This window comes from Symphalangus syndactylus, chromosome 15, assembly GCF_028878055.3.
Source record: "Symphalangus syndactylus isolate Jambi chromosome 15, NHGRI_mSymSyn1-v2.1_pri, whole genome shotgun sequence".
NCBI classification, from domain to species: Eukaryota; Metazoa; Chordata; class Mammalia; order Primates; family Hylobatidae; genus Symphalangus; species Symphalangus syndactylus.
In genome coordinates, this window is record NC_072437.2 from 78,870,233 (window position 1) to 79,419,164 (window position 548,932).

Consider the following 548,932-nt stretch of genomic DNA (forward strand, 5'->3'; position numbering starts at 1 on the left):
TAGATTATCAAGGGGAAGGGCTGACATGGTTTTAAGGGGGAAATTGTGTCATGAATCTTTTTTTTATAAGCACTTTGTGGGTGGGAGTAATGAAGTGGGGAGGGAGGCAATTTGTCAAGCAAGGATCAGAAAACACAAAACTGGTTCTCCTTGGAAGAGGAAAAAAGAGAAACTTTTTTTTTGAGACTGGGTCTCATTCTGTCACCCAGGCTGGAGTGCAGTGGTGTAATCATGGCTTACTGCAGCCTCGACCTCCCAGGCTCAAGTGATCCCCCCTCAGCCTCCCAAGAAGCTAGGACCACAGGCATGTGCCAGCATGCCCAGCTAATTTTTAAAAATTTTTTGTTGAGATGGGATCTCCCAGTGTTGCTCAGGCTGGCCTTGAACTCCCGGGCTCAAGTGTTCCTCACGCCTCGGCCTCCCAAATTGTTGGGATTACAGGCATGAGCCACTGTACCCGAAGAGAACCATCTTAAAGAGAAAAAGGAGCTGTTTTTATTTTTTGTTTTTAGAAGGCCACGTTCATTTTTTCAGAGGCACTTGGTCTTTTTAGTGCTAAGGAAATACTCAAGGATTTTTAAAAACTGTTACACAACAGCTTCTTCTTAAAGGCTGAATCACAGGCACTTCAGAAAACTTCTTAGTAGGGGAGGCTCCAGTGATATGTACTCAATACTTACACTCAACAGGAGGGATATATTTCAATTTTGAGTTTGACAGGCACACACTGATCTCATTTAAGTCCTTACCCGGCTGGAGCTCAGGAATTCCAATGCGCTTTCCACAAGAACTTCCTCATGTCTTGTCGTGCCGAACAGTGGGGCATGACCCAGGCCCTGTTTCTGCAAGGAAAGAGAAGTGGCTCCCAAGAAGTGTAGTGGACTCTTGGTGGTATAAATTGTTTTCCTAAAGGCCCACAGTACAGGGCAAGAGTTCTCTTGGCAAACTGAATTAGAAATTCAAAAAAACAAAAAAATCTGATTTGTTCACATCATCAAATAATGGCCCAGAGGCTGTGGAGTAGATGTCCAATTCCAAAGGCCTTGTCCTTCCTCTGGGCCAGAGGCCTTTCATCACAGCTAGGAAATTACCTCCCTAACATACATGCTGTGCCTGCCTCCATAACCCAGAGGTCAGAAAGGCAGAGCACTTCTATAAGATGGAGGCAAAAATACAAATGGAAAACTGAGTGTCTCTGCAAAAACAAAACTAAGGAGAACCAAGGCACTGCCATCCAAACCCAACACAGCCTTTAGTGAGTGCTCTCAGAAGGCCTGACAGCAGAATATATGCCCAAGGCAAGCATGTCACCCAAGGTGCCCATGTCTCCTGCCCTCTCATTTTGTCCCAGGTCTGGGTCCTCTGCTTGAGTAATGCTCCAAGCTGCAAATGCCCCCAGCCAATTCTACCTCCTTAACCCATCGCAGGCCCTCTGTTTAAGGACCTTCCTACCAGTGGGGGTTAAGAGGACAGCATGGGAATGAAAGAATTCGGACCAAGGGGTGCATGATGGTAGCCTGTCAGGGCTACTTGTAGTTGAAAAGAGAAGCCCCTTTTGCAGGGAAACACCACTGTACAGATAGACTTCAGATGCTGCGGGGCACGGCGCCAGGCCAGCTGTGTGGAGCTGCATTCCAGCCAAGTGACTGAATATCTGCTTTCATGCGGTTTTGTGGAGCTGCTACAATCTTCCACCTCTGCAGAGTATACCCGTTTCTTCCAGTCACCACGAAAGGTCATGCAAAAAGAGATTCTTCAGTTCTGGCACTACATATTTAATGTCAAATCTTTGTACTTGAGCCTGCAGTGTATGGACATGCATATTCTATCAGCCTTGAAAATAGCTGCTCCAACACTGGAGCCCTGAAGGAAACTTTTTAGTTAAATATTCTCTGTCTGCCAACTGCCAAATAGACAATTTTATTATTCAACCCATGGATCCATTAACTAAACCCTGGCCTTCCCCAGTAGCCCCGGTCATCTGCTCTTTTTTTTGTGTGTGACACCCTGGATCTGAGCATCTGCTTGTTGCAGAGGCCTTTGGATTCCCCAACAGCCTCAGGCTCTGTAGGAGCCACCCCCAGGAGGCAAGTCAATCAGGCTGCTTCCCCAGCTTTGCTATTGGATTTCTGTTGGGGCTGCAAGTGTTCCTTTCTAGGCCATTTTTAGGGCTGAATTTCATATGGGCCATAAAATCTTTTGTAAAAGGAAATGGATCAACTAGCTTTGTCGAGACTCGCTCTGTTTCTGGAGTCCTGATGATGAACGACTTAATTAGCGCTGGAATAAAGAAACGGTCAGTCTCATTAAATTAGCAGCAGTATTAATATAAACACATTGCACTTGAAAAATCCAACTTTAATGTCCCCTCCGAGTAAATAGACTTATTTTTCTTCAAGTTTCAATCAGTAAGACTTCATGTACAGCCATGATGTCATGAGACCAATTACACAGCGTACTCTTGACAGGCTCATTATTTTCTTGCCGTATTCTGGCCTGCATAAGGAGCAAACTTGCTTTAGGATGTTCAGAGAGACATTGTTCTCTTCCATTTCCAGGTCAAACTCCAGCTACCATGACTTAATGCTTCAGAGCTGCATTTCATATTAATACATTCTTATATTCTGAAACTCCTCTGTGGTCACACTCACCATCTTTGGAGTCTGAATTTATTCACACACTCTGGTTGTTCCTTCAGGGAAGGAACTAGCAGCCCCAAAGTACTTCCACTGAAGCCTTTGAAAAAGAGAGAAGTCTCCAAGTCTCTGGCACCTGCAGAAGAGGGGAATCTTGAGAAGTAGCTGACGTTCCTTCAAGTTTACATGTCCCCTTGGTGAGATTTCTTACAGCAGAACATGACGTTCTTCCCACCCCCGGGATCCAAACCACTTTAAAAGAGTGTTATACTTTGCTCTGAGTGGCCAAATACCACAAGCACCACTTGATTTTAAAATTATGTAGGCTTGGTGTTCCAAAGCCAACGTGCACCACCATGCAAGAACAGATGTGGTCTCTGAAGGCAAAAGCCCCAGGCAGTGCTTAGGTCTCAAAAAAGAGTTGTCATGTCATCCTCAACTTGAGATGTTTGCTTGGCAAGCATTTTTTACCCTCTGGAGGAAATTTTGTTTACAGGATTTAACAGTTACACGCGCGCACACACACACACACACGCACACACACACAATTACTCATTGTTCAGCTGCAGAACAAAGGTCAGCTCTTGGCACACAGTAGTTTTCCAATTCCTGATCCTTTTTGATTTTCAATGTGCCCATCAGCAGACATGTAATTTTATCTTAAGGCAGCCAAGTGCAAAGCATGAGACAATAGGCAGAAATCTTGTAAATAACTATCAAACAGAAATAATCCTTTCAGCTGACGAGGGAAAGCCTCCTTTGTTCAATTTTAATGATGTTTATATAACTTTTAGTATGCATATTCAGTCAGTAACATTATTTTAAGGCAGTTGATATAGGTGCCCAAATCCTCTGTATACTGGGAGATAGGTTGTCTTTTGCATGTGTGGGGTTTTGGAGACAAAAGTTGCACTGAAGTGTGTGGCTCTTGTAAATTATATGAGGGACCAAGTCAATTTCCTGTTTGAGATAATGGAGCAGTGGATTTTCACATCCAACCCCTTTAAATTGTAGCTTTAATTCAACTGAGACCCAGAAGTGATTAGCCCAAGTTTACACAGGTACTTAATAGCTGAGCAGGGTCTAGAACTTCCTTTCCACAGACAAATTCTACCTAGAGTTTGCAATTACTCCCCATGATAAGCTGGAGAATTGGAATTCCTTTCCATCACCTGTAGTACTTTTCCCATAGCAAGTCTTAGAACAAGAGTAAAGAAAAGGCAATAGGTTTTCATGGCTGGGTGCAGGGGCTCATAATTGTAATCCCAGCACTTTGGGAGGCTAAGGTAGGAGGACTGCTTGAGGCTAGGAGTTTGCGACCAGCCTCGGCAACATGGTGAAACCCCGTCCCTACCAAAAAAAAAAAAAAAAAAAAAGCTGGGCATGGTGGCATGAACCAGTAGTTCCACCTACTCAGGAGGTTAAGGCAGGAAGATCTCTTGACCCCACGAGGTTGAGGCTTCAGTGAGCTATGATTGTGCCACTGCATTCCAGCCTGAGTGACAGAGCAAGGCCCTATCTCCAAAAAAAAAGAAAAAGGAAAAAGAACCTTATGATATAATCCTGAGCAGAAATTAGACTTAAGTATTTTTAAAAGCCATTTTTGTTACTGGTTGGAAAAAAATGATAAAAGTGGACATTTTGTTTCTTAATAAGATTAAAAAGCTATGTACAATGTATTAAATATAAGTCGACATTTGATTATTCCTAAGATGCAATTCCAGAAAAAAGTTGTCCAGGCAGGAGAGGCTGGCTTAGAATTTGTGGAATATCTTATAATTGTGGTCATTGGAAACAAATCGAAATGCAACAAATAAGCCACTATTCCTGTTGTTCCCCTTGTCTGTTTCTCCCAGCTTTATTCACTTAGAAATTGAATTTTGCCTGATCTGACAGGCACAGGAAGGAGCCAGGTGGAGGGAGGGTGGAAGCCTCCAGGGTTGGTCTTTCAGGAACAATGGCAATGCTGTCTACTGAAAACCACTTCCAAACGGCTTTCAAAGCCCAAGAGTTTGTTTAGAGAAAACCTTGCTGGCATTGATGGATTTCTCCTCCTCTGACAGTTCACAGGAAAGAGTGTAGTATAAAGAATTAAGTGATTCATTCCAAACGTCTGATGGGTTCCCTTCAAGTACTCCCCCTCTGATCCACTTCTTATGGCTGTGCTGAGCCTCCCCATCTGTGATGAGGTCATTTTGTCGGGCACACAAAGGATTCTAGGGGGAATATGCATCATATACTACAGCTATTCACAGCATTCATTCCTCCTGGCTGCTCACGGGTAACAATGAACCTTCTCAGCATTACATGTGCTTACTAAAGAGACAGGGGTTAGATGCCTTTCAATGGAACCCCCGAGGCATACAATGCATTTATTATAATGTCTTGGCCCTAAGAAGGGCCTGGGAACAGCTTGGAGTGGTCTATAGTTAAGTACATTTAATAATAAATGCACACACTTCTTAGGTATTGCAAGAAGTGAAAATAAGCTCTTCATCTTCTCAGTCTCAATTCCCTTTCCCCATCATCCTTCCCCTTCACAAATCAGAAAAGCCAGGAGTTCTGTGCTTTTTTAAAAATAACAATTGCAGAGGATGTCTGGCTGGTAGAGAAAGGTAAATTAAATTACTTGAGAACATTCTTTCCGTGTCAAAAAAATGGCTTCTCTCTCCTCAGGTAGTTACGCATGGGGAGGATTTGTTAAAGGTTGGCTGTTCCTTTAATCTCCCTTGGATTCCACTTCCAAAGGCTTTCAGGGGCAGTGACCCGCTAGCTAAGGGGAAACGCTTGGGGTTAAGCTGCCACTTGGAAGGGCACTTCCTCAGATCGCTGCTGTGCCTAGCAAGGAAGGAGCAGTTAGAAGTGTTCCCGACAGTGTCCCATGTCCTCGGTTCCCATACCTCTGAGTGCTCGAATATGGGCAGATAGACTTTCTGAGGAAAGGGAGAGGAAGAGAGCCCTGTGAATGTGGACAGGGTACAAGAAGAGAAGCCACACTGGAAGGAAGAGAAAAAGGCAGCAGGAGTGTGACACGTACATTTGTGAGATGCAGCAAGAGGCGTGGGACTGCGAGGGACACACAGGCATCGAGGGGCCTGGAGGCTGGAAGCCCAGCTTTGCCCCTGCCTGGCTGTGAGTGTGGCCTATTTTCTTGAACTTCTCTAAGCCTCAGTTTCTTTACTTGTAAAATGAGGATGTTAATTGAAAGGGGCTGGGCGGAGACCAAACTACACCGGTGGTGGTCAAGAGATCTTTATTGGAGGTATAGAGCTGCACCACGCAAGGAGAAGGAAAAGAAGAGAGAGAGGGCTGCTGGTGTGCTGGGTTTTATATCCCTTGGGCCTAAGTGGACTGGGCTAGGGGCGGGCCCAAGGGAAGGCGGGAGATGCTTCTTTCTGATTGGCCCTCCTTTGGCGGTTCAGACAGTGCCCGGTCAAGGAGGGGAGAAGAACCCGGAACCAGCCCCATCTTAAGGTATGGTGCCATTTTAAGGTACCCCATGTTACCTAACATTCCTCCCTTTTTGTTTTCTTAAATGGGGGAAAATGGGCGTCGTGGTTCATCTGGCTGCTTCCTGCTGAGTGGGGGCGCTGTGGGGAGGGGGCACAGGGAGAACTGTCAGGGTTCTGCGTGGGGTAATGTTCCTTGTAGATATAGATCCTCCAGTGCCATGAGCCAGTTGAGGGGCAGGGATGGGTTGGTGATGAGCCAGCTGTCGGCATGGAGATCGTTGAGAAATTTGTGGAATCGGTTGGTGGTTGTCATGACTGGCCTGGGTTAGCAGGTTGTGAGCCCGTCTGTGGAATCTGTCCCGTCCTCGCTGGTGGCTAAAAGTTGGCAGTTTCTGAGGAGAAGCTGGTTAAATGTTTGGTTAGATATGGAAGAGAAACTTAATGAGGCAGGGGAGTAGTGCGCAGAAAGCGAGGATACCCATTAGGGGGCCTAAAAAGGGAAGGAGCCAAGCTAAGAGGGGGGTTTTGAGGGTTTCCCAAAGGGAGGGAGTAGTGCTAGCATTCATTAGTTTACGTTTTGTCTGATGTAGGTTTTAATGCTAGTTTCGATTACTTGGGACTCATTAATGTAATAACAACAGTTCTATGCAAGTACCACCTTTTTTGGCTGTGAGTAGGTCGATGGCACAGCGGTTTTGAAGGGTGACACCAGCTAGAGATGTGACTTGTCATTGGAGGGTGGCTAGAGACTGAGCTGTTTCCTCAATGGCCGTCTGAAAATTGGGATACGCTGTATACCTATGAGAGAGGTTGTTAGAGAGATTCCAAGCACGATAGATAGGAAGATTGCTTTTTTTTCCGACGGTCCTCAGGAGAGTTGGGTTTAAGGTGATTAAACTGATAGGCTTGAAGGCCTTCAGAGAAGGAGAGAAATGTGAGTTGAGGGAAAATTGGGGGGGGTGACAGTTTGTTTGCATGTTACATTGGGGGGCGATGGGGGGTGGTAGCTTGTGTTGTAACAGGTAGGAATAAGGATGCTGAGGTTGGCAAGGAGGGGGACATGGGAGATTACAAAGCCGGTGGTCAGTGGGGGGAGGAGTTGCTTGTGTTTATGGAGAACCGCAGCAAGAGGGGGTTTGTTGATGTTTGCGCATAAGAAACAATCGGAAGTAGGGACCTGAGAGGTGTTGTGTTAATTTCGTCTAGAACCTGTTGGGAGTCAGTTTTTAGGGTACGGGTGATGGTTATAGTTTGTGCTGGATAAGACCAGGCATTGCTTGGGTATATTCCCCCTGTGGCTGCCTGGCCCCAGATTGCGTTGGCTGGGTCGGTGATGTGAATTGCTCGAGATGAGGCATTGTTTTGGTGACATAATATATGAATGGGGTCTGTCTGTTTTTTTTTTGGTGATTTAATTCATAACATAGCTGGTCCAGGGACACCCATAGTTTTGGGGCCATTCAGTTTTACAGGCGCTATGGGATTGTTGGTGTGGAAAGCAACTGGCAAAGTGGAACATGTGGAAATAAAGGTCCTAACCACTATTTATTATGGTGAGTTTAGGGAGGGGAAGGTTTACTGAGGATGCGTCGATGGAGCATCGGGTGTAACTGATGACATTGGTTTGTGACCTCCGGTTAGCGTTGTAGGTTTCTTTGAACAGGTAGTAGGGTTGTGAAGGGGGCCTGTTTGCGGAGGAGGGTCCGTAGAAGAAGATGTAAGAGGCGGAGAGCCAAAAGAGTGGGCTCGGAGCAGGCATGAGGGTGGCAGCGTATGCCTTACGAATAGAAGGAAGGGAGGGGGTTTTAGAAATGTGAACTTTGAGCGGGTTGTGGGGTACGGGCGTGCCTGGCTTTAGAGGGGTTTGTGGGTTTGTGTTTAAGGAGAGACAGGCAGGAGGGTGGCGGGATTGAGGGGTGCACATGTTTGGAAAATTACAGCAGAATCGTGCAGGAAGGAAACTAGGAGAGACAGTACGTGGCAAGGGGGAAGGGTTTGTAGACTTTTGTAGGTCAGGAGTTCCTTGAGTTGATGGGGGGAGGTAATGACAACAGCTGCCCTAAACGTTAATTTCTTTGACTCTTGAAGTAGTAGGTAGGCTGCAGCCAGGGGGCCCACCCTCACATGGTGGGGTCTAGTCAGCCGGCAGGGATGCAGAGCCTCCCATGGTGAGAGAGGAAGGGGTATATGTATATGGCGGCTGGCTGAACAGGGCGCCCCCTATTAGCCAATGGCCGTGTTGCGAGTCAGAACCTTCAAGCCGGTCATCACCGGAACGAAAGAACTGATGGGCCTCTGTAAGGCTGAGGGCCGTGGGTTACCTGGTACCAGGATTTTTTGAGCGAGAGAAGGGAGGAAACCCAGGCTGGACGAGTGAGGAGGGAAAGGAGAAAACTCAGTTCCCTGTGGGCCGAGTTCGCTCTCAGAATTGTTTGGATAGGTATGCAACTGCCGCAAAGGTGGGTCCATGCATCTGACCTAGGACTCCAAGAGCCAAGCCATTGTGCTCATGTAGTGACAGGAAGGGCTGCTTGACTGTGGCCTCTACAGGCTCAGATGAGGTACCTCTGGAGATATCATATAGGGGCTTTGCTAATAAAGAGTAGTTGGGGATCCAAGTTCTAAAGTAGCCTGCTAGTCCTAAGAAGGAGAGTATCTCGTTTGGTTTTTGGGATGGGAAGACTTCTAATGAAGCACTTTTGGTCTAGGGTGATGGCCTTTGAGTCATGGGCAAGGAGGACTCCTAGGTAGGTGACTTGAATGAGGGAGAGCTGGACCTTTTGGGGGGATATTCGGTAGCCTCGGTCAGCAAGGAAGTTGAGAAGAGAGATGGTGTTAGTTTGTGAGACAGTTAGAGAGGGACTGCATAGGAAGAGGTCATTAACGTATTGTAGGAGGGTGGACTGGGGAAAGTGTAATTTTTGTAGGTCTGAGGCAAGAGTTTGACCAAAGATATGGGGGCTATCTCTGAACCCTTGGGGAAGCACTGTCCATGTGAGCTGTTGTGACTGTTTAGTGTCTGGGTCAGTCCAAGTGAAGGCGAACACGTCTTGTGACTGAGGAGAGAGGGGAATGGTGAAAAAGGCATCTTTAAGATCTATGACTGAGAAATGTGTGGCACTAGAAGGAATAGAGGATAAGAGCTGAGGTCTTGGATGAGGTGGAACGTACCATTGGGTTTTTTTAGGGGTGTTAAATGGAGAATGGGTTGGCCTGAGGAACCCTTTTCTTAAGAGGTCTAAAATAATTGGTTGTAATCCTTTCAGGCTGGAGATGGGGAGAGGATATTGGGGTTGGCTGGGGAAGTGGTGTGGGTTTTTAAGGAATATTTGTACGGGAGGACAGTGCTAATGAGGGGGTGGTGGTGTCCCACACTATGGGGTTGACGGTGGCTGGGAACGAAGGTAGAGTAGGAGCAGGAGTTTGATCTATGGAACTCACCACCAAGGCAATGAGTGAGGTGGATTGCGGGAGGGTGATTGGGTTGAAGGTGATGGAGGTTTTAAATTTAGAGAGAATGTCTCTTCTTAACAAAGGGAGTGGGCATTGTGGCATACTAGGAATCAATGGGAAAAGATGTGGCCGGAGAAAGTGCAGGAGAGGGGAGGAGTGGCTCTTGGACGTATGGTTTGGCCTCTGACCCCAACTACGGGAGATCCAAAGAGGGAAGTGGCGCTCCAAAATTCCCCTAAAACCGAGAAAGTAGCTCCGGTGTCTAGGAGAAAGGTGATGGGACGTCCATCCACTGTTAAAGAGAGCCTGGGCTCCTGTGTGGTGATGATTTGTGTCAGGAAGTCCCAAGTCCCCGTCAGTCTTGAATGGCCAATCCTAGAAGATCGGGAGTTGGGATGGTGGCTGGCCCGGCCCCCCTTTGGGAGCCGGGGCAGTCTATGCCCCAGTGGCCAGATTGGTGGCATTTAGGACATGGTCGGTGGGATTTGGGCACTCTCGGACCCAGTGCCTTGCCTTTCTGCATTCGAAACAGGGCCCTGGGGGCTGACGTTGGGATGGATGGGCAGACGACAACTTATGGCTGTGTGATCGAGGGGAGGCTTGAAGGGCTTGTGCCAGTAACTGGTACTTTTGCCTCTTTACCTTCTCATCTCGATTGTGATACACCTTAAATGCCATCGCTAAGATCTCAGTTTGAGGGGTGAGGGGGCCTTTGTCCAGTTTTTTTAGTTTACCTTTGATATCAGGAAAACTCTGAGCAAAAAAATGGGACATGAGGAGTTGCCTACTGTCTGGGGTTTTGGGATCTATGTTGGTGTATTGTTGGAGTGCCTGTGTAAGGCGGTATAGAAAAGCAGGCAGGTTTTCATTTTTATCCTGTATGACTTCATGAAGTTTTTCAAAGTTAACTGCCTTTTGAGCTGCCCTCCGTGGACTGGCTATGATGCAGGTAGCGAAATCGTCTTGGGCTGATACTCCATTTTGGGTGTTATAATCCCAATTGGGCTCATGCTCAGGTACTGCCTGTGCTCCTAGCAGTAGGGCTGGGGTTGTTTGATGAACCTCATCTGCATAAGTTCGAGCTTGTTCCTAGACTCGCCTACACTCCTCAGGGAGGAGAGTGTTAGAGATAATCATATAGATGTAAGGCTATAAGCTTGGATGAGGTATTGGAAAGCAGAATTGGAAGTGTAGGCAGCCACAGAAAAGGGGACATGGACTCGGACAATACCTTCAGCTCCTGCCACCTCTCTAAGGGGGGCAAGCGGGGGGTGCGACTTTGAGCGAGTGGTGGGGAGGACTGAAGGCCGGGGCTGATGGGATAGGTGGTTAAGGGCGTGGGGGGGGGGGGAGCGGGAGGCTGGGCGACTTCCGGTTGGGTGGCGGCCGGAGGTTGCGGCGGAGGGTGGTGGTATGGGGGGGTTCGTCAGCTGGGTCAAAGTCAGGGGCAGAGGGAGAGGTTGGCAGTTTAAGAGCGGCAAGGAGCTGCTGCGGTTTGCAAGGGAGACAAAGGTTCGGTCTATCCTGTAGGAGAAAGAAGCCGTGGATATATGGGATCTCTACCCATTTTGCCCGCAATAATTGTAGAGATCCTGGAGAATGTTAGGATTGAGAGACCCATAAGTGGGCCATTTGCTTTGGTTGTCTAGGGGATATGTTGGCCAGTTTTGCTATTTGGGGTCTACCGTGGCCTTGGGGGCTTGAGGCGAGGTGCTTCATGGGGTCTCTTGCCTGCCTAGAGAGGTAGACCCCGGAGGGGAAGACTTACCGAGACGAGGCCGATGTTGGGCGAACAGCTTGGCGAACAGGAGAATGAGCGAAGACCGGCCGGGGTCTGGACTGAGCCCGAAAGGGATCGGGGTTCCACTGAGGGGGGTGGGGAGTCCTGATCTGAGTCACGGCACCAGTGAAAGGGGCCGGGTGGAGACCAAACTACACTGGTCGCGGTCAAGAGATCTTTATTGGAGATATTGAGCAGCACCACACAAGGAGAAGGAAGAGAAGAGAGAGAGGGCTGCTGGTGTGCTGGGTTTTATATCCCTTGGGCCTACGTGGATTGGGCTAGGGGCGGGCCCAAGGGAAGGTGGGAGATGCTTCTTTCTGATTGGCCCTCCTTTGGTGGGTTCAGACAGTGCCTGGTCAAGGAGAGGAGAAGAACCCGGAACTGGCCCCATCTTAAGGTACGGCACCATTTTAAGGTACCCCATGTTACCTAACATTAATGGTACCATGAATAGTTAGTGAAAGATCTAGTAACAGGAATCTTGGGACAGTGACTTAAGTTCTCTGAGCCTCACTTTCTTTATCTGCAAAATAGGGTCAAAAATACCCCCGTTACATGCATTGTTGTGAGGATGAATGAAATAATGTATGCAATCACTTAGCATATACCTGGTTCACAGTAAATAATCAGTAAATGCTAGCTGCTGTTGTGGCGACTGTTGGAATGCAATTACATTTTTAAAGATACATATTGGATTGAAATTGTTTGCATCATTGAATGGTTCAATACATGGAGCAGGTGTCTCACTAGAGGAAGAAGAAAGCCATGCAAACTCGCCGGGTAGTACCGTGCTGGAAATCAGATTGCTTTTATTTGATAATCAATGATAGGGAGAGGGGGTGATAGAACAAATGGGTATTATCTTCTCTTCTTTCCTATAATTAATTAAAATGAAATTCTGGACCTGTACAATTTCAATATATATGGATGGATAGGATAATATTATTAATAATAGTTTTTCCAACTTAAGACCAGTGTTTTCAACTCACTGGTGCCCTAACGTTTCTGATTTTGCTGTCAATAGTGAAGAGGAGTTTTTAAATTGTATGGTTAAAGAGAGAATGACTTTTGCTGAAGCATCTGATTTTAAACAAAGTGATATTGAGCCTATTGATAAAATAAAGGTCAGCCCAAGAGTGTGTGGGAATAAGGTACATTTTGAAAGAAAAAAGAATGAGGCTTTAAAAAAAGTTGTTTTTTGTTACAGCTAAAGAAATCTCCAATCACCATTCACTTCAAATATACCACCTTGATTTTACTTTTTTTTACTTTGCTTTAGGTAATTTTTATATGAATATTCTCAATAAATAATTTTCTTGTAAGCATTTATTATTTTGAGCATTACAGTTTGGACCCCAAAATGGAGTACTGTGAATTTTTTGAGAGATGCTAGAAGAACAGAAGAAACAGTAAACTTTTAAGGCAAGATATCTTTCTCCTCCCACTCTAGCAGCAAGAAGAGGACATTTGCTCTTTAAGAGCCTTTTAAAAGTCACGTGGAAAGGCAAGCACTCCAAGGATTTTTTTATTCCTTTTGGCTTTGGCCAAGAAAATGAAATTATTGAGAACAGCCAGCCTTTCATAAAATATTGCTGTTGGAGGGACTTTTTGGTGGGTTAAATATTATAAAATCATTGTTTTCTGGTCAATACAGAGCAGGGAGAAAATAAAAATAATTATTGGATAGGAGCATTTTGATGAGTTTTGCACAGACTTGCATTTTGTGTCAGAATGTGACATCAAAGGCTCAGTTTGATGGGGTCTCTTTTCTAAGGTGACCAGATGATGTGTTAAGGCAAAAGCAAAGTATTTTCTCCCCCTCAGGTTTTTGGAAATAGACCAAACACATAGTTCTCAAAACCACCTTCCTTTAACCCCAACCTTTGATAAAGTGCAGGTCAATTAGCTTGCCCTAATGACTTCTAAACTTTCCATGTTCAAGTCTCCTTCTGGCTGCTTTTCTGAATTCTCATTACTGAGCAAGTGTAGGAAGACCCAGGAATGCCGGAATCATCCAGTCACTGCATGGGTTCACTTCATCCGAATCTTCTTTTTTTCAGAATACTCTTTATTCCTGTCTTATTTCAAATCCCGGTGTCATCAGGGTGATGAAGGGCACCACTTAGACACTCGACAACATGGTGGAGGTGAAGATCTGTTGTAAAATCTGAGGGATATCCTTGGTATCCATGGCAACGAAAGACCGACCAGCTGGTAAAGTTCTCTGAAGCCTGCCAGGATGGAAAGGGAAAGGAAGTTACCACTGTAAATGGGGCTCCCTTCCACCTCCTGCCCTGGCAAACCACAGTCTCCTAATGGTTTCTTAGGAAAGGAAGTTTTTACTTTCTAATACCTTGCTCTCTGCCTACCATTGAATTAGTTGTCATTAAACAATGAAAGGCTTGGAAGAGCAACAAGGAAAGACACAGCAAAAGCAGGGAACTGAAAGAAAGGTCTTTTCAGTGAGAAAGTCAGCGAATTCGAAAAGAAAAAGTTTTCTTCCTTTCTTTACTGCCATTTCTTGGTATTTCATATTCTTTTGGTATAGCAGAGCCATAGGGATTCATATGGAATCAGCTCACCTCCTGGGTCTAGCAAATATGTTGACCTCACACTGTATTTCTAAGTGCTTTTCCTTCCTTAGAAAACAGGCCTCTAAAAACGCTGCCCAGCCAAACCCTGAGTGGTTCTTTCTCTCTCTCTTTGCCTCTCTTTTTTTTGGTCCACATCACACAATGTGAAATGCGATCTGGATTGTCCAATTACTGCTTCAATGACACTGAGGTTATACAGGCTTACGAAATTTTTTCCAACTCATTTTTAAGTAAATTTTTAAAAACTTATAATGGGTTTTGATTTGAATTATCCTCAAAAATAGCATGTCATTGAAGTTACGATAATTTTTTAAATACTAATTTATCATTTGGAACAAAAGGCCATTTTGAAGGCAACAAAACTGTAAGACACAGTTCTCTTCAAAAGAACGCCTTCTTTCACTGTGCCAGTGAAGTCTGGCTTTGGGATGACATTTAATAAAATTCAACCGTCCTGTGTAGTATCGTATATTTGGCATGCCTGGTAAGCCAGCTAATTCTGCAACGTATCTTTTGCCAGTGGATGTTGGACCATTTCCCTAGGAAACCACAAGGGTATTATTGTGCTTTCTTAAGTATTCAAGCAGGATCTGTTCACTAGAAAGACAAAATAGCCATTTCATCTCAACTAGTATTTGTTGAGCTTGTTGTCTGCCTAATACTGGGCTGATGCTGAGGAAAACCTGGGTGGAAAAGGCATAGTTTGTGTTTGAGGATGTGGAGGTTCTAAAAGATGCAAAGCGCTAACTTGTAAAAACTAAGAAGAATGCAAAGTCATGTCATAAAATGACTGTAACTACATGATATTAAGTCTGTTCTCAACCACACTCTGCAACCTTGCAGCAGGGCAAAGGGAATAGAAAGAGAAAAAGCTGCTAGCATTTTGGATATTAAAACATTTCCAGTCACAGAATATGACAAGTAAAAGGGGTGGAATAACAAAAAGGTAGGCCCTTCGTGCTATAGGCAGGGATTTTTTTTTTTTTTTTTAAGATTACTTTCACTGGTGTTTTGTGTTTCTTGCAGGTATTTTAAACACAGAAAAACCATGAGCTCTTTCTGTTTGTAATTCAAAAAGATAAAAGTGTGTTCAAGTTATGAAACTGTTTCCAGATCTCTTTCAGATCATACCCACTGGTATTTATTGTCTGATCATAAGATTCTCTATTGAATATTTAGTATATTCAGTGTAGTATCTAACTATAGGTATATTATCTTATGTTGTCGCCAGGTGTTTCACCTGCCTTGTCTCTCCAGCAGTAAGAAGGGATACATGTGAGTGTGTCTATATATATACAGGCATGCATATATGTAGGTGATGTCTCTATGGGGATGTAATACATATATGTGTATATATATGTCTACATATGTATAGACATTCATACACACACACACACACACACACACACACACTATCTCCTATGCTAGGAAAATAGTAGATGTTCATGATTTTTAATATGATTTGAACACAAAATGATTAGCCTGAGCTTAGGAGCTTGATATAAAGTGCCATATGTATAAAATACTATCCAATTTATTAGTGACAAATCAATTTGGTAATGATTTATTAGTGGCTTAAATATAAACTAAAAAATAATTAATTTAAAATTATTATTGTTCATCTAAACAAAAGCTAGAATTTATCCCCTCAACTAGATTATAAACCCCTTGAGGCTAGCAACTCTAGTTTCTGTTTTTCCTCCATCTGCCTCACTGTCCCTCATGGTGCTAAGCCTATAAAACAGCATGTGTTAGCTACTTAGTATCTCTGTATCTGCCCTTTTCTGTATGCTCAGATGACACTTACCTGGGTGCTTGATCACCTAAAGAGCCAATAAAAATGGCAAAAGCATTTACTTGAGGGTCTCTTGTGAGGATCTGAGCAAACTTAGCAGGATGTATTCCATATCGTGACAGATTTGCATCACTCAAGACGACGACAAAGTACTCATCAGCTTCTTCTTTGACAATTTCCTTGATGGCATGTTCTGTCCCTTCTAACGTGTGGTCCCCACTCATGCAGAACTGAGAGTGGGCATGCATTGTCTGGAGGTAAGAGAAGTTGCACAAAAGCCATGGGTGAGAAACTTTTTTTTTTAACAAATATGATTATTTTTCTTTTTTTTTATTATTATACTTTAGGTTTTAGGGTACATGTGCACAATGTGCAGGTTCGTTACATATGTATCCATGTGCCATGTTGACTTCCTGCACCCATTAACTCGTCATTTAGCATTAGGTATATCTCCTAATGCTGTCCCTCCCCCCTCCCCCAACCCCACAACAGTCCCTGGAGTGTGATGTTCCCCTTCCTGTGTCCATGAGTTCTCACTGTTCAATTCCCACCTATAAGTGAGAACATGCGGTGTTTGGTTTTTTGTCCTTGCGATAGTTTACTGAGAATGATGTTTTCCAGTTTCATCCATGTCCCTACAAAGGACATGAACTCATCATTTTTTATGGCTGCATAGTATTCCATGGTGTATATGTGCCACATTTTCTTAATCCAGTCTATCATTGTTGGACATTTGGGTTGGTTCCAAGTCTTTGCTATTGTGAATAGTGCCACAATAAACATAAGTGTGCATGTGTCTTTATAGCAGCATGATTTATAGTCCTTTGGGTATATACCCAGTAATGGGATGGCTGGGTCAAATGGGATTTCTAGTTCTAGATCCCTGAGGAATCGCCACACTGACTTCCACAATGGTTGAACTAGTTTACAGTCCCACCAACAGTGTAAAAGTGTTCCTATTTCTCCACCTCCTCTCCAGCACCTGTTGTTTCCTGATTTTTTAATGATGGCCATTCTAACTGGTGTGAGATGGTATCTCACTGTGGTTTTGATTTGCATTTCTCTGATGGCCAGTGATGATGAGCATTTCTTCATGTGTTTTTTGGCTGCATAAATGTCTTCTTTTGAGAAGTGTCTGTTCATGTCCTTCGCCCACTTCTTGATGGGGTTGTTTGTTTTTTTCTTGTAAATTTGTTTCAGTTCATTGTAGATTCTGGATATTAGCCCTTTGTCAGTTGAGTAGGTTGCAAAAATTTTCTCCCATGCTGTAGGTTGCCTGTTCACTCTGATGGTAGTTTCTTTTGCTGTGCAGAAGCTCTTTAGTTTAATTAGATCCCATTTGTCAATTTTGGCTTTTGTTGCCATTGCTTTTGGTGTTTTAGACAGGAAGTCCTTGCCCACGCCTATGTCCTGAATGGTATTGCCTAGGTTTTCTTGTAGGATTTTAATGGTTTTAGGTCTAACATTTAAGTCTTTAATCCATCTTGAATTAATTTTTGTATAAGGTGTAAGGAAGGGATCCAGTTGCAGCTTTCTACATATGGCTAGCCAGTTTTCCCAGCACCATTTATTAAATAGGGAATCCTTTCCCCATTTCTTGTTTTTGTCAGGTTTGTCAAAGATCAGATAGTTGTAGATATGCGGCATCATTTCTGAGGGCTCTGTTCTGCTCCATTGATCTATGTCTCTGTTGTGGTACCAGTACCATGCTGTTTTGGTTACTGTAGACTTGTAGTATAGTTTGAAGTTAGGTAGTGTGATGCCTCCAGCTTTGTTCTTTTGGCTTAGGATTGACTTGGCGATGCGGGCTCTTTTTTGGTTCCATATGAACTTTAAAGTAGTTTTTTCCAATTCTGTGAATAAAGTCATTGGTAGCTTGATGGGGATGGCATTGAATCTATAAATTACCTTGGGCAGTATGGCCATTTTCACGATATTGATTCTTCCAACCCATGAGCATGGAATGTTCTTCCATTTGTTTGTATCCTCTTTTATTTCATTGAGCAGTGGTTTGTAGTTCTCCTTGAAGAGGTCCTTCACATCCCTTGTAAGTTGGATTCCTAGGTATTTTATTCTCTTTGAAGCAATTGCGAATGGGAGTTCACTCATGATTTGGCTCTCTGTTTGTCTGTGAGTGGTGTACAAGAATGCTTGTGATTTTTGTACATTGATTTTTATCTTGAGACTTTGCTGAAGTTGCTAATCAGCTTAAGGAGATTTTGGACTGAGACAATGGAGTTTTCTAGATATACAATCATGTCATCTGCAAACAGGGACAATTTGACTTCCTCTTTTCCTAATTGAATACCCTTTATTTCCTTCTCCTGCCTGATTGCCCTGGCCAGAACTTCCAGGACTATGTTGAATAGGAGTGATGAGAGAGGGCATCCCTGTCTTGTGCCAGTTTTCAGAGGAAATGCTTCCAGTTTTTGCCCATTCAGTATGATATTGGCTGTGGGTTTGTCATAGATAGCTCTTATTATTTTGAGATACGTCCCATCAATACCTAATTTATTGAGAGTTTTTAGCAGGAAGGGTTGTTGAATTTTGTCAAAGGCCTTTTCTGCATCTATTGAGATAATCATGTGGTTTTTGTCTTTGGTTCTGTTTATATGCTGGATTACATTTATTGATTTGCATATGTTGAACCAGCCTTGCATCCCAGGGATGAAGCCCACTTGATTATGGTGTATAAGCTTTTTGATGTGCTGCTGGATTCGGTTTGCCAGTATTTTATTGAGGATTTTTGCATCAATGTTCATCAAGGATATTGGTCTGAAATTCTCTTTTTTTGTTGTGTCTCTGCCAGGCTTTGGTATCAGGATGATGCTGGCCTCATAAAATGTGTTAGGGAGGATTCCCTGTTTTTCTATCGATTGGAATAGTTTCAGAAGGAATGGTACCAGTTCCTCCTTGTACCTCTGGTAGAATTCGGCTGTGAATCCATCAGGTCCTGGACTCTTTTTGGTTGGTAAGCTATTGATTATTGCCACAACTTCAGAGCCTGTTATTGGTCTATTCAGAGATTCAACTTCTTCCTGGTTTAGTCTTGGGAGGGTGTATTTGTCGAGGAATTTATCCATTTCTTCTAGATTTTCTAGTTTATTTGCATAGAGGTGTTTGTAGTATTCTCTGATGGTAGATTGTATTTCTGTGGGATCGGTGGTGATATCCCCTTTTTCATTTTTTATTGCATCTGTTTGATTCTTCTCTCTTGCTAGCGGTCTATCAGTTTTGTTGAACTTTTCAAAAAACGAGCTCCTGGATTCATTAATTTTTTGAAGGGTTTTTTGTGTCTCTATTTCCTTCAGTTCTGCTCTGATTTTAGTTATTTCTAGCCTTCTGCTAGCTTTTGAATGTGTTTGCTCTTGCTTTTCTAGTTCTTTTAATTGTGATGTTAGGGTGTCAATTTTGGATCTTTCCTGCTTTCTCTTGTGGGCATTTAGTGCTGTAAATTTCCCTCTACACACTGCTTCGAATGTGTCCCAGAGATTCTGGTATGTTGTGTCTTTGTTCTCGTTGGTTTCAAAGAACATCTTTATTTCTACCTTCATTTCATTATGTACCCAGTAGTCATTCAGGAGCAGGTTGTTCAGTTTCCATGTAGTTGAGTGGTTTTGAGTGAGTTTCTTAATCCTGAGTTCTAGTTTGATTGCACTGTGGTCTGAGAGACAGTTTGTTATAATTTCTGTTCTTTTACATTTGCTGAGGAGAGCTTTACTTCCAACTATGTGGTGAATTTTGGAATAGGTGTGGTGTGGTGCTGAAAAAAAATGTATATTCTGTTGATTTGGGGTGGAGAGTTCTGTAGATGTCTATTAGGTCCACTTTGTGCAGAGCTGAGTTCAATTCCTGGATATCCTTGTTAACTTTCTGTCTCATTGATCTGTCTAATGTTGACAGTTGGGTGTTAAAATCTCCCATTATTATTGTGTGGGAGTTTAAGTCCCTTTGTAGGTCACTCAGGACTTGCTTTATGAATCTGGGTGCTCCTGTGTTAGGTGCATATATATTTAGGATAGTTAGCTCTTCTTGTTGAATTGATCCCTTTACCATTATGTAATGGCCTTCTTTGTCTCTTTTGATCTTTGTTGGTTTAATGTCTATTTTATCAGAGACTAGGATTGCAACCCCTGCCTTTTTTTGTTTTCCATTTGCTTGATAGATCTTCCTCCATCCCTTTATTTGGAGTCTATGTGTGTCTCTGCACGTGAGATGGTTTTCCTGAATACAGCACACTGATGGGTCCTGACTCCTTATCCAGTTTGCCAGTCTGTGTCTTTTAATTGGAGCATTTAGCCCATTTACATTTAAGGTTAATATTGTTATGTGTGAATCTGATCCTGTCATTATGATGTTAGTTGGTTATTTTGCTCGTTAGTTGATGCAGTTTCTTCCTAGCCTCAATGGTCTTTACAATTTGGCATGTTTTTGCAGGGGCTGGTACCTGTTGTTCCTTTCCATGTTTAGTGCTTCCTTCAGGAGCTCTTTTAGGGCAGGCCTGGTGGTGACAAAATCACTCAGCATTTGCTTGTCTGTAAAGTATTGTATTTCTCCTTCACTTATGAAGCTTAGTTTGGCTGGATATGAAATTCTGGGTTGAAAATTCTTTTCTTTAAGAATGTTGAATATCGGCCCCCACTCTCTTCTGGCTTGTAGAGTTTCTGCTGAGAGATCAGCTGTTAGTCTGATGGGCTTCCCTTTGTGGGTAACCTGACCTTTCTCTCTGGCTGCCCTTAACATTTTTTCCTTCATTTCAACTTTGGTGAATCTGACAATTATGTGTCTTGGAGTTGCTCTTCTCAAGGAGTATCTTTGTGGCATTCCCTGTATTTCCTGAATCTGATGTTGCCCTGCCTTGCTAGATTGGGGAAGTTCTCCTGGATAATATCTTGCAGAGTGTTTTCCAACTTGGTTCCATTCTCCCTGTCACTTTCAGGTACACCAATCAGACGTAGGTTTGGTCTTTTCACATAGTCCCAAATTTCTTGGAGGCTTTGTTCATTTCTTTTTATTCTTTTTTCTCTAAACTTCCCTTCTCACTTCATTTCATTCATTTCATCTTCCATCAGCGATACCCTTTCTTCCAGTTGATCGCATCTGCTACTGAGGCTTCTGCAATCTTCACGTAGTTCTTGAAACTTGGCTTTCAGCTCCATCAGCTCCTTTAAGCCCTTCTCTCCATTGGTTATTCTAGTTATCCATTCTTCTAATTTTTTTTCAAAGTTTTTAACTTCTTTGCCATTGTTTTGAATTTCCTCCCATAGCTCAGAGTAGTTTGATTGTCTGAAGCCTTCTTCTCTCAACTCGTCAAAGTCATCCTCCATCCAGCTTTGTTCCGGTGCTGGTGAGGGACTGTGTTCCTTTGGAAGAGGAGAGGTGCTCTGCTTTTTAGAGTTTCCAGTTTTTCTGCTCTGTTTTTTCCCCGTCTTTGTGGTTTTATCTACTTTTGGTCTTTGATGATGGTGATGTACAAATGGGTTTTTGGTGTGGATGTCCTTTCTATTTGTTAGTTTTCCTTCTACCAGACAGGACCCTCAGCTGCAGGTCTGTTGGAGTTTACTAGAGGTCCACTCCAGATCCTGTTTGGCTGGGTGTCAGCAGCGGTGGCTGCAGAACAGCGGATTTTCGTGAGACCACAAATTCAGCTGTCTGATAGTTCCTCTGGAAGTTTTGTCTCAGAGGAGTACCTGGCCGAGTGAGGTGTCAGTCTGTCCATACTGGGGGGGTGCCTCCGAATTAGGCTGCTCAGGGGTGAGGGACCCACTTTAGGAGGCAGTCTGTGCGTTCTCAGATCTCCAGCTGCATGCTGGGATAACCACTACTCTCTTCAAAGCTGTCAGTCAGACAGGGACATTTAAGTCTGTGGAGGTTCCTGCTGACTTTTTGTTTGTCTGTGCCCTGCCCACAGAGGTGGAGCCTACAGAGGCAGGCAGGCCTCCTTGAGCTGTGGTGGGCTCCACCCAGTTGGAGCTTCCTGGCTGCTTTGTTTACCTAAGCAAGCCTGGGCAATGGCGGGCGCCCCTCCCCCAGCCTCGCTGCCGCCTTGCAGCTTGATCTCAGACTGCTGTGCTAGCAATCAGCGAGACTCCATGGGCATAGGACCCTCCGAGCCAGGTGTGGGTCACAATCTCCTAGTGTGCTGTTTTCCAGGCCCGTTGGAAAAGCGCAGTATTAGGGTGGGACTGACCCCATATTCCAGGTGCTGTCTGTTACCCCTTTCTTTGACTAGGAAAGGGAACTCCCTGACCCCTTGCACTTCCCGAGTGAGGCAATGCCTTGCCCTGCTTCGGCTCGTGCACAGTGCACTTCACCGACTGTCCTGCACCCACTGTTTGGCGCTCCCTAGTGAGATGAAACCGGCACCTCAAACAGAAATGCAGAAATCACCCGTCTTCTGTGTCGCTTAGGCTGGGAGCTGTAGACCAGAGCTGTTCCTATTCGGCCCATATGATTATTTTTCTATTGACCATGAGCATGCATACATACCAATTATTACCCATGAGTAGTACGTTCTAAGTTAGTTCTATTTAATTTGCATATTTGAGTGACAACAGTATACAGTGATATTTGTATCTGGCATAGAATTTCATTAGATATAGGAATCATTCCAAAACTATCACAGTGGGCACTTAGTTTTAAGTGGAAGTGCAAGCTTCCACTTAAAGTGAGAAAATATAAGAAAATATAAAACTTGGTATCACATTGGAGGATGCAGATGACACAGGAGGAAAATAAGGAATAAGTTGAGTTTCCAATAAAGAAAGTTATAATACTAAAAACATTGTACTCACATCAATAACGATGGAGGAAATTGACTTAAAATTGTGATGTGCATTTTTCTGTTGCAGGCTTAAGTGTGTGAAATCAATTATACATAAAATTGGGGACACAGAGCACTCTAAAAGCGGTCATTCTGCTCACCAACGATATGATTGTATATCCAGAAAACCCTAAAATCTGATAAATGAATTCAGTAAAGTCTCAGGTTACAAAATCAATATACACAAACCAGTAACACTGCTATATGCCAACAATGACCAAGCTGAGAATCAAATCAAGAACTCAATCTCTTTTACAATAGCTGCACACACACAAAACCCTAGGAATATACTTAACCAATGAGGTAAAAGAGCTCTACAAGGAATACTACAAAACACTGATGAAAGAAATCACAGATGACACAAACAAATGGCAACACATCCAATGCTCATAGATGAGGAGAATCAATATTGTGAAAATGACCATACTGCTCAAAGCAATCAACAGGTTCAATGTAATTCCCAACAAAATATCATCATTATTTTTCAAAGAACTAGAAAAAACAATCCTAAAATTCACATGGAACCAAAAAAGAGCCCAGATAGCTAAAGCAATACTAAGCAAAAGCAACAAATCTGAAGGCATCACATTACAAGTCTTTAAATTATACTAACGCTATAGTTACCAAAACAGCACGGTACTGGTATAAAAACAGGCACGTAGACCAATGAGACAGAATAGAGAACCCAGAAATAAAGGCAAATATGTGGATGTGGTGAAAAGGGAACATTTATACTGCTGGTGGGAATGTAAATTAGTACAACCGCTATGGAAAACAGTATGGAAGGTCCTTAAAGAACTAAAGTAGGTCTACCATTCAATCCAGTAATCCCATTAACAGGTATCTACCCAAAGGAAAAGAAGTCATTATATCAATATAAAAAAGACACATGTACACATGTTTATAGAAGCACAATTTGCAATTGCAATGATATGGGACCAACCTAAGTGTCCGTCAACCAATGAGTGATAAAGAAAATGTGGTATATATACACCATGGAATATTACTCAGCCATAAAACTGAATAAAATAATGGCATTTGCAGCAACTTGGATGGAGCTGGAGGCCATTACTCTAAGAGAAGTAACTCAGGAATGGAAAACCAAATACTGTATGTTCTCACTTACAGGTGGGAGCTAAGCTATGAGGACACAAAGACATAAGAGTGATATAATGGACTTTGGGGACTAAGGTGGGGGAGGTTCTCAGGGGAGTGAGGGATAAAAGACTACATATTGGGTACAGTGTACACTGCTCGGGTGATGGGTACACTATCTCAAAATTCACCACTAAAGAACTCATCCATATAACTAAAAACCACCCGTACCCCAAAAACTATTGGAATAAAATTTTAAAAGGGGTCATTCTTTTCCTTCTACTGCACATGTAGGGGCTGAGAAGAGCCATATAGGACATACAAGGGGGCCCAGGTTGTAGAATCCCAATCTAAATCCAAGTGTCCTAAAAATATGTAGGGGACAAATTTTAAATTTTACATGGTGGAGAAAAGGATTTTAGGCATGATGGGTGTTTTCTCAGTTCAATACTTGAATGTCTGTGATACAGTTTTTTTCTTTCCTGTGTATCTGCTGCTTCTTCAATGAATCTTTTTAGTCTTTACCTAATCTGATAGAAGCTTTCATAATACAGAGGTAACAAAATATATTTACCTTCAGAATTTCTAGTCTTTGCTTATTGTCCTTGGGGATTTTGTTAATTGGAACCAGGCCAATGTTGTAGCCATCTCCAGAGTGTCCAACGATGTCATACTACATGCAAGAGAACCAGAAAGTTATAAACTTTTCTCCACAAAAGAACAGTCATTAGCTCTTTAATGTTCAACTCTTTGGACCATTATTGTCCAAAGTTGCTCAACATATGGCCATAAAGAAATGCAGTGAGACAGATGTGTGTTTAATTCTCTAATCTCACTATGTACATGAGAAACTCCTGTCTACTGAGAAAGGCTAGAGCTGGTAGTCAAGTGCAACCCTTTCACAGAGTCTGGAAAAAAAAGTTTGGGGTCTGAGGTAAACTATAATTGGGGTGAGGTAGTTCCCTCCAATTTTGAGTTGCACATACTCTAGGTGTTGTAGAGCCATTGCTCTACAAATAACATTGCAGTTATTTCTTTTCATGTATGTTCCTTTTAAAATGGTGAGTTATTTGAAGGTTAGGCCACAGCTTATTTCTCTTTGAATTTCTAGAATCTAAGAGAGTGCCTAGCATGTTTATTGCACAAATACTGTAAGACAGTTTGCAATCAAGTTGGGGCAATAAGAAGCTTTCCCCTTGCATGTGGGCTACATTCTTCTACAAATAAGCTGTTTGAAGCTGGAATGCATTTTTCCCCCTCAGCAATCATGGGATAAATGGTGGTTAGCCCATGCTAGCTGACAAACAACAATCCATAACATAACTGAAACCGCTGTGTTCTAAATGGAAAGAAACAGAAAAAATTTGGTTGAAATTGTTATTATGCAAAAATAGGAAGTGAGAAGAAGGGTTTCCTGGGGAAGATGAGTCCCATTATAGATATGCTGAACTTGTGTCCTGGGGGAGAGATGTGGCTAGGGGTGAAGACCCAACAGTTATCCCCAGGAGGGAATAAGTGGAGGCCTATATATGATGTCTAAATATGTAAAAGCTATACATCAGGCTACCAACTGTTACATAAAACATGTTCTGTCCTCCCACTTTGATAAAATATACGTTATAATAACCTGGAAAGCCAGGGCCAAATTTCAAATACTTGGGTTCCTGGAAGTTCTGTGCTAGAACATGGTCACATGGGCAGTAATGGCCCCTGGCCCACATAGCCCATGCCCTTCTCTTTTCATAGCTGACTCTGTCCCACCCCATGAGGTACCTCAAATGCATGTGTGTGGACACCCAGTGCTGACATCCATACTCCATCACTCCATCATAAACAACAGTTACCCCCTGCCCACCTCTCAGACCTTGGAGTGCTCACACAATTGGCCAGTCTGTCCTAGGAAGATGGACTTAGGAAAGAGGCCCACGCAGGACTTGGAAGCAGGCTTGGGGTCATTTGATGAGGATAGTTGGGGATCCCAGGTACCAGGAGCATGATCTAGAAACAGGCTTTAAAGGCCCTTTGGCCCCATAGACACCTCACCTCATGGGAAGGTCATGCTCAGAAGAGGGCCAGAGTGGAGCCATGGGTGGGGGTGAGATGGTGGGAGATTATTCTCTGCCTGGTTTAAATATAAAAGAATAGTGAAGGAAATTTATCAATGCATTAAAAAGGTAAATGATTTCTAATGATGTAACACATTCCATATAAGAAAAAAAAATATTCTTAGTATAGTTTGCTATCAATAGAGTGAAAAGGTACCAAATAAAAACTGAAACTAAAAGCAGCTCAGCTCAGCTGTTAGAAATTGCTCAGGATAGGAAATGTCTGGCTTCAGCATAGGCTTGACTAAGGTCATCCATGGGTTCAGTGGTAGGATTGGCACAGATGTGGAGAGAGCTTGCATAATCCTTCCATGGAAGCACACTCCAGGGAGGCCCCGACTGATTTGACAATGGTCATGGCAGGAACTGTTTGTAGTCAAGAGTGGAAAGTTCTCCTGAGAAGGTGCCAGGCAGGTTGCTTTCATTATGGGCTGGTGAAGTAATCTGTTAAACAGGATCTTACACATGAGGGAATAAGATCAGTTCCCTGACATGGAACTAGGTTTCTTATATTGGGCTGAGGTAAGACGGCTATGAATGTGTTTGACTTTATCCTCTCTTTTAACTGATGGCTAGAGTTCTTTCTAATTAGATGACAGTGAATGAGACTATAGAAATCTTTGATCATATGGTCTGTCACAGGGTCAATGTAACTGGTCAAAGGGCAGTCAACAAATACAGTTTTTAGCTGGTCTTTTATTAAAACAAGATACTGGCTGATTAAAACCTTCAGAAATATTTTAGCAACTATCCATCTGTCATTTGATTGTGTGACTGATATATCTATCTATCATTTAAATATATGCCCAGGAGAAAAAAAATATACTATACTTTTCTAGGCAAAGGAGACAAAGAAAGGTGGGTTGTATACTTCTGTTTCTTCCTTCTTCCCTCTTCCCTTTCTTTCTTCTTTTTTTCCCTTCCTTTTTCTTTCTCATCTCTTCTTTATTTGTGGTAAGGAAAGTGCTACTTGCAGAAAGACCAGCCTTTGTCTGTGCCTGGTGAGTACTGCAAAGGCTTGAGAAGACACCTAAGCGACAGGATGGAGCTTATAAAATAGTTTGCAGGCCCTGGTTTCTCATCTTCCAAATGGGTTTGAGGATTATTCTGTGGCCCAAAAGTCAATAAAATGCTTGGGAGGAATCTAAAGTACATCCAAATGTGGACCATTCCCTGGCATTACTGCAGATTATATTAAGCTTCCATTACCAGCAATACTCCTCCATCAAAATTATCTAGTATCTGCTATCCAAGGATTCCAACATAGTTTACAAATGGTGATTTGCTAATCCTGGAAATTGTGTGGGCTAATGGAAAAGATGCATACTCTCATTCATTTCCATTTTCTAACTCCTAAATCTGCCATTCACCTGATCTTGCTTCTGCGATGATCATGAAATCCAACTTGATAGGGCCTTGAGCATGCTTCCATGTAGGAGCCACAGGAGTCAATAAACAAACAAGATCCTCACTGTCATTATCAAACCGCCTAACATTTAGATCAGAATTTTTTGTGAGCTCAAAATTTTTATGATCATGATTTCTGCACTTTTCAGAGCATTCCTGAAAACTCTGTGCAGTCTCACGTTTAGCATTTAACATAAATATTAAGCCACAGTAGTAAAGAAAAGCCTGAACTGCAGAGGACCAATTTAAATACTTTTTTGCTTTAGAAATCTGTTTAAATGTCCCTTTGCTATATTTTCTTTTGGAAGTGTTGTTCATTTAGAGAAAAGTATAACAAACAAAAACAAATGCTGAAATTTTGGTCAAAGATGTGGTTTATCATCAAATAAGAATGATGATTTACAATGTTTAGAATGTATAGGACAAAGTGCTATTAGCAATTTGATGAATAAGATTTATGTGTAAATTTCTATTAGGATGGACAACCATTTGCTGGCTTTAGGAGATGCTATGCTTTATTATGCAGCCACATTGTAAGTAGGTATAAGACAATCATCTAAGGCTATTTATTAAAACTACTAGATGTAAAATTCTCATGTCCTTCTAGAAATATAAATACACCATTCTCAGATTGTGCCACTAACTATGGGCTACACAGGATCACAAGATAAATATGTGATTTAAAAAGTCAAGAGAAATGCCAGTGGAACCCTAGTGTTAGTTATGTAATAACCTATAGCATTAGCTGGCTAACCTTTCTTCGTATCATGTAAGTCAACGTGAAAAGAATAATGTACTGAAAGGTCAAGGATTCTAGACTTGGCTCTGACGTTAACAAGCTTTTTGACTTGACTTAGAGAAAAATCACTTAACCTCTCTAAACCTTGTTTCTACCTTGTAAACAATGATGGCTTAGAAAGTCTCTAACTCTGTATGCTTGTAAATCACTTAACCGCTCTGAAAACACGGGGTAGTATCTGTTTTACCACCTCCCAGGATCATTGAAAGAATAGGACAATACACTTATTGACATTACAGTTTGTTACAGTTTACAAAGGGCTTCCATGTATCTCATCTCATTTTGATTTTCTCTACAAGCTTTGGGGTAAGTGTTATCCTTATGTCACAAATGCAGAAATTGATTCTTAGAGAGACTAACAGACTTTCGTAAGCGTGTTGGTTAAATCCCAGGTTTTCTGACACTAAATCCATTTTGGTTGTTTTTATTTTTTGGTTTTCTTTTGAGACAGGGTCTTGCTCACTGGCCAGACTGGAATGCACTGGTACGATCACAGCTCACTGCAGCCTCAACCTCCTGGGCTCAAGTAATCCTCTCATTTCAGCCTCCTGAGTAGCTGGGACCACAGGCATACGCTGCCACAGCTGGCTAATTTTTGTATTTTTTTGTAGAGACAGGGCCTTGCTACATTGCACATGTGGTTTTGAACTCCTGGGCTCAAGCAATAAACCCGCCTTGGCCTCCCAAAGTGGAATTATAGGCATGAACCACTGTACCCGGCCCAGTGTTTTTACTACAGAGAAATAACTACTTCCCCAGCTACGCTCCCCTCCCATCTCTACTTAAGTTTTTGAATGGTTGGGTTGGCCAATATTTCTACATCCACAATTGAATCAATTCTGAATTCTTGTTTGAATGGACTCAGAAAAGTATGTACGACCTCCTTTGGTCCAATCTCCATGTAGCGATAAGAATTTATTCACAGCCTAAACTGATAGGATGACTGGTCTCCATTTCTAAACCTGTGAAACATTCCTGAGCTACTGGAAAGAGGTTAATTACAGATACTGAATTAAGTTCTTGATAGAAGAAATTTCCCTGGCAGGTGCTGATTTGTGAGTCATATGTTTCCACTTCCTCCTGGGAGTTAACTCAGCCTTTCTGATCAAGGTATCTTTGAGAAAAGTTTGTCTATTATACTTCCCTTGGATGGTGAGGTGCCAAGGGTAGAAGACAGAGTACCTTACATAAATGACACACTTGCTCCTGAATTACGGTTTAAAAAAACCAACTTGAACAGAGATAAAATGGCTATAAGAAACAGGGATGAAACATCAGCTAAGAGCCCTGAAGTGGAAGTCAGAAGTGCTGGCTTTGCACTGTAACGGTGTGACCTTGGGAAAAGCATTGAACCTCTTTGAATCTCCATTTTCTCTTCTGTAAAACAAAAAGGTTGGTGAAAATAATTTCCAAGGCCATTCCTACCCCCCCCCCCACCAAATTCTATATAAACTTAATGGTATGTTTAAGAATTGTAATGAAAAAGCCTGTTTCTCTTAGTTTTAGGTAACACCTAATGCCTTGTTTTCTTCTGTCAAGGGAGGAGTGAGTCATCTAAATCTGAGGGTCAACGGCACCTTTTCCAGAAAGAAAGCTCTCAGAGCCTGTGAGAAATAATAATCCAGTACATAATCCCTAACACAATGGCTTTCTAATTCTTCCTTTCCTTTAAAAATTTGTTAGCAGTGGAACACTTCCTTCAAATGAAATACTGCACAAAAGCCCAGCTTATGAAACATCATGCATTATCTATACATGTGAAATTGTTGTAGTTGAATTGGGGATGGAGGGGGATGGGGCAAAAAGTGCTGCCTACTCACTGCCCCCCTCCACCTCCAAACATCCTTCAAAGGTTCTTGTTACACTGTTAGAAAACCACTGCCCTAGAATATGGTTTATATGCCTTCACAGAAACAATAAGTTTGAGTTTCTTTTTTTTCCAAGTGCAACTTCTGAATAATGAAATAAATCTCTTTTCTGGTTCCACTATTTGAGTGCTTAGTGGAGAAATAGTTACCTAACTTTGGTATTATTGAGTACTTTGAAAAAAAAATTAAGCCATTAAGAGCCTTTGAAAAGGAGGTCTATTTCAAGATTACAGTGAAAACATTCCCAGGGGCTTGGAGAAAGCATAAGGAACAAATTGGAATGAAGATTAAGGAAAAAAAATGCTTCTTGATGAAAAGACAACGGTTCACACAAACAGTACTATTCTACTTTTCACTTTAATTTGAAGCACTACACGAACACTAAGAATGGCGCTGACTACAAGAGTAGAGGAGCTTATGCTGATTGTAAGCAAATGATGTTGCGCTAGTCTTCAGTGACCTATTGTGAATGCTATTCCCGGGAATAGCTGAATTCAGTTGGTGGAGCAATTATGAGAAACTTTAAACACTCCAAATGGCTTAGAGATGTGTCTTGCCACTGAATTACCTTTCCTTCTTAGTAATTCTTGCTCTAGGGTCCCTGTGGTTTAGCACAGGTCATGATAATGTGGAATAAAAAATAGAGGCTGACTCCAAATGAGCCTCCGGGACCTAGACTGTAATGACCCACGGCTCAAGAGCTGCGCTCAAGCCAAGCAAAACACAAAGCAGACGCCAAGAGAGACAGGGAGAGTCCAGCTCACAGAACAGGCCAGCGGCTTCTGAAGGTTTCAAAGCAAATACAGACTAGACACCTTTACAATGAGGGATAACTGCAGGAAGACAACATTAAGAACTGTCTGAAACTGGGGCTGGGGAATCTCAGATCACACTGCTGAATTCCTAATGACCCCATGTGTGATGCCATTCTGGGCTATGGAATATACATTTTTCTCTAGGAGCTCCTCAAACTGTCTTCTGTTCATGCATAATTTTCTATTTTCTGAGTAAATTAAATCCTTTTGTTGGTTATTCCTATTCCCTTTATGCCTTTCACAAATGAGAAAATGAAAGTATTCAGTTGAATATGATCACATAACATAACGATACAGAAGATGGCTGAATAGGAACAGCTCCGGTCTACAGCTCCCAGCGTGAGTGACACAGAAGACCGGTGATTTCTGCATTTCCATTTGAGGTACTGGGTTCATCTCACTAGGGAGTGCCAAACAGTGGGTGCAGGACAGTCGGTGAAGCGCACTGTGTGTGAGCTGAAGCAGGGTGAGGCATTGCCTCACTCGGGAAGTGCAAGGGGTCAGGGAGTTCCCCTTCCTAGTCAAAGAAAGGGGTAACAGATGGCACTTGGAAAATTGGATCACTCCCACCCTAAATACTGCGCTTTTCCAATGGGCTTCCAAAACAGCACACCAGGAGATTGTGTCCCGCACCTGGCTCGGAGGGTCCTATGCCCACAGAGTCTCGCTGATGCTAGCACAGCAGTCTGAGATCAAACTGCAAGGCGGCAGAGAGGCTGGGGGAGGGGCGCCCGCCATTGCCCAGGCTTGCTTAGGTAAACAAAGCAGCCAGGAAGCTCGAACTGGGTGGAGCCCACCACAGCTCAAGGAGACCTGCCTGCCTCTGTAGGCTCCACCTCTGGGGGCAGGGCACAGACAAACAAAAAGTCAGCAGGAACCTCTGCAGACTTAAATGTCCCTGTCTGATAGCTTTGAAGAGAGTAGTGGTTCTTCCAGCACGCAGCTGGAGATCTGAGAACAGGCAGACTGCCTCCTCAAGTGGGTCCCTGATCCCTGAGCAGCCTAACTGGGAGGCACCCCCCAGTATGGACAGACTGACACCTCACTCGGCCAGGTACTCCTCTGAGACAAAAATTCCAGAGGAACTATCAGACAGCTGAATTTGTGGTCTCATGAAAATCCGCTGTTCTGCAGCCACCGGTGCTGACACCCAGCCAAACAGGATCTGGAGTGGACCTCTAGTAAACTCCAACAGACCTGCAGCTGAGGGTCCTGTCTGGTAGAAGGAAAACTAACAAATAGAAAGGACATCCACACCAAAAACCCATCTGTACATCACCATCATCAAAGACCAAAAGTAGATAAAACCACAAAGAAAGATGGAGAAAAAACAGAGGAAAAAACTGGAAACTCTAAAAAACAGAGCACCTCTCCTCCTCCAAAGGAACGCAGTTCCTCACCAGCAACGGAACAAAGCTGGATGGAGGATGACTTTGACGAGTTGAGAGAAGAAGGCTTCAGACAATCAAACTACTCTGAGCTATGGGAGGAAATTCAAAACAATGGCAAAGAAGTTAAAAACTTTGAAAAAAAATTAGAAGAATGGATAACTAGAATAACCAATGGAGAGAAGGGCTTAAAGGAGCTGATGGAGCTGAAAGCCAAGTTTCGAGAACTACGTGAAGATTGCAGAAGCCTCAGTAGCAGATGCGATCAACTGGAAGAAAGGGTATCGCTGATGGAAGATGAAATGAATGAAATGAAGTGAGAAGGGAAGTTTAGAGAAAAAAGAATAAAAAGAAAGAAACAAAGCCTCCAAGAAATATGGGACTATGTGAAAAGATCAAACCTACGTCTGATTGGTGTACCTGAAAGTGACAGGGAGAATGGAACCCAGTTGGAAAACGCTCTGCAAGATATTATCCAGGAGAACTTCCCCAATCTAGCAAGGCAGGCCAACATTCAGATTCAGGAAATACAGAGAACGCCACAAAGATACTCCTCGAGAAGAGCAACTCCAAGACACATAATTGTCAGATTCACCAAAGTTGAAATGAAGGAAAAAATGTTAAGGGCAGCCAGAGAGAAAGGTCGGGTTACCCACAAAGGGAAGCCCATCAGACTAACAGCTGATCGCTTGGCAGAAACTCTACAAGCCAGAAGAGAGTGGGGGCCGATATTCAACATTCTTAAAGAAAAGAATTTTCAACCCAGAATTTCATATCCAGCCAAACTAAGCTTCATAAGTGAAGGAGAAATAAAATACTTTAGAGTGATTTTGTCACCACCAGGCCTGCCCTAAAAGAGCTCCTGAAGGAAGCACTAAACATGGAAAGGAACAACAGGTACCAGCCCCTGCAAAAACATGCCAAATTGTAAAGACCATTGAGGCTAGGAAGAAACTGCATCAACTAACGAGCAAAATAACCAACTAACATCATAATGACAGGATCAGATTCACACATATCAATATTAACTTTAAATGTAAATGGGCTAAATGCTCCAATTAAAAGACACAGACTGGCAAACTGGATAAGGAGTCAGGACCCATCAGTGTGCTGTATTCAGGAAACCCATCTCACGTGCAGAGACACACATAGACTCCAAATAAAGGGATGGAGGAAGATCTATCAAGCAAATGGAAAACAAAAAAAGGCAGGGGTTGCAATCCTAGTCTCTGATAAAATAGACATTAAACCAACAAAGATCAAAAGAGACAAAGAAGGCCATTACATAATGGTAAAGGGATCAATTCAACAAGAAGAGCTAACTATCCTAAATATATATGCACCTAACACAGGAGCACCCAGATTCATAAAGCAAGTCCTGAGTGACCTACAAAGGGACTTAAACTCCCACACAATAATAATGGGAGATTTTAACACCCCACTGTCAACATTAGACAGATCAATGAGACAGAAAGTTAACAAGGATATCCAGGAATTGAACTCAGCTCTGCACAAAGTGGACCTAATAGACATCTACAGAACTCTCCACCCCAAATCAACAGAATATACACTTTTTTTCAGCACCACACCACACCTATTCCAAAATTCACCACATAGTTGGAAGTAAAGCTCTCCTCAGCAAATGTAAAAGAACAGAAATTATAACAAACTGTCTCTCAGACCACAGTGCAATCAAACTAGAACTCAGGATTAAGAAACTCACTCAAAACCACTCAACTACATGGAAACTGAACAACCTGCTCCTGAATGACTACTGGGTACATAATGAAATGAAGGTAGAAATAAAGATGATGTTCTTTGAAACCAACGAGAACAAAGACACAACATACCAGAATCTCTGGGACACATTCGAAGCAGTGTGTAGAGGGAAATTTACAGCACTAAATGCCCACAAGAGAAAGCAGGAAAGATCCAAAATTGACACCCTAACATCACAATTAAAAGAACTAGAAAAGCAAGAGCAAACACATTCAAAAGCTAGCAGAAGGCTAGAAATAACTAAAATCAGAGCAGAACTGAAGGAAATAGAGACACAAAAAACCCTTCAAAAAATTAATGAATCCAGGAGCTCGTTTTTTGAAAAGATCAACAAAACTGATTGATAGACCGCTAGCAAGACTAATAAAGAAGAAAAGAGAGAAGAATCAAACAGATGCAATAAAAAATGAAAAAGGGGATATCACCACCGATCCCACAGAAATACAATCTACCATCAGAGAATACTACAAACACCTCTATGCAAATAAACTAGAAAATCTAGAAGAAATGGATAAATTACTCGACAAATACACCCTCCCAAGACTAAACCAGGAAGAAGTTGAATCTCTGAATAGACCAATAACAGGCTCTGAAGTTGTGGCAATAATCAATAGCTTACCAACCAAAAAGAGTCCAGGACCTGATGGATTCACAGCCGAATTCTACCAGAGGTACAAGGAGGAACTGGTACCATTCCTTCTGAAACTATTCCAATCAATAGAAAAACAGGGAATCCTCCCTAACACATTTTATGAGGCCAGCATCATTCTGATACCAAAGCCTGGCAGAGACACAACAAAAAAAAGAGAATTTCAGACCAATATCCTTGATGAACATTGATGCAAAAATCCTCAATAAAATACTGGCAAACTGAATCCAGCAGCACATCAAAAAGCTTATACACCATAATCAAGTGGGCTTCATCCCTGGGATGCAAGGCTGGTTTAACATATGCAAATCAATAAATGTAATCCAGCATATAAACAGAACCAAAGACAAAAACCACATGATTATCTCAGTAGATGCAGAAAAGGCCTTTGACAAAATTCAACAACCCTTCCTGCTAAAAACTCTCAATAAATTAGGTATTGATGGGACGTATCTCAAAATAATAAGAGCTATCTATGACAAACCCACAGCCAATATCATACTGAATGGGCAAAAACTGGAAGCATTCCATTGGAAAACTGGCACAAGACAGGGATGCCCTCTCTCATCACTCCTATTCAACATAGTGCTGGAAGTTCTGGCCAGGGCAATCAGGCAGGAGAAGGAAATAAAGGGTATTCAATTAGGAAAAGAGGAAGTCAAATTGTCCCTTTTTGCAGATGACATGATTGTATATCTAGAAAACCCCATTGTCTCAGCCCAAAATCTCCTTAAGCTGATTAGCAACTTCAGCAAAGTCTCAGGATAAAAATCAATGTACAAAAATCACAAGCATTCTTGTACACCAATCACAGAAAAACAGAGCCAAATCATGAGTGAACTCCCATTCACAATTGCTTCAAAGAGAATAAAATACCTAGCAATCCAACTTACAAGAGACATGAAGGACCTCTTCAAGGAGAACTACAAACCACTGCTCAATGAAATAAAAGAGGATACAAACAAATGGAAGAACATTCCATGCTCATGGGTTGGAAGAATCAATATCGTGAAAATGGCCATACTGCCCAAGGTAATTTATAGATTCAATGCCATCCCCATCAAGCTACCAATGACTTTCTTCACAGAATTGGAAAAAACTACTTTAAAGTTCATATGGAACCAAAAAAGAGCCCGCATCGCCAAGTCAATCCTAAGCCAAAAGAACAAAGCTGGAGGCATCACGCTACCTAACTTCAAACTATACTACAAGGCTACAGTAACCAAAACAGCATGGTTACTGGTACCACAACAGAGACATAGATCAATGGAACAGAACAGAGCCCTCAGAAATGATGCCGCATATCTACAACTATCTGATCTTTGACAAACCTGACAAAAACAAGCAATGGGGAAAGGATTCCCTATTTAATAAATGGTGCTGGGAAAACTGGCTAGCCATATGTAGAAAGCTGAAGTTGGATCCCTTCCTTACACCTTATACAAATATTAATTCAAGATGGATTAAAGACTTACATGTTAGACCTAAAACCATAAAAACCCTAGAAGAAAACCTAGGCAATACCATTCAGGACATAGGCATGGGCATGGACTTCATGTCTGAAACACCAAAAGCAATGGCAACAAAAGCCAAAATTGACAAATGGGATCTAATTAAACTAAAGAGCTTCTGCACAGCAAAAGAAACTACCATCAGAGTGAACAGGCAACCTACAGCATGGGAGAAAATTTTTGCAACCTACTCATCTGACAAAGGGCTAATATCCAGAATCTACAATGAACTGAAACAAATTTACAAGAAAAAAACAACCCCATCAAAAAGTGGGCAAAGGACATGAACAGACACTTCTCAAAAGAAGACATTTATGCAGCCAAAAAACACATGAAAAAATGCTCATCACAGGCCATCAGAGAAATGCAAATCAAAACCACAATGATATACCATCTCACACCAGTTAGAATGACCATCATTAAAAATTCAGGAAAAAACAGGTGCTGGAGAGGAGGTGGAGAAATAGGAATACTTTTACACTGTTGGTGGGACTGTAAACTAGTTCAACCATTGTGGAAGTCAGTGTGGCGATTCCTCAGGGATCTAGAACTAGAAATCCCATTTGACCCAGCCATCCCATTACTGGGTATATACCCAAAGGACTATAAATCATGCTGCTATAAAGACACATGCACACGTATGTTTATTGCAGCACTATTCACAATAGCAAAGACTTGGAACCAACCCAAATGTCCAACAATGATAGACTGGATTAAGAAAATGTGGCACATATACACCATGGAATACTATGCACTCATAAAAAATGATGAGTTCATGTCCTTTGTAGGGACATGGATGAAACTGGAAATCATCATTCTCAGTAAACTATCGCAAGGACGAAAAACCAAACACTGCATGTTCTCACTCATAGGTGGGAATTGAACAATGAGAACTCATGGACACAGGAAGGGGAACATCACACTCCGGGGACTGTTGTGGGGTGGGGGGAGGGGGGAGGGACAGCATTAGGAGATATACCTAATGCTAAATGACGAGTTAATGGGTGCAGCACACCAACATGGCACATGGATACATATGTAACAAACCTGCACATTGTGCACATGTACCCTAAAACCTAAAGTATAATAACATAACGATACAGAACAGAATGCATGGTACACAGCCACTGAATGTATGTGCATCAAATATCTCTGAGAAGAGACTGATAATTCCACTAATAGTGGTTGTACTGGAGAGAGGAGCTGGGAGCTGAGAGGGGGCAGGCAGTGGCTTACTCTTCACTCTTCCTCCTTTTATAGCTCTTAAACTTTGTGCTGTGTGCACCAATCACCTATATACCCCCAAACATCTATAGTCAGCCCTTTGCATATGCAGATGTGGAACCCATGGAGAGGAAGGCCAACTGGAAGATTTCAGCATCCACAGGTTGTAGTATCTGAGAGGGATCCTGGATCCAATCCCTCACAGATACCAAGGGGCAACTGTAATTATAAATAGAAATAACTCTTAAAGAATTTAGGAGCTCCATCTTACCTCCTTCCTGCCCTGCACATTGGCCTGGGGAGCCCCAGTAGAGATTGGCTTGTGGGTACTTAAATCTCAGACACATTGGCAGGGGTGGTAGGAAGATGATAAAGTCCCATAGGGAGAGAAGGCCTGTTAGGAGTTTTGGAAATACTGGGGATATTGAGACAAGTTAAATGGCACCATGGAAAGCAACCAGAAAATCTAGTATAAGAAACAGTCTAGGGCCAGGTGTGGTGGCTCACGCCTGGAATCCCAGCACTTTGGGAGGCCAAGGCAGGTGCAACACGAGGTCAGGAGTTTGAGACCAGCCTGGCCAATATAGTGGAACCACTGTCTCTACTATAAATACAAAAATTAGCTAGGCATGGTGGCACACGCCTGTAGTCCTAGCTACTCAGGAGGCTGAGGCAGAAGAATCGCTTGAACCTGGGAGGTGGAGGCTGCAGTGAGTCGAGATCACGCCACTGCACTCCAGCCTGGGTGACACAGCAAGCCTCTGTCTCAAAAAACAAAAAACAACAACAACAACAACAAAAAGAATCTATAAGACAACTGGCCTGGACCCTCATGAGAGTGGCCGTCATGAAAAGCAAAAAAATGCAGTGGTAGGGGAAGTGGCTGTTCCACACTAAAAGAAGCAAAGTAAGGGGTGAACTTTGGATCCTAGGTGGACAGCAGGGAGAGGGGACAATTATAAAAGATACTTTTGGGACAACTGATAAAACTGAATTTGAGTTGGATATAAGACAGTATGGGATTACTGATAATTTTCTTAGGTGTGATAATGGTATTGAAGTTGTATTGAGAATGTCCTTACTCTTAGGAGACACATAATGAAGTATTTAGAGGTAAAGCATTATGCTGCTTATAATTTACTTTCAAATGATTTGGGGGTGGGGGTAGAGAGAGTACTGTAAATATTTGGAGAGAAACAAAGCAAGTGAGGCAAAAACGGTAACAATTAGTGAACCTAAGTGAGGGCACATGGGTTTTACTTTTCTTTTAACTTTTTTGTAGGCGTAAAATTTATCAAATTAAAAAGTTGGGAAATAAAGGAGAAAGTTTAAAAATGAAACCAAACAAAAAAAAGGAAAACAAACAAGAGTCCTGGGCTCTATGCTACTGTCTCCTGCTAGTCTTCCGACTTTGGGGAAAATCCACCTGTGTCTGGACCTGGGCTTTCTGTCTGTGGAATGAGGATGGTGGAGTAAATGGACTCCGAGGTGACCCCAGTTCTAAAGTCTGTGGACACGATGAGGAGTTTGCAGGAACAGGACTCATATGGCTTGCTGGGTCCACCTTGTCCCTCCAGACACTCGCCCAGGTACCAATTTTTCTGAAAGAGGCTCAAAGAGCTTGTTTTGTGATGTTTTAAGGTCTCTTCCTTTGGTTGGAAAGATTTTAATACACTGGTTTCTTAAGACTTTCTATGGTCTTAAATAAAGCCCTAATATAATTGTAGTGAATGTGATGGGACTAAAACCATTAACGTGCTTCTTGTTAAGAATTTAATGGCATAAAAAATGTCTTCAAGGCCTGAAAAATTTATTCTATCTTGGTGTCTTGCTACAATTTCACTTGGATTTTTCAGTCAGATGTTACTATAGTCTTCTCAATGTATCTGTGGTTGTGCTGACAAAGACTGAGGAAATTCTTTACACTACTGTGGCAACTGAAGAGAGTATTAGCAAAACACTGTTTTAGGGATGATACCCACAGAGGCATGTGTGAAGAAGCATGCTCTGCTCACAAGTTGCTCACTGAACCTTCTATCAGAATGAGCAGTTTTCATTATCTCCCTCACTGGGCTACGCAGCAGAGTGCTCTACTCTTAGGAAGTGCTCAGGTAATGGTTGTAATTTCGCGGAATTTAACTGACATCCAGCAAGTCATATGGCAACAGTTTGGTTTGTAACTAACTGTCAATAAAAAAAAAATGAAACAACATCTTGTGAAATGCTCATTTCCTTGATATTGTTCCTTTTTGGTGTGAGACAAGTCTAGTTTCATTAATAGTTCTTCCATATTATAGACTTTTATAACTGAGAACTGAATAAATGGAGTTCTTTCTATACACTCGGCCGCGTGAGATGCAATGAAATACTCAGCCTGCTGTGCGACAATCATACACCTCCCTGGAGGCATCGGAATGGCACCCTGAACACTAGTAGCTTTGCCACCTTCTTCCCTGTCGTCTCATCCTTTACCCAGTCCTGGGGAGGGAGCTGTGTCAACCAATTTGTTGGTTAATTCCTAATGAATTTTCTTTCTAAAAACTTGGGAGAAGTAGTTTCACACGTCAGAGCAGTTCTGCCCTCAAAAACGTAGAAATCCTATTTCCAACAGGAGATCTTATTCAAGCTAACTATGAATCTGCCAATTTTAATGGTAGTATATTTGCTATGGTCTACATTGGGTTAAAATCTCCCTATAGGGCCAGGTGCAGTGGCTCGCGCCTGTAATCCCAGCACTTTGGGAGGCTGAGATGGGCAGATCACGAGGTCAGGAGTTCGAGACTAGCCTGACCAACATGGTGAAACCCCGTTTCTACTAAAAATACAAAAATTAGCCAGGCGTGGTGGCGGGCACCTGTAATCCCAGCTACTCAGGAGGCTGAAGCAGGAGAATCGCTTGAACCCAGGAGGCAGAGGTTGCAGTGAGCCGAGATCGCGCCATTGCACTCCAGCCTGGGCGACAGAGCGAGACACCGTCTTAAAAAAAAAAAAAAAAGAGAAAAAGAAAAAAAAAACACCTCCATATAGCTCAAAGACAGCCAAGGAACACTGAAATTCAAGATCCATAAAACAGGAGAAGGGACTGATCCAAATATTGGCAACACTCAAAGGTTTTAAAACATTAGATAGGATATGGGTATTTGTGCTGATACAATAGATGTCTAAAATTCTTTAGTCACCAATGGTCCAAGTGATTTAAGAACTATAATCTATCTCATACTAGAAAGGACCTAAAATATTTTAAAATAAACATTTTCTATAAACCCATAAAGCATAAAAAAAATAAAAATCAAGGAAAACTTATACCTGAAGGGAGCAAGGATGAAGAAAAGGAAAAAGCTGAACACCGGTCTGCAAGCCATGAGACATAACAAAGTTGTCATAGCTGGTCTTTGATTTTGGCTCTGAGCTTCCTGGCAACTAAAACCAAGAGGGAATCTTAAGCAGCTCCATGGCTTTCACTAATCACAAGGGGAAACACAGTTCAGTTCTTCAAGGGAAACAAAGCTACTCCCCACGGTGAAAGTCCATGTCTTATTTGTATTCGTATCCTGTACTTGGACAGAGCCCGGCAACCCACAGCATTCATTAGCTGAAGCTGCCCTTCTTCTTCCACTTAATTCTAAAAGGAATTCCTCATGTAGAGCTTCACACAAGGGGCTCTGGGAAATTCAGGGGGGTGGTATCCTTAATAATAGGCCTAAAGTACATGAAGTGATGGGTTTCATCAATCTGTTTCTTGTTGTGTACCTCATAACACAGAGACACAACTCAGGGAAGCAATCCTGGGGTGCATGTGGGATGTCAAGCCTAATAGCAAGCTAAGATCACCGATTTCTGTAGGACATGTTTGATCTGTAATAAAATCTAGTCTGTCTATGGACTGTGTGTCCTTCATGCATGTCTGCACGTGCATACAGCATTTCTCATGATAGAACTTTTGATAATAATTACATGGCATGTGACTGAATTCAAGGTTGTTCGCTCTGGTAAGGGCCAGAAGTGCAGGTGCTCTCTGTGGCTGATTAAGAGAGGATTAATAGGCTCATATCAAGCAGTAACACAGCAGCACTGGGGGTCCCTTCTCCACGCTCAGACTTCTGAAATGGAGGGTGTGCAGCAAACTAAGAATACCAAAATGGAAACAGTTGAAATGGAAAGCTGCTTTTCTCCTGGGATAATCGTCGTCATTGTTAGCTGGGGAGACACCAATGACTGTATAACCCTTGCCCATGTGGAAATGGAATGTGATACTGAAGCTTTCAGGGTGGACTCAAACTTTGGAAGGCTGCTTGGCTAGCAATGGGGCAAGAGCGGGTGTGTATGGGGAACTGGGATAAGGACGGGAGGCTCTGAGGAGTCTGGGAACAGACTTTCGCTTCTAAGCAGCTCATTTTTTTCTAACATCATGGCTGCAGCATTTCTTCTGTAGTAATCAGACTTTTAAATTATGGTGTTATTTTACAATTACTACTTCAAATAAAACAAAAGCTTCACTTTCTCTGCACTGATGAATGAACCAGTGAGAGGATGAAGATTTTCATTCACTCCGGATGGAGTTTGAATCCACCTATCCATCATCGTGGTCAATGATGCCTCTCATTATCCTTAGTTCATGTCATTACCTTGAACTTCTCCTCATAGTTCTCGAAGGCTTCCATGACCATACACACAGCCTCCATTGTGCGCTCGAGCCGGCCATCCATACTGTTGAAACGGTACATGCTACCAGACACATCCACCACCAGGCGCAGACGCTTGGGTTTCTGTTGTGGGCTGCCAAGCTGAGGGAAGGAATAACAGAAAAGCCGTTTGTGAACTGGCAAACTTCCCCTGGTGGCTGTCTTGGGGATCTCCTAGAAGCCCCAGCGTGCCAGCCCCAAGATGGGCAGACCAGCCATAGGCTCAGCCCTGCACAAGGCTGTCCTAGCAGGTAGCAAGGCATCTATGGATTGTATTGCAGTAAACAGAATTTCAGACTTGTGCTAATGGTTGGGGCCACATGGAAAATATTTTCCTTTGGAATATAGTCCTTTCAAAGCTCACTCTAGTAAAGTTGACTTACCGAAGCTGATGCCTTAAAAATAATATGATGACTTAAAAATAATAATCTGGAATGACATGTCATTTTCACTTCATGCCTCAGAGTCAGTAACTCTAGCAAGAGTTTGTGTTATTTTGGAGGGAAGCCCATATCAATTTTACTTGTACATGTCAGGTAGTGACCTGAAAATTATTCTCCACATAGGCCACAAGTAACATCAGATTCCTAAAACGAAGTTATGTGATGGGGGTCTGGCAAATAAGGATTTTAAAAACGACTTTTGTGTTTGCTAAGCTGCACATCTTTTCTTCCTTCCACATTATTGAATTAGTGCTTTTCTTGGCAGTTTGAAAGCACAAAAGTGGTATCAGATTGCTATCTAGAAACAACTGTCAGTTAAGATTACAAGATTAAGTTTGATTTTAGACCCATGACTGCCAATTTGCAGATTAAAAAAAAAAGTTTGTTAGTTTTGCTGACAAGAAAAAAGAAGAAGGCTGAGTGCAGGGGCTCATGCCTGTAATCCCCGTGCTTTGGGAGGCCAAGGTGGGAGAATTGCTTGAGGCCAGGGGTTCAATACCAGCCTGGGCAACACAGCAAGAACTCATCTCTACAAAAAAATACACAAATCAGCTAGGGGGGGTGCTATGTGCCTATATTCCCAGCTACTCAGCTGGGTAAGCTGAGAGGGCCACTTGAGCCCACTAGTTTGAGGCTGTAGTGAGCTATGATTGTGCCACTGCACTAAAGCCTGGGCAACAGAGCAAGTCCCTGTCTCTAGAAAAAAAAAAAAAAATTCCAGATTATTCTGTTACTAAATATTTGCTGTTATTACATATAAAAAATAATGAGCAGAGTTAGTAATTTCAAGTAAACACGGGGGGTATTGAGAGTGTAATGGTTTGAGGCAAATTCAACATATTTCTTAAAAACTTGTTGAGTCTGCCCAAATTAAGAACACTTACACACATGCTTCCATGACTACTCACAATTTCAGATGTATCCAAACACATTTGTTGACCACAATGATTCAGTAAAGAATATAGTTGTTGACTCATACCAATGACACAGAAATAAGAACTCCCGAAATCACCACCAGATCCTCTCTAAATAAATATTTAAAAGGAGTGACTCTCCCTTCTCCCTACGAGTCACTGCACCCCCAGCTCTCAGTGGCGACTCAGCAATTCTGGTTACTCAGGAATACAGATCACAGAGCTCACCAAGAGACTCAATATTTCATCCTGTCACCATTTTGTTTTGCTATTACGTTGCAAATATTTTAAATTTATGGCTGTCTAAAACTTTACATACTACAATTATAGTTACTTAAGGGAGACATTCTTATTTTCTATATATTTTTTTCAGTTATATGATGGACACTGATCTTTGAAGTAAGAGAACAGTAGAAAATCACCAAGGTTGTTTTATTGTTTTCACTTGAAGGTTTCTCTAGGCTTAACAGAAACACCAGGTGTCAGTTTCCCCTCCAGGGCACCTGCTCTGCGTCCTGGGAGTTGATCTGTATGGACAATCCGTGTTGGGGCTCAGAAATCGATACCCTCTAAATATGGTGCTTGGACATGCTGAACTGAAGAAGCAGCATCAAGGTCTCACTGACCTTCCTCCCTCTCCCCACAAAGCACCAGATAATTTGTTCTCTGAAGTTTCTTCAACGTCTAAAATTCAGAGCTTCAAAGAAGAAAACCATTACTCTGGGCCCTTCCCTGAGTTTTCATCAACTGAACTCATATCACAGGAAGAAAGGCTGAAGTCTGTCAACACACCTGGACAGACTTTGGTCACAAACCATTGCTCTGTGGGCCCAACAGACTCTGTCCCAGGCCACTGTGTGTTCTTCAAGCCCACTGAATTGCCCTAAAACCATTTACTACCCCCGTAAAATCATCTACACTTCTCCATCTCCTTTTCCCTTAAGAAAAGGGAACATAAGCATCTGTACCTCACTGTATGGAGGGGGACTCACCCTTGGTTTCACCCCGGTGCACATTAATACATTTGTATGCCTCTTCTTCTATTAATGTGACTTTTGTGAGGTGATTTTCGAGAACCTTCAGAGGGCGAAGGGGAAGTTTTCCCTTGGCCCCTACAACCACATCAGCTGGCCTCTTGGCTGCTGGCTTCCAGTGGGTTCTGCTCATGGGAGGCACTGGTGGAAGTCAGGGGGTGAGGGTGGAGTATTTGTTCTCTTGGCCCCCTCTCTGCTGTTGCCCATGCATTGGGTCCCCTTCTGCTGAAGGCCACCACTCCATCAACCGCCTTCTCCAGGTTCCAGGAACTGCTCTCTCATTCTGCCCTTTTAGGCCTCAGGGTGAGTTAGATGCCTGCTGTTACTATCCCTGGGTTACTGCACTGTTTATTTTTTATTTTCCTAAACTCCACCTTTATTTTTGTAAATAGTCTTTGTACTGACTGTTTCTTAAATTACCTAATTTGAGCATGCCTTATGTTTCTTGCTGGGACCTTGAGTTGAATAATAAATAGTATAATATTTACGGAGTTTTTCTTCTTCTTCTTCTTTTTTTTTTTTTTTTAACATAATGCTTTCCTTAGTTGCCATATTCAGGATTTGTGATATTTTGACACAACTCAAGAAAGCAAGTTTCCGTAAAGAGGGCTAGACTATGCAGAGCTGAGGCTAGCAGTTCACCATGACTTACTTGCGGCTCCAGCTCACCCCGACGTTTGTAGACGGCTTTTTCTCCAGTCAGCCCATCGATGATCTTGGCATCATCTAGTTCCCCAGTAGCTTGATGTCTTAGCCATTGTCTTTCTTTACCTTTAGCCTACAAAAGACACACATACACACACAAAGCCTTAATTAGTTCTGCAGGGTCTCTGACATACTTCTTTGTGCATGAATAACAGCAAACACACCTGGGATCTTTTCAGTAAGTGATGGTTCTGCATGAACACAGTCATATAAATGAAGTGGTTTCTGCTCTGCTGACAAATAAATGCCCTTTGTCTGTTTTAATTCTTTCAACATATGGAACAATAAAATGAATGAAAGATGGTATGCAAATGAGTCCCTGGAGAGATGTCCAATATCTGGAAGTATAATAATGGGAGTGCATTTCTTACAGATTTTCTGTCACAGTGCTTCTCAAAAGTTTATTAGTTAAAATAATCAGCTTGAATTTGTTAACATTGTCTGTAAGCCCAGAGAAAATGTGACCTTTAGAATTCTACCTTTTGGAAAAGAGTTTGTTACTCAAGTTCTCTGGGACTTAGAGTGCAAATGGAAATAGCTGAAAACAATAGTATGTGAACATTTTGTACCCCACAAGTCTTTCTGGTTATCTATTTTCAGAAATCTTCTGGATTACTTTTCTAAAAGTTTTTTCACATAATACTTTGCTACAATAACTTACAATTATGCCAGATAGACTAATTTTATGGCAGTAAAACGATAAAGAATTATAGTATCCCAATCAAGGCATATGCTTATTACAGCCAACTACTATATTTACATTAATGAGTGGGAAGAATAGCTAAGATGTTTTTATGCATGCAAACTAAAGTAGTAGTTAAGATTATGTGTTCCAGCATCAGCCTGGTTCTAACTGTTCTTTCACCACTGTTCAATATCTGATCTGAGGCAAATTACTTAATCTGTCTGCATCTCTGTTTCTTCATCATTAAAATGAAGATAACACTAGTCTCTACTTTAGTAAGCTCTTGTAAAATTAATAAAATCTTACGTGGAATCAGCTAAGAAAGAGCCTGGTGAGCCATGTTAGCTGGTACTATTATTTACTGCAGGGGATGAAACACATATGGACAACTTAGTCCACTTTAAGTTAAGCATGCTTCCATCAGTGTTTCATGGGAGGTGGCTGTGTGATAGCACTGTCATTGGAAATACAAAGCCACTAAGCCTCAGGCAGCTGGTGTCTGTTTTAGGGCCAGGTCAACCATTACACAAAGAAGCACCACACAATATAACTCTGGGTATTATAGTATGTATTGTTTTCTTGTTCCTGATACCCTTGCTGGAAACGGGCAAAATTACCATTTTGGAATACCAATATATTAATGCAAACGTCACCAGCATATAGATTATTAATTTTGGTGGGCAGTTAATTCTAAGAACTACCATGTATGTGACCCTTGGGAGAATGTTCTTTCCAGATTATGTTCTTGGCAAGAATCCCATGATCTCTCAGGAAAATGGGTCACTCTGGAGCATAGCTATCATGTAAAACTTCATCAGATACCCAGCTACGGGTGGCAAGAGGAAGGAATGTGCACAGTCTTCTAGAATCTCTTCCTACTGGTCTATCTATGAATCAGACAGACAACCTTGACCACACAGCACAGTCCTTTTCGGGCCCCCTCCCTGCACCAGTGATTGGGACTTAGCTCTTATCTCTTCTTTCCTAACATTTCTGTTCTCCAGTGTGGACAATCCTCAGGCTTCCTGGATAATTTATCCTGGGAAATGCTATTGTGGATGACCATCTATGTACCTTCAGTCTTCATATCCTACAACTCTTGGAGGTACCAAGCTGCAGAGCACTGGATTCTAATGGCTTTCATAGATGAGGACAGACTCTCACAGACTAGTCTAGACTGGGAAAACCAGCACTGAAGAAAGTAAAAGAGAACATGGTGGCAGTGGTTAGCAGCCATTAAAGTGACATGGAACTTGGATTCTTGAGCTGGGTTTAAGAGAAATGTGGGATTAGAACTGGAATGAAATTGTATAACATGTTACTTATCGGCCATGCCACTGTCATCATGAAGCATTGATTTTCCAAGTTTTCATAAATACATTGACAAGGCAATGACCTCAAGGACTCCCTACCCAATCCCATTAGCTGCTACATGGTTTTATTAACCAGTGATGCTTTTGCCATGTAAACAGCCACTGCAGTGGCTACAGATTGTCATTTTTGTAATTTTTGTTTTTTTTTTGAGACAAGGTCTCTGACACCCAGGCTGGAGTGCAGTGGTATGATCATAGCTCACTGAACCCTTGAACTCCTGGGCTCTAGTGATCTTACCACCTCAGCCTCCTAAGTAGCTGAGACTACAGGCATGTACCACTACACCTGGTTAATTTTTTATTTTTAAATTTTTGTGGAGTTGGGGATCTTGCTATATTGCCCAGGTTGGTCTCAAACTCCTGGCCTCAGGTGATCCTCCCACCTCAGCCTCCCAAAGTGCTGGGACTACGGGTGTGAGCTAATTTTTGTGATTTCTAATGCAGGTCACAACTGTAGTAAAAATAAATTTAAACCCCACCATCTTACCATAGAGAAAATAAAAAATGCTAAAATTCTAACTAATAATTCCACTGTCCTCTTTATTTTGGTGTTTCTAAAACCAGAATATATCTTATAGTTGATGGCAAAAAAAAGTTGTCCAGATGACGGGTAGAGGGACTAATTGTGACCTGGTTGCTGTAGCTGGAGGACACACAGCTGATATTGGCGGAGCATAGCAGGCATCAGCTCACGGAATTATTTCCATTGATAGCTCAGGTTTGTTTTTAACTTCAGTTAAAATTCCTAACTATTATCTTAAACAATTCAAAAACATTACACTATATAGAAAATTAGAATAATGAGCAAAGAAATGGAGCATTAGGATGCAAATACACTATAAGTGAAGCAAGATTCTTTGCTGCAGAAATGACTACACTTCCAATAAGATTTACAAAGGCAAGATTCCCCCAAGGGGAAGAATTTGGGTGTAAATTTGTTGGGAAGACAAATTCCTAGAGGACTGCATGTCCCAGGCCACGCAATTAAAGAGGGAGAAACCGCTACATTTCATGAAATAGATCACAGAATGCTTAAAACTAGAAGAAGTTGAGAAGACTGATTCAAGTACCTTGAAGGACTATTAGGCCCTGTCAAAAAATTCAAGGAAAGCTGTTGAATTTTCTGATACATAATGCAATTAAGCAAAACATGTAACTCTCAGTTTTGTTCATCATCATGCAAGAATCCAGGGATTTTAGGTCTTAATTTTCTTGTGCTGATATTGCTTCTTTTCCCATAATGATTATCTGCCCTTAAGGTACTCTCTAGCTTGAAGACTGTTTCCATTACTTATGCCAATAAAAGAAAAGGACTTGGTAAAATTTGCAGTGAGAGTAAGGGAGAGGGATACACCTTTTCCAATAAATCTGCTACCTTTTTCTTCTTTTTGGGGGGTTAACTTTTCAAGTTTAAGTACTTGTAATAAAGTATACAAATCTTAAGAATGTACTTTTACAAAGTAAACACACAATCTTAATCATCCACACCGCCTAAGCCTCCCAGTGCCCTGTTCTGGACGTTACCTTCTCCCTGCCAAAGGTAACCAACCCCTATACTGACCTCTGTTACTATAAATTAAGTTTGCCTGTTTCTGAACTTTATAAATATGAAATCATACAATATATACTCTTTCGTTTCTGGCTTGTGTGGTTCAACATTATCTCTGTGAGTTACCCATGTTGTGTGTAGCAGGACTTTATTCTCTTTTGTGCCGCAATGGTATTCCATTGTATGACTTTGTCACAATTTACTCATTCTACAGTTCTGTTGATTTCAGTTTGGGGCTATTAAGAATAATGCCACCATAACTGAACATGTCTTTTGGAGCAGGTATGTGCATATTTCATTGTATGGAAAGGCTGGGTCACAGAGTATGGATATGTTCAGCTTTAGTGTATACTGATGAATGGTTCTCCAAAGTGGTTTTCCCAATTTACGTTCCTGTGAGCAGAGTATAAGGGTTTCATTTGCTTCTGTCCTCACCAACACTTGATACTGACAGCTTAAAAAATTTTTTTTAGCCATTCTTTTGGTGTATAGTATACTCCTTCATTTTTATTTTTATCTGCAGATAAATGAATTACTTTTGGTACTGCTTGTCATCGATATTTTTAGGAATATGAACCAGTAGTTTTTGTTCTTGAGAGGTAAACATGTATCAGCCTTTTGAGTCAAAACTATTAGGCACAAAGACATTTTTATAATAGTAGCACTGTTCATTAGTTTTCAAGTATGTAACTTGCAGATAAATATGGGTAGAAATTTGATTTTCTATCCTCTAGCCAGCCCACAAATACTTGGAAACTTAAAACAGGAAGAGGCCTGTCAGAATGAATGCTCTTGGGGGCAATGAGCTGGAGGGGGAGCTCTTTAGAAAGTTACTGAAGGCTGAATAAAAATATTTACTGTTTTGGACTGTGTATATAAAGGCTTCTGTATTTTATGATACTTAGTGAAATACTTCTTGAAATAGTGAGTTCCTACTGCATTTAAATATATGCTTTTTTTTAATAATAAAAGGCCAAACATGTTCTTTGTTATATATTCCTATTGCATGAAGTAAAGTATCCCTGTAAATATGTCCATCTGTTTTGTATTATACATAAATTTACACTAATGAGAGTTCATTATATATAAAGTGAGGTTGCATTAGTAAAAAGTCTATGTTACAGACTTTCTGAAAAAGAAACATAATTTTATTACTTTCACACAAAGAATACTTAGACTCACTGAAATACTCAGAGAATGATGTATTCTGGTTAATTCATTTTCCAGGAAATACTTGCTTAACCAGAAAGTACACACACACACACACACACGCACACACACCTGTAGCACTAAAGACACAATAAACAAACTTGACAAAAACCAATCATCTTGTGGTTTGTGACACTTTGTCTTATGATTTCAGCACTGAAATCATTCTGATTAATCTTATGTCTTTACTTATTTGGGTTATGATTAATCAAGACTTTTTTTTACCTACAAACTCTACAATCAAGCCAATTTTATATTAGTCCTTCAGAATTTGTTTAATGAAGAGAATAAAAAGACTTAAGTAGTAATTTTTATAGAGAGAGAGTGTATACATTCTACAGAATAAAGCCTACAAGATCATCAAGAAATATTTGTTGGGTGAATGAATAACTGTAAATGATGTTAGAGGGTACCTGTGAACAGTGATTCTCTTATTAAACATTAGCTCCCATTATTTTAACATCTCTTCATGCTCAACCAACATATATTTTTATGCTACAAATGTGTATGACTCAAACAAATAATTATTGGATTAAGGAAAACTTTCATATTGAATTTATAAGATACATTATTAATCAGTGGAAACACAAAATTTTATTTTGTGGTTCTCAACATATTGGTATAGCCATTAAAAATATTTTACTAAATATCTGTGTAGGTTCCTAGGTGCTCTAAATAGTGAAAGAGAAGAGGAGATATATACCTTATTCCAAGGGATTCATGTTTCTTGAAGTAATATCTCATTGCAAAGGAAAATGGTGAATCATCTATGGTGATTCTCATTAGAAGAGTTTATATTCTTGGATGCTGATGTGGAACTAAATCATTATGTTGAGTAACACTATACTATCTATAGTCACTTTTTATGAACTATTTCAGGTCTTTCCTTCAAGAATTAAATATTTTGTAATTAAAAGGAGCTGGGAACATCTCGGTGTGCAAACATAACAGGCATCTTATACTTCATAAGTTTAAAACTCAACCCTGGATTCCACCCCAGAAAACCTGTTCTCTCTAAGTCCTCCCCGATTTCAGTGAAAGGCAAGAGGCAACCCCACTCTTCCAGTTGTTCAGGCCCCACACTGAGGAGTCATCTTTGACTCCCTTACATCCACACCCAATCCATGGGCAAATCCTCTCAACTCCTGGCAGTATCTGACTGTCTCTCACCATCTCCATGCCTAGCCTTAGTCCTGTCCTCATTTTCTCTCCCCTAGAGCACCGCAGCAGCCTCCTAAACGGTCTCCTTCCTTCAGTTTTAAACAGTTTTCCACAGTGGTTTTTCCTGTACAGTTCCCTCTTCACATAGCAATCAGAGGAATACTTATAAAATATGTTGTCATTTGTAAGAACTATATTAGAAAGAACCAGCATGGTTAACTTTAAGTCTTTAAAAAGCATGATTGAACTTATATTTCTCATGATTTTCAGGAATGAGTGTATTTGCCTCTCCCATCTGTAACATAAATTGTTACACTTTTACTTTCTTCTATTCCTTCTCTATACCAATTTAACTAACCAAAAACCAACAGAATCAAAAATCTTCTTGATTTTTGTTTAATTTTAAAATAATATGAGAATTTAGGCCCTGTTTATTATTAAATTCATAATTTTTAATATTGTATACCTTTAAAAAGAATGATTCTTGATATTTGAGTTTTTAAAAAATATATTTGCCACAATTATTTAGACCTGATTTTGTGTTGAACTGCTTCTAATGCTCATTGCTGGTCCTTTTATATCACAAAGTCCCCATTCTTAAGGAATTTTGATTCCTCTTTTAATTGACTAGAGTATTTATACAAATACACATATTTATTTCAAAGTTATCTTTTAAAAGGGTGCCTAAGAGACATTTTAAGCCTCTGAATATCTGCAAATATCTGTCACTTTTGTACTTTGGCTGTGCACAGAATTCTTGGGTCACAAGAATTGTCCCTTCAAAATCCTGCAGACCTTGTTCCACTATCCTGTGGCATTCAAGGTTTTAGGGGACAACTAATGTAAAATTAATTTTTCTTTCTCTGACAATAGCTTGTTTTTCATCTGCTTCTCTGCTTTTAGGATTTTTTTTTTTTAATTTTTGAAATGTTAAAATTCCATGAAGCTGTGTTGAGTGCTTCTCTCTTTGTTAATTTTGCATGGTACTTAGTAAAGTCCTTTTGATCCATAGACTTAGGCCTTTCTTCAGCTGGGTACGGTTTTATTACTACTTTGGTTACTGTTTATGAATATTTTTCAGTGGCCTCCTCTATGGGGATATGATTTGTTCATTCAGCATATGTTTACTAAGCACTTACCATGTTTCATGTACTGTTCTATTTGTTGGGACGACTCAGGGCTCTGTACGTCAGCTCTCTACTTTGTTTTTACTAATTAGCTTTCTTATGGTTTTTACCCCTTTATTTCCTCTGGAATAACTTTTCAAGTTTTTTGTTCACATTACTACTTAGACTTAAGACTGGATGGAGTCTGTTCTTTCTACTTTTCATGTAGATTTGAGCTTTGGCAGTGCACTTTTAGTTTTCTCATCTTTCCTTATTGCATTCAATTCCCTTATTATTTCTGCTTGCTTCTTAGCCAGATACTTTTCAATTTATGTCTTATTTCACGTACTTCAAATTTCTTTGAATTGTGAGAACACAAAGCAGATGTTTTCTAAAAATTTTATGTTTTCTGAAGAATATTCTATCCCAGCAGCATCTTCTATATCTTAAATGCTTGTTATTCCACCTCAGTACACAACCTTTTCATACATCCCATGTTATTTTATGTTTTCTTTGTCCTTATTCTCGAATGATGAGATACAAAACTGTTCAGGAACAGATTGGACAGATGCTCCCTGGTTGCATTCACTTTCCACTTAGTTTCTACTAGAATTCTCCTTGAGAGATTTTAAACTGGTTGAACTAAATCTACAATGCCAGCTCAAGAATTCAGCAGGGAAGGTATTGAAACTGCGGACAGTCCCAGCATGAGAACTTCATCACCACATCATTTCTTATTTTGTTTGGAAAAGGCACTGCAATGGGGCCAACTTTGGGCACTTGGCTCCTTTGTGATTTAGTCTTCAAGCCAAGTGTAAGTTGGGGCTGGTCTGGCCTTCTTCCCAGGGCTATTCCCCTTTCAGCTTCCTGCTTGTAGCCGCTGCGTGAAACCTGGATCTCCCCCACAACCATGCCTCCATAGCGCTGCTGCTTTCAAACGCTTTTGCATGGCAGTAACAAAATGGATGTCAAGTGATCTGCTTCTCACCAGCTCTAGGGCTCTTTCTTCTTTTCTCTGCCTTTCTAATCAAGGGATTTAGTGACATTCTGTTAGCTCTCATGCAGTTACTCATGAATAATGCTATTTCTCAGGAAGGTTTTCAAGTTGTCTTTGAGAGGGGTCCCATCAAAGTATATTTAGCAAAAATTCTTCAAAGCTGTTTGCATGTCACTAGCGCTCTTCATTAATTTCTCCTGACACGTGGGGTTTTCAATGTGTAAAGCTTTTGACTACTTAAATAATTTTAATGGTCACCTGGCAAAGACTGAGTTAGAGATGCCCATAGGCATGCAGCCCAGAAGTCAGGACTATATTTCTAGGCTGCACCTGGATGAAGTTGTCCTCTCATGGCCACTGACACCATGTCTTGAGTGACGAGCCATTCATGATGTGCTAAGAAAGAGTAACTGGCACTTTGCTGCTCTCCTGTGACATGTAGACGTTCCTTGACACGGCTGTTCTCACCCTTCCCCTCTCTTTACTCTACACTCTTGCCTTAGTTGACACATCTTCCGTTGGCTTGGGCTGTCCCTCTATTCAGATGACCACAAAAATACATATATAGATAGCCATATACACATGAATCCCTATCTAGTCCTCATCTTGCTCCTGAACTCCAAATTCAGGTTTTGAAAACTTTAAACATCATGCTTGATATTTTTACATAGGTGTCCCAATAGTGAGAAAATATATTATAACATCCAAAGCAAACATCTGCTTTCCTCACAAGTCTGTCCTCTTCCTGTGTCCCCTATTTCTGTCCTCCAGGGCTTGAAAACCTCTCATTTCCCTTCCCTCACATTCAGTGTCACTTGTCTTTTTGCCCTACCACCAAACTGCTTCTTGAATTTGTCTCATTCTTTCCATTTTCATTTCAATTATGCTGGTTCAGGTGCCTATCACTTCTCACCTGAATAACTGATACTGTTTTATGATTTAATCTCCTGGCTTCCACCTCTCTTGTCTCTGAAACTTTCTCCTCCATGGCTACAAAACTTCCTAAAGAAGATAGAACCAGCTCTCAGCTCATGCCTGAGACCACACAGTGTCATGCATCTGTCTGTGCTGTGACCTCTTCTGGGGCGTCGTTTCCACCCTTCTCTGTCTGGTTAATACTTGTGTGTCTCTCAAGACTCAGCTCATGTACCCTTACCTTCAAAATCTATCCTTGAATCCTTTTCTTCTGAGCTCCCTCTACCTAGGTACTTACCATATTAAATGGAATAAGCTCTTTAGGTGTCTGCCTTCTCTGCCCCTCAAGCCCAGAATTTTCTTAGTACAGGGACACTATCTTATCAATCTCTGTGCCCTCAGTGCCAAGCACAGTGCGTGCTACACAATCAGTGTTCAAAGCACTATTTATCTGAACAAAAGCTTATTTTGAAACACCACAGGGGAAAAAAGGAACATAATTGTTTGTTCATGGAGATATCATGCTAGCCAAAGCAATCAGAGAAAGGTTAATTTAGTTTAGCCTGAGAATGAAATTATGATTATAGATCAGAAAAACATTGGAGAGAAGATATGATTAAAATCAAGTGGTTTTTTGTATGAATGGATGTTTTCTTTTGTTAGAGCATGCATGCTGCAATAAGAGATTGAGATTCTGAACCAAGTATAATTGAAGTATTTATGGACTGATGAGAAGATTCATGCAATCAATTCACAAAAGGGAAAAGGTTCAATAACTCAAAGAAGCCAAGGAAAGTCACTGGTGATAGCTATCTTAATTGAAGGAAAGACATATACTGCAACATAGGCACATGTTAAAGCAGACATTAACATGGGTGGCAACAGCATTTCCTGCTCCTCAAATCCCACCTGGAATCAATGAGTGGGCCTGAGGCTGTGCTTTGGAAAGTAATCTCAAGTGATGATTTGCTAGTTCCTGGCCAAACTTTGTGCCGTTCACCAAGGAAACACCCATGGTTACTTGGATTACATAGCAACCTCAAAACAGCTGGAAGATATTAGTCAATCGGAGCCACACAGGACTGGCAGAAGATGGCAAAATGGGACCAAATCAAAGGTTCCTTGCTTTGTTTTCAATCTAAAGTTCCATATTCTACACAAGGCCATGTCCATGCTTGATCAGTAGCTATGTTTTAAACTAGCCCTATCTTCCTAAATGGAGGACTAGAAGGCCCACCTGAGAATAACTCCCCTATGGATTAAAAATAGATTCAATAAGGAAAACACTTGAAAAATGCTGTGTTAGCATTTGGATAATGATGCAAAATGTTTTATGAGTATATGTAAGAATATACTTTTTATGGAATTGTTGAGTTGGAAGAAGAGAACAGAGACCCTAACAAACAATAATGAACTGAGCTTTGGGCTGCACCTGCCTCGCTAGCCATACAGCCCAGGACAGGTTACACCATCTTTCTAATCTTCCGGTCTCTCATTTATAAAGTGGGGGCAAAAGATGGCAGAAATGGAACCAGTATTTCACAGGATTATGAGAATTGACACAATGTATGTTTCCTCATCTATCAAATGTAGAAAATTATACATACTGGTTTCTGTAGAGGTTAAATCGCACAATGAATGTAAAGTACCTGACTGGGTACCTGGCCTGTAATCCAGGCTGATAAATCTTAGCAAGTACAATGAAGGTAATGATGAAATGAATCCTTCTGTAGAGAATGCTGCATGCTAGGCATTGTTTACGCATATCATCTGAGTTCTTCACTAACACACTAGTATCTGTCATTCCCATTTTACAGAACCCAGGCTGTCTGGCTGCAGAGAATGACAATAATGATGGAGGTGATCTTGGTGACGATGACGATGTGAAGCACCTAGTAGAATGCCTGGTGCATGGTAAATTCTCAGTAAATGCTTGCTATTATTATAATGCTGGTATTGTTTGTAAAGATTTCTGAAGATGGAAGTTCTACATCTATTTTAGCTACTTATTCAAGGATTAAATTGCTTTTATCTTCTTTCCTATATCTTAAAACTCTTTCTTGGTATTAGTTAAGCCTATTTTCTCTTTTTAGATCTCCAGAGAGGAAGAGAATAAAAACTCCCCTGAAATAATTACTCTCGTTGAGGATATTTAGTAAGTTATTGACTCCAACCCCCTTAAGGATTTTTTAAAAATGGGTGCTACTTTGTTTTCCATGCATTTAATCTTACTTGTTGCTTTTACGTGAGACCTTCAGAGTTTTCTTTCATTCCTCTTTGAAAGCTGAAAGCAAAACTGGACACTGTTTTCTGATACTGGTCTCACTGTTGTGGCGATTAGTGGAAGAGCCATTCCTTGATGCTAACTCTAATTCTAACCCAGGCTTCATTTGTGTGTGATTGTGAGAAGTCAGAGCAGTGGACCTGACTTTTCATCTTTTGGCTGATTGTGTCAACATGATACCATTTATCTAAAGCACTGATCTGAGGATTAAATGTGATAGTGCTTGTAAAAGCAACTATAGCATAGTCCCCAACAAATACCAACTAAGACATCAACTAATACCAGAGGAGGAATCTGATACCTTCAATTAAAAATGTATTCTTATATCCCTTTGTAGCACTGCGAATCCTCTTTCTGCCCACAGGGTAGGACTCGATGTTGTCTGCATGTTCTTGTGGCATCCAGGGCTATTCAGGATCTGGTGCCTACGACTCTGGCAGCCTCTTGCCACTGTCTCCCACCAGGGTGTGCTTTTCTCAGCCATAACAAATACTCTGTCCTTCTCTGAACTCACTGCACTCTCCTATACCTCTGTGCGCTTGTGCATACTGCTTCCTCTGTTGGACATGCCCTGACTCCTTAAGCACATGGGAAATTCCTTAGCATCTTTCAAGAGTAAATTCAAACATTACATTCTCCATGAAGCCTTTCCTCATTTCGTCTCATAGCATTGTGTGCAAAATTCTCTACAGAACTTAGGAAATTTAGTTGACTGTGAGTCCCTTCTTTGAAGGCAGAAGATGTATCTTAGTTTTCTCTCTCTAATGGTGTGCATCGAGAACTTAAGAAGTGAGTGAATCACTGAACCATACTCATTCTCAAGTCTTAGGATAGGCACCATCTCCCATTACTCTCACCTCTGAATCATCCATTTTGGCCCTTAGCCAACTATTGCCTTACCCTGAAGCTCAGAGCCAACCTGGCAGTGTCCTGGTGCTCTCAATGTCCAGGGCAATGAACACTTGTCAAATGAGTGACTATGTAAGAAGATCCAATCATTCAACATCATATTGTTCACATAGTTTATATAAAATCTTATGCTGTTTTATCCTAAATAACTGCATATAGATTTTTTTTAAAGCACATGGTTTAATTTTTTACATTTCTTCGATTTTGAAATTAGACATCTGGTTAATTATTATAAAGATCTTTCCTCCTGGAAATGACAGAACTTTTATTAATCTCTGGATACGGTTTAGATCTTTTTAAAAAATAAGGCTTTTCCAGAGTTTTAGGTTAAAATGGTAGATTAAAAACTGCATCACAGAAGTTCTAATCCCCAATACTTAGCAAAAATAATAAAACTTCCCCCAAAAGAACAATTACAAATAATAACCAAAAAGGGAAAGGCAATCAGCTTGAAATACTTCATGGAAAAGAAACACAAGATTCCAGAGTAGAATGGAGAAGCAGGGCACAGCTTGGCTCCCAACCTTCTTCCTTCGTCCTGAAATGGGGCTTTGCTTTCTCTTTAGACAAAATAATCTGATTTTGTTTGTGATTTTAAGGAACACTCAGCCCCTCCTAAATTATTTGTGCAAACTGACCAGAGCACAATTTCTCATTTGAAATCTCCAAACAATAGTCATGCTTAGGAAATACTGAAGTGTCTTAATATTTTCAGGAGCAGTAGCAGTACCAACTGGTTCCTCAGCATTGAGAGCTTTGTGAAACTGCAAAAGGGCAGGCAATGTGAGAGCAAGAGGAGGGCAGAAAGAGGAGGAGCCAGGGGATATACAGAATACATACCCTGGATGATCAAAAAGAAAGCCATGGGACATTTTCACACTGATACATATTTTCACACTGATACATTTTTTTCGGACTGGCTAATTAGGGTTCGGATAATTTTCTCCAAGACTTTAGGAATGTGTCCAGGTTTGGGCCCAGGTTATTTTCTTGGTCCATAAGTAGATTACCTGTAAATTATCCAGGATGATTCGGAGGGAGTGCACCTGTCGCCGAACAGCACCTGAAAACCTTTCATAGGTTGCAGCATCGTATTCACTCATTTGGATCTCCTTTAACCTGAAACCAGAAGAGTATAAAAAGTTAACAGCTTAAATCACGTATATGTAGGTTTTTACTTCCATTCGCCTCCTGCTAGAAATTTAGCAAACTCCTTGGAAACTCAGATTCATGTTAAAGAGAAAAGGCAAGAAGTGATGTCTCCAGCTATGCTTCCAGATTCAAAGGAGGTAACATCCAGTAGTGTGCTAATAAATGGTTAACAAACTAGGACAAGAAAAAAGTCCTAGATTTGTAGTGTTTGCTGATTTCCATGATGTAAATATTGCCACCATGATCAGTTACAAGCTATGAACAGTGAGTTAGGAAAAAATGTGCACAATTGGCTCTCATGAGCCAGTATGAATTGGCTTTGTGGTACACCATTGCTATATCCCAAAGCCATATTGTGATGTTTGCAGCCGATCAGTTCATGTGGCAGATTCCTAAGAGGGTTCCCATGGGTTGCTTTTTAAGACAAGATCATGTATTTGATTGACCAAGATAACAGTTCAAGCCTAAAGAATGTAAGTTAATGTGCTGCTATGTATCCCTATGTGAGAGTTTTCTAAAATTGCTGACAGTGTAATTTAGACAGGACAATTGTATTTTAATATTATTGTGGCTTTGAAATTCTATCTTCCCAGTATGCTGCTCCTTTTTATCAGTTTTTATCATTTGCTTCAATGAAGCCCCACCAGCACACTGGAAGCTCCCCGTACACATCACATGCCCTGCAAGTGCTTCTCTCCTACTTGCAGTGTCCCTCCCCTGACTTTGCCTACTAACTCCCACTTCAAGACTCAAGTCAATGATTGCCTCCTCCAAGAAGTCTGCTCTGATCCCTGGGTCTTTCTTCTGTGCTCTTATCTCACTTCATTCCTCCATCAGAGAATTTGCTTTCCATGCTGTAACTATCTGCCTCCTGTCTCCCCAACTAGGCTCTATACTCCTTTAGGTAAGGGCTGAGTCTTTCTCATCTTTATCTTTACAGTGCCTAGCATGAAACCTAACATATAATGGGTGCTCAAAATAAATAGAAATGAATGACTGAAATAAAAATACAACTCAGCATTACTTAAAATGCAGCATCTTAAACCGTCAGTAGAAAGTTCATTCAGAGTGAACTCTCTTGGGTTTTACAGTGTTGTATCCATAATACATTAACTTAATCACACATTTCTATAAATTTCTATAAATGTAAAAGGTGCTGATATTAGGACAAGGAATAATAAGTGCATATCTCGAAAGCCCAAGCATAACATAATCTTCTAAACTAGTGTGTGTGTATATGCATGCAATGTTGGAGATATGAATCCTAGGTGTATTGCTGAAACTCTTATCTAATGTGTATTTTTTATCACCTTGAGCTAAAACAGAAACCTCAAATACTGAATGAGAATAAATGTTCTCTATTCCTCCCTGTCAGGTTGAGCATTGGGAAAAATCCATTCACCATGAGGGAGAGTGCTAGAAGCTTATTATAATTACATAATGCTAGGCCTAGACTACCATGGGGCAGACTGGCATTCCTGCCCTGTCACCCCACTGGATAATACCCACTTAGGTTTCAAGATCTAGCTCAAAGGCCACATCCTTTGAAGTCTTGCTTGAGCAATTGCATAAAGCTGGCCATTCCCTTTTCATGCGCCCTATACAGACATCTACCATGAAACTAGCATACTTTATTGCTTTAATAGATAGGCCTGTTGCCCTCTATTATGGTGTTTTCAAATTTTTCTTTCCATAGTAGGAAATGTTTTACATTGAGATCTTATATACACAAATGCATGTATGTATATAGGATAACTGAACCAAAAATTTAATGAAAAATACTTTTATTACATGGGATGTACTCTGATGTTTTCTATTCTGTTCCTCAGGGAGAAGGACGATGTTTTATTTTTTCATTGAACTTCCAGTACCTACCACAATACCTGCCTGGCACACAGTGGCACTCAATAAGTGCTGCTGGATGGCACTTTGAAAACACTGACTATTAAAAGGTAAATACAGAAAAGGCCACTATAATATCTGAATGGTTGTATCTTGAGGTGACATGCCAAGGTGCCTTTCTAAATCTAATTAACTTTCAGTCCTGAAGAATAAAAAGAAATATGTGTATAGGACTTGACCTCCTGACAATACCTCTTGTATTTAGTTTCTGGCAGTCTCTGAAATCTCTCTATCACTTTTTATTAGATTAAGTTATGTCTCAAGTATCAAGGCTGACAGAAGCTGGCCACAATGAACAATGCAGGACATGCCACCTACCCCTTCATACCTAAACTGGTGTGTGTTTGTATGTCATGCTTCTTCTCAAAGAAGGGAGATTAGCATGGATTAGAAACAAATGTAGACACAGCTGTCCATGGGGTGGGGAGGGGATGGAGGAGAGAATATATAGAAATATGTGATTAAATTAGCGCATTACGGATACGACACTGTAAAACCTAATAGAGGTCACCCAGCAAATGAACTTTCTACTTACAGTTAAAGATGCTGCATTTTAAATAATCCTGAGTTGTATTTTTATTTCAGCCATTCAATTCATTTTCAGCATCCATTATACGTTAGGTACTATGCCATATATTTCTATAAATATAAAAGGTACTGATATTAGGACAGGAAATAATGAACATATATCTCAAAAGCCTAACCACAACACAATCTTCTAAACTACTGTGTGTGTGTGTGTGTGTGTGTGTGTGCATGCACGCACATGGAATGTTGGAGGTATGGGTTGTAGATGTATACATAAATACAAACATATATACACACATAAAAACACATATGTACATACATACACACATACATATCAAGGAAGGAGCCAGCCATTTGGTAAGCCACCTTGAGCAGACTGATCTTTGCAGAGTGATCAGAATTAGCTCCAGTTATAGGGCTACAACTGGTACGATCATGTTGCACCCAAAACACACCACATGCTGTTTTAATTATGAAGAAATCTGGAAACCATATTCCAGATTGTGTCGGTTTTCAGAAAGATCATCTACAAGGCAATCAAAGCTGATAAATTTTGAAAGATGATGACTGAAGCAAGGGATGTAGAAAGAAAAGAGAAATTTTAGCCTCTGGATCAAATGAGGTACCCATTGCTAATACTCTCAAGCCCACAAAACTAGCTGGAAACATATCTTTCTGCTTCTTTAACCCTGATCAAAACTGCAGGGCACAGCTGCTTCACATCCTAGTAATCTTTGTGGACTAACTGCGTTTTGTTGGCACAGTATATTTTTAAAGGGTATATTTATTGTTACGTAAGAGTCTGGGAATTTTAGTTCTCATTTTACTTTTTCTTACAGGTCAGACTTAAGTACTATAATTTTGAATCAATTATAAGGAAAACAAACTTAAGCTTAGGTCCACTGTGTGAGGCTGATTAGTTTTGCAAATGGTAGTGGATGCAATCTCCACAGCTGGTGCCTACCCTAGACGCTTTTCTAAGTGTGTACATGTACCTCATTGTCTATTCCATTTGCTTTTCACTGGTATAATGTTTCTGTTCTATTTTATTCATGTTTTATGCTTGTCTCTCTCTGTTAGTCTGCCTGAGTTAATATATTCTTGATATGCAAGGGCTGGTATCTAGCTTAAAACCAGATACAAATAGATGCTATCAAAATGCTGTGTTGATGATGTCAGGAACCCACTTAGCAGCATTAGGCTCTCCAAGGCACTAGCACAAACTTTCTGGCTCACAGCTAGGACTGCCTAGTTTCAGCCAGTCTCCGAATTAAGTACTAAAGGATGATTCCATTACTTGTATACATGTGTGTATCATTCATTCCACAAATACATATGAAGGTTTGCTACATACCAGGTTCTTGGTGTAGGTCCTGGGTTTATACTAGAGCACAAAACAGATGGATGTTTGCCCCCCAGGAACTTACATCGGAGGAGAGACAATCAACTATTCATTCACACAAATCACATAATGGGAAAGAGTGATAAGAGTTACGGAGAAAAGGTACAGGATGCCATAAAAGCATCAATGGTGGGAACTGACCTCATTCTGCATATGCCTAAGTGGCAAAACCGTTTTCAAACTTATTATTTGATGATAGTGAAGAATTATTACTTTTTAAAGACTTAATAATAGTATTGTGAGTTTGTATTTTTTGTTTTTATATTATGCAGATACACTTGGAAATATTTACAATGAAATGATAGAAGTCTTGGATTAGCTTCAAAACAAGCCAGCAGAGAAGACTAGGAGTGGAGCCAGATTTTTCTTCTTGAAGTTGGGGGGTCGGGTCCATCGCATTCATCATTATATGTTCTTCTCAACTTTTATGTTTGAAAAGTTCCTAATAAAAAGTTGAAAAACTTTCAGCAGCATTAAATGAAATATTCACCAAATGGGATGAAAGTCCCATTTCTACATGAAAGTAGAAAGCAACATCTTCCTCTTGGTGTTTTGCTGTGCCCCATCTTTCTCAGGATCTCCATGTGTTTCTATTTCTTTCTCTCCTTTCTCACACCCTTGGCAAACTCCTCTGTCTTTCAACTACCTTATGGTATTCTCTTTTCCTTCAACTGAGACTTTTCTCTGCAGCATTTACTAGAGGTGTATATTTTCCTCATCCCTTCCCCATGTCGTCTCTTTCCTCTCTTACATCTGCTAAATTCATTTGCATTATGGGCACAGATGCCATGCCCCTTGACTTCTTCCCCTGTAGGGCAATTGTCCTTAAGAGAACCACACTCCTTATTCCTATTATGGCAACAGGAGAAGGGGGTACATACTTGTGGCCAGGCACTGTTACCTTTCTGTCTCCCTGTGAACTATGTGTGTGCCAGAACACTCTATCTATCTACCTGTCCACTTGGGCAAAAATTTAGACTGAACAATTACTTGGCAGGTTTTAAAGGTGGCAACAATAGAACTCATTAATTGCGGAGGGAAGAATGACACATGTCCAATTGTTTAGTTCTTTTTCTAAATGGGTACTTAATAATTCATAAGAAATGTAGAAGCCGGGCGCGGCAGCTCACGCTTGTAATCCCAGCACTTTGGGAGGCCGAGGCGGGCGGATCACAAGGTCAGGAGATTGAGACCACGGTGAAACCCCATCTCTACTAAAAATACAAAAAAATTAGCCGGGCGTGGTGGTGGGTGCCTGTAGTCCCAGCTACTCGGAGAGGCTGAGGCAGGAGAATGGCGTGAACCCGGGAGGTGGAGTTTGCAGTGAGCCGAGATTGCGCCACTGCACTCCAGCCTGGGCGACAGAGCGAGACTCCGTCAAAAAAAAAAAAAAAAAAAAAAAAAAAAAAAGTAGAGAACTTTCATTCTAACAAGACTGTTCACTACACTATTCTCTACCCTTTTTTGAGAGGTTTAAACACTTTCATTCCTAACATAGTTACCTGTTCTCATAACCTCCCTGGGAGAAAGGGAGAGTGAATTTTATTCCAGAAGAGCAAATTCAGGCACAAAGAGGACAGATAAACTGTCAACAGTCACCAGGGAAGCCAGCAGAAGGGCTGAGAGCAACACTCTTGCCTCTAGCATCAAGCGTGTTATTTACCTGCTGAACCCTCGAGGGTCTGAGCTGGCAGGCTTTCCTGAGGGTGTGGCGGCAGGGCCTGCATTCTTGTCTCTATTGTCCTGTACTGTTTACTTGCAGGATGTGGAAGCACAGCATGTAATGTAATACCAGATGTTCTATGTGGGAGGAATTTCATAACTCATACACTTTAGCATGCTTTTTTCTAACTGCGCCCAGCTCCTTTCATGCAGCACAAAAATGTAAATCTGCTTCCCAAACTACTACCAGGTCCTGGAATCTAAAAGGAAATACTGGTGGTTCTTTGGTATTGTTCACTTTTAGCTGAAGCGCACATGTGGATGTCTAGGGTAACATCGTGTGGATTCTTCTTATTTTTTAAATGGCTCCTATTGTAGTGGCCCAGAACAGCTGGGGAATGTCCGAAGGCCACAGGCTCACTGGCCTAGATTAAGGCCTCTACTCACTGATGAGGCCTCCCCATCCAAACTCACTGTCCCTCCTCCCGAGCTGGTGCCCATTATCCTGAGTGGGCTAGCTGCCTCTCTCTTCCGTAGACACTATGCCCAGCCTGCCCTGGTGCCTCTGCTCATTTAGTTTTCCCTTTCTGAAATATTCTAGCTCTTCTCTTCCCATCTCTAAATCCTAGCTGAGCTTTGGCCCCACCTCACATCAGCCCACTAAACTTGCCTTTCTCTGCACTGCTGAAGGGGACAGCCTCCGCACCCTATGACTTTAGCACTTAACTCTGTGTGTGTATGTATGTGTGTTCCCTTGTCCTGCCTCCACACTAATCTGCAAGATTTCTGAGGGCAGGAAGGGACCATCGTGTAGAGTTACCTGAATTCCCTATGTTGCCTAGGAACAGATAGACATGGATGGGGTGATTTGAGCTTTAGATTTTAAGGAGCCTAAGCAGAAAGAACAGGGGATTTTGTTTATTTGGCTGTTTCAGTTAGGGACGGGGATGGCTGTGGATTTTAGTTTCAGGTCTGAGTTGCTGCATGAGGTGGAAACACACACAAATCTAGGTTTCCCCACAGTCCATCATGACATTTCACCATAGCAGTAGTGCTGCTCTAAATGCGATGGGAACACTGACCTCTGCTGGAACGCTCTCTGGCCCATCTCTCTAGCAGCTCTCTTGACCTCTTCGGGAACTGCATCTTTCTCAGCCTGAGAGACCTGGTACACCGTATGGCCTGCATCCAGCCGGTAAGGGCCTCCTTTGCCACCCAGGCCTGCCGTGTCTCTTCCCCCTGGAAGGAAAATGTGGATATTCAGATGATAAATCTGAACTTGACCACAGAGCAAAAGCTGGGTCATGGTTTTAGGACAGCCTTGTGGAGGATATTAATTGTACTTAACTAGGAATTAAACAGTCAAATTACCTTCTTCTGGAAAAAGATGTATTCTCTTGTTTAGGATGCTTTTCCTTTTTCCCATGCATTCAAATACTACCTATATATCAAGGCTTACTCCAACTTCTATGACACCTTAGCTAATGCTGCTACCTCATAAGGATCCATACTCTCGTGTACTATTTGTTATCCTTTCATATTTATTTTTCTAACCAACTATATGATGGATGAGATATTTTATTTACTTTTGTACTACTGCACCTATAAGAGTGGTTTGAATATCATAGATACTTAGTATATATTTGCTAACTAAATGAACAACTGTTTCCCTCCCTCACATATTACCTTAGTTTTCCTTAAAAAAACCTAGACAGTTAAGCTATAAATACTGTTTTTTTCTGTTTTGCAAATTACAAAAATAATGCACAGAGGCTAAATGACATATTCAGGACCTCATATCACTGGCTTAGCCAAGATTAGAAGCCAATTATTACACCAACTTTAACTTTTGGTTTGAATAGTATATAACATAAACACCACCAGCTTTAGAACAGTCTTTCAACAGAAACTCAAGTTTACATAATACATATTACATATACATATTATGTTTTATAACATAACATTGTATGAACTGTTCATATTGTAAATGCCTGTAAGGCCAGGTAGGTCATATGATAAAAAGTGGGACATTGGCTAACTTAGAGAGGATTTACCTTGTCTAAATACACAAAAATTGAAATTATTTTAAAACACTACATGGACCAGAGAAAAAAACACATCTGTTGGCTAGATTTGGCCTTTGGGCTATAAGATCGTTACCCCTATTTAGGGGTAGATTAGAATACTAGTAACCCATTTCTTTTGTTCTTTCACATATAACTTGAGAACTTAGAAGAGAATCCAGTATTGGAGGGGCAGTATAGTACAGTATAGTATATTATAATACACTGCTATTGTAGAGTATATTATGATATAGTTAAGCCAGACTGCCTGGGTTTGAATCCTGGCTCCAACCCACCAGCCATTTATCTTTGGGGAATTACTTAACTTCTCTGTGTCTCAGGCTCCTCTCTATAAAGTGGGGATACTAATATTACTCACTTCATGGGATTGTCATGAAGCTAAAATGCTTAGAGCAGTATCTGGCACATAATAAAAGCCATATAATGGACTGCTTTTACTATTATTATTAAACAAAGCCTAGTTACACAGAATTAGGCAATTTCTAGTTTCATAAAGTGGAATATTTGAAGGCTTTTAGACTTTGGGTAAATTATGTTACCTTTTTCTTTCACCATCACCACCCCCACCCCCACCTTACCACTGAGCTTTAACTGGTCTAACAGAACTAAAACCAAGAACTCAATACGAACTGCTTTCCTTATGAAAGCCCAGGTAGGTCATTTCCTTTTGGGAAATACCATGAGAACTGCCTGTTAATTACACTACTTTAATCTTTTGATTGGAACATATTTCACTTTTATTTAGAAATGGGTGGTGGAAAATTCCTTCTGGGATGTGTGTGACTCCCATTTCTTACTCATGGCCAGCCAACAGGCAGAGGAGTGCAATAATTGGACAGTGACAATGAGCTATAGGAGGAAAAGGTATTTCTGGGATCTAACTCCTTTCCTACAGGAGGGTATCCTGAGTATGGGTGGATCATGAATTTGAGCTGAAAGCTTCCTAGGTGCTGAGATGTTATCATTCTGGTGAAAGGGAGAAAGTGGTGGAACCATCAGAAGCTGGTGTGAGTGACTGGCCACCTGAGTCACAGGGCCCCGGGGAAAGTCGCACTAGGGTGGAGCAGGAGGTGCTCTTCATGATCTCCACTTCCCAGAGCCTTTAACTTGTACTATTTAAATGAAAATGCTTACCAGAGGTTCTAAGACTACAGGGCATAAGCCTGGACATTCCAAACCAGTTCAGAAGATAATGGGGAGGGTGGGCAAGGGAGGAGCATTGATGAAGAAAGGGGAATCAAATGACTTGTTGGGCCAGAGCTCAGTTCAAAGTAAAGAATTCTGAGGGAAAAGAATGGCAGAGAGAAAAAGAGAAATTGAAGCCAAGGAGCCTTGATCAATTGAAAACTAAAAGCCAGGTGAAACAAAGGTAGCCTCAATCTGGAGAGATATGTGAGCTAGTAAATTCAAGTTTGGTAACAAATAGGAATTTTTCCCCCAGAGTAGTCCACTGCTGGGAAACCACATCTGGCCAGCTCGTTCCACAGTGCATTCCATATGGATTAAATCTTGTTGGCTTGACACTAACTTCCAGATCAAAGGACATTTCTAAAAATAGCCTTACTTTAAAGCTGATGCTTGATGAATAAACAGAGTAGGCAAGAAGTCCACAGGCCTATTTGATAGCACATTGTCTCAGCAGAGAAACCCATTTCCTCCCAAGGCTGTCAAGGCCAAGAGACACAGACCATCCTAAGGAAGGTGAAGTACAGAGCTGCCAGCACTCCTCACGGTGAGATAAGCTCAGACAGTGCGCACACAGTCTGGCCCTATTCCTGTGGACTCGCAGATGTGTCTGCTCCAGCTGCTGCAGAGGAAAAAGGAAGACGGCAGTCCTGGGAACAATGCCCTAGTTGGGCAGCCAAGAGGAAGGAGTCAGCCATCGGTTTAGACTGCAACCAGCCTTATCTCGAAATCTTGCATCCTCAACATACTTCGAAGATGTGGAAGACAAGGACCATTTCTTTTCAAAGTCAGTTGCTCAAGAAAGAATTTACCGTGGATTTCTGGCATGATCCCAAGGTCATGGAATTTAAAAGAAGGGATTAACACTTTAGTGAAAATATTCTTCATGCCAGGCACTGTGCTCAGTGCTTAACAATCGTAATCTCATTTAATCCTCACCACAACTTAAGGTAGTTTACACTATCCCCCTTTGACTGATGAAGCAACTCCAGGAGGGCCAGCATGTTCTTAGGTCACAGGGTGGCAGAGCCTGTGGGACTCCAAATGCCAGGCTCTTCACATGCCTTGATGTCATGCTGGGGCAGAGGGCAAGACAACAATCCAACTGAGTAATGAGGGAGGCTGAGAAGGAAAGCCGGTCTCAGTCTTCTCAGGGGCGATGTGCTGGCCTAATGGGCTTGGGAAACCTCAGGAAGGCTGACTCAGGAGAATGCCTGTGCTACCAACCTGTTCCGCCAGCCCAAGTGTTGCCGCCCACGTGAGGCATGTTGTCTGGGTCCTCCTTCCCGTGTTTGGGGGAGCTTACATCTTCACCACTGTCTCTGTTGATTGTTATCTAAAAATGAAGAATTGAGACATTTTTACTATCCTGTGACAAACACCAGGAACTGCATGACAGAAAAAAAATTATTTTCTCCTAAGTCCTTAAGGTATCACATAACCTCAGGCCACTGGACTTGATAAATGCTGTGAGTATTTGGCAAAAATTCCATCAGATGGATTCCAACATCCATCTAGTTGGGAAGAAGAACTAATTTTTTAAAAAACTCTTAAAGAAAAGTAAAGGAGCTGGACTGCATTATAGCTACAGAATTTTTCTGGTGCAAACCAAGCTGTGAGCATTTCCACAGGGCATGAGACCTACCAGATGCAGGGAAAATGGATCTCACTGGAGAGGGATATTTTGCCAGTGGTTTAAAAGGATCCCCACCTAGCTGATCCAGCTGAGTCATTATATACACATTTACCCATTCTGTTTTCAAAGAAATCCCGTTACTCTGAGAGATGCCATTTTACATACAATATATGGAAAAGAAAAACAGTTATGTATGTATGCCTTCGTGACAGATTTATGTTATATACTAAAAACTGCTTATTTATTTTTTCTGACCCACTTCAATCTTTATTATGGTATTTTGTAGCTTTCCTACTTCATCTTTATCATAAAACTAGATTTATGATTCCTGCAATTCAAACAGAGTAAGAAGTACTTTAGCCTTCCTCTGTGAGAGCCTGAAGTTCATTGCTTCCTATTTCATTCAGTACAGTGTCACCAAAGGAGTGATAACCACACAGAAATTTCAATCCTAGTAGTCAGTTCAGTAGATACTACTCCACAATAAAAAGAAATCAAAGCATTCACATTTTATGCACACCACGAGCCTGCTCTCAGATAGGATTTCCCAGAAGACAAAATCAAATTCTCATTTATTTGTTCAAATAAGACTTACAGAAAATGTACTGATGGAACATTCTGTGAGGTACCATGGGGCCTACAAAGCCATGGGCGATTGGTTCCTGCCCTCAAACTGCTTACAGCGGAACAAGACAGCTTACAAATAAATGGGCCTGAAGTCAGTCTTTAGAGTTAACCATTCCATGTTGGTACATGGGATTTTCATTCTTGATATTGGGATTAATGCAGTTAGGTAGATAATTTGAGGTTTTTGCAAATAAAATGGCCATTCAGAATAAAATAAAGATAACTTCTATTGTCTTATGTCCAAGTTGGTTCATTTCAAGTGTTATGACATCGTAGGGATTTTAATTAGCTGGACTTTTCTGCAAATAGCTTTGGCAGGATCAACAAAGTTTTTGCCAAAACTTCAGCATACTCCAAGAAAATTTAGAAGCCAGACATGACGATTGATATAAATTCCACACACATAATCATGCTCTAAAAATGGGTGAAAATAATTTTTCCTCCTGTTTTCTTAAACAAGCAAGATAGCTAGGAACATTTAGAGAAAAAAATAAACATTTAAAATACTTTCCCCAAAACTTGCCACCATTTTTCATCTCATTTATAAATAATGTAAGAGATAAGTTGTAAAATTAAAATACATATACTGGCTACAGGAATTCCAGAAGAGCACTAATCAATAAAATTTTCTGTGTTGATGAAAATGTTTATATTTGAGGTGACCAATACGGTAGTCACTAGCCACAAGCTCAATATGGCTGTGAGCATGTGGCTTGTGTGACTGAGGACCTGAATTTTAAATTTTATTTAGCTAACTAAAATTTAAATTTAAATAGCCATGTGTGCCAGTGGCCATCTTATTAGACAGCACACCTCAGGGACAAGCTTGCCTCAGACCTGGAGATCCTGTTTAGAGATCTTTGCAGCACCCTCAGATGTACTCCATGAGAAATGAGAAGGACAAAGAACATTTCAAAACTAGTACAGAGTTTTATTCTGTTGCTAGTAAATCTATATGAGGCTGGGCGCAGTGGCTCACACCTGTAATCCCAGCACTTTGCGAAAAACAAAACAAAACAAAAAAACTATATGAAAGGTATGATTACAGTCTAATTTTTTTTTTTTTAAACAAAGAGAATGGAACTTACATATGGAGATACTTTTTTTTTTTTCTTTTTTTTTTTGAGACGGAGTCTTGCTCTGTCACACAGGCTGGAGTGCAGTGTGCAATCTTGGCTCACTGCAACCTCCACCTCCCAGGTTCAAAGAATTCTCCGGCCTCAGCCTCCCAAGTAGCTGGGATTACAGGCAGCTGCCACCACGCCCAGCTAATTTTTTTATTTTTAGTAGAAACGGGGTTTCACCATGTTGGCCAGGCTGGTCTTGAACTCCTGACCTCAAGTGATCCACCCGCCTCGGCCTCCCAAAGTGCTGGGATTACAGGCATGAGCCACTGTGCCAAGATACATTTTTATTTTTAAATAATAAGAAGATACTTTATTTTTTGATCATAAAGACACAATTTATTTTTATTTTTTATTTTTATTTTTTATTATACTTTAAGTTTTAGGGTACATGTGCACAACGTGCAGGTTTGTTACATATAGTATACACTTGCCATGTTGGTTTGCTGCACCCATTAATTCGTCATTTACATTAGGTATTTCTCCTAATGCTATCCCTCCCCCATCCCCCCGCCCCATGACAGGCCCTGGTGTGTGATGTTCCCCACCCTGTGTCCAAGTGTTCTCATTGTTCAATTCCCACCTATGAGTGAGAACATGCAGTGTTTGGTTTTCTGTCCTTGCAATACTTTGCTCAGAATGATGGTTTCCAGCTTCATCCATGTCCCTGCAAAGGACATGAACTCATCCTTTTTGATGGCTGCATAGTATTCCCTGGTGTATATGTGCCACATTTTCTTTATCCAGTCTATTATTGATGGACATTTGGGTTGGTTCCAAGTCTTTGCTATTGTGAATAGTGCCGCAATAAACATACGTGTGCATGTGTCTTTATAGTAGCATGATTTATAATCCTTTGGGTATATGCCCAGTAATGGGATCGCTGGGTCAAATGACATTTCTAGTTCTAGATCCTTGAGGAATTGCCACACTGTCTTCCACAATGGTTGAACTAGTTTACAGTCCCATCAACAGTGTAAAAGTGATCCTATTTCTCCACATCCTTTCCAGCACCTGTTGTTTCCTGACTTTCTAGTGATCGCCATTCTAACTAGTGTGAGACGGTATATCATTGTGGTTTTGATTTGCATTTCTCTGATGACCAGTGATGATGAGCATTTTTTCATGTGTCTTTTGGCTGCATAAATGTCTTCTCTTGAAAAGTGTCTGTTCATATCCTTTGCCCACTTTTTGATGGGGTTGATTTTTTCTTGTAAATTTAAGTTCTTTGTAGATTCTGGATATTAGCCCTTTGTCAGATGGGTAGATTGCAAAAATTTTCTCCCATTCTGTAGGTTGCCTGTTCACTCTGATGGTAGTTTCTTTTGCTGTGCAGAAGCTCTTTAGTTTATTTAGATCCCATTTGTCTATTTTGGCTTTTGTTGCCATTGCTTTTGGTGTTTTCATCATGGAGTCCTTGCTCATGCCTATGTCCTGAATGGTATTGCCTAGGTTTTCTTCTAGGGTTTTTATGGTTTTAGGTCTAACATGTAAGTCTTTAAACCATCTTGAGTTAATTTTTGTATAAGGTGTAAGGAAGGGATCCAGTTTCAGCTTTCTACATATGGCTAGCCAGTTTTCCCAGCACCATTTATTAAATAGGGAATCCTTTCCCCATTTCTTGTTTTTGTCAGGTTTGTCAAAGATCAGATGGTTGTAGATGTGTGGTGTTATTTCTGAGGCCTCTGTTCTGTTCCATTGGTCTATATCTCTGTTATGGTACCAGTACCATGCTGTTTTGATTACTGTAGCCTTATAGTATAGTTTGAAGTCAGGTAGCATGATGCCTCCAGCTTTGTTCTTTTTGCTTAGCATTGTCTTGGCAATGCAGGCTCTTTTTTGGTTCCATATGAACTTTAAAGTAGTTTGTTTCAATTCTGTGAAGAAAGTCTTTGGTAGCTTGATGGGGATGGCATTGAATCTATAAATTACCTTGGGCAGTATGGCCATTTTCATGATATTAATTCTTCCTGTCCATGAGCATGGAATGTTCTTCCATTTGTTTGTGTCCTCTCTTATTTCCTTGAGCAGTGGTTTGTAGTTCTCCTTGAAGAGGTCCTTCACATCCCTTGTAAGCTGGATTCCTAGGTATTTTATTCTCTTTGTAGTAATTGTGAATGGGAGTTCACTCATGATTTGGCTCTGTGTTTGTCTGTTATTGGTGTATAGGAATGCTTGTGATTTTTGCACATTGATTTTGTATCCTGAGACTTTGCTGAAGTTGTTTATCAGCTTAAGGAGATTTTGGGCTGAGATGATGGGGTTTTCTAAATGTACAATCATGTCATCTGCAAACAGGGACATTGACGTCCTCTTTTCCTAATTGAATACCCTTTATTTCCTTCTCTTGTCTGACTGCACTGGCCAGAACTTCCAACACTATGTTGAATAGGAGTGGTGAGAGAGGGCATCCCTATCTTTTTTTTTTTTTTTTTGAGACAGAGTCTTGCTCTGTTGCCCAGGCTGGAGTGCAGTGGCGCAGTCTTGGCTCACTGCAAGCTCCGCCTCCCGGGTTCACGCCATTCTCCTGCCTCAGCCTCTCCGAGTAGCTGGGACTACAGGCGCCCACCACCACGTCCGGCTAATTTTTTGTATTTTTAGTAGAGACGGGGTTTCACCGAGGTCTCAATCTCCTGACCTCGTGATCCGCCCGCCTCGGCCTCCCAAAGTGCTGGGATTACAAGCGTGAGCCACCGCGCCTGGCCTGGCATCCTCATCTTGTGCCAGTTTTCAAAGGGAATGCTTCCAGTTTTTGCCCATTCAGTATAATATTGACTGTGGATTTGTCATAAACGGCTCTTATTGTTTTGAGATACGTTCCATCAATACCTAGTTTATTGAGAGTTTTTAGCATGAAGGAGTGTTGAATTTTGTCGAAAGCCTTTTCTTCATTGAGATAACCATGTGATTTTTGTCTTTGGTTCTGTTTATGTGATGGATTATGTTTATTGATTTGCATATGTTGGACCAGCCTTGCATCCCAGGGATGAAGCCAACTTGATCTTGGTGGATAAGCTTTTTGATGTGCTGCTGGATTTGGCTTGCCAGTATTTTATTGAGGATTTTCGCATTGATGTTCATCAGGGATATTGGTCTAAAATTCTTTTTGTTGTGTCTCTGCCAGGCTTTGGTATCAGGATGATGCTGGCCTCATAAAATGATTTAGGGAGGATTCCTTCTTTTTCTATTGGTTGGAATAGTTTCAGAAGGAATGGTACCAGGTCCTCTTTCTACCTCTGGTAGAATTTGCTGTGAATCCGTCTGGTCCTGGACTTTTTTTGGTTGGTAAGCTATTAATTATTGCCTCAATTTCAGAGCCTGTTATTGGTCTATTCAGGGATTCAACGTCTTGGGAGGGTGTATATATCTAGGAATTTATCCATTTCTTCTAGATTTTCTAGTTTATTTGCATAGAGGTGTTTACAGTATGCTCTGATGGTAGTTTGTATTTCTGTGGGATCGGTGGGGATATCCCCTTTATCATTTTTTATTGCATTTATTTGATTCATCTCTCTTTTCTTCTTTATTAGTCTTGCTAGTGGTCTATCTATTCTGTTGATCTTTTCAAAAAACCAGCTCCTGGATTCATTGATTTTTTGAAGGATTTTTTTGTGTCTCTATCTCCTTCAGTTCTGCTCTAATCTTAGTTATTTGTTGCCTTCTGCTAGCTTTTGAATTTGTTTGTTCTTGCTTCTCTAGTTATTTTAATTGTGTTGTTAGGGTGTTGATTTTAGATCTTTCCTGCTTTCTCTTGTGGGCATTTAGTGCTGTAAATTTCCCTCTACGCACTGCTTTAAATGAAAGACACAATTTTTACAATAGTCCTGCCACAGCCCCAAGGACTTCTGGGCTGCTTTCAGAAGGATCTTCAGAATCTATGGCTGGTTTTTAATATCTTTCACAGTGACATTTATGTATTCTTTAAAAACAGATTTGACTTTTAATAAATAGTCAAATGATACTTAGAGTTGAATTCTGGTGGAAGCTATTTGCTAACTTGCTGGTAAACTTTGGCAATTCAAGTAAGTTCTCCAGACCTTCATTTTCGCATCAGAAACTAAGGAGGTTAAACTAAATTATTTCTACCATTACACCCAGCTTTGATGTGCTGTGACTGATTCAATGATTCCAAATCTGGTAAATAAGGTGATCAAAGTAGGGCTTTCATCAAAACCAGGTACAATTATACAATAATGAGACAACTGACAGCTTCTCATTTACAATGGTTTGACATAACTTTTCAACTTTACAATGGGATGAAAGCAATACATTCAATAGAAATCATACTTCAATTACCCATACAACCATTTTGCTTTTCACTTTTAGTATAATATTTAATAAGTTATATGAGATATTCAACACTTTATTATAAAATAGGCTTCATGTTAGATGATTTTGTTCAACTGTAGGCTAATGTAAGTGCTCTGAGCATGTTTAAGATAGTCTAGGCTAAGCAATGAAGTTTGGTAGATTTGGTGTATTAAACACATTTTCAGCTTACCATATTTCTAACTTATGATGGGTTTATTGGGATGTAAGCCTATTGTAAGTCAAGGAGCACTTGTAGTTTGCTTATATGCGTTAAGACTCTTCTATAGGCCAATTGTAAAAGAGAAGTTCCGAAAATAGTCTAAACAATTGGAAGAACCATTCTGAACACCATTCCTCACTTTGTGGGACACGTGTGTGTATTCTGGTACACTATTTAAAAATAAATTTTAAAAAACCAGAAGAGGTATGAAAGGCAAATTCCTATGTGTCTACTAACTTTACTTTCATCAAATACTATCTCCCTAAGACATTTCACACAATCCAGTTATTCTGCTGTAAGAGAATAGTCTTTTAAGAATAAGTACTACAAATGAAGGCACAAGGTAAAAGAAAAGGCCCCTCAGATAGCCTCCCTCAGTTACCTTCAAAATTACGCTGTTGAAGTTGCAAAGAAACCTATAATGGCCATCAGGGAGGAAGAAGACAGGTGATAAAAATTCTGGGCAGAAAGGAACTGGCATGTTCTTTGCCACCTGTGTGTCTTGCCAGGCCATCTGCTGGGAAATCGGGCTGTTCACATTGCCAACACAAGGCAGTTCCACACCAACCCCAAATAGGAGCCCAGAGACGTTTCAAAATCGACAAATTCTTGACAAAAACAAACATCAGCCAAAACCTGATATGTTCCAGGGACAATTCCAGGGATGTTTAATTAGAAGGAAGGCATTTAGAGAGCTTATCTAATTTTGTGTCATTTTATGAATGCCACTCACTCACAGGAATATATTTCTTTAGGTGGAAGGGAGGAGTACATATGTCAAGAAGTTTTCAAAGCCATTTTAGGACATCTCTTACATCAATTGACAACGATTCATAAAAGATGCAAGTCAGGAATTCTAGGACAGTCCAACCCAGGACAGAAAGAAACTGGAACATACTAGGGGAGGCTTATCATTTGAGGAATTTTGTTTCCTGGGGACAGCCATGTGGTAGACAGCCACTAGCCATTCAGAAAGCTGATAAGCTGCTGTTTGCTTTCATGTACGTGTTGAAAAGCATTTGGAATGTACTTCCTTTGAGAGCTGGTTTCATCTAGAAAAAGCTCAAGTAAGTAATTCCAATTACTGAAATAAACACTACTGAATTCACTTAAAGGGATCAAAAATTTCCCCAAAAAAGAAAATATTATGGCCCCTTATAACTTTTGATGCAACCCGATGCTGAGCCCCTTAATGTGTTTCTCACAGCTGACACAATCTGCTTTCTTTTAGGTAAGTGTGCTATAATCGTAAGAATCATTATCCTCTTACATGTGAATTAAAATGGAAAAAACATGGATCTTGTAAATTACAACTCATAAAAATGTTCCAGAGTAAAGCCAGTACAGGGAAGGGACATGACTCACTGAAGCCCTGTAATTCTGGGCAAGGCCCATATATTTTAGGCTCCTCCTTGAGTTCATGACTTTTAAAAACCACCCATAAAATGATATAAATAGCCAGAATATAATCCTGGAAGAAAAGTGAGCTTTTGGAGGTAGACTGGACAACACAGCTGGAGACTAGGTGTGGCAAAGCAGACATTTCTAGTTGCCTACCTCACTTTCATTTCCTCTTTTTTCCTTTTAAACAGAAGTCGGATATATCATGCTTGGCTGGAATTAAGCACAATAATCCCATTCTCCTTTGTCAGTGACTGGTCTAGGGGAAGCCACGTGGTCTGAGACGTGAGAGAAAGTCTGCCAGGATGCTTCTAGGAAGCCTTCCCAGGTAAAAGAAGAGATGGTTGTGAGAAGAGCTTCTCACTGTCCTGGATGCACTGCTCTCTCATCCCCTCCAACACACACACATACACATACACCTACTTCCTGCCTTGGACACAGTTGAGTGAGAATATGATGCATAGAGCTGTAGCATCCACATGGTGACCATGTGTTAACAAGAGGATGGCAGATTGGAAGGCTGGAAGAGTCTATGCCCCAATGACATTGTTGAGCTGCTGAACCAGCCCTGAAGTCACTTGCCTCTAATCTCCTACATAAATAAATAATACATGTCCTTATAGTTAAGCCATTGTTATTTGGGTTTTCTGCTACTTGGAGTCAACTGCATGCAAACTAACTGATTCACATATTAAGGGATGAATGAGAGGCAGCAGGGCAGAAGCTACTGTTTTGATCTTCCTGAGGATGTCCTACCTCTAATGAGACATGCTTTGAATTTTCTGACATTAAAAATTACCATAACGGCCAGGCGCGGTGGCTCACGCTTGTAATCCCAGCACTTTGGGAGGCTGAGGCGGGCAGATCACGAGGTCAGGAGATCGAGACCACGGTGAAACCCCGTCTCTACTAAAAATACAAAAAAATTAGCCGGGCTTGGTGGCGGGCGCTTGTAGTCCCAGCTACTCGGGAGGCTGAGGCAGGAGAATGGCGTGAACCCGGGAGGCGGAGCTTGCAGTGAGCCGAGATCGCGCCACTGCACTCCAGCCTGGGTGACAGAGCGAGACTCCGTCTCAAAAAAAAAAAAAAAAAAAAAAAATTACCATAACAACATCAGCACAGAAATCCTAATTATTATAGTTGCTCACTATCTTCTTGATTGATTAGCAGGCAACTGAATGTATTCATTCACTCATACTCTTGTGCAAACATTCCTATGTATGTGTGTGGTGCATCTAGTACTCAGGTGGGATACAGAGATTTCTCAAACAGGATCTTTGCTTCTAGGAGGATATTGTGTAAAGGGGAATAAAGTCACAGCACAAGATGATACAGGCTATGATAAGGTTCTGAATATACCTGCCTAAAACAAAATATTGTCTGAGGTTATTGTACCCACAGGTTAGAAATTTCTTTCATAGGAATAAAATAAGATTGATAGATGGCTAGCTAGATTAATAAAGAAATAAGAGAGAAGATCCAAATAAACACAATCAGAAATGACAAAGGCGACATTACCACCAACCCCAGAGAAATACAAAAAACCCCTTACAGACTATTATGAATACCTCTCTGCACACAAACTAGAAAACCTAGAAGAAATGGATAAATTCTTAGAAACATACAACCTCACAAGATTGAACCAGGAAGAAATTGAATACCTGAACAGACCAATAACATGTTCAGAAATTGAATCAGTAATAAAAAAACCTACCAACCAGAAAAAGCCCTGGACCAGAAGGATTCACAGCTGAATTCTGCCAAATGTGTAAAGAAGAGCTGGAACCAATCCTACTGAAATGATTCTCAAAAAATCTAGGAGGAGGAACTTCTCCCTAACTCAATCTATGCAGCTAGCATCATTCTGATATCAAAACCTGGTAGAGACACAATGAAAAAAGAAAACTTCAGGCCAATATCCCTGATGAACATAGCTGCAAAAATCCTCAACAAAATACTAGCAAATCAAATCAAGCAGCACATCAAAAAGCAAATCTGTCATAATCGAGTAGGCTTTAATCTTGGGATGCAAGGCTGGTTCAACATATACAAATCAATAAATATGATTAATCACATAAACAGAACTAAAAATGAAAACCACATGATCATCTCAATAGATGCAGGAAACGCTTTCAATAAAATTCAATATCCCTTCATGTTAAAACCCTCAACAAACTAGGCATTAAAGAAACACACCTCAAAATAATAAGAGCCATCTATGACAAATCCACAGCCAACATCATACTGAATGGGCAAAGGCTGAAAGCATCCTCTTTGAGAATCGAAACAAGACAAGGATGCCCTCTCATTACTCCCATTCCACACAGCACTGGAAGTCCTAGCCAGAGCAATCAGACAAGATGAAGAAGTAAAAGGCATCCAAATAGGAAGACAGAAAGCAAACATCTATCTTCTCCAATGATATGATTCTATACCTATAAAACCCTGTCGTCTCTGCCCAAAGGCTCCTAGAACGGATAAACAACTTCAGTAAAGTTTCAGGATACAAAATCAATGTACGAACATCAGTAACATTTCTATACATCAATAATATCCAAGCTGATGGCCAAATCAAGAATGCAATCCCATTGACAATAGCCACAAAAAGAGTAAAATACTAGGAATATCATTAACCAGGGAGGTGAAAGATCTTTACAATGAGAATTACAAACACTGCTGAAAGATGTCACAAACACACACAAATCAAACACTCATAAATCAGAGATGACACAAACAAATGGAAAAACATTCCATGCTAACAGATAGGAAGACTCAACATTGTTAAAATGGCTATGCTGCCCAAAGTAATTTACAGATTCAATGCTATTCCTATCAAACTACCAATGTCATTTTTTCACAGAATTAGAAAAGGCTCTTTTAAAATTTATAAGGAAACAAAAAAGAGCCAAATAGCCAAAACAATCCTAAGCAAAAAGAACAAATCCATAGGGATCACACTAGCTGACTCCAAACTATAGTACAAGGCTACAGTAACCAAAACAGCATGGTATTGGTATAAAAACAGACACATACATTAATGGAGCAGGTTAAAGAACCCCAGAGTGAAGCTGCACACCTACAACCATCTGATATTCAACAAAACCAACCATAACAAGAAATGGGGAAAGGATTCCCTATTCAATAAATGGTGCTGGAATAACTGGCTAGCCATATGCAGAAGATAGAAACTGGATCCCTACCTTTCACCACATACAAAAATCAATTCAAGATAGATTAAAGACTTAAACATAAAACCTAAAACTATAAAAACCCCAGACAACAACCTAGGAAATACCATTCTGGACATAGGCCTTGGCAAAGACTGCACGACAAGGACTCCAAAAGCAATTGGAGCAAAAACAAAAATTGATAAGTGGAACCTACTTAAACCAAAGAGTTTCTGCACAGCAAAAGAAACTATCAACAGGGTAAAGAGACAACCTATGGAGTGGGAGAAAATATTTGCAAACTATGCATTCAACAAAGATCTAATATCCAGAATCTATAAGGAACTTAAATGAATCAACAAGCAAAAAAACAAACAACCCATTAAAAAATGGGCAAAGAGACACTTCTCAAAAGAAGACATACACGTGGCCAAAAAGCATATGAAAAAATATTCTATGTCACTAATTATTAGAGAAATGCAAATCAAAACCACAATAACATCTCACACCAGTCAGAACGGCCATTATTAAAAAGTTAAAAAGTGGCCTTTGAGACCATATGCTCAGGCCCACTCCCAGACTGTAATGTGTACTTTCATTTTCAATAAAACCCCAATTCCTTCCTTGCTTTGTGTGCTTTGTCCAATTCTTTGTTCAGGACGCCAATAACTTGGACACCCTCCATCGTTAACATATTTTGGTGAACCAGCCAGGAGGAAGAGTTAAGCAGGTTTGCTAGGGCCGCTCAGGGAGAGAGAACCTAGAAGGCTGGCATGCTGGCAAAAGGGTAAAAAAAGCTTTTTATGGTTTGAATCTTCTAGAAACATCAGAGAAAGACTGTCCTTGCCATCCACACTACAACAAAACTTCGGGACCTTGAACTTTGGGTTCATGGTGTCGCAACTGAGAAGGGCCCCTCCACACTGGAACAGTGCACCCACTGGAACCATGAGAGACCATCAAGCTTCAGATGATCATGCAACAAAGGCTCCAGCCAGTTTCAGGTGAAGACACCACCGCTGGCCATCAAGAAACTACCCTGCCTCCACTAGATGGAGCAGAGCGAGAGTTCCATGATCCCCAATAGGTAAAGACTATGCCCAAATCAGCATGAAGCAGTCACAGAAAAAAAGACCATTGGTCCCTCTCCTTCCCATAAAGATTTATGAGGATCACGTCTTTAAGTGGGGAGATGACACAAGAAAATAGAGTCTGGAAGCAGGGAACATAGGCCGATTCAGCTATAACAGGAAATATCCTCTCCATAGGGCACACACCGAGTAAATGACTTTGTAACTTTACTTCATCCGCTTGATTTCCATAGGGTGTACCCTAAGTAGAGGGTATTTAAACTCACAAAATCTCTGTAACAGGGCCTTTGAGCTCCTATGCTCAGGCCCATGCTGTGGAGTGTCCTTTCATTTTCAATAAAACCCTTCATTCCTTCCAAAAAACAAAACGAAAAAAATAACACATGCCAGAGAGGTAGCAGAGAAAAGGGAACACTAATACACTGCTGGTGGGAATGTAAATTAGTTCAGCCACCATGGAAAGCAGTTTGGAGATTTCTCAAAGATCTTAAGACAGAACTACCTACCATTCAATCCAGCAATCCCATTATTGGGTTTATACCCAAAAGAATATAAATTGTTCATTTATGTCAACAACGTATATATATTTACATTTATAAAGTGCATATAAATTATGCATATAAATTTATACACATTTAAAATGTGCATGTATGTTCATTGTAGCACTTCCCACAATAGCAAAGACATTAAATTAACCTAGGCTCCCATCAAGAGTGGACTGGATAAAGAAAATGTGGTACATGTACACCCTGGAATACTAGGCAGCCATAAACAAGAATAAAATCATGTTTTTTGCAGCAACATGAATGCAGCTAGAGGCCATTATCCTAAGCAAATTAATGCAGGAACAGAAAGTCAAATAGCGTATGTTCTCACTTATAAGTGGGATCTAAACACTGAGTACACATGGACACAAAAAAGGGGACAACAGGCCAGGCACTGTGGCTCACACCTTTAATCCCAGCACTTTGGGAGGCCAAGGTGGGCAGATCATGAGGTCAAGAGACCAAGACTATCCTCGCCAACATGATGAAACGCCATTTCTACTAAAAATACAAAACTTAGCTGGGTGTGGTGGCACGCGCCTATAGTCCCAGCTACTCAAGGGGCTGAGGGAGGAGAATCACTTGAACCCGGGAGGTGGAGGTTGCAGTGAGCCATGATCGTGCCACTGCACTCCAGTCTGGTGACAGAGCGAGACTCCATCTCAAAACAAACAAACAAAAAACAAACAAAAAAACAGGGGGACAATAAACACCAGGGCCTACCTGAGGGTGGAGGTTAGGAGATGGAGACTGAAAAACTACCTACTATGCTCAGTACCTTGGTGACAAAATCATTTGTACACCAAATCCCAGTGACATACAACTTACCCATGTAACAAACCTGCACATATACCCTCTGAACCTAAAATAAAATATGGAAGGAAAAAAAAGTAAAGAGCTATAACACTGTATTGTGCTCTAAAAATTAGAGGGAACAGAGCAGCTTAATTACAAGTGGCCAGTTTTTCAGCTCTATATTCTTATGCTTGTTATGAGATCAATAAAAATTATTTCCTGATTTTCTAGTTCTAAACATGCCAAGAAAACAACTGCCCTAACCTGGTATGCTAACATTAATAAATCATAATTATGTTCTCAATACTGTAATAAAAGTATACAGTAGCCTGAAAAAAGAAATTTCTTTCACAGATATATACAATGAAAATCACATAATATTTCCCTAGGAATGATGTTTTTTCACATGAAGTCAGCTGGCTAAATAACAACAACAAAAAAGGCTGACCACCACCCGGTTTTCATTAATAACCAATATGTTCTACAATGATAACACATAACAAAAATACCTATGTTGCACAGATAGCTTCTATGTGTTTCAACTTCAACCTCTGGCAAAGCCATCAAGTATGCAATTTATCTTCAGTTCTTCCCTGGCTTGGTGGTAATATTTGCCTTCAAATACTCAATGACCCTCTGCCCTCTTTAATCCCTCAACACCCTTAAAAAGCAGAAAAGCATCTGACTTTTGGTCACTCATAGCTACAAATTATACTGTAGCTGATATTCATTCATACTAAATAATTAACCTTAGTGGGCATTTCTATTTTAAGTGCCTTTATAAGTAACTGAAAAATAAAGCCTTGTTTTCTTTGTTAGAAAGTTTGAGAATCAGTCAGGAGGCAGAGGTAGTGGGATGGGGTGGGGGCATATTAAGCCTATTCCCTGGTCCTAAAGACAAATGCCTATTAGGGCAACTTGTGATAATACAGGTGAGAAGGAGAATGAATGGTCCATGGTTTGTCCTGCAGAAGTCCTGTCTTCTGGCATAGAAAGGGTTTCTTTCCTTTCTCATGGGCTTCTTCAAATCAACCATCAGCCCCTCCTTGTTGATGTGAGCTGGACCCTTTTGCCAACCTCTCTATACCAATCCAACTCAGTCTCACCCTCCTCCTCTCCACAGCAACCCAACTCACCCTTACCCTCCACCTCTCCACAGCAACCCAACTCACCCTTACCCTCCACCTCTCCACAGCAACCCAACTCACCCTTACCCTCCACCTCTCCACAGCAACCCAACTCAGTCTCACCCTCCACCTCTCCACACCAACCCAACTCACCCTTACCCTCCACCTCTCCACAGCAACCCAACTCACCCTTACCCTCCACCTCTCCACAGCAACCCAACTCAGTCTCACCCTCCTCCTCTCCACAGCAACCCAACTCACCCTTACCCTCCACCTCTCCACAGCAACCCAACTCACCCTTACCCTCCACCTCTCCACAGCAACCCAACTCAGTCTCACCCTCCACCTCTCCACACCAACCCAACTCACCCTTACCCTCCACCTCTCCACACCAACCCAACTCAGTCTCACCCTCCTCCTCTCCACAGCAACCCAACCCAGTCTCACCCTCCACCTCTCCACACCAACCCAACTCACCCTTACCCTCCACCTCTCCACACCAACCCAACCCAGTCTCACCCTCCTCCTCTCCACAGCAACCCAACTCACCCTTACCCTCCTCCTCTCCACACCAACCCAACCCAGTCTCACCCTCCTCCTCTCCACAGCAACCCAACTCACCCTTACCCTCCACCTCTCCACACCAACCCAACTCAGTCTCACCCTCCTCCTCTCCACACCAACCCAACCCAGTCTCACCCTCCTCCTCTCCACACCAACCCAACTCACCCTTACCCTCCACCTCTCCACAGCAACCCAACTCAGTCTCACCCTCCTCCTCTCCACACCAACCCAACTCAGTCTCACCCTCCTCCTCTCCACACCAACCCAACCCAGTCTCACCCTCCTCCTCTCCACACCAACCCAACCCAGTCTCACCCTCCTCCTCTCCACACCAACCCAACTCACCCTTACCCTCCACCTCTCCACAGCAACCCAACTCAGTCTCACCCTCCTCCTCTCCACACCAACCCAACTCAGTCTCACCCTCCTCCTCTCCACACCAACCCAACCCAGTCTCACCCTCCACCTCTCCACACCAACCCAACTCACCCTTACCCTCCACCTCTCCACAGCAACCCAACTCAGTCTCACCCTCCATCTCTCTATACCAATCCAAATCAGTCTCACCCTCCATCTCTCTATACCAATCCAAATCAGTCTCACCCTCCTTCTTCTTTCTGCTTGAACACTCATAGAGGCTTAAGAATATTTTGATTTCTAGCACACGTGATATGCTTGATAAACATTTAAAAACATTTGAAACTATAACCAAAGCCACTCCCCCTCCCCTTTTATCTAGATGTTCTGAAACACATCTCTATAGGCATCTTTATTATTTTTCTGAGTTTACAAAATCTCTGACAAAGAACTTTCTCACTGGAATGACCTTCTTCAGTAAGTGCTATTACGATGCAACAAAAACACCCAGTCTAGTGAACATGAGCAAAACTTTATATATTTTACAGACTTGGGATAAAAGGAGAAAAAAAGTTTATTAATATTTTACTTTACCTTTTATTATCTGATGTAGTAGTTGTCAACACTGGTATATACATATAGCCTTGCACATAAGAGGTGCTAAATAAATATGTATTGAATGCAAGCATGGGAGTCTGCTCAGTAACAGGAAACTAAGAATTTAATCTGCATACAATCTTTTCCACAGTAAAGTGTCATCTGAGTGCCTGATGGGACTCTTTCCAGCTCTGCCTGCCAGCCCATAATTGGCACACAGTGGGGCCACTGATCGGCAGAGAGCCATCTTCTTTATTTTTTGAGACAGAATCTCACTCTGTCACCCAGGCTGGAGTGCAGTGGTGTGATCATGGTGCCCTGCAGCGTCAACTTCCCAGGCTCAGGTGATCCTCCCACCTTAGTCTCCCAAGTAGCTGGGATTACAGGCACACGCTACCACACCAAGCTAATTTTTGTATTTTTTGTAGCGCTGGGGTTTCGCCATGTTGGCCAGGCTGGTCTTGAATCTTTGGGCTCAAGCGATCCTCCCACCTGAGCCTCCCAAAGTGCTGAGCTTACAGGCATGAGCCACTGTGCCCGGCCTAGAGAGCCATCTTCTAACGGGCAGGAAACCCTGTTGGCTCTGGGTTGTTCTTAAATCCTGATCCTGCTTCACCCTCAGCTTGACTTTGACCCCTACCAAGGTCTCAGCTCAGTTAGTTTCAGGCCGAGCTCCTTGCTGGGCCCTACATGGACTCCCTGTCATAGCCTCTGAGTCTATAGGTGATGACCTCTCTTCTTACTTCCTGGTCCAGGTAGAGCTGTTTGAATGGCTGTCCAAAATAAAATTACAGGCTTGTAGAACTCATCCAAAGCAACTGCTCATTTTACTTAGAGTACCTTATTTATTCATTCTCTTCTATTTAAATTCAAGTAGGAATGAAAGATGAAGAAGATTTTTGGAAAATCTGGGAATATGGAATGCAGAATGATGAAGTCAAGAGGATGATTCACGGATTAAGATGCTATAATTATAAACAAACCTTTAAGGGAAAACAAATGTTATCATTGTGTGTAGGTGAGTGTCAAAAACAAATGTTGAAAAATTGCAAACAATTGGCACAGCACTGGTTTACTGCATGGAAATGCACCCTTCCTGCTGCCTCCTCACAGACTCACACTCAGTATTAACACTCACACAAGAACAACTGCTAATTAGATTGAGAGACAGCATGGGTGGGGCAAGCTGTCAGGTCTTCACATAGTCTACCCTTTCTATTTTTGCCTCTTTTAAGAGCCTTCAAAAGGTTAACATTCAACACTATGGTAAATTAAAGCCCAGCCATCAGACCTCCATAGCCAAGGAAGAAGTTAGCAAAACATAACAACCTTGACTACAGCAAATAGTATGCAAATGCTTTGGTTTTGGTATATACAGGGTGGTCCTGGCAAAAGACATTTAATACCATGTACTACATTATTAAAGCTCAATGATCTCTCATGGCATTTCTTGGCCTGGTGACTTCAATCTCATACTGAAGCATTGTGCTTTTCTCAAAATATAAAACCTGCTTGGCATTTTTAAAAGCTATTCTGTTTTCCATCCCAACAGAATTCTCTGAGGTGTTAAGGGTACCAGGAAAAGGGCGGGCAGGTAGAAAAGCCATTATTACCGTGACTGCAGGTAGAAGCAAAAGGGGGATTTAATATGACCCAGATCCTAAAGATTCTTGGAAGCATCTACATGCAAAAGAATTTAGCATGAGGAATTCTTTTCTGAAGACAGGGATGCTAGCTGAATTAGTGATGGACAGGTTATGATGGTATAGTCCCTCTGGAGAGGTATTTCCCGCATCAAATCTTGGCTGCTGCTTTTTCCATTTTCTTTGTTACTACAAGTCACATTATACTGTTACCCATCATTTCTTCCAGGATGCTTCCTACAACTGTTGGTTTACCATCTTAGGCTACAATAATGCTTATGAATCCATTGCCTACTGATGTTTACCCTGAGTTTTTCCAATCATTTCCTCAAGGCACCTGGAGTTCCTCTGAAACATATGTTGGAACACCCAATAATAACAATCTTCCTTTGCTTCCAGCAGGCCAGGCACTGTCACTTACATACTTTTTGACAGTCACTATGGTTCAAAACTATTTGTAAAAATACAAAATAATAACATAAGGAAAGGCCACAGAGAAATAAGCAATCTGCACTGCACACTCACAACTCAGGATCAGGTAACATCACTCAGTAGCTAAAGGCATTTGTGGTTTTGGGCTTTGAGGCTTACTGTGTGAGGGAACCTTCCAGGTTGCTGGGCTGGCTCCAATAAGCTCAGAGTATGAAACAGCACTTGGAGCATGGGAAAACTTGACACATGAAGTAACCGTAATGTACTCTTTTATGATAGTACATTTATGTATGTGCATATGTAGATATACATCCACACATATACATTTTTTGAAGAAATATTTCAGTGACAAATAGCATTGCAATGAATCAGTGGTATGGGTTATGTAGGAAGATATGGCTAGATACATAAGCTGGTATGGATTCTAGGTGTAAACATCTGGAGGGAAGGGACTGCATCTTATTCTTCCTAACATCTTCAGCACCAGGCACAGTCTTGGTACATTACAGAAGCTCAGGAAATGTCTAGTGACTAAATGAATGACTGCACGGCCATTGCCACTCCGGCTGTGTCAAAGCCACAGAATGACCGCAGTGGCATATAAGCCACCAATAATATATGGAAGCCTGATAACTGCTCTCCTGGAACTTATGGGGGCAAGTTAGAAAGAAAGCAGGAACTTTGGGATAGGAGAAAAGAATACCATTGGAATTCACTTTTTGAAACATCCTTTTAATTTTAGGTTGTGAAGGCTCTTACGATGTGAGCAACAAATTAAGAATACTAAATATCAGTGGGTAAAGCTTTCTAATTAAATTTAGGACACAGCTGATCTGATATATATTTGCATTATATATCACTGATATTGAGCTGCATGGTAATCAGAAACACACAAACAATTCACATAATGACTGTAATTAATCAGGGGTTTCTACAATCGAACATAGGCGGGTTGGTCATTTCCTCCTTTGTATTAGTTCTCCATTTTCTTTAACCGTGTAAATCTGTTTGTTTCCCACTTATACCCTGAAATTCTTACTCCTAAAAAGACTAGAGTCCTGGATGCCATTCCAACTAGTTCCCCTGCCTCTGCTTCCTGTGGCTCCCTCTTTCTCCCTATACCTCTCCCACTTATCTCCCTCTGTGCCCCATCTGAGAATTCCCTTAGCAGTGCCTGTCTTGGGAGGTTGAGGGCTTTAGGTGGCACAAACTTTGAGACATGAAGTTGTATACATTTGGCCATGGGTGCCGTGGCTTGGTCAGCAGGCAATACTGAGAATCATACAGTGGGGAGAGGAGAGAACACCATGTGAAGAGACTCTAGATTAACCCAGGGTCTTGGGCTGAGCTAGGGTGAGTAGGGTGGCACCACACTTTCCTTGGTGTCCTCTAGAGCCTGTACTATCCTCTATTGCATTATTATAATTCTTTATGACACTTAGGAATTTTTTCATGTCTGTCGCCCTCTACTATATGATTGCACCCCAAGACCTAACACAGTGCAATATTCTAGTTGTGTAGTCATGTGAGGTAGCTTAACAGAACCCTGGCTTTCAGAAACACACTTTATACCCAATTTTTGACTTATTCTGACAAGTCTTAGCATTATTTTTTGGGATGAAGAAGTTTAATATAGATAGAGTTTGAGGTTAGGAATCTGTAAGAGAAACGTTTTAAATGAAGGAAAGAGCCTGAGAGGAATCAGCAGTGTTTGAGGGTGTGGGAGTTTACAGCAGAGACAGCACTGGGAGGAAAGTTGAAGCCTGCTTTTCAGCCCAGCATGGCCCATAACTCTCTGTGTGATGCCAGACAAGTCATTTCATCTTTCTGCACATTAGTTTCTTCATCTTCAAAATGAAAAAACACACTAAATTATTTCTAGCTCTAATTTTTTTCCTTTGGCTCTTATACAATTTACTTCAGTTTTAGTTTACAAGCTGCCAGGGATCAATTTGAATGGAAAGTTAGGTTTAAATAATATTTTTATATGATTTTATTAAAGTTTAGCTTTTCTTCAAATGGGTTCATTAAGATTTTAAAGTCAAGAAAATTTTTTTGGAAGGCAGCTTGATGTCACGGAAGAAACATTTTATCAGGAATTAGAAGACTGACTTTTGATCCTTGTTCTGGCACTAACTAGTGAAGTGGTTTTGGCCAAAATGACTTACCTACTCTTAGTTTTCTTCACCTAAAAAAATGAGGGGGACAGTTGGCAGAAATGCAATTCAGGAACACTGTGTGGTTCTGCTGATTGATAATATTTTATTTAGTTATTATAATGTGAAATCTGAACACTATTCTAACCAAAATTCTACTATGAATTTACTGGGATAAGTGCATATCTGACATTGGGATAGGGAATAGGAATAGGGAGATATTAAGTGTGTATCACATGTAGGGATGGGAAGGTGAAAGAGTGCTCAATCCCGAATGTCTATGGTTGAAGTAAAAAGATAATGCCTAAAATGGATAGAAGAAACAGAAGTATGCTATTTAGAGATACGGGGGCAAAAATAAATCAGCAAAAAGAGTTGAAAGTGTTTGCATCTGAGCTATTTTTCATAACAAGTCTTATACATTTAATTTCAAAAACTATGTCCATATGTAATTAAGATAAAGCTTTAAGTGACTCCCTTTCTTCCTTACCAGTTAGTCTGCACACCTGCCTGTAGTTTATTTAACAACCCTGGCTATGAATCAGGCACTCTGCTAGATGGTGAGGATACAAAGCCCAATGAGACCTGGTTCTGCACTTCATGGAGTTTTCAGCCAGAACTGGGAGGGGATCTGTACTCAATATAATTAGTGCAGAGAGCAGGTGGGATCCTCAGCCAGGGGTCAGCACAATATGGTAGTGGAGCAAACCAGAAAAGCTCCTACCCCAGAGGCTAGGGGTCAGGAGAAGAGTCAGAGAAATTTTCCTGGAAGAAGTAATGTTCAAGAGGAATCTTGAAGAACGAGTAAGAATTAGACAGTGCAGGAGGCTGGAGATTTCAGGCAGAAGGAATAGAGGGGGGTGCCGAGTTAGAAGTGATTAAGTGATAGCTTATTAATCCACAAAGAGCCCCTTGTCTGTGATCTTACAGCTCTTGTTACAGCACCCAGAATAACCTTCGTGCCTCATACATATTCATTGAGGTTTATGATCATAAAATACCTCATCTTAAAACCCACCCATTGCCAAATCAAAGCAGAATAAACAAATCAGAGCACACAAAGATTTATGTGAAAAATCCCAATAACCAGAGAAGTTAGAACTTATCACTGCTAAATGTATTCTTCCTTATTAAGAACATCAGGGAGAACAAAGCTGGAGGCATCACGCTACCTGACTTCAAACTATACTACAAGGCTACAGTAACCAAAAGAGCATAGTACTGGTACCAAAACAGAGATATAGACCAATGGAACAGAACAGAGCCCTCAGAAATAATGCCACATATCTACAACTATCTGATCTTTGACAAACCTGACAAAAACAAGAAATGGGGAAAGGATTCCCTATTTAATAAATGGTACTGGGAAAACTGGCTAGCCATACGTAGAAAGCTGAAATTGGATCCCTTCCTTAAACCTTATACAAAAATTAATTCAAGATGGATTAAAGACTTAAATGTTAGACCTAAAACCATAAAAACCCTAGAAGAAAACCTAGGCAATACCATTCAGGACATAGGCATGGGCAATGACTTCAGTCTAAAACATGAAAAGCAATGGCAACAAAAGCCAAAATTGACAAATGGGATCTAATTAAACTAAAGAGCTTCTGTATAGCAAAAGAAACTACCATTAGAGTGAACAGGCAACCTACAGAATGGGAGAAAACTTTTGCAATCTACTCATCTGACAAAAGGCTAATATCCAGAATCTACAATGAACTCAAACAAATTTACAAGAAACAACCCCATCAAAAAGTGGGCAAAGAATATGAACAGACACTTCTCAAAAGAAGACATTTATGCAGCCAAAAAACACATGAAAAAATGCTCATCATTGCTGGCCATCAGAGAAATGCAAATCAAAACCACAGTGAGATACCATCTCACACCAGTTAGAATGGCGGTCATTAAAAAGTCAGGAAACAACAGGTGCTGGAGAGGATGTGGAGAAATAGGAACACTTTTACACTGTTGGTGGCACTGTAAACTAGTTCAACCACTGTGGAAGTCAGTGTGGCGATTCCTCAGGGATCTAGAACTAGAAATACCATTTGACCCAGCCATCCCATTACTGGGTATATACCCAAAGGATTATAAAACATTCTGCTATAAAGACACATGCACACTTATGTTTATTGCGGCACTATTCACAATAGCAAAGACTTGGAACCAACCCAAATGTCCAACAACGATAGACTGGATTAAGAAAATGTGGCACATATACACCATGGAATACTATGTAGCCATAAAAAATGATGAGTTCATGTCCTTTGCAGGGACATGGATGAAGCTGGAAACCATCATTCTGAGCAAACTATCACAAGGACAGAAAACCAAACACCGCATGTTCTCACTCATAGGTGGGAATTGAACAATGAGAACACGTGGACACAGGAAGGGGAACATCACACACTGGGGCCTGTTGTGGGGTGGTGGGGGGGCGGAGGGATAGCATTAGGAGATATACCTAATGCTAAATGACGAGTTCATAGGTGCAGCACACCAACACGGCACATGTATACATATGTAACAAATCTGCACGTTGTGCACATGTACCCTAAAACTTAAAGTATGATAAAAAAAAAGAAATTAAAGAAATTTAAAAAAATAAAAAAAGAACATCAGGGAGAAATGTGTTTAGCATTGTGCTATTGATTCACCAGTAATTGGTATGTACATTTATAAAAAACAAACAAATTAACAATCCAACTCAATCTTTAAGTATGACTACATACTTAGAATTTTCATTATGTAAAACTCTTCCTCCCTGTCTTCCTCCCGCACAATCATGCCATGTTGTAATAGTATATGATGCAGCTGTTGTTATTGTTGTGTTTGTCTCTCTCTTTTTAAAGACAATCTCAGTTTTAAAAATAATTTAATTGCAACAATCCTAAAATTGCAAAGAAGCAGTATCATGCATGGCAGCAGGCTGGAAACCAGGTGACTTGAGTTTTAGTTCTAGTTCTACCACTTATGAGCTACGAAACCTCATACAAGATTCAAACACTCAAAATCTTGGTGTTCTATTCTCTTAAATGGTAATAAGTACATTCACCCCCATGGAGTGGTGAGGTTCAAACAAGAAACAAACCAGTGTGTGACTCTAAAAAAATCCTTAATCTCTTTGGATTTCAGTCTCTGCATCTACAGAATGAAGGGAGTTGCATGCAGACATAACCCCTTATGACATTTCCAGCTTGAAACCTGTTTATATCTATGTAAAGACGGTTTGAAAAAATGTAAACTACCATTCAAATATATGATACATTAAAGAATTATTTTAAATAAAACAGAAGAAAGGGAGAACTCATTCTATTTTTCTACTATACATTTTTGTAAACTCCTACCATATCTATGACTATTTTATTTGTTAATGTACAACTACCAACCACTTGAAACCATGGAAGTGAATGAAGTTGCCTGAAATGAGAATTTAGAGTGAAAAGGGCTCAGAGGAGAAATTAATCAGTGAAGGAGACTGAGAAGAAGCAAACAAGAGGGAAGCTTGGCGGAGATCGGGATTATCATGGAAGCCATGAGAAGACTGGGTTTCAATGAAGAGGGAGCGTGCTCAGTTAATGCAGCTCAGGGCTACATAAGATGATGAGTGAAAGGGCCCTCTGAATTTAAAACATGGAAGTACTTGTGACTTTAGCAGGAGCAATTTTGCAGATGGAGGAGGCAGGGCCCTGTTGGAATGAGAGGTGAGTGAATGGAGGTCCGAAAGTAGTCAGTGCATGTAAATAATCCCTTTATGAGGCTTCATTATAAAAGAGATTAGAATTACATGAATCAGAGTGATAGGAGGTGAGATCTGTGGGGTTCAGAAAAATATTAGAGCATGTTTAAATGCTGATGGGAGGAATCCATAAGTGAGAGAGAGAGAATGTGATCCCAGAGAAAAAGGTGTCAAAGGACGGAGCCAATGCCTGAGGAGGAGGGAGGAAAGACAGGCCTTTGACAAGAGACAGGAGAGGCTGGTACAGCTGCAGATGGGCTTGCAGAACTGAGCTTGGGAAGTCAAAGGAGCTCCCTTCTGGTATCTCCTATTTTCTTTGAGAAGCACAAGACTGGAATATTGTCTGAGAATGTAGGTGACAGTAGTTTGAGGTTTGAAGAAAATGAAGACTGCACAAAAAAAGTCATTGTGGAGATTGGGCTTAAAAGACTTTTTTCTTTTTTTAGCTCAGAAGAATTTTTAAATTTCTAAACACATTCCTTTAAATGAAAGTTTTGAGGAGCATAACCATCTATTTGGAAATTATTAAGTGCTAGATAGATGTGAAAAAAAAGTAAGGAGGCTAAATCAGTGAAACCTAAAGTCACATTTTGGACAAACTGCCAAGTATTTGAACACAAGGAAAGCCATCCTGCACATGATACCTCCCAGAAGTTGTTTCTGAATTTCCCAAACAAAAGATGCGTTCATTTGTCTGGGTGCTCAGAGCTCTCTGTCCTTTCCATATTGTCCTTTGTGCTACATCAGTCCTAACAATCCACATATGCTTTCTCCACCTGCCAACCTGTAGGCACCTTAAAGGCCAAAGGCCATAGTCCATAGCTGAATTACACAGTGTGTCTTTCAAGAAATGCTACCTTTGAAATGGTTACATAAATCTTATGTCAAAGAAGAAATGTTATCTGATTTATACAAATTGGCTTTATACACACCGAGGAGGACTCTCACGGCATAAAGTGAGGCATCTTTGTAAGAACAAAGGGTTTCATTGAGTACCCACGGACACAAAGAAGGGAATGATAGATGATGGAGCCTACTTGAGAGTGGGGGGTGGGAGGAGGGTGAGGATCAAAAAACTACCTATTGGGTACTATGCTCACTACCCGGGTGAGAAAACAATACGTACACCAAACCCCAGTGACATGCAATTTACTCATGTAACTCACCTGCACATGTACTCCTGGAACCTAAAATAAAAGTTGGAGGGGGAAAAAAAAGAACAAAGTGTTTCCGGAAATATCAGCATAACAAATGGGTGGGCCACACTTGGAAGCAACGTGCTCTTTATGTGGGTCACATCACTACTCTATTTTACAATTTCAAGAGAGCCCTATGTAGCCAAGTATATTCAAGGAAATGAAACAACTCCCTCCCCCGCTCCTATTCTTCTTAGATACAAAAGACAGATAATTATCTAGAGTATTTCTCAATATGAACAAAATGGAAAAGTGACCTTTGAGTCTGTGACAGTCTATTCACGTCAGTGTTTTTAGCAGGAGCAAAGCAATGTCCAGGCTTAGGGAATGCCCACAGGAGCCAGCTTCTGCTCTCCCTCACATTACATCGACCATAAATAAAAAGAAATAGTTTAACAGGCAGCCAGACCCAAATAGTTCATAGGTACCTCCTGGGAGTGATAAAATTCTCCCGCTGGTAGACTTACATAAACCAAGATGCAATGAAATTTTTAAGGATATTCTCCTTGCTTAATAAACCTGAATGTTTTAAGCCTGAAAGATGGCTAGACTAAGAGGGGAAATAAATCAATCTAGCAAGAAAAAGGCATCATTCAGAGTGTTGGTAGATTAGCTGAAACATACAGGAGATCAAATTCAGTGATTTAAAAATCATGTACTTCCTAGTTAAAATGCCCATTTCTAGCTTTTTACCCATTTTAAAACACACTAAAAAGTTTCACCTAGTGATTTAGTTGCTTAATGCTAAAACTGGGGCTTCTATCCAATCTCTGACTTGTTTATGTTCAAAATAGAACATACAATACATTTCGAAGTCTGAAATTTTTTACAGATTCATCTGTTGTCTGATGGCAATTAACAACAAAAAAGGCACTTTATCAGATAATAAGTCAATCCAGTTGTTCATCCTGATCGTAATAAAATCTTAGAGGCTTTTTTGGAAAGTGATATTTCCAATTTATTAAAGCAAAGTACCCAGACCATTGTTTTGTTTGATTTTAAAAGAATTACACAAAAACGAAGAGGACGAGATAAAAAAAAAAACTGGTAGAAGATTGTGGAATCAGTCTGAGAAGTCCTCCTATCCTGTCCTGATTTCCCATAACCACTGGGCTTATGAGAACTTGCTAAGACTGTGAAGCACACATTCTATTCTAAATTACCCTTGTTTTGCTCCTCCTTTTAAAATCTTCAAGCACGCACCCTGAATGAAGACAAAGAATGAGGAGGACTGGCAGGAGAGTTATGTTGTCTGTGGGCAAGATATGGCTAGCAGGGCTAGAGTGTTAGATATGGATAGCACGGCTGGGAGTGTTTTCTGGGAGAAAGGATGTCCTGGGGTAAACAACTAGAGCGAGAATTGCAGTGCTTAGAGCAAAAAGGAAATCTTAAAAATAAAACAAAACCAATTAAAACTAAAATATTAATTTTATGACAACTAATTAGTTTCCAAAGTATTTAGAGAGCTGATGGTTTTTCAGAAAATTACAATGCTAGTCCCAGTCGGGTAGATTATTTGACTTTGAAATCTCTTCAGAAATTTAATGCGTGGGTAACTTGCCTAGGGTCATACATAGTATGTCTGGAGTTCTTTGGAATTCTGACTCTCCATATGTGTACTGGCTCAGCTTTCTGGCAAACAGTTATTATAATGTCTACTACTGGTGAGGGGCCAGTACTGCTGAGGTGCTCATTATTAGTTTTAAGACGGCTGCTCTGCTCTTATCTATTAAGAGACACCGTGGGAATGACGTCTCCCCTGACAACCAGAGGATCTTAGGTAGGGAGGCAGCTGTGCTCATTTGTATTCATACTGCATGGTGTTCTTGAACGCTTTATAAGTTTATAATGCAAAGAAGATTTTTATGAAAAACAAAAACAAAAACAAAAAAAAACAGTATGTGGGAGAAGTGGAAAACCTTTCCTTGGTATGCACATGTTTTATATGACGAAATATTCTGCATTGATATTTCTAAAACACCAGAGAGATTCTACAAATCTATCTTCTAAATAAAATAAGACAAATGGCAATCAAATGAATAACCAGTTGGTCATATGTCTTGCTGTGCCTACAATAGTTCTGGTTAATGCCTGTTGTCTCAGCATAATTATTAAAATGACTCCTTTCAGTCTCATCAGCAGAATTATATGATCACCCTATAATAACTGGACATGTAGACATAACCCAGCCTCTTGGAGGAGTTAATTATTCCATTTAGGTATTAAATTAAACTCTGTTTCTTGGCAGCAATCACCAAGGGCAACAGTGGGTTACACACATCTCACCATTTGATAGAAAGAGGCATACATGCTTGCCTATAAAATGTTTAAGACCATGGTAACAGCACTTTTGAAAATGCAGGCCGGGTGCGGTGGATCATGCCTGTAGTCCCAGCACTTTGGAATGCTGAGGCAGGCAGATCACGAGGTCAAGAGTTCAAGACCAGCCTGGCCAACATAGTGAAACCCTGTCTCTACTAAAAATACAAAAAATTAGCCAGGCATGGTGGCAGGCCCCTATAATCCCAGCTACTTGGGAGGCTGAGGCAGGAGAATCGCTTGAACCTGGGAGGCAGAGATTAGTGAGCTGAGATTGCGCCACTGCACTCCACCCTGGGTGACAGTGCGGGATTCCGTCTCAAAAAAAAAAAAGAAAAATTAAAAAGAAAATGCAGAATCTTTTGAATTTTGAAACAAAAAGTCCAAACTTTTGACCAGGTGTGGTGGCTCACACCTGTAATCCCAGCACTTTGGGAGGCTAAGGTGGGTGGATCACCTGAGGTCAAGAGTTTGAGACCAGCCTGACCAACAAGGTGAAACCCCATCTCTACTAAAAATACAAAGATTAGCCAGGCGTGGTGACAGGCACCTGTGGTCCCAGCTACTCGGGAGGCTGAGACAGAATTGCTTGAACCCGGGAGGCGGAGGTTGCAGTGAGCTGAGATCACGCCACTGCACTCCAGCCTGGGCAACGGAGCAACACTCCGTCTCAAAAAAAAAAAAAGTCTAAACTTTTGAATTTTGTCTTGAAAAGTAACAGATAAATTTTCTGGGATCTGCTTTCACAGTGATTCTTTATTAAAAGTTAGAGCATGATACATGATTTTCAGCTTTTTAAGGTCCTTCTATAGACTCTAGGCAAAGGTGATCCTGACAGCTAGGACCACTTAGCCCCAAATGCTGCTCAGCCTCAAGTTAATTCTGCTGTTGGTCCACTCTCTTCTCATACACTTATTGTCTAAACTGCCTTTTTTCTTGGGAATAAGCCCTCCACCTTGCATTTACCTTCTAGCAACTGGGTCCCAATTTGGTTCCCTACTGCATGAACCTATATTTTGGTTCCTTGCCTTTTCCTTTCTCTATTTAGGGGCCTGTTTGTGTGATCCTGAACTTTTTTGATCTGGACTCCCAGCCATTGCCAGTCATCACACTCCTCACTCTGCATTTTGCTGTCAAGGACAGCTATTCATCTCTGAATAGCTGTCACTTAGTACAATGCCTGGTGCATAGTAGATCCTCAATAAATAGTTGTCAAAGTAATCAATAATGAACGAGGACTGAAGCTTCCTTCTCATTGACTGGAGCTGGGTTTGCTTCCAAGTGCTACTTCCACCCTGGCTCTTTCCACTATTAACAGGGCTTAGGGAGCTAACGTTGTTTGCATATGTTAGTCTTGGATGAGTTAATACAGCCACAGAGCTTAATGAACGCCAGTGTAGTTGCTTGGTATGTCCCTAATGGGGCAGCTGCCTAGGGCTGTGCAGGGTAGGTCTCAGCTGAGGCAGTGTGAGTGAGGCTGAAAGTCACACAATGCTCACATCGCCAACACCAGGCTCTAAAGAGGGTAGCCAAAAGAAAGCAGCTCTTTCTATTTTCTAACCAGTTTGCCCAGAGAGGTCCCTCTCTGCAATCCATCCTCTCGGTGGGAGAGCCTTTTTCTAATTTCATACAGTAGCTCATTTGTGTTGGAAGAGGCCCTAGTAGGGCTAACATTCCCACAGGGAAATATGGTAAGTGAGTTTTTGGCAAGTGCATTTCTTAAGGAGCAAGCATCTGTGAAGGAGTGAATCTCTTATCTGCTTTCTTCTTATTATAAGTAAAACCCAATATCTTTCTCCTGTTAAGTTCATACAGACAGACTTCATCGAAATTTAAGGGCAACAATTTTAGCATGGTAGCTGACTACCCAGATTTTTTTTTAATTGTGCCATTATATTAAAGCAATTTTTCCCAGGGAAGCGAGGTGAACCCTCTTAGCTTGGAAGAACCCTTGGCTCTTTCAGAGGCTTTCCTCATACGAGCCTCTAATCTACCTGTGAGACCTAGGCATCTTGTACCCAAAAAAAAAAAAAAAAAAAAAAACCCAGAGTGTAGAGAGGTAGTTTGCCTTGAGCATATGCACTTCTCTAGGATAATTAAATATATATTTTGTCTAGTCTTAGCAGATACATGTACAGCAGGTCCTTGACTAACATTTTGTTCAAGGACATTTCATTATACAGTCAATGAGAAAAAACATAGACTCTCGGCCAGGGCCACTGTCTGTGTGGGGTCTGCATGTTCTCCCCACGCCTGTGTGTGTTTTCTCTAGCTACTCTGGTTTCTGCCCACATCCCAAAGCTGTGCACTTTAGGTTAACTGGTGTGTCTACATGGTCCCAGTGTGAGTGAGTGTGGGTGTGTGAGTGCGCCCCGCGAGGCGGGGGATGGCCTCCTGTGCAAGGTGGGTTCCCCTGAGCCACCAGGATAGGCTCTGGCTAACTGCAGCCCTGAACTGGAGTAATTGGGTAAATAGTTATCTTACTTGTTTTCATTAATCTTTCTTAAATGTATGTATAGCTTACATTGATTTCAGTGTTTACTATAAGGAGTGTTTTGGGTCTCTATTTAGAAGTTAGGTGATGTTTTTGTGACCAGAAATATGCTGTAGGAACTTAACTCTTGTTTATCCCAATTAGCCTATGGTAAAACTGGTTTCATTATTTATTGTTTCATTTAAAGTTTCCAAGAATAGTATAATCTCCAAGAACCTGTTGACTATGTTAAGTGAGGACTCACTGTATTACTGCTACTCAAAAATTTTCTCTAACATGGTTAAAAGCACAGACATTGGAACCAGTTTCCTTGAATTCAAACCCCGTCTTTAACACTTATTAACTGTGTAAGGCACTTCATCTGTAAAACAAGGATAGTAATGGCACCTACCTCATAGGGTCATTGTGGGGGTTAAAAAGGTTAAATTCACATTATTACTTAAGATAGTGCCTGGCCATACTAAATGCAATATGCATTATCTATTATTACTATTATTTTAGGAGATTGAAAAAGGTACTGCTTAGTACAAAACATTCATTTTTTCAGTGGAGATATGCCAGGTATGTATCATGTTAATATTAGCATTGGGAAAAAATAACTCCGGATTTTCATCAAGGATATTTTCTGAAGTTTGGGTTGTATGAGAATTCTACACTCTGTCCAATTCTTATAATAACACTCATGATCTGCTGTTCATTCATGACCTCACTCAGGAAGTTCAGTTTTGCTACAAATATTACAAATACCAAACTGATGTTTCCTAACTCACTCAGTGTTCTGCCCAGATTGTGGCAGGCCCCTTTTTATGGCTCTGGCAGCTGAAATTAGGACTTGATTACTTCTGAACTCCTGAAAACATGTTTGCTCTCAGTTGCAAAAGAGGTGGCATGAGAGCGACTCAAAACATTTCCAGTATCATGACTGTTCCAGGAAAGACTTGAGAGAAATGGATACCTCAAAAAAATGAGAATAAATGTGCTGAAGTGCCAAGGAAAAGGCAGTTCTCTCTCTACTAGCTCCAATTTAGGATTTGCACTTCAATCTATTATACTTACTCACTTGTGGAATTAAAAATCTTTTTTTTAAAAAAATCACATAATATCAGATGTGACTTTTCCACTTACTTTTATTTTTCTAAGTGCATCTGAAAGAAGAAAGGTATTTCCAGGAGGGCAAAGAAGAGAATGTATATGATTTTTCTTCTCACTTAAGATTCTTATCAAATTTTCCTGATTTTTTTTTTTTTTTTGAGATGGAGTTTCGCTCTTGTTGCCCAGGCTGGAGTGCAATGGCGCAATCTAGGCTTACTACAACCTCCACCTCCTGGGTTCAAGCGATTCTCCTGCCTCGGCCTCCCGAGTAGCTGGGATTGCAGGCATGTGCCACTATGCCCAGCTAATTTTGTATTGTTAGTAGAGACAGGGTTTCCCCATGTTGGTCAGGCTGGTCTAGAACTCCTGACCTCAGGTGAACTGCCCGCTTCTGCCAACCAAAGTGCTGGGATTACAGGCATGAACCACCACGCCCGGCCAAATTTTCCTGATTTTTATGTGTAGCGTTGAACAATGGAACCTAATCTGAATCATTCATTCATTCATGGATTCATTCAGTGAGTAATGATGATGAGTGACTACCACGTGCCTGTGCCCTGATGTTTACAGTCTAGGCATTTTACATATACTACTTCTGATATTCATAATTCTTCATATTAGGTATTATTTCTACTTTGCAGGACAGGAAACTAAGGCTTAGAGATGTATAGCAACATACTCATTATCACATAGTTACTAATTGGAGGAGCCAGGATTGAAATCTCAGTCCATCTCCTTCTAAAACCCAGGTTTATTAGATTTTTTTTTTACTACATTACACTGGCTATAAACAATGAACGTATTCTTGATAGTACAGAATTCAATGTTTTATAAAGCATATCATGGTTTAGGAAAGCAAGAAATATGCCTGAAAGGCAAGCATTTTTCCTTTTTAATATGTATCAGATTTATAGAAAGCACTGTATACATCAATAAATAAGACATTAGATTAAAGGGCTAGCATATCTTTCAGAAGGTTAGTAAAATACTGTATTTATGTATGGTCTGAACTGCATCATACCAGACAATCCTGAACATGATCTGCAGACTCAGTGCTTGCCCTGGTGGCTCATGTCTGAAAATGCCACTTACTGGCCACAGGACATTGGATGTACTATGTAATCTGTTTGAAATTCTGTTTCTTCATCTATAAAATGGGACTATCATCATTCTATCACATGGGAAGCTACAAAGAGAAAATGGAGAGATACATGTAGAATACTTAACAGTGATGGACAGGCTTCAGTACCTTACCTTTTCTTCACATATTACACACACAGCTTTCCTAACAATGGCAGTAAAGCACATCTCTGTTTATCATTTACACAGAAAAAAAGAGCTCCAATGGAAATGCCCCAGAACATGAAGATCACTGACTTTGATGGCCTGCCTGTGGTAAAACTTAGGATATAAATGAGGATTAGAAGTTTGGGAGACATTTTCTGGATGTGTCAGGTTTAGGGTGACTGAAGAAGGGTTTGAATAGATAATCCCTAAACTACAAGTAATCTTCCACTTATGCATATTAGGTAAGGATAAATGAACGTTCACATTAACACACAGAGCATATCTACAAACAAATAAGATTTTCTTAAATACATTAGAACGTGTTCATTTAAAAGACTTATTTGAAAAAAATAAAAAGAATTTTAAAAGGTTGTTATTTGACATTGTCACTCTGAATGCATATATATTTATTTCATTCATTTGACAAATGCTTACTGAGTGTCCAGTAAGTTCAGGGCACTGTGCTAGCATTGGGCATATGCTGATACACAAAACAGCAATGGTTTTTTCCCTTCAAAATCAGTTTTGAAGCCATGAGTAGAATCAGTCACATTATTTACTGATAAATATACATCGCTAAAAGAATTCAAGTCTGGGCCAGGCACAGTGGCTCATGCCTGTAATCCTAGCACTTTGGGAGGCCGAGGTGGGTGGATCACTTGAGGCCAGGAGTTTGAGACCAGATTGGCCAATATGGTGAAACCCTATCTCCACTAAAAATACAAAAATCAGCTGGGTGTCAGTGACGCATGCCTGTAATCCCAGCTACCCAGGAGGCCGAGGCAGGAGAATCGCCTAAACCCAGGAGGCAGAAGTTGCAGTGAGCCAAGATCCGCACCACTGCACTCTAGCCTGGGCGACAGAGCGAGACTTTGTCTCAGGAAAAAAAAAAAGAATTCAAGTCTGACTGACTACAGCCTAAGCTCATCATAAAACCCAGATCCCACCAACTAGGAGAAAATATTAAACTATGCATGTCTTGGAGAATCTACATAGTTAGCAGAGGAGAGCTTTCCTAACACAACAGAAAAATGCCTTTGGACTGTATCTGTAGTCCCCTCAGTAAAGTGTCTCACATTTCCTGAGTCTGATCACTGTTAATAATGATGATAAAAAAAGATTTCCTTTTTTCAGCATTGGAAAAAATCCTACCCAAATAATTTTTGGAAGCTTGAGATTACATTATTTATCTGGTTCGTTTTAAAAATATTTCTGGTTTTTTTCTGCCAAAATCCAAGCCCTCTTTCCTCATACAGAACAACCTAGATTTCTGAAATAGTTCTTCCCTTGACATTACTTGGGAGGTGGGCATTATTTCCCCAGAAAAGTAAACAAGGGAATAAAAACAAGGTGACTCAAAGGATGAGGAAGTATGTTTTTGTAGAGAACAAAAGATCCTTTCACAGTATGTCAAAGACTTAACTGTGAACTTTCCCGAATGTAAACACTGTTCAAATGGCAAAAGGAATTTCATCTATGTCTATAAAAGGTCCTGCACAATAGCTCTTGCTTGAAGCTACTTTTGACAGGCAGTAAAATAATCTTTTCTTCAAATACTTTACATACAGACCTACAAAAACTTTTTCATTTTCTCAGGAGATATACAATTATAATTACCTTCATAATAGCAACAATAACACATAGAGCACGGTACTGCTAAAGGCAATTAATGTCATAAATTATAAGCAGCATCATTTATGCTTAGAGTCTTCAGGAATAAAGAAATGCTTTAAGAGATAGTTTAAAATATTAGGCTAAGGGTTTCCATTTAGCCTAAAAATTTAAAACCTATAGGGGCTGAGCACGGTGGCTCATGCCTGTAATCCCAGCATTTTGGGAGGCCAAGGCGGGTGGATCACATGAGGCCAGGAGTTCGATACCAGCTTGGCCAACATGGTGAAACCTCGTCTCTACTAAAAATCCAAAAATTAGCTGGGCGTGGTGTGGGGGCGGGGGTGCCTGTAATCCCAGCTACTTGGGAGGCTGAGGCACGAGAATCACTTGAACCCGGGAGGCGGAGTTGCAGTGAGCGCCATTGCCCTCCAGCCTGGGTGACAGAGGGAGACTCTGTCTCAACAACAATAACAACAAAAACATAGGGCAGTAGATTTCTTTAAACAGATTTCGTTATGATTACAAAAAAGGAATATTAATATTTTAAACCAAAAGGAATTATGAGATGTCAGTTAGCTAAAATAAATATTTAACTTTTCCTACTTTAAAGTTTTACTCTTTACAAACCTCCTAGTTTTAATAATTGTAAAATGAACACTAGTAATTATTTAATGACAAGAATATGTCCTATAGTGAAATGCAAAGGAATAAATAGGTTTATTTGCTGTATTAGATGAATAATATATGAATTATAGTCAGGCAGATAATATTATCTGTATTTCTGGTGAGGTAGTTTTACTTTGTGTTTCTTTGTGAATCATTTTGATTAGAGTAGATTTTTTCCATTAGTATTTTGAGTATTGCTCATTTTTGTTTAGTACTGTTACTATTCATCACAAGTTGATTGTTTTTTCATTTCCAAAGGTTTGTTGTTGGGGGGGTGAGGGGAGAATGTTATTTTTTTCTACTGAAATGCATCTCTAACTTCATAATATCTGGTAATGGTAAAACAGAATTCACTTCTAGTAACAAGACCTAAGCCACAGAATTTCAGAGTTGGAAGAAAATATGCTGGATACTTTAGGCCCACATTCAGTCTCACTCTGAGAAGGGCAGCATTCCACCACCAGGGGTATCTTGCACAAGTTAGGTACAAATTTAAGTGATCACTGCAACACGTGTTGTGCCTTTACAAAGCTGGCTGGGACAGGAAATAATCTAATTCCTTGGACTGTTTGTTCTCATTTATGTAAGTTATGAACCTAGTATTAGACCCTCCCCTTAAAAGAAGGGTCATTATACATACTCAAAGTTTTCTAAAATTTTAAAGTTAATTCGGTAGCTCTTTAAAAATTTTAAAATTAGTTCACCATATAATCTTTAATCTATAATAGATAATAGGAGAAATCTATAATCCTTCTCTTATTATTGTACATATTTATTATCATAAATAATAATATCGTATACTTATATACTACTTTACAGTTTACAAAGTGCTTGAACATGTTATCTCATTTGGGTTTTACAACAATCCTGTGAGGTAGCTGCTATAGTCAGCTCTGTTTTACAGACGGGGAAATGGAGCTTCAAAGAGGTTAAATGATAGCCTAAGATCACTGGATAGAACTTGGAATCAAACTTGGTTTTGGCTACCTGGCTCAGAGGTGTTTATTCCATAGCCACAAACTAACAAGCGTAGAAACATGAACCAGGGTGGGATTGATCCCTATTTGATTCTTTGCCAACCTAGGCAATAGTCACTAGTGAACAGTGAGCTCATTTACAGACACAAAAGACTCAGCCTGGAAAACACCAAAGGATTCTCCAGTTTTATCATCCCTCTGAGGGACCTCGTAAAAGCTTTAAATAGCCAAATTAACATACATCCATTTACTGATTTACTGATTCATCAAGAATTTATTGGACTCTGACCAGGTGTCAGGCTCCTAGGTGGGTAGTGGGGGTGCCAGCCTAAGTGGGACATACACTCTGCTCTGGGGGAACTTGCCCTTCTGACACATGTCAAAGTCAGAGATCACAGCATGATCAAGGCATAGGGATGCCGAGGAGGCAGGGATGTGTTTTGCTGAGGGTAGACAGGCTGCAGCCAAGGAGGGCTTAGGGAGACATTGGCACACAGCCTTAAACTAAGAGACACAGAAGTGGGTATGGGCATTCCAGGCAGGGGCCAACGTGAGTGAAGGCGTGGGGTCTGATAATGCATATTCAAGGGGTGTGTGGACACTGCTTTAGCTTCATTCTTCTCATTCTTACAACCAGAGGATTTTGCTTTGTCACTCATAAAATGCGTAATAAATATAAACAGAAACCAAAACAACATGGTACTGGTACAAAAACAGATACATTGACCAATGGAACACGTGAGAGAAGCCAGAAACAAAGCCACACACCTACAGCCATCTGATCTTTGACAAAGCCAACAAAAAAAAAAAGCAATGGGGAAAGGATTGAGGATTGCTTTGACTATTCAGGCTCTCTTTTGGTTCCATACAAATTGTAAAATAGCTTTTCCTAATTCTGTGAAAAATGACATTGGTAGTTTGATAGGAATAGCATTGTATCTATTAGTTGCTTTGGACAGTATCTCCTTTATTTTCCCCCTTTCCTTCCCTCTGATTTCAGGAGACTCCATTTAAAAAAATTATCTTAGAGTGAGAATATAATAGTGTAGAAAGCAGAGGTAGACTGCCCATCTTTTTGGCTTTTGTATTCCAAACCAGGAGTTGGCAAACTTTTTGTATAAAAAGCCACGTAGTAAATATTTTAGGCTTTACAGGCCATATGGTCTTTGTTGCAGCTACTCAACTGTGCCCTTGTAGTGCAAAAGCAGATACAGACAATACATAAATGAATGAGTGTAGCTGTGTTTCAATAAAACTTTATGGACACCAAAATTTGAATTTCATAAAATTTTCATATGCCATGAAATATAATTCTTTTTATCAACTGATTTTTTCCAATTGTTAAAGTTTTTTTCCAAAAAAATCTTAGTTTGTGGGCCTTACAAAAAAAGGTGGTGCAATTTGCCAGTCCCTGTTTTAATTGCTTAGGGAACCTAAGGGACTCTTCTAAAGCATGTAAGCAAATTTAGCAACACAGGAAAGCCTGGAAGAGAATGGGGCTTCATTTCTCAACCCTGCTCCCACCCTGGTGAGAGGAAAGAGATATCAGCGGGTCCTGCCATCCCACAAATGTGTGTACTGTCATTACTCCCAGTGTGAAACATTTTAAATTTGCTGCTAAAATTTCAAATTAATGAGATTTCACTTAAAAATCTAGATGTTGGTCTTCTCTTGAAAATGGGAGGATAAGGCCATATTGGGGCCAGATTCTCACATGGCAACAGCTAGGTAGTGACTGCCTTCCTATATGGGGCACAACTTCCTGTTCACCTGAGACCCTCCTGGCCTGTGTCCCCATCCACATTGCCTATCTGGCACCTATAAGCATTTAGTCTAAATTCTACTAAGCAGAGACATCTGTTTTCTTCTCTAAGGGTACAACTTCCATTAAAACTAATCTTTTGGTCTTAGGGAAGCCACATGGGGAAGAGGCATACAAACGTGGGCTTCTGAGTTAGATAAACCTAGGCTGAAATCTCGGCTTTGTTCTTTGTTAGCAGAGTGAGCCTGGGCAAATTACTTACTCCCAACCTCAGAATGGGAGCAATAATATATACACCTGAAATGGTGGTTGTAATGATCACGTGAGAGAATGTATCAGAAGCAGCTAGCACATACTCCGCAGTTAATTAAAAGAGGAATCACTAGGATGGAGAAATTCTTTGATGTGTATCTTTTACTTTTAGACCCTGTATTCATTGTTGCCTTTTGTGGAAGGACCTGAAGGATGAGCTTACAATCTACTTTATTTTATAAAAAAAGAAATTAAGGCCCAGAGAGGTGAAATGACTACTTAAAACCAACTAGTGATGGAACCAGAAAGAGGATTTGGATTTCTTAATTTTTAGTCAGAGGAAATTTCTCTGTGCTACAATACCTCACTAAAATTTCTGAATTCTTTCCTAAAAGCCTTTCATTTGATAGCCAAAAGATCTTCTAATAGAAACGACATTGACTCAAGATTTCTGGCTAGCCTAGTGACGATGCTTTTATATTACAACTTCCAAATACAGTGAAATGACAAGAATTTGTCATTAGTTGTTGAAGTTCCAGTATTTATTTGAAATACTCCTGTTCTAAGCTCACCGACACCCTCCTGTGGTCAGTGGGAATAATAATTCCAGTCAAACAAACAAGAAAAATCTGGAGCTATTTAAAGTTAATGGTTAAATATAACAAGATAGGGGTGGAGCCAAGATGGCCGAATAGGAACAGCTCAGGTCTCCAGCTCCCAGCCCCAGCGACACAGAAGACGGGTGATTTCTGCATTTCTGCTTGAGGTACCAGTTTCATCTCACTAGGGAGTGCCTAACAGTGGGTGCAGGACAGTCGGTGAAGCGCACTGTGCGCGAGCCGAAGCAGGGCGAGGCATTGCCTCACTCGGGAAGCGCAAGGGGTCAGGGAGTTCCCTTTCCTAGTCAAAGAAAGGGGAAACAGACGGCACCTGGAATATCGGGTCAGTCCCATCCTAATACTGCGCTTTTCCAACGGGCCTGGAAAACGGCACACTGGGAGATTGTGTCCCGCACCTGGCTCGGAGGGTCCTAAGCCCACGGAGTCTCGCTGATTGCTAGCACAGCAGTCTGAGATCAAGCTGCAAGGCGGCAGCGAGGCTGGGGGAGGGGCGCCTGCCATTGCCCAGGCTTGCTTAGGTAAACAAAGCAGCCAGGAAGCTCCCACTGGGTGGAGCCCACCACAGCTCAAGGAGGCCTGTCTGCCTCTGTAGGCTCCACCTCTGAGGGCAGGACACAGACAAACAAAAACCCAGCAAGAACCTCCACAGACTTAAATGTCCCTGTCTGACTGACAGCTTTGAAGAGAGTAGTGGTTCTCCCAGCACGCAGCTGGAGATCTGAGAACGGACAGACTGCCTCCTAAAGTGGGTCCCTCACCCCTGAGCAGCCTAACTGGGAGGCACCCCCCCAGTAGGGACAGACTGACACCTCACTCAACCGGGTACTCCTCTGAGACAAAACTTTCAGAGGAACTATCAGACAGCTGAATTTGTGGTCTCACGAAAATCCGCTGTTCTGCAGCCACCGGTGCTGACACCCAGCCAAACAGGGTCTGGAGTGGACCTCTAGTAAACTCCAACAGACCTGCAGCTGAGGGTCCTATCTGGTAGAAGGAAAACTAACAAACAGAAAGGACATCCACACCAAAAATCCATCTGTACATCACCATCATCAAAGACAAAAAGTAGATAAAACCACAAAGATGGGGAAAAAACAGACCAAAAAAACTGGAAACTCTAAAAAACAGAGCACCTCTCCTCCTCCAAAGGAACGCAGTTCCTCACCAGCAACGGAACAAAGCTGGATGGAGGATGACTTTGATGAGTTGAGAGAAGAAGGCTTCAGACGATCAAACTACTCTGAGCTACGAGAGGAAATTCAAAACAATAGCAAAAAAGTTAAAAACTTTGAAAAAAACTTAGAAGACTGGATAACTAGAATAACCAATGGAGAGAAGGGCTTAAAGGAGATGATGGAGCTGAAAGCCAAGTTTCGAGAACTACGCGAAGATTGCAGAAGCCTCAGTAGCAGATGCGATCAACTGGAAGAAAGGGTATCGCTGATAGAAGATGAAATGAATGAAATGAAGAGAGAAGGAAAGTTTAGAGAAAAAAGAATAAAAAGAAATGAACAAAGCCTCCAAGAAATTTGGGACTATGTGAAAAGAGCAAACCTACGTCTGATTGGTGTACCTGAAAATGATGGGGAGAATGGAACCAAGTTGGAAAACACTCTGCAAGATATTATCCAGGAGAACTTCCCCAATCTAGCAAGGCAGGCCAGCATTCAGATTCAGGAAATACAGAGAACGCCACAAAGATACTCCTTGAGAAGGGCAACTCCAAGACACATAATTGTCAGATTCACCAAAGTTGAAATGAAGGAAAAAATATTAAGGGCAGCCAGAGAGAAAGGTCGGGTTACCCACAAAGGGAAGCCCATCAGACTAACAGCTGATCTCTCAGCAGAAACTCTACAAGCCAGAAGAGAGTGGGGGCCGATATTCAACATTCTTAAAGAAAAGAATTTTCAACCCAGAATTTCCTATCCCGCCAAACTAAGCTTCATAACTGAAGGAGAAATAAAATACTTTACAGACAAGCAAACGCTGAGTGATTTTGTCACCACCAGGCCTGCCCTAAAAGAGCTCCTGAAGGAAGCACTAAACATGGAAAGGAACAACCGGTACCAGCCACTGCAAAAACATGCCAAACTGTAAAGACCATCGAGGCTAGGAAGAAACTATAGCATCTAATGAGCAAAATAACCAACTAACATCATAATGACAGGATCAGATTCACACATAACAATATTAACGTTAAATGTAAATGGGCTAAATGCTCCAATCAAAAGACACAGACTGGCAAACTGGATAAGGAGTCAGGACCCATCAGTGTGCTGTATTCAGGAAACCCATCTCACGTGCAGAGACACACATAGACTCAAAATAAAGGGATGCAGGAAGATCAAGCAACTGGAAAAGAAAAAAAGGCAGGGGTTGCAATCCTAGTCTCTGATAAAATAGACTTTAAACCAACAAAGATCAAAAGAGACAAAGAAGGCCATTACATAATGGTAAAGGGATCAATTCAACAAGAAGAGCTAACTATCCTAAATATATATGCACCCAACACAGGAGCACCCAGATTCATAAAGCAAGTCCTCAGTGACCTAAAAAGGGACTTAAACTCCCATACAATAATAATGGGAGATTTTAACACCCCACTGTCAGCATTAGACAGATCAACGAGACAGAAAGTTAACAAGGATATCCAGGAATTGAACTCAGCTCTACATAAAGTGGACCTAATAGACATCTACAGAACTCTCCACCCCAAGTCAACAGAATATACATTTTTTTCAGCACCACACCACACCTATTCCAAAATTGACCACATAGTTGGAAGTAAAGCTCTCCTCAGCAAATGTAAAAGAAGAGAAATTATAACAAACTGTCTCTCAGATCACAGTGCAATCAAACTAGAACTAAGGATTAAGAAACTCACTCAAAACCGCTCAACTACATGGAAACTGAACAACCTGCTCCTGAATGACTATTGGGTACATAATGAAATGAAGGCAGAAATAAAGATGTTCTTTGAAACCAATGAGAACAAAGACACAACATACCAGAATCTCTGGGACACGTTCAAAGCAGTGTGTAGAGGGAAATTTATAGCACTAAATGCCCACAAGAGAAAGCAGGAAAGATCCAAAATTGACACACTAACATCACAATTAAAAGAACTAGAAAAGCAAGAGCAAACACATTCAAAAGCTAGCAGAAGGCTAGAAATAACTAAAATCAGAGCAGAACTGAAGGAAATAGAGACACAAAAAACCCTTCAAAAAATTAATGAATCCAGGAGCTGGTTTTTTGAAAAGATCAACAAAATTGATGGACCGCTAGCAAGACTAATAAAGAAGAAAAGAGAGAAGAAACAAATAGATGCAATAAAAAATGAAAAAGGGGATATCACCACCGATCCCACAGAAATACAATCTACCATCAGAGAATACTACAAACACCTCTATGCAAATAAACTAGAAAATCTAGAAGAAATGGATAAATTCCTCGACAAATACACCCTCCCAAGACTAAACCAGGAAGAAGTTGAATCTCTGAATAGACCAATAACAGGTTCTGAAATTGTGGCAATAATCAATAGCTTACCAACCAAAAAGAGTTCAGGACCTGATGGATTCACAACTGAATTCTACCAGAGGTACAAGGAGGAACTGGTACCATTCCTTCTGAAACTATTCCAATCGACAGAAAAAGAGGGAATCCTCCCTAACACATTTTACGAAGCCAGCATCGTCCTGATACCAAAACCTGGCAGAGACATAACCAAAAAAGAGAATTTCAGACCAATATCCTTGATGAACATTGATGCAAAAATCCTCAATAAAATACTGGCAAACCGAATCCAGCAGCACATCAAAAAGCTTATCCACCATGATCAAGTGGGCTTCATCCCTGGGATGCAAGGCTGGTTCAACATACGCAAATCAATAAATGTAATCCAGCATATAAACAGAACCAAAGATAAAAACCACATGATTATCTCAATAGATGCAGAAAAGGCCTTTGACAAAATTCAACAACCCTTCATGCTAAAAACTCTCAATAAATTAGGTATTGATGGGACGTATCTCAAAATAATAAGAGCTATCTACCACAAACCCACAGCCAATATGATACTGAATGGGCAAAAACTGGAAGCATTCCCTCTGAAAACTGGCACAAGGCAGGGATGCCCTCTCTCACCGCTCCTATTCAACATAGTGCTGGAAGTTCTGGCCAGAGCAATCAGGCAGGAGAAGGAAATAAAGGGTATTCAATTAGGAAAAGAGGAAGTCAAATTGTCCCTGTTTGCAGATGATATGATTGTATATCTAGAAAATCCCATCGTCTCAGCCCAAAATCTCCTTAAGCTGATTAGCAACTTCAACAAAGTCTCAGGATACAAAATTAATGTACAAAAATCACAAGCATTCTTGTACACCAATAACAGACAAACAGAGAGCCAAATCATGAGTGAACTCCCATTCACAATTGCTTCAAAGGGAATAAAATACCTAGGAATCCAACTTACAAGGGATGTGAAGGACATCTTCAAGGAGAACTACAAACCACTGCTCAATGAAATAAAAGAGGATACAAACAAATGGAAGAACATTCCATGCTCATGGGTTGGAAGAATCAATATCGTGAAAATGGCCATACTGCCCAAGGTAATTTATAGATTCAATGCCATCCCCATCAAGCTACCAGTGACTTTCTTCACAGAATTGGAAAAAACTACTTTAAAGTTCATATGGAACCAAAAAAGAGCCCGCATCGCCAAGTCAATCCTAAGCCAAAAGAACAAAGCTGGAGGCATCACGCTACCTGACTTTAAACTATACTACAAGGCTACAGTAGCCAAAACAGCATGGTACTGGTACCACAACAGAGACATAGATCAATGGAACAGAACAGAGCCCTCAGAAATGATGCCGCATAGCTACAACTATCTGATCTTTGACAAACCTGACAAAAACAAGAAATGGGGAAAGGATTCCCTATTTAATAAATGGTGCTGGGAAAACTGGCTAGCCATATGTAGAAAGCTGCAACTGGATCCCTTCCTTACACCTTATACAAAAATTAATTCAAGATGGATTAAAGACTTATACGTTAGACCTAAAACCATTAAAATCCTACAAGAAAACCTAGGCAATACCATTCAGGACATAGGCGTGGGCAAGGACTTCATGTCTAAAACACCAAAAGCAATGGCAACAAAAGCCAAAATCGACAAATGGGATCTTATTAAACTAAAGAGCTTCTGCACAGCAAAAGAAACTATCATCAGAGTGAACAGACAACCTACAGAATGGGAGAAAATTTTTGCAACCTACTCATCTGACAAAGGGCTAATATCCAGAATCTACAATGAACTCAAACAAGTTTACAAGAAAAAAACAAACAACCCCATCAAAAAGTGGGCAGAGGACATGAACAGACACTTCTCAAAAGAAGACATTTATGCAGCCAAAAAACACATGAAGAAATGCTCATCATCACTGGCCATCAGAGAAATGCAAATCAAAACCACAGTGAGATACCATCTCACACCAGTTAGAATGGCCATCATTAAAAAATCAGGAAACAACAGGTGCTGGAGAGGATGTGGAGAAATAGGAACACTTTTACACTGTTGGTGGGACTGTAAACTAGTTCAACCATTGTGGAAGTCAGTGTGGCGATTCCTCAGGGATCTCGAACTAGAAATACCATTTGACCCAGCCATCCCATTACTGGGTATATACCCAAAGGACTATAAATCATGCTGCTATAAAGACACATGCACACGTATGTTTACTGCGGCACTATTCACAATAGCAAAGACTTGGAACCAACCCAAATGTCCAACAACGATAGACTGGATTAAGAAAATGTGGCACATATACACCATGGAATACTATGCAGCCATAAAAAATGATGAGTTCGTGTCCTTTGTAGGGACATGGATGAAACTGGAAAACATCATTCTCAGTAAACTATCGCAAGGACAAAAAACCAAACACCGCATGTTCTCACTCATAGGTGGGAATTGAACAATGAGAACTCATGGACACAGAAAGGGGAACATCACACTCCGGGGACTGTTGTGGGGTGGGGGTAGGGGGGAGGGACAGCATTAGGAGATACACCTAATGCTAAATGACGAGTTAATGGGTGCAGGAAATCAACATGGCACATGGATACATATGTAACAAACCTGCACATTGTGCACATGTACCCTAAAACCCTAAAGTATAATTAAAAGAAAAAATAAATAAAACTGTTAAGCATGAGGAAAAAAAAAAAAAAAAAAAAAAAAAAAAAAAAAAAACAAGATAGATAGATATCAAATAACATAATACAAATTCACTATAATTACATTATTTTAGGTCCTGGCCATTGCACAGAGCAAAGATTACTTGTATATCTCTGACCAAATCTTTAATGAGATTGATAGATTATAATGGATGCTTTCCTTAGGGCTTATTCACAATAAAACCGCCTGTTATAAATTACTGTAAAAAAATCAGTAACATTTCTATATACCAATAACATCCAAGCTGAAGGCCAAATCAAGAACACAATCCCATTCACAATAGCCACAAACAGAATAAAATACCTAAGAATACAGCTAACCAGAGAGGTAAAAAATTTCTACAAATTACAGAATTACAAAATACTTCTGAAAGAAATCAGAGATAACACAGACAAACAGAAAAACATTCTGTGCTCATGGATAGAAAGAATCAGTGTTGTTAAAATGGCCACACTGCCCAAGGTAATTTATAGATTCAATGTCATCCCCATCAAGCTACCAATGACTTTCTTCACAGAACTGGAAAAAACGACTTTAAAGTTCATATGGAACCAAAAAAGAGCCCGTATTGCCAAGTCAATCCTAAGCCAAAAGAACAAAGCTGGAGGCATCAAATTATCCAACTTCAAACTATACTACAAGGCTACAGTAACCAAAACAGCACCATACTGGTACAAAAACAGACACATAGACCAATGGAACAGAATAGAGAACCCAGAAACAAATTTGCCCACCTACAGCCATATGATTCTTGACAAAGTCAACAAAAACAAGCAATGGGGAAAGAACTCTATTCAATAAGTGGTGCCGGGATAAGTAGCTGGCCATATGCAGAAGAAGATTGAAACTGGACCTCTTCCTTTCACTAGATACAGAAATAAACTCAAAATGGATTAAAGACTTAAATCTAAGACCTAAAACTGTAACAACCTAGAAGAAAACTAGGAAATACCATTCTGGACATCAGCCTTGGCAAAGATTTTATGACTAGGTCCCCAAAAGCAACTGCAACAAAAACAAAAATTGACTCATAAAAACAAACACACACACAAAGGGAGAAGAGAACACACTCTGTTACCTTAGAATGTCAACTAATAAATGTAGAAGGAATACTGGAATCAGAAAAATCACCACTTTGCAACTATAGTGATAATAACTGATTCAAGCAAGAATCATGAACAGATGATAAAATTAATGGATGAAAGTTTGATGAAACAAGATTCACATCATCTTCAAATATATGCCCGCAAAACACATTATGAAGGAAAAAATAGTAATGTCACAGTGGAGACATCACCCTAACCAAATGTTCAAAGTTAACATCACCAGCAATGGGACAAACTGACATCATGTGTCACCTAGTAGAGCAGTCCCCAACCTTTTTGGCACCAGGACCTGGTTTCGTGGAACAATTTTTCCAGGGACAGGGTAGAGGGAATGGTTTCAGGATAAAACTGTTCCACATCAGATCATCAGGCATTAGATTCTCATAAGGAGGGCACAATTTACATTCCTCGCATGTGCAGTTCACACAAGAGGGTTTGTGCTCTGTGAGAATCTAATGCTGCTGGTGAGCTGCTGGTCTGACAGGAGACAGCGCTCAGGTGATAATGATCACCTGCCAGCTCCTCACTTCTTGCTGTGTGGCCCCAGGCCCACGGCCAGGGGCACTGGGGACTCCTGATCTAACAGGACACATTGAGAACACAGCATTATTGTGATGTTCCTGCCAATGATGCGTAAGCTGGATCTAAAAATAGAAAACATCAGATGAACCCAGACTGAGGGATGTTCTACAGAATCAATGGCCTATAGTCTTCAAAAATGTCAAGGTCATGAAAGTCAAGGAAAGATGAGGAACTGTTCAGATTGAAAGACACCAAAGAGACATGTAAAGTAAATGTAATACATGATCTGCAATTGCTTCCTTTTTCTATAAAGGATGTTATTGAGACATCTGAAATTTGAATATGGTCTGTGGATTACACATTAATGCTATATCAATGTTAACTTCCTGATTTTGAGGTCTGCATTGTGGTTACGTTAGGAGAATGCTCTTGTGAGGAAAAACTGAAATTTTTTTTTTTTTTTTTTTTGAGACAGAGTCTCGCTCGTGGCCCAAGCTGGAGTGCAGCGGCATGCTCTTGGCTCACTGCAACCTCCGCCCCCTGGGTTCAAGCAATTCTCCTGCCTCAGCCTCTCTAGTAGCTGGGATTACAGGCGTGTGCTACCATGCTTGGCTAATTTTTGTATTTTAAGAGAGACAGGGTTTCGCCATGTTGGCCAGGCTGGTCTCAAACTCCTGACGTCAGTTGATCCGCCTGCCTCAGCCTCCCAAAGTGCTGGAATTACAGGCGTGAGCCACCATGCCCAGCCAGTATTTAGAGGTAATGGGGCATCATGTCTACAACTCACAGTTAAGTGGTTCATGAAAAATAATGCAGATACATAATATATATCCACACATACAGAGAGACAGAGAGAGAGAGAGAGAAAGTAAAAGGTTTTAAAAATGTAATTATATTTTATGAAAAAATGGTTACATTATATCTGGGGACAGAAATTATAGAGTTTGGATTTAAGACTCTGGTGATGGAATGAGTTTTTTTTCGTATGATTTTTATCAGCAAGTGCCCTTGGTGAACATATGCTCCTTTTAAACTCACCAAAGATTAGAAGATATTAGTGATATCTTCTTCAGAGGTTGAAGAATCAAGACCTATCCTGTAAAGGAAATGCTATTGCAATTTTAGAGAAGCCATATTATATAAATAAGTATTGAAAATACATTTGTATAGTCTATCTATCTATCTAAATATTTTGTGAGCTGGGCTTGGGTGAGAAGGAGCTATATTCGGAATCTTAAAGTATGTTCCTGTTTTATCTTGAAAGCAGAGGCCTTCCCTACCATCAAACCAGAGGCACAAAAGAGATGTACATCTGATTTTTAAACTTTGAAATAATTATGGGCTACAAAAGAAGAAATATTGTTATTTTAAGACTAAGGGAGTCATAATTACAATAATGGCGACTATTTACTGCCGTGACATAGTCCTTACAGATTGTTGAGGGTAACCCGAAGCAGACTGGAACACATGAACTTGTTTCTGATATTGTGTCAGATTTTTCTCTTTCTGAGTAATGACTTATATGTAAATATGAAGGCAGAGCGGTTGAGGGAATGATGACTCACAATCAAATGCAGCACTTTCCTCTTTGGCTTGTGCAAAACCTATTTAAGTTTCAGATTTTCCTACGAGGGCTCTACAGATGTTCTTTATGGAAAGGATTATTCAGCCCTCACCAGCAACATGAAATGTAGGCCCTTCAACAGCTTTGTATTCCCCTCTTAAACATCCAAAAGAAAAAAAATAATAAAAATTATCCAATATGAGTGAGCTCTTTTTCTTGGGGGGCAAGGGGATTCCCACTGTTATGCTACCAGAACACTGTCAAGGAAGACTTGACGAATTTCATTCAGAACCCCAGCAACTGGAAAGTCTCATATGAATTAGACTGGACTAGAGTATTTATTTCTGCTCTCTGTATAATTAGAAAACCAAGTATATATTTCTGAGCTATTCATCCAAGGAATTAAACGGAAGGTAAAATTAATGGATACTATATCACCATTGGCCTAATTACCATATATTAGGTGAGGATCATGCTTCATGATTGCTGTGTTGAGTGCAAAACAATAAATCTGACAATTCAAGTAAATCTGAAGTCCCAGACTCCAACAAGCCCTAAGTTAGAGGAAAGATCATTAGCTATCACTTGGAAGGAGCTGGCTTTTGCTGTCAAAACCACTAAAAAATAAAAATAAAAAAAAAAATCACATGGTCATGTGTGTTGTTCATCCAGCATTTCTTCTGGGGTGCTCCCCTCCCATCCTTATTTCCTAACTTCATGTTTCAGGTGTGACTGATTCAGTCCCTTCTCATTCCAAACTCTAGGGGTGGAGACATGGCCCAGGTCTGACCAATCAAAGTATCCCATCCCTTTGGCCACAGTGATGGGTTCAGGGCATGTGACCTCACCAGCCTATTTAAGCACTTATGAGGACTTCTGCTGAAATTACACGGAGAGACATGCCCCTTTGGCTGAGATTGCCAGCTGGGAGAACCATATGTATTACCCAGTACTACCAGGACCATCTTTGCCACCTGATGGAGAATGACTGTGTGAGAATGAAGCCACCCCTGAGAAAAGCAGAGCCAAGAGGAGAGAGGCTGGGTCCTGTGACATGTGTTGAGTGTCAGGCCCTGAGACTTCTAGGTTTTGTGAGCCAATAAATTTCCTTTTGTAGTTTAAGTTAGTGTGAGCTGAATTTTTGTCATATTCTATGTTCCTAGTAAACATCATTTTACATACTTTTTGATTCCATAATAAATCTGGAATCACATAAATAATAAGTCCTCTCTTTAAAGGTACAGAGAAAAGTTATTCTTTTAAGCGGCAGCTTAACCCTAGCACACCAGATTTATTTTCTGAGGTCATAAATGACATGCAACCTGGCAATGTCATGAGTCAGGATTAGAATGAGCATAAAGGTCTTGTCCTAAGAGGTCTACTGGAGTAAAGAAAACCAGGAACACAGACACTGGCAACTTGCTAATGTATCTTTTAAAGGTCAAAATAGATTTGGGGTCTATTGGGTTAAACAAAGTTAAAGAGGTTTCTTTACAGAGAGACTTCTCAAAGCCAGATATTTACCAATTGTAATTTCATCTCTAAGAGGCTACTAAGCTATACAGTGTTTCCTAACAGCTAGAACATGGAATTTTCATGGAAAAAGGGTTCAGAGGACAAACTTTCAGAAACATTTAGCTGGGCACAGTCACTTGCACCTGTAGTTCCATCTACTTGGAAGGCTGAGGTGAGAGGATTGCTTGAGCTCAGGAGTTTGAGGCCAGCCTAGGCAAAATGGTGAGGTTCCAGTCTGAAAAAAAGGAAACATTCGACTATGCATGTTTCTAAAAACATGCATAGTTTATTTGTCCTGAGCATTTTCCTTGATTGCTCCATTTTCCTTGGCATCTTGCCATTTTTATGGTTTCACCTAAAACCTTCATGCTCAGGATCATTATATAAATATCTCTCTCACTAGCTTGAAGCTCTAGTCCCTTGTTTCAATTTCTGACTGAACACAGTCACGATTACCTCAAACAGCATATTCACAATGCCTGAACCCTATCTTCTCTCCAACTTCCCTGGTTCCTTCAGTGATCTGCCTTTTTGCCAGACATCCAAACTAGAAACATCCGTAATGTCTGCTTCCATGTCCCATAGTCAGCCAGTCTCCATCAACTCACACCTGGTCATTATCTTAGCCTCACAGTTGCCCAGCTTCACTCGGGCTTCCTTCCCAGACCACATCACTCCCATGTCCACCCTTCTAAACACAGCTTTCAGTATTATATTTTTCCTATTCAATGAGCATCAGCAGCTCCCAGTCATAGGGAATCTAAAAACCTCCCTGGGCCTCCACACAGTCTAGTCTCTCCTATTCATGTGACTCCTTATTGTACTACTGCTCAAAAGACTGTTTGCTTTAGTCAGGCTTGTCCTATGATGTACTAAAGGATGGGTATGCTTAAGACAGACAAAGGATTGCCTGGAAGGTGAGCTTCCTTTCAACTGCTTTGAAAAACATCCAGTGTCATCAAGATATTAGTGTGCGGAAACTAAACCACACTTCTCAAATCTGCTAGGCTGTTTGTTTCCTGTGGCTCCAGACTCAGCTTTTACTCACACCTCTGCCCTGGTGTCCACTCCACTAGCTCCTTGGGATAGTTGGTGTTGAACCTGGATTTACCCTGCGGGCTTTGTGCTTGCATTAAATTGGCAGTGATATTTGTTCACTGCTTCTCTGGGGTCTGTAACCAGGTCATCCTTGAATTTGTGGTGGGCTAAGTCTATGGTATAACTCTTCCTCTTACGAAGGAAACACAGCACACTCATTCTTACATTTATGCCTGCAGCCATGATTTCTAAAACGCCTGGAATGCCCTTCCCTCTCCTTTTGAACTATTAAGAAAATCTATTTAAAAAGCCCAGACCAAGCTCCACCTCCTTTCCTTATGAATTTTATCTGCATAGACACCTCTCCTTTGAACTACTACAGCACAGGGCCCAAGTCTCCCAATTTAACACTGGGCTATATACTGTTTTGTACCCCTTGCTATTGTTTCATGACTATCAGTCTCATCTCCCAGTTATATAGTATAAGCTCCCTGAGGGTAACAACCATGTTTCATCTTTCAGTATCCCCTTCATCGGGCCTACATTGGTGGGTATAGAGTAAGTGCTCCACTAGAATTGGCTGGCTAAATGATTCTCAAGGGACTCAATTATCTATTGTTTGTCCATAACTTCTGTAATTTAATAGATGACAATCTGCCCATGCCACAAAGAAATTCTATAGCTTGGATCACCACCATCTCCCTAGGAAATTATGGTTCATTGACCTTCCTGTAACCAGGCCTAGAATAAACACGGATGTTGGCCAGGGGTGGTGGCTCACACCTGTAATCCCAGAGCTTTTGGAGGCCAAGGCAGGAAGATCACTTGGGGCCAGGAGTTCTGAGACCAGCCTGGACAACATAGTGAGATCTCATCGCTATCAAAGAAAAAAAATTTGCTGGGTGTGGTGGTGTGCCCACGTAGTCCCAGCTACTCAGAAGGCTGAGGGGAGAGGATCACTTGAGCCCAGGAGAGTTATAGGCTTTAGTGAGCTATGATCATGCCACTGAACTCCAGCCTGAGTGGCAGAGTGAGATCCTGTCTCTAAAAATGAATAAATAATTAAAAATGAATACTGTTATTATACGAAAACAAACTAGAATATTGGAGGAGAGGACCAAAAGAATTTTTAAGAAATTGGAATTCCAATGATATAGCCATTAAATTGTGATATGACATCACAGGAAAACTTATGCACCAAAAAAAGTATTTATGATGGCAAATGTATAATTATGTTTGGACCAATAAATGTTGATTGTTGCTTGGGGCTGCTAGAAGGCTATTCATTAGGGCCGGCTTCTCACTGAGATTGTGCTTAAAAGTTTTCACTTTATTCATATGCAGATAATTACTGAGAAGTCAATTTTTAAAAAATGTCACAGATAAAAGTCACAGTTATTTCAAGGGAACACAAACATGGCTGAAATAAGACTGATACTTGACTAGTGAAAGTGAAATCATGAAAGAGCAGTTTGGAAAAGAAAAAAGAGCCCGCATCACCAAGTCAATCCTAAGCCAAAAGAACAAAGCCGGAGGCATCATGCTACCTGACTTCAAACTATACTACAAGGCTACAGTAACCAAAAGAGCATGGTACTGGTACCAAAACAGAGATATAGATCAATGGAACAGAATAGAGCCCTCAGAAATAATGCCGCATATCTACAACCATCTGATCTTTGACAAACCTGAAAAAAACAAGCAATGGGGAAAGGATTCCCTATTTAATAAATGGTGCTGGGAAAACTGGCTAGCCATATGTAGAAAGCTGAAACTAGATCCCTTCCTTACACCTTATACAAAAATTAATTCAAGATGGATTAAAGAAAAGCAACTTCTAAGTGAATGAGATGCTAGCTTCCTCTGGGACAGACCAGCCAGTCTAATTCGCTGCTTTTATGTCCCGGCCAGGCTTCTGCTCTGCCCTAAGGCTTGAGGGTTTCACACATCCACTCTAGAAATGGTGCACTTTTCTCTGGAGAGCCAATGCTTTTAGCAGTTTTTGAATGGAAGCAGACAGCATTGGTGGTTCAGTTCTTGGGCTATAGATTGTGGAGGAAATACATGGGCTATGCTCTGCCTAGAAAGTGAGCAGTAATATTACATGGGAGAAGGCCTATTCTTATACCTGTATCTTCCCACCAGCAAATCCTGCAGAACTTTAAATGAAACTCATTCCAGAAAATCATTCTAACCCTTGTTAGGCCTGTGTCTCCTTAAGTATTTGTATGAAAGGTCAATTAAAATTTAATTATGTCAATGGATGAACAAGAGGGAAAACTTTTATATTATTTTTAAAATCCATATTCCTTAAACTGAGGGTAGAGATCACTGGACAGGAGCAAGATTTGAAACAATTTCTGAGAAAGCTAATCAGTAACAACATCACCCATCATGACCTTGTATCAATGGGGCTCAGAAATGCAGTTCTTTTCCTACCTTTCCAATCAGAAGTATGTAAGAACATGGCTATGGGTAAGTTATGATACATTTAAAAGCAGATTGCTTCAGTACAAAGAAAGTTATTTAACCTCCATGTGCATTGGTGTGTTAACAGCTCTGTGCTTCGGTTTCCTCATCTGTAAATTGCAGTAATAACAGTACCTATCATATAATGTTTTATAATAATTAAATGAATTAAAAGCCTGCCATTTGTCTCTGTATGCTGAGAACAGCATTGGTATATGATCAGCACATGTAAGTATTGGCTATTATTATTATTACTATTACTACCATTTTAGGGATTATTCTTCCTTGTTTTAAAACTGCTATTAGAATAGTATTAGTGAAAACAGTGTTCACAACTGGAGTTACTCCCAGGGTGTTAGTCTTTCTTGTTTATCTACTCCCAGGACCTGTGCTCCTAGGTCTATTCAAATAGAGTATCTTACTGATGTCTCTATCCAGCTGTTACATAATTCTGATCTCAACATAAATATAGAAATACTTAAGTAGACAACAACAACAACAAAGTTTTTTATTAGAATTCAAAAATATGTTCAAATTGGTGACTTCTGGAAACACTTTCATAAGAGAATACATCAGAAACTGTTACGTGTCCTATAGAGATAAGGGACAACCTACTGAACCAAGGCAGTTCAGAAAACTGATGACTAGTTTTGGTTAAGCAAGCATATGAAATTTAAAACATGATATTGATATAGAAAAAAGTTTGGGCTCTAGCCTTCCCATAATCACACTGCTACATTTCCACTGGTGAATGGAACTGAGGATCACTCTTTTTTTTTTCTTTTTTTTTTTTCTGAGACAGAGTCTCACTCTATCACCCAGGCTGGAGTACAGTGGCATGATCTCGGTTCACTGCAATCTCTGCCTCCCAGGTTCAAGTGGGAGCAGTGCCTTGTGGCTGAACCTTGTGCCTCAGCCTCCTGAGTAGCTGGAATTACAGGTGCACGCCACCATGACAGGCTAGTTTTTGTATTTTTAGTAGAGACGGGGTTTCTCCATGTTGCCCAGGATGGTCTTGAACTGTTGACCTCAAGTGATCCACCTGCCTCATCCTCCCAAAGTGTTGGGATTACAGGCATGAGCCACTGTGCCTGGCCAGATGATCACCCTTCTTAAATCCCAGAGGCACTGGCTTTCCTCTAAACACTCCACAGTGGTTTCACTACATTCTTGAGGAGAAGCAGTATCCCTGTGTGGGTCCTGTCTTTCAATGCCTCATTTCTTAAAGAGAGATTGAGGACTCCCAAGAGTCTCATTCATCCTGGGGAAGGAAAGACTGATGAGCTCATTACTACACAGCCTTAACGTTGTTTAGGGGTGGTGATGGGATACCTAATCAACTCACTTCTGCGCACTGAATCATGCTGCTGCAACTGTGCTTGTTTTTACCCTTTTCCTGACAGGAGGCTCACTCTTCTGGAAACCAACTTCAGATCCTGCTGCCTTGCTCACTTGAACAACATAGAAATTTTGCAACACTTTAACTTATTTTATCTATTCATCAAAGGAAAGAGTATCAGGGATTAAAGAAATGGCATGAGAATCTCTGAGAATTCGGTTTCTTTTTTTTTTTTTTTTTTTTTTTGAGACGGAGTCTCGCTCTATTGCCAGGTTGGAGTGTAGTGGCGCGATTTTGGCTCACTGCAACCTCTGCCTCCCGGGTTCAAGCGATTCTCCTGCCTCAGCCTCCCAAGTAGCTGGGACTACAGGCGCATGCCACCACACTCAGCTAATTTTTGAATTTTTAGTAGAGATGGGGTTTCACCATGTTGGCCAGGATGGTCTTGATCTCTTGACCTTGTGATCTGCCCACCTCGGCTTCCCAAAGTGCTGGGATTACAGGCGTGAGCCACTGCGCCTGACCAAGAATTCGGTTTTCTGTTATCAATTAAAGAGCATCTAAAAGGATCTTTCTTACTGCTTGCCACGGAGCCGAAAATTATTTGGCTGCTCAGAAACACTGACTTCTATGGGAACCAAGATAATTTGATGGAGTTATACAGAGACAAATGGCAAGCTTTTAACTCCACTGGCATTTTCAGATTTTGGCAGGGGGAGGTATTCTGGAAACTCTGGATATCTGACTAGGTAGTGAAAGTTGGTAATGCTGCCTGGGCTGTAGGGCATGGTGGATAAAGAGCACAAATTGTAGAACTACTAACTCTGCCGCTTACCAACTGTGTGATCTTGGGCAAGTTATGTAACCTCTCTGGGCCTTAGTTTCCCCATCTGCAAATAACATACCTGGAACATTTTCTTACTCCAAAAATGATACCATAGATTGAGACTTTTTTTTTTTAACACTGACCAAATTAGCTTTCTTGACCTTAGAAGTTTTAAAGTATTCATTTAAAATTATTTTTAAGAATTAGCTTCACAGTCTCTATGTAATTACAACAATGAATGATGACATGGGATTGGATACTATTATTATTGTATACATGGCATTGTATACTATTATTACTATTGTATACTATTATTATTCCTGGGCTTGTAACTATTGTGTGATTTTATTTGCATATTGAAAAATCAACAAGGTTTTAAACATGTGCTTCTTTTGCATATGGATGTCCAATTGTCAAAGCACCATTTGTTGACTATCCTTTCTCCATTAAACTGTTTTGGCATCTTTGTTGAAAACTACTGGCAATATGTCTGTAGGTCTAATTTTGGATAGTCTATTGTGTTTCATTGATTTAATTTTTTTGCAAACATTGCACTGTCTTGACTATTGTAGTTTTATAGTAAATCTTAAAATTAGGTAGCATGATTTCTCCAACGTTATTCTTCTTTTAAAAATTATTTTGGTTCATTTAGTTCATTTATCTTCCCATATAAATTTTAGAGTTGGTTTATAGCTATAAACAAAATCCTGCAGAGATTGGATTGGAATTGTGTTAAATCTGTAGGCCAATTTGGAGAGAACTGACATCATTATTAGGTAGAGTTTTCTAATCCATGAACTCAGTATATCTCTCCATTTATTTAGGTCTTTGATTTCTTTCATTAATGTTTCAGCATACATAACCTGCACAAGTCTTATTGATTTATACCTAAATATTTCATTTTTAGAGAAAGCTGTTTGCAAATGGTACATGTATTTTTAAATTTTAATTGTTAGTTATCAATTGTTAGTATATAGAAATATGATTGATTTTTGGCTTTGATAAACTCATTTATTAGTTCTAAGAGTAGTTTCTTTTGCTTGTTTGGTTTGTCTTTTTTTAATAGATTCTGTGGGATTTTCTAGGTAGGCAATTATGTTGTTTGCAAATAGGGACAGTTTTATTTCTTCCTTCCCAATCTGGATGTCTTTTATTTATTTTTCTTTTCTTATTGCTCCTTTTTTTTATTTTTTTATTTTATTATTATTATTATTATACTTCAAGTTTTAGGGTACATGTGCACAACATGCAGGTTTGTTACATATGTATACATGTGATGTTGAATAGGAATGGTGAGCATGGTCATTGCCTTATTCCCAACGTTACAGGGAAAGCGTTCAGTCTCTTATCATTAAAATATGGTGCCAGCTGTGGGGATTTTACAGATGCCCTTTATTGGGTTGAGAAAATTTCCTTCTATTCCTAGTTTTCTGAGAGTACCACTTCAATTTCCAAGCTGCCTTGAATCAAAACCAGAAGACTCTGGAGGAAAAATGAGAAACTCATAGCTGATTACCATTTAGGTAGTTCAAATTCTGGTCTTCTTCCTCAATCCATATGCTATCATTTATTTTTCAGGGACTTTGAATAGTTGCTCATGCATTCTGTCCAGGTTTTATAGCTGCATTCAGTGGGAGAGACAAGGTGAGTGTTTGTTCCACTGTATTCAGAACTGGAATCCTTGAGTCATTTTAAAGTCAAAGAAAGAAAATTAACCAGCTTATTCAGTTCCATTAAAAAAAAAAAAAGTACCGTTTTAAGTTTCAAGGATCCAAAGATGAGTTAAATTTAATCACTACTTCTGAAGAATTGTTTCATGCCCACTCTCATTCCTCTTTTCCACCTGGTAAATTCCTACTTGTTATTATTTTGACTTGTTATTATTTTGAAGTAATTTTTAATTCTTATCAAAGTAATAAGCATACATGGTTTAATAAGTCAGATAGTACTACAAGATGTATAACAAAAAATAGCACCCTTGTGACACAGTCTCCCCCTCAAGCAATTAAGAGGTTAAAGGTAACTACTTCAACTCTGCTTACTACATCTTTTACTATTTACTTCCATATTTCTAAGTAATATTCTTATGTCTCTCTATTCTTCAATTTCAGACGTTGTCTATTGACTTCCTATTATGAAAGGTAAGGATTATTTTACCTCTCCCACCTCAAACACACATCACTCACTTTTTTTCTCCCCTCATTCCCCCTAATAAAGTGCTATCATAAACAAATCAATATTGTTTACCTTATCATTACTATACTGTCCCCGACTTACGATGATTCAATTTAACAATTTTTCTATATCGTGGTTCAATTTAACAATTCTCCTACTTTACGATGTAGAAAAATTGTTAAATTGAACCATCGTTAAGTCAGGGACTGTCTGTATAGTAATGATAATAAAGTGCTGAATAGCCCCTGTAACTTACTGAATATATTATGTCACAATCTAGACATAATGTATTCAGTAAGTTACACGAGCTATTCAGCACTTTATTATCAAACAGCCTTTTATGTTAGATAATTTTGCCCAACTGGGAATTACCTTTGCCACTCTTTCCACCTATGTCTTCCTCTCTCTTGGTTTACTCCCTTTTTTTTAGTGACAGCACATCATGAAGTAACTTCTTGAGAACGAATGTAATGTTTTTGAGATTTGCACATTTTTTTTTTTTTTTTTTTTGGTAGGCATATTTTATTAAAGGCCTAGTACATCTTGGGCACTCTAATTTCTTTCTTTTTTTTTTTTATTATTATACTTTAGGGTTTTAGGGTACATGTGCACAATGTGCAGGTTTGTTACATATGTATCCATGTGCCATGTTGATTTCCTGCACCCATTAACTCGTCATTTAGCATTAGGTGTATCTCCTAATGCTGTCCCTCCCCCCCCGCCCACCCCACAACAGTCCCCGGAGCGTGATGTTCCCCTTCCTGTGTCCATGAGTTCTCATTGTTCAATTCCCACCTATGAGTGAGAACATGCAGTGTTTGGTTTTTTGTCCTTGTGATAGTTTACTGAGAATGATGTTTTCCAGTTTCATCCATGTCCCTACAAAGGACACGAACTCATCATTTTTTATGGCTGCATAGTATTCCATGGTGTATATGTGCCACATTTTCTTAATCCAGTCTATCATTGTTGGACATTTGGGTTGGTTCCAACTCTTTGCTATTGTGAATAGTGCCGCAATAAACATACGTGTGCATGTGTCTTTATAGTAGCATGATTTATAGTCCTTTGGGTATATACCCAGTAATGGGATGGCTGGGTCAAATGGTATTTCTAGTTCTAGATCCCTGAGGAATCGCCACACTGACTTCCACAATGGTTGAACTAGTTTACAGTCCCACCAACAGTGTAAAAGTGTTCCTATTTCTCCACATCCTCTCCAGCACCTGTTGTTTCCTGATTTTTTAATGATGGCCATTCTAACTGGTGTGAGATGGTATCTCACTGTGGTTTTGATTTGCATTTCTCTGATGGCCAGTGATGATGAGCATTTCTTCATGTGTTTTTTGGCTGCATAAATGTCTTCTTTTGAGAAGTGTCTGTTCATGTCCTCTGCCCACTTTTTGATGGGGTTGTTTTTTTCTTGTAAATTTGTTTGAGTTCATTGTAGATTCTGGATATTAGCCCTTTGTCAGATGAGTAGGTTGCAAAAATTTTCTCCCATTGTGTAGGTTGCCTGTTCACTCTGATGATAGTTTCTTTTGCTGTGCAGAAGCTCTTTAGTTTAATGAGATCCCATTTGTCGATTTTGGCTTTTGTTGCCATTGCTTTTGGTGTTTTAGACATGAAGTCCTTGCCCACGCCTATGTCCTGAATGGTATTGCCTAGGTTTTCTTGTAGGATTTTAATGGTTTTAGGTCTAACATATAAGTCTTTAATCCATCTTGAATTAATTTTTGTATAAGGTGTAAGGAAGGGATCCAGTTGCAGCTTTCTACATATGGCTAGCCAGTTTTCCCAGCACCATTTATTAAATAGGGAATCCTTTCCCCATTTCTTGTTTTTGTCAGGTTTGTCAAAGATCAGATAGTTGTAGCTATGCGGCATCATTTCTGAGGGCTCTGTTCTGTTCCATTGATCTATGTCTCTGTTGTGGTACCAGTACCATGCTGTTTTGGTTACTGTAGCCTTGTAGTATAGTTTAAAGTCAGGTAGCGTGATGCCTCCAGCTTTGTTCTTTTGGCTTAGGATTGACTTGGCGATGCGGGCTCTTTTTTGGTTCCATATGAACTTTAAAGTAGTTTTTTCCAATTCTGTGAAGAAAGTCATTGGTAGCTTGATGGGGATGGCATTGAATCTATAAATTACCTTGGGCAGTATGGCCATTTTCACGATATTGATTCTTCCAACCCATGAGCATGGAATGTTCTTCCATTTGTTTGTATCCTCTTTTATTTCATTGAGCAGTGGTTTGTAGTTCTCCTTGAAGAGGTCCTTCACATCCCTTGTAAGTTGGATTCCTAGGTATTTTATTCCCTTTGAAGCAATTGTGAATGGGAGTTCACTCATGATTTGGCTCTCTGTTTGTCTGTTATTGGTGTACAAGAATGCTTGTGATTTTTGTACATTAATTTTGTATCCTGAGACTTTGCTGAAGTTGCTAATCAGCTTAAGGAGATTTTGGGCTGAGACAATGGGGTTTTCTAGATATACAATCATGTCATCTGCAAACAGGGACAATTTGACTTCCTCTTTTCCTAATTGAATACCCTTTATTTCCTTCTCCTGCCTGATTGCTCTGGCCAGAACTTCCAGCACTATGTTGAATAGGAGCGGTGAGAGAGGGCATCCCTGTCTTGTGCCAGTTTTCAGAGGGAATGCTTCCAGTTTTTGCCCATTCAGTATCATATTGGCTGTGGGTTTGTGGTAGATAGCTCTTATTATTTTGAGATACGTCCCATCAATACCTAATTTATTGAGAGTTTTTAGCATGAAGGGTTGTTGAATTTTGTCAAAGGCCTTTTCTGCATCTATTGAGATAATCATGTGGTTTTTGTCTTTGGTTCTGTTTATATGCTGGATTACATTTATTGATTTGCGTATGTTGAACCAGCCTTGCATCCCAGGGATGAAGCCCACTTGATCATGATGGATAAGCTTTTTGATGTGCTGCTGGATTCGGTTTGCCAGTATTTTATTGAGGATTTTTGCATCAATGTTCATCAAGGATATTGGTCTGAAATTCTCTTTTTTGGTTATGTCTCTGCCAGGTTTTGGTATCAGGACGATGCTGGCTTCGTAAAATGTGTTAGGGAGGATTCCCTCTTTTTCTATCGATTGGAATAGTTTCAGAAGGAATGGTACCAGTTCCTCCTTGTACCTCTGGTAGAATTCAGCTGTGAATCCATCAGGTCCTGGACTCTTTTTGGTTGGTAAGCTATTGATTATTGCCACAATTTCAGAACCTGTTATTGGTCTATTCAGAGATTCAACTTCTTCCTGGTTTAGTCTTGGGAGGGTGTATTTGTCGAGGAATTTATCCATTTCTTCTAGATTTTCTAGTTTATTTGCATAGAGGTGTTTGTAGTGTTCTCTGATGGTAGATTGTATTTCTGTGGGATTGGTGGTGATATCCCCTTTTTCGTTTTTTATTGCATCTATTTGATTCTTCTCTCTTTTCTTCTTTATTAGTCTTGCTAGCGGTCCATCAATTTTGTTGATCTTTTCAAAAAACCAGCTCCTGGATTCATTAATTTTTTGAAGGGTTTTTTGTGTCTCTATTTCCTTCAGTTCTGCTCTGATTTTAGTTATTTCTAGCCTTCTGCTAGCTTTTGAATGTGTTTGCTCTTGCTTTTCTAGTTCTTTTAATTGTGATGTTAGGGTGTCAATTTTGGATCTTTCCTGCTTTCTCTTGTGGGCATTTAGTGCTATAAATTTCCCTCTACACACTGCTTTGAACGTGTCCCAGAGATTCTGGTATGTTGTGTCTTTGTTCTCATTGGTTTCAAAGAACATCTTTATTTCTGCCTTCATTTCATTATGTACCCAATAGTCATTCAGGAGCAGGTTGTTCAGTTTCCATGTAGTTGAGCGGCTTTGACTGAGTTTCTTAATCCTGAGTTCTAGTTTGATTGCACTGTGGTCTGAGAGACAGTTTGTTATAATCTCTGTTCTTTTACATTTGCTGAGAAGAGCTTTACTTCCAACTATGTGGTCAATTTTGGAATAGGTGTGGTGTGGTGCTGAAAAAAATGTATATTCTGTTGATTTGGGGTGGAGAGTTCTGTAGATGTCTATTAGGTCCACTTTATGTAGAGCTGAGTTCAATTCCTGGATATCCTTGTTAACTTTCTGTCTCGTTGATCTGTCTAATGCTGACAGTGGGGTGTTAAAATCTCCCATTATTATTGTGTGGGAGTTTAAGTCCCTTTGTAGGTCACTGAGGACTTGCTTTATGAATCTGAGTGCTCCTGTGTTGGGTGCATATATATTTAGGATAGTTAGCTCTTCTTGTTGAATTGATCCCTTTACCATTATGTAATGGCCTTCTTTGTCTCTTTTGATCTTTGTTGGTTTAAAGTCTATTTTATCAGAGACTAGGATTGCAACCCCTGCCTTTTTTTGTTTTCCAGTTGCTTGATAGATCTTCCTCCATCCCTTTATTTTGAGTCTATGTGTGTCTCTGCACATGAGATGGGTTTCCTGAATACAGTACACTGATGGGTCCTGACTCCTTATCCAGTTTGCCAGTCTGTGTCTTTTGATTGGAGCATTTAGCCCATTTACATTTAACGTTAATATTGTTATGTGTGAATCTGATCCTGTCATTATGATGTTAATTGGTTATTTTGCTCGTTAGTTGCTATAGTTTCTTCCTAGCCTTGATGGTCTTTACAATTTGGCATGTTTTTGCAGGGGCTGGTACCGGTTGTTCCTTTCCATGTTTAGTGCTTCCTTCAGGAGCTCTTTTAGGGCAGGCCTGGTGGTGACAAAATCACTCAGCATTTGCTTGTCTGTAAAGTATTTTATTTCTCCTTCACTTATGAAGCTTAGTTTGGCGGGATAGGAAATTCTGGGTTGAAAATTCTTTTCTTTAAGAATGTTGAATATCGGCCCCCACTCTCTTCTGGCTTGTAAAGTTTCTGCTGAGAGATCAGCTGTTAGTCTGATGGGCTTCCCTTTGTCGGTAACCCGACCTTTCTCTCTGGCTGCCCTTAACATTTTTTCCTTCATTTCAACTTTGGTGAATCTGACAATTATGTGTCTTGGAGTTGCCCTTCTCGAGGAGTATCTTTGTGGCGTTCTCTGTATTTCCTGAATCTGAATGCTGGCCTGCCTTGCTAGATTGGGGAAGTTCTCCTGGATAATATCTTGCAGAGTGTTTTCCAACTTGGTTCCATTCTCCCCATCATTTTCAGGTACACCAATCAGACGTAGGTTTGCTCTTTTCACATAGTCCCAAATTTCTTGGAGGCTTTGTTCATTACTTTTTATTCTTTTTTCTCTAAACTTCCCTTCTCTCTTCATTTCATTCATTTCATCTTCCATCAGCGATACCCTTTCTTCCAGTTGATCGCATCTGCTACTGAGGCTTCTGCATTCTTCACGTAGTTCTCGAAACTTGGCTTTCAGCTTCATCATCTCCTTTAAGCCCTTCTCTCCATTGGTTATTCTAGTTATCCATTCTTCCAATTTTTTTTCAAAGTTTTTAACTTCTTTGCTATTATTTTGAATTTCCTCTCGTAGCTCAGAGTAGTTTGATTGTCTGGAGCCTTCTTCTCTCAACTCATCAAAGTCATCCTCCATCCAGCTTTGTTCCGTTGCTGGTGAGGAACTGCGTTCCTTTGGAGGAGGAGAGGTGCTCTGTTTTTTAGAGTTTCCAGTTTTTTTGGTCTGTTTTTTCCCCATCTTTGTGGTTTTGTCTACTTTTTGTCTTCGATGATGGTGGTGTACAGATGGGTTTTTGGTGTGGATGTCCTTTCTGTTTGTTAATTTTCCTTCTACCAGACAAGACCCTCAGCTGCAGGTCTGTTGGAGTTTACTAGAGGTCCACTCCAGACCCTGTTTGGCTGGGTGTCAGCACCGGTGGCTGCAGAACAGCAGATTTTCGTGAGACCACAAATTCAGCTGTCTGATAGTTCCTCTGGAAGTTTTGTCTCAGAGGAGTACCCGGTGGAATGAGGTGTCAGTCTGTCCCTACTGGGGGGGTGCCTCCCAGTTAGGCTGCTCAGGGGTGAGGGACCCACTTTAGGAGGCAGTCTGTCCGTTCTCAGATCTCCAGCTGCGTGCTGGGAGAACCACTACTCTCTTCAAAGCTGTCAGTCAGACAGGGACATTTAAGGCTGTGGAGGTTCTCGCTGAGTTTTTGGTTGTCTGTGCCCTGCCCCCAGAGGTGGAGCCTACAGAGGCAGGCAGGCCTCCTTGAGCTGTGGTGGGCTCCACCCAGTTCGAGCTTCCTGGCTGCTTTGTTTACCTAAGCAAGCCTGGGCAATGGCGGGCGCCCCTCCCCCAGCCTCGTTGCCACCTTGCAGCGTGATCTCAGACTGCTGTGCTAGCAATCAGCAAGACTCTGTGGGCATAGGACCCTCCAAGCCAGGTGCGGGACACAATCTCCTAGTGTGCCGTTTTCCAGGCCCGTTGGAAAAGCGCAGTATTAGGACGGGACTGACCCGATATTCCAGGTGCCGTCTGTTTCCCCTTTCTTTGACTAGGAAAGGGAACTCCCTGACCCCTTGCGCTTCCCGAGTGAGGCAATGCCTCGCCCTGCTTCGGCTCGTGCACTGTGCGCTTCGCCGACTGTCCTGAACCCACTGTTAGGCACTCCCTAGTGAGATGAAACTGGTACCTCAAGCAGAAATGCAGAAATCACCTGTCTTCTGTGTCGCTGGGGCTGGGAGCTGGAGACCGGAGCTGTTCCTATTCGGCCATCTTGGCTCCATCCCCCGGGCACTCTCGAGATTTGCACATTTAATAATGGTTTTAGTCTACCTGATTAATAGCTTGGCTGGATATAAATTCTAGCTGGAAATCATTTTCCCTCTTTGATTTTCTCTTTAGTTTCCAATGCTGCTTTGGAGAAACCCAGTGCCATTAGGATTTCGACCACTTTTATATGATCTGTTCCCTACTTCTCTCAAAATTAGAAGTTATCGGCCTTATTTCTTTATCCATGGGGTTCTAAAATTTCAGGTGGACATGCTTTGATGTGCGTGTGTGTGTGTGTGTGTGTGTGTGTGTGTGTGTGTTCCATTTGTTATACTGTATATCTGGTTCTTTAGTTCAGTGAAATTCTTAAATATAGATGCTACTACCTTCCTTGAGTCTAAGTAAAAAAAAAGCAGACTTTCACTTTATCTTCTTGTTAGTTGTATGGTTTCCCTCCTGTCCTAATTGGTGCCTTTTGTAAGGGCAGAGGAGAGCCAGCTGCCTAGAAGCATAGGATAGAGGAGAAAATCTGGATGTCTCAATGGCCTGGACAGACTTTCAACTAATCTTCCAAATTTCAGTGCCACCCCACATTACAACCTTCAGAACTACACAGTATCTTCAAGTCCTGTTGCTAATAAAAGCTTAAAATAGGAGGAGGAAAAAGCTATGAAAAGCTTAGAAAGACAGGATTCCAATTTGCCCTGTGTTTTTGTTGTTGTTGTTGTTGTTTTCCTGTTTTCTACTGTTCTCAGGACTCAGAGTAAATGATGTATACTTTGCTGCATGTTTTTTGGTCTTGTTCTAATTTGTCTTTTAAATAAGGCTAAACACTATAATTCTCTGCTGACAATTGTCCTATCATTGATTTCCTGCTTTTCTTCAAGCTGACAGGTTTAGGCAAAGACCATTTTTACAATTCCTTTTTTGGATCTGACAAAATTTTTTCCAAACAGGATTATAAACAAAGCTTACATTTTAACACTAGTATAGATGATGAATTATATAACTCACTGGATCATAAGTTAATATTAGGTATTTGAGTAATAGTATTTCATTTAAATTTGGCTTTGTCTCCATAAAGCATTGAAGAATTCTGTAGCCCAATATTAACTTAAATTCTAAGTTTCTATTTTTTATTGTTTACTGAGTACTTACTCCGTACCAGGCATTACTGTATTTCATTCTTACAACAACTTTGTTAAGGTTCAATTATTTTTATATTATGATTAGAAAGTGAGGCTTTGAAAGAATAAGTAATTTGCCAGAGATCACCTACAAAGTTGAACCAGGATTTTAATCTAGGTTTGAACACTATAAATTTCATGCTCTTAAACAATAAGTTGTACTGCTTATGAATAAAATCATAAATATAATAGCAAGAAGCTTTTATTTCTGTAGCCATTGTGATTGTAAGGTATACACTTACATTTAAGTGTATACACTTACTTAAATGTAAGTGTATACCTAATGAGCTCAGAACCGTAACAGTTCTAGAGTCATTGACTGTCAACCTATTAATTGCATTTCTCATTCAAGTTTATAGCCAGTATACTGCAGAATTAATTTGTTTTCTTTATACTTTAAATAAATATTGTTAAAATTACCTCTTTACTTGCTGATCATATTGTTGAACAATATGCACTAGTGATATGGTAACACAATTATCCTATGGCCTGTCTTGAGAGAAGGAGGTTGAAATAGTCCTGCTGATGATTTGAAAAGGAATTTTTTAAGGTTAGACCTTTTCTAAAGAGTGAAAGTAAGATAATATTTCTATTTTAAATACTAGTTTAACATTCTATAATTTTCATAATTTATAGGGGTATCATTCTTATTGGATATGCATAAAAAGTTAATGAAACCTCACAGCCTCCCTAAAATCATAAACTTGTTTATTTGCTTGCCTTAGGGAGGTGACTGTTGATTTAATTTTAATTGTATTTAGCAATTACTGATAATGTTGTGATCCAATGGAACTTTTCTTTTAGAGGAATGTAAAAATCAACTTGCAATTTCTCTCTAAAACACAATCTATATAAGAAAGGAGGCCCATATGCATGAACCCAGGAGTGCTATCTTACTTCAGGGCAGATTTTTCTTCAATTCTTTACTCAAACCAAATTTCTGGTTCAAGAAGAGTATGGCCAATTTGTGACTGGGATAACTGCAGGCTTCCACATTCCCTGAGCTAACATGATACTATCTTATCTGTGTTCTCTGTACCTTTCTCCCTTTTCTCTCATTGCTTCTGTCCCTATCACTATCTTATTGCCTCATTTCTGAAAGCCTTGCTATTAGGTAACTGCCATAATTCTCCTTGGGGAGTTAGATGATAAAGCCCTAAATAAGCAAGTGGCATGATAGAGCTAAACTGTACCAGCCTATGAGAGATAACTGCTAAATATTTAGGAATTTTTCAAGCTGATTGTTAACCTTTGGCAGCTTGAAATCATGGTGGGGGTGTTTGCACCATGGAAATTGGCAAACTTAACAACCCCCCAGTCTCCATGAGAACTGGTTTACTAGCACGCCACCAGGTATTACACTTCTCAGGGGGATCTTGCATTTTCACTCAGTACTCCTGAAAATCTTAAAGATTCAAAATGAATTTCCATGGCTGGGGCTTCTCTAATAGGAATAAACAATAAAAAAAAAATTACAGGCAATGCCCAAGTGTTACCATATAGGGAAACAGCTGGATCATCTTGCTGAAAGCCAGCTCTACTGACACATGGCGAGGAGACATGGATGGTGGGAAATTATAAAAGTTCAGAAAAGCATTGCCTTTCTGGGCCAAGAAAGATTCCCAAAGACATATGTACATATAACAATCCTACAAAATATGGATTGTTCTGTAACAATGATCCACTGAATCAGACTATTTTTTCAGAGTTATTGATCAAAGAATGATGTATAAGAGTAAACTACGCTCCTTAAAAAGAACAAAGGATTTCATAATCCCATAGAGGATCTGAAGATAACCTAGCCTGTAAACTAACTGACTAATAGTCAGCCAGTTAAATAACCCAGTGGTTTCTAAAACTGAAAATGGAACTTAATATCCTACTGAGATCTTCAAAAATCAAAACTGCTGGACTAGAGATTACAGAAAAGGTCAAGCTTAGTTACCTAAGTACATCAAACTGCACTTATTCATAGTCCTAGAAAATTCTCTTTAAAAGGGGGAATAGACTAATGGTGCTTAACATAAATTAGTTATCTTTTCCATATATTTCTTTCTATGCCTCACTCCTTTTTATTTTCAAATGCTGGTTGTGTGCTTACTGTGTACCAGGCACTGTCTTCACTATAATGATGAAAAAGTTCCAGTCTCACACTGTATTTCAGAAGATTGTATCCATTGTTAAACAACATACTACTTCCTTAAGTACTATTCCAAGGCTGCAGAGAGATCCTACCAGCAATATACAGAAGATTTACTTTGTGATTTCTTTTAATTAGAAAATAACATTTGAAAGCTATAACCTTTTAAGCCTTTTTGCTCCCGCAAAAATAATCACCAAGAGAAGATGATTTGATTTCTGAGGAAATCTGTGGTATAGCTTTAACAGCTTTCTTGGAAGGAAGACAAATGTAACTAAGTATGAATAATATACTTTAAATATAGCCAGAAGAATTTTGACTTATAATTAACCCATGTTTCTGAAAATTTGAAATCTAAAAGTAATAAGTATGCATTCTTAATAATGGGCTCTTAAAACTACATTTATAATAATCCTTTCAGTTTGTTGTTATGGTTATTATAGGAAAAACACATGTTCCTATCAAAGCATGTAAAATTAATGAACACATTTTATATGTAGAGCTCAAAAAATACTCTCTTGTAAGCTGTACTCATTAAATAAAAATACCAACGAATTCATTAAACAAAAACAAAAACTCAAATCAACAATGGCAAAGCTAATAACTCCAGAAGGCTGAAATGTAGCAAAGATAAAGACAGTAGTGATAAAACATTTAACTATTAATATACTCTTTATCTCAATATGGACAGTTCCTTTGCTACGATGCAGAGGAATCAGGAGGCATGGGGATCTTATGTGGTGGATGGCATGGCAGGTTATTTGCCCAGCCCTCACTGCTGACCTAAAGGCGCCTATATTGCTCAACAGGAACCATACAAGACAAGAGTGTATAAGCCTTTCATTGCCAGCAGGCCTGTTAATTTCCATGATGTAAAAAGTAAGTCCATCTGGCCACTAGATGGAGATCAGGTTACTCTGTCAGTGATGGGGAAGCTGCTTGCAGCCAGCAAGTGTTAAGTAAGCAGGGTATGGAGAACCTATTCTCTTTTTTCAATACTTCTATGAAAGGCATTTTCCAAGCTCTGAAGTTAGGAGCAGATCTGTGCTGAATAAAGAGTATATAAATGAAGCATAGCTTGAAAGATCAAACAGAAAGGGAACTGTAAAAGACAAACATTTGCTTGTTATTACTGTTGCCCCTGGAATGACTTCTATTTAGGTTTGGTTGTATAAACTACTTGTAATTAATAAGATGAGCTGGTCTAAATAAGAACAATTAAATAAACTATCTCATTATTTACCAAGCAGGGAAGAAGAGAGATATGACAAAAAATTAAAACAATGATAGATTATTAAGACAATTAGTCTTGTCTGTTTGAACATAAGAATACAGACTCATGTTTGAGTATGTATATAAGTATGCATTTTTAATATCAACCAAAATGGATCAAGGGAACTTAGGGATCAAAGGAGAATGTCAGATAACATCTATTCTAATTTTCCAAATGAAACTATCATTCAATTCTGAATTATATAACTTTATTACTAAACATGTCTTGTTTCTGTAATAGCTGAGCTTTATTTTATTTTTTTTTAGAGACAGGGTCTTGTTTTGTTGCCCAGGCTGGGGAGCAGTGGCTCGATCTCAGCTCCTGCAACCTCCACCTCCCGGGTTCAAGCAATTCTTGTGCCTCAGCCTCCCAAGTAGCTGGGATTACAGGCATGCGCCACCATGCCCGGCTTATAGCTGAACTTTAAACTGGAGACATAAAGTTACACATGTCCTGGAAAATGTTTGGTTTAGGGAAAGTTCAGATATTGCACTGTGTAATGTAGCTGAATGTTTTTATTATTCTTGAGATGTTAGATACCATAATTCTGTTCATTTCTAACTTAATAACTATATATCCTCATTCAATAAATATTTATTCAGTTACATCAAAACAAGTAATTTGTGAAAAGAAAAATTCCATTCGTTATCAAATAGTTTCAATTACCAGTACATTTTAGTATATAGGAGTGTGAGCATAAACAAACATATTAATTGCTTATTGCACCAATCATTGTGCTACAAGCTAGGAGTACAAAGATGTATATATATAGCCAGAGAAGTAACTGGAAGAGAAGGCCTACATGATTAAAAAACAAATACAAATTCATTTTTGTAGCAGTCAAGAACAATTATTAAATGATCAGTAAAAGTCCTTTGTAAAGTTCTATTGTGAAAAATAAACTTAATCTTGACCAGATGGAAAACATGACCTTTGATCTCTACCACATAGAAAATATAGAAATTCAAACACAATAGTATTTACTATTAGGCACCAATGACTGTAATGAGAACAAGAGCTTAATTCAAAAAGAGAAGAAACTAATGTTTAGAATAATAAATGAAACAGGCCATAATTAATTGGTTTTCTAAATATTGTTATGAGTAGTAACCAACATTCAGTCTGTTGCTGTAATCAGTCCATGGCACTTACTTAAACACATGTTTATTTTAGAGTCACACATTTGTTTTAGCTTAATTAAATTAATATATTTATACCTCTTCAAAAAGATTTGAGTTCTACTTTGGTTCGAGGTTTTCAAAATGTGCCTACAAGCTTTTAAGGATCTAAGAGAATTATTATTCATTCATGAATATATTATTTCTATTTAAAGAAAATCACAAAAAGAATCACATAAAATAGGAATTATTAATCAGGTATTGATGAAATAGTTTGTAGAAATTTCTTATTTTGCTAATAGGCTCTTTGCAGGACAACCTGGCTGGGAGGGACCTACTTTTCTTTTTGTTGGATAAGAAAGTAATGTAAACAGGAGAAGTTTTGTTCCAAAGATTAAAATAAATGAATAGCAAATAAATCCTTTTATTATATGCTTTAGTATATATGGGTATATAGCCTTCCTCATTCTTCGAATTAGTTCCAGACAGCAACTAGATTGATTAGATTATGACTGAGTCATTTCTGGAGTTACCAGATTCTTTTCACTTTGGTGGCCTGTTCCCATATTTTTCTCCAGTGCAGGGTTGGGTCTACTTATTGTTGACTACTAAATTTGCATTACTTGGAAATAAGGAAGTTGGTAAAAAACGTTCTATTGGATGCATATTTTTGCTCACCTTCTTTAGTTTAGAGGTTCTGGCCTTGTAATAATCTGCTGTATTCTAGTTCCTAAATGTTTCTGTTTCCTAGGTAGCATGTAGAGATGCTGACACTGAAGATGGTAAAAGTGAGAACAGATGCAAAGGTGCTGCTGGAAACTGGTTAGTGCTTAAGGTTAAAAAAATAAAAGCTGCTGATTGTATTCATATGTTGTGATGTCAGTAACCTGCACATTTAAGCACTGACAGAAAAAAAGGCACGTTTTTACTTTTTCATCATTTAGATGGAGAATTTGTTTTTGTCTTTTTATTTTGAATCTAAAAATTCTTTTAGTTCTTTAAGCAACTATTTTTGAGTCACTGGCCCAGAAATTTTCATGACTGTGGCATCTGGAACTAAATTTATACTTGAATGTGCACCTCTAAGAGATAAGGTGAATTCAAATGGTACCTGCATATTTCTGTCATCTTGTCCAATCATGTTTCTCCATTCCATGAGTGATCGCTGCAGACGTTCAAGTCCAGTTTCCCAAAGCCTGATGTGACCTCCCATATCAACAGTAACAACACCGCTTTTGTCCCACTCAGCTAGCAGTGCATCTGTATCTGAAATGGTCGACAGCCATGTGGTATACGGCGAGAGAGATTCTGATCTGGAAAAAGGAATCCAAGTGACGCTAAGAGACCACAAAAATAAAGCAGGAGGGATGACACTGCACATTGTAATGTTCTTTACTGTTGAAAAACTATGCTCACACTACTCATTATTTTATACCTGCTCTTACCTATGTCACCACATAGGCAGTTATGAGGATATGCTATGAGCAAAAGTTCTTAAACAAACATGCCCAGGGTTCATAAGCAAACATGAGGCAAGACAATCATGAATATAAAAAAACAGAAAGACTATTTTAAGAAAGATGTTTTTATAAGTGATCACAGTATATAACTAATTGGTAGGCCAGGAAACAAAGCTGGTTTAAACTGATTAGTTTCCCTAAACTTGCTATAAAGAATTTGCTATGGACTAAATGCTTGTATCCCCCCCAAATTCATATGTTGAAGCCCTAACCCCCAATATGATAGTATTAGGAGGTAGGTACTTTGGGAGGTAATTAGGCTTAGATGAAGTTGTGAGGGTAGGTCCCCTGTTATAGAACGGGATTAGGGCCCTTATGAGAAGAGACCAGAAAGCTTGCACTTGCATGTGGTCTCTCCCTGTTTCCTTCACCCCCATTCATGTTAGGATACAGCAAGAAGTTAACCCTCTGTAAGACAGCCTTCACTAGGAACTGAATTGGCTGGCCCCTTTATTTTGGCTTTCCGAGCCTCCAGACTGAAAACAAATATTTGTCACTTAAGCTACCCACTCTATAGTATTCTGCTGTAACAGCCTGATCTAAGACAGAACTCTAATAATGAGCATATTAAAAGACAAGATATCAACAGAACCATCTGTAAGGAGCAAAAATACACAGGAATTTACTGGTTCTCTGCATTTTCCTGTATTTGTAGACGACACTAGCTTCCACTGTCAGGAAGAAAGGAACTCTATATCAGTTCATACCTCACACGCCTGCAGTACTGGACTCACTCCTTAGAGGCCTAATGTCAGTGCTGAACCGATTTCTTGTTTATGCATTTCGACTGCATTTGTATGTGATATTTTGCCTTTTCTGACTTAGAAAGTTACGTGAATCTATAACAAGGAATGTATAGATTTCTTATATATTTCACACCTATTTCCTTTGTTATGTATTTCTGACATCTGTATGAGTGTGTGTATATATATATATATATGTGTATAGTAATTTCTAGGAAAGCAAATTTGTCTGTAAGAGTCAACTGCATATCTCCTTTATCTGAGTATAGCTCTTATTATACAAAAGTGATATAGATTATAAATTCCAACTATTAGTGTTGGCTCACAAAATGCATCTGATATTTTCTATATGAAATAAATAGTCTAAAGAGATGGTCTGATAAGAAAAACATAACAAGCTATCATTGTAGATTTTGGAAAAACACAAAACCATTATATATTAGGTAAATTCTTATAATATTCTAAAAGATAAATCAAGACTAATTTGACCTTTTTTCAGTCTGCCTTAGTTGATACTAAACACAGAGTGACAAGGGCGGCCACTCTTGGACACAGAAGACTTAGAAAATGTTCATATGAGGAGAACAACAGTGGGATGGGACCATATGTTTCCAAGCTACTTTACAGGACTCCCAGAAGGGCTCAAAGAAGGTAACATTTGATACAATACATGGTACTCTATCAATAAATATTTGCTGCAGGAAAAAACTTAGTAGTTACAGATGATGGAGTCAGGGGCTATTCAAGAATAATGAAATTTATCCATTTGTAACTATGATGTTTGAAATTCTGCCAAGAACACCCAAGCTGTATGATTCTATTGAGCACTGTACCTACTAGTTGTCACTACTTAACTCTTCACAAGAAAACTTTACATTTACAGGCAATTTCTTTAATTTATTAAAAAAAGAATGACTGAAGAAATTACATATTTTCTACAATTTGCACACTAGGTCTAAAATCTTTTCTTCACTTAAAGAATGTTTTCCTTATAAATAATAACAAAGTTTTAAAAGGACACATAGAATTATAATAGAGTGAAGCCTAAATTTATACACAGCCACATATGAAAGCTTGGCAGTACTATTTTACAAATGCAGATAATATAAAACTTTGAAGAAAATTATGTGAGAGCAAAAGTGATGTATTCATTTTGGCCCTGAAGTTACATACAGTTTTATTGTATTTTCTATTATTTGAAATTAGCTATCAAATGGAAAATTCCTGATATCTAGCAGAATGCTAAATCTAAGCTACTAGCAAAAAAACTGAAGTCCAGATGGGTTGTTCCCTTGGATTTTATACATATGTCAAAAAAAGCAGTAGTTAAGAGAAACTCAGGACATACTGACAATGAAACAGACTCTAAATTCATACTGACAATGAAACAAACTCTTGACACTTGAAATGTGGCAAGTCCAAATGGAGATGTGCTTTAAGTGTAAAATACATACTGAATTTCAGAGACTTAGGAAAAAAAAAGGAATGTAAAATATTTCATTAAAAATTTTATATTGACTACATGTCAAAATAATAATATTTTGGATACATTGGGTTAAATAAAAGATATTAAAATTAATTTCACCTTAAAACAATAATGTGTCTACCAAGAAATATATAATTACATATATGGCTTTCATTATATTTCTGTTGGGCAGTGCAGCTCTAACTGAATGCATTATGGTGGCCAGCTGGCTCTGGGCTGTGCACACAGCTGCTCTTCCAGATGTTCTTTCCATGGCGGGTATAACATGTGATTCATACAGAAAGTCAAAAGAGAAAAACACTGAAATAAAAAACTAGTGAGAGAAATGACTATAAATACTGGAAAAAAATTATCAATGTTTTAGATATGTTAAAAAAGATGTTATTTGCTTTTGTTACTTGAATTAGTATATTTTAATGAGCATATAATTAAGATGGAATATGCAATTTCCTCAAATGATTAAAAGCCATTTTCCATTAAACCAACACATTAGGATGTTCCAAGAAGTCATATATGTTGGAAGAAGTAAATCTATTTCTTTGAATAATGATTTTGTTTTCATATTTTTTGAATCTGATTAAAGGGTCCTAAGAAATGAAGCTGTGTTTCTGAGTTATTTGTGCTATCATGCCGAGCTATTTTCTTCTAGGGGTTGGAGAAGGGGGAAGAAAGGAAGCCTGGTGACATTTTGGGTGACTGACAGATTCTGGTATCCCTGGTCTTCCTCTGCAGGCCCTCCAGGCTACTCTGCTAGAGCTTCTAGCCAAGACTTCAACCACTGTGTTGTGAGGGCTCAATGGCAATGTGAGGGAGTACATGAGAGGAGCAGATGTGATTGTAATCTAGCTCAAAATAGAATAGAAAGATTAGAGGAAGAAGGCTTTGGCATGGAGGGCAAAGAAAGGGAAAAAGAGGAACCTACGATAAGTAGGCCAAAGCAGGTGCAAGCTTAGGCTGGAAGAGGGAAATAAGGCATGGATGCACCCAGAAAGGGATGGGCTCCAGGTGACGATGCCTGTGTTCTTCAAGGGAGAGATCAAGCTTTATTGTTTCTGTTTTTAAATCTTCAGTTTACCTAGTTTAAATGCTTTGCTTCCATAGTGGGACAATAATGAAGGAGGCGAACAGTAATGAGTCCTGTTCTAAAGCTTTGGGATCCTTTGGCTATTGTACAACCTTCCTGACTGCAGATACATAATAACATATATCAAAACAATATTAAACAAATCTATTTAAATTCTTTTGATATTTTGAACAACTTACTTCAGAAAATAAATATATAAAGTTAATAAGTATTATAATTTTTGTAATACTAAAAATGCTATTTCAGATACAGAAAAACTTATTAGAACAGATCAAACAAAAGAGAACAAAGACTTGCAGGCTGTTTGACTTATACCTATGTAACAGTGGAATATTTTTACAAAATGAAAATAAAAATGCCAGGAAAACATTCAGAAGAACAGCAAGATAGAAACCAACTGTAACTGGAAAAAAAAGAGCTTGCTATTTAAAGAAGCAAAAAAGTACTCATTTGTTCAGAGTACTTAGCAAGAATTTACTCATTTTTTATGACATACTAAGCTAAGAACAAAGGTGAAATGGATTACCTGGGAATAGGGATATATCGGAGTTTCTTTGATTGAAGATCAGTGACTTCTATATAACCAGATGTTTGTGGAGGAGTAACATCTACAAACAAGTCATGACATGAGCCAAGTATTAAATTACTGCAAGATACCAAAATGGTGCTAAAAGTGGAATCAAATTATCTGTAGCCTAGGGTAGAACGCTGGGATCTACTTGACAAGGTACTGGGTCAACCCTCATGGCTAGACTCTGAGAAACATGCTTCCCTCAGGGAAGCATATTGGGCTGTGATTCTTTACTGTCAGAAAATAACCTAAGTTATTTTCATTTGATAGCTTCCCAAGATGAGTCAATGTTTTTGCACTTATAGTTTTTTTTAAAAATATTTCATCATCTGAACTGTTTTTCCTTCTTAGGAAGCAACAACAATGCAGTAAAATGTGGTAGAATCGGCACACTCTCTAATTAGACTGACCTGGTAGGAAGTCCTGCTCCTGTCTGAGCTGTGTTATGTTGGTCAAGTTATTGACCTCTCTGAGGCCTGTTTTCTTCATTTGTAAAATGGGGATAACAACCCCACTGTGAAATGGGGATAACAACCTCAGATGACCACAGCATCTGAGCATCATAAGCATTATCTTGAGGATTAGATGAAATTAGTAAATGCAAAGCACCGACAGGGGTTGCTCATCACACAGTATCTGTCATTATTAGGGCCCTGCAAGACAGGGGAAGGTGAGGTGAGGATGGGGCAGTGGGGTGAGGACTCTGGAGTTTGGATCATGATCCCAAAAGACACAATCCTGAATGCCATTATTCTGATTGTTGAAATCCCAAAAGATAGATAAAAGTCCCTAAAGTTTAAAATTCTGAAAATCACAATCACAGTATAACTGCATCATGTTATACGGAGCTATTACTTTGTTACTGTCTTTGTTTGGAAATTAAGTATGGTTTAAGGAGATGCATATAGGTGCCAAGTTGACAAAGGGTGTATTTGTGGACTTAATTTTAGGTGTCAGTTGGACTGATTATAGAATACCTAGAAACCTGGTAAAGCATTATTTTGGTTGTATCTGTAATCTGGAAAAGAGATTAGTATGTGCGTCTGAGGGAACCAGGTGGTGAAGACCTGCCCTCAATATTGGTGGACATCATCCTGTAAGCCAAGAGCCTAGAGGGGACAAATACAGAAGGTGAATTGGTCTCTGAGAGCTGGGACAGTCTTTTCTTTAACTGCCAAACATACTGATATGCATGTATGACATTTCCCTTTTGACCAACTGCTTTATGAATATGGCTCATGTGTTCATAACTGTTATACTCATGTGATGTCATTAGTATACCTGAGTGTTTATGCTTGCAAAAAGTGTATGTTATTATTGCCTATTTTATTGTGCAAGGTGGTTTGTGAAGTGATATGCTGTTTCTGTTTGTTTGTTTTTTGGAGACAGAGTCTCACTCTTGTTGCCCAGGCTGGAGTGCAGTGGTGCGATCTTGGATCACTGCAACCTCTGCCTCCTCTGTTCAAGTGATTCTCATGCCTCAGCCTCCCGAGTAGCTGGGATTTTAGGCACCTGCCACCAAGCCCAGCTAATTTTTGTATTTTTAGTAGAGACGGGGTTTCACCATGTTGGCCAGGCTGGCCTCGAGCTCCTGACCCCAAGTGATCTGCCTGCCTTGGCCTCCCAAAGTGCAGGGATTACAGGTGTGAGCCACCAACCCCGGCCTGTTCTGCTGTTTTTATGTTTCCCAAATAAATCTTCTTTTAAAAATATACATAAATATCTTTTAAATAATTTTAAAATTATTTTTTCCAGAATTATATTTTTGAGATTTTCATCTTTTGGGATTGTGCCAGAATTTTAGACTTTAGGAATATTTATCTTTCTTTTGGGATTTCAACATTTGGGGTTATGGCATGGGGATTGTGTTTTTTGGGATTATGATCAGCTCTCAGGATTCTGGATAGTAAAGAATATGAAAAGTTGGTGGAAGATAAAGAGATAAGGGGTCCAGAGCCCTCAACTAATTCTATAATTGTTATACTCTTGTGGTGTCATTAGTATACCTTAGTGTTGGTTTTCCAGCAAATTCCTGTGCTTCACTGATTTCTATTCCACAGCCCTGAGTAACTATCATCCTCAAAATCATTAGCTGCCACCACGGTGTGTCAGAAACATTGCTTAGTCTTCACAGAGAGTGCTTCTGATACTAACAACAAGACTAATAATTCCTGTCTGAGAGATGAGGAAACTGAGGCTTATAGAGGTAATGTAACGATATGACTTATTTGGGGTGATACAGCTGGAGAGTGATGGAGATGGCTTCAAACCTAGGCCTTTTTAGCACTAAAATCTATGCTCTGGCCACCACTCCACACAACTTCTATGTGAGTTGGCCCTAGTGAAATAGCTATTTGTAAAATATCCCATTTTATAAAATCTTGGCCACCAAGTTCTCTTAAAAAAAACTCCCCTACACAAAACCCATGCTTTTTAAGATTTTTGTCTATCTGTTTTTCTATCTAATCTTTGATGACAATTTCTGATTAGAATGATATATTTATCTATTCATCCATCCATCCATCCATCCATCCATCCATCCATCCATCCATCCATCTTTTATTACAATTTCTGGTTGGAATGAAGTATCCAGGATGTCCTGGATAAATTCAAATTTGAATTTATCAAATGTAGTTTACAAAAAACAAGAAACTTGACATTTTTATTTCGTGCATGTAGTTGAAGGTTTTTAAATAGGCCAGCTGAAAAACTCAACATATCTCTTATTTATTTAACAAATGTGTTTGAGCATATTTTGCGCCAGACATCATATGAAGCATGAGGATATAGAAAAGATATGTGGTCTCTGACTTTGAGGCGTTCACAGTAAAATGGGGAAAGTTCCTTTCTATTAAACCATTGTGGGCCTCTGGGGACTTGGAAAGGATTCTAGAGTGGGAAACACAGTCCTGAGGCCAGGTATGAGCTGTAGAGCTAGGCAATGGGTTGTCCCAAGAGACAAACAGCTCAGCAGGAAGAAAAGGTAATGTCCAAGGAGAGGAATGGGTAAGAAAATAGAGTTACTATAGTAATTTGACCACCCAGCTGGATTAGCTGTCTTCAAGTGGCCATTTGCACAAAGTGAATATGCTTATCGTAAGCCACACACAGTCTGCACTGGAAATTCTGCCTGTGATATAAAGTCAATCTTGGATAAAGTTTTGTATCATATATCATTTTTAACAATTCCTGCTGCTTGAACCTAGCTGAAGTAGGTTGAATTATTTATAGCTCAGGGTTCTTTGCCAAGAGTGACCAGTTACTGAAGCTATAGAGATGAGTGGAGCTGCCTCACTAACTTACTCATATTTTGGCTTGCCACTTAGAGGCGCTTTTACAAATAAGGAATAGTATTAAGTTGAGCTACTGCCATCAGCACTTTTAGATTGCCCGTGAAAGCAAAGTAAGCCAACTTATTTTAAAATATCTTTTTTTCCCATATCTTTCTTTTCTTTTACTTTGCTAATTAATTCCATGGTGAGAAAATGCAATAATGACTGTGTCTACTATTTCAAGAAGTAGAATTTTACTCCTGGTATTAAAAACTATTTTCATGTATCAGAGAAGGGTAATGGCTACAAATCACTTTAGGGAAATAGTAAAGGTGGTGGTAGTGGTGGTAGTAGCAGTAAGCACTTTAAAAATAATAAAAATTGATGTTTACTGATTTGAAAATAAGTCAGCTCAGAAGAAAAGCATATTTACAAAAAGATTCTTGAACAGAATACTTGACTGAATTGAGGAAGTGAAAACTGTGGCCAGGTTTCCCTCCAAACTTAGCCAAGGCCTCATCCATCCATTTTAAACGTTTTAACACTGGAGTGAGGATGGAGGCTCAGTAAATTTCCATTACATTTATAATCCAAGTGGATTTCAAAGATAGGCATAAATTGTATTTAGGGATTAGTTCACTAACCATTAAAGGGAAGTCATTGCAGCAGTGTTTATCACATAGCTCCCATGATCAGTGGGGACAGTTTACAAGCACAGTGCCAAGGTTAGAAGGAGGTATTAAAAACTGTCAGGCAAAACAACCAAGACAATTTTCAGAGGGAAGGTGAAATGCTATTTAAAAACTCACTCCTTCTAGAAATGTAATTTGATGTACACCTATTAATCACTGGGTTTAATACATTTCTGTGTTCACAGATAAAAAGAGTGATGTGTGCCCCCAAACTGTGCTGATACCAAATTTTTGATTTTACCCAAAGTTCAAAAAAACATTGTACTGCTTCCAATCAAGAATCATTATTTTGTGTTTAAAGAGCTCAGAGCTGTGGTTTAAAAAAAGCTAACATTTAGCTAGAAGAAAAACAGTTGGAAGAAAGCAATAAATTTCTCCCCATCTGCATTAAATAAAAGCTACCTCATTATTGTGAAAGCCACCAGGAGAGTAGTCTTTACAGTTGATTTCTTTATAAAAGGCTGATGTACATTAGTTCCAGACTAATTAGATGGTTGGATTTGATTTACTTTACAAAATTATTCTAGCTTGAATTTTCATCAGAGATCTACATGCACATAGAATTAAGTATCAAAAAGGCTTAAAGAACAAACAGCCCCTGCTTTACCCCCTACCCGCCCCCGCCGCCCCGCCATTTCCTGCCCCCTAGAGACATTTTCAACTTTTTAAGCTATTTCTGTGGTATTCACCTTCATCATTATGGTGCCCTCTTGAGGTTTCAGCTTCAGGCATTATCTCTTGCCTTCCTCCCAAGCAAGAAGAGAGTTTAACTCTTTTTCATTCCCCAATCCCCCACTCCCGATTTTCCCATTCCCCCAAACATTCATATAATTTTGCTTGGATTAACATCCAGTGCTTATATTATTACAATTATCTAAATGCTAATCACAGCTTTGCTATGTCTTATATTATCATTACTTTTTCCTGTATAACTTTTTGCTTTTATTGGAGCTAATAAGCATCATGTTTTGTTTAGTTTTATTTAGTACAAATTTATTCCCAAGGTTCCCTAATTGTTAAAATCTCTAAATATGTTCATATATATTGGGTTTATCAATTTCAATTTCTAAGAGACATCTCTCCTGAAATGTCATCTGTTTTAACCTTAGGCCTGTGCATGGCTGTCACCCTGGGATCTTCCTTCACCATGCTCCTAGGGATTTTCATTCTTTCTCTCTTTTTTACAGCCCACATTTATAAAATTCTTCCCCCATGCCAGACATTGTCCTAAGCAATTTATATATGTTTGGAATATTTTAGTAACACTACTTAAACAAAAGAAGGGAAATAAAACTCCTAGCAACTAAGAGAAAAATGGCTAAATAGGCAGTTCTTGGAAGAGTAAATGGCAACATATGAAAGGATGCTCAAATGTACTAGAAGTCAGAAAAAGGTAATGCGAAACCACAATAAAAGGTTTGACCCTTACAAGAGTAGATTAGGACGGGATGCACCAGGACCCCCTTTATGCTACTGGAACACCTTTGGTAATTCTGCTCCTAAATACGCTCCCTACAGACTCAACATATACACAAGCAGACAGGTGCAAGGCTATTCATAGCACCATTATTTGTAATAGCAAAAACCTGGAAAGAACCTAAATTTGCACTGACAAATAACAGAAGAATAAATTGTTGTATGTGAAGCAGTGAAAATAAAAGTAGAACTATCAGTATGGATGATGACAAAGGTCTCTCTTTGACTGAACTGTAGTCAGGCTCTTCTGAATCCTCTTCCCAACTAGTTCCCAACTCTGGGGCCTCTGTGTTCATCTCTGCATTGTTCAATGCTAACAAGAATCCTGCTAAGTCAGTTTAACCAGAATCCCTAACCCTTGATATCTGATTGGGTTCCCCATTCTCCACCATCCCCTAGGTGATGTCAGATCACTCTGAGCTGCTCTCAGCAAGGATCCTGTTAGGTTTGTTCAGCCAGAATTCCCCCTTACCCCAGATGTTTTCTCTCAGTAATTTTCCATCCACTGACCCCCACCCTACTGCTTCACTTATTTCCACTTTTCCTTGTTATATTCAGAGTTGAGCCCCATCTCTCTCCCTTACTACAAAACTTCTTTGCAGTCATCCCCATACCTATCAAGATGGCCCTGCATAAAGCCTACCTTACCATTTTGTAACAAATGTCATGAATGATTTTTTTCTTTAGTAACAAATCTCACAAACATGATGGTGAAAAAAACAGACCAAGTTACAGAAGAATAAATACAATATGATACTATTTATACAAAGTTTAAAAACATAAAAAAAGCTATATATTATTTTGTGAATGATAAGTACTGAACTCACATTCAGAACAGAGATTACCTCTGGTTTGTCAAAAGGGAAGGCGATGAAAACACAGGAGTCTCTGACCATACTGGTAATGACTTACCAATATGGGTGGTGGGTGCAAAGATGTTCATTGTATTTTTCTTTAAACTTTTGTAGGCCTGAGATACTTTGTGAAAAATTAAAATATGCATGGAAACATGAACACACTCTTCCTGTTCCTAAATAGGAAGTGTTATGAGATAGTATGACAAGGGCACCTGATTTAGATTTGAACAAGACCTTCTGAGGAAGTGACATTTAAACTGAGACCTGACAGATGAGAATGAGTTTGGGGGTTGGGGGGAAGGGGTGCAGCAGAAAGTTGGGAAGAATTTTGTAAATTCAAATTAACTGAAAGAAGTTAGAGAGTTATGTAATGCACAAATCACGCTGGATCTTTTAAGCCAAGTTAAAATTTCTAAACTTTATCCTAAGGACAATGTGACCTGAGTTGTGTTTAAAAATATTACTTTCTGACTAAAACAATTTTGAAAATGAAGAACAAAGTGGAAGAATCTATACTACCTAAGTCAACCAAGACTCACTATAAACTATAAAGCTATAAAGCAATCAAGAGAGTACGGTATTAGTAAAGGGATAGACACATAGACCAATGGAACACAATAGAGAATCCAGAAATAGACCCACTCATGTGGGCAGCTGATTTTCAGCAGAGGTCTAAAGGCAGTGCAAAACAGAAAGGAAAGGACAGTCTTTTCAGCAAATGGTGCTGGTGCTGGAACAATTGAATATCCCCATGTAATTAAAATAAAGAGCCTCAGTCCATACCTTATATCATGTAAAAAATTAACTCAAAATGGATCATAAATCTAAATGTAAAATACAGAACTATAAAACTTCTGGAAGAAAACATAGATGATTTGCCCTTCATCAAAATAAGAGAAAATGTTTGGAAAGTATATCTTTGACACTGAACTTGTATCTACACTAAAGAACACTCAGAGTTCAGGAGTCTGAGACCAGCCTGGGCAACATGGCAAAACCCTGTCTCTACAAAAAAATACAAAAATTAGCCAGATGTGGTGGCATGTGCCTGTAGTCTCAGCTACTCAGTAGCTGAGTTGGGTGCTGCTTGAGCCTGGGAGGCAGAGGCTATAGTGAGCTGAAATCGTGTCACCACACTCCAGCTTGGGCAACAGAGCAAGACCTTGTCTCAAAACAAATAAACAAAAGGAATGCTCGAAACTCATTAATAAGAAAATAAATAACCCGATTTAAAAATGGGCAAAAGATCTGAAAGATATTTTATTAAAGAAAATACACATAAAACAAAATGCTCAACATCATTAGGTGCTAGGGAAAACACAAATTAAAATCATAATGAGAAATCACTACACTCACTAGAATGGTGAGAAACTGACAATACCAAGTGCTGACAGGGATGCAGTGCAACTGAAATGCTGATAGAATTTCATTTCAAATATTCATTGCTGATAGAAATGCAAAATGGTATTTCCACTTTGGGAAATAGTTTGGCAGTTTCATCATATGATGCAAAAATGCCATTCCTAGGCATTTACTCAAAAGAAGCAAAACTTTATGTTCACTTAAAAACCTGCCCACAAATATTCATAGTAGCCTTACTCTTTATTGCCCAAAACTGGAAACAATCAATAAATATGTCACCTTGTGAATGGATAAACAAACTGTGGTACATCTATGTAATAGGCAACCACTGGCAATTAAAAAAAAAAAACGAATGATACACACATAACATAAAAAATAAATAAATAAATGATTCTCAAATGCACTGTATTAATTGAAAGATGCCAGACTCAAAAGACCACGTACTATATGACTCCATTTATATAATATTCTGGTAAAGGCAAATATATAAGAAAAGAAATCAGGTCAGTGATAAGTTGTAGGTAAGTGGAGGCATTGACCACAAAACGGAATGGGGGAAGTTTTTGGGGTGATGATACTCTTCTATATCAAGTGTGGTAGTGGTTATCCAACTATTTGTGTCTGCCAAACTCACAGAACTATACACTAGAAATGGTGAATTTTACTGTATATAAACTGAGCTTAAGAACCAACGTACACTGTACTTTAAAAACATCACCCTGTCTGATGTGTGGAAAAGGGTAGGAGGGGAAAAGAGTGGAAGAGGTAACAATATCATAAGGCTATGGCAACATTTCAGTGTATGATGGTGGTGCTTTGGATGGGATATTGGTAACAGAATTGGAGACAAGTGGGTGGATACAAGATATATTTGCAAGGCTGTATATCAGGACATGGTGACTGCTGATGGATGAGATGTGGAGGATGAGGGAGAAGAGGTATCAAGGTGAGTCCCAGATTTCTGGGTGAATGAAGGTGCACTAAACTCTGGTACATAACTTCTTCTAATTCCTGGAATGCTCTGCCAAGTCCTTGCATCTTTCACATGGAGTATCCCTTTCCTGGACCAAATCCTTCAACTGATTAACTCTCATCTTTCAAGAGTCAACTCACAGTCTCCAGAATGGATTGTAAACTTCTCCTTTGTGTTTATATATCACCTTGTGAATATTCCTATCTTATTACACTGTACAGAACTGTCAGTTTATTCATCTGTCTCTTCTACCACAAAAAAAATTTTAAGGAAATGGTGATTTATTTTCCATGAGTTTCAGTTGGGAAGAAACTAATTCCAAATGTTATCTTATAATCAGAACTTTTCAAACCCTGTTACAGATTATTATAATACATTTAGCATTATATTTGTGAAGTCCACACTAATACAATGCATATAGACACAAGATAATGTATCACTACCACTGTGATGTAAAAAAAAAAAAAGTCAATGAATCAATGATCAAACTTTTTCATAGTTATCTGTTATGATGAATGCCAGTGTGGTTCAATAAGAATAGCTCTAAACTTGGGATTAGAAGATTGTGGGGCAAATCTGGGCACTGTTGTCCACTGGTGGGGTGACCCTGGGCCAGTTATTTTAGTTCTGTGTCAGAATATTTTCATTTACAAATTAGAGAGCATGCTAACAATAGGATGGGGTTTTAAGGAGTAAGTGAATTTATACAAGGAGAGGAGATCATCCCAGGAATTGGATATTTTATGCAGTAATAAATATAAATTGACTTTCAGAGTGCTGTTAAGTGAATCAGTCTGCATGATAAGCCCCTGACTTTCAGTCTTAGGAGTTTAAGACAAAAGGCAGGCCTCAGTTTCTATGCCTAATACACTAAGACTTTTTAAAAGGCTCTGTGAAAACATCTTTTAGGTAAAGTTACTGCATATATTATAATATAAATGAAGATGAGTTCTAACAGCAGTGGCCACAGTTGCACACTGTGAAAATGAGTAAGAACTTTCTGAATACAGAGAGGTCTTTTTAGTTACTTCTAAACTTGTCAGAATGATCAATTTTTATAAGTATGAAATGATAAAGATAAATTAAATATCCTCTACCAAAAGGAAGCTACTTTAAACCACCTTTGTAAATTAGGAATTGGTGAGTTCCTTCTTACCTTTTGGGTAGATATCTTTTAGAGGGACTTCTCCTGGAGGTAAAATCCTCACTACCTGATTCGTATCTAAAAGAGTCACACAATTGCTTTGTTTTGGAGTCCCACTTTTCGTCTTTCCTCTATAGAATGATGTATCAGTGCCACTTCGTTTATGCAAAGATGATGATCTCTTCCAAGAATAAACTTCACTGGGTGACTGAAAAAAAGAAAGAGATTAAAGTACTGAAGTACCATATACTACATTCACCACAACCTTAACAACACAGCCCTTTAAGCAGATACTAGTGGGAAACTAATGTTTCACAGGTATAAGAAAATCAAATTATTGGCTGGGTACAGTGGCTCATGCCTGTAATTCCAGTACTTTGGGAGGCCAAGGTTGGTGGATCACTTGAGTTCAGGAGTTTGAGACTGGCCTGGGTAACATGGTGAAACCCTGTCCCTACAAAAAATACAAAAATCAGCCAGACATCGTGGCACACGCCTGTATTCCCAGCTACTGAGGAGATCTTGTCTTAAACAAACAAAAAATAAATAAAGTCATTTGGATGTGGTACAGGAGGTAGCTGCTTTGTCAATAATCATAACTTTCAGACAAGTGTAAAATATACAAGTTAAATTTTTTATCTTGAAATCAATTACAACTAAACAGAAGAAATACAGGAATTAGTTAAAAAGTAAGTAAACATCTATACATAATAGAACATAACTAGCATTTTTAAAGCCCTGGGAGGGCTTCAAAAGTGATTGGGCCCCTTCCCAGTCATTCTTTCTCTCCCCTAGATTTTACTCTTCTGGAATTTTGTGTTATTTTTTCCTTGCTTTACTTTAAATTTTTACCACATATGTATTTATCCTTCCTAAGATCATAAAGATAATTTCTTACGCTTTTTCCAAAAGTTTTAAGGCTTTATTTTTCACAGTTAAGTCCTTAGCCTATCAGGAATTAATTTTTGTGAATGGTATGAAGTGGGTATCTGCATTCATCCTTTTCTCACATGTATAGCTTATTGTCCAAATACCACTAACTTTTGCCCGTAGCAACAGTATCATAAAACACAGTTTATATGCAGATATCTGTTTCTGGGCACTGCATTTTGTTCTACTGTGTATTTTTCTATTCCCAGGCCAATACGTGGTCTTAGTTACTGAAGTTTTATAATTATCCTTGAAATTTAATAGGAAGAGTACTTCTGTCTGGTCCTTCTTCAGAGATGTTCTGGTTATTGTTTGCCCTTGCAATAATGAGTTGCATTAGCTCTCTGCGTCCTTGTCAGTACTTGGTATTGTCAGTGTTTTTTTTATTTTAGCCATTCTAATGGGTAGGTACTAGTATCTCATCATGGTTTTAATTTGCATTTCTCTAATGACTAATGACGTCCAATAACTTTTCATGTACTTATTTGTCATCCCTCTATCCTCTTTGGTTAAGTGTTTGTTCAAGACTTTTGCTCATTTTTTTTTCACATTTACCTTTACTTTTGCTTCTATATTTACCTAAATACATTGAAATCTATGAATTCACAAAAATATATCCAATTCTACTCTAATAACTACATGGTTCATTCTAGTTTTCTTCCTTTTAGTATCTATAATTCCCCTCGCCAACAGTTAAAAATTTGTTTTCATTATCCTTAATGTCTTTTGTTACCCTTCACATATTTACTTTCTTGCTCAAGTCCACTGTATGTGACCCATCTCCCATCTTCACCACTAACCTTACTCCCTGGGCAGATGCTCTACTCTCCCTGCTTGGGTCCTGACAGCCCATATGGGGCCTCACTCACACAGGGACACATACTTCACCTTACTTGGGCTCCTACAACCCACTCCAGGCTGCCCCTTCACAGGAATGCCATCTTCATCCTGCTTGGGCTTAATATCCATCACTAGTGGTTACCTCTCTCCACCATAGATGTCCTTACCTTGCTTGGGCTCTGATCTCTGATAACTCACACTGGCCTACTATTTGCTCATTTGTAAAATTAGGCTATTTGCCTTCTGACTGTTAAGTTTTAAGAATTTTTATAGACTCTAGATACCAGTTTTTGTTGGAAATGTGGTTTGCAAATATTTTCTCCCAGCCTGTAGATTGTCTTTTAATTCTCTTAACAGTGTCTTTTAACAGAACTCAAATTTTAAATTTTGATGCAGCATAATTTATCAATTTTCTCTTTATATATCATGTCTAAGACACTATTACCATGTTTAATAGAAGTGGTAACAGTGGGCATCCTTGTTTTATTCCTAATAAGAAAAGAAAAGAAATACTTTTGATGTTTCACCATTGAGGATGATATTTGCTACAGATTCTTATAGCTATTTGGTATTAGATTTTAAAAGTTATATAAGTAATAATTAAGATGCCACTGATAACTCTATGAAAAAGTTAATAAGAGGTAGCATACTCATTTGTCAATAGTTTTATAGAGAATCCAAGGAAGTTCACATAAAGCAAGAAGGCAGTGTGGTGTGGTAAAAGGATGTGTGTTAAAGGGCTGGCTAGTCACACTTGAGCTCAAATCCCATTGCTTATAATCTTTGTGGCCTAGGGGATATAAGCTCTGTCTGTTTCTGTTTTTTCATTTCTAAAACCTGGTAGAATTGTTGTAAAAATTAACTATCATGTATGAAAGGGCTTAGAGTAGCACACTGCCTATTCTGTTGTGGCCTAAAAATATTACTGTCATCTTAAAGGCTGCCTAGCTGACTCTAATCTTCTATTTAGCAAATATTCATTAAATATCTCCTATGTGGTAGGTACCACACTAAGTAGCAGGGATATAGCTTTTAATTTAACAAGGCCACTAGTCTTACAGGCTATAAGAATTTCTATAAGGTTAACACAAACAGTGCCTTAACTTAGCTTTTATTTTCTAACTTTTTATAATAACATTATATTTCTATACTGATTTCTTCAATCAGAAGAAGGTAATTAGAAGATCAATTTTTAAAATAGTTTTACCTCCAGAAAAACTCCCAATGTTTTTTTTACAGCAGCAAACATTGTAGAAAGCATATAAAACACATCTCTTTCATATCAAGGCTGCTGTAAACACTGTAGTTCAATAACATTTCATTTCAAATTATATGATAGCAGATGCTTTTAACTTGATAATTAGGAAAACATACGTCAGAGTTCTAAGCCACATATTATCCATTGAGTTTTAGATTTCAAATCTTATATCCTGAAGTACCCAGCATTCATTAACTATATTAAAATTTTGCGGCATACAAAATTGGAGTACTGTCAAGCAGAGCCCATATTTTTATCTTTAAATAATTCTATCATCCCATCTAAAAGCTACAAAGGAAATTATAAAAATTAAATGTTTAGTCAGAACACATGGAGCTACATCTAAGGTTATTAGATGGCAACTTGGACTGAAATAACTTTTATAATTAATTTCCCCACATTTCCATCAGAGAAAGATTTGCCCAGTTTCACCTACAGTCAATTCAAATAGCTTCTCCTTTATAGGTAACAGTAGATAACAGAAGGGCCCATCTAAGAGAAAAATCAATTGAGACAATTAGCCATTATACTATAACCTAGATGCTGCAAAGATATGATAAATCAGAGCAAAACTCAATGGAAAATAAATCTATCTTCATGACTGTTGAAAATTTTAATCTGCAATAATGACAACCCAACAAATTTAACTGTACACAGGAACAAAAAACCAAATATCGCATGTTCTCACAAGTGGGAGTGAAACATCGAGGACATATAGACACAAAGAAGGGAACAACACACACTGACACCTACTTGAGGGTGGGGAGTGAGAAGAGGGTGAGGATCAAAAAACTACCTATGCTTATTACCTGGATGACCAAACCATCTGTACAACAAACCCCTGTGACATGCAATTTACCTATATAACAAACCTGCACATGTACACTTGAACCTAAAATAAAAGTTAATAAATAAATATATAGAATGTGTAGATGGAAAAATAATTAACTTTAAAAAATTCTAGAAGACATGATAGAAAATTACCATCAGAAGGTTAAGCATTTAAACTGTATTACATGAACTCCCACATATGGAGAATACTCATTTCCCCCTACTAGATTCTATCATTGCATTACACTTTCAGTGTTAATTTTTAAAGTGTAATGAAACTATTTAGCTATAACATATTTTCTACTGACTGATTTGGAAGGCAGACTTGATCCAACATGTTTACCAGGAAATTATATTTTTAATAACCCCTCAAACAGGCTTACAGATTATAGGTCAAACTAAGGGAAAGAAATATTTATCCAATAATTTAATAGGTGCTTACCATGAGATCTGGAAACCCAACTACTATTGTAGCATAATTGTTCTCATCTGAGAGAATTCTGTTGGGAGAGGCAATCTTTTGTTCCACAGCTGAACTTAGATGTTCAGATGATAGTTGATCACTGGAAATTTTATGAGGTATGCTGAACTCTGTTTCTGAAAAGTATCAGAGAAACATTAGACACCATATGCTCCTGAAATGCTCCAGGAATTAATTTTTTGCAAGATTTTATTCTCAACAAGTCAAACGGAAAAGAACAAGTTAAAAAAGAGAAAACACTTTAAATTACATTAATGGGCTTTTGTTTGAAAAAATGCTGTTTTTATAATCAAGGCATCTTGCCAAAGTGATCTCAAGTATTTATAGAATCCAAAATTTTATTAGGAATAAATATTATAATTAATAGCTCCCTGTAGAAAAGATGTAAAAACTGACCCAACAAAGGGTTGGCAATGGTATGTTTTAGATTTTTTTCATAAGGACTATTCATCCCCCAAAACTGTGATAAATTAAGTAGAAATCCCAATGGTCTGCAGAATAAAGATGTTATCCTAAATTAGAATTGCAGCCTAAATGTATATAAAAATACTGATCTGTCAGTTAAAAAAATTCAAGGACAGAGCTTACAACAGTGAACTTCCTTATGACAATTTGAGATAGTAGATTCTTATTTACTATTTCTGGTGTAGCGACTAAGTTTTTTCTTTTGGTGTAAACTTAACATAGGCTGGTGTTTTGTTCTTAAATGATTCTAGAAGACAGTATGTGTACAAGCATGCACTCACACAGCCATAAACACAGATGACATAGTATTTACCTTGTGTAACTCCAAACCCTGTGCTGGGCGGCTCCTCTTTCAGCACATACAACTGGCAAACCCCACTGCCCTCAGATTCCATGTGTGCAGGCTTAGTTAAAAGATATTTCCTGCAAACAAACAAAACATCTAGCTTAAGTGAAATTTTTCTTTTTCTTTTTTATTTATTTATTTATTTATTTATTTATTTTTATTATACTTTAGGGTTTTAGGGTACATGTGCACAATGTGCAGGTTTGTTACATATGTATCCATGTGCCATGTTGATTTCCTGTACCCATTAACTCATCATTTAGCATTAGGTGTATCTCCTAATGCTGTCCCTCCCCACTCCCCCCACCCCACAACAGTCCCCGGAGTGTGATGTTCCCCTTCCTGTGTCCATGAGTTCTCATTGTTCAATTCCCACCTATGAGTGAGAACATGCGGTGTTTGGTTTTTTGTCCTTGCGATAGTTTACTGAGAATGATGTTTTCCAGTTTCATCCATGTCCCTACAAAGGACACGAACTCATCATTTTTTATGGCTGCATAGTATTCCATGGTGTATATGTGCCACATTTTCTTAATCCAGTCTATCGTTGTTGGACATTTGGGTTGGTTCCAACTCTTTGCTATTGTGAATAGTGCCGCAATAAACATACGTGTGCATGTGTCTTTATAGCAGCATGATTTATAGTCCTTTGGGTATATACCCAGTAATGGGATGGCTGAGTCAAATGGTATTTCTAGTTCTAGATCCCTGAGGAATCGCCACACTGACTTCCACAATGGTTGAACTAGTTTACAGTCCCACCAACAGTGTAAAAGTGTTCCTATTTCTCCACATCCTCTCCAGCACCTGTTGTTTCCTGATTTTTTAATGATGGCCATTCTAACTGGTGTGAGATGGTATCTCACTGTGGTTTTGATTTGCATTTCTCTGATGGCCAGTGATGATGAGCATTTCTTCATGTGTTTTTTGGCTGCATAAATGTCTTCTTTTGAGAAGTGTCTGTTCATGTCCTCTGCCCACTTTTTGATGGGGTTGTTTGTTTTTTTCTTGTAAATTTGTTTGAGTTCATTGTAGATTCTGGATATTAGCCCTTTGTCAGATGAGTAGGTTGCAAAAATTTTCTCCCATTGTGTAGGTTGCCTGTTCACTCTGATGATAGTTTCTTTTGCTGTGCAGAAGCTCTTTAGTTTAATGAGATCCCATTTGTCGATTTTGGCTTTTGTTGCCATTGCTTTTGGTGTTTTAGACATGAAGTCCTTGCCCACGCCTATGTCCTGAATGGTATTGCCTAGGTTTTCTTGTAGGATTTTAATGGTTTTAGGTCTAACATATAAGTCTTTAATCCATCTTGAATTAATTTTTGTATAAGGTGTAAGGAAGGGATCCAGTTGCAGCTTTCTACATATGGCTAGCCAGTTTTCCCAGCACCATTTATTAAATAGGGAATCCTTTCCCCATTTCTTGTTTTTGTCAGGTTTGTCAAAGATCAGATAGTTGTAGCTATGCGGCATCATTTCTGAGGGCTCTGTTCTGTTCCATTGATCTATGTCTCTGTTGTGGTACCAGTACCATGCTGTTTTGGTTACTGTAGTCTTGTAGTATAGTTTAAAGTCAGGTAGCGTGATGCCTCCAGCTTTGTTCTTTTGGCTTAGGATTGACTTGGCGATGCGGGCTCTTTTTTGGTTCCATATGAACTTTAAAGTAGTTTTTTCCAATTCTGTGAAGAAAGTCATTGGTAGCTTGATGGGGATGGCATTGAATCTATAAATTACCTTGGGCAGTATGGCCATTTTCACGATATTGATTCTTCCAACCCATGAGCATGGAATGTTCTTCCATTTGTTTGTATCCTCTTTTATTTCATTGAGCAGTGGTTTGTAGTTCTCCTTGAAGAGGTCTTTCACATCCCTTGTAAATTGGATTCCTAGGTATTTTATTCTCTTTGAAGCAATTGTGAATGGGAGTTCACTCATGATTTGGCTCTCTGTTTGTCTGTTATTGGTGTACAAGAATACTTGTGATTTTTGTACATTAATTTTTGTATCCTGAGACTTTGCTGAAGTTGCTAATCAGCTTAAGGAGATTTTGGGCTGAGACAATGGGGTTTTCTAGATATACAATCATGTCATCTGCAAACAGGGACAATTTGACTTCCTCTTTTCCTAATTGAATACCCTTTATTTCCTTCTCCTGCCTGATTGCTCTGGCCAGAACTTCCAGCACTATGTGGAATAGGAGCGGTGAGAGAGGACATCCCTGTCTTGTGCCAGTTTTCAGAGGGAATGCTTCCAGTTTTTGCCCATTCAGTATGATATTGGCTGTGGGTTTGTCATAGATAGCTGTTATTATTTTGAGATATGTCCCATCAATACCTAATTTATTGAGAGTTTTTAGCATGAAGGGTTGTTGAATTTTGTCAAAGGCCTTTTCTGCATCTATTGAGATAATCATGTGGTTTTTGTCTTTGGTTCTGTTTATATGCTGGATTACATTTATTGATTTGCGTATGTTGAACCAGCCTTGCATCCCAGGGATGAAGCCCACTTGATCATGGTGGATAAGCTTTTTGATGTGCTGCTGGATTCGGGTTGCCAGTATTTTATTGAGGATTTTTGCATCAATGTTCATCAAGGATATTGGTCTGAAATTCTCTTTTTTGGTTAAGTCTCTGCCAGGTTTTGGTATCAGGACGATGCTGGCTTCGTAAAATGTGTTAGGGAGGATTCCCTCTTTTTTTATCGATTGGAATAGTTTCAGAAGGAATGGTACCAGTTCCTCCTTGTACCTCTGGTAGAATTCAGCTGTGAATCCATCAGGTCCTGGACTCTTTTTGGTTGGTAAGCTATTGATTATTGCCACAATTTCAGAACCTGTTATTGGTCTATTCAGAGATTCAACTTCTTCCTGGTTTAGTCTTGGGAGGGTGTATTTGTCGAGGAATTTATCCATTTCTTCTAGATTTTCTAGTTTATTTGCATAGAGGTGTTTGTAGTATTCTCTGATGATAGATTGTATTTCTGTGGGATCAGTGGTGATATCCCCTTTTTCGTTTTTTATTGCATCTATTTGATTCTTCTCTCTTTTCTTCTTTATTAGTCTTGCTAGCGGTCCATCAATTTTGTTGATCTTTTCAAAAAACCAGCTCCTGGATTCATTAATTTTTTGAAGGGTTTTTTGTGTCTCTATTTCCTTCAGTTCTGCTCTGATTTTAGTTATTTCTAGCCTTCTGCTAGCTTTTGAATGTGTTTGCTCTTGCTTTTCTAGTTCTGAAATTTTTCTTTTTCTAATAGTCATAAGGCCAGACTAAGAAAAATTAGATTCTCCTCAGCCTCTTTTTTATAATTCCAGTATAATTTGCAGTTTTGGAGTTTCATCATGAATTAACAAGTAACTTCTCAACACTGTGTTAAAGAGCAGTGCACAACAGCAATACAGTAATGAATGTGAGGCAAAAATCCAATGCTTCCTATAAGAGAAAGGGTTGTGTGGGGGGAAGCAACTCTAATGGGGTACACTCTTATTATCATGTAGCCCTCTCTTGATAAAACTCTGATCAGCCAGGAAAGGGGAGTATGACTTCTGATTTGTGATCATCTAAGAGACAGATGCCCTCACAACTGTAGTCTCCTTGATCTACTTATTTTTAACATTTCTAAAATATGGATGTATATATAGGCAGAAATCCTCTGCAATGAGATACTTCTGCTTGTCAGCAGAGGGGCAGAAAGAGTCTGCATTTAGCTAGTGGAGTTGTGCATGACGGAAGGTGCTCAAAGTTGACACTGCCTTTCATCAAGAACTGCACAGTCCAATGGGTCAGATAACATAAACATAAACATAACCACATCCAAACCAGAATACACAAGATAAAAAGAGAAAGAAACTTCTAAGGTGTGAACTCTGTGAATTTACAAAGAGGCAACAGCTCTAGCATGGAGACTGTGGCTCTTTGAAGGGAAAATCTACTTTGAAGTATCTCCAGTTTAGCAAGAATACAGTGAATTCTCAAGGTACAAATAGGAAAAAGCCCAAATAAATATGGATCATATGAAAAAGTCATGACTTTTTAACTGTTAATTTCAATGCCATTTTCTGAGAAGTGACATTTATTTTTTCTCTCCTCCTCAATTCTTATAAGCGTCATATATAGAGATGCTGCCAAACACAGAAATTGTTAAAAGACAGACACAGGAAAGACACAACAGTAAAGATGTTGAATAATTGATAAATAAGATTGAGCTACAACATACTCCATGACACACTATATAAAGCCACTCACTGATTTGTTTTGCTCTCCACCAGAAGCCATTTGTCCTCTGCTACAAGGAAAACTGTCTTGAGGTTGATGGGAAGTGAGATGGTGTGAGTTCGCCCTTCTAGAACATCCAACACAGTCAGGCTGTTCCTGGAAAAGAAGAAAACTGTATCTGAAAGGAAATGGTGAGGATAATGGTTGAGTAATCTGGCGTAATCATTTCATGATACATTATGCAACCCGTAAAAAGAATGTTTTAAAGACTAAGTAATAATATAGAAACATGTTAATTGAAAAAAAAAGATATGCAAAATTCTAAACTATGTCAGGGTGTGTATAAGTAAAAATAATGGAAAGTAGTAACTATTGCCATGTTAGAAGTGGCTATGTCATGGAATTGTGAGCACTAGCTTTTCTTATGTCTGTTTCTCAATATTCTGCAATGTGGGCAAGTTACTTTATATTAAAACATTCATAATTTGGTTACATTCACTTTATAGTAAACAAGTATAATCAAAATAGTAATTGGAATGGGCCAAATAAGAACTCCAGTTTAAATCCTCTACAATAAAGAGCTCACCCTTTTTCTTTGTAGAATACCAGCCAGTTTTTGTGTGAAAATTCTTTACACATTTTATAAGTTTCCTAAAGACAAACAAAACAAGATATTCACATTAAATCTGTCAGATACGGTCATGTACATCTTTAGCTACTTCCCCTTAAATAAAAGTTCTTCAACTTGTAAAACATGTAATTCTCAAACAAGCTATCTATTTATCTACTCTAAGACTCTTATGGTAAAATGGATTAAACTATATATCAAAATTTACTGTGAACTATGTACTAAAACCTCTTCAGAATAAAATTTTAAAAACAACACCAAACATTGTTAAGCAATAACAGGCTATCTGATGATTAACCATGGAATTTACGCCATAAAATAAACACATGGGAAACACTTTGTTTCTTATATTAGAATACATTTATGACATTTTAAAATATCACTTTTTTCATAGTCTTTTAAGACCTAAGTATGTTGACTTGCAGGGCAGAGGGTAAACCTTATTTTAAATCCATTATTTTTTTCTGAATGGCAGAATAAATTCTCTTGTGTTGGCCTAAACTATTTACTTACTAGTTTAATTTAGTTAATAAACTAAAACACTTATTTGTCTAATAGAGGAAATTAGGTATCATACCCACAGTTTTATCATATAAATCCAAAACATAACTACATAACTGGAAAACAGGTTAAATTGACTTCATGATCAGAAATTTGTTAGAAATACCATATTCAAATAGTTTTTAATTTTCTCTTACTGTTAGTCCAGTCCTGGCAAATCTTCATGCAAGTATAATGTCATAAAAAGAATTTACTGATATTTAATTATACACATATCTATGGTTATATATATCATGTTAAAATCTATACGTGCATAACAGGAAATTCTCTTGCGCATTACAACAAACAAAAGGCACTTAAAGGGATGGGCATGCATGCATCTTTCTGGTTAGAAAGCTATAGAAATCCTTGGCAATTTGCTGGACAAATGTGGTGTTTCTTACAGCTTCTTCTTTGTTCCACCAGAAAGGTTTCTTAGATGTAAGCTTCTCTGAAGGGAGGATGAGACGACGAAGGGCCCGGCCAGTAGTATCTAACAACAGGATAACATTACTCTGCAAATGATAAAAACAGTGAAAAGCTCAAGATTTGTTCTTTTTTCTTTTTTTTTTAAAGCAGCAACCTCTTGGCAACCTGACAGTGAAGGTTATAGTGATAAATCAAAACAAAGACAATATTGTAATACTTAAGAAATATCACAAAGACATTAAGTGATTTTTCTTAATGGCGAATTTAAAATTTTTGGTGGTTTTATGAAGACATTTCTAAATATGTGATGCAGAAAGTATTCTCTTTAAATATTTTTATGTAAAAACCATTCCCTTTTAAATATAAGCTAGTTGAACCATGATTCTGTTTTATTATCTAGTTATAAGGAAATTACAAGGACTGATGATTTTAAGAAGTTCATCTACCTGTACCAAAATTATACCTACAGAATGCTCTGTTGAAAGCTCTCTTATATTGTGCATAATTAAATCCAGGTTCAATTTAGAAAATAGGTATAAAATAGATATAAAGATGAGTAGGCAAGAAATATGAAGGACTCCAAGAAACTAGCTAGTAATGAGTGTTCCTTCATTCGGAAATTCACCAAGCTTGAAGAACTTGGTGCTGTAATAAAGTACAAACAACAGATTTCTGCAGCATTATTAATCATAGCTGTGCAATGATGTAATCTTTCAGTAATTAGGATATGTTTTTTAAGAAAATAAATAAACCTTATGTGTTGAAATAAATGAACTGAAATACACGAAATAAAAACTTAACATTGAGAAAGCCAGAAAAAATTAAATATTTTAAACGGATGCAAAGAAGTTGGCTTTTTAGTTAAAATATAAAGAATTTTGAAGATTAGACTAACAGGTTTGCAGAAAGGTACCTGCAAGTTATTTGTCAGACCTCATTGTTATGCAGGTGTCTTTTCTTTCTTTGTTTTATTTTATTATAAATGTGGGGCTCCTCCAGTTATCCTAACTCTTGTGAACTTTTCATTTCAAGAAGAATTTCTTTTGGAGAAAATAAAGTCACAAAGCACATGAAGAATTAATACAAACCTTGAAAAATATAGAAAACAATAAAATGTGAAGTGTTTGTTCATTTATTCCATAATATTGAGGAGCTTATATTCAATATATAAAGAATACAACAATGAATTAATCATGACCCTTGCCTTCTGTCATATAATTTAGTTAGAGAAATAAAAAGAAATGTAAAAAAATGAATGATGCATCTGCAAATCTAGCATCTCAGTGTGGTTTTAATTTTATTTTACAAGCTAATTTTGTGGAAGTGTTCAAGAATTAAAATAGTATTTGCACCATATAACTCACTTCACACCATATACTCTGTATTTGTACTAAAAAATTTTACTAAGCATGTTAACAAAGCTTAAATTTCTTTCATAAACATCACCCTTAGAATATATCATTCTAAGGCTGGGCGCGGTGGCTCACGCTTGTAATCCCAGCACTTTGGGAGGCCGAGGCGGGCGGATCACGAGGTCAGGAGATCGAGACCACGGTGAAACCCCGTCTCTACTAAAAATACAAAAAATTAGCCAGGCGTGGTGGCGGGCACCTGTAGTCCCAGCTACTCGGAGAGGCTGAGGCAGGAGAATGACATGAACCCAGGAGGCGGAGCTTGCAGTGAGCCGAGATCGCGCCACTGCACTCCAGCCTGGGCGACAGAGCGAGACTCCGTCTCAAAAAAAGAAAAAAAAGAAAAAAAGAATGTATCACTCTGTATAAGATATAATTCTCCATTAAGAATGTGTGTTAGAAATATTCTTTTAAAAATTAACATACAAGAAGTATCATTCACCACTACTTGACAGTTTTGAAAATGGTAATGATACCTTAGAGTTTTCCTTAAGAAAAAAATAAAATTAAGTTAAAAATTTATAATCTCTATTCTAGATTCAATATTTTTTGAATTAAGTATTTTTTGATGGAAAAAATCTTTCTTGTATAATAAATATGTACAACATTAAAATGAATTCTTAGCACTTAAGCAATTTGGGATAATATTAGCCTTTGTAAGCAAAAGTAAGTCCTAAAAATGTTTCATGCCCAAAAATGAGTAAACATAAGAATAAGCAGTTGATTAAACAAATATGATCAAGCAGAAAAAGAAGTTACTATCGTCTTCCATTTTTCTACCTTTTTAGGGTCTAATACTTACATATTCATAACATGGCATAAGTGAACTAAAAAACTGTATCTTTCTAAGTGACAGAAAACATGTATTTCCAGCCACTGCTGTATTTAGAATTAGTTTATAAGCAGTTGGCAACATGAAGGAGTTCTGTTGCTCCATCCTTTTAGATGTTAATGGTTTCCTTCTGTAAATGACTAATGATAGATTCTGTCTGGGTTTAAAAATAGAATTTTGCGTCACACATGAGTACATGTAACTGTGGCTTTGGCACTCCTTTAAGGGGGCAGGGAGGAGACGCAAGTGAGCAATTTTATTATGTTTGTATTTAACTGGGAGAAAAGTAACCTCTGGATGACCTCAATGTCCCTAAATCTGAAATTCTAAACTTTGTACAGATATAATAAATAATCTCATGGGGAGTGGGGGAAGGGGAGGGTCTCATTTTTAGGCATGGCAAAGTTTCCCTTTCCTTACTTAAGATTTTATTTTAGCAAGGAATTTTTGAACAACTTCTTAAACTAACCAGGGATATGCATCTGTAGCAATGCTTTACGTTAAAAAGACAAGGAATAGCCAAATTCATGGAAGTACTTCTCTACAATATTTTTGCTTCATTTTCAGTTAGGGTAGAATGAAGAAGAAGGAATTGATGGCAGTCTACTTATTTTTCATTCCACTAGAATTATTTATCAGTTGTTAAATTTCACAGCTGTGTGCTCTTCACATGGAATTTTATAGGTCTGACATCTTGACAGAGGTATATTGTAAAATAGTTAAGATACTTTCTCTGGGAAAAGAGAAGGCAGTTTAGAGGACAGGTAGAGAGGAAGTATACAGATAAGGTGTGCAGGTCTGCTCAGGGTTCCGAAGCAGTTTTCTGGAAAACTTGAAACTGCGGCCAAAGGGATAAGTAAGGCAGTGTATAAGGAGGCAAGATGCTGGTTATGGAAGTCAAGCACAGCTTCACAATGAAAATCAGATTTTCTTTCATGAAAGTAATTGAAATTAAACAGGGTATTAATCAGCAATGTTACCAAATAATTGGACCTTTTGAGGAAATAAAACTCTTGCTGAGAACCTACAAATCTGGCACTTTTATTAAAGAATTTGTGTATGTAAATTTGACAGCTAATTTGACAGCTGAAAATGTGGCAGGACTGTTTAAATAAATATTCCAAATGTAGTCTCATCCAATTTTGACTGACTTACTAAATTAAAACCACCAAGATATCATGTACCTTTTATGACAGATTGTTTTGGCTATAAAGTTAAATTCAATGGCATCGATACTTTGTTGAAAATCTATAAAGTAAAACCCTCATTCCAATTTTCAGGAGATAAAGTTTTATAAACAATATCTGGATATTTATAAATTCTGCTCCTAGGAGAAAGTAAAAGTAAAAATAAAAAAGTGAAAACAAAATCAGAAAAATACTTCTAACTCAGAATTTATGATAATTTCTGGTGGCAAGGACTAAAGTTAAAGTTGACTTATTTCCTCAATGAACTACTGACATATTATGCAATACTTTTCTCTTGATTAGTGAAAGTATTATTTCTTGGTAGCACTTTACTCTTTAAATATTCATAAGTAACAACACTGCATTTGAAAAATATTTTCCTATTATGAGTACTTTTTAAGTTTTCAAACTAATCTTTTTCCCCAAATCTGTAGTGAGTGAGAGAGTAAGTGATGTTTAATTCTGGTAGGGTCAATCCAATATGCTATGAATCTCAGTTCTACTATGTACTTGCCAGACAAGTTATTTGAAGTCTGAGCCTCAGTCCTCTCATACGTAAATGTGGCTGAGAGCTACCCTCACTGGGCAGTTGGAAGAATAACATGAGTAATGTAAGCAATCTCTTACATGTTATGTCATCAGCATTTAACAATTGATCCTTATCTTTGAGACATTCATCACTTGCATTCCTGAATACCACACTCCTCAGTTTATCTATCTACTCTATTGGTCACTCATTTTCAAACCCCATCATTGATTCTTCCTCATCTCCCTGATTTCTTAATATTTTACTGCCCCAAGGCTTAGTGTTTGAACTTCTGTTCTCTATTTACTTTCACTCTCTTGGTGAGTTCTTTCAGTCTCATGGCTTTAAAGAACATTTGTTAATGAATCCGAAGCTTGTATTTCCTGGTAGGAGCTCTCCATTGAACTCCAGTCTTATCATCTATGTGGATATTTAATAGACATCTCAAACTGAATCTAATATCATCTGAGCTTCCCTCCCAAACTGATTGCTTCCCCATCTTAGTCAATGGAAACTTCAAGTTGCTCAGTCCCTAAATTTTACGGTTGTCCTTTACTCTCTCTCTCTCACCCCAAATATTGGAATTGTTAGGAAATCCTGTTGGTTCTACCTTCAAAATATATCTAGAATCTGTCATTGCTTATGAGCCCCATCCTCCTCCAAACCACCATTATCTCTTAACTAGTTTCCCTTATTGTGCCTTAGCACCTACAGACTATTTACACAGAGCACCCAGAGAAATCCTTTAATCATGCTAGCTCCCTGCTCAAAACCTCCTCATGTCTTCCACTTTTACTCATAGTCAGGACCCAGAAACTCCCACGGCCTACAAGACTCTACACCAGTGGTCCCCAACCTTTTTGGCACCAGGGACCAGTTTCGTGGAAGGCAATTTTCCCACTGACTGGGGAGGTGGGGTGGGGGCTGTGTGGGTGTGTAGGATGGTTTCAGGATGAAATTGTTCTTTCTAAGATCATCAGGCATTAGATTCTTACAAGGAGCGCACAACCTAGATTCCTTGCATGCGCAGTTCACAATAGGGTTCACACTCCTATGAAAATGTAATGCCGTGGCTCATCTGACAGGAGGTGGAGCTCAGGCAGCAATGCTTACTTGCTCACCACTTACCTCCTGCTGTGCGGCCCAGTTCCTAACAGGCCAGGAGCCAATACTGGTCTGCGGCCTGGGGGTTGGGGACCCCTGCTCTACACAACCTGCTTCTCACCACCCCCTTCACTTTGCCCCTACTCCAACCCACAGTGTAACCTCTTTATCTCACTACACTTCTTTAAAGATGAAGAGGCATGTTTCTAGACTCTGGGCCTTTAAACCTACTATTCCTTTTGTCTAGAACTCTCTTCTTCCAGATACCTGTTCTCCTCTTCACCTCTCTAAAATCTTTGTTTAAATATCCCGCTTTCAATTAGGCAATCCCTGCCTGCCTTATTTTAAATTGCAATCTTATTCCCTCTTGTTTCTCACCTTCTAATTTAAGATATAATTATTTATTTTGCTTATTGTCTATCTTCCCGCATCAGAATGTAAGCTTTTGAGAACAAGAGTTTGTGGGTATTTTTGGTCACTGCAGTATCCCCAGTAGGAGGCACATGATATATTTGTTGAATGAATAATATGCTTAGTGTAGTACTTGGTATATACTAGATAGATAATAGGTATACAAAAACATTAGGCTCCTTTCTATTGGTATTGTATAGATTAACTTAGACCTTTAGAATTATCACTAATTGAAACACAATCTGTCTTCTGATATATGTGTTTTGTTTGGAATTATTTTTAGCCCGACTCCGGGCATCTGTGCTTGTCACTAGTATACTCTTAGTGTACTAATCCATAGTAAATGATGGATAGAACTTGAGCATCATTAGATATGGATGGATCTCACTGTATTCCCTTTGCTGTATTTACATGACTGTCTCTACCAAAAAATGTCATTCAGGTCTCACATAAAATGTCATCTCCTAAAAGGAAATATCTCAGCACTCTTTTTAATACCATTCACCTCAATTCCTCCTACCCCATCCACATCACTCCCTTGGACATTACTCTGTTTCTATATATAACAATTATCATTACCTGAAACTGGCATGTTCATTTGTTGGTTTACTTGTCTATCTCCCCAAAGTGAGTGTAAGCTTCATAACAAAGAATCATCTGACCTCAGATGTCAATAGTGTCGAGGTTGAAAAACTCTGACTTACCTGTTTCTAGAGGTATAGGTCATGTTGAAGTCTCTAGAGAAAGGAAGATACTAGCCTGCCTTTGTGGTACTGAGAAAATGCAACTTCTGACCCATCCCTCCAGCTCCTCTCCTTGATCACATGAAAGCACATCTTTTCACAGTTATAGGTTTCTAATCACTCTTGCCTTTCATGTAAGTCATTCTTCACATAATTGTAGCCTGGTGTGCTTTACCTGCTGCTCATGGAGAACCACTTGACCTTTGAGAGGACTTCCCAGTGGTGCCACTGTCATAAAAGGGTGCCAAACGCCATTGGCTGTTCTTGGAAAGATATCAAAAAAGTCCACTAAGAAGCCACTTTTCCCAGTCATATTCATAAAGTACAGGGAAGCAGGATTGCATGTAAGTACATAGAGAGTATTTTGCTCATTTTCTGAAATGACAAAAAGGTGTTAATTTTGTGGCTGGCAACCAATTTTCTAATTGGCCAAGAGGTCTAGTGAAAACTGAATCATGAATACACAGCTGGAACACAGAGTTGGAACTCAGCAGATGATTTGTATCATGGCTTGATTAGGCTGAAAAGACCATAAGAAACAACTTAGTTTCGACCCTAAATGTAGATAAGGTCACACCTATCTACTTGAAAAAATTGACTATCTATTTGTTCCCCAAAGAATGTCATAATATCTTGTGATAAAACCATTAAATATTAAACAATCCTCAATGTCAGGAAATTCTTCCTTGTATGACAGTAACGTGCTTAGTGCTACAGTGAAGGTCTGTTCTCTTGTTGGTTCGGATGGACACCAGTTGGTCAACGTCTTCTATCTGCTAATCTTGCATTTTCCAGATAGTTACTAGCTCTTTAAGATTTTCTTGCTGTAAATAAGTAATTCCATTTTAAAAATCTTAGCTCTATGGATCTTATTTTCTGAACTTTTGTTCACATTTGAGTATTTCTTACTATAAAATCTCTGTCTTTTCAATCTGGGTACCTAAGTCCATTTCCTTCCATTTGAAGAAGTCAGTGCTTCTTCAAATTTCAAGTGCCTATGAATCACCTGGTGATCTAATAAAACTGCAGACTCTGCTTCAGGAGGTTTGGGGTGGTGTTTCAGATTCTGCCTTTCCAACAAACTCCCAGGAGAGGCTAATGTTGCTGGTTTGAGATCCTCCCTTTTGAGTAGCCAGGCTCTGGACTAAGTTTCTCATAATCTCTTATGTGGTCACCGTTGAAGCAAGGGATTAAGCTACTTTTGCATAATAAATGGTATCAGCATCACCTATCACCCAGGTATCTATTTTACAACGGTCATATTTTCAAACCCCAAATTAAGACACAAGATATGACAATAAGATACGTTATTTAAATTTGGGACTACCCTGGAAAATCTGGAACACATGTGTATGTCTGTGTGTGCGTCATATCTATTTATTATATATAATGATATACATATCACACATATTATATATAAAGATATAGTAAATTTAAATAAATGAGCTAACCGATAAGAAACACAAGTCAACAGGACTGAAAAAGACATATTTTTTTAGGAGACAATGCAAACTGTAGATGTTACAGTTTCAATTATGAGATAGAACCACAGAATTTATAATTTATGGATCTTTCATAATGCTTCCATTATCAACACAAATAAGTTCTATTCAACATTTATTGCATAATATAGGGCACTGGGAATACAGCAAAAGTGTTAACAGAAATGTACTTAATAAACTCATTAACGGTTTTCTCTTTTTGCAGGCATTAAATGCAGTTCAGTCTTTGTCTTAAACATATAGATACAAGATTTATATTTATCTTTTACCAATTTAAGAAAAACTCTATTTTTAAAAGCACATATTTTTATTTAAAATAGGAGATTTGTGGAATAAACTACATCAACAGAACTTATAGGCACAAAAACAAGATACCAATTTTTGTCTCAACAATTCTCATCTTATCAAGTTAGAGACTCTCCCTTCTCCCAGCCACCACTTCTGTTTATATCACCTTAGTAACTGACAGCAGTTGAGGAACTTCTGCCAACATGTACCCAGAGCCCACTGCATGAATCAGTAGGTAATGGCAACAGTCCAGAAGTGTGGATGCCAAAAATTCACATTCTTTTTTTTTTTTTTTTTTTTTTTTTTTTGGAGACGGAGTCTCGCTCTGTCACCCAGGCTGGAGTGCAGTGGCGCAGTCTCGGCTCACTGCAAGCTCCGCCTCCCGGGTTCACGCCATTCTCCTGTCTCAGCCTCTCCGAGTAGCTGGGACTACAGGCGCCCGCCACCACGCCCGGCTAATTTTTTTGTATTTTTAGTAGAGACGGGGTTTCACCGTGGTCTCGATCTCCTGACCTTGTGATCCGCCCGCCTCGGCCTCCCAAAGTGCTGGGATTACAAGCGTGAGCCACCGCGCCTGGCAAAAATTCACATTCTTTATTTGCCATCCTTTACAATTAGAAGTTCAATGACTGCAAATCACTCCAGCCCTACTTTCATGGTTCATGTAATCACCAAACTGGAATCCCAGCCAAAAAACCCAATGTTTCTCCTTTTTATTTTTCCCTTCTATTTTTAGCACATGCCTGGGTGTGTTTAACTTTGTGCTACAATTGTAATGAGAAACAGACATATGCATACAAACTCAGCAGTGCTTATGTGGATTCCACAATAGCATTTTGTTAGGTTGTTAGAGGAAATTAGTTCTAAATTACATATAATTGCTATCCAATCTAAGAATGACAGACACCAAGTCTATCATAAACCTTTTGATGTCTAGAGATTATTTTAATCCATCTTTTAAAAAAACATATGCAGGAGGGAAAGATCAAAAGAATAAGCAGACATACCATGTGATGTAGCAATGTCACAGATTATATTAATTTCATCCAATGGTATTCTCCAGGAGGCACATTCTTCAGTAAAGTTTAGGGATCTTTCTTCATGTCTTTCTATTGGATACTCCTGTATATTTATAAGTGCTGGACCCTATAATAAAGCAGTTATCTCAGTTAAGATATTTTGGTTGTCACCAAAATGTAGAAAAGCTAAAGTTCTTCCAAATATAAACTTTAACATTCAAGTATTTAATATCCTGCTATACCTTTTTTCAATTTATTGACAGGCTTAGTACTCATAACAACAATAATATCATACACTTGCACTTATAAATGCTTTCACATGTGCTATCTTATTTATTTTCTCACTTTTTCTTTTTACTCACAAAATATACCAGATGCAAAATCCCATAGCATTTCTCATTTCTTCATTCCTTCCTAAGGCGAGAGCCAGTTTTGAACTCCAAGTATCAGGACGCAGAGCTGTCCAAACCAGGAGAATAGTTCGCAAATGAATGAGCCAGAGCCTGATACATTTCCATTGTGAAGAAGGATTTTTATGTCATTACACAGAAATGTAATGGTTAAACCTGGGTATTTTAAATTAAATGCAAAACATGTGGCATTTGAAATTTTTTAAAAAACCAAACTTACTGATAACCACTAGTGGTGACTTATGAAGGATAGAGTATTTCACACATTGTGATAATTATTCAATATAAATATAAGCAGAGGAGCTAATTTAATAATGTTAAGAATATTAGTTCTGGGTACTTAGATATGACTTCTTGAAAGAATGCTATAAATGTAAGCAAAAACCAGTGATTTGCATGCCCTACAGTCCCTAATTAATCAAAAATGTTTGGACTAGATATTGGCATCCATGTCCCCCGCCCACCACCCCTCTTCTATCTAGTCTATATCTTGAGGGCTAGGGAGTAAGAAACTGCATTTCTCATACTCTCTTTAAAAAGGGTTCTGGAAATGATTTAGGTTTTGCCAATTAAATGCACCTGAATAAGATTTGGAAGGCAGGAAAGAGGTAGTGGCCATCTTCTTGCAGTGATAGCAGACAAGGAGGCTCTGACAAAAATGAACAGTTGGATTAGCACATGTCTGGGTGTGTTTCACTTTGTCTTACTGTAAGGGTTGACAAACTATGGCCTCCAGGCCAGGTCTGACCCACAGCCTGTTTTTTTTATAAATAAAATTTTAGTGAAACACAGCCACTTCCATTTGTTTACGTACTGCCATGGCTGATTTTGCACTACATGGCAGAGTTGAGTGGTTGCAACAGAATCTGTAAGGCCACAAAGCCTAAAATATTGACTCTGTGGTCCTTTAGAGAAAATGTTTGCTGACACTGCTCTACTGTGCTGCCCTCAGCAGCAGGGATGACAGCAGAAGCAGAAATACTGTTCTTGAAATTACAAGTCCAGTGTTGCCCCTCAACTTCTGTTCCTGCTGCCCTTTCTAATGATTTTACAAGCATCTAATTTCTCACAGTAAATTCCTTTCTGCTTGAAATACCTAGAGGGACTTCTATTACAACTAGTAACTGATGGTTATTTCCTTTACTTTCACATGAAGACTGAACCTGGCAACAATGTGTGGCTAAAAAGAGGCCAAAAATCAAAAAGCACAGTTTTAATCCTATCAGCACAAGACAAATATCACAGAGCAACTTTCCTAGGAAAATATGTAACATACCTGACTCTCATTATCCAATTAGCTCTTTAGAAATTCTATCTAGCCTTTAGGAATTATCTACTGAGAGGCCAGCCTGATTTGAAAGTTAGAGCAGAAGCTAAAATAACATCAGATATCATTTCTGAGATTGTTTGTATTATCTCCAGGGAAGATACAGCAAAATTTAAAAGGTTCAATATTTTAAGAGAAAATAATGATGATATTAACCTTTATGTCTATATGATGAGTTTCCACTGGACACAAGAGTTTTTGCATCCCACTTCTTGCCTGACCAATTGTCCAGTAGCCCATGAATGTCTGTTCTGGCAGAGGCAACCTGTTAAGGATGATTTGCAAAGTAAGTATTTCTTACTGTATCCAAGTCATAGAAAAAAATAACAAGCCATCTATTATCAACTACACAAATAAATTTGAAGAACGCTTTACTTAGAAGTGAGTTATACTTCATTTTATTAAAAGACAGTATATAAAATCATGTTTAAAATATACTTTAAGACAAAAAAGATCCCACATTTCAGAAACTAAGAAGGTAAGGCAAGGTCCTATTTTTACTTTAATGACAAATATAATTGATTTACATACATACTCCTTTGAATTGCAGTAATTTAACATCTAAATTTCTGGTAGAGTATAGGAAAACTTTTTTTAAAAAATTGGAGCAATCTATCAATTTTTTCAGTCTATTTTTTTTTTTTTTTTGAGACAGAGTTGCACTCTTGTTGCCCAGACTGGAGTGCAATTGTGTGATATCGGCTCACTGCAACCTCTGCCTCCTGGGTTCAAGCAATTCTTTTGTTTTAGCCTTCTTGAGTAGCTGGGATTACAGGCATGCACTACTACGCCCGGCTAATTTTGTATTTTTAGTAGAGACGGGGTTTCTCCATGTTGGTCAGGCTGGTCGCCACCTCAGGTGATCCGCCCGCCTTGGCCTCCCAAAGTGCTAGGATTACAGGCATGAGCCACCGTGCCCAGACAATTATTTTAAATTTGGAATCACATAATGAAGAGTACACCATACTACTAGTCCCACATTTGTATGTTGTATAGGGCAAGTTTCATAGACTTTATTTTGGCATCTTAATTTTTTTCACTTTGAATTAAAATATAAAATACATACTAAAATGTCCACATAAATATGTCAGCTCTGCACACATGTGTAACCAGTACCCAAAGAGGTAGAGCATTACTGGCATCCAGAAGCACCTGTGAGGCCACTTTCAGCACTAATCCACCAAGGGAGCTAAATGCTGATTTCTAATGGAATCATTCTGTATTTAGATTCCCTTTTATTTAAAATGACTTTCAAATAAGGTGATTTGCCAAAACCAACATGGCAATACTAAAGTATAAAACAGCAGATAATTTTTTTTTTTTTTTTTTTTTTTTTCTGAGATGGAGTCTTGCTCTGTCGCCCAGGCTGGAGTGCAGTGGCGCAATCTCGGCTCACTGCAAGCTCCGTCTCCCGGGTTCACGCCATTCTCCTGCCTCAGCCTCTCTGAGTAGCTGGGATTACAGGCGCCCGCCACCACGCCCGGCTAATTTTTTTGTATTTTTAGTAGAGACGAGATTTCACCGTGGTCTCGATCTCCTGACCTCGTGATCCACCCGCCTCGGCCTCCCAAAGTGCTGGGATTACAAGCGTGAGCCACTGTGCCCGGCCCAGATAATTTTTTTTAAGTCTTCATTTTTTTTTTTTTTCTTTGAGACAGGGTCTTACTCTGTCACCCAGGCTGGAGGGCGGTAGTGCAATCACAGCTCACTGCATCCTTGAACTCCTGGACTCATGATCCTCCCACCTCGTCCTCCTGAGTAGCAGGGACTACAGGCATGCAAAACTATGCCTGGCTAATTTTTTCATTTTTTATTTTTAGTAGAAGCAGGGTCTTGCTGTGTTGTCCAGGCTGGTCTCAAACTCCTGGACCCAAGTGATCCTCCTGCTTCAGCCTCCGAAAGTGCTGGGATTACAAGTGTGAGCCAAGTCTTCACTTTTTAATCATACTATCTTTTATTTGAGTCTTTAAAATAGGAACCATTGATTTGTCATTTAATGCATTAGAAAATTAGTGATTCAGAGTTAAAAGCTCTTTTTTAAAAATAATACACACATGGCTACAAATTGAAATGTATCCTTGGAATGAGTTTGATGACCATTAAAAGAACACGTTTATATTTAGAAATTATTTTATTTACAGTAAAAAAGTAGTCTGCCATAATATTTCTATATGCTTAATAAGATCATGTAAGGCTAAGATATTTTTTGTATAAAATAATAGAAGCAAACATTCTAGTACAATATGATTTTCATCCCTTTTGAATGCTAATGTTTATCACAAGAGGAAAGAAATTAAAAAGAAATTTACACTGAAATTCTTCTAAGTCATATGACATAAATCTCTCAAAACCACACACACACTTTCGAATCTATCATCTAAAATATATTTTAAGTATCTGGACAATTATCTCAATCGGTGACCCACTTACTTCCATCTTTTTACCAGGAAAAAATGTGTATGTGCAGGGGGTCGGGGGAGGGTACCGAATTAGGGGAATAAAGGGGTTTTACAATTACTGTGTTCTCTCTTTTGAATGTAATAAAAATACATTTCTGTGTTAATAGGCCAGATCTTAAAAACATAGACTGGGATCTCTCTCTTGGTTTAGGGAATAAACTATATTTTATACTTGTTTTCAGCAGTTCACCGAAGGAGAATTGGGGCTCCAAATGTAGAAATAGAAAAATAAAAGAAGGAGATACACTTAATATTCTGGCAGCATAGAAGACATAATGTAACAGACTGCAAGAGATTTGGGTTTTAGTTCTTTTATCAACCTGCTATATAAACTCAGGAAGAGGAAAGTCCATTGTTTTCTCTAAGTATTCATTTTTTTTTGTCTTTTTGACTTTGCTTGATATTAATTTCTTCATTTGTGAAATGAAGGGAATGATCTGTAAAGTTCCTTACAGCTTGGGGAGTCTGTGAGGATCAAGGAAGAGAGTAGAGAGAAGTGTCACTGGTAAGTTTTATAGTCTTGCATTGTCTTGATACTCTGAAGTGAAAATAAATAATCAGAATGAAAATATCTATAGTTACCAACAGAACAGATCCCCTGATAGATACACATGCTTTATTAAAGCATATAAAAACAAGCTCTGAATACATCCCAAATTGTTTCTTTGAAAACAACAGAAACAGTTTCACATCTTGAAATTTAATTTAATTCAGGGGAGATCATTAATTACAACGATCTTTGGTTGATACCTAGCCTAAAAAATTGATCTAATATATTCTTTCATAAACCTTACAAAACGATCATACAAATGCTTAAAAAAATAAAAAAGCTTCATCCATTTGAGAAAAAGTAACTTTGCTCAACTTTCAGATTTTACTGACAATGCCAGGCATGTTCATAAAATCTGGTTTGAACTTGCCAACTCATTCTAAATAACAGTCATGGAAATTATACGTTGCCTGGCTCTGTATAAAAATAGCACTGGCTGTTTGGTTGGCAGGGTATGGGAAGGACCTCCAGGTACCCTATATAGAATCTACTTCAGAACCACATAACATGATGCTATTGGCAGTAATAACTAAACTGAAAGACACATAACACAAGGGTGTCCTGGAGTTACACAATCAAACTGACTCCATCCTGTCCCTTGGTAACGTGGGGTATTATTGTTTCTGGACTTTTACTGTAGGTTCTAGGCTGGCCAAACTGAGGTAAACCCAAGACCCTCATTTATTTTCCACTACTAAGACCTCCGAATAAGCTGTGGGAAAATTTGATCATTACTAACTTTCTCTCCCTTGGTAAGTTAGTAGTCAAGGGAAAGGGGAAGCATTATATGATATTTCGGTAAATGAGCAAGCTTTGGAATTTGAAACATAATCAACATTAATTTAGGGGAAACTCTAAATAACCAGCTAGCAAAAGGCCCTCTATTCCCTTAGTGAACTATGTCATCCAACTCTGACCAGACTTAAGTTTTAATAACTGATTTGATTAAAACAATAATGCCATTTTCCATAGCTTTAAGACTTTGTCACTTGTATTGTTCAACTTTGTTAAAGTCCTAGCTGGAATGATGTGTGGATTTGATTTCATGGGGAAGGAGGAGGAACTTAAGGCCCATAAATAGCACTACTTTTTATCTTCAATGTCATTCATGAATTTATGTTTTTTAAAAACAGTGAAGTATTTCAGTTCCTATGTTTGGCATTTCTTAATCCCTTGTGGAAATGATAATAAGGATCTGGAAGTAAAAGTTTGGACTAAAAGAAAGGTGAGTATCATAATTATGACTCAGGTCAAATTATAGTACTTGAGCAAGTTACAGAAAGAACAAAAAAGGTTTTCTTTTTTTAAAACACACACATACAATTCATAACATGATGCATATGGACACCAAAGCCAAGTACTATAGGCTGAATGACATGCAACAGATTTGTCTAAGATTGCTTCCATAAAGGGGTGAGCTGGGTTTTAAAAGAGTATGTTCTGGCAAATTTCTGCCTTCTCTGAACATTTGCCAATACTATTTTTGGAATATGAAAGAAAACACATGCAAAAGATTTGGATCTTTCTAGGGGCATTATGCAATTGGAAGTTGTTGACATACCTATTATCAACAATTCCTAAAACATTTCCTTACCACAAGAACTACTAATTTTCATGGGAATAACGGAACCCTTCAGGGCTGTTTCACCAACTCTCAAAAATTCAACAATTACTACCATCTTTGAGAAGAAAAATAACAACTCCAATTTTAGCAGGCCTCACTCATTCCTGATGTTTTAAATCTAATTTCTGGCAAAAATTAAGTTGAGTTGTCCAACAAAGTTCACTGGAGCCTTTCATGGAATAGCCCTGACTAATAATTCTGGCTTTGTGCTTATCCCTTCCTTTCAGTCTCAGCCACCTCAAACTATTAGTTGCTATTCTTGAACATGCTATGCATTTTCATGCTTCCAGGAGGCCATTACCTCTGCCTAGAATTCCTTTCTGCTCTGGCCTCCTTGGTGAAATCCTTCTTATTCCCAAGTGCCAATTCAAATGTCACTCTCCCTTGCATTACTCCCCACTCCCCTATATTCCTTTCTGGGAAAAATGAATTCCTTACACTTCTGGGTTTCCACATAAATTTATACATACAAAACTCCTAGAAACTCTTAGAATAAAGTTCTATAGACTCTATACTTTTCACATTAAAGACCTGAGAGAGAAGAAATTTGAGAGAGCAGGTCAGAAGTAAACCAAGAAATCCCTTAAAATATTTTTATATGGGGCCGGGCGCAGTGGCTCACGCCTGTAATCCCAGCACTTTGGGAGGCTGAGGCGGGCTGATCACCTGAGGTCGGGAGTTTGAGACCAGCCTGACCAACATGGAAAAACCCCGTCTCTACTACAAATGCAAAAAAAAATTAGCCGGGCGTGGTGGCGCATGCCTGTAATCTCAGCTACTTGGGCGGCTGAGGCAGGAGAATTGCTTGAACTGGGGAGGCGGAGGTTGCGGTGAGCCAAGATTGCGCCACTGCACTCCAGCCTGGGCAACAAGAGTGAAACTCAGTCTAAAAAAAAAAAAAAATTTGTATGTACTAAAAGAAAAAAACAGCACATTAAAGAGAGATAATACAAATGCCCCTTTACATACTTTAAATTAGTAACAATGGATACCATTATTAATTCCCAGTAATATCTTCCTTTATTTGCTAGAAACTTCAGAATGTTGGTAAATTAATTTGGCTTTGCTGCAAATGATGTATACGTGAGTATTTGTACATATTTTCTTTTTCTGTGCTTGGTTCTGCATTTAGCTATTATGGCTTCCACTTCATAACTTTGACTTGTATACCTCTGCCACCTAGGTCCTGCAGAGATGACAGAAATGCAGAGTAATCTAGATGTATGAGATGGAAGATTTTGGGAAATTTGCTATTCTTGGCAGGCACTTCTCAAATATACTCCCTGATACCCAGAATGACACTGTAGTTTAGTGCTGTTGCCCAGCGTCACTCAGTGCTAAAGCAGATGTTGTCAGCTTGCTCCACACATCTCTGGCTCTCTTCCTCCTCACAGAAGTTGCCAGACTAGTTCTGGGGCCAGGGTTTCCTTTCCTTCATCTTTCTTCACGTTTCACTGAAAAAAAGTCTTCTCTCTTTCTGCCATCTGCTTTATCAGCTGCATCTTAGTATTTTCTAATCTTATGTTCTTTCCTTTTCTAATCATCCACAACAAGAATAACTGGGACTGAAACTTTCCCAGTTGTCGAAAACTTTCCCAGAGAAAAATTTCCTGTATTTCTCACAAGAAGGACTCACAGGATGAAAACTCTACTATGAATACAGCACTTTGAATATAACATTGCACAATAAGGTTGGTAGTTTTACATGTTTTCCTTACTAGAGTGTTAATGCATCGAGAGTAAGCCTTACATCTTACTCATTTGGATCTCTAGTATTCAGAATCCATCAGTTCTGCCACCTAATCCTCTCTCGCTGTTGTACCTCTTTTTCATTGCCACGGCCACAATGTGGGCCTCATTCTTCATCACCTGGGTTACTGCAACTGTTTTGCAACAGGTCTTCCTGCCTTTAGGTTCGCCGCCTTTCAGTTTATTACTTTTAGAAAACCAAAAAGGAGTCTTTTTAAATTAGAAAGGTAACCATGTTGTTCTCTGATTGAAACTCTGATCTCTTCCTTTCAGCCTCACCACTCACTTAACCCTGAGTTAGTTGCCAAAGGGCCTTTAGTTTCCAAAATGCACCATATTTTCTTAAAATGTGTCCAGTGTTCTTCCCTTATTTGCCTGGAGAATAATTTAATGATTCAGCCTCTCTATCTTCACTGACTCTTCCCCAGGGCAGATGGCTGCAATCCTGAGTCTTGGTTCCCTCTTGTGTGGCTCTAACTTCACATGAGTCACTCTGTCTCTCTTTTTTTTTTTTTTTTTTTTTTTTTAAAGAAACAGGGTCTAACTATGTTGCCCAGCTGGAGTGCAGTGGCTATTCACAGGTGCAATCATCGTGCTCCACAGCCTTGAACTTATGGGCTCAAGGAATCCTCCTGCCTCAGCCTCCTGAGTAGCTGGGACTACAGGCATGCACCACCACTCCTGGCTACAAGTCAGTCTTTCACTTGACAGCTTTCCCAATTAATTGTGATCGCTTCGAAGGCAGATAATGAGTCTTCGTCATCTTTATAATTCATACTCCCTATATGTTGTTTACCACTAAGTAAGTGTCTGGTAAATGAAAGAATGCTTGGTTATATTATAACTGCCAACATTTTGACCTACTTGTTTCTCATCTCAATGGCAATTTGCAAACTACTATGGTACATTTTCCCTTTGCATTCTGATTACATGTCGACCATTTCCTTCACTTACAAGACTCAACAAATGATGCACTCGACTTTGCAGGTATACTAGAAAGGATAGCTACAGGTGGGGATTGGTGATTTCTATTCAGCTAGGAGACAGGCTTTCATAAAACATCACTTTTAAATGCTTAAGGGATCAAGAATCATTCTGTGCTACTGCATGCATGAGAGAAGATTCATAGATCTTGAAAATTTCTATGTAAGTTTGTTTTGTATCCCCATAAATGAGCGAAAAGCAAATGGAATGGCTGTGAAGTTACTTCACAATATGCCAAGAGAATATAAGGCAAAGACTATGACAATATAAAACTCATCACCACTCTGCTGCTTATGACACTTTTGAGATGTCATTAAGTAGACTTTATCATTTTTGAAACAAACAGCTCTTTCTGAAATGAAATTAAATAGTCATTCAGAGTGGAACTGTACACCTTAGAACTCCACGATCAACACCACGAACTTATTTGAAAAAACTATGACTACAAAAAGAAAATTATGACATATAATAGTTTGGGAAAATGAAAGACAGGCACAAAACTTTAAACAAAGAATATTTTATGTTAGTAGGATAAACAGTAAACTGATAATCATTCTGACTTTCAAAGAGAAATCTAATGAAAGTATTCCAAAGACAGGCCCTGGCAGGGGGATGTTCTTTTTGATGCCTCTGATACTTTGAAGACTCCATAGTTGTTCTTTGTTAGAAAAGTAGCAGCTGCTATTGATGGCACAACTATGTAAATTTTTAAAGCAGAAAACCGATTCTAGGCAGATATCCTTTCAAGGACAAATTCAAAAGAGATGAAGCTTTCTGTCTGCAAATATGCACATCTGGCACTGCTCTGAAAAGATAAATACTAAGTACAATCCTGTAACACACATTGCAGTACACACAGATGAAAACACAATCTCAGCTACTTTCATCAGGGGTAATACTAAAATATGTTGATGCATCCAAAGTAAGGGTAACATCTCTGATATAAGGGAAGGAAGTTACTACTTATTTGGCTTCCCTATTCAATTAGGGACAGTAGATGACGGAAGCTATGAGTTGGAAGGACGTTAAGGACTACTTAATTCATTGTTCTAAGTCTGAATCCTCTCAAGTGCCTCCCCAAAAAGGTTTGTCCAGATCTGTCTGAACCCAGTCTACAGAAAGTACACCTTCTCTTTGTCCTCATTAGTCTATTCCTTCTTTGAATACAGGAGCTATTAGCCCCCTAAAGGAACCCGACTCTAAGTTGTAATGACTTAATAGCAACTTACAGGTACACAGGTAATGCACAGGGATTTATGATTAATCTGTTAAAGTGATTAAATTAATGATCATAATTTTGAAGATCATAGTACTAAGTAGAGGATTCTATATAAAAGAAATTTCAGGCCAGGCGCAGTGGCTTACGCCTGTAATCCCAGCACTTTGAGAGGCCGAGGCGGGCAGATCACGAGGTCAGGAGATCGAGACCATCCTGGCTAACACAGTGAAACGCTGTCTCTACTAAAAATACAAAAAATCAGCCGGGCGTGGTGGCCAGTGCCTATAGTCCCAGCTACTTGGGAGGCTGAGGCAGGAGAATGGCGTGAACCCTGGAGGCAGAGCTTACAGTGAGCTGAGATCACGCCACTGCGCTCCAGCCTGGGCGACAGAGCAAGACTCCGTCTCAAAAAAAAAAGAAATTTTAAAAAGAATTGTTCTATTCATTTTGAAGAATTTGTTAATGCAAACACTTTTTTTTTTTTTTTTTAAAGCAAAAGCAAATCCTTATTGCAGGAGAAAAGATTTAGGATACAAATACTACATGTTCTCACTCATATGTGGGAGCTAAAAAATTTACCTCATGGACATAGAGAATGGAATGATAGAAACCAGAGATCGGGAAGATTGAGTGGGTGGGAGGGGCTTATGAAGAGAGGTTGGTTGATGGGTACTAAAATACAGTTAGGTGGAAGAGATATGTTCTAATGATTGATAGCAGACTAGAGTGACTATACTTAGCAATAATATTTTGTATATTTCAAAGTAACTAGAAAACAGTACTTGAAATGATACCAACACATAGAAATGAGAAATATTCAAGGACATGGATACCCCAAATACCCTGACTTGATCATTATACATTTCACGCATGTAACAAACACTCACGTGTGCTCCATAAATATGTAAAATATTATGTATCAATAAAAAAAGATTTAAGATAATCTGCTCAGATTTTATAGAAGGGATATGTTTATTAATTTTTGGAATCAATGACAAATAGCATTAATATGAGGAAAACTGTAATTAAAACAATGGGCCTAGTCCTCAATGCAAATATCTGATCCATGTTCCCAAATGGTAGAAAATAGAATTTGAAAGACAACTCTAAAGCTTCCATTATCTTTGAAATCTCCATATCTAATGTTGTATTGCATGGCTTTTCTCATGAAAACAGTGGACTAAACATAAGGATGGTGTTTGGAACCAGAGAGATCTGTGGTTGAATGCCCCGTTCTATCACTTATTGGTTGTAGAATTTATTTAAAGTCTCTTGAGTTTCCGTTTTTTAATCTGTAAAACAGATTCAAACCCACAAATGTACATACCCCAAAACCTAATAGATAATAGAAAAAAATTCTTTAATAGAAAAAACAATATTGTAACGTAGATTAGGTGAGTTAACATTTGTAAAGTGCTTAGAGCACTTAATAAAGACTTGATAAATGTCAACTATGTTTATTTTTGCTGCTATAAAAATGTGTTGTCCACCCTCACTTGATACGTTTATGTTGACACCTACCAATGCATAAACTTACTTATTCTGGTTAAAATGCCATAGAAATGCCTAGTTAACTTGATTTTTCACTTGCCATTGGCAAAAGTGCCAATGTTCTGCCATTAGAGTAGGTACTGCTGTGTGGTACAAGCTTTGCTGTACTGGAGGCAAAGGTTCTAAGACACAGCAATTTCAGCACAGGACTTTAAAATTTTCATTTAAATAAGAGGACAAAATGAAAAATTCCAGTGTCCGGAGAGTCAACAGACATTTTACAAATAAAATGTAGAAAATAATACGTGTGTTAGAAAATAAAAATATTACTAAATGTGATGCATCCTTTTCTCTTTCTAGGGCCTCTCTCAAAAACAACCACTACAAACAGTTATCACTGTGTTTTGAAATAGTTTAAAGAGCAAAACTGTTAATTACATTTAATAAAAATAATGGCTATTATGGTCTTAGAACGTGTTAATTCAAAGTTACCTTATTTTGCCTGAAAAACAAAATTTAAAAATTTTTAATTAAAGCATTAGAAGGCAGGAAGAAAATGCATAACAACAGGAAATCTGAGGAGTAACTACAAGACTTCATTAGGGCATCCTTTCCAGCTACAGGACACTTTTAAAGTACAGTCTCATGTCACAGTTATTTTTAGATGTGCAGTTTATCTGGCAAGAGCATTTTTATATGTCTGAAAAGGATGATGACATTTAAACCTATGCATAAAGACACAAAGCACTGATACTAATGTTTTTAATCCTGATGAGAACATCTCATATACTTTATGGATCTTGTTCATTATGTTTAGAAAAAAATAAGTTTAAAATTTCAAGGAAGGAGGGAAATGGAGAAAAAGTAGAGATGGGAAAGAAGTGTTAGACATAATCAAATCAAATTTATTTTTGATAACTTTCTTTCCAACAAATTAGCTTGTGAATGAAGTGTCTTAAGAAGAACTCTTGGAACATCTATTATGTCAGAAAGAAAGACTCAAGAAAATAAAAATAATTAGAAAGAAATATTTTTCAGTGCATGAAATAACACATACAGTCATAGGAAAAAGTCTAGAAGGATTATCAATGGCTATTTCTGGATGGTAATATTACAGGAGTTTTTATTTTCTTTTTGCTGATTAATTTTAAAAATAAATGGGATGCCACTCTTCATTTAGTAAATATCATCATAAAGAAAGCCAACATCTAAAAAACTTTTTAATTTCCTTAGTTTTTTTTTTCTACTTGACTGATAGAAATGGATGTTTGTTAAATAATAGCTAGTTTGCTAGTGACAAATAGGCAATGAATGCTCTGGGAGGAAAAGTAGCTTAATATGAAGTAAGTAGCAATAAAAAAGAAATCAACGGAATTAAGGGCAAAGAACTTGGAGCACAGAGAGTGAACATTTAAATATTTTATAGAATGTGTGTCTCCTGGAGAAGGCAGGGAGAGAAAAACACATGAAGGTAACTTCAGAGGATAGAGACAATTTCTCTGTATGCTTATTTTAAAAATTACCACAATCTTTGAGAAGAGTCTATAAATTTCTTTTGTGTTCCAAATCAAGAAGAAATGATGGCTAGTATACTTCTTATATATCGTAGTCATACAAAGTTTTCTAAGGTTTTTATTTTTCTAAGTGAATCACCTTGTGTTTTATTTCTTGATCCTCCATATGTCACAAGAAAAGAAAACTTAAATGAGAATGAAGAGGTCTCCAAAATGATCTCTGTTGTGCCAAAAATCTCTATTTATCTGCTTTGTGGTTACTCTTCATTTTGAACTATGGCTAAAATCCAAGCATCTGAATCTGTTATAACTCCTTGAAGAATAAGAATTTGTATATTATATGTACATGACATCAAGGTCAATGATGAGTTCCAAGTTGGTTACTTAAAATCCCAAGGTCCTTTTAAGCCAAAACTATTGATAATTTTCAGTATCTAAATAACTACTCTGATTTAGAAATTCCCTACAATCTACATATCAATCTGTTTATATCATCCTTAGAATTGGAATTAATATTACATATAGCCCAGCTGTACCCCTGCTTTCTAACCTCCAGCAAGTTACGTAACTTCTCTGTGCCTCAAATTCCTCATCTACAAGATGCAATAATATTATATATATGCCATAGGTCCATTGGAAGAATTATATATATTTATGTAAAGAAAGTGCTTGGAAATATGTCTGGTACTTAGTTATCTATAAATGTTTCTATTACCATCATCAATATTATTGTACTACCATCATTATTACCATTATTATGAAATATAATCATAACATTGTTGTTGTTATAATTATATTTATAAGTAGAGTATTTACATTTCATTGTTGATCTATGAAATGACAATTTTCTCATCTTCAGAACTGGAAAGTAAGAGTGACATATAAATTTAAGATAAAATAGTGTATAAGTTTCTTAAAATGGAAATTTCATGAAAAAGATAGCATTTTTTTCTTTCTTCAAAACAAATGTTTTCCCAGTATAGTAGATTTCATAAATTATTCTGAAACACACTTTTTAATTTAGAAGTGCTAATGTGCTAGCAGTATGTTTATTCCCAAATAAAAGAAAGTTCAGACATAAAAGTTCACTTGAGGAAAAAACAGGCAAACTTTGCTTTAAAGTTTATATTTATAGTTGTCTATATTGAAGTATAGCAGATAATCTATGCCTTTGGTTGGATGTTTGGACCTAATTCTCTTAAAATATGTATGTTACAAAGATATTTCCAATAACAACATTTAAAATTCAAGAGTTTCAATTTTAACATAAATCCTCCTATCTCTCCCTACAATACTGACAAAATGACATTAGTACATGCAACACACACATATAGCATCAATTGTCTTGTTTCTCTATAGGACAAACCCCCATCTTGAGTGTGGGGATGATCATCTTTTCTTGATTCATAGATGACATACAGTTGTTTCTCTATAGGACAAATGTCACAGAATTAAATTCAACCCCCATATAAAGCATAGTATTCATATTTTTAAAAATAATTTCTCCTGTGTACTTCCTTATTTGGTTATGTTTGCCTTCTCTTGGCATGTCCTTTCCCATGTATTAGAAACTTAAAAGAGGAGCAATAACAAACCTCAGGAAGTACTAGTGGAAAGGGGCAAATGCAGTGGATGGGTGGGGTCTAGGTAACCAATTCTGATCCTGGTACTAAGGTCTGGGAATATATTTGCAGATAAGGAAGAAGAGCTCCATTATGGCAGGATCAAGTAAAATAAAATAACCACCCAATAAGACTCAGTCTAAAAATACCAGGTTTAGCAAAAGTTTATTAAAGAAGACAAGTTAAATTCACCTCATCACACTGGGCCTTTAAAAAATGTGCAGAAACCTGTGAGATAGATAACATCACTGCACTCTTTAGGAGAACAAAAGGGAAAGTGACAGCATCTCTCTTTTGGGAATTTTGCCAAAGAACACAAAAATAACATCACCACTACTGAACAGACAAGTATATTCTGATTTCAGTTGAGGAAGAAGGTGCTGTAGATAGCCACACAAATAGTGGTTTAGTATTATCTTGGCCCACGTAAAAAAATTCCCCCTTCTAGAACATCTGACTTATATCTCTTTTTAGCTATATGTAGTGGGTGGCCAATTATCTTTCCATCTCCATCCTGAGTGTGGGTATGATCATCTTGTTCTAGTTTCAGTGTAACTTTACTCCCATCAATAAGCATTGTGGTTGGATTAGAGAACATGAAAATTAAGTTGTAGCAAGAACTGTTCATTCAGGGCAAAAAGATGATCCTTCTTCCTTAGGAACTGAAATCCAATGTGTATCTTCCCCACTAACAGTACCTGCAGAGCTGGGTAGAAACAGCCTAGAAGAACTGGTTTAGCAAAAGGTCTAGAAAAGTCAAAGTGAAATCAAAGACTGCATGGAGAAGACTACCTTTTCGGTGATCTATGTGATTACCATCAACAGTACACTACTTGTCAATTTTGGCTTTTGTTGCCATTGCTTTTGGTGTTTTAGACATGAAGTCCTTGCCCACGCCTATGTCCTGAATGGTATTGCCTAGGTTTTCTTGTAGGGTTTTCATGGTTTTAGGTCTAACATTTAAGTCTTTAATCCATCTTGAATTAATTTTTGTATAAGGTGTAAGGAAGGGATCCAGTTTCAGCTTTCTACATATGGCTAGCCAGTATTCCCAGCACCATTTATTAAATAGGGAATCCTTTCCCCATTTCTTGTTTTTGTCAGGTTTGTCAAAGATCAGATAGTTGTAGATATGCGGCATCATTTCTGAGGGCTCTGTTCTGTTCCATTGATCTATGTCTCTGTTGTGGTACCAGTACCATGCTGTTTTGGTTACTGTAGCCTTGTAGTATAGTTTGAAGTCAGGTAGCGTGATGCCTCCAGCTTTGTTCTTTTGGCTTAGGATTGACTTGGCGATGCGGGCTCTTTTTTGGTTCCATATGAACTTTAAAGTAGTTTTTTCCAATTCTTTGAAGAAAGTCATTGGTAGCTTGATGGGGATGGCATTGAATCTATAAATTACCTTGGGCAGTATGGCCATTTTCACGATATTGATTCTTCCAACCCATGAGCATGGAATGTTCTTCCATTTGTTTGTATCCTCTTTTGACAAATGGGATCTAATTAAACTAAAGAGCTTCTGCACAGCAAAAGAAACTACCGTCAGAGTGAACAGGCAACCTACAGAATGGGAGAAAATTTTTGCAACCTACTCATCTGACAAAGGGCTAATATCCAGAATCTACAATGAACTCAAACAAATTTACAAGAAAAAAACAAACAACCCCATCAAAAAGTGGGCAAAGGACATGAACAGACACTTCTCAAAAGAAGACATTTATGCAGCCAAAAAACACATGAAAAAATGCTCAGCATCACTGGCCATCAGAGAAATGCAAATCAAAACCACAATGAGACACCATCTCACACCAGTTAGAATGGCCATCATTAAAAAGTCAGGAAACAACAGGTGCTGGAGAGGATGTGGAGAAATAGGAACACTTTTACACTGTTGGTGGGACTGTAAACTATTTCAATCATTGTGGAAGTCAGTCTGGCGATTCCTCAGGGATCTAGAACTAGAAATCCCATTTGACCCAGCCATCCCATTACTGGGTATATACCCAAAGGACTATAAATCATGCTGCTATAAAGACACATGCACACGTATGTTTATTGCGGCACTATTCACAATAGCAAAGACTTGGAACCAACCCACATGTCCAACAACAATAGACTGGATTAAGAAAATGTGGCACATATACACCATGGAATACTATGCAGCCATAAAAAATGATGAGTTCATGTCCTTTGTAGGGACATGGATGAAACTGGAAACCATCATTCTCAGTAAACTATCGCAAGGACAAAAAACCAAACACCGCATGTTCTCGCTCATAGATGGGAAGTGAACAATGAGAACTCATGGACACAGGAAGGGGAACATCACACTCTGGGGACTGTTATGGGGTGGGGGGAGGGTGGAGGGACAGCGTTAGGAGATATACCTAATGCTAAATGATGAGTTAATGGGTGCAGCAAAACAACATGGCACATGGATACATATGTAACAAACCTGCGCATTGTGCACATGTACCCTAAAACCTAAAGTATAACAATAAAAAAGAAAAAGAAAAGAAAAAAAAAACAGTACACTACTTGAAGGGCAGGGGCGGAGAAGGGGGAATGAAAAATGTTAGTATCACATATTTTTATGTTTGTTTTTGCAGATGAGACAAACATTAAGATTATATTAAATTTCAAAGGATGTTAGAATAGAAAGGAACCTTACTGATGATCCACAATGAAGATAATCACATATTCTGGCCTGGCCAGGGCAGTCTTATTTTACACTCTTTTTACAGAATTATTGTCAATAGCTCCCCCTGCCTTTCTCAGAAATGTCCTGATTTAGATGGTAAATCAAATATTTTTAAAAATAATTTCTCCCAGTGTACTTCCTTAATATTTTTCAATATTCGAATATTTAAAAATATTTTTAAAAATCAAATACATATGCTATCTATAAGAAAAGGCCCTCCATACCAATAGAGAATTAGTTAAGTAACTTCTCTAAATTCAAATGACCAAAATGGAATGGTGATCTCTTTGAGGGCAGGATTCTGTCTTTTCATCTGTTTCTCCATGTCTGATCCAGGTAGACAGGTGAACATATGACTAACTGCTAAATTCCCAGGCCATTACTTTGTTCACTTTGTCATCCTACTCTCTCTAAGTACAAGGCTGATAATTTGATAGAAATTGCTATGGAACCTGTGAATTTCATGAGGGCAATAAACACTACTTTTGAGCTGCCTAAGTTATTGCAATTAACAGATGAGGAAAAAAATGCTCTGAATGACCGTGGAAATTATAGCCTACTCTGATCTCCTTCTAAAAGGAAAATTCACTCTTCCTTCACATCTGCTTAAGTCTATTTCTAGCTATATGTGGTTGGGGGAAAACTAGGTGTTTCCATCCCCTTGTAACACAAGAGTGTGACCAACTTGTTTCCAGGTTCAAAGTACTTTTGCTTCTACTCAAAAGTACTAGAGTTAGAATTAACTTGCCATAGCAAGAATTTTTCTGTTTAGAACTGAGGATGACAATGAATAAGTTAAACCATTTTTAGTTTCTTCCTTAGAAACTAAAATTGCTTTAGAAGTAAAAATTTTCTCATGATTAACCTTACCAATTAATATGTATTTTACTTTTTATTTATAGTCATGCAAGAGTAGAAAAAGAAACTGTTTTAAAATCATGAGCTTAGTTTCCATAAAGCCAGTACTCTAATTATATAAATTTGTTAATGGTAATAAAAGCCATCTTATTTCCAGCTAAAAATGAGGGAGTTTATAAAAACGAAGTAAATAACTTAAGTTTGCATATTAAAGAAAATTTATAATAGAAAGTTTGCATATTAAAGAGAATTTCTTGAACTCTCTTATACAGACAATTTGTTACACCCATTAAATTACTGACTTAGTTTCAAATGCCCATAAGGACTGCTAATCAATCAGTAAAATAGCATTGTGCCAAAAAAATGTGTGCATTTGCAATTGCCACCCAGTCTTTCTTCTGGAAAATAATTTACTTATTCATTAATAATATAAACCAATGCACAGATAATATAATTTCTAAGATAAGTCCATCTTGTTCTTTTAACACAGAAGGGAAATATTTGTTTCTCTTTTAGAAATTCCTGATACTGTAATAATTTATTTCTATTGGCATATATCCTGACAAGTTTTTATAATGACTTCAAAGAATCAATAAATATGGATGAGTATGCACTTTGGAGATTTTATATATATATATCTGTATATATATACATATATATGCAACTTTTTTTTGCTAATCACTGATTTATATTTAATATACAATCAGTGATTTATATTTAACACATTTTTTCTACAGAAAGATAGTGTCTCCTTTTGGGGCTAAAATTGAACAGTAATTTAAAAGTGATTATTATCCCCTACAAATTTATAATTAACTATTTTTATAGACAAAGATGGTATTAGATGCATTATCAATAAGTTAGGCATATTGAAAACTATTTTCTCATGAATTTGTGCTGACTTAATTACTCTACTAAAAAACTCTGTCAATTACTTTTCTGATCAACACCATATGTGGAAGATTCTTAACTAACATTAAGTAGTAGCCTATGATTATAAAATAAAGGGTAGGCAACTAGCTCACATGAAATAAACCCACTAGTTCTTACTCCTCTTTCATCTATGAAGCTGACATAAGTAACCAAAAGTCTCTCTAGTTAACATGATCATAAATTTAGAAAATTATCATAAAGAAAACTATATACTAACAGAAATAAGAACATATCAACTAAATATACATTATCTCTTTATGTGGTTTTCACGTTCGTACAATGATGTGCACTCGATTATACGAAATAGTAATACTCATAGTAATTCAACAAAAGGACTGAGACTGTTAAAGAAACAAATATTTCCCTTTATTTGACTGTATTACATCTACTCATGGGACATACATAATAATCAAAATGTTCAATTTACAGGCCTATAAATAATGCTATTTAACTGAAAAGCAGCCAGCAAATAGCAACATATACATATATTTGAAAAGCTTACTCATGGAAAGTAATTTCCATAGCAACTCAGTTTTGTAGAATGCAATGGTAAATCAAGAACTATCAGCATTTAAGAATCAGAAGAGTACTGATCAACAGTGAATTTGCCTTACTCCTTTGCCAGCTGCACACTGGTAGGCTTTGCTCCGATAGGTATCCCGTATTTGTGTAAAATGTTAATCAATATCTCCCTCATGTCATTGTTGTAGGAATCAAAGTCAAACACATTTCGAACTACACTGGAGAGACCTTCAGTGGGAAATTTCTGTATTAAAAAAAAAATTCCCTTATTATGCATGTGATAAAATATACAACATCATAAAGATCTATGAAATGGATAGGACAATAATGATCAAATCAACTACAGCAGAAATTTACTGGCCTTGTCAAATAAGCAGGTAGTAGGCATATAGACATTTTTCTCTTTCAATGTTTGCTCAGATGACTTAATAATATTTTCCTTTTTAAATAAATGCCAGAATTTGAGGGGAAAGAGTTCCTCCTCTCAAATGTTAGAGCAGTGCCTAGATCCTGGTGTCAGTGATTGCCACTGCTTTCTGAAATCTCCTGCCTTTAATATGAGTACCAGATCGAACAGTTTAAAAATGCTAGTTAAGTAAAGGAGTGTGTTAAATATCTATACCGAAGTTTTCAGAAAAGTCAGTCTATGAATAAGAAAAGATAAAGCAACAAGAAAAGAAGGAAAGAACATAAAAAGTACAAACAACAGAGAAACAGGGAGCAGTAGAGGGCAAGAAAACAAGTATGACTACAACTGAATTTACACTGCTCATATCCTCCAAGTCCTTTCCTGGGTCTGCTTTGATTTTCTTTAGGTGATGGGTTCTGAGCTGGCTGAATTGGACTTATGGTTTTATAGGCAGAACAAAGCTTTTATTTTTAATCTTGTTTTCTTTCCATATATTTTTAATTGACAAATAGTAACTGTATATATTTATGGGGTACAATGTGATATTCCAATGTATGTATGCCTTACAGAATGGTTAAATCACACTAATTAATATATCCATCATTTAACACACCTTTATTTATGGTACAACCATTACTTAAAATCTACTTTCTCAGCAATTTCAAAATATACATTACGTTGTTATTAACTATAGTTACCATGCTGTGCAATAGATCTCAAAAACTTATTTCTCCTGTCTAACTGGAACTTTGTATCCTTGGATCAATATCTTCCCCTGTGTGTACTCTCCCTGCCCCACCTTTCTACTTTTCTTTCTAGGGTTTTCTTGGAGGGTTGGGGATAAGGCGGAGGTCAAGAGTTGTTGGGTTGTGACTGTTAGCTTGGAGACCCTTATTTGTTCTGTAAGATTTATATCATTTTTTATTTGTTTGTTTTCTTTACTAAGGTGGAGTACACATTGTACATGGTCGCAGGAAATTTCATTCTCCTGCCTACTCTATCTTGTAAAACTTCCTTGCAGTATTTACAGGTATTATTAAGTACTGTTAGTTCCTACTCTGTTTACTGTTGTCTCCATGTGATTTGTTTCAAAGTGAAAATATTTTTTACCCACATACCACATGCTTGTTGTAAAAAGCCAAAGACCAGAACAGGAAGGTTTCCCCACTGACTCACTCTCTTGCCTCACCTGCCCTCTAACAGCCTCCCACCAAATTTCCTAACTCCTTGGTAATGACTACAGACTTTGCCAAAGTTAATTCAAAAGCAGAACAGATAATAATGTTCATTGGCCTACCATATTTATAACTTAGATTATACACATTTCAAATCATGTAATCTGACTCATTATTATATTTACGGAAATTAAAAACTCTGGTACAAACTGTACAGTCTGAAAAAATAAAAAATAAAAAAGAGAGTGATGGCTCTTATGTACAGGTGTGTGCCATACCTACCTGTAAATGTTTGACTATGTTGACAACTTCTCTGGTAGAATAAGGATAGTTAATAATCCCTTGGTCAGCCAAACTCCTCAGCTCTCCAAAGGCAGCCACAAGCTTCTGAAGGATGGGCTCAGGCACATTTGGTCCATACTGTCTGAGCATCTTGAGCTCCGAGTGGGGTTTGGGGTTATCAACTGCATGGCAGCTAAAAATATCACCTAAAGGAGAGAAAAGATTCACATTCAGTATGCAACAAATCCATTACGATGTCACAGGAAAAAATGGAATGGTTGTTTAAAGAGCCACTGGTTGCTTATCAAAGCATAGAAAGCCCATCCAACAATAGGATGGTACAGAGAAGAAAGCAAATGACTGAAGCAAAAGAAAGAAAACTGGGTGATGGATGGTTTATCTCCACGAATTTATTTTTGTTAAAAAACTTACATAATACTTAAATACATGCTCACCAGGAGATATGCCAATACAAAGAGGAAAAAAAATTCTCCTTTAAGTCTCTGCCAATGCCACTCCCTCCCCAAAAAGCACTGAGTCTTAATGTTTAGTGTATTTATTTTTCCAGATCTGTATTAGTACTTTTTTTTTTAAAAAAAAATGCATACATGCAAACAGAGTTTAGATAATTTATTCCTTTTCTATTAATGGGAATATATTTTTCAAATGGTTCTGAGATGGCCTTTTTAAGTTCAACAAATGTTGAATATCTTAAAAAATTATATACATCTATTCATATAAATGCTTCTTTATGCACTAAAAAAGGGAGAATTAGTAGCATCACTCTCTAAACAATTTGTATCTTGTGCAGATCGACAGAATGTACTTCAGAGATTAGTTTTGGTAGAGTAAACCTATAGAGACATTGTCTGAATTAAAATCAAGAAAAGGAATGTAGAAAATAATATTTCATCTGTAATTTAGGGAAATGAGAATGTACTAGAAAAACAATTCTATTGATTCATAATCTAAGAGACCAGGGATCAAATGAAGTAAAAGTAAATAGACTTACATCATATAATATGTTCATTTTAGAAAATGAGGATATCTAGTAGGTAGCAAGAAGATCTTACTTTGATTTAGGAACCATTTGAACAGTTATTTTGTATGTGTGTATTTAAAAGCAATTGAATAAAATGAAAGCCACGATATCTTCAAAATTTTATCTCATATACTAAAGCTTTTCAAATACAAAAGTGAAGAATGGCTTTTGCCTTTTTTGCTGAAAATAAAACCTATCACTAACATAAAAAGATAATTGACCCCTCATTCATTCACTCATCAAATAATGATTAATTAGGACAGTAGAAATGGTAATGCTGGGGGAGATCAGTCAGGTAAACCTCATGAGAAGGTAACATCTGAGCAAATGTTGATACCTGGGGGAAGAGCATTCCAGGCAGCTGGTACAGCTAATCCAAATAACTTAAGGCAGGCATACCTGGCATATGGAAGGAAGAGGCAGGAGAGCAGAGTGGATGGAATAGAGGAAGTGGAGAGAGCAGCACCAAGCAGTACAGGACACGAGGTTACAGACATAGGAGGATGTGGGAGACATACTGTGTAGGACACTGCAAACTGTTGTAAATACTTGTACCTCTACTCAGAATACAATGGGAAGCCATGGAGGATTTTAGCAGAGGCGTGGACTACTGTGCTGTGAACACACCACAAAAGAGTGTAGGAAGATAAATATCTTGTGAGCAGAGGCACTGACCACATTGACTGTATTTCCAAGAATATCTGTAGAGCGAACAGTGCAGCCTTGGAAAATATATTCTCTCTCTCTGTCTCTGTCTCTTTCTTTCTTTGTAAGAAGGTAATTTGGGTTACCTAAGCTCTGGGTTCCTCTTCTATAAGGCATCTCACTGTAAGTGCAGGTATCATTTGGCCCTCTTTCTGTTGCCCTGTGGGAAGCGGGGCTTGAGGAACCAGCACAAATGCTGGTACTTTGACTACTGCTTTTGCTGAATAATCACTCCTCTTTTGTCTCTGACTCAGGAGTCTAGTGTCTTCTGCCATGAAAGCCTTCTGTGGTAGGCTGACTTGTTAGCTTAAAAGTAGAGTAAACTCTTAGATCTTTCACAGTTCATAACAAAGAATAAGGCTGGAAGCAGGGCGACCCATTAGGGGACTATTTGAAGTAATCTAGGTAAGAGACGATGGTGGCTCAGATCATAATGGTGGCAAATGGAAGTGATGGGGAAAGTAGGATAATTCTGAATATATTTCGAGGGTATAGCCAATAAGATTGCAGGATATTTGGAAAACAGTATAAGAGAAAGAGAGAAACAAAAAATGAATTTGGAGTTGTCATTAACAGAGATTTACAAAAGACTACAAATTAATCAGGTTTAAGAAAAAAAAGTAAGTTCATCATGGACATGTTAAATTCGAGATACAGGAGCTATTGAACTGGAAGCTGGGTATGAGTGTGAAGTTCAGGAGGAAGGTCTGGGCTGGAGATGAATATTTGGCAATAACAGGCATATAATTGGTAGTCTAAAACATGACACATTCCAATTTTATTAAAGGAATGAGTATAGATAGGTAAGAGGACCAGGGCCTGAGCCTTGGGACATTCTAACAAGCTCCAACAAATAAGGCTGAGCAGGAATAGTTATTAAGGTAAGAAACCAAGAACATACTTAAAGAAGTATTGTAAGTCAAGTGAAGGAAAATGCATCAAGGAGAAGAGAGTGACTAACGGTATCAACTATATACTATATTAAATACTGCTGGTAGATTCAGTACGATGAGGACTAAGAATCAACACTGGATTTAGCAATAGAAAAGTCACTAATGACCTAGATAAGAACTGTTTCTGTGGAGTAATGAGAGCAAAAATCTGATTAGAATGCATTTAAGTGAGGATGGTGCAGAAGAAATGGAGATAGCAAGTGTAGACAACTCTTTTGAGTACAAATGACTGTGAGGAATTTTGTTACAAAGGAGAAGAAAAAAAGTAGCAATAGATGGCAAAAAGAGTAAGATTAAGAGGTTTGTTTGTGTGTGTTTTGAAGATGAAGGAAATAGCCTGATTGCAGATGGGAATAATGTAAGGAGAGGGAAGTTGCTGATACAGGAGAGGGAGGGCAGAACTGCTAGAGCAGCAACCTTCAAAAGGTGGGATCTGGTGCTCATCTGGAGGGACTCCCTCTAGATGGGAATGTGAACAGTTTACCTGCAACAAGTGGGAAAGCAGAGCATCACAGGTGGAAGACTTGGTTGTAGGAGTCTGTGGACATTTGTTTTTAATTGCTTTCATTTTTCTCAGTGCAGTAGGAAGACAGGAGAAAGTAACAGAAATCTAAAAGAAAGTCAGTAAACTGAATCCTGGTTAGCAATGGGGAAGGAATGTGACTGACGGGAAAATGAAAGAGAATTTCCCTTTCCCCTCCATAAGCCCTTCTATATTTCAATCTCTTGCAGTAAGTGAATGTTCAAGTATTGTATAATTTTAAAACAAAAAGAAATTCATGCAGCAGTGTTGGAGCTGCAAGGAGAGAGAAGATATGAATTACCCTAGGAGAACAGGAAAGTGAAAGGTCTAGCGAAGCACGGTGTGACTGCATTTAGGGACACTTGAGGTCCATTGTTAAGAATTTGAAATGAGATTGGTCAGTTTTGGGCTTTTTCTAACCACATTCAGCTGCACATGTGTAGGTTCAATGTTGTCAGAGAGTTGGCAGTAACCAACTCTCTCTCTCAAGGGCAGAGGGGTTCCAAGTGCATAGGACAAGCTAAGAGAGGAACAGGGAAGCTGAAGAATATATGTAAGGGAGTCATAAATGTGAAAGATCATGGAATTGAAGCTGGGTAAGAAAAAAAAAAAGGCTGGATAAAGCAGAAGAAAATATATCAAGATGGGTAGGTGAAAAGGTGGTAGGATCAATGGATTGAAGCTTCCCATACATTTGAAGAGTTATTGGATTTGGTGTAGTAGAGGGAGTAGCTGGAAAGACTAGAGCTGGTGAATGCATGGATGAGATAAAAATCCCAAGGACAATTGAGGACAGAATATGAAACGGAAATTACAGAAATGTCAGTTGTAGAAATTAGCCATGAATGGCTAAGATATGGTATAAGACCGCTGGAATAAAAACATCCAAGGAGCCAAGAAGCCAGAGAGTGGAAGGGTCACATATGTGTATATTGCAACCACTCCAAAAGAAGAGTAGGGTTGGAGAGAATGAAAGTGAGTAAAGGGCTAAAGATCAATAAGAAGTGACAAGGATGAATAGGGGTAGATGACAAAACAAGAGCAGATGGCACAGTATGTTTTAGGATTTGGAGGTGGATGGAAGATGGAGACAGAACAGGGAGTGAGTATTCTTACAGGCATTAAAATAAATGTGATAAGGAATGACTTGGGGTATAAGGGGTGACCTATAAACGTAAAAAGAACTCAAACCTCTTTACAATTAGAAACAACTTATCTTTGGTGTGTTTACATTATTACACTTCTAAATGCATCAGTAATCTATGAATTGTTAGTAACTTTTAAGGTAGTATCTGTACATAATAAAAACTACAAAAATAGTATAACTATTTTATATTCCCATCCCTAACTTCCATTGCAAACAATGCCTTATCAGATTCTTGTGACCTTTCTGGAGAAATTCTATGCATATACAAGCATAGGCATGTACCCATCCCTCCTGCCTTTTCCAAAACATATGAACGGGTAAACTACTATACCCACTTTACTTACTTATTGTTTGAATTACTGTTTTGAGTACTGATTTTTTTTTCTATCAGCATCAGTAAACTTATTCTCTTTTTTTAAACAACTGCATAGCATTCTATTGTGTGGATACAAAAAAATTTCTTTATCTAGTCCCATTTAGATGGATATTAGGGTTGTTTCCATTCTTTCTACTATAAACAATGCTCTAGTGCCTATCCTTGTACTTAAACATGTATAGGTAAATTCCTTGGATAAATTCCTTTTCGGGTAATTGCTAGATCAAAGATCCCACTGAGAGACTGGGTCTGCTTCACATTGAGTGTGAGAGTCCAGAATTATATACTTGCTATAGAGAAGAGAAGTCCTTCTTAAAGACTTTTGATGAGTAAGTTTATCCCAGGGCCTCTCCAATCAATGCGAATCAGTCTCCTCAGAGCTGAACTCAATCTTTTTCATGGTTAGGGGGATGTGACAAAAGTAAAACCATTTCTTATTCTGTGTTTTACTCCAAGAGGTCCTAAACAACAAAGTATAGTGTAATGGTTTAAGAAAAAAGACTCTGGGATCAGACAGACTTAGATATGAAGCCCAAGTCCACCACTCATTATTCCAGACACTATCAAAAAATAATCTCTCTGGGCCGGGCATGGTGGCTCACATCTGCAATCTCAGCACTTTGGGAAGCCGAGGCGGGTGGATCACATGAGGTCAGGAGTTCGAGACCAGCCTGGCCAACATGGTGAAACCCCATCTCTACTAAAAATACAAAAATTAACCGGGCCCAGTGGCACACGCCTGTAATCCCTACTACTGGGGAGGCTGAGGCAGAAGAATCGCTTGAACCTGGGAGGCGGAAGTTGTAGTGGGCTGAGATCATGTCACTGCACTCCAGTCTGGGTGACAGAGTGAGACTCCATCTCGGAAAAAAACAAAACAAAAACCTCTCTGAATATCAGATATTTTTCTTCACTAAAAGGGGGATAATAAATATTCTCACAAGGTGATCATGATGGTGGCACAGCACATGATAAGCATTCAATGACAGCCATTACAGCAGTGTTACTAATATTATTATTACTGCTATTGGTATTGTTATTATCATTACTGTTTTTACCTAAGGTACCGAAGAAATCATTGCCTAGGAAAGGAAATCCAGGTCTGTTTGCCAGAACAATCATCCTAAAATCAGGATGAATCACTACAACATTTTCTCTTCCATTCACATTAGCAGAATCTGAAAAACAAAATTTCTACTTATTCTGTATCAATATTTAATAATTCTTAAAAATATCAAGCAACAGTCTTTAAGATAACATAAATAGTTATACTGTTCAATTATAAAAAGCTCTAAGATATTTGGCTGTGATAACTTGGTTGCAGAAACAAAAACTTCCTTGAAAAAATTTGCTCAAGAACCAAACACTGATAAAGCATATACTAAACTGTACAGGGACTTGCACTCTTATATACATTCAGTGTACATCTAAAAAAAAGCAATCTTGTCTAAATGTAGACTTACAGTACTTAAGCCTGGCTTGAGATGTTGTTAGTCCTTAAAAAAATTAAAGATAGAAATCCATAATAAGGGAAAATCCAAGGAATAGCTAAAGGATAAGTTCCTTAGTTTTTATCAAAGCAGTAACCTCATCCTTTTGCATAGAGCCTGCCATTACGCAGCTAAGGAGTTATTCCTGTTTAGATCATGCACCCTGAAAACTAAATACATATTAATAGAATAAAGGTCTTAAAAACCTAGTCAACTCATTAGTACAATGTTGATTTATTTCCAATCATGGGATTGTACCATAGTTCTTAAAATAAGTGACCTTAAGTTGACTGGGGCTTTCTTTGTGTAAATGTGAAAGGTATTTCTACTGGCTAGTGTACATTTCAGAAAGAATTGGAAGTCCAGAAAATAATTCAAGATAGTAAAAGTTTTATCATGGTTATTTCAGGAAGAATCACTTGCTATCTGAATTTACTTAAACCCCACCCTTAGGTTGCCCATCTTTAAAAAGTGATAGTTGTGAAGTACCTACAGCTTTATTTGAGGTGAGTTTGGAAGAGCCTACTCTCATTTTTTTATGATACTAAAAAGTAATCTTTCAGCACGTACATATTCATGTACACCAATACAACCAACAGTTTTAACTCTGATCCCCATTAATCTTAGTAGTGGAAAATAACAAGGGTATGTGGCTACAGGCAAAATTCAATCAGTTAATCAAAACAAAAATGACAATAAAAAATGAAAAATTTAAAAAGTAATGAAAACGAAAAATATAACCCTACAAGTGATGGTTCATGAAACTACATTCAAAAGAGCTTCAAGTGCTCTTGTTCAAAATGTCAGCTACAATCATACTTGAGTTTAAAATTATAATGACTATTCCTCAAAAATATATCAGAGAATGTAGAGGGTTGCCAGGAGATAATTATTTCTTAACTACAATTGTGTTTCAGCAATTCTTTCTTCTTTTCCATTTCACTGTCCTCATAATGCCTCATAAGGGCAGGCAGAATTCTGAGGGTCTGAATGAACTTTTTTTTTAAGAGAAAGTATTCAGGGTAACTCAAATTCTAATTTTCCACATAAATTCATTGTGAAACTGAAATATTAGAATGCTTTTATTAGTGCTAAGCTCATGCTCAGAAATGGCAATCTTGCAAGGATGCTGTTGCAGAACGTCTCTGCGGTGATGCACTTGTACCTTTTTAATGGGGTTTTCCTTACATACTCTCTTTGAATATTGAAGATTTTAGTTATTAGTCTCAACTTGTTTGGTTACTCTGGTTGGCTATATATTTTCAATGGCTAGTTATAAATTTTCAAGTCCTTTCAGGACACAAACATTTTAAATTTGACATTAGAAAATGTTCTTACATTGCATCAAACTTAATTGTTCCTTGAGGTTTAAATACACTGGCAAGATAACAACAAAAAGAGTGTTTGTGTGAGGGGGGCATGAGACAATAAAAAACAGAGGATAACTTCTTCCTAAGGTAGGAGTGTGTGTGTAATATATATGTCTTTATATATACACACGTATTCACCACATATATGTGTACATATAAAATAAAAAGTCCAGCATTTTTTTCTTATAATGAGCAAATTGAAAAAAAAAACATACACAAATAATTGGGAGATGAGTACAAGGGTTATATGTTGGTATTGTCAGAGTAGAAAAATACAAAGTTGATTTGTCCTAATACTACTACTAAAAATTTCAAAGATGCTTGGTGGCTGTAAAAGTAAAACTGACAAAGCTAGATTCAGATGTATTAATTTTTATAAATGATTGTCAATACAGGCAACTTAAGTCATATTGAACTTATGCTTATTATTGTAAATAAGTAGCCAGCTAGGTTTGTGATTTGATACAGAGATATAAACATTGTATTTATTAAAGGAAATATTGCTTTTTAAAATACTCACTTGCAACAATGCGTCTTCCATCTGCTAGAATCATTTCTCCATTTTCTACTAGAGTTTTTAAAATACACGTGACATTTGTTGGAGCTTTGTCGGCCTCATCTACTACCAGAATATGACCCAACTTTACTGCTTTAACCTTTGAAGACAGAAAATTTATCATAAACAATTAAATGAAGACAGCCATTATTAAAACTTCATTACGTACTGCTTTGGACTTATAACAGCTGGCTTTATTTGTTACAAGTATACACATAGACACACACACACACACACACACACACACACACACATCTATAGCAGAGCTGTAAACAAAATTTTGGGATTTCTACCAAAAGCTTCACGTAGTTACTAAACTGCCAACTCCACAGTTATCTTTTTTTTTTTTTTTTTTATTATACTTTAGGGTTTTAGGGTACATGTGCACAATGTGCAGGTTTGTTACATATGTATCCATGTGCCATGTTGATTTCCTGCACCCATTAACTCGTCATTTAGCATTAGATGTATCTCCTAATGCTGTCCCTCCCCCCTCCCCCCACCCCACAACAGTCCCCAGAGCGTGATGTTCCCCTTCCTGTGTCCATGAGTTCTCATTGTTCAATTCCCACCTATGAGTGAGAACATGCGGTGTTTGGTTTTTTGTCCTTGTGATAGTTTACTGAGAATGATGTTTTCCAGTTTCATCCATGTCCCTACAAAGGACACGAACTCATCATTTTTTATGGCTGCATAGTATTCCATGGTGTATATGTGCCACATTTTCTTAATCCAGTCTATCGTTGTTGGACATTTGGGTTGGTTCCAACTCTTTGCTATTGTGAATAGTGCCGCAATAAACATACGTGTGCATGTGTCTTTATAGCAGCATGATTTATAGTCCTTTGGGTATATACCCAGTAATGGGATGGCTGGGTCAAATGGTATTTCTAGTTCTAGATCCCTGAGGAATCGCCACACTGACTTCCACAATGGTTGAACTAGTTTACAGAACAGAGCCCTCAGAAATGATGCCGCATAGCTACAACTATCTGATCTTTGACAAACCTGACAAAAACAAGAAATGGGGAAAGGATTCCCTATTTAATAAATGGTGCTGGGAAAACTGGCTAGCCATATGTAGAAAGCTGCAACTGGATCCCTTCCTTACACCTTATACAAAAATTAATTCAAGATGGATTAAAGACTTATATGTTAGACCTAAAACCATTAAAATCCTACAAGAAAACCTAGGCAATACCATTCAGGACATAGGCGTGGGCAAGGACTTCATGTCTAAAACACCAAAAGCAATGGCAACAAAAGCCAAAATCGACAAATGGGATCTCATTAAACTAAAGAGCTTCTGCACAGCAAAAGAAACTATCATCAGAGTGAACAGGCAACCTACACAATGGGAGAAAATTTTTGCAACCTACTCATCTGACAAAGGGCTAATATCCAGAATCTACAATGAACTCAAACAAATTTACAAGAAAAAAACAAACAACCCCATCAAAAAGTGGGCAGAGGACATGAACAGACACTTCTCAAAAGAAGACATTTATGCAGCCAAAAAACACATGAAGAAATGCTCCTCATCACTGGCCATCAGAGAAATGCAAATCAAAACCACAGTGAGATACCATCTCACACCAGTTAGAATGGCCATCATTAAAAAATCAGGAAACAACAGGTGCTGGAGAGGATGTGGAGAAATAGGAACACTTTTACACTGTTGGTGGCACAGTTATCTTTTTATTTCATTTTAGTATTAAAATTATTCCCATGGTAGTGATACCCAACAACATCTCACACCCAAGAGTAGGAGAGATTTAAAACAAGCCTAACAAATAGAGAAAGTGCCATGAGAGTTATGAGGAGTGAGACATCACAATCACTGTGGATAGTAGAACACTGAATTTGTTAAAGCTCTTAAAAGAGTATACAATTGTAATAGACCCAAATGGATAGTGCAGAAAAGGTGGCTACTCAAGACAAAGAGAATCAATGGTCAAACTCAAGAAATCCTGGGGCATATCCAGAAATGAGTGACTATGAACAGTCTATGCTGGCTGAATTAGAAGTTAAATGTGAGAAAACAGACTGGAAGGGTAGACTGGTTGTCTACCACTAAGGATTTAACTGCCAGACCAAGAAATAGGTACTGCCTCATTAAGTAATGGGATGCAATTTAATGGTTATGAGTTCACACATGATAGAAGTGGAGCTTGGAGCTACACTTCAGGATATTTAATCTGGTGACAATATGCAGAATAGTTTGGCCAAAAAGTGGTTTGGGAATCTGATTTGAGGGAGGTATGAAAAAAATGGAAATAAAAAGCATTAGATTGATTTGAAGGTTTTGTAGAGACAGAATCTATAGTCTTGGCAACTGCTTAGGTGGGAAGAGGAGAAAGGAAAAATAAGTCTTAGGTTTAAGGTGACTGGGTTGATGGTGACATCATGAAAAGAAAGAAGAAAGCTAGAGAAAACTCTTAAAAACATTTTTTAGGGGTGGATAAAAGAAGATACCCATTGAATTTCAGTGAAAATCTCAAGTTTTTTTTTAAAAATAGTAAGAAATATAATGTAAAGTGGACTACATCCTAATTTTTCTCATGGGATGGTATATTTTAAGAAAATACAGATTAAGAAATGGGCATTCCTTCTACCACGATTATTTTAAACCATATTTTTAAGAAACTTATAAGAAATTTCTTTTTAAAATTTTAGGATTAAAAAAACCTGAATTTAAAAAAAGAAAACATGTAGCTTCTATCCTCAACCCCATCTTTGTTCAGGGAAAGACAGGCCCAACCTGGGAGAACTCAAGCAGGAGATCCTAAAGACTCCACTCCCTGGGGTCTGGACCACAGAGGTTCCCATGATGACTTATTTGTGCCATTACTGCAAAGGTGTGTGCAGAGGGACATGCCTGGCAGGCTGAGATTTCTTTAGGTCTTGTGCAGGAAGTTGAGGACTGGATCTTCCCAGCTGTCTAAAACACTTGGCTAATATTTTATTAATTAGAACCATTTTAAAAAACTTTTCTAGAAACCTTACCTATTTTCAAACTCCATACATTTGAATATGATAGTAAACTTAAAAAAAAATCTGGAATAGAAAAGAAATCAATAGAGGATTGCTGTCATTCTCTAAATCTCTCTGAAGAGAGAAGAACAAAACAGGAAAACATGTTATCTTCCCAATAATTTGCATATATCCTCTCCTAAAATGAACATGAATGAATGCTTTCCAGTTAGGCTGAAACGTATTAGAATCTGATATGGTTTGGCTGTGTCCCCACCCAAATCTCATCTTGAATTGTAGCTCCCATAATTCAAAAGAGGGACCCAGTGGGAGGGACCCGGTGGGAGATAACTGAATCATGGGGGCAGTTTCCCCCATACCGTTCTTGTGGTAATGAATAAGTCTCACAAGATCTGATGGTTTTACAAGGGGAAACCCCTTTGCTTGATTCTCATTCTCTCTTGCCTGCTGCCATGTGAGACATGTCTTTCACCTTCCACCATGATTGTGAGGCCTCCAGAGCCATGTAGAACTGTGAGTCTGTTAAACCTCTTTTTCTTTATAAATTACCCAGTCTCAGGTATGTCTTTATAAGCAGCATGAATACGTAATCCATGAGACTAATATGTAATCCATGAGAGATCCATCCTCCAAAAACTGAAATACAACTATGATACAAAAATACCCTTGAAAATATTTCTATGATTAGATTACTAACCAAAGGTGAGTCTTCATATACAATAAGTCCGTCTTTAACTGAAGGCTGAAGCGTAAGAGTTTGTACTGTGGTATCCCTAAAATAAAACCAACACATTTTATAGTTAGTAAGGAAATAAGCTGACGATTGATCATGATAAAAATACAGCACAGGTGCATTTTTTAAAAGATTTTTGCTCATCATCCTGCTTCCCCTCGTCCCACCAAAAAAAAACAGCAAGTGAAATTTATTTGAGTAACAATACTTTGTAGACTTAATACAGTATAAATTACAAAGAATTTGAGAATTAATCCAGACTTATAGATTATCCAGATTCTTTACTTCTGTTTTTCTTTCTGGTAATATCTCTTGTAACCATTTCACACCTCAAAATTACCACCTGAGGGTGAAGACGAGAAACTAAAAAAAATATATATATAATATTTATGTTGTTTAAATATAATTTTGATGGCAAGTTTGGTAATGATTGGCATCTGACATGGACAATTAAAGCAAATCTAGTAATCACACATTCAGGCCCAAACTGCCATCACTAGGTGCCAAAGCCAGACTATCACACCGCTTGCCAGGAATACTCAAGAATTACTTTATGGGATTTTGAACATTTCTGCTGGCATTAAGGCAATCCATTATATTTCTTAAATCTACTTTTTACTATTTACCTGACCCTCCTTTAGATCAGGATCTTCAAAAATATTAACAGTTGGCTATCTTGATGTTAAGAGCCTCCTTACATGATGAGATGTAACATTTACATCAAGTGTGGATATTCTTGCCAAAATGTGTGTAAGGAAGTTGCAGGTGGTAGGTAGGGTCAGATATTTTTAAGGGGATCAATTTTGTATCTTCACCTTCTATCTAAGATTATTTCCCACAGAGAATTAGAACTACTTTAAAAATATGACTAGCATCTCTGAAGAGTTCAGTTATTTTTTCAAACTACCCTACTTCTTATTCAAAGTAAAGCATGAAGTTGCAATTGTGTTGTTTTGACTATCTACTATGTATAAGACACTACTGGACAGTGAACTTCAGACCTCGACGTTATACTTGTGAAACGTACATCCAAAACCAAACTTTACTACAATCTATTAAAATTGTAAAATGTGTATCTGTTTTTTAAAAAGAAATAAATAGCACTTGACAATAAAACACAAGATAAACTTAACATGTCATCAGATAACTGTTTTGCTTTTAGTAGAACAAATATAATAAAAATCAGTTAATTGCTTTGAGAGGCAGCTGTGGAGTAGTGCAAAGAAGACCTTGGAGTCAGATCAATCAGGATTCAAATTCTTGTTTTTGCCCCTCATTGGCCATGTGATTGTGAGTAAGTAATAAAACCCACCCAAAAGGATTGCTGATAGAACACTTGGAAAGTGTCTAATGCCATATCTGGCAGACAGCAGGGGTGTAATTACACACCAGCTTTAGATATTTGTTATCATTATTGTTGTTGTTGTGACTAAAGTTCCTTGCCTGCCTACCTTTCACTTGATCTTCAGTTTTTTAGCATAGATGGTACTTCTTGAAAAATCTCTTCCCTGGCCTTTTGTAGACCAGCTTAGGTGCCCCTGCTATGTGTTCCCCTTGTGACCCATATATCCCCTAATTCAGCCCTTAACACACTATACTGTAAGTACTTATTTTACTATCTTCCCACACAGACTGTAAGATCTAAGAGTACAGAACATGTCCACAGTCCCTCATTCTGTCCCCCATCTAGAAGATGTCTGGCTCACTGGAGGAATTCTATAAATATTTGTTGAATGAATGAAATAAACAAAATATATGAAAAAGTAAAAGTCAACGATGTAGTTTATGGTGCAGGATAAAATACATGGACTTTCAAATTTATCAGATCATTGGATTTTGTTTCTAAACAGAGAATCTGGAACCTACTTTAGTAAATGTCCAGGATAAAATACATGGACTTTCAAATTTATCAGATCATTGGATTTTGTTTTTAAACAGAGAATCTGGAACCTACTTTAGTAAATGTTGGGTCAGAGTAAGGCTAATTCTCTTACGGGTAAGAAATGGTACATTATGGCCGGGTGCAGTGGCTGAAGCCTGTAATCCTGGCACTGGCACTTTGTGAGGCTGAGGCAGGCAGATCACGAAGTCAGAAGTTCAAGACCAGCTTGACCAACATGGTGAAACCCCAACTCTACTAAAAATACAAAAATTAGCCAGGAGTGGTGGCACATGCCTGTAATCCCAGCTACTCAGGAGGCTGAGACAGGAGAATCGCTTGAACCTGGGAGGCGGAGGTTGCAGTGAGCTGAGATAGCACCATGGCACTCCAGCCTGGGTGACAGAGCGAGACTCTGTCTAAAAAAAAAAAAAAAGAAATGGTGCATTCTAAGGAATGCATCTGTAGGTCTGTATTAGAAAGTATAGTCATCTTGAGAAGGTATGCATGGGGTTGACTAGTCAAGGGACTGAGGAGTTGACGGTTTATGTCCAAGATGGAGTTGAACTGGAACTTACGGTTGCAGTGCATACCTTCCCCATCAGAGTCCTCATTTACGGAGCTTGAACAGGTATGCTGGCAATACAATTATTGACATTTACAATTTGTAGACTATTTGCCTTATTTGCCTACAGCTTGGAAAGGTTCTCCTTCTAACCTGACCAAACAGTTTCTTCAGTTAATTCTCTGGGCTTCTGGCCTATTGCTGTTCCTGATTCCTAACCAACTCCCATCACCATAATCCTGGCTTTCCTGGGCCGGGCACCTGCCCCCATAATCTACTGCTTCTTATGGCCCTAGCACTACACTTTACAAAGAATCTAATTTTGTTTATCTTCTCTAAAAAACAAATTAAATTGTGTCTAAAAATAAAGCCCTGTGGGATGATAGGGAAAGTGAAAAATACATTGTGGCAAGTTATTGGTGATTATACACCTTTAGTATGAATAAAATGTTCCCTGTATAACACATGGATTGTCATATATCTATTTTCTGTATTTATGGGTTTTATAAACTTACTGCAGGGCATATGTTATTTTTTTTGCTAACAAATTAATTATTAAAGTTTTAAACAAATCAAGAACAAAGTTTAATTAAACTTACTTATATTAATTGTTAATATTCTAGCAATAAAGAAGGGGGTGGATGAGGAAGGGAAATAGATGTGTTCACACAGATTTTTATAGTAATATAATGAATTTCTCACCTCAGCTTTCACATATTTAATGGGCAACAACATGTCATCTTCCAGCACCAAAAAGAAAAAGGAACTCTTGCATCATTATTAGTAGAAAGGAAATGCAGTTGTTACCTTAATAATTATATTGTGCTTCATAGCAGATTAAGAAAAGTAAATTAAGGCCGGGCGCGGTGGCTCACGCTTGTAATCCCAGCACTTTGGGAGGCCGAGGCGGGCGGATCACGAGGTCAAGAGATCGAGACCACGGTGAAACCCCGTCTCTACTAAAAATACAAAAAATTAGCCGGGCGCGGTGGCGGGCGTCTGTAGTCCCAGCTACTCGGAGAGGCTGAGGCAGGAGAATGGCGTGAACCCGGGAGGCGGAGCTTGCAGTGAGCCGAGATTGCGCCACTGGGCGACAGAGCGAGACTACGTCTCAGAAAAAAAAAAAAAAAAAAAAAAAAAAAAAAAAAAGAAAAGTAAATTAAACCTGAATTCTAATTTTAAAAAGAAAATGAAGTTGCTCTGTAACACTCGAATTCTGATAGCATACAACTTGTCAAATTATATTTCTCAAAAGACTTCTGTGCTAGAAATAAAAATCACAGGTTTGAGAAAACAAGCACAAATCAGATGATTTCCAAAGGAGACTAAAATGAGAATAAATGCAAATGGGAAACGTGGCTTTTAGTAGAGTAGTATGCGAGAAAGAGAAATTTATAGGATAAAGGTGGTTTTGTTCTGCTCTTATAAGTCCCTTCATCTAGTACAAAAAAAAAAGCAAAGGCTAGTAAAATATGTAAAATAATATTGAACTTAAGAAATTAGTAGGTTTATGTTTCAGTAAGTTACCTTCATTATGTAAGTGGGAAATAATCCACTATTGTCTGCATAAGACTTAATACAATAAGAAAAAAGGCTTGATTTCCAAGATATACTATAAAATTACAAACTTTAAATTATTAAGTAATAAGGTGACTACTGTTGTTACAGGTAGCATAAACTGACTCTTAAAGACAATATAGTATTTCTTTTTCAGAGGGTGCTTGATTAAAATAATTGCTCTGCATTTATGAGCAACCTGGATAAAAAGATTAATTCTCCACACAAATAAACAATGACCCTAAAAGAATATTTTATTTCTTGCAACTTCAATCCTCTTGTGAATTGTTCCTTTCAAAAACAGCTTTGAAATGTAAGCTAATGAAAATTTAGTGTCACAGCAATACTAGAGAGAAGAAAACTTAAAACACACTTTAGTTACTAGTTCTTAGCCTAAAGCTTAAAAAAGAGATGTCTTTCCAGCACAAGACATTTATCAGTAATACTTGATGAATTAATTAGAATGTTCAGCTAAGTGTTGACATTTATGTTATCACTGTTCTCACTTTTTACTCTCTTACAGACTACAGCATCTATCAACTAAAGCCTGTGTCAATAAAGGGGCTGCTCAAAGAAATATTGTACTAAACTCTATTCTTAACTTTGGCACTTTAAAGTATTTTAAAAAATTAGAGTTATATTTCAATAGTAATTTAAAATTGTTCCACATGTAATAAAAGCAATTAAATTGTGTAAAGACCAAGTTTTTCTCAAAATAAGAAAAGAAAATTGGCCTCTAGAGAGCAAGCACAATCTGTTCTGAAATATTGCTTATAAAGGTACGTTAAGTTAGTATCTTCTAATTTATTGAGGAGCAGAAGATCTCAAAATAGCGATGTTTACTTTAAGGATGATATTTTAATAAGTTGTATCTTAACTGATTTATAGTTAGATTTATTTTAGAAAAACTATAATAGTTAAACATAAGAGTAAAGGAAGAAAGAAGACACATAAGAGTTTCAAAGAGCTGATGAAAATCTCTGTCTTTATAGTTCATTAAAACAGAAATGCCTACAGGAATGGTCCACGCAATAATACGAGCCAAACGTGAGAAAGGAAAGACAGAATATGGAACAAAGGCAGCACTGAAAAAATGTTTGCTCAATATTTTTTCTTTTTTCTTTTTTTTTTGACAGAGTCTCACTTTGTCACCTATACTGGAGTGCAATGGCATGATCTTGGCTCGCTGCAACCTCTGCTTCCTAGGTTCAAGTGATTCTCCTGCCTCAGCCTCCAGAAGAGGTGGGATTAGAGGCATGCACCACCACACTTGGCTGATTTTTGTATTCACCATCTCTACCAGGTCAGGCTGGTCTTGAACTCCTGACCTCAGGTGATCCGCCCACCTCAGCCTCCCAAAATGTTGGGATTAAAGGCGTGAGCCACCATGCCCAGCTGCTCAACATTTCAAACAGAAGTTTAATTATGAAAAGAGAATTAAATGGCAATTTTTACCAGTAAAACATAAACCTAACATCATTGATTGAGAGAAGTAAATGCTGTCAAAAGATATTTTTCAAGTGAAGATGAGTTCTTGGTATCAAGAACATAACTTTCACAAGACCTATTTTAAAATGAGTAATGAAATAAAGATAAAGAACTAAAAAGAATTATCACCAATAAAATAGAGTGGTACTTAGAAAAAGGTGATGTAAACAAGTTTAAGAATCACTTGATGTTTACAGTCTGAGCTGTCCGCAGAATAGTGGCATCCCATCCCCTAGCCCTATCTATAAAAGACAAATTCACTTTGCCATATTAGGCAAGAAACTTCCTTAGCCCCTCAAACAAAAACAGTCACTGTTAAAAGCAGTGTTGCTATCCGATACAACAATAGGAGGGTATAGAATTTTGAACAGGAAGAACATGTTTTCTTCTTCTTTTTGATTTCTATTGTACAACATGGTGAATACTTCTAGTTTATTACAGTGTTGCCTATTTCAAAATTGCTAAGTAAATTTCAAATGTTCTCATCACAAATAATGTTAACTATTTGACATGATGGGTATGTTAATTAGCTTGATTTAATTATTTTGCATTGTATTTGTAAGGTATAACATCATTTTGGACTATAAATTTTTTTTCCCCACACAACTCCCTCTTCACAGAACCCATAAATTTATACAATTATAAACTGTCAATGTAAAATTAAGAAAAAAGAGAAAAGAAGAAGACAAAATGAGCTATGACTACTGCAGTGTTGAAAAGCAGCACCAGACTGAATCTGAGGCCTTTTCCCAGTTTGGTCAATCTCCTAACCTCCTGAAGCCCAAGATTACTCATCTCTACAGAAGGAATTAACGTAGAACACTGAGGAAATATGATAGTGTAAAAAGTATGGAAGACAAAAGAGCAAGAATGAGAGACAGAAAGAATACTATTATACAGTGTTTTGAATATTTTGAACGCTTTGAGGAAAAAGTCCTTTTAGTATGATAAGTAAAATATTTCCGCCAAAGCTGCTAAAAAGACTCTATATCTTAAAATAGTTATTTTGTTGGGCAGTTTATTTAGTAGTCAATCACTCATCACTAATATGCTCAGATGCAAAAAATCCTAACTATAAAAGGAAGGAAAACATTAGGGGGATAATATTAATAGAATATTATCTGTGATGAAACACTTTGCTCTTCAGAGGTAGGGTCTTGCTGGGAACTGCTGGCAGCAAAAAGCCACAGCAGAACAGTCACCTGATGGAAACTAAACATTTCAAAATGTGTTTAGTTTACAAAATCTACTTATCTCTACCACGTCTCCTACTACTGTGTTAATACTATTTAAAAAGAAATTCTTCAAAAGTCAAAGCCATGCTGATCTAACTGAAAATTTTCGAAGTTGTCCACTGTTTAGAAATAAAAACAAATCTACTAAAATAGTATATAGAAAATTGGATCTTTTATCTGCACTCTGAAAACTGGCTTTCCAGCTTGGTAAATTTTAGGCATTCAACGTGACCTAATTTCTTTGCAGGAACATAATTTTCCTTTTTCCTGACAAAAAAGAAAGACAGTGTGCAGGTCCCTTATTTGAACAGAAAAACATATTTTCTAATCTTTTTTTGAAAAAAAATAGAAGAATGAAATAAGGATAAAAATACAAAGTTGAATGAGTGTACAAAGATGCACACACAGATACAACCAGCAGGTGTGGTTGATGAACACTGTATCCACTGCATAAATCTTTAGCAGTAAATATGGTATATGTGACCTTTTTAAAAAGACTTTATCAATTGTAACAACATAAGAGTGTGATAAAGAGACAAAATTAGTGAGTGACCACTTTTTCATGTTAGGACTTTCTATGGTCTTTTATTCAACAAATATTTATTGAATAACAATGAGTACTGCTTTAGAGATTGGAGGATTAGCTGTGAACAAAACAGGTAAAAATTCCTTTTCTTGAAGACTTCAAATTCATACTAAAGGGAACTTATCTTACCATACTAATAATGTACCATCTTTAGTACAGTACTCAATTTTGCATGAGATTAAATATCAAAAGACATTTTGTCACAGGCAATTCAAAGAAATAAAGTTAAAATGAATATTTTTGATCATCAAGACAAATAACAAACTAGTCTGGTGCAGTTTAAATCTACCAGGGGAGTCATGTTCTCTATGAAGTTGGTTAGGTATGTCTCTTTTGGTTAATAACCCAAAATATATCTTCACATAATACATGTTATCTAAAACTTACTATATAAGTTGCATTTTGTATATAGCATAATATTATTTGATATACTCTAATCCATGAATTATTTTATTCTCATTTTGGTTGTTCATCAACCAGGAAAAATTCCCAATGCTCTAGTTTTATGTTTATCAGACTTTAACCACCCAGGTCAAACAAAAAATAGTATCTAAATAAGCACTATGTTTGGAAAACTCTTACCTTAAAGAAAATCTGTGTTTAAGTTTTCTACCATTTACCTATTTTATTGAGTTTTTATGATAGATATTCATAAAGAAGACACAATTGCATCATAGGAAAAACAATATATTTTGCATTTTTAGCAACAGAAGTTAAACAATTCATTTCAACCCAAGCCTATCTTCTAGTATAATTTTTTTTTTTTTTTTGAGACAGAGTCCTGCTCTGTTGCCCAGGCTGGAGTGCAGTGGTGCAATCTCAGCTCACTGCAAGCTCCGCCTCCCAGGTTCATGCCATTCTCCTGCCTCAGCCTCCCGAGTAGCTGGGACTACAGGCACCTGCCACCATGCCTGGCTAATTTTTTGTGTGTTTTAGTAGAGATGGGGTTTCACCATGTTAGCCAGGATGGTCTCAATCTCCTGACCTCGTGATCTGCCCACCTCGGCCTCCCAAAGTGCTGGGATTACAGGCGTGAGCCACCACACCCGGTCCCCAGTATCATTTTAATGGCAGAGGAAAAGGAACAGATATCTCTGAGGAATCAGAGGACAGAAGACTGAAGCAGCTCTCTAAACACATTTTCTTGTCATCTTAACGTTTTATCTTAAAATTTGATGTAGTTTTTTTTTAAATTTAAAACTTCTTTTACTCTCTAGCCCTATGTCACAGTGATGTAGATTTTGAAAGCTATTTCCATAATATACCCAGCTTCTTTCAATACAAAAATATTTAAGCCGTCATTAGGAAAAGAGCAGCAAGGAGCTGTTGTCCTGAGCCAACACTTTCAGGAAACTGGGTTGAACTGAAGACGGCTATCGCTGCAGAGCAAGTTCAGCATCCGCACGCATTTTTCTGTTCTAGTAGCAATCACATTATATCTTGGACCTCATTATATCTTGGTATAAATGCAGTCGGTTTTTTTACTTTATGAACTACGTCAGAGTGATCACCATCCAGAGCCTCCAGAATGATGCCAAGAAGGAGGTATGTGCAGCATTTTTTGACTCCTGCTGGTAGGCATTTCAACAATGGCACCTTTTAAAGATATCACACAGCTTAGGTCATGTGGGACCAAAAAGTTCTCTCATCTCCTGGGAAATCTACTACTTCAGGATGAACATGAGGATGTGGTTCATTTGTCCCATTTTCTCATCTGAGTTTAGGTATCACTGAAATTTATTTAAGATTAGCCAAAACATCTTCAAAACCACACCAAAACAAAATACTTAATATATGGGTCAAATTAGAAAAAAAACAGGCATATTTAGAGAGGCAAAACACTGGAAATAGGCTACTGTCCAGTGCTACTCAAATGTCAACCTTCCCAGAGAGGCTTTGCCTGATCAACCTATTAAAACTATAATCTCTGCTCTGGCCTCCTTCCCTGCTTTATTTTCCCCCATAACACTTATCACTATTTGATGTACTATGTATTTTAATGATCTCATTCTCCCTTTCACCAGCAACTATAGATAAACATGAAGACTGGCCTTTTTAGCACTTGTTCACTGACGTTATCACTCACACTTAGAAAAGTAACCAGCATGTAGTAGGTGTTCTCAATGCTTGCTGAGATGGATGCATTTCAGATACTTCAATCACGTACCATGAGGCCATACTGAGCTATTAGAAGTTCCTTACACACCGGGTTTATTTGTGTGCACCTTTTCTCCTTTCTGCAAAGTTCTCTTCCCTTTCCGCCACTTTTTTTTTTTATTTTTTATTATACTTTAGGTTTTAGGGTACATGTGCACAATGTGCAGGTTTGTTACATATGTATCCATGTGCCACGCTGATTTCCTGCACCCATTAACTCGTCATTTAGCATTAGGTATATCTCCTAATGCTGTCCCTCCCCCCTCCCCCAACCCCACAACAGTCCCAGGAGTGTGATGTTCCCCTTCCTGTGTCCATGAGTTCTCATTGTTCAATTCCCACCTATGAGTGAGAACATGCGGTGTTTGGTTTTTTGTCCTTGCGATAGTTTACTGAGAATGATGTTTTCCAGTTTCATCCATGTCCCTACAAAGGATATGAACTCATCCTTTTTTATGGCTGCATAGTATTCCATGGTGTATATGTGCCACATTTTCTTAATCCTTTCTGCCACTTTTTATGACAAATGGTTAAGGCCCATTCCTTAAACACTCAGTTCAAATGTCACCTGCTCTTAGAAGCATTCCTTATTTCTCACTGTTATCCTCCCAGCTGAACTATTGTTCTATGGAAAGCACTTTACAGTTAATAAACTTTTCAGTTGTTCACATGAGTATCTCCTTGACAAGGCATACTGTCTATAGACAAGGGTATAACATTTTTTTACGTATACTTAGTGTCTATCATTATGCCTTCAACATTGTAGGCATGCAAAAAATGGTTAGCCAAAGAATAAACACATGAGTGTATTAAATACTAATTATAAAACGAATTATATTTATACATTTCCAATGTGCAAAGCAGATTATTAGGCATGAAGGTTTATAAAATGAATAGTTCACATACCCTAATCCTGGGAAGCTCACATGACAGACAGGGAGATAGATATAAGGCAATTAAATTAAATTCATGTCAAAAGATGACAAGGGCTATAACAGAAATCAAAACAAAGTGCACTGGGGACACAGAAGAGAAGGCAATTAATCCTGATGGAAAAGAACAGAGTCCTGATTATGGAATTTGATTTTAACCGGCAGGAATGAGTGGAAAGTATGTCTAGGCAGAGGAACAAGCATGTAGAAGTTGGGGGATGCAAGAGAAGTTTAAGGCTACACTTAGTTATCCAGCATGTCTAGGATATAGTCGCGTGGAAGGATGTAAAGCTAGATAGGCAGGCTAAGTCCAGAGTGTACAGTCTTCATTGCCATTCTAGAGTCTGACTTTCATTTCATGGAAAATATGAAGCCATCGGAGAACCAATCATCTATCCATTTCAGAGAGAGGATTGGAGAAGATTCTCTAAATAGATGTTCCAAAGATGGATGGAAGGGAAGAGACATTACATTCATTCATTTGTTTAACAAATGTTTATTAAACATCTGCCATACTCCAGGTATCATGCTGGAAGTAGGAAGTTCAAAGATATATTCCTGCCCTTAAGATCTCTCTGTTTAGCAAAGGAGACAGAGATGGTAATATGTAATTGTGATAAAAAATGACAGGTACAATACCAGAGCCTGTTCTAGGTCAGTGGCTCTAAACTTAACCGTCAACAAAAGTTTTTAAGAAGACACATTCTAAAATACACAAAAATAGAAACAAAAAACAATGAGCTAAAGGTGAAAAACAGTACCTTAAAAACACTCTTGGATTTTACTGGTTAATAATGCAAAACCTTTTTTGTTCTCATTAAAAATTAAAGGAGGATATTTTGGGAAGAGCAATGTAATCTATATACTTTATTATTTGTGTGATTTAAAGGTCTCCTCCTAAATTCAGTTTACTTTGCTACTTTGTTTCAATGCCTATCATCTCTGAAAAAGAACTCACAAAGACATGAGATCCAAATGGAAGAAGTGCAATACTGACTGCATTCCCTATAGTTCAACACGCGTTTTTCAATCTCATTTATCAAACATAGAAAGGCTCTTTTGCACCCCACTTTATGCTTATGGTGGCATAAAGAAAGGAACCAACATCTGCTTGTGGAGAAGAAGAGGAAAGAATCTAAGATATTTTCTTAGAGGAAAACACTTTGATTTTCATTTTGAAGATAAAGTATGAGTTTTCCAGGTAGACTTGACAGGGAATTCCAGGCAGCAAGAGCTGCACGGAACAAGTTGGGGAGTAATAGATGTGGTATGTGATACCTGGGAACCACAGGCAGCTCATATGGCTTAAGCATACGTGGGAGAGAAAAGGTTGGTGGAAGACAAGTGAAACAGATAGTGGCAACAGGAGTCATTGCAGGGTTCTGAGCAGAAGAGCAGGTAATCAACTTTATTGGTAGAAACATGCAAGGCACGGAAAGGAGAGATTAGAGGCTGAGTTCTTAACCAGGAGGCTACTACAATAGTTCAGGCAAGAAAAGATGAGCAATGGACTGGTTCTCACTGCTACAAGCATGCTGTCAGGAATGATTCTATTCCCCTAGTGAGAGACCTTAACTTGGCTTGGTCCCATTAGCTGTTGGCTGTAGTCCTATTCCAAACTGTCACTTGACCAAATTCTTACAACCCTCTAATTGCTGTAATGTGAAAGGCTGGCTATTACTTCGCTTACAGATCAAATCTGCATTGGTTCAATTTATCCACCAACTCTCCAGAATAGACGAAGCTGCTGAAATGCCAGAATGTCTCGCCACAAATAAACTACAATTATGAAAATAATAATTGCTGCCAAACATATCAGCATTTGAGTTCTCCTCAAGTAGTCTCCCATTTATTTCTTATCACATTACCCTTTAAAAATGTTTATGTCATTTTCACTTTATTAATAGCATTGATATTTTCCTGTTTATTAAACTATTTGTTCATTGCCTATCTTCTTACCACTAGAAAGAAAGCTTCATGATAGCAGTGACCTTGTCTGTCATTCTGTTCATTGTTGTGTTCTCAAGAACAGTACTATGGACATAAGAGGAACTCAATAAAAGTTTGTGGCAATAGATCTCCTTTACCACCAAATGCAACTATACCCCAGCTACTGCAGCACTGACTTCTGAAAGCTCAAAGTTAAACCTTTCTCTAGAGAATTTTCTTCCGCTAATGGGAGTTACCTCACCCAGAAATGCTTGGGAGGTCACAGGTGCCTGCTTCCCTTTCTCCCTCAGGGCAGCCCTTAATCAATGACTTAGAGATATGAGGGTGAAAAAGGCTGGCGCTCTTGCTTCCAGGTGGGGTAACTGAGTAGTAACATTCACACTCCAGAACTCCCTGTGAAGAGGCTGAGGCCAGCCTTCAGCTAAACCACCTCTTTTCACTGGCCTTATCCTGAGTCCTTCACTTCCCTACAGATTTCACCTAAAAGCTGTCCCTCTAAATCATTTCCACAAACATTTCCATCTCTGGTTCTGCTGCTAGGGAACCCAATCTAAGATATCTGTTTACTGCTCGAATGAATGAGATAAATGTATAAATATTAGATCTTCTAGCAATACTTTTAATTCTTCCTGCATAAAACATTACAGATACACCTCAGTTAACAGAAATTAGCTAAGGAAGTTGTGAACTGAACAACCCATAAATACATAAATCTACTTACTACTAATTTAAGCCCCTCATCCCATCCTCTTCTGCTCATTTGTCACTGTTCCCATCATCTGAAGATTCTGGCTAAAGCAATAAGGAATGGCATTTTATAAAACTAAAACAAAACAAAACACCATTTTAAATCTAATTGAATAAGAAGAAAGTTGGGAGGTATCTTCTTCACTCCGTCTGCTTACCTAACAACCCTGTAAGAAACCTGCAGCTGGTGCTGACTAGAAAGGTCCAAAGAGAGGAGAGCAGGTTTAAGTGGTTAGGACATGATGCTAAACATGTTAAGATAATATATGATTGAAACAGTTCTAATATTGACTTGTTTTATTTATTTTTATTTTTATTTTTGAGATGGAGTCTTGCTCTGTCACCCAGGCTGGAGTGCAGTGGCGCAATCTCGGCTCACTGCAAGCTCCACCTCCTGGGTTCACGCCATTCTCCTGCCTCAGCCTCCTGAGTAGCTGGGACTAAAGGTGCCCGCCACCACGCCCGGCTAATTTTTTTTGTATTTTTTTCAGTAGAGACGGGGTTTCACTGTGTTAGCCAGGATGGTCTCATCTCCTGACCTCATGATCCACCCGCCTCGGCCTCCCAAAGTACTGGGATTACAGGCATGAGCCACTGAGCCTGGCCTATTTTTTTTTTTTTTTTAATTCTACTTTAAGTTCTAGGGTACATGTGCACAACATGCAGGTTTGTTACATATGTACACATGTGCCATGTTGGTGTGCTGCACTCATTAACTTGTCATTTACATTAGGTATTTCTCCTAATGCTATCCCTCCCCCATCCCCCAACCCATGACAGGCCCCAGTGTGTGATGTTCCTGGCTCTGTGTCCAAGTGTTTTCATTGCTCAATTCCCACCTATGAATGAGAACATGTGGTGTTTGGTTTTCTGTCTTTGTGATACTTTGCTCACCTACAGAATGGGAGAAAATTTTTGCAATCTACCCATCTGACAAAGGGCTAATATCCAGAATCTACAAAGAACTTAAACAAATTTACAAAAAAAAATCAAACAATCCTATCAAAAAGTGGGCAAAGGATATGAACAGACACTTCTCAAAAGACGACATTTATGCGGCCAACAGAAACATGAAAAAATGCTTATCATCACTGGTCATCAGAGAAATGCAAAGCAAAACCACAATGAGATACCATCTCTCACCAGTTAGAATGGCGATCACTAAAAAGTCAGTAAACAACAGGTGCTGGGGAGCATGTGGAGAAACAGGAACACTTTTACACTGTTGGTGGGAGTGTAAACTAGTTCAACCATTGTGGAAGACTGTGTGTGGATCCCTCAAGGATCTAGAACTAGAAATACCATTTGACCCAGAGTTGTTTTTATTTTTATTACAAATAAGGACTAAATTTTTAAAAAATCCCTCTTCCATCAGAATATCACTGATTTTATCATAGAAATAACGATTTTCTTAAAAAAATTTTGCTTTACAAGCAAAAAAAAAAGGATTAAAAAGTTACAAACTAAATTTATAATAGTGATTGACTTGAGGAAGGGGAGACCAGATTGGAAGTGGTGGCTAAAGGAGACCTCAGCTATAATTATAGTGTTTTATTTCTGCAAAAGGAAGAGTAGAATCAAATTTGGAAAAAATATGAACAGTTGTTAAAACTGGGTGATAAATTTGGATATGTGTTATATATTTGTATTTACATTTTTTGGATTTTTAACGTTTTTCTCAAACTAAAAAAGTAAATAACACTTGAAAGGAATGTAGCTGTTCTCTAGTGGCAAGGCACATAACAAAACTAAGTAGAAAATACACGCTGCATCTCAGTGGTTCTCAAGCTCCTTAAGCTTGTGATCTAGAAAATAAAGATGAAGAAATCCGCAGAATCCTGTCTCCAGTCTTCTTTTCCAAAACAGCCCTGAGCACACCACTTGCTGGTATCTCCAGTTTCAGGAGTCTGTAGCTCTGACTCATCAACTCCATAACCCACAAATTAGATGCCAGGATAATGTAACCACCTGATGGGTACACTGAAAGAAAGGATATTACTGAGGTACCCAGCTGGGGAGGAACATCATCTAAAAGATCACAGGAATTAATCTGGTAAAAGTTTTTATGAATCGCCCAGGTGACGGAACAGAAAACAGGGCTATTAAATTTACTGATGACACTCCTCAAAGGAGGTTGTGATTCAGCATCAATGTAAGTGTAATAATCCAGCAAAGTGAAATTTAATATGAATATCACTATTGACAAAAATGGAGTAATATGGAATAACTGGCCAAAAAATGTGGAAAAATACTTTGGGATCAAGCTGAGCAAGCATTAGGAATATGATGCTAGAATTTTAAAAAACAAGTATTATATTATACATAGGCTGAAGTGTAGATTGTAACAATTGGTTTGACCCATAGTCCTATCACATGGATAATACTTTAGTGACATACTTACTGCAGTACTATCCTCACTAAAATACCATGGATTCAGCATAATAAACTCAAGCAGCAGTTTTGGTTACTGTAGCCTTGTAATATAGTTTGAAGTCAGGTAGCGTGATGCCTCCAGCTTTGTTCTTTCGGCTTAGGATTGACTTGGCAATGTGGGCTCTTTTTTGGTTTCATATGAACTTTAAAGTCGTTTTTTCCAGTTCTGTGAAGAAAGTCATTGGTAGCTTGATGCGGATGACACTGAATCTATAAATTACCTTGGGCAGTTTGGCCATTTTCACAATATTGATTCTTCCTATCCATGAGCATGCAATGTTCTTCCATTTGTTTGTATCCTCTTTTATTTAGTTGAGCAGTGGTTTGTAGTTCTCCTTGAAGAGGTCCTTCATGTCCCTTGTAAGTTGGAGGGACTTCAAATTCCCTTTGAAGCAATTGTGAATGGGAGTTCACTCATGATTTGGCTCTCTGTTTGTCTGTTATTGGTGCATAAGAATGCTTGTGATTTTTGCACATTGATTTTGTATCCTGAGACTTTACTGAAGTTGCTTATCAGCTTAAGGAGATTTGGGGCTGAGAAGATGGGGTTTTCTAGATATACAATCATGTCATCTGCAAACAGGGACAATTTGACTTCCTCTTTTCCTAATTGAATACCCTTTATTTCCTTCTCCTGCCTGATTGCCCTGGCCAGAACTTCCAACACTATGTTGAATAGGAGTGGTGAGAGAGGGCATCCCTGTCTTGTGCCAGTTTTCAAAGGGAATGCTTCCAGTTTTTACCCATTCAGTATGATACTGGCTGTGGGTTTTTCATAACTAGCTCTTATTAGTTTGAGATACGTCCCATCAATACCTAACTTATTGAGAGTTTTTAGCATGAAGCATTCTGGATTTTGTCAAAGGCCTTTTCTGCATCTATTGAGATAATCATATGGTTTTTGTCGTTGGTTCTGTTTATATGCTGGACTATGTTTACTTATTTGCGTATGTTGAACCAGCCTTGCATCCCAGAGTTGAAGCCCACTTGATCATGGTAGATAAGCTTTTTGATGTGCTGCTGGATTCGGTTTGCCAGTATTTTGTTGAGGATTTTTGCATCAATGTTCATCAGGGATATTGGTCTAAAATTCTATTTTTTTGTTGTGTCTCTGCCAGGCTTTGGTATCAGGATGATGCTGGCCTCATAAAATGAATTAGGGAGGATTCCCTCTTTTTCTATTGATTGGAATAGTTTCAGAAGGAATGGTACCAGCTCCTCCTTGTACCTCTGGTAGAATTCGGCTGTGAATACATCTGGTGCTGGACTTTTTCTGGTTGGTAAGCTATTAATTATTGCCACAATTTCAGAGCCTGTTATTAGTCTATTCAGAGATTCAACTTCTTCCTGGCTTAGTCCTGGGAGGGTGTATGTGTTGAGGAATTTATCCATTTCTTCTAGATTTTCTAGTTTATTTGCATAGAGGTGTTTATAGTATTCTCTGATAGTAGTTTGTATTTCTGTGGGATCAGTGGTGATATCCCCTTTATCATTTTTTATTGCATCTATTTGATTCTTCTCTCTTTTCTTCTTTATTAGTCTTGCTAGTGGTCTATCAATTTTGTTGATCTTTTCAAAAAACCAGCTCCTGGATTCATTGATTTTTTGAAGGGCTTTTTGTGTCTCTATCTCCTTCAGTTCTGCTCTGATCTTAGTTATTTCTTGCCTTCTGATGGTACTGGTACCAAAACAGAGATATAGACCAATGGAACAGAACAGAGCCCTCAGAAATAATGCCGCATATCTACAACTATCCGATCTTTGACAAACCTGACAAAAACAAGAAATGGGGAAAGGATTCCCTATTTAATAAATGGTGCTGAGAAAACTGGCTAGCCATATGTAGAAAGCTGAAACTGGATCCCTTCCTTACACCTTATACAAAAATTAATTCAAGATGGATTAAAGACTCACATGTTAGACCTAAAACCATAAAAACCCTAGAAGAAAACCTAGGCAACACCATTCAGGACATAGGCATGGACAAGGACTTCATGTTTAAAACACCAAAAGCAATGGCAACAAAAGCCAAAATTGACAAATGGGATCTAATTAAACTAAAGAGCTTCTGTACAGCAAAAGAAACTACCATCAGAGTGAACAGGCAACCTACAGAATGGGAGAAAATTTTTGCAATCCACTCATCTGACAAAGGGCTAACATCCAGAATCTACAAAGAACTCAAACAAATTTACAAGAAAAAAACAAACAAACCCATCAACAAGTGGGCAAAGGATATGAACACACTTCTCAAAAGAAGACATTTATGCAGCCAAAAGACACATGAAAAAATGCTCATCATCACTGGCCATCAGAGAAATGCAAATCAAAACCACAATGAGATACCATCTCAGACCACTTAGAATGGCGATCATTAAAAAGTCAGGAAACAACAGGTGCTGGAGAGGATGTGGGGAAATAGGAACACTTTTACACTGTTGGTGGGACTGTAAACTAGTTCAACCATTGTGGAAGTCAGCGTGGTGATTCCTCAGGGATCTAGAACTAGAAATACCATTTGACCCAGCCATCCCATTACTGGGTACATACCCAAAGGACTATAAATCATGCTGCTATAAAGACACATGCACACATGTTTACTGCGGCACCATTCACAATAGCAAAAACTTGGAACCAACCCAAATGTCCAACAATGATAGACTGGATTAAGAAAATGGCACGTATACACCATGGAATACTATGCATCCATAAAAAAGGATGAGTTCATGTCCTTTGTAGGGACATGGATGAAGCTGGAAACCATCATTCTCAGCAAAGGACAAAAAACCAAACACTGCATGTTCTCACTCATAGGTGGGAAATGAACAATGTGGTGGGAATTGAACAATGAGAACACTTGGACACAGGAAGGGGAACATCACACCCTGGGGCCTGTTGTGGGGAGGGGGGAGGGGGGAGGGACAGCATTAGGAGATATACCTAATGCTAAATGACGAGTTAATGGGTGCAGCACACCAACATGGCACATGTATACATATGTAACAAACCTGCACGTTGTGCACAGGTACCCTAAAACTTAAAGTATAATAATAAAAAAAAAAGAAATACATTTTATAAGGCCATGGTTGCCATAGATACTGATTCATCTTACGGATCTGGGCAAAGTCAATTGAAAATCTTCTGGAAAAGGTTCACCATTCTAGATCCAATTAAGAACATCTGGCTGGGCATGGTGGCTCACATCTGTAATCCCAGCACTTTGGGAGGCCGAGGCAGGCAGATCACAGGATCAAGAGATCGAGACCATCCTGGCCAACATGGTGAAACCCTGTCTCTACTAAAAATACAAAAATTAGCTGGGCGTGGTGGCAAGTGCCTGTAGTCCCAGCTACTCGGGAGGCTGAGGCAGAAGAACTGCTTGAACCCGGGAGGTGGAAGTTGCAGTGGGCCGAGATCATGCCACTGGACTCCAGCCTGGTGACAGAGCGAGACTCCATCTTAAACAACAACAACGGAGGGTGGAGCCAAGATGGCCGAATAGGAACAGCTCCAGTCTCCAGCTCCCAGCCCGAGCGACACAGAAGACGGGTGATTTTGGCATTTCTGCTTGAGGTACCGGTTTCATCTCACTAGGGAGTGCCAAACAGTGGGTGCAGGACAGTTGGTGAAGTGCACGGTGCGTGAGCCGAAGCAGGGCGAGGCATTGCCTCACTCAGGAAGCGGAAGGGGTCAGGGAGTTCCCTTTCCTAGTCAAAGAAAGGGGTAACAGATGGCACCTGGAATACCGGGTCAGTCCCATCCTAATACTGCGCTTTTCCAACGGGCCTGGAAAACGGCACACTAGGAGATTGTGTCCCGCACCTGGCTCAGAGGGTCCTATGTCCACGGAGTCTCGCTGATTGCTAGCACAGCAGTCTGAGATCAAGCTGCAAGGTGGCAGCGAGGCTGGGGGAGGGGCGCCCGCCATTGCCCAGGCTTGCTTAGGTAAACAAAGCAACCAGGAAGCTCAACCTGGGTGGAGCCCACCACAGCTCAAGGAGGCCTGCCTGCCTCTGTAGGCTCCACCTCTGGGGGCAGGGCACAGACAAACAAAAACTCAGCAGGAACCTCCACAGACTTAAATGTCCCTGTCTGACTGACAGCTTTGAAGAGAGTAGTGGTTCTCCCAGCACGCAGCTGGAGATCTGAGAACAGGCAGACTGCCTCCTCAAGTGGGTCCCTCACCCCTGAGCAGCCTAACTGGGAGGCACCCCCCCAGTAGGGACAGACTGACACCTCATTCCACCGGGTACTCCTCTGAGACAAAACTTCCAGAGGAACTATCAGACAGCTGAATTTGTGGTCTCACGAAAATCCACTGTTCTGCAGCCACCACTGCTGACACCCAGCCAAACAGGATCTGGAGTGGACCTCTAGTAAACTCCAACAGACCTGCAGCTGAGGGTCCTGTCTGGTAGAAAGAAAACTAACAAACAGAAAGGACATCCACACCAAAAACCCATCTGTACATCACCATCATCAAAGACAAAAAGTAGATAAAACCACAAAGATGGGGAAAAAACAGAGCAGAAAAACTGGAAACTCTAAAAAGCAGAGCCCCTCTCCTCCTCCAAAGGAATGCATTCCCTCACCAGCAACGGAACAAAGCTGGATGGAGGATGACTTTGAGGAGTTGAGGAAAGAAGGCTTCAGACGATCAAACTACTCTGAGCTACGAGAGGAAATTCAAAACAATAGCAAAGAAGTTAAAAACTTTGAAAAAAAATTAGAAGAATGGATAACTAGAATAACCAATGGAGAGAAAGGCTTAAAGGAGCTGATGGAGCTGAAAGCCAAGTTTCGAGAACTACGTGAAGATTGCAGAAGCCTCAGTAGCAGATGTGATCAACTGGAAGAAAGGGTATCGCTGATGGAAGATGAAATGAATGAAATGAAGAGAGAAGGGAAGTTTAGAGAAAAAAGAATAAAAAGAAATGAACAAAGCCTCCAAGAAATTTGGGACTATGTGAAAAGACCAAATCTACGTCTGATTGGTGTACCTGAAAATGACGGGGAGAATGGAACCAAGTTGGAAAACACTATGCAAGATATTATCCAGGAGAACTTCCCCAATCTAGCAAGGCAGGCCAACATTCAGATTCAGGAAATACAGAGAACGCCACAAAGATACTCCTCGAGAAGAGCAACTTCAAGACACATAATTGTCAGATTCACCAAAGTTGAAATGAAGGAAAAAATGTTAAGGGCAGCCAGAGAGAAAGGTCGGGTTACCCACAAAGGGAAGCCCATCAGACTAACAGCTGATCGCTTGGCAGAAACTCTACAAGCCAGAAGAGAGTGGGGGCCGATATTCAACATTCTTAAAGAAAAGAATTTTCAACCCAGAATTTCATATCCAGCCAAACTAAGCTTCATAAGTGAAGGAGAAATAAAATACTTTAGAGTGATTTTGTCACCACCAGGCCTGCCCTAAAAGAGCTCCTGAAGGAAGCACTAAACATGGAAAGGAACAACAGGTACCAGCCACTGCAAAAACATGCCAAATTGTAAAGACCATTGAGGCTAGGAAGAAACTGCATCAACTAACGAGCAAAATAACCAACTAACATCATAATGACAAGATCAGATTCACACATATCAATATTAACTTTAAATGTAAATGGGCTAAATGCTCCAATTAAAAGACACAGACTGGCAAACTGGATAAGGAGTCAGGACCCATCAGTGTGCTGTATTCAGGAAACCCATCTCACGTGCAGAGACACACATAGACTCCAAATAAAGGGATGGAGGAAGATCTATCAAGCAAATGGAAAACAAAAAAAGGCAGGGGTTGCAATCCTAGTCTCTGTTAAAATAGACATTAAACCAACAAAGATCAAAAGAGACGAAGAAGGCCATTACATAATGGTAAAGGGATCAATTCAACAAGAAGAGCTAACTATCCTAAATATACATGTACCTTACACAGGAGCACCCAGATTCATAAAGCAAGTCCTGAGTGACCTACAAAGGGACTTAAACTCCCACACAATAATAATGGGAGATTTTAACACCCCACTGTCAACATTAGACAGATCAATGAGACAGAAAGTTAACGAGGATATCCAGGAATTGAACTCAGCTCTGCACAAAGTGGACCTAATAGACATCTACAGAACTCTCCACCCCAAATCAACAGAATATACATTTTTTTTCAGCACCACACCACACCTATTCCAAAATTGACCACATAGTTGGAAGTAAAGCTCTCCTCAGCAAATGTAAAAGAACAGAAATTATAACAAACTGTCTCTCAGACCACAGTGCAATCAAACTAGAACTCAGGATTAACAAACTCACTCAAAACCGATCAACTACATGGAAACTGAACAACCTGCTCCTGAATGACTATTGGGTACATAATGAAATGAAGGCAGAAATAAAGATGTTCTTTGAAACCAACGAGAACAAAGACACAACATACCAGAATCTCTGGGACACATTCGAAGCAGTGTGTAGAGGGAAATTTATAGCACTAAATGCCCACAAGAGAAAGCAGGAAAGATCCAAAATTGACACCCTAACATCACAATTAAAAGAACTAGAAAAGCAAGAGCAAACACATTCAAAAGCTAGCAGAAGGCTAGAAATAACTAAAATCAGAGCAGAACTGAAGGAAATAGAGACACATAAAAACCCTTCAAAAAATTAATGAATCCAGGAGCTGGTTTTTTGAAAAGATCAACAAAACTGATAGACTGCTAGCAAGACTAATAAGGAAGAAAAGAGAGAAGAATCAAACAGATGCAATAAAAAATGAAAAAGGGGATATCACCACCGATCCCACAGAAATACAATCTACCATCGGAGAATACTACAAACACCTCTATGCAAATAAACTAGAAAATCTAGAAGAAATGGATAAATTCCTCGACAAATACACCCTCCCAAGACTAAATCAGGAATAAATTGAATCTCTGAATAGACCATTAACAGGTTCTGAAATTGTGGCAATAATCAATAGCTTACCAACCAAAAAGAGTCCAGGACCTGATGGATTCACAGCTGAATTCTACCAGAGGTACAAGGAGGAACTGGTACCATTCCTTCTGAAACTATTCCAATCGATAGAAAAAGAGGGAATCCTCCCTAACACATTTTATGAAGCCAGCATCGTCGTGATATCAAAGCCTGGCAGAGACATAACCAAAAAAGAGAATTTCAGACCAATATCCTTGATGAACATTGATGCAAAAATCCTCAATAAAATACTGGCAAACCGAATGCAGCAGCACATCAAAAAGCTTATCCACCATAATCAAGTGGGCTTCATCCCTGAGATGCAAGGCTGGTTCAACATATGCAAATTAATAAATGTAATCCAGCATATAAACAGAACCAAAGACAAAAACCACATGATTATCTCAATAGATGCAGAAAAGGCCTTTGACAAAATTCAACAACCCTTCATGCTAATAACTCTCAATAAATTAGGTATTGATGGGACGTATCTCAAAATAATAAGAGCTATCTACGACAAACCCACAGCCAATATCATACTGAATGGGCAAAAACTGGAAGCATTCCCTCTGAAAACTGGCACAAGACAGGGATACCCTCTCTCACCACTCCTATTCAACATAGTGCTGGAAGTTCTGGCCAGAGCAATCAGGCAGGAGAAGGAAATAAAGGGTATTCAATTAGGCAAAGAGGAAGTCAAATTGTCCCTGTTTGCAGATGACATGATTGTATATCTAGAAAACCCCATTGTCTCAGCCCAAAATCTCCTTAAGCTGATTAGCAACTTCAGCAAAGTCTCAGGATAAAAATCAATGTACAAAAATCACAAGCATTCTTGTACACCAATCACAGACAAACAGAGAGCCAAATCATGAGTGAACTCCCATTCACAATTGCTTCAAAGAGAATAAAATACCTAGGAATCCAACTTACAAGGGATGTGAAGGACCTCTTCAAGGAGAACTACAAACCACTGCTCAATGAAATAAAAGAGGATACAAACAAATGGAAGAACATTCCATGCTCATGGGTTGGAAGAATCAATATCGTGAAAATGGCCATACTGCCCAAGGTAATTTATAGATTCAATGCCATCCCCATCAAGCTACCAATGACTTTCTTCAAAGAATTGGAAAAAACTACTTTAAAGTTCATATGGAACCAAAAAAGAGCCCGCGTTGCCAAGTCAATCCTAAGCCAAAAGAACAAAGCTGGAGGCATCACGCTACCTGACTTCAAACTATACTACAAGTCTACAGTAACCAAAACAGCATGGTACTGGTACCACAACAGAGACATAGATCAATGGAACAGAACAGAGCCCTCAGAAATGATGCCGCATAGCTACAACTATCTGATCTTTGACAAACCTGACAAAAACAAGAAATGGGGAAAGGATTCCCTATTTAATAAATGGTGCTGGGAAAACTGGCTAGCCATATGTAGAAAGCTGAAACTGGATCCCTTCCTTACACCTTATACAAAAATTAATTCAAGATGGATTAAAGACTTAAATGTTAGACCTAAAACCATTAAAATCCTACAAGCAAACCTAGGCGATACCATTCAGGACATAGGCGTGGGCAAGGACTTCATGTCTAAAACACCAAAAGCAATGGCAACAAAAGCCAAAATTGACAAATGGGATCTAATTAAACTAAAGAGCTTCTGCACAGCAAAAGAAACTACCATCAGAGTGAACAGGCAACCTACAGAATGGGAGAAAATTTTTGCAACCTACTCAACTGACAAAGGGCTAATATCCAGAATCTACAATGAACTGAAACAAATTTACAAGAAAAAAACAAACAACCCCATCAAAAAGTGGGCAAAGGACATGAACAGACACTTCTCAAAAGAAGACATTTATGCAGCCAAAAAACACATGAAGAAATGCTCATCATCACTGGCCATCAGAGAAATGCAAATCAAAACCACAGTGAGATACCATCTCACACCAGTTAGAATGGCCATCATTAAAAAATCAGGAAACAACAAGTGCTGGAGAGGATGTGGAGAAATAGGAACACTTTTACACTGTTGGTGGGACTGTAAACTAGTTCAACCATTGTGGAAGTCAGTGTGGCGATTCCTCAGGGATCTCGAACTAGAAATCCCATTTGACCCAGCCATCCCATTACTGGGTATATACCCAAAGGACTATAAATCATGCTGCTATAAAGACACATGCACACGTATGTTTATTGCGGCACTATTCACAATAGCAAAGACTTGGAACCAACCCAAATGTCCAACAACAATAGACTGGATTAAGAAAATGTGGCACATATACACCATGGAATACTATGGAGCCATAAAAAATGATGAGTTCGTGTCCTTTGTAGGGACATGGATGAAACTGGAAAACATCATTCTCAGTAAACTATCGCAAGGACAAAAAACCAAACACCACATGTTCTCACTCATAGGTGGGAATTGAACAATGAGAACTCATGGACACAGGAAGGGGAACATCACACTCTGGGGACTGTTGTGGGGTGGGGGGAGGGGGGAGGGACAGCATTAGGAGATATACCTAATGCTAAATGACGAGTTAATGGGTGCAGGAAATCAACATGGCACGTGGATACATATGTAACAAACCTGCACATTGTGCACATGTACCCTAAAACCTAAAGTATAATTAAAAAAACAACAACAACAACAAAAAAAAAAAAAAAAAAAGGAACGAAGGAAAACATTTGTGATTCACAGAAGGAGGCCGAATTATCAACATTAACAGAAGGTTAAGAGAAATTGAAATCAACTCTCACAAAATATTTTCAAATGTTCAAGACTTTAGTGGAAGAGGTCACTGCAGATATGCTGGAAATAGCAAGAGAACTAGAATTAGAAATCAAGCCTGAAGATGCACGTGAATTGCTGCAACCTTGTGCTAAGACTTCATCATATGAGGAATTGCTTATTGCTAAGACTTCATCAGATGAGGAATTGCTTATTGTGAATAAACAAAGAAAGTGGTTTCTTGAGATGGAATCCACTCTAGGTGAAAATCTTATGAACATTGTTGAAATGACAACAAAGTATGTAGAATGTTACATAAACATATTTGATTAAAAAAAAAAAACCAACTCAAGCAGCAGTACAGTACAGTGGTTAGAACACAGGGTTGAAGCCAGAATGTATGAAGCTAGCTGTGTGACCTCGGCCAAATTGTTTAACCTCTCTGTGCCTCAGCAGCTTCATTTGCAAAACAGAGACAGTAATGGTATTGATCTCATAGAGTTGTAGTGAGCAGTAACAAGTCACAGTTTGAAAACAGCTTAGAACAGTGCCTGGCCACAGTAGCTGCTATGCAAATGTTAAATAAAAAAAATACAAAAATTTAAATCAATTTGGAGATCATCTAGAGGAGTCAAAAATTATTACAAACCAAAAGATCTACATGGAAAAGTAGAGGCACTGTCATAATTCACTTTTTAAAAAATTTAAAAGGGGGGGCACTAGAAGGCATTATTAATATGGAAACTACTGCCCAATTGCTAATAAAAATGTTTCCAAAACAGCCTTTTCAAATTTATAATGGGGAAGATGAGAAAGAGGGAGCAGCCTGGCTGTTCTGTGCAGCAGCTGACATTGGACAGGGCTCCAGTTCTCTAGTGCTCTTATCAGTGCTAAGAATGTTGTGATGACTCAATAATAATTTTTTCCAGGAGACTTCAGAAAAGCTTTTACGTTTTCTCTTTTCTGCCAGTATTTCTATGTGCTCTCTGGGACTTTGTGAATTTCAAAATTTATACTGTCACATTCAGTTTTTTTCAGCTTGAGGAGAGCCTCATATGTTGAATTATGCTGTGCTTTGTAAAGCATGTCATCATTCACTCCAGGATATTTGATTTTAAGAGGGCAGAATTTGCTAAACGGTTACTTCATTTGGTTTCACAAAGAAAAAAGTATAAAACTATGACAGAGGAAAGTAAGTGTTTTAACAATAACCATCCAAAATGCAATGTTTTAATGACCTCAGTTGGTTAGAGCACTTATATAACAGTTAAAGATCTATTATATACATAGAATTAACCTTAATTCTAAAACAAGCATCAGTACTCCTCAGTAGGCATGGCTGACCACAGGGGAGCTTGACCTGGAAGTTTCAGATGAAATTAGCACATATCAAGTCATTTAAACAAATACTTACTGGACATCTGCTGTGAATTAAGAACCACATCAAGTACCTGCCTCATGATTGGTAGATCACCCACAGGAGTTACTGTTAACTTCTCTTTTCCCCCCACCCTCCGCATAGTTATAAAGGCTAAAATTGGCCCTGTAAACCTATTTCAATATGTCCCTTCTTTCCACTCTCATTGTCAGTATGTTTGCTCAGCACCAACAATATGATCTGGATCACCTCCTAGTGTTTTCTGTGATTCAATCCTGCCTGTTTTCAATAACCATAATGCTGCTTTCTCTGTGCTCCACTTAGAAAACTCCTACTTACCCCTTAAGACTCAGTTTGAGCGCTACCTTCTCCATATCACCTTCTACCATATCACAGACATGTATTCTGGGAGTTCAGTGTCCCTCCTCAAGGCTCCCATGGCACCTGCACATGCTCTATCATAGCTTATATACAATAACTGTACCATAAATGTTGATGCATTTTCACCACTGACAAGCAAGCTGTACTAGGTCAAGATGGATATCATCATTTATACGGCATCCAGTGCCTAAAACAGACACTGCCAAACAAAATGAATAGATATTAGGCGAATGAATTAACATATAGTGAATAAACCAGGTTCTTGCCCTCAAAAAGTTCCCTATTTAGTTGGAAAGGCATGATTGGGCAAAGAGGAGGGGATGGAAATAAGATATAGAAACTACTATAGTGCAAACCAATGTTTGATAAGAAAGTAGGGTATACGGCAACAAGCTAACGCTTATTATGCTGCCTAAATGTTTAGGTATCTAAAGGTGCCAGATACTGTGGTTGGCCCATTGCACACATTCTCTCATTTATTCCTCACAACAACCCTGCAAGGTATTATTATTTCAATTTGATAGGCAGGGAAATTAAGACTCAAGGAGTTCAGGGCCCAGAAAGGTTAGTGAAGACTGGATTTGATCTCTAAAACCCACGCCCTTTCTATCACAATGGTACAAATTCAATTCTGTGGAGTGTCAGAGGAGGGAACAAACAGTAACACCCAGAATGAAGAAAAATCACAAAAAGTTTTATGTAGAAGTAACAGTGGACCAAATCTTGAAGGGTTGGGGGAGAAAGGAGCTACATTTTAGATGGAGGAATAAAGAAGGCATACATACAAATTCAAAACTTATGAGTAGGACACTGAATAGTCTGGAGCAAATTGAGAATATCTGCAGAAAATCTCACTGAAAGAGAAAGTTGGGGCTATCCTGGGAGACCTGGGAACTCCCAATCTAAACACCGCTATTAGAAAAATAACCAAGAGCACAGGTCATGTTAATGATTGGACCTGTGCTGTCCTCTTCAATTATGAAGGATAGCAAATGAAAAAAACTCTGGCAGTATAAGTATTCCAGAGCCCTAAAATAAGTCTGACTTTAATCTTGTCTAAAATCTTAATTTTAGACATGTATTTTTAACCAAGGAGGAAATACAGCTATAGAAGTTAACATATTCAAGTGTCCTCTTAATGTCAAATTAACATAACATCATAGAAAAACAAGTAAATAGATTCACTTCACAAATGGGAGCCATATATTCTCTTCTGTTTTAAATGTATACTTTCAAAAGTAATTACTTTCATTAATCTTTTAAATTACCTATATAATTCTCTCCAGACATCTTGATTTTAACTAAATCCATGAATTGCCCAGCTTGCTGGCTTTATGAAATCTGATCATCAAAACATAACATGGCCATATTTAAAAGTACACTGGTTGTGTTTTATTTGTGTATGTTTGCTGACAGTTTTACTTATCAAGACTATGTTTTGAATGGCCCTTATAACTAATTTGTTCAAATGACATTCATAAACTAAGTGTGACTGATTATTTAGATGGTAACATCACAAATCCATTGAAAGGAATCTAAAATAAACGAAGATCTTAAGTGGATTATCCATAGATTAGAGAAGTCTTAAACATTCTTTATAGACTGCCTTTTTTAGGTCTTTTAGACATATGTTTCTCTTAAGGCAATTTTATGAGCTAAAATGTTATAGCAAATGTAGCCCTAAAACTGTATATAAAATGTTATGGCAAACATAGCCCTAAAGCTGTATATAATAAATAAAAAATTCCCACACTGAAATTAGTAGGAGTGTCAGTCTAGTCAGTAAAAAATGTTCAATGTATGTATTTTTTTTATTTTAAATTTTTGTAGGTACTAATATGGTTTGGCTGTGAACCCACCCAAATCTCATCTTGAATTCCCACATGTTGCGGGAGGGACTCAGTGGGAGCTAAATGAATCATGGGGGCAGGTCTTTCCTGTGCTGTTCTCGTGATAGTAAGTCTCAAGAGATCTGATGGTTTTAAAAAGGGGAGTTTCCCTGCACAAGCTCTCTTCTCTTGTCTGCCATCATGTGAGACATGCTGTTTGCCTTCCACCATGATTGTGAGGCCTCTCCAGCCACATGGAACTGTAAGTCCAATAAACCTGTAAATTGCCCAGTCTTAGGTATATCTTTACCAGCAGCGTGAAAACAGACTAATACAGGTACATAGTAGGTGTGTATATTTATGGTGTACATGAGATATTTTGATACAAGCATGCAATGCATAATAATCACATCAGGGTAGATGGGGTATCTATTACCTCAAGCATTTATCCTTTGGGTTACAAACTATCCAATTATACTCTTCTAGTTAGTTTTAAATGTATTTTAAAATTAAATTATTTTTGGCTATAATCACCCTGCTGTGTGGGCAAATACTACATCATATGTATTCTATCTAACTATATTTTTGTACTTATTAACCATACCTACTTCCGCAACACCCCACTATTCTTCCTAGCCTCTGGTGACCATGCTTCTGCTCTCTATCTCCATGAGTTCAATTGTTTTAATTTTTAGCTCTTACAAATGAGTGAAAACATGTGAAGTTTGTCTTTCTGTGCCTGGCTTATTTCACTTAACATAATGACCTCCAGTTGCACCCATGTTTTTGCAAATGACAGGATCTCATTCTTTTTTTATGGCCGAATAGTACTCTATTGTGTATATATATCACATTTTCTTTTTCCATTCATCTGTTGATGGACCCTTAGGTTGCTTCTTCCAGATCTTGGCTATTGTAAATAATGCTGCAGTAAACATAAGAGTGCAGATGTCTCTTCAATATACTGATTTCCTTTCTTGTGGGTATATACCCAGCAGTGGGATTGTTGGTTCCTATGGTAGCTCAATTTTTAGTTTTTTGAGGAACCTCCAAACTGTTCTCCATAGTGGTTGTACTAATTCACATTCCCACTAACAGCATACAAGGGTTCCCTTTTCTCCACATCTTCATCAGCATTTGCTATTGACTGACTTTTGGATACAAGCCGTTTTAACTGGGTAATATATATATTTTAAACAGAAATTGAGACTTTTCACTTTCAACTTTACATTATAAATAACCAATATTGTTGGAGATACTTAGGGCCCTTGTTAAAATGAATATTTTATTTGTAATACTATTGTCAATCAATAATATAGTAATGGGTACTATAAAATATAAATATTGAGCTTTGAAATTTTTATTATATTTTCAATTTAGGAATTTTTTTCATAGATAATGTATCTATACTTTTATCTAGCCACTTTCAGAATTACTATAGAATATAAATCAGCAGCATGCAACTCTTTACAATTTATGGATCGTTTGTTATTTTGTAACAAATGGTTAGTATTAAAGACATTCTAGGCAGAAAGTAAGGCATGGGATCTCTAATCCTTTAAACTTTTAAAAGCATTGTGAATACTGTCTTCTTTTTGCCCAATGAAAGATATTCAAATACAGACCTAAGAAAGATATTATTATAAAAATGACCCCAACTGCTCCTCTTAGAGATGAAAGAACTGAGACCCAAAAAAAGGCTCAAAAATATATAGCTTCAAATGAGCATACTATAAATTAAAGATTGAAAATCAATAATTTAGGCATTCACATCAAAAAGTTTTTAAAAAGAACAACACGTGAAATCGAACGAAAACAAAAGGAAGGGTATAATAAAGATAAAATCAGAAATTATTGAAATAGAAACAAAACATATAAAAGAGAGTTTCAACAACGCCAAAAGTTGGTTCTTTGACCAATAATATTAATAAACCCCTGGCAAAACTGATTGAGAAGGCAAACAGCCAATACCAGGTGTAAAAATGGGAATATCATTACTAAGGACATTAAAATATCAAAAGGTGATATTCTAAATAACTTTATGCCAATAATTAGAGGGGAACAGATCCTAAAACAACATTTATCAAAGCTTCTCATGGCTAATAAACATGAATCCACAACTAAAAAGCCTGCTTATAAAGATAATGGTGGTAACATACACCTAGAAATAATTATTATATTATTGTTATATTTCATTGTCTCCTTTTTCGCTGGTTAAGTAATGACCATAATCTAAAATTAGAATTGACTGAGGCAGTTCAGCCTAATATATCTTTCTAAAAATATATTTTGTTGTTCAAAATAAAGGAATGGAGAAACTGCCCTCATGATACAAAGAAACTCTCATGTAAAATGACTTTCTTTTTCCTAGGGTATTATCTTGATAGCTGATTTTAATTTCCAAAGCTATCCTTAAAGAAAAAATTGGTTTTTGGCTTATTTTAAAATATTAAATTTAAATTCACTTGTTTTCACTTTAAGTTGATAGTATATACTTATATGGCATCTGTATATACATCTCCATGGTGAAGTGATTCTCATGAAAAGTGACTTCCTCTTTTCTGGAGTATAAATTTCAATGACATTTTCAACTTTTGAAGCCATCTTTAAGAAAAAAAGCTTTTTCCTTATTTTAAAATATTAAATTTAAATTCATTTGTTTTGCTCTAAATTGATACTATACACTTAAGTAGCATCTGTATATACATTAAAACTGTCAAGTAATAAAATGTTTTTAAAGGAACCCACACTCTACAGTAGGAGGTAAACACTATGCAATCAAAACAGCACAAATTCTGCTAAGAATGAACTGCAATGCTCACTTATCATCCTTAAATATAAAATATTGGTCTTGCTATGTGCCCTGTAACTCAAAAGTTGGAATTATGATATGTTATAAATAGAAATTATTCAAGTGAGAACTAGCAAACTAGTTGAAAATTCTGATTCTTTCATTATATTTCCAATTTTATCCATGTGTGAGGAAAAACTAACTGAATAGCTTAAAGGAGAGGAAAAAAAAATGAGAGTGCTTCAAATTCAGGGGAACACAGAAGATTGAAATAATTACAGGTAAGAACAGTATTACAGCTCCTGTAGGATTATGTTTCTTATTTCTTCCTATACCTCCTATAATACACAGCCTCATAGTTTTAATATGACAAATATTTAAAAATTTTTTGAGTTGAAAGTCCTAGGTTTATATAATACATCATTCCTACAAAGAACCATGAGAAGATATAAAAGTAGTGTGGTAAAGATTTGGATGAAGCTGGAGTAAAAGAACCAGTATTAGTCTTCTTTTTAAAAAATAATTACAAAAAATGTGGCACATATACACCATGGAATACTATGCAGCCATAAAAAATGATGAGTTCATGTCCTTTGTAGGGACATGGATGAAACTGGAAAACATCATTCTCAGTAAACTATCGCAAGGACAAAAAACCAAACACCACATGTTCTCACTCATAGGTGGGAATTGAACAATGAGAACTCATGGACACAGGAAGGGGAACATCACACTCCGGGGACTGTTGTGGGGTGGGGGGAGGGGGGAGGGATAGCATTAGGAGATATACCTAATGCTAAATGAGGAGTTAATGGGTGCAGCAAACCAACACGGCACATGGATACATATGTAACAAACCTGCACATTGTGCACATGTACCCTAAAACCTAAAGTATAATAAAATAAAAAAAATAAAAATAAAAAATAAAAAATAATTACAACCTTTATTTTAGATTCAGGGGGTACATGTGAAGGTTTGTTACATAGCTATATAGTGTGATCCTGAGGTTTAGGGTATGACTGACCCTGCCACCTACACAGTAAACATAGTAACCAATTGTTAGTTTTCAATCCTTGCTCCTCTCCTTCTCTCTGCCCTTTAGCAGTCCCCACTATCTATTGTTGCCATCTTTATGTCCATGGATACTCAATGTTTAGCTCTCACTTATAAGAGAGAACATGTAAGATCCTATGTTCTTAAAGCACTAGAAAAGGCTAGAAATTTTCTGAAATATGTGGTTGACCTATATAAAATTTGGGAAATGAAATGATGGGTGACAGAAGAAAGAAACATGGAAAGTTGGGAGTGGGAATGTGGGGGACAAGTAATATGACAATGAGAAGAGGGCTTTCTATGGAACAAATTCTTAACATTTAATGCCTAACATATTGAGAAGAATTATATTTAGCTTGGCCAATTCATGCATCTAGCTTTGTAATTACAATTCTCTAATATTGGCAGAAATGATGGTAGCATAAAATCAGGATTAAAAATGTATTGTAAACAACAAAGAAGAATACCTTCTATTTCCAAATAATGTAGAATGAACACTATATAGCAGAGATACTGAGGATATTGAGGGTGATGTTGAGGTAGATGAAGATAAGGGGAAGAATTTACTATGACGGAAGCTCATCATCTCACAAGTATGAAACAGATAACCTTCAGTTCCATTTCAAACAGCCATCAACAAGTTAAAAGTATTTGAAGAAATAATGGTGTCTGTTGACCTTGTTACATACTATTAACAATAGCAAATTTAAAATTTGCATATATTCCGTTAAATTAATTTATTCCTAAATATATTCTTTACACTACTGTAAACAGTATTTTTAAATTTTTTCTCATCGCTATAGATATATATGGAATATATATATGGAATACAATTGATTTTTGTACATTTTCCTTGTATCTTATGACCTTGCTTAACTTGCTTATTAGTTCTAACACTTTTTTTATATGTTTCTTAAGATTTTTTATATACACATTCATGCAATTGTGTCATCTATAAATAACACATATGCCATTTATTAAGTTTTCTTGCTTTATTGTGCTAGCTGGCACCTCCAGCATAATATGAGTAGTTAATATTCTTGTCTTTTCTCCTAATCATGAGAAAAACGTTTAGTTTTTCATTTTTAAATATGAAGTTTAGCTATAGGCTTTTTATAGATGCCTCTTATTTGATTGAGGAAGTTTCCTGATATTTGTAGTTTATGTGATATTTTATCATGAATGGATATTGAATTTTCTCAAATGATTTTTCTGGCGGCAATTAGAGGATCATATGGTTTTTTATTTATTCTGTAAATGTGTTATATTATTTGATTTTTAAATGTTAAGCCAGCCTTGCATTCCTGAGATAAAACCTCCTTGGTTATGACATATTATCCTTTTTATATATTGTTGAATTTGATTTGTTAACATTTGTTAAAAATTTTTGCATCTATGTTCATAGGAAATTCTGAATTGTAATTTTATTTTTTTGTATTATACAGGTCTGCTGATAAAAAACACTCTCAGTTTTTGTCTGAAAATGTCATTATTTTGCCTTCTGAAGAATATTTTTGCCAAATATACTAATATATACTGATTTTTTTTTTTCTTTCAGCACTTCAATTGAATTGTGGTTCATATTTATTTCTCAGGAGAAGTCGGCAGTCACTTTTATCATTGTTCCCCTATAGGTAATATGTCTTTTATCCTCTGGCAATTTTAAAGATTTTTCTCTTGGTTTTTAGCAATTTGATTATATGCCATGTAGTGTTTTATTGTTTATTCTGCTTGAAGTTCATTGAGCTTCCTGGATTGGTGATGTTATCTTTTTTATCAAATTTGAGAATTTTCCTACCATTATTTCTTCAAATATTTTTCTGTCCCATTTTTTTCTCCTCTCTTTTGAGACTACAATTGTGTGTATGTGAAGCTGCTTTTTTAGGGTTGTCATTTTACACTAAGAATTTCCAATTATTCTGTCATTATGTTCATTTTTCTCCCTTTAAATGTTTGAATCTATTTACGGCAACTGTTTTATAGTCCTTGTCTGCTAATTCCATTATCTTGTCATTTTTAGTCTGTTTCTATTGACCAATTTTCCTGCTTTTTTTTTGTATGTCTAGTCATTTCCTATTGAATGCTTGACTCAATGAATGTTATGTTGCTGAGTGTTTGGATTTTGTGGTCTTCTTGGTTGAGTGTTAAGTTTTGTTCAGGTATGAAGTCAATTTACTGTTGAATCACCTGATTTTTTCAAGGTATTCCTCCCTACCTCCCCAAATACCCATTATTTTTATTTTTAAAGCCATTTTGTAGGAGACAAAACTTCCAAAATAATATTAAATAGCAAGCATCCTTCTTTATCAGGGCTTAGTTTCAAAATTTGTAAGGATAGGTATGGAGTAACTCTTACTTTAGGGATAGATCGTCCTACTTCTAAACCTAGACTTTATAAGATAAATACCCTTCTGAATACCAGGGGTATTTAATGAAGGAACTCTGGTAGTTGTTCAGCTCAAAGATACCTAGTAGTTTTTCTTTTCCTAGTGTTTGTGAATTTTGTTCAGTTTTATAGTTTTTATTGTGGTAGGGCTAATCTGGTACCACTACCCTGTCATGCTCAGAGGTATAAATCCCAAAAGGCAGTTTTTCACCATATCTCAGCTTTCCCTGGGTCCTTTCCTCTTTCTCCTTTGACCCACTAACTCTGCCCTTTATTCTCCTACAATTCTCTCTCAAGAACTGATAATCACTTAGTGAAAAGACCCAGACCAGAAACTAACTCTTATAACTCAATTCAATGCTCTATTATACTATATATTTTTTACTTCCTAGGATTAAAACAATAACAATCTAAGTTAGCTTTAAGTTGTTCATTACTTGATATATTTCTTGACTTATCTATTTTGTTTTTGGTGGATCTGTCATTTATATTTTATTTTTTAAAAATTAGAACAGGTTCACTCATAAAGCTAAAAATGACCCATATTGAGAAAAACTATTTGATTAAAAGCTGAACCAGCATTCTAACCATACAAAATTATCTAAAAAGTAACTTTAAGGAAGGCAAGGAGACAACTAATAACATACTTCTTTCAGATTTCTGGGTTCCTTATCACATACCTGAGATTCATATAGTTTATTATTTCTCCTTGTGAGCTATTTTAGCTGCTTGTGAGAGAATAGGCTTAGATCCTACATGTTTTTCTTCTAACTTAAGAGCCTTTATGTTGATGAGATCTGTTCCTAGAATGTAATGTTCATCACTCTCTGTCCACAGAATATATCTATTAATTCATGTTTATAAAGCATTACTTTAAAAATAAATTTTGCATGGTTTTATTACCTTTAAAGGAGAGAAGAGATAAAAGCAAGAGGAACAGAAATAAAACTGGTTTATAAAATGGGCCTTTAAGAAAGTATTTTTAAATTGTACCGGAGGGAAACAAATGATTAAATGAGATTTTTAAGAGGTTGTGGGTCTAACAGTCTTACCTGTGTAGTTGAATATATTCTCGGGGTCTGTTGAGCAGGTGAAGGAATCTGTCAACAATCTTGTTTTTTCCTACACCCTGTAATTACACAGAAAACATTAAACAAAAAGAGGCTATTTTCTGGAGATAAGCTTATGCCAAACCAGAAGAATCTTTTACCAAAACCTGCTTTCTCACCTTTTTACTGTTTTAGTTTATTGTTCATGAAAACCAAACTGGCAAACATATACGGAATATCTCCTATGACATAAGGGTTTAAAAAATTTATTTCTAAACATACTAGTTCTAAGTCATTCTTATTTGAAAGGAAATCCATAAATTAGCCTCCTACATATTGACTTTTCGGTTCTGTAAATTTACACTGAAGTCTAGGCATCACAGCAGATGCCTATAGTATTAACTATTTCAGATTTGAAGAATGTCATCAAAGGTGATCAAGTAAGTATAAAACAATGGTCTTTCTAATCAGTTCTTCAGAATTATGATTCTCAGTTACAGAAAGGTAAATATAATACTGTACTTTTTCTATTCGAATCAAACACTCATTTCTTCTCCTTTTATGCCACTTTCCAGTCCTTTAAAACCTTGGAAACCTAAATTTAAAACCAAGGTGTATTAATAAAACTCAACTATATGTGCTCTTCCTAGAAATGCCCTCATTTCCTTACCACTTACTGGTGCTGACAGTTGCTATCCTTTTGTAGAAGACAGACTGTTAAAAATGGAATCCACCCCCATGCTATTTCCCTATTTCAAAGTTTTCACTTAGAGGTGAAATACAATTAATGGGGTGTAAATCTTTTAACAAGTAGGTTGTGTGGAAAGAGTTATAGTTTAAAAGCTGACTTCATATCATACATGCTAGCAAAAATAACTCTTACTGATTCTTATATGGGTTGAGCATCCCTAATCCAAAAATCTGAAACCCCAAATGCTCCAAATTCTGAAACTTTTTGAGTACCAACAAGATGCTCAAAGGTCATGCTCAATAGAAATGCTCATTGGAGCACTTCAGATTTTGGATTTTTAGATTAGGGATGCTCCACTGGTATGTATATGCAAATACTCTAAAATGTGAAATGCTTCTGGTTCGAAGCATTTCAGATAAGGGACACTTAACCTATACTGTGCCAGGCTGTAGGGTAAGTATTTTCATGGGTTATTTCATTTAATCATCACAACAGTCCCATGAGGTAGGCATTAAAATTATTTCAACCTCGCAAATCAAGAAACCAAGGCTCAGAGGTAAGCACTGTGCACACAGTCACACACAGGTAATTCTAGTGAAACCAGGACTCACATCCAGGTAATTCTAGTGAAACCAGGACTCACATCCAGGTCTATATGATTCTGATGGTCATAATTATAGTCCCTGCATTATGGAATATCTTTCTTTCAGTTTGAAATTGATTTTGGTAATCTGGGCCTTAAGTTATCTCCTTCCTCACTTCTAGGTCCATCCTAAAGAAATAATTAGGCAGACTGGGGCAATGCATGGTATACAGGAACAATAGCAGAAGCCCAATAGGGAAGCAGGTATTTTTACTGGTATTTTTACTACATATGCAAACATCTTGTGAAGAAAAGCATTCTACAAACATCAAGGATAGAAATTCAAATCAACTGAAATGGTATTTATTGAGTGCCACAGGGGGTAGAAACCACGTCTGTTTTGCTTATCACTATATCCCCAGAGCTCAGCACAGTGCCTGAGAGTGCATTCAATAAATATTTGTCAAGTGAATAAACGAATAAAAGGAGTTTAGAAAGTACTGGAAAAGGAGTGAGGATTCTGGTAAAACATAAATGGTGACCATGTTAATAAGGATGCTGAAATTATGGACTTATAAAAGAAGAACGGGCCAGGCACATGACTCACACCAGTAATCCCAGAGATTTGGGTGGCTTAAGTGGGAGGATCACTTGAGCCCAGGAGTTCCAGATCAGCCTGGGCAACACAGTGAGGCCTCATCTCTATAAAAACAAACAAAACAAACAAACAAACAAACAAAAAATTAGCCAGTCATGGTGGCACATGTCTGTAGTCCTAGCTACTCGGGAGGCTGAGGTGGAAGGATCTCTTGAGCCTAGGAATTTGAGGCTGCAGTGAGCTATGATCACACCACTACATTACAGCCTGGTGATGGAGCAAGACTCCACCTGTAAAAATAAATAAATAAATAAATAAATAGATAGATAGATAGATAGATAGATAAATAAATAAAGTGGGATAAATTTTAAAAGTGATTTATTTCGCCTACAGAAGATTCAAGGTTATCGGAGCTGAATGTCAAATTGACAAATTCACTAAAGTTAGAACAATGGATCATTTCATCTTCTAGGAATCTTTTCAGTATCTAATTGGATTTCACCCAAAATAGTTTCAAGCCTAGCATAGAAGCACAAAGGAGGAAAATAACATTTGCACGTTTGTATGTAAATTACAACTGGTATGTAAACTTTAAATGGCGTGTGATCATAAATACAAATTTTTAAATAAATTCAGATGAGTAAAATGTCTGTGTTAATATATTAGTTCTGTTAAATTCAGCAATCCTAGAAAAAGCAGACATCATAAATGCATTACAATGTCAGAAATACAAAGGATTTCCTGGAAGAAATGTCATGAAAACGTGCTTTCCGGGAGTTCCTCCTCCCTCCCCACCTCTAAAGTTATTAAATAGCCAGGCTTATTCAAATTCCTCCTGAGCAAGGCACGATTTAGGAGTCACAAGTCCCATAAATGTAGTTTGAGATGTGGAGTCCCAGCTGCCACTAAGGAGCTCTTTTGCTGTGTCTCTTTAAATGTTGGAGTCTCCAGAACCCCAACCTCAGCTGTCTTGCTCCATATGCTCCCTCTCCCATGACCTCAGTCATCACATACAGCTCACACTTCTTTTCTAAGCTTCATTCGATATCCCCTATTCTTAACCATCAACTGAACTTCTGAAACAGATGCTTATCATCCTTCCACCCAAACCTACTTTTTTCTCTTTTCAACCCCCATATAACAGCATAGCCACGTACTCAGCTGCTCGATAAAAGAATGCTAGAATATTTTTGATGGCTTCATTTTTTCCCCTCTGCAAAATGTCATTAGGATCTTTACAGTCCCTACCTGCAAAACTTTTAGTTTTATTCTTTCCCTCCATTCCTTCTGTCTCCTTCATTCCTCTTTCCCTTCCAACATTTTCTCCCTCCCTCCCTTCTTTTCTCCCTCTCTCACTTCCTTGCCTAACTCATCAATTATTTGAGTACCTAATATTACAGCACTGTACTAGTTGAGCTGGATATAACGGTAAAGAAAACAGCTACAGCCTCTTACCATATTCACAGCTTACAGTCTAGGAGGGAACACAGACAACACATATAACAGATAGTGTCCTCATATGACAATCCAAGATGCTTGAAGATTTAACGTAAGGGCTCAGGAAGGCCGACTGCACAGTTATGTTTAGATTGAGATATCAAGGAATTAAAGAGGTACAGGGAAAGATGAGAAAGGGGAGTGTTACAGGTAGAACAGTATGTGTCAAGACTCTTGGGTAACAGTTGGAGAGCTGGACAGGTATGCAAGAAGTCAGAAGCTAGAGAAACGTGAGAAAGGGAGTGGTAAGAAACCAGGCTAGAAAGGTACGTGGGGTTTAAGTCTGGCTAAGCCCTGGAAGCCACTTAAAAGAGTTAGAACTATTTCCTCAAAGCACCAAGAAGCCACTGAAGTAAAGGAATAATACAATCAGATTTTCAGTTTTAGAAAATTGCTCTGATGGAATTGGTACGGTGGAGTCTGGCAGAGAGCAGAAGAGAAAGCAAAGGAAAGCAGTTTGAAATTCCTTTAAAATTCAAGCAGGAGATGATGGTGGTCTAAACTATGGGATAGAGAGAAATGAATAGATTTAAGAGATATTTAGGAAAAGGAACCGACAGGACTTAATGAGGGCCTGGAGTTAAGGATGAGGAGATGAAGAAGTGAAAGTTTCTGTCTTAGGCAATAGAGTGGCAGGTCACAGAAGAAACAGGGGAGGAGAACTGAATTAGCTGGGTGGGGGAGGGAAGTCTAGTTATAAAAGGCAGTTTAATTTTGGATATGTTTACTTTGAAGTGTCTGCTTCCCATATCTGCTCCTTCCTCTCCAATTCACTGTCTCAGCTCAAGGGTAGCTCATCCCCTCCCCAGACTACTGGAAAGGGACTAATTTGGTTTGGTTTCCCACCTCCAGATTTACAACAAGACAATCTCCAATTTGTTTAGTTATTTTTCTAAAACAGAGATCTCAACAAGTTGCTTACTACTTCATTTTAAGAAGCTCTGATAATTTCTTCGAGGAAATGCTGAAAGCATCATCTAGGAAAGAATTTCTGTAAATATCCTGAGCAAAATGAAACAGTTATAATGACTTGTTCCTTCTAATCACAGTTTTTGCCTAGAATAGAGAATCCTCAGGATTATTTTAATTGAATAAATACATAAATAGTATCTTATTTTTCCATTATAAAGTTACACATGCTCATTTTTCTCACTGGGAAACTTAGAAAACAATAATCATCCAATGTCCAGCTGCTTAAAAAATCTGCTAACATTTTCATTTTGTTCCTATATATATTTATCTTTACTTACTAAAAATTCCATTTATATGTAATTTGTATCCTTTAGTAAAAATCAACATGAAATAGATAAATTTTTACATCATTAACTCTTATTGAGAATATTTAGTAAGTGAAAATTTGATACAGGAGAAGAGCTCCTATATCAAATTTTATATATAGAACTCCTAAAAAATAAAAATTATCTCATGAGAATGACGCTAACATTTATCATTACTGTTCTGCTGGACTGTGCTCTTCATGATGACGTACTGGCCAGAAGGATTTTCGTAGAAGCAGGAGTAGGGCGGCCCTTTCATTACCGGGTTAGGAGAAGTAGGAATTATGTGAAGTCCCACAGACAGGAGTCAAACCAAGGAGAGGAAGTAAACATACTTCTAGTTTCTGAGAGAAAAGCTCAGGGACCATGACTTTAAGAATTCTGAGGGATTCTGGGACTCTTATAACTTCCTCAGGTTTATTATTTTAGTTACCCTGTTTCCTCAGAGAGATTAGCAGTAAAATTCTTTACAGCAAAGGGACTTTGGGGCTTTTCTTCCTGGACAAGAAAAAAATACAGAACATACAAAACTCTATCCATGTTCCATCAAAGGAGGAGAGAAAGAAAGAAATAGAGTAGGAGAAAAAAGCTAAAAGGGAATAGAAAACAGGCAAAGAGAAAATTAGTCTAGGAATGGGATTTGGACTAAATGTTGGGACTCGAATGCTGAAGGATTTGTGACAGGCCTTGAGGGATCCCTGCAACAGCAGATAAATTTGCAAGCACGCTCATCAGCCCTCTGTGAGTCTCACTCAAACAAGTTCCTTTCAGCCACTGTCTCCTAAAAATTACCTTTCCATATCCATATCTTTGCTTATGTGGTTTCTTTTGACTACAATAGCTCATCCTTGCCCATCTGTCTGTCATCTTCCACTCTCCCACCTAGCCTTCTGATGAAATGTTCCAGCTTCTCTGAAGGTTTGCCTGTCTGTCCCATTGTTTTCTCTCCTTTAACTCTCAGCACCAGAATGATTTCCTCCTTTGCGTTCCTAAACCACTCTCTCTCACCAGTATAGTCTAGCAATGTGCCAGGTCCTTGGCAGGTAGACAGGCTTGCTCCTTGAGGCCAGGATCATCCCCCTATTCGGGTCTCTTAATGTCATGGAGTCAAAGATCAGTCAGTTTAAGGTTGTAAAATCACATAGAACACGTCTGGAAGCTCCCTGCATGTTATCTGAGGTTCAGAAGGGAGAATAGTGAGGAAGCAAATCCAGATCTTTTCTTCAGCAATTTATAAAATGGACTCTAGGTGAGTATTTGCCACTGCCAACATTCAGCTTTCTTGCATGTTCTCTGAAACTTGTTTACTGTGGGCCTTCCTTTAGTTGCCTCCAATTCTTTAATAATTTTTATAAAGTTAGTTCAGTTTGTATAATAGAGATGTTCTTTCCATAGGGTGCTAATTTCTTTGTTAGAAAAGTCACCACATTAATGTCATTAACAAATACCAATTACAATAAAAAATAACAAACTAATATTATAGTAAATCCAGAGAAATAAATTTCAATTCCTTTAAAAAAATCCCACCTAATGCTGAACCTTCTAATTCTTTGCTTAAATGCCTAAAAATACACTATACTATCCCTCTCAGGTGGGAATTTTTACAATCTGAGCTTAGATTTGCTCATTTGAATAGAGAGGGCTTAGACAAGCTAATCTCTAAATACTATTTTACAATGATATTCCTTGGTCTTATAACAAAATAAGAGATCATTGCTAATGATCACTGGAAATTTCTTATTTTCCAAATTCTCTCAATACATATACATTACTTTTGTAATCAGACAAAAAATTATTAAAACTGAATAGTAAATAATCCTAAACAGTCATACAAATGGGTTCCTTGTAACAGTCAACAAACAGTAGTCAGAAGTCAGATGAGAAAACATATATTTCAATTACATTACTAGTTTGCATCACTCTAAGACACAATCCTTATAAACCTCCCTATCAAAGTCATAACCTCCTTTTCACATGAAAATAATAAAATCTACATCTCTGCATTTTCCCTTTGAAATACCGTGTTGCTATAAATGGCAAAGATCCACTTTTGGGTAGTGTGGTCAGCTATTAGATATAACCGAAGCAGTCATGACAAATATTGCAGGGGGCAAAAATCAACGTGTCTGCAGGAACAAAATACAGATTCAAAATAAATTCAAGAAAAAATATTCACTAAGAAACAATGGATAGACAAACTAAATTGGCAGAAAGAATGTGGCAGAATGCCAAAGAATTTCCACATTGAAATTCAGGCAACTTCATTAACTAAGGGGTTTGAGAAGGAACAAAAAATAATTTAAAATAAAAATGAGTGCCACTGTATTTGATGAAACAAGTATTTCATAGCCTTGGGATCCCCAGGCTGCTGGAGCTATTAGACACTAAGTTATCAAATTCCCTGCTGCCACTACCAGCTGGGAGACACAGGCAAGACAATTTCTGGACAAACTGTTCAGTGCTTCTACAGATATTAAACAATTATGCTGTCACAGCAACATGGTATATTTATGAGGGTGCACAGTAGAAATCTGCCAGGGCTTAGTTCAAATTATTAATTAGCAAAATTCGCACATTCTTTAATTTTAGCAATAAAATATTCACAGTATCTCAATATTAAATAATTCAACATTTACTAAACCTCTATCAGGAGAAAAATAGAATCTCTAGTCACATTAAGTTTGTAATTAATAGACAGAATGAGATACAAAGAATTATATAGTTAAAATGTTCATAGAGTCCTGCTTAGTTGGCATTAAATATATGTTTATTGATTTTCAGACTGTATAAAAGAGTTAAAAAATCAAATGCTATGAAACGCAGAGAAGAATGAATCATTTCTAGCCGGGAAAAAAATTGATATGGCATAATTTCATTGTATAAATCAATCAAGAAATTAAATTGGCCCAGTGAAAGTTACTTTTATAATATTTCCTCAATGGAAGTTCATCAATATTGGTATAATTCTGAATAAAAGGTTTATATTCAAAAATATGGGTCTATACTTCTTAGGATGAAGATGAGTACATCTTTCCTCTATCAAAGAGACTTAGGAGGCACATCAACTAAATTCAATGACCAGGCTTCGTTTTGATGCTGACTAGAATAAATCAACTATAAAGCAATGCCTTTTTTTTCTTTTTTTTGAGATAGAATCTTGCTCTACTGCCCAGGCTGGAGTTAGTGACCTAATCTTGGCTCACTGCAACCTGCACCTCCTGCGGTCAGGTGATCTTCCAACTCCAGCCTCCTGAATAGCTGGGACTACAGGTGCATGCCACCATGCCCAGATAATTAATTTTGGTATTTTCTGTAGAGACAGTATTTTACTATATTGCCCAGGCTGGTCTGCAGCTTCTGGGATCAAGGCATCCGCCTACCTTGGCCTCCCGAAGTGCTGGGATTACAGGTGTGAGCCATTGTACTCAGTCAAAATAATACTTTGGAGATAACTGGGGAAAACTGAAAACAGCATCAGATCATATGAAGGGATTATTGTTAATTTGTTAGGTGTAATAATAAAATTGTGGTCATATTAGAGATAAATGGTGAAATATCTATAAGAAAAAATGACATGCAAAAGAACAATATATTAAAAGATGACATACAAAAAAGTGTTGGGAGAGTGCCGGGCGCGGTGGCTCACGCCTGTAATCCCAGCACTTTGGGAGGCCGAGGCGGGTGGATCACGAGGTCAGGAGATCGAGACCATCCTGGCTAACATGGTGAAACCCCGTCTCTACTAAAAATACAAAAAATTAGCTGGGCGAGGTGGTGGGCACCTGTAGTCCCAGCTACAAGGGAGGCTGAGGCAGGAGAATGGCATGAACCCCGGGGGGCGGAGGCTGCAGTGAGCCGAGATTGCGCCACTGCACTCCAGCCTGGGTGAAAGAGTGAGACTCCGTCTCAAAAAAAAAAAAAAAAAAAAAAAAAAGTGTTGGGAGAATAGATAAAGCAAGATGGACAAAATACTTATTAATCATTGAGGCTGGGTGATGAATACAAGGGGGTTCATTATGTACTCTACATTGTGCGGAATATATAAAAAATTTCCCATAACAGAAACATTTTAAATGTCCTTTACTTTGTATGTAAAGTATAGTCGCTGGCCTATTATAAGCACTTAACAAAAGTTAGTTATTATATTATTGTTGTTGTTGTTGTTCTGCCTAGTACAGGAATTAGTGTGGTATGACGGAAAAAAGTATGAGCTTTAGAGATCTAATACCTAACTCTGATATTAACTAGCTATGTGATTTTGAGCAAATATTTTTACCTTTTTGAACTGGTCTGCTTATTTGTGAAAAGTGGAAAATAAAAACTTTTACCTCAAAAGGTTGATGTAGAACTAAATGAAATTATATAAAAGTACATTGAAAATTGTAAGACATACAAATATTACTATTTTTAATCTTAGTTCATAAGAAACTTTTAACCAATTATGGATGAAATCAAACACGGATTGCAACAATTTTAAAAGACAATTGAATCAACATAGTGAGAAAATACTACAAAGTTCAGAAGAAAATAAGATTACTTCTTTTTTGGGAGAGACAAAGAAAGCCTCATAGAGGAAAAACATCTGAACTCTTGAAAGTTGGCAAAATTTCCACAGGCAAAGATGAGAGTAAGAGGCACCATATGAGGCAAACAACATGAAAAATGGGGAAGGGGATATTGCACTCAGAAAGTGTAAGAAACTGTAGTTTGAGGCCGGGCGCGGTGGCTCATGCCTGTAATCCCAGTACTTTGGGAGGCCGAGACGGGTGGATCATGAGGTCAGGAGATCGAGACCATCCTGGCTAACATGTTGAAACCCTGTCTCTACTAAAAATACAAAAAAATTAGCCAGGCGTGGTGGCGGGCGCCTGTAGTCCCAGCTACTCGGGAGGCTTAGGCAGGAGAATGGCATGAACCTGGGAGGCGGAGCTTGCAGTGAGGCGAGATTGCACCACTGCACTCCAGCCTGGGAGACAGAGCGAGACTCCGTCTCAAAAAAAAAAAAAAAAAAAAAAAAAAAAAAAAAAAAAAAAAGAAAGAAACTGTAGTTTGAAAGAACTAGAACCATAAAAGGAATTTGGAGCCAGATTGTGGGTGGTTCTGAGTGTCTCTCTATGAAGGGAATTTTATCTGGTAGACAAGATAGAGCCACTTTCACCTTTTAGCAGAAATAACATTAAGAGATTCTTTCTAGGATATGCCTCACTGCTGATAGATCAGAAGGTGTCATAGAATTGAAATGAGTACTTACAGACTCAGCAATGTAAAAACATGAAGAAAATGAAAATCAGGGATAGAGAAGGCATCCTGTATGAAAATCAGCCAGAATTGGCTTTTTATTTTATAAGAAATATATAATATATTGGAGTTTTAGTAAGGGCAAAAAATATGGATGGGAATACAAGAAAAGCTTAAGTATAAAAATTTTACCAGACTGTTATTTCGTAAAGTGATATAAAAAGCTGGCTTAAAATGACAAAAAAAGTAAGCTGACAAACCCTGGGAAGTGATTTTATCAGACAATATTCATGTAGAAATGATTGTGAATTATTAATTATGCTTCATTAAATATAAATTAACTTTTGATGACTTACTTTGAAATTTTGTCTAATATCAGAAACGGAGTGATGTTATGACATGTAGATCAAATTTTTATTTCTAAAAATAAAACACTGAATATTTAAAAAAGAATTCCTTTCTTTTTTTGAGATGGAGTCTTACTCTATCGCCCAGGCTAGAGTACAGTGCTGTGATCTCGGCTCACTGCAACCTCCCCCTCCCAGGTTCAAACATTTCTCCTGCCTCAGCTTCCCAAGTAGCTGGGATTACAGGCATGTACCACCACATCCGGCTAATTTTTGTATTTTTAGTGGAGACAGGATTTCAGCATGTTGGCCAGGCTGGTCTCAAACTCCTGACCTCAGGTGATCCGCCCACCTTGGCCTCCCAAAGGGCTCGGATTACAGGTGTGAGCCACCTTGCCCAGCCTAAAAAATAATTCTTATGTAAGGGTACTTGAACATTTTAGAACACAACATTCCTAAAATATGTTTTGCCTTGAAATATCTGATAAAGAGCAACTGTCTCTCAAAACGCATGTGTTCTTACACAAAAACAGACTCAGTCTTAGGGACTTTTTTTTATATTTTTATTTTTGAAACAGGGTCTTGGTCTCTCACCCAGGCTGGAGTGAAATGGCACAATCTCAGTTCATTGCAACCTCTGTCTCCCGTACTCAAGCAATCCTTCTGCCTAAGCATACTGAGTAGCTGGGACTACAGGTGCATGCCACCATGCCTGGCTAATTTTTTGTATTTTTTGTAGAGATAGGGTTTTGCCACATTGCCCACACTGGTCTCAAACTCTTGGACTCAAGCAATCCACCCACCTTGGCCTCCCAAAATGCTGGGATTATAGGCATGAGCCACTGCACCCAGCAGGGCCTTTTTTTTTTTTTTTTTTTTTTTTTTTTGAGACGGAGTTTCACTTTCCTTGCCCAGGCTGGAGTGCAATGGCGCAATCTTGGCTCACTGCAACCTCTGCCTCCCAGGTTCAAGCGATTCTCCTGCCTCAGCCTCCTGAGTAGCTGGGATTACAGGCATGGACCACCACGCCTGGCTAATTTTGTATTTTTAGTAGAGACAGGATTTCTCCATGTTGGTCAGGCTGGTCTCGAACTCCTTACCTCAGGTGATCTGCCTGCCTCGGCCTCCCAAAGTGCTGGGATTACAGGTGTGAGCCACCACACCCGGCCTCCAGCAGGGACTTTTTTAAACAAAAAGAAATATGGCACTTATGGCTGATTCTATAGCCCCCAATTTTCACAATAAATATTTTATATATCAAATTGAATATGACACTATACATCAAAAGAAAACCAGGTATGAGAACATGGGGAAGGCAGGAAATTTATTCTTGAGCTACAGCTGGCATAGAAAAAATATCACTGGTTAGAAAATAAATAGCCATCTCTCTTTTTGTTAATTAGAAAGTCATACTGTGACAAAAAACAAAACAAAACAAAACAAAAAACCAGCATGAAGCTCCTAATAGTATGAAAGGTACATATAATGTTATAATTACAGTAGGTAGAAAGTAATGTATGTTACAGCATGCTAAAGTGGTTCTATAATATTCAGCATTATACCCTAAGTGACCCTCAAACATGTATATTTTCATGGTACCCTATCCCACTTGGCAGAAAGGCAGCAATTCTGCTGCACTTACTGGAAAGACTATGTGCTGTGTCATGAAATCTCACACAGAAAATAGAAAGGATTTTTAAAAATCAGTTTTATTATAAATAAGGGGCAGGCTACTTTATTTTACTATGACAAGTGGTGCTTGTTTTTAGCTTCCCAACAGATGTAAAATCTTTTCTAGTATCAAAGATTCTTAGAAAAGATAATATCTGCAAGAAAAAGGTGAGATTGGGTTCAATAAAGATGATAAACCTTCAGATACCTCAAAATCAGCACCCATTCTCTTTAATTTCCTCATTGTAAAAGTTGCCACTGGTAACAGAGCAGTCTTGTAAAACATCTCTAGATATAATTTCAAGTGTTGAAACATTTCTTTCATAGAGTTCAGCCAGTTTCTAGTTTGCAAACAGAAGGCTGTGTAGACTGCATATATCTATAGACAATGCTTTAGAAGGAGAAAGAAAGGAGACTGAACAATTGCTACACGTGATTCATTTACTTTAAAAATAAATTATGTGATTAAAATAGGCATTTTCACAGGGGGCTGTCACTTTGCATTTGACTGAAAACACCAGTGACACTACTCCAGGAGAGCTGAGAGTCAATCGTCCTCCACTTATTATCTGCATCTTCACTTGCCTGTCTTGGTCTTCTTTGATTGTCTTGTTTCAGAAGATGGAAATAAGGGTGAAGGTGAGCAGGTGCATCAAATATGAAGAAAAGCATGAAATACCATTGACCAATGAAGCAAGGCATTTTTTAAAGCTACTGAAGAAGGACCTGAGTTACTATCACTGCAAAAATATACATTCCCAAATAAGTAACTCTCCTAGATGATCAGCACTCAGAAAAGCACAGAGAAAGAGAACACAAACTCTATGCCAGTCCTTAGCAAAGCAGTTCTGTGGGGTACTGCATTAGCCAAGGAATACTACAGGTGGCTCTGTACTCCCTCGTACCCACCAAACAGAAGCAGCTAAAAGTCTAACCATAGAATCTTGCTCAGATCTTAGCACAGATGTTACCTTATGAAAACATATTAGAAAGGAATTGAAGTTGGCTAAAGGATTCAAAAAGTTCTATTTAGATTTTAACCAGTCGCCTTGGTCCAATTTCCACCCCTTGACCTGGTAAATGCAAGCACAGGCAAAGTTATGTATGATTTAATTAGCTAAATACTAATCAGCACTTTATTATTAGAAATTTAAAAATAATTAGCATTTCATTATTCTGTCTTAGTGATAATGCTGCCAGTCTCTGATCCTGTCATTATAGAACTATATCCAGTTGAATGGGCTGCTTAACTATTTCCTCTCTTGAGTAGGTAGTCCCTAGATTTTATCTAATTCATTTGTCTCCTTCATTAAACAGCTGCAAGCCCAGAGAAAAAGAAATTTCAATTTGTCTTATAACCCTCTGAAAACAATCCAACTAAGCTTAAATTTTAAATTCATATTACTTCTAAATCATTTTGGCTACTCATTAGGAATTTATTTATTTATTTATTTAATTTATTTTTTTTTTTTTGGAGACAGAGTCTTGCTCTATCTCCCACGCTGGAGTGCAGTGGCACGATCTCGGCTCACTGCAGCCTCCGCCTCCCAGGTTCAAGCGATTCTCCTGTCTCAGCCTCCCAAGTAGATGGGACTGCAAGCGCATGCCATTCCACCTGGCTAATTTCTGTAGTTTTTAAAATAGAGACGGAGTTTTGCCATGTTGGCCAGGCTGGTCTCAAACTCCTGGCCTCAAGTGATTCACTCACCTCGGCCTCCCAAAGTGCTGGGATTACAGGCATGAGCCACTGCACCCAGCCAGGAATTTATTTCAGATAGTCCTTTAAAATCTACTAATTAACTCAGCAAGTATTTGTTGAATGTCTACGGTATGCAAGGCATCAGGGAGACACAAAAATAATGAAGACTCTTTATCTCTCTTCCATAGAGATGGTGGGTAAATACATAAATCTAACTAAATCCCAAAAGAAATCTGTAAGTGACCTATCACACTTCAGAGAGTGGATTCAAGCCTTCAAGCCATAGTGTTCACAAGGACTTTATTAAAGAAGCATATTTTTACAGCCAGAGAGACCCTAGAAAATATCTGTGCCAAGCCTATAATTTTATAGATAAGAAAAAAGAAAAGGCCCTAATTAGAAGGAATAACTATTTACTCAGTATCACATATCAGTTGATATCACACATATCAATTTACTCAATAACAATTTACTCAACTATCACAGAGAGTTACTTTTCCATGATGCCACATTGCCACTCTGAGGCTAAGAGAATGTGAATAGGCAAATATAAGAGAAAGAAGAGAGCATGCTGGCAAAGATTAGAGGTTGAAATATAACACTGATAAGAAGGTATGTTTGGGAAACAGAGTATTTAATTTGTCTGAGGAAAAAAAGCATTTATGGGGAGAAACCAGACGCCAGGCTGAAAGCAGAGCAGAATTAGGTCATAGAGGACATCAAATGACAGTCCAAGAGACTTAAACTTTTTCACTATATAATGAACATAGGTAGCAGAATTTACTTTCAAAAAAACATTCCTTCAACATTGGTATTATAATATAACACTGATGGTCTTAGAGGTTTATATAATCAAAGAACAGAAAACTCTTTTGATATGAAAAGGGCCAGCTAAACATAGCAAATTATACTGAATACAATCTCCCTTTGTAATTTCTTCTTTCTCCAAAGTGGAGAGCGGCAGGATAAGAGTACAAGATGGCAAGACAGTGTGATCTGCTGACCACAGATGGCTTTTGCAAAAGAACTGATAAATGAAAGTTTGTGCCAACCCATGGCTCCTGCCGTGCTCTTCATGGGGATTTTCAACTTGAAGGCTCTATCTAGCTGAATCCTGAACCAGTCCTAGATAGGCTTGAAAATCGGTGGGCTTGTCCATCCTTATCAGATGCTGGAGTCCAATCATCTACCTATGGAGCTGTAGCTGCCCTTCCCTCCACCCCACTGCCTAGCTCTTCGCTCTAAAGCCTTGTTCCTTTCTTTAGGACTGGAAACAAAAGAGAGATAGCATATTAGATTTTATGCCAAGGTTTGTATAGCACCCTAGGACAATTCCAAAACACTTTCACAGTCTCTGCTTCATTCATCATAAAGCAGAAGCAAACCTCTGTTCTACTTCACCCTTCATTCTGAATAGCTCTCCCAATCCTCCAGAGGTTAGAACATTCTTCCTGTCTCTCTGGTTACTGGCTAGGCATTAACTTCAACCTTTTAAACTAGAAGACCCTCCTAAAACACTAATCAATTACCTGCTCAATTGCAAGTGCTACCTTTGCCAAGAAACCAACTGCATCCAACTCACAAAACCCTTAGGATAGCAATACCATGCCAGAGATTTCAAAACCACTTGGACACCATAACTTGACCTCTAGGGATCTTCCTTTTGAAAACCTGCACCTTAGAAAAATTATTCCTCAAGCCCCAGTTCTGCATAGTCTTGGTCTATTCTCTTCTCCATGCTGGTCTGCTGCTGCTGGGATGCCAACAGCCTCTGTGTCTCGGGCCATTCAGGCGATGGCAGAAGTTCTGAAAAGGATACACTGAGTGCATCAAGGTTTAACTTATAAAAAGAGTTTATGCAAAAATCCTCAATAAAATACTGGCAAACCGAATCCAGCAGCACATCAAAAGCTTATACACCATGATCAAGTGGGCTTCATCCCTGGGATTCAAGGCTGGTTCAACATACGCAAATCAATAAATGTAATCCAGCATATAAACAGAACCAAAGACAAAAACCACGTGATTATCTCAATAGATGCAGAAAAGGCCTTTGACAAAATTCAACAATGCTTCATGCTAAAAACTCTCAGTAAACTAGGTATTGATGGGACGTATCTCAAAATAATAAGAGCTATTTATGAAACACCCACAGCCAATATCATACTGAATGGGCAAAACCTGGAAGCATTCCCTTTGAAAATTGGCACAAGACAGGGATGCCCTCTCTCACTGTTCAACATAGTGTTGGAAGTTCTGGCCACGGCAATCAGGCAGGAGACGGAAATAAAGGGTATTCAATTAGGAAATGAGGAAGTCAAATTGTCCCTGTTTGCAGATGACATGATTGTATATCTAGAAAACCCCTTTATCTCAGCCCAAAATCTCCTTAAGCTGATAAGCAACTTCAGCAAAGTCTCAGGATATAAAATCAATGTACAAAAATCACAAGCATTCTTATACACTGATCACAGACAAACAGAGAGCCAAATCATGAGTGAACTCCCATTCACAATTGCTTCAAAGAGAATAAAATACCTAGGAATCCAACTTACAAGGGACGTGAAGGACCTCTTCAAGGAGAACTACAAACCACTGCTCAATGAAATAAAAGAGGATACAAACAAATGGAAGAACATTCCATGCTCATGGGTTGGAAGAATCAATATCATGAAAATGGCCATACTGTCCAAGGTAATTTATAGATTCAATGCCATCCCCATCAAGCTACCAATGACTTTCTTCACAGAATTGGAAAAAACTACTTTAAAGTTCATATAGAACCAAAAAAGAGCCCGCATCGCAAAGTCAACCCTAAGCCAAAACAACAAAGCTGGGGGCATCACGCTACCTGACCTCAAACTATACTACAAGGCTACAGTAACCAAAACAGCATGGTACTGGTACCAAAACAGAGATATAGACCACTGGAACAGAACAGAGCCCTCAGAAATAATGCCGCATATCTCAACTATCTAATCTTTGACAAACCTGACAAAAACAAGAAATGGGGAAAGGATTCCCTATTTAATAAATGGTGCTGGGAAAACTGGCTAGCCATATGTAGAAAGCTGAAACTGGATCCCTTCCTTACACCTTATAAAAAATTAATTCAAGATGGATTAAAGACTTACATGTTAGACCTAAAACCATAAAAACCCTAGAAGAAAACCTAGGCAATACCATTCAGGACATACGCATGGACAAGGACTTCATGTCTAAAACACCAAAAGCAATGGCAACAAAAGCCAAAATTGAGAAATCGGATCTAATTAAACTAAAGAGCTTCTGCACAGCAAAAGAAACTACCATCAGCGTGAACAACCTACAAAATGGGAGAAAATTTTTGCAACCTACTCATCTGACAAAAGGCTAATATCCAGAATCTACAATGAACTCAAACAAATTTACAAGAAAAAAACAAACAACCCCATCAAAAAGTGGGCAAAGGACATGAACAGACACTTCTCAAAAGAAGACATTTATGCAGCCAAAAAACACATGAAAAAATGCTCATCATCACTGGCCATCAGAGAAATGCAAATCAAAACCACAATGAGATACCATCTCACACCATTTAGAATGGCCATCATTAAAAAGTCAGGAAACAACAGGTGCTGGAGAGGATGTGGAGAAATAGGAACACTTTTACACCGTTGGTGGGACTGTAAACTAGTTCAGCCATTGTGGAAGTCAGCGTGGTGATTCCTCAGGGATCTAGAACTAGAAATACCATTTGACCCAGCCATCCCATTACGGGGTATATACCCAAAGGACTATAAATCATGCTGCTATAAAGACACATGCACACATATGTTTATTGCGGCACTATTCACAATAGCAAAGACTTGGAACCAACCCAAATGTCCAACAACATGGAATACTATGCAGCCATAGAAAATGATGAGTTCATGTCCTTTGTAGGGACATGGATGAAACTGGAAAACATCATTCTCGGTAAACTATCGCAAGGACAAAAAACCAAACACCGCATTTTCTCACTCATAGGTGGGAATTGAACAATGAGAACACATGGACACAGGAAGGGGAACATCACACTCCGGGGACTGTTGTGGGGTGTGGGGAGGGGGGAGGGATAGCATTAGGAGATATACCTAATGCTAAATGACGAGTTAATGGGTGCAGCACACCAACATGGCACATGTATACATATGTAACAAACCTGCACATTGTGCACATGTACCCTAAAACTTAAAGCATAATAAAATAAATAAATAAATTTTAAAAAAAAAAGAGTTTGTGAAACTCTTATAAAAAATTTACCGAGTACTTTGGGCTACATACAACCTGAAAGTCCGCAGAGCCATTGTTTTTCAAAGTGCGATGAGAATGCGACTTCCTGGGTTTCAATATCAAAAGCCAAATTCTGACTGTTAACTGATCTTCATCTTCCCACTCTGGTATATAGGCTCATCTTTTACTGTTCAGTGAAGAAAAATAGGTAGGACTTTTCAAATAGTGGGAATTAAAGAGTCATAAATAATTTATTGTTCTAGTTTTAATTCTTGTTTTAAAAAATGAAACAAGAGATTATTACTTTTAAACTATACAGTGACGCACACGTATTTAGCTGACAGAACTGAGCACTGTGTGAAGTACTTCCCACGCATTATCTCATGACATCCTTACATTAGCCCAAAGGGACCATACTATTTTCATTCCCAGGTTAGACATCAGGAAACTGAGCCTTAGTAAGATAAACAATTGGCCCAAAGTCACATAACCATATGTGGAAGAGTTGCTGTTGATCCTCTAGTCATCTAACTTCTAAGCCTATGCACTCAAATCAATAAACCACTCAACTGGCCCATTTTTACTTTTATTTTTTAATCAGTACTTTAAAATGATAAGTTTGAGAGGCTAAATATATAAAGAATATGCCTTATTTTTATAAATACAAAAAAGAAGAAAAAATAGGAACCAAACTTCAGAAACTTTGTTACCCTTAATTTAAGACAAATTTAAAAAACCGAAAGTGCTGTTCATTGTAAGCCTGAAAATTCAATACAGGAAAATTATGAGGACCCTGTAAACCTAAAATTTTCATACGTTCCTCCATAAGCATACATTGAGTGTCTACTATGTAACAGGTACCATGCTAGGAGCTGAGGACAGAGATAAATAAGAAAAACACAGTCCCTGCTCTCAAGGTACAGACAAGTTGCAAAGACAGTCATATGGTATGACTAGTATGATAAAAGGGAGATAAAAGGGAGTAGAAGCAGGAAAAACCTATTCAGCCAGGGACAAGGGAAGGTCTCTCTTCCATGAGTTAAAGGGAGGGTATATGGGAAGGGGACAGGAAGTTCTCCGTGCAGAAGGAAGAGCATGTACAGAGGACCAAAGCAGAGATAAGTAACTGAATAGATAAGAAACTGCAGAGTGCCTCAAGCCAACAGTGAGAGAAAGAAGGGGCCATGGCTTAGGAATAGAGGGATGGGCAGAGAGTGAATCCTGTACACTGTACTGAAGACTCAGACTATACCTAACAGAAATGGGGAGCCAGTTTCAGCAAAAAAGAGAGGCTCAATCAGACTGTAGTTTTACAGGTATCAATCTGACAACAGATACTACAGAATGGAGAGTAGATAAGAATCGGCATAAGGTGGGGATGGAGCTATCATAGGAAACTACTGCTGTAATCCAGGTGACAGGTGAAGATCACTGCTGTAATCCAGTGACAGATGTGGACAAGAAGAGTAGATAACTTATAAGACAGAATGGACAGAACTTGATGAGAGACAGAATGGAGGATTATTTAAACGTTGAGGTAATTTCGGAGTTTAGAAGGTAGCAGAATCTCATCCTTTAATTAAACCAGTCATTTAACAGGGGAAAAAATAACTGATTCCAACAAGAAGAAACTTACCGCCTTTAAATTGTTACTATCATTTTTTCATTGGTACCTAGATTTTAGCCATAACTCACCTGGTTGCCAACCAATAGTAAGTGTTCTCCAAGGAGGAAGTCTTTCAGCATATCTTCCATCACTATCGCGTGCTAGAGAAAAAGGAACTAGGGGGTAACTGTGTTTTGTACAATCAAAGTTAAATAAGAAAGTTAACTATAAAGATATCTTTATAGAATATAAATATCTATTATAATAAACACTAATCAAGCGATTTGATGTAACCCAAAATTAAATCTGTGGTTATAAGTAAATTATATAACCATTTAGGTCACTGATACTGAAAACTTGAAATAGTCCACCTGAGTAAAACTAAGCAACTGACCAATACTTCAGAGTTTTTAATAATTCAACTCAAATTTTTTTTTACCTATTATACTATGTAGAGTTGGCTTATAATTTAATATATTTAAATTGATACTTGCTAATGTAAATATGCAAAGGCTTCCTAAAATAACTGTACGCTTCTAGGGAACATTTTACATTGACTTGTTCTTAACCATTACCTTTAAAGCTATGGATAGCTTCAGAATTAAAAATATATTATTTACCTTCCACACTTTTTAATTTGAATTATGACACAATATAATAAAAGAACAAGATTAAGGTTGTTCACAATAGCCACAGAGGAAATTACATTGCTCTTTTGTATCTTGAAAAATAAGACACCTGTAAGTAGGTCATACGGGTTCTTTGGGGCTGGGAAGAGATCTACACTCCAGCACAATTAATATTCCTATTACTTTCTCTTGGTTTTCTGTATCAAATAGCAGCTAAATAAGTTCTAAAGTTATTGACGTTCCCTATTTGTAAAAAGGCAAATTAACCTTTTGCATCTAATACATGCTGCAGATATTTTTCTAGTATGTCACTTTCTCTTTTTTTTTTTTTTGAGACGGAGTCTCGCTCTATCGCCCAGGCTGGAATGCAGTGGCACGATCTCGGCTCACTGCAAGCTCTGTCTCCTGGATTAACGCCATTCTCCTGCCTCAGCCTCCCGAGTAGCTGGGACTACAGGTGCCTGCCACCACGCCCGGCTAATTTTTTGCATTTTTAGTAGAGACGGGGTTTCACTGTGTTAGCCAGGATGGTCTTGATCTCCTGACCTCGTGATCTGCCTGCCTCGGCCTCCCAAAGTGCTGGGATTACAGGCGTGAGCCACCGCGCCTGGTTGCTTTCTTTTTTCAATTTCGTTTATGGTGCTTTATATCTATATTGTATAATATACATATAAATTATACATAGTATAAAATACATATAAATTATATATAATATATACATATAAAAATATATAAATATATATTATAAAAATATTAAAATATATATATAGATATACATACACACAGAAAATTTTCTTTTTACTTGTCAAATTTAATAGTATTTTCTTTGAGAGTTTCTTCCTTAGAAGAAAAACTGAGAAAGTGTTTTATCTCCTTCAAGAACAAATGTATATTCCCTGATGTTTATCTTGGCCGTTTTTATTTTCAAAAAGGCTTTCAGATACGCCATGGAGCTAGAGTTTTAATAAGGCTTGAAGTGACTTGAGTCTGTAATTGTCTATTCTTGAACACTTTTAAATGTATACAAGGTGTATGCTTTTAAGAATAAAAAGAGACACTATTAATAATTATGCTGGGACAACAAGTATAAGCAGAAACTATGTTAAGCAAACCAAGATATATGTCATTTTAAGCTGAGTTCTGGTGGGAATATAGCATGGAGACCTCCTCCTTTTCACTAAGATGAAAAGTCAGTGTCAATTCCAGAAAACACTAAGCTCTTCCAGCAATAAATGGGCTAATATACGTTGAAAAGTTGAAGTACCTGAATAGCCAGTTAAAGAAAAAAGCAATGTAAATATCGAAAAATAATCCAAACTATATTTGTGTTCTTCTTTACAATTCTCATGTTCTCCTACTTCATGCTCTCATTATATCTAACTAGATTGTTCAAATCAACAAACCTTAGCTAAGGCTAAAGACACCGCAAACACAACTCTCTTCTTAGCCTCTTGACCACTTAGTACTGCACACAATTTCTTTTTTTATTTCTTATTTTTTATTATTATACTTTAGGTTTTAGGGTACATGTGCACAATGTGCAGGTTTCTTACATATCTATCTATGTGCCATGTTGTTTTGCTGCACCCATTAACTCGTCATTTAGCATTAGGTATATCTCCTAATGCTGTCCCTCCCCTCTCCCCCCACCCCACAACAGTCCCCAGAGTGTGATGTTCCCCTTCCTGTGTCCATGAGTTCTCACTGTTTAATTCCCACCTATGAGTGAGAACATGCGGTGTTTGGTTTCCTGTCCTTGCGATAGTTTACCAAGAATGATGTTTTCCAGTTTCATCCATGTCCCTACAAAGGACATGAACTCATCAATTTTTATGACTGCATAGTATTCCATGGTGTATATGTGCCACATTTTCTTAATCCAGTCTTTCATTGTTGGACATGTGGGTTGGTTCCAACTCTTTGCTATTGTGAATAGTGCTGCAATAAACATACGTGTGCATGTGTCTTTATAGCAGCATGATTTATAGTCCTTTGGGTATATACCCAGTAATGGGATGGCTGGGTCAAATGGTACTTCTAGTTCTAGATCCCTGAGGAATAGCCACACTGACTTCCACAATGGTTGAACTAGTTTACAGTCCCACCAACAGTGTAAAAGTGTTCCTATTTCTCCACATCCTCTCCAGCACCTGTTGTTTCCTGACTTTTTAATGATCGCCATTCTAACTGGTGTGAGATGGTATCTCATTGTGGTTTTAATTTGCATTTCTCTGATGGCCAGTGATGATGAGCATTTTTTCATGTGTTTTTTGGCTGCATAAATGTCTTCTTTTGAGAAGTGTCTGTTCATGTCCTTTGCCCACTTTTTGATGGGGTTGTTTGTTTTTTTCTTGTAAATTTGTTTGAGTTCATTGCAGATTCTGGATATTAGCCTTCTGTCAGATGAGTAGGTTGCAAAAATTTTCTCCCATTCTGTAGGTTACCTGTTCACTCTGATGGTAGTTTCTTTTGCTGTGCAGAAGCTCTTTAGTTGAATTAGATCCCATTCGTCAATTTTGGCTTTCATTGCCATTGCTTTTGGTGATTTAGACATGAAGTGCTTGCCCACGCCTATGTCCTGAATGGTATTGCCTAGGTTTTCTTGTAGGATTTTAATGGTTTTAGGTCTAACATTTAAGTGTTTACTCCATCTTGAATTAATTTTTGTATAAGGTGTAAGGAAGGGATCCAGTTGCAGCTTTCTACATATGGCTAGCCAGTTTTCCCAGCACCATTTATTAAATAGGGAGTCCTTTCCCCATTTCTTGTTTCTGTCAGGTTTGTCAAAGATCAGATAGTTGTAGATATGCAGCATCATTTCTGAGGACTCTGTTCTGTTCCATTGATCTATGTCTCTGTTGTGGTACCAGTACCATGCTGTTTTGGTTACTGTAGCCTTGTAGTATAGTTTGACGTCAGGTAGCGTGATGCCCCCAGCTTTGTTCTTTTGGCTTAGGATTGACTTTGCGATGCGGGCTCTTTTTTGGTTCCATATGAACTTTAAAGTAGTTTTTTCCGATTCTTTGAAGAAAGTCATTGGTAGCTTGATGGGGATGGCATTGAATCTATAAATTACCTTGGGCAGTATGGCCATTTTCACGATATTGATTCTTCCAACCCATGAGCATGGAATGTTCTTCCATTTGTTTGTATCCTCTTCTATTTCATTGAGCAGTGGTTTGTAGTTCTCCTTGAAGAGGTCCTTCACATCCCTTGTAAGTTGGATTCCTAGGTATTTTATTCTCTTTGAAGCAATTGTGAATGGGAGTTCACTCATGATTTGGCTCTCCGTTTGTCTGTGATTGGTGTACAAGAATGCTTGTGATTTCTGTACATTGATTTTGTATCTTGAGACTTTGCTGAAGTTGCTAATCAGCTTAAGGAGATTTTGGGCTGAGACGATGGGGTTTTCCAGATATACAATCATGTCATCTGCAAACAGGGACAATTTGACTTCCTCATTTCCTAATTGAATACACTTTATTTCCTTCTCCTGCCTGATTGCTCTGGCCAGAACTTCCAGCACTAGGTTGAATAGGAGTGGTGAGACAGGGCATCCCTGTCTTGTGCCAGTTTTCAAAGGGAATGCTTCCAGTTTTTGCCCATTCAGTATGATATTGGCTGTGGGTTTGTCATAGATAGCTCTTATTATTTTGAGATACATCCCATCAATACCTAATTTATTGAGAGTTTTTAGCATGAGGCATTGTTGAATTTTTTCAAAGGCCTTTTCTGCATCTATTGAGATAATCACGTGGTTTTTGTCTTTGGTTCTGTTTATATGCTGGATTACATTTATTGATTTGCGTATGTTGAACCAGCCTTGCATCCCAGGGATGAAGCCCACTTGATCGTGGTGTATAAGCTTTTTGATGTGCTGCTGGATTCAGTTTGCCAGTATTTTATTGAGGACTTTCGCATCAATGTTCATCAAGGATATTAATCTGAAATTCTCCTTTTTGGTTATATCTCTGCCAGGCTTTGGTATCAGGACGATCCTGGCTTCATAAAATGTGTTAGGGGGGATTCCCTCTTTTTCTATCGATTGGAATAGTTTCAGAAGGAATGGTACCAGTTCCTCCTTGTACCTCTGGTAGAATTCGGCTGTGAATCCATCAGGTCCTGGACTCTTTTTGGTTGGTAAGCTATTGATTATTGCCTTAATTTCAGAGCCTGTTATTGGTCTATTCAGAGATTCAACTTCTTCCTGGTTTAGTCTTGGGAGGGTGTATTTGTCGAGGAATTTATCCATTTCTTCTAGATTTTCTAGTTTACTTGCATAGAGGTGTTTGTAGTATTCTCTGATTGTAGATTGTATTTCTGTGGAATCGGTGGTGATATCCCCTTTTTTATTTTTTATTGTATCTATTTGCTGCTTATCTCTTTTCTTCTTTATTAGTCTTGCTAGCGGTCTATCAATTTTGTTGATCTTTTCAAAAAACCAACTCCTGGATTCATTAATTTTTGAAGGGTTTTTTGTGTCTCTATTTCCTTCAGTTCTGCTCGGATTTTAGTTATTTCTAGCCTTCTGCTAGCTTTTGAATGTGTTTGCTCTTGCTTTTCTAGTTCTTTTAATTGTGATGTTAGGGTGTCAATTTGGGATCTTTCCTGCTTTCTCTTGTGGACATTTAGTGCTATAAATTTCCCTCTACACACTGCTTTGAATGTGTCACAGAGATTCTGGTATGTTGTGTCTTTGTTCTCATTGGTTTCAATGAACATCTTTATTTCTGCCTTCATTTCATTATGTATCCAATAGTCATTCAGAAGCAGGTTGTTCAGTTTCCATGTAGTTGAGTGGTTTTGAGTGAGTTTCTTAATCCTGAGTTCTAGTTTGATTGCACTGTGGTCTGAGAGACAGTTTGTTATAATTTCTGTTCTTTTACATTTGCTGAGGAGAGCTTTACTTCCAACTATGTGGTCAATTTTGGAATAGGTGTGGTGTGGTGCTGAAAAAAATGTATATTCTGTTGATTTGGGGTGGAGAGTTCTGTAGACGTCTATTAGGTCCACTTTGTGCAGAGCTGAGTTCAATTCGTGGTTAGCCTTGTTAACTTTCTGTCTCGTTGATATGTCTGATGTTGACAGTGGGGTGTTAAAATCTCCCATTATTATTGTGTGGGAGTTTAAGTCCCTTTGTAGGTCACTGAGGACTTGCTTTATAAATCTGGGTGCTCCTGTGTTGGGTGCATATATATTTAGGATAGTTAGCTCTTCTTGTTGAATTGATCCCTTTACCATTATGTAATGGCCTTCTTTGTCTCTTTTGATCTTTGTTGGTTTAAAGTCTATTTTATCAGAGACTAGGATTGCAACCCCTGCCTTTTTTTGTTTTCCATTTGCTTGATAGATCTTCCTCCATCCCTTTATTTTGAGTCTATGTGTGTCTCTGCACGTGAGATGGGTGTCCTGAATACAGCACACTGATGGGTCCTGACTCCTTATCCAGTTTGCCAGTCTGTGTCTTTTAATTGGAGCATTTAGCCCATTTACATTTAAAGTTAATATTGTTATGTGTGAATCTGATCCTGTCATTATGATGTTAGTTGGTTATTTTGCTCGTTAGTTGATGCAGTTTCTTCCTAGCTTCGATGGTCTTTACAATTTGGCATGTTTTTGCAGGGGCTGGTACCGGTTGTTCCTTTCCATGTTTAGTGCTTCCTTCAGGAGCTCTTTTAATTGTGATGTTAGGGTGTCAATTTTGGATCTTTCCTGCTTTCTCCTGTGGGCATTTAGTGCTATAAATTTCCCTCTACACACGGCTTTGAATGTGTCCCAGAGATTGTGGTATGTTGTGTCTTTGTTCTCGTTGGTTTCAAAGAACATCTTTATTTCTGCCTTCATTTCATTATGTACCCAATAGGCAGGCCTGGTGGTGACAAAATCACTCAGCATTTGCTTGTCTGTAAAGTATTTTATTTCTCCTTCACTTATGAAGCTTAGTTTGGCTGGATATGAAATTCTGGGTTGAAAATTCTTTTCTTTAAGAATGTTGAATATTGGCCCCCACTGTCTTCTGGCTTGTAGAGTTTCTGCCGAGCGATCAGCTGTTAGTCTGATGGGCTTCCCTTTGTGGGTAACCCGACCTTTCTCTCTGGCTGCCCTTAACATTTTTTCCTTCATTTCAACTTTGGTGAATCTGACAATTATGTGTCTTGGAGTTGCTCTTCTTGAGGAGTATCTTTGTGGCGTTCTCTGTATTTCCTGAATCTGAAGGTTGGCCTGCCTTGCTAGATTGGGGAAGTTCTCCTGGATAATATCTTGCAGAGTGTTTTCCAACTTGGTTCCATTCTCTCCGTCATTTTCAGGTACACCAATCAGATGTAGGTTTGGTCTTTTCACATAGTCCCAAATTTCTTGGAGGCTTTGTTCATTTCTTTTTATTCTTTTTTCTCTAAACTTCCCTTCTCGCTTCATTTCACTCATTTCATCTTCCATCAGCAATACCCTTTCTTCCAGTTGATCGCATCTGCTAGCGAGGCTTCTGCAATCCTCGCGTAGTTCTCGATACTTGGCTTTCAGCTCCATCAGCTCCTTTAAGCCCTTCTCTCCATTGGTTATTCTAGTTATCCATTCGTCTAGTTTTTTTTCAAAGTTTTTAACTTCTTCGCTATTGTTCTGAATTTCCTCCCGTAGCTCGGAGTAGTTTGATCGTCTGAAGCCTTCTTCAGACCATTTCTTAAAAGTCTCCTCTCCCAGTTACCCATTTCCCCTGATTCCTTCCTACCTCCCTAACAATTTTTCCCATAGTTTTCTGAGCTGGATCTTCCTGTAGCAATTCCTTCTTTGTACCTTCTTACATGCTTCCCTTTTTATTCATGGTATGGGGCAGGTTGTGACTATTTGTACCCAGGCACCCACCTGAGGGTTGAGGGAGGGCTGTGTGCAGAGTTGGATACCCACATGTCAGCATTCAAAGACCCACCTCTGACCCTGCTCTCCTTAAATACTCTCATCTATCTCATGGCTTCAGTGACCAGCTCTACACCAATCTTCAACAGCAAAACTCCTCCTTAGCTATTTCCCAGTCACCTAAATTCAACACATCTAAAACTCAACTTACTACTTTCTCTTGAACTTCATTCTTTATCCTGTATCTTTTTCTCCAGTTAATGGCATCATTTTCTACCAGCTGACCAAACTCCTATCATCAGCACCCTGCCCTCCTTATTCTTCTCTTATCAAGATCCAACTAAACAGCACTTGAATTGTTAAGCCACCAAAAATCAACTGCATCTACCCTTTCCTTTCCATCCCCACAGTTTCAAGGTTTTTATCATCTCTAGCCTAGATTTGTATCAGCTAATTAGCTTCTCTAACTTCAGTCTCTCCTTGAGCCAATGTGTTCTTACAGTACTGACACTTCTTTGTTCAAAATCTTGTCACCTCATTTCTCAAAATTCCTTAAATGACTCCTAATACTTTAGGAACAAAGGTCATTGCTTACATTCTTGATCTAGTCTCAGCCTCATCTCCTACCACTCTCCTTTTGTACTGTGTTTCCAACCATGGGTACGATTTAGAATAATGTTCTGCTTACTCTTCTGTTTACTTTTTCACCAGACATCATGCTCCCTGAGAAAGAATCTCTGCTGTTCATCTAACACAAAGTCCCACTGACTTGATCTCCTAAATAGCCCTGCAATGTGTCCTCTCCACTCTGTCCCCACTGTCACCTCTTTAGTTCAGATCCTTCATAAATTTCATCTGGACTACTGCAATAACCACCTAACTAGTTTCTCTTTGCCTTAGTTCTAACTCCTAGACAATACTAAAGAGTAAAAGCAAAGTTAGCCAAAGTACAAATGTGCTTAAAATCTTTCAATAACTTCCTCATTCTTCTAAACAGAATCCAAATTCCTTAACTACCAAGACTGAAAAGATCTCACTCTTTCCTAATTCACCAGCCTCTTCTCTTGGTACTCTTCCACTTGCAACCTCAGCTTCATACCAGTGACAACAATTTATATATAGCTTCCTAAATGAGCTACTCTCTCATATAACTAAGTCTCTGCTAATGCTAGTCTCGTTGCCTGACAGACTCTCCTAATTGGGTCTGGTTGACCAATTTTCTATGATCATTCCAATCTGGGTCAATCAACCCCATCAATGCCACCATAAGTAAACTGCATATACTTCCACCACACTGTGTAGTAACTACGTGTACTTACTTGCAGATGAAGAACAACTTGAGCCCTAGAGCTGCATATACTTGTGTGTGTATTTTAATCTCTGCATCCCAATACCTTAGGACAAGGCCAGACTCATGATGGGTATTTTTAAATTCTTACTCCTTAGGCTTATTAAGAGGCTATTATTTCTCTTTCCTCCAACTTCTCCTCCTTACTGCTGCAAGTGTAATATTCCTTAACGGAAGGCTTAATGAAGTAATACTCTTTATCAAGAACATTCAAAATCTTACTCATTATTAATCCACTCAACACATATTTACTTGGCAGTTACTATGTGCCAGGCACTTTATTATTTGCTGGAAATATTAAATAAAGAAAACATAGGGCTGTGCCTTAGTGATATGGAAAACACATTTTAAAAGTCCATTTCAACACAATGTGGTAATGAGACAACAGGGCATAGAACAACAAGGTGATACAGAAGCATCTAAATCTGCAAGAGGCTCTGACTATGGCTTCAAAGATGAAGTACAGCATAAAAGAAAGTAATAATATACACATGGAAACAAATTTAATCAAGCTACTATCCGTAGAATTGGTGCAGCTAAAAAGTTTTCATTAATGGCTAATTCATGATGCTTTAAGAAGAGAAGGTACGTTTGGAGACAGCTTAAGAAACGTCCCTCAGGGCCACTGTGTAAAGTTCATAGCAGCCCTGCATCCTAAATGTCCATGTCACAAACACCATGGCAACAGACATTGTGTTCAAGGGCACAATGGTCTTTGCTGCTACTGTATTTCCTACATTCTTATATCCTGTGAAGTCTTTTCAATCTTTGCCACCATGGAGTTTTTCAAATTGTCATTTGTAAGGGTTTCCTGGTTCTCTGTCTCTCTGTTCCTTTCCACTATATGAATAGAGTGTAATACTATCAGTGCTTGGAAATAGTATGTTTTCCTCATAATCATGTTTTTGCCTTTGACAGGCAAGTTTTTTTCTACTTTTGTTTCTTATAAGTAGCTTTATTTTCTGTTCATTTGTCTACTGATTGTGCAAGAGTATTAATGCTCCAGAAGAAAAATAAAACATTAGTTAATTGGCTATAGAATGAATAAAAATCAAATCAAGGTTATGCTCTTTTCTACACCATAAAAAATAATTATAGTTTTGACAAATTTCAGAATTTTTAACCAAGATTTTTATTAAGAATAATATGTCTAGATACCTATAAAGTTAATATAACTTAAAATATATTATAGAAAATTTTAAGTAGGTGTTTTACTATAAAAGTAATACATAGCCACTTGACAGAAAAGTTGGAAGAGAAAACATTTTTATATTATAGGTAATTTTCTCTAAAAAAATTCTTATTAAACATCTACAATAAAGCTTTCTAGATACAAACTTATATGTCTTACTGGAAGGTCCATAATTATTGGCTAGTTTACAAGGAGAGAATTCTGTACCCTCCTCTTTTAAAAAAGAAAGGAAAAGGAAAGAAAAGAGAAATACTAGGAACTTGCAGGAAAAAGAAGAGTATGAGAAAAAGGATGCATAGGACATATCCCTCTGAACTACTGAAATCTTTTAACAAGCAAGTAAAAGAGGGGATGATAGCTCCGCTTTGTTTTTAATTTTAAAATATTTATTTTAATTTAAAAATTGCATATAAAATTACATATATAATTATATGTGTGTATGTGTATATATTTTATATATATATAATTTATTATCTTAATCATAGCAACCATTCCTCCAATTTTTAAGTACCTTTGGAAAAAATTTTCTGTTTTCTGTCTTATGTCTTAATAAAAGTTGTTCAGCCAGGCAGGGTGGCTCATGCCTGTAATACTAGCACTTTGGGAGGGTGAAGCAGGTGGATCACGAGGTCAGGAGTTCGAGGCCAGCCTGGCCAATATGGTGAAACCCTGTCTCTACTGAAAATATAAAAATTAGCCGGGCATGGTGGCACATGCCTCTAGTCTCAGCTACTCTGGAGGCTGAGGTAGAAGAATCGCTTGAACCTGGGAGGCGGAGGTTGCAGTGAGCCGAGATCGTGCTACTGCACTCCAGCCTGGGCGACAGAGTGAGACTCCATCACAGAAAAAAAAAAAAAAGATGTTCAGCACTTCATTTTGCATCATCTAAATTAAATTTAGGAAATCACAAAAATAATTACATGTCAATTTCACTTGAATTGGCGTGTACTACCAGAATTTAAGTGATTTATCCAAGAACACAAAGCAATACTCTTACCTGAATGTTGTCATAGAAAAGAACATCAGGCACTTTCATTTTCTCGTGTGCATTATAGATCGGTGCACTAACAGCACCAATCCTCAGAGTTCCAGATGTTACTTCACCTAAACATTTCACACAGGACAGATAATCATTCATAGCACTGTCCTCAGAGATGCCAAGCCACCCAACATAGAATGCAATACAGTTTCAGTAATATCTGTGGATTTAAATTTAACATCTAAAGAAATAAGCTTGAGAGTAGTAATAAAACACCACAGCTCTAGATACAAAATGCTTCAAAAGGTAACAAATTTTCTTTAAAACAATGTAGATAGAAAACAGTATATATATAATTGTGAGAAACTAAAAAAAAAAAAAAACAAAACAAATCCAGAATACAGTCAAGCCACCTTCACAAGCTTGTTTGGTCAGAGACTATAACACATACATAAGTTAAATACACCTAAATTCAAGAGCTCCAAAGTACCTTGAATATTATCTTTTAGTGTGCACCAATTCAGAAACCCCTTAAGACAATCTCCTATAGCTCTAGTCAAAAATACAGATGAACTAACCTACCACAGAACTCTTAAATTACTATTTTCAGCCAAGTGCAGTGGCACATGCCTGTCACCAGCATTTCAGGAGGCCAAGGCAGAAGGATCACTTTCACTTGAGCCTGGGGGTTCAAGACCAGCCTGGGCAACACAGAGAGACCCTGTCTCTACAAAAAATATTAAAAATTAGCCAGACCTCATGGCATATGCCTGTAGTCCTAGCTACTCAGGAGGCTGAGGCAGGAGGATTGCTTGAGCCCGGGATGTTGAGGCTACAGTGAGCCATGATTGCAGTGCTGTACTCCAGCCTGGGTAACAGAGTGCAACCTTGTCTCTCTCTCTTTATACATACACACACACACACACACACACACACACATATACACACATACACACACACACTAAAAATAAACATAACAAAATAAATATTTTAAAATTACTATTTTCAAGGTTGGTCCAGGAGGCCTATATTTTCAAATAATCACTCAAGTGATTTTCATACCCAGCCAGATTGGGAACCTCTGTCTTATGCAATTATTTTGTAATAATAATTATCATATTGCTCCTTATTTGCTTTAAGTAGGTTGACCTAGAAGACATTAGTTCCCGGAAGCCAGAAAACTAAGTAATAAAGCTCTTGAAGTCAGGGAACATATCTGCTATATATTCCCTACAGTAACCAGATATGCATGACATGTTCACTGACATGTTCCAAGTTCAATAATATTAATAACATTAATAGTAGTAGGTATTTTAGTAATACTAATGATTACAATGATAGAAGCTATCATTTATTAAGGACCTTCTATGTGCCAGATCCCAAGCTGATGTTTCACCTCATTTTTTTCTCATATGATGTCATGTAATTCAGAGGAAAGAGTAATGAGAATACTAAGAACATACACTGTGTAATTTGCTCAAAATCACCCAGCTAATATAAGTAGAGCTTAAAACAATTTAGTCTAGTCTGACATTCTTTCTACCATATGGGATATATTTAATATTTTGACTCCAAATAACATTGCAACCTGTGGAAATACTTTAGCAAGCAAATATATGCCTTAAACAATTCACTCATCTTTTTTTATTCTACTTCAAATAAGAAAATTACAGTTTGTTTCTACACTAGAATGTGACTTTTGTGCTAAGCGTTTTGAAAGACAATGGAGAAAAGCAACTTTTGCTTCTATGGAGTACTGTGAACAAGTCTGAGCTAAAAATAATTGTCACCCTGTTTAATCACTGGAGTGCTACACATTTGACACAGCACAGTAGATCTTAACGGTAACTTCGCCCTTCAATAAATCCTTGCCATTTTCCTTTTATTTACAAGTTCTACAGGGAAGGAAAACCATGAGCTGTAACACTGAGAGTTTACTATTTATTTACTACCATTCGGTCTCTGAAATAGACCCAGTATAAAACTGTAAAGGGAAAGAAAGAGCAGGGATATGGCAGTGAATCTACTATCTAGTTGCATGTTGAGATGACACATAATTTCAGATTCAAACCGCATCTGATGCTATCTATGGTTTAGTTTATGGAATACATCCACTCAGCAGATTTACGGCTTAAGGACAAGTTTATTCACTCAACTAATGTTTATTGTTAAAATGTCAACCTCAAAAAGGGAAATGCACTCATAGAATGGTGATGCTAGCACTTCTGTGGGAGAAAGTTGGCTAGCTATCTTCTAAGAAACCCACAGAATGGCATTATTTTGGTAAATTTGTCAAGGTTCTCAGCCTAGTAGGCTGTAAACCTGATTTTGTCATCACAACTAAGGGCAAATCTAACTTTCAGGAGAATATTAAAGATACATATTCTGGTTTCTCTCTATATATAATGATGTAAAATCAGAATTGCAAAATATTATATGACAACTGTAACTTTCACATGGACTATGATATACTGGTTGCCATAACCAGCATATTAATTGGAGGGAACCTGCGTGGAAAGCCAATTCCTCATCAGAAGGTTGTTGTGTGAACACGGAGAGTTAATTAAATGAATTCTTCACAAGAGAGATGGCCTTAAAGATGAATGGAACCAGACAAGTAAAAAGTCTCTTCACTTAGGCTCCTTATCCCCTACACGAGGCTTAGATGGGCACTGCTAACACTAGCCAGTAACCAAGACCAAACAATCGGCAGTCAGAATGACAGTCGTCCTTTGGATGTTTAACAGACTCACTCAAATAACATTGAGAATACAGTATTATTCCTTCTCTTTGAGTTGACTCTGTGTATCTGTATTCAGATCCTTCAGTATGCTGAGTTTATAATTTGACTCTAAAAAATTCATTTTATTTCCTCAATACCAAATTCTTGTCTCAGTGCAGCCCCAATGATTAAAAGCATCTGCTACAAAGAAAGCCACAACAGTCCCTTTTAAAGAGTAGTCACACATTGGCTGCTTCGATAAAATAGGTATTTACATTTTTTAAAAATTGAAAATCTTTCATTGTGTTCTAATTGAAGAATAGAAAGCTTTTAAACGAAGAACTAAATCTCCCCAAAACTCAAAATTATATTTATGGCTATCCAGAAGAAAAGTACCAAAAAAGACAATACAGGTGGAAATGGAAGGAATAAGAGGGCATGCATATTCTGATTATTATTTTAGTTTGTATCAACCTAGGAAAGTTTCTCCAACATATCTTATACGACATTGCTGACCCTCAAAATGTAAACGTGCAAAGAAAACAGCATTCTAGATTCATTGGTGAAATACATTTGGAAAAAGTACATTTGTTAAAATTAGACAAGTTGATTTGCAACAGGAATTCTCAGAGTATCAATTAGTATCAATTGTGAGTCTTAAGGGTGAGGGGAATTGTATCTAGTATGTACTGAAATTAAGTAAATATTCTAAGATTTTACTTGTGTTTTTCAAACTTAAAAAAATCAGATTCATTTCTTCAAACTAATATATAAAACAAAGTAGATGAAAACCAAAAACTTTTTTAACCGGAATTAAAATAAACAGCATCAAATGTTTGTTAATTATTATTTCACTTAAAAAAAAGAGCCAAATCAAATACTTACATTTGTAATCCTTCAGTTCTGGCTCCAAATTGTCATCAGTATTTATTTCTATTGTAGCATCTGCAAGATTTTTTTCTAATGCTGACCTAGCAAGACTGGGTAAAAACCTGGAGAATGAAGAGGGAGGAAGGGGGAAATGGCTTAAGTCAAAGCTTTCTGCAATTCTTAAACACACACACACACACACACACACACACACATACACCCCTTACTAATTACAACCAATTAAGGAAGATCAGTCTGGATCTGTAAAATATAAATCAAACAAAATTTTAGAATAAATATAAACTTAAAGTATGTGTGAATTATATGTTTGTGGAATCTCCTTTAATAAGTAAAACTTATTTGTAATTAGCAGTACTGATTTACGTACAACACTTTGCAAGATAAAATTTAAAATAATTTGCTTTCTTAAGTATAATTAGTATACTGGCTTATCGAATTTTCTTAAGTAGATTAAAGAACAACACTTGGCTGTTCTAGGTTGGCAATCATAAATTCAAACCAGTGGAGATGGATTAATGAGATTTTCTTGACTTTCTAACATAAAGTTCTGAATGAACTTAAGATTATCTAGCTTGGTTTTTCCTTCTATTAAAAAATATATCTGCTTATCTATTCTATGTGTATGTTGTCAAAACAACAATCTAGTGAGTGACAGTTATTCTTCAAACAGATTATGAGCATCATGTGCTTGAAGCATGAAACATAGTTTCCCACCCACACAAATAAAGTTATAGCTAGAATTTATGGTCCCAAGTGAGACAACAGATATGACTTTTAATCCATGGTACCCATGGTTTAACTATGCCACTTTAAATTAACCACTATGTGATACAATGTTCCGAATAAACATACTAAGAACATACCACTTTTAAACAATTTGGGTTTTTCACAGCTCTAAATCTTTGGTGGTGGTTCCTACAGTCTTGAGTGTAATCTCTAATAGTGGAAAGGTTGGAGAGCTTGAGGCAGCAAATAGACAAGCATATAAAGAACTGTCAGGTTTCCTGTCCCTGTAAAATTCCAGTCCATATATCTGACATTATATCTTACCTCCTGTCTCATTTTGGGCCTAGGCTATGATAGAGGAAATTACAAAGCTCTATGCTAGTAACTCCTCAGTTCAGCATGAAGTCAGACTTTGCTGCTCACCTCTGAACTTTCGTCATAGTTCTTAGATCATTGCCTCGTTCAAAACCAAGCCCTCACCTTATCTCCCAGTCCAATAGCTGGCTTTTGTCCTGTTTCCTGAGCCCTTGTCTTGGCACCCTGCTTAACCTTCCTCTTACCACTATCCCACAAACTAGAGGCTGGCTTGGTAACATTAGGCCCTGCAGCTGCATCCGCATTATTACTGTCAGAACACCCTGACTGGCATTGACTATTTTCAGACTTAGACTTGTTTGCTATTCCCAAGCTTCCCCAACACGTATATAGTCTGCGTGTCAACACATCTTAATGTTGGCCCTGTGTGGAAACATTTCTAGATTACACTCCAAAGCCTGCAGAGGATAGCAAATATGGCACAGATGCCTTCCCTTCACCAATATTGGCAGGCATTGCTTGCTAATAGGGCATTTTTTCCTGCTGAGATTGAACACACTTCACCATTATTCTCAATCTAGCACCCAGACAGCAATATCAATCGAGGTACCAAGGAAGTTGAAATATATTTACATCTAGAACATTCTAAGATATTGGCCCATCCAACAAATGAGGAGAATGGAACATATCAGGTGGTGTAAGGCCAATCCTAATTTTTTTCCTAGATTTTAAGGGATTTGTTAACTGCTTCCTTGCCCATTGTTCACTGATATTTTCTACTTATTTTTTCCCTCTCTTCCCTTGGCCTTGGTAAAATAAGCAAATAAATGAATGAATGAAATATTACTCTTTACTATCCTAGCTTCCCAAAACCAAAGCAAGCACATATCCTGTTGCAAATTTTCCAAGTGTACTCACAACTATTATGAACAGCCTGGTGTCTTTTAAAAGTAATTATTACATTTACCGTATTTATTCATTTTACCAACAAAAAAAAATTGGAAAAGCTCTAGTCTCATTAGGTTTTGGTTATAAGAAAAACTAAAGAAAGATTCAGCTACACTCTGGGAAAGTCAAAAAGAGAAGTATAGTAGTTACGCTAAGCTAACTCAAATAACTGTCTTTGTCACAGGAGTGGGATAGGATCTTTAGATTAAGGAATAAGATAGGACTTCTCAGGATGGTAGTAAAGAAGTCTGTTAAGGGTCGGGGTATTCTCAAATCACCAGTGCTAGGAAGGAGAGGTGTTACTTATAAGAGTGAAAGAAAAAGACTGAGGGGCTTTGTGGATACTAGGCAGTCTGACTTCTATTCAGGATGTACTTGATTGATTAATTTGTACTTGTGATTTTAAATCTTAAATTTCCAAATAGTATTGGAATATTTAAGATAATTTATAGTACAGCCCATTTATAAATTTAATTGGCTATATTTGTGCATTAATTACTCAGGAAGGTTTTGTTTGTTCATTGAGACATCCAAAGTATGTAAAAGGAAACAGAATATATAAAATTTATTAACCATTTCAAATGTTTGAAGGTATTTTATTTAGCAGAGTTTTATAAATGGAACCAGACATTTTTCAAAGGCTTTTCAAAGTGATTGTTAATATCTGCTAGACTTACAGAGTTAACTGAATGAACAGAAAAGCCTAAAGAAGGTCTCAATTTTTTAAATTATAACACTATAAAACTGAATGCCAGTTTCTAAAACCAAAAATAAATCCCCAAATAGTCTTTCCTGCAAGCAAAACGATTCTTCCAGACAAGAAAAAATTCACACCAACAATAATCATTCTAATTTTAACACTGTGTATGATTAGTTCGATCAGACTTGTGATTTTTAAAATTAATTACTAACAGCTTAAACAGTGAAAATTTTATATAGATGTTATTAACTTTGCTTATTTATTTATTTATCCATAGGTGTTGATCCCAAATCATTTTATATCCAAAGGGAATTTCTGACAACCGCATGCAAATTGAGTTTTTGACAAATAGAATAATTTCCTCATTACTTCAATAACAGAAAGAGTTAATCTTCATTTCTGATTAAACTCTTACAACTTGTCTAAAATTTCCATGCTAAAGGATCAGCATAGAATTGAATTTTGAGGATCACCTTAAAATTTTCCAGAAGTAAATAAATTAATGAAATACCAAACACTTGAATGAAGTAGAACTCTTATTACAGAGAGCTCTAATTAATTTTTCTACAATAAAAGTATTTTTGGAATGCAAATTACTTGAGAATTTCCTAATCTTCTAAATTCTTCCCTGTAGTTCCTTAGGTTTTCAAATATCTAGAAAATGAATTATGCATCAAGCTCTGAAATGATGTTCATGTTATAGGGTATGAGGATGAGGTACTTGGGGAATTCATCACATAAAAATTATTGCAATCTTAATGCCATTGGCATAAATATATGAGTGATATTTTTAAAATTACATTAACAAAAAAAAAGCCCAACTAATATTTATAAATTCAATGTTTAATAAATTTAGGTTAGATAATTTATTTTGATTTTTGTCTGCTTCATAAAGTTCTTTGTGAAAATAAGTTACATCAATCTTGGTTTTAAAATTTTCCACAAAATCCAATTCCTTTTCACTGATTCAATATAAAATGAGTTTATTAAAAAAAAATACTTTATGAATCAATAATTTTGGCTTCCTTCCTGCCACTGTGCTGTTCTAAAGAGAAGGTTAGTAAGAAGGCTTTTGAGTCTGCAGCCTTGCTAAACTAAACAGATGATGCATAAACAAAATAGCTGTTTTCTATTCATTTCTAGTTGAAAGGGTCATGGAGTGATTATAAAATAGAGTTTTTTATGGTCAGCTGATAACACTGGAAAAATTAGTCAACTATTTGATTCAGTGAATATGTATGAGAATGAAAAGTAACCAATTTTTGTTTTTCAGTTTTTTTAATTACAAAATATTTCAGTATTTCAGAAAATTAAATAGATTATAGAAAATTACAAAGCTGGAGGCATCACACTACCTGACTTCAAACTATACTACAAGGCTACAGTAACCAAAACAGCATGGTACTGGTACCACAACAGAGACATAGATCAATGGAACAGAACAGAGCCCTCAGAAATGATGCCGCATAGCTACAACTATCTGATCTTTGACAAACCTGACAAAAACAAGAAATGGGGAAAGGATTCCCTATTTAATAAATGGTGCTGGGAAAACTGGCTAGCCATATGTAGAAAGCTGAAACTGGATCCCTTCCTTACACCTTATACAAAAATTAATTCAAGATGGAGTAAACACTTAAATGTTAGACCTAAAACCATTAAAATCTTACAAGAAAACCTACGCAATACCATTCAGGACATACGCATGGGCAAGGACTTCATGTCTAAAACACCAAAAGCAATGGCAACAAAAGCCAAAATCGACAAATGGGATCTCATTAAACTAAAGAGCTTCTGCACAGCAAGAGAAACTACCATCAGAGTGAACAGGCAACCTACAGAATGGGAGAAAACTTTTGCAACCTACTCATCTGACAAAGGGCTAATATCCAGAATCTACAATGAACTCAAACAAATTTACAAGAAAAAAACAAACAACCCCATCAAAAAGTGGGCGAAGGACATGAACAGACACTTCTCAAAAGAAGACATTTATGTAGCCAAAAAACACATGAAAAAATGCTCATCATCACTGGCCATCAGAGAAATGCAAATCAAAACCACAGTGAGATACCATCTCACACCAGTTAGAATGGCCATCATCAAAAAGTCAGGAAACAACAGGTGCTGGAGAGGATGTGGAGAAATAGGAACACTTTTACACTGTTGGTGGGACTGTAAACTAGTTCAACCATTGTGGAAGTCAGTGTGGTGATTCCTCAGGGATCTAGAACTAGAAATCCCATTTGACCCAGCCATCCCATTACTGGGTATATACCCAAAGGACTATAAATCATGCTGCTATAAAGACACATGCACACGTATGTTTATTGCGACACTATTCACAATAGCAAAGACTTGGAACCAAGCCAAATGCCCAACAATGATAGACTGGATTAAGAAAATGTGGCACATATACACCATGGAATACTATGCAGCCATAAAAAATGATGAGTCCATGTCCTTTGCAGGGACATGAATGAAGCTGGAAACCATCATTCTGAGCAAACTATCACAAGGACAGAAAACCAAACACCGCATGTTCTCACTCATAGGTGGGAATTGAACAATGAGAACTCATGGACACAGGAAGGGGAACATCACACTCCGGGGACTGTTGTCGGGTGGGGGGAGGGGGGAGGGATAGCATTAGGAGATATACCTAATGGTAAATGACGAGTTAATGGGTGCAGCACACCAACGTGGCACATGGATACATATGTAACAAACCTGCACATTGTGCACATGTACCCTAAAACCTAAAGTATAATAATAAAAAAATAAAAAAAAACATCATTATGGATTTCATCTCTCAATAAAAAAAAAAGAAAATTACAAAGACTACTAAACATTCCATTCATCTCTCTCCATCTCTAGAGAGAACTCTAACCTTGAAACTGGTGTGCATTTGTTGTCCATATTTTTATATTTTGCTATGTAAGTGTGTATGAATAAAAAGTATATTGTACTGTTTATCACATTTAACATTTTGTACAAATCACTTCATATACTGAATCTCCTTTTGCAACTTTTTTTTACTCAATATTAAGGTGTTATGTAACGGTAGATATATGCAATTTACTTCATTTTGACTGTTGTAAATTATTTGATCATACAAATACATCATTTTATATATTAATATCCTACTGATGGACAGATGGGTTGTTTCCAATTCTTCATTATTACAATGATACAGGGAACATTCTTGTATATACCTCCTTATATACACATGTAAGTCTATCTTTAAAGCAGATATTGAGAAGTGGAATTGTCAAATCATAGAGCAACAATATATTTAGGCAAAATAAAGTGTTGAAACTTCCATCCCAACAGCAGTGATGAAATTACATTCCTCTCCATTCATAAAAAATGTTACTACAAGTAAAAAATTTAAAGTATAAAATGATATCTGATTATTATTTTAGATTTCATTTCACTGATTATTAATGAGGCTAAGCATCTTTTCAAATGTTTATTGGTCATTTGAATTATTTAAATTTTGCATAAATATCTATTCATTCTTTGCCCATTTGGAGTTAATTCTTTGTCTTTATTGATTTGTAGTTACTTTACAGTCCCTGAATGCCAGTCCTTTCTTAATCAAAAATCATGCAAAACATCTTTCCTAGTTTGTGGGTTATAACTTATAAAGTAGTTTATAGTGTCATATAACTGGATTTTACCTTTTGTGTGGGATAAAGTGGAAAATCTTTATTTATAACCATGTATTGACAAGCCCATCCACTCCAACATTGATTTACAATGCTACATCTTATATACTAAGTTCTCACAAATTTATGGGTTTGTTTCTGTGCTCTGTATCTATTTTAATTGTCTATTTGTTTTTCCCTGTACCAACACATGCTATTATAATGAATACAGATTTAGAATTAATATTGATATCTAATAAGTTAAGTATACCCTAATTAATTTTATCAAAATTTCTTGGCTATTAGTAGCCTATTATACTTCTATGCCAATTTTGAGATCAGCTTGTCAAATTCACTATAATCTTGTGGGAGTTTGACTAATTACATCTAAATATCAACTTGGGGGGAAACAGTTTTACAATACTAAATTTTCCATTTATTTGTCTTCTTTTATAACTTTGAATAAAGATGTATACTTTTCTCCATTAAAGCATTATATGATATTTATTATTCTTAGTTGTGCAAAGCTTTCTATTACTTTGAATGAAATTTTTAAAAATTATATTTCCTTATTGATTGTTACTAGAGTATAGGAAATGTCATTGATTTGGGAGTATAAATAACCTCACTAAACACTATTTGTTCTAAATAATTTATTTGTATTTTCTCTCGTATTTTTAATGTAGCTAATCATATAACCTAAGGCAAATGTACTTGCTAAAAGTGCTGAAAGATTATTCTTCTTTTGTTCCTAACTCTAAAGAAAATGTGACAAGTATTTTGCCTTAAGAATATTTGCTGTAAATTTCTGGTAGATATTCTTCATCAGATTAAAGAATTTCCTTTCTGCTCATAGTTTACTAAGAATATTCCAGATTTACTAAGTTATATTTGTTTTTGCTTTGGTTTGTTTTTAGGACTGGCTATTGAATTTTATCAAACACTTTTTCTCCATTTAGTAGAATATTTTTTCCACAACTAATAAGAAGATGAATTAAAAAACAGAATATCAAACCTTGACATTCTTGAGGTAATGCCAAATTGCTCATGAATCTTTAAATATACCTACATTTGAGATAAATAAGAAAGATATATTTTAATAGACCAAAGTGAAAAGAGGAATCTCAGAAATAAACATTACCTTTTTTTGACTGATTGAATGTGTCCTCCCTAAGATTCATAGGTTGAAATCCTTTTGCCCATAGTAAAACTGTCAATTAAAAATACAAATTTAGGTCGGGCACGGTGGCTTACGCCTTCAATCCCAGCGCTTTGGGAGGACAAGGCAGGTGGATCACGAGGTCAAGAGATCGAGACCATCCTGGCCAACATGGTGAAACCCCATCTCTACTGAAAATACAAAAAACAATTAGCTGGGCCTGGTGGTACGTGCCTGTAGTTCCAGCTACTCAGGAGGCTGAGGCAGGAGAATTGCTTGAACCTGAGAGGTGGAGGTTGCAGTGAGCCGAGATCGTGCCACTGCACTCCAGCCTGGAGACAGAGCAAGACTCCACCTCAAAAAAAAAAAAAAAAATTAAGTTGAAAAGAATATTTGCTGCATGTGGCTAGCCAGTTCTCCCAGTACCATTTATTAAATAGGGGATCCTTTCCCAATTGTTTTCATCAGGTTTGTCAAAGATCAGGTGGTTGTAGATGTGTGGTCTTAGAATTTCTGAGTTCTCTATTCTGTTCCATTGGTCTATGTGTCTGTTCTTGTACTAGCACTATGTTGTTTTGGTTACTGTAGCCTTGTAATATAGTTTGAAGTCAGGTAGTGTGCTGTCTCCAGCTTTTTTTTTTTTTTTTCTTAAGATTGTCTTGGCTATACAGGCTCTTTTTTAGTTTTACATGAAGTTTAACATAGTTTTTCCTAATTCTGTGAAGAAAGTCAATGGTAGTTTAATGGGAATAGCATTGAATCTATAAATTACTTTGGGAAGTATGGTCATTTTCATATTGATTCTTCCTATCCATGAGCATGGAATGTTTTTCCATTTGTTTGTGTTCTCTCTAATTTCCATGAGCAGTGGTTTGTAGTTCTCCTTGAAGAGGTCCTTCAATTCCCTTGTTAGCTGTATTCCTAGGTGTTTTGTTCTCTTTGTAGCAATTGTGAATGGGAGTTCATTCATGATTTGGCTCACTGCATGCCTGTTGTTGGTGTATAGAAATGCTAGTGATTTTTACATATTGATTTTGTATCCTGAGACTTTGCTGAAGTTGCTTATCAGCTTAAGAAACTTTTGGGCTGAGACAATGGGATTTTCTAGAAATAGGATCATGTCATCTGTAAACAAAGATAATTTGACCTCCTCTCTTCCTATTTGGATGTGCTTTATTTCTTTCTCTTGCCTGATTGCCCTGGCCAGAACTTCCAATACTGTGTTGAATAAAAGTGGTGAAAGAGGGCATCCTTGTCTTGTGCCAGTTTTCAAGGGGAATGCTTCCAGATTTTGCCCATTCAGTGTGATATTGGCTGTGGACCCCATCCTTATGCCTTATACAAAAATTAACTAAAGATGGATTAACAACTTAAATGTAAAACCCAAAACCATAGAAACCCTGGAAGAAAATCTAGGCAATACCATTCAAAAGTCTAATATCCAGAATCCACAAGGAACTTAAACAAACTTACAAGAAAAAAACTCACTCCATTAAAAAGTGAGCAAAGGACATGAACAGACACTTTTCAAAAGAAGACATTTATGCAGCCAACGAACATGAAAAAAAGCTCAACATCACTGATCATTAGAGAAATGCAAATCAAAACCACAATGAGGTACCAACTCATGCCAGAAAAACAGCAATTAGTAAGAAGTCAATAAACAATATATGTTGGCTAGGCTGTGGAGAAATAGGAATGCTTTTACACTGTTGGTCGGAGTGTAAATTAGTTCAACCATTGTGGAAGAAAATGTGACGATTCCTCAAAGATCTACAGGCAGAAATACTATTTTACCCAGCAATCTCATTATTGGGTATAATGTCCAAAGGAATATAAATCATTCTGTTGTAAAGATATATGCATGCTTATGTTCATTGCAGCACTACTCACAACAGCAAAGACATGGAATCAACCCAAATGCCCATCAATGATAAACTGGACAAAGAAAATGTGGTACATACACACCATAGAATACTATGTAGCCATAAAGGAATGAGATAATGTCCTTTGCAGGGACATGGATGGAACTGGAAGCCGTTATCCTCCACAAAATAACACAGGAACAGAAATCCAAACACCACATGTTCTCACTTATAAGTAGGAGCTGAATGTTGAGAACACATGGACACATAACGGGGAATAACACACACTGGAGCCTGTTGAGGTAGGCGGGGGGAGGGTGAGCATCAGTATAGCTAATATAGATAAGTATAGCTAATATAGATCCTGGGCTTAATACCTAGGTGATGGGTTGATCTGTGCAGCAAACCACCATGGCACACCTATGTGACAAACCTGTACCTCCTGCACATGTACCCCAGAACTTAGAAGTTGATGGAAAGAAAAATAAAGAAAAAAATAAATAAAATGCATCTAAAAATGATTCATTCTAGGATCATAATAATGTTACCTTGATAGTAAAAGGTATGATTACTATAAAATTGTTCATAATTTGAAATTATTCATAATTGCTCATGATTTGTTAATATTTTACTTAGAATTTTTGCATCCATTCCATGAGCATTTGTAATTGCATAATTTATAATTTTCCTTTCATAAATTATTCTTATCTGCTTTAGGTGTCTAGGTTATACTAGACTCAAAGTGAATTTCTATGTTTTCACCATTTCTCTATTCTCTGGAAGTTTATTTAAGGCAGGGATTCTAAATTTCTTGACAATTTGGTAAAATTTGACAATAAAACCACTCAGGAATGGTCTTTTTTAAATGAAATTTTTTAACTACCAACTTTATTTCTTTAATGGTTATAGGTCGATTTGAATTTTCTATTCATTCTTGACCAATTTAGGTAATACACATGATTCCAGAAAATTGTCTTTTTTAGTATAGTTTTCATAAATATTGACTTTATCTTCAGTTATGCTTTTTCCTTTCCAAAATTACTAAACTACTTATTTGTTCTTCCTCTCTTTTACACTAATTAAATTTACCAAGCCTTTATCTATTAATATTTTCAAAGAACCACCTTTTGGTTGGACTAATCTTTTCTATGATTATTTTGTTTGTCAGCTCATGAATTTATGCCCTTAACTTCATTATTCCATTCCATCTACTTTCTTTGGGTTTAGTCTGTAACTTTTTACTAACTTAAGTTGAATGCCTGGCTCACAAATTTTCTTTCTCTATTATTTTCAAGTGTGTGAGTTTAAAACTTTAAAAAAAAAAAAGAAGTTACCTTAGGTGTATCATTCAAGTACTGAAATTCAGTTTTGGTCATAGAGTTGTTAATATTTCACAGTTTTCATTTTGATTTCTTCTTTTGATGTCTGATTTAAATTTTCCAACTAAATAGGCTTTTAAGTGTATTTTTTGTTATTGTTATGAATTCTGTTGCTTTTTGGTCAGAGAATGTGATCTTCATGACAAATATTCTTTGCTATTTACTGAAAAACCGATTTTTTTTTTTTTTTTTTTTTTTTTTTTTTGAGACAGAGTCTTGCTCTGTCGTCCAAGCTAGAGTGCAGTGGTGTGATCTTGGCTCACTGCAACCTCCACTGCCCGGGTTCAAGTGATTCTCCTGCATCAGCCTCCCAAGTAGCTGGGATTACAGGCACATGCCACCACACCCAGGTTTTTTTTGTTTTGTTTTGTTTTGTTTTTGTATTTTTAGTAGACACAGGGTTTCACCATCTTGGCCAAGCTGGTCTTGAACTTCTGACCTCATGATCCACCCACCTTGGCCTCCCAAAGTGCTGGGACTACAGGCATAAGCCACCATACCTGGCCAAAACTGATTTTTTATCTAGCTTATGGTCAGTTTTTGATACATGGTACAAATGTCTCATGTGTGCTTGAAAAGAATGTATATTCATTGTCCACTGGGTATAAAGTCCATTATATCAAGTTTGTTAATTGTTTTGGTAAATCTCTATCTTTACTAACTCTTAGAATATATGATCTGTCAGTTTCTGAAAAAAGTGAGTTTTGAAAACTCTCATTATAACTGTTGATTTGTCAATTTTTCCTGTCTTCAATTCTGATTGTTTCTGTCATATAGTGTTCCTTCTTAGGTATAAATGGCTAAGGAGTATTAAATCTACTAAATGAATTTTTTGTTCATCTTCTTCATCCCCAATCATGCTTTTGGACTTGAAGTATATTAATAATAATATATTTCTTCCCTTTTGGTTAGTATTTTCCTGTTCTTCTTTTTACACCTTCACCTCTGATCTTTCTATAGTATCTTTTAAATGTGACTCTTGTAGCAACATATAATTGGTTTTTGTCTTTTAAAATCTTAATCAGAATCTCTAACTTTTATCTGGAAAGTTTAATCTTGTGTAATATTTATGCTCACTTCTAACATTCTCTCATGTTTACTCTTTATTTTTTCTTTCATTTCCACCTATGTTGTGTTGACAGGTATAACATTCCTATTTGCTTATCTCTACCACCACTGGATTTATTTCCTTTTTCATTTGTGGTTACTCAAAATTTACACACACATACTTGAACTAATGAAGTCTAAAATTATTCAATTCTTCTATTCTCTTCTTAAACAACAGAAGAACCTAAGAATGCATTAATCTCTTTTTCCAGTTTCTATAAGTTTTTAGCTTCACCCTGTTGTTAAATACTTCCCTATACTGGTATTCATTTTTATTACTTTGTTTTTCACAATACATTTAAATTTAACAATATATTTGCCTATTTCCTTTCTCACCATAGTTTCCTGCATGCCAGTCTTTTTCTCTGCATTCAGTCTCCTGCTTGCTGAAATATATCCTTTAGTAGTTCTTTAAGTAGTGCTGAAAAAACTACTAAATGTAGTAAGCTCAGTCTTTAGCTGAAAATGTATTCCGCTAGGCAAAGATTTCTGGCATTGATAGTTATTTTCTCTCAACACTTTCAGGATACTATCCAATCCTGGAATCTACTATTGCTGATGTAAAGTTGTCAGCTTGATATTTTTTCTCTTGTATCTTTTTCCATTATAAGTTTTTCTCTTTGTCTTTAATGCTGTGCAGTATCATCACAATGTATGTAGGTGTTGATTTCTTTTTATTTGTCCTACTTGGGAACTGATATACTTCTTCAGTCTGTAGACTCATGTCTTTCTGCTTTCTGTTCTGGAATTCTCCTAACCATTGCCTCTTTGAACAATTATTCTCCCTCAGTCTCTTTATTCTCTCTTCTTAAATTCCTATCAGACATATGTTGGACTTTCTTATCTTATTCTACATGTCTATTAACAACCCTTTCAGGTTTCCTATCTCTTCACTTTGCTGTGCTGCATCCCAGGCTATTTTCCCTCCACTTCATTCTCTTTTCAATAGTCTAATTTACTAATTAAGTGCTTATTGAATTTTGTCTGATGGTTTGTCCATTTGTTTGTTTTCTTGCAATGACTATATTCTTCAATTCAAAAAGTTCTGTTTGATTTTTCTTTCAGATCTATCAGTTCATTTTCTCCTCTATCATAGTCATCCAGTTTTTAATTCCTCCTAAGTTTTAATAATCTTAAACATACTTATTTGATAGTCTCAAATTATTGTATTATTTTGAGTTCTTAAAGTTCTATTTCTTCTAAATGTTGTATCTGCCAAATATCTTACGGCTTTTTTCCCCTAAATATGGTTTATTACTTTTTACAATGACCAAATATTCAGATAGGATATTTAGTGTACTGATCTTGTAAAAGTATTTGCCACAGATTGGTTTTCAGGGTTGGTGTTTTCTACTAAGCCTCCAAGCAACTAAATGATCCTGGATGTTTTTCATATTAACTTAGTGCTTTTTGGTTACTACCTTTACAGATGGCATCAACATGGACCCTCACACCTGCACCTGAGCAATGTGGGGCATTTGATTCCTCATGGTGACAGTTTCTTTCCCACCCCAAGCTCCAGGGAGATGGTAAGCTTTCTCATCATTTCTCTGGGCTTGTGGGCAAACATTTTTTAGTCTATGGGAACAGGGAGCACTTCCAGACTCTATTCTTCATGCAGGGATCTTAATTAAAACCTCTCCACCTCACATATGCCTGCAGCCACATCCGTTGTCCCCAAACAGATATTAAAATCCAGCATTAGACCACTAAGCCCTATTCCTATTTGAAAGCCTCTTTGGCAGCCATGATATCATTATTATTCTCCTTATTCTGGTATTGCTTTTTACTTCATTTCTTCTTCTTTTTAAGTATTAGCTCTATTGAGATATAATTCACATATCACACGATTTACCTATTTAAAGTATACAATTCAATGGTTTCTAGTATATTCACAGAGTTGTGCAACCATCACTGCAAGCAATTTTAGAACGTTTTTCTTACCTAAAAAAGATCCCCTGTACCCACAAGCAGTCACCCTCCCTTTCTACCCCCAAGTCTACCTGGCCTCAGGCTACTACCAATCTACTTTCTATCTCTGTGGATTTGCTCTATTCTGGACATTTCATGTAAATAGAGCCAAACAATATGTGGTCCTATGTATCTGGCTTCTTTCACTTAACGTATTTTCAGGGTTCATCCATGTTGTAACATGTATCAGTACTTCATTTCTTTTTGTTGCTAAATAACATTTGATTGTACGGATAAAACACATTTTATTTATCTGTTGAGCAGTTGACAGTCATTTGTTTGCAATTTTTCACTATTATGAATAATATTGCTATGAACATTCATGTGGAAGTTTTTGTATGGACCTGTTTTTGCTTCTCTCGGATAGATTCCTAGGAGCAGAACTGTAACCCTAGTCCTATTTCATTTCTGATACCTCTGATATGCTCTTCCTTTTGAGTTTGGATAAGAGTTAACAACTACTTATTATATTTTATTCAGAATTTCCGGGTTGAGTAGTGTATGGGGAGGACATCTAGCTCATTCTATTTTGTTCATGTATATCACTAGCTTTTCTACGGCCTTTATTTTCACACATTTAAAAAATATTTGTGGCCAGGCACAGTGGCTCACGCCTGTAATTCCAGCACTTTGGGAGGCCGAGGCAGGAGGATCATGAGGTCAGGAGATTGAGACCATCCTGGCTAACACAGTGAAACACCATCTCTACTAAAAATACAAAAAAAAATTAGCTGGGTATGGTGGTGGATGCCTGTAGTCCCAGCTACTCGGGAGGCTGAGGCAGAAGAATGGCATGAACATGGGAGGCGGAGCTTGTAGTGAGCTGAGATGGTGCCACTGCACTCCAGCCTGGGCGACAGAGCAAGACTCTGTCTCCAAAAAAAAAAACAAAAAACAAAAAACAAAAAACTATGTTTTAGAAGAGATCCATTAAATTTTCCACTCCAAATAGCAGAGGAAATATAAAATTACACAAAAATTATTTCTTGTCAATATTGTCTTGAAAATCTATCCTAGGGAGATAATAAAATATATGACAGAAATGCGTCCCTTAGTTTTTCTGACCTTTATTAAAAACATTCTCATGTTTTCTTTGTAGACTGAATTAGTAATAAATTGTAGCTGAATTGGTAATAAATTAAACACTGCTAGCTTTCAGTATTCTCATATGCTTTATATTTCTCCAAACTTTGATATTTTTAATTTCTTAGATCAACTCTTATTACTTGATTTATTTTTAGTTTTTCAATTTGTTTTTATTTATTTATTTTTTTAATAAAGGAAATTAAAAGTTGATTCAACTACCAGGGCATATCTAATAGTCTTGCAGAATGCTTTGAAAGTCCAAAATTTTTATATTTAATAAGAGAATCAATATTCTTATTTCCTATACTTATTCATTCTTCAAATAATTACTCTGAAGACACTAGAGAGGAATTTCACTTTAGCTGGATACACACAAGAAGAACAAATTCAAGTTGCAACACAAGGAGCTTAATTTAACTACAAGAAAAACTGTCCACTAAACTGAGGGGTTATAGAGGGCAATAAAGATTCTGCTAAACTGAAAATAGATTCTCCTTTAACTCCTTTTATCAAGAAATGAATGGACAACAAGCATAGTCATCATAAAAATAATTACCAGATCATATGAAAAGAGACAATCTTTGGGCTTACTGGAAATTGTTCTTAATCTTTTCTTACTATTCTTTAAAATAGCTTCATGTAGATTTAATTCTGTAAGAAAATTCTACAAGCCAATGTTTTATAATCACTAACCAACTGGTATGAAAACAATTAGTACAGACTGAAAAAACGTTAGTTTTGTCAAATTTAGATATTGAGCAGTACTGTCAAAAATGAAAAGTTCCAATGCAAATTTTAGAGGCAATAAGTGTAATAGTGCTAAAGAGCCCTAGCTCAGAAGACATATGAACCAGCATTCAAATCCCAAACCACTTTTTATAATTATGTGACTTAAGTGACTTAAACAATTTTCTCATTTATAAAATACCTCTGAAAATTATTGATGTCTAAATAAGATAATATATTAATGGAATGAAAGTAGACCAAGATGGCTGAATAGAACCCTCCAGCAATTGTCCTCCCCTCCACAGGAACACCAAATTAACAACTATCCACATAAGAAAGCACCTTCATAAGAACCAAAAACCAGGTGAGCAATCACAGTACCTGGTTTTAACATCATATGAAGGAAGGAGGCACTGAAGGGAGTAGGAAAGACAGTCTTGAATTGCCTACACCACCTCTTCCCCATCCCCTAGTGGTGCTACATAGCTCCGAAAAAGAATCTGTGTGCTTGGGGGAGAAAGAGCACATCAACTGTGGTATTTTGCATTGGAATTCAGTGCTACCCTGTCACAGTGGAAAGCAACAGGGTAGCATTCAGCTGATGCCCATGGAGGGAGGATTTTGATCAGCCCTAGCTAGAGGGGAATAATCATTCATCCCAGTGGTCAGAACCTGAATTCTAACTAGTCCCACCACCACAGGCTAAAGTGCTCTGGTGTTCTAAATAAAATTGAAAGGCTGTCTAGGCCACAGGAATACAATTCCTGGGCAAGTCCTGGTGCTATGCTCAGAGTCGGTAGACTTGGGGTGCATGTGACCCAGTCAGACACCAGTGCGGACAGCCAAGGCAGTGCTTGCACAGTCCCTTCCTCAACTCCAGGCAGCACAGCTTGCAGCTTTGGCAGAGATTCCTTCCACTGGAGGAAAGGAGAGGGGAGAGTAAAGAGGACTTTGTCTTACAATTTGGATACCAGCTCAGCCAAAGTAAAATAAAGCACTAAGCAGATTGCTAAAGTCCCCAATTCCAGGACTTAGCTCCTGGATGACATTTTGACACCCACCTTGGGCCAGAAGGGAACCCATGCCCTGAAGGGAGATTCCTAGGCCTAGCAGGATGAATCACAAGCTGACTAAAGAACATTTGGGCCTTGAATAAACATAAGTGGTAGCCAAACAATAGTCACCATAAGCCTTGGGCAAGACCCCATATTGTGCTGGTTTCAAGTCTGACCCAGCACAATCCCAGTGGTGGTGGCCATCCCTCTCCCAACTCCAGACAGCTGAGCATGGAGAGAGAGATTCCATTTGTTTGAGGGAAAGTAAGTGAAGAGAGCAAGAGTCTCTGTCTAACAGTCCAAGGAATTCTCCTGGTTACCCAAGACCACCAATGTGGTATCTCTATGAGTCTGCAAGAATCACAGCATTACAGGGTGTGGAGTGTTCCCTAATGCAGGTATGGCTGCAGTGACCAGAATTAGATCACACACTCAATTCTCTTTGAATACTTGGAAATGTTTCCCAAGAAGGACATGTACAAACAAGCCCAGGCAAGGAAGACTACAATAAATACTCAACTCTTCAATGCCCAGACAACAACGAACATCCACAAGCATCAAGACCATCCAGGAAAACATGACCTTACCAAACAATCAAATAAGGCACTGGTGACCAGTCTCAGAGAGACAGATATATGACTGTATTAGTCCATTTTCACACTGTTGATAAAGACATACCTGAGACTGAGAAATTTACAAAAGAAAGAGGTTTAATGGACTCACAGTTCCATGTGGCTGGGGAGGCCTCACAATCATGGCAGAAAGTGAAAGCACGTCTCACATGGCAGCAGACAAAAGAAGAGAACTTGTGCAGGGAAACTCCCCTTTATAAAACCACCAGTTCTTGTGAGACTTATTCACTATTACAAGAATTGCATGGGAAAGATCCGCCCCCGTGATTAATTTTCTCCCACCAGGTCTCTCTCACAATATGTGGGAATTATGGGAGCTACAGTTCAAGATGAGATTTAGGTGGTGACACAGCCAAACCATATCAGTGACCTTAAAGAAAGAGAACTGAAAATAGCTATTTTGAGGAAGCTGAATGAAATTCAAGATAACACAGAGAAGGAATTCAGAATTCTATCAGATAAATGTAACAAAGAAATTGAAATAATTTTTAAAAATCAAGTAAAAATTGTGGGGCTGAAAAATTCAGTTGAAATACTGAAGAATATATCAGTCTGTCAAAAGCAAAATTGATCAAGCAAAACAAAGAATTAGTAAGCTTGAAGACAGGCTATTTGAAAACTCACAGTCAGAGGAGACAAAAGAATAAAAGAGTCAAAAAGAATAAAACATGACTACAAGATCTAGAAAATGGCCTAAAAAGGGAAAATCTAGTAGTAAATGGCCTTAAAGAGGAGGCAGAGCGAGATCAGGGTAGATTTATTCAAAGGCATAATAACAGAGAACTTCCCAAACCTAGAGAAAGATACCAATATTCCAGTACAACAAGGTTATAGAACACCAGGCAAATTTAACTCAAAAAAGACAACCTCGAGACATCTGAGGTACCTAAAAGCAGGAAGAGAAAAGAAACAAACAACATATAATGGACTTCACTAGGTCTGGCAGCTGACTTCTGAGTGGAAACTTTACAGGTCAGTAGAGAGTAGCATGATACATTTAAAGTGCTGAAGGAAAAAGCTTTTATCCTAAAATAGAATAACCAGCAAAAATATCCTTCAAACATGAAGGAGAAATATAGACTTTCCAGACAAACAAAAGTGGAGAGATTTAATAAATGTCACACTTGTCCTACAAGGGAAAAAAATGAATTAGAAAATTAATTTAAAAAATTTAAAAAAATTAATGAGCAGTAAGAAATATCTGAAGCCTCAAAATTCACTGGTAATAGTAAGTACACAGAAAAAGACAGAATGTCATAACATTTTATTTGTAGTATGTAGCCTACTTATAACTTGAGTATAAAGACTAAAAGATGACTGAACAAAAATAATAACTACAACAACTTTTCAAGACATAGTACAATAAGATATAAACAGTAACAACAAAAAGTGAAAAAGTGGGTGGAAAAGTTAGAGTGTAGAGTTTTTATTAGTTTTCTCTTTGTTTGTTTGTTTACACAATCAGTATTAAGTTGTCATCAGTTTAAAATAATGAGTTATAAGGCATTATACACAAGCCTCATGGTAACCTCAAACCAAAAAATCCAAATACACAGCAAATGAAAAGCAAGAAATTAAAACACACCACCTGAGAAAATCACTTTCACTAAAGGAAGACAGAAAGTAAGGCAAGAAGAAAGAGAAGACCATAAAACAACCTAAAAACAAACAACAAAATGGCAAGAATAATTCCTTACTCACCAATAACATGGAATGTAAACAGACTAAACTTTCCAGTCAAAAGACAGAGTAGCAAAATGGATTTTAAAAAATGAGACTCAATGATCTGTTGTCTACAAGAAACACACTTCACATATGAAGATACACAGACTGAAAATAAAGGGACAGAAAAAAATATTCCATGCCAAATGAAACAAACAAACAAGAGAAAACCAGCAGTTGCTATACTTATATCAGACAAAATAGATTTCAAGACAAAAACTATAAGAAGAGACTAAGAAGATTGCTATACAATGATAAAAGGGTCAATTCAGCAAGAGCATATAACAATTTTAAATATCTATGCACCCAACACTAGAGCACCCAAATATATAAAAGCAAATATTTTTGAGCAAAAGAGAGAGATAGACCCCAATACAATAATAGCTGGAGACTTCAACATTGGACAGATCACCCAGACAGAAAATCAGCAAAGAAATATTGGACTTGGCTGGGTGCAGTGGCTCATGCCTGTAATCCCAGCACTTTGGGAGGCCGAGATGGGCAGATCACCTGAGGTTGGGAGTTTGAGACCAGTCTGACCAACATGGAGAAACCCCTTCTCTACTAAAAATACAAAAATTAGCTGGGCATGGTGGTGCATACCTGTAATCCCAACTACTCGGGAGGCTGAGGCAGAAGAATCGCTTGAACCTGGGAGGCGGAGGTTGCAGTGAGCCAAGATTGCACCATTGCACTCCAGCCTGGGCAATAAGAGCGAAACTTCATCTCAAAAAAAAGAAAAAAAGAAATGTTGGACTTAATCTGCACTACAGACCAAATGGACCTCCCGATATTTACAGAACATGGGATCCAATGGCTGCAGAATACACATTCTTCTCAGCACATGGATCATTCTCAAGGAGAGACCATATATTAGGCCACAAAGCGAGTCTTAAAAAATTCAAAAATAAATTAAAAAAAAAAAAGAAATGATGTCAAGTATCTTCTCTGACCACAATGGAATAAAACTAGAAATCAATATCTAGAGGAATTTTGGAAACTACACAAATACATGGAAACTAAACAATAGGTTCCTGAATGACCAGTGAGACAATGAAGAAATTAAGAAAACTGAAAAATTTATTGAAACAAATGAAAATGGAAACACACCAAAACCTATAGGATATAGTGAAAGCACTATAATAAAAGAAGAGTCTATAGCAATAAGAGCCTACATCAAAAAAATAAAAAAACTTCAAATAACCTAACAATGTATCTTGGAGAACTAGAAATGCAGGAGCAAACCAAACCCAAAATTAGTACAAGAAAAGAGCTAATAAATATCAGAGCAGAAACAAACAACATTTAAATAGAAACATGAAAGGATAGGCTGGGTGCAGTGGCTCACGCCTGTAATCCCAGCACTTTGAGAGGCTGAAGCCAGCAGATCACGAGGTCAGGAGATCGAGACCATCCTGGCCAATATGGTGAAACGCCATATCTACAAAAATGCAAAAAATTAGCCGGGCATGGTGGCACATGCCTGTAGTCCCAGCTGCTTGGGAGGCTGAGGCAGAAGAATAGCTTGAACCTGGGAGGCAGAGGTTGCAGTGAGCCAAGATCATGCCACTGCACTCCAGCCTGGGCAACAGAGCAAGCCTCTGTCTCAAAAAAAAAACAAAAAACAAAAAACAAACAAAAACAAACAAAACAAACAAACAAAAAAAACTACGAAAATTAGCTGAGTATGGTGGCATACGCCTGTAATCCCAGCTACTCGGGAGGCAGAGGCAGGAGAATTGCTTGATACCCGCAGGGGGAGATTGCAGTGAGCCAAGGTCACGCCACTGCATTCCAGTCTGGCGACAGAGTGAGACTCCATCTCAAAAAAAAAAAAAAATAATGCAAAAGATTAATGAAATGAACAGTTAGTTTTTTGCAAAGATAAAATTGGCAAACCTTTACCCCAACTAAGAAAAAAGGAAGATTCAAATAAATAAAATCAGAGATGAAAAAGGAGACGTTAGAACTGTTACCACAGAAATACAAAGGATCATTAGAAGCTACCATGAGCAACTATATGCCAATACATTGGAACACCAAGAAGAAATGGAGAAATTCTTAAACACACACAACCTCCCAAGATTGAACTATGAAGAAATACAAAATGTGAACAAACCAATAACAAGTAACGAGATAGACACCATAACAAAAAGTCTTCAGCAAAGAAAAGCCTGGGCCCTGATCGCTTGCCTGCTGAATTTGACCATGTAGAGAAGAACTAATACCAATCCTACTGAAACCATTCTGAAAAATAGAGGAGGAGGGAATATTTCCAAACTTGTTCTACAGGGCCACTATTACCCTGATACCAAAACCAGAGAAAGACACATCAAAAAAAGAAAACTACAGGCCAATATCCTTGACAAATGTTGACGCAAAAATCCTTAACGAAATAGTAGCAAGCCAATCTCAACAACATATTATAAAGATCATTCATCATGACCGAGCGGGATTTGTGCCAGGGGGGCCAGCATGGTTAAACACATGCATATCGGTCAATGTGATGCATCATATCAACAGAATGAAAAACAAAAACCATGTGATCTTTTCAATTGATGCTGAAAAAGAATTTTATAAAATTCAACATCCCTTCATGATGAAAACCCTCCAAATGATGAGGATAGCTGGGCACAGTGGTGCATGCCTGTAGTCCCAGCTACTGAGGACACTCAGGCAAGAGAATGGCTTGAGCCCAGGCATTCTGGGTTGTAATGCACTATACTGACTGGGTATCCGCACTAAGTTCAGCATCGCTATGGTAATCTCCCAGGAGCGGGGAACCACCAGGTTGCCTAAGGAGGAGTGAACTGGCCCAGGTCAGAAAAAGAGCCAGTCAAAACTCCTGTGTTGATCAGCAGGGAGATCGTGCCTGTGAATAGCCACTGCACTACGATCTGTTGTCTACAACAAGCATACTTCACATATGATGATACATAAACTGAAAATAAAGGGACAACAAATAAAATAATATATATGAGAATAAACTTAACCAAAGAAGGGAAAGACCCCTACAATGAAAACTATAAAACACTAATGCAGGAAATTGAAGAGGATGCCAAAAAATGGAAAGATATTCCATGTTTATCGATTGGAACAATCAATGCTGTTAAAATGTCCATACTACCACAAACAATCTATAGATTAAATGCAATCCCTGTCAAAATATCAATGACATTCTTTACAGAAATAGAAAAATAATCCTAAAATTTATATGAAACCACAAAGACCCAGAATAGCCAAAGCCATCCTGAGCAAAAAGAACAAAACTGAAGCAATCACATTACCTGACTTCAAATTATACTATAGAGCTATGTAACCAAACAGCATAGTACTAGCATAACAGATACATAGACCAACGGAACAGAATAGAGAACCCAGAAACAAATCCATACACCTACAGTGAACTCATTCTTGACAAAGGTGTCAAGACCATACATTGGGGAAAGGACAGTCTCTTCAATAAATGGTGCTGGGAAAACTGGATATCCACATGCAGAAGAATGAAAGTAGACCCCATCTCTTGCCATATACAAAAATCAAATCAAAATGGATTAAGAATTAAATCTAAGATCTCAAACTATGAAACTACTAAAAGAAAGCATTGGAAAAACTCTCCAAGACATTGGTCAGGACAAATATTTCTTAAGTAATTCCCCACAAGCACAGGCAACCGAAGCAAAAATGGGACAAATAGGATCACATTGAGTTAAAAAGCTTCTTGTGCAGCAAAGGAAATTGTCAATGAAGTGAAGAGACAACCCACAGAATGGGAGAAAATATTTGCAAATCATCCATCTGACAAGGGATTGATAAAATATATGAACTCAAACAACTCAGTAGGAAAAAGCCTAATAATCTGATTATACAATGCATGAAAGATCTGAATAGAAATTTCTCAAAAGAAGAGATACAAATGGCACACAGGTATATGAAAAGGTACTCGACATCACTGATGACTAGAGAAATGCAAATCAAAACTATAATGAGGTATCACCTCACCCCAATTAAAATGGCTTTTATCCAAAAGATAGGCAATAACAAATACCAGCAAGTAAGTGAAGAAAAGGGAACCCTTGTACACTGTGGGTGGAAATGTAAGTTAGTATAGCCACTATAGAGAACTGTATGGAGTTCCTCAAAAAAAGAAAAAAAAATAACTACAACAACCACATGACACACCAATCCTAGGTATATGCTAGGTATATGCCCAAAAGAAAGAAAATCCATATATTGAAGAGAGGTCTGCACTACCATGTTTATTGCAGCACTATTCACAATAGCTAAGATTTGGAGGCAACCTAAGTGTTCACCAACAGACAAATGGATAATGTTGTACACACACACACAATAGAGTACTGTTCAGCCATAAAAAAGGATGAATGAAGTTCTGTCATTTGCAACAACATGGACGGAACTACAGCACATTATTTAAAGTGAAATAAGCCATGCATAGAAAGACAAAGTTCACATGTTTTCACTCATTTCTAAAAGCTAAAAATTAAAACAATAGAATTCATAAAGAGAGAGTAGAGGGATGGTTACCAGAGGCGGGAAGGGTAGTGAGAAGTGGGGAAGGGAATGGTTAATGGGTACAAAAACATAGATAGAATGAAGATCTAGTATTTGATAGCACAACAAGGTGACTATAGTCAACAATAATTTATTGTTCATTTTTAAGTAACTAAAAGTATAATTGGAATGTTCATAATGCAAAGAAATGATAAATGCTTAGGGTGATGGATATGGCATTCACCCTGTTGTGATTATTACTTATTGTATGCCTGTATCAAAGTATCTCATGTACCCCATAAATATATACTGACTATGTACTCATACAAATTAAGGATAAAAATTTATTTTATTTTATTTTTTTATAAATAAAAGAGGTTTTATTTTGGCTCTTGGTTCTGCAGGCTGTACAGGAAGCACAGTACCAACATCTGCTTCTGGTGATGCTGGGACCAAAAATTAATTTTAAAAGATCATATGTTGTATTAAATAAGTTCTAATCAGTGAAGGCAACACTGAAATAGCTCTATATTCAGACCAACATATTTTGAAGAATTGGGAATATACATCATCAGTTAAACTTATAGTTTTAGTGAAGATCCAGAAACTTACATGCAGTGAGAAAGAATATGTTTACCTGGAAAGGCAGGCTTTAGTAACAGCACTGTGAAGATTTTCATTAGGATACTGTGACAGCCGACGAGAAATTCGCAACAGTTGTCTGGTAGAAAGTGATGCCGCTAACGATTGTGCCTATCAAAAGACAAATACATTGTGTTAAGAGTCTTGTTTCAACTTGCTAAAGTTCCTTTAGATGGATATCGCAGCAGAATTCATTATTACTGAAGGGGTAAGGCCAAACTTAAAGTATGTGCTGTTAATTAATTAAAACCAAAATAAACAGAAACCAATTTACACTTAAAACATCCTTGAAGATAGTTTTTAAAAAATCTAAAGTATTTATCAATTAAGTTTAATTAATGTATTTTAATTGTGCTAAGTTGGAGATGGGAGGGGCAATGGGGGAAGGATGTTACATAACAAAGGTCACACTGGACTTAGACTGATGATTGACTATTCACTTTTTCTGCTTACACAAAGCCAAGGTGTTAAGATACCATGGAAATGTTTAAAGCTTTAAGCAAATCCGTGGTTTCTAAAATAGCCAAAAAGAGTTGTAAACAATTTAGGCTGTTGACCACAGAGGTGTCAACCAATTTGTCACTTGTGTTGCAGCTTGCTGTTTTGAATCCTTCGCCTATGCTGTCAGAATAATTTCACTTTGTTATATTACATTTCCCAAAATTCCACGAATAAAGTTGCTAGTACAGAACTCAGGACATGGTAAGTACTCAATAAATATTTGTTGAAATTCTTTTGGCAGGCAGCATAATATAATGGTAAAGTTTATAGGCTTTGGAATCAGATAAGTCGGTATCCTATTTATTAGCTGTGTTACCTTGGCAAATTACTTAACCTTTCCAAGCCTCAGTTGCCTCAACTTTAAAATGGCAATAGTAATGCCCTCACCTTTAAGGTTGTTATGAAGGTTAAATTAGAAAATGATTCTAAAGTACTTAGCACATGTCACACACATATGGGTGCTCAACAAATGGCAACAACTGTTATTTAAAAAGTCAGTCTCGGCCGGGCGCGGTGGCTCACGCTTGTAATCCCAGCACTTTGGGAGGCCGAGGCGGGCGGATCACGAGGTCAGGAGATCGAGACCACGGTGAAACCCCGTCTCTACTAAAAAATACAAAAAATTAGCCGGGCGCGGTGGCGGGCGCCTGTAGTCCCAGCTACTCGGAGGCTGAGGCAGGAGAATGGCGTGAACCCGGGAGGCGGAGCTTGCAGTGAGCCGAGATTGCGCCACTGCACTCCAGCCCGGGCGACAGAGCGAGACTCTGTCTCAAAAAAAAAAAAAAAAAAAAAGTCAGTCTCTTTAAAATGAAAACAAAAACCCCAGCAGAGAAAGGTGATGGGACCTACATATTAGCATATATTTAGTAAATGAGCTTATTACTGGCCTAATTCCTAACTTAGATCAGCAGCATTAGAAGACAGTGATTTTCACTGAAAACCACAGGACAGAAGCACTTTTGAAGCAACTGGACCTTTGGGAGGGCAAGGCAGGTCAGTATGAAATGTCACAGAGGGTGATAAGAGCAGTAAAGTGGCCCTGAGCACTCAAGGGCCTGGAGAAGAGGACTCTATGAGATTAACAAAGGGTTCAGAATGGATGAGGGGAGAATGTCAAAGACACACTGCGCCTTTGCTTGTTTTAATGTTCCACCTAAGGTCATCTCCGTATGTCCCAAAGAAGAAAAAAATTAATTTATTTATCCTTCCTTGTGTATTTCACATCTCCATGAGATACTGGTCTGCTCTTAGTATTCTATCTCAGCTACAACATTAGTATTATATTTCTTTTGGGAATTAGGTTGGAAGCATGACCACCACATATCCTTTCTTCTATTAAAAAACACATTCTAAGTTTCAAAGAACTCATTTACAAGCAAACATTTCGTCCATTCCTGTTTGCATTCCAGACATGGAGACAATATTCAAATATAATAAATCATAAATTATAATTCAAAATAGTATATACTTCAATGCTAAAATAAGTGGAACAGTAGACAGCTGTTATAGGCAGTTAAAATATTCAAATGGGCATGAGAAATCCTCTGATCAAAGGCATGAAAGCAAAAGGAATGGAACCACAAGTAGAACATGAGGAAATCAGCCCAGCTTTACTAGAAGGTCCTGCTGGAAGGCTTGCTCTCAAACAAAGACCTATGAATGATACTCTGAGGGGTTTGGCTTTATTCTTAAAGGCACTGGGATTCTGCTATGTGTAAAGTTGTAACATGATTTTAGAATCAGGTTATTACTAGCCTACTTCCTAATTTAAATCAGCAGCAGTACAGAAAGTAGTTGAAGGACAGAGAGAACTGAGATAGGAAACACAAAGCTACTTCAATAATCTGCCTATAAAACGAAAAAGTCCTACAGTAAGGTTATGGCAACAAGAATGGAGAGGTAGGATACAACAAACTTGGCAACTGACTTGCTATGAGAAAGAAACATGTATTGAGGATAAAATTCAGGCAATGTGACTGATATCAAAAGTCAAATATAACTCAGAAATTCCCATTTTTAATACCTAGGACCATGAAAAATTCATATTTTAATCATAAAAAATATTTGACAAATGACTGTAACCAGAGGATTCTTATAAGAGTCCTGTTAAACCATAGGGTATAACATTCTAATCTCATTCTAAGCATGACACTGAATTCAGGCTTCACAATTCATTCCAGTGATCAATAAGGAATGCTCATATATTTGAACACCAATTCTCCAGTTCTTCTAGTTGAAAGCACCAAAATGCTTTGCAATAATAACCAGGGTTGAGAAAATGAGAGATAAGCTTTGTGTTGAGCCATTTAAGTGTTGAATAAAGGGTTTGGTAATCTCTGCTCTCGCATCATTATCAATTAAAAATTGAGAGTATACTTTAAAAATTCCTAAAGTATTTAACATTTATATCAAATTTCTAACTGCAGTTTTATCTTGCAAAAAAAAGGGGGGGGGAATATGAAGCACATTCCCCTAGATACCATGGTTATACAGTTTAAGAGTACACCTCGAAGGGTTTGTTCATATTAACATGATTAGTAACACTTCAGCTTAAAAACATAAAGGTTCTCATCAGAAATTATTAAACATTATTTTTCTATTCTTCATTTTTATAAAAGAATGAAAATGTAGCATGTTCTAAAGGAGAGAAAACTCTAGGGACAATCTGTTAATAAAATTTTAATTAATCAATTTATTCATTAATTCACCAAAGATTTAAGTGTCTATTATGTGCCAGGCTGCAGGCTGGGAAATGGGAATAAAAGAACAAATAAGACTTAGTCTCAAGGAGTTCAAATAGCAACTGGGGAAATAAAAGTAAATTATAATACAACAGCAATAGGTCAACATCAGAAATGTATGTCAAGTGTCATGAAAGCAGATTGGAGATATTAGTTACTGCTGCCTAAGGGGGCTGAGAGAGACTTAAGAGAAGAGAGAAACTAAGGGACAACTGGATGGAGGGAAAGCACATTCTAGGCATTATCTAAGGCAGAGACATTTGAGTATAAGTGGTATTAGAAAATAGCAAGAAGCTAAGTGTGGGAAGAGCTGAGGATGCTTCAAAAGAGTTTGTAGAAACTGAGGCTTGATGAGCAGCTTAGGGTCAGAGGGAACTCAGCAGGCATGTTTAGCAGGCTGTCTTCAGTCTATAGGCAAAGAGAATCAATCCCTTAACGGTTTTAAACAAGCGGAAGAACTTAGGAAATGGATTTGGGAAAGATCATTCCAGGGACAACATGGAAGATTCATCCATCCATTTATTTAACAGATACTTGATACATATGTAACAAACCTGCACATTGTGCACATGTACCCTAAAACCCTAAAGTATAATAAAAAAAAAAAAAACAAAAAACAGATACTTGTGGAATACATTACTAATCTCTAACTTTGTTCTCTGTAGTATTGCCAGCATTTGGAACTTTGCACAGTAGGAACACTATGCAAATCAGGAATAGCTACTGTGCAAAGTTCCAGATGCTGGGGAGACTACAGGGAACAAAGAAAAAACCCCTGCAATCCTGGAACTGAAATCCGAGTGATGGAAGATAGACAACAAAAAATTAGTGAGTAAAACATACATTATGTCAAAGAGTAAGAAGCCCTATAAAGAATCTTAAAGCAGAAAGAGGGATAGAAATAAAATGGAACAGAAATTTGATTCTAGACGGCTTCAGGAAGGCCTCACAGAAAAGGTTGCCACCTGAACAAATCCCAAAAAGGAAAGTGAGTAAACGTGCAGCTATCCAGGGAAGAATAATCTAGGCAGAGGAAACACCAAGTGGCAAAGTCCTTGGGGCAGGCACTAGTAAGTTCAAGGAACAACAAAGACACCAGTGTAGCTAAAAACAATGGGTAAAGGAGAAAGTATTTGGAATGAGGCCCCAGAGGGGAATTAACAGGGGACTTGTGACAGCCAGAAAGTGGCCACCCTTATCCCCCCAAAAATCCACATCCTAATCTCTGGAAACTGTCAATGTTACTTTCTACGGCAAAATTGACTTTGCAAATAAAATTAAGGATTTTGAGATGTGGAGATTATGCTGCACTATGTGTGTGGACCCTAAATGTAATCTTATATACCCTTGTAGGAGGGAGGAAGAGGGAGATTTGACACAAACACAGGGGAGAAGGTAATGTAAAGATGAAGGCAGGATCGATATGGTGAGTCCACTAGTCAAGGAATGCTGGCAGCCACCAAAACCCAGAAGAGGCAAGGAATAGATTCTCCCCTGGAGCCTCTGATGGAGTGCAACCTTGCTGACACTTCGATTCTGGCTCAATCATACTGATTTCAGACTTTTGTTGTCCAGACAAAGAAAAAATAAATTTCTATTATCTTAAGCCATCGATTTATGGTAACTTGTTACAATAGCAACAGGAAATTACTAGAGAGTCATATGATGAATGAATTATTGGTAAAGAAGGCAGTCAAAAGAATATAATATTACAGGAGAAAGATTACGAAATCCACTACTAGGACAGTTACTGACAATAGATAAGAGAACAGATGAGACATCAAGATGCTTAACTGGTGAGATTTGTTTTCAGATTAAGTAAAGACAGCAGGAAAGCAAGGAATCAACAATGATGTTTAGGTTTCTAATTTAGGTAATTTGGCAGCTAGATTATCAACAAAGTCAAGAAATTAAATCAAGAACAGGAACAGATTTAAAATGGAAAGACAGTTTAGTTGTACAAGATATGTGAATTTACAATGATCTCAGTGTATCCAGGGAGAAAGTGAAAGAAATTAACGTTTAGTAAGCAGTTACTAAGAAGGAGATTCTTTATACACATTTTTATGTTTAATCATTGAGACCATTTTATGCGGTAGATGGTACTGTTCCCATTTTACAGATGAGAACACTGAGACTCACAGAGTTAAACAGTGACAGTCCTCTATCTTTCTAACATGCCATCTGGGAATGGAAATACAAGTCAATCAGAAATGAGAAGTTAGAAGCTGAACATAAAGATGTAGGCATTAACTTGTGATAGGTACTTGAAGCCATAAGAATAGATAACACTGCTCAGCATAGGAGACAGAGGGGACAGAGCAGAACCCCCCATGAACATGAAGTACTCTGGAGTTACAAGTTTCTTTCTATAACATCAGCGAGGAGGAGCTGGAAGAAATGTTAAAATCACCGAAATTGGAGTAAACCATATGCACAGAACAAAGGCATAGCATAAGGGATTCTGAAAAATAAAATAGCAGCTTAAAAAATAGATTTCAAGTACCGAATTCTAAGAAAAGAAAACCAGCAGCATGTCAACAATAGAAAATCCTGTGGAAAAAGCCTAGACTTACCGTTGGATCCTGTGTTTCTCTGAGTTTGTGTGTAAATGATAATAACTTATCCAGAGCTTCCTGAGGTACATTTGGGACCTATTTTTTGAGAGAGTTGAGGACAAACAGAAGGAATAAATTGGGATATCTGATCAATCAATCAGAAATTATGACTACTTAGCAAATAATATTAGAATTACATTTTTAGAAAAGTCATTCATTGTTGGTTACACGTTTAATTTATGGATAAAGTTGCTTATTCAACCTCTTAGGAAACACTGAAATCCCTGCTTTCTCTTTAAGAATCACGTAACTTAAACCAAGACACTCTTCTCCATATACAATTCTATCACCACGATAAAACTGAAGGGAGCCTTTAACACAATTTAAAACTGGCCCATAGTGTACCCATAAAGAACTTTTCATGTATCATCATTTTCTATTTTGTAAGCTTCAGCATGATATTTTAAGTACTAATTAGGTGTTTTCTTACTGAAACCAAGTTCCCTTATTTAGCAGCAATCTTACATACATATCTAAGTGACATAAGGTACATTTATTTAAAGAATGGATACTTGAGGTGTCCATTTTCCCAAAAACATGTAAAACACATATTTGAGGGGTATGATCAACATATCAATGAACTCAGAAGAGCAACTGCCCAAATAACATGTATCGATTGCTTTTAACTATAACAAACTTCAATTAAGTACTTAAGCTATAAGCAATTTTTATTTAAGCAATACCAAATTTAAGGTTTTAATTTTAAAAGATCAAAAAAAGATACTAAAACAATGACTAGGACAGTGTGATAATTTTAGAAGAATACTGCTTAGGGTTTCATTGGTCATTTAAGTAATTAGAATTTTCTTAAATGCTAAGTCCTAGTCCACATATACTTTATTTCATTTATTCTTTAAATCAATCCTATGATGTAATAAATAGTATATCCCCATTTTTAGATGAGGAAACTATGAGTAATTTACTCAAGATCTAGAAGCTAATAAGTAGTGGATTTCACATTGAGAGCCAAGTCGTTAAACTCTAAAACCTATGCCTTTATTTACAACCATGCTTACAAGACCTACAATTAATAAGTTCATTCAGATGTTTCAAAGGGAATAAATGCATTTAAATAGAAGGTTAATAATTAGTGATCTAGAACAGTACTGTCCAATAGAACCTTCTATGATGATAAGCATTGTATATATGCTGTTTAATATGGTAGCCAAAAGCTCCCATGTAGATACTGAGTACTTGAAAAGAGACTGAGAAATGGAATTTTTTTTTTTTTTTTCCCCGAGACAGAGTCTCACTCTGTCACTCAGGCTGGAGTGCAGCGGTGTGATCTTGGCTCACTGCAACCTCCATCTCCCGGGTTCAAGCAATTCTCCTGCATCACCCTCCCGAGTAGCTGGGATTACAGGTGCGCACCAACAAGTCCAGCTAATTTTTTGTATTTTAGTAGAGACAAGGTTTCACCATGTTGGCCAGCCTGGTCTCGAACTCCTGACCTCAGGTGATCCGCCCGCCTTGGCCTCCCAAAGTGCTGGGATTACAGGCGTGAGCCACCACACCCAGCCGAATTTTTTAAAAATTAATTTAACATGGTCAGGTGTGGTGGCTCACGCCTGTAATCTCAGCACTTTGGGAGGCTGAGGCGGGCAGATCAATTGAGGCCAGGAGTTCAAGACCAGCCTGGCCAACATGGTGAAACCCTGTCTCTACTAAAAATAGAAAAATTAGCCAGGTGTGGTGGGGCGCACCTGTAGTCTCAGCTACTTGAGAGGCTGAGGCAGGAGCCTTGAACCCAGGAGGCAGAGGTTTCAGTGAGCCGAGATCATACCACTCCAGTGTGGGCAATAGAGCAAGACTTAGTCTCAAACAAATAATAATAATAATAATTATTATTATTATTATTTAACGTGGCTAGTGCTACTGCATTGAAGAGTGCAGTTCTAAAACTCCAAAAGTGCTAACCACAATGCTTGATTAAGGCACACACACTAGAAGTCATCAAAGGACTAATCAGGCAAGTACAGGATACATTACAGTTTTGAGAGACCAGGACTACTTACTATTTATGTGTCTGGCCTCCTTTTATAGTAGGAACTTAAAATAGTCACCTTTCACTAAACAGAAAAATAAAAGGGATTCGAAAATGGCCTCCACCTGAGGAAAGAGGAGAGCTAGGCCACATCCATGGTTCTTAGAGTGTGGTTCTCAGACCAGCAGCATCAGTATCACCTGAGAACTTGTTAGAAATACAAATTTTAATATACCATCCCAGATCTACTAGCTCAAAAACTATGGAGATGGAGCCCAGAAACCTGTGTTTTACCAGGTCCTCCAGATGATGCTGAAAAATGTGGAAGTTTAAGAACCACTGACCTTCACCACTGTATGAGGAAATTTGGGAGTAAATGGGAAGAAAAAACTAAAAATGTCTAACTCTACTTCGGCATGTATCAGAGTGCCTTAAAAAGAGCTCAGCTGTAGAAAATAGACTAAGATTGGCTTTCTTCTTACCTTTTCCTTAATCACTTGGATTTCTTCACTTTTCACAAGTGGTTTCATATAATGGAAAAAGAACATGGTTAAGAATTCTGGTCCCAACCACTGGTGTGCTGTGCTTCCAGTAATAGGGGGTTCTGCCAAGGCAATGATTCTGAAGGAGGGATGGATAGGAAAAATGGATCTAAAATAGGAAAAAAATGAAAAAAAACATAACATACCTTTCATGTAAGAAATCAGATCAGGGTAACTAAAGTCTAGGCAATGTTAGGGCTATCATGCTGTTAATAATGTCAATGTTATCATACAAAGGGTTAGCTTTGAAAAAAACAAAGTCAGGACATTCTAAGAACATAAGATCAAAACAAACAATCACCTACTACACTGCTAGTAAATGTTGTACAATAACCACCGATGAAACTCCAGCCCTGGCACGAACCACTGCTTTTGATATACTGTTATGCCTACAACATATTTTCTCCATAGTGTCTTGAAATAAAATCCCATCCAGTTCACATTCATTATATAGACCATCTTTATTCATTTAAAACCCCTCAGAATCTCCCATCTCACAAGGAACCCACTCTATGTCAATCAAAAAGACCAAGAGGCACAATTCAGGATAAGGAGACTTTACAGTACAGAAAATGTAAGAAACATAAAGGGTTAGATTGAATTTAAAATTTAGATTGGGAATAAGAACACCTAAGTCTTAAAAAGGCAGAGAAAATAAAACCTTTATAGAAAGCACTCTTTTGTCATTTTTATAGGAAATGTTATGATTTTAAAGTGATCTCTTTTAAAACTCTGGTAGGGAAACTGAGGAAGCATGTAAATTTTCTAGGACACACAGAGGAGTAAGATAAGACTTCCTCTGGTTTGTGAAATGACTTGAATTATTTTTGGAAGAACTAGAAACCCTGTATCAGAATCTTAATCATGTGGATAATATTGTCCATTTTTATCAATTCTACTGAAAAACCCAGCAGAAATATGCTTTTTGAGGGTAATATAGTTCTTGCTAAGAGAAAGGATAAAACATAAACACTTGCCAAGAGCTTCAGAAAAACAAAAATATAGGTACCTAACTGGCATTTCACCATTAACTATAACATTATATTACAGCCCAAAAGTTAAGTGACTAAGCAACTAGAATACTAGGAGGTAGGATAGAAGTGGAAAGAATCAGTTGAGTACTCTGAAGAGTTAAGACCAAGTGCCATCAATAAAACAGGCATGTCTACCAAGTCCCTGATGGCATGATCTGTAATTTTAGAGCCCACATCATCATTTGAAAACAAGGGGAAACCAATTTTTAGAAATTGGTCACATGAAAGGCCTAGATGAAATGAATTCACAAATACAACCAGATGTCATTTCATTTCCCTCTAGGTAGAAAGAAAAAGACTTATTTGCAGGTGTTTTAGCAGGGCCTGGGGGAGTGATCTGTCCAAGAGTTGTTCTGGAAAAAGAGGGGAGGATAACAACATGGACAGTGCCTGAAAGTCCAGAGGATAGCACAATTACTTAAGATTGCTAGTAAGTAGATAGCCATGTGACAGAAACTGGACACAGAAAATCCTGTGAGGGAAAGCCAAAGAGGAAGGTTATTCCATTTTCCACTTCTGCTAAGTGGTTTGCTGTAATCCAGAAAACTGCCATAAAGCCCAGCAACAGATGTTGGATGTATCCTTGATCGTCCTCTCTCCTAGTTAGGACAAAAAAGGGTAGGAGAGAAATAGCCTGGTGTGGCTACCCAAAATTAAAGCTGCAGATGTAGTTTCTCAGTTAAGATAGTGAAGGATACCAAATCAGGGAATAAACAAAGTCAAAATACAACAGGCAAGCCAAAAGGGGAAGTCTAATTTATATCCTTAAACCAGTAGATCAGGAAGCCAGGTACCACAGTGGAGCTGTAAAATTAGAACTAAAAGAACAACTAAAATGAGAGCATGCTAAATGGTTTACATTTAAAGGTGATGGTCATTTACTGGCCCATATATTGTCGATAGCTTGCTTTTTAGTATTGACTCCAGCAGGGTTCTTAAGTAAGCTGGCCAAATTTGAAGAAGGCAGTTTCTAAGACAGCTGGTATGTTAGGCAGAGAAGTGTATAATGATTATAAAAACAGTCACCAAACTACTGAATAACAGGATGAGAAGGGCCTTTTTGTTTGCTAGGTTCTCCCTAAAGGCTTCCTTATGTACAAACAGGTTACATGGGAAGTCATTTCCTGATGATGACTTCCACAAGCCTGAAAGAGAGCAGAGGAACTGCTGTGTACTTAAGGTGATGTGATAAACTGGTGGGTAATACAAAGACTGAAGAAGTGATAGATAATGAAAAAATTATGAGATAAGTGCCATTAAAATTTAAAATTAAGGTTAGGTTTAATTTTACTAAAATTTTAGCAAAACAAAAAAATAAATGAAACTAAAGATATGGCTTAATTTCAGACAAAAAGATATTATTTCCTAAAGATTACAGATTTAGAGAGCAAAAAGATCATTTAAAACAATTTTTAAAATAAAAATATCGAAGTCAATATGTTTGTCTGTGGGCATAAATGTGAGTTTGTATAAAGTACTTTCTGATGCTTCTCAGGAGTAAAAAGGAACAAACTATCAATGTACGTAACAACATGATCTCAAAACACTTAAGCTATGTGAAAGAAGCCAGACAAAAAAAGAACACACACTGTGTGATTCCATTTATATAAAACTCTAGAAAATATGAGCTCTATATAAGACCAGAAGCAGAACCCTGGGGATGAGAGAGGAGGGTAAAAGGGGCAGGAGTCGGGGATGACAAGGCAAAGGGTTTCAAATGGTTCCTTGACCATAAAAATGTTCAGAAAAAATTATTTTCTAAATCAGAATTTCCTTAAGGCTTTTTGTTTTGCAAATCAAACACAAAGACTTGGGCATAAAATCCTGGATCTATCTAGAATTTTTTAAAAAAATTTATATGGTCTGATTTGCTTGCAAAGAAATACTAAGGTTTCTAGGAAGCTAGGAGATAGTGCTTGGATCCTGTCTTCAAATATGGGTAAGAGTAAAAGGGTTGAGAGAATATAACCGATCAAGGATTGTGCTCAAATGTCCAGTTATGTTCTCCACTAAGACTGAGAGATTATAAACTGTTTTCAGTGTTCAATAGCAACAAATATAAATAAAATATTCAATAAAAATGCAAAAACACTGGAGCATATATAAGTACATCTAAGACTAGGCCACTAATCTTTATTGTTTCCCCAAGATAACCAGAAGCCTTTCTTGGCAATATAAACTGTTAATGACAGAAACTCTCAACCCCCTCATTTATGGTCTGGCCAACAGCAGGAAAAGACATATTTAGCATCCTATAGTATTTATACTCCCCCTTTCCCTAAAGAAGTTTTTCTCATCAAAGGAAGGAGTTCTATTTTGGTCTCTATTTCCTGAGGGAAATACAGGCATAGTATCTGGTGTATGTGGCCATCACACTATTTCTAACCACCACGTCCACAGCATTCCTGGTGTCTTGTAATATGAAAAAAGACTCTAACCCTTCTAAGGGCATGTTAGGCGTGCGATTACCTGCAGAGAATATAAAAGCCTGTGGAGCACTCCGGAGATCATCAAGATGTATAGTCTTGGTGAAGAATTACTATACAATGAAGGTTGGCAAAAGAGCCAAATATAATTGTTTAGAAACTGGGTTTCACACTATAAAGTTGAAAGGGTTGGTAGCCCACTGCTAGAAGCTGTTAATTATGAGACCCTCAGTTAATAGACTGTCATTAAAAGGCATCAAAGTATTCCTAATTACTAGGTTCACATAAGGAAACATTGCTAGCTCAGAAGGTCAACTAAAACTGGATTAATAGAGTTACCCTTACCTGAGTTTCCTCTCTGAAAGCAGGACAGGTATCTAAATTTGCCAACTGGGTCTAGAAGCAAAGAAGCTCTTAAATCTGTCTTGGTCTTGGAAAGGGCTAGAGGAATGTTAGAGAAGGCTTCACAGAGGACATCACTCTTGAAGGAATAGCAGAAGTTTGCTGTGCTGGTCCTGAGAGGTGAAAGATGAGGCTGGCAAGGCAGGCATGTGCAGATACTGGCCCTAAACACTGTAGGTGATGGAAACCACTGAAGGACTTAAACAGTGATGTGATCAAATTTACAGATCAGACACTTTAAACTTCTAGCCTATGTGTGCGGAGAGGAAGGGGTTTCATTCACTAAGTTAAGGTACTTAAGAGGAATAGCAGGTTTGTAGAAATGAGTTCAAAGTTTCTCTAAGACACCTAAGGAGAGACATCTAGTAGTCAGATGGCACTTAGGAGACAAAAATAAATTGGAAAGTGCTTTTAAAGAATGCTCAGTATATTGGATGGGTGCACTGTCTCATGCCTGTAATCCCAGCATTTTAGGAGGGTGAGGAGGGAGGACTGCTTGAGGCTAAGAGTTCAAGAGCAGCCTGAGCAACATAGAGAGACCCCCATCTCTACAAAAATTAATTTTTAATTAGTCTAGTGTGGTGGTGTGCACCTGTAGTTCCAGCTATTCAAAAGGAAAGCTCGAGCCCAGGAGTTTGAGTTGCAGTGAACTATGATAGCACTACTGCACCTCAGCCTGGGTAAAAGATGAGACCCTATCAAAAAGAAAAAGAAATGGAAAAAGAAAAAAAAAAAGAAAAGGGAAGTGGAGAGGAGGGAAGGGGACCAGAGGGGAGGGGAAGGGATATACTGAGAATGCTCAGTATATCAATGACAGATAAGGATGTAAGAGTGACTGACATTGCTCAAGGAAAAGAAAAGGCCAAGGAGAAAACCCTGGGAGCTACCAATTTAAACAATATCTGAAACCTTTTCCAACCTCTCAAGGCACAGTTACTAGTCAATTCGTCTTCTGTGTTTCCACAGCATTTTATACAGACCGGCAGTCTAACAGTAAAAAACTGCATTGTGTTTATTTATTTACATATCTGTCTCCATGTGTGGTACGACACAGATGGCAACAAGTGTGTCATCTTAGAGCTGGCCCTCAATAAACATTTAACCTGAAGGAAAGAATGAAGTAATGCTAACACTCAATAACAAATACTTATACTTGCCAAATCAGTTATCTCCAATCATCAGTCTATAGATAAGATCATCTGGGTACTATTCTGGGAGCCTAGAGAGTGAATGACTCCATGGATTACCATTATAACATTCATGTTCAAAAACACCATCCAATTGCTATAGTTGGAACAAGAGCTTTAAAGCCAACTCTCAGGAGGCATTATTCTACAAAGTAGTAGAAGTTGTCCTAGGAGTACTGATTCCCTGGAGGTAGATTTATTTATTTGTACAAGACTGTAGAAGCTGTTCTTTCTGTTAGGCAGCTGCAAGTGATACCCCCTGTGCATCCACCATCCCCAGCCTCCAGAACTCTTCCTCTTAAAAAAGCAAAACAAAAACTTTCCCTGTCTTTCTACCTTTGACCTTTTTCTCTCTCTCAAAATCTTCCACAAAAAAGCTTAATATAAGTAAATAAAATAAAAGCTGAGTTTCTTTAAAGACTATTAGAAATAATCACTTTGCTAAATTCAGTTCTGTGATTAAGTACAGAAATGAAAGGACAGACAATGTGGGTCATAAGTTTCTAATGTGGAGTTCAAATGCTACTGCCAAAAGTGATGTAGTAGCTATGACCAGCATATAGGATCAACACATGCTAGATAATGGGTCATATTACTTATAAGAACAACTCATGAAATAAAGTAATTTCCTCACTGAGTACAAATGTGCTGCTTTTACACTGTGCTGTGTCTTTTAGTCAAGCTGTCATTCTACTCAATAAACACAGTCCTGAAAGAAGTACTGCCAAGCAGCTTAAGAGAAGAATCTAACCTATTACACCCCTAAAAAAGAACATATTTATTTTCAGAAAGACAAAAATAAGTCACAAAATTAAATTAAGGCTAAGTAAAGTTAAAAAAATTTACCAACAATCCATACTATCAGAGTGAAGCGGATTCTGTAACATGACTGTGTTTAACAACAAAATTAAGAAAATGGTGTGGTTCTCAGGTAAAAAGAAAAATTACTGATAAGGAAAGGGATTAGGCTTTCAACTGTTAGAAATATTCAGACAACAAAGAAGAACCATTGTTAGGACATCTCACCTCTGAAAAGTTAAGGACAGACCAAGATACTGACAGAACATAATAGAGAAAATAAAATAAAATTAGAAGTTCAGCCCAGGAGGCTCAACATACATCTAAATAATAAAAGGTACAAGAAAAAAGACCAGAGGAAACTAAGTGGGAGTGGAGAGAGATCTAAGACGATGTAGGAGCCACAAGAATAAAGAGCCACAAGCCCAGATTAGAGTTCATCAGAATATATCACAGGAGAAACATGAAACTCACAGAAGGGCCAGGAGTGGTGGCTCACACCTATATTGCCAGTACTCTGGGAGGCCAAGGCAGGAGGATCCCTTGAGGCTAGCAGTTTAAGACATGCCTCAGCAACACAGTGAGACTGCTCCAAAAAAAAAAATGGGAAAAACAAAACAAAACGGGTGTGGCGATGCACAACTGTAGTCCCAGCTACTTGGGAGGCTAAGGCGGGAGGATGGTTTGAGCTCAGGAGTTCAAGGCTGCAGTGAGCCGAGATTGTGCCACTGCACTCCAGTCTGGTTGTCAGAACAAGACCCTATCTCAAAAAAAGACAAAAAAGAAAAAAAGAAATTGATAGAAGATGGAATCGATAAATATCAGGTGTGCCTGAATGTGCTGAGGGGAGATTTAGACAATAAGGGAAGTGTTTGGGATTAAAAATAAGGCAATATATACATAGAAACAGTCACTTTCTCCTCAATGCTCCCATACAGTATTTTTTTTTTTTTACACCAAAAAATACCAATTATTATTTTTCTTTATTTTTTTTTTATTTTTTTTTTATTATACTTTAGGGTTTTAGGGTACATGTGCATAATGTGCAGGTTTGTTACATATGTATCCATGTGCCATGTTGATTTCCTGCACCCATTAACTCGTCATTTAGCATTAGGTGTATCTCCTAATGCTGTCCCTCCCCCCTCCCCCCACCCCACAACAGTCCCCGGAGCGTGATGTTCCCCTTCCTGTGTCCATGAGTTCTCATTGTTCAATTCCCACCTATGAGTGAGAACATGCGGTGTTTGATTTTTTGTCCTTGCGATAGTTTACTGAGAATGATGTTTTCCAGTTTCATCCATGTCCCTACAAAGGACACGAACTCATCATTTTTTATGGCTGCATAGTATTCCATGGTGTATATGTGCCACATTTTCTTAATCCAGTCTATCGTTGTTGGACATTTGGGTTGGTTCCAACTCTTTGCTATTGTGAATAGTGCCGCAATAAACATACATGTGCATGTGTCTTTATAGCAGCATGATTTATAGTCCTTTGGGTATATACCCAGTAATGGGATGGCTGGGTCAAATGGTATTTCTAGTTCTAGATCCCTGAGGAATCGCCACACTGACTTCCACAATGGTTGAACTAGTTTACAGTCCCACCAACAGTGTAAAAGTGTTCCTGTTTCCCCACATCCTCTCCAGCACCTGTTGTTTCCTGATTTTTTAATGATCGCCATTCTAACTGGTGTGAGATGGTATCTCATTGTGGTTTTGATTTGCATTTCTCTGATGGCCAGTGATGAGGAGCATTTCTTCATGTGTTTTTTGGCTGCATAAATGTCTTCTTTTGAGAAGTGTCTGTTCATGTCCTCTGCCCACTTTTTGATGGGGTTGTTTGTTTTTTTCTTGTAAATTTGTTTGAGTTCATTGTAGATTCTGGATATTAGCCCTTTGTCAGATGAGTAGGTTGCAAAAATTTTCTCCCATTGTGTAGGTTGCCTGTTCACTCTGATGATAGTTTCTTTTGCTGTGCAGAAGCTCTTTAGTTTAATGAGATCCCATTTGTCGATTTTGGCTTTTGTTGCCATTGCTTTTGGTGTTTTAGACATGAAGTCCTTGCCCACGCCTATGTCCTGAATGGTATTGCCTAGGTTTTCTTGTAGGATTTTAATGGTTTTAGGTCTAACATATAAGTCTTTAATCCATCTTGAATTAATTTTTGTATAAGGTGTAAGGAAGGGATCCAGTTGCAGCTTTCTACATATGGCTAGCCAGTTTTCCCAGCACCATTTATTAAATAGGGAATCCTTTCCCCATTTCTTGTTTTTGTCAGGTTTGTCAAAGATCAGATAGTTGTAGCTATGCGGCATCATTTCTGAGGGCTCTGTTCTGTTCCATTGATCTATGTCTCTGTTGTGGTACCAGTACCATGCTGTTTTGGTTACTGTAGCCTTGTAGTATAGTTTAAAGTCAGGTAGCGTGATGCCTCCAGCTTTGTTCTTTTGGCTTAGGATTGACTTGGCGATGCGGGCTCTTTTTTGGTTCCATATGAACTTTAAAGTAGTTTTTTCCAATTCTGTGAAGAAAGTCATTGGTAGCTTGATGGGGATGGCATTGAATCTATAAATTACCTTGGGCAGTATGGCCATTTTCACGATATTGATTCTTCCAACCCATGAGCATGGAATGTTCTTCCATTTGTTTGTATCCTCTTTTATTTCATTGAGCAGTGGTTTGTAGTTCTCCTTGAAGAGGTCCTTCACATCCCTTGTAAGTTGGATTCCTAGGTATTTTATTCCCTTTGAAGCAATTGTGAATGGGAGTTCACTCATGATTTGGCTCTCTGTTTGTCTGTGATTGGTGTACAAGAATGCTTGTGATTTTTGTACATTAATTTTGTATCCTGAGACTTTGCTGAAGTTGCTAATCAGCTTAAGGAGATTTTGGGCTGAGACAATGGGGTTTTCTAGATATACAATCATGTCATCTGCAAACAGGGACAATTTGACTTCCTCTTTTCCTAATTGAATACCCTTTATTTCCTTCTCCTGCCTGATTGCTCTGGCCAGAACTTCCAGCACTATGTTGAATAGGAGCGGTGAGAGAGGGCATCCCTGTCTTGTGCCAGTTTTCAGAGGGAATGCTTCCAGTTTTTGCCCATTCAGTATCATATTGGCTGTGGGTTTGTTGTAGATAGCTCTTATTATTTTGAGATACGTCCCATCAATACCTAATTTATTGAGAGATTTTAGCATGAAGGGTTGTTGAATTTTGTCAAAGGCCTTTTCTGCATCTATTGAGATAATCATGTGGTTTTTGTCTTTGGTTCTGTTTATATGCTGGATTACATTTATTGATTTGCGTATGTTGAACCAGCCTTGCATCCCAGGGATGAAGCCCACTTGATCATGGTGGATAAGCTTTTTGATGTGCTGCTGGATTCGGGTTGCCAGTATTTTATTGAGGATTTTTGCATCAATGTTCATCAAGGATATTGGTCTGAAATTCTCTTTTTTGGTTATGTCTCTGCCAGGTTTTGGTATCAGGACGATGCTGGCTTCGTAAAATGTGTTAGGGAGGATTCCCTCTTTTTCTATCGATTGGAATAGTTTCAGAAGGAATGGTACCAGTTCCTCCTTGTACCTCTGGTAGAATTCAGCTGTGAATCCATCAGGTCCTGGACTCTTTTTGGTTGGTAAGCTATTGATTATTGCCACAATTTCAGAACCTGTTATTGGTCTATTCAGAGATTCAACTTCTTCCTGGTTTAGTCTTGGGAGGGTGTATTTGTCGAGGAATTTATCCATTTCTTCTAGATTTTCTAGTTTATTTGCATAGAGGTGTTTGTAGTATTCTCTGATGGTAGATTGTATTTCTGTGGGATCGGTGGTGATATCCCCTTTTTCGTTTTTTATTGCATCTATTTGATTCTTCTCTCTTTTCTTCTTTATTAGTCTTGCTAGCGGTCCATCAATTTTGTTGATCTTTTCAAAAAACCAGCTCCTAGATTCATTAATTTTTTGAAGGGTTTTTTGTGTCTCTATTTCCTTCAGTTCTGCTCTGATTTTAGTTATTTCTAGCCTTCTGCTAGCTTTTGAATGTGTTTGCTCTTGCTTTTCTAGTTCTTTTAATTGTGCTGTTAGGGTGTCAATTTTGGATCTTTCCTGCTTTCTCTTGTGGGCATTTAGTGCTATAAATTTCCCTCTACACACTGCTTTGAACGTGTCCCAGAGATTCTGGTATGTTGTGTCTTTGTTCTCGTTGGTTTCAAAGAACATCTTTATTTCTGCCTTCATTTCATTATGTACCCAATAGTCATTCAGGAGCAGGTTGTTCAGTTTCCATGTAGTTGAGCGGTTTTGAGTGAGTTTCTTAATCCTGAGTTCTAGTTTGATTGCACTGTGGTCTGAGAGACAGTTTGTTATAATCTCTGTTCTTTTACATTTGCTGAGAAGAGCTTTACTTCCAACTATGTGGTCAATTTTGGAATAGGTGTGGTGTGGTGCTGAAAAAAAAGTATATTCTGTTGATTTGGGGTGGAGAGTTCTGTAGATGTCTATTAGGTCCACTTTATGTAGAGCTGAGTTCAATTCCTGGATATCCTTGTTAACTTTCTGTCTCGTTGATCTGTCTAATGCTGACAGTGGGGTGTTAAAATCTCCCATTATTATTGTGTGGGAGTTTAAGTCCCTTTGTAGGTCACTCAGGACTTGCTTTATGAATCTGGGTGCTCCTGTGTTGGGTGCATATATATTTAGGATAGTTAGCTCTTCTTGTTGAATTGATCCCTTTACCATTATGTAATGGCCTTCTTTGTCTCTTTTGATCTTTGTTGGTTTAAAGTCTATTTTATCAGAGACTAGGATTGCAACCCCTGCCTTTTTTTGTTTTCCAGTTGCTTGATAGATCTTCCTCCATCCCTTTATTTGGAGTCTATGTGTGTCTCTGCACGTGAGATGGGTTTCCTGAATACAGCACACTGATGGGTCCTGACTCCTTATCCAGTTTGCCAGTCTGTGTCTTTTGATTGGAGCATTTAGCCCATTTACATTTAACGTTAATATTGTTATGTGTGAATCTGATCCTGTCATTATGATGTTAGTTGGTTATTTTGCTCGTTAGTTGCTATAGTTTCTTCCTAGCCTCGATGGTCTTTACAATTTGGCATGTTTTTGCAGGGGCTGGTACCGGTTGTTCCTTTCCATGTTTAGTGCTTCCTTCAGGAGCTCTTTTAGGGCAGGCCTGGTGGTGACAAAATCACTCAGCGTTTGCTTGTCTATAAAGTATTTTATTTCTCCTTCACTTATGAAGCTTAGTTTGGCGGGATAGGAAATTCTGGGTTGAAAATTCTTTTCTTTAAGAATGTTGAATATCGGCCCCCACTCTCTTCTGGCTTGTAGAGTTTCTGCTGAGAGATCAGCTGTTAGTCTGATGGGCTTCCCTTTGTGGGTAACCCGACCTTTCTCTCTGGCTGTCCTTAACATTTTTTCCTTCATTTCAACTTTGGTGAATCTGACAATTATGTGTCTTGGAGTTGCCCTTCTCGAGGAGTATCTTTGTGGCGTTCTCTGTATTTCCTGAATCTGAATGCTGGCCTGCCTTGCTAGATTGGGGAAGTTCTCCTGGATAATATCTTGCAGAGTGTTTTCCAACTTGGTTCCATTCTCCCCATCATTTTCAGGTACACCAATCAGACGTAGGTTTGCTCTTTTCACATAGTCCCAAATTTCTTGGAGGCTTTGTTCATTTCTTTTTATTCTTTTTTCTCTAAACTTCCCTTCTCTCTTCATTTCATTCATTTCATCTTCTATCAGTGATACCCTTTCTTCCAGTTGATCGCATCTGCTACTGAGGCTTCTGCATTCTTCGCGTAGTTCTCGAAACTTGGCTTTCAGCTCCATCATCTCCTTTAAGCCCTTCTCTCCATTGATTATTCTAGTTATCCATTCTTCTAATTTTTTTTCAAAGTTTTTAACTTCTTTGCTATTGTTTTGAATTTCCTCTCGTAGCTCAGAGTAGTTTGATCGTCTGAAGCCTTCTTCTCTCAACTCATCAAAGTCATCCTCCATCCAGCTTTGTTCCGTTGCTGGTGAGGAACTGCGTTCCTTTGGAGGAGGAGAGGTGCTCTGTTTTTTAGAGTTTCCAGTTTTTTTGGTCTGTTTTTTCCCCATCTTTGTGGTTTTGTCTACTTTTTGTCTTCGATGATGGTGATGTACAGATGGGTTTTTGGTGTGGATGTCCTTTCTGTTTGTTAATTTTCCTTCTACCAGACAAGACCCTCAGCTGCAGGTCTGTTGGAGTTTACTAGAGGTCCACTCCAGATCCTGTTTGGCTGGGTGTCAGCACCGGTGGCTGCAGAACAGCGGATTTTCGTGAGACCACAAATTCAGCTGTCTGATAGTTCCTCTGAAAGTTTTGTCTCAGAGGAGTACCCGGTTGAATGAGGTGTCAGTCTGTCCCTACTGGGGGGGTGCCTCCCAGTTAGGCTGTTCAGGGGTGAGGGACCCACTTTAGGAGGCAGTCTGTCCGTTCTCAGATCTCCAGCTGCGTGCTGGGAGAACCACTACTCTCTTCAAAGCTGTCAGTCAGACAGGGACATTTAAGGCTGTGGAGGTTCTCGCTGAGTTTTTGGTTGTCTGTGCCCTGCCCCCAGAGGTGGAGCCTACAGAGGCAGGCAGGCCTCCTTGAGCTGTGGTGGGCTCCACCCAGTTCGAGCTTCCTGGCTGCTTTGTTTACCTAAGCAAGCCTGGGCAATGGCGGGCGCCCCTTCCCCAGCCTCGTTGCCACCTTGCAGCGTGATCTCACACTGCTGTGCTAGCAATCAGCAAGACTCTGTGGGCATAGGACCCTCCGAGCCAGGTGCGGGACACAATCTCCTAGTGTGCCGTTTTCCAGGCCCGTTGGAAAAGCGCAGTATTAGGACGGGACTGACCCGATATTCCAGGTGCCGTCTGTGTCCCCTTTCTTTGACTAGGAAAGGGAACTCCCTGACCCCTTGCGCTTCCCGAGTGAGGCAATGCCTCGCCCTGCTTCGGCTCGCGCACAGTGCACTTCACCGACTGTCCTGAACCCACTGTTAGGCACTCCCTAATGAGATGAAACCGGTACCTCAAGCAGAAATGCAGAAATCACCCGTCTTCTGTGTCGCTGGGGCTGGGAGCTGGAAACCGGAGCTGTTCCTATTCGGCCATCTTGGCTCCACCCCTCCCATACAGTATTATACAGACCTTTATTCTAACATTTAATATTACATTGTAATTACTTATTTACATATCTGTCTCTCTTCATATGTAAGTAATTATTAACTTGAGGAAAAAACAAGATGTATGCAGGAAAGGAAAATGAGTGTTGTATAGTAAACTGCTTAAGTGGGTACAGCTCTTTGGTTATCGTAATAATGTAAGCATTGAATAAAGTTCTAAACAAAATTATTATATAACTCTTTAGGAAGAATAAGGGATAGAAGTGTGCATGTGTGATGAGACAAGAGGTGGTGAAAGAGCTAAACATTAATTTTCCATGTAGAAATCAACAGATTATTCCTAACACTAAAAATAAATCAGATATCAATGAAAGTATACTGTTTAGTGACATAGAAGTAAATACCAAAAGAAAGACCTAACGTTTGAAAGTAGTACCCTCTGGGGAGTAAGATGTGGGAAATGGGAGACTGTCAACCGATCAATCTATGACAGGGAATGGTATTTTTCATAAAATACTTTGAAAAACTATCTGGCTCAAGTTTCATGCATGTTTAACAGTGGTAAAAATTCAAATGAAAATTTTTAAAAAGTAACTGAAGGAAAGAAAGCATTGCTATGATCTCTCTCCACTTTCTCTCAGTGACCTCTGGAAATAGAGCTGAGCCTAGTTTGTATTTATGAGGGAGACATAAATCCATAGTGATGAAGGTGGAAAACTTTGAGAAGAAAGTCCTATTAACCACTCTGAGCCAAATTCCTGAAAGTATTTTCATTTGTAAAACTGCCTGTGACCATTAGAGAACTTGGGTACTTTTCATAGAAAAGGGTTGTCATTTCCTGGACATTTGGAGACAAGTAGAATGCTTCTGATGTCCTAAGAGAAACTGCCAGGCAGGCATGCTGTGAGCTATTCCAAAATTGCTTTGATTCATCCCTCTGAAAATATAAACTGTTCTATGACCCGTGATTCACATGCAAATAATGTGCCAAAGCCGACTGCTATAAACCGAAGTTACGATATGCGAAGGATCTGTAACTTGCCTCCCTAAACACTCAACCAACCATTTACCAGTCTAAAAGGATTTGATAATGTATACCTCGGAAGTAAAAGCAGCTGTGTAATCAAGTGAATTTTTAGTGACTTGTACAGAGATAGGAAGGAATTTAACATTTCCCCTCTTGGAAAAAATTCCAAGAAATTTTTTAACAAATTTCTTCTTAAAATATAAACAATAATAAATACACTTAATTATCTTTTACGAGATTTAAATGTTTTAAATAGGGCAGTAAACCCTTTCAGTGGTGAGACAGCTTCAATTAAACAGAGACAGATCAAGTGATGAGGAGTTCCTCTGTATGCCAATCTCTAATTCTGTTAAAATACCCATGGAAATGTAGCAAGATAGAAAATAACATATTTGTCAAACTTCATTCTATATAGTATGCAGCTGAAAGAAGTATTTTCCTTCAAACTTTTTATTTTGAAATTTTTTTAACTCACAGAAAATGTCAAAAATAGACTACAAATATCCACATATCATTCACCTAGATATTGCTGTTAAGATTTTACCACATTTGTGTTCTCACTCTGAGACAGAGAGAGAAAATGTCTGTTTGTACACACACACATACATGTCTTTTTTTCTGAAATATTTGGAAGTTGTAGACTTTTTTTTTTACTTTATCCCTTAAGTATCTCAACATGCATCTCCTAAGAATAGGAATATTCTCCTTCATAACCACAATATCATTATCATACTTAAGGAAATTAATAATTCAATAATATCATATAACATAGTCCATATTTAAACTTTTCTAATTTTTTTAATAGCTGTTTTTATTTTGTTTCCTCCTCCAGGATCCAGTCAAGTCTCACCATTGCATGCGGTTGTTACATCTCCACAAGAAATGTTTAAATAAGCTACAATGGGTAATCCAATATCAGATGGCATACTCCAACAATACTGATGACCTCCTTAGAGGATGAACCCAGTTAATTGTGGGCCCAGCTTTAGTTTTGTTGAGAGAATACAAAATACGAGATCAAAACTGAATTGATAGGGCAACAGAGGAAAGATTACCTTCTGAAAACCAATGTTCTTATAAAACATTTAAATGCTTATTTAAAAGTAAGGCTGAAAAGAAAAACCACAATGAGATACCACCTTACTCCTGCAAGAATGGCCATAATTAAAAAGTCAAAAAATAATACATGTTGGCATGCATGTGGTGAAAAGGTAACACTTTTACACTGCTGGTGGGAACGTAAATTAGTACAACCACTATGGAAAACAGTATGGAGAATCCTTAAAGAACTAAAAGTAGAACTACTGTTTGATCCAGCAATCCCACTACTGGGTATCTACCCCCCAAAAAAGATGTCATTATATGAAAAAGATACATGCACATTCATGTTTATAGCAACAGAATTCTCAACTGCAAAGATATGGAACCAACCTAAGTGCCTATCAACCAACGAGTGGATAAAGGAAATGTGATACACACACACACACACACACACACACACACACACCCCATGGAATACTACTCAGCCATAAAAAGGAATGAAATAATATCTTTTGCAGCAACTTGGATGGAGCTGGAGGCCATTATTCTAAGTGAAGTAACTCAGGAATGGAAAACCAAATATCTCATGTCATCACTTACAAGTGGGAGCTAAGTTATTAGGACACAAAGGCATAAGAATGATATAATGGACTTTTGGAACTCAGGGACAGGGAAGCTTGGCGGGGGGTGGCGGTGAGGGATAAAAGACTACATATCGGGTACACGGCTCAAGTGACAGCTATACCAAAATCTCAGAAATCACCACTAAAGAACTTATCCATATAAACACAAACCATCTGTGCCCCAAAAACTATTAAAATAAAAAATTAAAAAAAAAAAATCACTGTCGGCCGGGCACAGTGGCTCACGCCTGTAATCCCTTGGGAGGCCAAGGCGGGCGGATCACGAGGTCAGGAGATCGAGACCATCCTGGCTAACACGGTGAAACCCCGTCTCTACTAAAAAATGCAAAAAATTAGCCAGGTGTGGTGGCAGGTGCCTGTGTTCCTGGCTACTCGGGAGGCTGAGGCAGGAGAATGGCATGGATCCAGGAGGCGGAGCTTGCAGTGAGCCGAGATTGTGCCACTGCACTCCAGCCTGGGCAACACAGCGAGACTCTGTCTCAAAAAAAAAAAAAAAAATCACTGTCATATTAACAACAAAAAAGCAAATAAAACAGTCGATTAGGTTTAAAAAAAAAAAAAAGTGAGGCTGAGAGTACAGAGCACACCTTGGAGAGCAACCTCAAGTTTTAAGAAATGCCAAAGTAGTGGCATATCCAGGACACCAAATTATTAAATTGTTCAAAGTTATCTTGGCATTATTCTAGGTTTAGAAAAATCATAAAAAGTATTATTTTTAACTTAACAATAAATTAGCAATGGGAGTAATGGACCCGAAATTACCTCTTCTGTAGCTGTTCATCAGACAGTTGCAGCTCCTCTTTTAAACGCATATACCTGTCTTCTCTCAGCAGCCTAGAACCATCATAGAGGCTTAGCTCTCGATCATGGATTAACCTAACAAGATAAGAAAAAAGCCCGAAAATAAATTAATCTGTTTTGAACAATGAAGTTTTTAGAGGCAGAATCAGTCAGCCAACAGTCTATTATTGCTGGCAACTGAGTCTAATAATTTTGTTAGATGGACCTTTCAAAATTTCAAATTGGCTAGTGCTGTTATACTTGGCAAAACTGTTGGTTTCTGCACTGGAGGGCAGTGGTCATAAATACTTGATAGGGATATGAAAGAGGGGGATGAGGAGAAAGAAAGGAGGAGGAGGAGGAGGGAGAGCAAAAGAAACAGCTGAATGAGTATCTCAAGATAACCACAAGGTACATATTAATAAACAAGGCAGGTGGCACTTACTTTCTTCAGTCTAAAGTAACTCTGTAAGGGTTGGCATAAAAATATTTCTATCTTTGGAATTACAAGATTTAAAAATACAAAAATCTTTATAATGAAATAACTACATTGCTTTACATATGGCAACTCTGATGGTGACCTAACCATCCACATCACACATAGCATAGTCTTCCACATGTTGCAATGGCTGAAAAGCACTGTTTTATACCTCACACCAACCCCTAAGTCTCCTAATGCCCACAATAGAGTTAGCCTACATAGCCTCCATTCTATAAGCACTGAAGGGAGTGGATGCTGTATAATGCAGGGGGGTAGGAGCGTGGCCGGCAGAACCAATCAGACCCGGGTTCAACTCCAGCTGTGCACCTTACTAGCTGAATGAGTGGGGAGATGGAGAACGACTCTATCTCTCTAAACTCTCGTCTTCCATAACGTTAAGGCAACAGTCACAACTTTACAATATTAACGTGAAAACTAAACAGTTAATGTAAAATGGATGCTTAATATAGCTGTTCTCAATCTTGACTGTACATTAGAATCTTCTGGGAAGTGTTTAAAAATGCCAATGTTCAGACCTTGGCCTAGACCAATTACATCAGAAAATTCTGACGGTGAAGCCCAGACATGAGTTTTTTTCTTTTTTTTTGAGGCAGAGTCTCCCTCTTGTCACCCAGGCTGGAGTGCAGTGGCGCGATCTAGGCTCACTGCAACCTCCGCCTCCTGGGTTCCAGCTATTCTCCTGCCTTAGCCTCCTGAGTAGCTAGGATTACAGGTGCATGCCTCCATGCCCAGATAATTTTTGTACTTTTAATAGAGACGGGGTTTCACCATGTTGACCAGGCTGGTCTCAAACTTCTGACCTCAGGTGATCCGCCCACCTCGGCCTCCCAAAGTGCTGGGACTACAGGTGTGAACTACTGCACCCGGCCCACATCAGCACTTTTTTTTTTTTTTTTTTTTTTTTTGAGACGGAGTCTCGCTCTGTCACCAGGCTGGAGTGCAGTGGTGCCATCTCGGCTCACTGCAACCTCCACCTCCCGGGTTCAAGCAGTTCTCCTGCCTCAAGCCTCCTGAGTAGCTGGGACTACAGGCACAAGCCACCACGCCCAGCCAATTTTTGTATTTTTAGTAGAGAAAAGGTTTCACCATCTTGGCCAGGATGATCTCGATCTCTTGACCTCGTGATTTGCCCACCTTGGCCTCCCAAAGCGCTGGGATGATAGGCGTGAGCCACCGCACCTGGCCGGCATCAGTATTTTTTATTGCCATCCTGCAAGGTGATTCCAAGGTTGAGAACCTGAGAAGCACTGGCTTAGCACAATGCACAGAGTAGGTACTCAATTAATGGTAGTAGCTGCTTCTATTATTACTACTTGCAAACATGCAAGAGATAGCTAATAAAATGGGACTATTACCATGTCTGCAGTTGGGAGAAAAAAAATATTGTAAATCTATGGAACGTTTATGGTAAATCACTGAAAGTTTGTGACTATTTTTAAATGTTCTAAAATCTAATCAGGAGTAACATAATGTATTTAGAATTTTTAATTACATTCAGTATCTGCATCACGTCAAGAAAAAAAAAACTCTAAGTAGTTAGTTGGATAATGGCTTATTCTACTTATTTAACCTTTCCTAATGAGTTAAAGTTAAAAATCAAATGTCTGCAAGTTAGAGAACCAAAATAAATAAAAAATATCAGTATCATTAATCTCCTAAAATGATACAGGATGGGAATATTTTCTACAAAAGTTACACATGAAGAGCCTTCTCTTAACACTAAATTCTAGAGAAGTTTTAGGAATGTGTGGAAATTTTTCCCAACTAAACCAAAATAAGAAAACAATAGTTACAGAAATGTTCAAGTTTACAACTAACAAAGTGAGCTTTTTTAGTCTATATAAAATATAATTTTAAGCTATTATATATTTTACAAACAAAACTACTTTTCTCTCTCTCCCAAAAAAAAGACTCCAACAAAACCAAACAATAATTAAGATCGATGATTCGTAAGGAGTATATAAATACTGAAGCTGTGACTCTGACAAATTATAGAAACTTCAGCAATGTGACATGCTGCATATATAGACCTGTATATATAAACTTTTTCAAACTTACTACTGAAGCACTTTCTTTTTGGAGTGCCTACACACGGAATTTTGCTACGGGAATGGCTTTTCCCAAAATGTTTATTATCTGGAGTTTTACTGCATTGTGTTTATAACAATAAAAAAGTGTCATTCTACTTGGTATAGAATCATGATTTTTCAGGATCTACATAACCCAGTTTAAAAAAAAGAAAAAGAATGAGATAGTTCCATCTTTACTGCTTAAGTCAGAGTGGGGTGTGTGTGTGTGTGTGATTTTTGTGACTCATACCCACCTTTGCAATACAGCAACCGTGCCCGCATTCACCCGGTGAATGCCATCCAGCAGGACCAGCTTGCCTTCCAGAGCAGCATTCACAAGGGGTGAGGACCGCCAGGCAGTGTCTCCATTTGGAAGGGTGTATCTCTGCTGTAGCAGATCACGCGCTGTCATATCCTAAAACAAATCCCCACCACCCACCAAAGAACATGACAAATTAATTTTTAAGACATGCAAGGTAGCTTACATGGCTTTATAGAGTCACCTCCATCTGAACTTAACATTCCATATAATAACAGAGAAGTCATCTTCTCCAATCCCCAAAAAGAAAGCTCTTCAGAAAGCTTTTTTTTTTTGTCATTTTAAGATTTTTTTCCATTACTCATTACATAATATAGTAAGAGTGAGAGGTTTTTTTTCCCTTCTTTATATTTAGCATTTTCTTCTGCTTTTAAAATGTTTGTTTACATAATGGCAGTAATTTCCACCTGAATAACAGAATTTAACTCAATCAGCTCTATTCCTGTGTTTTCGTATGCCAACTCTTATGGTGACCTAACCATCCATGTGTTGACTCAATTTTAAAATGAGAGATCATGCAAAATCAACATGCAGAGATGTTTATCAATAATGTGCATTTTCTAGCAGTTGATGAGTTTTCCTGAAAAGCTATGCTAGGACCATTACAATGACTCATTTTAAAGAAGCTTGATAATGGAGGAAATTGAAGAGGACAGTCATCAGATGAGGTACAGGAATTGGGAAACAATAGCATAGAACTTACAAGCAATTTTTAAAAGCGCACACACAATGTGCTAACAATAAAATAGTGTAACAGACTTAAGCAAACTATTAATAGTTGTGGCATATAAAAGTTTATCTACTGTAAAAAATTGGAGCTGTATAATATGAACAATTTTTTCTTACATGTGCTAATGTGGATAGTTTCTTTTCTATCACCTTCAGATACATTTTGTGCGACTTATAGCAAACAAAAGTTAAACACATTTACAGTCATTTTTATCTAAATATTTAAAGTCTTCTGTAAATTCTTGGCTACACACTCCCAACTTTCAGCAGATAGAAAACTAATGAATTTGCTTTATATTCATAATGGCAACAAATCTGTATTGAAACCAAGATTAAAATTTAAGTCTTAATTGTTTCAATCTTCTCACTATAAAGAAAGTACTGACTAAATGGCTACTATTAAAAATTCAAAAAAACCAGATGCTGGCAAGGTTCTGTAGAAACAGGAGTATTTTTACACTGTTGGTAGGAACGTACATTAGTTCAACCATTGTGGAAGACAGTGTGGCAATTCCTCAAAGAACTAGAGGCAGAAATACCATTCAACCCAGCAATCCCATTACTGAGTATATACCCAAAGGGATATAAATCATTCTATTATAAAGATATATGCATGCGTATGTTCATTGCAGCACTATTCACAAGAGCAAAGACATGGAATCAACCTAAATGCCCATCAATGACAGACTGGATAAAGAAAATGTGGTACATATACACCATGGAATACTATGCAGTCATAAAAAGGAACTAGATCATGTCCTTTGCAGGGACGTGGATGCAGCTAGAGGCCATTATTCTTAGCAAACTAACCCAGGAACAGAAAACCAAATACCACGTGTTCTCACTTATAAGCAGAAGTTGAATGATGAGAACACATGCACACATGGTGGGGAACAACACACACTGGGGCCTGTCAGAGGGTGAGAGGAGGGAGGAGGGATAGCATCAGGAAGAACAGCTAATGGATGGTGGGCTTAATACCTGGGTGATGGGATGATCTGTGCAGCAAACCACCATGGCACACGTTTACCTATGTAACAAACCTGCACATGTACCTCTGAATTCAAAATAAAAGTTGGAAATTTTAAAAAAAGAAAGTACCGACTTAGGAAGTATGAATAGGTTTATTTTGAATCATAAAGACCTTTGAAAAACAGTAACATTCAAACTCAGCAAGTTCCCATAAACTTAAAAGGCTGGTTTTGACACGTTGTTCAAAATTTGTTCTTTTTAAATAACTTTATTTAATTCTTCAATTAGGAATTCTAAATTCTATGCAAACTATATGAGCAATATCACTCTCTTGATGCCAATGACAGTTACAACAACCAAGTCTAAATTGATCACCATCATCCATGTTTACTGAGACAGTCACGACATTCCTCATTTTTCCTGGGCCCAAGCAAAAGATTCATTCCCACTCATGCTTATGCTACAGAACACCAAAGGGATCGCTCTCAAGAATAGGACAAAATCAAAATAAGTGTCTGTGGGTCATTTTTATAGTCAAACTATGAAAAAAATCAAATATTATATATGCATATACATGTGCATATAAATACATATGTGTCTATATATGTATGTATACAAATATATACAAACACACAGAATTTTTTAAGTAAATATAAAAACAGATAAATTTAAAGAAAACTATTGGTATGAATTATTCCAGAAAAATATTTGCCATAGAGTTACATCACACATTACCTTGAAAAAGTAAACAAACAGAAAACACAGTTTAGCGTAGTGGTTCAAAATTAAAGATACATTATCAGAAACAGCTGGGGAACTTTTGAAACATATATAAACTTAAGCTCCACTACCCTGAAGATTCTGATTCATCAGGGCCAACATAGGGCCTACCATCTGTTTTTTATTAAACATTACATAGATAATTCTGATATGCCTCCCAGGTGGGAAACACTGCTTTAAAAGATATTAAATTAAAATTCACTTATCTATACCCTTCCTTGTTCTAATATGATGTGAGACTGCAAAAAGATATACAAAATGCACAACAAAATAACATAAATTAAAAGTAAAGTTAAAAAAATAAGAGAAAAAAAGAGTAGGCTTTGTCTATTTTAAACATTCCTATTGGAATTCAGAGAGGAGATGGCAGGATGAAGGCATTCAACTAATATCATACTTTCAAAGAAACTAATGGATGTTAATTTTGAAAATCACAGCTTCAGACTGAAAATAGCTGATATCCTGGCCCAATTAAGGTCAGGAGTCTTTTGTTTGGGCCCAGGAAAAGATGAGGAATGTCGTGACTAGCAGACCTAAGAGGCTCAGACTCCTAAAAAGCTGAAGCCAAAAACTGGTAACATTTTTTTTTTTAATTTCAGTAGAAAGAATTCCTCATTCTCATACCAACATATCTGAATCACCATTCTGTGCATGACATAAAAAAGCACTATTTCATTTGGTCATGATTCCAAAGATTTTTATATCTTATTAATTCACAGGATGTGTACAGTACTTACCTTATTCAAGTAAGTAAACATTTATACTAATAGAGATGATGAGAAAGACAACTAGTACATAGGGCTCTTCTTTTACAACCTAGTAGTTGGAGACTACCTTACATTTGCTAAAGTAAAATGAATGATTATTTTTTGCTACACAATATGCAGCAGCAGATCAATATAGCTCAGTGCTATAAATGCCAACCAAAGCTATAGACCAGAAATGTTATTCCTCTTTTCAATCTTCGGAGGGATAGAACATGGGAAATACTTGATATTTCTTAGAAGACTAGCTCAGTTAAATTTTATCACCTAAACTCTGTATACCATATTAGAAAGAGCCATTCTTCATTTTTAATAAACACACACGTGCAGATAGACAAACAGATAGATGATTGATAGATAGATAGACAGACAGATAGATAGATAGACAGACAGATAGATAGACAGAGATTTTTTTTTTTTTTTTTTGAGACGGAGTCTCGCTCTGTCACCCAGGCTGGTGTGCAGTGGCGCAATCTCAGCTCACTGCAAGCTCCGCCTCCCGGGTTCACGCCATTCTCCTGCCTCAGCCTCTCCGAGTAGCTGGGACTACAGGTGCCCGCCACCACGCCCGGCTAATTTTTTGTATTTTTAGTAGAGACGGGGTTTCACCATGGTCTCGATCTCCTGATCTCGTGATCCGCCCGCCTCGGCCTCCCAAAGTGCTGGGATTACAAGCGTGAGCCACCGTGCCCAGCCTAGACAGAGATTTTTTAAAAATATTTTGCAGAGACAAGTTCTCACTCTGTTGTCCAGGCTGGTCTTGAACTCCTGGCCCCCAGCAATCCTCACACTTCAGCCTTCCAAAGTGGCAAGATTACAGGCATGAGCCACTGCCAATTTCTAATAAACCTTTGCATCAAAATAAAAACCTTCCTAAGAGAAAGAAAAGCACTCCCTTTAATATAAGCTATTGGTTTTCATAATTAAGAAATTCTATTGAAAGACAAATATTTCAGCTTTTCCTTAAAGAGATAGTTGGCCCTACTTTCCCCAATATTAGTTATTATCAGAAGCTATTTTCAATTGTGTGAAAGTGCAAGGACACCAAAGTAAAACTAAACTTTCACAGAACAACTGAATCTAATCAAATCTAATAAAACTTTTTCAGCATAGGCTGAATGGGGAAGTGATATGAACTAATTTCAGGAAATAAGCTAATGTTTAAACCAAAGTAACATCACTTTCAAGGGTTTCTGTCTATAGAATATTTGGTTTGTAGTACCATGAAATTATTGTTTTAATATCTTTAACAGACACTGCATCATGGAGTTGTGAAAAATATATATCATTTCCTCATTCTTCCCATCTACATGCACATTGCTATAGTAAGTAGAAATGCAAATTTCTTTTTAAAAGTGTGCTTATTCCATACGGACATTTGGGAAACACCCTAATAAAAATCAAGAAAAATCAACATCCTCATTTTTGCATATATTTTTCTTATCCTGAAACTCCTGAACTTAAGAGAATAAAAATAGCATTAATGATATCATAGAGCCTGCTCCACTTCCTCTTTCTGCATTTCCTTAACATTTTTAAAATAACAGAACATGAAATTTAATTCCTTTAGGTCTACCATTGTCTAACTTTGAACACCTCACTTTCATTCAGATCCCTGGAAAACATCCATGTATCTCTTACGATTCCATGTCAATTGGAATTATGTTCTTTTGATTTGTAACTGAGAAACTCTACTGAAAATAAAAACGTCCTGTTAAAATGAGAAGCATAACTCAAGAAATGGATCAGAGAATATAAATTTGAACCTTAAAGCAACTATATGACTTAAATGTTTTTAGTACCTTCAAATGATCTAAGCTAATTTTTTTGAGAATTCCCTTGAGAAATCCAGATACAGTCAATAGCTCAATAAAATAACTGTACTAAGTGGTTGTATGTATTATTTCTGAGGGCTCTGTTCTGTTCCATTGATCTATATCTCTGTTTTGGTACCAGTACCATACTGTTTTGGTTACTGTAGACTTGTAGTACAGTTTGAAGTCAGGTAGCATGATGGCTCCAGCTTTGTTCTTTTTGCTTAGGACTATCTTGGCTATATGGGCTCTTTTTTGGTTCCACATGAAATTTAAAGTAGTTTTTCCTAATTCTGTGAAGAAAGTCAATGGTAGCTTGATGGGGATAGCATTGAATCTATAAATTATAGATTATAAATTTATAGTATCTAGAATAACATTAGAATTATTTTTCCAAGGCACGATGTCATTCAGAAAAAAATCTGAAAATATTATAGTAAATTTTTAGTGTATAAAGACATTTGAGCTACCTCTCTTACTGATACTAAAGTAAAATTTTACATTATAATGCACATATAGCTGTCTTATAGGAAATTAAAATGATTGTAGCAAAAGTAGAATATCAAAGTACATACAGAGTATGACTTCAACCAGGTTTAAAAAATACACATTTTTAAAAACTGTTTTGTTGTGATATAATTTACATATCATAAAATTCAACTGTGTTAAGTGTACAGTTTAATAAATTTTACTATATTAAAAAAATAGAAGTAATAATAATTATTACAGCTAATCCTTATGGAAAGCCTAACAAGTGCCAGGTACTTTGCATATGTTAACTCATGTAATCCTTATAACCTGAAGAGCTATGTACAATTATATTCTTCATTTTACAGAGAAGAAAACTGAGGTATGAAGAGGTTAAACAGTTTACCCAATCAAGGACACACAGCTAGCAGGCAGAGGAGCCAGATTGTCCTCAAGTATATTATGACAACAAACACAGCAACAAATTTCACTAAAATAAATTCCATAAGGAAAGAGCTGGATTGGATTAATCAACCCATGAATAGATTGTAGAGTTAATATAGGAATATGCCAATAACACACCTCTCAAGCTAGCTTCACAAATTAACTTCTAATAAGTCTCAATCATCTTCTTTGAGAAGAGTTAAAAAGTGTGACTATGATGCTAGCCACTCCCTAAACAGACCCCAAATACAGCTAGTCTTTATTGCTGTTTTAAAATTTATTTCAAAACATATAAAAAAGATTGAAATAAAAATGCTTTAGTTAAAAGTAAGTACATCTCTAAGTAGATATGGTTTTTCATTCTCATTTCTGAATTAAAAATATAAACAGTAGACATTTAATATTTTTTCAATTGGGGTAAATAAGCACTAATAATGATTTTGTTTTCCAAAGGAAACTAGCTGAATTTCTGTAGGCTTTCCAGGTCTACCTCAAAGGAGTTTTACTTATTAAGCAATACTTATTATACCAGGAAAATACCATACCAGTAGTATAAACAAGAAGAAAATCTGGGATTATGTGAATAAAAGAATATACCAAGAATAAGCCATTGACTTTGCAATACAGTATTAACTATACTCACACCTATTAGTGGCAGCAGAATACTACATAAATATTGTATAAACATACAATGTTAATAATTTTTAGGTCCTGAAATAGAAATGAAGCCATTATTTCCGGAATCTAAGCATGCTCAGTGAACAGAACACAGGCATGCTGCCAACATTCCTCAGTGTCATTTATGTTTGATCTCAAAAAGGCCTCTCATTTTACATATATTGTAAAATTATTTGTAAACTCTTCCATCCTTCTCCCTCAAGTTCCTCTTCAAAAGAACTATTTTTAACCTGTAGCACATAAAATTAACTCCCTTTTAAGTACAGGATGCGATGTTGACGTTACAAGCCTACTATGTTGATTTCAGTTACTCTGCTGTCAATGGGAGAAAAGTTGATTTTGCAGTTATATGCGTGGTAAGCACTGGAACCTATTTCAAGATGATCTGCTCTAGTTAAAGATTTATACTATGAACATAGAATTTATACTATGAACACAGAATTTATACTATGAACATAGAAATTTATAGAATAAATTTCTCTCATTGAAGATAACCAGAAGTCAAACCCACTATGTTACTAACAACTGATTCAACTAAAGGACATCTTAATAAAGATGCAAAATTAAATATAAATGTAAGGTCAGTATAGGTGCAGATAATACAGTTATGTACTCAATCAAGATACACAACCAAATACCCTCATATTATCCTTCCTATGCTACAAAGGCTAGAAAACTAGAAACATCATTTCTTAAAGTCTGTGCAGCTAGAGTTCTATTCATGAACCAGGTTCCACCAAGCATCCTCATGTATAAGAGACTGGGAAAATGGCAGTGAACAATGGGAGTAAGGGAGCAGCCAGCACAAAGAAAACTGCTCTTCTAGGGCATCAATGGCTAAATTCCTCCTGGTACTACCATTCCTTACTGGGTAAAATGTAAATTGCATTCCCTGCTTCTCCCAGAAATTGTGTAAATTAGCTAACACTCTGTAAATAATATCTTTCCATTTTAGAGACTGAGTACTATTTTTCACCAGAAAGCCAGAACTTAAGGATGATGATATTTAAAAAGTAAATCAACTTGTTAAAGATTGTAAAGAAAACGTTGACAGACAACTAAGTACATTAAGAAGGATAAGAAGAGTTTCACAAGGCAAGAAGCAGAGATGCAATAGACTAAAACCCCAGCATATACAAACTAAAGAATCATATTTTATTCAAATAGTACTACAAACTTTGCTGCATTTTATCACAAATGTTAGACTCCCTTAGAAAAACAGGTGTGAAATTCTCAGTAAACTATCGCAAGGACAAAAAACCAAACACCGCATGTTCTCACTCATAGGTGGGAATTGAACAATGAGAACTCATGGACACAGGAAGGGGAACATCACACTCCGGGGACTGTTGTGGGGCGGGGGGAGAGGGGAGGGACAGCATTAGGAGATAGACCTAATGCTAAATGACGAGTTAATGGGTGCAGCAAAACAACATGGCACATGGATACATATGTAACAAACCTGCACATTGTGCACATGTACCCTAAAACCTAAAGTATAAGAAAAAATAAATTAAAAAAAAAGAAAAACAGTTGTGAAAGTAGCAATAAATTCTAGTTTAAGTATCTGCAATAAGCTAAACACCTAAATCAAGAAGTTAGAAAAACTTCAAATCAACAATCTAACATCACAGCTAGAGGAACTAGAAAAACAAGAATAACCTAACTCCAAAGCTAGCAGAAGAAAAGAAATAACTAAAATCAGAGCAGAACTGAATAAAACTGAAACTGAAAAACCATACAAAGGATCAACTAACCCAAAATTTGGTTATCTGAAAGGATAAACAAGATAGACCACTAGCGAAATTAACAAAAAAAGAGAGAAGATCCAAATAAGCACAACCAGAAATGACAAACGTAACATTACAACCGATCCTACAGAAATACAGATCATCATCAATGACTATCATGAACACCTCTCTGCACACAACTAGAAAATCTAGAGGAAATGGATAAATTCCTGGAAACACGCAACCTTCCAAGACTGAATTGGGAAGAAACTGAAACCCGAAACAGACCAAAGTCAAGTTCTGAAATTGAATCAGTAATAAAAAAAAACTTACCAAAGAAACACAACCCTGGACCAGATGGACTCACAGCTGAATTCTACCAGACATCAAAAAAGAGCTGGAACCAATTCTACTGAAACTATTCAAAACATCTGAGGAATAAGGACTCCTCTCTAACTCGTTCTACAAAGCTAGCATCATTCTGATACCAAAATCTGGCAAAGACACAACAAAGAAAGGTAACTATAGGCCAATACCCTTGAGGAACATGGACACAAAAGTGCTCAACAAAATACTAGCAAAACATATCCGGTAACAAATAAAAGTTAATTCACCACAGTCAGGTAGGCTTTATTCCCGGGACACAGAGTGGGTTCAACATATGCAAATCAATAAATATGGTCACCACATAAACAGAATTAAAAGCAAAAGCCATTTTGATCATTTCAGTAGACACAGAAAAAGCTTCTGATAAAATCCAACATCCATTTATGATAAAAACCCTCAACAACCTAGGCACTGAAGGAACATACCTCAAAATAATATAATAAGAGCCATCTATGACAAACCCATAGGCAACATCACACTGAATGGGCAAAAGCTGGAAGCATTCCCCTTAACAACTGAACAAGACAAGGATGCCCACTCTCATAACTCCTATTCAATATAGTACTAGAAGTCCTAGCCAGAGCAATCAGGCAAGACAAAGAAATAAAAGGCATCCAAATAGGAAGATAGGAAGTCAAACTATTTCTCTTCCCACATGATATGATTCTATACCTAGAAAACCCCACAGACTCCCTCAAAATGCTTCTAGAACAGATGTCAGTAAAATTTCAGGACACAAAACCAATGAACAAAAACCAGTAGCATTCCTACATGCCAATAACATTCAACATTGAATGGATACACCAGTAACATTCAACATTTAATGTATACACCAACACATTCAAGCTGAACGTGTCAGGAACACATTCCTATTTACAATAGCTGCAAAAAAAAAAAAAAAAAGTTAAATAAAATACCTAGGAATACATGTAAAAAAAAGAGGTGAAAGATCTCTACAAGGAGAAATATAAAACTGCTGAAAAAAAATCACAGATGACAAAAACTAATGGAAAAACATTCCATGCTCATGGATTAGAAGAATAAATATCGTTAAAATGGCTGTACTGTCCAAAGCAATTTACAGATTCAATGCTATTCCTATCAAATTCTCAATGTCATTTGCTGACAAATGCAAAAAATTATTTTAAAATTCATATGGAACCAAAAAAGGCCCAAATAGCCACAGCAATCCTAAGCAAAAAGAACAAAGCCAGAGGCATCACTTTATATGACTTCATGAAAAGATACTTCTCAAAAGACATACAAGTGGCCAAAAAATACATGAAAAAATGCTCAATATCACTAATCATTAGAGAAATGCAAATCAAAAAAAATATATGAAAAAATGCTCAACATCACTAATCATTAGAGAAATGCAAATCAAAACAACAATGAGATACCCTCTCACATCAGTTAGAATGGCTATTACCTCTCACATCAGTTAGAATGGCTATTATGAAAAAGTCAAAAAATAACAAATGCTGGCGAGATTGTGGAAAAAAGGGAACACTTATACACTGTTTGTGGGAATGTTAGTTCAGCCACTGTGGAAAGCAGTTTGAAGATTTCTCAAAGAACTTAGAACTATCTTCATTCGACCCAGCAATCCTATTACTGGGTATATGCCCAAAGGAAAATAAATATTCCACGAAAAAGACACATGCACATGTATGTTTACTGCAGTACTATTCACAACAGCAAAGACATGGAAGCAAACTAGATGCACATCAATGGTGAACTGGATAAAGAAAATGTAATACATATACACCATTAAATAATATGCAGCCATAAAATAGAATGAAATCACATCCTTTGCAACAACATGGATGGAGCTGGAGGATATTATAAGCAAACTAACGTCGAAACAGAAAACCAAATACCACATGTTCTCACTCATGTTCTCACCCACTCAAGTGGGATCTAAACATTGAGTACACACTGACATAGAGATGGGAACAAGAGACAATGGGGACTACTGAGTGGGAGGGAAGAAGTGAAGGGTGAGGGCTGAAAAATAACTGTTGGGTACTATGCTACCTGGGTGATAAGACCATTCATACCCCAAACCACAGCATAACACAATATACCCATGTAACAAACCTGCACACGTACCTCCTGAATCTAAAATAAAAGTTGAAATTAAAAATAAATTAAATATCTGCAATAACATTTGCCTCATAATAAGCTTTTTAGTTCTTTTTTTTTTTTTTAAGAGACAGGTCTCCCTACATTGTCCTGGCTGACTATTCATAAGTGCTAATAGTGTACCACAGTGTTGAATTCCTGAGCTCAAGTGATCCATCCGCCCAAGTAGGTGGGAATACAGGTGTGTGCCACTGTGCTCAGCTTATAATAAATTAGTTTCTAAAAGCAAGTAACAAAATATGAAATCAAGATTGGTGTAATTATGAATTACCTGTTTGGTATTCAATAAAGACACCTGGAGCAGATACTGCATTTGACCACCCTCAACACCACTCAAATCCCTGTTAGTCAGCCACATGAGGGGTAACACATGTGAAAGGATGGCTACAAAGTGAGGAAGGCTGGGATTCAATTCCACTTCTGCGACTTCCTTATTATGTGATAAATGAGTGAAATGAGTAAAATAGCTTTAGAATTAAATGAGATAATGCCTGGCACCTAATGGGTATTTAATAAATGACAGCTGAATCTGAATCAAGTGAAGAAACAAACTATAAATATGTTAAAATTTAAATATAACAGTAAGTCTCAGGTCACAATTCAGGACAGTAATAGCAGTGATATGACAATGCTGCATACAATTAAATGACAGAAAATTCCTATCTTAGAATTTAAAATAAAGTTAATATTGAAGCAGGTAAAAATAGTAAAGAAAAGCTGACAACAGAGGTCATTTAAAAACAATCTAAAATTTTCAGGCCAGGCACAGTGGCTCAAGCCTGTAATCCCAGCACTTTGAGAGGCCAAGGTAGGCGAATCACCTGAGGCCAGGAGTTCAAGACCAGCCTGACCAACATGGTGAAACCCCGTCTCTACCAAAAATTAGCCAGGTGTGGTGGTGCACACCTGTAATCCCAGCTACTCGGGAGGCTGAGGCAGGAGAATTGCTTGAACTCTGTAGGCAGAGGTTGCAGTGAGCCGAGATCATGCCACTGCACTCCAGCCTGGGTGACACAGCAAGATTCTGTCTCAAAAAATTAAATAATCTAAAATTTCCATAATTTATTCATTCAAATATATATTGAATGTATATATGAAGAGAGAGAGAGAGAGAACCAGCCTACTGCTTGCAAATCACCGTTTCAGGTGCTGAGAATTCAGTAGTGAAAAAAATAAACATGGATCTTACACTCCAGTGGGAAGGAACAAAAATAGATAAAGGAAAGGAGACAGGAGGAGAAGGAAGGAAGAGAAGGACACAAATAAGAAAATACCACATAGTAGTTGGTACTACACAGAAAATATCAGGTAATATGATAGCAAATGACTCAGTGCATCAAAAACGCTTTCTCTACAGATATTCAAGTTGAGATTTAAAAGTCAAGAGGCCACGTGAAGATCAGGCAAGAATATTCCAGTCTGATGACACAGCCTGTGAAAATGCCCCATAGCAGAAAGAAGCCAGACAGATTTAAGGGATTAAAAGTACCTAGTGAGACTGAAACATATCAGTAGAGGGTCCAGCAGGAAGGGAGAAGGCTGAAGAGGCAGGCATGGATTGGGTCACGTAGCACAGTGGTTCTCAACCCTGGCTGCTGGTTATAATTGAAAAATACTGGTCCCACCTCCCACCAATTACTTTAGACTCTCTGGTGGTAGAGCCTGGACACTGGAAGTTTTTCAAAGATCCTTGAGTGGTTCTAATGGATAACCTCATTAATGGAAGACTCATATGCCAGGGTAAAGTGTCTTTATTTTATTCTAAGTATGATGGGAGGCCAATGACAGATTCTAATCAGGGAAATGAAAAGATCTGATTTACATACTTTAGAGATCACTCTACAACTTTAGTGAATAGAATATGGAATGCAACATACTCTAACTACATATCTACAAATGTTCAAATGACAAAACTGATGAGTTCTTAAAAACTCTATAAAGTAAAACTCCATATGCCAAATGCGTTTTCCACCAAAGGCTCAATAATGGGCCTAAGGATAGTGGGTTAGAATTTTTGGAAATGTCCATGGTTACAGTAGATCCTGCAAAAAACAAATGACGGAATATTGACAACTGGCTATGAGGGGTGAGGGTGATGGGGAGAAGGCTAAGAAATGTGCCATGTTCCAGTACTTGACAACTCTCTTGATTGACAATGAATCCCTTTTGGCACCTTCCTCACAAAACTAAAGCTGCCTTTCTGAATTGCTACTCCATGGGAGACACTGTGCAGCAGGAAGCCAAACATTTGTTCACTAGCTGGGAAATAGAAAAGAATCCAATGGATTCAGGGAGAGTTACTAAAAAGAAATGAGGAGACTCTCACTTGAAGCAACATAGAAAAAGGCTTGCTAAGATTAAAGAAATGTGCTGGTTGAACTCTCAGGGTGATATGGCTTGGCTGTGTCCCCACCCAAATCTCACCACGAATTATAATCCCCATAATCCCCATGTGTCACGGGCGGAACCAGGTGGAGATGACTGGATCATGGGGGTGGTTTCCCCTATGCTGTTCTTGTGATAGTGAGTGAGTCTCATGAGATCTGATGGTTTTATAAGCATCTGGCATTCCCCCTGCTTGCACTCAACTCCCTCCTGCCACCCTGGGAAGAAGGTGCCTGCTTCTCCTTTGCCTTCTGCCATGATTGTAAGTTTCCTGAGGCTTCCCCAGCAATGTAGATCTGTGAGTCAATTAAACCTCTTTCCTTTAAAATTAACTAGTCTTGGGTATTTCTTCATAGCAGTGTAAGAACAGAATAATACACAGGGCAACCTTCCCACCTATGTGATAGCATAGTGACTATCATTCCTCTCCTGCAGGGGCTCCCTGCCTGCAGCTACCTAAATCTGGGAGAGCTTAAGGAAGCTACTAGAACTAAACATGAAGCATCAGAGGAGCTAGGCTGGCTAAGACCCCTCTTTAAATTGTTAACCTTTTAACAACAGTCAATAGAGTATAAAATCAGGATTTTAGCAGCTTCTACCAACTCAAATCTCAAGATACTTCAACTCCACATTCCTGAAGGCATGAGTTGAGCTCTGTTAAAGATTGCCTTTTCCTTCTCTGTTATTTTTGGCTCTATCTCTATGGTTCTGCCAAATGGCTTCCACTTCAAACAGCCTTGTTTCTAACTATGAGACTGGCTTTAAAATCAGCAATAAAGTTCTACACATTCAGAAAGTGATACGGATCCTGAAAAACTGGGGTTTTCTCTAATAGGGGAAGAATACAAAACTAAGCATTTAGGAATCATAAAAGGCAACTAGGTCATAAAACTGAAAAGCATATACTTTACATTTCCAGGAAAAAAAATATGTTCACAAAATATATTCTACTTGCAAATATTTGTAAATTTTAAAATCAAATCAAAGTTATACCCTTCATTATTTTCTTTTTCAATATATTTCCCATGAGGATGGATCATAAGGATATATAGATATATGTATAAGATATGTAACTTCATCACTAACGTCACTAACCTTTGGCAAATTCCTCACATTTGCAGTGGTCTTCAGTGACTATAAAATCCTGAGGACCCTTAAAAGATTTCCCTAAGACTCCTAATCGAAATTACTGTAAAGTACATTGAAAACAGAAGTGCATAGGCCAGGCACGGTGGCTCACACCCGTAATCCCAGCACTTTGGGAGGCCGAGGCGGGTGGATCATGAGGTCAGGAGTTCCAGACCAGCCTGACCGATATGGTGAAACCCTGTCTCTACTAAAAATACAAAAATTAGCCGGGCACAGTGGCAGGTGCCTGTAATCCCAGCTACTCGGGAGGCTGAGGCAGGAGAATCACTTGAACCTGGGTGGCAGAGGTTGCAGTGAGCCAAGATCGTGCCACTGTACTCCAGCCTGGGTGACAGAGTGAGACTCTGTCTCAAAAAAAAAAAAAAAGAAAGAAAAGAAAAAGAAAACAGAAGTGCTGCCTAATGGAGATGATCAAACACAGCAATGTGTTGCCACCAACAGGACTATGACTTCATTACATAATGTCCTTATGTCTGGAGTTACTCCATGCAGAGTTCTCAAATTTGAAGTTTCTTCCCTCTTCAACTTCACGGATCATCAAGAATAGTAAAAGAAATACCTTTCAGACTGGAGTTCTTTATTTGGTGGGATTCCTTGGTCATTTTACTTTTGTTTTCTTTCTTGGACTAATGGACTTGGCTTTACTGTAATGTTTATTTTTATACACATGCCCAAAGGCCTCCTAGTGTGTTTTTATAAATCTAATAAATACCTCATGATAATTAAGTTTGTTAACACAAAAGATGTTATCCATTACTAAAAAAGTACACTTTAATTAAATAAGGAGCCAAGTACATACTATAATGTAGTTCCCTGTGGACCCAGTCACCAGGCCCAGCCCAGCAGGCCCTGGTATCAGGCAGCCCCCTAGACTCAGACACCAGGACCCAGCTCATACCCATGTACTCTGGTTCCTGGACCACCATAGTGCCACACTGGACTCTGAAGACTCAGCCTCAAGGTCTGCCATAGCACCATGTTAGGTCCCATCAACCCAAGTTCAGGCTGTTCTCCATGAACTCAGGCTTCAGAGCCACCCTCAGAGACTTAGTTGATAGGCCCACTCACCTGCAGAGTCAGGCACCAGGCCAGTCCACCTGACTCCAGCAGCAACCCAAATGAAAGACCCCACCAGATGGTCTGCCCAGAATGTCTGGCTGGGTTGGCTGGTAAAAAGCTTTCCCTATCAAGGCCTGTCTATAAAGACTGGATGTCCACTTCTTCAAATGCACAGACACCAATGAAAGCCCATGAGGATCACTAACAATCAGGGAACCAAAACCACCAGAAGAACAAAATAAAGCACCAGAAACTGACACTAAATAAATGGAGACCTATGAACTACCTGACAAAGTATTCAAAATGATGGTCTTAAAGGAACAGTGAGCTAAAGAGAACACAGGCTACTAAATGGTATCAGGAAAACAATATACAAACAAAGTGAAAAGCTCAACAAAGAGAAACCATAGTTACATATTTTTTGTGGTAACATTTCAGGTCTACTGTCTTCGCAATTTTTAAGTATACAATGCGGTATTATCACCTATAATCATTATAACGTACATTAGATATTGAGAACTTATTCATTCTGCCTAACTGAAACTTTGTACCCTTTGACAAACACTTTCCCCTTTTTCCCATTCCCCAGTCTCTGACAACCAGCACTCTACTCTCTGCAGAGTCAGGCACCAGACCAGCCCACCTAAGGACTCCAGCAGCAAGCCAAATAAAAGACCCCACCAGATTCTATGAGTTTGATTTTTTAGATTTCACATATAAGTGAGATAATGTAGTATTTGCTTTTCAGTGGCTGGCTTATTTCACTTAGCATAATGTCCTCCAGGTTTATTCACATTGTTGCAAATAACAGTGATATGGTTTGGCTATGTGCCCATTCAAATCTCAACTTGAATTGTATTTCCCAGAATTCCCACATGTTGTGGGAGGGACCCAGGGGGAAGTAATTGAATCATGGAGCCTGGTCTTTCTCATGCTGTTCTCGTGGTAGTGAATAAGTCTCATGAGATCTGATGGATTTATCAGAGGTTTACACTTTCACTTCTTCCTCATTTTCTCTTGCTCTGGTGATGTAAGAAGTGCCTTTTGCCTCCCGCCATGATTCTGAGACCTCCCCAGTCATGTGGAACTGTAAGTTCAATTAAACCTTTTTCTTCCCAGTCTCGGGTGTGTCTTTATCAGCAGTGTGAAAACGGATTAATACAGACAGGATTTCCTTCTTTTCAAAGGCTGAATAATAATTCATTCTGCATATACTGCATATTTTCTTTATTCATTTGTTAATGAACACATGTTAATTACCTATCTTGGTTATTATGAATATGCCACAATGAACACGGGAGCACAGATATTGCTTCAAGATACTGACTTTATTTCCTTTGTATATATACCCAGAAGTGGGATTGCTGGATCGTGTGGTAGTTCTGTTTTTAATTTTTGAGGACCCTCCATACTATTTTCTATAATGTATGTACTAATTTACATTCCTACCAACAATGTACAAGCATTTCTTCTCCACATACTTACCAACATGTGTTACCTTTTATCTTTTCAATATTAGCCACTCTAACAGGTGTAAAGCAATATTTAATTGTGGTTTTAATTTGCATTTATCTGATGATGAGTGATGTTGACCACTTTTTATACATACCTGTTGACCATTTGTATGTCCAACAAGTATATTTTTAAATGCCTGAGAATGTCTATTCAGGTTCTTTGCCCATTTTAAAATTGGGTTGTTTTATTGCTACTAAGTTGAGTTCCTTTTACAGTTTAGAAATTAACTCTTTGTCAGCTATGATTTGCAAATATTTTCTCCCATTTTGTAGATTGACTCTTCTCTGTTGATTGTTTCCTTTGCTGCACAGAAGCTTTTTAAGTTTGATGCATTTATCTCATTTATCTGCATTTATCTCATTTATCTATTTTTGCTTTGGCTGCCTATGCTTTTGGTATCATCTGCAAAATATTGTTACCCAGACCAATATCTGCAAGCTTTTTCCCCATCTTTTCTTCTAGTAGTTTTATAGTTTCAGTCTTACATTTATGTATTTAATCCATTCTTAGTTGATTTTTGTGTATGGTATGAGATAAAGGTCTAATATCATTGTTCCGCATGTGGATATACAATTTTCCCAGTATTATTTATTGCAAAGACTATCCTTTCCCCAATGTGTGTTCTAGGCTCCTTTATTGAAAATTAAATGGCCATTAATAGTATATTATTTCTGGGCTGTCTATTCTGATTCCATTCGTCCATATGTTTGTTTTTAATGCCACTACCATGTTATTTTGATTACTATTCCTTTGTGGAATATTTTGAAACCAGGTAGTGTGGTGCCTCAAATGTTGTTTCTCAAGATTGCTTTGGCTATTTGAGGTATTTTGTGGTTCCATATGAATTTTAGTATTTTTTTTCCATTTCTGTGAAAAATGTCATTGGAATTTTGGTAGAGACTGATTGCATTGAATCTGTATTGCTTTGGGTGGTATCTTTAGTGTTTTCTATATATAAGACTATGTCATTTGGAAATAGAAAAAAGTTTTACTCCATCTTTTCTGATTTGGGTACATTTTATTTCTTTTTCTTGCCTAATTGCTTTAGCTAGGACTTTCAATAGTACATTGAATACAGTGGTGACAGTGGTCATACTTCGCTTGTTCCAGATCTTAGAGGAAAAGCTTTCAGCTTTTTACCATTGAGCATAATGTTAGCTGTGGCCTTGTCATATAGGGCCTTTATTATGTTTTGCATCTGTGATCACCAGGGATATTGGTTTGTAATTTTCTTTTCTTGTAGTGTGTTTGTCTGGCTTTGGTATCCGGGTAATAATAATGGCTTCACAAAATGAGTCTGAAAGTATTCCCTCTTTTTCAATTTTTTTAAAGAGTTTGAAAAGGTTTGGTTTTAATTCTTCTTTAAATGTTGGGTACAATTCACAGGTTAAGCCATCACATAATGGGATTGTTTTTCTCTGGTGGCAGGTTTTTGATAACCGATTCAATCTCCTAACTCATTATTGATTTGTTCTCATTTTTTCATTTCTTCATGATTCAGTCTTGGTAGGTTATATATTTCTAGGAATTTACCAATTTCTTCTAAGTTATTCAGTTTGTTGGTGTATAGTAGTCTCATGATCCTTTGTATTTCTGTGCTATCAGTTGTGATGTTTGTTCTTTTGTTTATAATCTTGTCTCTTCACTTATTCATCTAGCTACAAGTTTGTAAATTTTATCTTTTCAAAAAAAAATCAACTCTTAGTTACACTGATCTTTTCTATGGTTTTTCTGTTTTCTATTCTATTTCATTTTTTCAACTAGACATCTATTGTCCATGAAGGAAACAGAGTTGAAAAGCGTGTTGTCCATGCCTTCAAGGAGCTTACAAACGATAGGAGAGACAAACTGCTGTTTCATCAATTCCAAGATATACATGTTTTATATTTTAATATCTCTGAAATCAGGGTGCAGCTTCAATTGATAGAATCTTAACAACAGCTGCTGAAGAGTCAGTTACCATTGTGTACATACATGTGCACTTGCTTTTGCTTGTTTGTTTGTATGTTTGTTAGCTTGTGGCTTAAAGAAATAACTGTAATCCATCCATCTTTTAGTCAACAAATTACTCTTTTCCATCTGGGAAAAGAATATGAGTTCTAGTTGTTGCCTAAAAACATTTCTGTCAATATCTTTGGTTAAAATTTTAAAAATACCAGTATCAAAACCAGCAGAATGGCTGTCAGTAGCTTGGAAGACAATTCTGGAAACAATAGAAGAGCATTCTGTTCCTGACCAACCAAACGAACACACAGAGAATATATGTGAAACAACATGAACATCCGCAACTGAATCATAAAGTGCTTTAGAAGAGTCAGACTATGATGGTGAATAAGTTTTAAAAATATTTCCAAATATTATATTTATAAATTTATTATATCTTTATTTTATATATATTTTCCTATTTATTATATTCACATTTTCCTTTTTCTGCATGCACATGAGGTATATAATCTAAATTAAGTCTGGAAGAGTTCTTTAAGAAAAATATGAAAATTCTAAGTCATAAAGTCTTAAATTGTAATTTAATTTGAAGTACTTTTTCTTTCTTAGTGGTGCATCTTACAATTGAGTGCCTCTTGGAGCTAATGGAATACAGTAGTTATTATAGTACAGAATGATAAGTGCCATGAAAAAGGCCATTAAGTGATGCTGAAACAAAGAGGGAGTATATATAAATTAAATTCAAGATTTACAGAAATTCAGAGCAGGCAGTGGAGCTAAGTTTTAAAGGTTAGCAAATTGGCCTACAGGCTCCGAGGGGTGGTTCAAGCAGCATGAACAGTCCAAGAAAGCATGGAGTGGTAGGCAGCAAGTCATGTTGGGGAAACTGCAAGTCATCCCTTAAGGCTGGAGTTATAAAGTAAATGTTAGTTGCACAGTTGAGGTCTTATAGGGGCCAGATAAAAAAGAGCACTGCGTGCTAAACAGCATAATTTCAATATTATCTTGCAAACCGTGAGTCGTGATTAAAAAATGTAAAGTAGGCGGAAAATTAGAAAGAATAAAAACCAGTATTGTAAGGATGGATTGGGCAGATCCTAAGCTGGAAATGAGTGGAAAGCTTAGAAAGCTAGTGTTGACAAACTCATTGAGAAGGGCTGAGCACCAGAAATAAAGCTACTGTAGCCCATGGCTTGGCTGTTGGCGGCAGCAAGGTACCCACCCAATGGCCCACCACGGGTTTAAATATATATATATATATATATATATATATATATATATATATATATAATAAGAAGTAGAAGAAAAAAGAAATAAAGCTACTATAGAAGAAACAGAAATACTTATATAAACACAAATTAAAATATGATAAGGTAGTCAGCAATTAAAAGGAACAAACTACTGATACATGCAACAACATAGATGACTCTGAAATGTATTATATAAGTGAAAGAAACCAGATGCAAAGGCACACAGTGTATAATCCCATTAATATGACATTCTGGAAAGGCAAGACTAATGGAGACAGAAAACAGTGATTGCCAGGGGCTGGGTTTGGGTGGACTACACAAGGGAACAAGGGAATTGTTCAAGGTGATGGAAATGCCCTATATCTCAATTGTGGTAGTGGCCCTACTACCAAATGTGTTTGTCAAAATGGACTGAATTTTACTATGTATGGATTACACCTCAGTAAACGTGACTTTAAAAACCCCACCAAAAATGTGGTAAGATGGAACACAGACACACTCATACACTGATGTATTGCCTTTGTCTGCTTTTCTACTATACTAGCAGAGTTGAGAAGTTTTAACAAAGACTGCATGATCCACAAAGCCTAAAAATATTTTCTATCTGGCACTTTACAGAAAAAGTTTGTCAACACTTATATATGGTAATATTATCAATTTGTTCTGTTCTCATTCAAAAATCTTACTTGTTGGCCAGGCATAGTGGCTCAGGCCTATAATCTCAGCACTTTGGGAGGCCAAGGTGGGCAGATCACTTGAGGCCAGGAGTTTAAGACCAGCCTGGCCAACATGGTAAAACCCCATCTCTACTAAAAATACAAAAATTGGCCAGGTGGAGAACACATCTGTAATCCCAGCTACTCAGATGGCTAAGATATGAAAATCGTTTGAATCCGGGAGGCAGACACTACAGTGAGCTGAGATCACACCACTGCACTCCAGTCTGGGTGATAGAGCAAGACTTTGTGTCAAAACAAAACAAAACAAACAAAAAAAAAATTGTTCACAAGAAGACTAGAAAGGCAATAACTGAATGTGTACAAACCCTCTATTCAAACTATTTGGGGTACAGAATGAGTTGTTTTCCAAATATGTCCTGAATTAAGTTTCCAAATGGAAAGACTATTCAGTTCTCAATAACAGCCATAGACGGTTTTTCTTAGAAACTTTCACAAGGCTGGCCAGGCGTGGTGGCTCACGCCTGTAATCCCAGCACTTTGGGAGGCCGAGGCAGGCGGATCACGAGGTCAGGAGATCGAGACCATTCTGGCTAACACAGTGAAACCCCGTCTCTACTAAAAATACAAAAAATTAGCCGGGCGAGGTGGCGGGCGCCTGTAGTCCCAGCTACTCGGGAGGCTGAGGCAGGATGATGGCGTGAACCCCAGGGGGCGGAGCTTACAGTGAGCCGAGATCGCACCACTGCACTCCAGCCTGGGCAACGGTGAGACTCTGTCTCAAAAAAAAAAAAAAACAAACTTTCACAAGGCTAGGCATGGTGGCTAACGCCTGTAATCCCGACACTTCGGGAGGCCAAGGCGGGAGGACTGCTCGAGCCCAGGAATTCAAGACCAGCCTGAGTAACATGGCAAAACCCCATCTCTACCAAAAATACAAAAAAAATTAGCCGGGCATGGTGGTGTGCACCTGTAGTCCCAGCTACTTGGGAGGCTGAAGTGGGAGGATGGTTTGAGCCTGGGAGGCGGAGGTTGCAGCAAGCTAACATTGTGCCATTGCACTCCAGCCTGGGTGACATAGCCAGGCCCTGTCTCAAAAAAATGAAAATTAAAAAAAAAAAAAAAAGAAAGAAACTTCCACAAAACCTTCCCATTATAATTGCATCTCCCAATTCAATCTGTTGTCTAAATCATATATTTGTTGGATATCTTTTTTTGTTAGAATAATAATAGGTGTTTTATTTAAGTGATTAGCTACAATCTGCAAAACTGCTTCTTTATATACTACTGTGTATTTGAGACTTTAAGTATATATTAGATAGACCTTATCAACTAGACATTATCAAGAGGCTTTCAATTCTCTTTTGAAGCTGGAAAATACAGATAACAAAGTTTCTGGCATTTTGACATAAAAATAAAGTATAAGTGCTATAAGATTTTTTAAAATGTGATAAGGGAAGAAATTAAGCTAGTTGCTTAGATAAGATTTTTTCATTATATACTAGTTTTACTTATTTCATTATTTATTTTTAAAAATGAAGAACTGTTAAGCGTTAATATACATATGCATCTGCAATAGTTACAATGGTGACTTACAATTAGTTGGGTACAAATTTGAGTTACATTTTCCAGAAATGGCGACGTATTACAGAGAAGCATCCATACTATATTTTTTCCAATAAAGTACACTTGTGAAGTAACTTACTAAGATAAGAGTTGTAATTTTACAATTTAATTTATAAAATTCCCTGTGTGAGCAATTGCCTCCTGCTTATTACTACCCTGATGAAACTTACCAAAGTAACTATTCTATACAATGTATAATATTTATAATTTTACAAGTATGAGTAACACTAAAATTCACTGTGATTTCATTAATTTATTAAATTATGGCAAATAATATTACAAATACTTATGATCCTCTTATAGCATGCTCCCGCTATATAGGCAAGAAATTTGAAATGATATTTAATGAATTTTAGTATAACGTGCTGCCAAAGAGAGCACATGATATTTAATGAAAATGTCACTTCAAATTAGAAATTTTATTCTGCTAACTCTTCAGGCACTGTGATGGTTAATTTTATGTGTCAACTTGACTGGCCTGTGGGATGCTCAGATATTTGGTTAAATAGTATTCTAGGGGTGTTTGTGAAGGTATTTCTGGATGAGATTAGCAGTTGAACTGGTAGATTGAGTAAAGTAGATGGCCTTCCTCAATATGGGTGGGCTTTATCTAATCAGTTGGAGGCCTGAGTAGAACAAAAAGGAGAAAGGCAGTATTTGCTTTCTCTATGTGTTATTGAGCTGGAATATTAGTCTTCCTTACTCAGACTGGAACTTATACTATTGGCTCTCTTGGTTCTCAGCCCTTCAGGCTTCTCTTAGAACTACACCACCACACCACCTCTTTCCTGGCTCTCCAGCTTGCAGATGGCAGATCATGGGAGTTCTCAGCCTCCATAATCTCACACATCAATTTCTTACAATAAATCTCTATAGGTTCTGTTTCTCTAGGAAATCCTAACTAATACAGGCACTAAAGCTGATAGTCTGATAGGTTGGAATGTATTTTAAATTTAAAATATTCTACATAAAAGAGGCAGGAGACAAAGCAATATCATTACTAAAGAGAAACTGGGCCAGGAACAGTGGCTCATGCCTGTAATCCCACCACTTTAGGAGGCCGAGGCGGGGGGATCACCTGAGGTCAGGACTTAGAGACCAGCCTGGCCAACATGGCAAAACCCTGTCTCTATTAAAAATACAAAAATTAGCTGGGTGTGGTGGTGTGGGCCTATAATCCCAGCTACTTGGGAGGCTGAGGAAGGAGAATCTCTTGAAACCAGGAAGTGGAGGTTGCAGTTAACCAATATCATGCCACTGCATTTCAGCCTGGGCAACAGAGTGAGACTCCGTCTCAAAAAAAAAAAAAAAAAGAGAGAGAGAGAGAAACTAAAGAAGATATGAGACAGAAGCCTTGGTAAGCCTGAGATTTGAAAAGGATTGCTAGAGTCAACCATTTTAAAGTTCTGATGTGATCAACAGTATACATGGTTCTTGAAAAATAAACTTTATAATAAAAGAAATCTGTAGGAGTTGAAGTAAGTAAATTCTTAGATAGCATTGTAAGAGCTATTCTTTGTGGAAAAAAAAATACTAAGAAGACAGGAAGGATGACAGATTGTAGTAAAATAAAAAAGCAAGAAAACAAGATGAGCTACAGAATCATATAAAAAATCAGCCCCGGCTGGGCAGGGTGCTTCACACTTGTAATCCCAGAGCTTTAGGAGGGGCTGAAGTGGGAGGATGACTTAAGAACATACGTTTGAAGCTGCAGTGAGCTGTGACTGCGCCACTGCACCCAAGTCTGGTGGACAGAGCAAAAACCTGTCTCTTAAAAAAAAAAAAAAAAATTTAAAAAGTCAGCGTCAAAAAAAAAAAAAAGTCAGCCTCCAAGGTCCAAGGTTGAATAAAGAACACTTAAAGGAATACAAATGTCTTGAAATCTTCAAGATTGTAAAATCTTGATTTTTACAAATCAAGAAAGAAAAATACTAAGAGAAAAGCGCAAAGTCAAGGCAAAGATAAGGGGCACAGCAATGAATCCAAGACATAGAGCAATAAAAACAAAGGAGAGAGAATAAAAGAATAAAAATATTTCCACTATATTTGGATAAACAAGGAGTGAGGATTGCAGATTAGATGGAAGAGAGGGGAAAAGATTTGGTCTCAGTTTAGCTATAGAAAGAAAAACTTAGCTAAGGAGTCAATGATGATACTAAGATTTCAACATATTTTAGACCATAAGTATTTTCACTAAAAGTCCCATAAACTTATGTGTGCTTGAATTTTAGGTTAAATTTGACTTGGTGTTTAATCTAACTAGTACTTGATCAGAAGGAAAAGATCTCAGATCTAGTGTATTTATGATGATGTAGAAAGAAATCTGGAAATATGCCCTTATCTGGTTGTGAAGGAAAAGAATAACTTGTATTTCAACACTATGAAATCACTGGTTTCAACCCTAAAAAAAGAATAATCAGTTAAAAGAATCTGACCTAACACTTGAGCCAAATGATTTATGACTTTTATAGCCTATTATAAAACTTACTTTACGTACTGCCTCAAATCTGTGTTAAAGCTCTGTTTTCCTTTTACTTCATATGAAATGCAGTTCTAAAAATAATCAAGTCTAAAAATAAGGCAAAAACCACAGATTAAGTGTAGCTTTATACATGTACAAATAACAGGGAAGTCTCCACATCTTCTAGGAAAACAGATGGTGTATCTACTTTTTCCCACTAAATTCTCTGTTGCATCAAACCTCTGGAACTTTTTCATCAACGTGCACTATATTATTATACAAACCAAATTCATTCTTTAAGTTTATTAATTCCTGTGTCCCACAGAGGAGTCTTATATTGGATCTCAGGGGCTTGGTTTCTATAATAAAAAACAACTGATTATTTACAAGGAAAGAAGCTATATAGCAGAAGAAACAAATTCACCTCCAAAACATATTACAGTTATTATATTTCTCTATCCCTTTCCAAAGTCTATACTTCTAGGAAACTCTTTTCTCTAAACATTTTCTCTAAAAATTAATGAGCAGAAAAGCAAAATGGGAAAAAAGAAAAGGAGTTTTCAGAAAATGTGCTTAGTTTGCTTATCTCTACTGTTTCCCAATCTTTGCAGGACATCTAAAAGGTTGACAGGATATGTACAAAGGATGGGTAAATGTTTTTACAGGAAACTTATGTGCCTTTCAATTATCATCATCTGTATTTTTCAGAGACAGGATTGATAAGACATGACTAAATGACCTTATTCTGTGACAGAAACTAGAAGACACTGAGTTTGTAACTCAAAAGTGTATCAGGAAATAGAAAGTCCTGCCATTAACTTTAACAGTAGCATCTTCCTACCCTTATTCATCCATACTTTAATAAACTGAACAGGAAACCAAAAAACATTAAAATAAAATAATGTTTTGGTGAGTTTATTGTCACTCTCTAGAAATATAGGAGAAAATCTGTTCTCAGACTCTTAAACTAATTCTTTTACATATCAAGATAGCATCCTCAATGGCAGGATACTTTGGGAGGCCTTCCAGTGTAGCTACGAGATCTGAATTATTAGATATACACATACTCTTTTGTTTGGTTAATCTTTCAAAGAACAGCAGCATGAAGTGAACATAAATTTCATAGCTCAAACATACAGTATAAAACTAACTATGAAAACCTGATACAGAAACAGTACTGTTTGGAAAAATTGATGACAAATTATTTCCAGTTTTCATTAGAATGAGAGTTTTTATTTTAATGTGAAAAAATACTCATATTATACATAATTATATAAATAATATAATAGCAAATGAAGACGGAATCAAAAAGGAAATTAATATTTTTTTCTTCAAGATCTTCTCCATATGATTTCAAAGCAATGGCACATGAAATATTACTACTTGGGAGGCTGAGGCAGGAGAATCGCGTGAACCTGGGAGGCAGAGGTTGCAGTGAGCAGAGACTGCGCCATTGCACTCCAGCCCAGGTGACAGTGTGAGACTCCATCTCGAAAAAAGAAAATCATATATGTGGAGAATGAATTCTATACCCAGAATACATTAAAAGACTCCTACAACTCAACAACAAAAAGTCAATTAAAAAAATAAAAGCTCAATTAAAACATGGGTAAGGACCACAGCCAACATCATACTGAACAGGAAAATGCTAGAAGCATTCTCTTTAACAACTGGAATAAGACAAGGATGTCCACTCTCACCATTCCTATTCAACATAGTACTAGAAGTCCTAGCCAGAACTATCAGGCAAGACCAAGAAATAAAAATAGGGAAAGGGGAAGTCAAGCTATCTTTCTTCACAGATTATATGATTCTATACCTAAAAAACCCTATAGACTCCACCAAAAGGCTCTTAAAAGTGCTAAGTGACTACAGTAAAGTTTCACGATACAAAGTCAAGGTACAAAAATCAGTAGCATTTGTATACACCAATAACATCCAAACTGAAAGCCAAATCAAGAACACAATCCCATTTACAACAGCCACAGAAAGAATAAAATACCTAGGAATACAGCTACCCAAGAAAGTAAAAGATCTTTTCTCTACAACAAGAATTACAAAACGCTACTGAAAGAAATCAGAGATTAGACAAGCAAGTGAAAAAAACATGCTGTGCTCCTGAGAATTACAATTGTTAAAATGGCCATACTGCCCAAAGCAATTTATGGATTAAATGCTATTCTTATCAAATTACCAACATCATTTTTCACAGAATTAGAAAAAACTATTCTAAAATTCATATAGACTCAAAAAACAGCCTGAATTGCCAGTGCAATCCCTAGCAAAAACAACAAAACCAGAGGCATCATGCTACCTGACTTCAAACTATACTACAAAGCCACTATAACCAAAGCAGCATGATACTGGTACAAAAACAGATACCTAGACCAATGGAATGGGAAGGGGAACCCAGAAATAAAGCCACATACCTACAACCACCAGATCTTTGACAGAGTCAACAATAACACACAACAGGGCAAGGACTCCCTATTCAATAAATGGTGCTGGGATAACTGGCTAGCCATAGGCACAGGATTGAAACTGGAACCGATCCTTTCACCATATACAAAAATTGCTTCAAAATAGGTTAGAGACTTAAATCTAAGACCTAAAACTATAAAAACCTAGAAGAAAACCTAGGACATACTATTCTGAATATGGGCCTTGGCAAAGAATTTATGACTAAGACCACAAAAGAACTTGCAACAAAACCAAAAATTGACAAGTGAGACCTAATTAAACTAAAAAGCTTCTGTACAGCAAAAGAAACTATCAGCAAAGTAAGCAGACAACCTCCAGAATGGGAGAAAATATTCACAAACTATGCATATGACAAGGGTCTAATTACATAAAGAACAATTCAACAAAGAAAAAACAGTCCCATTTAAAAAATTGGCACAGGGCATGAACAGACATTTCTCAAAAGAAGACATACATGCAGCCGACGAATATATTTTAAAAAGGTTCATCAACACTATCATTAGAGACATGCAAATTAAAACCACAATGAATACCATCTCACACCAGTCAGAATGGCTATTATTAAAAAGTCAAAAAATAACAGATATTGGCGAGGTCATAGAGAAAAGGGAACACTTACACGATGCTGGCAGCTATGTAAATTAGTTCAGCCACTGTGGAAAGCAGTTTGGAGACTCCTCAAAGAACTTAAAACAGAACTACCATTTGACCTAGCAATTCCCTTACTAAGTATATACTCAAATGAAAATAAATTGTTCTACACATATGTTCATTGCAGCACTGTGATGGTTACTACTGAGTGTCAACTTGATTAGATTGAAGGATGCAAAGTATTGATCCTGGGTGTGTCTGTGAGGGTGTTGCCAAAGGAGATAAACATTTGAGTCAGTGGGCTGGGGAAGGCAGACCCACCCTTAATCTGGTGGGCACCATCTAATCAGCTGCCAGCGAATATAAAACAGGCAGAAAAACATGAAAAGGCAAGACCGGTCTAGCCTCCCAGCCTACATCTTTCTTGCATGATGGATGCTTCCTGCCCTCAAACATCAGAGTCCAAATTCTCCAGTTTTGAGACTCGGAGTGGCTCTCCTTGCTCCTCAAGCTTGCAGACAACCTATTGTGGGACCTTGTGATGGTTTAAGCTAGTACTTAATAAACTCCTCTTTATATATATATATGTGTGTGTGTGTGTGTGTGTGTGTGCATGTGTGTGTATCTCTCCTATTAGTATATATATATCTCTCTCTCTCTCCTATTAGTTCTGTCCCTCTAGGGAACCCTGACTAATACAAACACTATACACAACAGCAAAGACATGGAATCAACCTAGGTGCCCACCAACAGTGGACTAGATGAACAAAATGTGGCATAGATACACCATGGAAAATCATGCAGCCACAGAAAGGAACAAAATCATGTCCTTTGCAGCAACATGGATGTAGCTAGAGGACATTATCCTATGTGAACTAACACAGGAACAAAAAGTCAAAACTGCATGTTCTCATAAGTGGGAGCTAAACATTAAGTACACATGGACATAAAGATGGGAAAAACAGACAATAGGGACTACTTGAGAGGGGGCTGTGGGTTGAAAAACTATCAGATACTATGCTCACTGCCTGGGTGACGGGATCATTTATACACCAAACTTCAGTGACATACAATTGACCCATGTAAACTGTGACCTGCACATGTACCTCCAAATCTAAAATAAAAATCAAGAGAAAAATAAATAAGACATGGGTAAGGGTCTTGAATAGGTATTTCTCCAAAGAAGATATACAAATAGCCAGTAAGTACATGAAAAAATGCTTAGCATCAGTAGTCATTAGGGAACTGCAAATCAAAACCACAATGAATTACCACTTCACACCCATTAGGATAATGATTACAAAAAAAAAAAAAAGAAAGAAAGAAAAGTGTTAGGGAGGATGTAGAATAACTGGAACCATTGTGCATTGTTGGTGGGAATGAAAATGGTGCAGCTGCTATGGAAAACAGTTTATTGGCTCCTTAAAAAATTAAACACAGAATTACCATATGATCCAATAATTCCATTCCTAGGTATATACCTTAAAAAACTGAAAGCAGGGACTCAAATACATACTTGTACACCACTGTTCACAGCAGAATTACTTACTATAGCCAAAAGGTTACAATAGTCTAAAGGAAACAACCCCAAGTGTCCATCAACAGACCAATGGAGAAACAAAGAGTGGTACAGACATACAACAGAATATGACCTTGCCCTAAAAAGGAATGAAATTCTGATATATGCAACAACATGGATAAACCTTGAAAACATTATGGTAAGTAAAATAAACTAGACAAGAAGGACAAAAATTATATGATTCCATTTATATGAGGTACCTGGAATAGGCAAATTTATAGGGACAAAACGTAGAGTTTACCAGGGTCTGAGAGGGAAAGAAAAATTGAGCGCTACTGTTTAACGAGTATAGAGTTTTAGTTTAGGATGATGAAAAAGCTCTGGAAAAAGCAAGTGGTAATGGTTACACAACATTGCGAATGTACTTATTGCCAGTGAATTGTACATGGCGAAACTCTGTCTCTACTAAAATACAAAAAAATTAGCCAGTCATGGTGGCAGGTGCCTGTAATCCCAGCTACTCAGGAGGCTGAGGCAGAATTGCTTGAACCCGGGGTGGGCAGAGGTTGCAGTGAGCCAAGATTGTGCCATTGCACTGCAGCCTGGGCAAAAGAGTGAAACTCCAACTCAAAAAAAGAAAAAAAAAAAAAAAAGGCTAACGTGGTAAACTTTATGTTATATATATTTTGTCACCATTTAGAAAATAATCTATTCAGTGAATATATAATTAGCTCTCACTGCAGCTGAAACCTATTTTGTTTAGATTTCCAAATTACCAGTAAATGTATTCTGTGTGGGCACATGCACATAAAATGAATCTTACTTTTTAATTGACACATAATATATGTACATATTTTCAGAGTACATATGATATTTTGATACATTCATATAATGTGAAATAAAAAAATTAGGGTAATTAAGGTGTCAATTACCTTATACATTTATCTTTTCTTTATGCTGGAACATTTGAATTATTAACTACTAGCTATTTTAAAATATACAATAGATTATTGTCTACTATAGTCATTCTACTTATTTATCAAACAGTAGGTCTTATTTCTCCCACCTACCTGTATTTTTATAACTATTAATCAACCTCTCTTCACTCCTCCTTTCCCCCTACCCTTCCAGGCCTCTGGAAAATAAATATCTTCGAAAAACAGCCCCTGGTATGTTACGTACATCAGATATCCTAGAATGTACTTTCAAAAGCTCCAAATAATTATAATTGCACTTTAATTTGAATAATTTGATTACTATTTTGGTTCTTTACCTACATAAAAAAAACAGGTCATAACAAGAAGATATCCATAAATTCTGCTGATGGGCAAAGCATATATGCTTATAGTCCAAGTGCAGCTAAAAATGAACACTGTACCTGATAGAGCATAATAGGTTCTATGTTGTATCCTAAGGTATCGGCAAAGTTCTTAGCGATCACTGTTTTTCCACAACCCTACAAATGGAAACACAATTATTCAAGAGGTAAGTCAAAATAACCAAAAGCCAGGAAACTAAAAGTCTGCAGTGAGACTGTCATTCTTACCTTTCCTCCAATTAAACATATATCCTTAACCATGTGAGACTGCATCATTTCAGCCTGTAGCTGCTTATGGCTCAAAGTCTGTATAAAACAGTCTGATGCACAAGGTTGACTTAATGGCCTGGTCCCGGCTGGCACCTATAATTAAAGAGAGGTCAATATAACATGGCCAGGCATGGTGGCTCACGCCTGTAATCCCAACACTTTGGGAGGCCAAGGTGGGCGGATCACTTGAGGTCAGTAGTTCAAGACCAGCCTGGCCAATATGGTGAAATCCCGTCTCTACCAAAATGCAAAATTTAGCTGGGCATGGTGGTGCGCCCCTGTGATACCAACTACTCGGGGGGCTGAGGTAGGAGAATCGCTTGAACCCAGGAGGTGGAGGTTGCAGCGAGCCCAGATTGCGCCACTGCACTGCAGCCTGGGCAACAGAGCGAGACTCTGTCTCAAAAAAAAAAATATATATATATATATACACATATATATGTGTGTGTGTGTATGTAAAACATGCATATGTTTTTCTCAAAATATCAGTAACTTAAAGCATATAACTGCCACTTAAAAGCCTCCAAATAATAGCTTGCTCAATTTAATTCTTTACTGTTTTTGATATTTCAATAGAGCAGCAACTATTTTTTCATTTAATAGATCTGATGATCACTATTACAAAACTTCCAAATCAATTATTTCCCTAAAATTAAAGCCCCACACTGTCAGACATATTCATAAAAATCATGTCATCTTAATGCTGTTTATAACTTATAGTAAAGATGTTACTACTGGAGAATAAATTTTTTTTCCCAAAATTCTAGTTGTAAGAACAGAATTTAATGTTAGTCCATTGGAATCTCTAAAGCCACCAATGACCTCCTGACTTCTAAAAGTCAAGTCCACAAATCCTTTTCAGGTTTATCTTAGTTTACCACTGAGAGGCATCTGTTCACAGATTCTCTCTTCCCATCTTTTACACCTACTTCTTTTATTTTTTGTCTTCCCCTTTTATTTTTTATCCTTCCCTATTAGTTCCCAAGGAGCCATGTTCTGATGAGGACTCTGGGCTGGATCGTGTTATATACCACATGAACCAAAGAATTGTAAGTTTGGAAGCTACAGGATCAGATTTGCATTTAAGAATTTATCCCGGTATCAACATGGAAAGCTAACTGGAAGAGACTAGAGGCAATGAGGTTAAAAAGCCATTAGCAAAGGGAAGCAAATAATGAAATCTTGTTCATACCTCATGCTTCTGAACATATTGTTTAAACTGCCAAAAATGTCCTATCCACTCCTGAGCCACTGGGAAAATCCTATGTTATTCTTGCAGGCTTAGCTCAAGCTTCACCTTCTTTCCGAAGCTTTCCTTATTCTGTCTCCTGAATCCCAGTATTACTTCCTTCTCCATATCCCCAGTCATTCCAATGCAATCTTAACTCACCTGCCTCTATCCTAAACTATCAGCTAGATGAGCCATTCATCTGAAGAAAACAGAAAGTACAGTGGGGAACTGTCCCTGTCTAGAAATCCCAGCTGTGCCATCTCCTAGCTGGTGTCTCTGGGTGAATCATTAACCTCTTTAAATCTCAGTTTTCTAATCTACAAAATGGAGATAATAAAAATTACCTTAATGGATCTTGGGGGATTTAAATCGTATAATATATGCAAAGAGACAAATACAGTAACTAGTATACGGTAAACTCATAATATGGAACCTAGCTCATGGTAGATATAATCAATATTCAGTTCAATGAATAAGTACAGTAACATGAATTAATATTAATAATATCAAATATTAAAACAAAAAAAGTTTATCATGAGCTGGGCACAGTGGCATGGGCCTGTAGTCACAGCTACTCAGGAGGCTAAGGCAGGAGTATTGTTTGAGCTCAGGAATTCAAAAAAAGCCTAGGAAATATAGTAAGACTCCATAAAATGTGTGTATATATACACATATAGATATATATAGAAGGAGCTGATATATATCTAACATATATACATGCAGATGGAGCTCTATGACCAAATATTATTTCCCTCTTCTAAAAACAATTCAACCAGAGCAGATCCTTTTTAAACCGTTTCACATAGCTAAGAAAGATTTTACTTGAAAATAGGGCTCTGTAGCAGCTCAAATGTTTGAAAACACTATTTCTTACCAAGGACTCATAGTACAAAATGCTGTCAGTAATCAACCCATGACTTGATTTTCCCAGAGATCAACTCTGAATTTTTGATGAAAGGCTTTCCCTGTGTTTCTCCTGAACTTTTCCAGTTTGTAAGCACACATGACTCTGGAGACATAGACATATAGATACAGACAGAGGCAGTACTATCAAGAAAGAAGACTTATAAGGAGATCATAAACCCAATTTAGGTCATAAAAACAGGCAGAATAAGGTATACCGTAGAAAGAATAAACCTGTGATTAATTACCTTAATGGTCACCTCTTTATCTGCAATCCGGATGGTCACAGAAGCTTGGGGCACATGGTTTTCCATCATCTTCTCTACTCTTACAATCTCTTTAGGAAGTAGAGAGCTTCCTGAATCTTGAAGTTCAAAGCGCTGTAAAATTACAAGAAAATCATGCAATTTACTTTTCATTTTAGCATTAACATTGGCTATCTGAAAGATTACACCTTAATTACAAGTGAAATCCATTTTATATTATTATATAAAAGTAGAGGTTAGGCCGGGCACGGTGGCTCAGGCCTGTTAATCCCAGAACTCTGGGAGGCCGAGGCGGGCGGATCACGGGGTCAAGAGATTGAGACCATCCTGGCTAACACGGTGAAACCCTGTCTCTACTAAAAAATAGAAAAAAAATTAGCCGGGCGTGGTGGCGGGTGCCTGTAGTCCCAGCTACTTGGGAGGGTGAGGCAAGAGAACGGCATGAACCTGGGAGGTGGAGCTTGCAGTGAGCCAAGATCGCGCCACTGCACTCCAGCCTGGGCGACAGAGTGAGACTCCGTCTCAAAAAAAAAAAAAAAAAGAGTAGAGGTTAAAAAAAGTTAATGAGAATTTTTTTCTATTCCTACTAATACCATTCTACTTACAACAATTATTAAAGATCATATAAAAATAGTCCCTAAAATTTACTAAATGACAAGAAATGGAATCACTGAATTCCTGACCTGGTAGAAGTTCATAGCTTACATTTCTTGACAATCAGCTTCCTAGAAAGAGATGATGAGACCCTTCAAAACATGCTGAAATAAAACAAGGCCCATATTGGTTTATTCTTTAAATCAATCGAAGTTAATATGTTACCTGAAATTCATGAAAACAGAACTTCTTGGACATCATTCTGCCGTCAGCTATGTGAATAGCTTAACTAAAATTATTATAACAATTTTCCACAGCATATGGTACAGTGCTTTCTACACTGTAGGGGTCTCAATATTTGTTGAACTAGATTTAAAAGGCTAGAACCACCAGGCACAGTAGCTCATGCCTGTAATCCTAGCACTTTGGGATGCCAAAGCGAGCGGATCACCTGAGGTCAGGAGTTCGGGACGAGCCTGGCCAACATGGTGAAACCCTGTCTACTAAAAATACAAAAATTAGCTGGGCTTGGTGGCACGCACCTGTAGTCCCAGCTACTTGGGAGGCTGAGGCATAAGAATCCCTTGAACCCAGAAACAGAGGTTGCAGTGAGCTGAGATTGTGCCACTGCACTCCAGCCTGGGCGATAGAGTGAAAACTCTGCCTCAAAAAAAAAAAAAAAAAAAAAAAAAAAAAAAAAAAAAAAGGCTAAAACCATTGATTCTTGATGCGGCCCAATTATCAATGTTCTAAGATTGACTACACCACTTCATTCCAGCTAGTTATATCAAAACTACACAGAAAGAATACAGGTAAGTATGTGAAAGATGAAAATAAATTGAAAATTAAGTTCTATGCCCTCCTTATAACAGCATGCTCAATATAAAAAACTGAACTTATTTTTACTATTAAATAGGCAGAAAATAACCCCCAAAAACCCACACTAGTTTTGGAACATTATTACTATAGTGAAAGAGTTGAAACTCAACGAAAGAACAGATCACCATGTATTCAGCAGAATGAAAGAACTCCAGAAAATAGATTTGGGAGGAAGGAAATCATGTTTAACCTCAACATTCTAAACATAACAGCCCAGTTCAAGTCTTCATTTTTATGTCATAAGTACTCAAGACAATCACTAACTCCTTTCCCTAAACCTAAAAAAAACCTGTGAATTTGTACTACCACTAAAAAGTTCTATATTTCATTCAATTTATATATGCAAATCCCCACAGTATCACATAATTTGACAAGAATTGCTTCCATGTTGTAGACAAATAATAACTACTGACACCTTAATTTCATGAAAAAAAAGTTCCACTGTATTTTAAGGAGAACTCAATAGGAAAGGAGCAAGATCTACCCAAGTAATTAAATTCATTAGAATGTAGAACAAATGGCTGGGCACGAAGGCTCATGCCTATAATCCCAGCACTTTGGGAGGCAGAGATGGGTGGATCACTTGAGGTCAGGAGTTCAACACCAGCCTGGCCAATATGGTGAAACCTCGCCTCTACTAAAAATACAAAAATTAGCTGGGCGTGTTGGCACATGCCTGTAATCCCACCTACTGAGGAGGCTGGGTCAGGAGAATCACTTGAACCCGGGAAGAGGAGGTTGCAGTGAGCCAAGACGTGCCACTGCACTCTGCTTGGTGACAGAGCGAGACTCTGTCTCAAAAAAAAAAAAAAAAAAAAATTTAGAATGAAGATTCATTAAATTCTAGGAAAACAAATAAATGAGCTTAAATGTATGTTTTTACCACAGCTACAGTAGTGTCAATCTAACTTGATACAGGAGTGATGTCAGAGGACTCATATTCCAGAAATAAACACTAGTGTCCTGAGCCACTTGCTATACTGGTTATGTCCTCATAAATAATTCAAGCTAAAATATTTCAGTAAAATAAAAATAGTAGGCCAGATAGCATTAGGTGTATCTCCTGATGCTATCCCTCCCCCCTCCCGCCACCCCACAATAGTCCCCGGTGTGTGATGTTCCCCTTCCAGTGTCCATGAGTTCTCATTGTTCAATTCCCACCTATGAGTGAGAACATGCAGTGTTTGGTTTTTTGTCCTTGCGATAGTTTGCTGAGAATGATGGTTTCCAGTTTCATCCATGTCCCTACAAAGGACATGAACTCATCATTTTTTATGGCTGCATAGTATTCCATGGTGTATATGTGCCACATTTTCTTAATCCAGTCTATCGTTGTTGGACATTTGGGTTGGTTCCAAGTCTTTGCTATTGTGAATAGTGCTGCAATAAACATACATGTGCATGTGTCTTTATAGCAGCATGATTTATAGTCCTTTGGGTATATACCCAGTAATGGGATGACTGGGTCAAATGGTATTTCTAGTTCTAGATCCCTGAGGAATCGCCACACTGACTTCCACAATGGTTGAACTAGTTTACAGTCCCACCAACAGTATAAAAGTATTCCTATTTCTCCACATCCTCTCCAGCACCTGTTGTTTCCTGACTTTTTAATGATGGCCATTCTAACTGGTGTGAGATGGTATCTCATTGCAGTTTTGATTTGCATTTCTCTGATGGCCAGTGATGATGAGCATTTTTTCATGTGTTTTTTGGCTACATAAATGTCTTCTTTTGAGAAGTGTCTGTTCATATCCTTTGCCCACTTTTTGATGGGGTTGTTTTTTTCTTGTATATTTGTTTGAGTTCATTGTAGATTCTGGATGTTAGCCTTTTGTCAGATGAGTAGGTTGCACACCAACATGGCACATGTATACATATGTAACAAACCTGCACATTGTGCACACATACCCTAAAACTTAAAGTATAATAATAATAAAATTACAAAAAAAATGGTATAATATCTTTAACTTGTACTACTTGTACTGTGGAATATATTTTCATATATTTATTGACCTTTTGTATTGCTTTTATTTGTGAATGGCTTGCTTACGTTTATGTAAAATTTGCTGTTACAAAAGGTTATAGTATAAGAAAAAAAAAAATAGTAGGCCAGAATACACTAGGATAGTAAAAACCTCAAATTGCAAGGTGAATTACCATTTTCTGGCATGGAAAATTTAGAGGATTGTTAATCAGAAAAGTAGTAATCAGAAAGGTACCCCCATATTCTCTATCTCCAACTTCATCATTTAAGTTTCTCAGTCCAAAAGCTTGAAATCACCCTTACCTCTGTCTCAACCCTGCATCCAACCCTTCAGCAAATCATAATGGTTCTACCTTCAAACTATAACCCAAATCCAACTACTTCTTATTAACATCACAGCTGGTCAGAAGAACAATAGACATATAATTATTTCAGGTTACTTCCTAGCAAGAAGCAGAAAATAAGAGTTTGTTAACTTGCCACTTTATGAGTATTTCCCATGAATTCTTGAATTTCAATTAAACAGTACTAACATTTTCTAATACACTTTCTTTAAAATTAGGTTATTTAAACTGTGAATTATAATTAAATAAAATGAAATATAAATCACATTGGATATTGGTCTGTCAGGCTTCCATATTCATCCTTACAATTCCCAATCCTGTCCCATCAGGCCATCTACTTTCTTCATATCTTTTTCTAGATTGTTAAGCACTGAATGTGAAATTCCACATACCATGTTGCCTGAACAAATATGTGGCCACAGTCTCTCCTGGGCTCTTTTCTCATAGCCCCTCAGCAACAAATATAAACCATTACTACTCTCCTCAGAAGTCAGTCTGAGCCCATTTATCACCCTTTCAAGAGGCAATCTAGCTGCCCCCTCCACTCAGAACAGAGCTTTCAGACACATGCTCCTCCATACTTTACTAGAACGTAAGTCCCATTAGGGCAATATTAAATGTATCTATTTGGCTCACTCCAAATTTCCAGAACCTAGAATCACACATGGGACATGGTCAATGGTCAACAATGGTTTGTTAAATGAACAAACAAAATTATTTTTCCTTCATCCTCAAAATCATTGATGTTTTAATCAATTTTTGTTATTGTTCCCACTGTTTCAGTAGAAAGAACTTCTGCTTTAACTATGAGTAGACAGAAACCCCTAGAAGTCTTACTATGTCAGATTATGGCAGCTCCATCATTCCAGTTCCAGAGTGGAAAGCATGTTATGTTCTTCCATCATTTCAAACCAAGACACAAGGGTGCTCTGAAAATGTCCTTTTCCACCTCAGCTAGGCCATATTTTCCATGCCCTCCACATTTTCTGTCCCTTCTGCCTATAAAAATATTTGTCTCTCCCATTCCAAGAAACAGTCATTTCTTCATCATACCTCATCCTTAAGTGATCTATCATCTTTTGGCTTTTGTTCACCATCAAACTTGGTTGATACAAATGAATATATAATCATTGGTTCAGCTTCATCTCCAATTTAAAATGTAAGACCCTTGATTTTTGGCTTACATTCCCACCACTCTACTAACACTGATCTTGGTAAGTCCATCAATAATATCCTATTTACCAAATTAATTAGTTTTCTTCCTATTTTGCTGTCTCTTCTCAGTCTTTTTTGCAGTTTCTTCTTCATCTTCTTGACCAGTACACAGTAAGGTATTTCAGGAGTGGAACTTTTTATTTTCAATCTACATTCACTTTTTAAATAAGCTCATCACTTGCATGACTTTACAAACCATCATGACCCCGATTTTCTCTCTCCTGTCCAGATCTCTCTCCTGAAATCCTGACTTGTACATACAACTGCCTCTTTGACATTTCCAGTTGGCTAATAGACATCTTAAATCAAATATGTCCAATACTCAGGTCTGATATTCCCTCCACCTCCATATTCTCTATCTCCAACTTCATCATTCACATTTCTCAGTCCAAAAGCTTGAAATCATCCTTAACTCTGTATCAACCCTACATCCAACCCTTCAGCAAATCATAATGATTCTACCTTCAAAACATAACCCAAATCCAACTACTTCTTACCAACATCACAGCTGGTCAAAGCTATAATAATAGTGTCTCAACTGGATTACTACAACAGTCTACCAACTGTTTTTTCCCTGTTTTCATTCATACCCTCCACAGTCTACTCACTACTCAGCAACCAGAATGAGCCTGTTAAAAGGATCACTCATATAACACATTCCTCAAAACCTTCTAACGGTGTTCCACCTCACTCAGACTGAAAGCAGAAGTCCTTTCCATGGATTACAGAGCCCTACATGATCTGACTTTCTTTACCTTCTGATTTCTCTCGGAATCACCTCTCCTTCACTCACTCTGCCCCAATACACTGTCCTTTGCTATTCCCAGGTGTGCTCCTGCCTCAGCGTTTTTATACTGGTTATCCCTTCTGTCTGAAATACTTTCTACCCACAGGACTTCTCTCCTTCAGAAATTTATTCAAATGTCATCTGCTCAGTGACAGCATCCATTCCTCAATTGATATATTATATACTTATTTACTTACTTGACTGACAGTCGCCCTTCATTGAAAAATAAGCTCCATGAAGGTAAAAACTTCTGTTTTGCATACATCTCCAGCACAGTAGTGCCTGGCTAACTGATTGGATGGAAGGATGGATGGAATGAATAATCTTTTTTGAGTGAATATTGTAAGTCTTCATTCAACAAGGCATCTTTGCAGCATTTGAAACTGTTGCTATTACTTTCTTCCTGAAACACTTGTTCCCAATGCTCCCTAAGAATACTCTCTGCAGTTCTGCTTCTATCTCTAACCACTCTTCCTCTGCCTAATTTGAAGGTTCTTTCCCTACTTTCCAATCTTGAAATGTTCAATCTGAAGACAGATTTTTCCTCTCATTATACTTGCATTCCTTAAGTTGTTACATCCATCCCCATGAATTCAACTAACACCCACACATTAATGGGTTCCAAGTATTTATCTTTAATATCAAAACACCTCTAGAACCAGGTCCATATTTTCAAGTCTGCCAGATAAAACCACCAGAAAAACCTCAAATTCAAAAGGGTTCTAGTACATGGAATTATTTAGCCCCCACCACAAATGTGCTCCTTCTCCCACTTTATCATATTAATTAATAGCAACTCTACTCACGTATACAAGGTAGGATTTATGGACATTTTTGATTTCTCACTTTCTCTCATATCTCCCTTAACCTACCTCATATTTCATCAGTTAGTAACATGTATCATCCTTCCTCTGAAACATTTCTCATATTCATTTAATTCCTATTTCACTGGCCTACTTCAGGTCATTACTGCTTTGACCACAGCTAGTCATCATTATGCTACACTGCTAAAAAAAAAAAAAAAAAAAAAAAAAAAACATATTAAAATAGTTATTTATTGAAATATCTGATGCTCCTCAGACATTAATATTGTAACTTCCTCAGGAGCTGAAATCAGATTGTATCCATTTCTGTATCACTAGATTTCTATATGCATATAATTTGCCAAAAAATGAATGCTCAATTAGTGTTTGTTGAACTAAATAAAAATACGAAATGTAAGATCCAAGTTTCTTAGAAAAAAACTATGGCTCAGATTACATTATCAACGGATAAGTGGCAGTATATCCTTTCTAAATCACCAAGGGAACTTACCAATTTAACCACTGTTATGATGCAGTCTTAATTAAGTAGAGACCAAGAGCCAAGACACATTACTAGAAGCCTGGATGTATTTGTTATTAAACTGTAAGAGAGCATACTATTCTTAAAGTATAGCAGATTCAGAATGAGAGGGTTTTCTTTAAGATATCCTTAAGTAAAAGCTAGAAATTATTTCATGGCTACAGAAACATGTTTTTAGAGAATGAACATCACATGATGAGCACCATCTGCGGAATGAAAGTCATTCCAGCCACTTTTATAGCTTGTTCAGAAAAAAGAAAGGTATTGTGAATTCTATCTGATTGAATTTTCAGTGACTAATAATTTTTCCTTAAAAATACAGTCTAATTAAGTAATTACACTAAAATTCAAATGGATTTCTAATTCAAATGCAACTACACATTAATTTCTATGATAATCTAGGAGAAAAAATAATTACCATTTATCAAGGAAAAGTTAATGTGTATATATACATACCTTCTTAATTTACCATTATAATACATACTTCTATTTCTTAAGTAAACATTTTTTTCCAAATTCAACAATATTTTATTAATTTTTACCTCTTCTAACTCAAAATTCTTTGAGCACATATATTTCACCCATCTATAAATATTAGCTTAAAATAATGCTTTGAGGTAAATGTAGAAACTTACAATAACAAACAGACCACATAGACTTCCCAGAACAGATGATAATTATATCAATAAATGCTCTGCCACTCTTTTTTTTTTTTTTTGACTCTTCCACTCTTAAGAAAAGCTATTTAAGATGCTAATCTGGTTGTATACATCAGTGTGTAATGATCTTACAAAAAGGAAGTACTTCATTAAGATCAGACAAATGAACTTAAGCCCTCCCACTTGACAGTTTACTGAGTTACAACTGTCCATTAACTAGCTCTTCACATAATTAAGGTGAGAAGACAGCCATACTCTTTCTCCTCTAATCTAATTAATATCAATCCCTTTTTCCTTTTTAAAACACTCTACATTCAATTTTGAAATCATTTCTGTTCCAATATAAACTCAATCATTTTTCTACATTCCCTATAATTATGGTTAAAGACCAAAAAATGAAGCAACACTAGCTACTTTATTAAGAAAATTCAACTCTTTAAAGATATTCTATAACTTTATAATAAATTTGTATGACTAGTTTTGAAATTACAGACCAGAAAACACATCAAAGTGGTTTCTTGGTAAAGATAAAGACCTTTGTTCGTAACTGACTTTTTTAGACACTGAATATCTTCTCTGTTTTTTTCACAAAAACATTACACTGCTTCATTTTATCAGAACTTTTCATGAGTTTCTTCCTCCCTGAGGATGTGCCCTTGTTCCCAAGGCACTGCACATTGGGGTGAGGGGCATTAAAGTTCATCTGGAGTCACAACCTTTGATCTTAAACACTAGGCACTCTACTTCAATGACCAATGGCCAATGGCCAATTTAGCTTAGATGTTGATTAAATCAAAGATATGTTCCAGTTCTTTTTCCCCAGCACCTGGAATAAACCTTGAAGTGAACTATATTGTCAGAAGATGGTAATTTCCTGACTCCTTGAGCCTATGAATTAATCTCCCCATTTCCAAATTGTTCTTAATATCCACCCTCCTCCTCTTTCTGCTGCTGTTCCTCCTCCTCCTTCTCCTCCTACTCTTCCTCTCTCTCTCTCATACACACACACACACACACACACACACACACCTTTCTTCTCTTTCATCATTGGTTATTTCACTGCTTCCATTCTCTGCTGTCTCTTCCCTCCTTTGTCTCTTTATTGACCATTATTTTCCCCTTGCTTCTTTTTGCTTCTCTTTCAGATTCTGTCTCTAACTATACCTCTCTTCTCATTATCTATTAGGAACAGCTGTATATTAATTTTATTTTCTTATTATTATGGACATAACCAGTCAATGAAAATACTGTTTCTTTGGGTTCTTTGGCTAACTGCTCTGAAAAAAAAATCCCACTTAAGTAATTAGAATCCAATGTTCCACTCTTCTAAGGTCTTCTCATTATTAATAGATACACAGAGGGTGTTGTGTATCCCAAAGACTCTGGGTAGATTTGAAGATAAGGGAGAAAGAAATACCATTCCATATGCTTAAAGTTGTCAAATCCTGGCCTTCAGAAACTGAAGGTTCTATACAGAAAGCCATACAGCTTAGTGGTCACATTCTATTTCTTAGAAATCTGCACCTTGAGCCAAACCATGTAAGAAAAACAAAAACCGTCTTTCATAAGGAGGAATTAATTTTGGTGAGCCAATAAGTCTCTGCCAAGGGTCAACACTTTAAAAATATAGTTATAAGACATTTTAGAGTGTGACTGGCCTTTTGGAAAACACCACTGTTAACTACACAATGAGGAAATTATGCCACATGTACTTTAAAAGAAAACCATGCCCCACGTATTATAAACCACTTATGACAAAACATGAGACCTTCATTAGTTTAAATGAAAGCTCTATAGCAATTTCCATAGTTTTATATAAAATGCTCGCTTTTCACGTTAATAACCTTCACCCAGTTTCCTCAATGGTTAACATTTTTTTAGCACATTTCCCCCTCCCTCCGATTCCCCCTGCCTACTTTACTAGTTATCTTTATCTGAACAATTTGAGAGCAAGCTGCAGATATGATGCCCCTATACCCCTAAACACTCCAGTTGATATTTCCTGCAAACAAGAACTGTGGCCAGTGTAATCACCACATAAGCCTCCAAATGAGGAAATCCACTTAATATAACACTACTATCCAATCCACAGACCCTATTCAAGTTTTACCAACAGTGCCAATATTGTCACTTGTTTCTAATGGTCCAGGATTTAATTCAGGAACATATGATGCATTTAGCTATCCAATCTCTTCAGTCTCCTTTAGCCTGGAACATTTCTATGTTTTTCCCTGTCTTTCATGTCTGAACAGTTTTAAAGAATAGAGGCCTACATTCTATACAATGACCCTAGAACACTACAATATTTCCTCATGGCCAAACATACATCATGAACTCTCAGCAAAAATTCCCCAGAAATGGGGAATTTCGGAGGCATACAATGTCAATTTGTCCCACCTGGTCAAGTTGAAGTTTACTGTAAAAATACCACTTTCTTGTTTTGTAGTCAACTGAGTCTTTTGGAGGGAGATATTCAGAGATTACGCCAATACCCTGTGCCTCATAGAAGCTCCACCTGCCAGCTTTAACATCCTTTGATGACTCCTGTCTAAATTAACTGCCACTCTGATGGTTGCCAAATGGTGTTTTTTCTATTTATGTAATTCCTTCTAGATTCACAAGTAGGCATTTTACACTTTAAAAGAGAATTCCCATCTCCATATTTTTTGTTCATTTATATCAGTATGGACTCATGGATTCCTATTTTATGCAACAGGTTAAAACCAATTACCATCGTCATTTATTTTTATGCTCAAATTGTCCCAGATTTCAGCCACTTCAACCTGGAAACTCCATCATTTTGACATATCGACATCATTTGTTGACTATTTCCTTACTCTCTGGCACAAAAAGATAGTCCAGGCTCATCTTCTACATTCCCTGACCTGATCCTTTTAGAGAGCATGGTATTTAGAAACCAGTGTCCAGGTACTTGGTGTGATCACTGCTACTAGAACATCATAGTTTTTAGGCTCTCTTAGAAGACAGCTAGAAAATATGTGTATGTATACATATACACACACTATCTCTATCTGTAACTATCTATCTGTTCATATATACTGTTTTAAAAAACCCGTGATTCATAATAACACCAATTCCAATCCAATACCTTAGAGTTTTTTCTTGCTTTCCGCCTTTCCATGGTTATAAATCCCTCAGCCAACAGTGAAAAGCATAGCTCTTATTATCCTCAATATATTCATTCATTTGTTCAATCTTTTTACTAATTTGCTCAACATAACCAATCTCCCAATCACACCAGCCCCTCTGTGTTTGCTGCCCTATTTATCACAGCTGTCTTCTTGTTGCAATGCTGATACCTCCATGCCTAGTAAAGAATGGAGGGGAAGGGAAAGGGAAGAAATAAGGATGGGGAGAGAAAAATAGGAAAGGTGAGGAAAGGAGTGAGGGGAAGATGGGAAAAGGCAAGAGAAGGGAAAATGGGAAAAGAAAGGAAAGAAAGGGAAGCAGACACTCACCTTTAAAACACCTTCCACAGCCATCTTCCCTTCATGACCTAGTAAAATACTATATGGATAAAGCCACTGGATTGCATGTTTGATTGGCATCATAGGAAAGGAATCCTATGTAGGAGCAAAAATACATGGGAATGAGCAAAATTCAAAATAATCACAGAAAACATCTGAAATGTACACATGACATTAAAATTGACTTATAAAAGTAACCAATAGGTGTCTGGTATTTTCTGTAAGTCTACAAAAACAAATATTCATTATTTTCTCTTCTCATTCCTTGCCCTTTCCCTGGGTATGCTTACCCATTCCCATCTTTCATCTATCTTCTATGTATTGATGGCTCCCACACTTCTATGTCTGGTCCTGACTTCTTTCTTGAGCTCTAAACCTGAACCCTCAATTGTTCATTACATGTGACTATATGAATATCCCATAGACCCCCATTTGAAACAGAATACATGTCTCTACCTTATTCATCCCAAAGTACCTGATCCCCTTTCATTCCTAAGTTAATCTCATCCACATTCACTTAGCTTCACAGTTATAACTATAAAATTAGAAAGTATTCATTATCCTCAAATCCTTCCTCACATTATTTGTACTGTCAATTCTGTTCACCCCACTTTAAAAGAGTCTATTGACAAGAAAGATTAATGAAATTTCAATATGAACTATCTATTAGATGATACTATAGATTACTGTTAACATGATATGAAGTGTGATAATGTTGTTCTGGTTATGTAGAAGAATGTCCTAATTCTTAGAAGTTGCATACTGATATGGTTTGGCTGTGTCCCCACCAAAATCTCATCTTGAATTGTAGCTCCCACAATCCCCACGTGTCATGGGAGGGACCTGGTGGGAGACAACTGAATCATGGAGGCAGTTAACCTCCATGCTGTTCTCATGACAGTGAATTCTCATGAGATCTGAGGGCTTGATAAAGGGCTTTTCCCCTCGTTCACTCTGCACTTTTCTCTCCTGCCAACATGTGAAGAAGGACGTGTTTGCTTCCCCTTCCACCATGATTGTAAGTTTCCTGAGGCCTCCGCAGCCTTGCGGAACTGTAAGTCAATTAAACCTCTTTCCTTTATAAATTACCCAGTCTCAGGTTATTTCTTCATAGCAGTGGGAGAATGAACTAATACACATACTGAAGTATTTAAGAGTACTGACTGCAATTTACTTACAAATAGTTTAGGAAAAAAAAAAAAAGAAAAAAGCACATGCAAACAAATGTGGCAATATATTAATAATGGGTGATTGTAGGTGACGGGATTATGAATGTTTTACTATTTTTCAACTTTTTTTTACATTTGAGAATTTTCAAAATAAAATGTTCTGAGCAAAAACAAAAAGATTTCATAAAAGTATAAGATTTGATAAACAGGAGGAGAAATTCTGTTCTGGATGGATAAAACAATATCAACAGTACCTAGGCTCCCTGACTCACAGGAAACATACATATATACATACATACATTCATACATACATACATACATACATACATACATAAAAGTTTAAAAATAAGTCTCTTGCCTAAGATACTATTCCCACTATCTTGGACGGTGCCTTTCTCCACAGGGTCTCACTGAGTGTTACAAAAGCTTCCTAATCATTCCCTCACTTCCAACAAAGGTGTCTTCCTCCAACATAAGTCTGGTCACCTTCGTAGCCCACCTACTTAATATTGTCTGATAAGCCACTTTTTCCACATCATAAAATCCAGGAAACTTCATTCATCATGCAAAACATTTCACAATAGCGTTCTAACTTCTCCCTCTACCACACACACTTGCTTTAGGGATACAACTTATTCTCATTCTCCAAAGATACTAGGCCCTTTTGTGATTAAACACATTTGCCTGTGCTTTGACTTCTTGGGCCTTTCTATCACTCCAGACATGATCCCCATGCCCTTTGTGAAACTGTAGTGGACAATGTCTGTACTCTATCAGATCCCCTCAGATCTGTTTGTATTCTTCTTGTGCCTCCTAGCTTTCTCTTCCAACAGCAACTGCTGTAGGTCTTTCTAAGAAGACTATCCTTGGGTTCTTGAAGCCACCCTTGCACACATGCTGGGAGAGCAGTTAGTGTCTGGGAATTTGTGTCCCCTGAGACAACCATGACACAGAGACTGATGGGAGCTAGAGCAGTGTGAAAGCCCTAGCTCCCCTAACTCAGGTAAGGACAGCTGTGAGGCCTAACTCACACTGCAACACACCTCTTACTTGATCAGGCTAAAGCCTTCCTTCCCTCTGTAGGAGTTTACTGAGATTGCATGCCTAGCCCCTACTCCAAAGCTGAAAGCTCTTCAGGGGCTCAGAACACGTCCTTGGTCTCCGTACAGTTTACTGCACCACACAACAAATTAATCTCAGGCCTTACAATATTTATAGAAGAGTATGACAAAAGCAAACTGAAGTCATTAATCCCTAATGATTAACTTTCAAAATTTTTAACATATTTGGGTATGCCAGTCATTAATTTATTTTACTTACCAAGATTTGAACTGCAGCTGCTAAACTATCTAAAGGAAAATCTGGAAGTCCAAGAGTAGAAGATTCTTGGGAACATAGAGTTGTGGCAAAGGACAAGAGCTGAGAAACTCTAGGGGAAAAATGATATTAAATTTTAATAGTTTTAAAATATAAAATGTGTAAGTTGTTAGATATAAAATACAGGGGCCAATTTAATTAATCTAAAAAGATGATCCCTAATATTAATTCTTAAGGAACAATGGCTCCGCATCAAAATATCCTACTTAAAACTCAGAAGCTGATTAGATGCAAATATATTCCTAAATTCATCACAATATTTGAGGTTTTTCATCACCTGGTCCAAATCTACCCTGCCAGCCTCATCTCTCACATTTCGTAATCCCAAACCTAAACTCTAGCCTCCAAGAGTTTTTTATGGCCCTAAGAACAAAGCATAAACTCTCACATTCCATGCTTTAAAAAAAACAAAAACAAAAAAAACTTGTTCTGTTAGAATTTCTTGATTCCATTCTCTATCTGGCAAAAACTTGCTCATTATTTAAGACCCATTTCAAACACCAATGCTTTTGTGAAGCCCTTATAAAGTCTCAACTAATACCCCCCAATATTTTGAAATTATGGCACTTACTATACCATGTTAACCAAAGCTATTCACATATCTTTCAACTCTATTAGATCTTGAGTTTCTCGCCAAAGACATCTTATTAATTTTATCACCAAACATCCTAATACTGAAAAATTCTTGTAAGAATTCTAGTTGTTGAATGAATGAATGAATTAATCAATCAATCAATGAACAGGCAAAACAAATTCAACATTCAGTGTCCAGATATTTATATACTTACTTCTCAGCAGAAACATTGGCTCCAATTGAATATAACAACTTAAGTTGGTCCTAAAGTAACACAGAAACATATTAAATTAATCAACAAGAAATGTAACGGATTAAATGCAAATGTTTTATAGACACAATCCAACCTTTTAATTAAGCAGACACTAAATATTTAATAGCAAAAAATCATTTATTGATACATTTCATTTTCTAAAAGAAAAGCCAGCCTTTAAAAAAAATCCTTCCAATAATGCCATAATAATTTTTCTTCCTAGTTTCCAGAGATTTTCTTTACTCTTTATTCTCATATCTTTCCATGACCTACTGAGGAAGACATTTATAACTGCAGTAACATTTTTATAGCATTGAATTTCTTGTTATAAATAGAAAAACTGTTTAAAAAATAAATTATCCTTGGTCATCCTTACCTTGAAGGGTAAATAATAAATATCCCTGGCTTGAAATCGAGAACGAAGAGGGGGGTCTAATGGATTCCCAGAATACCTTGGCACTGGCAAACCCAAGGCAATGACTCGGAAATTTTCACTAACTCGGACAATTTTCCAAGAATCCAACTCTTTTTTGGTATGATCCTATAAAAGTAAGAGATCCAGAAGCTATAGCATAAATGATACAGATCACAACTGTAAGAGCTGCCAAGTCCAAGGACTTAGGACTTGACTGTTGAGAAAACTGTATTGGAGAACACTATCAAAACCAAACTGTCAAGGAAGGCAGCAAAGTGAAATCAGGTTCAGGATGCCAGGGCAGGCTCACAACATGAAGACTGAGGTGTTTGAAAGGAAAAGCAGTTAACACCCCAAGGAATAAAGGAGACTTGGGTCAGATCTCCAAGCCTTAGTCAGTAACACAGAGGAAAACAGTCAGGAGGTAAGGAAAATACATGACTAGAGGTTGTAACAAAGGTAGTCCCTGATGGGCAGATCACCAGCAAAGCTGTGACTGATTACCAGTGGACCTTAAATAGATAATTATGTTTATGGGTATTCCTAGCAAAGCATATTACTAGTAATAACTAACATGTTTTGGAAACTTACTATGTGGTAAGCACATTCCATGGATTTTTCTCATTTAACTTTCACCAGAATCCAATATAGACCATCTCCTTTTTATATGAATGGATGAACCAAAGTTCAAAGGAGTTATATAACTTGCCCATGGTCCTGCAACTAGCATATAGTGGAGCTTAGAGAATGGAAACAGTACGGGTTTTAGAGTCACAAATCCTGGCTCAGCTGCTTGATGTACACTTTTACTAAATGTTACCGTATGCATGTTATTATACCTTTGGAACCTTAGCCTTCTTAGTAGGAAAAATATCACCTACATTATTGTGACTGCTAGGAAAACTAAATGTGAAAATGTATGTGCAAACAAGTGGCCCAAAGCAGGCACCTGTTAAATCTCATTTCCTTCCTTCTCTGCCTAACTCTAGCAATGGCTCTTCACATTCTTCAGCAGCAGGATCTACAGTATTGACTAATTTGTGTGAATGCACATTTGTACACTCTGAGAGAAACGTCCACACCTTTCAGCAATTCTTCACAGCCCAAATGACAATATAGAAACTCTCAAGATGGCACTTAAGGCCTTTCCTGGCAGAAGCCCTGATTCTCTCAGTCTCAGCAACCAGTACATACCCATCCCCTTGACCCTCCTTCCGTGACCCTGTGCTCCAATCCATCTCCCAACTGCAGTCTCCAAACACATAATGCTGCTTCACCAACACTACTCCATCTTCTTGGAACAACACCCTTTTCACTTTGCACAGCGTAAACACAAGGGTCAGTCAAAGCTCAGCACAAAAAACATCTTCATAAAACTCAGATCCCCTTCCCTCATCAGAACCATTTTTGTACCCTTTTACTTTATCTTATGCAAGCTTCTATCATTATTTATTTGTGCATTTGCTTCTATACATGACTGTCTCATGCTAGCTCCACGCTCTTGAAAGGACTTATTACCTCTAGTGTATAACAGGACAAATGTCTGTTGACTGATTGCATGAACTAATTTTAAAAATAATAAATAATTATTTCAATCATATTTTGGTATGAATCAAAATCAGAAATCATACATCTAATTAACACACTGACACTATGTCATATACACTAGAAAGTGAGAGTCTGGATCTAGCTCTGTCTGAGAAACCAAAAGTAGAATCTTCAGAGAGCTGACTAAATATTTCTCTTTTTCATTTACCCAAAAACGTTAAATAAAATATAAAGTTCATACAAACTGAACTTTGTATCTCTTTCCATAATAACAGAATTCTACTATAATCACCTTTATGAAACCAATAACATTTTTGAGACATTAAATTTAGAATATCAAAGCTACCTAGAAATAAATGGGGCTTAAGTTACGGTGTTAGAACCTTTTTACCATAAAAGTTGTCTTAAGATGATAGTGCTTTGTGAAGGGATCTTGCCTATATGCTGTGAGGTTCTCATGAGACAGATTCTATGAACACAGAAATAACATTTACTGATAAAAAATTATGTGTTTATACTGATATTTACTTTGGGAGAAAAATGTAGTAGACCCTTCTCACTTAACAATAAGCATTCTTTGTGTACTAAGCCTCTTTTTTTTTTTTTTTTTTTTCCAACGGAGTCTCACTGCCTCACCCAGGCTGGAGTGCAGTGGTGCAATCTTGGCTCACCACAACCTCAGCCTCCCGGGTTCAAGCGATTCTCCTGCCTCAGCCTCCTGAGTAGCTGGGATTACAGGCGCATGCCACCACGCCCAGCTAATTTTTGTATTTTTAGTAGAAACGAGGTTTTACCATGTTGGCCAGGCTGATCTTGAACTCCGGACCTCAGGTGATCTACCTGTCTTAGCCTCCCAAAGTGCTAGGGTTACAGGCGTGAGCCACTGCACCCAGCCACTAAACCTCTTTTGACTCACATATCCTGAATTCCTATCCAAAGTAATATGTTCAATAACTTTTCACAGAATTCTACTTTAAGGATAAAGAATATATCAAACTTTTTGTTGTGAAGTAACTCCTACACTTAAAAAAAATGATTCCATATTCTGAGTATTTTTTTTCCAAATTATTTACTAAAAATGGTTAACACTAATGTAATCTCTAGTGGCAAGTAGTTATTTTGTAATTAGAAAGCATCTAAAGAGAAAACGTTCTGCATAGAAGCCTTTTAAAAAATAAATTTAAAACCTTTCATTTTGGTAAATTAACAATACGAATAAATGAATTTAACTTTTTCTACTTGATTAAATCCTGGATTATCTCCTTCTGATTATATCAGAACAAGATGTTCCATGAATAGATCCAGAGGAAAATGACTGTACTTCACAAGAAAGCATCATCTAGAAACTCCCATAAACAGTAAAGAAACAGACTGCTTCTGGCCCTGCCAGCCATGCAGCATCAGTTCAATCAGACCCTCTGGCATTCATTATTTAGGGCCTAGTGTGTTCTGGGCTCATATTAGCACCCTGGGAGCAAGATCAAGAAGTATGAGACACAGATCTTGCTCCTGATCAATTTGCAACCAACCTGGGGTAGTAAGATTAGCACATATGTATCTCTACAGAACAGGTATGAGAGAGACTCTAGGTCCTAGAATGTACAGGCAGAGCAGTCAGTCACAGAAGGCTGGGTTAGCCACAGAGAGATCCAGTGTGGTACAGCTTGAGCTGGATGAACAGGGCTAAATGTCTTCTTGTCATTTGTGACATTACATGAACCCATCTTCCAAGCCTTTGAAGAGTCCCCACATTCCCTAGTTGTTGCCCTCTTTATATGCACGTTTACCACAGCATTTAATCATTCTATGGTATTCATTCATTCAACAAATAGTTATTAAGCACCTACCATGTGCCACACTGGATCTCTCTGTGGCTAACCCAGCCTTCTGTGACTGACTGCTCTGCCTGTACATTCCAGGACCTAGAGTCTCTCTCATACTTGTTCTGTAGAGATACATATGTGCTAATCTTACTACCCCAGGTTGGTTGCAAATTGATCAGGAGCAAGATCTGTGTCTCATACTTCTTGATCTTGCTCCCAGGGTGCTAATATGAGCCCATTGATCTAGGAACTTGAGATAATACCAGTTACAAAAATCCCTGCCCTTGTGAAACTTATATTCTAGTAGAGGGAAGCAGACAACAAAGGGCACTGTATTGCATTGTAAAAACTTTGAATTTTACTCTGAGTGGAACAAGAAGCTATCAGGGTTAGAGCATAGGAATGCCCCCAAATGGATGTACTGTTAAGGCAATCACTGACTGCTGTGTTGAGACCAGTGTCAGGAAGGAAGGATGGAAGCAGGGAGTGCAGTTCGGAGGTTCCTACAGCAACCTTGGCATGTGATGCTGGTGGCTTGGGTCATCAGAACAGAATATCCTTTAAATATTTTATTCATTTCTGTCAATACCTACTGGACCTTGAGCTTCCTGAAGCTAAAAGCTGGACTTTCTTCAGCTTTGTATCCCTGGTGACTAGCACTATCTAGAAGTCATTAGTCTTTTATTAAGTAGTTGTTAAGAGAAAGAAAGAAGGGGGAAAAAAGGAGATGGGAAAAGAGGAAGAAAGAGAAGAAGAAAAAATAGGAAAAAAAAATGGAAAAGAGAATAGTTATTAGACTGACCAAAAAAAAAAAAGACAGTAAAACTCTGGGAGGTGTTTTGACAAGGTCTACAAACAGAAGAGCATTGTAAAACTGTAAATTCATGACTCTGGCAATTTACCCAAGAGAAGGGCCATCTGAACATCTGTCCTGATGCCAACAGGGCCATGTCTTATACAATAAAATGGCACTGCCCATAGCTTGACAGCAAAGACAAAGCAACAGGATTTTCTTTTCTTACTTGGAGAAGTTTGTCGTAACGCTCAGCAGACATCAGGAAGCGTCCATCTTCAAGCTGCATCTCTCTGTTTTCCAGCAAATTGTTCAAAACAGGCAAAACATTCCTCTCTGCCTTTTCCAAACCTTCCAAAATGAGAGTTCTGCCTTCTGTGGCTGCACGAACTGCACACTATTTCCAAGAAACATAAAAGCAAAATGAGAATACTGAAGTTGCAGAGCTTGGCCTAACATTACTTGTAATGCAAATTCAAATTGCAGTTCTTGTTATAGGGACCAGAAATCAATAAAGCTGAGTTCCAGATCTTGTTTTGCTTTTTCTGCCTATATGATCTTAGGAAAGTGATTTTATCTCTTTGGGCCTGTTTATTTGTTTGTAAAATAAAGAGATTGAAAAAGAGGATCTCTGAAGTTCCTTTCAGCCTTGACATTTTAGATTATATACCCAATGAAATAAAAAACTAACAGCTATCTATGAACAAGGAACATAATTAAACAAGGGCACAGATTCCACAACTGGAAAAGAAAAATGAAGATAGTTATCTGCGCCACCTATCCCACAGGCTTCTTGTGAGGATCAAAAAAGCTAGGTGAGAAGGCTTGGAGACTGTAACATTTGTAAACATAAGTCATCATCAAAATAAATTGAGGTTTAGTGTGATGATGCTGACAACATTACACACTTAGAAAGAGAAAAAGAATCAGATTTTACATTGGCCAACAGCAGACTGACTTAACGAGTACTACAAGTCTTCCAATAAATTTTAAGAAAATTAGTAATGGAGAAAAGTAGGAAATAAAGTAAACTGTAATATAAAAAATTACTATAGATATGAAAAAAATATTTTCCCTTAACTATAGGTCCTTAATAACATAGAAAACTACTTTTCGTCAAAATCCTTCATGTTCTGCTAAAAAAGGAAAACCTGTCATGTTTCTTCTGCACATTCAACCACAGACAGAGGATTAATGGTGCTAAATTTATACTGTTATTCCCTCCCTTAAAACTCGCCTTCATTAGACTCCATGGCACTGCATTGTCCTAGGAAAACTGTTTTATCTTCTCTGTCTGTCCATTAAATGTGGATGATGCCCAGAATTACATCCTTAACACACAGCTCTTCTTACCCTACTAGGACCTCCCTGAAAATCTTATTCAATCACATAGTTCCAACTACCACCTTTATGCTAATGACGCCCCAGAATCTTGGGGGTCTGAAACTCCCCCAAGTTTCAGAACCATGTAGTCTCATTAGTACCTCATATGGGGTCCCTCAGACCCCATGAGCACCTCAGGTCCCTTGTACAACACTGAAAATATCCTATTTTCTCCAAACCTGCTTCTCTTCTTTATTTTCTATCTGGGGTGTGAGCACCATTGATCCATGCCAGAGCCCTGACGTTTCTTGAACTCATCCCTTTCTACCCCTTCCCTAGTTCAGGCTCTCCTTACCTCTCAGATCGCCTCCCAATAGTCCAAGCTCCTTAATTTGGCATATTAGCCTATCACAATGCGGCATCTACCTACCTCTCCAACACCATCTCCTGATATTAGTTGCCTCACATGTGGTATTTCTGTGACAATAAACTGGTTATCTCCTTCTACACATATACATACCATACTGCTTTACCAGAAAAATCTCTGTCTTTACTTATACTGACCCCTCACTTAAAATTTAATTTTCCCTATAGTAATTGTCCAAAAAAAGATCTAAATGTTTGATGAGGGAAAAACATATCTCTATTTTTTTAAGACTTAATATCCAAATAAATTTCTGGAGTAGCAATGTACTGATTTTCCAATGTAGAAAAGAAAAGAGGCATTGCTTAATCAAGCTTGCATACTATCCTCTTTTAATAAACTGTTGAATTTTGCACTGTATAGTAGAGTTTAGTTTATTTCAAGTGTCTACATAATGTTGTAAAATGATAAACTTTACGAAAGCCATTTAGACTAAAGAGAATCATCCATTTTAAGATCAATTCATGAATAATCCCTCAAATATATCATTACTGCAATATTTTAATTCTCTTCTACCAGAGTAGCCACCTTGTTCTAGAAGCTTTATTTAAAAAAAAAAAAAAAAAAGCATGGATAGAAGTGACTTAGTAGTTTCTAAAGAACAACAACAAAAAAAGAATCTCATTTTTGCTAGCTGTATAAAGGACACAGCCATAGAAACGGTTCCTGGGATATTAAAAGTCAAAATATTGGCCGGGCTCAGTGGCTCACGCCTGTAATCTCAGCATTTTGGGAGGCCAAGGAGGGTGGATCACAAGGTCAGAAGTTAAAGACCAGCCTGGCCAATATTGTGAAACCCCGTCTCTACTAAAAATACAAAAATTAGCCGAGTGTGGTGGCGGGTACCTGTAATCCTAGCTACGTGGGAGGCTGAGGCAGGAGAATCACTTGAACCTGGGGGGCAGAGGTTGCAATGAGCCAAAACCACACCCCTACACTCCAGCCTGGGCGACAGAGCGAGAATACAAACTACCTATAAAAATTCACATTTCAGTTAAGGTTTCTTTTTTTTTTTTTAATTATACTTTAGGTTTTAGGGTACATGTGCACAATGTGCAGGTTTGTTACATATGTATCCATGTGCCATGTTGATTTCCTGCACCCATTAACTCGTCATTTAGCATTAGGTATATCTCCTAATGCTGTCCCTCCCCCCTCCTCCAACCCCACAACAGTCCCCGGAGTGTGATGTTCCCCTTCCTGTGTCCATGAGTTCTCATTGTTCAATTCCCACCTATGAGTGAGAACATGCGGTGTTTGGTTTTTTGTCCTTGCGATAGTGTGCTGAGAATGATGGTTTCCAGTTTCATCCATGTCCCTACAAAGGACATGAACTCATCATTTTTTATGGCTGCATAGTATTCCATAGTGTATATGTGCCACATTTTCTTAATCCAGTCTATAGTTGTTGGACATTTGGGTTGGTTCCAAGTCTTTGCTATTGTGAATAGTGCCGCAATAAACATACGTGTGCATGTGTCTTTATAGCAGCATGATTTATAGTCCTTTGGGTATATACCCAGTAATGGGATGGCTGGGTCAAATGGGATTTCTAGTTCTAGATACCTGAGGAATCGCCACACTGACTTCCACAATGGTTGAACTAGTTTACAGTCCCACCAACAGTGTAAAAGTGTTCCTGTTTCTCCACATCCTCTCCAGCACCTGTTGTTTCCTGACTTTTTAATGATGGCCATTCTGACTGGTGTGAGATGGTATCTCATTGCAGTTTTGATTTGCATTTCTCTGATGGCCAGTGATGATGAGCATTTTCTCATGTGTTTTTTGGCTGCATAAATGTCTTCTTTTGAGAATTGTCTGTTCATGTCCTTCGCCCACTTTTTGACAGGGTTGTTTGTTTTTTTCTTGTAAATTTGTTTCAGTTCACTGTAGATTCTGGATATTAGCCCTTTGTCAGATGAGTAGGTTGCAAAAATTTTCTCCCATTCTGTAGGTTGCCTGTTCACTCTGATGGTAGTTTCTTTTGCTGTGCAGAAGCTCTTTAGTTTAATTAGATCCCATTTGTCAATTTTGGCTTTTGTTGCCATTGCTTTTGGTGTTTTAGACATGAAGTCCTTGCCCATGCCTATGTCCTGAATGGTATTGCCTAGGTTTTCTTCTAGGGTTTTTATGGTTTTAGGCCTAACATGTAAGTCTTTAATCCATCTTGAATTAATTTTTGTATAAGGTGTAAGGAAGGGATCCAGTTTCAGCTTTCTACATATAGCTAGCCAGTTTTCCCAGCACCACTTATTAAATAGGGAATTCTTTCCCCATTGCTTGTTTTTGTCAGGTTCATCAAAGATCAGATAGTTGTAGATATGCGGCATTATTTCTGAAAAAAAGAGAATTTCAGACCAATATCCTTGATGAACATTGATGCAAAAATCCTCAATAAAATACTGGCAAACCGAATCCAGCAGCATATCAAAAAGCTTATACACCATGATCAAGTGGGCTTCATCCCTGGGATGCAAGGCTGATTCAACATATGCAAATCAATAAATGTAATCCAGCATATAAACAGAACCAAAGACAAAAACCACATGATTATCTCAATAGATGCAGAAAAGGCCTTTGACAAAATTCAACAGCCCTTCATGCTAAAAACTTTCAGTAAATTAGGTATTGATGGGATGTATCTCAAAATAATAACAGCTATCTATGACAAACCCATAGCCAATATCATACTGAATGGGCAAAAACTGGAAGCATTCCCTTTGAAAACTGGCACAAGACAGGGATGCCCTCTCTCACCGCTACTATTCAACATAGTGCTGGAAGTTCTGGCCACGGCAATCAGGCAGGAGAAGGAAATAAAGGGTATTCAATTAGGCAAAGAGGAAGTCAAATTGTCCCTGTTTGCAGATGACATGATTGTATATCTAGAAAACCCCATTGTCTCAGCCCAAAATCTCCCTAAGCTGATTAGTAACTTTAGCAAAGTCTCAGGATACAAAATCAATGTACAAAAATTACAAGCATTCTTGTACACCAATCACAGACAAACAGAGAGCCAAATCATGAGTGAACTCCCATTCACAATTGCTTCAAAGAGAATAAAATACCTAGGAATCCAACTTACAAGGGACGTGAAGGACCTCTTCAAGGAGAACTACAAACCACTGCTCAATGAAATAAAAGAGGATACAAACAAATGGAAGAACATTCCATGCTCATGGGTTGGAAGAATCAGTATCGTGACAATGGCCATACTGCCCTAGGTAATTTATAGATTCAATGCCATCCCCATCAAGCTACCAATGACTTTCTTCACAGAATTGGAAAAAACTACTTTAAAGTTCATATGGAACCAAAAAAGAGCCCGCATCGCCAAGTCAATCTTAAGCCAAAAGAACAAAGCTGGAGGCATCACGCTACCTGACTTCAAACTATACTACAAGGCTACAGTAACCAAAACAGCATGGTACTGGTACCACAACAGAGACATAGATCAATGGAACAGAACAGAGCCCTCAGTTAATGTTTCAATTAAGCTTTTGTTCACAAAAATGTATTTACTTCAAGAAAGCATAGCTCAGAACAAAAAAGAAATTAATTGTTATCATAATCTAGGGTAATATTATTTTTAAAAATCTAAAACTATTAGCAATCTTTCTTATATGACAGGCTAAATATTGTATTTGACTTTTTAAAAACTCCATAGGGATGAAAACCCACATTCTTTGAGATAAAACTAGAAATATACAGATCAAAATGTAATGGTTCACCATCTATGGGCCACAAAAAGCAAAGTCTTGACAACATAGGACAACAACAAACACTGCAGCTCCACTTTCATTCACCTCAGGTGTACTGTGGTCTGCTGTGCATTGAATCTCTTCAAAGGAATTCAGAATAAGCTATGCAGAGAGATCAAAAACAGAAGCCAAATACACAAGGTTTCCTTTCCATCTACTCTAATGGCATTACTGTGACCACAAAGTTGAAAACGTAGGGATAGATGGAAAAAAGATAATACCATTTAATGATCTCTTGAAACTCTGGTCAATGCTGCAACTTTTCTCCACAGTCAAATGCATACAGGTATATGTATAGAGCAGAGACCTCAATTTAAGAATCTCTGCTACTAATGAATGATAGAAATAGAAAATCATCAATTTCACAAACACCATAGTAGTAACTGTTGTAGTCAAGAATCCAAAATAGATGTTAAAATTAGTGGGTAAGTATATGATGAGAAACAGGATATTTGTATACACTCAAATATCTCCTCACAAAATATTTTAAAGTGACAAAGTGAAAAATAATACAACACTGGAGAAATCTAGCAGAAACCACCTTAATTAACCAAGTGATCAAAGTCAATGTGACCAGTAATGAGCTATATCAATCTCACATACCAGACTTCTAACATGATACCCTGAGATGGGCACAACATCACTTTTATATTATTCTTGCTAAAAACACATCATTTCAATCAAATCATAAGGAAACATCAGACAAATCTAAATTCAGCAACATTTTGCAAAATAATTGGCCATGAGGAGGTAAAAGGAGATGGCTGCTGCAGGGACTTGGTTGGGGACAGTGTGGGAGATAGCAGTCTTTTTTTTTTTTTTTAATGATTCAAAAACTTGAGCATGTTTAAATGATGAAGAGGAGCTAGCAGAGGAATACAGAAAAGAGAATGTATAATTATTGAAATAAAACTAAAAGAGTTGCTACTAGATGTTGGAGACAGTTTGGTCTATTTACTGAGTGGGAACATGGTAGAGCCTACAAGTTTATAACTGATACATATCAGGTGCTTCCAAGTATACTATTTAATTTAACCCTATGACAGTCCTCTGAGGTACACAATATTTTACCCAATTTACTGGAAGAGAGGTTGTATAATTTGAAAATTGCATGGCTAAAATTTTAGTCTGTCCTTAAATTGAGAGAAAATGAGTAGATGAAGAACTAAAAAAAGTCAGTAAATAATCACATCTGGAGGTTATTAGTCATCTCAGAGAGTCTGGTTTTACTAGGCATAGGAATTTGCTGTGTTATCTATGCAGAGAAATGAAACTAAACACACATAAAACATCTCTACACACACAAAATACTCAGTTCAACATAGAGCATACATGGTCATACAGCAGTGCAATCAACCTCAAAGTCTTCTAGAGATAACTACAATGACATTTTCCCAAATCAACATTGTTTTTCAAATCATCATCAACTTAGCAATGAAACTAACCACCTGCCTAAAAATATCTGAAAAGAGAGGCAGTTAACAGAAAAGGCTCATTAGTCTTTTAAATCAACCTAACCCACTAATTGTGCTATTATCCTCATGTGACTTAATTAAGAATTGTGATACTTCCTGTTTGCTAAATTGTTTTCAAGATATAACAAACTTCAGTTTAAGCCTCTCTTTTCATTTGTTTTACTTGTAAATTTTTTTTTTTTTTTTTTTTTTTTAGTTTTTCTTACAAAAACATTTACCAAAGCTCTTTCTTTCTCCTAAAAAATCTTAATGTAAGAAAAACCAATTAGGCAAAGATCCAGTTTCTGACAGTGGCTTCTAAATGTCTCCAACTTTCTCTTAATAATCCATTAGACAAATTGCCAGGAAAATTCTGTAAAAGAAGAGCAATTAGGAGTGAGTTTAATTTAGGAATAGAAAGAACCATGACTAGATAGGCAAATCAATAAAACAGAATTTAAGAAGGTATGCTAGTCTCTCTAGAAATGTAATGTATGAACAAGAAACTCTTGTAAATAAAAGAGGTTAGAGATTTGATATAACCCTCTTGTACTGTTGGAAAAAAATTTTTTTGCTATTATTACATGTATTACCTTTCCTATATAAGGAAACTAGCTAATAAAAATGATTAAACATTTTAAAATATAAGAAAAGTACACTTCAAATTAGTAGAAATTAGGAATTCGGAAAAGAAATCCAAATGAATTTAAAAATTTAATGTAAAAGTAAAATCATGTAATTACTGGATAATCATATAAGTGACTTTTTGAAAATAATCTTGAATTGGGGAAAATCTTTCCAATAACTCAAAGGCAGATACCATTAAGAAAAAGATCAATAGGTATGACTACATTCAAATTTGTCTATACAGCAAAAATATCTCAAACTAAAAGACTGAAAACTTGGAAGATGTTTGTAACATATACAATAAAGACCACATAAATATCTTTAGTATAAATTAAATTTTTATAGATTATTAAGAAAATTAACAATACCCCTATAAAATGCAAATTAGCACCACAAAAATATATATTCAACTTCACTGGTTATTAGAGAGCTAAAGGTAAAACATGATATTTTTAGACTTTCAAATTGGCAAGGATTAAAAAAGAATGATAATATCCAGTGTCAGTAAGGTTAAGACGAAACCAGAACTCTCATTCATGGTTGGTCGGAGTGCAAAATGATAAGCTTATAGAGAGTAATTTAGAAAGATATATAAAAATGTAAATGGCCATGTTATTAACCCAGAAATTCTACTTCAATAAATTTATCTAAAGGAAATGATAAGATTAGTGTACAATGATGTGTATTATCCAGTCATCAAAACAGTGTTTTGTAATTATAAATGAACCAAAAAAACCCCAAATGCCAATCTGTGGAGGACTGGCAAAAAATTATGGTAATACAATATGATGGACTTCTATGCAGATATTAAAAATAATGATATAGCTCCATCTTTACCTGTGAAAAGGTCCACAATATGTTGTTTACTCAAAAAGCTATAACTCCCTTTCCAGGACTAAGCGAATAAGGAAAGAGAATAAGAGGACAAATATTGAGAATATACAAGGAACTCAATTCAATTACAAAAAAAAAAGATAAGATTTAAAAATGGGTAAAGGATCTGAATAGACATTTCTCAAAAGAAGACGTACAGATGGCCAGTAAGGAAATGCCCAACATCACTAATCACCAGAGAAATGCAATGAAAACCACAATGAGACCTCTCTCACCCCAGTTAGAATGGCTATTGCGAAAAAGAGAAAAAGTAACGGATGTCGATGAGGATGTGGAGAAAAGAGAAGTTCTACACACTGTTGATGGAAATGTAAATTAGTACAGCCATTATAAAAAACAATATGGAGGTTCTTCAAAAGTTTAAAAGTGGAGCTATCATATGATCCAGCAATATATGGACTGAATACATGTATTAAACTATCACTGCACATCCTGTGAAAATAGACTATTGTCAACTAAAAAGAAAAATAAATGAAAAAATGAAAAATCTTCCCAACCTTTTTTCTGATTAATTCAATATAAATTATTTCTTAATTTTACACACTAAATGGCAATAAGAATGGATATTTTATAGTGCAACTGAATCCAGAGGCAAGAATATTATAAGGGGATTGCAAATGTGTAAGGGTGGTATAATTTTTAGAAAACAAATAAAAAGACAAAAATGAATCACCCAAGATTTAAAAATTTTCTCCCTATTTGCCCTTTGGTTACATAGTTGTAGACCCAGAACATATGAAAATTAAACTTTAAAAATATAAATAAGAATACTAGCTAAAAGGAGAAAATCTTGAGAAGATGCTCTTTGGTAACAAAATCTGAAATGCTCAATTTTCAGAACTAATACTAGTTAGTTACTATTTCAGTATCACTTTGCTTCCTGGTTCTTTTTTAAAATAGCCTATAAAATCATTAAAATACTTAATCAGTACTATCAAAAAGTACTATCAAACTTTATAAATATGACTACATTTGTAAAGAATAAATTTTAAAAATAAGCAACTGAATAGAACAAATGGCAAGTCCATTAAGTAACATAGCAACAACGTACTGTGCCATACCATATATCTCAGACTCAACTGGAGAGAAAAAAGTAAATGTTACAAGTTTTCTGCCCAACAGAGGCCCAAGCATCTTAACCTCCTTACATCAATACCCACTTTGCCTCATTTGCATAGCATGTAAATGTGGGGGTACAATCTCGAAGTATTCTTGTTCTTTCATACCTACGTTTCATCTCCCCAGTGGATTCTTAGCTCTACGAAGGATGAGAACCCTGTCTTTTATGGCATACTAGTACAAAACCGGCTCACAGCAGGCTATTAGCATTTATGGAATAAACATGCAACCACTCAGTTAAAAGATGCTGTTATATAAGGTTAGGAAGAATTTTTGTAGGAAGGATGATAGTTATCTATGCCTACACTTGTTATGAAAACAGAATAGAACAAGTTTAACTATCAGCATGAGAGATTTAGGCTAGATAGTTGGAAGATTTTTCTATACAGGTTGTAACATAAAATAATTGTAGTATAATTTTTTTGAAATCTTTTTTAAAAAGGAGCAATACACGTATTTTTTTAATGTGGAATGACTAGTTGTAATCATTCCTCAAAGTAGAAATTAGGCCATCTGTAAGGAGCTCTCCTTGTCCTTCAAGCTACAGAACTTCCAGAGACCTAATTTTCTCAAATAGAATTCAGAAAAAAATGCAGCAGGATCCTTCTGGCCCAGCCATCTCCTATCACAGCTTTAACCACTCAACACATGGACATGAAAGATTTCAAGATAAAAGTAGGTGTGTGACCTAAAATCAAAAAGTATCTAAGTCCCTGTTCTAGATTTGCTTCTGATTTGATATAAGACCTCAGGCAAACAATTAATCTGGATGTCTTTGTCCTCATTTACAAAATAAGAATATCCTCAAGGGGTATTATACAGTGTACCAGTTTAAGAGTCAAAGCAGTACTGCAAAAAAAATTTAAAGTAATTGAACCTACTAAAATATAAACTATTATTAATGTAGTCATTATTTAATAAAAATAGAGTCTATAAAGCTTCAAATTTACTCAAAATAGCTACGGTGTAAAAGTACTGAGGAAGCTAAAGAAAAATTTTTTAAATTACATTTCAAGTTCTTCATTTTAACATATCAGAATAGAATCGGATTGATTTTTGGTTGCTCTACCATTTACTTATTATAGGTGACTTAGATTACTCACTGAGCCTCTATTTCTCTCTAAAACTAGGCTCATTTTGGTGCTTACCTCATAGACTGTGTTGCAGATTAAATCAGATAACTTTGGGCACACAGTAAACCTTAAAAAACAATTAGTTGCTGTTACTGTTATGAATACAATTATCATTTTCACTGTCATCATGATCATCTTTTTTTTTTTTTTTTTACAAGCAGAGTCTCACTTTGTTACCCAGGCTGGATAGCAATGACTCAATCATAGCTCACTGTAACCTTGAACTCCTGGCCTCAAGTGATCCACACACCTGGCCTCCTCAAGTATTGGAATTACAGGCATGAGCCACTGCACTCAGCTCATCATCACTTTTTTAGAGAAGTAGCATAATAGGTAAAAGAACCTGAGCTTTGTAATTGGACAGAGCCTGGTTCAAATTTTACCTCTGCTATTTATCAGTTGTACAACCATCACCTTCTAAGCCCCTGTTACTTAATCTGTAAGATGGAAAAGTCATCTTCCTCCTAAGGATGTTCTGAGAATTAAATGCAATAATATGAAGCACCTAGCACAACGTAGGTCTCCCAATAAAAGTTTCCTTTTCATCTCTCTCTTTTTTTTTCAAAACAAATTACATGCATCTGTCAAACAGTTAACATGATACAAGTAGGCCAGTCGCAGTGGCTCATGCCTGTTACCCCAGCACGTTGGGAGGCCGAGGTAGGCGGATCACCCGAGGTCAGTTCGAAACCAGCCTGGCCAACATGGCAAAACCACGTCTCCATGAAAAAATACAAAAATTACCCAAATGTGGTGGTGCGCACCTGTAGTCCCAGCTACTCGGGAGGCTGAGACACGAGAATTGCTTGCACCCAGGAGGCAGAGGTTGCAGTGAGCCGAGATCATGCCACTGCACTCCAGCCTGGGTGACAGAACAAGACTCCATCTCAAAAAAAAAAATATATATATATAGATAGAGAGATATACATATATATCTATATATATATGCAAATAGAAAAGAGTTGTTCTGAGTACGATAGCAACATAACAAGGAGCAAACACTTGAGTTCTAACACAGAGGCCACAGTAAACAGAGAGAGATCTTCTCCGACTGTCCAAGTGCAAATTAGGATGTATTTTTAAATAATGATGTGGTTATTTGTACTAATGAAAAGTGAGAAAGAACCTGAATGACCAACAATATAAAAAGGTAGAAAAAATAGGAATGTTACATAAATAACAGCATACCTATCTGAAGAAATATTGTACAGATACTAAAAATCATATCTTTGAGTAACATCTAATGTCAAAAGGAGATGCTAGTGATAAAATGCCAGGTTTTTAAAAAACACTATAAACTTTATATACATGGTATACCATTTTTGTAAAAATTATACATTTATACATTATAAACAGATATACACATAGACAGAAAGAAATACAGAAAAATATTCATACTGCCAGTCTTGAAGAGGAATACAGCAAGTAATTTTTCAATTCTTTCCTATGCTTTTTAGTATTTACTCTATTATGCTATCCTTCTTTACTGTTTGGTTTCCCCAACTAAAACATAAGCTCTATAACAACAGAGATTTTTGGTTTATTTGTTCGCTGCATCTGGATAGTGCCTTGCACATATCAATCATTCAATAATATTTGTTAATACAAATATATATATGCATTTATACCTATCAAATGAGCATTTATGACTTGCATAATCAGAAAAAATAAACTTTACTTTGAAAACAATATAAATTCCCTATTACATATTATTATTAACCTAATTCTCACCTTCAAAGGTAGCAGTTGAGTTTAACCTCTTGCTTTATCATCAGTCATCCTTAGTCTTAGGTGGGAATTAGTGAAGAGCTTAATGGCCATGACCAACAACTCAGGATTTGGGAGTTTCCAGCTGATATGTCAATTTGTAATAACCTGGATATCAGTCATAGGTGCACACAATGGGAACGATACTGAAAATCCCAACCTTTCTCCCAATACCCACCAGAGAGCCACAGGTACTTTTTCACCTATATTGGGCCATCAAGTTACAGGGATCACCTAACAGTGAATAAAAATACTGCCCGTCCCTTCAGCCCAAACATCAAATTCAATGGTTAAGAATACTGAATAAATAAAAATGAATTTTTAAATAAAATAAATGTAAAGGCCTTTCAGTGTAACAAATATATGTCTAGCTGGTAGTCAACTGGCAAATTCATCTATCTAGAACTCAAATGGAAATTATCGATTGTGATGACTCAAAATAGATGTCAAAAAGGCAAATATCCATAGAAAACCCACCTGGTGTTTTCATGAATAAATTAAGGCCAGAGCCTACTTATTCTTAATTTAGTTAAAATTGTAATAAGGTTGATTACCCAAAGAAGAAATCTACCATCACTATATGTGTCACTTATGTTCCAGAGTTTTTAGGTGCCTGAGATGAACAAGATAGATAGTTATATTCTAGCGGGGGAGGAGAGACAACAAACATGGGAACAGGGAAATAGGTAAGTTCAGAGAGTGCTAAGTGCTCTGGAGATTATATCATGTACGATGACAGCCTGGTGCGGCACGGTATATTTGGAAAGGGGGTAGGCATGGCCAGTGGCTACTTTAGCTAAGAAATTTATAACCTGAATTACAAGGAAGCAAGAATATAAAGTACAAAGAGAAACTCATACCAAGCAGAGGAAACACCAAGTACAAAGGAAGGCAACTGCAGCTGCAGCCTGTAAGGCAAGGAGTAAAAGGAAAGGTGGTAGACAAACATTCGATGCTATAGAGTGATGTAGGCCATATTATAGGGTTTGGATCTTACGGTGGGTATAATGGGACATTACTGCATGGCTTTAAGCAGCAAGGAACTGATAGGATCTGATTATGAACAGCACAGTAAGGAATACTAACTGCAAGGAAATAAGACAAAATAAAAATATGAAAATCAGATAAGACCTCAAAGAGTCATCTGAAGCAATTTAAAGAAAGGACTAACATTCCTGCACCTCAATCACGGGCTCCGAAGGTATCAGTGGGATTACAGCACAGTAAATAACTGATGCTCATCAGAATGAGTAGGATTCACCAACAAAACATAAGAGTATAAAATGCTGCCATGATAAGACACTTAAAATATTTTATAAACTTTATAAACTAAAATATATATCATCTAAAAATATTCTTTTTAGAATGGCCAAAGGACTGTATAACTTCAGAAAGTTTCATCTAAATAATTTACTATAATAGTCCAACAAATAAATCTTTAGATAATCGATAAATTTAGTTTCCTAAAACAACTTAATTTCTAAAAAGCTAAAGCGTTAAGCTCTCCTTAAAATAATAAACACATTTAAAAATCCATTTTCTCTTCCTTGCTATTTGCAAGTTATAAAATTCATTTTAAAAATATATTTTTAAATCCATACTCTACCAAACAAAGCCAGTTCTTTCACCATTATTTAAATATATTCTTGACTCCTCACCTCTACTTAGGCCATTGTTTCAGCTTCTATTCCCTTTACCCAGCTCCTTACTATTCCAGCTCACATCCCATCCCTCACTCTTACCTTCTCTGAGTATAGAAAAGCAGGCAAATTTTTTTAAAACCTTGTCAATTGGGGGTGGTGTGGGGTTTACAGCACCCTTATGTGTAACTATCATGGGAGCAGAAATGTAAACAATCACAAGCTGTATGCTTAAAAAAAATCCGGAATTTTAAATTTTATTATTTGTATTAACTGCAATATTCCAGATTTACTGTTTAGTAGCCTAAATCTTCACATAAGTTTTAAATGTATTAAAATTTTAGGGATTACCAGACCATATATTCTAGAAAATTAACCCAATATGAAATTTAAAAAATTAAACACCCTTAATCAAATAACTCTATCCACTATTCCAAACAGCTTACAAAGAAGTTCAGTGGAAATGATCCTGTGAATTAATATCTACCCTTTCTAAAAGATAACCAACTGGAAAAAGAAATTAGGACTTTCCTGTTACCTTTCTTACCACGTGAAAAATGCAGGTTGTTCATTCTAAAAATAAATATAAGCTTTTGAATATAAATATATTTTTATAATGTGGATATTATGTGAATCACTAGGTTTGGAATAAATAGCATTAAATTGAGAGTCGAAGTCAACAAGATAGAAATATAAATTCAAATTCCTATTTCAAAAGGCACTTATTGCTTGCTTCGGCAGCACATATACTAAAATTGGAATGATACAAAGAAGATTAGCATGACCCCTCCTCAAGGATGACATACAAATTCATAAAGCATTCCATTTTTTTTTAAGGGACTTCTTCACAAAGAAAACACAGCAGGGGTCTTAAAAATGTTTAAAATGATGAATATAAGAACCTCTTGGCTACAAGAGAGAATTTTCCATTACAAAACTGGAAAGTTAGATACAAAATTATTAGTAATGGTTGTTACCTATTACCATTTATAGGTAATGTACATGAGCACAAAGAGCTCTTCAAAAATTCCCTGGTAAAATTATACTATAGAATTATATCTGATAATTCTATTCTTTGTTTCAAAATTTGACTATAAATTACTTAAAATTTTTAATTTGCATTTTAATATAAGAACTTTGAATCTAAAAGACAAACACAAAAATGGTTATCTATACTACAGTGCAATAAAGAAACTAAATCATCTTCCCTCCCCAACCTTTTAATCTGGAACCATTCTTTAGCTGTTTTGACTTTTAGGACATTGAAAATTTTTTAGGAGTCCAAGTTGTCTTACAGAACATCACATATTCTAGATCAGTCTGATTGTTAATGTTAAACATTTTTAGTAAGAGTACTACATTGGTAATGCTGTAGTACCCTTAGTAAACCTGTTGTAGTGCTCTTACCCTGTAGAGGTAAACCCTCATTGAATCACATCAGCATTCACATCATGATAATTCTGTTGTATGAGTTGGTTAATGGAGCCAGTGCCAGATCTCATCATTGTAAAGGTACATTATTTTTTCCCATTTGTAATCAGAAGTAATCTATGAAGTGAACCTTTGGCATTATGTAAACAAAATGGGTTCCTTTAAAATTTGTTTATGTGCTTTGTCTGTGAAGGATTACTTTTTAATTATGGGAAATCTGAACTTCTCAGACATTCCCACTAGATGATGCTAAATTTTTTTGAAAGCCATCGTTTAAGGTAGTGTCGGCCAAATCTCTCCATTTTAAGTGCATTTTTTTCTTTTGTAATTAATAAGTAACATATGAGGCCATGTGAATATCCTATCCCTCGAAAACTTTCCACTCAGTGATTTTTTACAATTACAGTCTTTTAATTATAATGTAACAGTGTGCCCATGCTAAAGCTTCAAATTTAAAGAACTACAAAAGTCTCTTCCTTATCCCAGTCCAGACTCCAACTCACACTTCTGTAACATACTTTATGTACACTCTGATAACTGCTCCTTGTGCATCCTTCTGGAAGTTTTCAATGTATAAACAAACATATATGCATTTCTTGTCTTCTTTTTACCACAGATGGGATCACAGTACATATATTGTCTTATAAATTTATTTTTTTCACTTAATTTATCCTGCACATCTTTCCTATCAGTACATACACATTCATCTCATTCTTTTTAATAACTAAAGAGTATTCTACTTACCATTATTTCATTAGTCTCTAAATATACATCACTCTGTTCATTCACAGTTTTATACAGTTTCAAATAGTGTTACATTAAACATCCTTGTACATATAACTTTTCATGTTTTATGTGAATACACTTGAGTAAAAATTCTAGAAACATAACTGTTGGGTCCAAATGCATGTGTAATTTCTTTTCTTTTGATAAATATTGCCAAACTTTCTTTTTAAATTGCATTAATTTCTGCTGCCATCAACAGCAATGCTGTTTCCTCATCTCTTCTTCCTCATTAATACTGGACATTAGCAAATTCTTTAATCTTTGCCAATCTGAGAGGTAAAACAAAAATAGCAGCTGACAGTCTTTTAATTTTAATTTTTATTTTATTTTATTATTTTTTTAATTGTTATTTATTTATTTATTTATTTTTTTGAGACGGAGTCTTGCTCTGTCGCCCAGGCTGGAGTGCAGTGGCGCAATCTCGGCTCACTGCAAGCTCCGCCTCCCAGGTTCACGCCATTCTCCTGCCTCAGCCTCTCCGAGTAGCTGGGACTACAGGCGCCCGCCACCACGCCCGGCTAATTTTTTGTATTTTTAGTAGAGACGGGGTTTCACCGTGGTCTCGATCTCCTGACCTCATGATCCGCCCGCCTCGGCCTCCCAAAGTGCTGGGATTACAAGCGTGAGCCACCGCGCCCGGCCTAATTTTTATTTTTGTAAATAAGAAAGTCAAACATCTTTTCATGAAATTATTGAATATTTGAAATATTTTCTCTATGAATTGCTTATTTATAGGCTCTATCCTTTTTCTATTAAATACTCCTAAAAACAATATTTTAAACAATGTATTTGAAGAAGTGTAAAACAAGTTTCATTATAATGTTCATAAAACATTATGTTAGTTGGTAGTCTGTACCTAAGATACTCTCCCACCAGAGAAAAAGCTATAGTTTCTGGAAGTGTATACGCTCACTACCTTTAATACCCCTTTACCCAAGTGACCTATAGATTGAAAATACTTTAATAAATATGCTAGAGAATTTCCTATATCAAATCTCCTTAATACATTTTTTAATAAATCAAATTTCTATAGGCAAGTAGTAGGAAACAATTTAAAATAATGAAATCAGCATATTGATCTTTAACATTTTAGAACCATTAATTTCATCTAGGATTTCTCATTTAGTACAAAACCAAGAAGACATTTCCAAGAACAGTGAAACTAAAAATCTAAATTAAATCTGTCTAGAGAGAGCACAGTACAACTATCTTTTACTGTTATATGAGCTACTCTCTTTCTACTTTAAAAATCAATCTTGTATAGACCTGGAGTACACAGTCATGGGCTAGAGTGTGATAGAACTTGCCTGATCAATGTAAAAGGCTGTGCCTGCACGGATCTCTCGTCGCTGCTTGAGATCAGTTTCAGTGGTGTCCCTTGACAGGGCAATGTATTCAACCTCCCGTTTCGTCAGCTCCTGTAGAGAAGAGAATGAAATTATTCCAAAAATAAAATCAAATTTCCAGCATATGATTTGGAACTAGTTATCTGACAATGCCATTGCCATTGCCCATGAGAAGTGCATTGTTAAACCTAATTCTGGATTGAAACTTGTTGAATCTAAGTTTGAGAAAAAAGAAATAAATTGAACTTTAATCAAAATATCTATACATCTCCTCAGAGCTCTTCTTCTATGGCACTCAATCCTACTACTTAAGCAATAATAATCAAAACTGGATATTTTTCCTGTAGAATTATTTCCAAATATAATGAGCAATAATTTGACAGTATTACTATTTGGTTTGCCCACAAACTATAGCCATTTCTGTAAGTAATGTTTATCTTTTTTAAAGGGGTGATTTAGATTAATTTATTCCACGGATCAATGTTTGCCAAGTGTATATAGTATGTTAGGTACTTTACCAAATGTGAAAACAAGGTAAAAATACCAATAATCGGCTGGGCGCTGTGGCTCAAATCTGTAATCCCAGCACTTTGGGAGGCCGAAGTGGGCGGATCACTTGAGGTCAGAAGTTCGAGACCAGCCTGGCCAACGTGGTGAAACCCTGTCTCTACTAAAAATACAAAAATTAGGTAGGTATGGTGGTCCATGCCTGTAGTCCCTGCTACTTGGGAGGCTGAGGCAGGAGAATCGCTTGAACCCGGGTGGTGGAGGTTGAGGTTGCAATAAGCCGAGACCACACCATTGCACTCCAGCCTGGGCAACAAAGCAAGACTCCAACTCAAGGAAAAAAGAAAAAAAAAAACCAATAATCAGGTAAACAGAAGATAAACACACATGCATAGTTGTAGGAGAAGTAAAAGGAGGATTTAAAAAAGGAGAGGAAGAGGTGATGAAAAAGGAGGAGGAAAAGAAAGGAGGAGAAGGAGTAGAAGGAGCAGAAGGAGGAGGAAAAAAATAATCAAAAAAACATGAGATTTGAGGGGGAAACTATGCAGAATTCATCTGTTTCAAGATAATTTATCCAGCCGGGCGCGGTGGCTCAAGCCTGTAATCCCAGCACTTTGGGAGGCCGAGGTGGGCGGATCACAAGGTCAGGAGATCGAGACCATCCTGGCTAACACGGTGAAACCCCGTCTCTACTAAAAATACAAAAAAAAAAATTAGCCGGGCGTGTTGGCGGGCGCCTGTAGTCCCAGCTACTTGGGAGGCTGAGGCAGGAGAATGGCGTGAACCCGGGAGGCGGAGCTTGCAGTGAGCCGAGATCACGCCACTGCACTCCAGCCTGGTGGACAGAGAAAGACTCCGTCTCAAAAAAAAAAAAAAAAAAAAAAAAAAAAGATAATTTATCCATCCTTAAAAGTCTTTTGCCCCATAATCGTGTACAAAAAGTTTTTAACATTATCTTTGGTTTTACAATGTTGAAGTACAAACAGTGACATTCTCCAATCAAATAAGGCACACAATAAGTTTTTACTAAACATGAGGAACAAACTGAGTTACTGAAGTATAACGGAAAATGGGAATGAACATGCCATTAATGGCAAAAAGGGATACTGCCATACAGGGGGATTTTTTTCTCCATCCTATCTCCATATGCTACTGATAAAAACACATTATTGTTGTAATTTAGATCTTCTTTAATGTGCTTGTCCCCATGTTACATAACTTTATGTATGTAAAGGAGGAAAAAAAAGTTTTTTGTTTTTTTTTTTTGAGATAGTCTCACTCTGTCACCCAGGCTGTTGTACAGTGGTGCGATCTCAGCTCACTGCAACCTCTGCTTTCCAGGTTCAAGCAATTCTTGTGCCTCAGCCTCCAGAGTGGCTGGGACTACAGGCATGTGACACCAGGCCTGGCTAATTTTTGTATTTTTTAGTACAGACGGGATTTCACCATGTCGGCCAGACTGATCTCGAACTCCTGACCTCAAGTGATCTGCCCACCTCAGCCTCCCAAAGTGTTGGGATCACAGGCATGAGCCACCGCACCCAGCCTAAAAGGAGGAAAAGTTTTTAAATAGAGAAAATACAGACTAGTGGCAAAGATGTGGTGATACCAAAGGATGTTTCCCTAAAAACAAATGAATTGGCTGAGAGAGCACAATTTTGGAGTAAAGTAGCAATTTCTCTTGTTGGTAGGTATTTACTTCTTGCTTCTGGAACACATCATTAGTATCTTCATGTCTGCTTCATTCACTGGCTGGATGTGATCTCCCTCAATGAAAAACCCTGTCATTTACAATAGGCTTCCATTGGTTGACAAAGTTATATATGCCTCTTATTGTTAAATTGCACAGAGTTACACCCTGAACTGCTACATAATCATTATCCTCAGCTTCCTTTGCTCTTCATTGGCCATGACAAGCACCAAAGTCTCCTCAGGTGCTGATTCATGAAAGAGGCATGAGTACCTTCACAAACAGCCCCAGGAGCAGCAGATGGAGGAGGCAGCAGTGGTATGATTTTTTTGAACAAACTACAAAAGTCCTTTTATATGAGTTAAGTATAAAATAAACACAACTATGAAATTATTCCTATTTATTTTCTCATGGTTTACCATGCTTGCCCCAAATTTTCTGCCTTTAAAGATCTCATCCACTCTGGCTATCACTATACATAGGCTGTTATTCTTAGGGGCAATAGTACTCACTGCAAAGTGTGCAAGGAGGCTTAAGCTAGTATTAAGTTTTCTTATGTGTATCCACAGCCTATGGTTGCCTCAGCTCCATTCCACAATTTAAAGTTGAGTGTGTTGTTGGTTTCTTTTTTAAAGATACAGGTTTCATGCTTACAAACCTACGTTGCATTTTTGAACCAACAAGGCTTCTCATAATCTCTTAACCCCTCTCATTTCACGTTCTCAATAAGCTTCAAAGCCTTGCCAAAAACAAAATCTCAGTGAGATATTGTGGTCTTTGAAATAAGCAAGGTAGCAAGTGCACATCTTAAAATTAAAAAGGCTTGGCCGGGCACGGTGGCTGTAATCCCAGCACTCTGGGAGGCTGAGGCAGACCGATCACAAGGTCAGGAGTTGGAGACCAGCCTGCCCAATATGGTGAAACCCATTTCTACAAACAACATGAAAAATTAGCCGGGTGTGGTGGCACGCATGAGTAGTCCCAGCTACTTGAGAAGCTGAGGCAGGAGAATCACTTGAACCCAGGAGGCAAAGATTGCAGTGAGCCAAGATCAAGCCACTGCACTCCAGCCTGGGCGACAAAGCGGGACTCCATCTCAAAAAAAAAAAAAAAAGAAAAGGCTCTAGATCTGTAATTCTCAGTAGCTGACTCCGCATTCTTAGATAAAACACTTTTACCTTACATATTAATAACGTGAGGATGGCTCTACAGTGGCATGTTTTACCTCACAAACTAGTTCTAGGGATAAATAAAAGATAAATGAGCTAATGCGAGTTAGGCTCTGATTTATTCATGTATTTATTATTTCTGCCTCACATGATTTTTGAAGTACCAAAGAAGATTCACCATTGAAATAAAAGAGTGTACAAGGTAGATTTCAATAGCATTGAAATCAATCATTTCATAGCAAATAATACAAGGAATCTTTAAATAAGGTTTTTCTCTTCATCCTAAAAAATGTCTTCAGAACACAGCTTCATCTGGTGGTATTCTTTCATTAATCGTTAGGGTAATGCCTACTAATACTGACAAAATAGTGGAAAACATTTGTACATTTTCTTTTTTTTTTTGAGACGGAGTCTCACTTTGTCGCCCAGGCTGGAATGCAGTGGCACGATCTTGGCTCACTGCAACTTCCACCTCCCAACTTCAAGCAATTCTCCTGCCTCAGCCTCCCAAGTAGCTGGGATTACAGGTGCCTAGCACCATACCCTGCTAATTTTTGTATTTTTAATAGAGCCGAGGTTTCACCATGTTGGCCAGGCTGGTCTCGAACTCCTGACCTCAGGTGATCCACCCACCTCGGCCTCCCAAAGTGCTGGGATTACAGGTGTGAGCCACTGTGCCTGGCCAAGACTTGTAAGTTTTCTTATTTGGGTTGAGATTTGAGCTTCAGTTCACTTAACAACAGTTTTCAAAAAACTGCAAATGTTTAAGTGGACAACATGTCAGAAAGGGGAAACATGGGATTTCAACTCTAGCTCTATTATTTACCAGCTGGATAAAGCTTGAGTGAGTTATTTAACCTCTGTGAACTTGTTTTCTCATCTATTTAAAGAAAAAACCAGGAGATATATAACACAGAAGAGATACTCTACAGACCTTAGGCTTCCTTTAAGGACTGCATAACTTCCAAAAGTCAAGGGAATTGTTTGACTTTTTAAAATGTGAGCCTGAGATAAGGGAATGTTCACTGAGCAGTATAATACCAAGTTTTGCTTTGTAATTTCAGACTTGCTGATTCTATCTGCCACTCATTGCCTGAATTTATATCTCTTTTCTACTGGAAGTGGGGGACTTTCTAGTTACAGTAAAAATTTGCTAAAGCTATGAAAATTTGCTAAAGCTATACATCTGACTCCCAAATAACTTATGCCAAACACTTTATAAACAAATCGCCCTTTGATGTCAGCATGTTTCAAATAATGACTAATTCTGATTTTTTTTATAAACTCTTAATCTTATTTTATTTCATCGCTTACAAAGTTAAGACCATTAGAAATTGACAAGAATTAACTGCTCACCAAGTACTGCATAGCAATAGAGCGTCGAAGAGGCCCAGGAGGTCCTATTAGAAAAACATCTTGCCCCAAAAGATCCTTCTGCATTATCCATCTTAGATGCTGAACTACAGATTGAGCCAGAGAGTCTGAAACTATAAAGAAAAAAAGAGAAAATGAAGTGCAAATTTAAGTAATACTTATAATATAAATCTCCAAGTAATGTGGACATATTTATATATATATATAATGTATATAAAATATGTGTTTATCTGTGTATGTATTTATAAACATATGTATATAAATATATATAAGCATATGCATATGTTTATCTGGACATAGACACGTGGTGAATTTTCACATAGTTTTTACAATAAAACCATTATTGTCGATGCTAAAACAAGATTAAGTTTATAATATCATAAAGAATTACATATTCCTTACTTGAAATCTTTCCGTAACATTTGAATAATAATCTATAACTGTTCCTAAAGAAATAAAAGTGATTTCAAGGATGATTTGAGGAACTGATTTGATTAATCACAATTTTATAGTCCAATCTTTTTTTTCTAAAAGAGAGATATGATCAAATCATCCCAGATAGTTAATGATTATCATAGTCTTAAAAAATCTGAGAAAAGCATACGACAACTTAAGTTGGTAATGGGTTCTAAGATTATGGTTAGAAAACTTGATGTAGACTTAAAACTACTTCTTTAGAATTAACTATTTAAGTCTATTCTTCTATACCAAATTCTTTTGTGAATAGAAGACCACTCATAGGTGGGAATTGAACAATGAGAACTCATGGACACAGGAAGGGGAACATCACACTCCTGGGACTGTTGTGGGGTTGGGGGAGGGGGGAGGGACAGCATTAGGAGATATACCTAATGCTAAATGACGAGTTAATGGGTGCAGGAAATCAACATGGCACATGGATACATATGTAACAAACCTGCACATTGTGCACATGTACCCTAAAACCTAAAGTATAACAAAAAAAAAAAAAAAAAAAAAGACCACCCCATGCAATGCCCTTCCAGGTCTACTATTAAATCACTCCATCAATGTGCTCATCTTCTAACTCAGCATTTTCTAAAATGTTTAAATTAATACAATTAGTTTTTTTTGCTCATATGTAAATCACCCAGTGAGTCCATTCCTGGGTATAAAAGAAAAACTTATAACCTTGTACATCAGGAGACACGCATAATACTCAGAGCAGAATTGTCCAAAATAAAACTGGAGACAGGACAATGAATAAATACACAGAATGAAATATTATACAGCAACAAAAACGGAATAAAAGATCCACACTTCCAATGATATGCTTAACCCTTAAAGGTATAATATTTAGTGAAAAAAATAAGAATAAATCATGTATAATACCATTTCAATAAATCTCAGTAAACTAGCAAATGAATTCTTTAGAAATAGATACATATGTGATAAAACATACTTGAAAAAGCAAAACAGCAAGGGAATGGTAAGTTGATGATAACTGGATACCTGGGGGTAAGGAGTGGCCATGGAATCAAAGAGATTCTTATGTATAGCTTCAAGGATATTGGTAATATTCTAGTTCTTAAATTAGATGTGGGTTACAGTGTTTGTTTTATTATGTTGCATTTTATACAGACAGACACAGACATCTGTATTACATAACGTCTTTTGTATGTAGTAAATATTCCATATGTGCTAAGCTTTATTTAATCACCCCACTGAGGTCACGGATTAGTTCAAAGATCCAACTAAGAAAGCCTAGGACTAAATATCTAGTGCTTCTAGTGCTTCTCCTCCTCTGACAGCACAATATTGTTAGGGTAGTCTCTCCTGTACTCCCCTGCCCCAAAGAAAGCAAACATTTAATCATTGGAAAAGATAATTTTCTGATTTTCATTATTCTGGTAGGAAGATCAAGGACAAGGTTTTGGGTAAATTATTTGGTTTATCATGTCACTGGAGTCATACTAAAGCATATTATAATCTCCCCAAAACAAATGCCCATATGTCTGAGACTCATTACTCAAGTAGAACTGTTTGGTTTCTCTCTTGTTTTCACAAATCCTCTAAGACATGCATCCCTAGAGGGATAAAATCCCTAAGACATGCATCCCTAGCGGGATAAAAGTTGGTTCCTGGAAGGGGGACTTGAAAAAAATGTTTAGATGTTACAATAGTTTGTGGTCCTCGGCCAGGCATGGTGGCTCACGCCTGTAATCCCAGCACTTTGGGAGGCCGAGGCAGGTGGATCACCTGAGGTCAGGAGTTCAAGACCAGCCTGGCCAACATGGCGAAGCCTGTAGTCCCAGCTACTCAGGAGGCTGAGGCTGAAGAATCACTTGAACCTGGGAGGTGGAGGTTGCAGTGAGCTAAGATCATGCCACTGCACTCCAGCCTGGGCGACAAAGTGAGACTCCATCTCTAAAAGGACACAGTACATAAGCAGATATATAACATATCTATGGTATTCAAATTTCTTGGGGTTAGGAAGGAATAATTACAGGGAGAAAATATCCACAGGAGAGTAATAAAGAAAAATAGATTGAAAAATACTGCTCTAAGACCTATACTTTTTAGCAATCTATTAGGTAGTTTCATGATGCTAGCATGCAACTGGCCTGAGTCTAGAGTTAATCATATTTATAACTATCACATGCCCTTTTACCTATTTTCTTTTCTACTTGAAGCCTAAATCAATCTTTATAATATATAGTCTATTCTTTCTTGCTTCAAGACAAGTCAGCCTCCTTGCTGTTTAAGGATGAAACAAAATAAGAATTAAGACGCCTTAACTTCTTCATTAGTAAAACTACAAAATGTTCCCTATGCTGCAAATCTATTACCTCTTCCTACTCTGATATCAAACATATAATTAAAAACTTAAACACTTTGGGTTTGTTCTTTACATTTTCATAAATCTCAGCTTAATTTGGCCATAGGCATCCTCTATAGTACTCTCACAGTTTTGTGTTACTTTGTATTCAACTTTGGCAATGTGCCTGACCTTCCATTATCTGGACTTGATAATTTAAAATCCAAAATGTGTACGGTTCTAGAAGTTAAAGCCAAGTTGGTTTCCTTAACTTCCTCCCACCTTTTATTATTTATAACTATTGGTAACTATTTATAATTACGGAGTCTCAATTTAGTTCTATACTTTCAAGTTCGTTTTGAATGTTTTGACCTTGGAACCATATTCATTTTCAAGATTTTTTAAAATCTAAGGTAGCAGTTCCTAATCAAATGTGAGGCCTGCCCTTCATCAATTGTCTGTATAATAAAGTGCTGATGTTTAGGAATAACTTATCTTTTCATTTTTTGAAGCAAACTGGAGCAGAATTGAGGTTATAGCCATAATAGAGCCATTTGTACACCAGTGTACTTTCTTAAGTAGAAGAGAAAAGCATGGAGTTATTTAAAGCTAGAGCCCTGGGAATTACGCATAATCCTGTTTATGCTCATGGGAGTGTCTTCCACTTTAGCATGATGCACATGTACTGAGAAACACTGCCTTAAGGCACATCTGACTAGTCTCAGTCCTTCCTTTATTCTTACCACTCAACAGTGGTTCTCAACTGGTGACCATACTGCTACCATTCTAGGCCTGCCAGGAGGCATTTGGAAAATGTCTGGGAGTACTTTGGGTTGTTGTAAAGCTTTGGGAAATGAGAAATAATTTGGTACACCACTGATATTTTGTGATGGTAAATGCAATGACCAAGATGGTCTCATCCTGCCCAGTATGTCAATGACACCATAGTTGAGAAATATGGTGTAGTCATTATTTTTTCTCAAGGCCTCTGTTGCCTGCACACCACTAATGAGTTTGTCACAATTAAGCCCAGAGAAAGAGTTTCTCTCTATTTCCTTTACCTTCTGAAAGATAAAACTTTTAGGGAGGAAATCAGTAGAGAATAAGTTCTACCTTTAGAGTAAGCCTGTAGGAGTTGTCAGGATATCTAAGGCTCTCATCATCACATTCCAATTTTACATAAGTTTCTTAATACATATAAGCTACTTCTGAATCCCATGGCTGGCCTTGTAGTCTATGGCATTCCTTCACAAAGAACATATATTTTCCCTGCTTTTATTCTCCCCCAATAACAATACTAATAATGGTCACAATTTATTGCATTCCTATCAGGTACCAGGTAAACATACAAATGATTTTTCATATAGGATCTCATAACAATTCTAGAAAGCAGCAGACCTATTGTGTAAGGACACAGATTCAAGACAGATTGGCTGGGTTCAAATTCCAACTGTACTATTTACTAGCTATGTAACCTTAATCAAGTTATTTAATCTCTCTGCTCAGTTTCCTCATCTGTATAATAGATATAATTGTACTTACTTATAAAGTTATGAGGATTATATTAAGCACTTAGAACAGTGTCTAATCATAGTAAATGCTGTGTTTGTTAAATACTCATTACTCCCATTTTACAATAAGAAAATCAAAATTAGAAATGTAGTATCATTTGTCTGTAGCTGGTAAGTCCATAAACCAAGATTTATACCTAAGTTGTTTAAGTCCAAAACTTGTACTTCAGTCATTATGTTCTACAGCCCCTCCAAAAGCTTTTCAACAGGTGTCCAGCTTCAGGTGCAAGACTTTCCCTACAAGTGTGGACCTCTCAGGGCTACATCAAATTTGGTGGACTTGCTGTTCCAGCCATTAGTTCTACTTCTTTTTGGTGGTATCAATGATATGTTTTATTCCTTTTATTAAAATTTCAAAGTTATTTTGTAATGAATATTATGTTATCAGAGGATCTACTTCTCAAAGAAAATCCAACTTTCACTTATTCATGTTTTAATATAGTGTATCTTACCAAAAAGCATTTCTATATTTAATTTGTCAGGAAATTGCATTAAACTACTGAAAGAAAGCATCATGCAGTGCTATGTGGTATCTGTGCTATATTTTACATTAATGCCTGAAACTAGCTGTATTTTTAGAATGGCCTCAAGAAAACATGAGTCATACTTAAAAGCATGCCAGAAATAGAAACAAGATTTAAGACTGTACATTACGAACATCGGCAAAACAAAGTGCCAAACTGCCATGCATAACCTAATATAAACATAGCACAGTACACGAGAGAAATCCCCAACTTCAATGTTTTCAGACACAAGATGCTACCTTCCAGGAGTCCACATAATAATAAACTGATGTCAAAATAATCCCAAAGAGCTTGATCCTATATTCTAAGATTCCTTTTCTATGTAAAGATAAAAACATTTAGTTCATATTGGCCTAAATCGCTGATTCAATTCCTAACCAGTATTTGTTTTCAAAAAATATGTACTATTTTTTGCCTGGCCATATTCAAAGGCTTTAAAGTAATTTTATCATAGTTACCTAAATTATAATTTTCTCCCTTTATGAACTCAAATTTTCATATATATAAAAGTTAAAATTAAAATTCTAGGAAATTAAGCGTAGGTCAGATTCTATTATAATAAATCCTTCAAAACTGTTGATGTTTTCTTAGTATCCCAAAAAGCAGCATAATATAATGGAGGAAAAAAAAAAGCCTTTGAAGCCACACAGACCTATTGCGATTTTTCATCCTGTCTTTTATCCATGTCCTTAGACAAGCATTTTGACTCTTTCAGTTCTGTTTCCTTATTTTCTTTTTTAATTTTTTTTATTATACTTTAAGTTCTGAGATACATGTGCAGAACATGCAGATTTGTAGTTTCCTTATTTTCAAAATAAAGATAGAATACTTATTGAGTATGGTTTGTGAGGATTATAGGTAAAGCACCGTGCCTGGTCCCTCAGCCAATGAGAACCAGGTACGGGAGAATTATTCAAGTCTCATCTTCACCTGCAAACTCCTATCTCTGCTGTGTACCCTGGACACCAGGCTGTATAGTGTGGACTTGGTGGATATGAATAGGCTCCTGAGTTTACACTCAAATTACCTGCTGGGCCTAGAGACAAATCTGAAGAATAAGGGAGAAAGGAACCCAGTACTTACTACATCCTCACTGGTAAAGCCTATGTTAGAGTACTTTCACTTGACGCTTCATTACCATTTCATTTCATCACCCCACAAAATAGCTCAGAATCTACATCTAGGCCCATAACACTCCCCTGAATTTGATTTTTCTACCACATCACAACGCAAGATTTCGAAAGAAGCATGACTAACCTCCTCACTGCAACTACGTGCTCATCTGCTAAACTTTCCCCTATTTACCATGTAACATTCTGTAGTTAGATATAGTGGACATGAAGGGTGAAAATATTTAGCACCAAAGTCCTCACTATTTACAACATGAACTAACTGAACTAAAAAATTAATTTATTCACACAGCTATATTTATTAAGGACCTACTATATGCTCAGCACCAAGAATACAAAGATGAATAAAATAAGGTTCTTTGAAGACATCAAAAGAAATAATACATATATAAAACATCAGCTTATGTAGCTTATATAAAGCCAATCATTTATAAAGTGGGCTGATGTTTCTATGATCCAATATGGCTGTTATCAAAACTAAATCTACAGCATTGGCCAGCACAGTGCTCAGCACAGAGAAGATATTCAGCTTTTCTTAAAATTGGAAAAATTCATCAATATGTATTAAATAATTATACATATCCATATTCAATGACTAAGTGTCACGTTGTTCACTTTTTGTGTAAAGGTACAAAAATAAGAGTATACATGTATATTTGCTTGTGTTTGTATAGAAAAATGCAAAACAGATTCCCCTGAAACTAATACTGTGAGAATTAACATGAATGAGAATAGGGGTGAATATATAACTTCTCAATGTATATCTTTTATATTGTTTTGATTTCTGAGCCACAAAAATATATTAGTTCTGCAAAAAAGTTATTTTTTTAAAGTCATGCTTTAGAAAATATTTTACATAAGAAAATGTCCACAATATGGTGCTTTATGAAAACGGTCTGTACATACAAAAGTATGGTCTGTAAATAAAAAAAGGTAAGAAAACATTCTGTATATACAAAATAGTATATACAGTACATACTATTATTTTCTTAAATGATACAAATATACATAGTCATTTTTTAAAACATTAGATACGTTTCACAAAGATTCAAGCCATACAAAGTGTGTTCTCTGACCAAAATTAAATTAAATTAGAAATTAGTAACAGAAAGATCTTTGGAAAATCTCCAAATATTTAGAGACTAAACAGCATAATTCTACATAGAACATGGGATCATTGCTAAGTGGTATCAGTAAGATGGCTGACTAGAAGTTCCTAGCACTCCTCCCCCGTAAAAAAACCAAGCCAAACAAATGAAAAAACTACATTTCCACCAAAATAAATAAAGGAGAGCCCTGGAGAACTGCAAAGGAGTAGGAGAAATCCTGTGGAGCACAGAAACCCAGGATGGCCACATAGAGAAGGAAAGGAAACTTTGCCTCTGCCAAGGATGATCTCAGCCCCTATTTGGGGATCAGCTTGGACCCAGGAGGTATTTCTCTCTGCAGGAAAAAGGTAAGCAGAAGGACACTACCAGCTCCCATCACTACTATGGATACCTGCAGTCTTTGCTACCAGAGATTCCTGCAGTACTCACAGGCTCTGAGCCCAGCTGAGGGAGCTCCCGAGAGTACACACTCTGTGCTATTCCCAGAGAAGAAACCGACACTGTGCCTTACCCCAGTCCCCTGCCTGAGCTGCTACTGTGTTGCAACCAGAGCCACTGCTCCAGTGCATCCTGTTCCAGGGATGGGTAGTCATTGCACCCCTCCATCCTGGAGGCTTTGACATCACTGCAGCACAGCTACCTGGTAGGCCCCAATCCCTGAATTTAGCTACTGCTATGCTCCAAGTTACCCTGAAGCTGCTCCATCCCCTGCATCCCAGACATTGGTGTACCCTGCCCTTCAAGGCCTGAGCTGAAGTGATGCTCTCACTGGGGACCCACAGCATCAAACTACCCCCAGACACCACACCAATGCAACATCCCATCCTCCTGGATGCCCCAACCCTCCAGCACACCAGAGCAGATGTCCTACCCGGTGCCATAGCCGACACTGTACCCTGCCTCTCGGGGAACTAGCACCTCCTCCAACCCATGTAGCTGTATATTTCAGGGCCAAGCTGATACGGCATCTTACTTCCAGGGAATCAAAGCCTTGGATGAGCTGTGCCTCTGCCCTACAGGTCAAATGGCCAAAGGGTCTTTCCTCCCTACAACGGGACTAGGAACTCAGAATCTGAGCTGCTGAGGAGCCTCACCTCTCCAAGCAGCAGACTGAGGCTGTACTGCTCCCTGTCCCCTGGGCCGTATCTGTGCCTTGCCATTTCTGGGTTCTTGACAGTGCTGCACCTGGCTGCACAAAACCTGGGCTATTGCTGAGTGTCACCATCCCAGCATCAAGAGTAATTAGTGTGTGACATCTCATCTCCCAGGGCTCAAGCTGCCACTGTGCCCTGTTGATTCTAGGTCCCGAATTGTAGCTGTGCCCTATTCCCTGGGGCCTGAACCTTTGAGGCTCCTCTTCTTCCCTGGAGCCATGCCAGTTCTGCACCCTGCCCTCCAGGGTCAGAGTCACAACTATATTCCTGCCCTCTGGGTGCAAGCTGTTAGAAAGTGCTTCAGAGGCAAGAGCAAACACATTCAAAAGCTAGCAGAAGGGAAGAAATAACTAAGATCAGAGCAGAACTGAAGGAGATAGAGACACAAAAAACCCTTCAAAAAAATCAATGAATCCAGAAGCTGTTTTTTTTTGAAAAGATCAACAAAATTGGTAGACCGCTAGCAAGACTAATAAAGAACAAAAGAGAGAAGAATCAAATCGACGAAATAAAAAAATGATAAAGGGGATATTACCACCGATCCCACAGAAATACAAACTACCATCAGAGAATACTATAAATACCCCTGCGCAAATGAACTAGAAAATCTAGAAGAAATGGATAAATTCCTTGACACATACACCCTCCCAAGACTAAACCAGGAAGAAGTTGAATCCCTGAAAAGACCAATAACAAGCTCTGAAATTGAGGCAATAATTAATAGCCTACCAACCAAAAAAAGTCCAGGACCAGACGGATTCACAGCCGAATTCTACCAGAGGTACAAAGAGGAGTTGATATCATTCCTTCTGAAACTATTCCAAACAACAGAAAAAGAGGGAATCCTCCCTAACTCATTTTTTGAGGCCAGCATCATCCTGATACCAAAGCCTGGCAGAGAACACAAGAAAAAAAGAGAATTTTAGACCAATATCCTTGATGAACATCGATGTAAAAATCCTCAATAAAATACCAGCAAACCGACAACAGCAGCACATCAAAAAGCTTATCCGCCACGATCAAGTTGGTTTCATCCCTGGGATGCAAGGCTGGTTCAACATACACAAATCAATAAACATAATCCAGCATATAAACAGAACCAAAGACAAAAACCACATGACTATCTCAATAGATGCAGAAAAGGACTTCAACAAAATTCAACAGCCCTTCATGCTAAAAACTCAATAAACTAGGTATTGATGGGACATATCTCAAAATAATATGAGCTATTTATGACAAACCCAAGGCCAACATCATACTGAATGGGCAAAAACTGGAAGCATTCCCTTTGAAAACTGGCACAAGACAGGGATACCCTCTCTCACCACTCTTATTCAACGTAGTGTTGGAAGTTCTGGCCAGGGCAACCAGGCAGGAGAAAGAAATTAAGGGTATTTGATTAGGAAAAGAGGAAGTCAAATTGTCTCTGTTTGCAGATGACATCATTGTATATTTAGAAAACCCCATCGTCACAGCCCAAAATATCCTTAAGCTGATAAGCAACTTCAGCAAAGTCTCAAGATACAAAATCAATGTGAAAACATCACAAGCATTCCGATACACCAATAACAGACAAACAGAGAACCAAATCATGAGTGAACTCCCATTCACAATTGCTTCAAAGAGAATAAAATACCTAGGAATCCAACTTACAAGGGATGTGAAGGACCTCTTCAAGGAGAACTACAAACCACTGCTCAACTAAATAAAAGAGGACATGAACAAATGGAAGAACATTCCATGCTCATGGATAGGAAGAATCAATATTGTGAAAATGGCCATACTACCCAAGGTAATTTATAGATTCAATGTCATCCCCATCAAGCTACCAATGACTTTCTTCACAGAATTGGAAAAGACTACTTTAAAGTTCATATGGAACCAAAAAAGAGCCCACATTGCCAAGTCAATCCTAAGCCAAAAGAACAAAGCTGGAGGCATCATGCTACCTGACTTCAAACTATACTACAAGGCTACAGGAACCAAAACAGCATGGTACTGGTACCAAAACAGAGATATAGATCAATGGAACAGAACAGAGCCCTCAGAGATAACACCACACATCTACAACTATCTGATCTTTGACAAACCTGACAAAAACAAGAAATGGGGAAAGGATTCCCTATTTAATAAATGGTGCTGGGAAAACTGGCTAGCCACATGTAGAAAGCTGAAACTGGATCCCATCCTTATACCTTATACAAAAATTAATTCAAGATGGATTAAAGACTTACATGTTAGACCTAAAACCATAAAAACCCTAGAAGAAAACCTAGGCAATACCATTCAGGACATAGGCATGGGCAAGGACTTCATGTCTAAAACACCAAAAGCAATGGCAACGGAAGCCAAAATTGACAAATGGGATTTAATTAAACTAAAGAGCTTCTGCACAGCAAAACAAACTACCATCGGAGTGAACAGGCAACCTGCAGAATGGGAGAAAATTTTTACAATCTACCCATCTGACAAAGGGCTAATATCCAGAACTACAAAGAACTTAAACAAAATTACAAGAAAAAAACAAACAACCCCATCAAAAAGTGGGCGAAGGATATGAACAGACACTTCTCAAAAGAAGGCATTTATGCAGCCAAAAGACACATGAAAAAATGCTCATCATGACTGGCCATCAGAGAAATGCAAATCAAAACCACAATGAGATACCATCTCACACCAGTTAGAATGGCCATCATTAAAAAGTTAGGAAACAACAGGTGCTGGAGAGGATGTGGAGAAATAGGAAAACTTTTACACTGTTGGTGGGACTGTAAACTAGTTCAACCATTGTGGAAGTCAGTGTGGTGACTCCTCAAGGATCTAGAACTAGAAATACCATTTGACCTAGCTATCCCATTACTGGGTATATACCCAAAGGATTACAAATCATGCTGCTATTAAGACACATGCACATGTATGTTTACTGTGGCATTATTCACAACAGCAAAGACTTGGAACCAACCCAAATGTCCATCAATGATAGACTGGATTAAGAAAATGTGGCACATATACACCATGAAATACTATGCAGTCATAAAAAAGGATGAGTTCATGTCCTTTGTAGGGACATGGATGAAGCTGGAAAGCATCATTCTGAGCAAACTGTCACAAGAACAGAAGAACAAACACCGCATGTTCTCACTCATAGGTGGTAAATGAACAATGAGAACACTTGGACACAGGGTGGGGAACATCACACACCGGGGCCTGCCGTGGGGTGGGGGAATGGGGGGAGGGATAGCATTTGGGGATATACCTAATGTAAATGATGAGTTAATGGGTGCCGCACACCAACATGGCACATGTACACATATGTAACTAACCTGCACGTTGTGCACATGTACATGTTGGAAGTTCTGGCCAGGGCAATCAGGCAGGAGAAAGAAATTAAGGGTATTTGATTAGGAAAAGAGGAAGTCAAATTGTCCCTGTTTGCAGATGACATCATTGTATATTTAGAAAACCCCATCGTCTCAGCCCAAAACCTCCTTAAGCTGATAAGCAACTTCAGCAAAGTCTCAAGATACAAAATCAATGTGCAAACATCACAAGCATTCCGATACACCAATAACAGACAAAAAAGCATCAAGTCACGTATAAGAGAATCCCCTAGAGTATAATTAAAAAAAAAAAAAAGAAAGAAAGTGCTTCAGAGAAACAGACCTCAGCTTTGTGGGAGAACTGTATCCACTTTTGCCTTGGAAAGTGAACCAACACCTCAAGTCATAGTGTTTCAGTAATGTTGTAAGACCCCAGGCCTAGGAATTCCGGACCTGTGCCCCAGATCCCCGTGCTGCTGCATCTGCCTGTGGGCTATGTCAGACCAGACATCAAGAGAGATACCCTCATCTAAGACTCTCCATTGTGGGAAAGACAAGAACGGGAGGATCCCTGAAGCTTTGGCCACTGAGGACCCTAATAATCTATGCTGCCACCATCACTGACACAAACTCCTGCAGCCTAGACCACCAAGACACCTGTAGTGATTGCTGAAATTGATCACAACTAAAGAAGCTGTAGCTGCAGAGAGACTACACCACTGCTCCAACGTGCCCAACCAGTATCTTCAGACCCATCTGCAGGTGAAAGTCTTCCCCTACAAAAGCCACTCTGTAAAGTTTGGAAGAGGTGACTGCTCTATCAAATGCACAGAAATCAGCATCAGAACACACACACACACACACACACACACACAAATGAAAAAGCAAAGAAACATGACACCACCAAAGGAACATAATAATTCCCCAGTAACTGACCCTAAAGAAATGAATATTTACAAATGGCCTAAAAAGGAACTCGAGAAAACAATCTTAAGGAAATTAAGCAAGATATAAGAGAATACAGATAGAAAATTCAACGAAATCAGGAAAACAATTTATAACCTCAGAGATTCAACAAACAGATAGATATCATAAAAAAGAACCAAATAGAAATCTTGGAACTGGAGAATGCAGTCAATGAAATAAAAAATACAAGACAGAGCTTCAAAAATAGATGAGATCAAGCAAAACCAAAAATATCTGAACTTGAAGATAGCTCTTCTGAAATTACCCAGTCAAAAGAAACAGAAACAGAAACAGAAACAGAAACAGGGAGGGGAAGGGAGGGGAGGGGAGGAAAGAAGGAAAAGCGGGGGGAAGGGAGGAAAGAAGAAAGGAAAAGAAAAAAGAAAGAAAAAGAAAACAGAGTGAAAAAGAGTGAAGACAGCCCATGGGACTTGTGGGACACTACTAAGTGAACAAATACATTATGGGATATTCAGATGGAGAGGAGACAAAGACAGGGACAGAAAGCTTATTTAATGAAATAAATGCTGAAATTTCCCAAGTACTGGAAGATATATGAACATCAGATTCATGAAGTTTAAAAGTCTCCAAACAGATTTAATCCAATGAGGTATTCTCCAACGTACATTATAATTAGTCTGTCAGTCAAAGACAGAGAGTTTTAAAAGCAGCAAAAGAAATGCATCAAGTCACATATAAGAGAATCCCCATTAGACTATTAGATTTCTCTGTAGAAACCATGCAGGCCAGAAGAGAATGGAATAATATATTCAAAGTACTGAAAGAAAAAAACTGCCAGTCAAAAATACCACACCCAGAAAAACTGTCCTTCAGAAATTAAGGAGAAATAAAGTATTTCCCAGACAAGCAAAGACTGAGAGAATTCATCACCACTGGACCTGCCTTACAAGAAATGCTTCAGGGAGTTCTTCAAGTGGAAATAAAAGAATGGTCATTAATATTATGAGTACATATTGAAGTATAAAACTCACTGGTAAATACATAATCAAATCCAGAATACTCCAATACTGTAAACAGTGTGTAAATCATACATATATCTAGTATGAAGGTTAAAAGTCAATTCAGTCAAAAATAACTAAAGCTAAAATAAGTTGTTAAGGAACACACAATATAAAAAGATGTAAATCTGAGGAGTGCATAAAAGTCTAGAGTTTTTGTATGTGGCAGAAGTTAAGTTGTTATCAGCTTAAAATAGTCAATTATAAGATGGACTTTTGGGTGGAGCCTTCTGGAAAGGTGGCAGTGGTACAGGGGGCTGAGGTGAAAGTGGATGGCAGCAAGCCAAAACTGAGCAAGAATGAGTTGAAGAGATCCCTAAAAGCCAAGAAGAAAGTGGCAGAGAAGGAGGCCAAGCAGAAAGAACTCAGTGATAAATAGCTAAACCAGGCCACAGCTGCTGTCACAAACCATACCACTGACAGTGGTGTGGGTACTGAGGAGAAGAGCCTGGACCCAAATCAACACTACAAGATCCACAGTCAGGCAGTTTATCAACTGAATGTCAATGGGGAACACCCATACCCACACAAGTTCCATGCAGACATCTCACTCAATGACTTCATCCAAGAATATAGTCACCAGCAGCCTGGGGGTCACCTGAATGATGTCACCTTAAAGGTGGCAGGTAGGATCCATGCTAAGAGAGCTTCTGAAGGAAAGTTCATCTTCTATGACCTTCAAGGAGAGGGGGTCAAGTTGCAAGTCATGGCAAATCCCAGAAATTATAAATCAGAAGAATTTATTCATATTAATAACAAACTGCATCAAGGAGACGTAATTGGAGTTCAGGGGAACCCTGGGAAAACCAAGAAGGGTGAGCTGAGCATCATTCCTTATGACATCACACTGCTGTCTCCCTGCTTGCATATGTTACCTCATCTTCACTGTGGCCTCAAAGACCAGGAAACAAGGTATCGTCAGAAATACTTGGACTTGATACTAAATGATTTTGTGAGGCAGAAATTTATCATCTGCTCTAAGATCATCACATGTATAAGAAGTTTCTTGGATGAACTGGGATTCCTATAGATTGAAAGTCCCATGATGAACATCATCCCAGGGGGAGCTGTGGCCAAGCATTTCATCACTTATGACAATGAGCTGGACATGAGAATCGCTCCAGAACTCTATCATAAGATGCTAGTGGTTGGTGGCACCAAGCAGATTTATGAAACTGGATGCCAGTTTCAGAATGAAGGGATTGATTTGAGGCACAATCCTGAATTCACCACTTGTGAGTTCTACATGGCCTATGCAGACTACCACAATCTCTTGGAAATCACAGAGAAGATGGTTTCAGGGATGGTGAAGCATATTACAGGCAGTTGCAAGGTCAGCTACCACCCAGATGGCCCACAGGGCCAGGTCTATGATACTGACTTCACCCCACCCTTCCAGAGAATCAGCGTGGTAGAAGAACTTGAGAAAGCCCTGGAGGTAAAGCTGCCAGAAACTAACCTCTTTGAAACTGATGAAACTTGCAAACTTCTTAATGATATCCGTGTGGCAAAAGCTGTTGAATGCCCTCTACCTTGGACCACAGCCAGGCTCCTTGACAAGCTTGTAGGGGAGTTCCTGGAAGTGATTTGCATCAATCCTACATTAATCTGTGATCATCCCCAGATAATGAGCGCTATGGCAAATGGCACTGCTCTAAAGAGAATCTGTCCGAGCACTTTGAGCTGCTTGTCATGAAGAAAGAAATATGCGATGCCTAAACTAAGCTGGAATGATCCTGTGCCACAGCAGCGGGTTTTTGAAGAACAGGCCAAAGCCAAGGCCACAGGTGATGATGAGGCCATTTCATAGATGAAAACTTCTGTACCGCCCTGGAATGTGTACGGGCATGGGCATTGATCGAGTCACCATTTTTCTCAAAAGATTCCAACAACATCAAGGAAGTACTTCTATTTCCTGCTATGAAACCCAAAGACAAGGAGAATGTAGCAACCACTGATATGCTGGAAAGCACAACAGCTGGCACTTCTGTCTAAAAAATAACAATTGCAAGTTGTATAAGTCAAACATCTTTGCACATCTGCAAAAGATCAAGGTCTGCAAGGGAATTCTTGTGTGTTGCTTTCCATTTGACTATGACAGTTCCATTCAGCCATCAGAAGAGAGACAAGGAATTAAGAATTTCTTTTTATTCCTTGTTACCAAATAAACCATTTGTCTCTTCTCAAAAAAAAAAAAAAACTATAAGATGTTTTACGTAAGCCTCATCGTACCTGCAAAACAAAAACGTATGGCAGATACAAAAACAATACAGAGAAAGAAATCAAAGCATAGTGCTATAGAAAATTATCAAATCACAGAGGGTAACAACAGAGAAAGAAAGGAACAAAGGATCTACAAAACAGCCAGAAAACAAATAACACAATGGAAACAGTGAGTCCTTACCTATCAATAATTATCTTGAATGTAAATAAATTATCTAAAAGTGGCTGCATGGATTTAAAAAAGGTGGGGGAATTCAATCATGCTGCTTACAAGAGACTCACTTTAGCTTTAAGGACAGACAGGCCAAATGTAAAGGGATGGAAGAAGATAAGATATTCTATGGAAGTGGTAACCAAAAGAAAGCATGAATGGCTATACTAATATCTAATAAAATAGACCATGTCAAATTTTGTCACAAGAGACAAAGAAGGTCATTATTTAATAATAAAGGAGTAAATTCTTCAAGGGAACATAACAATTATAAATATATATTCACCCAACTTTGTAGCACCTAAATACATTAAAGCAAATATTAATGGACATGAAGAGATAAATAGAGAGCAATACAATAATCATAGAGGACTTCAATTCTCAATTTTCAAAAAAGGATATATCAACCAGACAGAAAATTGATAAGGAAATACTGAGTCTGAATTGCACCTTAGACCAAATAAACCTAACAGACATATTTGAAATGTTTCATCCAACATCAGCAGGATATACATTTATCTCTAGCACACATGAAATGGTCTCCAAAATTGTCCATGTTAGGCCAGAAAACAAGTCTTAACAGATTTAGAAAACTGAAATCATATCTAGTATCATTTCAGATCATAATGATATGAAACTAGAAAACAGTAACAGGAAGAATCCTGGAAAATTTACAAATATGTGAAAATTAAACAACATGCTCTTGAACAACCACTGGGCCAAGAAGAAACCAAAAGGGAAATTTTAAAATATCTTGAGACAAATGACAATGGAAACACAGCATGCCAAAACCCGTGGGATGCAGCAAAAGCAGTTCTAAGAGCGAAGTTTATAGCAATAGATGCCTACGTTAAAAAGATTCTGAATAGTTTAACGTTATGACTCAAGAACTCGAAAAAAAAGAACTAAACCCAAAGTTAGCAGAAGAAAGGAAATAAAGATCATAACAGAAATAAATCAAATAGAAAACAGAAAAACTATAGAGAGAATCAATAAAACTAAGAGGCTTTTTGAAAAATTAAAACTGATAAACCTTCAGCTTGTCTAAGGAAAAAAAAAAGAGAAGACTCAAAAAGTGAAAATAAGGACATTACAATAGATGCCTCAGGAATAAAAAGGAACATAAGGGACACAAATAAATGGAAAATATCCCATGTCCATTAATATTGTGAAGATGTATATACTATCCAAAGCAGTATACAGATTCCATGCAATACCTTTCAAAATCCCAATGGCATTCTTCACAGATAGAAAGAACAATCCTAAAATATGTATAAAAATACAAAAGATCTCAAATAGCCAACATTTCTGAGAAATAAAAACAAACTTGGAAACATCACACTTCTTGACTTTAAATTTTTTTTTTTTTTTTTTTTGAGATAGGGTCTTGCTCTGTCACTCAGGCTGGAGTGCAGTGACACAATCATAGCTCACTGCAGTTTCAACCTCCCAGGCTTAAGCAATCCTCCCACCTCAGCCTCCCAAGTAGCTGGGGCTACAGCTGTGTGCCACCACATCCGGCTACTTAATTTTTTTATAGAGACAGGGCCTCACTATGTTGTCATGGCTGATCTTGAACTCCTGGGCTAGAGCAATCCTCCTGCCTTGGCCTCCCAAGGTACTGGGATTACAGGCATGATCCACTGTGCTCAGCCCTGTGTTACAAATTATGTGTGTATCAATATATCACACTTAACCCAGAAATATGTGCAACTAGTATGTATCAGTTTGTAAAAAGGTATGATACTGGCAAAAAAACAAAAAAAAAAAAAACAAAAAAAACAGACACATAGACCAGTATAACAGAAGAAAGAGCCTAGAAATAAATTCAAACATATATAGTCAACCAATTTTTGACAAGGGCATCAAGGACACAATGGGGAAAGGATAGTCTCTTCAATAAAGGTGCTGAGAAAACTGGATTTCCACATGCAAAAGAATGAAATCAGACCTTTATCCTATACCATATACAAAAATCAACTCTACATGTAAGACCTGAAATATAAAATTCCTAGGAAAAAAGCTCCTGGATGTTGGCCTTGGCAATGATTTTTTTTTGATATCTCAACCAAAAGCTCAAACTACAAAAGCAAAAACAAGTAAGTGAGACTACATTAAACTAAAAATCTTTTGCACAGCATAGAAAACAATCAACAAAATGAAAAGGTAACTTATTGATTAGGAAAAAAACATTTGCAATCCATATATCTGGTGAGGGGCTAATATCCAAGTTTATAAATAATTCATGTAATTCAATAGTAGAAAAACAACCCAATTTAAAAATGGGCAAAGGATTTGAATTCTCCAAAGAAGGTATAAAAATGGCCAACAGGTATATGAAAAGGTGCTCAACATCATTAAATCAGGAGTCAGGGAAATACAAATCAAAACCACAATGAGATACCACCTCACACTTGTTACCATGTCTATTATCAAAAAGTCAAAAGATAAATGTTGGCAAGGGTGTGGCAAAAAGAGTGCACACTGTTGGTAGACATGTAAATTGGTACAGCTATAATGGAAAACAATGTGGCCATTTCTAAAGAAATTAAAACTAGAAATACTATATGACTCAGCAATTCTTCTGGATATATACCCAAAGGAAATAAAATCACCTCATAAAGATATCTGTACTCCATGTTCATTGAAGCACTATTCACAATAGCAAAGATATGGAAACAACCAAAATGTCAATGGATAAATGAATAAAGAAACCGTGATACAGGTTGAGCAGCCCTAATCCCAAAATCATTAATTCAAAATACTCTAAAATCTGAAATGTTCTGAGTGTCAACATGACACCACAGGTGAAAAATTCCACACATTTGACTGCATGTGATAGGTCGAAGTCAAAAAGCAGGCATTCAACACCCAATTTACTCAGCATCCCCAAGGGAAAAATAGAACTACCTTCAGGCTATGTGTATAAGATATACATTAAACACAACTGGACTTCGTGTTTAGAGCTGGGTCCCATCCCCACAATGTCTCATTATGTATAAGCAAATATTCAAAAATGTTTAAAAATCTGAAATCCAAAATAACTCTGGTTCCAAGCATTTCAGATAAGGGATGGTCAGCTTGTATATCTATACAATAGAATATTTAGGCCAGGCGCAGTGGCTCACGCCTGTAATCCCAGCACTTCGAGAGGCCGAGGCGGGCGGATCACGAGGTCAAGAGATTGAGACTATCCTGGCCAACATGGTGAAACCCCGTCTCTACTAAAAATACAAAAATTAGATGGGCATGGTGGCGCATGCCTGTAGTCCCAGCTACTCAGGAGGCTGAGGCAGGAGAATCGCTTGAACCCGGGAGGCGAAGGTTGCAGTGAGCCAAGATTGTGCCACTGCACTCCAGCCTGGGCGACAGAGCGAGACTCCGTCTCAGGTGGAAAAAAAAGAATATTTATTATTGAGCCTTTAAAAAGAAGGAAATCTTACCACTTGCCACAACATGAATGAAGTTGGAGGACGTTATGCTAAGAGAAATAAACCAGGCCCAGGGTAAAAAAACAAGCAAACAAACAGACAAAAACCCTACATGAGCTCACTTACATGTGGAATCTGGCTGGGGCAGTGGGGTGCAGGGGGAGTCAAAAATACAGAGATATAGAAAAAAAACATTGGTTACCAGGGGTAGGGGTGGGTAGGAAATGGGGAGATACAGGTCAGAGTATTTAAAGAGCAGATATGTAAGATGACCAAGTCTAGAGATCTAATGTACAATATGAGGACTATAAGTAATAAAATTGTACTGTGAAATTGTACTGGAATTCCTCCTAAATGAGTAGTTTTTAGCTGCTTTTGCCATACCAAAAAAAAAATGAGTAAATATGTGAGATGATGGATATGTTAATTTGCTTCACTATAGTAACCATTTTACTATCTATATATATATCCCATAACATCATGTTATATGTTACATATACAAAATTAAAAAAAAAAACTAACACATGGGCAAAGAAGAAATTAAAAGGGAAATTACAAAGCTTTTTGAACTGAATGAAAGTGAAAACAATGTATCAAAAATTTTAGCATTCCACTAAAGCTGTACTTGGGGAAAATTTTACAGCACTAATTGCCTATCCTGAGAAAACTGAAGTGTTTCCAATTAATGGCTTCAGCTTCTGCCTTAAGAGACTAGAAAAAGAAGAGAAAATGAGATCGAAAGAAAGAAAATAATATTCATCATAGCTTAAAAATCAATGCAATAGAAAACAAAAACACAAAGAAAAATGAATGAAACCAAAAGCTTGTTCTCTGAGACTAACAATAAAATTGACAAATCTCTGGTCAGATTATTAAGAGAGAGAAGACACAATTCACCAACATTATGAATGAGAGAGAGACAGACAGACAGAAAATACAGATACTTCAGATATTAAAAGGATAATAAGTGGATATTGTTAAAAAAAAAAAAACACTTATGCTAATGTATTCCACAACTTGGAAGAAATAAATAAAGTCCTTAAAAGAGTCAGCTCCTTTTTTAGTTGACACAATTAGGGATAACTTGAATGACTATATCTATGAAAGAAACTGAATTTACAGTTAATAACCTCCCGAAAAGAAAACCCTGGGCCAAGATGGCTTCACTGATGAGTACTACCAAACATTTAAGAAAAAATATCAATTTTATACAAATTCATTCAGAAAATTGAAGAGGAGGAAATTATTCCCAATTCATTCTATGAGGTCAGTATTACCCTCATATCAAAATCTGACAAAGACATGACAAGTAAGGAAAGCTGCAGATCAATATCCCTCATAGAGATGTACAAATCCTAAACAAAATGTTCACACACTGAGTCCAATAATATATAAAAAGACTCACACATTGTTACCAAGAGGGTCTTATCCCAGGAATGAGAAGTTGAAAAGTTAGCTTAACATCTGAAAATCAATCAATGTAATTCACCACATTAATAAACAAAAAAAAAAAAAAGAAAAAGAAAAAAAACACAAGATCATATCAAAAGACATGGAAAAAGCACTTGATGACATCCAACATCTCTTCCAGATTAAAAACTCTAAGCAAACTATGAATAGAAGAAAACTTCCTTAACTTGATAAAGAACATCTAAACCTTTACCTAACCTACTTAAAAATGAAAGACTAAAAATCCTTTCCCCCAACATCCGGAATGAGACATTCTCTCTCATAACTTCTATTCAACATATTTTAATGTTTTACATAATAAATTACATATTAAAGAGATTTTAGCAAGTGCAATAAGGTAAACACATAAAAGAAATCAGAAGCATCCAGATTGGAAAGGAAAAAGTAGAGCTGTCTTTATTTATAGACATGATTGTTATATAGAAAATGTGATGCAATCTACAAAAACAAGCTCTAGAACTAATAAGTGAGTTTTGCACAGCCTCAAGATTCAAGATTAGTATACAAAAATCAACTGTACTTCTATGTTTAAGTTAAAAAGACAATATCATTTACAATAACATCAAAAAGTATGAAATACTCAAAGCATAAAGCTGACAAAACATACGCAAGACCTGTACGCTGAAAACAATACAACATTGCTGAGAGAAATTAAAGATCTAAATAGATAAATATATCTTGTTCATGAGTTAGAAGTTTCAATAATATTAAGATAGCAATTATCTCCAAAATGATCTACAGATTTAATGCAATCCTCATTAAAAATCTCAGCAGGCTTTTTTGTTGTTTTATAAATTGACAAGTTGATTACAAATCACATATAGATGCAAAGAACTTAGAATAACCAAAACAACTTTTTAAAAGAACAATGATGGAGAACTAACATTATCTATTTCCAGACTAATTGTAAAGCTACAGTAGTCAAAACAGTGAGGCACTGATGTCAAGACAGAAAAATAGATCAATGTCTAAAAACAGACTCACAATACACACAGATATCAGACTTCTGACGTAACTACAAAGGTAATTCAGTGAAGAAAGGATAGTCTTGTTAGCAAATGGAGCTGAAATAACTGGATATACATATGCAAAAAATAAACTTTGACCCATACCCTATGCCACATACAAGAATTAACTCAAAAAAGGACAAAAATGTAAAATGCACAAGTACAAGAACATCTAGAAAAAAATGAGAAAAGAAGTCTTTGTGACCCTCGGTTAAACAAAGATTTTTTAGGATTTCTTGGGTGACACCAAAAGCACAATCCATAAAAGGAAAAACTTAATAAGTTGGACTTCATTAAAATTTAAAACTCCTGCTCTTCAGAGAACACTATTAGGAGAATAAAAAGATAAGCCATAGACTAGAATAAAATATTTGCATATCTTATATCTGATAAAGTTCTTATATCGAGAATATATAAAGAAAAAGCAACTCAAAAAAAAAAAAAAAAAACACACAAACAGCCCACCCAAAATGTAGGCAAAGATTTGACCAGACACTTTACCAAAGATATAAACATGATAAATAAACACACAAATAGATGCCTAACATCTTCAGTCACTAGGAAATGCAATTTAAAATCACTGTGAGATACTACTACATAACTATATTAATGGTTAAAATTCAAAACTCTGACCACACCAAGAGCTGGCAAGAATATGGAGGAACTGGAACGCTGATACACTGCTGGTGGAAATGTAAAATGATACAACCACTGTGGAAAACAGAATGGCATTTCATAAAAAGTTAAACACCTACCACATGATGCAGGTATTTACACAAGAAAAAAGAAAGCCTATGTCCATACAAAGACTTGTACATCAATGTTGAGAGCAGCTTTATTTCTAAGAGCCTATAACAACCCAAATGTCTACCAACATGTAGATATAGAAAAAAATTGTAATATACCCATACAATGGAATACCACTCAGAAAGAAAAAAACTCAAAATAATTATGCTGAGTGATAAAAGCTAGACAGAAAAGTATATATGTGTTGTATGACTCCATTTATATAAAATTCTAGAAAATCCAAATAAATATACAAAGCAGATTAATGATTCCTAGCCAATGGAGGAACCAGGAAACATTACAAAGAGGCACAAGTAAGCTTTTTGGGGAGATAAATTTATTTGATCATTATTTTGATTACAGTAATGTTTCCTGGTTATATACATATATAAAAATTTATCAAATTATACATTCTAAATATGTGCAGTGTATTGCATGTCAGTTATACCTAATAATACTGTTTTTAAAAATTAGAATTACATATCATATTAATAGTGTCTATTTAGGCTTATAGACAATTTTGGTTTTATCTTTTGTGTTTTTCAATGTTTTCCAAGTTTTTTACGTTGATTATGTTTTATATTTGTAATAGGAACAAAAAGTTATACTTCTTATGTTTTGAAAAACCATACTGCAAAGTAATAACAGCCATATTGGAAGCAAAGAACTGACACACACAGAAAGGAGCAATATATGATGGGTGACATACCTCAGGATAGTGTGGCTGGTCTGTTGATCACAATTTAATATCCAAAGTTCAACTTGCAGCTCGGCCTCCTAAAGTGCTTATGTATTAGGCATTCCTAAATTATAATTTGTTGAAGGCAACTTGTTAGGCTTAGTATAGCTAGTCATATTTATGACAATGACAACCACAAATATAAAATAAAACCAAGGAATGACCTTTTGTTATGAGCACATCTCAAAAGAACCAAGAATTTTCACATCCTATAAAATGAGTCCAAATTTCTTTTTTTTTTTTTTTTTTTTTTTAACTATACTTTAGGTTTTAGGGTACATGTGCACAATGTGCAGGTTTGTTACATATGTATCCATGTGCCATGCTGATTTCCTGCACCCATTAACTCGTCATTTAGCATTAGGTATATCTCCTAATGCTGTCCCTCCTCCCTCTCCCAACACCACAACAGGCCCCAGAGTGTGATGTTCCCCTTCCTGTGTCCATGAGTTCTCATTGTTCAATTCCCACCTACGAGTGAGAACATTCAGTGTTTGGTTTTTTGTCCTTGCGATAGTTTACTGAGAATGATGTTTTCCAGTTTCATCCATGTCCCTACAAAGGACATGAACTCATCATTTTTTATGGCTGCATAGTATTCCATGGTGTATATGTGCCACATTTTCTTAATCCACTCTATCGTTGTTGGACATTTGGGTTGGTTCCAACTCTTTGCTATTGTGAATAGTGCCGCAATAAACATACGTGTGCATGTGTCTTTATAGCAGCATGATTTATAGTCCTTTGGGTATATACCCAGTAATGCGATGGCTGGGTCAAATGGTATTTCTAGTTCTAGATCCCTGAGGAATCCCCACACTGACTTCCACAATGGTTGAACTAGTTTACACTCCCACCAACAGTGTAAAACTGTTCCTATTTCTCCACATCCTCTCCAGCACCTGTTGTTTCCTGACTTTTTAATGATGGCCATTCTAACTGGTGTGAGATGGTATGTCATTGTGGTTTTCATTTGCATTTCTCTGATAGCCAGTGATGATGAGCATTTCTTCATGTGTTTTTTGGCTGCATAAATGTCTTCTTTTGAGAAGTGTCTGTTCATGTCCTTTGCCCACTTTTTGATGGGGTTGTTTGTTTTTTTCTTGTCAATTTGTTTCAGTTCATTGTAGATTCTGGATATTAGCCCTTTGTCAGATGAGTAGGTTGCAAAAATTTTCTCCCATTCTGTAGGTTGCCCGTTCACTCTGATAGTAGTTTCTTTTGCTGTGCAGAAGCTCTTTAGTTTAATTAGATCCCATTTGTCAATTTTGGCTTTTGTTGCCATTGCTTTTGGTGTTTTAGACATGAAGTCCTTGCCCACGCCTATGTCCTGAATGGTATTGCCTAGGTTTTCTTGTAGGATTTTAATGGTTTTAGGTCTGACATTTAAGTCTTTAATCCATCTTGAATTAATTTTTGTATAAGGTGTAAGGAAGGGATCCAGTTTCAGCTTTCTACATGTGGCTAGCCAGCTTTCCCAGCACCATTTATTAAATAGGGAATCCTTTCCCCATTCCTTGTTTTTGTCAGGTTTGTCAAAGATCAGATAGTTGTAGACATGTGGCATCATTTCTGAGGGCTCTATTCTGTTCCATTGATCTATGTCTCTGTTGTGGTACCAGTACCATGCTGTTTTGGTAACTGTAGCCTTGTAGTATAGTTTGAAGTCAGGTAGGGTGATGCCTCCAGCTTTGTTCTTTTGGCTTAGGATTGACTTGGCGATGTGGGCTCTTTTTTGGTTCCATATGAACTTTAAAGTAGTTTTTTCCAATTCTGTGAAGAAAGTCATTGGTAGCTTGATGGGGATGGCATTGAATCTATAAATTACCTTGGGCAGTATGGCCATTTTCACTATATTGATTCTTCCAATCCATGAGCATGGAATGTTCTTCCATTTGTTTGTATCCTCTTTTATTTCATTAAGCAGTGGTTTGTAGTTCTCCTTGAAGAGGTCCTTCACATCCCTTGTAAGTTGGATTCCTAGGTATTTTATTCTCTTTGAAGCAATTTTATTCTCTTTGAAGCAATTTTATTCTCCTTGAAGCAAAAGTGAATGGGAGTTCACTCATGATTTGGCTCTCTGTTTGTCTGTGATTGGTGTACAAGAATGCTTGTGATTTTTGTACATTGATTTTGTATCCTGAGACTTTGCTGAAGTTGCTAATCAGCTTAAGGAGATTTTGGGCTGAGACAATGGGGTATTCTAGATATACAATCATATCATCTGCAAACAGGGACAATTTGACTTCCTCTTTTCCTAATTGAATACTCTTTATTTCCTTCTCCTGCCTGATTGCTCTGGCCAGAACTTCCAGCACTATGTTGAATAGGAGCAGTGAGAGAGGGCATCCCTGTCTTGTGCCAGTTTTCAGAGGGAATGCTTCCAGTTTCTGCCCATTCAGTAGGATATTGGCTGTGGGTTTGTCGTAGATGGCTCTTATTATTTTGAGATACGTCCCATCAATACCTAATTTATTGAGAGTTTTTAGCATGAAGGGTTGTTGAATTTTGTCAAAGGCCTTTTCTGCATCTATTGAGATAATCATGTGGTTTTTGTCTTTGGTTCTGTTTATATGCTGGATTACATTTATTGATTTGCGTATGTTGAACCAGCCTTGCATCCCAGGGATGAAGCCCATTTGATTATGGTGGATAAGCTTTTTGATGTGCTGCTGGATTCGGTTTGCCAGTATTTTATTGAGGATTTTTGCATCAATGTTCATCAAGGATATTGGTCTGAAATTCTCTTTTTTGGTTATGTCTCTGATAGGCTTTGGTATCAGGATGATGCTGGCTTCATAAAATGTGTTAGGGAGGATTCCCTCTTTTTCTATCGATTGGAATAGTTTCAGAAGGAATGGTACCAGTGCCTCCTTGTACCTCTGGTAGAATTCAGCTGTGAATCCATCAGGTCCTGGACTCTTTTTGGTTGGTAAGCTATTGATTATTGCCACAATTTCAGAATCTGTTATTGATCTATTCAGAGATTCAACTTCTTCCTGATTTAGTCTTGGGAGGGTGTATTTGTCAAGGAATTTATCCATTTCTTCTAGATTTTCTACTTTATTTGCATAGAGGTGTTTGCAGTATTCTCTGATGGTAGATTGTATTTCTGTGGGATCGGTGGTGATATCCCCTTTTTCCTTTTTTTTTTAATTTATTATACTTTAGGTTTTAGGGTACATGTGCACAATGTGCAGGTTTGTTACATATGTATCCATGTGCCATGTTGATTTTCTGCACCCATTAACTCGTCATTTAGCATTAGGTATATCTCCTAATGCTGTCCCTCCCCCCTCCCCCCACCCCACAACAGGCCCCAGAGTGTGATGTTCCCCTTCCTGTGTCCATGAGTTCTCATTGTTCAATTCCCACCTATGAGTGAGAACATTCAGTGTTTGGTTTTTTGTCCTTGCGATAGTTTACTGAGAATGATGTTTTCCAGTTTCATCCATGTCCCTACAAAGGACACGAATTCATCATTTTTTATGGCTGCATAGTATTCCATGGTGTATATGTGCCACATTTTCTTAATCCAGTCTATCGTTGTTGGACATTTGGGTTGGTTCCAACTCTTTGCTATTGTGAATAGTGCCGCAATAAACATACGTGTGCATGTGTCTTTATAGCAGCATGATTTATAGTCCTTTGGGTATATACCCAGTAATGGGATGGCTGGGTCAAATGGGATTTCTAGTTCTAGATACCTGAGGAATCGCCACACTGACTTCCACAATGGTTGAACTAGTTTACAGTCCCACCAACAGTGTAAAAGTGTTCCTATTTCTCCACATCCTCTCCAGCACCTGTTGTTTCCTGATTTTTTAATGATGGCCATTCTAACAGGTGTGAGATGGTATCTCACTGTGGTTTTGATCTGCATTTCTCTGATGGCCAGTGATGATGAGCATTTCTTCATGTGTTTTTTGGCTGCATAAATGTCTTCTTTTGAGAAGTGTCTGTTCATGTCCTTTGCCCACTTTTTGATGGAGTTGTTTGTTTTTTTCTCGTAAATTTGTTTGAGTTCATTGTAGATTCTGGATATTAGCCCTTTGTCAGATGAGTAGGTTGCAAAAATTTTCTCCCATTCTGTAGGTTGCCTGTTCACTCTGATGGTAGTTTCTTTTGCTGTGCAGAAGCTCTTTAGTTTAATGAGATCCCATTTGTCAATTTTGGCTTTTGTTGCCATTGCTTTTGGTGTTTTAGACAGGAAGTCCTTGCCCACGCCTATGTCCTGAATGGTATTGCCTAGGTTTTCTTGTAGGATTTTAATGGTTTTAGGTCTAACATTTAAGTCTTTAATCCATCTTGAATTAATTTTTGTATAAGGTGTAAGGAAGGGATCCAGTTTCAGCTTTCTGTTAGTTTTCCCAGCACCATTTATTAAATAGGGAATCCTTTCCCCATTTCTTGTTTTTGTCAGGTTTGTCAAAGATCAGATAGTTGTAGATATGCGGCATCATTTCTGAGGGCTCTGTTCTGTTCCATTGATCTATATCTCTGTTGTGGTGCCAGTACCATGCTGTTTTGGTTACTGTAGCCTTGTAGTATAGTTTGAAGTCAGGTAGCGTGATGCCTCCAACTTTGTTCTTTTGGCTTAGGATTGACTTGGCGATGCGGGCTCTTTTTTGGTTCCATATGAACTTTAAAGTAGTTTTTTCCAATTCTGTGAAGAAAGTCATTGGTAGCCTGATGGGGATGGCATTGAATCTATAAATTACTTTGGGCAGTATGGCCATTTTCACGATATTGATTCTTCCAACCCATGAGCATGGAATGTTCTTCCATTTGTTTGTATCCTCTTTTATTTCATTGAGCAGTGGTTTGTAGTTCTTGAAGAGGTCCTTCACATCCCTTGTAAGTTGGATTCCTAGGTATTTTATTCTCTTTGAAGCAATTTTATTCTCTTTGAAGCAATTTTATTCTCTTTGAAGCAATTGTGAATGGGAGTTCACTCATGATTTGGCTGTTTGTCTGTGATTGGTGTACAAGAATGCTTGTGATTTTTGTACATTGATTTTGTATCCTGAGACTTTGCTGAAGTTGCTAATCAGCTTAAGGAGATTTTGGGCTGAGACAATGGGATTTTCTAGATATACAATCATGTCATGTGCAAACAGGGACAGTTTGACTTCCTCTTTTCCTAATTGAATACCCTTTATTTCCTTCTCCTGCCTGATTGCTCTGGCCAGAACTTCCAGCACTATGTTGAATAGGAGCGGTGAGAGAGGGCATCCCTGTCTTGTGCCAGGTTTCAGAGGGAATGCTTCCAGTTTTTGCCCATTCAGTATGATATTGGCTCTGGGTTTGTTGTATATAGCTCTTATTATTTTGAGATACGTCCCATCAATACCTAATTTATTGAGTTTTTAGCATGAGGCATTGTTGAATTTTGTCAAAGGCCTTTTCTGCATCTATTGAGATAATCATGTGATTTTTGTCTTTGGTTCTGTTTATATGCTTGATTACATTTATTGATTTGCATATGTTGAACCAGCCTTGCATCCCAGGGATGAAGCCCACTTGATCATGTTGTATCAGCTTTTTGATGTGCTGCTGGATTCGGTTTGCCAGTATTTTATTGAGGATTTTTGCATCAATGTTCATCAAGGATATTGGTCTAAAATTCTCTTTTTTGGTTGTGTCTCTGCCTGGCTTTGGTATCAGGACGATGCTGGCTTCATAAAATGTGTTAGGGAGGATTCCCTCTTTTTCTATCGATTGGAATAGTTTCAGAAGGAATGGTACCAGTTCCTTCTTGTACCTCTGGTAGAATTCAGCTGTGAATCCATCAGGTCCTGGACTCTTTTTGGTTGGTAAGCTATTGATTATTGCCACAATTTCAGAACCTGTTATTGGTCTATTCAGAGATTCGACTTCTTCCTGATTTAGTCTTGGGAGGGTGTATTTGTCGAGGAATTTATCCATTTCTTCTAGATTTTCTAGTTTATTTGCATAGAGGTGTTTGTAGTATTCTCTGATGGTAGATTGTATTTCTGTGGGATCGGTGGTGACATCCCCTTTTTCATTTTTTATTGCATCTATTTGATTCTTCTCTCTTTTCTTCTTTGTTAGTCTTGCTAGCGGTCTATCAATTTTGTAGATCTTTTCAAAAAACCAGCTCCTGGATTCATGAATTTTTTGAAGGGTTTTTTGTGTCTCTATTTCCTTCAGTTCTGCTCTGATTTTAGTTATTTCCAGCCTTCTGCTAGCTTTTGAAAGTGTTTGCTCTTGCTTTTCTAGTTCTTTTAATTGTGATGTTAGGGTGTCAATTTTGGATCTTTCCTGCTTTCTCTTGTGGGCATTTAGTGCTATAAATTTCCCTCTACACACTGCTTTGAACGCATCCCAGAGATTCTGGTATGTTGTGTCTTTGTTCTCGTTGGTTTCAAAGAACATCTTTATTTCTGCCTTCATTTCATTATGTACCCAATAGTCATTCAGGAGCAGGTTGTTCAGTTTCCATGTAGTTGAGCAGTTTTGAGTGAGTTTTTTAATCCTGAGTTCTAGTCTGATTGCACTGTGGTCTGAGAGACAGTTTGTTATAATTTCTGTTCTTTTACATTTGCTGAGGAGAGCTTTACTTCCAACTATGTGGTCAATTTTGGAATAGGTGTGGTGTGGTGCTGAAAAAAATGTATATTCTGTTGATTTGGGGTGGAGAGTTCTGTAGATGTCTATTAGGTCCACTTTGTGTAGAGCTGAGTTCAATTCCTGGATATCCTTGTTAACTTTCTGTCTCATTGATCTGTCTAATGTTGACAGTGGGGTGTTAAAATCTCCCATTATTATTGTGTGGGAGTTTAAGTCCCTTTGTAGGTCACTCAGGACTTGCTTTATGAATCTGGGTGCTCCTGTGTTGGGTGCATATATATTTAGGATAGTTAGCTCTTCTTGTTGAATTGATCCCTTAACCATTATGTAATGGCCTTCTTTGTCTCTTTTGATCTTTGTTGGTTTAAAGTCTATTTTATCAGAGACTAGGATTGCAACCCCTGCCTTTTTTTGTTTTCCATTTGCTTGGTAGATCTTCCTCCATCCCTTTATTTGGAGTCTATGTGTGTCTCTGCATGTGAGATGGGTTTCCTGAATACAGCACACTGATGGGTCCTGACTCCTTATCCAGTTTGCCAGTCTGTGTCTTTTAATTGGATCATTTAGCCCATTTACATTTAATGTTAATATTGTTATGTGTGATTCTGATCCTGTCATTATGATGTTAGTTGGTTATTTTGCTCATTAGTTGATGCAGTTTCTTCCTAGCCTTGATGGTCTTTACAATTTGGCATGTTTTTGCAGTGGCTGGTACCGGTTGTTCCTTTCGATGTTTAGTGCTTCCTTCAGGAGCTCTTTTAGGGCAGGCCTGGTGGTGACAAAATCACTCAGCATTTGCTTGTCTGTAAAGTATTTTATTTCTCCTTCACTTATGAAGCTTAATTTGGCTGGATATGAAATTCTGGGTTGAAAATTCTTTTCTTTAAGAATGTTGAATATCGGCCCCCACTCTCTTCTGGCTTGTAGAGTTTCTGCCGAGAGATCAGCTGTTAGTCTGATGGGCTTCCCTTTGTGGGTAACCCGACCTTTCTCTCTGGCTGCCCTTAACATTTTTTCCTTCATTTCAACTTTGGTGAATCTGACAATTATGTGTCTTGGAGTTGCTCTTCTCGAGGAGTATCTTTGTGGCGTTCTCTGTATTTCCTGAATCTGAATGTTGGCCTGCCTTGCTAGATTGGGGAAATTCTCCTGGATAATATCTTGCAGAGTGTTTTCCAACTTGGTTCCATTCTCCCCGTCATTTTCAGGTGCACCCATCAGACGTAGGTTTGGTCTTTTCACATAGTCCCAAATTTCTTGGAGGCTTTGTTCATTTCTTTTTATTCTTTTTTCTCTAAACTTTCCTTCTCACTTCATTTCATTCATTTCATCTTCCATCAGCGATACCCTTTCTTCCAGTTGATCGCATCTGCTACTGAGGCTTCTGCAATCTTCGCGTAGTTCTCGAAACTTGGCTTTCAGCTCCATCATCTCCTTTAAGCCCTTCTCTCCTTTGGTTATTCTAGTTATCCATTCTTCTAATTTTTTTTCAAAGTTTTTAACTTCTTTGCTATTGTTTTGAATTTCCTCCCATAGCTCAGAGTTGTTTGATCGTCTGAAGCCTTCTTCTCTCAACTCGTCAAAGTCATCCTCCATCCAGCTTTGTTCCGTTGCTGGTGAGGAACTGCGTTCCTTTGGAGGAGGAGAGGTGCTCTGCTTTTTAGAGTTTCCAGTTTTTCTGCTATGTTTTTTCCCCATCTTTGTGGTTTTATCTACTTTTGGTCTTTGATGATGGTGATGTACAGATGGGTTTTTGGTGTGGATGTCCTTTCTGTTTGTTAGTTTTCCTTCTACCAGACAGGACCCTCAGCTGCAGGTCTGTTGGAGTTTACTAGAGGTCCACTCCAGACCCTGTTTGGCTGGGTGTCAGCAGTGGTGGCTGCAGAACAGCAGATTTTCGTGAGACCACAAATTCAGCTGTCTGATAGTTCCTCTGGAAGTTTTGTCTCAGAGGAGTACCCGGCCGAGTGAGGTGTCAGCCTGTCCCTACTGGGTGGGGTGCCTCCCAGTTAGGCTGCTCAGGGGTGAGGGACCCACTTTAGGAGGCAGTCTGTCCATTCTCAGATCTCTAGCTGCGTGCTGGGAGAACCACTACTCTCTTCAAAGCTGTCAGTCAGACAGGGACATTTAATTCTGAGGAGGTTCCTGCTGACTTTTTGTTTGTCTGTGCCCTGCCCCCAGAGGTGGAGCCTACAGAGGCAGGCAGGCCTCCTTGAGCTGTGGTGGGCTCCACCCAGTTCGAGCTTCCTGGCTGCTTTGTTTACCTAAGCAAGCCTGGGCAATGGCAGGCGCCCCTCCCCCAGCCTCGCTGCCACCTTGCAGCTTGATCTCAGACTGCTGTGCTAGCAATCAGCGAGACTCCATGGGCATAGGACCCTCCGAGCCAGGTGCGGGACACAATCTCCTAGTGTGCCGTTTTCCAGGCCTGTTGGAAAAGCGCAGTATTAGGGTGGGACTGACCCGATATTCCAGGTACCGTCTGTTACCCCTTCCTTTGACTAGGAAAGGGAACTCCCTGACCCCTTGCGCTTCCCGAGTGAGGCAATGCCTCGCCCTGCTTCGGCTCGCACACAGTGCGCTTCACCGACTGTCCTGCACCCACTGTTTGGCACTTCCTAGTGAGATGAAACCGGTACCTCAAGCAGAAATGCAGAAATCACTGGTCTTCTGTGTCGCTCAGGCTGGGAGCTGGAGACCGGAGCTGTTCCTATTCGGCCATCTTGGCTCCACCCCCCTCCAAATTTCTTAAACATAAAGCATGAACTTATTTTTGTGGGTCAGGTCATAGAAAAAGCGGTTAGAACTGATAATAGATGTATTCTTTATTTTAATAAAAGTTGCATTTAAACATGAGGTTTTTATTAGCTATTTTTAAAATTACAAATGTAATATATGCTTACTATAATTTTAAAAATTCAAAAATGTAAAAAGAAAAATATATAAATGGTCTTTTTTCAAGCCCCACTCCTAACCCAATGCCCTACAAGGAAGTCAATGTTAAGAGCCTGCAGTGTTCCTCCCACACTTCTCTCTAAACACAGACAGACATGTAATAGACCTGTAAGGGTGTTTCAAATTGTTTGAGGTTTTTTTTTTTAATAATAGTGATATCATATCTTATATGCCACTCTGAAATCTGTACTATTTTGCTTAACTATAACACTCTCTAGGCACAAAGATGTAAGTCTAATTTATTCTTTTTTAATAGCCACAGAAGATTCCATAATGTGGATATACAATAATTTATTCAACAGCTCCTCCACTGATAGACTCAGGTTGCTTCTAGTTTTTGTCTCTACCACAAACACCAAAATGCTGTAATACATAATGTGTACATTTATACTTTTTTAGGTACTGATTTTTTTCTTAATGGATAGAGCATAAAAAAGATGTCAGAAGATGTACTTTTTATTTTAATCGCTACTCCAATATTACTTTCTAAAGAAGTCATATGAACTCATATTTCTCCCACCAATGTATGAAAATGCCATTTCCCTGAAACTACATAGGTATTGGACATTATGATATTTTTAAATTTTGGCCCAAGTGATGTATGAAAGTTTGCAATCTGCTATGTAATTTCCATCTCTCTAGCTATTAAGCAGGGTTAGAACACACGTTCACATGTTTATTGGTCATTTGAATTTCCTTTTATGTTGTGCCTGTTTAAATCCTTCATTTATTTTCTATTGGATCACATGGTTTTTCTCATCAATTTACAAGAGATACTTGTATATTAAGTGTGTTATTTCTCTATCATTTGTGTTACACAGGCATTAAAAATGTGATTTTTAAGTTGGGGTTTACTATTTGAATTCATTTTCTCATTTAAACAATGTCTTTAATGGTGACTAAATTGCCACATGGATCCACAGAAGCCTATTTAGCACATTACATAGCTTGAAAATTGCACATCTGGGAGTAGAGGGCATTGGGGAGATGTTGGTTGAAGGATACAAAATTTCAGTTAGGAGAAATAACTTCAGAAGATCTATTGTACAATATAGTGACTATAGTTATTAACAATGTATTGCATACTTGAAAATGGCTAAGAGAATAGATTTTAAATGTTCTCACCACAAAAAAGATAACTATGTGAGGTAACAGACATGTTAATTAGCTTGATTTAGCCCTTCCATAATATATACATATATCAAAACATGTTGTACACCATAAATACAGTCATGTACCACATAATGACATTCCAGGCAATGATGGATTGCATATTAGATGATGGTCCCGTAAGATTATACTGGAATTGAAATATTCCTATCACCTAGTGATGTCATAGTGTCATAACACTGTAGTTAATGCATTACCTTTTCAATGTTTCAATACACAAATACCTACCATTGTGTAACAATTGTATTACAACTGTCTACGGTATTCAGTACAGTAACATGCTGTATAGGTTTGTACCCTAGGAACAATAGGCTGTACCATATAGTCTAGGTGTTTAGTAGGCTATACCAGCAGTCACTAACCTTTTTGATACCAGGGAAGATAATTTTTCCACAGACTAGGGGGAGGGGAATGGTTTCAGGATGATTCAAATGCATTACATTTATTGTGCACTTTATTTCTCTTAATATTACATTGCAATATATAATTAAATAATTATACAACTCACCATAATGTAGAATCAGTGGGAGCTCTGAGCTTGTTTTCTCACAACTAGACAGTCCCATCTGGGGGTGATGGGAGACAGTGAGAGATCATCAAGCATTAGGTTCCCATAAGGAGCGCACAACCTAGATCTATTGCATGCACAGTTCCCAGTAGGGTTTGTTCTCCTATAAGAATCTAATGTCACCTCTGATCTGACAGGAGGCGGATCTCAGGTGGTAATGCAAGCAAGGGAGGGCAGCTGTAAATACAGATGAAGCTTTGCTCGCTTGCCTGCTGCTCACATCCTGTTGTGCAGCCTTGTTTCTAATAGGCCACAGACCAGTACTGGACCCCTGAGTTACACCATGTAGGTTTGTGTAAGTACACACTGTGATGTTACAAGGATCAACAAAATCACTTAATGATGCATTTCTCAGAAGACAACCCTGTCGTTAAACAACACATAACTGTATATACAATTTTTGTCAATTAAAAAATAAATTAATTTTTAAAATTATACATCTGCAATGAAAGCTGCAGAAAGCAACAAGAGGAATTAAGCAGAAAATAAAAAGTAATGAAATGCAGCCAGCGATGGTGGCTCACGCCCGTAATCCCAGCACTTTGGGACAACGAGGTGGGCAGCTCACCTGAGGTCACGAGTTTGAGATCAGCCTGGCCAACACGGTGAAACCCTGACTCTACAAAAATACAAAAATTACATTTCTCTGATGGCCAGTGATGAGGAGCATTTCTTCATGTGTTTTTTGGCTGCATAAATGTCTTCTTTTGAGAAGTGTCTGTTCATGTCCTCTGCCCACTTTTTGATGGAGTTGTTTGTTTTTTTCTTGTAAATTTGTTTGAGTTCATTGTAGATTCTGGATATTAGCCCTTTGTCAGATGAGTAGGTTGCAAAAATTTTCTCCCATTGTGTAGGTTGCCTGTTCACTCTGATGATAGTTTCTTTTGCTGTGCAGAAGCTCTTTAGTTTAATGAGATCCCATTTGTCGATTTTGGCTTTTGTTGCCATTGCTTTTGGTGTTTTAGACATGAAGTCCTTGCCCACGCCTATGTCCTGAAAGGTATTGCCTAGGTTTTCTTGTAGGATTTTAATGGTTTTAGGTCTAACATATAAGTCTTTAATCCATCAGAGAAATGCAAATCAAAACCACAGTGAGATACCATCTCACACCAGTTAGAATGGCCATCATTAAAAAATCAGGAAACAACAGGTGCTGGAGAGGATGTGGAGAAATAGGAACACTTTTACACTGTTGGTGGGACTGTAAACTAGTTCAACCATTGTGGAAGTCAGTGTGGCGATTCCTCAGGGATCTAGAACTAGAAATACCATTTGACCCAGCCATCCCATTACTGGGTATATACCCAAAGGACTATAAATCATGCTGCTATAAAGACACATGCACACGTATGTTTATTGCGGCACTATTCACAATAGCAAAGACTTGGAACCAACCCAAATGTCCAACAACGATAGACTGGATTAAGAAAATGTGGCACATATACACCATGGAATACTATGCAGCCATAAAAAATGATGAGTTCGTGTCCTTTGTAGGGACATGGATGAAACTGGAAAACATCATTCTCAGTAAACTATCGCAAGGACAAAAAACCAAACACCGCATGTTCTCACTCATAGGTGGGAATTGAACAATTAGAACTCATGGACACAGGAAGGGGAATATCACGCTCCGGGGACTGTTGTGGGGTGGGGGGAGGGGGGAGGGACAGCATTAGGAGATACACCTAATGCTAAATGACAAGTTAATGGGTACAGGAAATCAACATGGCACATGGATACATATGTAACAAACCTGCACATTGTGCACATGTACCCTAAAACCCTAAAGTATAATAAAAAAAAAAAAAAAGAAATAATTAAGGTAAAATGAAGTCATATATGTGGGCTCCTAATCCAATGTGCCTGGTATTCTTATAAGAAGTAAAAGTGTGGACATGGACATACACAGAGGAAAGATCATGGGAAGACAGAGGGAGAAGACAGACGGCCACCTACAAGCCGAGTGGAGAGGCCTCAAAAGAAGCCAACCCTGCCAACCCCTTGATCTGGACTCATAACCTTTAGAATGGTGAGGAAATAAATTTCTATTGTTTAAAAAAAAAAAAAAAAAAATACAAAAATTAGCCGGACATGGTGGCACACGTCTGTAATCCCAGCTACTGGGGAGGCTGAGGCAGAAGAATCACTTGAACCTCGGAGGCAGAGGTTGCAGCGAGCCGAGATCACCACTGCACTCCAGCCTGGGTGACAGGGTGAGACTCAGTCTCTTTCAAAAAAAAAAAAAAAAGTAATAGAATGCATCAAAAATATTGAATCCTTCTTGAATATGGTGCCTGGGAAAAAGAAGATAAAAGAAAAAGTAGGCACACTGGATAAAGATTGCTATAGAGACTCTACAGGATACTTCAGAACACATTCAAGGGCTTTAAACGTTGATGAGCCTCTTCCTTTTAAGGACTCTATTCTTAAAAATACATCTAGGCCAGGTGCGGTGGCTCACGCCTGCAATCCCAACACTTTGGGAGGCCAAGGCGGGCAGATCATGAGGTCAGGAGTTTGAGACCGGCCTGGCCAACATGGTGAAACCCCATCTCTACTAAAAACACAAAAATTAGCCAGGCATAGTGGCACGTGCCTGTAGTCCCAGCTACTCAGGAGGCTGAGGCAGGAGGATCGCTTGAACCCAGGAGGCAGAGGTTGCAGTGAGCCGAGATTGCGCCACTGCACTCCAGCCTGAGTGACAGAGTGAGACTCCATCTCAAAAAAAAAAAAAAAAAAAAACTAAAGAAATCTCAAAGGTAACCCTTTTCTCAAAGAAAATTCTTTCATGAGAGGCAATTAGTCCAACTATTGAAAATAAGGCAGATCTTAAGTAGTGGCAGCCCTGCATCTTTGATTTTTTCCCAAGCTCTAACTCTATTAAGTAAGGGACTCTTAGGTAACACTTTCCTAGTGAAGTTTTGTGTAATTTTTGTCACTAATTCACTAAAATTGACAAATAGCTGCAATGATGTTCTATACTATCTATATTTACACAAAAATCAGTTTTTCCATGCTATCATTTATGACACTGATGAATTCCTCAAACCTCAAAATTATTTACAAACTAAAGGAAAAAATTCTCCTCCTGTGGATTTTATGTCAAAACTCACCATTTAAAAGCACAATGTTGTAATTCGTACAGAAATCTTTGTGGGCCCTAATTGCTTGGATAAGAGTTCAGTGTGTCCAGTAAACCTTAAATGGCCTCATGTATAATTGGTCTACCAACTGCAACAAGATTACGTAAGCAAGCAGAAATATAACTCTGAGGTCAGGTTGAAAGTTATCTATTGAAAACTTGCTATGCTGGAGCACAACCTCATAAGGCAAACCCTGGAAGAAATACCATTTTTGATACAATATAGTTTAACTTCAAGCACAAAAGCATGAAAGAATCCCTTTTTAAAAACTGTCAAATTCATCTAAGCCTTAAGATTCCATTTTCACACAGAAAAGTAAAAAAGCATTTATCCACTTCAACACTTACAGGTGAGAGACTCGGGACTAAGATGATAAATGGAAGTTATAATAATCAAGGCAGGAGGTAACAAGACCTAGAACATAAAAAAAAAAAAAAACTGAAGAGTAATCCAACTCTCATGTCTATGATGTGCCACGTGCTAGATGCTGCAGTGGGGAAGATGTCCTGCTGTGCCCAATGCTGTGAAGACAGAAGCAATTCAAAAGAGAAGTTGACAGCTGCCTGTAGACTATACATATTTATTATTTCAGGTGGTCAATGAATTAAGAAATTTTACTTTGATGAGATAATACTGCTTTTGTGTAGTTTTGCACTGAAGTTTAGATTTCCAGCTAAGAATATTTCTAGTCTTAAGCATCAGCCACTTAGCAGGATTTCTACCATTCCATTAAATTTTAAATATGAATATCAGGGTTTATATTTCAACATTGTGATTTTTATTATTTCTTCATTACTGTAAGATAATAGTGATTCTCTGCTCTAAACAATAAATTTGATAAAGATAGAAATAAAATAGCACTGTCATGCCTCAAGTAATTCAGTATTTTTCAATAATCTTTCACACTTTTAAATTCCAAAAGAATTTTCTAACACAGTGTTCTTCTCATTCCAGGACTTATTCTCAGGAAAATCAAGAGTAGCTAGTAAATAGATGGAGACATTGTGGCAGACTGCAAAAGGAAAAACAAACTGAAGTCATGAAATCTGGGCTTTGCTACTAATTAATCAGTCTTCTGACCCCCTTCTCTGGTCCCACTTTCCTGGCTATGAACTGAAAGTTTCAGAGAGGAGAATAATTGCTCAAGTCCCTTTCTTCAACGAAAGTCTATCATTTTATGTTTCACTTGAAAATATTAAATGCTAAAAAGCAATAATCTTTTTAGAATTAGGTAAATCAAAGCATAAATACAGGAAGAAAAGTAAGAGGGTATCAAACTTCAACAAAACACCATCGCCAAGTACTTTAAAATACTTTTTTAACTCCAAAACAGAAAAAAAAAAGTCCATCAAAATTCTCTCATAATCCAAAGCCATAATCTCTAATCAATCAAGTAACAGCCACAGTGAAGCCAAAGAACTATAATTCACACATTTTGGAAACAGTCCCTGAGAGAGGAAGAAAAAGTTCAACAAATACAATATTTGAAAACAATACAGTAAATGAATGCACAAAAACATGTTGTATTATGTGGGACAATTTATCTGTCTAATCAATATGTAGGAACTGCATAATGCATATGTGGCTAAAGATTTTGGTTGATGTAGCTCAGTCACTTCTCTTACTTCAAGTTCATCAAACCCTTAGCCGACTTTTTCTTACAAATGGACACAGTTGCTCATAATAAGATTAGTAGAAACAATGCAACAATTTACTACTGGATAAAACATATGGTACCATCATCATCTTGATGTACAAAGGTTAATAGATGAGGAATACTTCTATTGTGATTATGGTAGGAATAATGATGAATGAATAGCAAGAATAGAAAATGCAAATTGGGTCTACAAGCTATCCAACTGCTTTCAATATTAACTCTTCAGGTAAATTTCAAAGAGCAAGCTACTAATAACAAAAAACAAACAAAAAGTTTTGATTACCTAAGGGATGAATGAAAACTATAACAAAAGTATGTAAACAAGAAAATGTGGTGATTTTTGGAGGTTCTTTGATGACTTGCTCTCAGCCAGCCACTGTATTGCCCCTCAGTCATTTGCAAAATACATTCACTCAAAGCCTATGCTTTTAAAGTGTGTATTATTGCTACAATCTATTAAATCCTTAAAGCTAATATAGATAATACTGTGAATTCTCTCACTTAAGAAGATTCCCAATATAATTAAGCATTTGTGACTATGACAAGTACTTCAGCTGACCCCAGATATAATACGGCACCTTAGAAGCTAAAAGAAGGAATGGCTAATGCTATCCTCTGTTGAATGCTATCAGGCAATGACAATGCTTCACGTCTAGGTGAGACTGAAAATGCCAACATTCTTGCTACACTGCAAACACAGTATATTTGATCTCTGAAGGAAATTGAAGCTTATTTGAAAAGCCTACAGCCATTTGTAATCCTACAAACAACCTAAATTAAAAATCAAATTTAGATGAAATGTATACAGAATTTATTTATTAAGAAAAAGACTAAATGAAGACTAAAATGTTTTTAGCATATCTCTTAAGCATAATCATAGCAGCCCCTAGTAATCCCCATACTCAACAGTGTCACAGGCATGTAATAATGGAAAATGAAAAGGAACAAGAATCAGGAGACTGGAAGAATGGTTGTGTGGACAACCACATTTATTGAGCACTAAGCACCAGGCAGTATCCTACACGTTTCACATACGCTATTTGATTTAATCATTATAATATATCTGTGAAGTTGAAACAATCACCCCTATATAGTCAAGGAGGCTCAGAGCAGTGAAATAACCTGCAGAAACTGGCACTGCTAGAAAGTAGTACAGCCAAAATTTTAAACATAATTTCCACCCCAGCAATCATTTTCCTACAGAACTCAAATTCCATAAAAGTTTTCTTATTGTCTGTCAAGACTGGATATTATCCCTTGCCTCTCAAGTTTATTGTAAAACATTAGCTACACTCATAATAAGAGAAGACCCAGAAAGCAGGAAAAGTGCCCTTTTTCCCCCAATTATCATGTGCCCATGGCATGTAAGTTATTATACATCTGTTTTGTTAATTTTTCTCCAGACAAGTATAACAACTTGTTGAAGAATTTATGTCATTAGTCTTATCTCTGGAAGAGAAAACCTATTAAAATAATACAATTGGGCATAACCATTAAATAATGAATATTAAAAATAAATATTCCCAACTCCCACTTCTAGTTAGGATGAAATGAGTTGCAAGAGAATTTTATTTCCAAACTAACAACCAGAATAAACCAGCTAATCTATAAAAATCACAGTTTCCTAAAACTCATCATACAGCTAAGAAAACAAAGAAGCCTACGTGAACTAAATTCTAGAAAAGACTGAGCCTTTTCAAGGTAAGAATAGGCCCGCAGCTAACTTTCACCCCAGTAGAATGGCAGGAGGAGAAACAATCTGTCATAGACGTGTCAGGAGAAACAAACTGAACTTTCAGCAAACTTATAATGGCCACGCATGGGCAGACATAATGTACTGAGAAGTCCCAGCCACAGAGAAAACCTGCATCCATCCACCTACTCCTTCCCAACAGTCCTTACAAGTACACAGGGATGTATACTACAGACCAAATACAGGGCAGGAGCTGAGACATATTCTTCCTGAAGCATGCTGGACATTTCCCTAGTGCAAGGCAACATCCCACTAAAAGGCCAGTGGTAGGAGAGAAGAGGTGACAGAGATTCCTCCTAGGCACTCCAGGTCTTTATCCAGTGCAAGACAGCAGTTCCTGAAGGATGGTACTGGGGCCAGATAGCTGAGATAAATCCCTCAGAAGCACTCTCCACCTTCACTGAAGTGGCCTCTGGAGGCTGAGGGCAATACAACAAGACAAGAGACAGTTGAGTTGCAGCAAGCAGAATAAAAGACTGAATAGCAAAGAGAACTCCCCAGCATTCCAAAAATCTGGCAGCTATACAGCAAAGAGATTTTCACAGACCTCTTTGGCCCCAGGTTTGCCATAGTTTGTGAAGCTGGCGTTAGAAGAGGAACTAAAATAAAAATAAATAAATATTAATGCTTGGAAATCAATGAAATAACAAATGGACAAGCAACAGAAAAAAATCAATAGTCAAAAGCTGTTTCCTTGAAAAGTTATTAGCACTGATAAACCCACAGTAAGACTAATTAAAAAGAAAAGGAAAAAACACAAATACAAATTTCCAGTATCAGGAACAAAATAGAGAATTATCACTATAGATTCTACAGATATCACTAATCACTACAGATTCTCAGATATTTAACTAATAAAGGCTATATTATGAAAAAAATGGTGCCCATAAATTTAGAAGCAGAGATGTAATAGACCTATACTTTTAAAACAAAGCAGAACTGGCCGGGCGCGGTGGCTCACGCTTGTAATCCCAGCACTTTGGGAGGCCGAGGTGGGCGGATCACGAGGTTAGGAGATCGAGACCACGGTGAAACCCCGTCTCTACTAAAAATACAAAAAAAAATTAGCCAGGCGTGGTGGCAGGCGCCTGTAGTCCCAGCTACTCGGAGAGGCTGAGGCAGGAGAATGGCGTGAACCCGGGAGGCGGAGCTTGCAGTGAGCCGAGATCGCGCCACTGCACTCCAGCCTGGGCGACAGAGCGAGACTCCGTCTCAAAAAAAAAAAAAACAAAGCAGAACTATAAAATTCTTAGGAAAAAAACACAGAATGTCTTTACAATCTTGGTGTAGGCCAAGATTTCTGACACAATGAGCACTAACTTTAAAAAATATATAATCAATAAATTATGTGTAATCAAACTTTCTGCCAACCAAAAGATATCAATGAGAAAATGACTAAGCAAATAGATTGAGAAAAAGTATTCATAATACTTATACATGACAGAGTACTTGGATCCATAATACATAAAAAACTTTGCAACTCAATAATAAAAAGGCAGACAACTCAATTTTTTTAACGGGCAACTGACTTTAACATATACTTCACAAAAGTAGAAATACAAATGGCCAATAAGCACAGAAAAATATCTTGAACATCACTGTTCATCAATGAAATGCAAACTTAAATCACAGTGAGGCTGGGTGCAGTGGCCCATGCCCGTAATACCATGACTTTCAGAGGCCAAGGCAGGTGGATCACCTGAGGTCAGGAGTTCAAGACCAGCCTGGGCCAACAGGGTAAAACCCTGTCTCTACTAAAAAAAATACAAAAATTAGCTGGGCGATGTGGCGTGAGCCTGTAATCCCAGCTACTTGGGAGGCTGAGGTAGGAGAATCGCTTGAACCTGGGAGGCAGAGGCTGCAGTGAGTCGAGACTGAGCCATTGCACTCCAGCCTGGGCGACAGAGCAAGACTCTGTCTCAAAAAATAATAATAATAATAATAATAATAATAAATAAACCACAGTGAGAGGACAGGCATTACTGGAATAGAGTAAGGACCTCTGAAAATTCATTCCTTCTTAAAAAAAAAATAATAATGGCATAAATTGTCAAACTCAACTTCTTCAGAACTCTGGAAATCAAAAAGTTTTCAACAATCTCATATGCATTTATGTAAGAAAAGGGGTTAATTTGCCCTAACCCCATCCCCATGTCCCTAGCTCTGTCATTATCTTTGTTTTTCTTTTCTTTTTTCTTTTATTGAGACAAGGTCTCACTCTGTTGTTCAGGCAGGAGGCATGCAGTTGCAAAATCATGGCTCGCTGCAGCCTCAACCACAATAAAAAACAATATTTTATTTTTATTTTTTGTAGAAACAGGGTCTTAGCGTCTCACTATGTTGCCCAAGCTGGTCTCGAACTCCTGGCCTCAAGCGATCATCCCACCTTAGCCTCCCAAAGTGCTAGGATTACAGGTGTGAGCCCAATTGTTTTACAACAAACTGTCCATAATCATGGTGAAAACCAGCAGCCTGGAAGTCACTTAAGTGAACAGAACTATACAGAAGCTCCTCAAAAGCCTCATCCCCAGAAAATTATCCCTACTTGACCTGTCTGGCAGCTCCCTGAAATGCTCCATTTTTAGAATTTGTCTTTATTTGATGTACTCCGAGCTACTGTATGCAAACAGCACTAACTCGGGGCATTTGTCAAAAAAAATCAACAATTGTTTAACATCACAGCTGCCTGAGGCAGCAAAACCAGTTGGAGCTAACAAGAGGACAACCAAAAAACTTTAAAGACAAAAACAAAAACTGAAAATGAGATGTTCACAGAAGGCTTTGAAAAGCTTCAGTGTATGCCTAGGAATCTGGAAGGCCATGCATATATTCAGGAAAATCCTGAGAAGGGCCTAATCTCTCACATTCCACTAAACTTGAGGGTCCACACAAGCAGAAAGAAAAGGTTGAGGCACAATTGTAAGCTATGTATGGAGCACTGAAATCATGCCCAACTTGCATACACAGACTCTCAGCAAGCGCCAAGAGACTTATTGATTCAAGGCATTAAAGAAATCTCCATTCAAACATCAGCTGACCACTAAGCTAACAAGGCATGACAAAGAACACAGGCTTTAAAGAAATAGAGTAGGAAGATCGGTGGAGCCAAGATGGCCGAATAGGAACAGCTCCGGTCTCCAGCTCCCAGCCCCAGCGACACAGAAGACGGGTGATTTCTGCATTTCTGCTTGAGGTACCGGTTTCATCTCACTAGGGAGTGCCTAACAGTGGGTTCAGGACAGTCGGTGAAGTGCACTGTGCGCGAGCCGAAGCAGGGCGAGGCATTGCCTCCTCGGGAAGCGCAAGGGGTCAGGGAGTTCCCTTTCGTAGTCAAAGAAAGGGGAAACAGACGGCACCTGGAATATCGGGTCAGTCCCGTCCTAATACTGCGCTTTTCCAACGGGCCTGGAAAACGGCACACTAGGAGATCGTGTCCCGCACCTGGCTCGGAGGGTCCTATGCCCACAGAGTCTTGCTGATTGCTAGCACAGCAGTCTGAGATCACGCTGCAAGGTGGCAACGAGGCTGGGGGAGGGGCGCCCGCCATTGCCCAGGCTTGCTTAGGTAAACAAAGCAGCCAGGAAGCTCGAACTGGGTGGAGCCCACCACAGCTCAAGGAGGCCTGCCTGCCTCTGTAGGCTCCACCTCTGGGGGCAGGGCACAGACAACCAAAAACTCAGCGAGAACCTCCACAGCCTTAAACGTCCCTGTCTGACTGACAGCTTTGAAGAGAGTAGTGGTTCTCCTAGCACGCAGCTGGAGATCTGAGAACGGACAGACTGCCTCCTAAAGTGGGTCCCTCACCCCTGAGCAGCCTAACTGGCAGGCACCCCCCCAGTAGGGACAGACTGACACCTCATTCAACCGGGTACTCCTCTGAGACAAAACTTTCAGAGGAACTATCAGACAGCTGAATTTGTGGTCTCATGAAAATCCGCTGTTCTGCAGCCACCGGTGCTGACACCCAGCCAAACAGGGTCTGGAGTGGACCTCTAGTAAACTCCAACAGACCTGCAGCTGAGGGTCTTGTCTGGTAGAAAGAAAATTAACAAACAGAAAGGACATCCACACCAAAAACCCATCTGTACATCACCATCATCGAAGACAAAAAGTAGACAAAACCACAAAGATGGGGAAAAAACAGACCAAAAAAACTGGAAACTCTAAAAAACAGAGCACCTCTCCTCCTCCAAAGGAACGCAGTTCCTCACCAGCAACGGAACAAAGCTGGATGGAGGATGACTTTGATGAGTTGAGAGAAGAAGGCTTCAGACGATCAAACTACTCTGAGCTACGAGAGGAAATTCAAAACAATAGCAAAGAAGTTAAAAACTTTGAAAAAAAATTAGAAGAATGGATAACTAGAATAACCAAAGGAGAGAAGGGCTTAAAGGAGATGATGGAGCTGAAAGCCAAGTTTCGAGAACTACGCGAAGAATGCAGAAGCCTCAGTAGCAGATGCGATCAACTGGAAGAAAGGGTATCGCTGATGGAAGATGAAATGAATGAAATGAAGAGAGAAGGGAAGTTTAGAGAAAAAAGAATAAAAAGAAATGAACAAAGCCTCCAAGAAATTTGGGACTATGTGAAAAGACCAAACCTACGTCTGATTGGTGTATCTGAAAATGATGGGGAGAATGGAACCAAGTTGGAAAACACTCTGCAAGATATTATCCAGGAGAACTTCCCCAATCTAGCAAGGCAGGCCAGCATTCAGATTCAGGAAATACAGAGAACGCCACAAAGATACTCCTCGAGAAGGGCAACTCCAAGACACATAATTGTCAGATTCACCAAAGTTGAAATGAAGGAAAAAATGTTAAGGGCAGCCAGAGAGAAAGGTCGGGTTACCCACAAAGGGAAGCCCATCAGACTAACAGCTGATCTCTCAGCAGAAACTCTACAAGCCAGAAGAGAGTGGGGGCCGATATTCAACATTCTTAAAGAAAAGAATTTTCAACCCAGAATTTCCTATCCAGCCAAACTAAGCTTCATAAGTGAAGGAGAAATAAAATACTTTACAGATAAGCAAACGCTGAGTGATTTTGTCACCACCAGGCCTGCCCTAAAAGAGCCCCTGAAGGAAGCACTAAACATGGAAAGGAACAACTGGTACCAGCCCCTGCAAAAACATGCCAAATTGTAAAGACCATCGAGGCTAGGAAGAAACTATAGCAACTAACGAGCAAAATAACCAACTAACATCATAATGACAGGATCAGATTCACACATAACAATATTCACGTTAAATGTAAATGGGCTAAATGCTCCAATCAAAAGACACAGACTGGCAAACTGGATAAGGAGTCAGGACCCATCAGTGTGCTGTATTCAGGAAACCCATCTCACGTGCAGAGACACACATAGACTCCAAATAAAGGGATGGAGGAAGATCTATCAAGCAACTGGAAAACAAAAAAAGGCAGGGGTTGCAATCCTAGTCTCTGATAAAATAGACTTTAAACCAACAAAGATCAAAAGAGACAAAGAAGGCCATTACATAATGGTAAAGGGATCAATTCAACAAGAAGAGCTAACTATCCTAAATATATATGCACCCAACACAGGAGCACCCAGATTCATTAAGCAAGTCCTCAGTGACCTACAAAGGGACTTAAACTCCCACACAATAATAATGGGAGATTTTAACACCCCACTGTCAGCATTAGACAGATCAACGAGACAGAAAGTTAACAAGGATATCCAGGAATTGAACTCAGCTCTACATAAAGTGGACCTAATAGACATCTACAGAACTCTCCACCCCAAATCAACAGAATATACATTTTTTTCAGCACCACACCACACCTATTCCAAAATTGACCACATAGCTGGAAGTAAAGCTCTTCTCAGCAAATGTAAAAGAACAGAGATTATAACAAACTGTCTCTCAGACCACAGTGCAATCAAACTAGAACTCAGGATTAAGAAACTCAGTCAAAACCGCTCAACTACATGGAAACTGAACAACCTGCTCCTGAATGACTATTGGGTACATAATGAAATGAAGGCAGAAATAAAGATGTTCTTTGAAACCAACGAGAACAAAGACACAACATACCAGAATCTCTGGGATGCGTTCAAAGCAGTGTGTAGAGGGAAATTTATAGCACTAAATGCCCACAAGAGAAAGCAGGAAAGATCCAAAATTGACACCCTAACATCACAATTAAAAGAACTAGAAAAGCAAGAGCAAACACACTCAAAAGCTAGCAGAAGGCTAGAAATAACTAAAATCAGAGCAGAACTGAAGGAAATAGAGACACAAAAAACCCTTCAAAAAATTAATGAATCCAGGAGCTGGTTTTTTGAAAAGATCAACAAAATTGATGGACCGCTAGCAAGACTAATAAAGAAGAAAAGAGAGAAGAATCAAATAGATGCAATAAAAAACGAAAAAGGGGATATCACCACCGATCCCACAGAAATACAATCTACCATCAGAGAATACTACAAACACCTCTATGCAAATAAACTAGAAAATCTAGAAGAAATGGATAAATTCCTCGACAAATACACCCTCCCAAGACTAAACCAGGAAGAAGTTGAATCTCTGAATAGACCAATAACAGGTTCTGAAATTGTGGCAATAATCAATAGCTTACCAACCAAAAAGAGTCCAGGACCTGATGGATTCACAGCTGAATTCTACCAGAGGTACAAGGAGGAACTGGTACCATTCCTTTTGAAACTATTCCAATCGATAGAAAAAGAGGGAATCCTCCCTAACACATTTTACGAAGCCAGCATCGTCCTGATACCAAAACCTGGCAGAGACATAACCAAAAAAGAGAATTTCAGACCAATATCCTTGATGAACATTGATGCAAAAATCCTCAATAAAATACTGGCAAACCGAATCCAGCAGCACATCAAAAAGCTTACCCACCATGATCAAGTGGGCTTCATCCCTGGGATGCAAGGCTGGTTCAACATACGCAAATCAATAAATGTAATCCAGCATATAAACAGAACCAAAGACAAAAACCACATGATTATCTCAATAGATGCAGAAAAGGCCTTTGACAAAATTCAACAACCCTTCATGATAGAAACTCTCAATAAATTAGGTATTGATGGGACGTATCTCAAAATAATAAGAGCTATCTACAACAAACCCACAGCCAATATGATACTGAATGGGCAAAAACTGGAAGCATTCCCTCTGAAAACTGGCACAAGACAGGGATGCCCTCTCTCACCGCTCCTATTCAACATAGTGCTGGAAGTTCTGGCCAGAGCAATCAGGCAGGAGAAGGAAATAAAGGGTATTCAATTAGGAAAAGAGGAAGTCAAATTGTCCCTGTTTGCAGATGACATGATTGTATATCTAGAAAACCCCATTGTCTCAGCCCAAAATCTCCTTAAGCTGATTAGCAACTTCAGCAAAGTCTCAGGATACAAAATTAATGTACAAAAATCACAAGCATTCTTGTACACCAATCACAGACAAACAGAGAGCCAAATCATGAGTGAACTCCCATTCACAATTGCTTCAAAGAGAATAAAATACCTAGGAATCCAACTTACAAGGGATGTGAAGGACCTCTTCAAGGAGAACTACAAACCACTGCTCAATGAAATAAAAGAGGATACAAACAAATGGAAGAACATTCCATGCTCATGGGTTGGAAGAATCAATATCGTGAAAATGGCCATACTGCCCAAGGTAATTTATAGATTCAATGCCATCCCCATCAAGCTACCAATGACTTTCTTCACAGAATTGGAAAAAACTACTTTGAAGTTCATATAGAACCAAAAAAGAGCCCGCATCGCCAAGTCAATCCTAAGCCAAAAGAATGAAGCTGGAGGCATCACGCTACCTGACTTTAAACTATACTACAAGGCTACAGTAACCAAAACAGCATGGTACTGGTACCACAACAGAGACATAGATCAATGGAACAGAACAGAGCCCTCAGAAAAGATGCCGCATAGCTACAACTATCTGATCTTTGACAAACCTGACAAAAACAAGAAATGGGGAAAGGATTCCCTATTTAATAAATGGTGCTGGGAAAACTGGCTAGCCATATGTAGAAAGCTGCAACTGGATCCCTTCCTTACACCTTATACAAAAATTAATTCAAGATGGATTAAAGACTTATATGTTAGACCTAAAACCATTAAAATCCTACAAGAAAACCTAGGCAATACCATTCAGGACATAGGCGTGGGCAAGGACTTCATGTCTAAAACACCAAAAGCAATGGCAACAAAAGCCAAAATCGACAAATGGGATTTAATTAAACTAAAGAGCTTCTGCACAGCAAAAGAAACTACCATCAGAGTGAACAGGCAACCTACACAATGGGAGAAAATTTTTGCAACCTACTCATCTGACAAAGGGCTAATATCCAGAATCTACAATGAACTCAAACAAATTTACAAGAAAAAAACAAACAACCCCATCAAAAAGTGGGCAGAGGACATGAACAGACACTTCTCAAAAGAAGACATTTATGCAGCCAAAAAACACATGAAGAAATGCTCATCATCACTGGCCATCAGAGAAATGCAGATCAAAACCACAGTGAGATACCATCTCACACCAGTTAGAATGGCCATCATTAAAAAATCAGGAAACAACAGGTGCTGGAGAGGATGTGGAGAAATAGGAACACTTTTACACTGTTGGTGGGACTGTAAACTAGTTCAACCATTGTGGAAGTCAGTGTGGCGATTCCTCAGGGATCTAGAACTAGAAATACCATTTGACCCAGCCATCCCATTACTGGGTATATACCCAAAGGACTATAAATCATGCTGCTATAAAGACACATGCACACGTATGTTTATTGCGGCACTATTCACAATAGCATAGAGTTGGAACCAACCCAAATGTCCAACAACGATAGACTGGATTAAGAAAATGTGGCACATATACACCATGGAATACTATGCAGCCATAAAAAATGATGAGTTCATGTCCTTTGTAGGGACATGGATGAAACTGGAAAACATCATTCTCAGTAAACTATCGCAAGGACAAAAAACCAAACACCGCATGTTCTCACTCATAGGTGGGAATTGAACAATGAGAACTCATGGACACAGGAAGGGGAACATGACACTCCAGGGACTGTTGTGGGGTGGGGGGAGGGGGGAGGGACAGCATTAGGAGATACACCTAATGCTAAATGACGAGTTAATGGGTGCAGGAAATCAACACGGCACATGGATACATATGTAACAAACCTGCACATTGTGCACATGTACCCTAAAACCCTAAAGTATAATAAAAAAAAAAAAAAAGGGTTTTATGAAACAAAAAAAAAAAAAAGAAAAATATATCAAAATTTATAAACATATTTATTCAGGGTGAAGAAATGTATGGATTTTACATATGTGTGTATATAATTTGTATTATGGTGATAAAAATGACCCTGCAGTCAATAACAATTTAATTGTACATTAAAAATAACTAAAACTGTAGAATTGAATTGCTTGTAATACAAAGAATAAATGCTAGAGGTAACAGAAAAAAAAAAAAAAAAAGAAATAGAGTAGGAACATCACTAAAAAAAAACCAGCAACACAAGGAGCAACCACAAAGCCTGGGAAGGAGAGATTATACTATTTAAAATGTCCACTTTCAATAACAACAAAATTATAAGAAATAAATAGGAGAGTATGGCTCATACATACAGAAAAAAGGAGTCAATAAAAACTATCTCTGAGTAAGCCAGACATTTGACTAAGTAGAAAAACACTTTAAATCAGCTACCACAAATACATTCAAAGAATTAAAAGAAATCATGTCTAAAGAAGTAAAGTATGACAACAATGTCTCATGAAACAGAGTACCAATAAAGAGAAATTATAAAACAAGATCCAAATAAAAATTCTGAACTTGAAAACTCTGATTAAATTAACCAGAGGGGCTCAACAACAAATGTGAGCAGGCAGAGGAAGGAATCAGCAAACTTGAAGATTAGTCAGTTGAGATGATCCAATCTAAGGAACAGAAAGAAGAAATTATAAAGAAAAATGAACTGAGTCTCACAGACTTGTAGGGCACCATCAAATCTATCAAATATAATCGGAGTCCTAGAAGGAGAGAGAGAAAAGAGAATAAATAAATAATAATGAAAAATAATAGCCAAAATTTTGCCAACTTCAATGAAAAACATTAATTTGCACATCCCAAGAAGCTCAACAAACTCAAAACAGCGTAAATTCAAAGAAATCTGTGCTTAGACACATCCACAGTCAAACTATCAAAAAGCTGAAGACAGAATCTTGACAGCAGAGAAAAACTGACTTATCATATAAAAAGGACCTTGCTAAGATTGATAATTGACTTCTTTTCAAAAACTAGGAAGTCCACAAACAGTAAGAAGACATATTCAAAGTGCTGAAAAAAAAACCTGTCAACCAAGAATTCTATTTCCAGTAAAATTATCCTTCAAAATACAAAAGAGAAATGAAGACATTTCCAAATTAAAAAAAAAAAAAAGTGATAATTCACCACTAGCAAACCTACCATCTAGAAGATACTTACTAAAGGGAATCCTTCCTTTAAGCTGAAATGAAAGCACACTAGACAGTAACTCAAATCCACATGAAGAAATAAAGATTATCAGTAAAGGGAACTACATAGATAAATAATAATGACAATGTAAGCCTATTTTTGTTTGTAACTCTTTTCTTCTACCTGATTTTAAAAACTTCATAAAGCAATAATTATAAAACTGTGCTGATAAACTTTTAATGTATAAAGATATAGTTTGTATGACAATAATAGCACAAAGGAGGTGGAAGGGAACAGAGCTACGTTGGAGTAGTTTATATACTATTGAAACTAAGTTACCATTAATCTAAACAAGATTGTTTTAGGTTAAAGTGTTAATTAGAATCCCTAGGATGACCACTAACAAAATAATTCAAACAAAAAAAAAAAAGAGTAGTAAAAGAAAAGTGGGCCAGAGTGGAAAGGACAGACTGCAGAGGCATTTAGGGGGTAGAGTCAATGGAACCTTGGGTTAGATGAAAGTGACATATTCTCCCTCAAGAAGCTGACAAAGATTCTCTTCTTGACCAAATTTTAGTCAGGTTTCTAAACCTTTTCCTAGACACACCTGTGTACTTCCTTGTAAAATCCAGTTGTAGCAAAAGAACGCCATTAAAACAATTTATCCAGAACCCGCCCATCCTCATAATCTAATCACCCTTGATATCTGATCAGAGTCCTCATCTTCCACAATCCCCCAGGTGATGTCTGATCACCCCAGCCTGTCGTCAGCAAGAATTTTGTTAGGTTGGCTTAGCCAGAATCTCCCTTAACCCTGACATTTCATCTTAACAATTTTCTATCCACCAACTCCCACACTGTTCCTTGGCTATGAACTACCACTTGCCCATGCTGCATTGGGAGTTGAGCCCGATCTCTCTCCCCCACTGCAAGACTCATAGTGACAGTCCTGAATAAAGTCTTCCTTACCCGGCTTTAACACATATCATTGATTTATTTTTTCTTTAACAGAGCACATAGTCTAGTGGAAGAATCTGAAGAGTGAACAAAAAGCTATTCTATATCATGACCAATGACTGAAACAAAGAATAGGAGAGGAGAGTGGCATGAGATGAGGCTAAGATTAGATCGGAGAAATTAATAGCTAAGGATGGACCTTTGTTCCCAAAATACTAAAAACTCATTTAAAGAATTTTGAGAAAAGAAGTGACATGATTTTGGGCAAATAATGATTGTAAGTCATTAGGGAAATACAAATCAGAACCACAATGAGATGTCACTTCACATGTCTGACTATGGCTGTAATAAAAAAGACAAACAATAACAAGTGTTAGTGAGGATGTGGAAAAACTAGAATCCTCACACATTGCTAGTTAGAATGTAACATGGTGTAGGTGATTTGAAAACCATATTGGTGGCCGGGCGCGGTGGCTCATACCAGTAAATCCAGCACTTTGGGAGGCTGAGGTGGGCGGATCACATGAGGACATGAGTTTGAGACCAGCCTGATCAATGTGGTGAAACCCCATCTCTACCAAAAAATACAAAAATTGCTGGGCATGGTAACCTGCACCTATAGTCCCAGCTACTGGAGAGGCTGAGGACCTGGAGGTTGAACCTGGGAGGGGGAGGTTGCAGTGAGCCGACATTGCGCCACTGCACCCCAGCCTGGGCCACAAAGTGAGACCCTGTCTCAAAAAAAAAAAAACCATTTTGGTAATTCCTTGAAATGTTAAACATAGAGTTACCATGTGACCTAGCAATTTATCTTCTAGGTAAAACCCAAGAAAGTTGAAAATATGCCCATATAAAAACTTGTATATGGATGCTTGGAGTGGCAATATTCACGATAGTCCCAAAGTGGAAACAATCCAAATGTCCATCAACTGATGAAAGGATAAGCAAAATGTGGAATATCCACACAATGGAATATAATTTAGCCATAAAAAGCAATGAACTACAGCATTAATAAACCTTGAAAACATTATGCTAAGATAAGCAAGATACAATGGCTACATATTATATGATCCCATTTATATAAAATGTCCAAAATAGACAAATCTATAGAAACAGAAAGTATATTAGTGGTTGCTAAAGGCTGGGAGGGTGGCGGGGGAGAGAGAAGAAAGAAAATGGGAAATGACTATTAATGAGTATAAAGTTTCTTCATGGAGCGATGAAAACGTTAGATAACAGTATGGTTGCACAACTCTGAATAAACTAAAATTACTGAATTGTACAATATGGAAAGGTGAACTTTATGGTATATGAATTATATCTCAGTAAAACTGTTATAAACCAAAAACCATGATGAGTTACTTTTTCACACCTGGTAGACTAAGATTAAAAAGACTATGCTGACAAGGATGTAGAACATCACTGTCGGTCAAAGGTAAAATGGTACAACTGCTTTGGAGAATCGTTTGGCAGTGTGTTAAGTTAAACAGGCATCTATAGTATGACATATCAATTCAACTCCTAGTTTTTTACTCAAGAGAAGTAAAAACTGATAACTACAAGAATTGTACAGGAATGTTCACAGCAGGCTTAAAATGAAAGCCATCCAAATGTCTATCAATAGGAGAATGGATAAACAAACTGGTATGTTTATACAATGGAACATTATTCAGGAATTAAAAACAAACTGATAGGTACAGCAACATAAATGAATCTCAAATTAATGCTCTTCATGAGAAAAAAACTACATACACACATATAACCATACCATGTGATTCTATTTATATATAGCTAAAGAACAAGCAAAATTAATCTACCATCATAAAAAAAAAAAAAAACAAACAGTGATTTCCAGGGCAGGGTAAAGGGGTAGGAACACAAGAGAACACGTGGGATGATTAACGTAATCTTGGTGGTATACAGGTTTATAAAATTGTCAAAACCAACCAAAATAAATACTTAAGATCTGTGCATCTGTTCACGATAGCAAAGACTTGGAACCAACCCAGATGCCCATCAATGATAGACTGCATGAAGAAAATGTGGCACATATACACCATGGAATACTATGTAGCCATAAAAAATGATGAGTTCATGTCCTTTGCAGGGACATGGATGAAACTGGAACCCATCATTCTCAGAAAACTAACACAGGCACAGAAAACCAAACACAGTATGTTCTCACTCATAAGTGGGAGTTGAACAATGAAAACATATGGACACAGGGAGGGGAACAACACACACTGGGGCCTGTCGGGGGTTGGGGGCTAGAGGAGGAATAGCATTAGGAGAAGTATCTAACGTAGATGACCAGTTGATGGGTGCAGCAAACCACCATGGCACGTGTATACCTATGTAACAAACCTGCATGTACTGCACATGTATCTGAAAGCTTAAAGTATAATTAAAAAAAAAAAAAAAAGTTCTGTGCATTATACGTAAATCTTATTCCAGGTAAAAAAGAAACAGTAGGATGTGAGAAAAATAAATGTTTCTACCGAAATATTGATGGGTGAAGTAATAGGATGTCTGGGATAGGTTTTAAATACTCCAGAACAAAAATCAGTTAAAAGAAGACTGGCATAACATTGATAAATGTTGAAGCTGGATGATAAAATCATTAGGTTTATACTATTCTCTCTAGCTTTATGTAACTTTGAAAATTCCTATAATGAAAAGTTAAAAGTTATTCATTCATATATTAATAAATATTTCTTACTGTAGTTCTGTGGTACAAGTTCTGGATTCTTAGGAATTTTCAACTTGTAGGATACATCTCCAATATTAACTGTAACACCTAAAAAGAGATTTTAAAAACAAAATAATTATAAGAGACAAACGAGAAAACCAAAGACTATGCAACAATGCTTGTCCTGACCTACAGAGAGGGATGTTACAGAAATGTACTACACAGCCGTCTAGATGTCAAGCACTATGCTCTAAAACTTCTATCCGAAGTATATATGTATAAAGGAGAAGTGAGGCATCAGTGAAATTCACATTTTAAATGCTATGTTAGCAAACAAACAAAAAGCATGATAAAATACATCAACAAGCTTTATTTCATGAATAGCAACACTAATATAGGCAAAAGCAACACAGAAGAATGTATTTTGTTTAAGATCATTTAAAGTATCCATAGAGTAAAATCTTTTTTTTTTTTTTTTTTGAGACAAAGTCTCACTCTGTCACCTAGGCTGGAGTGCAGTGGTGCAAGCTCAGCTCACTGCAAGCTCCGCCTCCCGGGTTCATGCCATTCTCCTGCCTCAGCCTCCAGAGTAGCTGGGATTACAGGCGCCCGCCACCATGCCCGGCTAGCTTTTTGTATTTTTAGTAGAGATGGGGTTTCACCATGTTAGCCAGGATGATCTCGATCTCCTGACCTCGTGATCTGCCCGCCTTGGCCTCCCAAAGTGCTGGGATTACAGGCGTGAGCCACCACACTCAGCCTTTTTTTCTTTTTTTTTTTTTTTTTTTTAAGATGGACTCTTATTCTGCCGCCCAGGCTGGAGTGCAGTGATGTGATCTTGGCTCACCGCAACTTCCGCCCCCTGGGTTCAAGTGATTTTCCTGCCTCAGCCTCCTGAGCAGCTGGGATTACAGGCATGTGCCACCACATCCGGATAATTTTTGTATTTTTAGTAGAGATGAGGTTTCACCATGTTGGCCAGGCTAGTCTTGAACTCCTGACCTCAAGTGATCCGCCCACCTCGGCCTCCCAAAGTGCTGGGATTACAGATGTGAGCCTCCACACCCAGCCCAGAGTGTTATCTTTAACACACATCCTCAACCTTTTTACATATCTTTGTACACCCTTATTTTTACTACATACAATTTCAAATTATCCAGCAACATATCCTCAAACTTCAATATTTCTAGGTGCATAAAAGGAATAAAGCCCCAGTGGCATAAATGCCAAGAACTGCCCAGGTGCGGTGGCTCACGCCTGTAATCCTAGCACTTTGGGGGGCCAAGGCAGGCGGATCACTTGAGGTCAGGAGTTAGAGACCAGCCTGACCAACACAATAAAACCCCGTCTCTACTAAAAATACAAAAATTAGCTGGGCGTGGTGGTACGTGCCTGTAATCCCAGCTACTTGGGAGGCTGAGGCAGGAGAATCGCTTGAAGCCAGGAGGCGGAGGTTGCAGCAAGCCAAGATTACGCCACTGCACTCCAGCCTGGGCAACGGTGCGACACTCCGTCTCAAATAAATAAAAAATAAAAGCCAAGAATTCCTACATGAAATAAGCAAAAGCAGGCAAAATTTTCAGTAAGTTCTACACAGTTCTATTTTTTAATGTAACCTTAATTTCCAAGTGATCTTCTAAAGCCGAGGACTAAACTGAATAATCTCTCTTTGCTTTGCTCTAACAGCAAAATAGGCATGGTGATATCATTTGCATCTAGAACTTCATTTGGAAAGGGCTCAGAGGCACTCCAAAAAAGTAGTCGTGCAAAACTCATCTTTCAGCACTACCAGTTTAAAGCTAGCAAGATACCTTGAACACTAAGACCTTAAATCATGGTACTAATAACAATAGCCAACATTTGTTGAATGCTTACTACCTTCTAAGTATTTTTTGCATTGTCAAAATAATCCTATGAGACAGAAACTTTACAAATGAGAAAACTTGTAAATCCATAAAAGAGTTTTTAATAGATAAAGAAATTTATTACAGGTATGTGGTAAATTGAGAGAGGAAGATAAGGACTACACACAAAGCTAAATCCTTGCTAGGTCCAAAACTGGCAGCCAGAAAAAAGCAAGGCAAAAGATGATGAGGACCAAAATTCAAAAGCCTGCAAAGCTCCTCCATAACCCATGCACCCCTCCTTTCTCCTCCCCTGTCCAATTAACTCTTTGTCTTCATGCAATCTATCACAGAGATTCTCAAAGCATCAACATCACCTGGGAACTTGTAAGTCACATAAATCTTCAGGCACCACCCCAGACCTACTGAATTAGAAACCCTAAGATCCAGCAATCTGTGTTACAATGAGCCCTCCAGATGATCTCTAATGCATGTTTGAGATCATCTGGTCCTTTAAGTTCTAACACCCTCAAAAAACAGGTGGTCAGCAGTGCCTCATATAGTACAATCTTAGCTACTGCCAGCTATTGGTTGACTGGTCATCTTGCCCTATTTTCTTTAATGCAGGAAAGAACCTATAAATTAGCTACTTTCTACAGTAGCTTTTCTTTTAAAAGATAAGCTTGCTTACAAATATAAGTGATATTATCTACTGGCTTTTATTACAGAGTAGTTTAAAGAATTATAGTTACAGTATTTTCAAATAAGATGTCTTTACAAATGTTATTTCACTTCCTGAAAAAACTATAATTATTTGGCCTCCTGACAAAATGATACTGAGTAATTAATCTGAACATAAGAAAAACTTTTTCAGGCACAGGTTCTCATTACAAACATTCCCTGAGTGTTAGGGCTGACCGACATCATCCTTCTAATAAATAATCTAGAAAAAGGGCAGACTATACAAATTCATGGGAACTTGACAATTGGCTGTCCATTTATTTTTTTTAAAAAGTAAAATTCATACCTCACATTTCTGACGGATGGTACATTCAAACTGAGTAACTGAGGAGAGTACAATAAGGGAACTATTTACAAAGGTATAACAGAGCTTACGGAAACCAAAAAAGATGGTGCAGTATCCTAGGACTAGCAATAACAGAAAGCCATTACCACCCCTAGGCCTGAAGGGGCAAGGGAAGAGAGCAAGCAGAGAGGGTCACTGTGTTAGGAAGCCTCCTTTTGGGGAACACAGCAAACCTATAATGGTGACCTGGCAGGGAGGGAGCTGGGAAATAAACATGAAGTAAAAACAGACAGAACTAAAAGTGGAAATAGAAAAAATGCACAATCACATCTAGATATTAATAGCTTTAAGTAGCTCTCTCGGTAAATAATGGAAGAAGTAGGAAAAAATAAAGAAGGATACAGGGTAAGGATAATTGCTTCTCAGCCTTCTGGCAAAGACCAAGTATAGACGTAAAGAATGAGACGATTGGAAAACATTATTAACCACTTGGCCTAAATGACATTTATGGAACACTACACCCAACAACAGAATGCATATTCTATTTATTATTTATTTAAGTATTACTGCAAGTATGTTTTTATTTTCTCAACCTATCAACTGAATATTGTATTTTATAAAGCACTTTTTAGTATTGTAATTGGTTCCTCATAATCAGAATGCATATCCTTTTTAAATGCACATGGAATATTCACCAAAATAGATTACAGGCTGGACCATAAAGCAAGTCTCAAGGAATTTAAAGATGAGACCAGGCACAGTGGCTGGTGCCTATAATCCCAGCACTTTGGGAGGCCGAGGTGGGTGGATCACCCGAGGCCAGGAGTTCGAGACCAGCCGGACCAACATAGTGAAACCCCATCTCTACTAAAAATACAAAATTAGCTGAGCGTGGTGGCTGGCACATGCCTGTAATCCTAGCTACTTGGGAGACTGAAGCAGGAGAATTGCTTGAACCATGGAGGCGGAGGTTGCAGTGAGCCGAGATCGTGCCATTGCACTCCAGCCTGGGCAACAAGATTGAAACTCTGTCTCAAAAAAAAAAAACAAAAAAAGAAAATTAAAGGATGGAAGTCATACAGATTATGTTTTCTTACCACAGTGGAATTAAACTGGAAATCAGTAACAAAAAGGTAACTGGAAAATCCCCAAACATTTGGAAATCAAGCAACAGGCTTCTAAAAAAATCCAAAAAATAAATCACAACGGAAATTGGACTCATTGGGAAACAGGGTGGTGATCAATGAGCCACATCTGCAATAGACGAAAGGGAAAAGTTATGACATTCATATGGACCAGGCATCTGCCATCCCTGCCTTAAACATTGATGTTCTTGGCCATCTTCTGTTACCACACTACACTTTCCTCAGTCATTTAATCCATACCAATGTCCCAACTCTGACCTCTATACAACCTTTTTTTTTTTTTTTTTTTTTCAGTTAAGGGTACTCTTCAAACACCATATACAACTAACTCTTTAAATGTCTATTTTGGCTCAGATCTCTCTCCTGAGTTCATACCTGCCAGTAGCCTACTGGACACTTTACCTAGATATTCCAGAGACAACTCAACAAACATACAGAAATAGAATTCTATATTGTCCATTGTGTGCGCCCAACCACCTCTAACCAGCTCCACCTCTTGTATTCCTATCTCAGTGACTAATACTATCTCCTCAGCCTAGAAGGCCTTCCACATCTCTCTCACACCAATTGCCCTCTACACAACTACTACTGAAATATCTTCATCTTCCCATTGAACCTTCCCTAACTTTTCCTCTAGCACAAATTGATCACTCCATTCGTCTTTCTGCTAGCACAGGATCTGATTTATGCTTTTGTAATGGAAATACAAATTCAAGGAGATAAGAGACATTTTCTAACAATTAAAGAAGAGCTTTTTAACTACTTCCAAAATAGAGATAGGATATTCTATTTCCACTTAAAAGATACACTCAGAATTTGTACTAAATTGCTAGAATATTCTGTTTCCACTTAAAAGATACACTCAGAATTTGTAATATTTTTTATTTTAAATGCCAATATTTACAACATACTGGAAATGTCATCCTTTGCAACTATTTAAACTTACCAGGAAAACTTTAGCTATTAACCTTAAAATGTTCAAAGGGATACATATTTTTAAAATCCTCCTAGCAGATAAATAAGAAAAATTTTTGAAGACTACTGTTTAGTCTACAAGACTCTTTTTTTTTTTGGTGCAAGGCCTAAGTTTTAATCATCATTTTATCCCCAATACCTGAAACCTACCAGATATTCAATAAATGTTTGACAAATGAATAATTATAATTTTAAATTAAATATTTTCTTAAGTATTGTTTTTAAGTTGTAATGATTTTCTCCTTTGAAAACATCCCACCTACTAATGTGCTTATAAGTCAAGCCATTTGTAATGATTTAAGTGAGGTAGTTTACTCTCTAAAGGGGAATAAGAATACTTACAAGACAACAGGTAACATAATTTAGGCAAAAGAAGCTAATGTATGCCTTTCTTCAAGTAAACTGTGGGTTTACTTGAACTAGACTCAAATACTATTGAAGTGTCTATAGTGCCTGAACCTTGCTGGATTTCTGATTGGTTCAGTTCATAGGGGCTCGTGTTAAGAAGCACACTTCAGTCTTTATTATTCTCCTGAGATTCTTCATAACAGCCCTTCTGGTGCACCATATCCTCTCAACTCTTAAATGTTTGTATGCAGCCATTCATTGAGCATTCAATGGTCTCACTTTGACCAGAACAGCAAGAACATAAAGAATTATTCAACTGACGTGACATTATGGCTTGTAAATTCCACAGTGAGACCAAGTCCATTAAGTTGGTGACAGAGAGTGGCAACAACGCCCAAAGTTTCAGTGAATCTGTCAAAATTGAGAAGCTAACCAAAGGGGCAAATTGTTAAATTAAACCAAATTTGGTCTAAGGATGCCTCCGTACTTGGAGTCCTTATGCAATAAATTGCAACATAACTTTGTATGTAAATTAACTGAAACCGGAACTTAGGGGTATACTTTGGTAACAAATAGATGAGTCTTAGCCAATCTGAGCAGCTGAGCTTGGGTCAACCACAGGCTGCCAACTGATGAGACCGTGTTCAAGTAAGGCAAACACTGAGTTATAGCCAAGTAAGCTGTTTCCGTACCTCACTTCCATTTTCTGTCCATAAATGCTGCCTGCTCACGTTTCAGAATGGAGCTCTCTGAGCCTATTCTGGTTCTGAGGACTGCCCAATTCACAAATTGTTCTGTGCTTAAATTCTGTTAAGTTTAGTGAGTCTAAAGTTTCTAACAGTAGCTTTGACAAAGAAGTTGGTTTCATGAGGGTTTTTCAACAGCGGCACTATGAACATTTTGGGCCAGATAATTTTTTGTTGTGAGGGGCTGTCCTGTGTGTCACGGACGGTTTAGCAGCATCACTGGCCTCTACCCACTAGGTGCCAGTAGCACCCCTCCCTCCTGGTTCTGACAACTAAAAAGAAACATCTCCAGACATTGCCAAATGTCCCCTGATGGGGAGAAATCACCTTGGGTTGAGAACTACTGGGTTAGTGTCATCATTTTTATATATACTAAACTTAGACCCAAGAGAAAACTAAATATATCAGCAATTCCCACACTAGTCTATGTGCCCCTAATGCGGATCTGCCTAATCATTTATAAGCTTACCATTGTTCTGAGCCTTTCTGTTAAATTCTTGAATACACAATGGGGTCAGAATATCCTCAGGGTCAAAATAACCTGCTGCAGGTTTAAAGTAGTTAATAATTTCCCAAGGCTCAATACCTGATAAATACAAAACTTAGACCAAAACCACAGTATAGTTCTTTCCTCTTTACGCTGTATTTCTCAGTTGAAGCCACAGTTCTATATTTCCCCTCCTGAAAGTTATTTCTATCTAATCCTATTGTAGCCCAAGGATATAATCTTAAAATAACAAAAATTCATGTAGATGGATGTTTATTGCATTGTTTATATATTTTAGACAACGTGAATGTCCAAGAATGAGACATTAGTAAAATAAATTATATGGACAAACATATAAACTTAATAACTATTTTAAACAATCATGTACAATGATATTTATTACCATGTTAATATGTTCACAATAATGGATGTAATAATTATAAAACATACATGATCCCATTTCTTTAAAAAAACATGTATCTGTAGAAATATACATATCGTCCAGGCACAGTGGCTCAAATCTATAATCCCAGCACTTTGGGAGGCAAAGGTGGGCAGATCACTTGAGGTCAGGAGTTCGAGAGCAGCCTGGCCAACATGGTGAAACCCCATCTCTACCAAAAATACAAAAATTAGCTGGGGTGGCTCATATGGTTTGCCTGTGTCCGACCCAAATCTTATCTTGAACTGTAGCTCCCATAATCCCCATGTGTCATGGGAGGGACCCAGTAGAAGGTAATTGAATCATGGGGGCAGGTTTTTCCTGTGCTGTTCTCGTGGTAGTGAATAAGTCTCACGAGGTCTGATGGTTCTATAAAGGGGAGTTTCTGTACACAAGCTCTCTTGTTTGCCGTTATGTAAGACATGACTTTTCTCCTCCTTCGCCTTCCACCATGAATGTGAGGCCTACCCAGCCACATGAAACTGTTGAGTCCATGAAACCTCTTTTTCTTCATGAATTACCCAGTCTCTGGCATGTCCTTACAGCAGTGTGAGAACAGACTAATACAGTGGTGCACACCTGTAGTCTCAGCTACTTGGGAGGCTGAGGCAGGAGAATCGCTTGAACCCAGGAGGTGGAGGTTGCAGTAAGCCAAGACCGCTCCACTGCACTCCAGCCTGGATGACACAGCAAGACTCCATCTCAAAAATAAATAAATAAATAATTATACATATATATGTAATCTGATAGGATTAATGCTAAAAAGTTGATAATTATACATTTGGGTGGGAGGATTATGTTTTAGGGAATCTGTATTTATCACTCTTCTACAATAAACATAGATTGCTGTGTAAAAGTATTTTAGAGTATTTCTATAAACAAATTTACTTCATATACAAGAGTCATAAAGAAAAAACTGTGAATCCCTTTAATAATAATGGTGTTAAAAGAGAGCACCAAAATGTCATGATATATTTACGCAGTTATGTTTCTAGGTTTATCATTTGATCTATAGTATATCTGAATCCATTTAACATCAGAGTCCCACTGAAACAACTTGCTTGGCTCCATCTGTAAAAACACCACAATAATCTTTATTGAAAACTCTCTGCAGTAGATATCCTTGTTAACCTTGTTAACCTCTTTGCTCTTAAAACCAAGAGGCAGTAATTTTAATGGAAGTATAAAGAGATATACAGAATTTATAATTATAGATACTTATACTATCTGACAGCAAAGGATAAAAAGCAGTGGGTTTGGGTTGAGTTTATTTGCTTGTTTTGTTTTTAACATAAATGACCTATTTTCCTTCTGCTTATCAGGCTTAACAAAGGTCCTCTCTTGAGAGCAAACAAGGCAATTCCAGCCTCTCCTGCTCCTTCTCTGTATGAACTTTCACAAAATAAGCCACTGAATGCTTACTAGGTACAAAGTGTTGGCAGGCACCAAAGGAATATATAGATAAATAAAACAAATACTCCAGGAGAAATAGCACCAGTATATAACTTAAATATATTATTTATGAACTTTGTTCTTCTTTTTTCAAACTATTAGGAAGCAATGTCAATTAGAGAGAAAGGAGATAATCAGTTACTGGTCACATGTATGAGTGCAGCTGAGAGCATCTTCCCAACATAAGATGTAATCCATTATGGCCTATTGCTATTTGTAGTTTTACACTTGTCCGTGTATGATCTCTGATTCAAAATGGGACACTTCCATCTTGATAGCCTTACTCTCAGGCCTCAGAGTAGCCAAAAGTGTGCTGTCCATTTACCTGGCTCACAGTTGCTCTTACTCGAGTCCAGATTTCTGGTGGGTTCCCAGCTGCATTCAGTTACAGTCCTCACACCCTCAAAAAATACCTCTTGTGGTCTGATCCTGCCAGAGTGAATGACTGATTTAAAGAAGATAATATGTTCTCTGTAATATGTCCATGACTCTCACATTTGAAGCAAAGCCTATACTTTGATTTGCTGGCTATAACGAAATTTGAGGACATTTACAACTTATCTACCAATACGTATATAATACAGACTTTAAAAACTCACACCCACATGTGTTTTTACAATCAACATGTATTATCCATGTACAAAGAACAATTGTTTTTAAAAAGTTCAAGTCAATTCACTCTGCTAAATCTGCCTACCCAGATAGTCCTGAATCTAAACAAACCTGATTTCATGTCTTCTAAAGGCAAGGAAACAGAATAATTCTCAAATAGCTAAAACTGTACATACTAAGAATAAAAAAGCTAACTTTTATTGAGCATTAATATGTGCCACAGATTATATTAATTAATAAATCCTCACAACAACCATAATAGATATATTCTTCTTATCCTTTTACAGTTAAGAAAACTAGGACACAAAGTTAAGTAACCTACCTTCAACGACCCATGGTTAGATACTGCGTAAGTGGATTCTAACCCAGATTGTTTAACTCCAAAACCCAACCTATAGTTTATGCTATACTTCCACCTTTGACCTCTGCCTTCTAGGGCAAAGGAGCAAAAAACAAATAAAGAACACACAAAAAATGTAAAAAACAAATGAATAAACAGCCTAGAAATGACAGTAATTGAGAAAAAGGGAAAAAAAAGCAAAATTTGAAATTGCAACACTATGGTGGAGGACGGGGCGGGTGTATGTCTTGAATGAATAAAATGAAATGCGTGGGACCTAAATATGCTTTTTTTTTTTTTTTTTTGAGATGGCGTCTTGCTCTGTCGCCCAGGCTGGAGTGCAGTGGCTCGATCTCCGCTCACTGCAAGCTCCGCCTCCCGGGTTCACGCCATTCTTCTGCCTCAGCCTCCGGAGTAGCTGGGATTACAGGCGCCTGCCACCACGCCCGGCTAATTTTTCTGTATTTTTATTTTAGTAGAGACGGGGTTTCACCGTGTTAGCCAGGATGGTCTCGATCTCCTGACCCCGTGATCCGCCCGCCTCAGCATCCCAAAGTATTGGGATTACAGGCGTGAGCCACCGCGCCCCGCCCATATGCTCATTTCCTAGCAAGGAAAACTGGGGGTTGCGGGGAAAATGCAAGAGGACAACGAAACCTACAATTTCATAGTGAAAACCTGTTATTCCAAGCAGCACTGACATTGACAAAATCTTGTCTGGAATCACTTCACCATTCAAGGGTAGCAACAACAGATATCCTTTCCTAAACCACCACAGTAACTCTAACTCCACCAACACACAGAAAAGGAATTCCTAAAACCAGCTCAAGTACAGCCAAAAAATACTGAGCTTAGAAATCAAAGCATGTGATTCTAGCATAGTTATTAGTTGTGTGTTTTCCAGCGAATCACTTTTCCCTTGTGGGTTTCAATTACCTCAATTGTAGAGGCAAGTGTTTTAACTAAATTAAGGTGTAACTGTCAGCTCTAAGAATTATGTGAAACTTTAAGGAAAACTCCTGTAAAACTTGGAAAGGCTCGGGGATGCATTTAAAACACCGTGAACTATGGGTTCTTTGGCGAGAATGTTCCCTTCTAAGCCGCCACAAGCCCTGGCTAGAACATGACACAGACCGGCTTCCAGGCCCTTGAGGCTCAGAGAGCAAGGTCAAATCCAGCTTTCAATAATTCCATAGGGCTGAGGCATTAACCTCTACGAGTATTATAATCTAAGTCAGAATTCTGGGGGTAAAGGCAGCGGCAGGGGAAGGAGAAATCACTCTTCTAGGTCATCAGAAACCTTAGTCCAGACCCCTCGGGTTGCAGAATCAGGCACAGAGAGGGCGAGCGCCTTGCCCCACGTTACACAGCAGTTAGCGCCGAGGTCGGGACTAGAACCTCGATCTTTCAGCTCCCCGCTCCACAAACGGTCCTTCCAAGCGCAGCGAAGCAACAGAGAGGAGGGGCGGGGGCGCGCGGGGGCCCGACACGGAGCGCAGGGGCACCAGGGAGGACAGGGGCGCACCCCGAGTTACCTGTGTCGGCCCCCGAGCCGGCGTGCAGCAGTCTGACCTCCGGCCGCTGCCTGTTGCCACCCGGCCTGCGCTGCACCACCTGCCGCAGGAGCAGCCGCATGCGCCGCGAGGCCGAGCCGCCGTGGCCTCCGGGTGCCCCGAGGAGTAGGAGCCGGGATTGCATGGGGCCGGGGGCGCTGCCGGGGACGGCGAGGGGGCCCGGGGGTCGAGCTCCGTCCCGGGCAGGCACCGTGAGGCAGCGCGGAGAAGGGGACAGGAAGCTGCACCTAGCCGAGTCCGCCAGAAACTCCTTCCCCCCAGCGCGGCCGGCTCAGTAGACTCGGCCCGGCCCTGCCCGGCCCTGCATGGCCCAGGCGGGCGGAAAGAGCCTGCGGAGCTCCAGCCCAAAGAGCCGGCACCGTCCCGGGACGGCCCGCGCCGCGGGGGTGCTCCGAGCTGCGGCGCTGGGCTCCGGCGCGCGGTTCGCAGTCCCTGAGACTGTCTGTTCACCTGGATGCACCAGGCCTTCACCCGCCGTTTCCCTGCGATCCCACAGAATCTCAGGAGTTCAGGAAATGCCAAGGGTTTTAGGAGCATTTGTCGGTGTGACTCTTCAGATGCTTGCATCAAGTCTTCGTTTCTTAGTTAAAGGCCCAGTAAGTATAGGGAGCTTTCCCTGTACTCGGCTTCAGATTTCGGAAATGGAGAAAACATGCACAAGATGATGGGAACTTTCACAACTGTCTTGATTCATTGTAGCCACACTAGTGTTTCCAAACCGTACGTGAAAGCTTTACCCTTTGTCCTTTTGGTGGTGGTTGTTTGTTTCTCTGTTTTATTGCCGCTTCCTAAATTCTAAGGAAAAAATTCACATCTTAATGATAGATGGAAATTGATCAGAAAGGATCCAGATCAAGCGCTTTTCCAGTCATTCTGTAATACAAGAGTTATGTAAAGATAATTTATGTCTTTAGTAAAGGAAAAAGTAGGACACTGGCTAAGACTGCCACCCTCTCGTACATTCCAACATCGGAAATGGTCCTACCACAAAGCAAATTAAGCCTAATGTAATTAGACTGCATCCCCAAAATGTCACAGTGAATTGACAAAGGCAAAATATTTGAGACAAGTTACACAAGCAAACATCAAAAAGAAGGCAGAAGACCTCACTTTCAGCTAAAGACCTTGCTAATTCTAGAGCTGCCACTGTCTAAATACATAGCACCTACCCTGCGCCTAACCCTGTGATGAGTGCTGAGAAGAGAGTGATAAGAGTGGAGACTGTAAAAGTCAAACAAGGCTAGGTAGGGACGGCTTTGGGCATCCAGCGGAAGAACTTGACTTGAAGAATGCAGGCTGAACCAGGCTTCTAACCTAGATGAGGAGACAGTGAAAATAAAGGTAATAAGTAGTTACACAATATATTATGACATCGTTTCATGTGTATCTTCTCATTTAATCCTCATAGCAACCCTAAGACATAAATTTAGACTGTAAGTTTATAAAATGCTTTTCCTACTTTGAGCACATCCTATGCATCAAGATTTTAATGAATTATCCCATTTCACATAAAAATGCTTTGAGGTACTATTATTATCCTCCATTTTACAGATGAAGAAACTGAGGCTAGAAGAATTGAATACCTTGGTCAAGATATCTCCATTTAATCTCGCTGGAACTCAGTAGACACCTGAAATAATGGGAGAACAACCTAAGGCAATTTTGCAAAATGGTTGATATAAGCACTAAGAGCTCTTGGAGTTAAGCCAATGGAGAGATCGACACAAGTTACAGCATTCAACAAAATTTTTTGCCTAGTTTTATTTTTTTAGAGACAAAGTCTCACTCTGTTGCCCAGGCTGGGGTGCAGTTACAGTATTATAGCTCATTGCAACCTCGAACTCCTGGGCTCGAGTGATCCTTCTGCTTCAGCCTCCCTAGTAGCTGAAACTGCAGGTATGCACCACTGTGCCTGGCTAATTTTTGTGTTTTTGTTTTTGTAGCAATGGAGTCTTGTTATGTTGCCCAGGCTGGTCTCAAGCTCCTGGCCTGAAGTGATCCTCCTGCCTCAGCCTCCCAACGACAATATTTATTGAGTAACTGCTGTATAAACAGTACCCTGCTAGATACTGTGACTCAATGGGCTCACATTAGGTATTGATGATAAATATACAAATAAAGAATTGCAGTACAGTGAGACACGTGCCAGAGATTTAGATTCAACATACTGCAGAGTGGATTGCTGCACCTGAAGTCTTCACAGAGAAGGTAGTGTTTGAAATGATTCACGTAGGATATATTATACAAGAGTTTGTCAGGCTGAGACAAGTCAAATCTGGCAGACAGATCATGTACAGAGAGAGAGAGAAAGAAACAGCTGAAAGTGCAGGGCATGATTGAGAACAAGAGAGTGATTCGGTGTGTCTAGAGGTCAAGTATATACAACAGTTTGTAAGAATAAGACCAGAAAGAGAATCTGGGTCATGTTGTATGCCAAGAGAAGGAGTTTGCACATTAACCTCCAGGAAATGGAAAAATGGTGAAGGGTTTTTAGAGTGACAAAGCTACAATGGGGAGGAAAACTTTGAGCCTGAGAAAAGGCAGCACCTGAGCTTAACTTTGAATGCCATTTAGGACTGGATAAACAGAGAAGAGGGGTATAGAGCCTAAGTAGAGGCTTGGAGTCCTGACAGAGTTCAGTTACAGGGGCCAGGAGACAAGCCAGATGAGGAGGTTAATCTTTAGAAAGTAGTAGAAGGTGTTGGCAGAGCACGAGGAGAAGGTTACAGAGTGAAGAATCTTGAGTAGCTGGATGAAGTTGGACTTCATCCGATGAGCAAACTGGGCAGCTACTGGACTTTTTGACCGTGTTTTAGGTGGTGACATACTATGAATTGAATTAGGAAGACAGGAAGCATCAAGTGCTAGCTACGTGGCAGTAAAAATAGTCTCTACTTGAAATGATGAACAGTGCTGATGGCAATGAGACTGAATGGGAAAGAATGGACCTTCACAATGTTTTTAAAGATGAACCAAAGGTGTTTTGTTTTAAAAGATGTTCATCACAATCTGTGTAAAGTCTGTCAAACTCTCACTAAAATATCTGATCACATGCTTATTAAAAAATAAGCTACCAGCCGGGCACAGTGGCTCACACCTATAATCCCAGCACTTTGGGAGGCCGAGATGGGTGGATCACCTGAGGTCAGGAGTTGAGACCAGCCTGGCCAACATGGCAAAACCCCGTCTCTACTAAAAATACAAAAATTAGCCAGGCCTGATGATGGGTGCCTGTAATCCCAGCTACTCAGGAGGCAGGGGCAGGAGAATCGCTTGAACCCGGGAAGCAGAGGTTGCAGTGAGCTGAGATCGCACCATTGCATTCCAGCCTGGGCAACAGAGTGAGACTCTGTCTCAAAACAAAAAGAAAAAAGAAAATCACACAACCAAAAGCTAGTATTGACTGTCAAGCTCTTTCCAGAGTTTGGGAGGAATATTTTTTACATACCACATTAATGTAACTTGATGAAAAATGCAACTAATAATCCTTCCATGCTATGTCTGACTGAAAAAAGGTGGGTGCTCCACTCTTCCCTACTGTCTACCCCAGCTAAGAAATCAAAGGTTCATACCAGTGGTTCCCAGACTTTTGTGTGCATCCTAATTACCTGGAGAACTTACTAAAATGCAAATTATAGGGTTTTGTTCCTCCCTGCACCCAAAGATTCTGAGTCAATAGGTCTGAAAGGGCCCAAGAATATTCATCTTTAGTAATACCTATAGGAGATCATCCATGTGCCACACATTTCAGTCATGAAGCTGGACAACTGTTCTTTACAGGGATGGAGGGAAAAAGGAAAATCACGGCCAGGTGTAGTGGCTCACGCCTGTAATCCCAGCACTTTGGGAGGTCGAGGCGGGTGGATCACCTGAGGTCAGGAGTTCGAGACCAGCCTGGCTAACATGGAGAAACCCCATTTCTACTAAAAATACAAAAAATTAGCTGGGTGCGGTAATGTGCACCTATAATCCCAGCTACTCGGGAGGCTGAGGCAGGAGAATTGTTTGAACCAGGAGGCAGAGATTGAAGTGACCTGAGATCGCGCCATTGCACTCCAACTTGGGCAACAAGAGTAAAACTCTGTCTCAAAAAAAAAAAAAAAAAGTCACTGTTTCTTTGGTACTCCAAGACTGACCTCTTATTGCTCTTTTTTCCATTTTTTTGGGACAGGATCCGGCTCTGTCACCCAGGCTGGAGTGCAGTGGCATGATTACAGCTCATTGCAGCCGCTACCTCCTGGGCTCATGCGATCCTCCTACCTCAGCCTCCCTAGTAGCTGGGACCACAGGCATGTACCACCATGCCTAGCTAATTTTTGTGGTTTTTTTGGTAGTGACAAGGTTTCACTATGTTTCCCAGGCTGGTCTTAAACTCCTGGGCTCAAATATCTCCCTGCCTCTGCCTCCCAAAGTGCTGGGATTACAGGCACGAGCCACCATTCCCAGCCTCTTTCATTTGATGCATGCCTGCTGCAGAGCTGGAGAAGACAGGTGGGAGACAGGGGCTGGGGGACTGGTTTGGAGAGAGAGAAAGGGCTGACCAGATAGATGGGTGTTTTTATTTTTATCCCTTTGATTACCAGTAAGGATAAACATTTTTTCATAAGTAATTTGTGTTTTTAGTTATTATTTATCTAATTTTCCTTTGTGTATTTTTAAAATATTTTTCTAACTAATTTTAAGAGCTTTCTGCATACTAAGAATATTGACACTTTCTAATAGGTTGCCAACTAACATTACTTTTTCCCTCCACCACACTTAGGCAGCTCAAATCCATGTGAGCAAATAGATTTAAGTAAGGAAGAAATATGAAGAAGACTATGGGCTTCTGAACCAGGCAAATCTGGGCTTCAATCATACTTCATCACTTCTAGTTGTATGACATTAGCCAAATTGCTATCTTTTCTGCACCTCAATATTTTCATCTGTAAAACAGATATGGCTGGGCTCGGTGGCTCATGCCTGTAATTCAGCACTTTGGGAGGCCGAGGCGGGTGGTCACGAGGTCAGGAGATCGAGAACATCCTGGCCAACATGGTGAAACCCCATCTTTACCAAAATACAAAAATTAGCTAGGCATGGTGGCACGTGCCTGTAATCCCAGCTACTCGGGAGGCTGAGGCAGGATAATCACTTGAACCAAGGAGTCGAGGTTGCAGTGAGCCAAGATCACTCCACTGCACTCCAGCCTGGCAACAGAGCCGAGACCCTGTCTCAAAAAAAAAAAAAAAAAAAGATATTATCGTACTTAATAGAGTGTTGTGAGTCTTCAATAACAGATGTAAAGTGTCTAGCAAAACACCTGGCACACAGTAGGTATTCAGGAAATGTTAACAATTCAAGTAACCAATCTTTAGAAGTTAGGCAACTCCATAATTTAAAATATTTTGAATGGGCATTAAATGTAAATTCAGTGTTTCAGGGGTGTCTAGAAGCCTTGATTACTATGATAAGTATTTTTCATTACATATGAAGAAGTGTATAAAAGGGCACATTGGTATTCCATCCCTTTACCTCCAAAGGAGCAATGTCTATGTTTCTCTCTTTACTAGATATTCTGTCATATTTGCCTGCCAGACCACTCCTTCTGCTTCTCTGATGCAAGTAACACCTGCATCTTGCATACCAAGTGAGGGTGTCCATCACCTAACTCCACCTCACCAGGCACACAGGTTCGGCATGTGATTTGGCCTCATAGTGCTTGACCCAGCACCAAGCAGAAAGCTTTGTGAGAGATGGACATGGGTTCAGGGACTCTTTCTTACTAAGATTATGGATGCTTGTAGCCTCACATAAGTCCAGAACTGCCAGGGCCATTTTGGCTTTAATTCGAGAAAAGCTTGACTGAGACAAGAGAAAGGCTAAACAAATGATTGAGACCAAGGGAAACAAAATGTCCTGGTGATATACTTTGAACTGTGAATCACCCCAATCTGAAACATTGCTTTGGACATCATGAGTAAATAAATCCTGACTTAATGTATACAAGTAAGTTTGTCATAGCTTTCTGTTGCTCATAATTCCAAGAATTCTGACTGATGCCATCTCTTACCACTGAAGCCTTGGTAGGAGTTGCTTTACTGGGAGATATGGGTATCCTGGGTATTGATCACTTCATAATACCTCTCTATATATGTAAAAATAGGGTGGGCTGTGGATTATAGCTGTAAGTTACATCAAGTTCCCAACTTATTAACAAAGAAGAAAAAGTCTTGGTGGAAGCAAGGTGGCCACACATGTATATTTCCCTTGCCCTCCTCACCAAGTCCTTAATGGGAACACATGCTTCCAGCACTACTGTCCACTCAAGGCATGGTCTTACCTAGCAAGGAAAGCTCAGTTCTTATAGCATTATAATTTGCATTACATAATTTTCAAGTCCTGTGTTATTATTTAGGAAGAAATATTTACAATATCAGGCTCTTTGGATCTTTGGCTTCACTCCTGCATCAGCAAAGGCCAGCAAAGGAGAACAGAGTTGGCCTGGGTGTCTCTGGTTCATGCTCTCCACCATTCTGGGACCCATTTTCCCAGAGCCACCTTTTAATTCTGCTATAATGCCTGTTATGTCAATTGTTCTAATACTGAGTTTGCTCTGAGGACCACAACAACAAATCCATCTCACCACATATGAGTTTTCAAGAAGATAATTTAGAGGTTTTTTAGAAATTATTATTTTATTTATTTATTTATTTATTTATTTATTTTTTAGATGGAGTCTTACTCTGTCACCCAGGCTGGAATGCAGTGGCACGATCTTAGCTCCCTACAACCTCTGCCTCCCGGGTTCAAGCAATTCTCCTGCCTCAGCCTCCTGAACAGTTGGGACTACAGGTGTCTGCCACCACATCCAGCTAATTTTTGTATTTTTAGTAGAGACAAGGCTTCACTATGTTGGCCAGGCTAGTCTCAAACTCCTGATATCAGGTAATCTGCCTGCCTCGGCCTCCCAAAGTGCTGGGATTACAGAAGTGAGCCACTGCACCTGGCCTAGAAATTCCTTTGTTAAAAAAGAATGATCTATAAGATTCCATTAAAATTGTCAAGCCATAGTATATATAGTTAATTGATAAAAACTCATGTTCAAGTTTTCAATAAGTAGTCTATTTATTTTAGGAATTACTTTCCTTGATCCATGTATTTATCCTCAAAATAATTGTTAAAAAGGATCTGGTTATCGTAGAATATTAGCCTCTTATTTTATAGTTGGAAACATGGCGTCTCCTATTTCATTACTCTGTAAGCTTGAGGAAATTCCCTTCACTCGGCACCCTTCAAAGTCCGCAACTTCATGTAAGTATCACTTTCTTAAGTAGTTCAGGGATTATTGTACTATTATCCTTGCTGTTCCCTCTGCTTGAAATGGCTTTTCCTAATACTTCCATAACTGGTTCTTTCTCAGTGTCATGCCTCAGCATTTCCCTTGTCACAATCTATAAGTACTTCAGGTTTATCTTTTATTGTCTCTCCCATTCAGTGGAGCCTAAGTTTCAGAAGGATGGTCTGGCTGAGCACTATATCCAAAGTGCCTCACACACTGCCTGGCAGAGTAAGTACTCATTAAGTATTTCTTAAATGAATTTCTTTTTTTCTATATTCTTAAAAAATCTTGAGAAATTAGCAAAGGCGGGTGATGCCCGCCATTACTCCCACCAATACCATCTTTCATAACACAAATCATAGATAATGAGGTTGATGGATAATACAAAGACAGTTATGCTGTTACATTTGGTTATTGTCATCACAGCTAACTTTGGTGTGTTTAATATATAAGATAGTTGTTTTTATATTTTTAAAAAATTATGGTACAATATATACAATATAAAAATTCCTACCTTAACCATTTTCAAATGTACAGTTTAGTGGCATTAAGTGCTTACACATTGTTGTGCTACCGTCACTACCCTCCAACCAGAGAACTCTTTTCATCTTGCAAACAGAAACTCTGTGCCTATTAAATAATAATTCCTCATTCACCCCACTCCCAGCCCCTGCCCACCACCATTCTACACTTTGTATTACTCTGATTACTCAAATATATTAGGGCTCTCCAGAGAAACAGGGTTTCTCCAGAGTCAGGGTTCTCCAGAGAAACAGAATCAACAGAATGTGATTTCAGAGAGAGAGAGAGAGACTTAGAAAGTATTGGCTCACACAGTTATGGAGGCTGACAAGTTCTGAGATCTGCACTTGACAAACTGGAGACCCAAGAAAGCCAATGGTATAATTTCCAGTCTGAAAGCCAGCAGGCTCCAGACCCCTTCAAATCTGAAGGCAGGAAAAATGTGCTGTCCCAGCTGAAGCAGCCAGGCAGGAGAAGCTTCCTCTTACTGGAGGGAGAGTCAGCCTTTCTGTTCTATTCAGGCCTTCAGCTGAGTGGATGAGGCCCACCCACATTAGGAAGGGCCATCTGCTTTACTCAGTCTACTGATTCACATGTTAATCTCATCCAAAAACATCTGCACAGGCATACCTAGAATAACGTTTGACCAAATATCTGGGTGCCCCGTAGCCCAGTCAACTTGACACATAAAATTGACCATCACATCATATAAATTAAATCACACAGTATTTGTCCTTTTGTGACTGGCTTATTTCACTTAACATAGTGTCCTCAAGATTCTTCCATGTTGTAGCACATGTCAGAATTTCCTTGCTTTTTAAGGCTGAATACTATTTCATTTATGTGTATACTGCAATTTGTTTATCCATTCATATGTTGATGGACACTTGCGTTACAAACATTTTGGCTATTGTGAATAATGCTGCTATGAACATGGGTGTACAAATATCTCTTTTAGCTTCTGCTTTTAATTCTTTTGGGTACATACCCAGAAGCAGAATTGCTGTATCATATGATAATACTATTTTTAACTGTTTTAGGAATGCACCATACTGTTTTCCATAGCAGCTGCACCATTTTACTTTCCTACCATCAGCGTGTGAGGGTTCTAATTTCTCCACATCCTCACCAACATTTGTTATTTTCTGTTTTTTTTTTAATCGCAGACTTTCCTAATGCATGTGAGGTGGTTATTAGTTTCTCTTGTACTTAAATGTTAGTCATTTTCTGTCACTTTCTGTCCATTTTTGTCATATACTAGGCTTGTCACTTACTTTATGACTACAGATCCAGGTATTAGAGATGATGCTTGATATGGTAGGTGACTAATTAGTACTAATTAGTGGTAATTATCAAAACACAATATGGTAAATGGTGATTAGAGAAGAAATAGGAAGTGGTAGGCCTGGGGAAAACAGGCCAAAATAGGTGGCAAAGAGGAAACAGTCATGGTTGTGGGCAGTATGCTACAAAGAGATCTTTTTCTTAGAACCAAATGGTTATAATAAACAGTCATTTATATTTTTAGTTGAGAGTGGGAAGCAAGAGGGAGGAAAAGAAAGAGTGTAGTTCCTCATTATCTAATATGACTTCATGCCAAACACAGTGACCATCACTGGAGAAATAGAAATGTTAGCAAATGTATCTAGTATTAAAATGTAAATCTACCTCTGAGAACACAGATGACTCTTAACTCTTTTTCTAAACTACTGATTCTACACACACTCAACCTTTATAGCCTTTTCTCTATTACACAAGGGACCCTAAAATTTAATGGTAAATGATTTTCTAAATTCGTCATTGTGAACTATTTGTGTTATGACCAAAATGTGTGTGATATCTGTTTTCTTTTAAACTACTGAAACATGTTAAGTAAATCATTCTTTGGACATCATGCATTGTGATTATTCATAAAGAAGGATTACTTTGTTTCGGGGCATTTACCAAATCTTTAGTCAGAATATACAGAGGCCTCCAGGAGCCTAGATTAGACATAGGGAAGGGAAAACACGTATTGGTGCTCACAGTATCTAGGAAAAGGGTCCTAGACAGTATATGATTGAATTTAAGGAAATTGTTCCATATGATATTATTGAGTGCCTGCTACATGCCCTGTACTGCACTATTCACTGGGAAACCATAGCAAATAAGACAGTTTCCTATGGAACTTAGGATCTATTTAGTCTGTTTTATATTTAGAAGTTTGAGTTTGCCCTATTGGTCAGTGGTTTTCAAACTCTGGTTTGAAGCCTGTCATATAATCAGTAATTTGTCTGGTCTTTGTCCTGAGTTCCTGGCACAAATAGGAGTCTCTTTATTATTCATGAGCTTTTGGGAACACTGTTCAGTTTGTGCTAATGAGGTGATTCATGGTGGAACCTAGATAGCTTCAGGATGGATGCTGATCATTCCAGAAAGATCAACCATGTGATTAAAGAGTTGAGGCTTTGAACCATATGATATCAGCCCAGCCTCCTGACCTTCAGGAAGGGGAGGGGGATTGGAAATGGATCTCACTTATGTGGCCAAAACCCTAAAAAACTCTGGATGCCAAAGCTCAGTGGAACTTCCTGGTTGATGAACATCTCAACACACCAGAATGCAGAGCGGCAGAGAGTGTAGAATCTCTACATTTGGAACCCTCCAAGACGTCACCCTATGTATCTCTTCATTTGGCTGTTCCTGCCTTTATAATAAAACTGTTATTGTAAATATAGCACTTTCCTGAGTTATGTGAGTCATTTTAGTGAATTACTGTGGGACCCATCCCCCTCTGGATTTGTAGACAGTCTGAAGTGAGGGCTGTTTTGCTTTGGACCAATGCCCTTTAACTGGTGGGGTCTGCACTAACTCCAGGTTGTTAGTGCCAGAATTGGAATACACTATACCAACTGATGTCAGAATAGAGCCCCTTCTTCAGTGGCTGCAAAGGAGGGGATTGGGAAAAAAGTTTCATACCAGTTGTAAATTCTGTTCTCCATAATGGCCTCCTGGGTAGCCTTTGTTGAGTGATTACTAAGTATCAGAGCTGTTATTTCTGTTTTACAAATGGGAACACCTAGGCTTACAGGGCATAAATAACTTATCCATATATACATGTAAAGTAACTAGGGACTTGATTGTTGTGAAGAGAAGGTTAAATTCAAGAGCTATTGTGGAATAATTATCAAGTGGCTAATTACATGTGAAAATCAGAAGAGAAAGACATCCAAAGCTAAAGTAAGATTGTGACAAAGGAAACCAGATTTTAGAGATATTGGTAACCACAAAAGACAAGGGATGCCATTTCAAGAAAAAGTGGTGACTTTACGTAAAAAGAAAACAAAAACATTTGGAGTTTAAAATGTGAGTGGAAAAGCAGGAGTAAGAAAAGAAGTATAATCCAGCAAGGTTAGCTTGATGTTAGTGAAAGCCTTCGTTTCCTTAGTTTTATTGTTTTAATGCCAATAAAATGTGGATAACGACATCTAGCTCAGACAACTAGCAATCATAAGGATTCCAAGCTAGGTGCCTGGCATCTTCTTTGACATATTTCGCGTTCCTCACAAACAACAACTCCCTTTCCTTCTCCTTAGTATGCACTGTTAGAGCAGGAAGAAAATATGATCTGTGACCCAAAATAGAGACTCAACCATACCTGCCTGTTCAAAATCTACATGACTTATTAAGACCCTTTCACAAATCCAGTGATATCCCAAAAATATGGCAGAAATGCTCTGATGTGTTTCACACCCCCTAGCTAAAAGTTGAGGGTTGCTGGAAAATCACAACCCATAACCACTGCAGAATAAAATTCAGTGCATATTAGAAAATTGCAAACAATTTTTGTATGTATATTTAATATTTATACACAGATAAACATTAAAATGAAATTATAAAATAAATATATAAAATAAATAAAATAAAAATATATTTCTACTTAAAACATAGGTGCAGGTTTCTCCCTCACATGACTGTGCACAAGAACACTGAATAACTGCGTGGGTCAAGTTTTATAATGAGGGTTCACTTAGGCACTGAAGGTTGTCTATTATCCCTGGTGGCTGACCATTAAATGCTAGGAATGGCACCCTGTCATTGTGAGACCCCCCACCACCAGATTTCCCAACTTCACCCTAGCCCCTGGTACTATTCCACCTGAGAGCTTTTGCCCCAGAGCCTCCTTGCTGGGTACAGAGAGGACGTTTGGGGCAAAGAACAAAAGTCTCCTTATTTACCTGGGCACAATTATGATTCTTTCCCTTCCTAGTTACTTGTCAGAATTTCTATTAGGTCGGTGCAAAAGTAATTGAGATTTTTGCTATTTATTGAAAGTAATGACAAAACCGCAATTACTTTTGCACCAACCTAACAGATAAATTATAGTCCCCACTACTCTCTGTGTGGCCACTGTGCAAATGTGAGCTCCACAAGGGCTGTAGGCCCAAGTTTGTCAGAGACCCTTCTCTGCGCAGTTTCCTGAGTGGACCACCCGGCTCTTGCTGGCCCTCTTTTCGCTGCCCTGCTCCTGCCTCCCGTGGCACATCCCACAGCCTTTGCTGCTGCGGTTGCAGGGAACAGCTGCAGGACTCTAGTTTGCCTGCATGCAACACAATATGCCCCTGACTAATAGGGAACTCCAGCACCTTGCCGAGCTTGGGGAAATGGCTGTGCCACTGCTAGACCCAACCCCTGTGCTTCCCTTGGGACCGTCCCCCTTCACTTGGCTTTGGGGATGAGAGGGACAGCATGCATGAGAAAAATGTCTTTTCTCTCCTCTTGAGACCTACAATCAAAGTAATGGCTCGTTTCTTCTCTCGCCTCCCCAGCACTTCTCCTTATACACTACGGAGTTTTAGATGGGGTGCCTGCTAGTGGTAGGAAGGCAATTCTGCTTGATTTACTAAACTCTGGGGAAGGTGTCCAGTCCCGAATGTTGGCAGGACTCTTTAGAATGCAAAGTCATTGTGCCTCTCTGTCCTTAGCACTGGGCCCCATTTTCCACTTCCAGGAAGAAAGGAAAAACTCCTTGTTCATGTCTTGTTACTCTACATAGTCAGTTCCCTTTGGGGAGGGTACTGAGAGTCGGGTTGGGAGGCAAACAAATATTTCACTGTATTGTCTTGTAGTGTTTGACTTTGTACCATGTGCATTTATTACTTTATTCAATTAACAGTTGTCTATTTTTAAAAGGGAGGAGGAGTAACTCTGTGTGCATTGACTTAAAATGATGTACATGACATATTGTTAAGTTAGCGAAACAAGCTGGAGAGTAATGAACATAATAGTAATCATAGCAGTCACAATAGGCATAACAGTAAAAGGAAAATGAATGCACAGTTCCAGCTATATACTTTTTTTTTTTTTTTTTTTTTTTGGAGACGGAGTCTTGCCCTGTCGCCCAGGCTGGAGTGCAGAGCGATCTCGGCTCACTGCAACCTCCGCCTCCCAGGTCAAAGCGATTCTCCTTCCTTAGCCTCCCAAGTGGCTGAGACTACAGGTGTGTGCCACCACAAATACAAAATACAAAAAATACAAATTTTTTGTATTTTTAGTAGAGATGGGGTTTCACCATGTTAGCCAGCATGGTCTGGATCTCCTGACCTAGTGATCTGCCTATCTTGGCCTCCCAAAGTGCTGGGATTACAGGCGTGACCCACCGCACCCAGCCCCAGCTATGTACTTTTGTTTGTATGTGTTGTGTAAGTGTGAGGAAAGGTGTGGAGGGTCACATACCAGTCTGTTTACATGGTTACCTTGGAGGGATAATGATGGGGTAAGGGAAAAACTTTTATTTCCTTTGGTATTATTTTAAGATACAAAAAAACCACATGCTTGTTGTAACAAATGCACGTTCAAACAAGCATGTGTTATTTCTGTAACTTAGGAAGGGAAGGGAGCAAAGGTAGACGAGAACAAAGAATGTGTTACATCTCCATGCCCACAACCACAGCCCCAATCAACTAATCAACAAAACAAACTCGCAGCTCTCATATACAGGTTTGCCTGACACGCTGAGGCAGGGTTTTTGACACCCTTCCCTTCATTCTGAAGTTCGGATTTCAGAAATAGATAACACACTGGCATTGGCCACAGTCTCTCAGGACCAGCTCACGAAGTCTTTCAAGACAGAGGTTTTGTCTTAACGCTCAAAGATCTGCAGGACCCTGTATGGTAGAAGAAACATATCATTGTATTTGTAAGTAAAACAAACAAAACATAATTTAAATGTGCATCGATGGTTAAGGAATTTAGCCTTATCCATATCTATTCAATTCTTTCATGAGAGCAAAATAAGACCGAGAGTAAAAAGCACAAAAGAGCTGGGGCCCCCAAGGCGGGGTGGTTATGGGAGGCAACCAGGCATAAGGGAGGGGGTGCTGGGAACCCCCTTCATAGCCTTCCCCAAGGTGACCAGGCCTGGGCTTCCCTGAGTAGCAATTCGACCTGAGTGTTTTCCTTCCCTCTGTAACAATGCACAGTGCACCCCTTAAAAATGCCTAATAGCTGCTGGACGTGGTGGCTCACACCTGTAATCCCAGCACTTTGGGAGGCCAAGGCAGACAGATCATGAGGTAAGGAGATAGAGACCATCCTGGCCAACATGGTGAAACCCTGTCTCTACTAAAATACAAAAATTAACTGGGTGTGGTGTTGCGTGCCTGCAATCCCAGCTACTCAGGAGGCTGAGACAGGAGAATCACTTGAACCCAGGAGGCGGAGGTTGCAGTGAGCCGAGATCAGGCCACTGCACTCCAGCCTGGTGACAGAGTGAGGCTCAGTCTCAAAAACAAGAAAAAAAAAAAAAAGGAAAAAAGAAAAAAAAAATGCCTAATAGCACAAACCTTATTGCTAAACTTAAAGTGGAAAAAAAATTATGTGTATCAGATAGGCAATGATTTTTTTTAACAACAACAACCAAAAAAGCCCTTGATAATAAAGATAAGAGTGGAGTAAGAGAGTAAGAAATCGGAAATAAGAATGGGGTAGGAGAATCCTCTTATATATTCCTGTGGGTGTGTAAAGTGGTACAGTTATTCTGGGATGCAATATGACAACATGTCAGGGAGCTAGAAACATTTTATACCCCTCTAGGACTCTAGCTTGAGGAAATAAACAGAGGTGTTATCAAAGATTTGGTATGAGGATGTTTTGTGCAGTATTAATAATACTGAGATATTGAAAACTATTCAATAAGAATGGCTAACTAAATTATAATTATAATTTATGCAGTTGTAAAATCTTTGTAACATAATATTTAAAAGGCTAGGAAACAAAACTATATATCCAACATAATTCTAATTTATAACAAATATGTAATAAATATACAAAACTACAGAGTACATTTGAATGATTGATTCAAAAATAATTATAAATTTTTGTTTATCCTTTTTATGCTTCAAAAATTTCTATTATAAACATATGTTCATCTTAGTATTGGGAGAAGTAAAATGAAGGGAAAAAACATTAGCTTAGTCCTCCACAGAGAGAATGAATTCTCCTTGACACATTTAAATCCATAAATTTAGAACAACCTATTTCTGACCAATGTCACTTAATTGAACGGTCCATTTCTGAATTCATACATTTCCCTGTCGTCCTGAAATATGTACCTATTTAGCTACTATGGAGCCATTACTCCCAGGAAAAAAGAAATCCCCAAAATAAAAATAAAATCTTTTTTTTCTCACTTTTTTTTTTTTAAGAGAAACTTCTCTATACATACAGGAATTTGACAACAGTTTGTGCCACTTATGGATTTAAAGAACTGGCACCTTGAATGGGATTCTGAATAGAATTCATACAGATGGAATGTAAATATCACCCTGAGCTGAATTGGCCCTCATCCTGTCCAGCCAATCTGGAAATGTCTGGTAAGCTGTTTATTACACTAGTCTAGAGCTCAGGAGAAGGTGTGGGCTGAGATGCAAATATGAGTATCATTAGCATATGCGTGGCAGCTGAAACCATGGGAGCAACCTCTATCTAAATCACTGATTCTCAACTGGAAGTGATTTTGTCCCCCAGGGAACAGTTGGCAATGTCTGAAGGGAGACATTTTATATTGTTATAACTGGGGGTAGGGTACTACCTGCATGTACTGGGTCGAGGCCAGGGCTGCCGCTAAACATTCTGCAATGAACAAGACAACCCCTTGCAACAAAGAATGATCTGGCGCAAAATGTCAGTAGTGCCTAAATCGCATAATCTTACTCTAAAGGATTCACAGATACCTTAAACTCGAAACTGAACTCATCCTTTTTTCCCTTAAAATTTGTTTCTCCTCTTATGTCCCTACATCAGTCATAGTAAGTCTTTTTAATGTTAACCAAATTAGAAACCACAGGTCCTCCTTAAACTTTCTCATAGCTTTACTTCTCATATCCAAATGAGAACCAAATCCCAATAAATTGACCTGTGTCTCACTCTCTCTGTTTTTTTTTTTTTTTTTTTAAGAGAGAGAGACAGGGTCTCACTCTGCCACCCAGTCTCACTGCTCCCTCAAACTCTTGGGTTTAAGAGATTCTCCTGCATCACTGGAATTACAGGAGTGAGCTACCACTTATCCATCTAATCCTTTGCCTCATCTCGAGCTCTTTCTGCCATTGCCCTGTTTCAGGCCTAAATCATAACTTGTTGGTTTGCCGCAGGAACTTCCTAATAATTTTCTCTCTCCAGTATTGTCACCCTCTAATCTCCTCCCCATCATTTCCAGGATGATCTTTCTAAAATGCAAATCTAACTATGTCACTTCATTATATAAAATCTTTGATTGATTTTCCTTTACTCTCAAGATTAATTCAAAACTCTTTACCAATCTCCTGAGCCCCTTATGATCCAACCTTCTCCCACCACTCACTGCTATACTATCAACAATCTTCTCTTAAGTTCTGTCTCCCTCAGTAGACTATGGGCACCCTGAGGGCAGGATCAGTGTCTTTTATCTCTGGACTGCACCCCCTCCCCATTGACCCCAGTAGCTAGCAAAATTCCAAATTCGTTTTGTTGAACTAATGAAGGAGACACTCGGACCTCCTCAGTGTGTGATCACTCTGCAGTGTGTAGGAGTGAGAACAGAGAACCTAGGACACAATCCTGGAGAGCACATGTTAGGACAGGCAGACGAACTCAGGAGACTAGAAAGCAGTGAGAGATGCAGAACCCAGGAGATCATAGTGTCAACAAAGCCAAGAGTCGAGTAGATCATCTTCAGGAAAACAGGGCCATCAAACACCTCAAACAGAAGTCAGCTAAGATGAAAACTAAAAATAGTACAACATATCAGCAAACATGATAGCTGGTTGCAGCCTTGAATAGAGCCATTTTAATGCTCTGTGGGCCTCTAGTCAAGTACTTGGTGCTGGATTTGGGGTCATTACTGTTCAGTAGGACCAGCAGTTGGGAAGATTAGCTGGACACAGAACAGGAGAATGAGAACAAAGTGAAACTTGTTAGTTACCACAGCATGTCTGACCACAGCCTTTCAAGAGTAACGGCTTCTGCTTTATTTCTGCTTTCCAGATCTCAGGCAAGGTTTTCTTTTGGTCAACTCTAACTTAGAACCAAGGGAAAAGGATTCCAGAAAATGTAGCCTCCAAAAGGAGTGGGGGTCCTAAATTGACCAGACACAATTCAGCATACATCCCCTTGCTTAAAATTTTTAAGAAATGAAAATACTTGTTTATATTTACCCACGTTTACCATTCTCAGTGTGCACCATTCCATCCTATAGATCTGAATTTCCATTTGGCAATATTTTCCTTCAGCATGAAGAACTTCATTTAGCATTTCTGATAGTGCAAGTCTGCTGGCAATGACTCTCTCAATTCTTATATAGCTGAAATGTTTTAATGTCTTCTTCCTTTCTGAAGGACATTTTCAGTGAATGGAGAATTCTAGTTGAATTTTTTTTTCTTTTAGCCCTTTAAAGGGTGTCATCCTACTATATTCCGGAATCCATTTATTCTTATAATTGTGTGTGTGAGAGAGATAATGTCTTTTTTCTTTTAGCTGCTTTTAAGATTGTTCTCTTTAGCTTTGGTTTTCAGAAGTTAGGCCATAATGTTAGTAGGTATGTTTTTCTTTGTATTTGTTCTGCTTAGAGTTTGCTGAAATTCCTGATCTGTGGATTGTTTTATTAAAAAATCAAATGTGGAAAATTTTTGGCATGTGAATATAAACATATACATACATATATATGTCTCCTATTCATTATTCTAATTCCAGCCCAATATTCTTTTCCTTAGGGAAGTTGTTCATGACTTTTCTGACTAAGTCAATTTCCCAGTTATTTTATAGGAGCATCTATTTCTCCTTTATAGCATTAAGCACCACATCAATTTCACATTTGTTTGTGTGATTATTTGATTAATATCTGTCTTTCCACTAAAGTCTAAAGTATGAACTCCATGAGGGTAGGGACTACATTCTTGTAGCTGTATTACACTACATTCCCAGGACCGACCACAGTGACTGGTGCATAGTAGGAACTCAGCAAATATTTGTAGAATGAGTGAATGCCTGAATAAAATAAATAAGATAATACTGATTTGCAGTAAGCCATTAGCAAATCTTAACTATTATTTATAATGAAAATTCACAAATTCAATTACCTTAAAATTGCTTTTTTATACCATGGAACTATTATTCCTCAGATGCTTTGGAAAATGCAGGTAGAGACTACGTTTTGAGGATTTTGGCTGTGAAAGAAAAGAGGCAGGGAGTAGTAGCTAGACAAGGATTCAGGTCAATGAAGTATTTTGCTTTTGATGGAAAAGGCTTGGGGTATCACGATAGGGCAGCTCAGAAATATTTCACCAAATTATTTCCTTTTTACATGAACTTTTTTTGTAATAAACAAATTACACATTATAACATCTTAAAGGCAATGCACAGTCTCTTAAAGTTCCATTGGCTTGAGGAATGTTATGAGAGTTTCTGTCAAAATCCTCCCCTTAGGTGGATGAGTAATTGACCCTAATCATCAGGAGGAGTCAGAGTTTCTGCTACACATTAGGGGCCGCATAGAATATGTTTGGCACAGGGATAATCCATGGGAGCATCTCTTGTTTCTCAGTTGCTCGGTTTTAATGGTAAATCAACAACTACAGAAGCTGCAGGATCATGGTAGCCAAGAGCCACCTAGACTAGCATAGGTCCTAGCTGAGGTTAAAGGGAATTGAAAAAATGCGTAAAGGAAGAGGTGGATATTGAGTATCAGTTACAGCCTCTAATCAACTGCAGCAGTACGGGCTAAATTGAGTTCTTCCCAGTTACCTTCTCTTGTAAGTCCCACAGGATGACATGGTGGCTCACACCTGTAATCCCAGCACTGTGGGAGGCCAAGGCGGGTGAATCACCTGAGGTCAGGAGTTCAACACTAGCCTGGGCAACAAGGTGAAACCCTCTCTCTACTAAAAATACAAAAATTAGCCAGGCATGGTGGTGGGGGCCTGTAATCCCAGCTACTCGAGAGGCTGAGGCAGGAGAATCGCTTGAACTCAGTAGGTGGAGGTTGCAGCAAGCCGAGATCATGCGACTGCACTCCAGCCTGGGCGACAGAGCAAGACTCCGCCTCAAAAAGAAAAAAAAACAACCTAGTACCACAGGAAACAAGACCAACCAGAATCCTGGCGAGGAAGTAAACTTACTATGAAAAGGCACATGGATATGACTAGTGCAGAGCTGACTGTGGTAGATACTGTAGTATTCTGCTCAGGTAGCCTCTTCAGGTCCTAAACATCCATACCTCAGATGCTGGGAATATTAACTGCTGATGGCTCAGAGCTGTGTCCCTCATGGGAAAATGCCCTTCACCACAGGGAACTGTCCCTCTTCTGGAGAACACTCTGTAGCACTGACTGGCTCCTGCAAGGATACAAAGGCCCAGCCAGCTTGCCTCAATAGGGGACAACACTGGAAGGTCATCGTCAAGATTTGGCCACAGGACTACTTGGGCCTTGGCCTCTCCCTCTGTGCTGAGTCTGTCTTCTTTCCTGCCTTTCTTACAGGTGTGTATCCTGGGAGCACTCCCCAAAGAACCTTCTACACACAGTTCTCCAACTCAAAGTCTGTTTTCAGGGAATCCAATTCAAGACAGGGATAGTTGGAAGACGCAACCGTTCCATGGACTTTGATGTTCTTGATATCCATTCTTGGTATTGGCATCATGAGTTGTGACACTAGGAGGAGTCTCCAAGTGACTTTGAAACGAGAAGACAGGGACAAAGAGGTGTCATACATCCCTCACAGATGGTCAGAAATATTTAAAGAGTTTTTGCCAAAGAGGTACGGTCCTGAATGGGCAGCAGAGTTAAGAGAAAAATGTGTTGTTATTAATGTTAATGAGACAGAGGATGGTGAGGTCTCAAGGATCCTGATCCAGGTTATATTTATAAGGGATCACTCCAATTACTACATGTGTGTCTCTTCTAAAATTAGACTTTATTGTGCTCTATTAAAATAGCTTTCTCTTTAGAGGAGAGCTTCTCAAAATGTGATTTGAGGACCACCTGCGTCAGGAACACCTGAGAATTTGTTAAAGTTGCAGATTCTAGAGCCCCATCTCATGCTTACTGAACCAGAATCTCTGGGAATCTGCATGTTATTTAACAAGTTTTTCAAAGCTTGCATGTTTAGCCAGCTTTTAAAGTAAAAGTTTTCAACTGCTTTAGTGGGTAAAGGGTCTCTTTTGCAGATGATGAAAATCTTCTGGAATTAGATAGAGGTGATGGCTTCACAACATTGTGAATATATTAAAAACCACTGAAATGATTTTGGTTAAAATGGTCAATTTTATGTTTTTTGAATTTATCTCAATTAAAAAAATAAAACTAGAGGGACAGAAGTTACATCGCCAGAGACTGCAGCTAGGAGGAGGGAATGGAATGCAAAACATCACAAGGTAATTTGGGGGGAGTGAGGAAAATGTTTCAAATATTGATTGTGATGGTGGTTACACATACAATGGCCAATCTCATGGAACTATATACCCCAAAACGTAAATTTTACTACATAGAAGTTATTTCTCAGTAAACCTGACTATAAATAAACACATAAATAAATAACCTCCAAGAGATTCTTAGAAACTCTAAAGCTTAAAGAACTACTGCTTTTAAGTCGTGGTCTCCAAAGTGAGGACTCACTTCTCCAGGGTTCTGGAAGACAAGCCGCTGGGGTACAGGAAGAACATAATTGAAATCCTATTTATATTTTTAAAAATGTTAACATGAGAAAGAAATTACATTTTCCTAACATTTGGAAATCCACTTGGAAGGCTTGACTCATATTTATATATAGAATGACATTGTTGCCCCCATCCCGTCTGTGTCACGTCAGGTACACAAGATGTCCTGGGGGAAGACTGAGCATTGCATCATGACCTTGTTGAACTCTGTAATCTCATTCATTCACTTGCTTGTAGCATAATGCCACATACTGCAGTTTATATGGATTTATGACTTATAATGTCTAGTTTTAAATAAGCTAATCCTCGAACCAAAAACAAATGATTTTTAAATATCTCTGCAAAGAAGCTCCTGATTGAAGATGATACCAATAATGCAAGCCAAGGGAATATGAAAGGGTAAGAACTGACTTTCTAGTAAGAGCTCTGCCATCAGCCACATTATGAGGAGAAACAATAATAATCTAATTAGATCTGAACAGAAGTCAGCTAATGAGTGAGCAATTGATTAATTACTCTTCAAAAGAAACTGAGTTATGAAGAGACCATTTTAAAAACAGAGATTTGGCAGTGCTCCCATTGTTAAGTGATTTTGTTGCCTAATCAATGTAAACATGACACATACTAAAACCGTCATATCTCCATAACTAAAGAACTTGGGAAAAGATTTTTTTTCTAACTAATTTTCAAATCTTCCAAATGAAGAGTTTCAGTAGGTTTTGAATCCATTTTTAAAAATTTTAAAATACAATGCCTTCCAATTAATTTGTGAGGACATTTCATTGATATCAGGGAAAGCAGAAATTGACCATCTGGGTTTCAACAAAAACTTCTGCATAATCAATGTATGTGATAGAAACCTGAGTACTGTTATTTAGTAAGTGCCACCAATGATGCACTTCCATTTGATTCTGCATGTCTTTGTACTTTACCATTAAAACAAAGTGTAGCCATAAATCAAATTAGAAATAGACACTTAGATCAATGTATCACAAAATGTCAAGCCAAAATATTGTAAAATAATGCAGCACATTTGATCTCATTGCTTTCACTAAAAAAGTTATTGCAGTGGTTTAATGTAGTCATTCTTTGATATTCATTTTTAGTTTCTTCTTTCTTTTCTCTCCTCCCACTTCATTTCTTTTGCTCTTGCAGCTTTAGTTGCCATCTCTAAAGACCTCCAAGTTCAACTTCTTTGCTCTCAGTCTTGTATTTCCAACTCTTGAATTAGCAGCTCCATCTGGTTCTTCTACAGGTCTTTCAAACACGGTATGTTCAAAACAGCATGGTCTCCCTCTTCTCTACCCCTGTTCTTCTGGGTTAGTGTTCCTTATCTGGGTTAGTGGTGCCACTTTTTACTGAGATTCAAAACATCTGCATTTTTCTTCTCATCTGTCTCTTCTCACAACTCACTGTCAACTGCCAAGGCTTCATCCTTCTACCTTCCTGGACTCTGCTTTTGTCTTCCTCTGTTTTTCCATTTGTATATTGAGTTCCTTGTGGCTATCTATCTCTGGAGCTTTTTTCTCATTTTATTCCCCTTTCTATATCCTTCCTCATTCTTCCTTATCTTCTGCTTTCCTTGTCACCAAAAGAAAGAACATACTTTTTTTTTTTGTTTGCTGAATTTATTAAATATTTATTGTACTAAAGCATGAAATGGAACACTTTCTGTTTTTAAAGACTATATTAAGTTACATATTTTCGTAGGCCTTGATTGATTTTGTTGTTACTGTTTTTCCCCTCATGGGTCAGCCTGTTTGGATAGAAAAAAAGAAGAAGAAGAATATCCCCTTCAGAATTAGTAAAGTAGTGTTTCCCTGTGGCCCGACATAGTTTATGCATGGTCACCTTCAACTCCTAATGAAGAACAATGTTTCCAGAGATCTGAGGTTAATTTTGTTGCTCTTGTCAAAAGCATTATTTTTAAGGACAAAATTTGATCTTTTCTCTCCTCCCACTTCATTTCTCTTGCTCTTGCAGCTTTAGTTGCCATCTCTAAGAGGAAGACCTCCAAGTTCAAGTTCTTTGCTCTTAGTCTTGTATTTCCAACTCTTGAATTAGCAGCTCTATCTGGCTCTTCTACAGGTCTTTCAAACACGGTATGTTCAAAACAGCATGGTCTCCCTCTTCTCTACCCCTGTTCTTCTGGGTTAGCTGGGTTAGCTGGGAGGAAAAGCTTTGTAGATTGAAGGCAGCCCTCCCAATGTAAAAGGGATTCTTAATTTATACTCCTTGTTAATCACTATTCAGCAGGATTTGTTTCAGAATATACATCATATATATATATATATATATATATATACTTAAATTAGCCAAGTATTACATGAAGTTTCCTTCATGAAAATTGAATTGCCAAGATTTTTTAAAGCAAATTATATATTTAGCAGTCATTTCTAATGGCACTCACAAAACTGAAGCATTAGAACCATGACATTGATTTTTAGCATTTGTTTGTTTGTGTTGTGATATATTAAACAAGGGTATAGAAAGTTCCTGGTTTAGTTGTGCCCAGCTTAGCTCATTTCTCTTGCCTGAGCTCTAACGGTGCTGCTGTAAAAGTGTCCCTCTCTTGCATCGGCTAAGAATTTTCCTCCTGACTTGAGATCCCTCTCCCTCGTGCTAATGCAGACCATCTGCTACCCAGAATGGCACATCTCTTTCACATGTGCTCTTGTTTCTTACCCCTCATTACTCCTGGACAGTTCCTGCCTCATTCTAGCAGGACCTCTCTCTACTTGTTGCTGTGCCCAAAACTGGTAAGGGAGTGGATTTTTTAATTCTGCAGAATTGTGCCACAGAAAAAAGACTTAATGTCTGCTTTCAAGGTGCTCAGAGTCTGGAGAAATGGAAGAAAGTTACTAAAAATGCTAAGTTAAAGCTATATGCTGAGGGAACGCTGAAGACCTCAACCCAGGCTGAGGATCTAGGAAGGAATCAGTCAGATGGGATGGATGGAGGGCTGGCAAAGAGATGAGGCTTGAGAGGAGATAGGAGCCAAATAAAGGGAATTTAAATTTAATACCCCCAAATATTGGGGTCCTCAATTAGGAGAGTAACATGATTAGATTTGTCTTACTTATAGCATGGAGAATGGTTGGGAGGCATAAGGGTACAGGCAGAGAGAAACATTTGGGCTGCAGGTGAGAGATGGTGAGAATCTGAATCCAGGCAATAGCCATGGGATGGGGGGAATTTAAGAAACTAAGGAGGAATTTAAAGGCCAAAACAATATCACATAAGGAATGATGGGGCATATGGCTCAGGGAAGAATAGAAAAGTCATTTGAGAGAAAAGAGGGAGAGAGGATAGAGGGAAATAACAGAGGAAAAAATGGGGAGGAGAGATGGAACTGGAAGAAACGAGGAAAGAGGAAGAGAACAAAGCAGGGAAATTTCCATTACTGCTCTTTCCACCATGTCCACCAGCCTGGTTGTGTGCTTGTAAGGCAATTGAAAGGGACCGGGAAAACTACGAAATGGTGAAAAACAGAAGAATCAAAATTGAAAATTAGAAGTGGGGAAACTTATCCAGCCTTATTTTTCATATCCATCCTCCAAGCCCTTGGTCCCCTCCTCCTTTATGGCAGCTTCTGTTTCCATTGTTGGGTCTTTTTTATACTTTAAGTAACTATGTTGAATAGTATTGTGAAGGGAGGTGAATAATCCATTTACTTAAAAATGTGTTGCTATGCATTATAGCTCTAAGTATATTTTACAGCAGAAGAAAAGATAACTTCTTATAGTTCCAGGTACCTGAACTTTACCTTCACCCAGAAAAGTTGTGTCATTATTTCAGTGGGAATATGGACTGAGTTCCAAACAAATGTCTTACAATTAATTTTTGGGGGAAAAAATCTGTCTTTGAGCCCAGAACTAACCATTTTAAATATATACACTATAAAGAAGAAAATCAGGAAGTGCTTTAAATGCTCTCTTCTTTAAACTTTGGCTTGTTCCTGCTGATTACTCACTATTTGAAAGTACATGATAGTTCTATTTAAAAGAAAAGTGAGAAATTCAGTCACAAATGTTTTCATACACCCATAAATATTTGGCACTATATGGATAATTTCTTGCATTGACATAGAAAGGGACTCTCAAAGCCCTTTTACATCTAATAAGGCATCACTGGATGCAACTAGGTTCCAAGGTTATGACCCCTTTGAAAAGAAGAGACTGATAAGCATCTTTACTGAGTTTGGCAGACTGCCCTTTGGATTAGCTGCTGATATGCCACATGTGGTACTTCTCAAAACAGAACAACTCACATTTGAGGAATATATCAGTATTAGAATTTTGTGTAATTGTTTTATGAGGGCTGTAGGCCATGCACCCTCTGTGGGTGGCATTAGGGTTTCCTCTGAATGGCATGGACATTCTCATGGCGTCATACGGGGGAGAGGGAGAGGTCAGTATTGGAGGAAGACTTGAGGATACAAAAATCAGGCCTCAGACTTTCTTTCTTCTTTTGGGTCAGGGGTCAGTTTGGCTGAAATGGTGGGGCAAAGTGATGCTGAGGCACGTCTGATGATTTGGAATGAATACCTGGAGGCATTGAACTGTGTGGCAGACATGGGAATCTGCAGCATTCAGAACTCCAGTCAAGGAATACTCATTGCCCAGCTGCGAGGACTATGGTTAGCTGACAACCTACAACTATTCAGTTCTGCAGGTCCACCTCAGCTTTTGAGTCAAGATCATGCACTTCTTTCTCTTCTCTAGGTAGCCTTAGCCCATGACTAAGCAAGACTGTGGTCCAAGGGTCTAGCCCTTTCTGCCCAAAGGTGGGCTCCTCTCAAGACAAGCTTTGATCTGGAGTTCCTGCTGGACAGAAGAGACTTTGTCAGGTCTGCATCTCAGTAAGATGGCTCTCCTAGCCAATCCCAGCTCCTCCCTTTTATTCCCACAGGTCTTATTCTCCAATAAATCTTTTGCACTCTCAACTTCCTACATCTGCTTCCCTGAGGACCCAACTGACAACACACCCTGCCACGAGGAGGCAGGCAAGGAGAGAGGTTGGGAGTGGTCACTCCAAGAGGATCCGCCCACCTTGGCCTCCCAAAGTGCTGGGATTACAGGCGTGAGCCACCGCACCTGGCCTGCGCTCTTTTTTGATTCATGTAACTCTTCTTCTACTATCTGGGCTTTCTCCTCCAAATCAATATTGACTACAAAAAATATTTTCTTACATGTAAGTATTTTTTTCCCCTCTGATCAATTTGTAATGAGTACTGCTGCATTTGTCTGTTATTTTTAATTACTTTGCATGATTATGATAATTTTTCTTTCTAACTTCATCTTACTTTTTCTATTTTTGTTGTGCATTTTAACATACATGGTGAATCTCCTTCTAAGCCGTGGAAATGATCTTTAGTAGCTCACACTTTTTTTTTTTTTTTGTATCTCCTTTTCTTTCTTATTGAGTCCCTTAATTTTTATTTTTTCCTGTCCCCAGATATTTCTTATGCAAAAATGAAAATAAATTTAAAACACTTACCAATTTTTGCTTTTGTTTCAACCAGTCAATGCTTCCCATAAGAATAAAACAGTCAGAAATCCTTATTTTGTATTTTATTTATTTATTTTTTGAGACAGACTCTCACTCTGTCACCCAGGCTAGAGTGCAATAGTGCGATCTAGGCTCACTGCAACCTCTGCCTCCCAAGTTCAAGCAATTCTCCTGCCTCAGCCTCCCAAGTAGCTGGATTATAGGTGCCCACCACTAAGCCTGGCTAATTTTTTTTATTTTTAGTAGAGACAGGGTTTCACCATGTTGGCCAGGCTGGTCTCGAATGCCTGACCTCAGGTGATCCACCTGCCTCGGACTCCCAAAGTGCTGGGATTACACACATGAGCCACCATGCTCAGCCAAAATTCCTTATTATTCCTTCATGTGGTATAAATTTTCAGCTGCCGTGGGCAAGTGACTGAGTGGTTATTGCTAAGCCAGCTTTATAATAGTATGGATAATTATCCTTGGATTTCTTTTTCATGTTCAATTTTCTCTTGGACCTTATTTCTAGGCTTTGTATGTTTTCCAAGGGAAATGAACAATGATTTTGCTGACCTTTTTTTGTGCTTCAAGCTCTTCACATTAAGCTCTGTTTCTGAAGGAATTTTTCTTTTATTCTCTGTACCATGGGCCAGGAAATAGTTTAACCAATGTTTTCTAGAAATTTTATTCTCTGGCTGTTATGCTGTGTGAACAATTTAGCAATTTCCTTCTACCTATCATAACCACAGAAGGAGAATGGAGTAATATTGCTCTATGAAGATATTTGGATCTAATCTCTACAACTGAAAGAGAAAAATTGAAGTTAAATGGGCAAGATTCATGTTTATTTTTGTTTGAGTTATTTATTAACACATGATAGGAACAGTTGTACTATGAAATGCTTCATTATCAGTTATGTAACGTTGTTTTTACTGGGATACTAAAACCTTTATACTTTCTTAATTTAGAGCAGTATTTCTAGAATGGTTTCTACCAATTTTTCTCTTGAAATAGTTACTTTTTAACAAAACTTAACATGACTATTCAAAATTCTCACAGCTTGATTAAGTGAAAAAAAAACCTTGTATATTGACCAATGCTATCTTTTTTGAAAATGTGTAATGTAATAGAAGCACAGAATTTAGACAGAAGGGCCAGGCGTAGTGGCTGATGCCTGTAATCCCAGCTCTCTGGGAGGCCGAGGTGGGTGGATCACTTGAGGTCAGGAGTTTGAGACCAGCCTGGCCAACAGGGTAAAACCCCGTCTCTAAAAATACAACAATTAGCCAGGCATGGTGGCGGGTGCCTGTAATCCCAGCTACTCGGGAGGCTGAAGCAGGAGAATTGCTTGAACCCGGGAGGTGGAGGTTGTAGTGAGAAGAGATCATACCACTGCACTCCAGCCTGGGCAACAGAAGGAGACCGCATCTTAAGAAAAAAAAAAAAAAAAAAAGAATTTAGACAGAAGGAAAATCAGGAGATTGTCTAGTTTAACTTCCTATAGAGTGCAGATTCTCTCCAGCCACATTGTTGAGATATATAATTTGGTTTTTGCATTAGGTTTTGCTTGAACGCTTCTATTGTAGAGAGCTCTTATGAAAGCTCACTTTCATTAAAAAAAAAAGCAACTCTAAGATTAATAAAATCACTTAATTTGAATCCAAATCTGCTCTAGAACTTCCATTTGGTACCAGTTTTCCCTTTTGGAGTCACTCATATCAAGCCTGCTCTGTTCTGCATGGCAGCGCTTTACATTTAAATATCAAGGTACATATCTCCTTACTTTTCTCCTTTCCAGGTTAAACATTCACACTCTCATCAGCCATTTTTCATGGCTTTCAACTTTTTCTCCACCTCACCTAATTCATGAATGATGGTACTCTTAAATGTGATGTGTAAAGTTATACTCAATTTTTGCTTTAAAATATACCTGTAAGAAAGTGAAAAGACAACCAACACAATGGGCGAATATATTTGTAAATCCCATGTCCACTAAGATACTTGCATTCAGAATATAGGAAGAGTTCTTACAACTTAAGGTTAAAAAAAAATCCAATTTAAAAATGGACAAAGAACTTGAATTGACATTTCTCCAAAGCAAAAAAAAGACCTAAGGTCAATAAACATATGAAAAGACACTCAACATCATTAGTCATTAGGGAAATGTAAATCAAAGCCATATTGAGATACCACTTCATATTAGTAGAATGGCTATAATAAAAAAGATGACCTGTAATCCCAGCACTTTGGGAGGACAAGGTGGGAGGATCACCTGAGGTCAGGAGTTTGAGATTAGCCTGCCCAACATGGCAAAACCCCGTCCTTACTAAAAATACAAAAAATTAGCTGGGCCTGGTGGCAGGCGCCTGTAATCCCAGCTACTCAGGAGGCTGAGGCAGGAGAATCGCTTGAACCAGGGAGGTGGAGGTTGCAGTGAGCCGAGATTGTGCCACTGTATTCCAGCCTGGTCAACAAGAGCGAAACTCCATCAAAAGAAAAAAAAAAAAAAGGACAATAACAAGTCTTGGCTAGAATGTGGAGAAATTAGAACTTTCTTACATCACTGGTGGAAATGCAAAATGGTACAACTACTTTGGAAAAATAGGTTGGCCATTCATCAAAAGGGCCAACAGAGCCACTCCATTGACTGGGGAAGACATAGTGGCTGCAGCTCTGAGGAAAGGATTGGGAGAAGGATGCTTCTTCTCACTTCTATTTGGCAAGTAAAATGTGTCTTTTAAAATCAGTGATCATATGTGAATTCTAGACATAGAAATCTGCTAAAGGAAAAAGGAAAGCTATTATTTAGTGGACTGAAAAATGCAGATTTCATTTTATTTCTGGGGCGGAAACATTTTTTAAATACTTAAACAACTAAATTCATTTCCATTTTCTAATCCAACTTCTCCTCATCAGCTCCAGTTACCCTCCTGAAGCAGCATAAAGGGTTTTGTGTCCTACTTGTGCTCTCTGGGGAGCTCCATTCAAATAGAGAGAAGCCCGCCCTCCTGCCAGAGCTGCCGTCCCAGTAGAGTTGGTAAACGTTATCAGATGTATGAGAAGGTCCTGTGTGTGTGTCAGCAAATAGACTAAGATGGGAAGCTTCCCTCTGTCCCTCTCCTCCTCCCCCATTTTTACTTCCATAAAATATTTAAAAGCACCCAGAGTGAAATATTGGAAGAAACAGGACAAAGAGGTCCTCCTTGTCTTCTTTTAGCCACCTGAATCCCCTACTTAGGAGCAAACCACTCTCTATTATCCTTGACTCCTAGCTGCAGGCCTCAACCATCTTCTCTATTTACTCCCTTCTCCAAGAGCATCCTGGGGAGCTTATGCCCTCTGCTCCCACTTTAGTCAGGAGCAATTGCAAATTTTCAACTCTACCTTTTCATCTGGGGCAAGCTCAGACTTATGAGCCCTTTCTGCTTACACACAGCACATAAGTGTGAATAGGGTCTTCTATTCACTACCATTGTTGCTACCAGTGAATTTTTACTGAGCACCTACTATGTTTTAGGGATTCTGCTACATTATGTTAACCCTCAAATTACTTGGGAGCCAGGATCTGTTTGCACATCCATTTTACAGACACTAACATGAAGCTTTTTAAGATTTTTTTATTTTTATTTTTATTTTTATACAGTGTCTCACTCTGTCATCCAGGCTGGAGTGCAGTGGTGTGATCACAGCTCACTGCACCTTCAACCTCCCTGGCTCAAGCGATCCTTCCAGCTCAGCCTCTCAAGTAGCTAGGACTACAGGTTCATGCCACCAAGCCCAGCTATTTTTTGTATTTTTTTGTAGAGACAGGGTCTTGCCATGTTGCCCAGGCTGCTCTTGAACTCCTGAGCTCAAGCAATCCACCCACCTCAGCTTCCCAAAGTGCTGGGATCACAGGTGTGAGCCACCACACCCAGCCTATGTAGCTTTGATAAGGTTCTTCACATAGCTAGATGATGGAAGACCCTGGACCCAATTCTGTGTATTTCCACAGCCCTGGCTCATAGCTATCATACTAGTATTGCTTTCACATGTTAGAAATTTTGAAATGTTGAGTTCTGAACCAGTATTTCTGAGGGGTCTTAAAATATGGGCTTGGCGCAGTGGCTCACGCCTGTAATCCCAACACTTTGGGAGGCTGAGGCAGGCAGATTGCCTGAGCTCAGGAGTTCGCCACCAGCCTGGGCAACACGGTGAAACCCCATCTCTACTAAAATACAAAAAAATTAGGCAGGTGTGGCAGCATGCGCCTGTAGTCCCAGCTACTCGTGAAGCTGAGGCAGGAGAATTGCTTGAACCTGGGAGGCAGAGGTTGCAGTCAGCAGAGATTGCACCACTGCACTCCAGCCTGGGCAACAGAGTGAGACTCCATCAAATAAAAAAAAAATGCATAACATAAAATATACCATTTTAACCATTGTTAAGTGTATAATTCAGTGTCATAAGTGCATTCACAATGTTGCATGATCATCACCACTATCCATTTCCAGAGTTTTCACTGTCCCAGAAATAAACTCTGTATCCATTAAACATTAACTTTCCATTTCCCCCTCACCCCAGCCCCTGGTCACCTCTATGCCACTTTCTGTCTCGATTAATTTGCCTAGTCTAGGTAGCTCATATATGTGAAATCATACAATATTTGTTATCTTCTTGAACCAATACATTCTTTGCAGAATAAAAATATGATTGATTCCACACTGCTTAAAACATCCCTGCCCTGCACTCAATGTCTAGCCTTCCTGAGTCTCAATATCCAGCTCATCCTTCCAATCCTGAGCATTTCTCTGGCCTCAGCCGTGGTCTTTCTGATCATGATCCCTGCCAGAATCACCTAGCAGTACTCTAAATTCTGGCCTCTTCTACACACTCTGCTCAGATGCTACCATACTCTGCATATATAATACAGGCAATGAACATCCACGCAGCACTTTACTGTTTACAAAGTGCTCTATTGTGCGTATATCTTATTTGTTCCTCATAATATCCTTATGAGGTAGATAGTGCAGCATTTGACAAATGAGGGAACTAAGAATTAAAGACAGGGTGACTTACCCACATTTAGGCAGCTAGCAAATGCAGGACCAAGAGTCTCAAGGCCCTGGGCTTCCCTTTATAGCTCTTGGTCTTGCCCACAAAGTCTGTCCCCCTCCCTCCTTTTAAAGAGGCTCAGCTCCTGAGTTGGGCAGAGGAATGCTCAGGAATGGTTTCTGTGTGTGGGGTGGGGGCAGATAGGAGAAGGGATTGGAAGGAGGGAGAAATCAATTGCAGTTCTTCTCCCTTTAGATTCTGAGTTTATATTATTGTTTCCCCAATAATTTAGATTAGGTAAATCCGAATCCTGTCTATTGCTTATTGCTGTACTATGGTTTACAAGAAATAAAATGCACGGAGTTATTCTAGCCAAACACACGCTTTCCTAGAGTTTCCTTCTTGCATCTTTATCTGCTTTCCTAACCTGTTGCACTGGACTAGAGAACACAGATACCTTCAGAGGCAGTGTATGTCTTCCTAAGCCTGTGACCAGCTCTAAACAGCCAACATCTAAATCCCACTCTCTTTGGCCTTACTCTATTTCCTCTTAAAATTCTAGAATCAAAGATGTTGCCTAAGATGGCACATACAGCCTGTGACTTATGCTGCAAAACAGAAAGTATAGAGAATGCACATGAGAGTAGAAGATGCTTCTGAAGTTCTGTCACAAGTCCAGCTAAGTGTTTTAGCTCTTGGCCCTGAAGATCCCTTCCCAGAGGACGCTGGTATGAAAGGGTGAAAGCTGAGTGTGTGGCTAACACTTCTGCACATTCTGTATCATAAATTACCATAGGCCTGTAGGTATCAATGGGGTTATGTGAATAGCAGTTACCCAACTCCTTTGGATAAATGAACTTCTGCCCCAACCAGCCTACCTATGAGTCCCCCTGCAAAGGTTCCTTCAGATACTTCTGGGAGTCCTCAGAGAATGTCTTTTATGCCCTTGCAAACCTTTCTCCACTGGGTACCACCACCTCACACTTGGCATCCACCAGCTTCCTGGGGCTTCAGCACCTCCCAAGACAGCTGATGCACAGAGTTTTTGAGGTGCCAAAAGTTTATACCATTCTATTACAAAGCAGGGGCTTCTTATGTGTAACACTCTTAGAGGAGGTGGAAAGCCGACCTAGTCCTGTGAGTTATATGAAGTTAAGTATCTCCCTTAATATTTCCTTTACAGATCCCCCCTTCCCAATTACCTAATATAAGTCCAGTGGGTTCTGTCTGGGTCAGGAAACAAATTTGAATATTAGGACTTGACATTTAAGATTGATATCAATGTTGTTTCCATAACATCCCCTCCTCCTCCAACTACCAACATTTTCTTACTGAGTCCAGCTCTTATAATGTCTAGCATCCGCTTTCTCCAGGATGAGTTTTCTCCAAGAGGCTTTACAGGGCTCAGGAAAATGTGCCTCTGGAAAGTTCATCCCACTGTTTTGCCAAAAAAATGTTTAGACACATCTGATTTCAGTCTACCTGCTACACAGGTATATTATTTCCAGAGTGGCCCTTTTTCCAAGCAAGATATAATGTTGATACAGTCAGGAAGGTGTCCCAGCTGCAAATAACATGAAGTCTGACTAATAGACTTTTAGGGTGTCCCCACCCCAAGATGGGCTACACATCTTCATGTCTCACCTGCCTTTATCTAAATAATGGCATGAAGGCCAGGCGTGGTGGCTCATACCTGTAATCCTAGTGCTTTGGGAGGCCAAGGTGGGAGGATTGCTTGAGGCCAGGAGTTTGAGGTTGCAGTGAGCTGTGATCACGCCACTCCACTCCAGCCTGTTGCACTCCAGGGCAATAGAGCGAGACCCCGTCTCTAATAAATAAATAAATAAATAAATAATGACACGAAGCTAACTAGTTAAACGGACAGTTTAAGACCTCAAGACTTTTTACAAAGTTTTTCAGCGTGACCCCTAGAAAGCCACTAAAAAATTTTAGGAAATTGCATTAACTAATTTATACCATGTCAGACTATTCTCTAGGTCAAGAGTTCCTTTGGTATTTCAGTATTTCTCCAAGTGTGTTTTAAAGAATACCAGTCCTATCAGATTTTCTGAAACACACACACACATATTGAAGATGTTGCATGCTATATCTGACTCTTAGAGCTCCACAGGACACATTGGCATTTGAAAGGTTCTTAAAAGTCATACTGTAAATAAACTTGTTTACTTTAACTCACTGCTTCCAAGATTTTTTTAATAAAAGAACATTTTGAGGCATAATGCCTATGAATATCTTATGGAACTGGGGTTCTATGGCATATATATTTTGGGAAAGGTTGACCTACTCTATTTCTTTTTCTTTTTTTTTTTTTTTTGAGATGGAGTCTTGCTCTGTTGCCCAGGTTGGAGTGCAGATCTTGGCTCACTGCAACCTCCGCCTCCTAGGTTCAAGCAATTCTTCTGCCTCAGCCTTCTGAGTAGCTGGGGCTACCGGCATGCACCACCATGCCAGGCTAATTTTTGTATTTTTAGTAGCGATGGGGCTTCACCATGTTGGTGAGGCTGGTCTTGAACTCCTGACCTCGTGATCCAGCCACTTTGGCCTCCCAAAGTGCTGGGATTACAGGCATGAGCCACTGGACCTGGCTGACCTACTCTATTTCTTATGTTAAACTAGCTGTGTTATCCAACCAAGCTTATCACGTTGAGTTGTCAAGCATGAACTGTTGATAATATAATACACATGATGCCATGCTAGCAGTTTAACATGCTTCCAAATGGTTCCTTTTACCTTTGAAATTTATTAATAGAAACACTTTCCCTTTAATAAGATCATAATGTAATTTCTTATTCACATAGATTAAGAAAAATAATGTTTTAGTTTAATATATGGCAGAATTTTTTGAAATAAGTAACAGTTTGGTTTCTTAAAACAGAAACATATCTAAGGAAAAATAATATTATTTAAAAAGTTAAACTTAGTAGCAAATAGAAAATATTAAAGAGAAGAATTTTGTTAAAAAACAAAAAACAAAAAAAAGCATTCCACAACCAATCAGGAAATAACTAGACTATAATATTATGGTTACCAATAAGAACTAAAATGAAATCAGTATCTTAGACATGTACCAAGGAGGAAAAAAATAAGAAAAAAGAAACTATTGAATTGTAACTGCTAACAACCTTCCACAAAGGTAAGCAATTCTGAGGAGCCAAATAATTGAACAGAACCCAAGTTCAGGTTATATGCTTCATTAAAATTTGTGGTCAGTGAACAGAACATTCTCAAGTGCCTCATGCCTGGACTAATTTTCTATCATGTCCACACAGACACATGCACAGTCATGGTGATCAAACACCCAGCAGAGATAACAGCCAAATATGGCCAGCCTCACGGTAATGTTGGAGAAGCAGTGCAGACTGTGGCCTGGAAACCCACAAGGTGGACCCGTGGGTGGTGACAAATTGGGCCTCTGGTAGTGCTGTTAGCATTTTGCAATTAACCACGACGTCATACGTCACCCATAGACGGCAGTCTTTCTGACTTAAGGATGGATAATCAGTAGCTTCTACAGCTACAGCAGGATTAGACATGAGCCTACATAACTATCAGAAAATATACGTCTCTAAATGCCTGCCTCAGAAACAAACAGGTGTCATCATTTATATATGTATTGGATCTTATGTAAACTTTTAATTTACTTTTAGTAGATATTTTAGATCTGGATTCCCAAAGGAAGAGTGCGAAATTTTACTTGTGTCTTTCTCGGATCTGTTCATGATTTGAAAAAAAAATACTGGTGCTATTTTGTTACTGTTATAAAAAAAACACACAGAGATTATTGTAGAGCACATGTAACCCAATGAAATGAGATTCTTGACTGAAAAACCTTTCAGAGTGTTGTAAAGATGAATGTGGGAAGCACAGCAAAGGGAATCTCTACATGTGTAATTTGATGGCTTCTGGAAGAATGAAACCTCAAATACTATGCTCACATGAATTTTAAAAGTTGCTTTGGAGATAAAAAATCTTCAAAACTAATATTACATATGAGAATTTAAGCAATAAGGGTTTAGAAAAAGTAGAGATTAATCTACAGTTTAGAAATAGACTGTAAAATAGAGGCTCTTCTAGAAGTGAAAAAAATCACAGCATTGTAGGTGCAACAGTATTTGGATTCCGATTATGTTTGACATTCAGCTCTTGCCACATTCTATATGTAGAACAAGGCAAACCCAGGGCCTAGACATGAACATGGAGGTAGATGGAATTTGACATTCTGATATTAATATTAATTTATTTGGGCATTTATTTTAGGGGATGAAAAGGTTCTATTATAGATAACCTATTATCACTCTGTGAAGACTTGCCTGTTGAAAACAAGTCCTGGTGATTGTGCTTTCTTTCTGTATCACAATCTAGTCAAGTGGTTGTTTAATAATCTGTACCAAACAAATAAAATAAACACATTTATTAAAATATGTTGTATTCTAAAAGCTAGGCTCATTTCCAGCATGTGGCCTATCACTGAAGCTCTGAGTTCTTAAAATCATTAAGTTGAGAAATTTTTTTCTGTGAAAGTGCTTTAACTCTATGAGGACACAGTAGGACTCTCCAAGGAAAGAAACTTACTAGGGAACTCTCATACTTTACATTGATACAATCTCCCTTTTAAAAATTGTTTTAATTGTGGTAAGATTCACTTAACATAAAATTGACCATCTTAACCGTGTTTAAGTGTATTGTGTCAAAGGCATTAAGTACATTCATATTAATTGTGTAACCATCACCAACATCCACCTCCAGAACTTTTCATCTCGCAAAACTGTAACTCTTCACCCATTAAACAACAACTCCACTTCTCCCTTCTTCCAGGCCCTGGCAACCACCATTTCTGCTTTCTGTGTCTGTGAATTTGACTACTCTAGGTACTTCATATGAATGGAATCATACAATATTTGCCCTTTTTTGACGGGCTTATTTCACTTAGCATAATGTCTTCAAGGTTCATTCCTGTTGTAGCATGAGTCTACAATCTCCTGTTTCAGTGGGTAAACAAAAAAGCAGCCCTAGTCACTTAATTTTTTATATCCATTTATAATATTTTATATCAACTTACTTCAAAGGGACTCTATAAAGTTTGCCTGAGTTGTGATTTGAGTCCCCTTTAAGAGAAACTCATAATAACAAAGCAGTGGTAATGGAGGTGATGGCAGTGGTGGTGGTAGCTTGACTACATAATAAACAGGAGGAGGCATGAAGAGAAGAGGCAGTTTTGACTCTACGTTAAAGACCACCTGCTCTACTCCCAGAGATTCTGGATCCACAGATCTGGGTGAGGTTCAAGAATTAATATTAAAAAAAAAAACACAAAGAATGTGGAAAATTCAAATTCTTCTCTGTATAGCACTGTACTGGCTCTACTTGTAACTTCTGCTCACCATCAGCTGCTATACAGATAAATCAAATCCATCCTCTTTGTCACTTTCAAAATTTGAATTTGTCTCCTTTGCTTGAGGCAAAACACCTCAGTTTTGCTTAAGTAACAGCCTTCATTTTATGTAGTTTTTAGTCTTTTAACATATAATTTTCTTTCTTGTAGATATCCATTAAGTGTCAACATCTATTCAAAATGAGGCATCCAAAACTGCTCCTTGTTCAGCATCATTACCCAAAAGTCTGCCTGTGGTAGGCAGAATTCTAAGATGGCAGGTGGAATTAAGTTTGCTCATCAGTTGAAAGTAAGAAAGGAATATTATCCAGGTTAGCCTAACCTAATCACATGGGCCTCTTAAAACCAGAGAGTTTTATCCTGCTCGTTGCAGAAGTCAAAGAGATTCAAATCGAGAGAGGGATCCACTGAAAGGACTCTTCTCCATTGCTGAACTGGAGGGAGCCACATGGCAAGGACCTGAGAGCGACCTCTCTGAGCTGGCAGTAGTTCCCTGCTGAGAGCCAGCAAGAAAACCAGACCTCAGTCCTACGACCACAAGTCCTACAACTGCCAACAACCAATGGTGCTTGGAAACAAGATTTCTCCCTAGCTGAGGCTCCAAGAGAGGATGCCAATGTCTTGATTTTAGCCTTATGAGACCCTCAGTGGAGGACCCAGTTAAAACATGCCAGGCTCCCGAGTCACAGAAACTGTGATGTTTTAAGCCACTAAATATGTGGTAATTTGTTATACAAATATAGATAATGAATATACTGCCCCTTCTATTTTACACTTCAACAATACTTATCTATGTGCAGTTAGTTGCTCTCTTGGTCTTGCATAGCTTTGTTCTCGACATTTCCTTGCCTGGAGTATTCCCTTTTACCTGATCAGACGTCAGATGGACAAACTCTCAACTGTTGATGTTCAAAACACATCTCAGGCATTACTGCCACCAGAAAATGCCACTGCCTTCCCCAGGCAGACTTCCTGTGTTTATTAGTCCCTTCTGCCTATAGGAATTAGAGAGCCCTGAAAAACTACAGGCAGGAGAATTTTCAGTTCGCAACTTTACGATTTTATGGGAAAACTAAGATGTTGAGGACTGAAATTGGGAATTAATGTATGAAAGTCCTCATAGATATTTTTATATTCCTTTAAATAATACAAGCAGTTTACCATGTAACGATAGGAACAATGACGTTCTAAGTATCACATTGGCAACAATTGGCGGTCTGCTTTTTGCATTTACCACTTTTTGCTAAATAGATACTTCTAAGGATTTCCTTCCTCTAAAGTTTCAGTGAGATGCTTGTGAATGCCTCCTGTTTCGTTCCAGAAGCATGTGATTGTGTAACTGGAGTTATTGGCATGGGGAACAGGAGCCAACCTCACTATCTCAGAGTACCAAGAGGCTATAATAACCTTCCTGGTAACTTCATACCAAACCTCAGACCCTCCTATACTCTATCCTTCACATCATTCGAGCTCTCCCTTTCCTCTGGCTCTAGTACAAGAAAGCAGGATGCAAACACCATGAATTTCACCTACTTGATCTTCAGAATTGCAGAAACTCTATCTCTGCACTCCTCTTTACTTCCTTTTTCTATCCTAATCCTTAATTCCATTTTCTAATTAAAGTATATTCTGCATGCACAAGGACTACATCCCCTAATCTTTGATAATTCCCAGATGCACAAGTACATCATGGCATGGAGCAAGCCCCTATCATAAGACAGAGCCCCTAAGGCTACAAAGAAGAATAATATGCAATTCTGTCTGTTTTCAAGAAGTTCACCTACAGATACAAGCAATCCAATTCAGCAGATAAAGCGCTATCCAGAAATTCGGGCAACAAATTGAAGTTGATATAGATGGTATCAATGAGATTCAGTATTTATTAACAGGTATCCAATATGCAAAGCATGGAAATTGGAATTTAGGTACAGAAATATTTCAATATGGAAGCAGACATCAGGGAAGTCTGCTAGGAGGTGGCAAGGTAGGAAGCAGGGTACTTGGAAGGAGGTTCAGATACAGGATTTTAGTCTCCGGTAAGAAACTAACAACAGCAAAGCCAAGTCTCAGTTCTTTGGGGTGTTGGAGCACTGATAAACGAAAGGCAAGGACTCCCACATGGAAAGTCAAATCTGTGACCCACTTACCAGGAGGCCACAAACCAGGGGCTTCTTCCTGAATACAGTTTTTAAAACTGGAGCAAGCCAGAAACTCCGTGTCATTCTAGAAATCTACTTGAACAAGTATGCAAACATATACGTGCAAAGCTCTTCACTGCAGTGCTGTTGGTAACAGCAAAAAACTTAGAAACAATTGAACGCTCACCTGTGGAGTCCTGGTTACATAAATGATGGAATATCCAAACAGGGAAATACTTTGCATCTCTTAGAATCAATGAGGAAGCTAGTTCATATGAACTAACATGGAAAGATTTCCAAAATGTACTATTAATTGAAAAAAATTGAGAGACAGGATCATATGAACAGTCTGATATCACCAATGCAAAAAGGAAAGGATACACAGTACCTGGACAAGATACACTTATGTAAACACATACACCCGTGCTCACACACACACAAACCCCTGTGTATATGTATTATCAGTGTCCATTCCAGAAAACAAAAACCATTCTAAGTATTTCAAACAGAGAGAATTTAATACAAGAATTGGTTAAAAATTGTTGCTGATACAAAGGGGGAAGGGAAGGGAAGTCTTACCCAAAGGTGAACAACGTTAGGAAACCAATAACACCTAGTGAAGCAAAAGGGAACATTATTTAAGCAAGAATCCACAATTGCTGTGGTGCTGAAGCTGCTGGAGGAATGTCTAGGATCAATCCTAAATACTCCACATTCCAGCCATGACATCCCGTTTATGTGCTTTCTTTTGGGCTCCCATTAGGCTGAGGGAAGGTCTTAAATGACAGTCTACTGGTTATATTATTAGTCATTTTATAGAATTAATCAATTGTGTCAAGGGCAGGCATTTTATATTAATCCTTTTGGCTTTTTCTTTGTTATTAGATACACTCCTCCTGTTTTGTAAATGTGGAATGACTTAAGGCTTTGCTTAACTCGTTAGGGCAGAGCTGGTGGGGAGATTGGAGAGGAAGCCTCATATACTATTAAAGACAACTAAAGCCAAGATATTTACAACAATAATCTACAAATGATTTTATTTTAGCCTCTCTGAAAAGAGTTTGTTTAAAACTGAGTGAGGAAAGTGTTGGGATTTTTTAGATTTACTTTCCAAACAGAAATGTGTAGTATATTTTTAAAGGAGACAAGTGTATTACTTCTTTGAGTCAGTTGAATCAATTTCATCATGAAGGTCTCTGTGTGTGATGTTTCTTGGGCGCCTGTTGAAACCCTCCCAGCCTCTCCTGTCTCTTATTCCAGCTCCTACTGCGGCTACCAGTTCTGTGTGGGCACCAGTTTCCTGCAATCACAATCAGACAGTGCCTGGCCTCTCTGCACATGGCCGTCTCCGGCTCTCCAGCCCGGGCTTCTCTGTCGACACTGAGGGCTGCAACAATCTGCAAAGGCAGGGCCAAACCCTTGATGAGATAAATGCTTTTTCCACTTTCTCCTGGTTGGGCAGCCCTGAGTTTCACAAGGCAGTCCAGCGGTCCTGTGAGAGGGAGTGAGCAAACAGGAGTGCATCTTTGTATTAGCTCTCCCCCGTCATTCCTCCTTCCTGAATCACACTCCTCAGTAAAGTACTTCAAGTTAAGTACAGTATTTGTTTCAGGCTCTGCTTTAAGGGGAATCCAGGCTATGACAGTCTCCAATATACAATACTATGGCTCTGATGATGGTCCAATTTGGTGATGGCTGGGACACTGAAAATATGACCACTGTATGTTACATGGCCAAGACCTGAGCCTGATTATTTTGTTATAATTTTCATGGAAAATAGTAAAATGGAAAAAATCCACAGACAGGAGGAACAACTGGAACCAGAGACTCAAATGCTATCAGGATTTTCTCTACAACTTTCATTCTCTTTGTTTCTCTCTCTGTCTTTCTGTTTTTCTGTTTCCCTGTCTCTGCAGTTTCATCTGCTTCTCTGGTTCACATGGTACGAAAGTATCAAGGTTGGGCAGAGGGGACTCTTCCCCGTTTTCCCCCTATTTCCAAGTGCAGGCACTTCTATCAAGGCACACCCTCTGCTTTCTCTGCAGCCCTACACCTCAACCTCTCCCCAGGGAAGGAGTGATTTAGCTGATTTGTGAGTTTGGACAAAGAGATGGAATATATGTGGCTGAGATGCATCCTTCCTTCTCTCTGTTTGGGAAATGAGCATTTGTTTTTCTGGGGGTTTTTTTTGTTTGTTTGTTTTGTTTTTGAGATGGGGTTTTGCTCTTGTTGCCCAGGCTGGAGTGCAATGGTGCAATCTCGGCTCACTGCACCCTTCACCTCTCAGGTTCAAGCGATTCTCCTGCCTAAGCCTCCCAAGTAGCTGGGATTACAGGCACCCGCCACCACGCCTGGCTACTTTTTGTATTTTTAGTAGAGATGAGGTTTCATCATGTTAGCCAGGCTGGTCTCGAACTCCTGACCTCAGGTGATCCACCCGCCTCGGCCTCCCAAAGTGCTGGGATTACAGATGTGAACCACCACGCCCGGCCCATGCAATGAGTTTTAAAGAGTCAGACCCCTACTGGGAGAGCCAGCACTAGTGCAGCTGTGCCTATGACTGGGTGAGTAATTCTCTTTAATTCAAGGGTGGAACATAAGTAGGTCAATATATCATATTCTCTCCTACCATCTCCAGGCTTGTTTGACATTTATTAAATATGACATCTCGATCTCCAATGGTCTGAGTCCTGCATCTATCTCTCAGTTTCTTCTAAGCTTGGATGTATATTAATATGTGTTATTATAATACATATTAATGTGAAATGTATTAGTATACATCAATACATATAGCAGGGGTTTTATATATTGATCCTCCTAAGACCTTCCAGTCACCAACATCCTCCATCTTTATATCTTACAATTTTTACACAAGAAGAGAGATGATTTTCTTTTCACTTCTACTTCCAAATTTCCTGGGGAGGGACTCTAGTTAGTGCAGAATAAACCCTGACTTGGGGGGCAAGAAAATAGGATTGGCTAAGTTTGGATCAGATGCCTACTGATGAACCAAACATCTATGATCAGAAGGGTAAGTCAATTTCTAACACAGCATCGCTGCCCGACCACAGCTGTGCTGCTACCATGAACACAAGCCATGTACAGCCCATTAAGCTGGCCAGTGATACCAAGGTTCTGGGCAGGACTGACTAGCAGGGACAGTGCACACAGGTGCATATGGAATTTGTGGACTTCCTGAGCTACTCTATAATCAAGAACATGAAAGGCCACAGGTGGGAGGGAGATGTGCTCACCCTATTGGGGTCAGAGTTAGAGGCTTGCAGGCTACATGGAACCTGCTACTTGGTCTTGGAGAGGTCGACCACTTGGCCCACATGGAATATCTGTTGCTCTTAAATAAAGTGTTCATATTGCATGAGGAGAAAATTGGAACATGGGTGATCCAACTGCATCTGGGTAGATGGCATGGGAGGAGAGACAGTTCTTAAAAGCAGACAAGCTTTGAGGCCCCAGATTTAGAGATGTTCACTTCTTCCCCTAGCAATTATTCTGAAATTTCACCTCTTCCCTCAGTTTCCCTATCATAACTTCATGTTGCCCTACTTTGCCTCAGAAAAGGAACACAAAGGACAGGCACAGTGGCTCATGCCTATAATCTCAGCACTTTGGGAGGCTGAGGTGGGCACATCACTTGAGGCAGGGAGTTTGAGACCAGCCTGGCCAACATGGTGACATCCCATCTCTACTAAAAATACAAAAATTAGCTGGGCGTGGTAACACATGCCTCTAATCTCAGCTACTCAGGAGGCTGAGGGAGGAGAATCACTTCAACTCGGGAGGTGGAGGTTGCAGTGAGCTGAAATTGCACCATTGCACTCCAGCCTGGGCAACAGAGTGAGTGACACTTGTCACAAACAAACAAACAAACACAAACAAACAAACAGAAAAGGAACTCAAAGTCTTAACAGAGAAAATAGAGGCTGACATGAATTGCACAAATTTCCTCCACTCCCACACAACCAATATCTGCTTTCACATGTCCCTTACCTTCTTCCCTTCTGTCTCCATGGGAAAGATATTCTTCTTCCTGGTGTGGCATCTATGAGGTATTATAGTTGCTATAGACTGAATGTTTAAATCCCCTCCAACACTGTACCCAGAATTCATGTGTTGAAACGTAATCCCTAATGCGAGGGTTTTTGAAGGTGGGGCCTTTGGGAGATTATTAGGTCATGACGGTGAAGCCCTCACGAAATGGTTCTGTGTCCTTATTAAAGAGATCTAGTGACTTCTCTCACCCCTTCCACCATGTGAGGACACAGTGGAAAGTGGCCATGCATAAACCAGAGAGCAGGCTCTTTTTTTTTTTTTTTTTTTGAGATGGAGTCCTGCTCTGTTACCCAGGCTGGAGTGCAGTGGCACAATCTTGGCTCACTGCAAGCTCCACCTCCCGAGTTCACTCCATTCTCCTGCCTCAGCCTCCTGAGTAGCTGGGACTACAGGCGCCCGCCACCATGCCAGGCTAATTTTTTTATATGTTTTTTTTTTTTTTTTTTTTAGTAGAGACGGGGTTTCACTGTGTTAGCCAGGATGGACTCGATCTCCTGACCTCGTGATCCGCCTGCCTCGGCCTCCCAAAGTGCTGGGATTACAGGAGTAAGCCACTGCGCCGGCCACCAGAGAGCAGGCTCTTATCAGACACCAAATCTGCGGACACCTTGATGTTGGACTTCCCAAACTCCAGAATTGTGAGAAATAAATTCCTGTAGTTTATAAGCTACCCAGTTTATGGTATTTCATTATAGTAGCCCAAATAGACTAAGACAATAATGTAATGTTGGGTTTAGAAATTGGATGGCCTGGCTGTCAACCCTGGCGCTACCATTTCCTAAACTAGTGACATAATCTTTCTGTGTCTTGCACTCCTCATGTGTCATACTCTGCATAGAATAGTGGCAACAACTCAGAGGGCCGGCTTGAGGACTCCGTGAAAGAGTGGACACAGAGCACCTAGCCCACGGCCTAGTGTGGCATCGCAGCAGCAGCTCTCACTATGCTGCGATCTCCAACCAATTCTCCATCACTAAACCCAAAAGATACTTTTCACACTTCATTTCCTTGACCTCTGTATAGTGGCTGGCATTGTTGTCCTCTCTCCCTGGCATTCTCACTGCCCTTGGTTCTCATGTTATTACTTTCTCATGATTTTCCTTCTACTCCTTCAACCACAGGTTCTCAATATCCATCTTCGAGTTCTCTTTCTTTACCTGCCATTTAAACATCAAAGCTCTGTCATCAACTCTCTTCTCTCCTTATTGTACATATTCTGCATAATCTCACTTACACCTACATCCTTGATAACCCCTTAGGATGGGTTTAGATACATCTGTGTTTCTAGACCTCACCTCTCCCCTGAGTTCACAGTTAGTGCATGGCCAGATGCACCCCGTGCTTAAATAGGTTCAGAGTGCTTTTATAAATCGAATAAAGGCAGGTATCTAATGGATTCATGTTTCAGACATCTAATTATAAGATGTTACCACCTGTACATTCTATAGGCACCATAGACATTTAATGAGCAAAGCTGAACTTGCCATATTCCTCATCCCATAAACAAGTTTTCTATCCTTCCCTCTGTATCCACCTACTCTGCTGCCATAACCAGAAACTTCTTTCTCCACTTTTCTCCCATTAAAACACCATTTGCCTTTCACAAGTCTTGTCAGTCAACTTCCTAAATTTCTTTTGGATTCATCTCTTTCTCTCTGTTCTTGCACATTATCCCTACCTAAATATTCGCACTTCTCCAAGTGTGCTCCCTCTTTTGCTCAAGCTCCTCTGTATATTAGAAGGCCTTTTCTCCTTTGCCCACTCCTCTTTGAGGTTTAGTTTCGGGCTTGTTTACTCTGGGGAACCCCCTCTCCCTTCTCCAAAACAAAATTAGGAGCCCCTTAATACTCTTTGTAGCCAATGCTTGTGATGCTCTGTGCCACAGCTTCTTGGCCCGCCTGGGAAGGGGCTCGTGTGCTTTGCCCACTCCCCACTTCAAGTCCTCTCTGAAGCTTCCCTCTGCTTTGCTGCCTCTGGGCTTTCTCTGAATCCATAGGAAGCTGCTTAGCTTGGTTACAGAAGCAACATAGAAGTGTGGGGGATGCTAATACACCCCAGAGGCAACCAGCAATTAGTAGGGGGCTGGAATCAGTGGATCCTCCAGGGAGATGATTCTGAGGCTCGTTCTACCCAGTTCTTCAGAGGGACTCCAGTGGGGTTGTGCCCCTGATGCCCACATCCTTTATCAGCTTTTTTTTATCCCCTCTCTCACTCTCCACACTCTCACGTCTGCTTCTTGGAATGATCACCTAAGTGAACACTCATACATCATATTTTTCTTAGGCTCCAATTTAGGTGGGTGGGGGTACCCAAACTAAGATATGCTCTAATAACCTCTAGTTTATACCATGAGCATAGCATTTATTATATTGAATTATCATTGCTACTTTACTTTATTCATCTTTGAATATTTAATACACAATGCTTTGATACAGGGCCTGGATTAAAATAGACTTTGTGTAAAATATGTAAAAGCAGGTAGAAAGAGAGAGAGAGAAAAAGACTTTTTTTTTTGAGACGGGGTCTCACTCTGTCACCCAGGCTGGAGTGGTGCGATGGCACAATCAGAGCTTACTGCAGCCTCAGCCTCCCGGGCTCAAGTGATCCTCCCACCTCAGCCTCCCAAGTAGCTGGGACTACAGGCATGTGTCACCCTACCTAGCTAGTTATTTTGTATTTTTAGTAGAGACAGGGTTTTGCCATGTTGCCCAGGGTAATCCACGGAGTCGTTTCAGCCTTCACTTGAATAGTTAGTGGGGCCACTCCCCACTATTTCACTTAGGGCAGTCCTTTGCACAAGCATTTCCTTCTGTTCTGAGTTACTAGGATTTCCCACAGTAATTCCACTGCCTGAAATGACATCACAATACGTACAGAGATGTCCTTTGATTTTTATAGAAACCCAGTGCTTTCAAAATTGGCCAGGCATGGTGGCTCACACCTGTAATCCCAGGTCAAACTCCTGGGCTCAAGCGATCTGCCCGCCTTGGCCTCCCAAAGTGCTGGGATTACAGGCCTGAGCCACCACACCTGGCTGAGAAGGAGACTTTTGGCCAATATCACTTGTGCTTAGTGCTGGCTATTCCTACTGCTGTACTTTTCACTTTGTGAAAGTATAAAATTTAAATAATGCAATGCAAATAAAGAATATTACTGGAAAATCGTCTCAAAGTAAAACACAGGCACAGGGTGGGTTTTTGCTTGTTCATTCATGATAAGGGGACTATGAGACTGAGCTGCATCCCATGTTACATCACTTTGTAAATTACATCACATCTTAATTGTATGCACAGTCACAGATTCCGTGTGAACATTTGGTTGATAATTTAACAGAACAATGGTTCTTTGGGAGATGCCATTAGAACAAAATACCTGTGATAGAGGCAATAATAAAGCTTGAGTCAACAAAGGCACCGCCATTGAACTTTCAACTTCCTCAAAAGTTTGGAAGCAAGATTGGGTATCAGTGATGGGGGCTTGGGGTAATATCCCCTCAAAAAAGTGATACATCTTTTACTGGAATTTCACAGATGAGTTCTTCGAAACAACTTTAGACAGGAATATGCCTCACTAGTGAATAATAACAAAATCTAGGACATAATTATTTATGAAGTTCTCATCCCAGTAGCACCTAAACACTTCAGAGATATTTGATGTATTGTCTAGATTCACCCAGAGCTTTCTTAGACTCAGGGTGCATTCATGAATGTAATAAAGGTAAATGTCTAATGGATTCATGGTGGAAAAGAGAGAGAGAAAGAAAACAGAAACAATGATTCATTGCCAAGGCATTTGCAAATGTTCGATTGTTCCGCACTGCCCAAATACCAACCTCAGGAGAAATACTTCTAATGGAGCATAAATAAGTGAGATAAAACTTCTTGGCCTCGGAAGGAGATTAGTGCCAGGAAATAAAAGAATAACTTAGGAGAAGTAAAAATTAGTCATAGTAGACTCTTATAGCTCCCTTTTGATTTATTTTTTCTTCCATTTTAATGTTTTTTATTCTGCTGTTTTTCCCCCAGAAGTTCTTTTGTTTATATTCAGAAAATCCAGATAGCCAGGAACCCTTGGTGCAAATCATTTCCTTTCAAAGAGATTTGTGCAGTTACTGATATTCCTCTCCTAGTCTATTTCACTAAGGCCAAGACTATCTATAGAGATGGATTTTCACACAAAATGGATGTTTTAAAAACTTAAAACACAGCTATATTTGGATCTGTGAACTATAAACAGCAGGAAACCTGCAAGATTCTAAAACCTGTTATTTCCCTCTTATTATCTCTATTTTACAAAGCTCTGTGTATTCCATCTTCAGAAGCTACCTCCATTCTTCCAGTTCAAGAAAATTTACCTTAACATATTGCTAAGGCTTTAGATTTTTCTGACTTTACCCCCAGATGTCACCCCAGAAATGATGCATACCACTCAGTACAATTTGTATCATTACACAAAAGGGACTCTCCTTGGAAACATTTTATGCACTTCTAAAACATAATAGCATTAAAAGAAATGTGTTCTTTTTAAGATAATAACTGCTGTTAACTCCCCCACTAGAGCTTGCTGAAGCATTTAACAATTAACCCAGCTTACTACTGGCTTGAAATGATTTGACAATGGTTTAACTCTTTTGGGAAATGCTTTTTCCATTTTTTTTTTCCTTTTTAGTGCATTTTAACATATTTAAATTTCATCTCTATTCTTCCTCTACACTTATCCCTTAACACATGACTACATTTTTGGTTATATGTGTTTGTGGTTATTAAAAACATGTAGAATCATTGCGTTGTGTGGTGAATTATGTGTCCCAAAATTCATATGTCAAAGCGCTAACCTCTAGTACCTGAGAATGCTACTGTATTTGGAGACAGAGCCTTGAAAAAGGTGATCAAGTTAAAATGAGGCTGTTAGGGTGGGCCCAAATCCAGTATCATTGGTGTCCTTATAAGAAGAGCATATTTGGACATACAGAGACACACTAAGGATGCATGTGCACATGTCAGGGCACAGGAAGTAGGCAGCCATCTGCCAGCCACAGAGACCAATCCTGCTAGCACCTTAACCCCTAGAACTGTGAGAAAATCAGTTTCTGTCGTTTAAGCCACCCAGTCTACAGCATTCTATTATGGCAGCCCTAGCAGACTAATACACCCAGATTCTCTCTGCTGCATCCCATCCACGGAGTCGTTTCAGCCTTCACTTGAATAGTTAGTGGGGCCACGCCCCACTATTTCACTTAGGGCAGTCCTTTGCACAAGCATTTCCTTCTGTTCTGAGTTACTAGGATTTCCTACAGTAATTCCACTGCCCGAAATGACATCACAATACGTACAGAGATGTCCTTTGATTTTTATAGAAACCCAGTGCTTTCAAAATTGGCCAGGCACGGTGGCTCACACCTGTAATCCCAGCATTTTGGGAGGCCGAGGTGGGTGGATCACTTGAGGTCAGTAGCTGGAGACCAGCATGGCCAACATGGTGAAAACCCCATCTCTACTAAAAAAAAAAAAAAAAAAAAAAAAAAAAAATTAGCCAGGCACAGTGGCACGCACCTGTAATCCCGGCTATTCAGGAGGCTGAGGCAGGGAGAATCTCTTGAACCTAGGAGGCAGAGGTTGCAGTGAGTCGAGATTGCACCACTGCACTCCAGCCTGGGTGACAGATCGAGACTTCACAAAAAAAAAAAAAAAAAAAAGAAGCCCAGGGCTTTTAAAATAAAATCAATAAGTTGGTTACAAATGTCCCTAAATGACTGAATGTCCAGGCAGTGCCTCTTAACTCTGTTGCACTATCCACATACACTTAATTGCTAAACCCAGATTCTTCTGCCTCCATCACAAGATTCAAGACTTGCTGTTCCCTTCCTATTCTCTTAGTCAATGTGGTCTTAACTGTCATCTTGCTGGTTTTTCTGCCTCTAACTTTCGGTAGTTCCTACTAAAAAGAGATAGTCTTACGAACACTGGAGGGGTAGAACATGCTGTGGCTGATCACCCACTTTTCACAATCCTATTTTTATTTGATGAGATTGAACTATACTGAACAACAAAGCATGCCTTTTTAAAGAAGGAAAAAGACACCCAGAGGCAGTATAGATGCTCCATATGAGGAACACAAGCTCTTTGCCTTGTATATAGTGTGTGTTGCACCAGCTTCCTAACAAGGTTCCATGTTTCTGTCCTTGTACCACTACAATCCACTGAAATCCGAGTAGCCCAAGGATGATTTTAAATTCTAAATCATATCCGCACTGACCGCCCCCCCACCCACCCACTCCCTTGGCTTTCCATCTCACTCAGGGTAAAACCTGAGTCCTCATGATGGCCTGTTAGGTTTTCATGCCTGGGCTCCCTGTGATGTCTCTGACACCTACCACTGACTTGGGCTCTGCTGTCGTCAAACACTCCTGACTTCCTCACTGTGGCCTTTTCTCCTGTTATTCGTTCAGCTTGGAATTCTTTTCCACCAGCTATGTGTCAGAACCTTGCTCAAATGACATTTTTCCTTTTTTCAGCCTCTCCCAATCCCACCAATAATAAGAATATTGATGACAATAATAGTACTAATAGTAATAAAAACATGGTCTTTTCCACCATTGTTTAAAGTTTTTGCCAAAGGTCTCTCCACTCAGTTCTCCGGGAAGAGGCACAATTTGAACAGTGTAAGTAACAAAGATGAGGATGTAGATGTTCTCTACTATCTCACAGGTACCACTCTGGGAACTCACATGCTAAAAAGTAATGTCAAGGATACTGATCAATATTGTGGTACTCATTTGCAAAGCTAGCTTTAATTAGATTTTTTTAAAACTTATATTTGCAAGATTAATGTAAAGTAGTGAGTGAATTAATACAATTGTATTGCTTGATGTCCATTTCTTTTCTTCCTGCATCTAGGTCAAAAATTTAATTCCTAGCTTTGTGATTTCTTCCTAAAAAATGGTCATTTGTATTCCAGAATCAACCTCTCCTCACCGATCAAGTCCTCAGGGGACTTCTGAAATAATCCTAATGGAGGGTGCTGTCAGCCGCCGCTGCACCTGCTAAATGTCTTGAGATCCGCAAAGGCTCACCTGAATGCTTTGCACAATTGCCTCTGAGGAACATGTGTCTTGCCTCATTTGCACTTCTTTGGACATTTAATTGCAGTATGCATCACACTCCACTGCAAGTATTTCTTTAGTTGTCTGCCTGAAGTCATATCCTCTGAGCTCTTTAAGGACAGGGTCTTTAGTAATCATGCTGAAAAATCCAAACAGTTCACAAGCAGAAAGTTCCTCATGCCCCTAATCCTTCACTTCTACTCCCAGAGAGGTCCCCTGTTAAATCTCTGAAATACCTTCCTGAATTTCCCTATGTATAAACAAGCATGTATCTATACATAGCAGGCGTGATTATTTTCAGGACATCACATTCAGGAGTGGAAAATGTAACTTTTTAAAAATAACATTTTAATCTCTATTTTGAACACCAGTTCTGTCAAGAAGCAGAACATGTTATGTTTGTCAATTCAGAGGAAACTCAGGCATTTCAGGAGTTCTCAGTCGCTGGAGGAGCTTCCTCTCTGTTCTTCCGCCCTGGATTACTGTCATTCTTGCTGTTGTTCTAGATTCTGGGGGTGGGGCATTGTGGAGGTGGCCAGCTATCAGTCAGATCTAAACACACTAGCATCTACCTTGGTGCCCACTGCCCCCATCTGGCTCTGGGCTACTGCCGTCCAGTCACCCTCCACCGTGGCGTCGGGTACAGACCAGGTGGCTGAAGCTGCATCTGCTAATGGGGTTGCCTAATGCCGACCCAGAGCTCCCAGCTGACTGGATTCTTTCCCTGAAACCGGCGTCGGCTTCCTGGACCCCAGCCAGTGAAGGTGTCCCAGGCCCGTCTGCCTCGCACATCTTCTACCTGTCTCTCTCTATGCTCCTGTGTCACGACAGCAAAGAGAACGTCCTTGTTCTCTTGCTCCCCCACCCTCTCTGCGGCCAGCCCAAGGTGGGCGGGGCTCTGGTCCTCTGCGCGATGTTACTCCCCCCAGTTCTTCTCTGTCCCCTGCTCCCTTCTCTCCCGGAGTATTTTTATCTCCTCTAAAGCAGGAAAACTGGCTCTTGGATCAACAGTCCTTCTTTCCAACGCCATTTGTTTAACCTATTGTCTCTGCCAGTAGTTTCAAAAGTCTGTTTTGAAATTAAAAAGCTGAGAATTAATTCTTTTATTCTCTGTTCAGTTGTGGCCCTGCTTCCCTGAGGCCCAGAAGGCCCACATTGCTTCCTGCAGTGGGTGTTGGGGTACAGAGGTAATGACAATGATGGTGATGGCGGTGGGGAGGAGGACTCAGTAAACAAAGGATTCTCCCACCACATTTATAGATTTTTTTTTTTTTGGCCCAAAAGTGTAATCCTTCTGTACCTACTATTCTATAGTTTGCTTTTTTAACTTAATAAAATACCCAAGCTATCCTTACAAATCAGTACTTATATATCTAGCTCATTCCTTTTCACATTTGCATAATATATCTTTGTCTTGATATACTATTTTTATTAATCAGTCCACTGTTGATGGAAATTTAAGTAGTTTCAGGTTTGGCTTTCCAAACAAAGCAACAATGTGCATCCTTATAAACACATATTGACTTATTTATAATGGGATATCCATAGTATAGTTTGCTAGAAATGGAAGTGCCAGATCACACAGTATATCCACGTTACATTTTGGTTCATATTGGCACACCATTTCTAAAAATGTGTACCAGTTTACACTTCCAGCAAAAGGATATAAGAACATCAATTTCCTACAGCATTTAACAACACTAGACATTTGTCAAGCTAGAAATTGTTCTTGGTTCTTTTGGGGTTCTTATTTTTTATTATTTTATTTTTGAAACAGGGTCTTGCTCTGTCACTCAGGCTGGAGTGCAGTGATGCAGTCTCAGTTCACTGCAGCCTCAAACTCCTGGGCTCAAATCCATCTTCCTACCTCAACCTCCCAAGTAGCTAGAACTACAGGCGTGTGCCACCATGCCTGGCCTGGGGGGTTTTTTTCATGTAAATTGAGCACTCATTTTCTCAGACCAGTTTTTTTCTACTAAACATTTGTGTTTCTTATTGATTTATAAAAGGCCTTTATATGTGAAGGAAATTCTACCTTTGACTACTTTTCTTAATTTGCTGTATTTTTAACTTCATGAATGCCTTTTTTCTCTATAAAAGTTTAAATGTTGTATGGAGTAAAATATGTGAAATCTATTCTTCTCTGCCTTTGCTAAGACACCCAGGAAAAACTTACCTCATTTAAATAATAAATGAATATTAATTTATATTTTATTGTCATGCTCTTTTGATTTTCTATGTCACACCTTATTGAAGTTTATTCAGGTGTAAAGTATAAAGTGGGGATATAATGTTATATTTTTCCAAATATTTCAATACCTTTTATTGAATATTCTTTCTATGGAGTACTTTTAAAGCAAAAGTATTACATTTAGCTCTACGATATAATCTTAACAATTTGGGTATTATCCAGGACAGGGGCTTTTCTCACTCCTCTTTCCCCAGTCACTTCTTCCCTAAAGTAGGCCAGTGAGGCATAGTTTTACCTTCATGTTGATCTAGTGAAGAGAGGAGACCAAGGCAAATGACCCCAGTTGGCTCTTCTTCCTAAGAACAGGAGCTACTGCGGCGGGATCCCAAAGAACACTCCGCGGAGGGAATCCCTAAGAACACTCCGCGGAGGGAATCCCTAAGAACACTCCGCGGAGGGAATCCCTAAGAACACTCCGCGGAGGGAATCCCTAAGAACACTCCGCGGAGGGAATCCCTAAGAACACTCCGCGGAGGGAATCCCTAAGAACACTCCGCGGAGGGAATCCCTAAGAACACTCCGCGGAGGGAATCCCTAAGAACACTCCGCGGAGGGAATCCCTAAGAACACTCCGCGGAGGGATCCCAAAGAACGCTCCACAGAGAGGCTGAGCGTGTTAGAGGCACAGGATTTCTGCTAGTAGTGTTGGACTCCTTGCTGAAGGTAAGTCTAGGTGCTAGCAGTGACTCAGCAGGCTGTTCTCTTGGAAGGTGACTTGCGCATGACCCTGAGCAAGTCATAGTCACCATGCCTGCTCTGAAAATGCAGAAAATGAAGATTGGAGTCCTGAGCCTCATGTGTATTCCTTCCTGTTTTGCTGACATTCTCTGTTTTTTATTTTTAATTAGTTCTTTGTTTTTGTTTTACAGACAGGGTCTCGCTATGTTATCCAGGCTGGAGTGCAGTGGCAATTCACAGATGGAATCATGATGCACTACAGTCTTGAACTCCTGGGCTCAAGGGATCCTCCTGCCTCAGCCTGTGTGAAGGTCCTAAGGTGGGGCGTGGCTGGCACGGCAAAGGTCCAGCGAGAAGCTCTGCATGAGTGAAAGGAAGAAGAGGGTAAAAGGCCAGAGAAGTGAGTGGGGTGGGACTTCCAGGGCCTGCTTGCAAATTAGTAAACTCATACCTCATTTTCATTGGCTTTTTTCTTCATAGTGCAAATGGCTAAATATTAAAAGTTAATCCAAATAGCACCAAAATAACTCATTTAAGCAACTTATGCAGTCAATAAAATTGGCAGTTAATGTTTTCCAATACAGAATAGGCTATATGTTTGTAGCAAAATAATTCAATGTTATATGGTAATAAAACATATAGTTATATTTACATTATATAACATATAACAGTTATAAACTTAGTAAGCTAAAGTCACATGAATATGTTTGTTATAAGCATAATTCAAATAAATGTATATAAAGAGTTCAATACAATAGAATTCCAATTAATAATTTTGTCATATTATAATTCATTAAGTTAAATCTACTTAAATGAAAACTGCTTTTCAAATTCTAAACATGTTATTGGGGTGGAGAACAGAAATGGACAAAATAGAAATATACATGTTGTATATGGGTTTTTCCTAACTTCTTTCTCACAGAACAAACAAACAAACAAGCAAATTAAAACAGAAACAAGGAAATGACAAGAAACAATACCTACTGATATTTTGTCACTTCCCCGGGAATTTTTATTTGCCTATTATTCGAAGAGGCACTATTGTCTCAGACCAGCTCTCAGAACCAGGACTCAGAGTTGGGCTTATATAAATGCCACTGGATCTTTGATTTTAACTCACTGGGTAGCTTAAATGCATGACTTCACTTCCAGTCCTGGGTTTCCTCTTCAGGAAAATAGAATAACAATATTGAATGAACTCTCTGGGATAAAGTGCTTAAATGTTGATAATCTAAATTTTTTTTCGGTGCCAGATCAGAAAAAATAAGAAAAATGATAGTTTATGTCAAATTGCAAATTTTTCTGATAATCAATGCTAATGTAGTTTATTCAGTAAATATTTATCGTGTGATAAGTTAGGTAGGAAAGCTTGCAAAGAGCCTACGAGGGTATGGTTGGACAGGTAGGGAAATAAAAAAGTGTCAGAGAAGCTGATCCGGGACAGTTTCAGGAGGAAGCAAATGTCCAATGGCTTTAAATATCACAAAGAAATTAGGTGTGTCCAGTGCAGTTGGCATTTAGGAGTTCATTGGCAATTTTAATGACTATGGTTTCTATTGTGTGTGGTGTTTTAGAACATATCAAGCAGTCTCACATGCATTTTATTCTTGTATTATGTCTGCTGAATTACGAGAGTTGTTTCTGTGTTCCTGATTGCACTCTAACTAACACACAGGGCCTATCAGCTAGATCATGGAGGAAATTTAAATTTGTTGGGTAGATGGAATTAGGTGGTACTTACTGTCCCTGCCCACCCCTACCTACATCACTGATACATATGACAGCCAGGAGCCTCCTGGGGGAAAAAAAATCTTACTTCCTCCAGAGTTGTAGACATAGATACGCACATATGGAGAATGACGTGTGGGTGCGTTTTAAGAGTAGGAGTTGTGATGAGACGTGATAAATTACTAGAAGAATATGGACCCTCTGACAGAGAGACCTCCATAAAAGGAGTCAGATACAATGATAAAGAGTTAAAAAAAATAGCCTGTGGCCACAATGTGGTGGCCCCAATATGAACCAGTTGCAACCAAGACAGATAGTTTGTGCACTGAGGGGGAAAAGCTCTGTGTGAACTGAAAGAAGAACCTTAATAAGCTCTGCAACCTCTCCAACCAGATAATCTTGCTGTGGGATTCCCCTAACAGACCATTACTCAGGTGGAACAGAGCCACTCACTTGTGTATGCCAATTTGTCATGATGCCCTGAGCTTCAAGAAGATCTGCACCTTGGAAGAGCAGGAGTATTGCCATCAGCACAGCTTCAGCTCAGCAGAGATGTGTGACCACCCTGGACACAAAGCCTGGCAACAAGCAAAGGCCACAACAACTTGTACTAATTGTGGATTCAAAGGAGTCCATTCTAGGGACCCGCAAAACTTTGAGAGAGCCAGGTAATACTTTGGCTGGAGTTTCTGACAGGTTGGATGAGGCCTCAGTGTAATTAATGTTACAAAGAGAAAACAATGTAATTGAGTATTGCTCAAACTTAGAAGGAGGGAAAGATTTTCTGAGATTTGCAGCAATAGAATTCTCAAGTTTTGTTTCATATTTCTATGATGTTATATTTGAAATTTTCATTTAGGTTTAAAATTTAGTGTATAAATTGTACATGATTGTTTCTAATGACTTTTTCATATTAGTTATTATAGATCATTCCTTATTTTGGATTTTTAAGTTTGATTTCTCTCTCTTTTGGCCCAGTTGTGCTTGGGATCAAACAGTTTCCGTAACACAAAAAACCAGGTCTTGCTCCAGCTTGACGATAAAACTGCTTTCTAAGTTTCCAATATATATCTGTCTTTATTTTTTATGAAGTCTAGTTTTTTCCATCTCTCCTTTATTTTTGGATGTTTTTCCAAATTATTTTGATATAGAGAAGGAAGCAAATAAATGTTTATTGAGTTCCCTATTGAGTATAAAGTGTTAGTATAAATTAAGATTTATCTTTTAGTATTATATTCAAACTTTAAATTTTGTTCAGAAACAGTTTTCATAGTGTTAACTTTTTGTGTCCTACATTTCATGACAATAATATTTAAGGTACTTCTATGTCTTTGCTGTTATAGTCATACAAATCACTTAAACTTATTGCCTCCCTCTACAGCCCCAATCTTTTGTAGTTCTTTTTGTAGATGTAGAGTGTGTTGAAATATTCTTTTAGGTTCTATATTTGCAAAAGACCCTTCTGCCTTAAACACAAACAAACAACAACCAAACAAAACAAGTACTATCCAAAAAACCAGTGAAATGGCATTATGATGAGTTTGTAGTGAGAATCAAGTATTTTTAAAAGTTCTATGATAATTTTATCCTTAGGACTTGCTTATGTTCCCTCTTGAATGAATTTAAAAATCTTATAGTAGGCTGAGCGCGGTGGCTCACGCCTGTAATCCCAGCACTTTGGGAGGCCGAAGTGGGCAGATCACGAGGTCAAGAGATTGAGACCCTCCTGGCCAACATGGTGAAACTTCGTCTCTACTGAAAATACAAAAATTAGCTGGGCGTGATGGCGCGTGCCTTTAGTCCCAGCTACTTGGGAGGCTGAGGCAGGAGAATTGCTTGAATCCAGGACATGGAGGTTGCAGTGAGCAGAGATTGCCCTCTGCACTACAGTCTGGTGACAGAGCGAGACTCAGTCTCAAAAACAAACAAACAAACAAAACAAACAAAAACAAAAACTTATAGTCATTGAATCTCTGAATGATAGCTCTCTCTCTTCTCTTTATCTATTTCCATTAAATATTCCATGTCTTTATAGTTCAAGAATTTGACAAGTAGGTATTCAGAATAGTCCTCTAAATATTCAAGAAAGATTTGTTGTTCTTAACTGAAGACAAATTGTTTTCAGTGATTTCTATCAGTGTGCTTTCTAGTATATTTTTCTTCTCTTTTTCTCTGGCAACACAATTCACAGATAAAATTAGAGAGATCTGTTATTTTAGGGTCTACAGGTATTTTTAAAAGAAAAATCCTTTAAATTTTAAACCATCTTTCTTGGATTTAATTTTCTGTGGTTGTTGAACTTTTAAAGATACTTGCAACTCTCTCAGTGGGCTTAAGATAGAAAGAGGCATCTCACATTGTTTATTTCTTCTTTAAAAGCTAATTCAGTGGAGCTCAAATGGCCAGGTGACAGTCTCAACTTTTATGTCAATAGAAGAAGCATTGTTATAGACTTCAGAGGAATTATTACTGCCTTGAGAACTATGTCCTTAAACCAGCGGAGCCTAAAGTTGTAGGATGAGAAGCAAATATTTGTGAGTGAGTTCTTACATGTAGTAGTGAGAGGAGTGACTTCTACTTCCACACCTCAATGTTATATACGACTTTTTCTTAACTTCTTTCTCACAGAACAAACAAACAAGCAAATTAAAATAGAAGGTAGTATTCTGGCTGTAGGAGAAACACCACCATATATTGGTCACTTTAGTCACTAGTTCAAAGAATGTATTTCTTATTCAACCACAAAATATTGTTCAACCATAAAAAAACAAGTAAATTCTGCCATCTTTGACAACATAGATGAACTAGGAGGAAAATATGATAAATGAATAAGCCAGACACAGACAAATGCTGTATGATATTACTTATATGTGGAATCTAAAAAAGTCAAACTTATAGAAGTAGAGAGTAGAGAGAGGTTGTTGCCAGGGGCTGGGGAGGTGGGACAAATGGGGAGATGGTCAAAGGACATAAATGTTCAGTTATAAGATGAATAATTTCTGAAGAGCTAATGTATAGTATGGTGACTGTAGTTAATAACACTAAGCCTGGCGTGGCAACACATGCCTGTAATTCTAGCTACTCAGGAAACTGAGGCAGGAGAATCACTTGCGCTCAGGAGTTTCAGACCAGGTTGGGCAACATAGTGAGTCCGTCTCAAAAAATAATAATAATGCTAACATCATATTGTTTACTTGAAATTTGCTAAAAGAGTAGATCCTAAGTGTCTTCACCCCTCATCCCCACTACACACAAAATGGTAACTGTGGGCTGGGCACAGTGGCTCACGCTTGTAATCCCAGCACTTTGGGAGGCTGAGGCGGGTGGATCACTCGCGGTTAGGAACTCAAGACCAGCCTGGCCAACATGGTGAAACCCCGTCTCTACTAAAAATATGAAAATTAGCCGGGGGTGGTGGCATGCATCTGTAGTCCCAGCTACTTGGGAGGCTGAGGCAGGAGGATTGCTTGAGCCCAGGAGGTGGAGGTTGTAGTGAGCGGAGATGGCACCACTGCACACCAGCCTGGGCGACAGGAGAGAAATCCTGTCTCAAAAAAACAAAAACAAAATGGTAACTGTGTAGTGATGGATGTGTTAATTAATTTAATTGTATTAATCATGTACAATGTATATGTACATGAGATTATGCCCTTGTAAACCGTGAATATATTTAATATTTGTAAATTATTCTGCAATAAAACTGGAAAAAAAATTTTTTAAATAAATGTTCACTTATGTCAGAGAAAATGACCTAACTTATGTTCAGTCCCATTTCTTCTTTGTCTTCACATCAAAACAAAACAAAAATGATAAAGGAGATGACAAAGAAGATGATGTTCTTATTGTTTTTATCATCATGACAGTGATGGTCTTTTCTCCAATTAGTAGCCTAAAACTTACTTGTTTGCCTATGATGTATTAGATTAGCTAAATAATCCTCAAAATATTCAAAAAGTACAAACTTTAAAATAAAAGAAATTCTTAAGCAGCTTCCACTTTTCTATATATTATGAAATGATGATTGGATAAATTTGAGTATATGATATTTTGAATCAATATTTGGTAATATTGACAATTATATAAGTGTATCATCTAAATAATTACAGATTATGTATAGATATGTAGAAGTGGTTACACTGATTATATTGATATAGATGTTATAATTATTTTCTTCAATTATTCAAATCCTGCAAATAGTTTACTGTGTAACCTTCCAAACCTTTTTATATGCATGTATATATGAACACACACAGTTTTTTTGTTTGTTTTTAATATGGCATCCTACTGCACATATTATCCTATAACTTGCTTTTAAAGATATTAGAGACATCTGTGGATGGATGTAATCATTGCAGTTTTAGGAATTGCATTGATTTGATAGCTTAATTTTATGTATGTATAATATTAAATCTTTCTATCTAGGAATAAAATACATATTTTGAATGTCCTTCAGCAAAGTTTTACAGTTTTCTTCATGTAGGTCTTATATTTCTATTTAACGAAGGTATTTTATATTTTTGTTGCTATTATGAATAGCATTTTTAAAAAGTAAAACTTGTTGTTATTGCTTCTTATAAAAATAATCTGTAGCAGTAATAGAAGGCCTTTGTGTTGTCTCCTGAGTTTTAATGAACAAATGTTAAGGATGATATTTGCTGTTGGTTCTGATTAATACTCCTTTTCAACTTGGGAAATTGTCTCTCTTTTCCTAGCTTATGCATAGTTTTTATTGAGAATAAGTGTTGAACTTTATTACATGCTTTTTGAGGGTATCTATTGAGCTGATTCTTGGAATATTCTTCTGAAGGAAGTCCAAAACCAGATTCAATCATCATTTTCTGGATCTTCATACCTGAATTAGTGGCATGAAATTATCAGTTGTATAAAATTGTTATATTTGTTGAAGATGGCCTTTAAAGTCATTTCAATAAATCTTAAAATTAGAGTTAGTTATGTATCAATAACACCTGTTGGCAAACTACCTATTGAGTTAATTTATTGAATTGACATACAGAAGTCAAACAGAGAATAGAAAACATAGTAAAATGGAGTTAAGACAGATTGTTTCTGTGTTTCTTCCAACAACTGGTAAAGCCACTTATACATTCACATACAAATTAAGAGCAGTTTTATTATCTTTACAGAGCCTCTTCCAAAGTAAATTATAAATACCTCAATTAAACTTTGAAATTTTATTGGAAAATGCCATATTATGCACTACGGTTGACAAAGATTTATGCACTATGGTTGACAAAACCTTTAAGACTCTAAACTAGATATAAATAAAGTTCAAGCTCCTAACTGTAACCCCCAGGGGGATGGGACAAAAGGAGGTATGGCACGTTTAGACAATAGTTAGGAGAACTGGATGAGGTGATCTCAAATTCCTCTTCATAGACTAAAGCCATTTCAACCCTCACCCACAGCATGCATCTGATATAGGTTTCTCTGAGTCTGGGAACCACATTATTTATTCAAATAATAATCTAAAAAGTGAGCATGGGCTGGGCACGGTGGCTCATGCCTGTAATCCCAGCACTTTGGGAGGCCGAGGCAGGCGGATCATGAGGTCAGGAGATCGAGACCACCCTGGCTAACATGGTGAAATCCCGTCTCTACTAAAAATACAAAAAAATCAGCTGAGCGTGGTGGTGAGTGCCTGTACTCGGGAGGCTAAGGCAGGACAATGGCGTGAATCCGAGAGGCAGAGGTTGCAGTAAGCCGAGATCGTGCCACTGCACTGCAGCCTGGGCAACAGAGCGAGACTCCATCTCAAAAAAAATAAATAAATAAGGGAAGTTAAATTATTGAGGACCTTGGATATCATGTTGAAGAGTTTGAACTTGATTCTGTAGGCAATCGTGTGTTCTTGAAGGAACAGGAGACTATCATAGAAGTTACATATTTATACCTAGAACCCTTCTGCTGTGAAGATGGAATGCAAAGTAATGCTATATATTTCCATAGACAAAAATTAAAACTCTATCCTCTAGTCATTCTTTGTCGTTCTCTATCTAGGTTTATCTGTCTTGCTTTCACTTTACCTACTGCTGGTCATCTGCGATGGTGGTGAAGATCATGCTGGAAAGAGCACTGTGAATAAAAAAAAAAAAACAAAACAGTGGTGACACGCAACATAGTTACTGTAGGCTATCCTGAGATAAACAGCGTCATCATGTGTGAATTCTGTTTTTTTCATTCTTAGTGCCATATTCTTCTAGATTTGTTGCCCCAGATCACGCTTTTTTTTTTTCTTTTTTTTTTTTTTTTTTGAGATGGAGTCTCACTTGTTGCCCAGGCTGGAGTGCAGTGGTGCAATGTCGGCTCACTGCAACCTCCGCCTCCTGGGTTCACGCCATTTTCCTGCCTCAGCCGCCTAAGTAGCTGGGACTACAGGCGCCCGCCACCATGCTTGGCTAATTTTTTTGTGTTTTTTAGTAGAGACGGGGTTTCACCATGTTAGCCAGGATGGTCTCGATCTCCTGACCTCGTGATCTGCCCACCTCAGCCTCCCAAAGTCCTGGGATTACAGGTGTGAGCCACCGCGCCCAGCCGATCATGCTCATTTTAAAAAATATTTCTGTTTTCCTGTCTTTGCCAATATCTTAGAGCCAATCTACAATTAAAAATGGATCCAAGGTAGTATTCCACCGTGAGAATGCCCGTGGCCTGTTCACAGTCCCTCTGGACTCTCTGCCACAGGCTGCCAGGTTGGTTCTAGTTACAGACCTCTGCTGTCTATAAGCCAGCAGGGAAGATAGAGAGGTAAGCAAAAGGCTAGTCATAGTGGTCTGTGAGGTTTGACAGCAGGCCTCATAGAGGTCCCCATGGATGCTAGAGAAGCCTAGATTGTGGCTAGGGATGTCAGAGTCCCAGAGTAGTGAAGTCCATCAGTGAACAGATACAAAGGCACAGGTGGATCTTCCATAATTTCTTCTTGGGCAGAGGTAAGACTAAATTAGATCATCCAAAATCCAAACATCAACAACATTGCAAAAGAAAAACTCTGTACCAGAAAGGCCTTGGCTTATCAGGTTGGTACAGAAACGGGATATCTGGTTGGCCAGCAGAGCAACACAGGGCATTACAAATGCAGACAGCAGTTGCCCAGGAAACAGTCTTAGCTTTAGACTGGACCACAGAAGCTGAAAATGAGAGAGATGGTGGCTTGAGATCTTAGAGGTCAGGAAAGAGCCATGTGCATCCACATCTAATTGCTTTTCACAATGAGGACTAGAAATAGCAGGAGGGTTTAATGTTCCATGGTCAGGGCTAGGGACTGGAGTCAACGTGGTTAACAGAGGCAGAGGGAGGAGCTCAGATAATAAACTATAATATCTGTTGACAACATATCCTTGGTCTTGGGAAGGATGAAAAGGATTCCCTGAACACTGGCTAGAGGGACATAACAAAATCATGTGGGGACGTCAAGGCACTGAGCCTCCCTGCTATGGTCTGAATGTTTGTGTTCCTCTGAAATTCATATGCTTAAATTCATTCACCAATGTGATGGTATTAGGAGATGGGGCTGTTGGGAGGTGATTAGGTCATGAAGGTGGAGCTCTCGTGAATGGGATTAGTGCCCTCATAAAAGAGGCCCGAGGGAGCTCCGTTGCTCCTTTGCCATATGAAGAAGTGGGCTCTCAGCAACACTGAATCTTCTGGTACTTTGGTCTTGGACTTCCCATCCTCCACAGTTGTGAGAAATAAATTTCTGTTGTTTAGAAGCCACCAAGTTTATGGTATTTTGTTACAGTACCCCAAATGGACTAAGGCACCCCCATGCCATTGGTCCTGAAACGACCCTCAAGGGTTGAAGATACTGCTAGGCCCCAGCCTCTTGAAAGCATAGGCAGGGCTCTTCTTATGTTGCGCTGATCTCCTCCCTTCCGATTGACCACTGTGGTGGCTAATCAAAAACCAGAGGAATGCTGGCCCTTGTTCTCCTTTCTTCCTCTGCTCCCTGGGGGTGTGGTGTGGTGGGGATGAACACACACACACTCACGCACACTCAGGATGTGTTATTAAAGCACAATTAGAGTGGTTGGAGCATTCTGCCAAGACAAGCAAAAGCCATAGGTTTAACTAACCAAACCCAGATGGGTTGTTCTATAACGCAGTCTTAGGCTCTTTCTGCTCCCCCTTGGGATTCTCTTTCTCTCATCGGTATTCAGGTTGACAGGCCTGAGGATCCTTTCCTGACCCAAGAAGGACAAAGGTGGGCAGCTCAAACAAAGCAGTGTAATATAGTATTGAAAAGCATGGACTTTAGGGCTAGGCTGCCTGGGTTGAAATTCCAACTCTGCCATTTACTGGGTGTGTAAACTCTCAGTGCTGCATTTTCCTCATCTGTAAAATACACAAACAGTAATACCAAGCTCCAGGGTTCCTTTGAGATTTAAATAAAGGAAAATGTGTAAAGTTCTTTTAACAGTCTTTGGCTTACGGCAGGTGTTACATAAATGTTAGCTTTTAGACACTGGGCCAAAGTACTTATGCCACAATAATTTATTGAGCATCTACTATGTTTCAGGCACTTAAGTCCTGGTAATAAATCAGTGAATAAGATCAGGTCCCTACATATATGATGCTTACCTTCTATCATGAAGGCAATTAGTAAACCAACGAACAAGTAAAAAGAGAAGAGTGTGATACATGCTATGAAGAGTATAAAACAGGTGGAAGTGATGGAGAATGACTGGGGAGCTACTGTAGTTTGAGTGCAGGGACAGCCTCTTTCGGGAGATGACACTGAGTGAAAAGGAGCCAGCCATGCAGAGATCAGTGAAGGAGCATCACAAGCAAAGACAACAGTTTGTGCAAAGTCTCCAAGGCTGGAAGACGCTCGATATATTTGGGAACATAAAGGACAATATGGCTGGAGTATAGAGAATGGAGAGTGGTATGACATGAGATCAAGGAAGTAGGCAGAGGACAGATCATAAAGGACCTTAAGAATTTTAGAATGTCTGCAAGAATTTCAGATATCCTCCGAGTGGTATATGAAGCCATTAGTAAATGTTAAGCAGACAACTGACATGGTCTGATTTATGCTTTTCAAAAATCACTTGGTCTGCCATGGTGAACATGGATTGTACAGGAGGGGCAGTAGTGGAAGCAGGAAGACCAGTTAGGAGATTGATGCAATAGTCCAGGTAAGAGATCATGGTGATTTGCACTAAGGTGCAAGTAGAGAGAGCTACAGGCGGATAGATACACTTTGGATGTAAAGTGTATGGATTTGATTTTGCTAATGGATGGGATATGGCGGTTTATGATAAAAGGGAACTCATTCTAGGTCTTTGACTTGAGCTTCTGTGTAAATATTGATATTTTTATTGGTATAGGGAAACAGAGAGAGAAGCAGGTTGTAGGGAAAATCTATTTAGACTATATTAAGCTAAGATAAGTTTAAGAGGGCAAATGGAGATGTCAAGTATGCAGGTGGATATATGAGAATGGAATATAAAGGAACATTCACGTTTGGAAATATAAATACAGATGTCATTGTGCTGGGCAGGAAAGCCCCAAAATGGAACTTAGCCCATGAAGATTCTTGGCTTTGTCCAGGAAAGAATTCAAGGGCAAGCCAGAAGTAGAAGAAAACAGCTTTACTGAAGCAGCAATGTTACACCTCGGACATGTTACAGCTCTATGACTGCTCCTGGAGAACAAGGATAACCCCTAGACAGAAAGTAGCAGCTCGGGGAAGTTTTGTAGTCATATATATACTCACTTTTAATTGCATGTATACTAAGGGGTGGTTTATGCAGAAATTTCTAGGGAAGGGATAGTAACTTTTGGGTCATTGCCACGGAAAGGGGCAGTAACACTCAGGTGTTGCCATGGCAATGGTAAATTGACACAGCACAGTGATGGGCATGTCTGATTGAAAACTCCTTTTGCCCTGGTCCAGTTTTGGCTAGTTCTCAATCTGGTCCAGTGTCTGAGCCCTGCCTCCTACCTCATCATCGGCATCTAGTTGGAAGAGAAATCCATGAAATTGACTGAGAGTACCTGGGAGGAAGGTATAGATAGAGAAGAAAAAAGGCCCTGAAATTTTGCTCTGGGACACATCAACAGTCAGATGCTGGGCAGAAGAGGAGAGGCCAGCAAAGGAGTCTGAGGCATGGTCAGTGAGGTGGGAAGAAAACTCAAGGAGTGTAATAGCATGGCTCTTTGTAAACACAGAAGCCAAGAGAAGGAAGTATTTCAAAAAGTAGGGAATGGTCAACTGTGTTGAAAGGTCAACTATTGCAGAAAGGTTAAGTTAGATGAGGAATGAAAATTGTCCATTGGATTTGGCAACATGGAGGATGCTGGTGACCTTGGCCAGAGAGGTTTCTATGATGGGGGAGGAACAGAAGCTGGATTATAAGTGACTCCCGCAGAGGATGGGGAGTGGGGAAGTGGAGTCAGTGACTGTATTTTTTGGACTGCTCTTTCCTTACCATTAGAGTAAGTAGTAAGGAAAGAAGGCAAGGAAAGGCCAGTTTGTTTTTCAAGGGAAAATGTGTAAGAAAGGCCTGCCTCTAGCCTAGCTCAGCTCAGCAAGGAACTGCATGAGAGGCATACTGCTTCTTCTTCTTTTTTTTTTTTCTTTTTGAGTTTAAACATTTAGGTTTATTCAGAAAATTTGCTAATCCACTCCCTGAAGACTGATTTATCATCAAATCTAAGTGAATTCATTCTTTATCATATTGCTAGAAATAAATCAACAATTCTAATTTCCATATAATCTTATGTAGGGAGGAGCAAAAGTGTACTTGTTTAAATAATATTTGTATAAGAATCATACTTGAAGTTTGCAATCTCAAAACACCCATTTTTTAATTCTTTATTGCTTCCTCCTAGTCCTTCACATTGCCTCTTTCTGCTTGCACTTTCTTTATCTCTGAAGAACCTTTGGGCAGGGCTGGCCATGGCAGGGTACCATCCAAGTTTTTTGTCACAATCTGTTTTTCTCTCTATTCACTAAGAAAATCAACTTATAGTTATCTGTAACACTGGCAAGAAACTATTAGACTATTAATTTCATAAATCACTTCATTTCTTTTTTTGGTATAGGTGTTTAATGCTAATGACCCTTTACCTTCAATCCTAGTTTTTGGAAAGCTTTTAATCTTGTTAATCATATGCTTAAACAAATTAAACAACATGACTAAGTCTGTGATCTAGTCGCTGGCTGATTCCAACAGGAAATTTCTCTTTAGGAAAGTTCACTCTGCAGGTACATTCATCTGATGTCTAGTCATAGATAGCGCGTGTTTCAGACTGTGAGGCAAGAATATAATATTCTAATAATAGGCCAGTTGAACCTATAAAATTGTTTATTCACTTTGATTTCTTGTGTGTGTGTGTGTGTGTGTGTGTGAGAGAGAGAGAGGCTCTTGCTTCGTTGCCCAGGCTGGAGTGCAGTGGTGTGATCTTGGGTCACTGCTGTCTCCACCTCCCGGGCTCAAGCAATCCTCCCACCTCAGCCTCCTAAGTAGCTGGGACCACAGGTGCACTCTACCATGCTCAACTCATTTCTGTATTTTTAGTGGAGACAGAGTTTTGCCATGTTGCCCAGGCTGGTCTTGAACTCCTGAATTCCAGCGATCTGCCCACCTCGGCCTCCCAGAGTGCTGGGATTGCAGGTGTGAGCCACCGCTCCTGGCCCACTTTGTTTTCTTTATCCAAAGCAGTGCTTTAAACACTAAATGGTTAAGAACCTTGTGTTTGAAATAGGTTTCCAACCCCCACCCCTACCCTGTCCTGAAGGCTAAAGCCTGCTCCAGCTTGTATTCTTTGCTCCACCCTGGAGGAAACTGTTCATTTCTAGATCTTTTAAGATGCCAAACTGGTTGGTCAGAGGATTTCTAAGCTCATTCAAAATTCATCCTTCTATTCAATCATCACTCTTATGCTTACCCACTCCACTCCAAAAAAAAAAAAAAAAAAATAAGAAAGAGGACAAAAGTCGATCTTTTAAAATGGCACCTGTGCTCTCTAGTTTTGAAGGCATAATATCAGGGTATTAACGATGGAAGATAATAAGTTGTTATAATTGAACCTCTCTTGCCTTCTGGGAGTTATAAGGATTAATTAATTAATCAATCAAATGATGAGCTCACTGCTTGCTATTATTATTATGTTAAAATATGTGAACACAGAAAGTCTTTGCTGCTGTATTAAGCCCTTAATGATCCATTCTTTGTTCATTTCTTCAGTCTCATCTCTTATTCCCCAGGTCATACTGTAGTTAACAATTATATCACAATTCTTTTCAAAACCTGAAATAACCAGGAGAGCTCTCTTTTGTTTCTCAACCTTAATAAAGAATTAGTTTTTTTTTTCCTCCTAGGAATACTTTTCTTCCTCCATTCCTTTCCCTAGGCATCTTGGTCTAGTTAATGAATGAGAGTTAGGTCTCACTTTAGATGTCACTTCCTCCAGGAATCCTTCCTAGCTATCCAAGTTTGGATTAGACATCCCTCTTCCATGCCCTGGTACTCCCTGCATCACAGCACTTATAACACCCTGTTGTAAAAGTACAGCTGCTGGTGCACATGTCTCCCTGGTACCAAACCTCAGGTATAGTAGTTACTCAATACATATTTATTGAATGAATACATTGAATAATATGATTTTGTAAATAATAAATTAAAAACCCACTTGCCTTTAACACATTTTTACAAATTACAGTAAGAAGTAAAACATTAAATTAACTTTATGAATATTAAATAAAATATTAAATAAACTGAAATTTAACTTCAGTTTGACAGTTTGTAAAGTTCTAAAAGTTCCATGTCTTGTGACCAGAGACACCAAGCTTATGAGGACTGTTTAATAAGATTTCTGCACAAGTCAAAGTTAAAGATTTACACAGAGTAGGTATTCTTTTTATTGGTAAAGAAATTAAACTTTAAGATGTTGAAGTACTTTCTTGATGACAAAAAGCATACGTATACTGACATGGTTTTCACATCCAAATTAGCAGCACTATAGTGTCCTCTGTGACACTGCAGTGCACTTTCTACCATGAATATGAAACCCAAACAACCCCACCCCTCTAGCCTCACATTCTTCACTGCCCTCTCCAGCAGCCACTGATGGGACCCCCAGTCTGCCATCAGCCTCACTGGGTGCACGATCTGTGTGAGCACCCATGGGTTGGGGGCTGCATAAGGGGACAGGCAGGACTGGGCAGACAGAATGGCATGCAGTTTGTTCTGGGCTCAGGTACAGCTGGAACCCATTTGTGGCACAGGCATGACACAGGAGGTAACACCGGCCAGGCCAGGCCAAGCTCCTGAAGTCCTAGCCCATCATCTGCTTGTGGCCTTCCAGGCTCCTTCTGGACTAAAAAGGCAGAGAGATGGAGGAGAGAAAGGGGCACCTCAGGATGATTACCTGGGTCCCCAGTGGGTGAGAAGGTGCAGGAAGCAGGGTCAAAAGAAAGCAAATGAAGGAGAGAGTCTAGGAAAGAGGTGTCATGGATGCAAGAGGCTGGTAAAAGGGAGGGACAGACTGGACCCAGCCTGTTTAAGACCTTTGTACTGAGGGCAGCTGCTGTATCCTGGGGCAACCGGAAAGAAAACACACTTTAGCACTGGATTCCAGTCCAGGTCATAACAACAGTTAACATTTGCAGTGCGTTTCTCTTCCTTGTGTCCTTTATTCTTGGCTCTGAAAAGACAGAGTTCTCCAAGTCTTATTCCTCAACCTGCACACCAGACCTTTCCCCATCGATTAGTCCTCTCTCTTTGGAATGTCTTTCTATTCCCCTACTAGCTCCTTTACACTTGCCTTAACACATGTTTGCTTCCCTCTGTTGCAAGACAATAATAACCTTCCTCCACAACTTCACCATCTGAGTTCCTGAAGTGTCCATTCTCCTTCCCACTCCTCCCTTTGCACCGTGATTTCCTGATTTGTCTTCTACCCCTTTTTATTGGTAAAAAAATTAAACTGTGAGGGGACTTTTGTGCGCTCAGAACTCCACATCTTAGCTCCATTTTCTAACAGTGCTCTGACTTTGGACAAATTGTTTAATTCCTGAACCTTGGTCTCCTCATCTATAAAATGGAGATAATGATAATCTCCTCATATGGCTGTTCTGATGATTAAAACTAAAGTGTCACTCATTTAAAAGACAGCTTTAAAAACCTGTTATGTGCAAAATTTTTTAAAACCTATGATTTTCTAATTCTAGTAGCCACTAAAAGTATATGACTTCTTGCATTAATAATGAGAGGCAATGCTCCCCAAGTAATTTGTGTGACATAAAAGTAATAATCCTCCCATTTCTTTTCCTTTTCAGCTGGGGCTTTTATGCATGTAAAGAACTCATATCATGCCAGACATTTTTAGTAGTCTTTCATTTCGCCCTCCAAGGGTACTAAGAAATTGGTATTATAATGCTTGTTTTTTTTTTATTTATTTTTTATTTTTTTTGAGACGGAGTCTTGCTCTGTCGCCCAGGCTGGAGTGCGGTGGCACCATCTCGGCTCACTGCAAGCTCCGCCTCCCGGGTTCACGCCATTCTCCTGCCTCAGCCTCTCCAAGTAGCTGGGACTACAGGCGCCTGCCACCACGCCCGGCTAATTTTTTTTGTATTTTTAGTAGAGACGGGGTTTCACCGTGGTCTCGATCTCCTGACCTCGTGATCCGCCCACCTCGGCCTCCCAAAGTGCTGGGATTACAAGTGTGAGCCACCGCGCCCGGCCTATAATGCTTGTTTTAAAATGGGAGAAAAAGCTGGGTGGGGTGGCTGATTCCTGTAATCCCAGCACTTTGGGAGGCCAAGGTGGGTGGATCACCTGAGGTCAAGAGTTCAAGACCAAGGGTTTCTGTATTTAGGGATTTAGTAGAGATGGTGAAACCCCATCTCTACTAAAAATACAAAAATTAGCCGGGTGTGGTGGCGTGTGCCTGTAGTCCCAGCTACTTGGGAGGCTGAGGCAGGAGAATCGCTTGAACCCAGGAGGTGGAAGTTGCAGTGAGCTGAGATCACGACACTGCACTCCAACCTGGGTGACAGAGTGAGACTCCGTCTCAAAAAATAAAAATAAAAAAAAATAAAATAAAATGGGAGAAACAACTTGCCCAAAGTCCTGAGGTTAATAAGCAGAAGAGCAGGCGTTCCAGCACTGTTCTCTTTAACAGCAAATTCCATGCTCTTTTCACTAAGCACTAGTGTAGCTAGTGTACCTTGGTGACAAAGTGCCAATGCTCACTCTTCTTGCCATGATTCCTTCCTTGCATAGTTTTCCAAAAGAAAAGTGTCCCTAACTCTCTTTGAGAAAACCACTGCATAAACATTGCTGCATTTCTTGCTTCAGGTTAGTCCCTTAACCTGGCGTGGTTTTGCTGAAGTTCCCTGCCCCTGGTGTCGAAGGCCAACAACTGGCCACTGCCCCCACTGCTCTCCAGCCTCCTTGACTCCCGATTCCTTTTCTGCCGATGGGCACCCAGCTTGGTCCTGAGCCGTCTGCCTTGGCACTTCCTTCATCCCCACCGCCCCAGTTCTCAGCACTTCACCTGGGCTTGATTCATGCTATTCAGTTCTTGACAGCCCCCTCACTACAATCTAGAACTCAGTCCTTTAAAGCGGCTGGGGCCTTGCCACTGCCCAGATGAAGTCTGCTGAATGTATTCTCAGGGATCACGAGAGCTACATTCCTCATCCTTTGCTCTGCTTGCTTGGTGGGAACCCCGTTTTTTTTTTTTTAGACACAGTCTCGCTCTGTTGCCTAGACTGGAGTGCAGTGGCACAATCTCGGCTCACTGCAGCCTCCGCCTCCTGGGGTCAAGAGATTCTCCTACCTCAGCCTCTTGAGTAGTTGGGATTACAGGTGCCCACCATCACACCCAGCTAATTTTTGTATTTTTAGTAGAGATGGGGTTTCACCATATTGCCCAGGCTGGTCTCGAACTCCTGACCTTGGGTGATCCGCCTGCCTCAGCCTCCCAAAGTGCTGGGATTACAGGCGTGAGCCAATCGTGCCCGGCTGTAACCCCCTGCACTAACCCAACATTTTGTTGTTGTTTGAATCACAACTAAACCTGTCACATTGTATCTTAATCCTAGATCCAATTTTGCACGCTTGCCCAGCCTAGAACAGAGGTTCCCCACCCCCGGGGTTACTGACTGGTACTGGTCCATGACCTATTAGAAACTGAGCTGCACAGCAGGAGGTGTTGGAGGGGTGCCTGTGTGAGCATTACCACCTGAGCTCCGCCTCCTGTCAGATCAGCCGCAGCATTAGAGTCTCATAGGAGCGCAAACGCTATTGTGAACTGCGCACGTGAGGGATCTAGTTGCATACTCCTTATGAGACCCTAAGGCTTGATGATCTGAGATAGAAGAGTTTCATCCCAAAACCATCCCCCACCTCACTGTCCGTGGAAAACTTGTGGAAAAACCGTCTTCCATGAAACCAGTCCCTGGTGCCAAAAAGATTGGGGACTGCTGCCCTAGCGGACAGAACCCTATGCCCCTGTTATTTTGCCTTCTCCTCTGCTCCATTGCTACCTCATTCTCAGGCCCCAAATACATTTTTTCTGTATTTAGGGATTTATATTTTCATAATTGTGTTCTACATTGATTTTTTTGTTAACCTAATTATGAGCAATTATTAATAATTTTCTTCTCTCATAAGCAAAAAATGGTTATTGTGGGAAAACAAAGAATATAAAAAATCCTACCACATGTCAAACAAAAACAAGAAAGGAAAAAACGCATGAGGATTATGGAATCCTACTGTCCGTCACTAATCACTGACCACTTTTCAGGCTGCAGTGTAGTGGCACCATCAGGGCTCACTGCAGCTTCAACCTGCCAGGCTTAAGTGATCCTGCTGTCTCAGCCTCCCAAGTAGCTGGGACTGAAGCCACCTGCCATCATGCTTCACTAATTTTTAAACATTTTTAGTAGAGAGGAGGTTTCGCTACACTGCCCAGACTGGTGAACTCCTGGCCTCAAGCAATCCTCTCACCTTGGCCTCCCAAAGTGCTGGGATTACAGGTGTGAGTCACTGCCCAGGTGGCCAATATATTTTAAATAATTTTTAAGTTCTTTTGTCTCTTTATATTGTATGGGATGAGGGCAGGAAAGAAAGATAAGATCATTTGTAGAATTTGCACACCTGAGTTGTGGTATATGAGAAATCAAGAATATCACTGCACACTTGGTTACATGAAGAACCAGGAAGGCCATTCTTACTAAAGACAGCAGGGATAATCTAGCCAATGAGACTACAGAATAGTTTGGTTTGTTATGAATCCTCTTTTTGTGTGTTTCAGATTACTTTCATAAAGTAAAATGGGGGCTGAAATTTCCATCTCTTGCTTCAGGTACATTATTACTAAGATGCCATCTGCTTATGAACCTGCTTCAAGTGTAATCCTCAATGAGAAAGTCTTTATCAGATTATTTCTATGAGAAGGTTTGTTAGACTCCAATATATGCTCCATAAAAGCTCTGGCTGGGCAGTCGAATGCTGCAGCTCTTTGCTTTTACAGTGTGAGGACTCTATGCCTGTATTTTAGTAGGTTACATTCCCCATTGAAGAGAATCCATGGTCTCCAGGTGTTGTGTCAGAGGGAAGGAATATCCTTCTATGCTTGCAGACTGTGCTGATAATGGACCTCTGAGTCCCCAGGAGCATCAATACCAAACCCTACTGAGATACACCAGTGCTATACTGGATTATTCCAAAGATGACACCACAAGCATACATAGCTCATTCCACATGTACTTCTTACAATGTTCCTGACTTCTCCTCCTGATAGGTGAGGGTCTATGTTCTATACTCTTCAATCTGGACAAGGTCTTTTTCTTTTCTTTTCTTTTCTTTTTTTTTTTTTTTTTTACAGTTTCAACCAATTCATTTGGTGGAATTGATGCTATGTGACTTCTGAGGTGACTTTATAAAAAGGATAGAGCTTTCACCTAGCTCTCACTCTTGACATATACCATAGGAATCCTGATCCTACATGTAAGAAGTCAGTTCAGCTACTTCAAAGCTATGATGCTGGGAGGAGTTGTGGGGAGGGCTCTTGGCGATAGGGAGAGATACCCAAGGATTCCCAGTTATGATAGCCCTCAGCTGTTTTGAGTCTTCCAGCATCAGCTGCCAGAATATGAGTGAGCCAAGTAAACCTATAGATTCCTGGCAGGGTCAAAAGTAAGACCCCTCTAGATAGGTGGCTCCATAAGGCATGCATTACTTCCATGGAGAACAAGTCCCACTGAAGAGAAGCTCACAGAAAACATAAAGCTTGCAAGGAAACAAGCCACTGCAAATATGAGTCAGCAAAGGCAACAAATGCGAGAATTTACACACCAGCAACTCTAGATAATAGAACAACTTGAAACCCACTTCTAAATAAATGTGTTTAAAATATTTAAAAAGACAAAAGACTAGACTCTAAGAGAAAGTTAGATATTATGAAAAAAGAATGTGTAAATTTCAAAAATAATGAACATTCTAGAAATGTAAATAAATAAAAAGTTAATGGACATATTGTAGACTGAATATAATTGCAAAGAGAATTAGGGAATCAGATAATAAATTTGAGGAAATTACCCAAGACTAGCAAAGAGAAGTAAAAAGATGCAAAATCCTAAAGAAAAATTAAGACATGGAGGATAAAATGAGAAACTCCAGCCCATATCTAATAGGAGCTCTAGAAGGATAAAACAGAGGAAAATGCATGGAGTAGGGGGTGGGGTAAGTAAGAGTTGAATACATAAGGGCTGAAAAATTTCCAGAATTGAAGGATTTGGGTCTTCAGGTTAAAATGCACACCAAGTCCTGAACAAGGTGTACAAAAACAAAACCCACCTTGAAACAGTGCAATAATGCAAATATCAAGTGATAAAAGAAAATGTTAATAGAGAGAAAAAAAATCTGTAAGTGATAATGAGACTGACTGCAGACTTCTAATCAACAGCAGCAGATGACAAAAGATAATGGAATTGTCACTTTGAAATGTTAGTGTCAATAATGTCAATTTAGAATTCCCTAGCTGATAAAATTATTACTCAAAAGCATAAGGGAAATGGAGTGAGAGTGATATACAAAGTTGTAGAAAATTTTACCCACAGACCTTTGGTGAAAGAACTCCTAAAGAATGTGTTTCCTCAAGACAGAAATTAAGCCCAAAAGGAAAGCATGAGATACAAAAAACAAGCAATAAGAGAAAACATTGGTAAAATATGTTGGTAAATTGAATTAGATAATAACTACAAAAGCAGTAACAATGATGACTAATCAGTAGAGAATTTAAAATAAGAGGGAATTTAAAAATACTAGACTGTAATACATAGTTTATAGGAGGGGAATTTGAGAGTTAAAATGTTTTCTTTTGTTTGTTTAAGATCTTGAAAAGAAGGGGGAGATATTAACTAACCTTTGATATTAAGTATAAATGTTAATATTTTAAGGGTAATCACTAAATTGAAACAGAAGGTATACATTTTAAATCAGTAGAAGTGTTTAGAAAAGTGAGTAAACTAAAGAAAATTCAGTCAATCAATAAAACGGAAGGCAAGAAAGGAGAAAAAAGAAGCAAAGAAAAAGAAAGTGAAATAAATACAAAATGAGAATGTGGTAATAAACCCAAAGGTAGTCATCATAATTTAACAGAGAGTGCTAGTTTTCAGCAAAATCTGTTAAGTCTTTGGTAGTAATAGAATTGTAGTTGGGATACAGCTGTCCGGCTAGTGACCTCATTTTCCTGCTCCTTTGCTGCTAGCTACAGTCATGAAACTAAGTTCTGGCCATTGGGATATGAGCAGGTGAGAAGTGGGTCACTCACTTCTGGGTCTGGGCCTTAAGCAGTTGGGTTTGTGCTCCTTTATGCTCTCTTCTTCCTTCCTTAAACAGGGTCTCCCTAATCAGCTTTCACCCTGCAGATAAGGGCAATGCTCTAGAAATTGGAACGGTAATGTGAAGCAAAGGAGCCACCCCCAACAACCTGACCACTAATCCTGGCACTGTTCCATGAGAGAAAGCAACACTGTGTGTCTGGTGAGGCAGGGGGAAGGACCTTTCTTATAACAACTTTTTATTGTAATTAATAGACGTGATAAATGAAAACAGATGAAAATAGACTACTAAAAGGCAGACTCTCAGAATGGGTCAATAATATAAAAATTCAAGTGTTATTTACAAGACACACTTAAAACGTAATGACTCAGACTGGTTTAAAATAAAGAGATGGAGAGATATTCTTGGCAACCACTAACAAAAATCTACAAAATAGAATCATACAAAACAGAATTTAAGGGGAAAAACAATGGATAGCTGTCACAGTCTGTTTCGGCTGCTATAAAAACATACCATAGACTGGGTGGCTAATAACAGAAACGTATTTCTTACAGCTCTGGAGGCTGAGAAGTCCAAGATGCAGATGTGTTGTCTGGTGAGGGCCCGTTTCCTCATAGTTAGCCATCTGCTCACTTTAACCTCACATGGCAGAAGGAGTGAGAAGTCTCTCTCTGGACCTCTTTTATAAGGGCACTAATCCCATTTATGAGGGCTCAACCCTCACGACCAAATAGTCTTCCAAAATCCCCACTTCCTAATACCATTCCTCTGGGAATGAGGATTTCAACATAGGAATTTTGGGGAGACATAAACATTCAGACCATAGAAACAGGCAAAGATATAATGAACTGAACTGGGCAAACTGAGTTCGAGTCCCGGCTCTGAAGTTTATACAGTAGTACCTTGGGCAGATTGCTTTATTCCTTTGTAGCTTCAGTTTCCATTTCTATAAAAGGTGATAATGATATATCTTTTGCAGAACTGTCAGAATGAAATGAGATAATGCATGGGAAAACGATTTTCTATAAGCCACAAAAATATAATAACTCAAGGTACATCACATAATTAATTCATTCCACAAACACTGAGCACCTACTAATGTCAGGAACTGTACTGGGAACTAAGAAGACGAAAGTAAGTCTGTCATAACACTTGCCATCAGGAAGACTATACAGAAAAACTGAGTTTAATGAAGTCTTCTAAAGCATTATAATTGGGGGAGAGAGAGGCATTTAGTGTAGAGAAGTGCAGTGAAATCAGTTCTAACCTGAAGCAGGGTCAGAAACGATTTCATAAGGAATGTGACTCTCAGGGTGAATCTTGAAAGAGCAGGTAAACTTAGGCTGAGCAAGAGAAAGGACACTCCATGTGAGGGCACAGCATAAAAGTAAACAGGGAATGGTGGTGCAAGAGACTCAGTGTTTAAAGAGACTGGAGACTTAGGCTCTGGCTAAGATATCGGGACTTTACCCTGCAGGCTATGGGGAGCCATTGGCAGGGCTGATGTGGGGAATGACTTGGTCAAAAATTTGTATTTTAGAAGGCTTACTTCGGTCACAACATGAGATGGCAAGGGTGGAGGTGCAACAAACTTAGAGGCAGTGAGACTAATAAGGAGAGTAATGTAGTGTTTCAGGATCTTGAAACAAGAGACCTGAAACTAGGCAAAAAGCAGTGGAATGGAGGGAAGGTGATAGACAGAAATGATAGGTGCATGGATGGGCAGACAGCAGATAGAGAAGGAAAAGCCTGGGATAATTTCCAGATTTCTCCTTTGGGTGACTAAGTGGATTGTGGTGACATTTACTGAGAATGAGACTAGAGAGAAAAGCCAGCTGGCAGGAAAGTTGAGTTCTGTTTTAGTCAAGTTGAGTTTAAGGCCGATGGGACATCTGGGTAGAGATTTCTGGTAAAAAGTTCGTTTTATAGAACTGGAGATGTGGGACAGACACGGAAATTTATGAGTTATCAGCACATGGTTGGTAATTGAAGCCATGTGCCTAGGCAGCATTAGAGACAAACTAAGGGCAAGACCATTTAGACGCTCCAACATGGAAGAGGTGGCTGAGCAAGAAAAGGTTAGGAAACACGGGGACAAAGGTGTCACAGAGCCAATGGAAGGGATGGTTTCAAGAATAAAAATCAGGGCCAGGCACATTGGCTCACTCCTGTAATCCCAGCATTTTGGGAGGCCCAGACCAAAGGATCGCTTGAGGCCAGCTTGGGTAACATAGTGAGTCCCCCCTTGTCTCTACTAACAATAAAACAATTAGTTGGGCTTTGTGGCGCCCGCCTGTAGTCCCAGTACTGGAGAGGCTGAGGCGGGAGGATCGCTTGAGCCCAGGAGGTCGAGGATACAGGGAGCCATGATCGCGCCACTGCACTCCAGCTTGGGCGACAGAGCGAGATCCTGTCTGAAAATAAATAAATAAATAAACAAATAAATAAATAAATAAATAAATAAAATCTGATCAACAATGCAAACGCTGCAAATAGGTCAAGTAAGACGGGCATTGGAAAATATCCAATAGTTTAGGGGATTTTCAAAACCACGAAGTGACTTTTGTCAGTGCAGTCCCCGTGGAACAGCAGGCACAGAAGTCGGTTTGCAGGATCCTGAAGAATTAGAGGGCTGGGGACGGGCTAGATCAATTATGTGTTTTTGACTTGCCGATTTGTTTTTAAAATTTGTGAATGCATTTGACATGATGGCATGATTGAGGGCCCAGAAAAGATGCTGAAAGAACGAACCTGAAAGTCCAGGAGGGGGAATAAACTGTGTAAAGCCAGTCACACTTGGACTGGAACTAGATGAAAATCGCTTTCAATGCCAAGATGATCCGAAACGCTATCTGAAACGCTTTTTCAAAGGGCAGAAGGAGACTTGCTGTTTACTGAGCGCTGAGAGCCAGTCCATGTCCTAATTTGAGTCTAGGGATAAAACTGGAAGACAGATCGACTCCTTAGCCGGTTATTTCCATGAAAACGTTGATAATGAATTTAAAAAGCACTCCCTCAAGTTTAACCTCTCCTGTAGTTGGTAACCCATCTGCATTCTTTTGAACATCACAAGGAAGAAACCGTGCCCGGCGCAGCTTGCCCTGGAGCGTAGCTGGAGTGCCGCTGAGTTTTCGCTCCGCTGAAGCCGGTTACTGTCCAGTGGGATTTCGCTCAAGCCTCAGCACCCCCAGGAGGGGAGGCGCCTGCAGCGCGGGCCGCCAGCGTTTGGAGGGAGGCGGGCGCGGGCTGCACCGGGAGACGGCGAGAGCGAGAGACAGGGGCGCTGGGAGGCGTCTCCCGGGACCCGCGTCTGCTCCCGTCGCCAGCGCGGTGGCCAGCCTAGCCCAGCCCAGCCCGGGCTTTCCTCGCGGCTCTCCGCGCGCCCGGCCCCGGGGGAGGCCGCTCCTCTCCGCGCGGCCGCCCGGCGCCCGTG

The 548,932-nt window shown here is 38.4% G+C and overlaps 1 protein-coding gene, 1 long non-coding RNA gene, 1 other non-coding gene and 2 pseudogenes across 6 annotated transcripts; 4 read left to right on the forward strand and 1 right to left on the reverse strand.

Moving 5' to 3' along the window:
- Positions 1 to 12,108: 12,108 nt before the first annotated feature.
- Positions 12,109 to 471,005, reverse strand: VWA8 (von Willebrand factor A domain containing 8). 4 transcript variants are annotated; one of them, XM_055244723.2, is made up of 45 exons: positions 470,725 to 471,005; positions 459,802 to 459,879; positions 404,355 to 404,485; positions 399,594 to 399,704; positions 382,157 to 382,324; positions 377,725 to 377,889; positions 377,310 to 377,359; positions 376,465 to 376,573; positions 373,967 to 374,071; positions 362,661 to 362,792; positions 360,237 to 360,371; positions 360,069 to 360,146; positions 329,058 to 329,218; positions 326,215 to 326,328; positions 309,682 to 309,850; positions 307,174 to 307,251; positions 301,351 to 301,466; positions 277,155 to 277,261; positions 273,566 to 273,672; positions 262,637 to 262,708; positions 243,090 to 243,166; positions 206,946 to 207,021; positions 203,219 to 203,354; positions 200,897 to 201,016; positions 195,093 to 195,298; positions 193,319 to 193,470; positions 175,157 to 175,265; positions 173,252 to 173,390; positions 170,630 to 170,829; positions 164,215 to 164,325; positions 163,229 to 163,293; positions 162,673 to 162,798; positions 158,400 to 158,509; positions 157,583 to 157,737; positions 153,294 to 153,489; positions 143,461 to 143,542; positions 139,213 to 139,414; positions 68,285 to 68,393; positions 64,871 to 65,027; positions 58,153 to 58,261; positions 44,902 to 45,027; positions 41,802 to 41,960; positions 24,206 to 24,304; positions 15,726 to 15,964; positions 12,109 to 13,555 (listed from the first exon to the last, which is right to left on the reverse strand). In XM_055244723.2, exons 1-45 carry the CDS (start codon positions 470,885 to 470,887, stop codon positions 13,447 to 13,449), a joined length of 5,718 nt encoding a protein of 1,905 aa, XP_055100698.2. In that variant the 5' UTR covers positions 470,888 to 471,005; the 3' UTR covers positions 12,109 to 13,446. The 4 variants fall into 4 exon arrangements, with proteins under 4 accessions (XP_055100698.2, XP_055100702.2, XP_055100699.2 ...); XM_055244727.2 differs by lacking the exon at positions 15,726 to 15,964 and having other exon boundaries at positions 470,725 to 470,982; XM_055244724.2 differs by lacking the exon at positions 459,802 to 459,879 and having other exon boundaries at positions 470,725 to 470,976.
- On the forward strand, positions 55,803 to 63,528 carry LOC134732650 (uncharacterized). The gene is made up of 4 exons (XR_010116013.1): positions 55,803 to 55,863; positions 56,043 to 56,104; positions 60,124 to 60,246; positions 62,399 to 63,528. It is a non-coding gene; the product is annotated as an uncharacterized lncRNA (long non-coding RNA).
- On the forward strand, positions 396,795 to 396,901 carry LOC129464311 (U6 spliceosomal RNA). The gene has a single exon (XR_008651538.1). It is a non-coding gene; the product is annotated as a U6 spliceosomal RNA (small nuclear RNA).
- LOC129464203 (lysine--tRNA ligase-like) lies at positions 418,113 to 420,141 on the forward strand (annotated as a pseudogene).
- Positions 471,006 to 512,933: 41,928 nt separating the features above from the next.
- On the forward strand, positions 512,934 to 515,270 carry LOC129463756 (small ribosomal subunit protein eS28-like; annotated as a pseudogene).
- The last annotated feature ends 33,662 nt before the right edge of the window (positions 515,271 to 548,932 follow it).

Coding starts and splice junctions, on each gene's coding strand:
- VWA8 (XM_055244723.2), bottom strand. CDS start 470,887: ATGCAATCCCGGCTCCTACTCCTCGGGGCACCCGGAGGCCACGGCGGC. Junction 459,880..470,724: donor CGGCTCGGGGGCCGACACAG/GTAACTCGGGGT, acceptor ATCTCTTTTTAG/GTGTTACAGTTAATATTGGA. Junction 326,329..329,057: donor ACGGTTGCTGTATTGCAAAG/GTGGGTATGAGT, acceptor TTATCTTGTTAG/GTTAATCCATGATCGAGAGC.